At 38.8% G+C, this 487,587-nt stretch overlaps 22 protein-coding genes and 3 long non-coding RNA genes across 52 annotated transcripts in view; 12 read left to right on the top strand and 13 right to left on the bottom strand.

Moving 5' to 3' along the window:
* Positions 1–268: 268 nt before the first annotated feature.
* LOC108002059 (lachesin-like) lies at positions 269–298,635 on the top strand. Of its 11 annotated transcripts, XM_062086001.1 has the most exons (11): positions 269–797; positions 931–2,573; positions 12,673–12,785; positions 171,277–171,383; positions 188,939–189,146; positions 189,396–189,557; positions 207,358–207,486; positions 214,351–214,635; positions 215,018–215,080; positions 225,692–225,847; positions 297,404–298,635. In XM_062086001.1, exons 3-11 carry the CDS (start codon positions 12,713–12,715, stop codon positions 297,514–297,516), a joined length of 1,296 nt encoding a protein of 431 aa, XP_061941985.1. In that variant the 5' UTR covers positions 269–797; positions 931–2,573; positions 12,673–12,712; the 3' UTR covers positions 297,517–298,635. The 11 variants fall into 11 exon arrangements, with proteins under 11 accessions (XP_061941985.1, XP_061941982.1, XP_061941986.1 ...); XM_062085998.1 differs by having other exon boundaries at positions 269–2,573; XM_062086002.1 differs by lacking the exon at positions 297,404–298,635 and adding an exon at positions 256,107–267,840 and having other exon boundaries at positions 272–2,573.
* Positions 161,175–168,063, bottom strand: LOC108002060 (alpha-(1,3)-fucosyltransferase C). The gene is made up of 3 exons (XM_017063456.3): positions 165,733–168,063; positions 162,006–162,291; positions 161,175–161,638 (listed from the first exon to the last, which is right to left on the bottom strand). Exons 1-3 carry the CDS (start codon positions 166,283–166,285, stop codon positions 161,290–161,292), a joined length of 1,188 nt encoding a protein of 395 aa, XP_016918945.2. The 5' UTR covers positions 166,286–168,063; the 3' UTR covers positions 161,175–161,289.
* LOC133667427 (uncharacterized) lies at positions 170,980–172,637 on the bottom strand. Its single transcript, XR_009832923.1, has 2 exons — positions 171,814–172,637; positions 170,980–171,058 (listed from the first exon to the last, which is right to left on the bottom strand). It is a non-coding gene; the product is annotated as an uncharacterized LOC133667427 (long non-coding RNA).
* Positions 298,370–300,932, bottom strand: LOC108002145 (COP9 signalosome complex subunit 2). 2 transcript variants are annotated; one of them, XM_017063638.3, is made up of 9 exons: positions 300,791–300,932; positions 300,284–300,478; positions 300,084–300,209; positions 299,834–300,001; positions 299,475–299,649; positions 299,259–299,397; positions 298,957–299,173; positions 298,676–298,816; positions 298,370–298,613 (listed from the first exon to the last, which is right to left on the bottom strand). In XM_017063638.3, the coding sequence occupies exons 1-9, from the start codon at positions 300,842–300,844 to the stop codon at positions 298,494–298,496; spliced, it is 1,335 nt and encodes a 444-aa protein (XP_016919127.1). In that variant the 5' UTR covers positions 300,845–300,932; the 3' UTR covers positions 298,370–298,493. The 2 variants fall into 2 exon arrangements, with proteins under 2 accessions (XP_016919127.1, XP_061941974.1); XM_062085990.1 differs by lacking the exon at positions 300,284–300,478 and having other exon boundaries at positions 300,791–300,922.
* Positions 300,933–300,951: 19 nt separating this feature from the next.
* LOC108002144 (NBAS subunit of NRZ tethering complex) lies at positions 300,952–308,515 on the top strand. Its single transcript, XM_017063637.3, has 14 exons — positions 300,952–301,334; positions 301,481–301,715; positions 301,815–302,233; positions 302,324–302,707; positions 302,790–303,000; positions 303,080–303,306; positions 303,363–304,945; positions 305,024–305,323; positions 305,430–305,718; positions 305,802–306,113; positions 306,180–306,582; positions 306,663–307,591; positions 307,710–307,832; positions 307,914–308,515. Exons 1-14 carry the CDS (start codon positions 301,248–301,250, stop codon positions 308,187–308,189), a joined length of 5,778 nt encoding a protein of 1,925 aa, XP_016919126.1. The 5' UTR covers positions 300,952–301,247; the 3' UTR covers positions 308,190–308,515.
* A 391-nt stretch (positions 308,516–308,906) lies between these two features.
* Positions 308,907–311,542, top strand: LOC108001994 (DNA repair protein complementing XP-A cells homolog). Of its 2 annotated transcripts, none has more exons than XM_062086077.1 (7): positions 308,907–309,042; positions 309,171–309,349; positions 309,441–309,643; positions 309,728–309,839; positions 309,920–310,044; positions 310,115–310,391; positions 310,519–311,542. In XM_062086077.1, exons 3-7 carry the CDS (start codon positions 309,498–309,500, stop codon positions 310,678–310,680), a joined length of 822 nt encoding a protein of 273 aa, XP_061942061.1. In that variant the 5' UTR covers positions 308,907–309,042; positions 309,171–309,349; positions 309,441–309,497; the 3' UTR covers positions 310,681–311,542. The 2 variants fall into 2 exon arrangements, with proteins under 2 accessions (XP_061942061.1, XP_061942056.1); XM_062086072.1 differs by having other exon boundaries at positions 309,171–309,353.
* Positions 310,744–323,166, bottom strand: LOC108002157 (3-hydroxy-3-methylglutaryl-coenzyme A reductase). 7 transcript variants are annotated; one of them, XM_062085963.1, is made up of 11 exons: positions 323,025–323,166; positions 319,657–320,034; positions 319,494–319,550; positions 315,736–315,935; positions 315,516–315,627; positions 315,068–315,155; positions 314,700–314,997; positions 314,466–314,617; positions 313,315–313,855; positions 311,932–313,172; positions 310,744–311,844 (listed from the first exon to the last, which is right to left on the bottom strand). In XM_062085963.1, exons 4-11 carry the CDS (start codon positions 315,904–315,906, stop codon positions 311,721–311,723), a joined length of 2,727 nt encoding a protein of 908 aa, XP_061941947.1. In that variant the 5' UTR covers positions 315,907–315,935; positions 319,494–319,550; positions 319,657–320,034; positions 323,025–323,166; the 3' UTR covers positions 310,744–311,720. The 7 variants fall into 7 exon arrangements, with proteins under 7 accessions (XP_061941947.1, XP_028524686.1, XP_061941949.1 ...); XM_028668885.2 differs by having other exon boundaries at positions 319,820–320,034; XM_062085965.1 differs by having other exon boundaries at positions 319,873–320,034.
* LOC114578082 (uncharacterized) lies at positions 316,174–316,733 on the top strand. The gene is made up of 2 exons (XR_003698696.2): positions 316,174–316,461; positions 316,625–316,733. It is a non-coding gene; the product is annotated as an uncharacterized LOC114578082 (long non-coding RNA).
* Positions 322,566–324,262, bottom strand: LOC108002000 (BLOC-1-related complex subunit 8 homolog). The gene is made up of 2 exons (XM_017063345.3): positions 324,120–324,262; positions 322,566–324,034 (listed from the first exon to the last, which is right to left on the bottom strand). The coding sequence occupies exons 1-2, from the start codon at positions 324,187–324,189 to the stop codon at positions 323,577–323,579; spliced, it is 528 nt and encodes a 175-aa protein (XP_016918834.1). The 5' UTR covers positions 324,190–324,262; the 3' UTR covers positions 322,566–323,576.
* Positions 324,263–324,473: 211 nt separating this feature from the next.
* Positions 324,474–325,810, top strand: LOC108001999 (translocon-associated protein subunit beta). Its single transcript, XM_017063344.3, has 4 exons — positions 324,474–324,616; positions 324,961–325,105; positions 325,195–325,509; positions 325,577–325,810. Exons 2-4 carry the CDS (start codon positions 324,962–324,964, stop codon positions 325,691–325,693), a joined length of 576 nt encoding a protein of 191 aa, XP_016918833.1. The 5' UTR covers positions 324,474–324,616; position 324,961; the 3' UTR covers positions 325,694–325,810.
* Positions 325,811–326,094: 284 nt separating this feature from the next.
* On the bottom strand, positions 326,095–333,536 carry LOC108002159 (nuclear pore membrane glycoprotein 210). Its single transcript, XM_017063670.3, has 14 exons — positions 333,355–333,536; positions 332,810–333,081; positions 332,475–332,692; positions 332,250–332,390; positions 331,599–332,188; positions 328,764–331,524; positions 328,353–328,688; positions 328,018–328,236; positions 327,692–327,944; positions 327,376–327,617; positions 327,126–327,275; positions 326,900–327,026; positions 326,761–326,817; positions 326,095–326,683 (listed from the first exon to the last, which is right to left on the bottom strand). The coding sequence occupies exons 1-14, from the start codon at positions 333,534–333,536 to the stop codon at positions 326,493–326,495; spliced, it is 5,739 nt and encodes a 1,912-aa protein (XP_016919159.1). The 3' UTR covers positions 326,095–326,492.
* A 172-nt stretch (positions 333,537–333,708) lies between these two features.
* On the top strand, positions 333,709–337,265 carry LOC108002179 (ceramide transfer protein). 2 transcript variants are annotated; one of them, XM_028668871.2, is made up of 9 exons: positions 333,875–334,125; positions 334,199–334,455; positions 334,559–334,678; positions 334,774–335,011; positions 335,159–335,442; positions 335,519–335,686; positions 335,762–336,190; positions 336,302–336,434; positions 336,533–337,265. In XM_028668871.2, exons 2-9 carry the CDS (start codon positions 334,234–334,236, stop codon positions 336,658–336,660), a joined length of 1,722 nt encoding a protein of 573 aa, XP_028524672.1. In that variant the 5' UTR covers positions 333,875–334,125; positions 334,199–334,233; the 3' UTR covers positions 336,661–337,265. The 2 variants fall into 2 exon arrangements, with proteins under 2 accessions (XP_016919194.1, XP_028524672.1); XM_017063705.3 differs by having other exon boundaries at positions 333,709–334,455.
* A 212-nt stretch (positions 337,266–337,477) lies between these two features.
* LOC108002009 (actin-related protein 2) lies at positions 337,478–341,457 on the bottom strand. Of its 4 annotated transcripts, XM_062086038.1 has the most exons (9): positions 341,247–341,389; positions 341,032–341,142; positions 340,667–340,684; positions 340,222–340,239; positions 339,716–339,795; positions 339,518–339,653; positions 339,082–339,441; positions 338,726–339,004; positions 337,478–338,649 (listed from the first exon to the last, which is right to left on the bottom strand). In XM_062086038.1, the coding sequence occupies exons 1-9, from the start codon at positions 341,292–341,294 to the stop codon at positions 338,479–338,481; spliced, it is 1,221 nt and encodes a 406-aa protein (XP_061942022.1). In that variant the 5' UTR covers positions 341,295–341,389; the 3' UTR covers positions 337,478–338,478. The 4 variants fall into 4 exon arrangements, with proteins under 4 accessions (XP_061942022.1, XP_016918847.1, XP_016918848.1 ...); XM_017063358.3 differs by lacking the exon at positions 340,667–340,684 and having other exon boundaries at positions 341,247–341,457; XM_017063359.3 differs by lacking the exon at positions 340,222–340,239.
* A 2-nt stretch (positions 341,458–341,459) lies between these two features.
* LOC108002032 (6-pyruvoyl tetrahydrobiopterin synthase) lies at positions 341,460–342,749 on the top strand. Its single transcript, XM_017063390.3, has 3 exons — positions 341,460–342,195; positions 342,266–342,345; positions 342,400–342,749. Exons 1-3 carry the CDS (start codon positions 342,131–342,133, stop codon positions 342,681–342,683), a joined length of 429 nt encoding a protein of 142 aa, XP_016918879.1. The 5' UTR covers positions 341,460–342,130; the 3' UTR covers positions 342,684–342,749.
* Positions 342,750–343,241: 492 nt separating this feature from the next.
* On the bottom strand, positions 343,242–344,773 carry LOC108002027 (alkaline ceramidase). Its single transcript, XM_017063385.3, has 5 exons — positions 344,558–344,773; positions 344,286–344,450; positions 344,030–344,186; positions 343,720–343,957; positions 343,242–343,645 (listed from the first exon to the last, which is right to left on the bottom strand). Exons 2-5 carry the CDS (start codon positions 344,376–344,378, stop codon positions 343,324–343,326), a joined length of 810 nt encoding a protein of 269 aa, XP_016918874.1. The 5' UTR covers positions 344,379–344,450; positions 344,558–344,773; the 3' UTR covers positions 343,242–343,323.
* A 268-nt stretch (positions 344,774–345,041) lies between these two features.
* Positions 345,042–346,528, top strand: LOC133667413 (tRNA (guanine-N(7)-)-methyltransferase non-catalytic subunit WDR4). Its single transcript, XM_062085899.1, has one exon. It carries the CDS (start codon positions 345,296–345,298, stop codon positions 346,448–346,450), a length of 1,155 nt encoding a protein of 384 aa, XP_061941883.1. The 5' UTR covers positions 345,042–345,295; the 3' UTR covers positions 346,451–346,528.
* A 2-nt stretch (positions 346,529–346,530) lies between these two features.
* On the bottom strand, positions 346,531–348,518 carry LOC107995468 (26S proteasome regulatory subunit 10B). The gene is made up of 7 exons (XM_062085890.1): positions 348,349–348,518; positions 348,105–348,184; positions 347,994–348,033; positions 347,756–347,892; positions 347,317–347,689; positions 346,961–347,224; positions 346,531–346,879 (listed from the first exon to the last, which is right to left on the bottom strand). The coding sequence occupies exons 1-7, from the start codon at positions 348,443–348,445 to the stop codon at positions 346,689–346,691; spliced, it is 1,182 nt and encodes a 393-aa protein (XP_061941874.1). The 5' UTR covers positions 348,446–348,518; the 3' UTR covers positions 346,531–346,688.
* A 14-nt stretch (positions 348,519–348,532) lies between these two features.
* LOC108002020 (pseudouridylate synthase RPUSD4, mitochondrial) lies at positions 348,533–350,312 on the top strand. 2 transcript variants are annotated; one of them, XM_062085911.1, is made up of 5 exons: positions 348,533–348,759; positions 348,869–349,081; positions 349,250–349,424; positions 349,506–349,698; positions 349,772–350,312. In XM_062085911.1, exons 2-5 carry the CDS (start codon positions 348,907–348,909, stop codon positions 350,258–350,260), a joined length of 1,032 nt encoding a protein of 343 aa, XP_061941895.1. In that variant the 5' UTR covers positions 348,533–348,759; positions 348,869–348,906; the 3' UTR covers positions 350,261–350,312. The 2 variants fall into 2 exon arrangements, with proteins under 2 accessions (XP_061941895.1, XP_016918868.2); XM_017063379.3 differs by having other exon boundaries at positions 348,720–349,081.
* LOC108002021 (large ribosomal subunit protein bL34m) lies at positions 350,304–350,858 on the bottom strand. Its single transcript, XM_017063380.3, has 2 exons — positions 350,683–350,858; positions 350,304–350,592 (listed from the first exon to the last, which is right to left on the bottom strand). The coding sequence occupies exons 1-2, from the start codon at positions 350,721–350,723 to the stop codon at positions 350,370–350,372; spliced, it is 264 nt and encodes an 87-aa protein (XP_016918869.1). The 5' UTR covers positions 350,724–350,858; the 3' UTR covers positions 350,304–350,369.
* A 2,187-nt stretch (positions 350,859–353,045) lies between these two features.
* Positions 353,046–357,623, top strand: LOC108002175 (peptidyl-alpha-hydroxyglycine alpha-amidating lyase 1). 5 transcript variants are annotated; one of them, XM_017063698.3, is made up of 7 exons: positions 353,046–353,971; positions 354,253–354,379; positions 354,460–355,083; positions 355,184–355,597; positions 355,737–355,838; positions 356,963–357,023; positions 357,303–357,623. In XM_017063698.3, exons 1-7 carry the CDS (start codon positions 353,885–353,887, stop codon positions 357,361–357,363), a joined length of 1,476 nt encoding a protein of 491 aa, XP_016919187.1. In that variant the 5' UTR covers positions 353,046–353,884; the 3' UTR covers positions 357,364–357,623. The 5 variants fall into 5 exon arrangements, with proteins under 5 accessions (XP_016919187.1, XP_016919184.1, XP_016919183.1 ...); XM_017063695.3 differs by lacking the exon at positions 356,963–357,023; XM_017063694.3 differs by lacking the exon at positions 356,963–357,023 and having other exon boundaries at positions 355,737–355,943.
* Positions 357,624–359,354: 1,731 nt separating this feature from the next.
* On the bottom strand, positions 359,355–383,764 carry LOC108002036 (homeobox protein orthopedia). Its single transcript, XM_017063395.3, has 6 exons — positions 383,470–383,764; positions 378,463–378,603; positions 377,996–378,177; positions 366,159–366,339; positions 365,440–365,619; positions 359,355–362,507 (listed from the first exon to the last, which is right to left on the bottom strand). Exons 1-6 carry the CDS (start codon positions 383,747–383,749, stop codon positions 362,179–362,181), a joined length of 1,293 nt encoding a protein of 430 aa, XP_016918884.2. The 5' UTR covers positions 383,750–383,764; the 3' UTR covers positions 359,355–362,178.
* A 15,701-nt stretch (positions 383,765–399,465) lies between these two features.
* LOC108002171 (kynurenine/alpha-aminoadipate aminotransferase, mitochondrial-like) lies at positions 399,466–404,931 on the bottom strand. Its single transcript, XM_017063690.3, has 8 exons — positions 404,516–404,931; positions 404,202–404,389; positions 403,305–403,475; positions 402,565–402,825; positions 401,634–401,813; positions 400,696–400,822; positions 400,223–400,431; positions 399,466–400,106 (listed from the first exon to the last, which is right to left on the bottom strand). The coding sequence occupies exons 1-8, from the start codon at positions 404,607–404,609 to the stop codon at positions 400,026–400,028; spliced, it is 1,311 nt and encodes a 436-aa protein (XP_016919179.1). The 5' UTR covers positions 404,610–404,931; the 3' UTR covers positions 399,466–400,025.
* Positions 400,785–402,322, top strand: LOC133666570 (uncharacterized). The gene is made up of 2 exons (XR_009830902.1): positions 400,785–401,308; positions 401,570–402,322. It is a non-coding gene; the product is annotated as an uncharacterized LOC133666570 (long non-coding RNA).
* An 18,217-nt stretch (positions 404,932–423,148) lies between the features above and the next one.
* LOC108001996 (retinal homeobox protein Rx1-like) lies at positions 423,149–460,279 on the top strand. Its single transcript, XM_062082498.1, has 5 exons — positions 423,149–424,383; positions 438,844–439,076; positions 457,051–457,148; positions 457,258–457,436; positions 457,605–460,279. The coding sequence occupies exons 1-5, from the start codon at positions 424,209–424,211 to the stop codon at positions 457,766–457,768; spliced, it is 849 nt and encodes a 282-aa protein (XP_061938482.1). The 5' UTR covers positions 423,149–424,208; the 3' UTR covers positions 457,769–460,279.
* Positions 460,280–485,765: 25,486 nt separating this feature from the next.
* Positions 485,766–487,587, bottom strand: part of LOC108002029 (paired box protein Pax-6) — a 10,891-nt gene continuing 9,069 nt past the window's right edge. The window contains exons 4-5 of the mRNA XM_062077327.1: positions 486,715–487,166; positions 485,766–486,602 (exon numbers count right to left, since the gene is read on the bottom strand). Coding sequence (XP_061933311.1) covers positions 486,579–486,602; positions 486,715–487,166 — 476 coding nt within the window. The 3' untranslated portion in view covers positions 485,766–486,578. The remainder of the gene's footprint in view (positions 486,603–486,714; positions 487,167–487,587) is intronic.

Below are 487,587 nucleotides of genomic sequence, written 5' to 3'. Positions count from 1 at the left end.
TTAATTGATGAAAAAAATTGATCGACCCGTTCGAAATTTATCCCCCTAAACTAAATTTCAATCATCCTTCGACAAAACTGTTCAGAAATTAATTTTTATCACCGCGAAAACCTGGCCAATCCTAGAATTGAATTCACACACACATATTCTGAGACGCGTACTGTCGAACGAATTCTAAGAAGACGCGCGACACTAACGACGAATCCGTCCATCGTCGAAATTGGAGAAATCTAGCGGCGCGAGGGGAGAGAAGAATATTTTCGAAGGAGGCAGGCATCAAACAACCCCTACTGCCGGAATCGCGGGGTATTGCGCTCGCGCAAGGCCGGCGCGCGTGTCCATGTTCGCCGTGTAGTATATACGAGGCGGGTAGAGCAGTAGCACCGGCACCACCATCAGCACCAGCCAGCATTCAGCAGCAGTAGCCTCGTCGTGGCTAAAGGGGCTTCGGGATGTCGTACCGCGACGTATCGTCGTCGTCGTCGTCGTCGTCGTCGTCGTCGTGTTAACCGTTTTCGTCGTCCACCTTCGTCACGACGAAGGGGGAAACAGTCGACGCGGTGCTGCCGGCCGGCTGCCTCTTTTCGCGCGAGTTCGTTCGCCTTTTTTTTTTTTCCTTCCCGAGTCAGAGTTTCGCACGAGTTGTTGCGGTTGTTGGCGCGATTCCGGGCCGACGGGGGATCGGCCTCGTCGTGCATCCTTCTCGAGTGATCCATCCAGTGGCCGACGAAGGAATCGTCTCGTCTGTTCAGTTCGATTGGAATCGGTGCGCGGCAACGATATACGCGGCTCGACGTGTACGTAAGCCGACTACGCGAGGAGGAGAGATGTCACGCAGGACTTTCCTCGTTCGCACGTCGTTCGCACGCCTCTGATCGTGCGTGCGTTATACGATAGATACGTTGTTAAGTATTTTGTTTTGCTGTTCAGTTACAGAGGCTGGAAATTTGAGGATATTGTAACACGGTTTTTTGGTGGACGAGAGTTGTGCTCGAGAAAAGGGAAGATATCGGTTGAATAGTTTTGTTTAAGACGTTCGCGGAGTTTGTTATCGAGTTTGTTGTAACACTTTATTCGCGGATGAACTGAGGGGGGAGGGGGGAAGGAGTCATCATCGACGAGGGCCGAGCGGAGGACGTGCCGAAGTGGCGTTGTTGTAATTGGAACGGGAAAGTGTTAGGTACGATGTAGTAGACGATCGTCTTCTCTCGGAGTGTAAACTATTGTTACGGGGCGAAAAAAAAAAAAAAGGAAGCATTCGCCTGGATAATGGAGCCTGTCGAGAATCGATCGGGGATACAACCGTCTTATCAATCGCCAAATCGGGAATATTATTCCATCTTTTTTCCTATCGATTGAAATATCGGGAGCCGTTCGCTGCTGCGTGCGATCATCACCGACATTACGAATATAAGCTCTCGAATAAATATCATCCCGGTCCCCCCGTTCTTCTTTCCTCCGTGGATTTATACGCGAAATCCGGTGGTCTGTAAATCGTTCTTGAGATTTATGAGGATCATCAACGATCGTTTGCTCACCGACCACCCGTAACGGAACTATAATATTTCCGGATCGATCGTGCACCGGTGATCAGAGGCTGGACGCCGTGCGAATGATCGCATTCCTCCTACTATCGCGGTGTTACGTGTACCACACGCATGATTTTACCAATAAATAACCAGCTACATTTATCGAAGTCCGTTGCACGCGGTTTACGCTGATCACTCGCCGTGCCGCAGGACCGTTATCGTTATCGATTAATCAAACATAGTCGGTACCCCAACGTATCAACGAAGAGGAGGTGAAAAGAGAAAGAGAGAGAGAGAGAGTGAGGTAGAGAAAGAGAGAAGAAGAAAGAAAGAAAGAAAGAAAGAAAGAAAGAAAGAAAAAAGACAACGGTAACATTATTAATTAAAACCGAAACACAGCGTGTGTGTAACAATTTTTCACATCGACGGTCCTCCTGCATCGGACAAAAATATCGCTAAGAGACGGTGTGAAAGGTGTTGTTCGTCGATCAATTTCGAAGTGATATGAAATAACGTGTCCCGTTCGAGGCAACGAATCGAAATTGGAAAAATATAAGGAGGGGTGGAGAGAGAGAGAGAGAGAGAGAGAGAGAGAGAGAGAGAGAGAGAGAGAGAGAGAGAGAGAGAGAGAGAGGAAAAGGAAAGCATGTACAAAGGGATTAGTGCAACGATCGTGATCGATACTTCGAGCAGAGCAGAAAGAAATATCAGAAAGAAGTTGGGTACCAATCCAAAGATAGATTTTTAAAAGCTCGTCGTGTATCGATTTGATAACTCTTGGTGGCGGCCCTTCTCGGTGATTCTCAGTGAATTTTCAACGATTTCTAACGCCGGTTTTAACCTCTTCTTCCGGCTGATTTACGAAGAAGAGTTACGAGGAGCCCCCGATCACAGTGGTTGTGAGATAAATGTTTCATGGACAAACGTCGCCGTGGTACTACAGCCAATATCGAATCTCGTGAAGACTTACTCGTGGTGGAATCAAAGGTGGCTCGAGGATCCTCGACGATATGTCCCCGGAAATCCACGGAGCGCCGTGAAAAAGTACGTATTATCTCCCCGTTCGAAGCTACACACACCGGGTTATAACGTATCGGGGATTTTGGAGCTTTGTCGCGGCGGGGGAGGAGGGAAAGAGTTATGGACGATTTGTAGGTGCGCTTTTTAAGAGACTTATTACAGGGGCTTTCTTGATAAGCGCTATAAATCAAAATTTCCAATTGGCCCTAGGTATTACATCGGGGCCCCGCCTCTAAATTTCCCTTGATTTATGAAACGGTGTATTTACGTTGCGCGTTATCGTTCACGAACCGATCAAAGAGAAATGCACTTGGTTGCACTATACACGTACGCGTATATAACTCAAATCTTCTCTCCCTGCGATAACCCTTTCGATGGATTAAGTTCACAAGTTGACCTTAATGCCTCTTTTAAACGCGAAACCATAGGATTTTCTTCATCTAAGATGTTTGAAAGAAAAGAAGAGACGATGACGGGATGATGAAGTTGTCGATAAAGTTGCTTTCGCGCAGCTCATTTAACGTTTGAAATTTGTATTTGCCAAATGATGTTGAAATTATTTGAATAGATGATAGTCGGGTAAAGTCAGGTTGGAGAGAGAGATAGAGAGAGAGAGAGAGAGATTCGTGAGAATATATTTCTCGAAAGAACGAATAAATCTTTTTGCCTTTTTTTTTTTTTGAAAAATATTCGCGAAATTCACGTTTCGTATCGATAAGTTATCTTTTCTCTCAAGCACACTATTTATGTATTAGTTGATTTGCATTAATATGATCCGAGAATTGGAAAGTCAAAAGTCTCCTCTTCTCCCGCGGCAACATATTTAAATCAGAATTATAAATGAATTAATATAAACATACCAATGAATTAAATTTTAGATCTAATACATATAATATGATTTTCATTATAAATACGAAAATCACGAGGATTCCATATAATCCGCTTGTAAGCGATTACAAGTAGGAAAAAAAAAAATAAGAGGAAGCGGTATCCGAATTCGTCGAGTTTTAATCGAGACGTTCTAATGGATTCGCGGCGTTTGTCCGTGTTTCGTCTGATACTCTCTCTTTCTCTCTTTTCTCCCCTCTCTATTCCTCTCTTCTTACGGCGAGTGTTCTCTTTGAGTCCGTTCGACGCAAACATCAGCAACTCGTCTCGCTACATCTCCCCTCTATCCATCTTCCTCTCTCTCTTTTCGATGACTTCAAACGGTTTCTCGAGTGTGCTCGAGCCGAAGTGCTCTTACAGTTACAAAGATATACGTTGCCGATCGGAAAAATGTAGCCGCGCTATTCCCCTCGTTGCGACACCGTGCAAGCTTAAACCGTTAAAGAACGGTGGAGAGGCTCGGCCGATGCACATTTTTACGTTACAAAGAATGATTATATTTCCCAACGGGAGGATGTAACCCCTCCTCGTGACGCGAACGAGATAGCGTGGTGGTGCAATCATCGGGAAAACGTTTCACGCCTACCGGGGAAATAAAGAGATTTCGGTCGAATCCTTATGCGAATCCAAGATAAAGGAGGGATCGATAGACGAGGGAATAGGCGATGGGGGAACCAGTGAAAACTCCACTGATATCTCTCCTTTTCCTCTTTTTTTCTCTCTCTCTCTTTATTCGGCGGTTCAGCGCGACAGAGAACGAGAGAGAGAGAGAGATATTTTGATTTAAAAAGAAAAGAAAAGGATGTATCTTTGATTTTGTGGATGCGAATAAGCAATGAAAACTTCTTGTTGATATTTTTCTCGTTTTCTTCTCGTTTATGTTCGATTCAGGGTGATAAAGACAGAATTAAACACGAACGAATGTTATTTCGATTTAAGAAAAAAAAAATTGAGAAAGAATGAAAGGACATCTCTTTGATTTGGTGGGTGCAAGCAATGAAAATAATCCGTAGATGTCTTTCCTTTTCTCCTCGTTTATCCGCGATTCAGAGTAACGAAGACAGAGGTCACGAATATTTTGATTTAAAAATAGGAATAGAAAAAAAAAATTGAAAAAACGAGGGAGAGACATTTCTTTGATTTCATCCATCAGATTTTTTTTAAGAATACACGAAGCTGCGATGCCGGTAAGCAACTTTCCTCGTTAAGAAACGTTGATGTGAATAAGCCCATTCTTCGACTCGCCGAATTCCAAAGAAAGTGCTCGGCAAAGAGTCTCTCATCATCTCTCCTCCTTTTTCTTCCTCTTCTCCTTTTCTTATCCACCCTCCTCACTTTTTCTCCTCCATTTTCCTCAACATCGCTCGTCACTCCCCGTTTTTGTTGCTTCGATATCAGTAGTTAAGAACTTTTGATATTAAATAAATATACTGTTTCTCGATTATTTCTATTGTTATCAAAGTTGTTGGATAATGCTTGTTTATAGCCATCATATAAATCCCATTATCGTTTTAACGATAATTTTAAATAGGCTAAAATTAGATAAAACGTTATCGTTATTGCTTTAATAATATTTATAAATTAAATAATCATCGGGATCATATCGTTTTAGGCTTATTTATTTTTATGACGTGCTTATCTCCTTTATCTACGATCAAAAAATCAAGAGAGAAACTATTAACGCGATAATTTTATTAGGCATTATTTTACTTTTATTTGCAATTCTATTATATTCTTATATTCTTTTTAATTTTATTTAAAATTTCGTACCACATTTATTCAAATGTCAAGTAGTGAATTAATTATGCAGGGGCATTTTACTCGAGTATCGTGTCACAATACCGCACACGTTTGACGTTAAAAATTATTATTTTCTATTATTTTACATTTCGTTCTCTTTCATCTTTTTATAAACAAAAAGAATTTTCATAAACAAAGAGAAACAAAGAATATCCCGATACAATTTCAAAAGGGGAATAAAAAAATTCCAGGAAAATATTCATCTTATTGAATTTATTCATCTCTTTGTTTCTTAAAAAAAAAAAAAATTCGTTTTTATTATTCAGTTCCTGTTTACACCGCAACCAAAAAAGTTAGAAATATCTATTTCGAATTCAGTATCCTCCTTCTTGCTGCCCTCCCTCTTTCCTCCCGCTGATTTATCGGACAGAGAAAAGGAGGGGGAGAGAAGAGGAACTTGTTAATTCGAAACGGGCATGTTTCGCCCGGGGAACGAGCGAATCTAATGGCGATTTTATTTTTACGGGAATGCACGGCAGAATGTCGCGCACGCACATGAAAACAGGCGCATTAAGCAGGTGCGGACTACGATGTTCCGTATTCGGCCGACTGGTATATACGCGGCAGGATCGCGTGTCGGCAATTATCCAAGACACAAAACGATACCGTGAAACGCACGCCACGCCGCTTTTCGACCTGCTCACTTCCGGTACGTAATTACGAGCATTTTGTCGCAATCGCGCCACCGCCGTGTTTGCCCCGCGATTTGACGCCGAGTTTTGCGGCAAATTCACCGCCCGTTGTTGCATTTGCCCGACCATTTGCGAATGCGGCTATCGCCGATTAATTATGCGCCCTTTCCTCGTACCCAGAAATTTATTATCGCTCCCTGTATTTAAGCTCCATGCGATCCTTTGCGATCGTCTAACATCCAGGGGCCGTTTACAGGGAAATAATCGTTTTAGAGAGGTTAAGATTCTTACGAGGTTTAAGATCGACTCGAAGAAAGATTATTTTGTAGCAGTGGCTATCCACTGGAGAAAGTTTTGCTCCACATTTATTAGAATATATTGTAGAATAATTTTTGTTGATAAGGAAATTGTCCAATTAGGAAATTTTCAAACTTGATTTATTTAACGAAACTATTAAACGAATAAATTTTATATTTGGATTCGTATCGTCGAAGGTACGTTTCCTTCGATTTTTGAAATTCCACTTTTTGCATTTAACCGTGATATTGTACGAGATTAAAATAGAACAAGGAAAGCGGAAAGAGAATGAGAAATGGTGGGAGGGGAAAAAAAATCTTGTAGATTTGAAACTCTGTCGTTAGAAGAGGTTTTCGTGCGAATTAACGAGACTAATACGTTTAACGTGGAAATCGTTAGGGAACTCGAATTTCGTCCGTGGATTTATTTCTCCACTCCTCTCATTCCTTGCTCCATTCCCGTGTTTCGAGCAATCTCTGACCGACGTTCAAAAGAAAGCGCACAGACTTTTTCTCGCGTTTCGTACTTCCAATTCACTCGATATCGTCCTTTGCTCTTCGCTCTGTCGTTGACGATCGTAGCGGAATAGTAGGGAGAAGATACGGAAGAGTAGAGTCACGAGCCGTGTCATCTTGCCTGACCCAAATAGGAAAATTGCTGGACAGAGGAGCACAAAGTTGGCCGACGAAATGTCAGGCGATTCGAATAATCGTCATTTCTATTTCCTCTTCTACCTCTAGTTTTCCATTTTTCTCGACTTTTTACTCTGCTCCACGATCGCGACATATGTAAAAAAAAAAAAAAAAAAAAGAGAAGAGATGTTCTCGTTCCGATAGTCGATTCATCGACGAAATTGAGGACATGACTCCGTATAAAATATTCGTAGGTTATATTTTTTCAATCAAGATCGTTTTACGAAATACGGTATAACCTTCTTTATATTTCACGGTATATCTAATGCAATCCAAATTTTATATCGATATTCATACGATTTATATCTTTTTTAGTAATTTTTCGATAATACAGAGGAAAGGTAATTAACTGTAATTAACTTAACATATCAATGAGATTTTATTGATATTTGGGAATGAAAAAATTTCGGATTTTGGGGAATTGGAATCTGACATGAAAAATCGCATATCATATTAGATTCAGGAGATAAATAGATAAAAAAAAATCGTATAATTTTCCTCTGTAAAATCGAATTCGATTTATCGTATGATATTTTTGTCGAAATATGTAATTTTAAAATTATTCCAGAAACCGAGTAATCTAAGTAATTATTAAAAATCATAACGTATGTTATCGTTTTGTCGAAGTATGTAATTCGCACGATATAAAGTTTAATTTTTTCTTAATTCCTCCTAACTATGATTTTTCGTTAATTGGAGTTTGTATGTTCGTACGAATATTTTACGAGATATTTGTTGTAAAATGCATAATGACATAATATTAATCTTGTTTTCATTTATTTTTCATGAAAAGCACAGTTCAATTGGCGATAGTTAATGAATAATAAAAACTCATCCACAGTTGAAACGGAATCGGAGAAAATTATTTAATGAAGAAATAGGGAAGAATTGATTAGAAACGAATCTTTTTAATTTCGTTTCCATGTTATGTTTCCTGTCGTTAATAATTCATATCGGCTTTATTTTTCACTATAGCACTATATATTTCCAATTCGAAAGATCGTTTGTTTTCGTTCGTTTCACGATTCTATTTCAATTTCATTTCATAAATCAATTTTTAACCGAATCTACTTTCTTTCTCCATAAATAAAAATCGACAATTTTAACCGAATTTCACGGAATAATAAAAGGAAAAGAGGAGAGAGAGAGAGAGAGAGAGAGAAAGAGAGAGAGAGAGAGAAAAAAACAAACGAAAATCATTCAATAATGTCATTTATTCTTCGCATTATCCATTATACGCGATAACGGATCAGAAGAGCGAAGCTTTTCTGCTCGGTGTACCTCGCATACGACGACAAAAATAATATCAGTGATAAAAGAGGAAGAAAGGAAGAAGGAAGAAAAAACAAAAAGAGAAGCAATCGACAATCGACGTGATTTCCACAGTACGATCGCAATTGCGATGGATATTTCTTTCATTGGCTTCGTTCACCGCGATCACCGCAGCACGAGCCTGTCGTTATTTATAATAAATTCCACGTTCCTTCCTTCGCGATCCATTGATATTCCATTCCATGCCTGTACACCCGCACCCCACTTTCGACTAAATTAACCCTCCCTCCCTCCCATCATCAATCTTCGCGCTAATCCCATAAGCATCGGCGGCGGGCCTCAACCTCCGACTCGATCGCTCGATCGATCTCGAATCATTTCTACTGGAACCGCGAGATTTGCCAAATCTGTTTCATCCACCCAGCAACGGGCTTAATTCGAATTCATACGCGAGCGCAACGGGGATGGGGAGGGTGCAATCTCTTTAATGAACTGACACTCGGCCCGCAAAAATGGAGCGAACCGGTTCCGTTCTGGGGCTAAACCGGGGATTCGTCGCGGCCGCGCAGATTAAACGATTATTTTCCACGACGCCCTCGTCGAGCGCGAAAAAACGAAACGGGGCCAAAATCTCGAGGGAGGGAATGGTTTACGACTTTTGGCGGGGGACGAGCGCGTGGCGAATGCCGGGAGACGGGCGGCGGGCCGAGAAAGAGGAAGGGGAGGAGGGAGGGGAGGTGGAGGCGCAGAGTGGACAGGAGAGGAGGTTGGCCGCGGTGGCCGAGTTGCGACGACCGATTTCCGGGATTTGGCTGACGTTTAATGAACGCTGGCAGACGTTTTGATTTACAGGACGGTTTGATTTCCGCGCGGGGCACAATAACCGCCAATTTGTAAATCGGCTCGTAAATCTGGACGAGAGGAACGGGCAGCCAAGCACCGCTATCGTTGGAGACCGATGCGAGCCGACGTATCGCCGCTCCCTCGTCCTACCTAACGCCCATTTGTCCCAATTGGATTAAACAATCGGCGCCGTTAAAAGATATCGTTGTATTACCGGTAAACACGTTCGTAAAAAAAAAAAAAAAAAGAAAAACGGGTATAACGGTGTATATAGACTGTTGGAAAAATAGAATTTAGTGCGCACATCATCGTCGCGTACGTGTTTTCTTTCCGTTCGCCTTTTGAATATATTGATTTTCTTCGCGTACTCTTTGCTATTCATTGTTGCGTATATAGGGGGATTGAATGTTCGTGAAAGATTTTTAAGCATAAATTTGATGAAATTGACGGGGGTGGATGGAATTGTAAAATTAAAAATTTTGAATAAGGAAAAGTCTTTCGTTTGTTATGAAAAAATATGGGATAAAATAAAGAAATATTTATTCAAATAAATGTACGCAATGGTGTTCTGTAAATGGTTACGAGATTTGAAAGTAGAATTTTGTATTTCTCTGTATTCCTTCAATTTCATTAAATTCACGAAAATAATTCACGAAAAACATGGGCATAAGATATATCGACGAGATTTTTTTTCGATATATCGTTTTGGTTACGTCAATAGGGAAGAAAAATGTTTAAATGAAGATGGATGTATAAAACATACATTAAAATTAAATTTGTTTTTTTAAATTAACTCGTATATTTTTTAATGCATTAGTAAATGTCGATATTGTTCGACGTTTCTCTCGAAGAGGTATTAACCCATTTACGTCAAAAAGTTATTAGGAAATATTTTAGTTGGAATTTCGTAAAAATTCATCATATAAAAGGGAAAAGAGAAACACGAGAACGGAAGAACAAATTTACAAATTTAAAGTTAAAATATTCACTGAGCTAATAACATTTTTTAATAATAAATTCCTTAGTTATTCTTTATATTATTATATTATAGGGAACGACGTTCGTGCATAATTCGTATATTCGAAAAATATAACGCGATTCCACGTAGAAAACAAAGTGTCGGGTCGGATCGTATCCATCCCTCTCTTCGAATCGTTCAATTTTTATTTCAATTCGTTCCTCAAATAGAGGATCGAAAGAAAATCGTAAAGGGGTGAGAAGATTAATATTTTAAGCGGAGTAAATATAATTATCTTCAACCGATAAAAATTGCACACTTTTCTCTCCTCTCTTTTCGATTTTACGATGGATCGATAATGCGAGAGATCGCGCGTCCCCTATTTCTAGAAGTTTGTTTAAACTCGTTATGCCGCGCGACAACAGGAAAGTTTGGCGAGGCGGCGATCTGTGACGGAACGAAAGGTTAAGGGATAACGCCGAAGGCCATGTGTGAAACTTGCCGTTTCACACTTAGGCGAGCCTCTGTCACAGGTGGAAAGGAAACAAGGGGGGAGGGAAGGAAAAATGCAACGAGCCACGATAGCGTGAGTGAACGGGCGTCATGTCGTTAACCGAGTTTACTAATTATGGGTCGAGCGCGATAGCTCCGAGTTACCCCGGTAATTTGAACGCCGTGGATGTGTAAAAGCGTGATGTAATAACAAGAGAGCCGCTTTGCCGAAGTGCCCGTGTGATATTGCTCTAAAAATCTCCGTTAATTAACTCGTAAAACTTGTAATAACGCCAACGAATCAAGTTACACGATTACGACCCTTAACGTTCGAGTGGCCAGTCGGCCAGCGGCCCCCCTCCCGGCCCGGCTTTCAACCGGCTAGAAAAAATCACGGTGACAATGTTAACCCGGTGGCGGAACGTGAAATTTTTTTTTATAATCCACTTTACACTCTCCATCCGGATATACCGCGAAACTTCTCGAAAATGTTACACCGATTGAAATTATTCGAGACCATCTCGTGATCTCGTTTCGTAAAGTAGAACGTGTTATGATTATTACACACGTTGAATATTATGTGTCGTGAGAAAAGGGAGGGGAGGGGGAGGAGGGGGAAAGAAGAAGAAGAAAAAGAAAGGAAAGAGGGAGAATGGAAAATTCCGCGGAGATAGAGTTCCTTTATTATATAGAGATATGCTTTTCGGTAATATATTTTGCACGAGATACCGTGAATCGATTTCACGCCTACAGATTACCGATGAGTAAAACGTTTTTGCCAGCGAATACAGCTGAAGCTGCACTTTTCCAACTTTCCCTGGAGCTCGATTAAAGCCGCCTGTCTGCTAGAGAAATCGCAAGAATCTTAAACGGAATACGTGTTACTTCTCGATAATTTTATTTCTCTCCCCCTTTTTACCCTTGTTCTTCCTTTTTCTCTTTCCCCTATTCTTTCCCTTTCCCTCGTTCGCGATGTAGCGCGATGAGAAATCGCGTATAATAAGTAATTAGCGAAATACGCGAGATCTCAGAGCGAACGATAAAATAAATTCAGCCGACGTTCGTGTTACTTTAATCATTAGCTCGAAATATCGGTCTCTCGGGTCATGAGAGAGAACGTTTCGCATCAGCGCAAGTCGTGTGTTCGTATCAGCAAAAAACTGCACCGTGGGATTTAATTTGGTGGGAGCTTTATATATGATATTTTTGTATATTTAATCGAATTTAAATTTAAATTTATTTTCAGATTACCCGCGAATACTATTCGTATCTATTTAGCCAACCCACTTTATTTCCTCGCGATATCAACGTTCGTTCCGTGACTCGCGAATTAAATAAAGCGATAAAAGAAAAAAAAAAACCTTCGATTCTCGATACACTTTTGCCAATTCATAATAGGGAGAGGAAGGGAGGGAGGGAGGGCCAACCTCTCCTCCTATTTCATCAATCTCGATATTCTTTCTTTCTCCGGATGCTACAGGTCGAATCACACTTCGAACCGCGTTCCTTTCAATTCTCTTTTCCTCCTTCCCCTCCCCCTCCCCTTTCCACCACCCGACGGAAAAATGTTGGGATCTTTCCTCTATATTTTCTCTCCTTTCCCCCTTCCCCCCTTTCTTTCTTTTCATTTCTTTTCATCTTGTTCATCGAGCCATCTCAGAGATTGATTTCTCGTATCCCGTAGACGTAGGATGCACGCAGAAATATAGTCTCTATCTTCTCGAGTGGTTGTACATATATTACAGCCCAATAAACCTGATTAACATTGGGTGTTCGTTAATTACAGCATCCCTCTATTAGACCGACTTAGCCATGCGTTAATGATTTCACGGCCTCGTGGATTTCCGACGTATCGACGAATCAACGATACGGTGCATCGCAATATGCATTTGGATGTGCATCCTAGACTAGATGGATGCGTATTTACATATCCCTGTCGTGCACGCTGCGTACTCTGGATATCGAGTCTTTAATGACAGACCCTGGCTTATTTATTAATTACCGCCGATCCTTTTCATCCCCGACATATCGATCGATCGACGGTCGATGTTCGTTCGACTTTTCCGTGACCTCTCCTCCATGAGTTTAAAATTCATATAGAATAAAAAATGTTAAGAGTACCCTCTCTCTCCCTCTCTTTCTCTCTCCCTCTCTTTCTCTCTCTTTCTCTCTCCCTCTCTTTCTCTCTCTCCCTCTCTCTGTGATTTATCGCGGTGTCTTTTTACATTTCTACCCGTCTGTGTTCGCAGATAAGTGACTTCGAGGTGCAAGTCGTGGAACGGAGATAAAATGGCGGACAATCAGAGAAGAAGACGATATCTGACCATCAGTATACTCCACATCATTACCATCATGTGCCAAGGTAATCTCTCTTTTTTTCTTTTCAACTCGTGCGAATTTTTTTTATCATCTTTTTCTCGTTCCCTTCTCGTAAAGTTTATGAAAAGAATGACGTCCGTGGGGGACAATCTCGACGACCGTAATTTACCGTTTTACAATGACCGCCTACGTTTAGAAATCTATTCTATTTTTGTGAATGTGCGAAGAAAAGCAATTGTAACCGCGGCCTTTGGATCTATAAGTCAGCCCGACGCTAATGGAACTCGCGTAATTATAAAGGCAACTAGAGAATAGAATGCTCCGTTCTCTAAATAATTACACGCGGTGAAATAATGTTGGTTTATATGGGGTAAATTAGTATTATATCTCGATTAGATTCATACCGCAGAAAATGGGAAATTTAGACATTGCGACACCTGACTGGAGCTCTGGGTGTCGCCGTTTTTTACATTCTTGGAAAAAAAAAGAAAAAATTCACTAAGAAAAACATTAACCGTGTTTGGAGGGGGAAAGAAAAAAACGTTTGGTAATTTGATTCCATTACAACGGGACGATAATTTGAACGAATAAAATTCGGAAAAGTTATTTTCAGCCAAGTTCTCGCGGTTTGCTCGATAACGATGGTGGTTACATAGGGAACGTATATAATTTTTGGCTCTTGGATGCCGTTTCTCTTGGGTGTACATACCGCGTTATATCGTATCATATGGGTAGGGTATACATAAGTACGTAAGTACCTACTAACGCGTTGCTACTAATTGCTGCACGCAGACTTGGCGCTTCACTCTGAATATACCGATAATTGTCCCGTTTCTATATATTATCTGCAGACGATGGAACGAATTCGTCTTATCGTTCGCTTCAGTTTAACTATTCAGCCGGTCGGTCGTTAAATGTAAAGCATAATTTAAATACCCTTTGAAAAACGAGATATTCATTGCGGCCTGCATCTACACGCGAAATTTCGTCGATCGTAAATTGAGCCGCGTTCTACGATGATTATACGTATAAATGGAAACGATCGATTGCAAGCAAAAAAGTAGATATATAATTCTTGGAGCGAGAAAAAATATTTTATCATAAATATTTTTGGAGAACCTTCAGAATTTTTTCGATATTCGGTATATCAAGATAAATAGAAATGTTGGTAAATTCGCGTTAAATGAAGCGAGACTCTTCTCTTCCTCTCCTTTAATAAATAATTTAATAACAGTATCTTTAATAATACATTATATATCAATTTTTATCTTCGTTTTATCTTGAATATTATTATAACGTGATCAAACTCATCCGAGTTGATTTTTCTTAATGTTATTTCGCCCTTAATCTTATCCCTTTCGTTCTTCCCATGTAAAATTGTTAAAGAAGATCATCGGATTCGTTTTCGAAAAGAAGATCGCTCGAAGTTTCGACAGTTTCGCGGACACTCGACGAGCAGGAAATCGATGCTCTTTGTGAATGATTTAGTTGCTCTAGTTAGGGAAGCTTTCGTCGACCGGATCGCGTTCAATAATACGTAAGAACGGCATAAATTTCAGTTGAAGCGAGGGAGAACCGGGCGAAGAGGAAGATTGCCGCGCAAGTATAACTCGACGAATAAGTATAAGTTATCGGTAAACGCTGATAAAACATATTACGCGTTCGTGTTGGTGACGTTAATCAATTTTCCATTCAACGTGCAATCTCTCCGTGCTATCGGGGCTCTTTCAATGGGGCCGAAAGCCGATGCAAAGAGGTCTTAAGATCACGAAGACGGCCAACCAAGGCCGTTGGGTACTCGTAATTATTGTTAAATAAGAAGGTGGTTCACTTCCCTTCGCCACCACCCCGTTCAACAAGATATATTAAGGCGTCGTGAGATAAATTCCGCTTCGCTCGCTATTTTCCAAGTTTTAATAAACGATTTAGCGCAGTGGCCACGAACGATCACCATTCTTTGCCTCAAAACTGTTAATAGATATTCTTAGAGTTAAGCAATTTTAAACTCGATCCACGCTATTGTTTTCTTTCCTCCCCCGACCGATTTATATTTTCGAATATTTTCCCACCATGTTTATGGGAAAAGTTTTTAGACTTTGGAATTTACTCCGAACGGAATCCCTTAAAATTACACACAGCACCATTTTCTCGCCCAATTCACTCGGGTGTTTTTTAATTTTTTATAACTATGGTTTGCCATTCGGCTAAGAGAGAAAGGTTAAAAAAAAAAAAGAAATGCTATTTTTCAATCGAATCGAAACGGCGCTTTGTATACCGACCAATTTATCCAGCAGCTCGAGTTTGCTTTGGATAACATGGAAAACATTCGAAGTTTGTCTGATCCTTTCGATGTTAAACGTTTTTCACGCCTATTTTCACCAATTTTACACAGGGAAAAAAACATAACATTTTCGAGCAAAATTTCTCGAATACACGAGAATAAAATACCCGATATGAAATCGCAAATCGAACGTTTGATTCGATAATTCGCGATGTCTTTAATTTACCTCCCCAAAAGGAAAAAGTGGCAGCGATAGAATAGCAATCTCGAAATACGCGATTGTCGTAAAATCCACTCGAGATCCACCTCCAACACCGAATTAGTTATTTTAGTAATTACTTGGCGACACTAACTACTTCCTTTGCAAGGAGATGCATCGATGCAGAAAATGCCTCGTAGACGGTATTTCGAAGAAGGGGCGGTTGAATCGATAGGTACCCGCGTGGCACAGTAATTTCGGATCGCTTTGAGGCACTAATTTAAATACATATTAATACAACGCGTATGCAACATCCGTCGGCAAGGCGGAGCGCACGAGACCAGGCCGTGTAACCAAGCAATCGGTGCAACTACATGCATCGTGTTCCCGGACTTTGTCGGCGGGAGTGCACCGACTTGCGTGCTTGCCAACCAATCAGCGTAGCCGGCTATGCATACGAACGAACTCGTCGTCCACGGGAGAAACCTAAACCTGGACAAATTCGAGTGAATCGTGGTCGGTTCGTTGACCGCCGCCAAACGGATCTCTCAGTGGTTATTGTCGCTTTTGTCCATCGATTCTTTGTTGCATCTGGCAAAGCGTATCCCCTTAGACGTACGCGTGTAGCTTCACGAAAATGGCGTGAAAGAGCTCTGAAGGTAACAAGATTCGGGATCGAAACGACAACCGTTTCTGGATGATTGGTTTCGAACCCTCCTAATCAAATTTCATCGATGTTTTTCAGGACCGGGAATGAAATTTATTTTTCGGGTCGTTCGATGGGATACGTGGCTGCGCCGCAACTTATTTCACCGAATCACCATTTCAAACAGAAAATCTCGCAGGGTGTAATGAGCAGATTTGAACTGCAGAGGTGGATATGTATATATAAAGGTTGAATAGGGAACGAAAATGCATTCTGAAATTCGAGAATGTTTGCCTTTCCAATGCACCGTATTTCTCTCACCTGAGAAATATCGCGTAGAATCATTACCGGTTTCGAAGCGATCATCGAAGTGAGGGGAAAATTGAAAATTCTTGATCAATTTGGAAATAGATGGATAGCTCATCTTTTTTTTTTTAGATATGTCTTGAGATAAAAGAAGGAGGGAAAAAGAGAAAGGGGAATTTCGTGTACGAAATAAGAGAAGGCCGTGCTTTACCGGTGCTTTTCCACTGTCGTTCCGGCGAATGGAAAAACTTCTGGTATTCCCCTGGTCGACGGCAAGATCGTAGATTCTTGATGTAACCTTTGTACCAAAGAATAGCGACGAGCGGAGGAAAGAAGGAAAAGGTGGAAATCCTTTGGAAAAAGTACCTCACCTGGGTCGGTTCCTCGGCCGAGACTCGAGCCGCGCCATTCCGTTGAAAACTTTCTTTTCTCGGGGTCCGGTATGGCTGGCCATGGTTTTTTTCCCCCCTCGCGCGTTCGAAGTGGTGGCCCTGCACCGCCGCGCAAATGCAAAGATATATTTAAGATGTTATCTCTGGCGGAGAGAGCAGAGGTTCATATTCAAAGTTGAGACATTAAATGTACATTAGCGGCGTTAGACTGGCGTACCCGCTACTTAACTCGAACACGTGCACGCGTTTCTTTCGTATCAAATTGACCTGTTCTTTTCCCTCGTCCAATCTCTTCCTTTATTAGTTGGCTCCACTGGTTTTGGTATACGTAAGAATACCACGGGTTGAACGCGATTCGATCGAATTTCGAGTAATAAAATCTGGCGAGTCATTGCAACGAGAACATTAATTTAACCAGCAACGAGTAGAAAAGAAAAAAGTGACCTGAATCTACTATTAATTATTAAACTTTGGTTTTTTCAAAATTTTTTTTTAAAAATATGTATAGTCGTTTCTAAATCGAATTATAACAGTTCGTATTTTTTTTTTTGAAAATTAATAATTCTTCATAGAAACTTCAAAAAAAGAAAGATATTTATCCCCTGCAATTAAAAAATAATTCAAGATCGTACGAGTCATTCGATATTCTAAAATTAGACGCAAGCTGATTTATTCTCGCGTATTTGTTACAGTTGACGAAATGGGTCTCGGTGCGCAATAGGAAAAATATCATAGTAGTAGTCGTCGAAGCGCGAAGTAGTCGGCGAAAGTTTGCAAATGTATAAAAAGCGGGCTCGATCTACGGAGGCTGTTTTTACGACGACGCCGCTTCAATAAACCCTGGACTGAATTCGATACACTTGGCGTGGAACGTGCATTATCCCGCGTGGAGAGAAGCGTAGTCCACCGATGCGGAAAATATAAAGTGATTTCTACCGAGAGTTTGACGGGGGAGTATAAATGGCGATGCAAAAAAAAAAAAAAAAAAATCGCTTTGAAAACCATGAGCGCGAATGAACGCCATTGACTGTTGAGCACACTCGGGTGAAAGAAGCCACTCGTTAGAATAGCCGCTTTACGTGTCCGTTTATCGTGCACGACACGTGATCGTGCTTGATTTACAATGCACGAGTGACGCGTCGTCTCCCCTGTCGCAATTTTGTTTACTCTCGATTAATCTTCTTTCTTTTTTTTCTTTCTTTCTTTCTTTCTTGTTTACTGCGACCCTGATTTTTTTTTTCATCAAATACGGGAGCGAAAATATTATTCGAATCTCGTTCTCCAAATGATCACGTCGACGTGTCCCATTTCGTGAATTTTGGAAATATTTAACGAAGAACGCGTTCGCGATGAATTCGGGGGACGAAAAAAGCGGCAATATAACGAAGCGTCTCTCTCTCTCTCTCTCCACGATCCACGAAATTTTCGACGATTATTCGACGGATCGCGATAATACGTAGAACAGCACAATTGGCGTAATTGGCGCGGAGCATCTGGCATATCGTGACAACGATGCGTTGTTCGTTTCCATTACCGCGCGGAAACGAAGCCGTACAAAAGACGAAAGCAGACACGACAGTTGCAGGGGTTGAAACAAGAAGGGCCAGCTAAAGTTTCTTTACGCGTACGACGACTGTTCTTTCGACGACTGCACATGCCGCCCCGCGTTAACGAACGAATATCTTTTTAGCGCGACGCCGAGTCGGGGAACTGATGGGATACGTACATCGCGAGCGAACAAAAAGAAAAAAAAAAAAAAGAAAGAAAAAGAAGAAAGGAAAAAGGAAGAAAGATCCCCCTATGCATTTTCGCATTTTCCCGTTCGGTAAAGCTTGATAACTGAGCAACATTGATTGAAAAGAAATCATAATGCTTTTTCCCGTGGATAAAGTTAAATAGCACTTTGGCAAGCTTTCGATAAAGCTTTCAACAGTCCCGAGTCTCTTTAAGATGCTCGTTTTCTCCATTGATTTCCCCGGACAGATGGAATTACGAAGACGTATAGCTGGTGGAGCGAAGATCGGGACGACAAAATAATTCCCTTTCTCTCTGGTGATCCTCGTGGAAATAGTGACTCTCTCTTCTACGCTATCGCCGGCCGGGAAAGTTAATTCTTCTCGAGGAAAGTTAGCCAGGGAGGGGGAGGGGGCGTTCGAAACTGGGTTAAAACCATTAGCCAACGGCTATGAGATCAAAATACATTTAACGGTTTACTAGAAGTCGTAGACGATAATTGCTTTCCCGGAGCGATAGCCACGCGCGACGCGGAACTCGCCTTTTCGAGCTTGACGATAAGAGACCGGAACTTTTATCTTTTCGCGAAACATACCGATCGATTAATCGGCGCGATATCGTCGAGCAGTTTACGGGAGGCGTTACGCGGATTGGTGGTTGTTGCACACACGCTCGTACACCTGGGAAATGAGATCTGCGACAGCTATATGACACATGGAACGCGAAACTGAGCAAACACTGTATGTATATATATTATACACAATTAGTTAGTTAAATAGTCGTAAATAGTCGAGCGCATTCTCGATAATAAGATTTTTGATCTGTTATTCTTTCGCGATATTTTTTCGAGGAACGCAACATATGTAATACCCGTCGAATGAAAATGGATGTAGAAAATTCATCCGAATCCCGAGAATAATTCAAGCTATTCGATGTAAAATAAAGACACCAAGAGTTTGTTCGATGCGTTCAACCCAGATATTGAAAATAGCGAGGATCTGACATATCGAAATCTGAAGTTACGTCCCCCCGTACTTGGAAACTCTTCGCTATTTTTGCGATACGAAACCGTTTGAATAATTTACTACACGTGACGAAACACGTAAATTCCTCGTCGAACTCGATCAAAGCGACGCTTTTCGAAAGCAAATTTCGCAGTTCCGTCGAATTTGTTCCATAGTCGCATCGCTGCCGCCAGGGATATTACCTCGTCCCGCTACTTGATATTTATAGAAACGACTGGATTCTCGATCGAGTCTCGACCATTCTAGTCCGTTCGAAAAAAAAAAAAAAAAAGAGCACTCTACCAACACCCCTGCGAGAATGTTCTCCTTTTCCAGCTATCTCTTGCCCCCAAAGATTTCCGCGCGCCCACCCGCACGTCGGTTCTCGCCCGTTAATATTTTATTATCTTCCGGCGACCCGCCGCTATTTCCAACGTTTTCCAACGTAGCTAGGGCATTCGATGTTTCTGCGACGGCAGTTCGTTTCGGAACGCAGTCTCGCCAGTCCTCGTCCAAATATATTTTTAGGTAGCATCAGACTTGGGGGGGCAGGGCGATACATATGTGGAATCACATATGTGGATAGACATGCATGCCTCGCATGAAATAGTAAGTTCTGAGACAGCATTCGAGACGCGTGTGTCGAGCGAGGAGGGAGGGGGACGTCTTTGCAAACTCGATTCGATGAGAGAGCAACGCTGCCTTCTCGCGGCCCGTTTAATGGCATTTCCGTGTGCTCCTTCTCCAAAAGAGAAATATTAAATTTCGGCACGAAGAAATTCGTGTATCCGTGGCGCGTGGTATTCTTAGAGGCGGCGGGCACGACGACGACGACGAGGGATGCCGTTGCCCCACTTTTAAAAGATCCGATATAACTATAACCGGAGCCCGTGTCAGAGACAGACCTTCTCTTTAACCCCGCCAGGGACTTACGTATCGTTCGGATTATCTCTTGAAATCTCGCTCGCGATCACTCACGTTTGCCAATTTGAAACGTCGCACAAAGACTTTTAAACTTCGATATCCCTCTTTGCCCGCATCGAGCGGAGAGAATCGAATAATCTCTTTTTGCAACAGTCTCGACGCGGGAGTAGATACGAGGATAAATTTGAAACGTGTCGTGAATCGATATTATTATAGACCGCTGTACTATTCGATCGCTTGATCGTACAGAATCGACGGGAAATGATTAATTGTACCACCAATTATTTCCATCTTCCTTCCAAGCTTCGTTAAAGTTCCAATTGTTTGCGACAATATAGGCTCTATTTTCTGTCGTAGTTACCATTTCCTTTCGCTTCTTTACGATCGACAAAGCTACTGAGTAACTTGGACCTGGAAATATCAGGTGTATTATCGATGATTCGTGAACTCGCGTTGCGTTTCTGAAACGACTTCGACTTTAAACAGAACAGATAACGAACGTTCGAAACGTTACCTTTATCGCGGATTCTTGGAACTCGACTCTCTTAAACGCCTCACACCTCCTCGTCCGAACGTCCGAGCGACGAGCGAACGCGATAAAAATTTAAATAACACTCGGCCGTGCTCGGGGACATTCATCGCCGCTATCGCGAGTGCAAATATATTCGCGGAAGACACGGTCGGCCTCGAAACGTTTACGTTGTATCTCGGGCGGGGGATCGCCGAGCAAGCGGCGAACAACAAAAATTACCGTATTCCGGCAACGCGGCTAGTTATGCGGCTACGCACGTTCGTGCGTGCCCGCTCATGCACGCGCGCGTTCAATCCTCGTGCCGTACGAATACCGAGTTTGCGACACCTGTGACCACGTACGGTGTCGCCTATCCGCAATAACGCCGTTTTTTTATCGTTTTTAAAACGTTTATCATATCCATTCATCTTTCTTTCGTTTCTTCCTGCCTTCGAATTTCGATCGGTCGTTCGAAATTGAGTACACAAGTACCTTCATTTGCGAAATTCTTTTTTGAGATTGGTTTATTCGAGAGATGTGTAAAAGAGAGTATTGTAAGGGATTTTTTTTCTTTTGTTAAATCTTGGTAATTTTATTTAGAATTCCGTGGCTTCCGTGTTTAAACGAGTCGTTGGTTACCATTAAGACGACGATCGGACTATTGGAATGCGATTGCGTTCCAGTCTGTGCACAGCTTAAGTTCGATGACAATTTCGATGTCTGCTGCGATCGTATCTCGGTCTAATAATACAGCTTCGCGTATAAAGATATTAGCGCTTATCCTCCTTATCCTTGCATCGATCGAATAATAAAATACGAAACGGTGAAACGAAGCCAATCGTGCGATATTAATAAGATATAACGGGGAAAATTTATTTTCGAAAACGAAGTTGAAAGATTGAAAGTTCACCGCGAGTTCCGTGCGAGGAATCGTAAACCGGCTCGTTCGTTCCCCGTTATCGCTCCTTGTTACACGATTTTACAACTTCCGTATGCTTGCCAGCTGCTTCCTTAATACGCGAACGCTTCCTCGAGGAACGAGGCGAACGCTTTTCAAACGCTCGCGAAATCTGTAAAATTTTTATCTCGCGAACGCGATGCACAAAGCCGGTTTTATGGACGACAATTACCGCACTGAGAAGTGGGTTATCTTTTGAGCGGTTTTATTCCTTCCCAGCCCGCGATTCTTCCGTTGAGAAATGGCAGCTGCCAAGCCTGTGCCTTAATTCTTCTCTTTTTCCGGATATGCAAACCCTCCTGCTTCTCTCGACGGATAAATACGTCCAAGCATAGACGAAGCTTGTTGCGGCCGCACTACTTAATCGTACGATCGAATCGCTCGTTTCTTTCTTTTTTTAAAAAATTATTTCCCAACTTTTCGTCCTTAATGCCTCCTCGCTCGCTCGTGTAAAAATCGCGCAGGCTTTTTTATACGCCAAGTCGCAAAGATCGCATAATTTAAAATGTAAATTAAATAATCAACCGTCGTAAAAGTTGGTTTTTTCTTTCGTTGTGAAACGTTTCGAAATTTTTGTGAAATATGTGTGTATATCGTTTGAGGGAATCGATATCAGTTGCATGGAAATCTCCTTTTGAATTCTTCGGTCAAGGGTTGCCAGCACGGTTATCAGGCGATCGCTCGAGATGACGAGGGGTTCGAGCAGAAGGTGGCTTAATGCCCGCCACCACTCTAATTTCGTCTTTTCGAACCTTCTTCCGAGGTTGAAATGCAATATCGCCGTGACGAAGGAAACGCGAGGTATTCGACATTTCCAAACTATTTCCAAGACGGATTTCTTCCCTCCCCCCGTTGCAAAATCAAACCGTCTGACTTTCGTTCCGTCTGCTAACGATCAATCGATCGTTTCCACCCTTAATTAATACCTTGCGTTCGATTTTCCCATCGACCTTAAAATTACTCGATAATTGATCTCTCTTTCTCTCTTTCTCTGAGCCCGAGCCGAGTTCGCCATTCGTTGGCCAAGTCCTCCATTTTCGGTTCAGAAATTTCTATTTCGAAACGGAAATTCCAGATTCGCCCGATGCCACGCCATGGAATTTCGCCAAAGCAACGTTGGGAGAATGAAAGAGTGGAAAAAAAAGAAAGAAAGAAAAAAAGAAAAAAAAAAGGATCGATGGCTTTTATAGAATCTTGGAACGTCGGAGGAGGAGCGAGCGTTGCCGCCCAATTAGTCCACACATACTTGTACGCTTGTTTCCTGGAATGAAAAGCGCGAGTGTATTCAAAGATTCCAACGTTGAAAAGCAACCGAGCGGATATAACGTTATCCATTTCGAGCGGTTCGTCGACCCCTGGTCGCGCTCGTCATTTTGCAATGATAAATTACGGCCACGGGATTGCAAAAGGTCGGAGAGGGAAAGTGCAGGGAACGTTGCACTTTGGATATGGGTCAAGAGCTCGTGGTTGGTACCGGTTGAACAGGAACAAAATGTTTAATTGCACTCCGTCCTTTCTAGACGCTATTTTCTCCTCGTTTCTCTCCTCTCTCTCGCTTCCTGTGTCATCGTCTCGTTACGTCGTATCATCTTGGAGAGAGAAGAAGGTATACCTATCTATATTCTCTTGCTTGCTGGGCCGCCAACATCGCGACGGAGAATCCCGTCGTTTGTTCTGGAAAGGATTGAATCGGGCTGGGTTTTCTCGTAATTATTCCCGGTGAAATTAGTGCCGTAACTACGGTTTCGCGGCCATTCCGTGGCAGAAAGAGAAAGAGGGATGGCGGCCAACTTTGCCTCGTCAAATTTTCCGTAACAACTTTTCCATGGTGATTAAGTGGAAGAACCGCGATGCTTGCGTTTCGAGTGGCTTTCGACACCGAAGGGGTCTGGGTTTAAAGGGGGCCGACCGAGGCAAATTATTTTTCGCCCGAGGAAAGTCGAGGGAGCAACGATACCCATGGCCCAAGCTTGAAATCGGACTTTCAGGGATGCGCCGCATTGCGGTGATCCAGTTAACGGAAGAATTTTAATCGATGCCAGGTTACTTTAACACCGACGGTAATGCATAATTTATGAGTTGCGTGATCTCCGAGATCTCTTGAAATCTTGGCGAAACGATAATGATACGATATCGTCAATCGTATCTGTTTCTCCCGTATATACAAAATTGTATTGCTGTAACTCGATTTTGTAACTCGGTTGATAAAGAAAGAGATGAAGAAGCGAAGAAAAAGTGGAGGGGAGAGATCGTCATCGCGATCCAATGCGCGACGAAATTATAATTTTTTTTTCGAATTCATAAAGCGAATCAAAGCAAAATTCGTTTTATCGTTTTGCGCCGTTCCACTTATCCCCGGGCGATAATTATTTACATTGATTACTCGCAATTATTTTAGTTCGTTTCCCGTCAAATTTCCACCGTGCAATTAGTTAATAATTAAAGTCTCCAAACGTATTACTTTCCACGCGATGCTCTCGACACGGTCGGTTTCATTATAACTCGTTATTCCGCAGCGAAACGTTCTCGTTAACAAAAAAAAAAAAAAAAAAAATATATCTAACAAAAAAAAAAGCGAAGCAAAAAAAAAAAAAAGGGAAAAAAAGAAACGCAGAATTGTATTTCGCTTACGGTCAATGGACGCGTTAAAAACCGGACAGCGTTAATGCGTTGGCCGCGTGCATCGCGCCGCCCCTCCATTGAAATCGGTCGAACAGTCGGGAGCGGCAATCCTCTGGAGGGTGGAAGATGGCCGATGACACGGTTATTAAAAATGTAGCGGCACGGATCGATGATATCCCACGTTTCTCCCGCGTTATATTTATATATTTCAATGAACCGATAATCGTGATGAAATTCATTGAATCGACGCGGCGCGAAATTGTACGAGTCTGTCACTCGAGACACCCCCTCCCCCTCCATCGGGTCCTCCTCCCTCTCCTGGCGCGAAAGCCGGGGGAATCACAAGCGTTGCGGAAACGATCCGATACGCGGCGTATCTCGCCTGCATTATTGTAACTGCAATTGCACGCGCCCGTTTCGACGCCTCGCAGTTGCGCCTCTCGTTACAACGGTGGGGGCATTTTCAGAAGAAGGGTGGATGGCCACCCCGTCTGGAACACTCGACGGTGGTCCACCACTCTCTTTCTCCTTCCCTTTCTCCCTCCTTCATCCGATAACACGCAAGGACGGATCGGTTTTTTGCTCGTGGAACAATTCCATCCTGGCTATTATCCACCGTTCGCCACCGCCCTTTCTTCCTCCGTTTCCTTTCTCCACCCCTATCTTTTTCCCCAAGAACCTCTCCTCCACCTGTCGGTCCCCATTCCCGTGTCCATATTTCCGGCGTCGCGCAAAAACTATAATTGCATAAAGGATGTGCCGAGCTCTCCGCTCTTCGCGTGCCGTGGACCCGGGCCAACCGGCACCAACCATTCCCATATATCTTCTCATTGATTCCCTTATGGAATCTAACCAGTCGCGTGGACGATATTCAAAAGATTCTCTCCTCCGACTCGAGTTGCCTAGATAGAAGGGAAGAGTGGAGTGGAGTATTTATACAACCTTTGATGGGGAACCGATGTTCCTTGTTTCATAACATCAAGCGAGAACCTCGACCTTTCCAGGAATTATCAACGTGGAATGGAGGAGGTAAAATTGTAATTCCGTTTTTTCTTTTTATAACATATGCATGGGTGGATAGGGAAACGGTTGAATTCTAAATTCTTTCGTGTAAAACTTGCTTTCCGTGGACAGATTTCTACTCTTCTCCTTCTGATTGAAAAATATCAGAAACGGTCTCTTTATTGAAAAATTCGATTCGGTGAATAAGAGTCGATTAAGCATCGTGTATCGTGCTCATCCGGTCGTAGTGCTCGATCGTGGTTGGCGGGGAGGGCTAATGTCGGGCGCGCGTGGACCGACTTCTCGAAAACGATTAATGCAAAGTAGCTCATCGTGTCAGTTAGCATAAACGGTAAAGGCGGGGCGGCGTATCGCGGCACGAAGGGTTGGCGGTCCGGTTAAGCCGGCTTAGTGTCGAATGCCGTGGCGCACCGTTTCGCTCGATGCGCAATTTGTAAGCGGTAACGACGCCCTTTGTGCACCGTTAATACCGTATACGATTCTTTGACCACTTTGTATATACGGAGAAGTAGTAGTCGGAGCTTTAAACGAGCTTTTTTTTTTGCGCGCGCGCAATTGTTCCACGAGATCACGACGAAACGGCCCAAAACGTGTGTGGCAAGGGGAGCTGTGGAGGACGGAACGGAAATGAAAGCGGAAATCAAATTTATTCGAGAAAATAGCTTGGCCTTTGCGCGTGTCACCGTTTCGTTTCCGCTGTTTTTTTCCTTTTTCTTTTTCTTTTTTTTTTTTGTTTATAAAACGATTAGTTTTGTATCGTTTCCTCGGCCACGGGCCGTGAAATTTAAACGGCACGCTCATAAACCGAGCGGCCACCGTGTTCAACCTGTTGACTTTTCTTCTCCGTTCGCCTTTGCCTCGTTAAAATCGGATCGTTGGAACGCTCGATCATCGATCTGTCTCCGTTCGACGCGCGTGTTTCGCAACGGGCGTAACTCGGAATCGTTGCTGCAGCTGCGTGTACGAAAAATTGGCGACTTTAATAAAAATTGAATCGATTACAAGCTGTTACAGGCTTTGAGATGTGAACAGATGACTTTCGCATGACAGTTATTGGGGGGAGAGGGGCCGGTCGACGAGAGAGGCTACAGGATTTAATAATGCGGGGCAATCAATCTTGCCACTAAGTGCGTCATACGGAGAAAGATTCTCGTTTACGAAAACAAATAACGCTACGTGTTTCTCGTGGAAATTGTGGAAACAGGAATGTACAATTCGATTCTTGACTTCGAGGGTCGCGCGCGATCGATTCGAAGTCGAGAGAAACGAAGCGAAATTAAAAAAAAGAAGAAGAAGAGGAGGAGGAGGAGGAGAAAGAAGAAGAAGAAGAAGAAGAGAGTGAGAGTGAGCAGAACTGTGAGGTCGAATAATCACCGGAACTTTTCGTTGAAGATTTCCTTAATTAGCGGAACAAGTCGTCAGCCTTTATTAATTGTAATAACAAGTCGACGGTTATCCGGAACTTTACGCAAGACGATTCAATTATTACTTTCAGCGAGAGAGAAGGAAACGTCGAACTTTGGGAGATAGGGTTGTCTGCGTTGTCTGCGTTTCGACACGATTTTCGATAAAATAAACCGCGACCGTCAAGAATTAACGTTTTCGCCCGAGAGATCAGCCTCATTCTTCGAGTTGAATTCTCCGAGTGAAACGAATTCTTGCCCACCGATGCAGAGAAAAAGGAGAAAGAGGCCGACGAAGAGCTCGCGCAACTTCTCCCCCCTCCCTCCACCTAATTTGAATAACACTGCAACAAATACTAATTTAACCGTGCTCCGTTTTCATCGTTATCCTGGGAAACTGGCGAGAAAACCGACTAGGAAGCTCGCGTGTTGGAAGATACGTAACAGGGGGAGAGGGGGGTTGGAACGTCTGGAGTCTTAGATTAATCTAGGGTCTGCGCTAGTGCCGATGCTGGTGCTGCTGTTTCCAGGCTAAAGTTTTCCTCTCGAACCCAACGATGGTAACCCAACTCTTGTGACAGAGGAGGGAGGGAGGAGAGAGAGAGGGAGAGGATACTTGTCCAATACTCGTATAAGTATAGCCGAGGTAGACCGACTAAATGAATATAAATGACGTTCTCGCCTCAGCCGTTGACCAGGACAAACGTGTACCCGAGGATTTTCACTGTCTATTCCTCCACGCTTCCATCTCTATAAAGTCCTCGCATCACTTAGCGACAGGATAATGTATGTACACGGGCGAGCTCCAATGCAAACGAGCCTTCGTGACCAACGGAATGGCTAATTCTGGCGCTGATGGTAATTCCATTAAGTCGATTTTTCAAGAAAATCGGATTTCTAGTTTTAATTTTCACTCGGCCTTATTTGTGTCTTGCTTGTACGTATATAAATGGAGGGGGAGGGGGATTGTAACGACTGCGAAAAACGTATCCGCGCGTATCTCGCTTAAGTTCGTTCGAATATCCGGTTGAAATTGTAAAATCTTTCTACGTCGATTATCCTCCGAGGGAATTATATTATATTTCGATAATTAATGAATTTTAATCCGTAACATGGCGATAATTAACGAACACGACGAGTTGCGAAAATCGATGCACAGTTGGCCGCGAAAATCTTCGTACGAGTGTACATCTTACTCGAGTTCAATTAAAAACTTGTGTTTTCCAAATGCAAAACGAAAATTCCATTTTCGATTAAATTCTCTCACTACGCATAATGGGAAGAAAAATGAATTTGCACATCTTGCTTAACGATTGAAATTGTAAAATCTTATTATCAGTTATCGCCTCTTTGAAAAAATTGCATTGTATTTTAAACAATTAATGAATATCATATATCGTAATATTAATAATAATTAAAGAATATCGATATAATCTTATGAGAGTACAAGATAGAACGAAACTTAATATGTATAATATGTATAAGTATACACGTTAAGTATGCATACAAATTGGCAAACGAAAATTAGCCTATTATCTGCTAATTTATCTGCTATAGCTTCCACTCATGGTCAATTATGGTCAACTAGTGGTCATTGTATTGACCCCTTTCTCCAAAATTGTTCCTAATAACTATCCGAGTCTCGTAGATATTTCTGGAAATTTTCTTTCGGTACGAACTAATTACGAATTTATTCTTGATAAAGTAATAAAGAATAACGTATCGTTCCATAAATTTCTTCTTTTTGGAACAATATTCCGTTTTTCAAGGAAGGAAAATTTTATGATTAAAAAGTTGGAAATAGCAGCTTTAAGACCTTATTCAATTTAATTTAATTTATTCATTTAAAGAAAATTTTTTCAATACATTTATTAAAAATATAATTAACCAGCAGGCAGATCTAGATGAAATTTATTTCAAATAGTAATTTAGAAATGATTATTTCAAATAACGCTAATTATTATTTAATTTAAGAGAAGATGAATATTTGGAAAAATAATAAATTGAAGAATTGATTATTCGAGGAAGCAATGTTAATTTTTTCATTAAAATTTCTTATTGAAATAATATTCAAAATAAGTGTTGAACAATAAATGTAATAATAATCGTAATAATAAAGATATTAAATATATATATATATATATATATAAAATAAAAAAGAATAATAAATATTTGGCGTTACATAAAAAAGCCATATTATTTTTGTCAAAATCAAATAACGAAAAATAACAAATAATTTATTTCGTGACGAATAAACAATTTAATTGCGAATGCATTAATTTAATCTTCGTATAAAATACTTGGTGAAATATTTGTGTTATTTCGAAAGTAGATTATTTCTCAGATAATTTTAGAAATTAATTTCGAAATATTTCAAGAATTTTACAAAACATCATTCTTATATCCGTACCTAGTCCTTCATGCTTCTTTATGAATCGATCTTCGTATAAAATGCCAATTATCGCGACAATTGTCAATCAACTCGAATAATGATTCTGATTATATAAATTACAACATTCTCAATATAATTGATCGACTATATATACGATCAAATCGTTTCTAATTCATTCTGAAGAAATAATTTATTATTTCGATTCTCGCTGCGAATCTTTCGACGAAGGATATTTAATAGAGAGAGAAAGAGAGCATAATCTCGCGGTATTATGGTTATGACAAACAGACACGGAGTACGTTGAAGTATTTGGCCGGTGTTAAGGCTACTTTAGCCTACTTTAGTAGTTGATCCGATACGGTCGATTCGGTGGACTTAACAGACTCGTCGGTACGGTATACAGATTTGGCTTGCCCGTGTCGACATGAATTTTAACAGGTATTTTTGATGCCTCTCCCTCTCTTTTCTCGCATCCTCCGTGTTTTCGCAGTCAAATTAAAACCCGATACGGTTGATGTTACGATCGGCGGCCGGCCATCGAAACATTTCGGCCAGTTTAAACGTTTCTATGCGAGCGACACGCGAACAGTTACGACCGATGGAAGGGAAATTTAAAAATGGTCGAACAAGGGGGAGGAGGAATGGTGGTGGGATAAATTCGAACGAGGTTTTAGGTTCACTACGATTTTTTCCCCTTTCTGCCCATCGATTCTCTACGAGATCCTCTCCCCTTCCCCTCCCACGTGAACATATATTTTCGAATTATCGACAACTAGCCACGCGACAAATTGTGCCCAAGCACCCTTCTGTCGATCGTCGACAAGTTTAATAGCTTGTGAAATCATTCTGAAAAATAGTATCGATTCTCGCGAGAGATCTGCACTATATCGTACACTTGCCGATCGAGCATTCTCTCTATTAAAATATATTACTTCCTCTCTACGAAACGAAGACCATCGATCATCGATCGAAGGACGATTCGTCGAATAATCGATCGAAGATATCAAAAATATGGGCAATATAGTATTGTATCAAAGGAGATCCTTTAAATTACAATTGGCCGTGTAGAAATTGTAGGAATGGGTGAAGATTGGTTCGTAAAATATACAGAGGAATTTAATCGTCTTTGGTCGAATCGCGCGTGTCGTACACGCCTCGATCGTACACGAGGATGTTGAGCGCGAGAGGATGGAAATCGAGAAAGACAAGCAGGATCGTGCTTGTAACTGGCGACTAATTCACGGGAAAGCCGTTAAAGCAACATTTGGATACTCGTGGTGGACGTCGATCGGTCGGCGCTCGTGTTCAACTCTTTCTTCGCGTGACAAAGGTAAAGGGGGGAGAGGGAATATTCAAGGCACATATCTTCTTTCTTTAATAGCCGTTCCAGTTAACACAGCCCGAGTCGTTTAAACCCGTTTTTACCCGAGTATTGTTTCGCTCGAGCGTCCATGAAAATTGCAAAGTTTACTCCATTAGACCCTATCCTTTCTCCGAGCTCGAACATCCCTTCTTTTACATTGCTAATATAGAGCAAAATTAAGGACGACCCCGCAAACTTCTGCAACGAAATTAAGCCGCCGCGCAAACGGTCAATTCAATTACTTACCTCTTTTCTTCTTCTTCTTTTTTTTTTCTTTTTTTTTTCTTTCACGCGAAGTATACCACGAACTTCTTCTTCTTCTCATTCTTCCCCCTTTCTGTTCTCAGTTTCGCCACTCATAGACGTTTCTTCCGCGTAACGCAATGAAGATCGAGCTGACAAACGATCGAACTTTGAACCGAATCGGGGAAAAAAAGAGAAACTTTTTTTGGTGGATCGTAAATTGTTTCCCCTCGATACCGGTGGTGGATTAACGTGGTGGAAGAGAGAGACCGTATCGAGAAGGCGTTAAAAGCTTCATCGGTTGTAACTCGTGATGATCGTGGAACGAGGCTCGAAGCGGCTCGATCTAACGATAACGATCGTAGTATCATCCCCTCCACCCCATACGATTTCGCAACGGCGAAATATCAGCGGGATTTGGATAGGAATTAAAAAAGGCGCGGTTATAAGCCGCGCCCGGGTAAAAGCCAATGGCGTCTACGTTGAGTGTAACAGATTCTAATGGTTATGTTCATGGTTACTGCCGTTGAAGGGGGAGAAAAAAAGAGAGGGAGAGGGAGAGTGGGTTATCGAGCTCCTCTCTAATTACAGTGGAAATATCTCGTTGAGGGCACGATCACGGCCCACTTTAACGTTACTTATTTCCACGGACGTAACTTTTCTCACCCCCTCTCGTCTCCTTCCCTTGATTTCAAAATTAACGACAGCCGTTTAATAAATACCATCCCCGCGATGGTGGCGGAACGGGATATAATTTCGCTATCGTCGAGCATGAAAGTTTGTTGCGGTGAATTATCGCACGAACTCGACGCGTACTCGATCCCAGAACCCGGACCTCTCTCCGACGTAATGGAATATTTAATCCCTTTTTGACTCTACTATTTAAATTTTCCTCGCTTATGCATGAACAATGAAATTGCGCGATACACTCGAGAATAATTGGATTTATCTTTATTTAAACGGAACACCATCCCGAGAACATTGCTTGCTCTCTGTGCGCTTTACGTCACGCAAGCTTTAACATTCACCCAAGATTCCTTGCGTACCGGTTTGGTTTATTCAAACGTTGCGCTCTGTGTTTTCGTGTCTTGTAGCAATGGTCACGAAGGGCAAGTGAAACAGATCCGCGCATACTCAGTCACACAGAGAGATTTCACGTTATCAACGTGCGCCTCGATTCCTATCCAACGTGAATTTAATTGTTACAAAGGAGGACGGGTCAATGAGTGGTAGATAGTTTTGGATCTCGATTCTGTCTAACGAATTCAAAGATGATTACTACAGGGATACTCGCTTGGTATTGGTATTCGTCGTTGTGCACGATTTATATTTTGTTATACAGTGTTGATTGTATAATATTTTAACGTATTTAAAACCTGGTTCGAGTTAAACAAAAAAATATATATTTTATATTTATTTAACGTATATATCTTTTTGCGCAATTATCGAATAAATTAAATAACGGTTAATATCAGAGAGAATGTTCAAGTGAGCAATATAGATGTAAAATTAGTATTTATAAACTGTAAACTAGCGATAAAACGAATTGTATATACTTTTGCTGATTACAACGAGTAAAGCTGTTATTTTCCTGATGTTGAAATTTTGCCGTTATTTAATTCATCGTGTATTGGACAACAGATTATATACGTTAAATGAATAATATATACATATGTGTGTTTAAACGATCAATTCGATAACATGATAAATAAATAATAAACGCATAGAACGCTAATCTTTATCGTATCGTTTTAGCTTATTAGAATATTAACGCGTATCATCGTGCGTGGAAAAATTTAAGAATAATTTTTTAATTCAGTTTTGACAACGAATCAAAATATGGTTTCAAACTCTCGAGATGTCATCTTAACGGCACGATAAGTAAAAACTCAAAAGAAAAGAAAAGAAAAAAAGAAAAAATTCGATCGAGAAAATCGGAGAGAAATCTAAACATCTTATCGACAATTTCGATAAGATTCTTCGATATCGATTCGTAGAGAAGAGAAATTCCTGTATAAATTTTTTTCCAATTTTTCTAAACTTATCCCCACTTACTTTAACCCCATTTCCGAGAATATGTCACTTAAAGTTTCACTTTGAGCGAAATTCACGATCGCGCTCGAATTATCTAACTCGTAAAGATAAAACGGTGGGGTGGGATGGCGAGGGGGAAAAAGGTGGAAGACGTTAACGAGATCGAAGTTTTGGCCCGTGTCGCGTGACTGCGCAACCAAGTTTCTCTCCGGGCGAAAAGTTTCCCTTAAAGCGTGAAGAGAGAGAGAGAGACACCATCTCCGCCACGCGTGTGTGGCGATGGTCGCGTTGATTCTTAGTCAAACACACAAGGCGAAGGAGAAGAGGGGAGGGAAGGGGGACAAAGCGGTCGTTCCTTTGCGCCCGAGAACAAGTGCTCCCAACTTAAATAATAAATATGTATAGCGGAGTTTGATATAGTGTAATTTCGCGAAGTTTATACCACCACGGGATGTATCTCGCGGCTGAAACTTTACTTCGGGAGTTGAATTACCACGTGCACTTGCCCCTCACGGCCCTGACGGTGGGCCAGTTACGTGACTGAATGTTTAATATGCTTGGACGCACCACCATTATCGCGCTAGGCTTTGAATATTTTATAGCCGCCGTCATTTGCGCGCCACACGTACTGCAAAACGCCGCACACGTGCACGTGCACGTGCACGCGACGATGTGCTGCCCCTCTCCTCCCCGGTAGAAACGCAAGATTCGTAACTTCAATTCTTAATTTTCCCCCCCCACGAAGAAATTGTGTCCACCGTTTCCGTCATTCGTTTCTTTCGTTCCTAACGCCGTTGTGCAGTTAACCAAAAATATTCTTTCCTTCCTCCAATGATACACTAGGGCTCTCTCTCTCTCTCTCTCTGGTCTGTCAATTCTTATCTAACGATATAACAAACTTATAAATTCCACGAGATTCGCGAGTTTAATATTTCAAAGTGACGGGAGAATAAAGGAAAAAAAAAAAAGAATTCTTAATTTTCCCCCTCCAAGAAGAAATTGTGTCCACCGTTTCCGTCATTCGTTTCTTTCGTTCCTAACGCCGTTGTGCAGTTAACCAAAAATATTCTTTCCTTCCTCCAATGATACACTAGGGCTCTCTCTCTCTCTCTCTCTGGTCTGTCAATTCTTATCTAACGATATAACAAACTTATAAATTCCACGAGATTCGCGAGTTTAATATTTCAAAGTGACGGGAGAATGAAGGAAAAAAAAAAAAAAGAATTATTCGCCGTCCCGTTTTTGAAACCGACACTGTTAATTAAACAACGAGCCGGTTTAAACGGCGGAGCCAGGCCTCGCGGTGCGCCAGGTAAATTCATCCGGTGAATTTGTGCTCGCTACGGTATAACTCTTTTTCCCTCTCTCTCGATCGTTCCGCACTTGCGTCCGGTTAACGCAATGGGGGGAGGGGAAGAGGAAAAAAGCTTAAGCCGAGAGAGACGAGACACTCGAGCCGGAAGGACTCGGTCTTCGTATACACGAAGGGGCCGTAGTCACGTGGAGAGAGGACAAAGTAATGAAGTTGATGGGAACAAGACGAAAGGGGAGAAGCAATTCGTCCCCGTGAACGGGGGAAGCAAAACTGAGAGATGGATTAATGAAATGGAAAAGTTTCTGGCCGAGCTTCCTCTTCACCGCCCGTAATGACTGTTAAACGAATTAAAGAACCGGCTATCTTCCGGGTCCAAGGTGGAGTAGCGACTTCTTCTTGCAAAAGAGGAGCGTCGTTAGAGAGGGTGGGGTCTCTTTACGGGCGTCGAACGGGATGATACGTTCTCCTTGGCGGACGTTCCACCTTGGGAAATATTAGCGGAAGATTATCCGTGGCGTTGGCTCTCTTATCATCCGGAAAATGTTCGTTAATTATTCGCCGGGATTTGCATACACCGCGGCGCACACACCAGCATCGCGCAGTATCAGGATCGCCAGGATTCCTCCCCGAGTCTTAATGCATGGCTTATTTATTAATCTTGAACACGTTGGCGTTTCGTCTTGCGTAAAATTGTTAAATCGATTATCGATACGGCCGATACAAATCGCGTACCCGGCGGCCGGCGTCATGAAACGTTTAATTTCCATGCCGCGCGTTTATTATCGTTTTTCATCGTAAAATATGTCCGATACTTTCTTGTCGAAGTCTGATATGGCAGGAATGATGTCGTCGATCTCAATAATGTTTCTTGCTTCCTTTTTAAATGAGAGAAAAATAGATATAGTAAGAAATGAGATGGTAGTTTATAGAATATATTTTTTTATAGGAAGCGTAATATTCTCACCAAGGTAACGAAGTTGTTGTTGTCCTGTAATTTAAACCATTTCCAATTTTTTCGATAGTATTTAAAGAAAAATTGAATCGACAAAATGTAAAATATCGTACATACGCGAAGAAACGTTTATCTATACTTTCTAATATCAAATTATATAAATTGTTCAATTTTACGAGAGGAAAAGAACAAATTACATTTTGTAAAAATGCTTTTAAAATGTTTATTGCACATTCGCAGTAAACATGGAAAATGTAACGATAATATTAAGCGGATTCTATCGTGCGTTATTATGGGAATCGAATTAAAATCAATGATGGGAAAACCGATTGTTGGAGGAAGATGATAAGAGGGTGAAGACCACGATGGAGAGGTTGGAAAGCAGATAAATGAATCTCATTTGGTTGGCGGTAGACACCCTCGGGGGGTGATAACTACAAGGAGCAACGAATTTGACGAACTTCCTGTATTCGATTATCACGCGCGCGGTTCACCATGTAACTTGGAAGGTATTCAAGCTGCTCGCCAAGTGGAAAGTTGCGCGATCATATAACGGGTTACGTGGTTATGCTCGAGTTACGAGGCTCAAACTGTTCAAGGTCTGCAGCGCGCGTACTTCCGTTTATTGTTCGCTTATCCAAATCTTTTCTAAATTTTCGTAATAATTAAATATTCTGCGAAAACAACATAACAGGATTTTATTAAAGATTTATACGGTATAATTATCGCAGGATCGAGACTCTTTTTATGCTTTTTTTTCTTAGATTCGTTTAACTATTTAGAAAAAAAAATACTTTTCGCGAATAAGATAGAAGAAATATTTTTAGAAAATTTGTTTCGTTTTGATGCGTTTCTTAAGTTTTTAAAAGTACAACATGCAAGCTTCAAAAACTGGATTCTCAATTTCAGAAGTTGGAAAACTCCGGGATAATTAAGGGAGCATAAAGTATAACAGTTTCGTGGCCTCTGGCGAGTGAATCATTTTGAATCACCTCTCTTTCTCTGCTCTTTTCTCTTTTCATCTCATGTTTATCAAAAAAAAAAAAGAAAAAAGCGTTACATTAACGATAGAAAATGTTAAACCGAATGTTCGAGTAACTGATAAAATTCGACAATCAAAATTACGATTCTTCGTTTTGAAATTCCTTTTAGGGATCGCGATTGGAAAACTCTAGATGCTTATCAGCTGGAGAAAGAGTTTTTATATATATTAAAAAAAAAGAATAATCCTTTCGTTTTTTTTTTCAGTCGTTGGCTACGAACGAAAAAGTTCCCGGCATTTAATAAAAATTTCCCAGGAAATTTTTCGTATTTAATTTAAGCGAAAACCTTTGCCGTGCGCAAACAGGTTAAATTTAGTCAGTTTTTCATCCCGTGTGATGTGTCTCTCCCCTCCCTCTCGGTGTCTGTTCTCACGAAAATCGGGGAATTTAAATTGAATTTACATGATACAGATTAAATTTAACGAACGACCAGAAACATTCGCGTCTTACATCCCCTCCTCGTGCATCGTGTATATATACATACACATATACCGTATACCAAGGTAAATTTATTCGATAGTACAAACTGGTACCATCTCCTCTTAGATTCGCGACCGGCTAGAATCTCATTTCGCGTTGAATCTGTACGTCCGGTAACTAAAACGGAATCCAGACATGCTATTATCCTTTATCTTGTATCTGTGAGCAAGGACAGTTAATCGTTAGCAGCTTGTAGCCGAGGTGTTGTTGCTCCACGACGCGGTTGAAACTCTTTGCTCTTCGCGATTCCTCCCCTCCTCGTTGCTTCATTCTCGATTAACCCTCGCTCTTTTATCATCTTCCATCACGGTGGCTAAAAAAAAAAAAAAGAAAAATACACGAATTTTCAAAATACGCGAAATTTTTCCTAGCACTCTTTCATTACCATTTTTTTCTTTCTCTTATTTTTTTTCCCCCTGGATAACGCAGCGTGGCACAGTAGGGCGGCGGTGTGTTCGACGTTTATTTATTTAAGCCAAAATATTGGATCGCATTACGGATTCCATTTTTCTTTCCGCCCCGTAAAATTTTGTCACTCGCGTGTTTTTTTCGATCGTCTCCAATTTTTTTTTTCCCTTCCTTTTTTTTCGTCCGTTTTTTCTTTTTTCTTTCTCTCGTCGATCTGGTAATTTCATATCGAATCAATATCCGACGAAACGCGGCAAAAGGATATTTTTAACCAAACGGGACGACTTTTATTTCGAATTATGGAAACGACGTTCGACGCGGGTAAACGATTCGAGCGCGATCGTCGCGAGCAATCGCGTGGAAATCAAAAACCCTATTTGAAATATCGCGGATCCGGCTCGTTTTCGTTCGACCGGTCTGTTACGTGGCGTGTTCGAATGGGGATTTCGATCCCCGTGTGTAGCACGTTAAATACAGTACGCACAAGAGCGGTATTCGTTGCAAATTGATCGAATCCAATCGCGAAAGTCGACTGGTTGGATAACGATCGCACGAAGTGGCGTGTAACATTTTGTTTTGAATAATTAATCATCAAGGATTTTCAAGGTAATGAATAAAAATACTTTGTTTGCGATAAAGCATCGTGTTGAAAAGCGAAGCGCGTTCAAGTTCGAAATAAACAGTCCTCTTCGATCATTCGATACTTTTTCATTTGTAATTCATTCAGGGGGATTGCATTGGAAAAACACGCACGGTCAACGGGTTTTAATTAAATTCGCCGCTATTTTGTATAGATTATAAATTTCAGTTTAATTTCAGATGCTATATAATATCGGAATTATTATTAATTTTAATCGGAAAAAGTAATTCGTATTCGCCATCATTTGATTGACTCTAACGCTCTTAATGAATCGTTAATTATTTGAAATAAACGAAAAGTTGCTCGCGTAAATGTAAACTGAACTGAACTTTATCGTTGCGAATAAAAATGTCCAACCCTGTTCGAAAAAAATTTAAAACAGATAGATTCCGTGATCGAGGGAGAATGATAAATCCATCGACACGAGTATCATTGGAAATTGTATTATCACTCTTCCGATATCATTCTCTATATAAAATCAAGTCGAATAATCAAAAATTAAGTAATTTATCGTTAAAATGTATTTGATGGCTTCTTAAGTTTATCTCACCATAAATGTCTCGAGAACAAAGCAACGATGCGAATATATTAGCAAAAATTGTCGTCTGGAGGGATGCGGATGATAGAATTGGCGTTGTTTTCACTGAATTTCCGCGGAATTGAAACGTCTGGTTCCGTATTTCGGCAAGACTGCGGCCAAAGTCGAAGATGCCGCTCTTTTCTCAGGGAAGCTTTGCCAAGTCTCGAGCGAACGTGTTAATTTAATAAGCTAATTTGGCGGTTGGCCAACGTCCCGAGGTTTCTGGTTTCTGTCCAGACCAAATTGTACGCTCCTACGGCATCGAATAATTAATTAATTATCGAATCCTCCGACTTGCAGTAACTACCCTCATAATGCTAACGATCCAAGTATTCGGGCGCTCTTAAAATCGAAGATCGAATTAAATTTTTCTTCCCGTTTCATATTTAACGGGACCGAGCTTTGAGCGTTGAGCGTGGTATGGTCGGCTCGTCAAGAAGAAGAAATAGGAAAAGGAAGAGGAAAGAGGGACGAAATAAAATTAAAACGATCCGATGGAATCGCGAGAAAAATGGAGGACGGAAAAAAGATTTTATTCATTATTCACATTGTTCCTGACTATCATTATCTTGCCATCTTCCAGATGTTTAATTCAACGTGATTTAACTCTCCTTTAATTCGTGTTCCTCGTTTTTTTCTTTTCTTTTTTTCTCTTTTTTTTTTAATTCCAAATACATTATATGCCATTTTGCTTGCCATTCCCATAAAGAGTATATCGGGGATAAATCATCGTGAATTCTCATCTATTCCGGCACATATATATTCATCGACACATTTCTCGGTACACGGTGAAATTTATGATTTCCTCGTAGATGACATTGTTCGAAATAAAATGGTAAGGTATGTGCGAGGGACACGTAGGCAGCCAACCGTTGGAACACGCGGTCTCTACGTGTTTTCGCATCGTTTCCCATGGGATATCGTGAACGTTGAAAATGGGTAGTATGGGTGCAACATCGATGTCGATATCGTCTACGTCCTATTCGTTATTTTTTTGGTAGGGGGTCCTCTCTCCCTTTCTCCCTCCTCTCTTTCTTTCTCTCTTGTTTGCAAAGATTCGGCATACTTCATGATTCTCCCGAAATACCGGATCCATCCAATGGAAACGATTCAAGTCGGTCGAAACATACAGAAACGAACGAGATGCAGCCGTAATTTTTCTTTCCTGGGGGGGATATTAGCGCGTTACGTAGGGACTCGATTTGCCCCGATTAAATTATACGAATTTTCCGTTTTTTTCTTTTGCAAAGATAATTGATGCGCTCATTTCCATTGTGCGCGGCTCGAATTTGCGTATGAAAGATCGGGAAAACGATCGCTACCATGGAAATTCGATAACATTTTTCACGCCGACTACGAAACAATCGTATTCCAACAGCTATTTGTGCTTTGGTCGTGGTATTTATAAGGGTGGTGGAGAAAGGGAGAGAAAAAGAGAGAGAGAGAGAGAGAGAGAGAGAGAGAGAGTGAATTCGTGTGGTAATTCCAATAATCAGGAAGCTCTACGGTCGCAATCTGAGTAGGTTCTCGTTTCGGTCTCTCCTTCCGTTCGTTTCTCTCGGATCATCTCGCCATATCGGATACGGCCTTAATGAATTTATGGCGTTCATTTCGAATGCTATCAACGCTCAGCCGGGACAGATTTATCGCCGATTTACCGTACACCATCACGTCCAACCTGGGAGAACGACAATTCGGATTCAAGTGCACGCACACCGATTGATCCTCCTCCCTCGGTTTCGGATCCCTCCAATCGATTCATCCGGATTTTGTTATCCCCGCTCGAAATCCATCCGCGATCCTTCGCTCTAATCGCTTCCCGATTAAACGTCCCCCTTCTTTCTCCAACACGGGGGCGAGATTCTCGCGTTTAAACAAGGTTTGCGTCGGCAAGTTTCGGCGCACCGAATCATATTCTCGTCACAGCTGGCCGTGACCGATGCTCGCTGGATATTTTAAAACTATTAAGCCCGCAATTTATAGCAATGGCCGTTATCGCGCAGCAAAGTAACTCGTATAGGCAAATGTCCGTCCATTACGCGTAGCACGGTAATTAAGCGGCGGTGTCCCGCAACAATCCACGTTTGCCCGAAAGGGTGTAAAATCTAGCGGGCTAACCCCCGGCCCCGCTGTGTTTACAACGGATGGTCGATTCGCCGGAACTTATTACAGTTGCCGAGTTCAACGAATCCTCCACGATTCTCGCGAGCCGTGCTTTCGTATTATCCTTCCTTCCGCGAGTTCCGGATTGGATACCCACCACCACCATCGCCATGACGAAGAGACGTGATGTATGACAATGGATTTTCCCGGGAAAGCATTCGTCTAATAACGTTTGCAAACTTTACGTACTATACACGAGAGAAGAGGCACGCGATCTATCAATCGGATTCAACCACCCTTTCCCCGCTCTCTCCCCGCGGTTAACGAACTTTTCCAAAACTAAGAGGGATGAACCGAGATCGTAATTTATTAGATCGGGTAACGAACGATATCTTGAACGGTTTTCGAATACCGCCGCGATGACTAGTCTCTTCTGTCCAGGAGGCGAGAGGCTCGATCGAGGCTCGCATTTAGGCGTCGAACGGGACGGCATTAAATAAACCGAACAATTTATCGTCGACTTTCACGGGTCCCCCATCCGCCATCGATCTTGCGTTTCACCAGTGTCAAGGTAAACCACGCTTTCGCGTTGTTACGCTCTGATAACACTAATCTGTAGTTACTGGCCGGTCGATACACCCGGTCGAGCTCCCTTTCGACCGATGCGCGCGTGTACGTGTGCGGCGGACACCCGTGTGCGTGTTCCATGTCCATCCAGTACAGGTATAGCCGGCAACATTATCGGTAAATCCGTGACAGAGTTGCGCAGTGGCGATTCGATGGGGTCGGGGAGAAAACAGCGTGACTCGGTGAGGGAAAGAGCAACGGCGATGGGAGAGGGTGGCGGAGCGAGAGAGAAAGATGGGAAGAACACGCGGGATCAACGGGGGACGAGAGAATCGACCACCGCTCTAACTGTTACAAAATAGGCGTGCGGTCGCGTTTGAAATCCGGATACGGCTATTCTCTGCTTTCGAGTTTAATGCTCGCCAACCCCCTCGACCCGAACGAATTCAGTCCGTTCGATATTAATTTACGAGTAACGTAACCGATCGATACGCTTTTTCCACCCCCGATTTCTCGTTCGCCACTTCCTTTCCAATCGTTTACCCCGATCCTTCGCACGCTCTTTGCTCTACGAGTATTTATTTACAAGCTTTTACACCCAGTTTTTCGCTGTATTCCAGACGGGTACAGACGATTTAATCTTCCGAATGCAAGCGTCGCTGCTTTTCATCGCCTTCGCTTCACCGATCTATCTATCACCGAAAATTAGACACGCCGTATCTCGCCCTGCGCGCAGAGATCCGCTCGCGTCCTCCCGCGCGACGCGAGAAGAATTTATGCCCGCGAGTGTCGGAGGGGGTTGTGACGGCGCGTGTCTTGCAGCGCAAGGAAACATCCACGACCGAAACTTCGATGCTCGCCACCGGTCGCGACGCGAGCGCTGCCAGTAATCGTGATTTATATCGCGGAAACTCGGGATCTCCCGTCGAAGCGGGAGGAGGGTTCGCGCTTGTTATCGCGAAAATTACCGAAAAGGGATATGGGGGAGGAGGAGGAAGGGAAGCATTCGCAGCAGAGACGATGAACTCTCGCGAAACAAACCTCCCCCCTTTCTGAAACGAAGTCACGAGCAGATCGGGCTTGTTTCACCGGGTCTAACATGTTCCCGTCATAAATCTGCGGTACTCGGTGGTAGCAGCTCGGTGGTAGTGCGCGAGCGAGCCGCCACACAAGTTTATAACGTGACAGAGACCGAGGGGAGTCGCAGAGGCAGGCAGCAGGGACTGCGAATACGCCGAGAGAACGACCGGTGGAGGAATAGGTTCTGAATATACCGGGGAGAGAGAGAGAGAGGAGACGAAGGTGGAGGAGGGAAGAGGGCAAAGAGGACGCAGAGTGCGCGGGTAGCGCAAAAGTTATTAAATTTGATTAGAGCGTAGCTGTGCGGGAACGAGGATAGGCTAGATGGGTAGCAGGAGTACAGGAAGAGAATGGAGCTGCGAAAGGGGAGGTAGATTTCACCTGGGGTTGGTGGTGGTCGCGGCCGAGGAGACACCCAGCGGTATGAGTTTCGAGCCGGTACGCTTCTGTCTCGTCGCGCATCTCCTTCTTCCCTTCTCGTGCAACGAACCCTCGTATCTCTGTCTTCCTCGCCGTTCGCCGCGTCGCGCAGGACGTTGTCCTTGTCCACCTTGTCCTATTCCGACCGGACATTGTATCGCGTTAAATATAATTGTTAAAGTTCTTCCACGCGTGGGGATTCACCACGGTTCGGACGATTTACGTTATTGTATCGTAGCGGAACTATACACCGAGCTATGCACATCCCCCGTTCCGCTTGTTAATACGTTCCACGAGTTTAGGTTGATTACGGATACACGTAACGGCGTGGATCGAACGAGTCGTTCTCCGAACGAGACGCGGATGGCCAATGCAATGGAATGCAATGCTGCTGGTGTGTCGAGATTATAACGTCGATCGACGCATCGAAATCGTTCTTTTGGCCCGGGAGGAGGGAAGGGGAAAAAGAGAGGGAAGGGTTTGGACCAGCCGGTGTTTGTCGACCAGCGTCGATGATACATCTGTTCCCCGATATCTGAAATGCTTTATTTGAAGAGGGGAATGATCAACGTTCTCGGGGCGAGAAGAGACAAATACACGTAGAACAATCCGCGAAACTTTCTCGATCATCGACCGGGCCACGGGGGAGCTGTTCGGCCGCGATTTACGATGAGAGAGAGAGAGAGAGAGAGAGTGGAGAAGGAGGAGAAAAAAAAAGAACGAGAGGGGTTGGATCGATCGTCTCCTTTGTCGACAATCGTACCGTGACTGAACGACAGGTACTGGAATAATCCGTACTAAAATCCTTGGAGACTGTACTGCGACAGACGGTCCTATTGAATCGAACGTCACATAACGTCGATTTTTCTCCCTCCTCGTTCGCTACTCTTTGTACCGGTATCGCTTTTTACCCGTACGTTCGGCTTCAATTAATGATCCAATTCTATTGTCCGTGTGGAGAATCGTTGCTCACGCATATTCCATTTAACCGTGCATTTATGTGTACATTATCCGTTCACAAGTATCCGACCATAAGATACTTGTCCATAAAAGGAGAACAATTTTGATCTGAAATAACAAACGATTTCTGCCAGATTTATTATAATATATTAATTATTATAAATTCCAAAATTTTTCTGCTACATTATTATAGATCAATTTTACATGATAATCCTGAAGAAATCATTACAAATCTTTCTCAATTTTCCCGTAATTTCTTTCCGACCGTACACATATATTTTCCTTCGATAATTTAATAAGTGAAGAGAAATTTCGAAGCGAGATAAACTTCTCCCACGGTTTCCTATAATTCAACAGTTAATTCCATAATATTTATCGCGGTTAGTTTGTTAGAACTCGGTATCATATATATATATAGATAGATATCCGGATAAATACAGAAATATCGGTTCCAATACCATCTCTCATAATCCAAAGATTTGCGGCTTCGCTCCTGTTCGCGAAAATCTTTCCTCCCCGTACTTCCTCCGCCATGCCGGTTTGTAGCGGATTTTCGGTGGAGGAGAAAGCACGGAAGAGGTGTGTGTTCACGCGTGAACCGATGTTACGTTACGTTCTTGTGACCGCTAAGTCGAGAGGCACACAAGGAGAACGGCTGTACACGGGATCAGACAGTGGTGCAGCCCATATATAGGTCAGCCTTGACTGCGACACTACGTGCTTCGTAAACCGAGCCAGACCAGGTGTCGCCTTCTTTTTTTCTTTCTTTCTTTCTTTCTTTCTTTTTTCGTCTCAGATGATCTCTTGTTTCCTTTGTTTACTCGACATGTTTAAGCGATAAGTTTTCGCGTTTATTTGTTTTTTACTTATTATATCGGAGTGTTGATTCAAAAATTTCTGATTTCGATTAAAGTTTGCGTAGCGTGATTGAATACAATTATACAAGAATATATCGATATTACAATTGCGATATACAATTTTCATTGAGAAACACAATTTTGTTCTATCCCTATTACAAAGTTATAATAAGTTATTTTAAATTATTATTATTATTCTTTTTCTTTTACCGAAAATTGCTATTGAGAATGGAATTTTCGTTCGTTTCCATAATTCGACTTGTCAATGAGCTCGATAAAGCGCGATTGTATATTAATTGTGCTTAAATCGATGAAACTCGAGTTAAAATTAAGACAATTTCCGTCGCTCACGACGCTATTAAGTAAAATGAAAGGGCGGTATCCATTCAGTGGAAGCAGGGTGAAAATAAGGCACTTCCGGTAATGCGGCTCGAATCAACGGAAATCGAGGTCATTGAGAAACGCGGGAGGGGTTGTAGCAGGGGAAGAATGAATTCGCGTTTTACGGAGGCAAATGGCAAATTTTCCACCAGAGTTTCATTTTCTCGAATCACCAATGCACTGTTTCGTCATTATGTCGGCAGATTGATGCTGATTCGTTTTTCTTTTCTCCAAAATTCTCGATGGAATATCTTGGAATTAAAACTTGAACGGGAAATTATTCCATCATCCTTTCCGAAATTCGATCGGAATTTATTTCGAAATACGAATCGAAAAGAAACATTTCCCTCTGTTCGCATAATAATCTTTCGAGATATTAAGAAACAAGTACTCTGCATCAGTTCACGAACGTACACAGTTTTAAAAAAACACTTTGACGCGCGTCTTGTAAAGTTTCTCCCGGCAATTGCTCGTCCGAGACTTAATAAATGGGCGGAAAGAAAAAAAGATGGTGAGAGGAGGGTCGCGATGGGTGAAATTGATTTATCGGGAGGAAGGGTGGCGAGAGTCCTTTGTTGTCGCGCAAAATTGGCTCAGCGACCGTGTACGTACCGCAGAATGCGAATTTAATGACGTTATCAAAGGTATGCTGGCCGCGATCGTACAGCTATTTCGGTAAATTATGTCGCGCTGCGCTCTGTTGGCGGGGAGGGGAGGGGTTAGCTTCAGGAATCCCTCAGAATACCAATAGCCACGGGTCTAATTACGACCGTACAGTTAACAGTGACCAATATTGCTATTAAGCTACTCCGTTGCTCTCTACTTGTCCATCAAACGCGCAAGCAAACTATCCTATGAAACACGCGGCTATCCCGACCAATTCCGCGACATAGTTGTCCTTTCTTATTGATGTTGCGCGAACAATATTCGCAGTGTTATCCTCCTCCCCGGTCGCTCTTCGATTAATTTAAAACGCTCAACGGAATTGTGACGTTTCAACAAGGTCTCTTTACAAGGATGAAAAAGTTTAATATAACTGGAATTAATTCTCAAGAATGTTTTACAATTTGATGTGTAATTATTTCAAAAATGTACAATTCAATTCTGTACAAATTACAAGGGAATCGTGATTCACGAAATATTTCAATGGAAATGAAGAATTAAATTAAATCCTTTTTGTTGTTGATATTAATGTTGTTTCTTTAATGTATGTAAAGTGTTTTCTTAAAACTTTTCTTAAAATACGGTGAGATTCTTGTCAATGTCGTATGTTGAGGTTATGAAGAAAAAAAAAAAAGAAAGAAAGAAAAAAGAAAGAAAAACACGTCCGCTTTTTCTTTCGACGTTACGTTACCGAATCGATCATGGAGTGAGGAGGGGTTGGCGAGAGTAATGCAATTAAGGTGTGCCAATATCGCTGTCAATCTCGCTTTCTCCATACTTGCCGCGGTGATCCGTAGGCTCGGCAAATTTCCTCGGTTTCAATTACGGGAATTATCGAGGCCCGCGATAGATGATGACGATGGTCAGGGGGGCCATTCCAACAGATGGAACGGGTCTGTCAAATAGCCGCGAAGCAGACAGGAATTTCGAGAACGCTTCCGCCGGGGCCTCCGTGGCTTCGAAATCCACGTGGCGCGGCGGCCCCGATTGCGCCGATAGAAAATTTCTGCTTCCTTCGTTCCTGTGAATCCCCCATTCGTCCCCCAATATCGGAAACCGCGTGGTTCCATGCTAAATACCGTTGCGTGAGCTCGTGGAATCTCGAATTTTTTCACGGTTACGTGCCTGAAATCGTATCGAGGATTTTCCATCCCCCGGGCAAAATTTACCGGACAAATTCGCAACCTCCCTCCCCCCGGCTCGCATCGAGGCTTGTATCGATTTCCAGATTCTGCCGATTCTTAGAAATAGAAATTTTCCCGTTACCGTGTCCGTAATTCGTTCGTTATCGAAACGACCCCACTGCGGCGAAAGAGGGGAAAGTTTGTCGTTCGATCGTTTCGATGAATTTCCCCTTCCATTAATCGGGAATCGCGCGTGATTATCACGCGTTACACCGCATCCTCCTCGGACGTGTCAACAAAATTACGGGCGAAACGATGGGAGCGGAGGCAATAAACGGGCGGAGCGAAAAACTTGAAACGGCGCGGGTAAATAGAATGCGGTCGCTTTGTCGGCGTTTCATAAAGCTTTGCCGTCCAATCCCCCCCTCCTCCCTCCCCCGTCGCGCCGTAGAATTCAAAATGTTTCAAGACTTTCACCCTCGGCCACACCCCGCGCCAATGCACGCGCGGTTTCGCTTTTGGAAAGTTGATTGAAACGCCGTGCTCGTTATCTCGGTGTAACGGTTACGACGCCGAAATACGCGGGAGTTTGCGCGAATGCGATGTTTCCGGCTGATTAAAGTTTCTTCTTCGACCCGTATAAGCCACTTGATATAAAAAAAAAAAGAAAAAAAGGGAAAAGCCCGGTTATGGAAAAAAATCGAGCGACTCCGGCGGGAATTCGCCCCGCCGTGTCCGCGTCGTTCCTCCATATCGTGCCGCCGTATCGCGCGGACTTTTAATTAAAATTCTCGTAATAAGGGGTGGCGCGCGCGCGCGCGCGGATATCCGACCCATTCGAAATAGAATCGAAAGGAGGGTCGAGGAGAGAGGAGGGGAGGTAGATAGGACAAACGAAATCGTAATGCAGATTAAGCGGCGGCACAAACAAAAGCTGAGAAGGTAATACGGTTGAGAGCAATACGTTGAAACATCGTATAACGTTAAACGCGAGCTTCCTATTCAATCGTTTCATTAGTTTCAGCTTTGCCGATGATAAATCTCCTTGTGTCTGAAATTGTTAATTCTGAAGCAGCAAAGGAATTATACGGGGATAATTGAACGTGTTAAAAATGTATCGAGTGCTCGTGATCATCACCCCCCCTCGGTTAAGGACAACTCCGGTTCCTGTTTTAGTTTTTGCGACGCATTTTCGTCCGCATTTTCATCCGTATCGCAATTGGAGGAGGGCGAAATAAACCGCGACGCATTCACGAGAGAATTGGACTATAAAGGGCCTTAGCCGAGGAATCGTGACGGGAACGGCCGCCCTCTTCCGTTTACCGGTGGTGGCTTTCGCTTCGTTAAGAGCAGGGCACAAACTTGCCAAAGTGTTCCCAGTGTCCACAAGTCGCCGATCACACGCCTGCTGGGACCTCGTAAGAGCGTAACCTCGGAATTCCCGAGGAGACACTGCGGATAACTGCGGCAGTTGCGGTAGACGCAACCTCATTTTAATTCTACATAACACGGCGACGCAAGTCCTTAACTATGGAGCAAACTTTCCACCGTATCTTCGGCGCAAGATCGAAATCTCACCTTCTTTTTTCTCTTCTTCTTATCTCGTTTTACGTATACGTCTTTCCATTATTTTTCCATTATTTTTCGTTCTCTCGAGTATTACACCTTGTATCGTTCTTAAAGTTGTTTCGGTTTTCTTTCTTCTTTTTTTTTTCTTTTTTTTAGATCTCTCTCGTTCTTTTCTCTCTCTCTCAAAAAAAAGAAGCTATTTTCCTGGTTCATAGAAATTCGCAATATGAAAAAAATTTCACGAAAATCAAAGATCTCTGATTATAACCTACTCCCTCGTACGAGTATAGTTACGCTCGAGTAATTCAGATAATAAAAAAAAAGAAAAAGTTGAGCCAGATTCCATATAATCGCTAGTGAAATTGCGCGCATATAAACGAACTTGGAAGTAAAACGAGTTCCACGAGTATTATTGGATATTGCGACGCAACATCTTCGAAATAAAAGCGATTCGAGTTAGGAAAAGTAACGAGCGAGGTCCGTTAACGCGTCTGAAATTCTTCCCCTCCTTCTCTCCCTCAGCCCAAGTCCTCGAGATAGTTTTCAGTCGATGTCCATTCGAGTTTATTCGAGGGGACGCGGAATCGTTGGCACAAGTTGTGCGCTACCACCAAGGTGCTAGTTAACCGGTCCGCTGCTCGAGACAAGACGAACGCGTTCCTCGAACTTGGCAGACATTTACCGCACCACATCCCGAGCCTAGGGGGAAGGCACAGGCAAGCGAGCAAGTGTCACGTATATCGTGCGCCTCAGACAGACGTTACGCGCGTTATGTAATAAGGTGGCGAGGCTGGGAAAGCAAGGGTAGTTAGGGGACGCCCTCAATTTTCGAGGAAATTGCCATTACTCGGCAATGGTAAAAGAGAAGAACCGCTTTGTTTCCTTCTCGTCGTTTCCCGTTTTCTCCAAGATTATTCCTGCCTCCCGATCCTCTTCTTGCTCCTCTTCTTGTTCTCCATTCTTTTCTTTTTCTCTTGTTCTTCTTTTTCTTTATTCTTGCATATTATACTTTGGTGAAATATTGGGTAAATTAAATTCGATAAATCTGCTTGTTTATTAATTCGAAATCGTATTTTATAACATAAAATTTCAAATCAGAAAAGTTTAATCGAGTTGTAAAACTCCTATAAATATAATATTCGTATTTTTTTCTTTAGATGTAGGGGTGAATTTTGATTTGCTCTCCCGTTTTGATCCGAGACAAATGCGACGATTCTTTTGCGGTTTTAAACGAAACGTGGGTGGGCTGCGCTTGTATTCAATTCTCTTTTTTACGATTTATGCGAGATAAACTTTCACGTGTCGTTGGATCGAAGAATCGCAAGAATGATTTTTATATTTATTTGTATAAGATTTACTTGCATCCAGACATATTTTATTCGATTTTTATCTATCAACAACGAAGAAAAGAGAAGCCCCGAGCGAAATTTTCTAATTTTCCTTTTATTATTTCATTTTTTCTTTGTCTTCTGGAATCATCTCTTAAATCTTCTTTCCACATTTTTACATTTATCCGCGTATAATGTACATTCTACAGAATGAAAATTTAAAGATATTCGATATCCTGGATTTTCTTTTTCACGGTTGGAAATACGTTGTTCTTTATCTCGAAATCTCGTATCATTTTTATCGCTCTAATTCCTGTTCGTTATCTCGTTTCGCTCTCGTTTATCTCCAAGCGTGTCTTTTTTTTTCTTTTCGTCTTATTCTCCCTCTCACGCGTCCCTCGTTTCGCAGCTTTTCTCGTATTTCCATCCTTTGTAACCAGCTAAGAACTCTTCATCGGAAGAAGAACGCGCGGAACCGTCCTCTGTGTTCCCTCCCTTAAGGCGTTGTCCACAATGAACGGTTTCACCTTGGTAAACGTTTACGCTCGTAGCTCGCACAGAGAAATCATTTTCCTCTTTCCATTTGACTCGATCGAATGAAAGGAGAAATGGGAACCTCAAAGATGTCTCTCGTCTTTTCGTCTTCTTTTCCTTTCTTTTCTTTTCTTTTCCCCTTCTTCTCTTTTCGCTCTTTGTCTCTATATTCCTTTTAGCGGATAATGATTCGCAGAGACAATGTTTTCCAGCCTATTTTCGCGTCTCTGTAAAATAAGATCGGATATCTGATAAAAAAAAATATAGCGATATCTATTCGTAGCAACATACAGCTCCTTTCACGTATCGACAAATTCCTACTTCTTCATCCTTCCATTTCGACCATTTCACGATCCACTCTTTTTTCTTCCCTTTCTTAGGCATTTCCCTTTACTCTCCTAAACCCAAGCTCCTCCTTCACGCGCCACTGTATCCTGGACAGTTTCCTTCTACCAGCTTCTTATCTCCCTTCCTTTCAGACCTCGTGCCATCTCGTTCTCGCTCGTTTTTTTTGTTCTTTTCCACGACACTATCTCTTCCAATAGTTCCACACTGCTAGGTGTAATGCCCCTTTCGTCGCAATCTGCTAGCCACTTTTCAATGGGGAGGGGGGATAGAATGGGCAGTTGCTTCCATTAAAAAGGGATGCGCACACCCCTCAACCCGGTAAACGTTACGATTGCTAGTTGCATTAAGAAATCGTCACCCTCTACGTCGATGCCAGTTCTTTTCATCGGGAGTGGCGTTGTCGCCGCTTCTCGAGAGATTTTAAAGGAAAGAACTTTCTCTCCAGTTTCTTCTTCTCCCCTTTCTCAACCGCGAGATACGTTAGTATTTCCAACCGATTTTTATCATCGTCGTCGTCGTCGCGATTTTTTCTCGAAAAAAGAAAAAAAAACAATAGCTCGCCTTCCACCCCCTGCCTCAAAGCTCGTCGCGTCCGTTTCTTAATTCTTCCATCAGCTTTATTAATTTTCTTCTCCGCGCTTTTCCCTTCGTATCATAATATTTTCCGTCTGGATCGCCACCCCCTCTCTTCTCTTCTCTTCTCTCTTCATTTTTTCCCCTCTTTTTTTCTTTCCTTTTTCGTCGCCTCTTCCCGAAGGATTTGTTTGCAACCATCCAGTTGATTCCCGGGCAACTTTTATTTTCGCTTTTTATCGACGCTTCCGTTCTCCATTCCTTTAACGCTTTCGCATTAAAGGAAGCCGGTATAAATGGCGAATCCTGGATGGGGAGGAGGGAGGGAGGAATGTTTTTTTCTCTCTCTCTTTTGTAACGTATAAGTTTAACTTTGCGTTTTATTTACGTCGAAATCCGTTCTCCCCCGTTGAAAAAATATAAATTACGTTTCCACCGTTAAAAATGTGTAGAACACAGCGCGGAGCCAAGATTTCATCTCGTACTCGTGTACATACGTTAGAAACATTGTAAATATTTTATGAACAAACGCGTGCTATTCTTTGTAAAGCGAAAAAGAGAAAGAGGAAGGAAGAGGAGGGGGGAGTAGAAAGAAAAACGCACGTGCCGTGTACTGACGAAATTAGATACGGGTATTTCAGACGGAATGGCCACCCATAACGTCTCGTTTCCGGACGAAATTCTACCTCTTCCGTCACAATTTCGGTAATCTGACGTAAAGAATTGCATCGCTGTCTCTCTGAATACTTTAGTCGTACGATTACCACCTAGGATTCCCTCTTATCCCCTCCCCTTGGAATCGTTGCAAGAGAACTTGATTCGTAAGAATTAAAAAGATGTAAAGCTCAGATATGCCAGATTTAATAAAAAAAATACGCGAAGAGTTTGATATGAAGAGAATTTATCGCATCAGAATATGAAACGATTCCCAAGATATTTGATATTCTAAAGCTAAATTCGCAGCCACAGCCAAGGAATAAATTTTCCTGGAAAAGCTGGAGATCTGTAACGAGAACGGGAAACGTTGATTTCCAATCTGCAGCCATACTCCTTTCAATTTTTTAATTCGTTCCCAGCTTCGATATCAGCGGAAATAATACACTCCGGTTGGAATAAAATTCTTATTATACTCGTGCAGAAATTCGAAGCGACGATTTCCAGAATCGATATCGATCGCGTACCCATTTTTCGAATGGTCCCATGATCGATCATCCGATGAACGTTCAACCTCTCTCAAAAAGAAAAATATGATTTTGAATGTACGTCTATTTCGTGTCCGTGGACAACGGTACTTCTGCGCGCAAACATATATTCCGCAATCTCGTGGGCAACGGTTAGCAGGGGGAGGAGGAGGTTTGCGGAAGGTGGCCGGTTGTTTTCTAGTAGCTCTCTCGGAACGATGCGAGAACAAGAGGCCTTTTGCTCGAATGCCGTGAACCCTTACTACTCTTCCCTCATCCTTTCTCTCTCTCTCTCTCACTCCTCAAGAAACAATATAATGTGATTTAGTGGACCATTACTGCCGCTGTACTTTCCGAGTAGAGCGGCGTCTAGGTGCACCTTCCATAGACATAGCCAACCTCGCCCATAGTCACGTATAACCGACTGTTCTCTATCTCATCTGGCCCCCTTTTGCGCTTCCCTCTTATCTCTCGCCCGATGTCGTGACCCCCCGCACCCTCGCCCTCCTTTCTCCCCTCTCTTCTCCCTCGCCCCTCGCCCAATATCGCCCTAATGTACAAGATATAATGTACAAGGGATGGAAAAACCTGCTGAAATTTAGGGTGTTTCTCGCTGGACAACTCGGCCGCTTTCGGACACGTTCCACTTAGAGCAGTGTTCTCTCGAAAGAGAGATCGGACGGGAGGGAAGAGAATGCATCGGAGATGGGGAATAATTTATTTTTTTTAAAGTAAACTTGCGAATGGATTACGAGACGCCGAGGGATGGTAATTTAAGGTTGGCGGGGAGAAGAGGATACGTGGCTGTATAAATTGAGAAATTTACGTTCATTCTTGCTTTGACGATGGAAATTGCAACACAGAAACTCGCTTCGGAGTATGATCGTAGTACGTTCTTACGTTCGCGTTGAACGTACGTGTTGTCTAACTTTATTAGCCGGTTTCCCTCGTTTTGCGCGTTGCTTCATTAGTTCCCTTCGTTAGCCAGTTCGGGGGCTATCTCGTTCCCTTCGGCCCCCAAATAATGATACACAGTGTTGTTGCACCGTTGCCGGCCAGACCCGTGGTCGCACGTACGATCGTACGTGTAATATAATAGAAACGAAACCGGGGGAAACCCGATGTAGCATCGCAGAGGCTTCGTTAACATTTCTATCGCGCGTGTATCGTCACGATTCCCATTTCCATTCGAGTATTAGGAACGAGCTTGAGCTACTCGCCTTCGGTTGCTCAACTCATAATAAACCTTGATTTTCAACCAACAACAAAGCCACGATTCTTCGATGAATTTAAAAATCATCTCGGATATTTGGCTAATCGGATTAAAATATAACTATGCAATCCTTCATCGTTGATCTACAAGATTAGTCGTTCTTACACGAAAAATCCTGCCTCGAGTACCAACTCCTATATATATATATATCAATATCTCGGCAACAAACGTTTTCGTTGAATTTCACTCGATATTTTAATTAAACGTCCTCCCCGCCGCCCCATCGATTGTCGCACGCTTTCAAATATTTTTCTTCCCGGTTGGCCGTTAGCCGCCGGTGGTTGTTTTGATATAATGGGGAACGTGCGTTCGTGATTTCGAAACTACGTGACATTGCGCGTTAAAATCGAAACCGAGCCATCCTCCACTCCCCCTCCTTCCCTATCATTCCTATCATATCCCCCCGCGCCCCTCCCCTCCCCCCGCGGATGTGTCGGCGGCGACCGCTTCTCTCGACGATGCAAATTAATCCGATTGCTTCGGTTATTTTTATTAATTAATCCGCACGATGGAAAGTAAATTCCATCTCGTTTCAAACTTGATTCAATATTTAAGTTTAATCATACTGTCGCCGCTTTCGAATCGGCCAATAATTCCCGGAGACCGATAGAAGCGCGGTTCGCGACGTTCGCGTTTTCATCCACGATCGTTTGTAAAACACGATGAATTTTATTCCACCCCCACGATTTCTCCACCTCCACCTCATCAGTGTGGATTTTACACGGTTACACGGAATGTGGAATTTATTCGACGCGGAATAGATCAACATCGAACATTGGGCTTTGTCGAGTTACGTACGAGATCCACATCCATTCCATTGGAATGATTAATCGTGTTTCGTATTTCGATTAATAAGTTTCTCGTGTTACCGATCGTGTGTCCAATCTCGAATTCTAATAGCGAGGAGGAAGAGGAGAGGAGGAAAGAAGGGATAATGATCGAAGCAACGAAGAGGAAATCTATACTATATCTTTATGGGGAAAGTGTTTAATAAAATCGACAGCAAGTTTTTTGTTAAAGTTGTTTTTTTCGGACAACTTTAAATGATTGATATCCTTCCATTCTTCTCCCAGCAACAAGGCTGCTTCGAATCGTTCTGTCTTGATCAAGAATAAGGTTCAAGGTTCACGCCAAGTTGATAGACGAGGTCTCGAGAGCGAAACAATACGTTTTTCGCGGTTCTTGAGGTGGAGAGGAAGCCGGTGGTCCAGCAACCATCCACCTTTGCCATTCGTCCTCTCGTGGGAGTCGCAATTCAGCTTGTTGCGGGCTGAAGTGGCGGTTTTCGTGGCAAAAATTGCCGTCGGAGTGTCGACACCTGGCCAGGCCGAGAAGGAAAACTCGTAGATAGGAGAAAAAATGGGTGGAAAAAAGGGGGAGGGGTCGGACACGGGTTGACCCTATATCTTGTTGCTACTTTGCATATCCCAAGCGGTCGTCCCGTTAAATCCACAGGACGCATCGATCTTTCTTTCCTTTATACACACACACGCATATATATATATAATATTTTTTTTATTTTTTATTTTTTTTCGTTCACTTTCCACGACGTACCTCGTGGGAAATCGCGACGAATCGCCAATACGGACGGTCAATCGGTGGACCAAACGAACGCGGCTCCCCATAAAGCGTTTTATATTGGAGTTTACGCGCTCGGTAGGAATTCTTTTTCAAATTTGTCGATCGTTCGCGACCGATCGAGACGCGAGAGATTTTTCTTATGGACGGTTTGGCGCCACCGTGTGGTTTGTTAGTCGGCCCCCGGCTCGCAAATATTTGAATGCTCGAAATTTTAAATGATTCAGAAGGGATGAAAATATTCAAACATCGGGCGTTCAAATATTTAATAACAACCAGGCCAATCGCGTTTAAATATTTAAGATTTGTTTCATCCCTCGAAGGCTTGAATCCTTTATGAGGGATATATTTCTCGTTTTCTATTATTACTTCTTGCTCATAAGTATTTCACGCGCCGTTAGCGCTATACACGCTATATTACAACCACCGTAAAACGCCGCACCCCGCTTGTCCATAATCTTGGAGAATGGGATTACGTAAAACTCCGCGTCATTATCCGGGCAGATTTTAAGGCGGTTTGGTCATCTCTCATGCGTTGAGACTTTTTTTTTTTATTATTACACGCCTCCACCGTAGCGGTCGTTTCTTTCTTTCTTTCTTTTTCTCCACGTGGAAATACGGAAACCGCGTAAACCGAGTTTATGCGTTGTTGCGTTCATCTCGCAGCGATGCGCAACCCTTATTGCCACATAGTTCTCGCGCATAGCGTGGTCGCATAGCGTAGAACCACCAGAATCGATAGGGGACCGATTGTCGCCGATACGGACGAAAATAACGATCGCTCGATGAAGAAATGTTCGTATCGATCGATATGGAACGACATCGGCCGTAAATCGCATTATTTCTCTTCGATCGTCGATTCTCTATTTCGCGATCGCGTTACAAAAATGTTATTCCGTTCTTTCCAAAGATATCGATAGTCGATATTTCGAAGAGAAAAGAGGGTGGGGCCAAAATACAAAAAAAAGAACAACTATTATCATTTCAAAACATTATTAATTAAAACTGGACGTTTCAAACGTTTCACGATTTGTGATAAATTTCCTAATCTCTTTTTCCTTTTCTTTTTCAACGTCTCAAAAATACGAATACGATGAAATGAATGGAAATACAGACGAGTCGGCCAATTCGAAAGGATGGAATGATTTTCGAAGGAAATATCAAAGGCTTGCTCGTGATAAATCTTGTTTACCGGGACGTATCGCGATTCGGGCAATATCCCACGATATCGGGGTGTATTGCTCTCGGCCGATCGTGGAGGAAAATCGTGGCTTCGCGTCCCCCCATCCCTGTAATCGCCGCGAAGACAAATAATCGTGGAAGCCGGCCCCCGATCCGATCCGATCCGTTCCGATCCGATCGATCGATCGAATACACACCTAATCCCAGAGTTGGATGTTGCCTTTTAACGGCACTTTCGTGAGTCGACTTTGACCGCGGGGCGGGAGAAGCGTCGATAAAGTCAAAGGAGAATTTATCGCGGTTCCCGCGCCTCCGCCTCCCCCTCCTCCCACCCTAATCTCGCCCCTAATCTCCGGCTGGCAGACAGATTCCTTTGGGGGAGGAAAGACGAAGGCCGGGAGAAAGAAGCTGGGCTCGGTTCAGGGAGATATATCCACGTCGTAGGACTAAGAATACACCTACCTTTTCGAATTTATCATGTGTTGATTTAATTAAGTTTTCGCGCGGACGTGACCGCGAGCCTCGCGCTCCTTATTTCTTAATTAAATGCCACGGACGTAACGAGATCGTGACGGTGTTGCGTCTCTTTTTCCCACGGCTTGATGACGTTACTAAGGGTTGAACGAGGACGTAACGGTATGGTATGGAGGGTGGAAAGGAATAAAAGTTTCGTTTACGTTCTAATTGGCTGGTGAAGAAGCGAGCAGAGTGGTTGTAAGTAGAAAAGTGCACGTAATAGAGATACGTACTTTACTGTGTTGACGAAAATACGTGTAATTATCGCAAAGATTACTTCCAGTTGTTGGATATTTTAATCATTATCTATTATATACGAAATCTCGATTAAATTTTTACCCTCTCTCATATTCCAAGTGGTTGATGTTCAAAATTTTACTCTCTTCTTCGTTGAAATTATAAATTGCAAAGAAGTAAAAAAAATCAAAGGACTATATATATGAGAAACACGTCAAGATCTTTCGAGTGTGTGATAATAATTACATCACGCGTCATACGAAGCAAGAAGAAAGAAGAATGAAAGGAATACCCATCCCGATAACGTTTTCGATGTGACGTCAGCTGCCAGGTTTCCGTGGCTCACGTTTTGGCACCAGGTATCGTTGTTCGTGTCTGCGCCCCTACGTGACGGTAAATTCCGTAATAATAACGGCACGACTGCCATTCCTAGCAGTTCTCGCCGCGGATGTAATTATGAGCACGTCTCCGCGGTTATCGCCGAATGATGTCCCGCCGCGACAAGGCCTCAAAGAGCCGCGCGCCGCGCACCGTCTGACGCTTGACGTTCTTGATGGCGCAATAATTGAATTTTAAGCGTGTCTCGCGTGGAATTCCGCCCCGTGGACGTTGTTTTACGGGGATGTGCCCGCCGTGGTATCGCTCTCGAGCCGTTTCGCCTCCCGAATATCGCACAGCCCCCCCTCTTATGGAACGAACCCCCATCCGAAAATTATATCCCTTCATCGGTGTAACGTAAATGCAAGTTTCTTGCAGCTCACGTTCCTAACGTCCAATCTATCATTTCCAGACTGCTCTCAAATTTTCGTTGAAAATATGCGATCTGTGGAAAGTTTCGTCCGGGCTTTTTGGGGACATTTTGCGTAGCAGCGATTAGAATTTCGGGATTTGATGATGGAGAAAATTTGGAAAATTTTTATTCATTATAATTGTTGGTTAACGAGAGGGGTAAGAAAAAGAAGAAGGGGATATAATCTAGGAAATGATAATGTGCGTGATAACAAAGTGACGGGATTGAAATTGTGAAACGAATGAATTTATAATGGGTTAATTATGAAGCTGGAATAACGGGTAATTTAGACGAACGGCGAAAAAGATCAACTGAGAATTGTGCGCTATGGCATTAATGAGCACATTGTACAAGCAGTGAGATTTCTCTGCAGTAATACATTAAAATTACGTAGATTTCTGCGCGGAACAATAATATTAATCTTCTTGACAATTATAGAGCGAGTTATAAAACAGTTGAGAATTTTGTTGATAAATATCGGTAACGGTACCTTATGGTTTCTAAAGTCGTACAAGGATAAATAAGAATGGATATTGCTATCGACTCGAATGGTAACTGAAAAAGTTCTAATGAAGAAAAAATGCATTAGATTATTTGCTCAGTTTCACGGAGCAATCTAAATCATTAATAATATATAAGCCAATAGTTTCCTTTTATAAATGGAGATATGAAAGTGATACGAAGATTTCACTTTCGTTTTCTAAATCGGAATGATATATTTTTACTCATCTTTTAATAAAACGCTTTATGATCGATACTTGTTATTTATTTTTCAAAATAAAACAACATATATTATAGAAAACTAAAGAAAAGGAGAGCATAGTTTTCAGTTTATGATTAATGTTCTTCGAGCTAAAAATAAAAATAGCAATGTCTTTCCATCGTAATTAAATAAAATAAATTTGAAAGCATCGCTGGGGACAAAAAGTTAAACTTTCCCTGAAGAAGGGAGCGAAAAACCAAGAATATTTGGATAAATCAAAGAGTCATCTCAATATTGAAAACGTAAAACGCCTAGAATTACAGAGAATGATCGACAATTCGGTTATTAATAAGATCTAATTACTCCATTCACGAGGCTCGTGAAGAATCGGGATCGCTCGAACGAATTTAAGAGGCGTCACGTGATCGGAAACACGGATGGGGAAAAAAAAGAAAATCGTGAGCCAATTCGTTCCGAACGCGGCTAATGCCATTATAAGAATTAATGTTTCACCATGACGAGAGAGAGAAGGAGAGAGAAAGTTGGCCGTGCAATTTCACGGACGTGGATGGGGGAGGATTGTGGATGGGGGTTGGAACCGGTCGACTTTACCGCTATTCCTTTGGTAACTGCGAGACGAGGGAGTGTTTTAAGTAGTTGGCCCGTTTTAACCGTCTCTCACCTATAGCTGCTGCTGCCACTCGCCACGGTTGACCCAGAATGCGAGCGGCCCCCCGTGTTACGAGAGAGAGCACCCCGCCTCCTCTCTCCCCTCCCCCGTTCTTCGGGGTAGTTAAATTTGTAATTTAAATCAATGTTAATCCGAGACCGCGGCGCAACACACCGAATTCAGGATTCATGGCCGGCTCTCGCCGAAAAGACGATTATCGGTCGGATTGTGAAACGGAATCTTAAACGATTTTTACGCCGACGAGTCTACTTTACCGCGATTAATGTATCCTTATATAATGATAAATAGGATGTGGTGGCAACGATTAGATCGGATAATGTTAATAAAGAATCTGGAAATTCACTTTTATCCGTTCGATGTTACGATTGTTGATTCATATATATTGCTCGAATAAGTTCGTCATTTGATTTTGAACGAAAGGAGATTAAAGTATACTCGAGTAAATTGGATAGATGAATAAATGTATAATTGCATCGAGTTAAATAGATAATGAAGAAAATGTATAAAAATTTATTTTCAAAGTTTAGGATAGAGGAAGACACGATGGCCGAGATACCTTGAAATGAAATACTTGTAAATTCTCGTTTTCTTTCCTTTTAAAAATTTCACCATCCCCCTTAAATATTTAGCTCCTTGGTTGGAATGGGTTGGTTCACGTAAGGAACGAAATATCTTGGCGTGGGAGTATAGAAATTCGCACGAGATCGTGAACGTTAACGCCTCCGCCAATTTGCATCCATTTCCCCACCCTCTTTGTTTGATATTCACTTTTAAGCTGGAACGAGCGGCTTAAATCGTCCGAATGGAGAATCAGGCACGCGTAAATTAGCCACCGCAATGACATTTTTATCTGCGGTTGGGAACCGATGGTGTTTCCTAATGAATCGCCGCCCTGCCTTCTTCCCTCCCGAACAGTGGCCAGAGTTCTTCTTTATCTACGATGGTCCCCGTTTACGAGGGCGCGGGTTATGGTCGAACATACGTACGTACGTATGTGTGTGTACGTGTAACGACCGGTCGTACGTGTTACCTCCTCGTTAAGGGAAGGAACGCCGCGCGCCGTTTTACGCGAGATTTACGATAGCTTGTGCACGCATGACTTAGGCCTCCTCGCGCGTACCAAATCGATGCACGTGCACCGCCATCGTGGTCTTATCGACAGGAAATAGGGTATTCCGAACGCCTCCGGGGTGAAATGTTGCCCCAATAGAAAGATACAGCCCCGAATATTTACTTTTCCCGCCGCTTATCTGAGCCGGGGAGTAAATTTTTGGCACGATTTTTGGCGCCCACTATTACACCCTTTCCCTATCGAAACTATCCGCCCGAATTCCGGGGAATAATAACGAAAGTGTAGGAAATATCTATCGAGAATTTTGAACATTTGTACGGTTCGCGGCTATTTTTATCTAATTTCGATGGGATAATTTGGATAGTTTCTGACATTTCGATTTTTATTTTAAATTATCTGTTTAGGGGATAAATAGAATCTTTGGAAATCAAATCTCGTTGATTTATTAGATTTTACTAGATTATAATTAAAATTATTCCAAGTAGAGAAGAAAATTAAAAACTGTCAAGTTGTAATATCATTGCGATATCTTATAGAATCCTTGAAGAGATTAATAGATCATCGTTCCATCATTTCGCGATACTATTCAAAAATTTATCTATTTATTTATTTCATTTTATTCCATTTATTAACGATATTTAATTAAGAAGATCAATCAAGAGGATTTCCATTTTCCTCATTTCGTTCAACGAACCGGTATTGAATGTGATCGAAGTTTAAAAAAACGAATGTATAAATTGTCCGATATAAATTTAAAAGCAAGATTACACGCAATGAGTCGTAGTTGACTCGAAGTCGAATCGTACATCTTTTGCTCGATCAATTACGGAACTCCTTGGGGCACGACGTGGAACGAAAAATCTCGCGTTACCCCTTCTTTCCCCCCTGCCTGCGATTCATTCTCGAGTCTAGACCTTCCTCCTTCCAGTTCGCGATTCGTTGTTCAGATAAAAAAAGGATTCGAGAAATACACACGTTCGAAAAACGGAGCTCGATTTCGGAAAGTATATACGTTTCGTAGATACGTATCAGGGACTTTGATTCATCGATACATCGATCCGTACTCTTTCACTTCTATTCAATTTTAAATTCCTTTAAAATTATCCGTTCGATTGGAAGAAATTTTTGTAATTTATAAGATAAACGAAATTTTTTACGAGATTCTTTAAATCTTTCATCTCGACTACTGTCAGACGAGTCATCGAATCGTCGAATTTGATATCCCCCAAAGGGGATAAAACCTTGATTCCATCACACGTGTCAAACGTACAGATTCGTTAGTCGATCGCACGCTCCATTCAATTTTACGATCCTCTTCTCCAAACGTTCGCCCCTCCCTCCTCCCTTCATCCTATGTATCACATCGATGTATTCATAATAGATGATAATCGAAACAGGATTTCTAATTCTTCTTTGTAACTCTGAAATCCGCGTTAATCGTCCAACTACTCGAATAATCTATTAGAGGTGGCGTTGAAAATCTTGAAATATTAATCCCCGAGATTTCAGTGGCGGTCGGCTCGAGCAACGTCACTTCCGATCGCTCTCCCCGTCATTTGACTTAATTATCGATGTGTTCCCGTGTATAATTACGCGAATCGTGTGTCAATTCTCACAGGGCCGGCCCCACGCGTCTATATGCTGTGTGTGCGTATGCGTGTGTGTGGAATACGCGCGCGTAACACGTCATTATGCGAGTATACAGGCGTGTGTCAAGCGGACAGACCGCGATCAAGCTTTCTCCCTCGTCATTATACCAATATGTTGGAAAATGTGGCCTGCCCCCAGGGATAACACACGCCTATTTCGAATCATCGGTCGATCCTGTCGATCCCGACTTGCACATGTAGTCATAATGAGCTTACGCAAAGACGATGTCATAATTATTCTCATTTTCAGTTTCGTTTCCTTCTTTTTTATAAAGTTTTAATAAATCACTTTGGATCAATTGCGCTATGGTATTTGTTGATAAAAAGAATTAGTCATTTCGTAAGGATGGAAGGATGTAGATACAAGTGTGTGGGATGTAAGGCGTAGATTAGAGAGATTGAAAAGGATTCTATGAATACGTTTGAGTGAAATTTAATTTTCGTCGGTTTTTTTCTTTACAATTTTTCTATTTGGTAAATGAATCTTCTTATATTATTTTATTTGTCAAATGATTTTTTGAAAGGTATAATTCTTGTGATACATTCTACAATTTTATCGGTTATAAAAATCTTAAAAATTTATGCCGCTCCACTCCCTCTATCATAATTAAAACTTGAACGTATTGCAAATTTAATAAGCCCGTGTTCCCCCAATATTAAATTAATTATTAAATTATACGTCTCATTCTAAACAAACGCTATTCTATAACAAACACAAATTATTAAAGAACCTCGTGAAATTCGAGATATCACGATTTATATTCTAAACAAACTGAAAACATTCCAGAGTGATTTTTAAAATTAATCAAAATCACGAAAAGATGTCACGTTTCAGAGACGAGGAAACGATCGTTTAAAATACCTGGTTGGTGAAAAACTCCATTTAAAACAAACTCTATTCCTAAAGAAAGAAGAAAAAAAAAAAGCAAATCAAGTAAATCTAAAAATTCGACGAAACTGCCACGAGTGAAACTTTAAACAGGAATTTATAGTTAGGTGACACGTCCACTCCCGAGATTATAAATCTCCTCCGCCGGTTGGTCGCCGTTTTATTATGAAGTCTTCGTTTAATTATGAATTCATCGACTGCCTCCAGCCACGATGTGGTGCAACCGCGGGGAGGAGATGATTTTGTACTCCTTTTCCCCGAGAAATATGGATTCTCTTTGTACACGACACGTCGTTTCAGAAGGAACCTATTTTCGCGCTGTTCTCTCTTTCGTTTTTAAAAAGAAAACGCGACCGAGTTATGATTTATCGTCGAGACGGGACCGACCCTTCTTCCCACCCCCTCGTAAGATAAAGACGGGGCCGAGAACAGAAATATACACACGCGCACGCACACAGAGTCATGCATTTCGAGTCAAACAGAGAAACGCACGGAATGCAGCAAGTGAGTGAGCCATGGTTCACATGGGAAATGAATGTTCTGTCGCGAATGGAACATGCCCTGAACATCCCCCAGTGCAAGGGGATCCGCTCCATTGACCGGAAGCGATGCGTCGACCCTGGAATCGTTTACGGGGTTGTGTCAGAATTTGTTGCGTGCGAACGTAAAATTATCGTCGATCGTTTGTCTCATCAATTTTTTTTTTTTTTTTCATCCCTTTTCACGTAACTGTTGCCCATCGTCGTTCACGGATTCGATCGCGATTCATTTGAATTGGATTCAAATGACATCTGGTTTTTTCTTCCTTTTTTTTCTTGCTTTGTTTTATTATAGCATGATATATATGTATAGTATGATATTTTTCGTTTTTTTCTCGGTTCGTTTGATCGTCGAATGCCTGTTGATACGGGCGAGCGACGGGGATTTCAATTTTCAAGCGACGAAACACGATGGAGAATTGGAACGTCGTCGAGCGTGCGCATGAAATATTAATGAATTCACGGGGGAACGAATATTGTAAATAACAGGACAGTCGAATTAAAATTTACTAGGGTAACGTCGTTAAAGCGCTTCGGTTTTAATTGTATTCGCGGCCGTGACTGTTCGTTTTGAACGGCGTTCACAGCGTTCGGTCCGCTCGAGAATTGGAAAGGAAAAAGGGAGAAAAAGAAGGGAGAAATCGCGGAATCGTTAGAAAATCGTTACGCGTTTGTAATCCGGCGAATTCGAAGGCAGAGGGCGAAGGTTGCGAAATTCGAGGCTCGGATATTTTCCAGGATAGGTCGAAAGTTACGAGCCGAGGTTCTTGATACCATATCTAACCACATTTAACAGGTTCTCGCACCAGTGGTAACTTAATCACCGGTCTCGCTGGTTGTTCTTCTCCCCCTCCCCCACCCCCGGTTTTTCCACCCATTCAGGAGGTTTGCCCAGACGTTGAAGAACAACTCACCCTTACTTACCACCCATCTCCAGCGCAAACAGGCCACGAGTGCACCGGATAGCCCCGTAAAAAAAATACACCTTCGCGAGTACACTCGTTCGAAACCCTGTTTTCCTTCCTGTATTCCCGTCCTTTTCTGACTTTCAGCCAACTTATTTTTTTTCCTCCTTTTTTTTCCTCTTCTTTTCTTTTCTTCTCCTCTTCGCTATCAGAGACGCGCTAACGATTCCAAGCGGAGTGGGTTCTCGTTGGAAAGGGATGGTGGAAACTTGATGGCCAGCAGGTGTGGTGCGGGTACACGCGAACCTCGATCCCTTTTCCGCCAAGTTTTCTCTACGCTCTGCTATCCAATCCCTCCCCAGATTCTCCTCTGTCTTTTCCTTCGCCGCTTCTCCGATTCACCCTCCTCGTAGCATTCTTTTTCTTCCAATCTGCTTCTTCCGATCCTCTTTATTCCCAGTTGTCAGTTGCTATCTATTCACGGGATTACGTCTCGATCGGGACGCTCTGCTAACTGACCCTGCGATTCATCCCGGTATTCGAACACGGCTTCGTCTTTAAAAGCACAAGGGAAGGGGGAAAAAAGGAAAGAAAATTCCGATAGAACTTCTTCAAACCGGTTATGCGATAATGATTTTTTTTATGGATTATGCGAATTGTGCAGAGAGAAGATTGGATTTAACAATTGGAAGGCGATTCTTTGCTTCAATCCTTGGCGAATTTTTGAATGTCGGAGCATATATTTGCACGAAAGTGTAATAGGGGCATTTTCAGAGAAGATTTATCACTTCTAACGAACGATTCATTGTTAAATAATTGATTATCGGTGGAAAAATATATTTTTTAACGTTTACACTTAATAAAAACTATCAAAAAATAGGTCCTGTTTATACTGCACGATGCTAAATTTTTTCCTATTCTCTCTTAGAATTGTGGTATCAAGGTGTATTCAAGAATATGAAAGAATCGGTGGGCCGCAATTGTTGCCGTTGCATGTGTGCACGGGAAAATGTTGTTCGCCTCGGTTCTCTAAAGCCCTTTCATCCCCTATCGTTGTCGTTTCTTCTATTCCCTTCGTGAATTAACTAGCAGCCAGCGGTACGGTTGTTTAGCCCAGCACAGTTTTAGGACTGTGGACGAAGCGTGTATTCGAGTTTGCGGATAGTTGTTCGTCCAAGCACTAACCGTGTCCGACGCAATTTAACTACTATGATCAGACGAGAACCGGCGCTTCCTATATGTTCAAGCTGTTGGCAACACGAACCGGCTACTTGCGCGATAAAAAGACATTTCCTTACCAAACGTTCATTATCCCAGACTCTTGTGCCACACCACCCTTTGTTCCCTTGCACGACCGATATTCAACAAGTGTTGTTCCTAACTTAAACTCCAATAACAGAGTTTTAAGTTATCCTGTTTTACGAAATTCCTCTTGGAAATTCGTATCGTGTTCCCAAATTCTCATCCATATTTATCTAATTATTATTATAGTCGAAAAATTTATATTACGGTTAACAGCTTGATTGCAATTTATTCTTCAATTTAAATTTTATTATTATTGCACGCAGCAATACGAGTTACTCGTGTCATTATATAATAAAATAGTTATGCGAATACAATTTTTCGAACGAGTAACAATTAAAATTAGGTTAAAAAAGTATATCTTAAAATTGTGGAGTCTGAAAAAAAAAATTTCCTTCAGAAATAAGAATACGTGCGAATATTAATCTTTTTCAATTTAATGTCAATTCATTATCTTTTCGAAAGACCACGAGACGTTCCACTTATAACGAAGGAGCAACGAAATAAGTGCCCATTAAAACAGTCATCGCGAATGAAAAATACATCGTAAAACTTGAATCACTAATAAAGAACACTGTCACTTATATATCCGCTAAAAAAAATGTCAAAAATATTACAGTTTTTCCAATATTACAAGCAAAGCAAAGAACACCTAACTTAAGAATCTCGTGTCCGCAATGTTAAATTCGAGCTATCTGGAAAATTTAAGGGAATTGAGCCGCCAGATCGTTCGCGAAAACAAATGTCGAACGATCAGAGGCGACACGGTTAAGGGCAGCAGTTTATCATCGAAACTTGCTTGTTGCCTCTCCCCCTTTCTCAGACGAAATACAATAATATAAATCGTTCAGGAACGTCGGACAATAGAAGGAAATTCCACGCCAGAAGTTGAAAGGTCGTCGAATGGCGAGCGACCCTGCGTCGAATTATCTTCTTCTTTACGTAGCGGAGGGAAGGAAAGTTGATGGGGATGGACCCGAGGATCCAGACGCGTGCACGGCAAACGTAATGGGTACGTGTGTATAATGGTTATTTATGTGGGCACGAAACGCGGTTCAGGAGAGGAGAGTCTGGCTCGAGGAGGACGACAGGTTTCGCTCCGACGTATCGATTCATCCTCTCGGGTAAAAGTAATGGCAGCAAATAGGGAGATTTATGGTTGACGTATTTATAAGAGTCGTGGACGCCGGGTGAATGTCGAGCTACGAGCGAAAATATTGGAGTTTGTGCATTTTATATCCCCTCGTTATTAATGGAGCAAGATCTCTGGGGTTAGTGATTGATTCAACTTATAGGAGGAAGGGCCCTATAATGAGGGTTGATCGAGGCTGGTTCGAAAGTGATTACGTTTGAGTTTGTTATGCAAGATCTATATATGCGGACGATCGATTTTTAGAAACCGAAATAAATTTTAAAGTCGGGGTGTGCTCGAATTTTAATGGAAACAATTTGATTCCTCTTATGTAGTTTCAATTCGTTTTTACGTCTTCTACTTTTTTTAATATTCGATTGTGTTCAGAAGTCGAAAGTGTGTGAATAAAATCATCCAAGTTTCGTACATAAAGAGGGGGTTTGTTCACGAATTCATCCTTGAAAAATTCTATGCGTGATTTTATTCTCGATTCTTTGTTTTCGAGAATATAAAACGATGGAACAACGATGAAATTTGTATCAACTATTAAATTCGAGTAACGAAGATGGAAGAGGGTGAATTTTTTTTTCAGGGTTCACCAATAAAGTCGAAATGTTAACCACGAGACGACCGCGACGCCGACAATAACGCCGGTTAACAAATGTATTCGGAGAATAATAGGGCTCGAAGTAAAATGGTCGGAGGTACGAGCCACTTCGAGCGGATCCATTAAAGCTGCCTTTACAAAGCGGAAAATTTTCTGCAGAAAATTTTCGTCCGTGTATCCTTGTCGATTATTTTGTTTTTCAAATACGCAGTTGCGAAGTTTGTTACGGGACAAGGATATTTTAAAGTTCGCGGGAGAATGTATATATTATGCGAAAAACTCGGATGCTATTAGGGGGAACGAAAAAACAAAGAATCCTGCGAATACAAAGTTGCTTATTACTTCAATTTTAACTTCTACTTTACTAAATATAACGTACATGATTTCGCATCTTTCGTCTGCGACAGTTCTTGAAAAAGAGAGAAGATAACTGTCAACGATTTAGTTAACAATTATTTACGTATTTTATTGAAAATTTTTGAAAGGACTTGAGATTTCGAAAAGAGTTGACATTTACATAATACATTTTGTACATGGCACAAAAACAAGTTGTTTGATAAATGAAAATGTGATTCGAGCAAATCGATCCAATTTATTAATTGGAGAGGCAAACTATCAAACTATCAATGATCTCAAAGTGAGACGAGCTTTTTAATCAATTAATCTTTAATCCGATTAAATGTTAAACGTGATAAATTTAAAATTATTGAGATATCTAATCTACATATTGTCTTTTCGAAACGGAAGATTTCCGGAAGTAATAAATTTTTAATGATCGAGAGGATGTAATACATTTCTCTCTTACAGAATCGTGTGAAATTTCCATTCGAATTATCAGAAGATACGAGAAATATTCGTAACGCGCGATATTCGATGGAATTTTTAGCCGTTCATGGATTTTGCATCCATTGCCGAACACATTTGTGCTCGTGGCTCCTCTTGCTCTTTCCTCTCTTTTTTTTTCTTTTCTTTTCTTTTTTGTTTTTCTTTTTTTCCTTTTTTTTTTGGTAAAAGACACAAATGCAGCCAAGCCCTTGTTGCTGTGGTTTCCTGACGATCCGTTTTTTCCCCGGAAGAGTTCAAAAAGAGAATCGCATCGAATCGACGTCAGTGCGCCGCAATAGCAGCCGTTCGATAGTCGTTTCTGTCGGCGCAATTCAAAGGATGCGTGCAAACGCGTATCAACGATGCACGACAATACCTGGGAGAGAAAAAGAGAGAGAAAGAGAGGGAGACGGAGAAACCAGAGGAAAAAAGCATCCTTTGATTAAAAAGAGGCCGGTAAAAAATGTTTCAACCTTATGCGCTTTTGTGTTACGCTGCCAGGAATATTTCGACAGTTTCACCTCGTTCCTGATGAATGTTAATGTTGAATCCGCGCGTCGATCCATCCGTACTATTGTTTTTTGTGTATCTTTCAATGTCGAACATGATCAACGAAACTCTGGTTGGATGTTTTTTCGATCAAAATTCTTCTCGTTCTTCATTTTCTTTCTACAAATATTGACGTAGAGTGTTAAAAATTGATGCTCTCCTCAAAGACAGGAATTCGATAATTCGTATCTATTAATTTATAACATTGCTTAATACGCGGTTAAATGTCCAGCCAACATTTTAGAAAAGCCACCATTCGAACTAATGAAAATTTTAAAGATAGCGTATCATTTTAATTAAATATAAATATTAACATAATGCAATAAGATAAAATATGTATATATGTATCATAAAAAGAAATTTTTCGTACAGTATCTTTAAATTAATCAATTAAACTTCTGGGATATTCACATTTAAAATTAGATAAACTATACTTATATAGTACTGTCGATCGATCAGCCTGAACCGTTTCACTTTATCCTCTTCCCACCTCGTCTAATAGAAAATTAAATTGATTTTTAAATATTGTCTCATCGTTTTGATCGAATCCTCCAAAGAACGAGTATATATTAAAAACTCTGCATATATATGCTTTCAATGCTTCTTTTCTTTCCCGTCAAGACCAACTACTCCGATACTCGCCCTCTAATATCATATTCCAATGAATGCTCACCAGGTCATATCAGAGTTCTTTCCCTCTGTTCTAATTAAAACGATAATTAAATCGGGACACGCTTGTTAAATAGCAGCTGGACTGGAAAAAGTGCGAGGTCTCCCTTATTAAACTTACGCCGTGGATCGTTCTTATTGCGCCATTAAAACCAGAGGACGTGTTACGACTGTGATAAAAAGCTTAGTGACTCGTTTCTTCGAATTTTAACAGTTCCCCCAAAACTGTTCCCCCATTTTCGATTCACAAAACAATACTCGTCCCTCGATCATACTCCGGAGTTTAAATTGATCCCCCTTACGTTTACAGTCTCTGCAAGAGGCTTACGGTTTTCCTCCCCCTCTCTTTGTTCCCCTGGAACAATCGAGAAATCGAGCCGATGTGCGATGTCGAACGTGTGTCGCGCGAAAACCGAACTTTATCCTCGCTTCGATTTCAAAAACGTGTTTGTAATTATATAAGTTTATTATTATTTATCATTTCGTTGATACAATTCGTTGAACTCATTATCAATGGCGCCGCTCAACTTTTATCGAAGATTAAACTATACTGTTAAGGAGAAAGGAGACGACTGGAAATGTCTCTGGTGTCGATACGACCGATGCTTTAATATATACCGAGACAATATCGATAACGTACGACGCGATAAACCGAGATAGTCTACTTTTACGACGCCCTATATATATATTTCGTTCGATATTGACGTCGAAAACGTCACCGATCTTTCGCCACCGAGTGTGTTTCGGTTATTTATCAAGTATTGGCACTCGTATTTCCGGATTCGTTAAATTAGTTGATTTAATCAACTAATTTCGAAATCAATTTACCGACTCACTCACGTTTTAAATATTTTATCGGGGGGTATCGATAGGTTTACCGTTAATTAAATAAGAATGGATGAAATGCTTGGAAATAAAAGGAGCGGATCTATTTTCGATTATAGTTTTTCCAATCGTTATATTATAATACATCCCCCCTTTTTTTCTTTTTATATTTTAATCAGAGCAGCTCTTAAGAATTTAGAAAATTTTTGCTATTCTCTAATTCTAACAAGCAAAACTTGGAAACTCTCGCTCTCGATATACCTCTTCGTATATAATTTACGCGCCCTTCCTTCAAATTCGTATTTTTCGGCCAAGACGATAAAAGTATTGGCAAACTGTCGACGGAGAAGGGGAGAAAAATGATAAGAGTAGAAGGAGATGCATCGCGTTTCCCGGAATTCGCTTTTGCTATGCATAGCATTTTAAAATAAGTTCTTAATGGCGTAAGCGGTGGCACGTAGCTAACAGGTGTTGCGTTTTCTTCTTCTCCCGCGTCGACGAACTTTGATACTTTCCCCTTGAACAACGGGGGGAAGTGAAATTTATCGAGTCGGTCCTCCTCTCCCCCTCCGTCGACCAAATAATTCATGTCGCGCGCCAAAAAGTCTCGCTCGCCTGCACCCCACCTTTCCACCCTCTCCAAACGCTCGTATATCTCTGGATACCGCGAGACTATCGGATTGCCGGAGTTATTCGCCGTTTAAAACCCGCGATTCGGTTTCCTTCCACTTTATACTCGTCTTCGTATCGCGCCGCACGTATCTTCTTCCCGCGGAGGGAAATCTTCGTGGGAAATTCTCGCTCGAGTTAAGTGCATCGAGGTTTTCTCCTTCTTTAAGAGAAATATTATTTTCATAAGAGTATAATGAGGTGGTCGAGGGAAGATGTGTAAAAATTTCTCCACGAATTGGGCAATCGAACTTGTTGTTTCTCTTGAATCAGAATTATTGTAAAATAATTCTAAAAATTATTTGTTATCGTATCTAACGTTAACAGGGAGAGATTTTGTATCGTTGTTCCGATTTATGTTAGAGAACTATGCGAAATATTCTGACTGAGAGAAAACAGAGAGGGGAAGGATCTTAAGACGAGGTCAAAGTTCAAGGATGAATAACGAAGTAACGAAGTTAGATAGGGAGCTTAAAGAGAATTATTTCTACAAAAGTTAAAGTAGAAATAGGACGAATAGAATTAGATAAGAATGGTTCGATCTTCCATGCATCGAAATCTTGGCCGACTGAATGATTCTGTGCGAGTGGATAAACGCTCTATCAAAGGTATACCTCTAGCGGTACAATTAACACAACCGTAGATCTCGAAACGACGATAGCTCGAGAAATTGGTGAATCGCGAGGGCGTTGCCTGCCACTGGTGTCTGTCTCGCGGCTTCGAAAGTGTTTCATCGTGTCTGCTTAAGCCACGGGAGAATCCTGTGCCCATTGGCAAGAGCCGGTGAATCGTGCAATTAATCTTCGATTCAGAAGCCCGGCTGTCTGTCGACCACTTCGCCAATCTCGCCTCCTATTCGACCGTTCAGTGGTGTAAAACGATGGGTAAAACGATGACCGGTGCAAAATCCTTCACATCGGCCGTGCTTCCGTGCTCAGAACGTTTCCGTCTTCGTTCCGCCCCTCCACGTTGCTATTTCTTTATCTCTGACCCAATGGACGATGGTTCATTGTTGCATATTGCTCCGATTGTTCCCTCATTCCATTCCAATTTTCGCCTATTCGCTCTTATAATACTTCTTTTCGTCCCTCGAATTCAGAGAGAAAGAAGAGAGGGAAGAAAGGAGAGCGTTGTTTTTTCCAATACGAATTTTCCAATTCTTTCGTTTACCTGGATTCTCTTCAAGATGGAGAAGAGGATTGCTCGGACGTTTGGCGAGACGAATTGAAAACGTCCTTGCGAAATAAAGCAACGAAATTCATCACGTTTCAGCGGCGAGATGTTTCTCTCCTGCTCGTGAACCAACTCCTTGGTCGCCACTTGGATGGAGACCATTCGAAGTGACTCGTCGAGCGCATTCTCCTCACGAAGTGACGTTCATTTGCATGTGGAGGTTGGCGTGGATTTACTTATGGCGGCTCGTTCCCGTTGATTTTAATTAGACACCATCCTGATTTCCTCGCCTGTATTCTTCCCCACGAGTTTCTCTCACGATACGAGAGATAAGCTTAACAACGATCGCCGGATATTCGATCTCGAAGCGTTGTGGGAGATGGTCGGGTAGATAGATAATCGATAAATGGATAGTTTGTTGCGTTTGGTATAACTTTCCGTTTTCCTCCGATTGGGATCCTCTCTCCAAGGACGTGGATCGTAAAATTGCTTACACGATCGACTGTAGAACGAAACGGTACATCCACTTCCTATTCCTTCTCCGCGTTTGCGTCGATATTATTTAATCGGACTCATCTATTCTGATCGTATCGATAATAACGAGTTGATCGTCGAAGAATTGTCGAAGAAGCATAATAAACATCTAGTAAACGAACGCGAATCAATTTCCTCTTTATAAATTTCATAATCGATATTTTTGCCAACCTTTTGAAAATTGTTTCGCGAATTTTCGCGTCGCATCGTGTAGGCGGCCAAGGATGGGGGTGGTGGGGTATGGAACGATGAGGTAGCGAGGCGTTGCACGGGGAGGGAGAGGTAGCCGAGGGGACACTGTATGCTCGTCACGTTGAAATTTCGCCCACGTACCACTTCCCCGAAGTCTGGGGAGGCCAGAGAAAGGGAGAATGGTAAAGGAGAGCGGAACGGTCGAAGTTCGGTTCTATAAGAAGAACTGCTCCTCTACCCGTATACGGTGGAACAGATCTGTGGGTGGGTAGATGGCAGATATAGGGGAGGGGATAGGGATGAGGGCAAGATGCCTCTTGAATATCTGTATTCCGCGATGCAGATGGAAAAATATTCAGGTGCCGCCTCCATCGAGCTGGTTTCATTTACATTATGCACTGTCCCTCCTCTATCTCTGTTTGTATTTTATCGACCGAGCTTGCGATATCTTTCTTCTTTCCTTTCTTTTTTCTTCTTTTATCTCTTCTCGCACTTCCCCCTCTTTGTCCAGAATCCTCGCTTTCTTCCGTTCTCTTTCTCTCTCTCTCTCTTTCCACCTTCTTTGATTCGATGTCGGCGGTGGTTGCACGTATCTGGCTCGTAATAACGACAGTGTCATTGGATCCGCACCACCGCGAACGGTGAACACCGAGGATCTCTTTCTCCGCCGTTCGCCCGTGCAGTTTCTTCGATAAATACGTGCTGCGGATAATTCGTCGGTTCAGAGGCGGAGGGGGGATACAGCTAAGAAAAGGGATGTTTGCTTTCTCCGTCTCTTTCCAGTTCCGCGGGATCGGCTGGCCAATTCGCTTCGAGATTAAATTTCAATTTTGAGATTTTCTCAGCCGCGCGATGACACGGTGAACGTGATTCCATCCGACAAGACAAGGGGCGAGTAGCGGCAGTTGGTGGTAAATATTTGAAGAACGGCGGCGCATATATTTTTAGAAACAATATAATATCGTCGTACGGTCTCGAGATTCGATGGTATTGTTTATATATTATAAAACATCGATCTCATCGTTCGAAATATAATCGAGAAATGATCGGGAGGGGGAGAATAGGAAAAAGATGGAGCTCTGAAATAACAAGTTACTGTAATTATAATACATGATTAAAATTATACTAGACCTTTAATTTCTTGAGACAAGTACGATACAATAACTCGCGAAAGTGTTCACTTTAATGAATTCCGAATTTTAATAAAAATTTGTATAGAGGACGATAAATTACACGAGCAACAATTTTTTTCGTCGATTTCTGAATAAGAATTTTTTCCTAACAATTTTTTTACAATAAAAGCGATAGTTAAATATTTTTGCTCTATTTTATATCATTACGAAGTTAAGAAATTAGAATCTTCAAATATTAATTTATCGTCTTTCACTCAGCAAAATTTTCGATGAACGTATTTTACAATTAAAATTGACCGGTGATTATTATTAAATTGTAACATTTTCCCCAAATTTCTTGCAAATTTCCATCGATTCCAACGTTATTGTTACTCGTCAATTTTCGAATAATGAAAGCAACAGCTTGCAAAACTTATCGTTAAAATCCAAAGCCGAAAACCGGTTACTTTCGATCGTCCGTTGTCCCAATGAGACATTGACATACGGAATCGCGGTAGCCGGAACCAACGGATCAGTCGATTCCATTATATCAGGAATTACCATTATTTGTCGGATAGTTGAAAATTTCGCATGGAAAGGTTTCTGGCACGGCCGGTTTATCCCGGATATACGCGCCCGTCCACCGCGTAATTCGTTCGTTTGACGTTGTGCTGTCACGCGATCCGACCGCACGCACGTGCGTTTCACGCGCACCCTTGCCGCCAAATATTATTCACCATTTTAACGATAGATCCGGGAACAATATAACGCGGAAGGACGTTTCGTTCGTGGAAATTTTTCGACCGTGTCCCGTTTTAATGTAAAATGTTTCGTTTCGTCGTTAAAATGTATCTAATAAACCGAGCCGGATATTATCGAAAATCGAGATGGAAATTTTCGCTCGCTGATTTTTCACTACGATCACATTTTCGAGTAGGACGGAGTTCGATTTAATTCCGCTTTTATATTCGAGTTTATTATCTTTTTTTTTTTTTTTTTTTATCCCGATACGTATAAATACGTGCATTGGATGTTTCGAGCTTTCGGCCATTGGCAGAACATTCTGTTAACATTAGAATTATCGTATTCGTATATAATAAAATAATGCACGGAAATTTGGAAATGATTATTTGTTAAGATTTAGATAGAGAAGTTGAATTAATAATTATCTTGTTAAGTTTGCATTAAATGTGAGAAGGTGAAGGTTAGAAGCGAGCCTGCGATATTTCATCGTCGTGTATCTCAAACTTGAATTATTTATACCGAATAAATCTATGTTTCGTATAAATATAGATTAGTTGTGGAATTATTGTCAGTTTGAGAGGGTTTGATAGATTTATATTATATATATACATAAAATCTAACAATTATTCAGAAAATAAACCGATCAAATTTTTGGAAAAAGAGAAAAAGAATTTTCCAGTCAAAGTATATAAAGTGTATATTAGTATTTAACTTTTTATAAAACAAATGATTAGCTTTAATGGAGATATAATCGGTGACACATTTAACAAAAATTTCGAAAATTGAAAAAGTTACAAAAAGATTAATAATCGTGTCTCTATCACGTTTAAAATTATAAATTCTTGCAACAATCCCGATTATTATTAACGATCTTAAAACAAAAAGAAAAATTCAAAGATCGTCTGGCGCGTTAATTACGCTTCTCTTTATTATTTTTCATCAAACTCGTCAGAAAATTCTCTTTATTATTTTTCATCAAACTCGTGAGAAAATTCTACGATATTCGTTGTTTTTTATCATAATTACCGCTACGAACGACGAAAACGTGGCCACGATCGATCTATCGTTCGCGACAACGTTTATTACTTTCGACCTGATTACGTTCTTTCCACGAACGATTTTGCGTGTAACACAATTATGGACATCACGGCGAATATTTTGCTCGAAAATTCGAAACGTGTCGTCCAATTCGATGCTCGGTGTTTCGTCTTCATAAAACGTTCCCTCCCCTTTCCCCCAAATGTTCGATCATTAGATTGCGTTTCCAATGTTGAGAAAAATCGAAATCTATCGTCGGATCGTCTTCGATTCTTTCAACGAGGATCGTGATCCGAGATAATTAAATTTCAAACGTGTCTTTCTCTCTCTCTCTTTGATGTCTGTTGCTCTGTTGCAGATCGAAATTGGTCGAAGGAATGCGTGGAAAGATGCGATCAATTATCAGCGATCGAAATCTAAAGAACTATTCGATATTCGACGTTTCGTTGATCGTCAATGTAATGGAAACGTTTTAGAAGGGAATTATAAATGGCAATTTCGATATTCGATAATATTTACATCAAACGTCTCTTTTGTTTCTAGTTAATCGTGAAATTGTCGATGATTTGTACCGGTTGCGTGGAACCGATAATTTTAATATCGTTGATTTCGTCGGTGGTTAAGCGACAAAGTTATTGCAGAAGAATTTATCGTTCGATTAATTAATGGCAATGTTTAATTAATTTCTTGATTCCGCGCTCGAAATTTCTTCCAAAATATTTATTCGATTTGCGAATAATTAATAATAATATTTCGAATCCGAATACGGAATACTCTTTCTGGATAAAATTTTTATCCAAGAATAACTTTTTTTCCCAACAAAAGGGAACAGATTCGTTCGTAAATTTTTAGGAAAATCTTTATTTCAATTCTCCTTTGAATTTTTCAAATTTGAGACTGCTGGCTGGCTTATACCTACACTTCGCTTGTGGCGAAGACGCTTCGGTCGTAATACACCGAAATAGAATTTTGCCCGGGTCATCATATACGTGCATACATACGTAGAGGGCATAGCTCGGTGGCATTCGGTCGATTACTGCCGCTCTGTTTCTAAATAGACCTCGTTCGTCGTCGTGGTCGTCGTCGTGGAGGAATTTCGTGGAGGTGAATGGTAATGGCAAGCAGTCGATCAATTTCCAACGGAACAGTCCGATATTACACGGTCCGCTTTCATCCACCGATCCCCGCGCACAATGAACGCTCGCCCCGTCGTTCGAAATCGGGGGGAGAGAAGCGGAGGAGGCGTAGGAAAAAGTGGAAAAGAGCGGCGGCGTATCGGATGCAAACCGAGCGGCGTGGATCGGGGGGGACGAGTCTGATATTGTCGTCGGACCTTTCGAATCGGTTCTGGTGGCGAAGCCCCAGACATTGTATCCAATTCCTCGGAATCAGATTGAACCCGGGGACTTTGGAGTGGCTCGAGTTTGGCCTGACGAGGCTGTTACCTGTGTCGGTAAGGTGAGACTGAAAAAGCTTTCATAGTCGAATCGTTCGTTTTCTTTTTATTTTATTTTCTCCTCTTTCCCCCTTTCATCCCGCTCTCTTTTTTTCTTTTTCCTTCTTCTTCTTCTTCTTTTTTTCCACCGTTCCGTTCGATCATCATCCATGAAATTCGAGCCAAAGCTATTTCGGATGGAGGATCGGAAAGAAGGGAAGGAGAGGAGTTTAGGACCTAATAACCGGAATCGAAGATCGGCTACTCGCCGCCATACTCCCGTCCAAGATGAAGGAAAACGAGGACGGTGGGTTATGGGTTTCGGCCACCTTTCCATCCCCGAAAACACCTTTCTCGGATGTTCCATTTGGTTTAACGTTGATCTCAACCGACGTCCCGGGATTCCTTGATTCCGAGATATTAATAGAGATAATACTACGTCAATCTTCCTTCCGTTAATCTCGTTTCTCGAACGAGACGCGCTAAGAACGAGTTGGAACACGTTTCGTTCCAGATACGTCAGTCTGTGTTTCACGTCTGTGACCCGGCCCACGAATAAATTATAAATTTAATTTATAACCGGTGGTGTTCGTCGTGCATTGTCAGCATTTATTAGACGCGCGGGGAGGAGGTAGGGAGAGGAGGAAGGAGTGGTTCACCGTAGTAAACCGGTATGAATAATAAGTCAAATTACGCCTAGAGTGTTGCGTGAAGGCATGGAGGAAATTCCGGAGACGAGGGATAACCAGTGACACAGAGGCTGGAGCCAAGAAATTCCATCGTTTTCTTCTTCTTCTTTTTCTTCCCCTCCTTCTTCTTCTTCTTCTTCTCCATTCCCTCTTCGTAGGCTGCTACACTTTCCAGATGGTATTAAAGTAGCCGAACCATTGAAAGTTTAACGTGCCGTGAGCACGTGAGCCTCGTTCCTCCTCCCTTTACGTGGTTGTATCGTGCGCATTCAGCTTTTTCTGCCCACCCGGGCCAAGATTGTACCGCCGATATGCGCGCTACGGGCCGCCAATAAATAACCAGTTCCAGCACCGGTTTTATTCGTGGATACCATGCGGAATAGTATATATATATATAGCTTTGCTAAGATTCGAATCTCGTTTTTTTTTGTTTTCGTTTCATCTTTCGCGAATTATCGTCACTTTTCATCGAGACAGTTCTTCGCTCTCGTTACGAGAATGCCATTCCAATTTTCAATAATGAGAACACGCTTATGATCTTACCCGAGACAAATATTAAAATCTACATCTATAATTTTTTAATCGATTCGTAACTTTTACTTTTACTTGTGCACGCACGATTGGCAATTTTTGTTCGCGTAGGATAACGGAAGAGTAAATCTTAAAATTCCAAGAATACTACGTGAAGATTTTCCAAAGATACCTCTAGAGAAATGCTCTCAATTTCTATTTTATCATCGCCGTTCGTCGCGAAATTCCGCGATGTTTAAAAATTGGGAGAGGTTATCATCCGCGTTGATATCCTCTGTTAATTTCATAAACATTGCCGAGTTCCATAATTCACGGTGCGCGCGAGCACTTTTCATTACCAGCCGTGGCGCGTTATTCTGTTTTACGCGTTCGCTGCGATTTTTGTAGCGCAGTTATTCGCACGGTTTTAGGGGCGTAGCCAGCACCAGGGGTGGGCCGCGATAAAAATCGTAATTGGCATAGTTATTTCCCCGTGGCTTAGCTTTTTGCCGGGAAGCTCGCCTCGGCTCGATCCATAGTCTCATAGGTTTTTGCCGCCTCGTCACGCGGACGCCCATCGTCGAGCGGGGAACGTTAGCGGCGAGGAAGTGGCTCTTTTCTTGGCGACAAGTACGATAGCAATTAATCGTCCTTCCTCGATAAGACACTTAATCATCGCGACGCCTCGATACAAGAGACGTTCGAGGCAAGCCACCAAGATCCTCCTCCCCCGAATCGAGTGACACTTTCCTCCCAATGGCGCAATCGAGTCGTTACCACCGAGTCGTAATTTCGATTTTCTTTCTCGAAAGAAACTCGATAGACAAGGAGACGACCGTCCTTTCTTCGCTCCCCGAGGAGTTGTACACCTCGTCGAAGGAGGGAACAGCTGATCGTTACGAGGAGTGAGGAGTTTATGTGGAAACTTTTCTCTGGATACTCGCTCACTCTCTCGTATTATCGTTTCTTTTTTTCTCTTTTTCTTTCTTTCGCCCTTTCACCAATATCCACGCGTACACGGTTAACGAAGATGTACATACGCGACGCGGATAGCAAAATATTTGCAAGATTTCGAAAGTTGGAAGCAGTCTGTTTGCTGGAACGGTGCTCGTTCGATTCGAGGCCGATTCGAGGGAGGGGAATCCTCCGTGGAAATATGAACCGCGAATTTCCATTACGAAATCGTTTGTTTTCGTCGCGACGCAGGTTAACGATAACCCCACGCCCTGCGAATCGAATGTAAACCCGTCCTTATGCATATATGCTCTACTCTCCCGTTTCATAATCCGACAGATTTAATTTACTACCACCAACGACGCCCACGGACGAACGACGAACGACGTCGAAAAACGTGAACGTCGGGAACCTGGGGTTCACGTCCGTGGGTAAACCGACCGATGTTCCCGCGAAATTGTTTGCCCATTATATTTAAGAACGATGCGGATTATGCGGCTTTTCGAGCGGTTTAAGCTGTTCGTTAATCGAGTAACTATTACGGTCCTGCCTTTTGCGGGATCCACTTTGCGCCAGCTTGTTCCGGAACCGTGCTTTTCGTTATGTCCGAGATTCGAGAAGATTCGTCGTAAATTTTATTTCCGCGGATATTGTTGATCGATCGATGCGTCGGTAGAATTCCCGAGTCGTAAATTGATTAATCCACTTGTGAAATCCAATTAGAAATCATTTTTTCATCTTAAAGTGAAGTAAGATTTTATTAAGAAGCTTTTGCATTTTACATTATCGTTTTTATAGAGTTATCAAGTTCTGTCCCTGGATCAAAAGTCTTTTGTTAACAGGGATGATCGATTAATAATAATCCCATGGAAATATCTTATATTTAGATAACAAACTACTTACTAATCCCAACTTTCGAAAGATTTATGACTAATCTCCTGCCTATCGAGAAGACAGAAATACGAAGAAACTACGACCTAGAATGAAACTCTTCTTCCACAGAAAAACTTATTTCGAAAAAACGTCCTTCTAACCACCTATATATTATCAATAATCCCTAGAATCAAGTTTCTGGATACAATCGAAAAGGGTTGGAGTGAACACGGAAGAAAAAAATCGAAACAAGGGAAACGATCGTCACCTTCACTTCTCGCCGACTCCTTCTTCGATACTCTCTCGGAACCGGCACGTATCGATTCGGTCCCCCATCGTCTGACTCTGACATCCTATTCCAGTCTGCGTGACGCGACTACCTTCCAGCGTTCGCCCTCCCTTTCGCTCTCCTCTCCTCCCTTTGAAAGACAGTTGAATGGTATAAAGGTATTCGATGAAAAGGGACCTCTGCCGAGCGTCCCTTAAGCGTACATCTTCTCCTTTGGTCGTTATCGAGGGGGAGGAGAGGGATGGAGGAGGAAGACGTTCGTCGATTCAAGGTCGAAGCTGGTGGAGGCCGAAGCCAGCCACCGAGCTTAAATTCCAATAATGCGAGATATGAGTAACGGCAAACGCTGTTACACTCGAGGGCTCTGCGATATGAGTCCTTTTTCACCGACACATAAGCGGCCGATTGCATCTATACGAGGAGGGCGAGATATATATATATATATATGGAGGCGAGGGAGGAGGGGCCACGTACACGGAGACACAAGCGATTCCTTCGTCCGCTCGTTCTCCCTGCTTTTCGGCCCAGGATATATAGGTCCCGTGGAATCGGAAAGATAAAGTTCGGTCAGCATTTTTGAAATATTCTCCCTTTAAAGGCTTCTTCTTCTTCTTCCTCTTCTTCCTCTTCCTCTTCTTCTTCTTCTTCTCGCTTTCGTTTCCAATGATGTTTCTACGATTTCTTGGATTTATTTCTCGCCTCTCCTCTCGTGTCTTGGTAAATAGTTGGAAGAAGGTAATTTTTGCGATTTTTCATAGAAGGTGAAGGAAACAGCTTGTTCTTTTTATCGTTCCCCTGATCCCCGATGAAGGGGATCCACGATAGAATTCCAATTTGTTTAGCCGATCGAATCTTTTGTACGATCCCTTTTCTCGTAGTTGAAAATTGACGAATATTGTAAAATGTGTCGAACGAGAGAATGTATTACGCGAATATGTTGGATTAATCAAATTTAAACAAACAACAGGAGGAGTAATTCAGTAACGAATACGTTACGAGTAAGCAAAATATTTGAGCTCGAAACACGTACCAGTTGGCTATGAGCAAGAGTAACGAAAGAGTTAAAAACAATTTATCGATAAAGGTCGCGTAAATCGTTTTTCCAGAAATGACCTCGATTATTCTTTACACGTCATTTTGTTCCAAAGTCCGTTGGCGCGAGGAAAAATCCCATCATCTTTTCCATATTGATCGTATTAATTCTTTATGTGTGTGTACGTACATATATTTTTTCTTTTTTAAAAGGATATTGCACGATAACACGAGCTTGTTTGCTTTTTTTACGCGGTTGTTTTTAACTCCCTTCTTTCCCGGACATTACGTGGCCATTTCCGCGAACGTTCTATATTTTTCTTCTTCCATTACACGTGTTTCTATCCCGTGGGCGGGAGTGCACTCAAAAATGCCGACTACTGTTTCCTCGTCCTCGTGTTCAAACGTTTGTAATGATGGTCCAAGTACGTCATCGTCACGACCGACGTGTTCCACGGCTAAAAGTCGCTCTCGCCTGTTGGGAGAAAGAAAAAGAGAGGAAATGCGGGTGCAGGAATTCCGGGAACACCCGCCCTCATGCTGCAATTTTTCAACAAATTCTCACGATTCGACTCGTATCGTCGAATTATCCGAGGATCGTGAGATAATGACAATTCGCAATTTCGTATTAACAATAAGTTGTAATATATATATATATATATATTATTCTTCGGTTCTTTTCAACTGCAATGTTTCTCATTGCTCTTTTTTCCTATTATTTTAATTTATCGTATTATACCGTTCGTACTATATAACACGAACGAATAAAATCGATATAAAATACGCGTTAATTCCTAAATATGTATATTTTCGATCGAATATTATAAACCACGGTCCAATATTTCAACAAAGCATATCATTGTTACGTATTTCCCGCGACTTGTAACTTGTTTAATTCAATTATCACGTTCTCTCTGCTCGTTGAAAAATTGACGAATACGCGTTATATGAACGCAAATGCCACGCAACGTCTACTTTCAAAAATTTAGTATCCGTAGATATCCTGGATAGACCTCTAGATAAACCTAGTATCTCTAGATTTCGTTGGAACGAAACTAGATCCGAAATCTAGCTTATACAGAAGAGCAAGCCGGATTGGCAATCGCAGCCGAAAACTGGTCGGATCATCGAATGGCTATTTTGCAACCGCGTAGAACCGTTTCGTTGGTCAGAGCAAACAAACGGAACGACGGTTCCCCAAATTAATTGAAACTCGAGTAGCGTTCTCCGGCTGCCGATCCTTCAACTATCCTGCGCCGCGTCTGCCGATGTCGCCGAGTACACACACACACATACGCAAAGACTCGGCTTGGAAGTATTTGGGTTTCGAGAATGGTCATAAATTCGGGGCCATGTATCGAGCCATAAATTGAAAATGCAGGCCGAGATGCTTTTCCACGCGACGGGAAGAAGTGCTTTCCACCCACATAACGCTCCGCGGCACCGCTCGTGTAAAAGCCATCGCCTCGAGGAAACGTTTCTTCTCGCGATGGCTATAGACACCGCAGTATCGGTCGCCGTTTCTCCCCTCCCCTTAACGCCAACTCTACGATACGGAAAGGAAATTTCTTGCCATCTCGTTTCCGAGTCTTGTGTTGTGTACGGTACGAAAAAAGAGGGGATTTTGTAACTTATGTGTATTTACGGGACCGTATTTACGAGATACGGATCCGTATTACGTATCAATGGTAATTTCTAATATCTTTTTTATTTTATTTTAGAAACAAAGTTTGCTTTGTTACATTGCGCGCGTGTACAGAAACAAGCATCTCTTTGTTCGACGAAGACAAGGAATGGCTTATTAGAATTTCGTGCGTGAGTCGGTCATAGTAAGCAAGAATATAGTACGTTCATTCGTATAAATTTAATTTGTACAGGGCGTGATCGTCGTACGATTTTATAGTCCCAAATAAATTAAGATTCTACGTATCTACTGTTAATAATTATCAAGTAATATCAAAAGATGACGAAAGAGGTAAAACGTTGCGAAAGTTTCCACTACTTGCTCGGGGTTGAAAATTGGATTTATTTCAACGGGGTCACCGAAACCGTAACGTACGGTTTCTCTAACAAGTAACAATTCCACCGCTCTCTTTGCACTCTCCCCTTTACAATCTCCCGCTACTTATCGTTCTTTATAAGCGAGACACGAAGAATTCCTAGGTCCCATTCAAAGTTTCCCCATAAGTTCCATAACGTCGCGCCGACTCGTGCCGCTCGTATTTAAGGCTTCCCGGCCGAGAGAAGTTGACTGAAACTGCGTTTGATCCCCTGGATCGGCAGTGGCGCGAAAAATCGAGAGAATTTTTATCGAACTCGAATCGAATCCCCACCTTGCTCGCTTGCTTGCGCGGCTTCCAACTTCGCCTCGTCGATATTCAGATATCACCCGCCCCAAGGTCCGCGCTATCCGCGACAATTTTTCGCGATTGCTCGCGCGCTCGTATCCTCTCAATCCCATCCATTTCGACCTCTCAATCCTTTCGTCTTCCGTTTCTATCTCTGGTAATTTCGATTCACCGTCGTCAAATCGAGAGAGATTCGATCGTACCGACTTGGAAATGTCGCGTGCGCACATTTCTCTCCCCTTTCTCCACTCCCTCCTCTTCTTTGCCTTCATATCGTACAGTGTGTATATATATATATATATATATTATATATATATATATATTGGTCTGGCCTGGTGTGCAGCTCTGGATTCGAATCGTATAAAGAGAACGTGAGAACGGCGCATGGATGGATCCAACTTCTTGCGAAATGGCCAAATGGCTTGCGCGTGGATCTGTCTTTGCTAGTTGTATCGTTCGTCGTCTCATTGTTCGTTAATTAATAAATTATAAATTGTATCCCATGGCTTGTGAAAAATATACAAATATCAAAAATATCGAAAGTTATATCGAGTCATTTTTTAGAAAGATTGTAAGATAATAAAATGATGCAGAGTATTGAAATATTCGTGAGACAGTTTTGATATGTACAAAATTACTGGTTGACGCTTGTCACATTTGGAAATAAGATTTTGAATCCTTTGCAACATCTTGGAAGTTAATTTTTACTTAATCTTTTGCGCGCTATATAATCGTGGAAAATTTTTTCCATACAATTTTGATCTTTTCCTTTCACCCTTATATTCACATCTCTGCATTTTAGAACTTGACAATTTTCGTTTGATGGAAATAGAATAATCTCGTTCGGGTAATTTTAAAATTGTTTCATACAAGTACCGTAATCCATTAAAAAAAACGTTTAAAACGAATTTTGTTAAGTACCCGTTGAAAAATTCAAATAAAAATGGCGGTAGACGTTGAGCGTGAAATATTTCGCGCTGGATGTAATCTTTTTCTCTCTCTCTCTCTCTCTCTCTCTCTCCAAGCCGAAAGTCAAATTCAATCCCGACGATCTTCTCTCGTCGCGTTCGTCGCAACGTCGTCCCATCGAAAATAATCTAAAACGAACCGTTAAAATGGAACGTTTTAATTAATAGACGTGTGTGATTGATATCCCTGACGAGGGTAAAATAAAATTCGATCTCTGATTCGCGTTTAACTCGTTCTCTATCGCGTTATCGATCTCTCTCTCTCTCTCTTCCGTCGAAATTTCGCACAATGGACGCGAGCACGTATCGCGATCGCGCGCAAATTTTCGCTTTCGCCGCTCCCCCCGCGCCACCTTCGTGCAGATTTTCGAAACGCTTTTCGCTCGCACGTACGCGCGTAAACGGGTCCCTTCCGACCCGGCTGTAAATAGCCGTAATGCACGCAAAAGGGTGGCTGTATGTGTCGATGTGTCGCCCTTCGTCCTCTGATTCTCCTTTTCGAAATTTTCCGCGCGTGCCTCGAATGCGCGCCAGTCGAGTCGAGGACGAAGATGGAGAATCAGAGGACAAAGGGAAGAGAGAGAAGAGGAAGAAGAGGATGAAAGCAAGGGCAAGCGAGGAATGAAAAATGACAAGGATGTTGAAAGTGGAAGGACAGGTGATCAAAGAAGAGGGAAAAGGGATGGGCGAAAGAGGGGAGGGATAAAATGCGACGCTCAAACGCGAATCGAATAAAACGCATGTGTTTCGAAACGGAAAGCGTACGGAAGAACGACGTTCGAGATCGGGGTTTCGCACACGCGATGACGTTGCGTATGCCGAATCACGAATTGCAAATGAGCGCGCGGCAGCGGCCATCATGGCGGCCTCCTGGCCTCTCTCTCTCTCTCTCTCTCCGCTGATTTTTATTGTCTCCCGCAGCGGGTGCATTTTAATTTTTCAGCAGGCCGGATTTATTCAACCGCTGGTTAAATTGCAAGGGACATCGCGACCGATGATGTTTCGCCGATTTATTGCCAATCGATCCAGCCTTTATTTCGCTCGATGAACCATCATACCCATCGCTCCCCCTGTAACGCGGAACAACGGGCCATCGATAATATTTTCCTTCGCATCCCGTGATGCGACTGGATCCCGTTTTACAAATTAAGTGAATTTTCCAAATTATCCCTTGCAAGTTTTATTGATACTTTAAAAATGGAAAATGGGGCGGAAGAGGGAAGGGTTAAAGAGTAAATAGAAAATTATTATTTTGGAATACGATTGTGCAAAAGTTATTGTATAAAAAGAATTTGAAAATGTTTACTCGGATTATCGATAATTTTGTACTGTATGCGAAGTAATATTTTCCTCGACTTTCGTGCACGATTTTAAAATATTAAATATCTATCGGATCAAATTATAGCGGTAAACGAAATGAAAATTTCTTCCATCAAATCAAAGACCTATCTATCTCAATTACGATATAAACCATTTTTCAACTCATTTTTCACTTACACGATCTCTTCCATTCGACCCATTACATCCACTTTTCGCAATTTCGCAAATCTCATCCGCTCACGCATTCGTGGACATTTTTCGAAACGATTCTCCACAGCCGTATTCAAAGGCTTTTGTGTCCACCATCGCGAAATACCCGTACCATCGTCCAGCTTCGAATTTCGAAGCTCTCGTCGTCACAATCTCAATCCCTGTACACGCAACGATCCCTTCGTTTCATTCTCCTTTACCAATGTCTTCGTCCCTCTCTTTCTCCTCGTTTCCCCTCCCTTCTTCGTTTGCTCAATGCTGTGGAAGACGAGGCAGGACGCGGCGATATTGCCGAAGATTAATCGCATCCGCATTGTTGCCTCTCTCTTTGTCGTCCTGGCCGCCAACAGTCCACCACGATGTAACCGCGATCCAGTAACCCTGGATAGTAACCGGACTTGCTCGACGAACTTGTCCTGCATGTTGACAACTAGCAGTATTCCTCGATGTTGTCAACCGAGCAACGTCCGTTATGGATCTTTCCATAAGATCTATTTCTGCGAGAATGGAAAAAAAGTTTTCTAGTATTCTATCGTCAAGCTATCGCATTAAATTATATCGTTTATATTAGCGGAGAATCACTATCCGAGAAGATGTAAACGAACACGGTAAGACAAAATTCATTATACCCAGCATTATTTGTTTTAGCGAGTCCAGAATTTGCCTGTTTTCCGTGCCATCAACACGAATCCCCATCCCAATTCGATCGAAGTTTTCTCACGTTTCTATTATCTAAAATTATCATAACATTTATTCAAGAACATCCACTACGAAACCAACGTATAAACCGCATAAACCGGAAGATCTACAAAGTTGAGCCTCGCACAGCGTGCAGCACAAATAAGCGGAATTTCCGGCAAAGCCTGAAAAATATATCGGGATGGTGATGGAATCGTCGAAAAACAATCTAGGGATGGAGGCGCGAGTAGGATCGAAATATTCTTTAGGGGCGGAGGAAGCGGTTTCGGAATCTGTATTGGTTTTATTGTTGGAGGAGTCGAAGAGTGGATCGGATATATGCGGGGCGGCTACTGAATTTTCGATCGTGGAGAGCGGTCAGCCGGCATACAAAGCGGAGCGGGGTCTGCGCTCCTCTTTTTTAGAGGAACGGTTGGCGGGAACGTGAAAGGCTCGCATGCGCGCCCATTCCGCGTCACGATTCGCGGTAACGGCCAACTTTGTCGTTTTGTAAACGAAGCCTGTACAAGTGCGTTGTCCCGCCACAGTCGGGGAAACACCCCTCGTAAATTCTTTATGGTTTCGTCGCGGCCCGACTTTACCCATGCGCTTTGCGCCACACGCTCGAAGCCAAAGTGCTTCATAAGCGGATGCCTCTTTTTATTCCGAGTGTGCAAAAATTGTGCAATTCGTTCCGAGAGATTGGATCGAAATTTGGATCGAGAAATTTCGATAATGGATAAAGGTTTGGTAAAATACGAGTAACGAGATGAATGTTCGCTGGTCGAGGAAAATTATTTGGAAATTTATTATACGAAATGTCGTGTGATATTTAAATATCTGTTATTCGATATTATTGCATATCTGTTTGCTTAACGTTGTATATTGTTTTAAAATATCGTCTAATAAGAAGAAACATTTTAGCACAATTGAAAATCTCTCTCTGTCGACACATAAATACATAAATAAGAATGCTATTGACATTAATTAAATGATTAACCATAGAAAGATCTTGATAAGGATTTTGTAGTGAATCGAAGTGATAATTTTGAGGTAATTTTTCACATTTCCTCAAACGTGTATAACAATTAACTCGAGCGTTTAATAGGTTTAGAATGAGATCGTTTGAGGACGATCGAGTTTTCATCCATCCAAGTAGTTCGCCGCGTCTGATTCTTCCAACTTTGAGAAACATTGTGGGCGAGGACAAAAAACAAGCAGTGGGTGGCAAACTTCGGTCAATCAAGCGGTCTTCAGCCGTTTCTGTGACGGAAGACACTCGACGTCTTTTTGGACGTCGCTGATAGTTTCCCCCATCTTTGCTCGGAGCAACGGGTTTGTTCGCGCCTCTTTGTCTTCGTCCAACGTCAAATTAGCACCGTTTGCAGTGGCTGCGCGCTCGGGACGGATATCTTTGTCGCTCGTAAGAAGGTAACTTGATTAAAACTTTGAGGCGAAGAACGCAAGAGGCGATGAAAACGGCGGCCGCGAAAATGAAACGGACGAAGAAAGATGGTCGCCGATTATTTGGCGTGGAATGGGGATGGACTCAAATAATATTCAATATTTTCTAGAGACTATTGAAATTGGGGATAAACGTGTCCTCTCTTTATTTCCTTTGATATCGAAGTAAGATGATCGAAGCCTTCTTCCGTAGGAGCCTCGGTCCTATTTTGTTCGAGTGATAATAATCGTAAGATCGTTTCAAATTTCGAGATCGAAACACTCATCAAATATTTCGATACGGCAAAATTTGTTCCGTTAATTTTTAGAGGGAACGAGAAGAGAAACGACAAAGCGGAAATATAATTATCAGAAAATTATATTGCAGATGAAGTCGAGAGGAAAAAGTTTTGAAATTTATCGCCATTAATTATCGTCTATCTAAACTCGTTATAAAATTTATTTTAATTTTCCTTATTATAAGTGGAGAATTCGATATTGGAAAAATCGCTTTCTGCGAATCATCGCGCGTTACATGATCACTTAATCGCGTGCACGATGAAATTCGAAAGAAAGGAAGGAAGAAAGCGATCATCGGGATCGAACTTTGATCACCTTTCTCTATATTTTTCAACGCTTCTTTAATACAATTTCGCTTTCGCGTCACGTGAAAATTCAAAGAGCATCGAATGAAAGAGACAAATTATCAAAACGCTATCCGACGCTATGTAAACATCGTACGTTATTCAGGAAATTACACGCCGTGAGATTTGTCGTGTTATACTCGCGTCAAAAGCGAAGGAATGAATGCGATACCGGGAAAGCGGCTTACGTCTGTTGCTCTGTACGAGTTTACCTCGTTATTTGTTACGAGTTATTGGAAATTTATGCGAGCCGGGTATAGACGGGAACAGAGGACTAGACGCGCTCGATCGATCGGGATTATTCGTTTCGAGGGGAGGGGAGGGGGAGGGCTACGCTTTCGAGGACGAGAGAGAAAGAGAGAAGAAGCTACGCTGTCTATCGCGCCGATTAAGAAACTTCCCTCGTTAAGCTTCGGACCGGTTTTGTATTACGTGAAACACAAAGTTCACTGTTCTTTCTTTTCTTTTTTTCTCTCTCTTTCTCTCTTCTCCTTTCTCTCTCTGGCCAAGTAATGATTGTTGCCAATTCCATCGAAGGAAATTCCATCGATCTCCATCGGAACCGATTAGAATCGGCGAGAAGAGCGAGTGTGGAAGAGGGATGGAGGGGGTGATAAAATTCGGGGGCGAAAGGGACGGCCGTGGCCGTAATTGGAGGCAAACCGAGAGAACAAGGCGGGGCTAATTGTGCATCCATGGGTATAACTCGAGGCAAAGATGAGAAGCTCACCAACCAGAATTTATACGCACTCATTTACGCCGATTGATCATACGCTCCGTCGAGCGAAAATACGTCACGCCAAAGTACCGCTAAATTACTCAAGTGTTCGCGAGTGTGCACTCGAGAAATTGCAGGATGCACGCTTCGTGCATCCCGTACCTGCTTCCGGGTCTCGATGCACAATCGCTGCGGGTTTCGCCTACTATATATACTATATATATATATATTATATCAAAGGTTTCTTAATTCGTCTTAATAATATTTCGATCCAATTTAGTTGCTCTGTTCTTACTCTTTGGGAAGGTATCGGGAAAATGAATACGTGTCGTGGGATGAATAATTTTAAACGGATGGACGTAATGTTTCACGTTCAAATAATATCGATTTATACGTAAAGGAATCTGCATATGATCGGTAATATTGCCAATATCGGATAGATATTGTTTATCGTTTCAAATAAAGATGGAAGGATTAAAAAAAAGACATATTTCTGTTTTCTCGATATCTCGTACGATAGTTTGACGGTAATCAACTACACGTTAATCATTATTATTCGTAAATTGATTGGTGAAAATGAACATAATAATCGTAATCAATAATCGAGTAATCATCAGAGAGAGAATAATTTGTTTTGTTTCTGCGCAACGTTTGTAATCATTAATCAATAGTTTACGATCATTTGAATAATTGCCACATGCGCGTATTTATCACATGATTGTTAAAACTGAAATGTACAAGCGGAAAAAAAATTCAATGCAATTCTACTTTCATATATATATATATATATATACAGATTTAGAAAACTATATAACCATACGTGTTATTTCTATGAAAAATGTGTTTGCCATGAAATAAATGTCGCGAGTGAACAGTACGAAATACGAAAATAAAAAAAATAAAAAATAAAAACTTACGATAACATTTACGATATTTCAATTTCGCAATATTTACAAATTTAAAATGATTTCGAAAAAACTGGATACACGGATTCGAATTGATTTACTTTCGCAACCCACAAAACCGAAACTATTTCCTACACACATACGTATATATATATATCTTTCATGTGCAAAAAGATATAATTTTTCCCAATTAATCGCGATATCCGATCTAACTCTCGAAAAAACAAAAAGTCGAATATTTGATCCAGGATTCACACCACCTCGAGGATAAGATTTCACTCTGAAAACAAAGCTTATCGTGGAAAAGTTTTTTCTACTTCTCTAACAATCATGTATATATATATACATACATATATACATCCTGGAATATTTGTTCAGCACGAGAAGAAGAAGAAAAATAGTCTTAGGTTTCCCTCGATCAACGTATCGTTGGTTAACGAGCGAACTTCTCGACGGACGACGAATGAATGCGGACGACGCGAAGTTTCTCTTCCCTCTGTAAGCAATCACAATTGCGGTGGTAACTCAGGGAAGGGCCAGAATGCAGCTGCAGGCCACGCCACGCAACTCGAAAACATTCCAGAGGGACGACGGATAACGATTCACGGTCGCTTCTTCCTCCTCTCTTTGCTCATCGATTCTTCTTCTTCTTCTTAGCTTCTTGGCTTTTCCAATAGGGAACGAATTCGGACGAAAAAAAGAGGGAAAAGATTCGAAAGCGACTTTAATCGAAGGATGTTGCCGTCTGGAGGAGGAGGGAATTTCATTGGACCGCTTCAACTATCGACCCTTCTTTGTTTCCCCTCTCGCGCCTCTCGCTCTCGAAAAATCGCGCGCCTAATTGAGTTACGCAACTTTTAATTGCGTCACTTAGCGTTCCGCTCCTGAGCGAGGATCATCTCGCGAGCTCCTCCCCTTATTATTCTTCGCGTCGAGTTTTTTATTCGGATCCCTATTCGAAAGGCTGGTGGAAAGACCGTGTTCCACTTTTATGCAAAGTGGCATTATCGTTACGGAGGAATATTCTCGTTTATTCCGCCCTTGTTTTTTTTCTTTTTTTAATTTATATTTGATTCTTTCTTAAGTGTCTTACGCAGATGTGGTAGAGAGTTCCGACAAAGGCAAGATTCGAGAAAATAAGGGAAAAGTGTGGAAGTGGGATGTATTGCAAACGAAAAATGAGAAGTGGAAAAGAATATAAAACGCGAAGCGATAAAAAAGTTAATGCAAAAAGGAATCGACCTGGTTGTTGCAAGGAGTCGTAGCTCAACTTTACAGGATTCCGTTCCATAATTAGATTTACGCCATAATTCGTATCTCCATTTGTGTTCAATAGGGAAACAAGAATTATTATTATCGACACTTTTCACCCCCTGCGATGTTATTACGTTTCTTCAAGAAAGAAGAAAAGAGCAAGTTAAGTATCCGATTACCAGCGGTATCGGACAACGTTTATGAAGTGGCGCGGAAAAAGTCAAAGCTAGCAACGATGGTAAGTCAGTTTCTCGTCCAGCCGCGGCAATAAATTGGAAAGAAAGAAAGCGGGAGGGTTCGAACGAGAGGAATGACGAAGGCTGTCGTGCCAAGCCCAACTGTTTTCCTACCAAGTGGTTTTGTGCCAGGCGGCGCCTCGCGTCGACCCTCCTCTCCCCCTCCTCGTGTAGCAATAAACCGGCTCAACGGTCAAAGGTTCTCAACTTTTCATTTCGACGCTGGTAATGGAGTCCCTTTTCGCTATTACCTGGGAGGAGATGGGAGAAGGGGTTGAACGAGGGCTAACGAACCGGGAGGGAAAAAGAGAAAAAGAGAAAAGGCGTAACTCGGGGGAATGAGGTAAGATATGGGCAAACAAAGGTCAACTCGGGGGGGTCGAGAAAATATGGATATTGGTTTTCTATGAACACCGTTCTTCTTTAACCAGGACCCTCTCACGTTTTGTTTAGCATATTACGCAAATAACTCTTGAAACAAACTCTTTCAAATAAGAAAATAAAATGTTGGGCAATTTTGTTCTCGCGAATTTTATTTTTCAAATCGCGTTCAATGTTTACCCGTATCCTTACAAACCGATTTTAAAATCGCTTCCTGCGATTCGACGAACTTACTTTCAACGAAAGAAATTGACAAATTTCGTTGTGAAATAAACAATTTGCGATAAAAATTACCAAACTTTTTCGTAATTAATAACACTTGACACAGAAAGTACGGGGAGAAATAAATTAATATTTTTCGCTTCAACGCTTCTCGATTAAATCGAATGAGATAAAAAGTTAATTCTTTTCCCTCCCGCGAAACTCTTTGTTTGATTCGATGAAAAACGAACATGTTTGATACAAATGTTCTTTGGAATCGTAAAATGCGTCGTTGTTCGACTCCGTCAGTGAATTTTCGTTTTACGTTGACGATCGATCCATCCACTCGTGTCTCGTGTTTGGAAGCACTCGTCATTTGGTCAAATTACTCAAAGGTAACAAACGATTCGGGGAAAGATATATCCGTCTATGGCCCAGGTAACAACGTTCCGCAAACGTAAACTCATCGTCTTTCGTACATCGTAACGATACCATTAGCAAGGAAACGAGGAGACGCACGGACGAAGCCGGGGCTAATGCTTAACGACGTGATCTCGTTGCGGAAGGCGGCGAGCACGGGTCGAAAATCGTCGTGCCAGTCGAGAAATGGCACGAACCTCCGTCCCAACGATATCCCCTCCTCGTTTCATCGGTCCCCAGAACACGAAAATATTCGAGCCGTATATAATTCCACCACTTTTGACGTGGTGAAACGAGGGTGCGTTAAACCCTCGTTTAAATCGTTGCGCCAATATTAGCCTCTGTGAGAAAACGAACCGTGTATCGAATCAATCGAGGAGGGCGTCTAATGAAATTTTGTCAATCCGCTCCCATTATCGGATTCGAACGTGCGTGCGAACGTTCCACGTTTATTAAACCACGATTCACTCGCCACTGGATCGAGGCGTTTCATTAGGAGAGATAGGAACGTTCCCATCGTTCCCTCTTCGCGTTAACCGCCCGATTTCTTTTCGATTTCCATTTCAAAGGTGGCTTGATTGCGAGAAATCGTGGCGAATCGAGTGTTCTAGCCGACCCTGCGCTCGCTAACATATTTATCCGAAGTTTAAAAAGTCATTCGAACGTACGGCAGGGGATGCAACTGTCCATTAGAAATTCTAAGTTCATCGCCGGTAAACCGCAAAGTGGGAAGTTTCGCCTTCGTCAGAATCAACGGACCATGCACGGGGTTCGCCTCTCTTTTGCCACGGACTCCCGGGGTCCTCCATCCCGCACGAACGGATCGCGTTTCTTCATTTTGCATTTTTTCCCCCTTTTCTCTTCTTCTTTTTCATCGCCTTTTCATCGACTACTAAAAGCAACTTCCTCTGTTTGAAAATCAATTTAATTTTCGTGTGAAAATCCAACCCCTTTATTTATTCAATTATTTAACGATGTCCAATTAATGCTCGTGATATAAAGAGACGAAGTTTCTTTTCGAAAGAAACAGATTCTATAGAAATCTGGATGGTTACGACAAAGATGTAAAGAGTAAGTGACTCGAATAAGTCGAATCGAAACAATGAAATTCTATCTAACGATATGGTAAGTAATCTGTATTATCCGTATAACCAAAATGATTTCAATTTGCAAACGGTTGATCGATGGAATGTTTCGATTGTGTGTCCGCTAGCAACTATTTTGGAAGCTATTTGATTCGCAATTTGTATTTCGTTACATCCACTTGCCGCCGCAAACAATCTCATCCCGATTCGACCACTGGGTTATTCAACCCAGAGAGCACCTCGTTACATTAACCATAGATCAACCGTTCCAATTACCGGCCCGATTAATTCCATTTTACGTCCTTGCCCGGCCAACGGGCAATTTCGCCGCGGGGCAAGGGGATAGAGGGCAGAACGAGTAATCCGCGAGTCGTTCACTGCAAAAGTTTCGTGAATACGCAATTTCGCAAATAATTAATAAAATCTCGCGGCAAGACGGTTCGCGAACGAAGTTTCACGGGCGAAACAACGCGGCGCAACAACTTATTACTCTTGTCGAAGCGAACAAGATAATTTTCATGCTTCGTCGAATGTTTATTGCATCATCGATGATATGAAAATTTATCTATCGCACGCGAAACAATAGATAGTCGAGATTGGTAAGAAAGGATGATCATCGTTACGATGGGAAGATTTTTGCACGCAGTTTCACTTCAAATGACTCGCATTCGTTGAACATTCGCGGAGCGTGATTACGCAAATTGCAATCTCTGGTTACTCGTTTCGCCCCCGTATTCAGAATTCACGATCCGCGTCCGCCGATACAACGCGCTTTTGGATACCTTTCGTTTAACGAATTTACATTGCCCGCGCGCCATTTTTGCCCCGCCACCAGCCGACGGAAGTCCGTTTTTCCGTTGGCGAAATCGCCGGAACTGGGAGCGCGAGAATCGGAAAAGGCCGGATCCTGGCGAAATATTCGGACGACCCTCGGCCGCGATTCGAGTGTAACCGCGTTGAAAATCTGTTGGAGAATTATCCGTGGAGAATTATTTCACACGGTTAAAAGGGAGGGAGGGGAGGAAGAAAGAAAGAAAGGAGAAGAGACTAGGGAAAATTTTTCTCGTAAACTGTTCGAAAAAAGGGAATGGCAGTATTAAGAGTGGCATACGGGAGGGGCCACTAGCGGAGAATCCGCGAGCAAGTTCTTATTTATACCGGCTAAATGCACATTACTTTTCGCAGACAGGGTTCGCAGAGCAAGTTTCGTGGAACTTTTCAGGGGACGTAATGGCGCGTAGAAGGACTGGTGCTTCTCTCCTCGTCAAATATTTACCCTCTTGTACCTCGCAACATTTTGTTTGAGCGTAATGGATTATATATTTCGTTGTACAAAGAACTTGGTCCTTCGTTACCAAGTTTCAGACTCCGCCGACATTTTCCACGCAAACGAACTAACAGTGTACGATGCAACTCTATTATACATCGATATTATAATATTTATATTCCGACTTCTTCTCTCGACTTCGTTCTCTCCTCCTTCCTTCCCTTCGCTCCCACTTTATTAATATTTTTCGCGCACGAGGAAAATACGCCTTCGTTCGACAGTATTTCAATACTTTCGACGCACGGCCCGCACGTTTCTCTTTTTCTCTTTCTCTCTCTTTCTCTCTCTCCCCCTCTCTCTCTTTAATCCATCAATCACGCTCGATTTTATTCCCTTCGTTTTTATTTCGCGCCGCAACGAAAGATCCGTGGAACACGTGTACCTCCGCGAATGCATTCTAAGTAGGTATTCGGCGGCAGGATACGGGTCACGTATACCAAAAACATCGCGTGCGCGCCGTTCGTAAGTTTCGCGCTGTTATTTCGTTTTTAAAATGCATTCCAATTCTATCAAATATTTCCATCGACAAATTTTTCCCAAATAAAGGATAACTTCGTCTCCAAATTGACGATCTTGTTTTCCCAACTTCTCTTCTCAAACACGCGAATCTTTCCATTTACCGACGACGACGACGACGACGACACAATTGTAATCCAATCTACGTACGATCTCTAAGAGATTCAAGCGATAATACTTTTTTTCCTCTTTTAAAACAATTTCGTGAGAATTGGCCGGAGAAACTAAAGAGAGTGAGTTAGAATGAGTTTGATGAGCAATGAAAATTCATTAAAGATATTTCATCAATTATTTTCTGTACTTGCAATCGCAAAATCGAATCGAAGAAACATTGTGGATAACGAAGAGTAATAATTGTTATTATTTTTGAACTTGGTTACATAAGCATAGTTGAGAATCATAACTGTTTTAATTATTGACCATCACGATTTTAATTATACATCTCCTTGCAGATCGCGACACTGAAAACGTATAACGAGTAATTGTTACATAACGCAATCGCTTTGTGTCATACAAAATAGAGATCAGATCCTGTATATCAATAATGTATAAAACAATAACGGTTTCAAAATCCGCAATCTGCGATATTATTCATTTTTTATTCGATCTTATTACTCGCTAGATTTTTTCTTTTTCTTTTTTCTTCCTTTCTTTTCTTTTTTCTTTCTTTATTCTTTTTCTTTTACATGCATTACACGTAATAACTCAAAAACTAGGAGCAACTTTTTCCCCGAATTATACGCAAGAAGAGGATTCCTTGCTTCGAACGCAAAGAATTCGCGAAAAAACGAGATCCAAGGTTACGACCACAAGCTCGCAAACCAGCCGAAGAACGAAGAGAAACTGGAGCAACGTATACCTTAACACCGAGACTTTTCACCTAAACTCCACCCTTCCACGAATCTTCCTCCTCCTTTTTCCTTTTTCCATCCTCGAGCGTGCATGTCTCCTGCTCGTTCCACGATGGCCTGGCCGCGAGGCAGATTCATTTCGTATTTATTAAATTTCATAAAGCATCCAGACCAGACACAACGGTTGAATTTTCCATTTTCCCTTCAGCTGGGAGAGGCGAGGAGAGGAACGTGTGTCGCGTGAAATGGAGAATGCCGCGAGATGAGTAAGCCCGAATCGCCTATTCTCTTCCATATTTCCCCTGTTTATTTTCCTCCCCCCTCCCCACTCTATTCTCTCCTCTATTTCGCTTCCGGTTGTCTCGTCGTCTCTCGCATCTCCTCCCTTCATCGCCTCCTATCGTTTCATCGTTCAGCCGCTCGGTTTTACATTTAAAAGCTCTGACTAAGAAGTCCATCTGGAAGGGAAGAAACGAGATCATCCCCCCTCCCCACATTGGCCAAGGTGGCCAATGCTCCTGAACTTGGAATAGTCCGTCGAGGCTGTTGCTCTTTCGAGAGAAAACTTGGCGTACAGTGATCGAGAGAGAGGATTTTTTTGCCGGAACCTTTTACCAAGGGAAAGTTCCAGGGATTTCCACCTCTGCTCCGCACATCCCGCTCCACAAAGCAGCGGACCTCTCTCTATTCTTCGAAAGTAGATCGCTCTCCGTAGATTAGCTCGCCTTGTCTCTCTCTTCGCTCCCAGAGAAGGAAGTGGAGAAGTGGAGAGTGCGTTCTTGCAGCGGACACATACTTTTACGCGATGAAAAATAATACGTTTTTAATTTTCTTTTTCCTTTTCTCAAATTCGCGATCTAACTTTTTCTAATATCTCCTCAAAAATATCTCGCATCGATATCATAAACTGTACGGATAAACTCGAACGAAGTTTCGTGTTTCGCATCTTCCGTGGTAACGATAGAAACGATCAGATAATCCGAAACGAAACCGGTTAAAGGGACAAAAGAAGAAAGTTTCGGGATACATAAGCTATTTTTCCAACGGTAATAACGATAAACGAAGTTAGAAGAGAACGAGGTCCTCCCTCTCTCTTCCTATATTGCAAGTGTTCAATATGGAACTGCAAAACGCCGATACATTACGGTGGCACGTGTACGAGATATTGACCAATGACGTTCCAGTATCGACTGCTATTGGCCGCGATCTTATTGGAGTGGCATCGTGCCGGGGGTCAGCTCTCCGCGCTCAGACGTCTATATTTCGCGGTAGCTACGCCGATATTGAAATTGGAAAAGATTCACGAGCCTTTTAATGGACCCCCTCGTTTCCATCCGATGCTTTTATCGTTTGATCGTGTATCGGCCGCCACGTTAAACCGGGTTACAATAACGAACCCACTTTCCCTCCCCCTCCGTAATTAAACTAGTGAAATGGAATAAATCAGGCCGCGTGTCGCGCACCCCGTGTACCTTCATGACAGATTACAAATGCTTCATCGCGTTATACTTGTACTCGGAATGTTCCCTCCCACCTGTATTTCCCTGATAAACGATTATTTAAGAACGAGCAATTTTTTTTTACCTTCTTATTTACACCTAAACTATATTTTTTTTAAATTAATATACGTTAATTTACGTCTCTGGTTTCGAGACACCAAGTATGTTCTTATATATTGCTCACGAATTAATTTACTCAATCATTTGACGAGTAAAAAGATAGACACTTCTCGAATCATTTCCTTCAACTTCGACGAGGAATCAAAAAAAATTTCTTCTATATATATCCGAAACGTATACATTCATTTATTTATCACGTTGTTCAACTCGGTTGTGTATCCATAAATGTATACATGTACCCAAATATACGTAGAAAACAGCCCGAGGCTAATTATCACGATTCCGTTGAAATCACTTCCGTTCGGATTATTTACCTGCGGTCATCGAGCCGCCGCCACCGGAAACGAGACTGGAAGCGTAGACGCGCGATCCCGGAGAAGCCCGCAGGAGTTTCGTCGCAAAGTTTTCGCGGCTTGCGACGACGGCCTAAACTAGCAACTCTCCCTGCCTCCCCTCTTTTCGCCCACCCCCCTCGAACAAACCGAACGGAAGCGTAGTCCAGCGTCGTTCCACCAAGGATTTGTACGCTTTTAGCGGTAATCCCTTCCCTCCCCCCACCCTTTCCATAGCGGCAATCCCCGAATCGCCCGTTTCGACCCTTGCGACGACTTGAGTTGTTGGCCGCCAGGTCCGGTGGATGCCGGGCGTCCCGGGCGGCGGACACATGCACCGCTGAAACTTGCGGATTAGTAAAACCCTCGAATTAAATTTTAATTAAATCTACACCCACACCCCTTCCGCGTTTCTCCCGCGAGACCCGGCCATATCTCAACCCCATACACGGCTTAGCTATGATTGTTTCAAGCGGCTATATAGATCTCCAATAATAATACTTAATGGATCCGCGCAATTTCGCCGCGGAGATTTATCCACCGTTTCCACGTATAAGGGCGGATGTGCTCGTTTAGGATAGGAGGAGTGTTTTGACGAGCAATCATCAATTTTACGATCGAAACGTAGAAAGGAGAGGGTCGTTTATCAGGATGGAGGTCGATCATTGGTACATCTTGTTTAATCAATTAAATACGTGTATATCTCTTCTTTAATATTTCAACTTGTGATTTTTAGGAAACACTTTGTTGCGGAGCGGATTAATGATCGTCCCTTTTTCGAGGATTCTCTAAATGTAATCTGCGGAGCGTAACTTAGATAGAAGAAAAAAACATTGTGATTTTTTTCGCGTCCGAAATTACAAGTCTTTGGACAAGTAACGGAGGAAATCGTAGCGTCTCTCCGCGATATGACGCGTATCCTTTCTCAAAAAAAAAAAAAAAAAGAAGAAAGAGAGAAAAAATGAGGGAAAGCGGCGAGCCGATTGAACGCGTCAACGTAAATCCGGAACGGGTATCGGAGAGAACAGGGAGAAACCGCTAATTACGAGAAATCAAGCGTGCTGCAACCGGTTAAAAAGCGGTCGTTTGCCGGTTGTACGGCGAAACGATTCGGTTCGACGTCGATATATATCGCGGCAGAGGCAAGGGTGAAGAGGAGAGGGAATGGTTGCCGCGATAACGATGTTGCGTCGTTTCCGATGAGAACGAAGCTTTGTTCGACGGGCCGGAAGCGGATACCGCTCATCAAGGACCATCGGTCCGGTCCACAATGCGCGTTTTTCGTTTCCACCGGGCAAAACGAAAAAGGGAGAAGCGTTGATCGCGATGAAAACGGAGCGAAACGGATCGAAGGCTGATGGGGATGGAGCGAGATGGGGGATGAAGGGTAAAGGGAGAGGGTAGATGGAGAGAGAGGGGAAGAAAAAGGGAGGAAAAAGAAGCGTCTCTGTTCCGCAATGTGCCGGTAGGCATCGACAGCGATTCCGGGTTCAGCGACGCGATTAATGGCTGCAAGATCATTTGCCAACCCCTTTTCTGTGCGGCACTACTCCCTTTTACATGATGTCAGCCATTACGACGGGTGTGAGAAAAAAGTCGCGGATGCTGTAATGACTTCGATCCTTCGGGATCGGAGTACCGGCTACGCGACGTTAATGGTTCCCAAATAAACGCGGCCACACGAATTCTTTTTCGCTCGATTCTCCTCACTCGGTTCTCGCGATGTGGAGTTATTTCGAGGTTTTTCGGTCGGTTCAGATATAGAGGAGGACGATCGGAAAATCGGTAGCAAGAGTAAAGTCGTCGAGATTATTTCTCGTGCTCGAATTGGAACGTTGAGTATTTGTGTACTCGCGTCATCGAACGATGCGTTATCGAATCGTAATAAATTCTTCTTGCAGGTTTCATTTTGTAGGGAAGCTTTTCTCTTCCTTAAAAATAGTTAACCATATATAGATTGATTGTTAAAATTAAATATCCTTTAATTTAATTTCGATTCTCCCTCGATAAAAATAATTCTTCGAACTGAATCCGAAAATATCGTAAGACATTCGGATATATATATATATATATGTATCGTATTTATATTATCACAAATATATTTTCTATCACTTTAAATTTTTCAAGAGTTGAGTTACCATTTTTAAAAATTCTATTTTTAATCCATTTTAATCTATTATATTTCTCCTTTTTTACGTTAGATTAAACACTTTCTTAAAAATGGTTAACCATTTATAGATTGATTGTTTAAATTAAATATCCTTTAATTTAAATATTCGTTCCCTAAATAATAAAAATAGTTCTTCGGACTGAATCCGAAAATATCGTAATACACTCGGATTCATATATCGCATATTTATATTGTCACAAACATATTTTCTTTCAATCACTTTAGATTTCTCAATAATTGAGATACCATTTTTAAAAATTCTATTTTTAATCCATTTTAATCCATTATCTTTTTTACGTTAGGTAGTTAGACACTAACTCCTCCGCACTTTAACCTATTTCTCACCACGTAATAGAATCTTGCCGCGTAATAAGATAATAATAATAATATCTCGCGAACGAACCTATACAACGGAACATTCTCCACGGATAGAATATCTACACATCTATATCCGTAAAGTTCGGCAAACTTGAATAGCAGTCTCGCATCGAGACGATCGTAATTTACAAACGGATGGATGTGATCTCACGATGAAGTGGCCGATCTCACGAAACTATCCCAATTCACGATCGATGCCTCCTCCTACTACTATCGTCAACTACCGTCGCGGGTATAATGATGAGATTTTAACCGGCAAGTGTGACCAGACAACGTGTCGCGTCGTTTTCGATCGAAAGGGATGAAAAGGTGAAAGGGAAGGAAGGAAACGTGGATATTTCGCGATATGCGGTTCGCGTGTAACCTGGTGGCGAGATTTATGCAGCGCTCGCAAGCGTCGAGATGTTGGAAACAATGGGATTACGGTTAACAACCAGATGAAGGGCTTCGCGTAACGGACAGTGTTATCTGAAAGGATGGGGACTGATCCAGTTATCGTTCGACGATTTGCGGATCGATGCAGGTACGAAGGGACAAAGTAAACAGAATTCGTTTACGTGAACCATACGATTTTCAACATTTTGCAAAGCAAAGTATTCTTAATTAACACACTCGACGCGATTCGAACGGATTTTTCCTATTCTTCGAACGTGAAAGGAAAAGAAATTTTAAGAACGCAGAATTTTTCAATATATTTTTCAATATAATATATTTTTAATATGTAAATACGTTTTGGATCCCCAACATTTTTCGCTGATAATATTGTAAGAATTCCATCTTTCTACTATTTTTTTTTTTTATTAAAAATGACAATAAAGTGTCTAAGATTTTGTGACGATCACGCAGTGATTTTTCGTCTTTTTTAAGTTGATAAAATTTATTCAAATGATGCATTGGAAACATTAACCCGGTGTCGTTCGTATAAAGTAGAGAACAATACCCATCGATTTGTATCAATATAATATATCCCACTAATGGGGAATTATATAGAGAATAGAGGCCGATAATTAACTCGTATATTATAAATGTTTGCCGACATAATGCGACAGTTTAATAATATAAGTCGGGTCGATTTTCATAAATTTATCTATTTTATAATAAAACGGGGCGGGGAAAACGGTGATAATGGCGCGGTGATGAATTAGAAGTTTCGCGTGGTTGTCGGACGTTCTCCGGTAACGCTTTAGCCGCCGTAAAGAGCTTAGCCTTGAATGCAGATCACTTAGTCGTGCCTTATCACGGAAGTCGGCTGTTAAGCTTCCTCGTCGCGTGTTATCATTTCTCCGAGTATCTTGGCCATCTTCCTTGGCTAGGAGGAAGTTGTAAGCGTTATTTACGATGGATAACGGATTACACCCCTTCCCTTGGAAGAACAATAATAACAACGTACAAACATACAACGAGGATAACGAGCGAACGAACGAGGGAACATTTAAAGATCTTTCCTTTCCTTTCCTTTCCTTTTCTTTTCTTTTTTTTCCACGCGATTCGTCGCGTACTATCGCTATTGGGCAAACAGGGGAAGGATAAAAAGAAGGAAAGGAAGAGGAATCTGGGAATCTGGGATCAAACGGAGGGAAGGCGAGAACGAAAAAGCAATTACGTCAAAAGCGAGCACGCGCGCGAAAGAGAGAGAGAGAGTGATGGTGGTGAGAGGAGGGAGAGAAGGGCGATTCTCTCGGAGAGACTTTGTCCTCGAACTCGCTTTTCGAATCGTTCCAACCTCCAGTCGGCAAATAGACGTCGCAGACAGCCCTCCAACAAAAGTAATTCCCGCCGAAATGGGGAAGGGGGATCGGGGGAGGAAAAAAGGGAGGCCGCCGCCGCCGCGGCTTTGCGCGGCGAATGATAAGAAGTTCGCGCGAAGTCAATCTCGCGTCTCGACGCTGTGACACACTTTTCTCTCCTCCGTACCGTCATTCTATTTACGTACTTGCGGGTGCACAGGTATAATGGGAAAAGAGTCGAGATGATTCGTCGTATCTCGACTTTGTAAACCTGTGTACATCGAGACGTTTGGATTTGGATTTTGATCCTTTTAACTCTCTGTTTTTTTTTCTTTGTTAAAAGAAGGATTTACGTGGCGTCACCCTTCATAATCTTTTCTCGCGCTCTAATTCGCGAATTTTCGCAACGAAATAAGGAAAGTTTCGATCTACGTGTTCTGTCGTGCAACGAATACTCGTTTTGCTTTTTTCTCGTTTAAAAATATTGTGACGCTTTCGCGGCGCAACTACGCGATGAAGTAAGAAAGAGCTCGGTAAGAAGCAGGAAAAATTCAACGATGCTTGTTCTTTCGTTCATCTAATTGCATATTATCATGCACTAATTGGATAAACTCGATGTTTTTGAAAAACACGTTCGAGAAAAATTGGATAATTTCCTCGCGATCGAGTAATTACTTAACGTTATTTTTAAGTGAATTTTTTCACAAGAAGCTTAAAAATTTTCGAAAACATTCCAGTTATATAAATATAATCGCTACTTTAAACCCTGCATAAATATCTATATAGATATAAATTCATATCTGTTTATTATAATAAATTCGTTTCCACAAAATTTTATTTATCGACGATATACGATAAATTTGCTTTCCATTTCCAAGCTTTTATATCGAGATCTTCGAGTGGCGATTCATGGCCACCGCCAAGGTTTAGTAATAGGGATAAGATGGCAACCCTGTACGAAACGAGAGCCAGTAGATCGTCAGATGTCGACGTTCGCGTCCGATTCGACCCCGAGGGGGTGAATGGTCGATGGCAAACGACCGGCAGCTCGTTTTAATGCGCGAACCCGAGGAAGTAGAAGAAGAAGAAGAAGAAAAAAATGAGGGCGTTCTGTTAAAGGCGTTCACCGGATTTTCGCGATCTCTGTACGCGTTTCGATCCTCTTCAGCCGAAGAGGAAGTTTAAGGGGAACGCCGGCTCTGCGACCGTCCTTATTGTTCCTCTTCCCCTCGTTTTGTAACGTTGGAAACCGGATTCTCATCCGGTTTTCCGCCTCTCTCCTCTCTTTTCTCTTTTTCGCCAGAGATGGCCTGGCTGGTGGCGACCCCCCTGTCTAACGAGTACCGCGGCACGTCGTCCGCTTTTTATCGTTGCTCATCGTCATCGGTGAGTTCGTTGACATCGGTCGTGAACGTTTGAAAATGTACACACACGAGGGTGCGTTTAATTTAAAAATTTAGAAACTTTCCAATTTGTCTCGAGACCAGTTCTTTCCACTCTGCCTGCCATGTTTGTTGTTCTTTTCCTTCCCGCAATTGTGAACGTTGCAAGGGGAAATCCATTTTTGATAGTTTTATTAACGTAACGTAGCTGAAAAGAAATTGTACAAGTGAACTTAAATATTGGGAAAAAACGAGCAATATTTTTGCTAGATTTTAGGAATATTTCTGATTAATAAAGTAGAAAGAAATTTTACGTTTATCGTTGACAAAAAGTAATCACTTCCTGATATTCTAAATCAAAAAAATTCCATCGATCATCAAAAAGTATGTACTTTTGACAAAATTTTTTAACATTAAATCAAACCGATAATTTTACGAGTAATTATAAACGAATCTTGTTTCTCTGCAAGATCTTTAAATACGTTTTTTCTACATTCCATAACCGAATGTCCCTTCCCCTTTATTCCGAAAAATATGCCCGAAAATGACGAGGGGCGATTTTCATCGGTCGACGATGAACCGATAAAATTCGATCGTTATCGGTTCGCAGGAAATTCCAATTCGTCTTCGATGGACGAGACGCGGAAGAATCGAGTTATCGTTGCTACTGGAACGCTCCATGCTCCTCCCTCTTTCTCTCTCGACAACCGAACGAGGCCGCGAACGAGGTGGGGGGGAGAAAGAAGTATTCGAAGAATCATTACCGTCGAAACTTTCACACCTTTCGGAATTCCTTGGGAAAAGCATTCAATCCCCGAGAGGAGAAAATGCGGCGAAGCGAAGGAGAGAGAGGCCGCCGCCGTCTGAAGCGTCAAAAAGAGCAGGGGCACGAGCGAGCAGCTTTTCGATTTCCGCACCACTTTGCCCCTTTCACAGAGGGCCGAGCTCCGCGAAAAGGTTGGCTGACTGCTCTTATTGTCCCCGTCGTAACGGTCTACTCGGATTTCCATCCGGTTTTCTTCACCCGGTTTCTCCCTCTGTTTTTCCAACTTAACCCCCCCACCCGGCAGTTCAAATAATTGTTACAGTACGCCGCCCCTGGCCAAACAGTTCGCGGAACGAGCGCATCTCGTTAGCCGACCTCGTGATCCCACGACAACCGGAAACTTCCTTCCCCCTTCACCCTCTGCCATCCCCTCTCGCTCAGAAACGAATCGAATCGTTTCTCGACGCTTTGCTCCTTGTTCGCCACATCTTTACGCCCGCTAGTCGTGCCACTTAATCGAGCAAACCATCTTCTTCCACTGGGTTTAAGTTAACGTAGCAGTTTCTCTCGATATACTGGAAACACTTTTTTCGTCTCTTTTTTTTTTTATTATTTATTTTTAATTCCGTTTGTTTCAGCGAAATAGGATGAAATTCGTTCAAGTACAAGCGACGAAAGAAAAGGAAAATTGCGCGAAATTGGAGAAACGTATTTGTTAGTTCACAAGTTCACACAAGTTCGTAATTTAATCGTTTTAAGTTTTAAAAACGTTAATTTCGCGTAAAGGATCCATTGTTCGAGATCTATAAGTTTTAAATTTGAAAAAAAAAAATCGAGTTCTTCTTCGAGGAATTGCACACATTGCTTACGATTTGATAAAATAAATCCGAACTAACATTTTCATACATATATTTAAATTTTAGAATTTGATATTCTAAAATTTAAATGTCTCATGGATATATTAACACCTTATATATATATATATATATTTATACAATCATTTGCATACTGTGAACGCATTGGCTTTAATTGACGGATATATTCGACGAAGTGAAAACAGAAAAGTGAAAAATTTTCAGTCGTGAATTATTTTTTTTTTCTCTACATTCTATTTTTTCAAGTCAAAGAAGATAAAATCGGGAGGGGATCGGGAAACGAATTTATCGCTCGACGAACATTCATTCGAAAATGAATGGTAATTATCTCATATCCGTTTCCGCGATGTTTAATAGTCTCGTCCAGTGTGGCGCGTTATGGCCCGTAAACAGGGCACGATACACGCGTTACGAATTAATGCAGCCCAGGTTTTAACCCCGCGTTCAGCATTCGTTATTTTTCTTTTCATACGAAAACCGTCTCTGTACATTTTCCACAACTGGCCGGAGAGCCGGGATCCAGCGACACCACCGCCAGTTTTCCACTCGCCTCTTCCCCATATTTTAAACGTGGCCGTGATTTATCGCTGTCTCGCGGCGGTCATCGTTACGATTTTCCAACTTTTCGATAATAACGCGAAATTGAATAGAAGCGGAGCCGATCAAACGGCCATTTTCATCGTGGATTATCCGCGGAACAATGCGAATTTTCCGCCTCTCGTCGATCCCCTTCTTCTTCTCCCACCTCCTCATTTGGAATACGAAATTAAAATAAATTATCCTGTTTTCTACAATTTCGCGATATTATTATTATTATTGTTCTAGAGTTCGATCGTCAGAAAAAACAACTCTCGGATTTTTTAAAAATTTGATGAATGAAAAAGCAGCATTCACATTATTCGAAAAAATAAAGCAAATGAAGTCTCTATTGAACCTCTACTGTTATATACAATTAAAAATTTAACTTTGCATAAACTTCTTCAGTTTACAAATTTATATGAGTATCCAGTTATTCTTAATTATAACCACGCGTTGTAAATTTTATCCTTTCCTTTCTCGTTTAGAAATTTGCGTCGTCAATTATTTCCATAACGAATCTTCTAAAAGTTCCAAAGGCGAGGGAGATTTTTTTCATTCAATACTGTCACGTTCCATGAAAGGATCGATCGCCACGATCGAATCAAGGATAAATTTGTTACGCAATTGACTACGATCAGAGAGTGGATCCAGTCTCTTCGAAACGATCACGGACAGTGGGTTGACCGTAGATGAGATTCCGTAGATGAGAGAGATCGAAGATAGCCTCCTATACGAAGGATGAATTCGGTCGAGAACGAAGACGAGGAGGAGGAGTCGAAAATTCACGCTACGTGATCGTCTTCCCGATCTTCCTCGAAAAATTCATCTGGAGGGGTGTATAAAACGAGACCTTCTACGGTCACCACGCCAACGGTCCGCCGCCATTTATTTCCGAAAGCAGAGAGCGAACCTAACCCGTGAGCATTCCTCCTGGATGCATAAACACGTGTGTGTACCCTTAACGGCATTTGCTATTCACGGTTACTCGTGGAAGTACAGAGAAAAGCTTTTTCATGGTAAGGGCCCCCCCGTTGTACGCCGCTGTCTGTTATTTACTTTAAAAGTTGCACGATACTCGCGTAATGACTCGCGTATCCTCAATTATGAAGAACACCAGTTTCTTCCTCGTGTAGTATCTCTTGATCGAACGTTTTGTTTATTTATTTGTTTAATTATTTCAAGAGAGAATAGCAGGGATTTTCAAGGGATATCAATTTCTCGCTCGATCGAAGAATGAAAGGGGAAAGTGGGTTTTTTTCAATATTTAATTTTAATTTAATTTTTTACCCCCTACGAGAAAATCCCGTTGATGCACGAACATAATGGTAGAAGAGAAGATATAGATATTTATTATAAAAATTCGCTTGTTTTTTTTTTATTAATGTATGAAAATGATGATAGATTCAGATATATTAAAATACATCAAATAGATAATTGATGGTTATAAACGAATTTATTTACATTCCGAATGAAACTTGGAAAAATTGGAAATATTCTAAAATTTATCTAGAAAAAACAGAATGTTACGTTGAAGCAATATTATGTAAGTACATAATAATCAATATTTTTTGAGTTGAATTTTTTCAGACAAACAATAGGAATTTTTAAAGAAAAGATTATTCTTGTATAATATTACAATACAAACTGTATATAGTTTTATATATATTTTATAATAATAATATATCGTATTAGTTTAATTTTCACGAGCCACTAGGTGTAATGAATTCTTACGTGTTAAATTCTTCTCGTATTCTGATCATAATTGCTCGCTCGTGGTCAGATTGGGATATAATGTTGATTAAGTTTAACAACCGTCAAGTTTCTTAGTGTGTCCAAGAAATATCCGGAAGGAGATTACGTAAACAGTTCTCGTACACGTAGTCAAATATTACGAGGTTGTTTACGTTACGGGTTAGTTTACTCGTTCTTCGTGGTATTTCTGGTTGATATACCTGACTGAAATTTGCAAATGTATTGCATCAAAATAATTACAACATCTTGTTTTCCTCTCCGTCTCTCTTTCTTGCCAGGTTATCATTGTGTTTCTATCTATTCGTATTCACGCCAGGGTACAAAAGTTTGAAATCACTTTCCTCAATTATGTGTCGAATTTTCCGTTCTATTATTCATTAATGATAATAATTTTATTGTTTATACTTTGAAGAATTTTTTTACAATAGCAGATTCCTTAAAACTATAATACAAATCGGTGAAATGTTAAAAACAATGTGATGAAATATTCGCGAGGATTGTCTGAATTTATTCGATCGTGTTATACAATTTTTACTTTATCTTTATGCTCTATTGAAGCCTGTCCTCTCAGATACCATATTGCAAATATTTTAACTGTCCTTGGAATGTTTTTACTTTTACATCACACGTTAGAGTTGGAAAGAATTTTCGACGCGAATGTAAACTCGTAAAACGTCGCGTTAAACCTGTGTAAACACGTTAAACATGCCACGATACATGCACGGATATATATAAAAAATGACGTTAAATCATTGGATTTCATGGAATACGTAATTGATTGGAAAGTTTTGATCGATAGTGCAGGCGGGCGTATGCATCCCCGTCGATTGCTTCGGCAAGTGTACTCGCGTACACTCGTCCTTGGAAAGGGAAATTCTCAAGTGCAAAGGCAAACTTCGTCGATTCACTTATCCGGGCCGGCAGGCAAGCAGGCAGGCAGCAGTCAGGCCGGTAATCGGCGGTAGTAAATCAAATTTTAACTTTAATAGCCCTCGAAACTTATTCGATTCATTTAAGCATCGCAAAGCTTGGACCGGTGGACCGCGTGTCGCGATAATTCCTCTTCTTTCTATCGCCTCCTATCGAAAAGAAAAGGCTGCCGTTTCGTCGAGATCTCCTCTCTGCAATTTATTAATTCAACGCCTCGAAAGTTGGCATCACTGTTTTAACGCTTAACCGATAGTAACGTAACCTAAATTGACCGTTTCGTACCCTCGAAACTTTGCTTTCACACCGAATTGGTCGTTCGATTCTTTGTTTAACACTTGCATAATTTTACGTAAATCCGCCTTTTCAGGCTGGAATAGAATTTTTGTTATCTTAAGCGACATAACATATAATATAACAATTTATTGTAAAACAATTAAAGAAACAACTGGTGTTCTTTACATATACATTTGAAATTTATATTTAAAATTTCCAGAAATAATAGCAAAAATAATAATCTCTGCTTCTTTTTCCTATTGATGAAAAATATTTATATTTTCGTCTAAAATATAACATCCATGGTCCAGTGATTACACGCATAATCGAATGGAAAAAATTCCAGTTACAATTGTCGCGTAAAGAGGGCAATCATCTGTAGTATTCAATCCTGTGTCGAATTAAGCCTGGCTTCGAACCTCTCCCCGAAGAAATGCGCAACGACGACGATCTTGCTGCGCCATTTATGAAACGAGAAATTTTACTCAGCCGGGCGAGGGTTAGGTACACAAGATTAAGCGGGAAGAAAAATACTTTCCCCTCCCCTCCCCCCTTAACGAAGTAAGTTTAATTAAAACCTAGTCGACTTTAATCTAGATTTATGGCGCCTCGCGATTGTATCGCCCGGGGTTGAAAACGCTTTCGAAATCGAGGCTACGCCACCAACCCTCTCTTGCCCGGTTAAAAAGCTACTAGTCGAATCGACGCGCGGAGAGCAGCGCGAAACTTACCTCCTCCTCCTCCTCCTCCTCTTCTCTTCTCTCCCTCCAGTTTTCTAAATATGCCCCGCTTGAACTTTGTTTGTTGAACTCCCGCGGAAACGAAAGTGATGCATTTCCTCGGCTAATTAAATGCTGGATAAACGTCTGAGCGCGATAAATAAACTCGATAACGGGGCGGATACGTTCGCCCCTAGGTTCGCTTCCCTCTTTCTCCGCGAAATTTCGGTAGGATTTCGCGGAAATATCCCTTTTCCACGAACGCCTTTTCGACGAACGAGGTGGAGCTGGCTGCTACGAATATTCCTTCGGATTCGGAAAATGAAAGAGAGAGTTTTAAATTAACGTTTAACGGACGCAACGCATCTTTCGATTGCTTTCGAAAGTTGATGGAATTAAGGCGAGGGGGACTCGCGCGCGCTAATTGCTTAGCTTTACGTTAATCGAGATAACGCGATCAGCATAACAATCCCTGGTAATTCATTAAATCCTATTATCTTCCAGTGCAACTTTATTAACTGTCCGCGTAACTTTTAACCCCCGAAACCGGATGGGGAGAGTCGCCGCGCCACGAGGGTATAACGCGGATTTATCCGATTATAAGGTGGTCGTAGCGAGATTCATTATCGAGTAATAATTCAAACAAAAATAATTATTTTCAAGGATGCCAAATTCGTGCTCTTTCGGGTTTAATCGATTATTAAAATAAATAATGTATCTAAGGGAATAATAGATTGAAAGAGAAATGATTGAGAAAAATTTGTTGCTGTGATAAAAAATATAAAAGTGTATAAGTAGCATCGTAATGAAACTGTTTGAATCGAAAAATTATTTCGTCTTGGTAACAATAGCCTTTTATCTTGAGCAGCTTCGCGTTTCACTCCACCCTCAACAGCTCTAGTAACGGATTAAATTTAACGGATTAATTTAACTGCTGCCGTGTATCATCTCGAGCGTTTTCCATAATGTTTATTAGACGAATATGATGGTGGAGAGTGGTGGGACAGGCGCGGAGTTTTGCAAGGGCCTATCGTAAATTACGGGGGATGAATTAGGAAAATATGTCGCGAATTTCGGCAGTACACCCTCTTCGAGGATATACGAATACGAATAGCAAAACGTAATTAATCGAGATTCAAGCGAGATTTCATGGCCGCGAAACGAAGGATGATGAGATATTAATTAATTCGATAATGTGACATCTTTGGTACGAATTTTGTTCGGGAAGAAGGGAATGCCGTTGGATGGATGAGAGGAAATTACATGTAATCTTTAACGTAATGTAAAATGATCGATAAATCGAAATAATTAATTAATTATTTACTGTTTGTATTGTAAGGAAATACTATGTTTCATTAGTTTTAATGTAATTTACTTTAATGCGTTATGCATCAAACAATGACAATGACATATACGGTATTATTGAGAAACGTAAACAGAATAATTAATTATTATTTATCATGTACGTTAAGATATAACGAATGTAATAGAGTGATAGGTTATGTAAAAATGTTAAATATTGCAATTGGATAAAAGAAAGAATATAAAAAAGAATTAAAAAAAAAAAATTCTCAAATTGATATTACCTTTTCGAGATTAACATCGTGATTAACGTCTCAAAGTAGCTTTTACAAAGATATTATAGAGTTATTATAATTTTTCTGATATGAAAATAAGTTCTTATTGTTCTTTTTTTCAATTTACCCAATCGTATTATCGCATTCAAAGAAGAGATTAAAAATCAGGAGCAAAGAAAAACGCACATCTCGAGTTCTTTTTCTTCTCCTTCGTTCGAAAAAAAATATGGAAACACGACTCGCTGATCGTTGAAACATGAAGACAACTCGATCAGACGGTTCAATTAAGCGTTCCTCGCGTCATCGTGCGCTTTGTATCGACGCGATTAATTAGACAGCTCCCGAGAGACTTCATTTTCGGTTCCAATTAATTGAACATCGGCCCTCGGAAGCATAATAACGTGGCCCCCGGAAACTCTTTGAGGCCCTCGTCACTTTGGAGATCTTTATCGCTCCGCTCGAAAGTGGCAAACCAGAGTGATTCGATCCCAATTTCAGTGTCAACTCGAATACAGCAACGTCAATACTCGCTTCTTGTGCCCTGTTATCAAGTTCACGTGTTGCCCTTCACGCCCTTCATACCGATCCAACATCCTTCCTTTTTTTTTTCCATTCCCAATGATTCTTTCGATTGATTTATATCTATTTTGTTTTCAAATCGATTCATTTTATTTAAGATTCGATGTAAAGTTGTTGATGATTAATTTAAATTAACTTACGATTGATCGGAATAAACGAATTCGGATCTGGACAAAATTTATTTCAAATAGTAATTTGTCGCGTTTCCTTCATTTGATTAATTAAAGGAATTTGAAAGTATTTAGGAAAATAATAAATGTGAAATAGAATTAGTAAGAAACAGTAAATATTTTTCAACGAAGAATTTATTTTTAATCATTTAATTACAAGTATATTAATTTTTGTACGAATAGCTTTGTGAAGTATTTCCTTCAAAAAGTAAATTATTTATTAATTAATTTCAACAATTTAAAGTTATTTGGAAATTCCTTCAAACGTCCAGTTCCGAATGAATAGAATTTCCATGAATTAAGAAATAATTGGATTATGAACGAATGAAACGATGTTTCGTTTGTTTCGAATGTTTCAAAAATTTCAATAATTTTGCGACACGAATCTATATAAAGTTAATATCATGATCCTTAATCCTTTTTTAATATAACCTATTATTCTTATTTCTAGAGAGGGGAGAAAAAAAAAAAGAAAAAGAAATAAGAAGAAAGAAAACTAAATAATGCAAAAGTTCCACATCTCCACTCGATTCTTGACTTCGATTCGAAGTCAAGCAAGAAGGGTAATATTCCCTCCTAACTTGACTATCACGTCTCCAAATGTGCCAGTTATTTGTATTTATGAGCGAACAGCCTGGATTCTCTTTTTTCCCTTCCCTGGTACCTACCCTACTCGCATAAATTCACCTACCCTTCCATCCACCATAAACCAGCAACGATATTTTTCCTTTTTCTTTTCTTTCCTCCTCTCTGGGTGTCGCGAATCTTCGTAAATATCGACTTAACCAGCGGAACTGATGGAATAGACTTTGTGACAAACCTTTGAGATATGATTATCAAAGAATAGGGGAAGAATAGAGAGAGTGGAGGAGAAAAGAAAAGAGAGAGAAAAATGATTATCTGGATAATCATATGTACACGAACGAGGGGGAAAGAAACGGCTCTCGCGATACAAATATATTTATTCTCGTCACGTCTATTTTATTGCAAAAATTGTTTCCTCGGCGAGATAAGAGAGGGAGGGAGACCAGTTGGAATTCAACGGGTGTCGTGTCGCACGAAATCTTGAAAATATAAACGCTTTTCCTTGGCCTTACACAAGTCTCATTCTCGGATTACTTTACCCCACCGGCGTAATAGTAATGGAGGTTTTCCAACTCCGGACGAATCTAATTTTCCAGGCCGGGGCTGATGGCGCGCTCTGAATATTTTATCGCCACCGCCCGGAACTTTTTCCGCTGCGAAAGATCCATCGGTGATTCCGATCGGGGCTGATCAGATAATGCACGATATCTCGCGCCCCGAGATTTCTCCTCTTCCTTGTTGTAACCCCGTCATGGAGCTTAAATTGATACTTTGCGGGGCTGTTAATGGACAAACGAAATTTTGCGGGTCTTCTTCATTCGTCCAATTTCTCGAACGAAGCGAGATTTTTCGATTCTCCGTTATTCTCTTAACGTATTCGATGATTCGTTTATTCGATGTATAATGGGATTGAAATGTGACAGTCGATTTAGAAAATTGGAAAAACATGATTTGACACTTTAAACAGGGTAAATGAAAGTATATCATTGTTTACATTTAACGGTGCAGTATGAGGAGAGATTTGATTTGATTTTCGTGTAATTAGAAATTCTATTTCAGATATGACGGGATCTAATTTCGGTTTTAAACGTATCGATACGAATAATTGCGAATTAGAGGCGGACGTGGATTAAAATTGGATGGAAAATAAAATATCTAAAATAATTGCTTCGTTCTTCAAGGCTGGTTATATTCAGGTGACTGAAATATAAACTTACACAGTTATCTGAACTTTCAAAAGTTCCATAGATTAATCGTAAAGTATTAATTAAAAATTAAAATTTACGAGAGACTTATTTCTATAAAGTTTCTCAAACTTTAGTATTATTTAAACTCTCGAATATTGCTCCACATAAGAATCTATTCCTAACATCTTTCTCTTTCAAATTTTTAATCTATATATATATTTGATTAAAAATTTGATTAAAAATTTGATCGATCGTTGTTTTTCTCTTTTTTGTCCCGAGAAGAAAAATTACGCTAATAGATCCAAGCGCGACACAAGCATTTCCACTTACGTTAAAAGCATCGTGGTCCGAGCAACATTGTGTCGCTGAATTCGCGAGACATTTCTACAACTCACGTGCACGTCGGCTGGATGGGCATCCGGGAAGAAGAAGCAGTTCCGCAGGGATATCTTGGATGTACGACCAATCCAATCCTGATTCAAACCTGGTTGATTTGGTACGAGCATCACGCCCCGGGCATAACTGACTGACTTCCCGTGCCATTCCGTGATGCCTTCTACCGACCCCTGCCCCTCCCCCCTCCTATCCCTTATCTGTAATTTATACTTTCAATTTACTGGAAGCGGAAGAGTGGGAGGGGGCCCGGGTCGAAAGGTCGGGCCACTTGGTCGATTTAATGGTTTCGTTCGGATCCGGCCTCCTTTTTCAATTTTCACACTCTATCAGGATCATTAAGGTCGCCGCCCCGCTATGTCCCTCTTCTTCGACCCTCTCGCCCTTCTCCTCCCTCTCTCCCTCCCTCGGCTTATCGCCCGTTATTTAAGAGATAATTGGGCAAGATTAGGCGAGAAGAGTTTCCGCGCAGATTCTGCTGGATCTCTGCAGAAATTGTAACGTTGCGGATGAATAGTCGGATTGATTAGGTAAATCTAGGATATTCCAAGAATATCGATCGATCAAAAAGATTTCGCGTGGTTTTTGAGAAGGAAATTTGAATTTTTTTTTCAATTCTTCTCGCCCCTTTGTTTATACGATTCTTTGGAGAGGGAGGGAAAGGGGAGTGGAAAGGAGTAGCGTAGCTTTATAGAAAACTTTATCATATCGTATCACGATCAAAAGAAATCCGACAAACGGTAGATTGCGGTGTTAACCGCGATTCTTTTTCAATTTTGCGAGAGACGCAGGATCGGTGGATGTAGGTGGTTGTAGAAGGGGCGCAAAAGCGATAAGAAAAATTCAGTTAACTGAAATTCGTTCCACGGAACGGTGTTCACGACACTCGAAGCAGGCCGACGGGATCACTTTGGCGAAAGATAATTGCTCCGTCGAGTGGAACAACCTTGTAACTGACGTCCCTGTGAAAAACGAGGAAGCCGCGAGAGGACCGCTTCCGATTATTCTATCTTCTTTTCCCAGTTCTTCTTCGACCGTGTTCTTCGACGGAGAAGACCTCATTTCTCTGTTCATAAAGGACGTCCACCTTAATGAGCGCGCATCGAGCAGCCTGTTTGCTCTTCTTCACCTTCGGGAATAATTTCGCTCGTGGAAAGTCAGCGGCTGATAACGTTGCCGGCTCGCTACGAACTAGCCGACTTAAGCCATGAATAATAATTAGATTATTAGCAGGGAAGCGAAACTCTTCGAGCACGAACGATTTCACAACTCACAAACAGTAGTCACGTATTTCTTATTATTAATCGTTGGAAGATAATCCGAAAAAAAAAAGAAAAATCCGAGGAATATTTTAAAGTTACTTGAAAAGCATATTTCTGGATATTATTTCGGAGATTGCGTCGCTTCGCTCGTTTTTTATTAAAATACATCGGGATATACATATCGATTAAAATACGCGTAACGAAAGGATTGCGTTACACGTACCGTCGAAAATCGCAAATTGTTGCACGATGAGTTAAAATGAGATGATATCAGTTTGATATAAACGTATCAGAACGTACTATCTAATGTAAACTGTTGGTTTCTCGGCACAAGTTCAGTTTAGATCAATTATAACCGAGTCAACTTGTAGTAAATTAAACAACTTGGCTACCAGTGTCTTGTTGACATTCGCCGTAACTAGTCCGTTCAATATTACACCACGGTTTCGGTATTATAGTATAGAATCGCGACAAGAATATCTTATATCAATGTCCGGTATATCGCTATGGATATTAATCGGAAATAATCGTAAATAAATTGCAGGATTCGTTCCATCGTGAGTTTCAATCTATCCCGTATTAATGCCAAAATAATAATTAGATTATTATCCACGAACGTTACCCGAGGCTGGTTAAGAAGTCTGAAATCGTGCTTCGTCCTCTGCCGCTGCAGAGAAACTTGGCCCATTAAGAGCGAAGGGAAGAAAGAAAGTTTCGTCGTAAAGACAGCCCTCCTCCCCTCCCCCTCGGTTCAGAGGTCTGTCGCGCTGAATAACCAATTTCGCGTAATTAACATACATACGTGAGCGTGATTAATTTTCTTCCCTTTCCTCGTTCGCTCGAAATTTTTAACGAAACAGGTCGTTGTGAAATAAAGCCTAGAATGGCTGTTTTATAAAAAAAAAAAAAAAAGGAAAAAAGATACATCTTTCTTTATTACACCCGATATTACACCATTTTGATTTACGCGACTATTATTATCCGTAGTGAAAAATGTTTCGGGGGTAAAAGATGAATGATCTCGAAGAACAATATGAAGTGCGATATATGACGTTATTAGTGTTTTCGTATGATGCATATACGATTTTTCAAACGCAACTATGTAATTTTTAATCCGGATCGATTAATCGATACCATTCGTTATTTCGATATTAAATATATGGAACGTATAAATAGTGTATAATGATTTTTAAGAATCGAGAATCTAAGAATTGGATTAAAACGCATCGATTTACCTTGCTTTTTCCCCTAAGATTTCACGTAGAAATTATCGAATTGGATTCGCCAATTGACCGCCACTGCACGTCAACTCGAGAAACAAGCGTTTCCGCTGAAACTTCTTCGGAGTAGCGAGCCGTGCCCGACTCGCGTTACATTTAAACGGCCGAGACGCATGTAAATGCACCGCTATCGCATTACGTCGTGACTCGAAAACTTGGTTACCGAGTGTGAACCCGATGCGAATTGCAGCATGGCGTTTGCAAGAATCTAATCTCACCTATTCCCAGAGGGTTGCGAAACGACCGAGCCATTCTCTAATAAACGTCGTTTCTCAAAGTTTCCTCGCTCGTCCACGCCTATTCCCCCCCTCCCTCCCCGTCGAATTGCATCGAATCGGTATCTATCTATCGACAGAAAAGAAGAATCCTTGTCCCTCGCCCATGGAATTCTTTCTCCTCTCGCTCCTCCACTTTAATTATACGGGGGCGAAATGACGCTCGAAGTCTCGAGGCATCGAGGTTGCCGAGCGGATTGGATAAAATCTCAAAGGATGGATGGCGGGAGGGGGAGGGTTGCTTCATGGTTGGCGTGGCGCAAAAAGCGGGAAGAACCAGCCGGTAAATTCGCGATATTAATTCGCGAGCGTTGACGCTTTTCACCGGCGAGCGGATGACTTTACGCGCCACAACTCTCACGATGATGGCTTGCTTCTAACGAGCGTCGGCGAAAGAAACGCCGAAAGTGGCTGGCATCCTCGTTAATTAGCAACGGCAATCCTCTTTCGACACCGGGTTAATAAGCGATTTACGCTTCTGCCTGGCTTTGTGACGCCACTTCGGGGATCGAGGGAATTTCAAAATGGGCATATTTCACGCTCGTCAACGTTCGCTCTATATTTTCGAATAATTTGGAGAAAAGGCGGAGCGTCCTCGTTTTCAATTTATCGTTTTATACATATATATATATAGTTCTTGTATCTTACACGTCTTGGAGTACGGACAGAGATTTTGAAAAGAAAACAAGAAAGGAAATATAATTTCTCTTCGCTATAAATCAATGCGAAATCTTACTTTTTTTCTATAAACGAACAGTTTTTTCATTCGATAACATATATCATTCGCGCTAACATCCTATTATTTTATCTTATCCGTTACTTGAAGGTATAATATTTGTATCAATTACATTTTAACGAAAATGCGTTCGTTCAACGATCTATCTCATCTAATCCATCTTACGAAACATGTACGATACGTCGCTCGTGTAATCGCGTAGAATAATTGAAAATCGGCGTGCCAATATCTCGATATGAAAATGTCGATGCTGAGATCAGCTCGCGGCCGATGAACGAAACTTTCAGCTCTCCATAAATTTCTGGAAATGAGATCTTCGTCCCAAACGAGATAAACGCAAAATTTTGACGATCAATTAGATTTTTCCGTTAACGTGGCGAAAGATGTATTGCCTTATTTTAAAATGCCGCCCCCTGTTATAACGTCTACCACTCGTTTCGAGCTTGTTGCCTCCTTCGATCGTCGCTTCACATAATTACCTAATTTCACCTCTTGTTACACCATTGTTAATTTACAGGCTAATCGGATGATCGCAAGGCGTTTAACGGGAAATTCCACGCTGGCGCAAGGCCGCGCGTTTGCCCCCCTCTCCTTCCTCCTCCATTTTATCCCGCGGCGCGGATAATGTTATTCGCGGATCGGATCAGCGCGTTACGTGTGCCCTATTATTTCCGACGAATTACCGGACACCAATCGGCCGATGTACGAATATAATCCGGTGTAATCCAAGCGCATATTTGATTTCCTCGAAACAACGCAACATTTCAACAAGCGTGCTCAGCTGCGCTTCGCAAGATACCGATATTTCTAATAATTAGTCGTCGCGTTCACGATCATCGGCCGCCATGTTTCGATATTTCGATTTTCTATTTTCGCGCGATAAAAAATGAAGGAAGTAAGGTGAAATAGAAAAAGAAAAATAAGCGAATTGTTTGAGAGTATTGATTTTTCGATGGAGAATCGATCGCTCTTTCGACGTCACGACGATTTGTAATTTTATATTCGACGAATGACACGTTTTTACGTCTCGTTCCTTTCGTTCATTTCGTTCGTCCTTTAACAAGTTTCATAGCGGAAATTTTTCAACTGTGCATGCCGAATTATTCGAACGATTCACGATTCGTCGAACGTGAACTTTCTTCCCCTCGGATCTTCTTTCAATAAAGTTAAAAGGGACGAAAAACAGCTGGAACCAAAACAGGGTTTTATGGATGATGTAACGGTTGAACGTCGAGAAAGCACGAATCATTTCGGTGAACAACTTCTCGATATTGACGTATAAGAAAATAATGCTTCGAAGTAGAAAATCTACATAACATAGATTTACATACGTCAGAGAGATGTTTATTTTCTAAAATAAATCTACCTTCTCTCTCTCTTTCTCTACTTTGTTTCGACATCTCAACAATCACCAAAATGATACAATTATTATTAATTACAATCCTCTCCCGCTCAAAATCACTCAATACGACCCAACACGATTGCGTGTCACGTGTACGAGAAAGAAGAGCGGAATTTCATCAGCGACGCGAAACGATCCCGATATTCATCAAAGGGATGCTTTCATGGTTGACGAAATCGGTACGGTCGAGAAGGAGAAAAGAAAACGAGGGCTGCTGTAAGATATGCCTAATTCGCCCGTTCGCCTCGTTAACCCCCCTTTTTACGATGCAAAGCTCGGGCCCGTCGAAACAGGGCCCTCGAGACCTGCCCGAATCTTCTTCTTCTTCTTCCTCTTCTTCTTCTTTTTTCCGCGCTCATCGTTTTCCATTCCATTCTCCCACCGCCTCTCTTTCTCCTTTTCTCGTTCGTTTCGTTTCGTTTCGCCCCCTCTCCCCCTTTTCGCCCGTTCGACTGCTGAGAAAAGGCTGCGAGGTTGGCGGCACGCGCTCCCAGACGCCCCGAGAATATTAAATTCCCTGGGCGGCGCATAAATTAAAAGATAGCGGTTTTCTACCCGGGCTGCGTATAAATTTCGCGCGAACCAACGAACCAACGGTGGAAGGAGGGAGGGGAAGAGGTCTCTCTTCTTGGCCAGACTCTTCGCGACGATTGCGAGATCTTCTTCTCTTCGTATTCCGACCTCGTCCAATCCCCTTTTGCATCACGATTCCCGGTAAATTGTTGCGTTCCGGGGAATTTTTGGACAGGGATGGGAGGGGGGAGGGGTTAAAGGAGAAATTGCATTTTAGGGAATCGTTCAATCGTGGAGAGCGAGCGTGGAACGTGCTTTTTAAAAGAGAATCGGTGGGTCTCGGTATATCTTATATAGGATCAATCCAAATTGGTATCCAGTGTCGAATGAATGGTTCGGATGAAAGATGGTTTGTGAGATTTTTCTAAGTAAATCAGATTTTTGTCTCGACGAAAAGGAGTACCTTTTAATATTCGTTGGTGTATATAAGATTTTAATGGATTATCGAGACGCGTGTCACTTTTATCCCTTGTCCGACTTCGTTTTAAATCATAAATTAATAAATAAATCTGTAATCAATGTTTTTGTATATTAATTTTTGTGTTTGTTCGGCCAATCGAAAGATATTCCACTGTCATTATCTTGTTGTAAACCGTCGTAATAATATAATTTCGGGCAACTTTTGAATGTTGGAGAAAGAAAATTGAAAAATTGAGGAAACGAAGCTCGCGAAATGCTAATCGTCAATTTAATATAGGGTGCATCTGTGGCGATAATATTTCTATGTCCATGATTATCACCTTTGTGACATTTATTACGCGGCAGAAAATGATTCAAATGACCCCTCCCTCGGCTGTTTCCGCGAGCAGCACGATTTGCTTCGCCCGATATTTTATTTGCTTCCCATTATATTCTCGCATAATGATGATTTCATTTCATTAACGAGGACTGTAATATTATTTTCCAACTTGCCAAAATCGTTTTTCGGTGTAATAATAACGTAAATTTTATTTTTTCCAAAAAATCCAACACAATGTGCGTGATTTAAATTGTTATACATTTGGTAACTAATTAATATCTTTCCTTCCCTCGTGAAAATAGAATCGAATCAAAGCCATTGAATTCTGAACGATTCCAGCTATTACTATTGATAATCGTAATGAAAAATCAGGTAAAAATGTTACGCGAGGTAACATTACGTTTCGTGAGGTAAAACCGAGAGGTTCGTTCGAATTTACATTATGTCTCGTAATAAATATCACGAAGTGAACTTTTAACGTTAAGAATTAAAAAAAAGCCTGAAATATTTCGTGTTTCTTTTATCTCGATTTAAAAACGTGGCACGACTTTATAGGTCAATTCATCAAGTTCTTCAAGTTGCGTAAAATTTTAATACGCCGTCTCGAAAAGGGGAGTAAACGAAACGAAAGAAAAATGTGAGAGAAAAAAGAGGAAACCTAACGAAAGATAGATTCGCAACGTTGTATCGAGGCGCAACAGGAAGATGGATGATTGGAGGGCGTTGAACAACAACGCTTGTAGATCATAGTTTTGGCGGAGGTTGTTCGTTCCGAGCCAACCGCCATAATCGCGAATCACGAGCTCTAATGACGCGTTATTCTTTCATCCGCGTAACGCGTTCATTTGTGTTCCCCTCGCTTTTTAATCACTTTCTCGCTCGCCTGCCGCGCTTAATGCACAGAACCAGAAAATGTTAGGGAATAAAGAGACACGTATATCTGTATACGCACGAGATACACGCATACAGATAGACGCGAAGATTCACGTCCGTGGCACATTTAAATCTCGTAATTCAAATATATTCCTCTTGCTCAACATTTTTTTTATTACCTTCTCTCGTATCTCTCTCTCTCTCTCGTTTCTCTTTCATTTCCTTATTTTCTTCTTTTTTTTCTTTCTTTTTTTTTTTACATGCATATGCATATTATCCACTTCATACTTTCTTTTATTTTTCCGGCTTCTCCATTTTACTTTGCCGGCTCGTGTCACCGTCGAGAGATTTTGACAACGCTTTCGAGCCGGCAGCTCTTTCTCTCCCCTCCCTCAATAAACGTGTTGTTCGCGGTACAAAAGATGGATAATTTAACGAGTTTCCCTAATATAATTTAATAATTTATTATTACTAATTTATTCGTAATCAATCAAGAAAAAGTAAATCCTTAAAACCGCAATATTTTTTTTTAAATGTGATTTTGTGACAGTATAAAGCGAAACGTTGAATGTGCATATAAAATACGCCACTGTGTGATTTTATATGATTTCTGTTAGCCTATTGTAAAAAATATCCCGAGGCAAAATTGTATTCAAGTCATGAAAGAGTGCTAAAACGTTGAGGGTGAATTTCATCCTTTGAAAAAAATTCCTGCCGAAAAAAAAAAAGCGTTACACGTATAATCCATTTTGCTTTATACATAACATCCGTAACTTTCATTACAAAATCAGAAGCAATTTCTGAATAAATTGAATATCATAAACTTTCCATGAAATATTTTATTTTATGCACGTCGAAACATTCGACGAAGAGAAGAAGATCGTCACTTCTTTATTAATCGCGATCGATGTAACAAGTAAAGTAAGAAAACTACTCTCCATAGACGTGCATGAACGCAGGATCGTCGAGAGTGCAAAGTGTTCTTTCCAAATTGAGGGAGGTCGCGTGATAAATTCGAAAAATGTCACTTGTCTCAAATTGGAAGGACGAATTTCTTCCGTGTTCCATCTATTTCAATTGAACGCAACCACCGTACATTAGCGAAATCGAAAAGCGGCGAAAATCGCGAGTTTGTTGGTCCGATTTTTTTTTTTTTTTTTTTTAGACAGCGCGTGTATAAATCTTGGGGAGGATCGCAGGGAGGGAAAACCACTTTGGTGCCGGCGATCGTAATTTCGAGGTATGCGAGGTTTGTCGACATTCGTCAAACATTTTTTTTTTTTTTTGTTTTTTTTTGTTTTTCTTCTCCCCACCGTGTCATTTGAACTCTTGTTGCGCCTCCTCTCACCCCCGAATTTTTTCTCCCGCCTCGTCCATCCTCGATCGGGGGTGATTTTTTCACGCCGATCATCAACCACGCCGAATCGCGTGATTTTTTTTTTCTTTTTTTTTTTATCCCAACGGCTGATATAAATCGACGTCTCTGGCCAACCTCAAAATTTCACCTGCCACGATTATGTTTTTTTTTTTGCTTTTATTTTTTTTTTTTTGTTTTTTTTTTTGTTTTTTACAAAGAGAATTTGTACTACTTGTTTTTTTTTTAGGGGACACGCGATACCGAATCCCGCGGATCGTGATTATACGGTTTTATGTTCGATTATTTTTGGAAGTTTCTATTTATATCGTTTTGATTGATGATTTTATTGAGTGATATACTACGTGGTATCGTTGTTTTTGTTTTTTTTATGTCGGTGGTGGGAGAATTATGTCGGTTTTTTATTTTTGACAAGATAAACAGTTTCGAATGGATCGTACGTAGCGCCACTGTTTATGATGTATTCGTTTCGTGACAATGGAATTTTATACACGTTTACAAATTGTCGCATCTCTTGTCTGAACTTAGAAATCGATGTAAATTGAACAAATATAATAGGTAAAACACAATTCATGTTTCCAATCATTCGTATCGCGTTGTATATTTATGAGAAGAGTAGAGTTTCAATTATTTTCGAGGAGAATGTTCGTTACGTTTCTAAAATAAACGTAAATACTTTGACAAAAGGTTTAAATAAAAATTTAAATAAAATTTCAAAGGAAATGAATGGAATATTTTGAAAAATGTGTACATTAAAATACATTATGTGAGACTATAACAATATTTATATAATCGGTTAATTTAAAATTAATATGTTAATACATTATAATAAATCCACTTGTTTTTATACTCATAAAAACCAATACTTTTACTTTTATTTCTTTCATTAATTTAATTATCCGTTTCACGTTCGATTCAGACACATTTGAAATAACATATCTCATTTCTTGATTATTTAAAATAATTACGCCAAGTAAATTTTTATCATTTTATAAATGTCTAATAATTCATTACACGAAATTGAACTTACTTTATTTAAAATTATTTTTTGCTTTAATTATCTTTCCAAGTTTCCATATTCTATATTTCATTCATGAATTTATCAAAAACAAAAAATATCGATTTTACCACGAACAGAAATATACGTTTTTTTTTATTTTATAATCATATCATCCGATAAATTAATTCTAATTTATTATTAATCCCATTTCCAGAAATCAAATCAAACTCGAGCATGACCAATTACAATCGACGCCATAACCAACATGATCAAAACTTTTCTCCGGATAGAAGAAAAGTTCCCCCCTTCCCCCTTGACTTTCACACGGAAAAATATCTTCTTATAATTATCGCGCCATTCCGATTTTCCAAGGCACTAACATAAATCGAGGTCGAAGAAGAAAAGTAAAAGAGATGTACCGGAGAAGCGAGGGGGAACAGAAGGATGGAGACCGTCCTCGAAATTTGAATATTCCCCGCGATTTTTCCCCGGCTGGTTGCCGGGAGGAAACGGAAAGAGCGAAAGGAGAAAGGGGGATGGTCGATGGCACGATGGTTTTTGAGGTCTCGTATTTCGAGCTGATGAGAAGAGCGCGCGTGCACACTGCGCTGGAAACCGCAGAAGCTGCGCGTGGAAAAGGCATTACAAGTGTGCATATATATGTATATATGTATATGTATACATATACATATACACATCTTACGAGCGTGGGGGATTGGCGCGCGAGCGAGCGCCTCTTTGTAAAAATTATTCCGGAAGAAAAATGTCTCGTATTTCTGGCGTCCGGTTGCGAAACGGCAAGATGTAATTTGTGCACATACATATACATTATATATACACACACACGTATATATACATATGTATACAAACGGGTATTCTAGTTTACCCCGTTAATGAAGGAGAATTATAGCGCGCCCAAAGATGCTAATTAAGCTAATTAATTTTATCCTTACCCAATAACTCGGGGTCCTTATAACGAAGGGGTCCAACACGGCCGAGTCGTTATATACAATTCTCTCGCGATGAATTCTCCCACCGGCCTCGGATATTTATTGTTCTTTCGACGAGGTTGTAGAGTTGGTTTGGTATCTCATTAAATTTTGGTTAAATTTGCTTGTTTAACGGCCGCGTTAATCTTTCTGTTGCAGGTGAGTGTGTTTACTTTTCGTATCGTGTTAAAGGGTTAATTCTCGCAGCGTGGAGAGGACCTGAGATTACGAGTTGGCTGGCATCGTCGATGATCCGGGAAATAACGAAATCGCGGTAAGCAATCGGTTCTTCTCGAAAGAATCCGGATATGGTGCGTTTTTTAATCTTTTTTTTCTTTTCTTTTTTCTTCTGTTTGTTCTTTTTTTTCTTTTTTTTTGGTATGTCGCATCACTGTCTAACGCGAATCTTCAAATATTTACGCTTAATTAGCACGGCTCGAGGGGACCGTTAAGTGGTGTCCGTCCAACACGTTTGTCTACATCACACTTTTTCCTCCTCGACCAATGTGTACGGAATTCTTTAACTATTTGTCGACGAGATAAAAAGACGAAGCGGGGCGGGATAGCTCTGAAACTGTACACTGTTCCGCATTTACGATATTTTATGTACACTCGAGGCTTCTGAAATTTCCAATTCTGAACGGCTCCAAGTCACCTGAACGCGCTCGATACTTTTCCACGTCGGAGTCCGGTCTTTGATGCATACCAAAGAAGCCGGAGCTTCCGTGTCGGCGACAACTTTATATCCTTTCCTATCACCTCCGACACGGCTCGCGCGATACTGTCGTAAGAGGAGGTCAAGTGCATCGAACGATCGTTGCAACTCGCATAAAAGGCTGATCTCAAAAAAAACGAAGAAAAGTTCCAACCAACGAGAGATCTATCCCTTTCCTCGATCCTTTCCGTTGTCCCTTAGATTTACCTCGTTTCGTTACACGCTGTACGGCAATCGCGTTCTCACTTCTCGCAAGACTCGCTGATTTATCACCCTCTCCCCCTCGAAACTTATTTCCCGACTCTCAACGTGCCGCCATCACCCAACTCCGTGCCTCTCCACCCTCTTTCTGCTCGCTCTTTCCGCCGCCACTCACCATTCTTACACTTTTCTCTCCTCTCCCTTGGATAGACGCCCCTCTTTCTCTTTCCCGTGCGTGCCTTTCATCACTCGCCGTCCCTGTCCCACTCCTACTCTTACTCCCGGACTGTTTCGAGAGCACCACTTGCACAACCCCCCGGCGCTTCCGTCGCGCGCGGCCTGCACTTTCCACCGGCCCTATTATTTTCATCGCTAACAGACTCATCCGCCCTCTCCATTTTCGTGTTATCTCGTTCACGTGGAAGCTTGTTCACGTGAACCCGACGAGATCGTGGCGTCATCGCCCCCCGTGCTCTCTCTTTCCCTCGCCGTCCCACTACCTCGCCCCGTAATAGCATCACCTCCCTTTGTGCCTCACCGCGAAAACTAATCTCGAAATGTGTACATATATTTTTCGTGTTCGTTTATTATTTGTTCCAAGTTTCGTGTACTGCTCGTTTAATTTCCTCCAATGTTGTTTTCTCCCGTCAAGAGGAGGGAAGGAAGAGGAAGAGAGGGAGGTTCTTCTTGATGCCCGGATTGCCCGAATTCCGATACGATGAGTCGATTTATTTATTCTTCGTGCTTTCAACGTTACCTTAAAATTAACGTAACGTAACGTGTCTCTTATGGAAAATATAAACGAGTATTCGCAAAAACTTTTAAGTTAAAAGGGAAAGAGAGTAGGAATTTATTCAAGTGATAAAATTTATGGAGAAAGTATATATTAACTTCGTATTTCGAATATGCAAACGATCGAGAAAAACCCGATCGAATAGCGTGACTTTTTATAATATCACTCTCCTTTTCAAAAACTTCTCGATTACCCTGACAAAGAAGCAGAAAAGAAAATTGGAAGACGCAAAACGACCTCCTCGTCCCTTTTCCCTCTTCTCTTTCACCTCCTTCACTCTTTACAACTTTTGCAATATTTGCAATGAGCCGTTCTAATTAAACCATGCGCTCAATTTCAGAAAAGCGAGCACATATCGATGAGCGATTATTCTATCTCATCAGATTGGACGGCTTCTCTGCAGAAACTCTTTCTGCGAAGAAAGAAACACGAAGAAATTATTATCGCTATTTTCCTCAGCGAGGAAATCGCCGACCCGGAAAAGGGTTAACGAGAGGAGGACAGCCTGAAGTAAGAAGAGTGGAGGGGGAGGAGTATTGCGAGCTCGTTATTTACGAGGGGGTGCATTAATTAATTATTCCCAGTTCTGTGTCCGGTTCACTCGCATTATCTCAACTGCAAACAATTACTTTAATGCCTTAATACTTCGAGGATGCAGTTTGTCCGACGTTATGAATTCGGTTTAAAGCTGGCGCGAATATTGCGCGGCAATTTGCGTAAAAGCGTGTACGCGGCCCACGCAGATGTACGTGTACATGTACGTGTGTGTATCTAATACGTATACCCGCGTGGTTAGACGTTAGAGGACATCTCGCTCCGTGTTTTCTGGAGACCCTTCCATTATGTTCAACCTCGCCACTCCGGACGCTGGAATACCCAATTGTTGTGCAATTGTATCCGTCCACGTAGGAGCTGTCGCGCTCAGGCGAATTCAGGATTATTAATTACGCCGGTGAAAAAGTTTTCTCTCTGGGTTGAGCGACATTTTGATACCCCGAAGGAGTTTGCCCTTAATGAAATATGGTATAATCGGTGATATCGAGGATGAAAGGAGGAGGGAAGCGGATTCATTTGCAACGAGTTAAGGGATGTTAGAAGAAATTGATTTTGACTTGGCATTGAAAGGGATAATTATCGAAGACAAAATATATCGGAATTAGAATTCGAGATGATATTGAGATGAATTGGGAGATGAAAAAGAGGTTGATAAGGATCGAGCTAAAGTAAAAATATCTTTGTGAATGGAAAATATCATTTTCCGTTTGATACAAGGAAGTGTAGATCGAAAAAGGGATACTTTTTGAAGAAAAGTATATTGGAATTAGTTCGATTGTTTGATGTAAAGAAGTGCAGATCCAAATCTACGTTTTTATTGCACAAATGATGTACGATCTATATAATAAATCGTTCATCCTTCGTCGATATTTATTATATACGTTTATCAGAGATGTATCTGTCTCCTCTTTCGAAACGATCCAAATTTCCGAAAAACACACGATGGAAAAAGCTTTGAAAGAATAAACGATGTCGTTCTAAGTGACGCCGATTCTCCTGATAAATTTCTTCGTTACGCGAGTACGCGAAATACGACACGATAAACGCTGAGATCCCTCGGACAGGATGAAACTGGGTAAATTGGGGGAGAAATTTATCTAATAGAGGAGCGTGAAATTTAATTCTCTAAATATTGGATCACTATTTGGACGGTGTAACAACATTTTTCACCGTCTGACGAGATTTTTGAAAAGAGCGCTCGCTGTTAAAAAGTCGGAGCGTAACGAAACGTATCGGTCGAATAAGCATCAAAGACCTCGACCGCACAACCGACCACGAATATTGAATAAAATTTTTATTTTTCGCTCTGCCGGGCGCTTATTCCCGCTCTTTTTGTCCAAGTGCCGCCATTTAACGAACGGCAACCAGAGGTGGCTGGCCACTGGCAAATCTTTGCACGTTTCAATTTTACTTGGCCGGATCTCGGTGCATTGCAGAACGAGAAAGACGAACAAAAGACTTTTGATCTTCTCGCTATCTTTCTCTTGTCGTTTGTCATTAAAAAAAAAAAAAAAAGAACAGAAATAAATTACATCAAAATGTTGAATTTAATTTTCGTACATCCGATTTATATCGGAAGAGAAGAATTATTGCAAAAAATAATTGCAAGACCGTGTACTATTGTTACTTTTATATTCAAGGATATAAAATTGTATAAAAATTGAACGAACCACTTTACCTTATAACGCTAATTCTAAAACATTCGTTCCATTTGCTTGAAATAATTTTTGCCCCTTTTATCGATCATTTTTTTAAATCGTTCAGAAGAAACGAAACTATTAATTTCGTCGACGTTAAAGGCCGACATTAATTCATGCGAATCGTTATTATTAAAGTCTGTTTTAAAAAAGGTCGAGATTTGATCGTGGCTTGGCAGAAGAGACGCACGGATGGGCGAACAATAAACCGCGTCGCGTGGTTCCCTCGGTTCTCTCTTTGATCCTTCAATTTGTCGTCGTCCGTCTCATCCAAGATTCAATGCTGCCCCCTTCCCCTCTCCTCTTCCTCTATCGGTCGACGAAAATTGCTGAAGGAAGAAGAATCGTCGCATCCGTCCTCTAAAGGCCCTCTCTTCTCGTTTTATTTACTCCTCGTACGTACGTCGTGTACCACGCTGCTTTTCCTTCCCGGTCCCGAGAACACGCAAAGCCGACCGGAAGTTCTCTCCTGTTACACCGTTACGCCTCCTGACTCCCGAGAAGTCATCTTTAATTCACGTAATTCCCTTCCCCTTGCCTCTCTCTTATTCTTCCATCCGTCTCCCTTTACACTTTTGCCCTTGCCTGAATAAGAAAGGAAAGGTCGGTAGAATAAGAAAGAAGGATCGTTGACAGAGGAGGAAAAAAGAAGAAGAAAAAGAAAAAGGAAAATAAATAGTAGAATTCGGCAGCCGAGTATATAGATTCGTTTCTTTGAAGAGCAAACTCGAATTGAGAAGAGAGAGAGAGAGAGAGAGAGAGTGGAAAGAATGTGAAAAGTTGGAGGAACGCGGCAAACTCACGTGTTCGAAAGTCGTTCATATCGATCTCGCTTTCGAGTTGACGCGAGTGCCAAGAAGTCTTCCTTCTGATTATCGGAATGCGCCACTCGATCTGGAACACGAAGAGAGGAAAGGAGGGTGCGAGTCGGGCATAGCACGGCCTTCCTTCGAATTAATAAATCCCATATTGCGTTCCTTTGCGAACTTCTCGTAAGCTTAATACACAACATTCCTCGGCATCGTTCGATTTTACGAGTTGCACAGATTCGTTGTTTGTTCGATTTAAATGAATGCAAGTGGAGATGTGATACCGCGTTTATAGAAATATTTTAAATCAATCTTGTCCAGTCTCTTTATCTTGATTTATGATTAGGTTAGTGGATATTAGTTTTCTGATACGATTATATATTGGAATTGTTTTAACTAATTCAAACGGTTTGCGATTGTTTGTAGTCGCCATCTTTGGTGAATCGATTTTCTTTTACCAAGATAAATTATAAAGAAAATTATTCACCAATATTTTCGCCAATTTTTGAATTATTAATGAGAAAAAGTCATATTTACGTATTTTGTTGATGGTGTCCAATAAGTTTGTCTTCTAAATTAAACGGTATTGAAATGTTTTCGTGTAATCTTGTATACATCATTTATTCGAAACGTTTTAAACGATAATTAATTAAAACGATTATTTTTGAGCTGTGCAGCAATGTTCCAGATGAGGCGTCTGAGCAAGATAATAAAGATTGGGATTGTTGAAGCTATCGTTCTTGAAGGAAACGAAGAGCTTTGTTGGTCGATAATAAGACTCTTTGTAAGCGATTGGAAGGGAAAGGGCAAGAATTGAATAGCGTTCATTGATCACTAATGTAGAAACGAGGCAAAAGTGAAGGGAACACGAACAATTCGAACACCGCAACTCGAATCGAAAAGTCGGGACTTTACGCCCTAGGCCACCGTTTCCCTTCCAGTTCCTCTCGTTGTTGTTTGTTCCTACTTAAATGGAAGCTTCGATCCCACGCTATCCGAAGTTTTCAACTTCGAACAAGTTGCCTGATAGGTTGAACGAAAAGATAGTTGAATTTTCGCTTCTTGTAAATCTCTAGGATAATTCTTTTTTTTCGAATTGAATCGCAATTAAAGTTCAAAGCTTTTTTATTCTCGCCATATAATTTATCAAGGAAAATTTACTCGCTCTCGATACAACAAGAATGACAATATCGATATTTTATATCCTTAAATTCCATCGTACAAACGGATCTGACAAATATTCCATACATTTGCATCGACACTTTATAATTAATAATTTTAACATATGATCGCACAAACTGTTCGTGCAATTTATCCATCTCGAGATTCACCTCCTCCAACTAATACGATATTTTTTTTACTACTCACTCCATCTTCCCTCTACCGTTCGATCATCATTTCCCGATATCTGGTTTTATAATATTCTCCCCGGAGGTTGCCACGGCGATCCGTGCATTTCGGGGGAGGGGGAAAAAAGGACGGCCACTGCGGGCCAACTCTGTTATAACAGAGGATCCGTCGTCCTAAAGCGGAGCGAGAGAGGAGGGTTCCCTTACGATTTCATAACCGTTGCTCTCGCGTTGGCGATTTGCATTTTCCACCGCGAACTGCCGCAACGAGGTCCAACGCCGCAGAGTTGGATCCGAGTCCGCGCGAGGAGAAAGAGGGAAGGAAAACGTGGAAGCGTTTCTGCAAAAAAGAGAGAGAGAGAGAGAGAGCGAGCATAGCGGCAGGATGCAGCAACGTTGGAGGCCGGCATGCATCGAGGGTTGAAACGGTTTATCCGCGCGGAAACCGCGGCGTGGTAGCGCCTCCGTGGGGCACACGATGGCCGGGTATGATGTTTGAGCGCATTTGAATATCAGGAAATGAAGCCTCTTGTCCCAGGGGCGTCTCAGCTGCTGCGTGCGAGACCGGCGACGAGGAAGAGAAGAATAAAGGATAAAGGATATCGAATCGAAGGGCAGGAGAAGGGGGAAGAGTGGCGGTGAGAGGGAAAAAAGGAGTGGAAGACAAAGGGGATGGGAGAGGGAAGGAGAGGAATGGGGAAAGGGACGAGAAAGAAGAGTAATAAGGGACACAGAGGGGGCGGTTGAAACCTGGCGCGATTTGAATAATACTTTGCATTTAAATGCAAGCACCGATAAAAGAAACGGCCCTGCCACTCGAAATATCTTATTACGAGCTATAATCTTTTCGCTGGCCAACGCGACAGTAGTCATCGTTTCACTTTCCAGAATCTCGTGCAACCCTCTCTCCGCACGATGAGAGTGACGATACTATTTGTTTCAAATGATTTTTTCGAAACGAACTTTCTCCCCCCCCCCTTCTTTTTTCTTTTTTCTCTCTCTTCCTCTGTCTCTAGTAGTTGGAATCCTTTTCGGGGACAAACGTCGTTTCAGCGTCCGTGGAAGAATTTATGAGAGGACCGACGCGGTAGTTGCATTTTTTAGAATTCTCGTCGCACGAGAATACATTGGGAACGGCATTAAAATGGAAATGTTCCCTGCCGGAACATCTCCATATTCTTCGAGAATCTCCACCACGTCCCCGTAATAAATGTGGGACAGGTGATCGCGGCGAGTTCCTCGAGATTTTAATGCCGTCGCGCCACCCGAATAAAAGTGTCCGAGATTTCGCGAGCGAAGCCCTTCTCGAAGCCTCCGCGTGTTCTTAAATCGCCGATCCTTCTTCGATCCCGATTCGATTAACCTCCTCTCGAGAGAGAGAATCGGAAATTCTTAAAAAGGCGCGGCCACCGTCGAAAAACGATTTGGAAAGGGAGGAGATGAAAAGTCGAATGGATAGCGCGGTATGTATTCGACTGAACGATTCCACGTTGCCTTGTCGTATTCGCAGAAATTCCAAGGTATTCTCCCGTGGTTAGCGAATTACTCCATTCGCATTCGATGGTAAATCGATTTCTCCGCTGAATCGATCCGCGATGTCCAATTGTACGGGAGGAGGGAAGGGGAGGGGGTAATAGTTATTTTAAGAGAAAGTTCCGCGGGAATACGTGGCTGCGGATTTCTTAAATTATCGGCTACAATTGCGGCTATTGATTAGAAGGAAGGAACAAGAACGAATTCGCTAGGGGTAATTGGGGTACGATCGTTAATCCTTTCAAAGGAATAAAGGAATATTTAGCTACGATCATTGGTGAAGAAACAAAGATTCATCTCGGTCGGGAAGAAAGATATTAACGAGTTTAAATAATAATATAGTAATGTTTTTTAGACACGTCCACCATGTTTAATCGGTCGTTTATTTTATATCTTGTGTTAGAATAGGTAGATAGCTTTGATAAGTTCGTTTGATAATAATTAGCAAAAAATCTTTCCTACTTAAGGTACAGATTTAAATAAAGCAGCCCGTCTGTTATAAATACCGGACGCGTAAAATCTTTCCCGTTCAAGATACAGATTTAAATAATACGATATTAAATACCAAGTTCATCTCTCGTTTAATTTACGAGTATAATGTCGTATTTATATATTTATGCTTAAATTTTTAATACGTTAAAGATATTTTACGAAAATGATAGACGATAAAAAGGAAATGAAATACAAAATTATAATTCTCCGACTCCAAAATTCGACTTCATTAATTTATCTTTCATTATTTCACGAGTTTATATACTCCCCCTACTCTTTGTGAAAATATCCAAAAAAAAAAGAAATGGCGCAACGTCTAAAAAATACAACTGAAATTATACGTTCATTAACATAAGCATTTTTCCTTCTCGTATAAAAGGGTTGTCAGTTCTCTCCTCCTCCTATTAGCACAATTATTTCGCACTCCGTTGTTGTTCCCTCGAAAAAGTTGGAGGACGTTTGACCGTGGAGTTTTAACGCGAATTACCTTCGTCCCCGTTTTTGAATCGAATTGCAAGTTTTAATGAAATATCCTCCGCCGGCTGTGTGTCGGATCGTTAAGTAGTTGCTTTTCCAAAACTGGAAAATAGTCGAATCGAAACTTGGCGACCTCTTTGATCTCTGCTCGCGCGTGTCGGATTCATTGCGAGCCGTTTTTCGGGGGAGAGGAAGGGGAGAGAAGCCGGTATCTAAAATCAACGATAGCTTTGTTTCACCCTTGGCCTCTCCGATCTCGTCGAAATTCTGGTCGAGGAATCAACGTGGTGAAAAAGAGCAAGCGATCTTTGATATTCAAATCATCGGCGCTGTCCTCGTCGGAAAGGAATATGCAATTTCATGGAATTTCATGAGGCCGATCGTGGACCTGTGCCACCTTTTCTTCGCAATCTTCGATCAATTCATCCTCTCCGATCACCATCGCCATCCTCTTTCAAAATATTCCTTACGCGATACACCAGTTTTCACGCTAAATTTGAACAGGAATTTTCTCAATTTTGACGTGCGCATCATCATGTTTGATGTAATATCACGATATTCGAATATTTGCACCAGTTCCAGGCTTATAAATGGATTATACATATAAAGCATCGGCAAAGTGATGCTTTTTCTTTGGAAAAATATCGCTTGCTGGTATATTTGGGAGTTTCGATTAATTTAAAAGCTATCGTAAATTCTTTGTAATGAATTATTTGCATAAAAATCTTATATAATCCGCCGATGGAACGAATTGGAAAATATGATTTAATATGAAAATATTCAAAGTATGAAGTATAAATCTTAGATGGCGAGATCGAGTCGAGCGATTCTGGATTATCGACCGATATACCGTTCTCTCGATATCGGTTATGCGAATCTTTGTGTATTAGCCGAATCTCGAGGAATCCTGGTCCCGTCGACCGAGAATCCTTTTCTTATTTCCATTGCACCGTCCATAACGTCTTCGGGCATTGTGCCCGACTTGGATACGAATTAGGATCCGGTAAACCAGCCTTCGATAATCCCAACAAAAATGGAAGCTGCCGATCGATGGCACCCCCAAAACGGTATATATATATATATGGATTATTACATGTATTCATCTCGAACCGTGTAATCGCTTGCATTTGCGCGAGATGGCTCCGCAAGCTTATGGATCCCTGTGGGAGATTGTGGAGGTATTAAGTAAGTTGAGAGATATCAAATTTTTATTTTTTTTCTTCCCTCTTTCTCGTTGTTGTTTTTTTTTCTCGTCACCGAATTTTGGATGAATGTACATGAATATATGAATTCTATCTGTCGTTTATTTTCCAAGAAGTGAAATTTCAAAACTATTGTCGTTCGAGATAAACCACTCGTTTTACACGAACGTTTTAAAATTTTAAAGTGACAATATATAAGTTCGATACAATAAAAGTATATACCATCAAAGGTGGACAGAAGGAATCGAAAGTATTTTTCACGTGTTTAATAACGAACAAGTTTGTCAGTATGCAAGTATAGTAATGTTTCATTCAGAATAAGATTTTTTTTATTATTGGCTTCTCTACGACATGCTTCTAAAAAGCAGAAGTGGAAATACAGTTTCAATAACTCATAAAGCTACAGAGTAACCCGTTCTTCTGAATCGCTGTTTCCAGACTGATTTAATAGTCAAAGAGAGCGTGATTCGAATCGACCCGTTGAAAAAATATAAAACCGTTCTCACGCCGGATCTCCTTCGAGAAACAACTTCCCGCCGTTCGAACGCGAAAACGCTTCTATTTTTCTTCCCTCGGTGAAACAATCCTCGCTGCCACGAAATTAACGGAATTCCCCGCAAGAGAGGAAGGGTATGGTCGCGAAATGGTCACACTAGGTAACGTCACACGGGTCTCTGCAAACAGACGGGCCTCGTGTTTGCACGAGGATTCCAATCTCGGTTGAAAAGCTCTTTAAGAAGCGAGCCGCGATATCATCCGCTTTATTTATTTTACACGCGTTATACGCGTTCCATCCCCTCCCACGCGATATTTCCTCGATTGAAACGAGCGGAATCGATCTTATCATCCGCTTTATTTATTTTACACGCGTTACATCTTCTTTCATTGAAATATTTCGATATTTCCTCGATCGAAATGCAATCGACTTTATTAAGATTCATCGATCGACATTATATCGGTCTATAATTCTCAAAAATATCGAACCAGGCGTGTTATCATCCTCTTTATTTATTTTGAATTATACGCACTCCATCCCCTTCCATTGACGATATTTCCTCGATCGAAACGAGCGCAATCGATTTTATTAAGATTCATCGATCGACGTTACATCGGTTTATAATTCTCAAAAATATCGAACCAGGCGTGTTATCATCCTCTTTATTTATTTTGCACACGATTATATGCATTTCATCCCCTTCCATTGACGATATTTCCTCGATCGAAACGAGCGCAATCGATTTTATTAAGATTCATCGATCGACGTTACATCGGTTTATAATTCTCAAAAATATCGAACCAGGCGTGTTATCATCCTCTTTATTTATTTTGAATTATACGCATTCCATCCCCTTCCATTGACGATATTTGCTCGATCGAAACGAGCGCAATCGATTAAAATTATTAAAATTATTAAAATTCATCGATCGATGTTACATCGGCTTATAATTCTCAAAAATATCGAACCAGGCGTGTTATGATCCGCTTTATTTATTTTGCACGCGATTATACGCGTTCCATCCCCTGATTGAAATATAGCGGGATCGAATCTTATTAAGATTCGATCGTTGGCGTAACACCGGTGTTATAAGTACTCGCGAAAGTATTTCAGGATTGAATCTTTACACTCCCACGATTCTTCCATTCTCCATCCGTAATTCCAATGAATCCTCTGGCTCGACGACGATCGAAGAAGGAACCTCGTCTGTCTCTTTTCCTTAAAGCGATAACGTCCTCGAGCCTATCGAAGCCCGATTTCTCAATTCACTCCAGCTGTTACATGCTTTCTTGGGAAGAAGTAAGACTGACGGGATAACGATGTGTACACCCTTGAGACTTTTGCACAACTTTTGTTAGAGTGATTTAAACGGGCGCGTCGCAAAAATAAATAAAAGATGTTGTTACACGTGCAAGCAAATAATAATGAAGGAAACGAAGAAGATTTTAAAATAAATTAAGTATCCTTCATCTAGAGGATATTGTATATTTATTATATTATATGTTTATATTATAGTCAATTTGCAAAAACGGGAAATATATTAATATTGATGAATAATGAGAATCATAGTGACGTTCGACTAAAATAAAATGAAGCTATATTATAATTTCACGTTGCTTTAAATTATTTCAACATAACAATAACAATTAATATTATAAAATATTAATAATAATGAGAACTATTCTTCGAAAATAATTTATACGATTCTCAGACTTACATCAATTCGTAATCTGGAAAATACACGTAATGATCAATTTTTTATTGATCCTTTTTTAAACGCTTAATCAGAAGGCGATCTTGGAACGCGATACAGTTTGACCGACGGAAATTTCTCGCTTCTCACCAACAGCGTTCTCGCGATATTGTAACGTTTAATCGAGAGATGATCGCGGCGTGACACAAATCAACGTGGACGGGGCTAATTTCGTTTTACGATAATGCTCGATGTTTCCCTCTATTTCGATTAATAATTAATCACGAGGGTAATGTAAATCCTCGTATCGCTTGTTCTCATATATACGTATATATACATATACATATTGTTATTCCCGTTGATGTGGCCAACGTCGAAATTAAATTCGACCGCGAAAATGGCAATCCTTCCGGCATAAAAGCTCCCTCCGCCTCGTTCAACGCGAAATTACTCGGTTTTTACAGACGAACCTGCGCCCCGCTTATGCCAAACCACCGCAATATGCTCGCGTGCACCGGAGTATACCTGCATAATGCAGGAAACGTGAAATCAATTCTAACGTTTGAATAATCGAGCATCGCTGCAAAATAACGAATTCAATTCCAATTTCCAGACTTTTGTTTTTTATTTCCATTCACCATTTCGCGTATACGTATCATAATATATTTGGACACCAACGAAATTCTCTTACGAATCTCCGAATTGGTGTACTTTTTAATATTCTAAAGATCGGAAATCTTTCACCGAGTAAGAAAAATTTCTTCGAGAAGATAAAGCTCATCCCTCGCCAAAATTTTCTCGTCAAGTATATGATATAGTATAACAACAATTTCAATTCTAATTTCATTTACACGATTGTTCCGCTCGATCGAGTTCGAACGGTACGCTAAAAAATTTAAAAAATCGAACTTTGTATACACAGCGACTGCAAAGGACCGTATCAACCTTTTCCCCTACTTATTCCCTCCCCGATACGGACGTCTCTTTAAATTCGACCGAGGGGTAGCGAAGCCAGAAATTGGAACTAGAGCAACGCCACGTGTAAACGAATGCATGAATTCGTGTGGGTGTGTACATTTCTTAGGAAGGTTTCGTAGGAGCGTTTCATTTGCGCTCCGTGTCTCCGATATTCCCGGTAACCGGAAGCCAGAGATGGAAGGGAAACGTAAGCGGGGGGGAGAGATCCGTGATAAGGTCGATATCCTATCCCGGAGCCAATGAAATCATAATGAAAACGGTCTGTCTATTAATTGATTTTAACGTCAGCTCTGGGGCCGAGTTGTTTCGCAAGCTTCGACATCGAAACCCCTTTAACGCGAGTCTCGCCTTCCGAAAGAGTGGAAATTGGTTTTAATGTCAATCGTTGATCGATTGGAATTTAATTTGGAGGAGGAAAGAACGATAGAAGAGGAAGTAACCAGGTTTTCCCAGACTCTCGACGTTGATGGAGATCTCGTTAATTTTTAGATATATCTCTGATCCGTATAAGGGGGATAGATAGCATAGGCGATATTGATAGCAAGAAAATAATCGTAACTTTTTGGTACAAGGAAAATAATCTTATCTAGTGACAATCCAGTAATACAAATATAAATACTGAATGTTTAAATTTTTATTGCGAGTGGTTTCTTAAGAGGGATATGCTTCGTGAGTATGATTGTTACAAATGCGTCCATTTCAAACATTTCTTAATATTTTCGAGAGAAACGAAAAAAAATATTCCATGTTACGTTCACGTTGAAAATAAATTAAAAAATTATAAAAGGATAACTTTTCGAAAATTCGCCATCTTATACCTACACGTGTATCTCTGCACGTACAAATACGCTCGTATTTTCACGGAGAAGGTTGGAAAAGATTAGACGGGGAAGTGATATAAGGATCTTCGAAATTTTCCGTAAGAAGGAAGTTTGCAACGGAAATTCGAGGAGAACGAGGGCAGGGATAAAATTGAGGGAAGCGTGGTCAATGGGCGAAAGTAACGAACCCCACGGTTCGTTCATTTTTCCACCGGAACCATTGCTTCTCTCCTCGGTCGTTTCACGCTTGTATCCAACCGTACATACCGGCGTGCACGCGTACCAACTTTTAAATTAATTTCGAGATTCCCTACGTGAATCAAGTCCACTTACCCCTTGGTGACTAAGGAAAGTTCGAGTATTATAACGTCCGTCCATCCACGAAAGGAATTTATTTTCCACAAAACGAAATAGTAGAGGGTGAAGAAGAGGAGGAGGGAGAAGAAGGAGAAGAAGAGAACGTGGAGAAACGTGAGATCTGGTCGGAGGATAGGAGAGATAGTTTGCAGGAAAACCGTGTGGAATACCGAAAATAGCAAAGGGGGAGGGAGTTAAGGTATAAGGGAAGACACAGTGGAAAATAGGACGACCGGCTATATTCTTATTGGCGAGTGAAGGCAAGGAAGACGACACTGGCCGATGGGCGCGAACGTTTGTCCGAAATATGGGGGACGTGTGCAGGGACCGACCCGTATTCCCACTCCAATTCGAGTAATGGAGTCTGAAACACACACGGACACCAACACCATCCACGGGGCTCGGTCACCCTCGCGTCCCTTTCATTCTGCACGGGACGCGTTTAGCTTATTCCACGCTACCGCTCCAGACTCGTCTCGTTTCCAGCAATCTTTGCATCAACGTACGTATATATACCTTCCGCGACATCCTTATCTGGATAAATTTTAAGTCGCCCTGTACTTCAATTTCGCGGAGAAATTTAGCGTTCCGTTCCTTCCTCGTCGTTTTCCATTCTCTGCTACTTGCTCGGAGGTTCTTACCCAGACAGTCTAACGTGTATATTGAATGAGTTTTATCGTAACGATCTCGATCGATTTGATTTTTGAACGATTCGTGATGGTATCGTCCAACAACAAGGTGCCTCGCTTAAAATCCACCATCGATCCTTGGGTACCTTGCGTCTGTGACGTACATGCAATAAGAGCCTGGCAGATTTTTAGAAAGAATTTCATAAAATAGCGTAAATATTTAAGTCGCAGGGAAAAAAGAATGCTCGTTGGAAAAAGCTTGCTTTCAAACTTGCTTTTTCCTTAAGTGACCGATATTGACCAATTTCGGAGAGGCGATCCAAGAGAGAAAGAGCTCGCACAAAGAGGTGGAGCAAATCGGATGAATTAGACGGGACAAAGGTGCAATTTCGAAAAATTCGCCTGGAATGGGAGCGGTGGTAAAGTCACGCGTTTCTCGAAATTGCGTTTTCGAGAGAGGGAGGGACGGCGAAAGTGGTGGAACGTTGAAAATTCGTAAGATTCGATTTTGGGCGGAAAGAGGGCCGGCTCTTTGGGGCTCGGCGAACCGTGATCGTCGCGGAAACAAGCGTTGCGCAACCACGGGGCCTCGTCGCGTGAATACCCTCGGATACGATTCATCATCGGGCTCGCTCGTCCGGCCTCCTGTGGAAAAGCCTCGGTTGCTCGCGTCACGTATCTCGGGAACTGTCTGGTACGTGTTTGCGGTAAATACACTTGGAAGGAGATTCCCTCGGACTTCCATTCGACTCTTTGTGCCCCCCGCTGCTCAAAATTATATCGGATCTGAAAAGTTATCGGGTAAATTCGAGTTCTTTTCGACTCGGGGGAAGAGGTTCTTTTCAGAAGAAACTTCAAAGGCTAAGGAGCTCGATGGATTTAAGCTTTCTGAAAGAATAAGCGGAGAAAAAAGGGAGAGGATGGTTCTGTAAGGGTTCCGTAAATTCGAAGCGAAATCGGCTTCGAAATTCAATGAAAATGGGAAATATCGGATGAAGGAGATATATATATATATATATACCGTGATGGAATTGTCAGACGATGCACCCGTCCACGGAGGAAGATGTATATTCCGGCCGTTTCGATCCGTGATCCGAAGGAGGGGCCGCGTTAATCAAAATTTGATTGAAGCGGTTCATAAATCGAAGGACGATTTATTCTCCCCTTGGATCGATCGATATAGTAGTAGCGTGGCATGAAACTTGCATCGACGCGATTCAGGATCCCGCGAATTTCAACGATTACATTCCCCAGATTGAAATTCTATTCGGTGGGAAGAGGAAACGACCGGTTTCTCGCAGCGCAAACAAGCCAAGGATCGAGGAAGAGGGGAGATGCGTCTGGAACGGGGAGTCATCCCCTTCCCCCTTTTATCATTCGTTCCACGCGCGTATTCGAACGCAGACAGCTCTCCCCCTCTCTCTCTTTCTCTCTCTCTCTCTGTCCACGGGAAACAAAAAGTCGGGCGAAAGAGTTTTATCGCGTGTTTGCCTCATCGTAATTGCTGTATCAAGCGGCCACGAGCGAAAAAACCGTGCGATCGTCCGTGGAGCCCCGGTAACGAGTTTACCTCGAGGCGGCGCAAGAATAACACACGTTTTTGTGCGGAGGTGGGGAGGAGGAGGGGGAGGAGGGGAGAGGAAACATTTTTTTCGCAAGTGGACGCCCGCGTGAGAACCGTTTACTGTTTTCCCTTTCGGAATAGCGCTCGGTCGGTCGGTCCCCCCTCTTGTGCGCTCACGTGCGACAAACAAACAGCATTCGTGGAATTGCACGCGATTTGAAGGATCAATTTTTACCGTTTTTTTTTTCTTCCGTGCTCTCGTTTTGTTCCATTTTCCCTCTTCTTCTCCCCTCTCTCTCTCTCTCTTTCTCTCTCTTCTTTCTCTTTGATGGGGTAGAGGGGGTCCATTTTTTTGTATCCAGAAACAACAGGGCGAAATAAAAGATACGCGCTCTTGGAAAAATCAACGCGCCTACTTTCTCGTTATTCTCGAAATGGGAAAAGAGGAGGGGAATGAAATTCGCGTGGACAATGAAGAAAATTGAATGAGCGAACGTGATGTGGAGCGAGCACGAGTTTCATGGCCTCGCGCGATAACTATTATCGTTTAATAAAGGAGGAGCCTTTAGACGTTTTATGATTGGCTGACGGTTAGACGGAAGATTGTCTTTTCTATATTGTAAATATCTTCGAGATACGAGGCTATAAAAGTGGCCTTTAACAGTCACGGGAATCTACCTCCCCCGATCGATTTTCCATCTTGAACGTATATAAGAATTCTAATCTAGCGAGCCGAAAGAGAGAGAGAGAGGCCGTAATCGATGATACGCGGAAGGGCTGGGACCGTAAAGAAGGAACAGCGCAAAGAGAGATCGTTATGGATCGATATGATGGATCAAGGGAAACCTCTCTAAGCTTCGTTATTTATTGTCGTTGTCGGTCAAACGCACTTGCGTCCACTTTGATCCGAATCGAACCGTTGTATCTCTCTGTTTAGCCGGGATATTGTTGCGAGTCACGTTGGGGGTGGAGAGGGGTGGATAGTTCCATCCTAATTCGCCCTTAAGCTGCTCTGCATACCATTCGAAACACTGGCGAAAAATTTTGTCACGATTCTCTTTCGTTTCATCGTCTATCGAAATGTTCCATTTTGTTCCGAATTGTATTCTTCCGTCCTGCGACGATCGATTTTTCCCCATAAACGAATTGCTTGTTTTTTATTATTATCATTATTATTATTATCGCTACCTCATGACCGGTACCGATAAAATCGTCGTTTCATAAAATCGTGTCACGTCACGAGAGAAAATTGAAAAAAGATATATTCGATTATATTACGAAGGGGGTGCGAAACGCGGTATCGGCCTCAGAGCGATCAACAGGACGACACGCGTGATTCCAGCGGATATTCTGAACGGCGATATAAATTCCGGACGAGGAAGAAAGAAAAAGGGGGGGGAAGGAAAAAAAATTATAGACGAAAAAGTGGTAGATTCAAAGAGCCGTGAAATATTTCGAGGACGCAACCCGTATTTCATCGATTCGGGGCTAAGAAAATATCCCGCCACGGAAGCCGGAGAATAATCTTGCGGAAATGGGAGGAGGGGGCGAGGGGGTGATATTTATACCCGCGCCTAGAAGAGTTCGGAACGAGCGGTGGCCGCGCGTTGGTTTAATGCCCTATAAATCGTGGTCTAAACTGCCGTTGGTCCGGCGTATACACGCTACTCTCCCTCCATCCAGTTTCATTCGTGCTACACAGCGTTCGCCTTAGGAAAACGCGTGTAGAACATACCACCAAATAGTAGAACCGCGCGGAATACCGCATGGTTCCTTTCTCTCTCTCTCTACGGGTTGAACACGTGAAACGGGTGAAACTCGATTTCGTAGCATTCGATACCGACACTTGGTGCGTTGCTTCGTATTGGCACAGGTGCGTTTGTGTGTTTGCAAAAAGTTGTGGACCAGTTGGATGAGCCAACGTGTACACGCGAGAGAAGCAGCGTAGGTTGTGTGCAGTTTCGTCATTCTTCGACCGATAATGCTAAGCGGTGGTCGGAACGTACGTGTACTGGGGGGCGTGTTGGGTCGAAAGTTTGTTTAGTCACGTACGGGATACACATTGGGCCACAAATTGACGTATTCCCGTGTCTATAACTAGATGGATGGTCATATAGGGGCGCGGTACGTGTATGTGCGCGCCGATCTCGACACTGTCACGTGTTACGTGTAATATTTATATGTGTTCAGCTGTGTACGTGTGCGCGCACGATTGCGCGCGTACATCGCAGCCTACGTAATTAATCCTGCGTGAGACTATTCGGATCGGTCGTACTAATTATCCACTTCTCGCGCGACCTAGTCACGCGTATCGAGTATATACGTGCGGATCAATCCTTGGAAATTTCTCGATATATTGTCGATCGATCGGTCATTCCAACAATCGAATAAATTAATTTTATGCCGATATTTCTAACAAGTGAACAATTTTTTTCCAACAGTTGGCTTCTCTGCTACCAACTTGGATAATAGTTTTAATAAAAATAACGGCGACGATTTTTCGATATCGCGCGCAATGGCAAATTAAGTATTTTGGCACGATCGTTTTCTGCTTGTACGGAATATCGACGAATGCTCGTCAATTCTCATTTTGCAATGTTATCCTGCCATTATCGTCGTGATATCGCGAATATATGCGATTATCGATCAGTTATCCATCAGGTGCGATGTCCCGAGGAAATGAGGAACAATTTTACAAGAGAAATTTCTATCTCGTTGAAAGAGACAATTATCCTTTTGGACAACGTCATTCTAGAAATTTCACCCGGAAGCACCATCGACTAAACGATCGTAAAGAGAAACGACGTGGATCGAGTTACTTCCAACCCGTCACCTTATCCATCCCATCCACCTTTAAACCTGAAAATTAACAATTCCCAAGAACGATTTCTTTCGTTCCAATAACCCGGCCTCTGTTAAACAACCGTACATACTTTTCACCCTCGTTTTCCACGCATTACGCGGTAACGAGAAGAAGCCCATCCCTCGTAAACCTTCGCTCGTTTAATTCCCCTTAAATATCCGTTTTTATCGTTGGTTTCGATCGGTCGTTGAGCGTGACGCGAGGCAACAAGCGCGTCCCACGAGCGGAAGTCTTCGGTTAAATCGCCCGATTCGGTCTTTATGGCTGGTCTTAAAGCGGACGCCGCCACCAGGATTGATAGTGCCAGCGGGCTGATTCAAGGCTTGCCACGTTGAACAGCGACGACCACGTGTTCGAGAGCTGTTTGAACGGTTACTGCGCTACTGGAGGAGAAAGCTACCCCACGGAAGCGATCGACCGTGTACACTTTCTTTATTGATTTTTCGAATGACGAATGACACCAACTATCTACCTCTCTCTCTCTCTCTACCACCTTGATAACTTCTTTAACATTACTCAATGTAATGGACGCAATCTGGATTGCTGGAGCAAAAATTCTCCCCTGAGTTATGATATTGCCGCGAGGATCGAGAGAACGAGTTAGTTTATTAAATTGCGTATTATTCCCTTCAAGCGAAGAATTTTTCTCTCTTTTTTTTCGACGAATTTCGATACAAGAAACTGACTACGATATTGAAATTTTTTATTTTGAAGTTGCGCAAGGAAAATTCCGTTTACCATTGGATGGTAAATCCGAGGGGAGGAGGGGGAAATAAGAATACGGAAGGATAACAAGAACGGAATGAGAGAAAGAGAGGATTCGACAGTTAGAAGAAGGAAATAGTGTCAAAGCGTTACGTCGATATTCAAAACCGTTCGATCGAATCCGGGGAGCCAACAAAAGAAATCAGATTGTAAATAGAATTCCCATTAAACTAGGTCGCGTCCCGTACGAAATCCTGCACATTTTCAAAAGTAAACGTTTCTCGAATCAAACAAATTCCACCAACGACACGACCGCCCACTTTTCCGACCATCGCTCTCTTCTCCTCGACAAACAGAAACAACACGCTCCGGTCTCGTGTGGCCGAGGTTCGCTGGATCCACCACCACTCTCCATCGTTCCCCGAGCAAACCCCCAAACTTGTGGAGAGATGATTCTCCGCCGAAAAGGAAAAGGAAGAAAAAGGGGAAGAAAGACAAAAAGCTGCTCACGTATCGATAACACGACGTTGCATAGAGGGCGTGTCGCGGGTCTGTTCAAGGATGAAGGAAGAAGAGGCGAGAGTCTCGGAGAGGAGGCACCCTCCGCAAGAAAGAGACGATAAAGAGGGGACGGGAGAGAGAGAAAGAGAGAGAGAGAGTTCGACTTTGAGCTTCACTGACCCGTGTAACGTCCGGACGGCCTCCTCTATCTGTACTTTACAATCGAGGGTTTTATTGAAATCTCACCGTTCCCTATATAAACTCTAACAGACATTTTTATCTGCTGGATAAATTTCCCTGGCCGAGGGAAACGCCCTCTGTCCTATTCTGTCTATCCTCTCTTCCTCTCTCCCTCTCTGATCCGCCGCTGGCTAGAGGACGAATTATTGGCAAGATATGAAAGGACGGGAGTTATTGGGCGATAGCGAGCGGGCATACGCTTGAAAGTCGCATTGTACCGACACGCCGCGGGCGATTTATGCGGCTACTTACTTCTCGATATTTTTTCGCCCTAATGTACCTTTCTTCTGGAATTGTAAAAGGAGTGCCGCTTCTGATACCGTTTACCCTTTCGAGTTTCGAGATCTCGCGGATTCTGAGAAGGGACGTCGTTCTCGAATTGTCGAACGCGAAGAAGAAACTTCTGCATCGTTACTGTGTAAATATCGAAAGAGGAGTTTATGATTTGTCATTAATTTTAGACTCGTTTCGCCCGATGCTCCTTTCTTATGTACGACAAGTATGTCGTCTAAATCTGTCGTGTAAGATCCAATTTTCCAATTCGTAATAAAAATACGAAAGATATATCGGTGATGCATATCGTCCAATAGTTCCAAATTTAAAAATCTAAAGAAATAGAGATCTCTTCCCATTCGATAACTTGTTCGCGAAAATATATATTTCTTCTTTTATTGGCGCTTTTTTTTTTTAATCGAGCCAATAATTCCACAAACGATTTTTTTTCTATTTAATTTCCCCCAAAGTCGCTACAAATGACTTCCCATTCTCGAGGCAAAGTCCTCCGATTTCTTGGGGGGAAGAAGTTGATCGAGGCGACTTAGCATCGAAGTTGGTGAAAAAGAAAGGGGAAAAGAGTGAAAAAGAGGAAGTGGACCCAAGGTAGGGCGCGCCAAGTGGAGGAGAAGAGGGGTTGTTCCAGTTTCACAGGATGCATTTCTAAGGGTGCGCGGGTTCGATGCTTGCGGCTTATTAATAGCGACGCGGCTCGATGCACTTTCAAGAGTCCATACATCTTGGGATACGTGTTGGACGGGTGAATGGATGGACAGGCGCGTTACAAAGATCGGATCGCGTATCCGACAGGGTACAGGGTATTACGTGAAGTCAAATGATGCGGAATAGATTCGCTGTGTGTGTACGACGTGTGTGTGCGCGCGTATCGAGATCGTTATTCGGGCCCCCGCTATAAAAATTTCCCCTTTTAACGTGCCACCCGTATTCCTCGCGTTGATTTCCATTTCTATCCGAGTTTGATATCCTCGTTTTCCGCCCATCCCGTGGAATTCACGCTTTTCCGCGTTACCGACCATACCCGCGTTTCGAGAAGATTAAACGATCTATACCCTGGAAGAAGAATATTCGAATATCGAACCGGAATTAATTATTCGATCCGTGGTTAAAGAATAAATCTTTTAGAAGTGACTGAATTAACAACCTATAAATAACGTTTGAAACGATCATATCATGAATTGAAACTACATTATATTTCTTCGTGCGATTCACTTCAATTTTTCAAATTTTCAAAAAAAATTAACCGATCATCCGATTAATTAAACTCTTTACCGCGGACAAAGAGGTACTTTTCCCGTTCGAGTTATTTCAATGAAATCGAAACCCGCACGCGACCGATCCACGAGAGCCGATCGTATCGACAGGAGTGCGCCTGTTCGTTCCGAACGGAATCCATATCGATGGCGATTCCCTTAAAAGCAAATAATTCCTGTCGTCGTCGTCTTCGTCGTCGTCGACGTCGACGCGTCCCCAAGAATTATCCCCGTGGAGCGGATCGATCCTGGAAACGTCAACGACTCGGCGCGCAACGTATCGGCTAAAGTGTCTTCTATCTGTTGCAGATGCACGATGCCGCGCCATCTTCCCGTTCTCCCGTTCTCCTTCAGACTCCTTGGAAAGCTTCTGCTACTGGCAATTTCGCGAACGCGAGCAGACGCGTTCCACGAGCAGCTTATGCTGTCACTCTCCTCGCGACACGCCGCCCCAATCTCTCCCTGTTCCGCCCAAAGGGATCCCTTTCAGCCCATTATTCGACACCTCGACTCGCTTCCCTCCCCCGAACGGACGAGCGAGATCGCTTCTGGAACCGTGCCTGATCGCATATTCGCCGCATCTCCCGAAATCTCTCCTTCAGGACGCGTGCCGCGTTATAAATATCTATTCTCTCGAAGAGAACAGCGGTTATCAAATTTCGCGTGGATTCGTTTCGTTTTCGAAAGTGATATTTTAAAACGAGGAAATTTTTCTTCCGATTTGGGAATTTGGGGATTTTTTTTTTTTCAATGCTCGATTTTCGATATATAAATATTTTTTACAATAATTGAAATTTGGAAGGAGAAGATTTTATCCGTTTCAATTAGTGGAATCTAAAATCGATATTGCATCGGATTATTTTTATATACCTTCGTCTCGATTTAAGGTATTTTGCAATATTCGTCGCGGATGGAAACTTTCGAATTCTCGAGTCCTCTTTTACGTCGAATTTCTAAAATTAAAATTCTCGAGATGGACGAACGTCGATTCATAATTTCCGATTGCTCGACACCGGTTAAATTTATAGATTTAACATTCGTTACGTCCTATATTTTTCAACGAAACTTCGCAAGGAGAAAATGAAAAAAATAAAAAAAGGGAAGAACAGGAAGTTGAACAGGAAATCTCTTATCAATTGTGATTCGAACGGGCCGCGTATCGCTCTTTATCAGCGGTTCACGCCTCCGTCGTCGCGCGGATATTTGCGGAACAACACGCGGCTCGACGCACCACACGCGGCTTAATAATTTGATTAATTGCCAGAGATATCCTCTCTCGGCGCCCGGCACCGATCAATTCCATTAACCGGCTGTTGCACGCGGCCGACAGAAAACGGGGAAGCATCGAACGCTTGGATTTCATCGATCCACCCATCCCCCTCCCCCAATCGAATATCGTAACCATCTCTCCCTGTTCCGCTCTCTTATGTGGCGCGCGTGATCCTGCCGATTAACAACGTTTGTGGCCAGTTTATTTCGCTAATTAACACCGCCAGATTTCGCCGGATCATCGAGAGTATCCGGTCGACGTATATCTGTTTCGCGTTGAAGGGGTGAAAGGAGGGTGCGTTTATTTGTGTGCAAAAGGAACGGTCGGTTAAACGAGAACCGTCAATGAACGGATATCCAATCGTACAATCTCGAGTTTTATTGCCGCTTGGCACGGTATAGCGCCGGAACAAATGATAAATCCAAGGGGTGAGAAAGGGGGGTTCGAAAAACGATAACGACGTCTTAATACCGTGGGAGTGAAAATGATACGTTGGAGGATTGCGCTTTACCCGGTTGCTTCGACTACTTGATCTATTAATAGATCGTGAGCAATCTCGCGGCCTCGCGTGATTCGGCTGGGAATCAAATTTGAAAATTGAAAATCACAATTGGAATTTTATCGAGGGGGGGAATTTTCGTCAAACGGTTGATTGAGTGAAATGTAACTATTATTATTTAAATTAGCGTTTTGGAACGTGATTCTAATTGTACGAACATCTGTTGCGAATGAAAATAGAGATGGAAATGCAGTTGATTCGAACGTGTTATGTATTTATTCGAAACGTGAAATCTAAACGCGAATCTCTCTTGATTATTTGAACGAAAAATTATAAATTGAAGGAGGAATTAGTGGAATTATTTTGCGAGCTGCTCGTTGTCGGATGATTGATGTATAAATTGAATCGTATTCGCGTGAAATGAATCGAGTCGTTGATGAAAAATTAACGAAAGCTTTTATATACGATTTTTAAAATTCGTTTTAAAAACAATCTGTTCTGAATCTAATCTAAAACTTTCTTTTTAAATTCTTATTTTTATTTTACTCGGGATATTTCTCGAAGAAAATGATCGAGATTTAATTTATCCAATTTACAATAGTAACTTAGAGAAAATTGTATTATTCTTAAAATCAGATGGAAATAGAAAATTGCGAAAATACTTTGGAAAAAATATTGGGAACCGCTCTTTTAGAATCCTGCGAGGGACATCTGTAAATCAGGTTAGAAATGCGACGATCAGTAGAATCGAGGGAATAAGTTCGAACGGTAACTTGGAAAAAACTATAGAAGAGAGTATGGACGTAATGGGTCGCGAGGGTGGCGTAAGTCCGCGTTTGGAATCCAAGTGGATCTGAGAGGTCAGTAATTTTTTCCTTTTCCTTTTTTCACTTTTTTTTCCTTTCTTTTCTCTCTCTCTCTCTCTCTCTCTCTCTTTTACGTCCATTCGTCGTGATTCGAACCGTCGCGTTTTCTCAGTCTTCCTCAACTCTCCCCGATTCCTCATATTTATCGCCTGTGTCCTCAACTTTCCGGACAAAACCGTGTGACGAGGATCGAAAGCGTTATTGGAAAGCGTTTGTTTTGTTTGGAGAGGCGGCGTTTCAGGTTTGGAAGTCGATTGACGAGTCTCTTGTTGACAAGACGCTCATGAGTCATTAGATGGGTGTCTGGAGAGGCGTATCGATGACTCATTAACGAAACGGTTCTCGATCGATTCGCCACGAGAAAACCTGAGTCCACGTGTAGGAAGAAAATTGTTCTTTGACGTTGGGAGTTGGGGAGAAAATTTATACGGGAAGAAGGAAAGCAAAGTAAGTGATCGTTTATTTGTTTTATTCGACGATTATAAGGGACAGAGCAATATAAAGATATATTTGTGCGTGTTTCTATTATCTAAGAATTAATTTAGAATAATCTAAGAAAAAGAATATGAAAGGAAAGATCGTGTTTATGATAATAGGAAACATCGATAATAGGATTGTAGTTGATAAACAGTTGATAAATTGAGAATTGTTTAGTAGATTTTAATTAATTAACAAACTTGGATAGTAGTTATTGAGGCATCTAATAATTAATACCCGTAACGGCAATCTAAATTTCTTCGATAATTTCTTCACTCTCTTCTTTAATAAGAATCAAGTTAAATAAATGAACCAATCTACTAAACGATCGATTGCACTTTGAATTTTTTAATAATTACCACGTTCATCACGGTTAAACGTATTTCCTCGTGCTCGAGAATTCGGTCAGGAATTGGTCACGATCAATATTTTCCTCCTTTAGATAAGAGGTAACCATTATCTATTCCTTTCCTGTAACATTTAGCGTTCGATAATTTTATTTAACGGCAAATTGTAATTCGATGATCATCGAGTATATTATTCGAGTTCAAATATGTGGAACAAACAAATAGTAGATTATCGTTTTTTTCTTTTTTTCTCCTCGTCGCGTAAATACGCGGTACAATTTGTTTACCTCTAACAGTATTACAACGTTATTCGCGAATCAACGTAACGAAATAGAATAAAACGTGGAGCATCGTTTTTTCCTATCGGAGTGGAGTGTGCACTATTTTTCTTTTTATTTTTTTTTCCTTCCATTCCTTTTTTCCCTTTCTTTTTTTTTTTTTTTTTTCTTTTTTTTAACAGCACGTGGGTAAATACACGTAACATTGAAATTCGAATGTAATACAAAAACAAAATTTCTCGTTCCCTTCGTACATTTTTCACAGTGTACTTTTTCTCCCCCACTTATTTCCTATTTCACCCCAATTTTATTCTCGCCTCTGATCCGTAATAAGCTATGCCAATAAGCGATGTAATTGCACCGCGTGTCAATAACATTTCCGGTGCCCGATCAACTAGGCTCTCTGCGCTTTGCATCGTAATTATTAATATCACGTTTGTTAATTTACGATACAAATGCAACCAATACGTGGAATCCACCAATACATTAATATTTACACCTGTGCGACTTATATAACGTACGGATAGATAAGCTGTGCAAAATAACAAAATTATTCGTCATCTATCGACGAATAACTTGGAAACGATCGTCCTCCCGTTTATTTTGCAGCGATCAAAATAGCTATTTGTATAGTTAAAATTCCTGCGCGATTACTCCTTTAATCGTTCTCCTCCGCTTGTTTAAATATTTACTCAGCGTCATCGTAGTAGAAATAATGCGATTAATATTTCTCTCGTTCTTTCTCCTCCTTCTCCTCCTTCTCCTCCTCGATTCAGATAGATTGTTCGTAAAACGTAATTTTATTTAATAGACGATTAAATTCGGATTAGTGTTAAAATTAATTGTTTTAAATTAGAATATTCTTTCATTTGTTCGGTTAATTCCGTTTTATCAAAATTTACTTCAAAACTTACAAAATTCATTCATAAAATTTCGTACAATTTTGCCAATTTTTCAATATTAAAATTAATGATTCGAGAGAAAAATGATGTTTGATCGGTGACAAGACAACTCGACGAATCAGAGGTATGAAAATTAATCCGAAACGTTGAAGAAGAATCGAATTTCAAATATTTCTTTCATTCGTTATATGTTAACGATTACATTACCTTAATAAAATAAATCAAATATCCCACGTAAACAGTCAACTCTCCCCCTCCAATCGTCAAAATTTCAAACAAAATCCTCTTTTATCCTCCCACCAAATAATCTCCAATCCAAATAAATCCGAACTAAATTTCGAGCCATTCAATTTTAGTTTCCCCCGATTCGTCGATTCACCGTTTAACGTTTCCTCCCCTCCCGACGTTCTCACTCCAAAGTGAAATATCAACCGACTGAAACGATAAGCGAATAAAACTGATTCTCATTGTACGAGAGAAGCATTCCCTTAACCGAAATCGAAGGAAGTTGGAGAAATTCGATCTTACGCTCCCAGTTACCTCTGTTGAAAATTTCGATCTATTTCGAAGGAGAGCTTCTCCCATCTTCGAGGGACTTCCGCCTCGACATTCCAGAGCGGAATCGAGGTCATTTTTACGTCACCGTCTAATAGATCGACTAATGGTCCGACCTCGAATTCATCCACGACGATTATCTGTTTCCCATCTATATTTCGACGTCTCTATCGTATCGCCTGATCTATCGCGATCTCACGTCGTGGAGATCGATGCAGTTCGTCAAACTTGGGTCGATCGAGAGAGGGCGTTGGATCGATTTCGCGCAGCGGGGATGTTTGCGGTTCTTAACGCGCATTCTGCGTCTGACAGATTATTCCGAGGGCTTCTTCCTTGTTCTTTCTTCGGGGAAGAAGGAGCGAATTCTATCCTCGGACCGGAAGTTCTCTCCCCCCGGTGACGGAATGAAAATCGAAGTTGGTTCTTAGCGAGAGCAAAGTTGGATTTGGGGTGCGATGAGGAGAATAATCACGTGGAATTAATTCAATTTTAAGATTTAAGTCCGGGTATTAATCATCGTGGGGTAATTCCACGGAGTGATGGGGCAGAGATGGAACTTTTGAAATATTTCCTATCATGTCGAATGTATTTAATTACCCTATAGAGATAATACGATGTGGACTACCCTTATGGGTTCTATGGGATAATAAGAGTATATTTACTTGCATCACGTTTGTGTAAATTCGATACCTTTCTGATTTAGGAATATCAAAATTATCTTGTTAATTGATATTTCGTATCAATTCGAAGATTACCTTTGGACCTATAAGTCCATTATAAATGATTGAGAGATAGTTTTTATATCTTTATTTGCAAATTATTCGTTCAATTCGATATTTTATTATATGGTCGAATATATACCAATGCACAATTTATCCAATTATATATATGACGTAATTCTAGTTTAGAGATAACGATCCAGATCTTCCTAAGCCACGACTCGAGTATGCTAGATTGATGATTCGTTTGGAGATACGGATAGATTCTCTAATCTTAATTCGCGAGGACCAAGTTCATCAAAATTTGCCACTCCATCTCTTCCCCCATCCCTTTCCCTAAACTCTGAGAACTATCTTCTTCGCTCTGTCGCATGTAACGTATAACCAGACAAAGAATAATCGTCTCGCTTTCTGCCACGTGTCTTTTTTTTTTTTTTTTTACTTTACACGCTACATCTTCGAATTACTCGACGAAATTGCTCGCGACGATAGTTCATCCGTGCACCACTATCCACCGGTATTAACAGGATCACGGGGGCCACCGTTCGAGTTTGTTGACTTGCGTCCCTTCGAAGACGCAACTTAATCGAACGTGTTCGAAGGGCGGCTCCTTCGTCGTCCCGGAAAGAAAACTTGGGAGAGGAGAGAGAAGAAGAGGAGCTCGTTATTTCTTTCGTTTTTTTTTATCTTTTTTTCTTTTTTTTTTCTTTTTGCCTTTCGCCCCCGAGCATCCACGACGCTTTTGTCACGATGACAATAATCGAGGGGCAATTCCATGGCGTGGAAAAAAGTCAGCCGAGGGATCGTGCAACAAATAACGATCGCGAGGATACGGATAATACTCGGCTCGTTTTGTTGCCGATGAGTTGGTAAGACGAGAGAAAATGGGCGAAATTTGATTGGATTTTTTTTTTTTATTCTTCGAAGATCGTTACAAAACGAAAATATATATTAATCAGAGCGAATAAGTAAATAAGAGATAAAGCTCGATAAGATAAAATTAAAAACATATATCTTGTATATAAAAAGGAATATCTACATAGATAAGATCGATCGAGGTGGGAGAAATAATAAATTTGGATTAATCGAAGAAAACAAATAAATGATAAAACTTTTCAAACATTGTCTCGATATCGCGTTGAAAAGTTAAATGATAATATAAAAATTCACCGAGATGGAAATGACTTAACTTTGCGACGTTCTCTCGATTTCAATCGAAACTGTTCTCGCCGTTAATACCCCGCGTCAAAGCTGGCCAATTCGTGACACGCGAAACTCTAAAAAAAAAAAAAAAAAAGAAAGAAAGGAAAAACAACAACAACAACAGCAGAGATAAATAAAATTTATATACTGGATCTCTTGGGTTCAAAAGAGTGCCATCCACCGGCGGCTTGTCAAACGAATTTAACAATTTAACGTTCTGAAACTTGTTGTTTTTCTCTATGTCAATTTGTCGATACAAAATGTTCAAGTTTATTCCGCCAGAATGTCAAACGACATCCATTTAGTACGGTTCTTTTCTCTTTTATCTCCAGTTTTTTATTCCGTTTTATTAATCATCGATCGTCCGTTTCTATATCGAAACAAATATATATATATATACGACGTATCCTTCGAAACCGTATCGGTGATTTAGTCCAATAGTCAGTACTTGTTAATTAATGGCAACACGTTGTATTAGTGATAAATAAGATACGCAACGTTTATTTATATTTATTTCGGTATATTTTCAATTACACGTAAAAAATGTAAGAAGCTTCGTCGAATATTCGCAATTTTTTAAAAGATCTTTCATTAAAAAATATATACACTGATACTTGTAATAACATTAATATCATTATACACACATTCTTATCACAATCTTCACAATTTACATACTCATAAATTATTTTCCATTACTACTCCACATAGAGATAAATAAATTTTTTATAAATATATAAATATTTATTACTTTTCAGTATAAATATTCTTACGTTACATCGATTATGTAATTATTATTACACTAGACCGACTAATATTTATTCATTTATGAAAAGCAATTAACAAAAATATTAGACGTTGCGAAAAATCTTCCCGCGCGATATATGTCTAACACAGCCATCATTGGAAAACGCTAACCATTAATAAATCCTTCGATTCCTTTCTTCCAATTAACGGGGAACAACGACCGGTTAATCGAGCGGCAAGCGAGAAAGAACGAAAGCTTGTTACGTCAATTCGTTTCGTGTGGAGGACACGCGTTTACGCCCCATGTAATTTTTCGATTATTCCCCGATATTAATGCGCCCCATTGTGCGCCTCCCCTTCCACCTCCTCCTCCTCTTCCTCCTCTTCCTCCTCCCCCCAACGTTGGAAACACTCGCGTCGAACGATCCCTTTGAATAGAGGCGCTCCTCGCTTCGTCCCAAACGAATCCAAGGTAACAGCTGCTTTGCGGTTTTCAATCGGCGTCGAATGGAAGTTGTTATCTCGCATGGATTAACTTTGGAAACAATATCGCGCGACAAAAGGCGCGTTTTTTTTCTTTTCTTTTCTTTCCTTTTTCTTTTTTTTTTTTTTTCTCCTCTATTTTTTCGTCGCAGACCGCTCGAAGTAATGATTAACCGGTAATAACGCCTGTCACTTTTGATCATTCAACGTTGTATCCCGATTGTTGCGCGGGATAAAAGTTTTACAAGCAAACTTTTACGAGCATCTCTTCCGTATCGTTCGAATATGGAATATTCGATATTCGAAATTTTCATTCTTGATGGTATTGAATGGACGACAGGCTATGAAAAACATCATCCTGTATCTCTCGCATCAACCTGTCGATGTTCTTTCCAAACTTGGGTAAATTTCAATTGAAATTGAAGTAAGGAATAACTTGTTGGAAATAATTTATCGGTAACGGTTATTTTCGTATGGGGTTATTTCATTATTTTCTGATTTTATACTTGGCAAAGAAAATAATTGTCAAAAATATAAGAAGCGAAGAGAGATTGTTTTTATTTATTCTTTTTTTAAATGTCGATATTTATTAAATGATTATTTCAATTAATCAGGAAATGTTTAAAATATGCATTTATATCTGGTATTATCGCTTCATACGATAATCGGATCCCAATAGCGAAAGAAATAAAAAAGTTTTATCTGAAATTCATTTTTTTTAAAACGCTTTATCGTGTTATAGGCAATGGAAAAAATAATAAAAAGAAAATTAGTTCGTCTGAAATAAAACAGCCGCTTCGTGAGCGTTAATTTTAAGTTACATAATAATAAACTGTCAACTGCGCCAATCCATAATAATTATTTCAGATATATATATATATCTTAGTAAATTTTATTACAACTACTATTCTTTTTTTTCTGTTTTAATTTACACATACAACAATATCGTATCATCGATAAGTTTTAAACAACGTTTAATCAACTATCTAGTCACGTTGAAATCATTGAAGGCAATCGTTTACGTAATGTATTATAACGTAATTATATTAACATACAATTGTACACAAGGACGGTGCACAAAAATACATATATAATTCTGATCGATTCTGATCGACAGGAAGGAAGATCGAATGTTTTAATGTAGAAAAAACCATGACATTGTTTCGCTGCGTTGCTAACTCATCTTCCACGTAGAGCATTCTCGAGGTAGAAAATAGAAAAAGTAACTAACATGCTTTACAATCTTGCAAGGGAAGCACCGGTTGCCGCAAGAACAATTATAATTACCGCACTCACCGCAAATGTCGACGTACATGTCTCTGGACAGTTTAGCATAGTACTCCAGCCATTCTTCGCTTCACGTTTACCCGCAAATCATACACTCGCATTCTTCTTGCTATTAGCCTTGTTCACATTCGAATAACACGTTGTTCTCCCCACCGCCATTTGCAAAAACGAATTCAGATCCGAGTTTCCTGCTAATTATTCGCAGATACATCTCGACGAGGTGAGTTTCGAGAATTGCGAGAATTCGAACAATTCTTTCACGCGTTCCGAGTTCCAAGAATTCTTTTGATTCGAGATATTATTGTTATGAGAGATCGTGACGAATTTTGAGCATCGTTTGGAAACGAAAAATCGAGAGAATCTAAGTGTAATATTTCTCAAGATCTTTTGCAATATTAAAAACATTTTTTTTTTGTAGGAAATCTTTGAAGAAATCTTCGTGAAAAATTCACATATTATTTTTAATCTTTTAATTTAATATTTTAATATCGAGATTGAAAAGTTTGTGCAACAACGTGTTTGAATATATTATCATTGAAAATATGTAAAATGAAAAACGTCATCTTTTTAGATATCCTGGATATGAATATGTTTATGGAATGAGAATTAATATCGTGCAGTAATAATATTCTTCTTTAGAACAAATTTAAAGTGAATTATATATATATATGTAAGATTAAATAAGAATTACTCGAATACTAAATGAAATATTAATCGAAAGTATGTATCATAATAAATATAAAATATTTAATATTTATACTAGGAATTAATATATTCATGGAACATCTTTGAAGGATCGATTCAAAGCCATAATTTATTATGCTTTCACAAAGACATATTAATAAATCCATAATTTTCATTGTAAAATTTTCTACATAAATAATCATAAAGTAATTGCATCGATCTTGCAAAGATTATTTTACGATCAGTTTAACGATAGCTTATAGATTGAGAACCACCGTGATAATAACGCAGATATATTGATGAACATAACGAGTAGAAACTTATTGAATAATCAATTAGCATATCAATGTATACTATAAAATTTTTTTAACGTCATGATAATTAATGATATGTTAAAATTATTCAAAGTAATTATTCAATCACTTATTATATCACGAAGAAGATTATTTAACAAAGGAAAAAAAAATACGAAAAAAACTGTAATTTCGTTATTCATTTTATTATCTTCTAATCATTTCATTCTAACCTATACATCCACGCGATGTCGCTGTAAAAAACTTGTACATCATCGTGAAATATCACTTTTGTAAAAATGATTAACCAACGGATCTATTGTACGGATTTTCAATTTTGCAAAAAATGTTAGTCCACTAGTCCAAAGCATCTAGTTCCATCCTGTGAAAAAATACGGCATCCAGATCCATATTTCACATATTTTCTGTCGTATTCGCGAAAATTGTCTAAAGACACGGTGGCCTCGTCGATTTTTTTACGAAAGATAATAGAGCATGATATTAATGATAATACGAATCGATCAGAAAGATCGATCAAATACGAATACTTGACGAGGAATTATAATTTTCACGTCGGTATTCTTTCACTAAATTTTTTTTTCCGTGCCGCGTGAAATTTGCGCACCATTCATGGAAACCTTCCTTTAAATAATTAACAAACCGCTATTTTTTTCCACGAATGCTCACCGATTATTACATATTTATTTGAAATTCAAAATACCATTGATGTTACGAAACGTCTTATCGGATTAAAATTAATTTACGATGAAAATATACATGGGAAAGATCGAACACTTTTTCCAACGAATGCAGCAAAGAGCAACGTTTTTAATGCTGTATTTAAAACAAATTTCGTAATCGGGCAGATGGCAGCTTGTTTGCTTGAAGAATCGCGAATCAAGCCAATTATATTCGAAATTTTTTCTGCGAGTTTAGACAATTTCAACGCGATTCGAACAATTTTGTCGAGGCATCTTACGAACTTGTTTAACGGGTCCAACGCGATTACGAGCCTTTTCAGACCGTTCACCCAACAGGAAGGAATTTCCTCAGACCAGTTCTATCGTCCAAGAAATCGTGGAAGAATGTCGCGATACGAAACGTCTCTCTCGATCGTCGATGACGTTGTTTACGTGGCTGTGTAACACGCGCCATCTTTGACGACTCGAAACTTTCGAAGGAAATGGCACGAGCTTCAATTAAATCGAGCAACACGAAAGTGTCTCGTCCACCTTTCTTTTCGCCCCAACGAATCTTCTTCTTGTCTCGTTTGTCCCGATATTTGGATCCGCAAGAACGGATTCCATTATCGCTATCGTAAATTGTATTAGATTGCCCTGAAAATTCATTTCGTTTCCTTCTGGATTTTTATGATTTAATTTAATCACGTGATACATATATACATATATTTAAATTTTTAATACCAATATCAATTACAGGACAAAATTTAGGCGTATTTTAAATATAACTGTTTCGAAAAATCTAAAAGGTTTGTAAAAGCATTCGAGCTTGCAAATTTTTTATTATTATCAGTATAGATAAATTCTACGAAAGAATAAAAGAGTTTAATTGAACGCAAGATTATTGGAAAGTTAGAAAAGTCGAATTAAAGAAATATCATTGAAACTATTGTATATTGCAAATATAACAAGAAGAATTTTTAAAGCGATCAATGAAAGAAGTGTTTAATTCCTCGAATGGGATTTTTATCGCAATAGTTATTTACACGAGCGTGTAATAATACACAGTCACTCTAATCATTCTGACCTAAAAATAGGGAATAAAACTTGGTAACCTTGAGGAATGTGTCACGCAATCTCGCAAATAAATTGGAGGACGATTAAACAGAAATAATTTGCCGGTTTTAATGGCGATGAGATCATAGAATGGTTTTACAAATAGAAAAATTATAAATATTGTTTGCGCGAATTTCTTATCGTTTGCTCATTATCAAGCATTCGACGATTTCAATTTTGGTGTTTAAATTATATTGCATGCAAGAAATTTAAAAAATTTATATTTTACTTATTAAATACATTTTAACTTATTCAATTAAAAACAAGCTTTATATTGAAATTTTACAACGAATGATCTCGGTATTGAAAAATTAAATAAAATCAATCGAGAAATTATACGCAATTATGCGAAAAAATTGTCACTTTCTGCGTGACTTTCTGCGATTTAAAATTCGTCAAACATTAAAACAAAGATTTTTAACGATTCAATTCACCATTATTATTACGTATATTTATCGTATTTTTGATTGATTTTTTTTTCAAGTCAAAGTAATTATTCCACGAGCAATTTTTTTTTAATTTGCCTCGATAGTTAGAAATAAATCCATTCTTCCTTTTTCATATCTATTCGAATAAAAACGAATAAGTCGGTATTTTTTTATTATACTTTGCATTTCAAAGATCTGAGTCATCACGGAATTATCGTGTTTTTTATGACGCGCAGGAAAAATGTTATAATACGTAAAAAACAAAACTTTAATAACATATGTTTTAACTTTGAACGAGCATCGATTTTAATTTTAAGATATCTATATAACTAATTATCGGAATATTTATACCACTCATAATAAATTACAGATTAATTTAGTCAGTAGAAATTTTTTCAACGTTCGATCGTTGAAAGTTTTTTTTAAACGAGTTTGAAACTGCAAATACTTTCGAGGTACGTTCGGTTTAATTGACATTTCAATGCTCGAAAGCAAACCGGTGTGACGGAATAAATTATGAAAATCATTGGTTTTCGGTGCATTCAACGTTACGATTCAACTTGTGAATATTTTATAGAAGGTGTAATGACGGAACTTCGCTTTGATTTTCTGAATCGTGAAATACTTTAATCACAAATTATATTTCTTATTATAATCGTGCGCGAAGTTTTGTTTTCTTTTTTTTTTTTTTTTTCAAAAATTGATATTTTTAACGAAACAAATTTAATGAATAATTTTTTTAATGAATATTCCGGTGTGTCCTCGTTTAAAGATGATTCGTTTAACTTTATTTACAATTAGCGAATTCATGGAACAAGATGAAATTCGCGTTTCATTTATCGCTCGAAATCCTATTTCATTTCATCGAAAGTCAATGTTCCACTTACCGACTTTTCAAACGATAAAAAAGTCTCGTCGATATCTCTGCATTTACACAATACTCGTTCACTACATTGTACAATAAATCCTCTAATAAATATGAAAAATACGGTAAATGCGTCGAGTTCACGATCATTTTGATAAAATTATAAATATTTAAATGAAAAACGAGGGGATGGAATCATAGATTTTTCATGATTTTCATTTTAATCTATTTAATTATGTAACGTGATTGTGATATTTTAAAAATAAAAAATATACACAAATATATTCAACTTATTAAAATAATCGGTTAGAGTAAAGTCAGTCTTTTAAAACGGAACCTGTAAGATAATTGTGATAGCGTAGATATTCTTGGAGAGGACATTTTTGCTGACTGTACCAATTAGACAATAAATTGTACATTCGCGGCTCTTTCTTCTTGTGGAGAAACTCGCAAAGATTGCAAGCGGCGTGTTGAATACCGCCATCGATTTTATAATACCTCTTCCAAGTGAAATATTTATTATACTCCCGGGGATCTTTGATCAGTTTCTTCAAGTATTCGGCCAAATCCTTCGGAGAATCGAAGTCGAACGCGTTTATGTAAGATCGTGGAGGGGCAAAGAGACTATAATTGGCGCCACCGTATACGATTGGGATCACGTTGTACCTGTAAATAAAAGGAAAGCAACACTCTTTAATTATAAATTTCCTTTTTTCCCATTTTTTCGCGAAAGGTTGATAAAAAAAATTGACACGTATTCTAAAGTGAAACGACGAAGAAGAATATCTTACTCTTTTCCTCTAATATCCAATCGTACCGAGCATACATGTAGCGAATAAAGAAAAAAGAAAAAAAGAGTTAGAAAAGAGACGAAACGAGGAGAGAGAGAATTAATCGCGGCACGGTCACATGTCGGAACAATTGCACACGAATTCGTAGCGCGGATCCGTCAGCCGATTCGAAATCGATCAGCGAGGCGGTTGCGAGCTATGTCTAGTAACAATTCTATCATCGAGATCGTCCATTGTTTTACCTGAGGGCATTGTACAGCTTCTCGGTTACGTAATCGTCGCAGAACGAATTCTCGAACGACAGGTAGAAAAAATAGTGGGGTTCGACGACCTGCTTGAAGCAGTCCACGCTAGGTGGACAATACATGGTCCCGCATTTCCCGTAAATGTCGATCGGTATGTGCCTCGACAGCTCGTCCACGTACTCTTGCCGACCGCTTTTTGCCTGACAGTTGCTCACAAACCAGATTATCGGCCTCACCTTCCTATGAAACCTCTTCGATGAAGATGCGTCCTGCGACTGGTTACCTGTGCAGACGAATCGTTGCTTCTATGACACGATAATTAAGAGATTTTAAAATGATTTAATGAAAATTAATTATACTTTTAATACCGGCTTCATCCGGTTGTATTATGTTTGTATTTTCATCGATGAAAATTCTCACGATCCTTCTACAGTAATCGTGGATAAACATCTTAAGACCGTTCTACGTTCGTATTCGACCAATCCTCCTACATTTTTACCGTATTAAATAATAATATTTACACGTGCGTGGCACGTGCTCGTTACACATCCTCCATTAGGACATTGGTGGAACGCGAGGGTGTGTAAATCGCCTTGGCCCGTGTCTAATGAATATAAATCGATCTTTATTCGCTTAAGTTGGAAACGTAACCTAGACGGATGGAAAGGACAGTAGTTGGACAAATAAACAGACGTGGAGGACAGGTAATTTGCAACGGTTAATAAAGTCATCGTAGGCACTTTAATTAACACGAGTGGTTCAGGGAAGGTTGGCGCGTTTACGTAACGCGATTGCGCAAAATAATTGTCGCGAATTTATTCTTCACGGACTTCCCGCGCGATTTATATTTTTCTATCTTTTCTTTTCTTCGAGCGTGGCACACTCGTCCATTCCTCGGCAAGAATATTTCGCAGCAACACGTAATAACATCAATATCGATAAAAAATAATCAACAACAAGATTTGCAATTTAATTTTCGCTGATTACACGATAATTTTTTTTTTAAATCATCTCGTGGAACAGGAAAAACAAAAAAGTAATTAATACTGATTATTCTTGATCTTATTAGTCTCGAAAATTGAAAATTTTGCAGTAAAAAAAAAGGGAGGGGGATTTATTTTGGACAGTTTTTGAATTATTAACGCGACGATATAAATCAATAAATGTTATATATAATATGTTGTGTTTATTGTTAAAAAAAAAAGAAAAGTAAATCGAAGACAGAAAAATTCACCAAAAATTGAATGGACTAATTAACTATTGTGAAAATACGATATGATGCATTTGAAAGGTAATGAAACTGGTTTTACAAAAATATTTATACTTTTTTTCTCTTCTTCTCTAAAATATTTATATTATATTAAAGTAATTTTCTTGGAAACCTATAAACCGAAAAATTATTTTCATTCCACCAGTATTTCTACTGAAATTGCTTTCATTTACACGGTTACGATCGTTTTAGATATTTTCTCTGTTTTAAAATGGCGACTTAAACGTGACGTTTGATTCTAGAAAAGAGGAAAGTGGGATAAAGTTAAATCAAAAAATATGTAATTATAAAAGACTGTGAAACTATAAGAATATTACGTTGAATATTCTGAAAAACTCATTTGCATAAGGTGCAACATGTATACAAGATGTATCAAAATGAATCATCGTCGTGCAGTATCTAAAAATAACCTTGAGTTTGACGCATATTATTATTGTTTCTCAAAGAGATTTTAATTTGCTGTCTTCGTGACACAATATTTTTTTTTTTTTTTACGAATGATATGCTTTATATTGAAAAAAAGGAAATAGAAAATTGTTCTATCTTCGTAACACGTCATTTCGCTATTACTGCACACTTATAAAATTTGCTATTAACTCGTTATCTCAATCATGAATTTTTATAACGTGAAATAGAGATATACGTATCAAATGGCAAAATATTTGTAAAATATTATATGTTTGTATAATGACTTGCCAAGAATTGAAAATCAGTTTCATCACTGGATCTATGAATTTTTATTAAAACGAGTCCAAATATTCAACGCATATATAATATAATAAAAAAAATATACAGTCGTACAATTCAAATATATATTCCAAACTAACATAATAATATTTTAAAAAATATTAATTTACACAAAAATTCTAATATAATATTATGTAGAAGTATTTTTTCCAATGATTTTTTAACAAATTAAAAAAAAAAAAAAGTGAACAAATAAAAATCATTCTACAGAACGTCATGCAATACATATATTATTTCAGCATCATATATTCGGACTTTATTCTTTTTATATCCAAACTAGTTTCAATTTCAATATTTTCCCAATTTTTTCCCGATATTTTATATCGTAACCAGATACATACGATTTACTTATTTTATTCAAAATAAACTTGTTTATAATATTCAATTATCGTGTACAAATAAAATCAAACGCGTAAAGAAAAATATGTATTTAAAAAAAATTTTCTAAATTTTCTCTTCTCTTATTTTTTTTTTTTTTTTTTTAGACTATTTCTCCCAATTATCGTTTATTTATTTTTAACTTCTCCTCACATCGGGATACAATAATTTTATAAGCAATTTAATATCTCTAAAATGCCTGCGCCTGTCTGCCTCCCTCCCTCCCTCTTGCTGCAACATCCTCTACGTTCTACGTTCGCGAGACAACGATTTTCCCGTCTGTTTTTCCAGTTGTACGCGAAGGAAGTCGTCATAGCGAATTTTTTTCGCCGTTTCGTTTGGAACGAGCGCAGGGGGGAGAGAACAGCCAGCGGTGTTACGCCAGCAAATAGCCGCGTTCTTTGTCGTAGCGGGCAAAAGCAGCAGGGGAACCGACATTAATTACGAACCGCGACGATTATGAAGCACGTGGGACAAGATGATGCGTCCTCCACGCGGAAAAACGAGTGGGTAGAGCGAATGTATGTACGTATGTATGTACGTACGTATGTACCATTCTTGCGAAACAGGTACTTAGTTGCGAGGAGGAGGCAAACTTTTCTCGAGTGATCAATGCCCAAGGTATATTAGGTAATCAAGAAAGTTTTCTTCTTCTGGTAGGGAGAAAAAAGATGCAAGAAACGTGGGAAGAAAATTAAAAGAGTTTGTATCGAGAGTAATTCCGAATGTTTTTTCTTTTCTTTTTGAAGAGAGGAAAAAAATACGTTTTAAATAAGTCTTGCATAATTTTTCTCTTCAATTTGTGATAGAATTTGTGAATTAGAATGGTCGCAATTTTTAAAAATTCTTCTTCTTCTTCTTCTTCTTCTCGGAATTCGTTTTAGATTCCAGAGACGATTTAAACGAGAGTTACGTACACAGGGTGTCCGATTGCGCACGAGGTGGCACGAGGTTATGGATTCTCTAACTGCGTTGAAATGAGGAAAAAGGAGGAGCAGCGAGTCAATATCTAATTACGTTGTACGTATCTTCGCGCGCGTGGATTATTGCGACACTGCATTATAAAAAAACAAGGTCAGGCCTTATTTATACGAACCTCTTTGCTTATTTTTAATAGAATCGATTTTTGTTTCATTCCCCCATCGGAGGACACGCCTGTGCAATTTCAATTTCTCACAAATATTCCACTCATCTTATCGAATATTTTTCTATCGCGAATAGAACATTTACTCGAACGGTTACCTAATAGTTTTCAAAATATTGCTCGTATTCCGAAAATTCCAATATCTTTCGACATTGAGAAATCAATTTTACGTTGGCCTACATTACCTGCTCGATTATAGAACGCCCTCCAACGTGCATCTCTGTCAGGCGCCACAGTTTGCCCATTGTGGACGTCCTTCACGATCCCATAAGTCCATACAATATCGCTGTCCAATCTGTACGTCATCGTGGCGTTAAAGAAATCCTCGTAAAAATAGTCGGACAGGGGCCTATTGGCCGGGCTTTCGAGATTCACGAAAACGTACCACTGGCGCGGGCTCCTTCGTAAAGGCAGATCGGCGAGTCTCAACTCGTTCCCGTGGAACAGGACCGCGTCAAATTCCGTGAGATTCGCGTAACTTCTTTCGTGGGTCGCGTAACAATCGTTCACGGGGCAGTCGACGAATATATCTCCTTTCCCCATGTAAAAATTCTCGTCGTCGAACATCGTGTTCCAGAACAGGATTTTCTTGGTCGTGTTTGTGACTCGGGTGTCCCCCGCGATGATCCGTTTGAAATGTATTATGTCGTCGAGCGTATAGTTGAAATAGACGTAGAGGGTGAACGTGAAGATCGCCAGGACGATCAAATTGTTCCTTTCCAGTATCCATAATCTCATCCTCTTTCGTTTTGTTTTCCCGTCCAGCTTTTTTCGTCCGAACTTTTCGACCTTCTTCTTTCACCGATTTATTTCTATCACGAAACACTGTTCGCTCTCCTCACGATTCCTGGTCATCTTAATTGTCGACCACTTGAAATTTCACGTTTGTCGCCCGTCAACGAGATAACGAGATAAATTGTTCTTGACAGTGAATAGGATGGATGGGATTGATCGGGAGACACAACAGGAGGAAATGATGTTGGAGGGGGAGAGGGGAGGCGTGAAAGATTCTCACGGCGAATGGTTGGAACAATCGTGGAAGTCGGCGAACCGATGATCACCGGCGCGGAAATATGGAAACGTTTTGTAACAGCGGTTTACCAAATGGGCCGGGTATTTCGTTACACCGCAACGATCATGAGACTCTAAATATTTCACGATTCCAAAAACCATCGACGGCATAAATTATTCGAACGTTATAGTTACCGGCGATCAATGATTCAGCAAACAGAGCGGGCATCGATTTCTCTGCGAGTCGGCCAATTTACGGATAAAAACGAACCCCCCCTCTGCCAATTCCGCATTCGTTCGCACGATTTGAAGAAACGTGACTATACATTTTATTTATTTATCTTTCCCTCTTCTTCTTTCTCTCTTTCTCCTTCATTAAATTTCCAGTAGATATGCAACTGACAGGTAGATAAAAAACACAATTACCCAGTGGCTACTAAACGATAAAGGAAACGAACAAAACGACAACCTGTCTCTGTATTGTGCCCACCGTTCTCTCTTTTCCTTTCGCGTGTTCCGCTTTGACGCCGCGCAACAGAGTGAAAAAAAAAAAAAAGAAGGGAAAAAAGAAGGAAGAAATGACACGCAAAGAGGGAAAGAAACGGGGATACGAGATTACATATCAGGTTTCGATTAAAAGTTACTCGTTTCCAAAGAAAGATCGAACTTTCCTCTCCCTTTGACACGCACGCGCGATCGAAAATTGTACATATATCGTGTCAACGAAAATCGAACTCTTTTCTCCTCCACTCTTTTCTCTCGCTCACTTTCTTTCTTTCCGTTTGTTTTAAACGCGGCGAAAATTCCAGATTTCACGCGTTTATTATTCCAGAAAACTCCCGGAGGGTTCGCACTGCTCGAACATTCGCCGAGGATTTTAGTCCATCAAGACGCCGCGATTGTATATAAATGCAAAAAAGGATGGCTCCGTTTCCGATGAAGGCTCGAGGATGGAAAGGCCGATAAAACTCGTGATTGATGGTTCACCATCGCAGCGCCGCGCCGCGCCTCGCCTTGCCCAACGTGTAGGATAGGAAAATGTGGGGCACGCGCGTGTCTCGTGATCGAGGAATTTGTTTTCTCCTTCGCAGAATTTACTTTACTCCGAAAATCTCACGACTTCCGCGTATCCGTCCGCGTAGAGTTGCCTTCCTCGCCACTTTCACCACCGTCATCCCTGCCGTCCTGGATCACCCAACACCACCGCTTCGATTCTTCCCTTATTTCTCGAATTCTCGTTGAGAATTTTTGTTGAGACACGGTCGGAATCTCCGAATTTTTATATTTCTTTTCTCGACTCGATCGAGGCAACGTAACGTTTTTTTTTTTTTTTTAGTAAACCAAGACGTGACAAATAACGAAGTGTCGCGAGACGAATACCGACGCGGAGAGAAAAGACAAGAGAATCGCGCGACTACCGACTGTGCCAGCAGTTGTAAGCCGACTGGTCAAATGCAATGTACGCGCTGTAATATCTATGCTAGTTCCGAAGAAGGCATTCATTGTTCTAATAAGGCGTGGAAGAGTTATCAATTTTAGATATCGTTTGTCGTTTTCTTTTTAGGTTTCCGTTATGTAGTAAGAAACGGAAAGCGAGATATACTTTTTGTATACGCTTTGACCTGAATATCGATATTATAAATAAAGAAGTTATTGTAAATAAAGAAATCGAACGGATAACACGTTTGGTTGAAGAAAATGAGCTTTCGTGAAATGTTGAACGTAAATAAATAATATCGTAAACTTTAAAAAAAAAACTTTGTGAGTTTTTTACCGATAAATTATCACTAGATGATATAATTTTCGAAAAGGAATAAGGCAAGTTATCTTAAACTTTTAGTAATTTAAAGTATAAGTTTTATTTAAGTCGTTAAGTTTAATGGATACATTAAGTATAAAATAGTTAAAACTCGTTTTGTCTTGTTTTAGAACACAGTCGGATATGTAAATTTCGTTGTTAGAATACTTGCAACGTATTCGGAGAACAAGCATTGAATTTTCATTTTTCGAGTTTGTTTTCGAACAAGCGAGTTTCAAAATTGATCGTTTTATTGTCTGTCGATGAACGCCGGATAGATTTTTATCGACAAATCTTCGATAAAATTGAAAGTTATACGCAATGGTGGGAAGGGGACGACGCTAGATCGGTCGATTAAGAAGCTTTTCTCGGGGAAATGGAGTGACTTAGCGGAGTATAACTTCGCTCCTTATATCACTCAATCGTAAAACTTGTGGCGCCTTGGCAATCGTGGTTGAACGACACCGCAACCCTGGATGAACGGAAACGGAGAATCACGTGCGTTCGATGTCGTGATTTATGAAAGGAACTTCTCGTCGGTGATTCCCCCTTTTAAGGATTATTCGTTTAAGAATTCTCTTCCGTTTATCAAAATTTACGAAATTTCGAGAACTATCGCGACACGCATCGATAAATATTTAAATATTTAAATACACTGAAATTTCGAGAACTATCGCGACACGCATCGATAAATATTTAAATATTTAAATACACTGAAATTTCGAGAAGTTTAAAGATTTTCTATAAGTTATTTTGAGAAAGAGTTAATTAGATAAAGATATTATTTTGAAATATCTCGTTTCATAAATATTGGTCACGCCCTGAGATCAATAAGTAAACAGATATTATGTCGATTATGGCAATCGAGATGTGCGATGTACCGTAGATTTCTAAGGAGATAATGAAATTTCAAGAAATGAATCATGACAGAGGTGTGTAGAATTTGTTCTCGAAGATTCTTTAATTCTGCGAAAAGAGGCGTTGAAAGCAATTCGTTCCTATTTTATAAATGAAGAGCCGCAAAATAATTGTATTCATACTTGTCTGAATAAAATATAAAATTCTTTGTCGAGATTATTCGAACTTCGATCGATGCTTCTTGACCTTCTGAATCTCTGCCTCGTGTTACAAGGTGACACAATTGTATTCACACTTCTTCTATATAAAAATAACGCTACTAGAGAATTTGGATCATACTTATACGTTATTTTTGCAAAATATCGCGATTTCTGTTATTTCTTTTGAGATTAAGAAATAATAAAATAATTTATTGCTATCCAGAGAAGAAGTCTATGCAAACACGAGGAGAGGATGATCATGATCATTGATCGAAGGGATATTAATTCATCAATCAGCGATATTTTGATCAAGATCAAGCATCATTATCGATCAGCAATCAGCACAAACTTCGCGATATTATTAATTTAGCGTTATTGATATATCATCAATTCTCATTTCATTCGAATTTTAAATAATAATTTGACTGTTTTTGAAGTCGTTGCAGGGATTAGAAAGAGTGGCGATCGTTTAGATCCTAAACTTTGGAAGATGGGTTAAAATCAACGTTGATAACCCCCACCAAATCGTGATTAATTCTTCTCATTAATCACGGGCCGATCCATCATCACGGTATCCGCGACGTTATTCTTCGACGCCACTCGAAACGCCGCGAAATCAATCATAATCGGAGTTTAAGAGAGTGGCGCGACTTTATAAGAGAGTTCCCTTCGCGAATTTATATCGCCTATATAAATACATAGATATATATATATATATATTTCATGGAATAATCTCGAACGCTCGTTGAGATCAAATAAAAATAATGACTCATCGATGAAACAGGCACAAATATTGCAAGATTGTTTGGAGGAATTTTGTTATATAATTCGATGGTTAGATCGATTTTAATCGATTTTTTGGTTGTAATTTTTTCTATCGGATTCTCGTGCGTTTGTTTAATCGAATAATAATAGGCTATACGTCAAAATGTAGGACGTCACACGCGTCTCGCATTAGTAATATCGAATCACTCATCAAATATGCATATGCGCTGGAAACTGGTTATGAATCGTTACTCAACGAGGTAGATTCTCATTCTAAGCGGTTATGTAAATAATTGAAAAATCCTTGAATGCAGACAAGTCCATTACATTCGAAGAAAGCTTTTTTGATACGATTGAAATTATTTATTTATTTTTCTTTTTTTTTTTTTTTGAAAAGACACTATCGTTAGAATAAAATGTGCAATTTTAGCATTAAGTAGCATCAATAAAATTGTATATATATATATGTATACACATAATTTCAATAAGATGATGACTAATATTTTTCTCTTCAAAATATCTTGTTTAAAGAAATCTTAAAGAATTTTATTTACTTTTATTTCTATAATACATTTTTATTTTGTCAATTTGATAATTATTTCGACATTTCAATTGATGATTCTCTTTTCTCCCTCTCCCTCTCTGCATGCATTTTCGGTAAATGCGAGACGGAATCGACGATTTCCTCTTCCAGTCGAGCGATCAACCAACTACCCTCTTGCTTCACCATTGACCAATCCTGAAACTTTCCCAAAGGATTTCTACGACTCGTGGTGACCTGTTTCCTTTTCCTCTTCCTCTTCCTTTCCGTCTTCTTTGGAAACTTGTCCCCATCGTGCGTTACTATTTGGATCGACACTGTCTCGAGTAATCCTCTCCCTAAAAAACATCGATATCGTTCGCAATGCGCAATGATTTGCTGATAATTGTGTCAGGATAACCAAGAAAGCTGATCGTTGACAGATGATAATTGGTTAAAATCAAGTATTGTGGATATTTAGAATTACGAACAATCTCGAATAAAGTGTCGCGCAAAATGAAAGCTTCTTCTTATTCGTAATTACGGATATAATTAATGGAATTTTCTGTCTGTGCAGCCCTCTCGGATCGACCGATGTTTGCCGAGCCGATACCGAACGTCACAGTGCCATTGGGGAGAGACGTCAGTTTACCCTGCGTCGTAGAAAACCTCGGTAATTATAAGGTAATTAAATCGAAGAATGTATTTTTTTTCATTATTCTCCCAAATTCCTCGTATTTTCACGCAATCGATCCTTATTAGACGAACTAACTTTCTTATAAATTATTATACGAAGAAACGTGTATAAAAATAAAAATATATCTCAATCGAACGAAACGAACACACGCGTCACATAATATAACCGTTTTCTTCTTCCTCAGAAAACTTCCTCTGCCAATTATCACGAAGAGCACCGAGCGGATCGACTAATTTCCATCGTTCCCTTTTCCACGCGTTCCAAATTAAACGTCTTGAAATAACACACGTTGCGCGTATATTTACATCTCGAAATTCCCATGCATCTCAAATTTGCACTCGAGCTCAAACACTGAAAAATTCGGGGAGGAACTTTCGTTTGAGAAGTAATTAAAATAATTTTCCTGATCGTTATTACCTAATTCGTGGAAAAATAAATAATCGAAGGAGGGGGACCGATGAAAAATACGAAAGTGACGAAGATGTGTTACGACTGTATCGTTCGATTCTTCGAATTTTCTCCGTTTACGTAAGTCCACAGCCGCTCCATTATTACGCAACGTCGTGGGTAAATAATAAATGGCGGCGCAGACGTTGGAACGCGCGCCGCCCCCCCGGGTTTTAAAATATTTACGGTATCTGGTCCCGATGTATCGATTCCCGCCAAGGCAGAATATCCTCGTGGCGGGAACGTTTTGTCGTGCACGCTCGAAATCCTTTTATTGGAACGATTTTAATGGAACGGCGCGCACGAAGGAGAGAGGCTCCATCCCAGGGTGAGGATCTTGGTGCCGCGTCGAGGGGGGGCGTAGCACCACGTGAAAAGCCGTTCTCAAAGCGAATAAACATGTGTCACCGTGTCGAGCGTCCATTTTTTGATAGGATATCAATGTGAACATTGGTGGTGGTGGTGATGATGGTCGTTTTGAAGACCCGTTTTCGTTCATTTTGCTCTTACCGATAAAGTTTGATTAACGATCGGGGTGTAGCGTGTTTACTTTTCGAGAGATTAGATAGCATATTCGTCGAAACAACTATTTTCTGATGCGATAAGAGGGAGATAAATTGTAAATATCGATTTTGATAATGAATTTTCCTTTTTTTCTTTTTTTTTTCTTTTTTTTTTTTTTTAATAATTCGTCGTCGATAATCTTGATAAATTTTTTTTTCGAAAATTTCTGTAAGAAGTTAAAATATTACACGTATTTTTCATATTATAAAAACGTAGAACATTATAAAATGTATAAGTATGATATATTTGCTTGATTTTCAGTTATCTCGACAGATATCCAAAAATCAATATGATACGTGATAAGTGATTATTCATTTTATCAAACATTTTCTTATCGCAGCAGAAACGATAGAAGTTGAAACGTAAAAAGATAGACGCGCAAAAGATAAAATATATAAAAATACACATTATGCATATAGATACAAAGGAGTAACCCATGCTTCGTTGCCGATCGTTCAAACATCTTCGAAACTACTTAATCATGCGTGTAGAACGTAACAGTTTGTTAGTCGCGATAATTCATAGCATTGATCAACTTCCTGCCTCCATTAAGCAAACGGAATATAAGAAACGAAATATATAACGTACGAAATACGAAACTGGCGTATTTATGGCAATAAAGGAGATGAAAAGGAAAAAGAAAAAATAAAAAATAACCATACGGGGATAATGGAAACAGCACAGTTGCAATGCGCTCCACGTTATTCCACCATTTACACCGATCGTTAATCATCGAACGAGAGCGAAAGAAAGAGTAATAAAATGTATCGCAGGAGGATCGAAAGAGGAGGAAACGGAAATGTAAAGCTCGCGACTCTTCTCGATTCCTCCGTTCAATTATCCACCATCCCTGGATACCAACGTTATTAGCATTACCGCGATTCCAAAGCGAAGAACGTTCTTCCCTCCTATTCTCTTGGCTCTGGCGTGTCGGTAATTTCCCCTTCTGTTCTTTTTCCACCGCAATCTCGCCGCTGGCCGATCCGTGGGCGGATTCTTCGCCGTTATCTCGGCCCGATACCACCCATCGGCCGGAGGATCGATGTTATGCAACCGCTACCACCGCTATTGGAAACGCATCAGTTTGTTGTCCCGTGGAGATGCCCGCGGCTCGATCCACGCGAACAAACATATCCGATCACCATTTGACGAGACGGATCGAGCACAACTTGACGGGCAAATAAATTGTGCTCTTATTGTATTTCGTCGAGCTTAGACGGCCGAGTCTCTTGTATCTGTATGTGCTATAGTTTGTCGTTTGTTTGTTACTTGTTGTTTCGTAATGAAAGTAGTAAGGGATGGAGTATAAATATAATCGTGAAATCGTGGTTTTATAACGTATAAACGAAGGATCTGGACGAACGATTTAGATACTCGTTGCTATTTCGTGGAGAAAAAGGGGGGTATATACGTGAGAAATATTGGTAGAGACTGGATTTGAATCTTCTTGAATGTTCAATAAGTCGAGAAGTGGAAATAGTAGTAGTTTCAAGTGGGCGAATATATTTGAAACTTTACGAGTATACTTACGAGTGTATGTCGAAATTTTCGATTGAGATGAATTGTCTTAGTTTTCGAAAGTTTTGTTTCTTACACATTTTACAATTCTTTATTTCTCTATTTTATGAATGAAACTCTGTTGTAAATTTATTATTTTTAAATAGTTGCAAGTGGGGAATGGAAGGAGATAAAAATTATAAGAAGTTTTATAAATTTAAATAGAAGATTCATAAGATTCGATTCATTCAATCTACAGAAATACAGAAGAAATATTTTTAATTGGTGTCGAGGATATAGGAGTCGATGCAAAAATTATTTGGCTTTTAAATGCAAGAAATGAAGGGAAAAAGGACGGTTCAGTGACCGGTGTTGGCTCGAATTAAATTTTGAATGGAACAGGTAGAATGACGCGACGGTGGAGAGTGCTGGTAAATATTTTTGGGCTGCGAGCCAGGCGTAAAGAGATCCTTCCACTATTCTTATTTACATTTAATTTAATCCGATACCGTATCGCCAGACGGATTTTGTCATTACGTTTTAACGAATTCCGTATAATTGATAAACCGGATCAATTTTGGATTAATTACGGATAATATATATTTATTGAATTGCCGGGAAAATAGATTTTTCATCCAAGCAAGATGAATGATTTTAAATAGCTCGTATATCGCTTATTTACGATAAGAAGATTTATCTATCGTTATTTCCCGGAATATAGATAGCTATATTCGAATAAACAAACAAAAAATAATTATGATTTAATAACCACGATTCGTAAACGAGGAGAATCCGTTCATTACACGTGTAATAAATTTTCCTTCGAACTCGCAAAATTACCTCATAATATATTTATCAATTCTTCAATTCCTCTTGTTTTTCCTCGCACGATCCAATAATCGTCGAAACTTCTTCCCACGGAAAATAACAGAATTCCAAGAAGAATAATTAATTCCCACCATTATTCAATATTAATAAATATCGCCTCACCTATCCATCAATTCTCCGTTACCATTCATCCTTTCTTCGTCGCATAATCCAATAATCCAAAAAAATATTATTTATTAATTTATTTTTCGTTCTTTCATCCTCCAATGTAGCCTAAAACTCTTTCGCTTCGAGAGATAAGAAAATCCACAATTCACGGAGAATTCTCCATCTCGCGATCCCGTTATTCGCGAAGAATTCGTGGCAATTACGCGGGCAGGAGTTGATTGAGCACCGCTGCGAGGTAAACGAGAGCGGCACGTGTTCCGGGCCGGCTCGAACTTCGCCCGCAACCCCCGTCTGCATGTCTTCCACGCACGTGCACGTGACTGCACGCGGGGAAGACGTTACCGGTTTGTTGAAGGCGCTTATTAGTCCGAGCCAATTACTCCGCGAGTTCCTGGCGGCCACCGTGCCCGGAAAATTGCCACTCTCTGCTATGTCCCCTCCTTCGAATTCCAAAAGGGATTCCCTCCCTTCCTTTGTTCCGTGCCGAAGAAGGAAGCCGTCGTCGTAATCGATGGAAATTTGATTTTCGGTCGCACGAGGGAGGGGGAATTTGCGGCGAGGGGGGGAGAGGGGATTGAATTTGAAGAATTTTGGGGGAGAAATGAGATTAAGAACCCCTCCTGGTTATTCGAAAGGCCTGGTAACAGAGATTTGGCAGAAATCTGTCGGCCGAGAAGAGAATTGTAAATTAAATTTATCAATTTTGACGAGTTTTAAAGAATCGTTTTAAATGGTATATCAATTGTGATTCGTATAAATAAAAAAGATAATTAAAGGATTATTTATTAATAAGAGACAGGTTAACAATAATGTATATTGGAATGAAAATAATCGTGCATAGAAAAGATTGCAATGAAACATTGTAAAAACAATGTAAAATATCGTAACCGCGAATGTTAATTACGAAAAAGTTGCGTAAAATGGTTGAAATAATCGGAATAGTTAAATTCATACGATAAAGTGAAATATTATTATATTATTATATAAATATAAAACTATATTGAACTATACTTTTAGTCATTTTTGTTAAAAAAAAAAATATGTATATATACATATTGTTTCTCTATAATGGTTCATCTATCTCACGTATAAATACTATTCGAATAACTTTCGTATGTATGAGTTAATTGAACAACCGTTACAATTTTTTACACGTTTATTTTATATCACCAAACTCAATTGGCATTGTCTGTACAAATGTATTTTTCCCCATACGTTTCGTATTTTTTTTTTTTTTATTCGAGAGCGTTCCATTTCTCGATAACTGATTTTATTTACATACATTGACTTCTAACGTTAGTTATCATTTTTTTTTCCACCAAAAAAAAATATCATCGAATTTTTATTTTTACACTTTGATACTTGACCACTCGATGCACTCGATCACCATCCCTCTTTGAATTAATGAAAAATATTTCCGAGAGCATAAATTGGAATTAAGAGAAACGATATATCAATAATAGTCACGAGGATGGTAATTCGTTACGTGTACACGTTGAATCGAGTTGAACGGGATGAAAATAAATGAATTTCTTCGATGGAAAGTAGCGTAGAATGACGTAATATCGAGAAGCCAGAGGAGAATTTTAATAATTCGGCTGATCCACTTTTATGAAAGAGCGGGACGAACGTTACAATATGCGGCGACAATATACCGTAAGCTCGTCCGCGTTTACAGTTCCGTCCATTATATCGAGGAAAAATGTTTGCAGCCTTGCTACGCCTTGGGAATGAAATTTCGATGTTTTTTCAACCGATTCCATCCGCGAGTGGAACCGATAAGTGCGTGGAAATTCGTCTATCGATGGATCGAATGCAAATTCAAAAAACGTTCTCATTTCGATGACGAACAGTATTGTGTGTTTCTTTTTTTTTTTTTTTGTCAACTCACTTCCATTGTGGAATCACACGGGATATCACAAATTGACGAATTATCGCTGAGGGAAAATATCGATGCTCTTCCACGTGCAATTTTGTCGATCGTATTATGTACGAAAGATGAGAATTTATCTAGCAATAGATGACACACGACGAATCCTTAATTTATCCTTAATTTTCTTGGTGGCAAATGTTTTTTCGAACAATTTTCAGGACGCATCTCGAGCATTCTTATGTGTATATATTTACGAAAATTTTCAAATTAAATGCGAGGATTTAAAAACGAGGACTTGAATAAAAATATTTTTTCTATTTTTGCATATGGAACAGCCTTTTGTTGATATTTAGTCATATGCAGTTGGGAATGAGCCAGATGCACCTGTACTCTCATTAACTTTCAAATGTATTTTCCTCAGAAACGGAACCTTCAGTGCAATTTTGTTGTTCTTGATTTTTGTCTTATTTTATGCAGCGAGCTTATTTCAATCTCATTTGTACGATGCATCGATAAATCACCCGATATTTAACAATATATCTCATAATGAATAATCATTATGATTGTAATATTGACAGTAATTAATTGTTTGTAAGGAAATCTATGTTTCATTAATCTTAATATAAATCGACCTTAATCCATTTAAATATCGAGTGATAATAACAGCACGCAGCATTATTGAAAAATATAAATATGTTAATATCATTAATTGTAATTACGCAGTAATATTCATATTATTCGATATTCGATTCATGTTGTTTGATCGAAATACGATCGAAAAAAGAAAAATTATGTCACAACGATAGTAAAAGTAAAATAACCGATATTAAAAAATTGATGGATCAACGATCGATTAATATCGATAAGCTTATGCATAAAATAACCAATTTTCAACTTTGATTTACGAACAAAACGGTAAACAATCAAAACTATTCCATACCATACGTGATAAATAGCAAACATTATAATATTTATCACGACAATTAAAGGAGTTACCATCGGCTTCCACGTTGAAGTAAACAAATGGATATGTTATCTACAAATTTATCTGGTTTGAACGCAACTCGAAATTTTGCCCGGATATATTTTAAACAATTTATTCGCATCCGTTTCGCGTACGATTCGATTCGAGATTAACGTTTCATTAAAGCTCATTGCTCAACTTGGTCGGTGCACACGACATTAATTTTCCCGTGCCGGAGTACGTTTTCATACACCATTCTTCCCCTTCTTTTTTCTTTTTTTTTTTCTCCGCCAACGAAATCGCTGCCTCGTTACACGTCACTCGCTATTCCGTATTGTATCTGCTCGTACGATCTGCTGAAACGATAGATTCGCAATTCAGGAGCGTAGTCCTGTCCTTTAATCTGCTCCAATAAAATCAATCTGAAAAATCGTATCGAATCACGATATGTATCTTGCTCCGCTCCGCTCCACGACGAGTATTAACGATTATCGATCCTTTCCCTCCCGTGACGTTTCATCGTACCTCTCGATCAAACGTAAAAAGAGAACTACTACTTTCCCGCGGTTTCATCAATTTTTTATCCGCCTTCTTTGCCAGCCAACGATACGAAACACGCTCTCCTTCTCCCTCTCTCTCTCCCTCTCTTTTTCCAAACGTTCGTGGAACGTTATTTTCGGGGAAAACAATCGGTTTTTCCTTACTGATCTAGCATAGAGAACGCGTATCGCCGATTTTAACGAGATCTCGTGCACGGATTCAGGACGAGGAGAGGCTCGAATCGAAGATGTCCGAGGGTTCTTTGATCGGGACGGATCGGGAAAAAAGAAAAAACGGTGAAAAAAGAAATTTCATTCCACGCTCGATTCGAGGACAAAACCGTCGAATCTTCACCCTTTCCCCACGATGTGGTTCTATCATTCACGACTAAAAGAAACCGTATGACTTTGTCAATTTTTCCCTGGTTTAATTATGCCACGAAGCCGGAGAATCGCAATAAAACTCTTTCGTTTAAATGAATTCCTGCAGGATCCGGCTTGGAAAATATCTCGGAATACGTTCTCTCTCTCTCTCTTCGGTAGCACGATGGCCGGTAAATTGGAAAAATTACTCTTGCTATATGTACGGATTCGGAGATCGGATTGTAAGAGGAGGCATGTTGCAATTTTGTTCGACTAGTCTGAAATTGCGACTGTGGCTACGAGGGAAATAATGTGGGCGAACGTGTGCCTTATGTCGACTCGAGAGGTTTATCGTTTGTTGGCTTCGCTATGGGAAATTCAAATTTTCCGCTAATGGTGGAAGCAATTTCCCGCTAATGGTGGAATTTCGTTAGACTACTACTGATTTATTTTACCAGTTTAGTTTGCTGGGGTAAGTAAGTAGATCATTTAGCGACGAGAGGGAGGGAGAGAGAGAGAAAGAGAGAGAGTTTGAATAAGTTCGAAGATATTTTTTTGTTCGCGTTAAGATTTTCGCGGAAAAATGCTTTTTTCGGTTTTTAAACAGATTGTTAAAAAAGAAAGAAAGAAAGAAAGAAAATCTTTCTCGAAGTTTTAAAAGCTTTAAAAATTACGTAATAATTTTATACAATTTCGCTTCTCGATTCTTCTCTTTTTCTCTTTAAAAATTTAATTGATCATCCGATAATTGGATTTTTTTATTCTATCTCCGCTAGAGGTGGACAATTATTTAAATCGTAATAAGGACAAACGTGTCAAGTAGTCACGTATCCATGAAAAATAGGTATAACGCATAGAGATTTTCGAGATTGGAAAGCTTAGAAGAAAATGAATTCGGATATATATTTGTCTCGTTAATTGGTCAGAATAAAAATCGAGAAGTGTAAACGATTTCTGTAATTTTCCTTGTGAAATTATATTACTTACTTATTTTTGAGAGAGATGCAAAATATATTTTAATTACAAAATTATAATGAGCAAAAATCTATAATGTTTTCATCACAACGTATAAATAACAACGATATTATAAAATTGATATCTAAATGTGAAAATGCAAAAATTCGAGAGAGTACAAAACATGCCATATTAATTCAGTTTTCACTACCTGAACAACCTGGTACAATCACGTACTGTGTTTTACGTACTTAAAAGAAGTATAAATTCCCTACCTCTTGTTCTCTATGAACACGAAATTTCCTTCAATTTACTTTCCTTTAAACATGTGAAAATGTGGCCTACGCCTGCCTTTTCGCCATGCCTTTTAATTATTAATAAACTCTTTTTCATTATTTCCGTTTTCAACTTGTTCAACTTTTAAACTATTGTTGTTATCGTTATTATTACGAAATCTACCAAATCTACCGATATATAAAATCGACTGATACTTAATCTAAGTATAACGAATAATTTACACGTCTATCGATCTCATCGATCAACAAACTGATTTTAATCTCGTTAAATTATCGTTATAATACAAAATTCGGGTACCGATACAGCAAAAATCGTACGTTCGATGAACGAATGGAGGAGTATTCGTACATCCGTGAAATTTAACGCATTTGTCAAAGTATATTATGAAAGCAGGCGAGCTATTACGAGGTATCAAAAAAAAAGAAACGTGGAAAAATGTTGGTTACATACGTAATTGATATGGCGGAAAGAAGGAGGGAGGAAGGGAGGTAGGGTAGGTGGAGGGAAGGTCAGCACTTCCGGCGTAAGGGGGGAAAAGTTGAGGGTGCACGGTTGAGCGCTCTCTGTAATTAGCTAATTAGGAAATGAATTTAATAATTAATTTGTTAACCGGATTATAACAACGGTGCAAGGGCGCCTCGTCGCGTCACGATTTCAGAAAATTATTTTTTAATCACCGATAAATTACCACCCCCTCCGGTTGGCTCTCGTGCTTGCTCTCGTGCACGGATCTCGAGAAATTGTTGGGTCGTGGTCGACAATGTAACACGTTCCATCCTTCGAGTTGTCGACAAAAAGCATGGAGCGAATGGACGAACGATAAACCGTTCACTATCGCGAAACTTTCGCGCGAGAATGATTAATTTCTCTTTCGCCATCGACTTTCTCTTTTATACGTTCCTTTACCGGTCAAATTTACTAGTTTTTCTCCCCTTTCTCGATCGAGGACATTCTCGAATAATTAGTAACAGTTAAAGTTGAGTAAGATTATTCTTATTTTTCCCTCTTCTTCTAAATCAACTGTATTCTCAGGATCAATAATTCTTTTCGTATCGAAAGAATTGTTATAATGAATATTTGGTGTTAAAAAAGTCAGTAAGAATATCCAAACAAAGAAAACTTTTATCTTTGTATAAATATTTTTTAAAATGATAAATAAGCGTTATATCTCTTCCCGTCGATCTCGACTTCGTCTTTATCCGTGACAACGCATCGATTCATAGATTTTAAAGAAACATCGAACGAGGCAGGGAAACGAAAGGGAATGAATAAGTTGTCTGTCGTCTGGCAGACGAGGGTTCGTTCCTCGAAAAGCGGAGGAGGAACCTCGCCTGTCAACCGATCGTTTCATCGCTGAAACGAGAAAAGAGATAAAGAGAGAGAAATAAATGTCACTACAGCATTAAAGATAAACAAAGGTGGAGAAGTATAAAAGCGACCTTGTGGGAAATCAAGTTCGGCCTAATGACTGAGCGCGGGCAAACGTGGGGAATATTTTCGCAAAGTTGATTAAAACGAACAACCCTCCTCCGTTGTTGAAATTGCGCGGAACCGGTTCCACCTTCTTTTTTTCCTTCCTTCCTTCCTTCCTTCCTTCCTTCCTTTCTTCGCTTCCGTTCTCTCTCTCCCCCTCCTTCCACCATTCTCTCTTTTACTATGCTCCGTTACTCTGTTACTTTTTCCATTTCACTCTCCTCTCCTTTCTACAGTTAATTAAATTCCAGATGGCCTGGTCGATCGTTTTAAGAAATTCCGATAAACTCCGACGATTCAATAGTCCTATCGTGTTCTCTTCTTCCTTTTTTTCCCCCTCCCTTTCTTTTCAAGCCATGACTTAATTTCGAAAGATATCTCGATATATCCGATAAAGTGAGTTTACCCTTCGATAGCTCGATGGATCCAATAACACATTTTGGTCTGATAATTCTGTTTCGTTCGTTACAATTCGCGTATCATGAATATCGATCGTATCGATAAGCTTATGGAGGAAACGTTCAGAGAGCGATTCTCGCGAGATTCATCAAATCACGATTCCCATTTCGCGAATTTTCGATCGTCGATGATTCTCTTCGAATCGAGGCAGTTGATTGAATACATAGAAATAATAATATTTACGTGGCTACGTAAATCATTCATTCACCAATAGAAGACAGTATTAAATAACGAAAAAACTTGTTCCTTTTCTCAAATTCCTTTCTTCAAAATCAAACGAAACACCAAGAGATTCGTAGTGCAGTGATATCTAACTTATATAGCGCCACTGCTTCGAGGAATTCTTCTATAAAAAAAAAAAAAGAAAACAGAGATTCGCCAAATAATCGTTTTGCTAAAACAGCCAAACTACGTTTCACCGAAGCGATCGATGAAAGTGATTCGAGATCGGACCAAGGCATGCCCGTTTCTGACATTCTTTATCGTTCACGATTTACATGTAAATTAACATTTTTTCCTGGTACTGGCCAACGCTCTCCTCGAAAAGTTCATCGCATCCGCCTTTGACCAACTTCCCTCTCGCTCTTCCATTTCTTTTTTCTTTTTTTTCACTCGCATCCTACCCCTTTTTGCTCCACTTTCCAATTTCCTCTTGGTGCACCACCCACTGTAACGTCTCTCGAACGAGCATCGTTTACGATCCTCAAGAATATTCTCGAGGGGTTGTTACTCACGAAGGAAAAATTTAGGATCGAGTCGCTGTTGATGATTACCGAGCGTGCGTAAAAAGAAGCGAGAGGAACGGCCAGGAATATATAGGTCTGTTCCTTGGAGGAGATCTTGGAGAGGACACAGGGTTTTAAAATTCTTTTTATGCTCTTCCGAATTTCAATTGAATTTAGAACGGTTTACGATATCTATATTGAGTAATTACGAATAAAATGTGTTGCGTGATGACTTGTAAAAAGATATATGCATTCTAACAATGCGTTTAGAATAAATAAAAGAAAATATAATGAAGCGAGGAGGATTAAGAAGAAATACATAAAGATGTATAAATAATATGATTGATTAGGTATAATATTAATGAATATTATCGTCCACATCTTTTTAAACTCTAATATCGTCACTTTTATCAATTTCTTGTTACATCTTTTAATTTCTGGATTACTCAAATTACAATAAATGTAGCGATTTTTCGAATAAACTTTTTTCACCTTTAACAACAATATTCTCATAATAAATTTAACGAGATATAAATGCACGTGAATACATATTTATTCGTATTTACTTTTCCTCGTGCTTATTTCATAGAAACATTCTGGAATACGTTATGCTCCGTAATTTGTATCATATCGTTCAATAAAACATAAATATACAATATTATCCGTTGTAACGACGCGTTTGCCTCTTACACAGAGAGCAGAAAAAGGAAACGCGGTCAAATCCTGCAATACAACATACCAATTTCGGTGTACGTAAGATTTCCTTTTGGAAAACAAATAGGTTATCGATTCTGCCCCCCTCTCTCTCTCTCTCTTTCATAAATACACCGTCTAAATTGGTTGACACTTACAGCAAAGAGAACCACGAGTCTTTCGTTTCCAATTCACGCCGTGAATGCCAACGCGTCTCCGATTGTAGAACGATTCGCGAGGTACGTATTTAAATCCCCGCAGAGAGCATTAAGAATAAGACACGTGCTTATCTACGAACGTCCATCGCTTTCGAATAATTGCTGTCATTCGCGAATTGATATCCATATCGCTCGTTAATTTCGAATTGCTCACGGTCAACGTGAAGGAATACCGTATATACGTTTTGAATAAAGTAAACGAAATCGATCAGGTCGTGATTAAACGTCGAAAATGATTTAACGTCGTTCTTCTTTTTTCCATATATCTAAATTGCATAAAGCGATCAATTCTCGTGAGAGGAAATTCGTAACTGTTTATTTCTTAGCTGTGTCGTTCGGGTAAAATGTTCACAAAGATAGATAATATCGAAGGAAATAATTAATTTATATGTTGACACTTCGTGAGCAATTGTTTTTTTTTCTCTCTCTCTTTTTAATAACGTAGAATACCGTTCTGTTATTAGATTAGTTTTCTGAATTCGTAGTTCTGAATTTGACGGAAAATTAAATATATGTGGAACGTTTTTAGAGGGACAATAAAAATAAATTTAAATATTAAACTTTCTCTAAATTCGCTCTATTTCGATTTTTCTTTTCTAAACTTTTAACTTCTTTATATGTGACGATATAACTTTTATTTTCGTTTAATAAACGATAATATAACAAATTAATGCGAACGTCGAGTTTAAGTATCTCCAAAGATATTTGCATTTGACGCTTTTACGAAGTTCCACTTTTAAAACTGTGTTCAATCTCGGGTCAAAAATCGATCCGCAACAAACAAGTCTCTAATCGGCGTTCAAGTGGCGAGAAATTAACTCTAAATCGGTGAACTCGAAAAATCCTTGACTCGATTTCTCGTCAAAGTGCATAAAGTTATTTCCTTTTTTCCATTTTGAACCCTTTTCTTTTTCTTCTTTTTTTTTTCACAGGTTACGTTTATTTCTTTTTCCGTAACCTTTTATCGGTTTCATACGCGCCAGTCATTTCAGAGTACAAAAAAACTCAATTTGGTTGACGGACACTGTCACACGAGTGCAAAAGTGATCGGGCCAGTCCGGTCTACCCGTCGATCTATATTGCACTGAATCATCCGCGTGACTGTCGAGATAGATAGCAACACGCACCAACAGCCCGACCTCTTCATTCCTGTCCAAGATGAGCCTCGAATTTTTGCTCTATAACTCTGTCATTCGGAAATATCAAACGCAAATGAGCTTAATTTTCCAAAAATTAATTCCCGTCGAAATGTTTTAGCGTTGATGAAATCAGTTTATTTAATTTTAAATATAACATTTTATCATATTCGAGATTTCGTGTGAATCTAATCGGAGAAAGTTGAAAAAAATGGAACTGTGTGCACCTAATTTTATAAATAAATCATTAATACTCTTGTTTTTATCAATAATTGCGATGAGCCTCTGGTGTCGCAAAGATATATATATATAATATCCTAAATTATACATACGATATCGATAATCAAAGTCGACAATATTTCGACGTTGACAGAAATTATGAATATATAGCCAACGAAGCCACGTTGAATCAGCTACAGTGATGTTCAGAGGCGAGAGAAAGTTAGGGATAACAAGTAGCTCAACGATACAGAGCGATTCTTTTGTCTAGAGGTAGTATTGTCCAAACTGAGGCGTCAAGTCCATATTTGTTTAGAATAGCGATACAAAGAGGGAAGAAACGAGGGAAATGTAATATTAGGCAACGCGAGAGGCGAACCACAGGCAACAGACAGTGTTAGCGAGTTTAGTGGAAAGTAAAACAGTGCTGTTCATCTCACATTTCGTGAACAACGCTGAAAGCAAAGCTAGGAAACTAGGGGTGACACCTAGGTGTTGCTCCAACCGTCGTTTTCGTGCACGAATTGCACTCGCAATTGTCCGCGGGCAATTGCTGAGAACGAAGCACACCAATGTTAACAAAGGCGAGCTTGAAACTTAGATGACTCGATGAGGAGATCGAAATTGTCATTGGATGACGAGGATGATCACGGTTTCAAAGAAACCGGTTTTGAAAGATTTAAAACCGAGAGCTGGTTTTTTTCACGAAATGTGTTCGTTCGATACGTTTCATCTTCGAAATATAATATCACGAGTATAAATCGTAAATGCAAATGTAAAATATTTTTTTTATGTTTCAAAAAAGGACGGGGGAGTTTCGTTATATTCGAACGAAGGAATAATTTGACGAAAAAGTGGCCTTTCGCGAAGTTAATCTCTGATTAAATGCGAGGAGGGGATAAAAAGAGGGGAAGTAAAAGTTTCTTAAACAAATTGGCCAGATCGCGACAAAAAGCGCGACGCTATCGAAATGGCGCTTTTTTCTCGCGATGTAAAGCGTCACGGCAGCAGTTGAGCCTGTGACTTTGAACCAGTGCCAGGGATTTCAATCGAGGCCGCAAATGGCGCGAGCTTTACCTCGAGACCGTTTAAAGGCCAATATAACGCCGGTAGCTACCTTTGCGCATCACAGAGCCAGCCTATCTCTCTCTCTCTCTCTCTCTCTTTCTCTATCAAACGGCCCATTCACTTTTCACGATCCATCACCTAGTATTGCGACCAAGTTTCGGTCAGTTTTCCTCTCTAGCTTCGATTCTTTGGTAACTGGTGTAGAATTAACGATACTCGATTACTCGTATCGAATGGCGCAACAATAATTGATCCATTTAACACGTTCACTGCCGCTCTTCAATTTCATTTTTAACGGACCATGTGTCGTTATTTAAAACGATAATAACTGAAAATCTTATTTTATGCTCGAACGTTGTATTATCGGGATTTATCGTATTATATATTATCAAAAATGAGAAGAATGAAAAGGAGTTGAAAATCGTGTTGTTTCTTTTGAAATAAATGACAATAGTTTGTCGCGATTGTATAATTTATAAGAGAAAATTCGCATTAGTTTCGAAGAAATATTTGCAATATATTGTATATCGTTTAATTTGACTGTCGTGTAAAACGTGTGAAAATATTTTATTAAATTGGATTAAAAAAAAAAATAATAATAATTCGTGTTAACGCATTAATTATTTCTTCGGAATGATATCGTTATAATGAAATCAAAGAAATTTCGATTGAAATATTCGACTTATATATTCGAAACTTAGAATTAACCAAGTTCAATTACTTTTACTTTTGATCTCGATATGACGTTCCTTTGATCTTTTTTGATGAATTAAATCAACGAATTGGGTCATCGACGTTGAAACGTTTAAACGTGAAAACAATTTGCGCGTAATTTAACATTTCTGACGGTTCAAAGCCAGTCTCTCCCTTAGAAAATCTTCGAAAAACGCCAATTTCGAACGATTCTAATTGGCCGAAGATCTTCGTTTAACGCTAAAATCGTAACGCGAGTCGTCCATGTTCGATTCTAACGATTCTATTTAAGCATTCTTCCTAAGAACAATTAACGAAGTTTCGAATCCTGTTCCATGAGTTCGAATCGCCGAATGATCTCCTCCGTTTCGTCGATTCGCTTAATCCTTTCAAACACGAGACGTTTGTTATCTAATTATGCGAGCAACCGTTTTATAACAATAAAAATAAATGGAAATGATCCAATCTGGTTAATGCTTTTCGAATACTTTCAATTGCCGCAGGGGCAATCACCACAATGATTTCTTTGAAAATTCAGGAATACAATTTAGTCAAAGAGAAACTTTAGGAAGAAGAAAAGTTTAAAACTATCTTTTTTCTTTTTTTTTTTAAATCGTGGTTTGGAATGTGTACCACGTGTAATAAATATATCCAATTTTCGCGTTTCAATTTTTAATTCAAATATATACAGTTTTAATTTTTAATACACAGATTCACAGATATTCCTATATATAGATTCACGCGTATCAACAAACGTATGATTATTTAATTATAATAAAATATGAATCGTGAATATTTAAGTACATTAATTTAAAAATAATTTGGAAAATGAACATATTTTTTTCCTAGATTACGAGTAACAATAACGAACGATATGATTTTATTTCTCCCTGTAATGAAATTTCGTGTAATAAATGAATTTATAATTTTAATTCTGTGAACGTATAAACAAAAAACAATATTCATCAGTATCATATTTTTCTGTAAAACAAATTTTTGCGAAATTCGAATTAAAATATCTCTTAAATCGATAGTTTAAACCATTATTGCAAAAATATAATCTAATTAACAAACTCCTAGAATCTGTGTATTAAAAATTAAAAAAAAACCGTATATACTTGAATCAAAAAAAAGATTAAAACACGAACATACATTTATACTCGTTCGACTTTCAAGCAAAACGAGATATTACGATTAATAAAAAAAAAGTTAAGCGAACTACTACCCTATTCCTTTAAACTATCGTGGAAATGGAATAAAATCGATTCGAAATCGAGAAGAATCATCTCGAGTCGAAGAAAGAGAAAAGCACGAACGGCAATGAATGGAAAATCGATCGAAAAGGAACGCACAGCCTCGTGGCAATGTGTTGATTCACCGGTGACAAACGGGGCGAGGAGTTGTTACAGCGTCTCCGGTTGAGCAAAGGAGGGGAAGGTGCGGTATATCGTGGAGCAGGGCGGGGAAGTGGCGGCCGAGGGGAGGGTAAAAAGGGGGAAAAGTGGCGCTTTCGCGCAACTCGAGCGTTGCCAAGGAAATGAAAAAGAAAGTAGCTCGGTAAGAGAGCGCGGCGGGGGAGGGCGGCCAGTTTAACCCAGAAATCCTCGAAAGTGCATAAGCTTTGTCGTGGAATGAGCTTAGTTAGGGGGACGTTAGCCCAGCCGAGCGTAAAATACGGTCGTAATAATGTTTGTTCGCAGCATTTCTGATGCAGCACACAGGGTTGCGCAGCGTGTCGTTGCGGCTATCTTCCTTCTCCTTCCCGCCTCTCGCCTCCCCCCCTCCTTCGTGTATTGTGCTCGCCCACTTGTGGAACATCCGATGGCTCGCGGTCCATTGACGGTCGGAAATTTGAGAGATTCAAGAAATGGCCGCTTCGATTCGGTTTTTTTCTCAGTCGAGGGATTTGGAAGAGACGATCGAGGATAACGCGGATAACTGAAACGGATCGCCTCCTTTTTGAGGCGATTGTTACTGTGATCGAAGAAATGATGATACTCGAAGAATTATTTTTACGTTTTACATCGACGATACGATGAAATTCGATATTGAAATTTTTGTTCTACCTAGATTAATAATTTTTCGTAGGGGAAGAAGATACAAATGTTGATTCGTAAATTTTATAAAAATCGATCTTTTTTATATATAAATTCACGAGTTGAAAGAAGAAGCGTTTTTTTTCACGGGTGAATGAACAAAATTGTGCGTCGCCTTATGGAAATTGCGGTGAATTTATTATATCGCGTTATGAAAATAGACTTATTTAACTCGATTAACGATAAGGGATGGAGGAAAGTGTCCGCTTGAAGAAAAATCTAAGAAATTCTTTCCCTCCCTGTTAAACGAGGCGATCGTGATTTGCAGGTGGCGTGGATCCACGTGGGTCGTCAGATGTTGCTGACCATCCACAAGCACGTGGTCGTGAAGATACCGAGGTTCTCGGTGTCCCACGACAATCAGAAGACCTGGCTGCTTCACATCAACAACGTGCAACAAGACGACCGGGGCTATTATATGTGCCAATTAAACACGAACCCGATGATGAGTCAGGTCGGCTTCCTTCAAGTCGTCGGTGAGCATATTTAATCTTCTTTCACCGGTGTTATTATTACATTATACGCGCATCCAAGCACGCCTTTAACGAGAATTCATCGTGGAAACGGTCAATGGAATTACTTTGCGAAAGGAAAACTAATTCTTTATCGATATACGAAGCGGGAAGGATAATTTAAAGTTCAAAGTTCGTTCGGAAAAGGCAAGAAAAAGCGTGCTCGTCCATTTTTTTAATTAATTAATCGATATTTCTTCCTTTATATCCAAGTACCGCCCAACATTTTGGACTCGTTGTCCACCGAAAGCACGGTGGCGGTTCGTGAAAATCAGAATATCACGCTCACGTGCAAGGCAGACGGATATCCAACGCCGAAACTGATGTGGAAGAGGGAAGACGGGCAGAACATAAACATCAATCGACATTACAAAGGTGAGCGCACACGTTTGAGATTCGTTGAAACTTTTCGAAAAGGAAATGCTTTACACAACCGATAAAAGTGATTCCATCCCCCTATTGAACGATCGTTTAATTTTTCCAATTAGAAAGAATCGCAGCGGAAATATCAGGAAATATCTGTTGCCGTCTGATATCGTCTAATTAGCGTAAATTAAACAAATTTCCAGTTGTTAATTCGTGATATCTTTTGATCGAAACCAAAGATTGGTTTCATTCTCGGCGATTCAAACTTCGGCAACATCGATTTTGAAGTCGATATTGTTCTTGATTGAAATATTGTAAGTGATTCGATCGAAGAAAAACTATCGAGTTTGTTAAAATTTTAAAGCACGCATCGCGTTTTTGCTTGAATTATTATTATTACAATTATGTAATGCATTTATTTAGGTGTATACATATATATATATTAAGTCAGATTAGTAATTAAACATTTAAATCATTATCTATTTAAATCTTGTAAAACAAGATACACATATATATCCTATATAGTTACATTGAAATCGAAATAATTCAAGCTAAACCGAACTATAAATTATTTACCGTATTTTATCGTATATCGCTTGCGATATTATTCGTTAAAGTCACGTTTAACGTTAAATCATTCGTCAATCAAGCGAATTGATCGACCTCGAATCAACCGTTAAAAATCACCCGTATGAAAAAATTTACAAGTACAAGTATAAAAGAAAATTATTAAAAAAAAATATATATATATATATATATATTATCATGCTTGAATGAAAAGAAATATATACAACAACTTAAAAAAATAAAGACATTGAATATTAATCCTCGATTCAAATTGACCCACTTTCGAGACAAGCGTGGCACCGATCCGAGCACCGAAACTTAAAAAAAGATTAAAAGATCGTATCCCCCTTTGGCGAGAAATAACTCTAAAATTGGAAAACTCCGTTCACGAAGTTTTAAAACGCGGAGGGGAGGTTTCAAAATTCGTAAATTGGTCGAAAATTCGAAACAAAGGGGCAAACACGATTCGATCGTTGGAACAAAGCCGTTTCCATTTCCTCTCCTCTGTGAAACGACGTCTGATTACGCGTACATACGGAATCGGAGTCCCCTATGCTCGTCGTCGCAATCAGAAATCCAAACAATCAGCCTCCAAGTCGGTTTTACTGATAAACGTTAAAACTGGAAACGGCAGACAGATGTTCGATTTCCGGTGATTAAACCTCAGAGGCGAACGTGACGTTAAAATAGCCGGAGGAAAGGGAAGGGGGGGAGGGAGAGAGCGGACGGAGACACGCGCATACGTTTCCTCCGTGCGGCTGCATAGGGTTTGTAATCAATTCGAACGAAAGAGAAAGCGGTGGAAAATAATGCCGGCGGCCATTAACCGGAAGCGGAGTATTCCGTTGGTTTTGTTGCCACGTTCGTCATCGATTTTACACGTCAAACAACGAAGCCCGGTCCGGTGTTTCCGGTAATTTCCCTAATGCAATGGAACACGTAAATCCATTCTCACCGACGTATTATTAGTATTGTACGGTAATTATTCGTTTGCATGCTGTCCCGACTTCACGTGATCATCGAATAAAACAAAGGTTTCCGCAGATATAACATGAATATTTCTGTCACCGGACGCGATCATTGTCTCTTGCTTGCTCACGGAAGACGCGTTTCATACGCATGAGTTGAAGATATTTTTTTCGAACAGTGTTACAAGTGTGTGTATTTCTCGAATTTTTGATTATTATTATTATGAAAAAGTACTTTATGTTTCTCTGTAAATTGCTCATTCCGTTATAAATTGCTCGTTACTTTTCCACATTATTTTATTCATAGAGGATTCGAATGAATTTGATTCCTCTAGAATTTAATTTTAATTATAAGCATACTTGAAACAATTTTTAAAAATTTTCCTTCAGCGCTTTAATTCTTCCTCTTATATCTTCACGTTAATATCTTTACATTACATATTTTAAATTACTTTTTGCTTCAATTTAAAGAAAGTTTTATACTTTGTTCCTTAATTAATCGTTGCGCAACGATTATTTTTTTTTTTTTACACGAAAACAAACCTGGATACATTTTTTACAACATTTCACAAAGAAATTCAAAAGTTAATTATCATTGCGCGATATGAACAACGAGAAACTTAATCCTTCGTAAATCCGTTTATCATACGATGGAATACTTGAAAATACCAGCTGCACCAAGTATATCCAAGTATAAGCGAGAAAATATCACGGCTCGATCAGCGTAATTCGTTAATTGGACGCGAGTTAACACTTAGCCACACATCACCGCGATATAAATCGCGGATTAAAAGCGGACAGAATCTGATGAATATTCCAGCGAACGTGTTGACCCCGTTGTCGCGCGAAAGTGTGTTTAACAATAAACGTTTTGCAGATCTCTACGCTCGATTATGCGAGATCGCGTTAAAGTTATCGAGAGAGAGAGAGTGAGAGGGAATAGCGGTGACGAAACGACTCGGGGAAATTAATTCACCGATACGCTCTCGCGATGCAACGTAATTTCTAATATATCTTTCGATCCGTTGCTCGCATGTCGCTTGTTCATTTTTAAAAGCGGCGCACACCCATCGCGTCAGATTTCACGAGCACGTTGGAACGCTCTCGTATCAAACTTTTATCAACGTATTCCATCCCCCTCCCTTCGCTTTTTCCTTTTTTCTTTTTTTTTTTTTTTTTGTTTTGTTTTTTAATTCGTTCGACGAAAATTTCACTCGTCATTCGCGTTTATTTTTTATTCGACTCGCTATTATTCGCATCCTCTGTTTTCGCGGGAAACGATCCGTAGAACGATTTAGTCGCGCCAATAAAAGGAGCCGGATGAGAAACGAGTTTCGGATTTTTCGAGGAAAAATATTCGAGAAGAATGTAATGTTTTTTAGCGAGTTTGGCAATGAAATCGTGCACGTGTTGATTATCATAATTTTTATCGTTTACGGTCGAAAGGGAAATTGTTGAAATTGCGTGTTTTTCTTGATAACGATACTTTAAATTAAATGTATAATTCAAGGATAAATGTAATTACATAACGTGTTTGCGTAAGTAACAGGAATACCGATAAGGGCGAAGTTGATGAAATAAAAAAAAAAAGAATTGATGCAGGTATCTCGATACAACCATAACGTACGTATCTCCATCCGCATTTAAGCACGATTATTGTTAAATTGACAAACGAGTCACATTAATTTGTTTGTTGTTCAATATTACCAATTATGATTTGCAGGATTGAAGCAGATTTATAATCGAGATTATTGAAAGATTATTTCGTTACAACGCGGCATAAACATCACGTTACGCAATCATTTCTATGTATGTAAGATATCGTTGAATAGCACGAGTATTGGATGGCTGGTGGTACATTACATGTGGTGACACATTACGTGTGATGTCAACGCGCAAACATGAAAATTTCCAGCGATTGCATTTGTCTAGTGATAAAGTACTCCACAGTAAGCCTATCCTTACATTAACATTAGCGCGTTATTAGGAATGCAATTAGCCGCTCGTGTAATTTCGCTCGTTGGCATTTCGCACGAATTATCATCTCCCTCTTTCCAACCTAATTTCATCTACAATAATTTGCGGGAAATGAAATGAATTAAAAAAAATTCAATATATCATTCCAAACACTGGAATTCTTAAGGGATAGATTCTTTTTCTTAGTTGATTTTTAAACAGTATCCTTTTCCCCATTTTTGAAAAATCTACCTTTCGATTTCATTGATTTTAATATCTATTTGATGAAGGTAAGGTAATAAAGTGTAATATCCTCAAATCGTGAATAATTTTCCAGCGATTTGTTACCAATTATTCATTCATGGTCTCCTGGTGAAATTGTAACGAATATTATTTTTTTAATAATTTTCAAAAGATTGATTCGAAAATTCGAAATGAAATTTCGCGCGTTTGACTTGATGCAATGAATATATATATATTTGTAGACTTCTTCTCGCTCACCTGACCCTGTTATTAATAATGCAGTTGCGTGTTTGCACGAACGTGACTGTTACCAGCGTGCACAGCATTTTCTCGGATATGTTCGTGCAAACAGGGAACAAACGAGGTGTGTGCCGAGAAATTTTCATAACGATTTGCTTGCTCCGTGTACACCGTTCCCAATAACAGAATCTAAGAAATTGCAACTATTAAGCCCGCCTTGATCGATTAAACGATAATTCATTTCGTGGAAAAAAAATAAAGGCTGTCGAGCAGTGCTAAAAAGTTATAATTTCGTAGAAACGGTAACGGTTCTTTAGAATACGATTCTACAGGCAGAATTTAGAAATCGAAATCTTTCGTAAAAAGAGATTGATGCGAGATTTCTTCGAACAACGCTTTCTTGACGGAGCATAACGTGTTCTTCGTGTTCCTTCGAAACGTATATCGGACACCTCGAAAAATAATTAAATTTTTTTTCCATTAATAACTACTTTTACTTTATTCGACGTTCTATATTTTCATTATTCCAATCCGTTTGAAAAAAATTTCCAAAAATATCCTCCTGATACGTGTCTTCTAAATAATTTCACATCCGTAGAAAAATTTAACGAGAAACTTCATCATTTTACAAGAATAATTTGCATTATTCATCGGCCATTTATTACGCGTAACAAGAATATAGAGAGCGTAATTAAAAGTTAAGGAAAAAGTATGCCGGATAAAGGTAAAAGTTACACGAGAACCGATAATAGAGTCGAAACAATTTTTTTTTTCCTCCCCCTCCAACTAAAAGTTTCTTAAATATCTTACAGAATCGACTTACTGCTACGCCACTAGCGCAACGTGGCCAGTCATAAGTGGTTCGACGCTTTATGGTGGGGATAATCGTGAAAGCAGTGGCGGCGACGTGAAAATTAAACAGAATGCATCGTTCGCTGTTCATCGTTCAATTTCGCGAAAGAAAAAAAAAGAAAAGAAAGACAAGAAAGGCGTTGCAAATTTTTTCTCTCGGTTGTATCCTTTCGAAGTTGAAGTTTTCCAAACACGTAATGCGAAACTATAAAACCTGCCTAGTTCGTACGCTACGTGAGATAATTCCGTGGCGATGAGTCGAGAACAAGTTCAGTCCTGGTGGGCTCTCCGTCATCGTAAAACTAGATGGATTAAAACCAGTCAGTGGCGCATAGATCAGCGGAGGTCCACAGGGAAGAAGCGTGAGTACTTGGTGGCGTCTGGACACAGAGTCATCCGAATGTCAGAACGTCCCATGTGGCGTAGACATTAGGTCCACGGGTAACGTGCACGTGCACCGACCGCCGTGTTAGCCCTGACGGAGCTGCTGTGGTTTGCCTGGTGCAGGTCAAACCGTCCCTCCATCCGGGGCGCAACTTGTATTCGCCTAAAAGCCTGATGACGTTTTAGGTGGCATCGTTGCATCTGATGCTACTCTGCCTAGCTATTGCCGATACTCTTAGCAGCATGGAACCCGATCCAAACCGTTTGCGCCTCCCCCCCTCCTCCCCCCCTCAGTTTACTGATAATCGATATTGGCGAAATTTAATTAAAGGTTGGAATAATTCACTTTCTCAACGATAAACTTTATTCCAAAGAGATTGAAATAGCGGTTTCCAATTTGCGAGTCGCGGGGATCCATTAAGAGATCGTTGTTTTATCCACTTTTTGTTGGACTTTTTAGCGTTTATTTATTTTTGTTGTATCAAAAATAAAAATAGAAAATCGATTAATTAAGTGAAATCTTCGATTTTATTTGATCTTATATTGGAGAGAACGTTGCATTTGAATATTACGGAGGAAGAACATATGTCGAAAAAGAGAAAAAGTAGGAAAGCATTGAATTAAAAGTTTCTGAACAATCACAATTTCAAGTAATACGATAAGGAAGATTGATGAAGCTTTAAAATAAGACTGAGATTGACAAGCTAGATATATATATATATATATAAAATGTTCCAACATTGGAACAAAATCGAAAAAAGGAAGGGAAGAAAAAGTAGCTTGATGGAAAAGCGATCCTCGAATCACGTAGATAGGAAGAAGCTCGTAAGTTTGGGAGTAGTGGCATGAAGGAGAAGTGTCAGCTCCGTTGGATTATCGGAAATTCAACATCATCCTGTTTCGTGCAAGTAAACACAGTTGAACCGAATCATCCACATAGAAGATTACGTAGGAACAGGATCCTATCCTATGAAATTCGAGGCTCCAACAGAATTTGTATCTTGGACACGCGTTCCTTCCACAATCCTCTGAATAATACAAAATGTATCTTTTCAAGCAAATGACGACGTTATATCGTTAGAATTAAATCGAGCAGAGAAACAGATTTCGTTCTGAATCTCGTTCTGCCAGCAAACCATACTTACTCAAGAATATGATTCTCAATTTTGGATCACGATCTGCAAGTGATTTCTTCTTCCATTGTTATTTTTAATCAATGATAATTAAAATTTGAAATGTAGATTTTCGATATTTATGATAATTATTTTTTTTTTAACTTGAATTCAGTCTGTATTTTATATTGTTTTTAATTAAACAATTATAAATGAGCGTTTACTCTACTATTTGACGAGAGCAATGCTTCCAAAGATCTGCTTAAGATTATCCTATTATTTTTTCCTTATGAAGAAAAAGAAAGGAAATCCTAAATTGAATATTTCAAAGGATGTTGCAAAAAAAGGGACTAAAAACTATTTAAAAAATGCCAATTGTATTAGTTTTCCAATTGAAAATTACATTTGCGAAAGTTCCAAAGAAACGAAATAATTACCGTTGAAACGATTGCACTCGGTTGCTGGAAGCGATAGCCCCCTTCGTTAAGCCGTGTCAACGTTTTGTTGTTCGTGATTAACCGAGCCAAGACCGGAAAGTAGTACGAAAGCTTTCGAGATTCTCTTTCTAGGATGAATCGCTTGGGCGGAGTTTCCAAATAAGAAAGCTGTTGCTCTTCTTCTTCTTCTTCTTCTTGCGGATTCTTCTCGATTGCGGATTCTTCTCCACTTTAATTTCTGCTAATTAAAGGTTTGTCTCTTCCAAAGCGTATCCAGCGGCTTTATCCAGTCGAATCATAAATACATAGAAAAAACAGAAAAATGTAAAAGGAAAAGAGGCAACAAATATTGTTGGATGTGGAAATGTAAAATTGTCCGCCATGTTTGCAGGCTGAATCTTTCAGCTTCGAGTGTGAAAGCCTGAACGAACGAAGACACAGTCAAACACTTTCCCTTTCGATTGTTTTGTCCATCGAATGACAAAGCTGCATCCTCTGACAACTTCGTTCGTTCGTGTTAATTCCTTTTGCATCTTCTTTGCCTCCAACTTTGCTCCAAGTTGTAAATAGATTGTGCCTTGATGCTCGCTCCCTCTGAAAGACGCGATTTGTAAAAGGGGCGAGATGGCGTTACTCTCGTGGTGAAACTTTTTCACGATAATGCGAATAGAAGAAGAAGGCTAATTACCCATGATTGAAAAGTGAAAAATAACTGTTTCTTTTTCCCAAGGAGAAAGAGCGTCTGAGTTGAAATCAGTCGTGAAATCATTTTGCATGAATTCAAGTAATAAATTTCATCATCAAAAATCAATAATTTACATAAGGAGGAAATACGTGGATTGTATATGAAGAAATTTTCTTATCAAGGAAATATTAATGTTTCGATAATTCTTTTCCGTTTTTTTAAAAATATAACTGCAAGATAGAAAACACTTTATACGATACATTCAGATTTTAATGTTCTATTCATAGATCGTTATATAAAATTTGAATAAGAAAATACTACAAAATACAAAATACATAAATTCCAATAATATCTTTTGGAAAACCATTTTTATATTACACGAACTTTCACTAAAATCGTTATTTCTAAATCTATCTAAATTCCTTCAAAAAATACTCTGATACATCCCTTCGTCCCCCGTTGATCTAACCTAACCCAAGCATCGGAAGATAAGAAATCCGCATGGGTAATTTTATTTCGCAGGCAATTACGGATAATTCGGCAAAACACAAAACTCACGGACAGAATTGAGCTCGCGAATCGTAACGGTACTCGCCAATTGTCCTGCCACCATCACTTTGACCGGCTCGTCGACGTGGAAATCCGGCCGATATATAACGAGCCACATCCCGTGCCTAATAATTCGTTCATGGACGGGGACGAAATTCCAGTGCGCGCGGCGAGTTACAGCCCGTTAAAAGTTACCTACGCCAGCGAATTGAGAATCTGCGTGGAGATGAGACGCCACGTTGGGATGTCCGCCGCCGGTGTTCGATCGCGAATTCGCGTGAAACTTTTTTTTCTTTTTCTTCTCTCTTTTTCCTCACGAACCGCCGCTTCGAAGGTATTCCACGGGTCAATGGGTCTTGATTGACCGATCCTTGGGTGGCCCGTTCGAACGCAGGCACAATGCAAAGTGGCGAGAAATCGGGGGTTGGTTGGTAGAAGGAGGGGTGGAGGAGATCAAGGAGGTCGAAAAAAAGGGAGGGATTGAGAGACGACAGTTTTACTTTCAGGGAATGATCCTTTTAAACTGGATGAAAAGTTTTAGATTGTTGAAAGGAAAGGTGTGTTGGTCGCGGGGGTTTTAAAATCTGATGGAATTCGGCTGAAAGAGGAAAGTAAATACAATTGATCATACGGTACATTAGAGTGAAATTATGTCTTTTTTTTTTTTAAAAATATTCAGCAGCATTGTACGATAGTGTGAGTGGAAAAGAATCTTTGTTTTTGAATCTTTTGATTTCGTATGTAGAAGCAATTTTTTTTATTTCTCATTATAAAATCCTGCAAGAAAGAGGAAGTTCAATATGATATTTCAATGTGTTGTTTAAACTTTTAACTTTTCAAATAAGCAAAATTTCATTTAAATAACTACGTTTATTATGTTTGTGATGAAAACATTCATATTATAAGAGATTAACTTTAAGTTTATTTGACGAAATTTTCGTTTAGATAAGAATCTGCACACGCGCATCTATATAGTTCATCAAATAACAACTCAAATCGGTTTGTAACAACATCAAGGCTAATCGCCCTTCGACTCTATCCTATCCTCCTACTCGCCCTAATATGACCAGCTGTTGTGCCAGCCGGTGGTGCACGGAGGAAGCCGACTCGAACAGTGTGAGAAATTGCTCGGTTATCTTACATCTGTGTTGGACCGCCCTAGAAAACTGCACCGCCAGTGAATTAAGAGAATAAAGGAAGTTTTGCTTGTTTGTATTTAATGAAAGAGGGCGTTGCCTCGTCGAGAGGATTCTCGTGGAAGAACGGGGCCGACCGTTTTGTGAAATGTAATCTTTTCTAACGTCAAACGTTGAAATTCTAAATAAAACGGAGGAAAAGATCGAGTGCTACTATTAATTATCAAATCATTTTAAGAATGTAAATGCGTTCAATCGGGAGATAAGTTTGAGTTCATTCGATCAATGAGTGAAAAATGTGTATTCGAAATTCGTGTAAATTTAAAATTTGTGATAATTCGATAAATTGCTATTTAAAAGAGTTGATATCTTGTTGTATAAGATTTTATGCAATCGTGTTATATCTCTCTTATTCTTTGTAGCAATAAGCAAAGTATTTTTCAATATTATAATCGGAATATGATTATTTATTATCCGATTCAGAAGAGGATTAAATTTGTTTGTGCTAAACATATTTAATATGAAAAATACGTATTTACACAAAGATTCGTAGTTATAAATTGATATTATTATAGTGGAATTTCACGGTTTAACAAGTTTAAATCATTAATCTTAATAAATTTTGTTGTGCAATAATAATACGTTTGGTAATAAAGTAAATACGATTATCCAAATGAAATAATATTACAAATAATAGTCATTAGAAGTGAATATTTCAAACAATAGTCATTAAATAGTTATTAAATACTAATCATTAGATTATTCTATTCGGTGTTGTACACTTAAGTACAATTTATATCTATAAATAAAGAATTAAAAATTCAACGAATGAAGTTTAATAAAAATAAAATTTTCATCAAATCTTGATATTTCTTTTAATTTTTTAAAAAAAATTCCGTGGAATCACGATGATTTTTCAAAAATATTGATTCTGTTTAAAAGTTATTTTTAATATCTATCAACGAAAAATAAAGTCTCGAAAGTTTTACTCTCGTTCTTATGGCACAATAATTCGACACTGAAATCTGACTCTCATTAAGTACAAAGTGTAAGTTAAAAAAAAAATTGAAGACTTCATAAATAATTTTATTATCTCGAAATACGACGAATCTTTTTCCAAACGGGCTCGTCCCACAAATAAAATACACCTTTGGGAGCATCTTTTCAAATTTGCAAATTTTTACGATTTTCGACTTTCTTTTTTTTTTTCACCAGAAACAAGAGAAAATCCGATCCATTTTTATCGAAATTGAGCGTTGATCAAGCGTGGGCGGGTAAACGATCCATTTGAAAAATGAAGAGTTACAACTTCACAATGGCAGTTCCTCCCCGTACATGTAAATACAACACACACACACATTCCACGTACGGCCGAGGCAGGATTAAACGGCGCTCACGCAATATTTATACTTCATTCTATTTATTGCGCTTGCCTGAGTATTTACACATAAATACCGATGTTTCGGTGTATAGCAATCGTGTCAATATTGTATCGATAGCGCGGCGTGAGTCGCGACAAGCGTCGCAATATCGCCCATACCCGGCATCCATCCGCCGTAATTAAATGTCGAGTAATGATTGACGAACCGCTGCTCGTAATTTGCTGTTTCAAAGTGCCCCCGCGCCGCCGTTCGGCCGTCGTTTCGTCCGTTTTCGTCGAAAACTGAATTCCAAATTCGGGGGAGGGAGAAAAAGGAGGAAAGAAGGGAAGGGAGGAATCTGGGGGAATACGCGAATCGTCTTTCATCATTGCGTCCGGACGGATTAAACTGGATGGGTATGGAAAGGAGGTTAATTTGTTTACGCCGCTCGGACAGTTTCACGTCCAATTAGCCGGCAAGCCATTTTCCGGCCGGGTATGAATGTTGCAGCGCATCGAGTCGCAGGTTGCGCAAGGCACGGCCGATTTCGAATGGCTGTCGAAACATCATCGTCCATTGATCAAACCGGCGAAGAGATCCGATGGGAAAGAGAGAGAGAGAAAGAGAGAGAGAGTGGAAAGTATAACATCCTCTGTCGCGTGAATTCGAAGCGCGTGATGGTTAATATTGTCCCTTGACCCCTTCCCGCCCTCCCCCTCTCGTGTAACGTTCGGTGCAAGCAGCGGTTCGTCCAATGCACGAGGAATCCGAATTGTTATCGTTTGCGTGAACGTTAACAGGCAGGATAATCAATATTTGCCGATACGACCGAAATTCACCGGCCTCCGGTAAACGCTTATGATGTTGATTTAGTATATACGATATTACCGGGCAAATAATCCACGTGGATATTCGATTACTCTTTCGTTCGCTGTTTGTTCAATCGCCGTTGGTATATAATTTGAACATACTTTGAACATATTTTTGTTGCTTTCCTTTTTTTTTCTTTTTTTCTTTTTTTTTTTCTATTTTTCCATTTCCTGTTGGTTGTGTTTTCCATCACGCGTAGAAAGAGCAGGGGAAGAGGGGGAGGGGATCGACTTGTCGAAGTTAAATCGAAACACGAGAGAAGAAAAATTAACAGCTCTTGGTTCTTTGAACCGATTTCGGCTCATTCGATTAATACAATTAATAATAATGATGATGATAATATTGCGATTAATAGAATATGTATCGTATTATGCTATATTATATTATACAGTGTATGATACGTATCTTGATGGAACACTGGTCAATTAGAGATTTTATTAGGAATTAATTGCGCTTTTAGAAGATTCGAATAATTTTCATTTAGAAAAGGATTCTCTAAACACAAGTTCTAGCCGTTAAGTGAAGACATCTTTTGCCTCGATCATTGGTGATGAAAAAAAAAAGAAGAATATATTTTTAACGCTTATCTATAATTATATAATACTTGATTCCATCGTTAGTCAATACCTTAAGTTGGCCAAACACTAATCTCTCTTCCCCGAACAATTTCTCTCGAATTCTCTCCTCGAATCGTAAAAGATCGGAATTCGGGCTCAGACATCCGCGAACCGACGCTTCCAAGGCTCTCTGCAGCTTCATACAAATTCATGAGCTGGCTGGCTGGCTCAACCATTTCGCGGCGAATCATTCCCCTAAGTTTTCGAGCGAGAGAGTGCATCTGCTCTAACGATATACACATTCGCGAACTTGATAGCGCAGTTTCTGTCACATCCGGCCCATTTGTTCCCTGGACACCGTGATATCCTTAGACCAAGATGACTTCATTCGTTTTTTTCACTCCACCAATACGAGTTTGCACGACGTGGAAAAGCGAGGAGCAAGAAGAAGAAGAAGAAGAAGAAAAGGAGGGGGGGAAAAAAAGAAGAAACGGCTCTCTCCTTTCATCTCGCCGCGGTTGTAAATGAAATTAAAAGGAGCAAGAGGACAAAGGCGCACGAGACGTCTGATTAAACCGGAGATCGGATAATTTAATCGAATTAACCCGAGTGTAAACGCATCTAGACCCGCGGTTCTTAACCTTTTTCTCCACTACGAATACCGATTTAACTAATTTTTTTTATTGTCGAGGATCCTCGATATCCGTATATTTAACGATAAGAAAGACAACCAAATATGTTAAAAAAATTACTTTACAATTATTATTGAGAATAGTGAAAATGTATTTGATTAAATTTTTACTTATTTTCATCACTTTTGTTACAATTATTTATATATAAAGTAGATACTTAAATGCTATAGATCGGTTGCTTTAATATTATCAAATTTCAAATTTGAGAAACAAACAGATAAATACATATATTCCTAATTAATATTTTTTATTCGAATAATAATACAATAATAAAGTATTCAGCGTTAAACTTATATGACAAAAAAGTATCAATTGCTCTCTCTCATTCACTTGGCTCTATATATATTCGTAGATTCATAGATTAAGAACAGAATTGGATACTAAAGGATTGAAAAATTAAAATTAGTTATTAAAATTTGGAATAAAATTACTTTGAATAATAACTTTATTTGAAATAACGTCTTATTCATCTCTATTATAATTATCCTCGATATCTTCTATATAACCTCATTCGTTAAGCGTTAGATTTAACTGCGATTATTCGATGAATTCAGTGATAAATTATTCATCGTAAGTAACTTTATTCCTAACTTCCTTTATAATCCATTTAAAAATTTTATCCGTCTCTCGTTAAGAATAGCCGGATCCAAGCTATCGGTGTCTTGGCGCAGCTGTTCGTCTTGATCCAAACAGAAAAGGATGGGCAGACGCGACATACGTAATCGTCCTGGAAAATTAAACGAAAGCTCCGAGCACCTTTGAGTAATCCTTTTCGAACAAAGCTTTACGGGGGGAAGAAAGAGAATTATGAAAAATATGGGGGAAGGGAGAGGAGGAGGAAAGGGAATAAAAATTAATCTTTGTTGGCAATTTTCGTTCACGTACCGCGCTTATTCGTCACCGGTATTGCATTCCACTGGGATAGAAATTGCATTACTTTGGAGGAAAAACGATGTTAAAACGAACCCTGAAACAAGTTCCCAACGATATTCTTTCGCGCTACGCCCGGCCACCGATAATGAAGTTTCTGCCTGTCGCCTGCTGTTATGCAGCATAAAAATTTCAATGAAACTCTTCTTTCGAAATGGCTATTAGCAAACCGCCCCTGCTCGATGTATCGATTTGCATCCCTCTCGGCTTTTGAACCAACCGTTCCTCCCTAAACACTCTTCCGCTACCAATAGACGAATACATTAATAGAGAATGAAGCTATAGTGAAATAAACTTGTATAGGAAGTCGATATTCCTTCTCTGATAAAAGGGTAACGATCGCTCTACGTTTCCGCTCTAATGTTCGATAAACGATTGTCGAACAATGTGTCCGAATATTTTCCTTCCTCGATCCTCGTAACCGAATTTTTATTTCCTTCCTCGTTCAAATTCCTTTCGGAAATGGAACTCGCCAACGATTTTCGTCCTTTCGTAAAATTTCTCCTTCTTCGCTCACATTCGTGTACAATTCGCGTAAAGGGTTAAACACAGGTTTAAGGGTGAAAATTCTCAAAAGTTTACTCGGCAATCAGACAGCTTCACCAGCCACAAGCGATTACTAATCCACTACTAATCCTTTCTCTCCAAATTCCACAGATCCCTCGAATATCTCGATCTGATATACAACTCTGATACCCCGACAACTACAAGTTTCACTCTTCTCCATCCACGCCTTAAAAATAATGAAAAGAATCAGGAAATCCGATCTTTCTTTTACTCGTTCGCACGGATGGAAGGACGAGTTTCATCTTCTAGAAGGGAAGAGTGATAGGAAGCGGGAAAATTCAGGATAACCCCTCAATTATTCGAGAGGGTATCGGCCGAGGTTGGCGGATACGAGCGACGTGTTGGCGGTTGTCGTGCGCGCGGAAAGACAGTTTGGCAGGGCGCGTGTCTCGTGAAAGAAACATCGTTCCCCCGAACGCTCTAATGGCCGGAGGGTTAATCGCGACCAGGAGGCGAGTAAAGCTGGTATAAAGCCACGTAAAGATTTATGAACGGACCGTGAAAAGAGGAGATTGGCGATTCGAAGCGCACGGGTGCCGCGGGATTTCATCCGTCCGCTTGGGGGATTCGTGTTGCCTCCTGATTGTTTTCCAAAGATCGCCGATTGGATCGATATATATATATATATACACATCGTTTCGAAGGAAACGGAAAGCGGCCACGCGATTATACCGCGCGAGAAAAACGCGGGAAAAACGTGCAGATTGTTTATTAATTATTTCGTGGATCGTAGATTTGGAAAAAGGAAGGGAGAATATTGAAAATATTCGAAGAAATGTTGAAATTTTGGCGAGTGTTCGAATGTTTTTAACTGTTGACAAAAAAGTAAGTATTTATATAGCTTTATTGAAAATAATATTGAACAAAATTAATTAGATAAATCTATGTTATTCGTAAAAGATTAAAATTATGTGGCAGTATTAGAATTCAAGTCTTTAATTGATCATTATAAATTCTTCGTACGTTCTCTTAATATGATAAGCCACGTGATAAAGCTCTAACAAATTTTACAGATTATATTGAATTTTAAATTTGTAATTATATGATATTTTACAGAAAATATTAACGCAAAAATTCTAATTTTATGGAATTTTTCTTATGTAAGATATGTAATACGCAGGTTAAATAAATTTTCTTGTAATGAGTCTGGAATACTTCGAGCGAGCTATTTTCTATTATGTAAAATCGAAGATGAATCGAATAAAAAGATTTATGAACGGTAACAAGTCGCGTGGAAAAACTTGGATCGGATATTGTCGGTAGATCGTAAAAAAAAAAGAAAAGAAAAAAAGATCCTCTCCTTTCTTAATTTATCGACTTTCATCGACGCTCTCATTAATTATTTTCACGGATAAATGTCGTAAGAAACCGAAGCCCAGCTACCTAGCCTCCGGTCGTAATCCCTGTGGAAATATTTTTTCCATCGTCCTCGTGTCCCTTCCCTTGTACTATAAGAACGAAAGGAAATGGAAAGGGGAAATATTTTAACAATATTTGATGTTTAAACACGGAAAAGTACAATCGCTTTACCCTTGCGAATCGAAGAAAGTTTAAAACTGAAATGGAGAGACACAGTACGCAGGAAGCCTCGGTTCACGGTGGTTAAGTTGGTGGTAAGAATTATCCAAGTAGCTGCAAGCTTTTTTCCAGACCAGATGTAAATTAAACAATCGCAACTGTATCCACTGTTTCTGAAACCTATCCAAACTTTACTTTTTTGGCATTTCGTTAATTGCCTTGCATATTAATTTTTCTTTCTTTTTTTTTTTCTTTTCTTTCTCTTTTTTCCCTCGCATTTCGGACGCGAAATATTCCTTTCACCATTCCCATCCTTATAACGAACGAAACATTTCCAATAAATTGCAGAAGATATTAATTTAAAAACCGTGGCTCGCGATGCGAACAATTATTTCGACATAAATAATCGACGAGCCAATTTTATAGGGAAGAAACCCGAGTTCGTTCCTCGTTCCTCGTACGAATTCCTCTCTCATTAATAAACGCGCTTCCTTTCCGAACAAAGAGCTCGTTAATTAGAAGCGTTGCCTCGGTACAAATATATATTTACAAAATGAAGTTAATTTCCGTTCTTCGAACGCAATTAAATTTTATCATCAATATTGTAATTTTTGCGCTCCTCTTCTTCTTTAAAAAAAAAAATAGAAAAAAGAAAAAGAAGAAGAGAAAGAGAGAGAGTCATTCGTATAACCTGACGTTAACCTAACGACGCTCCCGTCAGGCTAATGAACGTTGGAAGCGCCATTTTGTCTTCCGCGAGGAAAAAAGAAGAACGATCCATTTTCTCCTATGATAATGATAATAATAATAATTATTAACCTTTTTCTCGTGACCTACTATCATTCACTCTCGGTTTACGAGACCTTCCTCTTTTCTTCTCTTTATCCTCTTCTTATTATCCTTCCTCTACCGACGAGGGCTCGTACATATCGTCGAAACGAAACAGGTTCGCGCGAAACCGATTCGAGTACGACGTGTTTAACGCCTTTGAAATCGTAATTTCAACACCGTCATCCAGTGTTCGTTTATTGGATCCGCTTCGCGAATTTTTTCGAAATCGGACTCGGTTTCACACAGCCTCTCCTCCTCTTCTCTCTCCCTCTCTCTCTCTCTTCTATCTCGCCGCAGCGATGATTTCGCAGGGAAAGACGGCTTAACGACTTGGAAATGGAACGACAGTTTTTTTTTCTTTTTTTGATATTCGCCCCGATAAAAAGACCGCGCACCTTATTTCTCTCTCTCTCTCTCTTTCTTTCTCCCTTTCGCCGTCTTTTTACCGCCGCACTTTCGGACCAACTTTTATACCGCGCTAACTTTTTACGCGACTGCTCGTCCTCGAGCTTAAAAATTATTCGAAACGGTGGGTAGGATGTTGCAGTCGGGGCCCTTGTATTAACCGCGGCGGGATTGTTTCCCAAAGTTGCGCCAACCTTTCTGGTCCGGATTAAAGTTCGAAAAGATTCCCTCTTTCGATTCTATATACTACACCCATCGCTGTTTACGATTTTCCGGCTTCTCCAGGCCCCGTTTAAATTCACAATATTTCTTCGCTGTTTATCGTACACGCTTTCGACGAGAAAGAGTTTGGAAAGAGAGGAAATATTAAAAAGTTGATATTGGAAAATGTTCTTTGAGAATCGCTTGTTATTAAAAAATAATGCAGTTTATTAGATAAACACGTGATCTAGAATTGAAAGATTCGAAAAGTGAAGTAAGAACTTGCGTAATTAAACGAATTTAAATAATTTAAATATCTTTATTTCCATTTTACACGCAAGTCGAGCAGGTTACTGGAAAATTTCAAGAAGTTGAACGGGTTATTTCGTCGAAATTGATAAAAGGAGGGACAAACAAGTGACGGCAGGAATAATAAAAAAAAGGACAGGAAAATTCGCTTCGTAGATTGATGCGTGTTCCAGTGGGTTTCGCTTTTTTCTCTCCCCCTTTTTTCGTTTACCCTCTCTCGCCGCCCTTTGTCCCTTTCTCTCTCCTTCTCCCTCTCCCTCTCTCCGGAAAAAAGGGTTTCATTTAACCGAGAAAGTTTCACCGATAAAACCGGTGCCGGGTTCTTCTCTTCGGAGAGATCCTGTTTGTACGTTTATGTCGAACGCGACTGTTTGTTCCGGCCGGTACACTATATTTGCACGGCCGACCGGGCTGAATCAATTTCTGCTTTTGGTTTCAGTGGCCCTGTACGATGGCGAGCAATTAAACTTGACGAGGATCACGCGCAATGAAATGGGCGCGTATCTCTGCATCGCGACCAATGGAGTCCCGCCAACAGTCAGCAAGAGGATCACCGTGGACGTCGAATGTGAGTGGGTTTCAAGGATATATACATATAGGCGACCAACAGTCAAGATACACAAGCGTGTCCCTACGCGTGCGTTCGTCGAGTCGCGTGTATATCCATGCGTTTTTTTTAAAAAAAAAGGAAAAAAAAAGTACGTCTCTTTGTCTGATGTTTGCTTTTTCTTTTTTTTTTTTTTTTTGTTAAACGAAAAAAAGGAACGAAAGATTTTCCCTCTGTTAGAGATACGGGGTTCAAGTATGGAAAAAAAAGAAAAAAGAAAATGAGAGGTTTCTGTTATTGACGAAAGAAGGGAAATGGAAATGGAACTGGAAATGTAGAGGGATCGTCGAGCATTTCGAAATGGTTTCGTATTCGATAACTTTTCTTGCTTCGGTTTGTTATTGAAATTCTTCTTTATTATCTTTCGGGGGGAGGGGAAAATTCGATTCTCCCCTTGTGCGAAAATGATCCGTGTCCAAATGATTTGGATTCGATTACACGTTTGTCGCGTGATTTTCATCCGGTTTGATTAATAAGGTGAATCGATATCGAAACGAAGCAGAATCATCGAAAATCATCAATTGTAACGATTATAATTAGATCGACAAGGAATTCAATCACTCGTTGCAATCATTTCTCCGGTCGACAAAATTATCGTAAATTTAACGGATAATTATGATTCATTTATGATTTTGTCGTTAATATTTATTATCACTGTCACAAAACTTTTTAAACCATCTTTATATCTTTTCTTTTTTTTGTTCACAATATTATCACTGCATAAAATTTTTTTTCCTTGCACATTTTTATCTTTTGTAAAAATAAAAGAGCACATAGGAACACCTAGTTTTTATCTTCAATTTTTTTTTTTTTTTATGTAGTACATTAAAATGTTAGCTTTCAGTTTTATATGTTAAATAGTTTTTTGTCTTATCTTGTCTTACAATGTAAATTCTGAAATGTTGAACCAGAAAATATTATTCAATTTCACGAACAGTGGAAAATAAAAAATCAAAAATCGATATAATTACATAGAATAATTCTATTTTAATATATATATTTAATTTATTATGAGATGACAATTATCATATCCTTCCATATTATAATATTTGACGTTCCAAAAACACTATTCTTTACCTTTACCTTTACCAGAAAAAAATTTATATATAAGAGAGTTGCTTAATTTTATCAACATAATAAACTCTACAACAAACATCGCCATTAATTAAACGCAATTCCTCCGATTCGATCCAAATTTCGCGGAAAAAAAAAAGATTTAGAAGAATCTTCGATATTGTTTTAAATTTCACGAACCACGACGGTTCCTCGCGCGTCGTCGCTCGAGCCACGGCTTCGACGAGAAAAGAAGGAAAGGACAGGTGGAGCGGATGCGTCGTTACGGAGAACCCGAGGGAAATAGCGGGCAGGTCGAGCGCGAGTCCCTCTGCTGCTGGTCATTTTTCCCTTTTATGCGTTCCATCCGTTCGTGTCACTTGACGCCATGTTTGTGCGCGTACACGGCGCAACAACCGTGAGAAGCGGGAGGAAAAGGGACAAGCCAGCGCCGTGCCCTTTGAATATTTAGAAGGGCGCGGACATATTTTATTTACAACATTTCGTTTCCACCTCCCCCAACTCCCGCACCGCCACTTTTCTTTCCGCCTTCGCCTCGCCTCCGCCTCGCCTCGCCGCGATGCGTTTGAATAATTTTTACACTTCTTCTCGACCCCTCAATCTTTTGGCCAATTTGTCGCCAGGCAAACTAGATTAAAAATATCAATGTTTTGGATATAACGAGAAATGGGATCGATTCGCGTTGCGTTGATCAAAATAGGAAAGTAGAAAAATAGGAGTTTTTTAGCGGATTCGCGTGTATTTGTATAGATAATTTGCAGAGATAATTCATTAAAATAATTGAGTAATTAGTACATAAGTATAACTTAATATTACTTTTACTCTTCAACTCTGCTTCGTGTACTTATTTCTTCTTTCTATGTTCATTTAGCAGAAACAACTTATTATGTTTATTTGTATTTATATATGACTATCGTTATCACGAAGACGATAATAATCTGTTACGATGCTCTTTAGAAAATCGGTGAGAGAAGACTCCCTTTGGGAGAGCGAAACGTTGCAATCCCTTTCTGGATGGGTTCGAAACAATTTATTCCGGGTCGAGCGCCCATCCAGAAACATCAGAGAATACACTTCCTCCTCCTTAATCCAGATTATATCGTAGAGATTCTCGTTTCACGTATTCTAGTGGCGCCACTTGCAACCCCCTTTGTTCAACGGTTGTTCGCAAAAAAGGAAAACGACACCGCGGGGCAGAGCGTGGCGCTTCTTTGAGTGCTTAGGGAGGACATATTTTACCCGGGTGCACCAGATAATCTCGGTTTCCGCTCCGATCGCGAAAGAAACAGCTTTTGTCTGTGCGTATCTTAGGATATTCATCTTTCTTCCTGCAAAGATGTCGGCGCGCGCGGTTTCGAGTCAACCTTTCATTCCGTCTCCCTGAAACTTTCTTGTCTTTCCATCGATTCCACGAAATAAACCCCTCTTCTCGTGATATTTCCGATGTATATATATAGGGAAACCAAGATTACATATTTATCGAGCAATCGTAACCACGTTTTGTAAGGATGAAAATGGCTTAAATTAGTTATCTCATCGCCACATTTAACGGATAAAAATAGGTATTATATATATTATATATTCACTTATTATATATTCATATATCTGGATGTCACGCATCCTTTTCTTATTTTTCACAAGAGCAGAGTAGTAATTCGTGCTTTTCAGTACGTAAAAGTTGGTAAGGATAAAAATTTCCGAGTGGTAATATAAATAAAATTTAATAGAAAAAGAGAACTCGACACTATGTTGACTAGCCTTACCCCTTAAAGCCTGAATTCCGGCTTCTTTCGAATCGAATCGGAGCGAAAATCGAAAATATTCGTATCGTAAAAAAAGAAAAAAATAATCATTCCGATAGGGCGGCGATAAAAGGGGTGGCAAAGCGAGGAGAATGGGCTTTTTTTGCGGCGAGTGAAAAATGAGGGGTGAAACGGTTATCTCGGATTACCGGGGTGGGTCCGCGGAAAAAGATATTCGATCAACGCGCGGAGGTGTCCTTGCCGGATTACAAAAGTCCCGCGCTTAAATGCCTCTCCTTCCTTCCCATTATACAAATTCTAACCTTGGCAAAAGCGATGGAGTGCGAACGACTCGTTTCCTTCCTCTTTTCCTCCAGTGTTTTCGTTCGGTCCGTTTCCTTTTTTTCACCCTTGCCCTAATTCCCTTCTTCGAAACGAAAGGAAAACTGGAAGTAAAAAGAAGAGAAAGGAAACGGGCGAGCATTAATTTTTCTTTCGAGTCGAAAATACGTCGGAATTCATTGGACTGGAACCCCTTTAATCTCGTTTCCCTCGGGGGAAAAGAAGTCGAAGGTAAGGTAACCGTAAGAATCGGATTAGTTTTGTTGCTCGATTACGCGATAACTGTGGAAGGAGAACGCTGGAACCAACAAACCTCGGCTAATTAACGGCTACGTCCCGAGTTTGGATAATTAAGACGCCGTTGAACCGGGAGGGTCCTTTTATAAAAAGACGAGCAAGCTCATTCCCATGAAAGAGTGACTCCAGCGCGGTTCCATTCCCGGTTTTATCCCTCGTGTTTCTGGATATATTTACCAGAGGGGGGCAGCCAGCTTTGTTCGAGCACATCGTTCGCGTATAATCTCGGGATGACCGTCAAAAATGCGAAATGGCTCGATTAATTTCTTGGAGAGGAACGAAAGGCTTCCTTTTGGAAGAAAAGAAGGAGGGAGGGAGGAACAGGTGAAAACGAAAGGAAGGAAGGCCGACGTCCGGCGAGCGTGGATAGAGTCTATTGTGGCAAATCGGGAGAAGTATGCGTTAATTAGGGCCGGCGCTTGCAATTTGTGGATTTGTGGGGAGCCTGATGCATACCGCCAATGGCCGACCTCGAGAGATAGTTACAACCACCGCCTGCTCCGTTGTTATTCGTCTACGGTTAACCAAGTTCGTTCGACGCCAGTTTTCTTCTTCCCCTGCTAGGCCCACTAATGCTGTGCAGCTTCCCATATCTTGGTGCAATTAATCGTACTACTGATCGATCTACACTGATTTTTAATTCACGTCGTCCTATCCTATCAATTTCGATATTTTTCCAGATAGATGTTTGAGGTTGGAGAGATTTTTTGTCTTTCGAAACGGTTCATTTATTCCAAGACAGAAGACAAGAATGAAGACAAAGAATTTAAAAGTTTCGTGGCACGAGTTAGATAACGACTTTCGTTCGAGTTCGTAATATTCTCGGGCGAAAAATACGTTCGGAAAGCAACGTGTAACAATTGGATGAAATTTCAGTTCCCTCGAACGTTTGGAAATAATAGAGTTCTCGTTAAATGGCTCGATCAAATCGAAATGTCTATTTCTGGGAAGGCAGAAACTTGTCGAACGCCGGGTCGATCAGTCGAATTTGCTTAGGAAGTCACCGATGACGCGAAAGCTTGGCCGAATTACGCGACCTGCATCCCTGAGATTAATCTCTAAACTAGCTTTGCGCCAGTTCTAATCAAGTTCTCGGCGAGGTTGCCCCAAATAACTTGTTCAAACGGCTTGAATACTAGGATCCCTCGATCAGCCAGGGGAGGAAAAATTTTAGCTCCCTTTAGAACCGCGCCGCCTCTGAGATCGTACAATTCGACTTTACCTCCGTTGATTGGCCTCTATAACGGTATACGTGTGTATATATTCTTCTAATCCCAAGGATTCGTGAAACCGCGACAAAGTTTTCCCTCGAGCTCCGCGTTTATTCCGCTCGAATTAAACTGTGGACGGTTATTTTCCACGCGGTAGAAACACGGCTATCCGGGACAAATATTTACATTTGATCAATTCCAGAAGAAGAGTGGAAGGAGAATATTACAAGGTATATCAACGCCCTGTGTTCGTTCTTCTACGGTTAAAACAAAACTTGGTCGCGGAGGAAAAGAAAGTTTTTCACCTGCAACCCTCTTTGCCGGTCGACGCGGAACGGTCCGCGAGAAGTGGAGAGAGAGAGTCGCGAGTCGGGAAATTGTTTCTGGCCAACTCTATTTGCCAGATGGAAACCAAAAGATATAGTGGGATTGCGTTAAACAACCCCGCGTTATTGCTCCCGGCCGAAAGTCTCTCTTTCTTTCTCTCCGTTGATCTCTTTTCTTCTCTTCACTATCCATTTCGACGCTTGCATTTTTAGATCAAGATGGAACAGGGCCGAAGCTTCTTCTCTTTCATATTCTTATAAGCATCTGAAAATATACATCTTGAAGAAATGTATTTGATAAATACTTTTATGTTACGTTGACAACATTGCTTAGATTGGAAAAATAGAAGCTGTGAAAGGATAAAAAAAAAATCTTTCATTTACTAATCTTGAATGAGAAACGAATATAATACTATTCCATTATCTCCATAATTAGAGGATTTTTATGTAACTGAAACGTGGTCAAATATTTGATTAGTATACAGAAAATATCTCGATCATTTTATTCAAGAAAATTCGATTTTTCGTGAAAAAAATCTGTAAAAAGAACTCGGGGAACAGAGGGAAGCGTGCCATTGAAATCCTTTTTTGATTTATCCCGATATCTCAATCGGTTGTCGAGATATCGAGGAATAAAAGTTTCCGTAGCGCTCAATATAGACAGAGATTATGAATGGGCGACCACGTCCTTCCAAGAATCGCGTACTACGTCCTTCCAGGAATCGCGTCTGTCACTTGTCTGGAATTTGAGATAGGTCAGTGAGGTGCGAGCGAGAGATCCGAGCAAGCGACAAGGATGAAGATGGTAAACGGTTAAAAATTACACTTTTCTTTACACGAGGATATCCCGGAAACCGGAAGTCGTATCGGGATAAATCAAAAAGCGTTTTAAAGGGCAAGGATCCGCGCTTTTAACGATCGCTCGTTCGTCGACCGGAAGTCACTAACTTCGGAATTATAGCGGTTTAAATTTTTCTTAATTTTAATAGAGTTTAATCGAGATTGAGATAAATGATTGAATGTTACATTTTCCTTTACACGAGGATATCTCGGAAACCGGAAGTCGTATCGGGATAAATCAAAAAGTGTTTTAAAGGGCAAGGATCCGCGTTTTTAACGATCGCTCGTTCGTCGACCGGAAGTCACTAACTTCGAAGTTATAGCGGTTCAAATTTTTTCTAATTTTAATAGAGTTTAATCGAGATTGAAATAAATGATTGAATGTTACATTTTCCTTTACACGAGGATATCTCGGAAACCGGAACTCGTATCGGGATAAATCAAAAAGCGTTTTAAAGGGCAAGGATCCGCGCTTTTAACGATCGCTCGTTCGTCGACCGGAAGTCACTATCTTCGGAATTATAACGATTTAAATTTTTCGTAATTTTAATGCGATTTCATTTTATAAGAAATAAGATAAATTACACGATAAAGATATTCATTTCTGAAAGAATAACGCTTATATCGATAAATTTTCATCTTCAAACCAGCAATCATAATTCTTCCGTTAAATTTCTCGAGCAAATCGAAAATAAATTATAGTCCCTTAATGAGCCATACAATAACCAATAATTTAAGATGCACTTTCCACGATGCTTTAAACTTCACCATCATATCGACTATCTCCATAATCGTGGGAATAGCTCGGTATAATTCATGGTCAGTGATTTCGTGGAAGATAAATCGCGGAACGGATCTAAGCGGCAGTCTCCCCCCCACATCCATATCGACTGAATCGTTGCCTCGAACGTCTCTACGAACGATTATTAATTCGACGCGTACGGAATCCCTCGAATATGGACCAATAACCGAATTCTTCGTTCGATGTTTAAGTTTCGCCGATGATCTTCGTGCCGAATCAGCTGGTCGGCGCACCAGCTGGCACGAACGTAACGATCGATTGTCACACGGAGGCTTATCCACGCGCGATGAGCTACTGGTTCCTCGGCGACGAGATGATACTGTCCAACGAGAAGTACACGACGAGCATCATGGAGAACAGTTACAGGGCGTACATGAGGCTGACCATAAGGAATCTACAGGCTGGTGATTTCGGCAATTATCGTTGCATCAGCAAGAACTCGCTGGGCGAGACAGAGGGCTCGATCAGGTTATATGGTAAGATGAATCATTTGTGAATAATGAAAGGAGTAATAAAAAAAGTATATGATGAATTAATTAAAGAACAGATAGAAATTATAGCATTTTTCTTAAATTTAAAGTTTAAATTCGTTTCTGATGGAATTTTTTTTCTTCGCTTCAAATTTCTCGTCAAAATAGAATATCGAGAGTATTGCAATTGTTCACAACAATTGTAACGTACACGTTGAATTGATTACGAAAAGTATACCCAATCGTTCGAAGTAATATAACAATTCTCGAATCGAAATTCGTTGTCTTATAGCATTCGTAACTCGAATGATCGATCGATGATCATCGAAGATGGGCCGAGAATTAGGTTCGAATTAGAGCCGATTCTTAAAGATAATTTTTATTTCAGAAATTCCAAAACCATCGGCTGCGCCGAAAGCCACGGAGATCAAGAGCAGCGCCAACAAAGAAGGTGAGAGGCTCATTGAATACATTGCACTTCAAGCCCCCTGTATATCGATATCACGTAAGTCCTCTCCGACGCTTCCCTCTTCATCGAGATAATTCTTCTTCTTCTTCTTACTGTATTTTTCTCTACTTCCGTTAAAATCGCTCCCTTTTCGCATCTTTTAAATAAATAACGAACGTCGGTGAAAATTTAATCAATATGGTCGAAAACGAAACGGAGCCGCAGAGAGATGAGATATTTAAATTTCGTAGCGACGTTCGATCGTTAAATTTCACGGGGAGATCAAGGGGTTTGCTCTTGTAATCCAAACAATTTAGACGAGGGTCCCGTGTCGATATCGATCGGTTCACGCTTGGTCGGAGAACAGTAGAAACGTTGTCTCGATTCCTTCGAGGGGACACGTTTCCCCACGATCGACTACGTACATCCTCGATACGTTAACGACATCCGTTTTGTACCGCGGTTAAATCTCTTTTCGATTCCAGCTCATTCATTTATCCCGTTTAAAAACTCGTAATTTCCGAGCAACTCGATTTTTTCATCAAAAGTCATGGGACACTTTTCATTAAAGAGAAAATTAAATAACTTACTATACGCATTCTTATTCCCCAGATTCTATTGTGTTAAAGTGTGACTTATAAATCAAAGTATAATTCTAAACTTTTAAACTCTATGTATCGATCCACATTCTCAAGAAATATCGAAAGAGAATTCTCGACTCCGATTTTCGAGAATAAATCTACGTCAAAATTTTATCGTTACCATCGAAGCTCTCAAACAAAAAAAAAACATTGCGAAATTCTCGACAAAGATAGAGATTTAATACGCTCTCGAGAACGATCTAAGCGCCGAAACTCTCTATATATATACATATCCGTTGAGGAAAAGCGTTGTTTCTCGAAAAACACTGCGAGGGCCCTCGATCCTCGAGAATAGCGGCTCCACCTCTCGAATCTAATCTTTGCATTAGGCGGGTTAGCTCGGCGTGTGCACATTGGCGGGTGTATTATTAAAGCGGCGTGAATAAGTTGGGTTGATGCCTAGGTCAGATCCCTGTGGCTCTGGCCCCGTGTTCCCGTAGCGAAACCAATCTCAATATGCTGCATTATTAACGTCATACCAAGGCTCGGCCGCGGCGGTATTACCACCATTAAGCTTCGCGATTTTACTCCAACCTTACCTCGCCCGGCAAACCGTGGATTATTGTCGAATTGCGCCCCAATGGGCCGAATCTCGAACCCTGGGATTTCCACTTGGGACGAGATTCTTTGTTCCTTCACGTTTTTCTCTTTCCCTCGAACGAGTTGTTATCGTCGATTCGATCGATTCGAATCGAATCGAGAACGATTTCAAACCTCTTCTCTTTCATTTAATCACGAAGAAATGATGATTAGTCGACGGATGAATTTTCGATCGAGGCGACGCGACGGGAAATTGGATTGAAGGAGTTTCGAAAGGATGCGTTAAAAAAGAATATTTAACGTTTCGGATACGTTCTGTTTGGTTAAAATATTTGATTAGGTGTCTGGTAAATTGTACATAAAGGATTTAATTTAATGAATAACTGGTCCAGCGACGATGTAAAAAGGAAATAAATATTCGCGGAATTAATTCATCTTTGATACGCGCGTTTTTGATAAGATTAAAATATTTATTACCGCAAATCGATCAAAGTGTCCAGTTATTTATGAAAACGGTGGTATAAATGCATGGGTTCATGAATGAATGAATAGGTGTCGGAAGAAATATAGGACGCCCCAGTTTTTCCTCATACAAATTTTGTCAATAAATTCTACGTGAAAAAAATAAGAGTATAACGTCAAATAATAAAGATCTATAAATGTTCCAATAAGTTAGAACAAAAATATGAAACGTAGTTAAATCAATTTCCATCTCAAAGTCTCCGATATATATGGATATATACGTGTTTGCTATTGTGTTATCGAATTTATTGTTAGATTTCGTTATAGGTCTATCCAATTGTACGAGCTTTGTCGTACAATTTGCCCTGTAACGAGCCAATCTATATACGCAGTAATACCTTAAATTAACAAATAACATCTTTCCACTGATCGAGATAAATAACGTAATCGTATTTTTTAAATTTTTTCATATATTCAGTGTAATTTTTAATCCCAAATATATTCATAGACTTTCTATTCGACGAAATTCGAGAAAAACGCAAGAACGGTCAAATTCTAAAACTGAAGAAAATTCGATCGACGAAAAACTCATTGATTTTACACGAAATCCATGCAACGTATCTCTGTATTATATCTCATTGTACGTTCGTATATCGAATTAACAAAACTTGCTATACTTCGTTCGCGTCCATTTAAAATTAGAAACGTCGAGGGAAAGGAAATGTAAGGACGTAACGATCCTCTCGAATTATATTTCTGACACGCTTCAAGTCAGTCACCGCCCAAATGTTTCCCAATTTTATCGTAATATCGTAATGTATCGGGAATGATTGACTGCGGGTTGCAACGAGAAAGTTTCGCGAAATCTGGCGTTGGCTCGTGTTCGTCGCCTTCCGTGCCTCGAAATCAATCTTAATATTAGCGAATTATTAATGACCCCGACCGTGGCGGGCAATAACTCACGAATGGGACGTTAAGCGCCACCGAACAGTTTCCAATGGGACCCGCGTTGCTCCTTATCTGGTCAGATAAGAGGCGAAAGCGGAAGCGAGACCTTCGAGGTTGATGTATCGATCGACAACCCCGTGACACCTGGCTTTTCTCCATTCCGTAACAACACTGTGCCATCGTTTCCTCCGAATTCGAAATAACAATTTAACGGAAGAACGAAGGAGGAGAAGAGGATGGTAAGGATGGCCCTTCCAATTTTAAAATTTAATTCGCAATTCGTATTGAAATTTTTGCTCGAATTTTAGTGAAGAAGGAAGCAAAAGAAAAATGCTCGATCAAATTGAATATAATTCTGGGCATATTTTTTTTTTTGCAGTTTGGATCGTTTGTGTTTTTTTATTGTTTTTTGGATACTTATCGAACTTTGTATAAGTTGTTCGCTCGGTCAAATTAATTTAAAAATAAGTAAAAATCGATCTTTTTCAAAAGGGTTCAAGAATTTGAATCAGAAAATTTTTGTGAGTTTCTGAAACTCGAAATTTTGATTTAAACGATCTGGCGAAGAAATAAATCATATATTGAAAATATTTATATTGTGAAAATATTTATTATTAGAGACGAGATACGCTCTACCTAATACAAACACGTTTAATTAATTACTTATTTGAGTTTCAAAGTTTCCTTTACATCATTATCTGAAAATTGTGATATACGAGGTATTAATTTTCAATTAACATTCTTTAGAATATCGATTCTAAAGGCCAAAAATAAACATCTCTGTTTCCATCCAATCCAAACTTCAATTATTTGTAACTTAATAAAGTTGCAAGCAAATATTATCGATCTCGGATATTAAACAGTTAAAATTGGACATCCGATATACAATTTTCTTTTGTCATCTTATAGATATTAAACGAAAATTACCAAATTTTCATTTTTCACAATAAAAAAAATCCAGAAATCTATTCGAAATAAATATTGCACCTGAAGCAATTCGAAAATTAATGAACGAAGCGCGTTAAATTTCAAATATTTTGCTCAAATATTTTTCTCCTCGAATATGAAAATTATAAGAGAGATCCAGCTCGTCAACGGAGAAGCCATAATACCGATACATTTCCCTCCCTCGTTTATAATGACGAGTAAACAAAAAAAAAATAAATATATAAATAAAAAATCGACGCGTTTCGATCAAAATAGCTCAAGGCAAATCCGCATTCGACTTTCGAATAATATAAATTATTGAAAATATCGTATTGATTTCGATGATCGCGAGATGGAGAGGAGAGGGTTGTTCGACGCCGCATTTATCGAGCCATATCGTCCAAGCCCATCCGCGAATCTCGAGGAAGATTTTAATTTTATATCGGGACATTATATTGTCGGGTCGGCTACCCGGTGCTGACCTAATTAAGCGCATTTAAAATTCAATTACCGTTGTCCTGGCGGTCTCGTGCAAAGCTGAATTGTATTGTCGCGAACAGACATCGGATGGAACCGCTATTGACTCGCAAAAAAAAAAAGAAAAAAAAAATCACGGAATCGTTCGGTCAAAAAAATATTCCGAGTGTGGGTATGTGTGTGTGTGTGTCCTCGGTTTAGATAGTGTATTATATAGTTTGTTGTCCGTGTTTTCGTGTGTAGTAGGTTTTCGATCGAGGAAATTGTTCTATCTGTATTATCAGTCAGGTTTATTTTTAGAGTATCCTTAGTTTAAACTGATAAGAGTCGTGAATGTTATAATGTTTTACAATTTTAATCGTTTTCTATTTCAGATACCAGTTGGTCGCGAAAAATATTCAGACAATTTCTATGCTATATCAGCAAGTATAAGTGAGATAAGAAAACAGTTAGTGTTTTACATTTTACGAAAGAAATAAATATCACGAGAATAGTTAGATCTCTAGTTTGTATTTAATTTTATCATAGGTAAATTATTATTGAACCAAATACTAAACTTTCATATAAGATTTTTCGCGCTTTTTATAACTATTAATCTGGATGTTATCTTTTTTTCTTTTTTACTGTTTTAACAAATGCGAGAGAGAAACTCGCGAGAGTGAAATATTTATTAAAATCTCTGGTTTATTATATCACTCGGCCGGACAAATAGCGAGAAGATTTATCAGCAAAAATAAAAATTCTTTCGAAAGGAATTCGAGAATGAAATTTTACCCCGGATGGACAAATGGAACGAGATTATCTACACAGGGAGAGTTAAATTTATAGTATCAGAATATTTTTACCTTATGAAAACTCTCTTCTTTTCGATATTTCATTTAAACAATACGTATATATCGAGTAGAAAGCGTGGAAATTAAAATCGTGACATCCCCCAGTTATTTTCGCAACCAACTTGTAAAACTTGTTGAAAACTTTAATACTTCAATATCTTAATTTATCCCGTATTACGTATTACGTTCGTTGTGAAACGATCGTGATATCGAGAATTAGAATTAAAAACCGCTTACCGTTGTTCCTAAAATCCTAAATGCTAAATCCACAATGTAACCAGATAAATTCTTATTACAAATTTCCGCGTTCATAAAGTCCGTAGCCCGGTCTTAGGAAATCTGCGCAACGCGGCGCCATTATTTACAACGGCTTATAACTCGTTAAACACGCCCCTAAATCTTCCTCTTTCAAAAAGCAAACTTTACGATCGCTCGAATATTCGCCTCCTCCTCGACTTCTTCTTTCACCCGCCCCTCCCCCTCCTTCCTCCCGTCCCCTCGTTAGCTGTCCTCTCTCGACGAAGGGTTGGGATTAGGCCCACGAGAATATACGATATTTAATAATGCCTCGACACACTAGTCGTCTCTCGGGACATCCATCGATCCTGGATGCCGTAATTAATTATCGTGGAGCAAGGAGGAGCGGAATTATTTCTGGTATTAGCCTCTCTGGCCAACGACGCGGGTTTATCGAGGATGGTTTATCGAATCCATCGATCCCAGACGGTGGGATCGATCTCTTTTCCCGAAACGGGTATCTCCTTTGGGGCGTCTCATCTTCTCCGGGAAATGTAAAATTGAAGCTCTCGTTCGAGGGAAATCAGGAAAGAGATCGAAACGAGCCGCGCCGTGGAACCTTCTGTGCAAGATATCCCGTTACGATCGTGGAAGGAGCTGATTTTAAAAAAAAACATAGAGCAGGGAAATTTTTCATTTTAAAAATTCCTCGTTTTCTCTTTTTTCTTAGAAAACCTAGATTGAACATATACGGTGTATATGAATTTTCGAATTTGATTCTTCCTAAAGAAATCTAATCAATTATATAAAAATTGTTCGAACTTGATCAGATATTTTAACGTGGAAAATCAAGATTACGTACAACGATAGTACAATGATATAATACATACGATTAAATTATCCCGTGTGGAGATTTTTTCCACGTCTCAGCGTGGTTTACACAGTTGGTTAAGCTATTGTCGGAGAGCGGATGGGAACAATAGCCGTTAACTCCCCGAACACATCGGCTCGTTCGATCCGCGGTTCAATCGGTTCAAAGGATCGTATACGATCGGGTTCCGACTCGAATCACTTCTCTCCAATTGAATTAGTTCCGAGCGATCCCTCCGCCTGTTCGCGGATCCAAGATCGCCGCTCGATCCTTCTTATCTCCCGACCGGGAAACTGGAATTAATTTCTCCGGTTTAGGATCTCGTTGATCCTCTCGTTTAATAAGTGGCCGATCCCTGCCTGGAGAAAAGAGGAAGAGAAGAGTGAACCATTCCCCTCGAACTTTCCCATTTAAAATCCCCGCTGCGGATAGGAGAGAGGAAGGGGGGGACGTTCGCCGGGATAAAAGCGGAATGATCCACGATCGTTGTCCCGCGAATTTTTCACGCTTGTTGCCGCGTAACGGCGCGAGCGGGAAGGCAGCCTGAAATTTTCAACGAGTTATACGCGGAAAGTTGGACGCGGAGAGGAAATAAGAGGATGGAAAGGGATAAGGGAATGGAAGAAAAAGGGAAGCGACGAGGGCCTCGAAGGTGTGGCGGATGAAATACGAGGTTGGCCGCGATTGCTCGGCGAGGAAAAGGAAACACCGTTGTACGGAGGCGTGCCTTTCTGCGAGGGATACTACACGAGGGAGAGAGCGTGTTCTTAACTCGGCAAAGATGGTACTGGGACCCGGCCATATTGTTACGAGGATGAGGGTGGACGAATAAGGGAGGAAGGGAGGGGAATAGGGGTTGCAAAGGCCACGAAACAAAGTTCGCCCGGGCGTATTTAAACTTTTATTCGAAAACTTTTTAGCGCCGACCCCCGTCCTCGTCCTCGCTGTCATCGTCTTGTTCGCGTAGGTACGGCGGTGTTTAAAGGGTCGCTTGTTTGCCAGCCAGAAATGAAAGAAAGGAGGGAAGGTCTTCTGGCGAAGTTCTTCTCGCGAGCGAAACGCGCGGAAGGGAAACACGACGGAATATTTCACGGGAACGGACGGCGCTGTGAAAATACGGACGGGGTTGGAGGAGGATTATACCTAGGGAAGGGTATCCGGGGAGGGAATTAATTGAGTGGATGCCTCTCTCTCTCGAAATTCTGCCAACCCCCCAGCTCACCTGTTTATTTTTGGACCAGCTCCGGTCGAGACGAGGATACTTCTTATTCGCAACGGTGCAAGTTTCCCCTCTTACCTGGAAATTAATTATTTCTTGTCCCCGTGAGCGGGGCGTTTAATCTCGCATGCTTTTGGAAAATTGTTAACGAGCCGGGGAAATTTCTCCCCGAGAAATTCTTCCTGTAATCGGTGTTTAAAATGTAAATTCTATACAGAGGATAGAGATGTAGATGTGTCAGACAGAGATGGAGATTCGTTTCGTAGGATTCGAATGCTTTTGGCGAGATAGATTGGCATTTGTCAAGTATTTCGAAAATTTTGTTATATAAATATCCCCCTGATATTTTTAAAATGAATCGATTCTCTTATTAAAACAAGGGAAAGATGGCTCGTTTAATTGTTACTAATTCGAATCGTAATGGAAAAATTATTAAAATTGTTTTCAATAATTTTCTTTTTCTTTTTATCTGTGTGAACGTATATTTGTCGATAAATAAATATATTTTGACGACGAAAGAAAGTTGACTGGTTGTTACCGCCGTGCATTGGACAGGTTTGAATATTATGAGAGTAATAAGTGGCGTATCATCTTACCAAACCGCAACTGTGTATGAAGGGTAGCGATACGTATAATGCTATACGGTCCCGTGTTGGACATGAATCTGAATTGCACCCTTGGTTGATGCTCGCTAAGCAAAATTACCATCCAACCAAAGTTTCAATCTTCTCTGGGCAAAGATTGCCTCGGGACTGGTTCTAGCGAATGTAGATCTTAAACTTCAGCTTGGCTATTCCGTTTTGTTTTCATTGTAATCTGTTTATACTTGCTTGGAGACTAATTTCAAAACTTATCGAAATTCGATGGAAAAAACGGGGAATAGAATAGAATCTGTATTATTATCGTAATACCCGACTCTACGTAAACGTGTTCAAAATGTTTACGTCTTTCTGTAAATTCGTAGCTGTTCATCACAATGATCAACATGTATAACTGTAGAATATTGAGTGTAATTAAAGAACTTGAAGAATACATCGTAAGAAAAATATAATTTTAAAAAGTCAATAATTAAAACGATGAATTGGAATATAGAATGGGAACGTATTATTCAAAATAATTTTGCAAATATAAAAATAGATATATCAACGAAAGATTCGACGTTGTCGTATTCCAATGTGACGTGGAAATAAAAAAAACAATGTCGAATTAATTATCTATTAGAAAAACTTGAGAGTAAATGAAACATTCCAAGACACGTCTCTCGATTAATTCACTTCAACTTCTTCTCATCTATCCCAAATTCAAAATATTATCCCTGGTTAGTTAAGTAAGCATTTTATCATCGTCGTAAGTTATAAGGGAAACTCGAGGGAACAGACATATTTGTGCAACATTCTCGAATCGAGGAGTGGTTTCCATCGTAGTTACGAAGTTCGAGCAACTCTGGCCCCAGAGTTGGGGAATGAAGAGAGGACTCGATTCTTGCGGATAAGGAGAAGGAGAAAAAAATAAATAAATAAAATTGGTCGAGCACCGAAACGACCGAGTTCCTCCAAACCAAGTTTCGAGACGGTGGTATGCTCGCATCCTCGAAGAAATTCCAGTTTCTTGCGCTTTTTCGAGTGGGGGCGTATTTCGCGTGAACGAACTTCCGATTCCTCGAGATCGTTGCACACGAGAAGGGATCCTCTGACCGGTGGAATTCCAAATTCACTCAGATATAATAATACCTGCTGCTCGTCCATTCCTGTGACTCGTTTATTCGCCGGTATGTGGCTCGATATTATCCCCCTCCTCGACCATTCGGGGCGAACATTTGAGTTAATCCTGATGGCAACGGATACATTCTTATCCAATATTACTCCATTTTTAAACTGTTAAATAAATAACATTACGTTTCTTCGAGTCTCAAGCCAGAATTATCGATTGTCTCGAGTTATGAAAACGTGGAATTTGAATTTATAGAAGAAAAAAAAAAAATACAAAATATTCAGTGAGGAAAAAAGATAAATCTCTATTCATCTCTATTGAATAGAGATATATCCGTAAAAATCATCAGGCGTATATATGTTCATAACATTTCGAAGCCGATTTCCTTTCCTAAAAAGTGAACGATGAAGAAGGAAATTCTTCGCTATGGGTCCGTACATCCCATGAATCCTGCGACCGCCCTGCGTTTCGATGGATCAAAAGCTGGAAGAGGTTGGAAAGCGATATTCCCGGAACGACTTTATCCCGCAAGAGTCGTCGTGGCCGATCACGAGAGAGGAGAAGAACGTCGTTCGTCCGTGAATCGTGGAGAATCACCCGAAATCGGGAGCCATTCCATTCTTGTTTCTTTTTTTTCTTCCCTCTCTCTCTCTCCATCGAGCGACTCTTTGTGCCACCCTTCCTCTCCTCTCCGCGCTCGGTTCGAATCTCGTCCTTCATCGAAACGCAACAAGTTGAACTTGGCTGGTTTTCAAAGAAGCTGGCGGAATTCATCAAACCGGCCCACCCGGTTTTCATCGCGCGTCCGAATCTTTTAGCTCCCAACTTGGATCATTCCGTTTTCTTCTTCTGGGAAAAGATCTTGCTCGAAGCTGTTCCGTGTTGCGGGAACGTTGATCGTTTCTTCGCTCGAAGAAGGGATTCAAGTTCGTTGTTTTTGTTTTTAAAAACGACGATTATAACGAATTTGATCGCCAATCGTTGGATCGAGCGATTGGCAAGGATAATAAGATCCTTCCCTCTCCCTAGTATCGAGCTTCCTTCTATGTTTATATGCTCGACGAGTGCTTTCGATGGCTCTCTACTTTTTCCTTTTTCCTTCTTTTTCTTCTATGAGTTTCTTCTATGAAGGGTATTTCAAAGTTCACGATCGGGGATGAGGTATCCGAAATTTGCCTGAACTTTCTTCGTCCGTGTTCAAAGGGGGGAAGGGGAATGCATGTACACACATACACGCGCGGTGGTGGAGTTCTCGCTTCGTCGATTTCGTTCGGAATAACGATCGTACGTTGGCCGATACCGCGTCGTATATACAAACCGGAGCCGGGTCTGGTTTAATCGTTTCGGGGGAAAAAAAAAAGAAAAGAAAGAAGAAAAACGAACGAGATAGGTAGCTAAACTGCGCATAGAATTAAGTTCCCATGGTTACGTGACTATCTCGCGCAGCTGTGATCGAGATTCAATTAAGAAACGGAAAGAGAATCCCCTCTGTATCGTGTTTCTACTTCTCGTGAAATTCGTCCGATCCTCGTACGACACGAGATGTACATACGCGAGAAAGCAGATGCATCGACGAGGATTAAACGATAAAGAAGCGAAAGCAAACTGAAATAGAAAGAGAGAGAGAGAGATGAGGGGGGAGGAAAAAAACAGGAAAGGAACGAGTAAGTAATATGGAAACGGTGAAGGGGAGAGGGGAAGGAAGAGAGTTGGCTGGGTTAGATGAGAAAGGTCCTAATCTATTTTCAGGACGACCGAGCACGCCGTCACCAGCAAAAAGGCCGACCACCGTGTGGCCATCCTCGTACAACCCGTACTATACGAAAAGGACAGAGAGGCCGCCTCCCCCGAGCGAGGAGAGGGTCGAGAGGCCAGAGCAGAAGCTACGTGGTGGGCAGAGCACAGGTGAGGCTTGCATTCTCTCATCTGGCCCTCCCTCTCCCGCTCTTTCTTTCACGTTTTTTACAATCGTGTTGTTATTATTCTGACTGTATTATTCTCTCTGTGTCCTCCTCCTCCTCCTCCTCCTCCTCTCCTCGATTTTCCACGCCTCGCACGCAAACGCATGCGCAAATCTCACACGCATCTCCCTCCCCTCCCTCCTCGCAATTGGCCCTCGAAGAGAGCCGCTCTTTGTCACGCGATATTCTGCACTTACGTACACCGCACTAGATCGAATTGTAACGCACAGGGAAGGGAGGAGGAACAGGTTATCGAGGGTTGGTTCGCAAGCAAGCCAACCCTTTTGCAGAGGATGAGATGTCGTGGTGTGTTGTCTCGTTCTAGTGTGCGGTATTGATAAATTGTGAGTAGAATGGAAAAATTCGCGTCTATTCGTTCCACGGTACGCAAGAGGGAGGATTTTGTTGAGAGAGGATCGCTGGAATCGAGGTATCTCGAGGGCGAAAGGGCTAGTCGCGAGAAACGTTTGACATTCGATTTTCGACGAAACTTTGCCGTCGCTTTGAAACTGATATAGCGAGATACGTTCTTCTTTCTTTCTTTCTTTCGTTCTTTCTTGTCTCGTTGGCGCCATCCACTTGGCTCGAGTTTAAAGAAAAGTAAAGTGCAAAGAGTTAGGGGGGAGGGGATTAGTTCCTCGAGCGTTCAACTATTCGCAACTTGGAAGAAAATACGCTTCGATCGTTTCGAAAATATGCAAAGTTCCCTTGAAAAATCCCTGTCGAACGTTTCGCGATCGGACGATTTTAAGACACGCTTATCGAGCGCTTTTAAAAAGGCTAGTTCCTCGCGAAGAAACTCTAGCTTTTGTTCAAAGTGTTCGTGTATTTAGAGCATAAAAAAGTATGAGGGGAATTTTAATCTTTTTCGTTTTTATATAGTTGGCAAGCTTGAACCGTTTTTTTATTTGACAAAACGAATGGTCTGTAAGCGCAAAGCTTCTTTAGAAAGTAGAACGCTTAGAAATATATAGGGAGGAGTTGGGTTGGTTGAATGTTGATTCATATTTCACGGTCAAGATTCAAAAACTCGAGGAATTTTAATAGTCCCCTACGCCTACCTTTTATTCGTCTCTTTTTCGTAAATTGCTCTGCCCTCGTTTTTTCCCTTCCTTTTTCCTTTTCCTTTCCTTTTCTTCTTCTTCTTCTTTTTCTTTTTTTTGTCGAGATATCTGCTTACCAGTAAGACCTTAGTCCGGAGCAACTCGCTGTGAACTCGTCGTCGCGTTTGCGAAATTTAAGGGTAACCCTGTTTGCGCTGCATAATGCATCGCCTGTTTACAAGAATTCTCGCGTAGACAAGAATTTAAAACGTTAAGAGACGCGTCGAGCGGAAAACAGCCGCGGGCCAAGCGAGAAGAGCCGCTACTTTCGTCTCGCCCTTCGACTCATCCTCTTTTCTCATTTACGCAAATAAGATCACGCCTTCACGGCTTCTTTACGGTCTTAAAAGTGGCGTCGGCGTAATCACGTGCGCGATAATTCGGATACCGGATATAATTTCCAGAGTCGTGCAAGAAAAAAAAAAGAAAAAGAAATATTTCTCCTTTCTTTTCTTTTCACTTGTAGAACAATGCTGCAATTGTAAGTGGGTAATGTGGATAAAGACAAAATTGCGGGCAGCGAAATTAGCGAAGCGGGGATTTAAGGCATTAGATGAACGTTGTTCAGCTCTTACTCATTACTGGTTTAATTACTCCTAACTTTGCCCTCAGCAATGTTTTGACCGTTATGTAATTAATCCCAATGAGATATTTTCAAACTTCGATTCTTGCTGCTTTATTCCTCGGCCATTGTCCGTGGGCAATTTATTATTTAAGATAAAGTTATGGACAATGTAATGGAAACTAAAAATATAACAATTTCCAAATCCTTTTCCTTCAATATTTTTCCTTCAATCTTTCTTTCTTCAAGTTCGTTTTTAAATTTTATATGAAAGTATCGTTACTATTTATAGATCGAAATCTAATAATTCTATCGTCTCCTTCATTATTTTCATTTTCATTTTCATCCTCACTATAGAAAATCGATATACTTCCATCCAAATCTGGTTTCAAACGAATCCTTCTCAGTTTCATCTACGCTATTTCCATCGAGGCACTCGCCAATATTCTTTGACCTAATATTCCAATTTTATCGTCGCGAAAAAAGTCATCGTGAAGAATTTATCAAATCTGACAATTTAATTTCTCCATATTTTCGCCCGCGAGATACGAGTTAACGATCGTGAAAACCCAAAGTCTCTCCCCTGAATCAAAATTGACTCGATTAATTCGAAAAGTCAAGTAGTTATAAATACTGGTATACTCGTGCCCTAATAACTCGGTAATTCGAATCGATCAATCGAAAATCGTCTTTCAATTTTATTAAACGGCGAATAGAACATTGGAAGCGAGTATCCAGGAAAAGTGAACCGAAATCGTTCGAGCATTTACCGTTTTGTCACCGCGATACAAATAGCCCTGTGCCACACCGTCCATAAAATATCCTCGAGGGTGTTATCACGTGGCGATCCGTGTCACCGTTGAAGCATCGTTCCGCCCGGTTGCCCATTCATTTTCATTCATTAACGGCCGTTAACGTCGTGATATTTTAGCCGATCCGGGGAAAAATCAACGCCGGTTGTCCGTCCCGGAAAATCTGTCAATTAGCCAGCAACTTTCACATTCGTGTCGTCCTTTGCTTCTTTTTTTTTTTTTTTTTTTTTTAGGAAAGAATATATTTTCACGACAAGGAAATTTTGAGAATAATGAGAATATTTGGACGAGGCGCGCGCAATCGTTCATCGATACGCTATTGTTGAGCAGATCCTAGGTAATGAAGCAATTTGATGGAGAAATGACAGAATATATTTTGGAAACGCTAAGAGATTTATATTTTATTTCATACAAGGTTTAAGGATTTAAAAATTTGTAGGGATAGTAAGAAAGTTTAATTATATTTCTTGTTACGTGAATTTATTTAGAGAAATATAACACTAAAAAGTTATTTCATTGGAAACTAATCTCGACCGACAATAATTGAAATATCATTAAACTCGGAGCAAACATTTCGCAACTGTCATTGCTGTTACACTCGAAAAGATCTTCGATTCTGAAAAAATCATTAAGAAGTTGTTTCATTCGCCTGACAATAATTGAAATATCATTAAACTCGGAGCAAACATTTCGCAACTGTCATTATATATATTAAGCATAGTCTGACAGTTGCTGTTACACTCGAAAAGATGTTCGATTCTGAAAAAATCATTAAGAAGTTGTTTCATTCGCCTGACAATAATTGAAATATCATTAAACTCGGAGCAAACATTTCGCAACTGTCATTATATATATTAAGCATAGTCTGATAGTTGCTGTTACACTCGAAAAGATGTTCGATTCTGAAAAAATCATTAAGAAGTTGTTTCATTCGCCTGAAAACAGGATCTCGCCTGACAATAATTGAAATATCATTAAACTCGGAGCAAACAGTTCGGTCCACTGTCGTTATGTAAACTATGGTCTGACAGTTGCACACCACCACTGCGCTCGATGCAGTCGTACAATCGCCGCAGCAACCAAACGTGACCAATTGTGCAACGTTTAAACTACGTTTCTGAAGGAAAATGCGTTTGGAATTTTGCACGCTGCGCTGTGCTCGCGACGCGAAAGCTCGAGAGAAAGTCGGCGGGCACGTACGCGGCCACGAGTGTGGCCAGGATTGGCGGACGTATGTAGCTAACATTGGCGAAACGTGCGAAAGTCCGCCATCGAAGGGACAAAGTTCGATAAAGGAGATATTTTTACGACGGAGCGAGCTAGAATCTGATAACGAGAAAGGATCCCGTGGAAATTGCTGTCGTTTGCGCGATTATGTCGGATCAAATGATCTGTTCCAGTTGTGAAATGTGAAGTTCCAAGGTTGAAATGTGTCCAAAATCGATGCTTTTGTTATTACTTGGAGAGATCGGCGATAATACTTGTTAGAAAATAGAAAATTTGAACTTTTCATTTGACAATTGAATATTCGAATTTGAATGCAACTATCTGAACACGAATATTATTAAATATTTGAATAATTTCGATTTTTCTTTCGTGATTCTTAAAATTCCTAAGATTGAAATATTATTATTTTACAGTTTATGTGAAGTATAGATAGATGTATAGTCGAATTGTTCTCTTTTTCTTTCGTATATATAAAATGGAAACAAAATCGAATAATATTTACCGACGAGATCGTTCGGTCGATCGATGTAACTCGACGCATTAAAGATGCAACGATGTCTTCTCAGCATATTTGCTTTACGTATCCTGAAACGGCAAACTCGTTTCATCTTAATGCATTTCCTTTGGTCGACGTTTGTTCCTCCGTCGCACGAGCAATAAGTGTCTAATCTAATAAAATAGTGAAATAAGTCCATGCCGAGGCGGTCGTTGCGAGGCAACACGTGCAATCTCGCCGGCTTTCTTATGACTCACTACAATTGCATACGTTGCATCGCCATGGACAAAAGAGAATACCTGCTGCTTCGATATTTTCGAGTATTTCCGTAGAGAAACTCGAAAGCTCTCGATAAATTTCGATCGATATTTAATAATTTAACGATATAAAAATAAAAAATGCAATATGATTTTATTGCAAAATTTTTTAAATTCGCAATTAGATACAAAATTGAAATCTTTATAGTAAGAAGACTCGTACCCTCTTTAGATTTTTCCATTATTCCAACATTTAGTATAATATAATTCTTCAGTAAATGTTAAAATCAGGCTAAAATTCAATTAAAGCTAAACTTGACGTTTTACCAAATCGTGAATATTTAACGATTTGAATAATAACCAGATACATAGATTTTCTCCAATTCATCAATCACGAACATTCGACATTCATCGAACGAACCTCGATCCCTTCAAGAATTCCCTTGATTTTGGCCGAAAATCGAGCCACGTTGAACGTCCACTTATTCGAAGCCATCGGCTGTGTCTGTGAAATTTGGAGCAGCGTCAAAGACACGGGCAACACCGATAGACAGGTGGAGGGCGCGTCGTGGGTGGCGTTTTGAAATATGCATGGGCATCCCTTAGTACGTTTAGTAGGAAATTACGTAGGAACAACACGCGTCGCTTCTATAGCGTGCCGTTAATATTAACTACATCCCCTCTCGAGCATTATCCCAGGTGTAAAGGAAACGACGCAGAGCAACCAGCTGGTGACGGGTCGCCACTTTTTAGGTTATCCTTTCGTACGTGTTCACGGAAATCGGCGATTCTGAACTCGTTGTATCCTTGCTTCTCATTCTTTTTCCTTTTTTCGCACAATTTGAAACAAGATCACTTGCCAACTCGACTCGAATTTTTTCCAATAAAAGTATACAAATTTTAACGAGATAACCGTATAATCGTAGGAAATTTTCATTCTCTTTAACTTGCCCTTATTAAATTTTTGTTTAAGATTTTTTAAAATCCAAAAATAATGAAGCCAAGGAATAATAAAATTATGCAGACTGTGAAAAATCATATGACTGACTTAGGAGAATTAAGTTTGGATATTTATCGTTATAAACATTGAACGAACATCGAATTGGAAAAAGCACGAAAACAATAAAGATAAGATGTAAGAGAGAAATTAATGAATCGCCGGCCAACTAATTGAATAATTGGGGAACGAGTTTGAGATTGAGAGGGAGCGGCGCGTAAACGAAGAATGGGATAAGAAATTGGCGGAGAGGAAACCGCGACGAAGATGTTACATCATAGTCTGGCCCGATTACAAAATGCCGTCTTGCACGCGAGCTAAGCAACGAGGACTTTAATTGCGGCGTTTCGTGCAACCAGACTTTAAATAACTTGTTGCGGATTGGACAATTTAACGGCGCGAACGTTCCTTGCATAAAACGGGATTAAGGGCCGCGACGCGTATCGCGCCACTCCGCCACTTTGGGGGGGCTAGTGGTTCGGAAACAATGCGCGAAAAGCCGTGCCGCCTTTAAGCAACACGATAAAGACTTATTCAAATGGTCCCCCTTTCTCTTCTCTCTCTTTCTCGTACATAATTTTCACCTTCTCTCTTGGACGAACCATCGTTCTCTAGTTAATTACGATCTCGACAGGGGGATGATACTAATCGAAGAATATTTATATTTCATTTATATATATATAATATATACATAACGACGCATATAGTTACATACTACGCATAAAAAATAAAGAGGAGAGGACGGAAAAAAAATACGTATACGAAGTGGATGAATTTTTACGTGAAATATGTTATTTCTAGATACGGTTAACGCGAAAAAAAAATAATAATAACAACAACAAGAAATCGAGTCCATATGAAAATTTCCTTTAAATTAAATCCATATCCAAGATGATAAGGATCTTTTTTTTTTTTATATAAGAAGAAAATGAAATTCTAGATACTAGGAGGAAAATTGTTCGCTGTTAGTAAAATGGATTATATCTACGATAGCGCGAACAGTTGGCAGCAATTTCCATCAGCATCTCGAAAATTCGTATTTCGTAGACGGTATCGGGGGCGCCCGGACAAAAAGCATTAGCGGTTCTGCATACTGGCGCATCTAATCTATGAACGCAATGTAATCTCACGAGCGGTTGATGCTGCTAATGGCTGCCACGCCGGGCATCCTCGATTCCTTGAAATTTCGTGGACACTTAGTATATACGGGGCCCGCTCCCCTCCTCTAACAAGAACCCTGTGGCTCTCTCTCTCTCCCTCCGTGCGCACGGTAGAACCGCCGACACGCCAGCTCTTCCGGAAATGCAGTCTAATCTCAATTTTCCCGCGCGCTCTTAGCATTAACATCGGTTGACCGACGATAAACTTCCACCTTCCATCTTCTCTCCGCTTCTCCCGTTTCCCTCCCCTAAGAAAATTCGCTCGACGATCGTCATCCTCGTTCCCCCTCCCCTCCAACTCCAAATTTTCAAATATTCCTCCCCGTTCGTAATTTCCTCGAGTTTTGTATCGCGTGAAAATGTAAACACGAACAAACGCCGTGCATAATACCATGATACCGTAACCGTGAAGAGGAAGATAGGGAGGGAGGGGGTTGGTCTCGGCGACAAAGTTGGCCGAATTCACGTCTCGAAAATCCCCGTGTAATCGTGCGCCCGTTTCGATAAAGCATCGGGGGATCGTGAAGCGTCTGTGAAGGGAGAGGAGGCGTTTCGCAACGTTTCAACGTTGTCCTCAACGCCAGTTTTGATCGCGGTTTTCCCCGCGATTGCGTTCCTCCCCCGTCGGATAGTTCCAGAAGCGCTATCTCCACGCTCTTCTCCCCTTGAAGAGCATCTCCCCGCATCCACCCCCGCCTATTCGACTCTCGTTTCAGCCACGTTGGTGGGTGGATGGTCTCGAAAACTATTGCAACTACCTGCAACGACCCGCCTCTTAATGCTTCCCGCTGCTGCGAACGAACAACGTCGCGATTTTTGCGGATATTCCTGATCCACGCTGTGTTAGTATTCTTGGTATTGGGTACGATTTTTTTTTTATATTCCAAGTAACTTAAAATTGGAAATTCTTAAAAGAGAACGACATGGGTTTAGGAATGTTGCGTGTGATAATCGGCATACAAATCTTTTCCACCATCCAAATTATTTTCTACGCGATATTTCGAACGAAGTTACGAACCTTTTTCTAGATTGACAACGTTTAGAGATCAATTTTATTCTCTTTAAACAAAAATCACCACGTTAGCGTCGATTTCATCTATTTCGTATGTATTTATTCGTTTTTGAGTCTTGTGGGGTGAATTGTTTGATTCTGCTACTCTTTTTTTTCCTCCCCCTTCTTTTTATATTCGTCAATCATCGCACTTCTGCGATATATAGAAGGGGAAAAAAGAAAAAAGAAAAAAAAAGCGAAGGGGAAAAAGTATCGAAGAGAAAAATTCGGAAAAAGCAAACGGAAAAAAATGGTGATCGCTGATGCGGTTCTCTTTGTTCGCAAACAGATTTCTCGAGCCCGTGGCTCCATTCAGATCGTGGCGGTTTTTATTTGAGAATTTTACAAATGGTTGTATGTCATCGCGCGAATTCTCGTTCGCTACGTCACAGGTATAATTGTTTTCCAGATCGTGCCGCAATTGGCGCGGAAATTTTGCTGCTCCTATTCACAATGAAATTGAAAAACCCGAGAGTGAGATGTTGGTGACAAAACGAATTGGTATAAAAAATTATCCAAGAACAAAAACCAAAAAAAATGACGGTTCGTCGCTGGAAAAAAAAAGAAAAAAGAAAAAAAAACATACACTACAAATCTCTCTCGAATCAAATTCTTCTAAAAGATTATTTTCTGCAAAAATCGAAATAATAATAATCTTATGATTATTGCTATTAATGTTTTCATATCTTTCGTTTAATCGAATATGTATTTTCTATAATCAAGTTTCCAGCTACATGCGAAAGATATCTTTCCTTTGGTCGTTTAATTTTAACTATAGCACGTTTCCTAATAGTGGAACAGTGGATTTTGTGGTATTGACTTTGATTCTTCGCTTTCTTAGCCAACATTCTCATTTCATTAAGGTGAATACGTTAAGATGTTTAATTTTCTCGTCGTAGATTTCTTCGTCCAGATTCTTTGTTTAGGAAGCTTGGTACAACAATTATCAAATTAAAAAAAAAAGTAAACTTTATGGACCTTATCATTGAAAAATTGAAATACCTTTCTCGTTTCGAAACACGAACAAGAGAATCACCTCTCTTACTCGCTGAATCGATCAAATTCTCGAAATAATTAATTTTCAATCGAAATAATTTTCCGAACATCAAACACCTCAAAGATAATTTAACAAATTTAACCAAAGAATAACAGCAAAATTCATCATCAGCAAAAAAACAAAAAAAAAAAAAAAGAAAATCCTTAAAAACATGTCTCCCATTAATCTCTCTGTCAATCGAATTCTCCATTTCGAGGGAATATCAAAATATTTGACACACAACCCGCGTCCAAAATCTCGAGTCGCATCTGAAACGTAAATATAGAATTCGAATTTAACCGAAAAAGAGCAAAATTCATAATCAAAAAAAAAAAAAGAATTTGTATCATTAATTTTCGATCGAATTTTCTCGAATATCAAAACGTTCTCCCCCTCTTCAAGACACGAGCGACGTATACCCCTTGTCCAAAATCTGGAGTCACGAGTCTGAGACGAAAATCCAGGACTGGGTCGGCTGGAATTTCCAACGTTCGACACAGTGATGGTAACGTTAACAAGGATCACAGTGGCGTGTGTCCGTGTGTGTATCTGGTACGGTAGGAGCGGCGTTTAATCTCAATTTCCGGGGCTCGGTGTTCCAAGGCGCGCCGGCTGACGAGCAGTAAATAGGTAGCTCGCTCGTGCTACACCCAAATGCATTCTCGTTGCCGCTCTGTTTCCCCTTTTCCCCCCTCTCTCGCTCCTCACATTCTACGTTTCTCTGTTCTTCCTTCTTCTTTCTCGCGTCTTTCTCCGGTCGAGAAGAGTGTGGAGGTGAGACGCGTTGGTTAAACGGGCCACGTTTCCGCTGTATCTTCGAGACGACTTTCTTCCTGCGAGACTCTCGAATTCTCTTCGTTCACTCCTCGAGGAGATATTTCAGATTCTGAACTGCTCCTCGTAATTTTCTTATTAATCTGTTCTCGCGCGTTTAACTTCGTGTTTTATATCTCGTGACGGCAAGTCTTGTTTTCTTCTTCTTCTTTCGATAACAGTTTATTTATTTATTACGAGTGTCGAGTGATTTAATCAAGCACGAGGAAAGAATAATCGATAATATCATCAATAAGATTCGAATCATTCGTTTCCTCGAAAATTATAATTTTTAGATTATATATCTATTGCAAATAAACGTATCATATGATGAAAAAAATTCAAGATCGTTCAAGTATCATATTTCTTAGAAAATTATTGAAAATTAATTATCGTTCCATCACCCTTATCCAAATCGATCTTACATCGATGATCATGCTCGTTGTCTCTTCGCTTCTGCGACACAATTTGGATAATAAATATTTTCTTTTTCAAATTGACAAACTAGCAGATTAAGTTCTTTCGATCAAGGCGAACTCGAGCGGAGTAATTCCCGGTATCCCGAAGGACTGTACAAGTCCTGTTTATAAACTCACCGTTGTCGAGAAGCTAATCACGGTGACTTAGCGACCGCTTAATGCCCATTAGCCAACACCGTGTTTCTTTCCAAGGCGAGCGACAATTAACTCACCTCCCTCCGCATTTCCGTAAATCCGTCTTTCAGCGACTAATTCTTGATCCCCTTCTTTCCCCGCGTGTTTCATCGTAGGAGAGAAAAAAAGAAAGAAAGAAAGAAAGAAAATCGTCGATAAAAATAAAAATGACGAAAAAAGGAATTAAAAATTGGCGTCTGCATCATCGTTGACAGAATATCGAAAAACAGACGGCAAAGCCGGAATTCTCTTTCACGAAGAATCCCCGCTATGTGAAACGTTGTTGTTGTACTGCGATCGGCGGCGGTACACTGATAAATTTGTCGAGCAAATACACGTTGTAGCGAGGTCTTGGATCCTCGCATAAACGGCCCCGCGTATTTTCCCGATCGAATCCGGATGAAAATGATCCGTGATGGACGAGCGAAGCGTACGTTCGCCAGATTAAATCGTTCCACTGCTACGTTTCTCCAAATTGAAACCGTATCTTCAATGCCGAAACGAGACGAATCGTCAGATAAACAAGCGGATAATATCGAAAAAGAATCGAGGAGGGGATCTTCCTTCCCTCTCTCTCTCTCTCTCTCTGCAAACAATGGAAAAGAAAAGAGATCATGAGCTTTTAAGTATCCTTAAAAATGGATCCATTTAATTTTGAAGTCAAGAGTCATAGAATAAGAAAAAACATTTGCTCTTGCACGCTAGGGCAAGTAACCTGAGTTTAATAACTTTCTCGCAATTATCATCGATCACACGCGAATAATATCTCGTACCGTTTTTTTTTACACTTGCCGATTCGTCTCATTGAAGTGTTTTCCGGCTGGTGCAAGCGACGCTTCCGCCTTAAAGCGGCGAAGTTTGGAAATAAACGAGACGCGGAATCGATGTTTGCGGTGAAATTGAATCGCTTATCATCCCCGGATCACCATTCATTCGTGGAATCTCCGGGCTCCCGTTCCCGCCGGCATAATATTGATATTAAATTTCCAAGTTATTCGATATCGATCATCAATCATGGTGACGTCGAGCGGGAAACAAGATTCGAACGGAGGGGTGAGCGGGAGGAGGGGGAAAAGGAGAAAAACGGTACCTGTTGCGCGATAGGGTTACGCGCGAGGATGGGATGTTTCGCGATCGGGGAAATCGCTTCGAATTAAACACAATAGATCGATTATTGACCGATCACCTGAAAGGAGGGAGAAATACGTATAGAGTTTCGAGATTGAGTTATCACTGTGATATATTTTTCTGAGATATTGCGGGAGGTGGATACATCGTTCGAAGGATGCCAAACATCTTCGCCTAGCTAAATTAATTCGAAGGAAAGATCGATTGTGGAAAGTAATTTTTTGAAAATGAAACAACTACGTTTCAGAGTGATTGTTCGAAATTTTTTAGGAAAAATATTTTTCGAAGCTTTTCAAAAAGCGCGTTTTCACACACTCAAATATACTTGCACTCTTTCTTTTCGTAACAGTATTTTGAAACTTTGGTAAGATAAAGTACTAGTGAAATATCTATCGCAATTCGTTTTACTTTTACGTGTTTTCAAAAATGAATTTTGAAAGAATTAGAAGATCACAGTGATAGAATCGCTGATTGGAATCATCAATGCCGGTTACAATTAATCATATTCCCTATTTGGAGGGAATATACAATTGTTAAAAGTATTATGATTATATAAAATCGAAAAGGGAGTATTATCAGACATTTTTTTATCGCTGTCTATCACGCTACGACGCGCAAGAAGCAGGGAATACACCTGTTGCTCGCGGCCATCGATAGACCTATCCAGAACCTTTTTAAAAAGCTCCCCGGCCCCATAACCATTGAAATTTATCTACTTTACCGCAAATCGCTTCAAACAAAGGATATTCGGAGGGATTAAATCGGGACAAATTGACAATCGTTCGAGTTCCCCTCCGTTCCCCTCCTTCGTCTTCTTTCTACCTTCGCCCTCGGCCGCAAATAAATCGAATCAAAAAGTTGATTCACAACGCTGGAAAAGTTAAGTTAAAACAAACTATTCAGTAATTCTGATTATCGAATGAAATTATGAGCGATCGCAAGGACAACGGCAAATAATCACAGTAGAAGTAGATCCAGTAGAAGCTAAAGCAATGGTGTTCAACCGCATTCGACGTATCTGCGGACCAATGCTGAGAGTAAAGCTCGCTAGGGGACTAGAAAATTAACAGAATGGAAGTTGAAACGTTAGGCCAGGTGCTGTTCGTTTTAATTACTCGTACGAGAGTGATTCGTGGTCGGATAATATAGTAGATGCTGAAGCTGTTTTGAACGCTTGTCGTTAGTTATCGAGTTGCAATGATGAGGATCAAGTCATGAAATCAGTGGAGGTTTGACATCGGATCTATCGTTTTGACAGCAACAATAACAATAACAATAGTAATAATAATAATAATAAATAAAGTTAAAAGTGTTCTTGTATCTGGCATCCTAATCCTAATATATTTGTTACGTCTACGAGAATTATTACATGTTCAACAGCGTTAGCCTGTTGAAATTCTAACTGCTCAGAAAAAAGAAAAAAATAACTTCCAAAATAAGCTCTCAAGAATCTCGAAACATATTCACGCCCTTCACGATTCAAGAGAAATCTCGAGGAGTGAAAAGAGGGCAATACCCCTTCTTCCTCCTTTTTTTTCCCCTCTCGCCACCACTTTCCTCGCGTGAAACGCGAGCAGATTCGCAAGCGGCGTGAAAAGAAAAATAAGGCAAGGCCAATGTTTCCAGTTATGCCGCCGGTTACAAGCGGCGTAGTGTCTCGCGTTACAAGCTCACCTTCTCTATGCAATTATGTTCAACAACGGTGGAGAGGAGGAAGGAGAAAAAAAAAAAAAAGAAAAAAGAAACGGTCTTGCCCTTCGTCTTCATTTTTCGCGCGATAAAACGTTCCGCCAGGGAAAACTCGTTTTCGCAAACGAAAAAGGCAAGGCGCGGAAAAACTGCTGTCGCGCGCCAACGAAGGGGCAGAGAGAGGGGTGGGGAGAGGGATGAAAGCAACGTTTCGCAGAAACGGCCGCTAACAATTATGCTCGAAACGCGTTAATTTTTGCGCAGCTGAGAAAGCCAATAACGCTAAGTGACGCGACAAATTTCATCCCCTTCTCTCTTTCTCTCTCTTTCTCTGATATTTCACGGGACGAGGTTCCATCGTAGCTCGAAAACTGGATTTTATTTATCTCGACGATTTATTGTTTACGTCCGACTAACGCGTTTATCTACACCGGTGGATCTCTTTCTGCGAGATTAAAACCGGCGAATTATCGTCCAGAGGAGGGAAGTAGTCGCGTGGATTTTATCACGGTCTATATACGGATGGAAAATTTAAGGGATGAGGATTCGAGATAGTAAAAGTTGGTAGGTATAAAAGGCAAAGGTATATAAATATAGGCGAAGCTTGTTTATTAAATTACGCGCGATTTTATTTTGCAATTTAATTTTATATTAGATAGAGTAAATTACGGAGATTTATCACAGATCTTTGAGAAAAACAAGACGGAATAGTTTTATATGTACTAAAAATAATATAAATTTTCCTTCTCGACCGAATATAGCGTTAAAGGTTGTAACAGCTTTTCGACCACCTCGTGCTTTTAGCTTAACGATACTCGGGAATCGAGTGTTCGATGAGAAAACTTTCACCGACTTATATCATTTTACGAGGAAAAGATCGTAACGTGATCTTTTCAGTTTTAAAACTTTGAATATCGTATCTTTCTTTTTTCAAAAGAGTCCTCCGAAATTTGTTCGCCTACTTCTTACGAAAGAAATATTACCAAATTTTCATCACCAATTAAATTCTCTCTCATATAAATTTTCTAAATTCTATTAATTCGAATTTCGAATTTTAATTAAAGAAGCGTAAAAAAATGATGATTTAGAAATAGTATAATCCAAAATTGTGGATCTTCTATTTTCATACATTACGATAATTATTGTTATTGTTGCTTATTATCAAATCTATTCGCTAAAAAGTGTCCAATTTAAAAAAACTATCATTTCGAATTATAACGAACGAAAGCCGAATAATTATAATTCCACCATTAATAACCATAAAAACGCTATTATGAAATATTTACTCGAATCGCAACACCACCATTAGCAAGCATAAAATAAACTACGGAATCGAAAATAAAAAGATTACCATTTCACCATTTATTCATCAAGAAATCTTGCCCGCCTCGCGGCAAAACACGCTTCTTCGGCCGCTTATTCCGTTCAAAATTACCAAGATACACCTCTACACCTTTACATTTTCTCGAGGAAACGACGAATAAAATATCCCCCGGGGATAGTGCGTTACCGCCAGGGCGCAGAGGGGTCGTGGCAAAACGAATCTCTCTCTCTCTCTCTCTCGGTCGATTCGTCTTCCCGCGGAAAACTCGAGCGAGGAACCGTTTCCGAAGCTTCTTCGGAGCGGCGAGGCACGAGCTTAACACGATGTAAGCCGTGGCTGCGCGCGGATATATCGCGGTTTCCGCGGCCCGTTCCTATCCATAAAGAATGTAAGCTTCCACGGAGACTCGTATACTTTCCCGTGGCGCAATAAAGGCGACTCTCGGGATCCAAAAATTTCATGCATACGATATAAAGTATAAACGGCGACTTCATCATCCCGGACGTTTCGCGCCGCGTTTATGCATTTTCTTTCCCTTCCTTTCTCGCGCTTTCCACACAGCTTTGCGTGCTCGCTCAATTTTCGCAAAGGAGCGTGATCGATCTCGAAATCTCTCGCGAGTTCCTCCTCTCCCCTCGTTCCGTCCGATTGTACGTACGTAAAAAGGAAATAGGGAGAAAATGCACGGGAGAAAGGGACGTAGAAATAACGCAGAGGGTTAAGGGTGAATTGTTTTTGCGCTTTTGGGAATAATGTGCAGGCCTTCTTCTTCTCTCCCTCGAACGTCAAAGCGATATTCCGCGCGGGTATCGACAGTTGGAGTTTCCAAGGGGGTCAACGGGGGTGTCCCGATCCTGGAACTGTCATCCCCCGAAAATTGCCCCTCATCCGTGGAATTTCCTGACACCTTGTTTCGCTATTTCGAAAATTTTTCCCCCTTTGAGACGGTCACGGACCGAGGAAATGCCCGTTTCCTCCCGAGAAATTGAACGAACGTTCAACGATGGGAAAGGTTTTCTCGCTTTCGCTCGAACCTTTCGTTCTCGAGCACGTTCGCTTCGTTTTCCTCGAGGAGAGAGCCTTTCAAGCGGACCCTGCTGTTTGAGCGCCTCCCTTCTGGAAACTGGATACGAATATTCGTTTTGTCGAGTATTATTTAGGGGAGAACGGTGTTCAAGATTTCTACACGACGATTTTCAATGGATTTTTCGTCTACCTATTTCAGGGTAACCTGATTTCGACGTTCTAATAAAATTTCGTCACCGGAATACCGGCTGAATTTCTGCGAAAAGTCGTTTCGCCGACAAACGACTGTTTACGATAACGACCACAGTTTTTGGCTTCTAACCTCGTGCGCGGAATATTTAAGGAAGCTATCTTAGGAGAAACGTACGTTTCGGCTAGTGAGAATTCATGAATTCGCAAAAAAAAAAAAAAATCACCGCCATTTTTCTCTATTTAAGATTATCAAGGAAGATTTGATATATAATCGTCGTTAAATTACAAATTCAAATATATCGCCGAATTTAGGACGAAACGAAACTAAACACGGAGACAAAATTCCTGTTTGCTTCTCAAAGCTTCTTCTCTTCTTATACGTTAATATTTTCAAGATTCGTTTTTAATGAATAAATATTTTTTAACGTGCGTAAAGATTAGATGTTTTGAATAACTTTCACTTTTTTAACAAATGTTTCTTTATCTTTACGCGTGGAATTTTTTTCACGCCGTCCATAATGCGGATATTCATCAGAAAATGGTTAAACGAGGGAGGAGGGGGGAGAGACGAAAATGAGGGAGAACGGGGAGCGTAGTGGTTGAACAGCTGCGGGCAGGGAGTAGAACCCGGTTTCGGGAACCAGGTTTAAGAGACTTTGACCGCCGAACAGGTTTTGAAGCGAAGCGTGGGTGCACAGCCCAGGGCGTTCCTCGATAAATTTGATGAAAAAGTTTCGCTCGGCGGCGGGATGGCGCGCGACACCGCCTCCGGCGAGAAAACGATACCTTTTCCGAGTTTCGTGTCACCAGGCTTGATAACGACGTTCCGACCCGTGAAAAGCTTAAACGTCGCTTGTTCCTCTCCTTCTTTCCTCCGGCCTTAAACTCTTTTTGCCTTTTCCCTTCAATTTCTTTTTTCTTTTTTTTCTTTCCTTTTTTGACGTGGCGACGATTCTTTTTCGAGAATCGAGGCTGACGATGATAAAACGTATCAGAAAAAGATGATAAAAGAACGGTGTAGACGTAAAACGGAGTAATTTCTTCCCGCGCGAGCGAGGAAATGTCAAATATGAAACGTATAAAGTTAAAGTTACGTCTTCGTGTATTTTTACATATACTTTGTATCATTCGTGTGAAACTTCGATATTTTTATAAAAAAAATCGCAAAGGAAAATTAAAAATTTTGGCACAGAAACTCGGTCAGAAGATAGAGGAAACGATAACGTTTAAATCCCTTTTCGATTTATCCCGATATCTCGATCCATTGCCGAGATATAAGGATCCCAAGTTTCCATAGCGTTTCACGTGGCGCGGGGATTATGAATGGGCTCGTGACCTACATTTTTTCCTGGAAATGCGTACTACTACGCCCTACCAAGAATCGTGTACTACATTTTTCTAGAAATCGCGTCTGTCGCTTGTCTGCAGTTTGGGATAGGTCAGTGAGACGGGTGGGAGCGAGAGGTCCGAGCGAACGACAAGGACGCAGATAGTAAACGATTAAAAATTATAGTTTCCTTTACACGACGATATCTCGGGAACCGGAGGTCGTATCGAAATAATTGAAAAAGCATTTCAAAGGGTAAGATTCTGCGCTTCTGACGAACGTTCGTTCGTTGACCGGAAGTTATTATTTTCGAGGTTACAACGGTTTAAAGTTTTCCTAATTTTAATAGGATGTAATCGAGTTTGAAGTAAATGATTGAATATTACATTTTTCTTAACACGACGATATCTCGGGAACCGGAAGTCGTATCGGGATAAATCAAAAAGCATTTTAAAGAGTAAGGATCCATGCTTCTAACCATCGTTCACTCGTCGACCGGAAGTCGCGATCTTCGGAGTTACAGCGGTTCAAAGTTTTTCAAATTTTAATACCGTTTAATCGAGTTTTGAGATAATTTACGCCACGAATACGTGTATTTATAGAAGAATATTGCTCGCAATGATCTCTATTAACGACATATCATATTAATAAGCTTCTAAATTGATTCGAAAAGTTCTCTAGTTAAAGTAAATTGAATATTTAATTATATTGATTAATCAAATGAATTTTGCGGACTCTCGAAACTAATACCCAATCCTGCACATATATCACAAACGTGTACAACGTGAAAAGTACGTATTCGCGTAAAAGAACAAAAACCGAAATTATCCCAATTTTGCCTTGCCTTCTCTTTTACAAATTTAAAACCAAAGTTAATATGTTTAGAACATAGGCATAAAGTTTATCATACCGATTACCGCCAAGCAAATGTTTTCCGTTCCAATAGTGTCTGTGAAGTTTGTTCGTGAGGAGGAGGGAGGGGAGGATGGTAGAGGCGTATAATGCATAATAAAGCCGAAAATCAGAGACAGCAGCGCATTAATTAAAAGGGGAATTAATTAAAGTTTCGCCGCATTCCCGGTGAGGGTTACGTGTCGTTAGCAGAGTCGATCAGGGTCCGCGGTCCCTGATAAATAAACAATTTTCGGCCAGGTAATGGACGGGGCCGCGTGTTATTGCTCGAATCCCATTAGCCGAGGGCAAAAAGGAAAGCCAGATAACGCTAACAAACTTCGGTGATCGCAGTGCAATTGGAATTTCAATATTTCGCGAATCGATTATCAAGCGGATGGTGGTGGTAGTGGCGGTAGTTGTGGTGGTGGTCCACGAGCAACTACCTACAATCGAGTACTAGAACCCGACGCAACATCGTTCGATTCTGAATTATAGGGAATTACACAGGGTCACGCCCACCGTTCATGAAATATTAACGATTCGATTCACCCGCTCCGCGACTCCGACATCGTGCCTTTCGGTTTACCCACTTTTCCCATCCCGATCCTCCCCATCCACCATATAAAACCAGTTATAACACGCTTTCGTATCGTAACGATGAAATATTTTTGTCTCGATTGTTTTAATCTCGATGTTCGAGTCTCGATGGAATCGTAAGATGATTCGTTTGTACCACTACAACCGAGGTCTCCCTTCGAAGAAGTTTCGACATCGAAGAAACAATGGTAGAAGGAGAATGTTACTACAGTTTGATATCACCTTCGAGATCCAATCTCTCTTCTCTTCTCTTCTCTTCTCCTCCACAACCTCGCTCTTTGCATCGGTCGTTTACATCTTGACTGTGCGTCCATTTCTCTTCCACGTTTCTTGGAACCTTCGACTCTCTGTTCTTGCTTTTTCGAACCTTTCTCCGTCCCCATTTCGCCCTCGTAGGTGGTCGTAGTTACCGCGTCCCCGTTTCGTTCTCCAGCGTGCGCTTTATGCAGTAAATTGCCAGGTAGCACCGAGCTCTATGCTAATATCCTTACTGAGCCGCGAGTCTGGTCCCAAAGGCGAGGAAAGTTCTCTCAACACGGCCCTGTTTATCGAGGACGAAACCTCGTCATCTGGGTCACGGGGCCTAGTGGGAAGAATTGGTTAATTCCTGACGATTTGACTTTTATTCGGGATGAAGTTTCTTCCCTTTATCCCGGCCGAATAACTGGTCGAATACCATTCCAATTTATCTACGTGGAATCGATAATTTTCACGAATGCCAAACCGTCATGATTTATTACAGTGGCGTTGAAACTATTCTGGCCTACTATATTAGGTCGATGATGATGATCAGTCTGGTCGGGAGTCACGGCTCATTCGCCAGAGATACCTAAATTTCGTTACAGAAACGACAGATAGCCGGTTCGTGATTAGTTACAACGGTTGAAGAGTCTAAAAGGATACATTTTTCACAATTTCTCGTTTATTTAAAGCAAATTTCTTTACTCGATTTGACACGATTCGCAATTTTTGAAAAATTTCGCTAGCAATTTCGTATTACGAGATAATGATAAAATATATGAAATATGTTTTCGCATAAAAGTGATCATTTTGCAAACAGTTGGAGGGATCTCTTTACCGCAACGATTTATTTTTTTATCAGTCGGAAAAGTCTACGGTGATAACGAAGCATTAAACGAGATCCCGTTTTCAGTCTGTTTGATTAAATTTTCCGTTTTGTTTATTCACGCTCCACGTTATTTATTCAGATTAACCCTCGCCCGACGCCAGGTCTTTTTTCCATCCATTTGAGCCATCGACTCAGCCCGAACTCCGTTTTTATATCGCTGAAATATGAATACGCGGAAACAAAGAAATACAACAACAAACACAACTGTGAAAATGCGAAAAGCGCTAAAAGAAAAAGAAGAAAAAAGAAGAGATTTATCCGAAAATACGAATCGCAAAATGAAAGAAAACATTCTGGTATCCACGACGTCGTATTCCTAACCATACCCACAAGCACTATCAACTAAATCTCAAGATATGTAATAATAATAAGTATCCGTATTTTCCTGCTTCTCTTCTTTTTTTTCCCCTCCTATTTCAAACATTTTTTTCAAACATTTTCGACAAAATACCTCCAACGATGGACGGGAAAGGATTAAAAAGAGAGGGAGACGGTTGATCGATTCGCAGAACGGAAGGGAGACCGAAATAGCGAAGGATTGGGAATTCGCGCGAGTATGATGATCGCCGACAAAGGACACCCGTAATACGCGCGCATATTTGCGCAGCATGTGCAATGTATAACGCAGTCGAGCGATATTAAGCTCTCTCTCTCTTCCTCCCTCTTGTTCAAGCGCATCAAACGGGAATTATGTTACAGCAAAATGAGGGAGTAACGACAGAGTGTTCGCGAAGGCGAAGGGGAAAAATCGTCAAACGTTTCACCGAAAAAAGAAAAAAAAATGACGGGGAGGACATGTAATGATCGTGCGCCGAGCAGTCTCTGCATCACAAGATTCGCGAGCGTTTTTGAAAACTCGGCTCGAGTTTATCCCTCTCCCTTTCCCTCTTTCTCGTCCCAGCAAAGTCGTCCCCCAAACAATGAGCTCTCTCGCGACAACAGTTGTGAAAATCGAGATCTCGGATTAACGAACGGTATTGTTAGGAGAATTAAAGGAGGAGTATAGCGTAGCAGCTTAATTATTCAAAATTATGTTATTCGTTAGTTCGTTATTCTTCGGGGATCGTGATTGAGAATTCGATTTATTCTTGATTCTTACGATGTTCGGAAAACAGAAGGAAACGTTGCTTAAAATAGGATCGTATTATATATAATTCAGTTATAATTTGTGACAATCGAATCGTCAAAACTTTCCTTTCGAGATTTCCGTAACATTATATTTTTCCTATAATTTTACATCGAATTTACGGTCAAACTCCGTACATATTCTTCTTATATTCATTTCCAAATTTCTCTCTTTTCGCTGTATAGAATCTTTCACATAATAAAAACAAAAAGACTCGAGATATAATATTTTACTGCTTCGAAACGATGTCTCCAATCTTACTTCTCCTTAACAACGAAACAGTCCTCGATCCTCGTTCAAAAATATCACACGCCAAGTTTTCAATTTCTCTTACAATTTCTCTTACCTTCATTCTTGAGGAATGGAAGGTTCGAGCGAGTTTCAAACGTTCGTGGTGGAGATAAATTCGGATTTCGAGCGCGAGGCCGTCGAAAAAAAAAAGAAGAAACTGCGGGCAACGAGGCCGATGAGGACACGGCCTCCACAGTTATTGGACGCGGCGTTTTAACTTCCGGCGGCGGCGGAAGGGCGGCTCGAGTGGCTTCGTGTCCGTTCGTCGCAGAAGGAAGAGCACTCTGGGAGCCAGTCGCAGCGTGAAACGAGAGCGTTTCGAAACGCTCCCCCCCGAAGAATTCTAGTTTATCCCTAGACAGAGCGGGAAAAACCGTTTCTTCCGCCTCGAAATCCCTTTTTCCCTCCACTGTTCCACCAAGTGGCGCCTCCAAGTGGCGATCAAGAGAAGAAGCGACGTTTCTGCGACGATTTTACGGCTTCCGCTTTCTCGATGGCGAGGACTCGACGAGGCCTTTCGTAACGTGGCCTCCACCAGGGCAAAAGGGAAGTGGAAGCTCGTCTCTCTTGCTCGATTTTCATCGAGTGGAAGCCGTCACACGACACGCGTGTAAATTTAGCCGATTGTGCGTGATCGAATGGAAATAATCTCTTCTCAAGTAGTTCCTTTTTGTCGAACGAAGAAGTTCTTTAAGATTCTTCTTTTGAGATTCCTATTCTATTCGCATCCTTGTGGGTTTGGAAAGTGATTTAAATTTGACTCGTGAGAAAATGTTCCGTAAATTCGGAACAGATTCGTCCGGGGAAATATTATTTGAATAACATATTTCGAATTATTTAGATTATTATTATACGGGAAGTGTCACTTCACTTTTGTCTGTAAGATGAAATTGATAGGACACGTGTGATGGATATATCGTAATTTCATCGGGATGATAATTTGATTAAATCGAATTATCGGGTTCCGCTTTCTCGACGTGGTTCACGAGCTTTCGTAACGTGGCCTATGCCCGTGCAAAAGGGAAGCGGTTTCCCATCCCTCCGAAACCTGTGAGTTCCCATCGAAAGGTACGACGCGTGTGTAAGTTTAACCGATTGTGCGTGATCGAATGGAAATAACGACGTTTCGTCTCATCATTTTTTTACCATTTCTTTCGATCTACATTATTCTCTCGTACGTGGGTTGGAAAATAAAAATTCAAACTCGCATGTAACTCGAGAAAAGAATGCAATTATATAGAAACATTTTGAACGGTAAATTTGGAATATTTCCTTTTTTCTATTTCTTTCCAATCTGTAAGAGAAGTTGTTCGATTTTCAACGATGACCAGAGTGTATCGTTACGCTTTGTTACGCTTGGAAAGAAGGAACGGTTTCAAACTCCTATCCAACTATCGGTCTTAACTGAAATCTGCTGGTAATCGTGTTTATACCGCGTCTGAACGGAGCATTAAGTCACGTGTACTCGCGTGATAAATGGACCGGTGAACGGCACGGCTATTAGTCTTCGTTGTCGCGAATTATAGTGGACGAAATTCGTACAAGTACATATGTACGACGTCGTTGGACGGCCACCTCGATCGTCCTCAAACCCAGTTACCCAATGCCTCGTCGTTCCTGGAAACTTCCGGTTCATCGGCCGGTTTCCGTTATCGAGTTAAAGTAGTAATATTTCCTTCCCAAGCTCATCTTCGAACCAAAAAAAAAAAGAAAAAGTAAAAAACAAAGAAAGAAAGATGGAGGCAAGGAGAGAGAACCATCCTTTTCTTCTAAATTCAAAGTAGACATAAATAGATCCGTCCGGGAATGGAGAAAAATGTGCGGCTCGAATGAACTCCCGAGACCAAATCCACGTCGCGGATAATAAAATCTCGTTTCTCGGGAACGTAATTTGCGAGTCATATTTCCCGCGACGGAACGATGGAACTCTCCTGGTCCCCGATTTCATTCGAATTCTCCCTTTTCCACCGAAAAAAAAAAAAAAAAAGAAAAAAGAAAAAAGGAAAGGAAGAAAAAAAATGCGCCAACCCGGCCTATAAATATAAAAGGGAGTCGCTCGCGCGATAAAGGAAACGTGGTAAACGAGGCGTGCGAGAAAAGGAAAGGGAAAAAAAGAGGAAAGCTCAAGATCGAGGCATAGTTTCGTTCGAGTAATTTCCTTGCGAGGAATAAAAGGGTCAACGAAGGATAGCTTTCTGGTCTCCTGAGCCTTCTGTATTCTTCTCTTACCTTCCACATGCGTGATGTATACGCGTCGATGGGGCGAGGCAACCCTTGATACAGATGCCACATTCACCTCTAGGCATATATATGTGTGTGAGTGTATGTATATATAATAGGCGAAGGGGATGATGAGGGTGACAAATGAATGCGTGGGTGATACGTGAGGAAGGACAGATCTCGTTCTTATCCGGCTGAAAGACTAAAGACACCTTGGGGGATGCCGAAAGGAAGAAGAAACGAAGAAAACGAAATATTCTCCGGATAGGTTTCGTATCCTAACTGCGCGATCGAGAGAACGAAGGACGAATGCTTGCATACGGGAACAATGCTAGGAATTCGAGTTATCTGACGAGTTTCTTCGCGGTTTACGACTGTTCTAGCCGATTCAGAAATAAAATGATGCTTTCACGAAATCGCGGAAAAGAGTTGTTATTCTTGGATAGAATGTACAAGGAAGCGTTGCGATTGTCGTAAAAATTATTCGATTCATTTTGAAAGGAACATTTATTTCGGTCTGTCAAATGATTTAAATTAAAATTGCAAATATTGAATTAACTTTGACTTTGATAAGTTAAATTCAGTAAGTTATATATAAATTCAGATACTTCACTTGGATAATATTCTTTGTTTAACGTAGTTGGATTATTTTTATCAAACCTCTCCTGCATCTTACGCTAATACTGTTTAACGAGTTTTATAATTGTAATCGTAATTCTCATCACTCGTGAATATGTATTTTCAATTTAATCTTATGCGTAGATTCTATAAATTATGCAAACACATTTCGAGAATAATAACGTTTTTTCGATCGAATATTAAAATTCCAATTTATTCGTGTTTTTTTTATTAATTTTTTGATCTATAAATTTCATTGATTTTTTTTTTTGTTCACAGATCTATTTACACAAAATGTTTAAGCCAATTCACTGGCGAATAAAATAATGTTGCCTGAAATCGCAAGAGAGAGAGAGAGATAGTTTATTATTCAAAAATAGAATATTCATTCATGTACACAATTCTATTTATATTATTCCAAATATTCAATAGAACGTGATTCGCAACTTTTATCTTAAGAGTTGTTTTCATCTCTTACCGTGAACAATGGAAGATTAAAAAAAAAGAAAAATACGCGTCAAATATTTTCATACCAACCATGTTATAACAATTTCATGTTATAAAAACTACTTGTTAATATCGTAATGTTTAAATAATATTTATTCGTAGCTATATAATTGATTTTTCATATAACCTCGATCTCGATTTGGAATTAAAATATTATTTGCCATTATTATTATATCTTGAACGATAAATTATTGAAGTGACTCATCGAAGTAACTTTATTCGTTAATTAACTTCAACTATTAAATTTTGCCCTTAACATCTTCAGAGGAACACAGAGGCACGCACAAAATACGTTTAACTTTCATTAGATTAAAATTATTTAAAAAAAAAAAAAAAGAAATTAGAGTCTATCAAACAACTGTTCACCACGGAACTACTCGCAACAACGATAAAAATAAAAAACATCGAAGCATCGATATTTCTTGGCGATCAACTGGTTTGAAACGTTATCGCAACATTATTCGATCTTCCATATACTTGAACAGATTAAACTTCAGATCGGCCAATTTTTCCTGATCCTGAACAACCTTCACCTATCCCGAAATTATTCCAAGTTCGTGAGTTGCGCTCCCGTGCATCGCGACTCAGTCTCGACTGCGGAAAATTCTGCTGACTCGGTCGCCTCCGATAGCGTCTGCAGCCATTAAAACAACAGCACGTTACAAGTAACTTTAGACGTCGCAAATTGCACGTGCCACGAGTGTAGGAGCACTCTAGGAGAGGATGTTCCTCCTCTCCACCCTCTCCCCACCCTCGCCCTTGTCTCTCCATCCATCCGACGGCGATATATAAGCGATAACTCGATAACCTTCTTATTCCCTTCGACCTCATTTCTCCCCCTCCCCCCTCATCGATTTATAACGTTATAACTGGCCTCGTCTTGCCACTTAAAGCTGACGGCTCTGTCGGCTCCCATCTTCTCTCCGTCCCTTCCTGTGCGAAATAAAAAAAAAAGAGAGAAAAAAGGAAAGGGAAAAAGGAAAAAGGAAAAGAAAGAGCTGCCAACCGTTTCCATTAACGTCACGTTTGATTCTCGCGAAACGTTGGCTGCTCCATGACGTCCAATATGCACACGATACGATGTTTGCGTTGCAATAAATATAAATTGGAACGTGGATGTACGGCGCAGATTTCGCGTGGATGCACGGATCGTAAATCAGGTCGGCTTATGCCTCGATACGATCGCTATAAGCTGATCGCGCGCCATCTCCTCCCATCTCTCCCTCCCTTTCGACGTGCCGGAAGGAAAAAGAATCACCTCTCACCTCATTTTTCGTGAGCGCGAGATAGGTAGGCGGACGTGTCACTCCTTTGATACTTGACAACGCTTATCTAAATGTGTTGGCGTGGGAAAAAAAAGGAAAAAGAAAAGAATCATTTTGTGTTTGATCCGCAGATTATTCTGTTCGGAGAGAGATTAATCGTATAGATTTGAAGAGGAGCGACGTTGAATTTACGACGGAGGAATTTTTTCCTTTTTTTTTTTCAGTTTAAATGTGGAAATGCGGTGCGTTGTGTTAATAACAATAGTAATAATAAAATAAGGAAAAGAAAGAAAGGAAGAAAGAGGCAAAAGTAGGTAAGCGGCGAGATTGTAAGTTTTCGTTAAGAAAAGAAAAAAGAAAGTGTGAGGAGGAGGAGGAGAAGGGGGAAAAGGAAAATGGGCAGAGCGAAAAAGCAAAGCGGTGTCGGCTGATAAAAATGTTTGCCACCGGCGTTACGGAACGCGACCAAAGTTCCCCCTTATCGTTGATTAAATTAGCGATAGGGAAGTTTGAGCGTCGTTTTAATGGATCGCAAAAACGAGAAGCTAGATAGGAGATGGCGTTACGAAAATCGATGACTGGGCTAATCCAGTTTTTCCGCAATTCCCTCCCCCACTGTTCCTTTTGACAACATGAATTTTATTATTTGCGGTGGGGTTTCGAATAAAAGAGGAAGAGAAACTGAGAGACGCGTTCTATCGCGAGATTATTAATGGCGAACGATTTCTTCATTTTTCTATTAGACGGCATCAGTTTCCATCTTCCGTCATTTCTCAAATCAATGTTATCTTCTCTTCTTTTTTCGTCACGACACATCGATGGATCATCAATAATAAATAAGGAAATAAACCTGAATTTTCGATTCGACGTGGTAAAGTATCGGGAAAGAAGAAGATAACAGAGATGCGTTAAATGATATTCAGAGACAATAACGGTCGCGAAAGATGAGTGACGTATCGACAAAACGAGGGACGGTTAATCGGTTGTCGGGACAGATTCGAGTTGATTTAAAATTGGCAAATGTTGATTGAATAAGGAAACGGGGGATGGATAGGGGGCGATGATAATAAATCTGCAGGGACGGTGAGCGTCATCGAAAAATTTCACGGCTTCGCCAACGTCGACACCTGTCGATATCGAGACGTTGCATTAAAATTCACTGGCATGCACCCGGATTAACCGAGATTCTTCGCGACGTAACTCGCAGCGGCTTCGAAAAAGCGCCGCGAAATCGCATCAACCCACACGCGGCCAATTTGCTTTTTTCCATGAATAATTCCACCGTGAATCTTCGATCGCCGCTGTGAAACCAAACGAAGGATAACGCGCATGAAATATCAATATCGAAACGCCCCTGCGTATCGTGCAACGAAATATATCCCATTTCAAACCCCTTTTGAAAAGGGGAAATTCGAGTAATTTTAATAACTACAAAATCAATGATAATCGTAAAAAGAAATAACATTCGAGAAGAACAAGTACTCTAGAAAAAGAATTTGAATTTCCCTTCTGGGAAGCAAGACAAAATAAACGAAACGAGATCGAATATGAAAATTTACGAGTGCATACGATTAAACGCTTTGTTAAAGGATCTTGGTTATTAGGGGAACAACATAAAGGAGAAGTTAATAATCGGTGTAATAAACACGCCCTGTTCGAACTGAGGGCCCTCGTTCCTCGTATCGACGGCTGTCGATATCTCGCCATTAAAATTCACGGTGCCGTTTCCCGATTTAGAGAGAACTTTTCGAGCGACATCGCCTCTCTATCTCGAGCGAGGTACATCGAGTTTACGTCGCCGGCGTCGCGTCGTCGTCGCGTCGTCGTCACGGCGCAGTTTCGGCCGGTCGTCGCCAACCTTGTTACTTTGCATTCGCGAACGACCATGTCCGCCGACATACGCCATGAAAAATACATAATTCTTCGGCCAGAAGCGAAGTGTCAATAATAATACCTGCGTCTGCTCCGTTTCCGCTCCAATGGCCACCGATATTTCAAATCCTTCCCCTTTTTATTTCACTATATAATATCCGATTCCTCGTCCTTCGTAACGGCCCACATATTTGGACCGAATAATCCGTTACGTGATAAGAAGCGTGGTCCTCCCTGTTTCCTCTCTTACACCTTTCCTCTCTCTATCCGCGACATCACCTCTTCGCCGTTTTATTTCCACGAATGCTTTTCTCATTTCGCCTCCTCGTGATTTTTCGTTCCCTCTATTTTCCCCGTTTCTTTGTTCCCTTCTCGCGCGTGCCCCTTTTCGCGGGAGCGTGCCATCCCTGCTTCCCCTCCCTCGCCCACCTGTTTTTCAACCATTCTACCCGGAGCCACGATGGGAACGATGTATATATATATATCTCAGACGCGAGACTCGCAGCTAGACTCGCGTCGCCTGCGAGGAGGGTGGGGAACGTGATGCAGATCAACGATAAATCAGAAATGGTGGATGTAAATAAAAATCTTACGAGGAGGAAGAATTGGAAAGGGGGAGGGCTTTTTTGCGAAGCGAAAGGCTGCTGCTGCTGCTTTTGTCGTCTCGACCGGCGTCCAATTTGAAATTTTTCATCGGCCGCGATAACCGATACCGCGATTTGTAATTTCGCCCGCGACTCGACGAATTCAACGTTCCAGACGTTTATTTACCCGATATATTCCTCTCTCCCCCCTCCCTCTTCCATTCTACATCTCTCGGATTATTTATAACCCTATTTGCTACATTCGAGCGAACCCGAGATGAATAATCGAGATGCGATAAATTATGCTTCACAAGTTGCCACTTAATTCCATACATCTTGGAAGCTAGCTAGGTATTTTCAGATTTTTAAGAAGAGGGATGTGCGATATGGAAGATCTCTTATTTATAAAGGGACGGTTTAAAAATGATGTTCGATTAAATGTCGAAAAATTGATAAGTGCAGTGTATATATAGGAAGGGAGAGAGAGAGAGATAAAAACGCGCGTTTCCTCTTCCATCCCCTGTTCTGCACACCTGACGCCGCGTATAAACGGTAACGCGAAGAACTTGCTTGTCAGATCGACAGGTGATTCTTAGATTCAGGGGCTTCTCTTGGTAACTTTGATTTCGACGACATCGGCAGGGATTAGAGAAGAAATTGACTGGTGTCAGTTATTTTTCTCCTCCTCTCTTTTTTATGTTCGAATTAAACGTTGTTATTCGAAGAACGAAGAAAGAAAATTTTTACCCAAACTTCGTATTGTTATTTCATATATTTTTCATCTCTCAATCTCAATAATCTTTCGTTTCGGCTAAATTTTATTAAAGATTTCATCCTCCTAAGTATAAATCGTAAGACAAGATCGATGTATTTCTATCCCAACGGGTATTTCCTACCCATCCTCACAATGCTTTAAAAATACTTAGAGATACGTTTCAAAAGAATATTTTCGTAGAAAATCATCGGAAATGCGAGCGGGAAACGTAGAATTTTATTTTAAGATCGGCATCTTCGACACAAGAGAATTTAGGTGCAGCATCCGTGATAGAAGGAGCGGCTCCCGCCGATATATCGAGAAAGGGTGTATTTATTGGAAAAGCAATGAGATCTTGGTCGTTGCTCCACCGAGCTTAGATCAGAGATAGCGCGAAAGGAACACCCGAGGGACTTTAGACTAAAAGTTCCGCTCGAGACTCCTCGCTTTTTCCTTGCTTAGAGTACGAGTTTTCTTCCCCCCCTCCGGCAAGTTTTCGCCGGCGGAACGTTCACCACGTATGCCGGTGCACGCCAAGTATTTCGAAAATGTGCTACCTTAAATGTTAATTTAAATTCTGAACGATGCGACGCACGAAACTTCCTTCGATGGGGGAAGCTTTAAGGAAAATTTAAGCTCGAATAAATACCATTTTTTTCCCCTCCAAAGAAACTTCCTTCCAAACGCTTCCTTATTTTCGAATTATCGCACCAATCGTATTGGTCAATATCGATAAATATGTTTCACGAATCGTTTGTCCCTTTGATTATATTTTTCCATTCTTTTTTCTTGCATCTCTCCTTCTTTCTCCTCGAATTGCGAACTTCAAAAGGCGCGTATGATCTGGAAAAATTCCCTCGGTCGGGGATTCGAGTCAATGACGAGATAACTCGGCGAAATTTTAAACGAAAGGCTGGAACGAAATTCGAACATTTTGACACCTGATAATTACGATAATAAGCTTTGGAAATTAGGAACGTCGAGCAGTCACGGCCTACGGTGCATTGATTAATATGATCAGATTTTACGGCATAAGCCAATAACAAAACGTAATCCGGGGGTATGCGATTCGCGTAACCGGAAAATTATAATCCCCCCGCCCTTCCCTTCGTTCCAATTGGATTTGGCATCGAACGAAAGGAACGCGAACAAATTCTATTCGGATTGTATTATACATCGTATTCATCGTATATAAAATTCCGTGCTTGAGATACAATCAATTCTCGAAACCGGCCGTTTCAATAACGGTAGAAACAAGCGAATTCGAAAGACGGATAGCAATATGCTTCTTCCTATTCGCTTCGAAATTTCCACATCCGTGTATGCGCATCTTTCCTTATATAAACCCTCGCAAGAGATCTCGCGCGTACGAACGGCGCACCAGCTTCTTCGCCTCTTCTCCTTTCATGTCGAGAAAGAATAGAGACAACGATGCTTGTATCGGATGCACAAGGCGGCTGCGAGTAAACGAGAAAAATGCATTTCTGTTTCAGGAAGCGCGTACATCATAAGATGGAGCGCCCCTCAGTTGATGGTGGTTGCGGTGCAGTATATCCTCACGGGGCCCTACATGCCCCCGTACGTGCCCCAGACGGCGAATTAGAGGATGGACCCGAGGGGAAACGATGTTCGTCCAGCACCATGGTTTTTCCTCTCGCGCCCTGTCGCGTGACCTTTGTATCCATGCGATATCCTCACATTCTCACCGGGTGAGGGAGGCAGGGGGAGCCGTGTACGACGATACCTTCGATATCTTCCATTGGATGTGTCCGAGAAACTTCTTTTTTTTTTTTTTTGCGTCGATCCATTTCGCAAAGAAAGAGGGTATTTTCTTTAAAACGTGATCGAAATATATATATGCATCGTTTTATCATTTCTTTTCGAACTGGCCTTGAGGAAATATGCTCCTCTTCGTTGTATCGAAGAAGCGACTACCCGGATGTATGATGTATCCCAGATATTAGATTGACGGTTGATGGGATACATTAGCGAAAACAGACGAAATTATTTGCCAGGTGGTTGTATACCTTCAATTGGATTGTTAATTGCGATCGAATATTAATTAGAATAATTGAATTACGTTATAGGTTGGCTGCCGGATTACGGGCTTAATTAGCATCGGATAGTTATTGTGAGAGGCGAATTATCTTGGTAAATTATTTGTCAGAAGTAATGACGTATGAGCGGTGAACGCAGTGGTTGTTACACAGGAGCAATATGACGTTGCATCTGTGTGATATTATAAATAATTAATCGATACAATCAGGGAGGAGAGGGAAGTTTGCGCATCCGTTAATATTTATCTTAACATTTATCTTAATTGTTAATTCAGACATTTTATTACGATGATATTTTGCAATGACGATATCAGATGGCATGCTGCTACTTTCAATTAATTCGATACAGATATCGTTTACTTTAATATACATCGGTTGCTGATTAATTTCATCAACCAACTATTTGCTTCTTCTATTCCATAAGAGACGAGGAAATCAGGAGGAAATCGTCGATCAAGATCTTTGAAAACGTCGAATTAATTAAGCGTTTGTTGAAGAGAGATATAGGTGTAAAAAGGAAGAAGAAGAAGCGGAGACTTTGAAAGCATCCCTTTTTATACATATTCCGCATGACGCGATAAATTTCGAAAACCGCTCGAAATGATAAATCCACCCTCCGAGAGTAACTCAAACTCGGCCGATTTCTGGATTCTCCTCGATCTTTCGTCTTCCCCTTCGCACTTACAGCGTAATACGCAATCGATTAGTCGAATAGAACAGGAAAAATGCAACACGTTGTCCCGGATAAATCTGGAGGATTGCACGATCGAGGGATGAAAAGACAAGATTCGAAGATTCGAGAGGGCTCCAAAGAGATACGCGGGTGTAATAGTCGCGTGGGTTTGAAGAAAGGGAAAGAGAGAGGAAGAGAGAGAGAGAGAGAGAAAAGGGAGGGAATTTGATTAATGCTCGGGCACGGTTGAAAAATGGCGCAACGTCCTCGCGGAATCGAGGAGAAGAGAAGGTTGAAGGCAGAAACGGCAACGCGATGGTTTTCGCGATATTTTTAAAAACGGTCGCCAGAATCCAATTATCGAAACGGTTGGTTGGATCGTTGCTGGCCGGCGAAAAATTTCGTTCCTAGTTTCTCGAAAAAAAAAAAAAATTTCACGTATCTCGGCAAAAAACTCGCCGGCCCGCTGATTTTCCGCCCGACACGTTTCAACTTTTACAAATTTCCCCCCTTCCTCTTCTCCATTTTCGTTTCAATCTTTCCTTTCGTTCGCGATATTGTCATCATAATATCGGGTTAATGCGAGGTATCGTGGAAAATTCTTGTTTTCTTTTCCAGCCGCGTTGAAAATCCCTTTCTTCAACCGTCCGATTTTCAATGTCTTCTTTCTTCGATTCGTGCGAATGATCGTCGCGCGAACGATTTATTCGAATTTATACGAATTAAAAAAATATATGTATATAATATATAGGTAGGGAGTTGGAAATTGAAACGAAACGAGGGAATTTTCTAATTTTAACGCGACAAAAGTGGGGAAGGTAGCGGTGTAAAAACATTACGTGAAAGGGGGCACGCACGGGTCGCCCACCGAGGCCGGCTCCCTCTCAAAGACCGAAATTACTATGATTTTCAGGCGAACGTATTAATCATCCCGCTCGCCTGTAATTAAGAAACTTTCCATTACCGATCGTATAATCGGTACGTGACGTGTAATTGGGTTTCGCGGATATCGTCTGTGAGAGGGTGGTAAATTAAAATAGCTCTTGCCGTTCGAATTAATTATCGAAAGAAGACACAAAGACATCAAACGATACGGAGAATCCAATTCCGGGCACGGCTGATGAACGAATCCGCCGCCGCCACGCGTCGAGCGTAACGGTTAATCGAAAAGCATTCGATTCACGAAGAAACGGGGCCGGGAGAAATTCAAATTCGCGCCAACGTTTCATAATCCAGCCGGAACGAAGCGCAAATATTAATAACTGGCCGTGTTTTATCTGTAATTCAATTTCCCGGCCCACGGTAATTAAATACCACCCCCTGTAGCATTCGTTCATGAAAATTTACGACACTTTTATCACGGTTTTTCTCAAGTCCCTTCTTTTATTTTATCCCTCGAGTTTAATCGAGACGAACGCGTTCCGATCGTCCTCGCTCGTTAAGAAATGTTCAAAATCGATTTCTATAATTTTTATACATTATCGGCTCGCGAAATTGCAAATCGCTGTAAGATTAACTGGAAATGAACTAACGACGGTCCACCTTGGTCAACGCGTAATAAAATTGTGGCAGTAATCGTTGGAAACCATTTGCGTGTCTGGATAATTCCGTCGGTCGGTCACGCGAGCCGGGCAGGGAAGCCGGTATGAAAAGTTTCGATCGCGCGAAAAGGGCTTCGATATCATTCCGAGCGGAAAGTGTTTCGTAGCTGGAAAGTTGCCCCGATTCGAAATTGAAAAGTTCTTCTTCGATATCTGGCGATATCTTCCCTCGAATAAAGATTTCTTCGAAAACATGGGCATTTTGAAAAAACGAGAGAAAAAAGGAAATACTAGGAACGTGATTTAACGTAGGAGAACGAAAGAGAAAGAAGGAGAGAGAGATTCGTCTGTTCGACGAGATTCCTCGGGATCTCCAATCCCAGGATTACGGTTCGTGCATCGAGAAACCACTCTGTCTCTATTTTGGGATTAGCATTTAAATGAAATCGCGAATTAGCGCGGCGTTTTAGATTTATCTTGGGACAGGGGGGAGGAGGAGCGTCGCCAACGAGGCGCCACGCGGTCGAACGATAAACTTCATTCGAATTCGGACCACGAAACCAGCCGAAACCGGTTACATTATAATTCCTCCTACAAACCTCCTCCCGTAATTGCCGCTACCTCCAACGATTTAATCAAGATATCTCTCTTCTTCGAAATAATCGCCAAATATCGGCCGCGACGTCGAACATCGAAAAAACTTTGCAACAACTTCGTTCGAGATCCATCGAATTCGAACAGGCATTTATCCGTCGCCGGAGATCGTGCGTGTGCGTGTGCGGGACGAGACGAGACAATTCGGATTCGAGCCACGAAACAACGCGCACGGGCGAAATATCTCACGCCAATATAATTGTACGCGTTTCAGAGGTATCATTTCGTAATCTATGTAGCGCTGGTCGGATGGGGGATTATGTTAAGCGATGCGTGAGCGGGTACAGTGGACGGGAAGCCAGGCGTAACAGAGATACTGCTCGGTGACGTCGTTACACGCCACGGGTGTATTCCCCGGCCCGTGCACGCGCCGATAGAATACACGCCTCCCTATTTAGATGCGTGTACGGATAGGAGCCGTGTGTCGTCGCACGAGCGACGTGGATTTTATTCCTCCCTCTCTCTCTCTCTCTCCGTTACGAGGAATTAATTTCTAATTTCGACCTGCTCGAGGATATCGAAAAGGAATCGATTTCTTCTTTCTGAATTGAAAAGAGTTGGCGAAGAAATTGGGGGAAACATTTTTCTTTTAACACGGTTCGCTGGTGTTTAAACTGGAAATGAAAATGAAAGAAAATAGCGGTTAAATGGTTAATGCATATCTTTATAATATGTAATCGGCTCTGTTGAATTCGGTTGAAAATTGAATAGGCGTCGTGAATATAATAAATCGTGTATGGGATAGGGTTGTTGTTAGCTTAATTAAATTTCTTTTTTTATAATTCGAAGTGTTCTTCTTATTCCGATAAATATATATGAAATACGGTAAAAGAAAAAGGAGAAAAAAAAGGTAATCGTTCGAGAGCAGAACGTTAGAAAAGACGATATTACCCTACTTTTCCCTTAAACCCTGGAAAGATTGGAAAATTTACATGGCAAAGAAGGAACATTGTTATTGGGAGATTGTTTAAAACGGCGTCGGGTGTGTGTTAAGGTTGATTTAAGTTGACTCTAAGTTTGCTCTTGCGAGGAGGCAAGCCTCCTCGGCCAGACGAAGAATCGAGGTTATGCAAATTACTCCTTAAGTAGATGATAACCCAAAGTTAACCTAGATCCAAGCCACGGTTAAGCCATTCTGTATCCCCGTATCTTCTTATCCCCCGCTATTATTTCACCCTACCCCCCCGATTACTTGTCGATTATCGTCGAGCCGTCGTTAAATTTTTCATTGTTTAGCGCAGGATGTCGCGGATAACATTCCTTGAACGTGATAACGTTCGTTTGGAAATACGTACGAGTACATATTTTCACCAGATATTTCAAAATGAACCGAAATTGTTTTTTTGACGCGATGGCGGGAGGAGTATTATCCCCGGTGAATGTAACGCGTTCGATGGCGGGGGACATCAAGCGCGTTTACCGTGACACGAGTTTCGATTAATAAGCAGAAAATTACGACAGTGCGGGCAACAATGGGGCCGTGCAGACTAATGGTCTCGATCCCGCTTTTCACTATGGTGAATTACAGAAAAGAGAACGAACGGTTCGACGAACGGTTGTATTTAATGTATTCCCTGTTTATATCGTTCGAGCTAGATTAAAATTTAATGTTTTCGCGATTTCATTCGACGCGAAAGCATTACATTACGAAACGATCGTTGAAACTTTTTACAATTCGATGGATTTCAAATTACCTTTTAGCTCGAGACATTTTTTTATATTTTATTTTTTCTTTTTTTATATTGTATTTTTATATCTTTTTCAGAGAGTTTATTATTATTATTTTTTTTCCAAATAATTGTTAGATCGAATAAATCTCGAATACTACTTCTATTTATTTCGGGCTGTTTATATCGTTACCGTCAAAGTCGAGAAATTTATTCGGCTCTCGAATATTTAACACGTCAAGTAGTATAAATCGAGCATGTATCAGACGCTTGACGAAATTTATCACTACGACCGACAATTATATTTCATCTTATAAATTCGAGCAGACAACATTCCCAGTGTAATATTTTATATCGCCGCTCTCGTGAAAAAACAAAAATATATTTCTCGTATTAATGCAATAACCGAGGCAGAATCGAGAGCAAATTTTATTCCGTTTTAAATCTCAAACATTCTCGCTAATTCTCGTGAAATTTGTAAAATATATCCACCATCTTCTTTCCCGTTACAAATTAATAACAACGTTTCGTTCGCCCCTTACCTATACAGCTTTCCGACCGAACCAGTATTCAAATTGGCATGTTTGTATTAAAAAAATAGCAACGATTCGATAAATGGAATCACGCACAATGAAAAAAAAAAAATCGTCGAATTCGAGAGACAAAAGTGAAAATTCGAGGGAGGATCGACAACAATCAAAAGTTTTACGTAAAGAATTTCTATCATACCTTCTCCGTACGAAGTCCAAAGTTTAAGTAAAGTATTTATTATTTTTATACGGGAGAAATTTCTTTCCACCGCGTTATTCCCAAAGAAGAAGAGGAAAGTTTCACTCCGTAAACCTAACAAAAATGGCCGAGGCTCCGGTTAAAAGCAAAAGCGCAAAAATTGCAAAGATTTACGCGTTTCGTTCGCGAAACGAGAGAGGAGAATTCCGTGAGAGATTGTTGGACGATCGAGAATCGGAGCTGAGGAACAAGAGGATCGATTTAAATTGCTCGGCCACCGTGAACGTATTTGCATGATAGTGATTTTCGTGGTTGTGCCACGAATCAGCATAATAATACTTCTGAGAAATGTAACAGACTGGAATCGGACAAGAGTTTGTGTACGTATATATGTATAATATCGTACGAAATTAGAGGTTAGAGATGGAATGATGGCGCGGGACGGTTAGAAACGGATCCTGTTATACATAATCTGTGTTACGGTCCACGAGCTTTTCTCGTCCGGTTTAACACGCCCCATTCGTGGCAGAATTCACCGCGGCGAAAGTATTGTCTCGTTCGCGAAAACTCGCCCAATCTGTTGCTCTCGTTTCTTTCCATCGAATCTTTTTCTTTCTTTCTTTCTTTTTCATACGCGTGAAAACGAACGATCGATCGATCGATCGAAATTCATCCACGTATCGCGAAGAAATTTAATCAGAGACCGTATGATACGCGTTTGAAAGAATAAAGATTGGACGAGTTCGGTCGAATTCGTCGAATTTGCATTATATTATTTTTAACCAGGAACCGGACGATCGGGGAAATTTTTTAACGGGGACGGGATTAACATGGGAAAACCTTGCTCGGGAAATATCTTTAAAATCCACTCGGAGTTTTAATCACCAGACAGCCGGCGAAACCAATAAAACTAACCGCCGTTATATACATATACGTATATATTGAAACAAAAAAAGAAAAAAAAAAAAACGAGGCCATTGTTCGTATTTCGTTATTTTCATATTTACCGGAAAAACAGGACATATCGGAGATTAAAGGGGAGAGAAGAGCAGAGAGGAGAAATATCTTGATTACAATTACCTCCAATCGCGTAAAAAATAAAGTGGAAAAGAAAAAAAAGAAAAAATAACCGAATGAAATTTGTGTTTAACGATTGTCAAACAAATCAGAATCTCGCGAAAAATCGTGGCAAGGTCGTTGCCGGGAAGTGGAAGAACGGAGATACGAGAATATTTAAATGAGACACGCGTTTCGAAACTCACCCTCGCCGATCCTTATCGCTCCATTTTTTCTTCTTTTTTGCACACGGGGTGCAACTGTATCAGGCGTCATAAAAGTTTGCTCGTTGCGCCGGGAATCACCGGGGTCCCGTCAGAATCGTGGACGGAGGGAGAGAGGGAGAGAGAAAGTAAGTGTCTAAGTGGAAAAGAGGGAGAAGGAGGGGAAAGGAGTAGGGGGAAAGAGAGAGAGCGCGATATGGGTGGAGAGATCCTGTTATACACAGTCTGTATCATCACTTTGCGATGTACTTGCGAGCTTTTCCCGCCTCGTTTAACACGGCCCATTCATAATAGGGTGACGGGCGTAAAAGTATTGCCGGTTATCGCGGTGGCCGCACCACGTACCTCGCCAAACATTGTCCGACCTCCGATTTACCACCTCTACCCGGCCACCCTGTAGAGGGACACCTATTGTCCTGAGTTACGATGCACCGAGGTCGGCCACCCACGGGCCGACACTTTTACAGGCCCCCGACCCTTGCCGCCTCATAATTGCCAGATTGCTGAACGACAAAACTAGCTATCCCTCCCCTCTGCCGCCTTCTACACGAGTGAACGAGAAATAACGCGATAAATCTCGTTACGTAGAATACACAATGCAGAGTCTCGTTTATATTTAATATCGCGTCCGATTTTTTCTTCTTTTAAATTATCCAAGCAAAGAAGTTAGCTTAATAGCTAATTAATTGCGAGCAGATCGAAGTTCGATCTTTTCGACCGTTTACCCGATCAAGGTTTAAAGCGATTTTTCTCAGTGGACGAAAAATATTTAGAAAGAGAGAGAGAGACGAGTGATAGTTGGAAATTATTAATCAAAATTTAAAAGCTTTCTAATTTTGTATCCGTGGCAAGGAAAGGTATCTGTTTATTTACATCGAATACGAATAAAACTCGTGTTAACGTGTCAATTTCAACCCATTTTCCCACGCGATATTTCTATCGTAACTATCTTCCATCCCTTTGTTTACCGGCGAAATCCAGTTTATCGTATCGTTTACCCTCCAGAGATCCAGTCGTTTATCAAAGTCCGTTGTATCAGGATGATAGAAATCCTTTGAGATGCATGCGTATCCACGTTTAAGTTGCTCCGGAGGGGCGGTCTCCTAATCGGAAAGTTTGATTTAAACAAGAGAGGTGGTGGCCGGTTTGTCTTCCTGTCGATTTAAGGAGGGGAGCACGCAGCGCCGTGGAAAGATCGGGGAGACTTACGGGCGAAACTTCATTCAGACACGGGCCAACTTTTCCACCAACTTGGCGAATTTATTTCACGGCCGTATCAGACACGCTGATCCCTGAGAGCTTTCGAGGAGCTTTCAGATTCGCATCGACCGACTTTCACATCGTTCAATGTTTCGAGTTTCACCGGTGTTTCTCGGTTCGCCCGGGGTTCCAAGTTACTGTTCGACGAACAGGCCGAGACACGAGAACCGATCGTTCGGTCGTTAAGGCGTCCAAATCTCTTAACGTCGTTCCCCTTCCGCGGTTAAAGTTACGAGGAATTCCGGGGACCTCGTTTTATCAATTCCGGGATAAAACACAGCGGTTAAGCGTCGCCTCGGAAATTCCAAAGATTGGAACGCTTCGCTTCGAGAAATTGTTTTCTTTCGTAATTTCAACACCTCGAGATGTATCGAAATATTTAACTCTTAACAGCTACAAATTAGCTAGAAATTCCTGTATATTAGCTCTTTTAGAGAATCGTAAGAGCGGTAATAACGGAAAACTCTTTCCTTGGATCGAGAAAAAGGGAAGAGGATACGAGACATTAATGAGAGGGTAAGAAAGTAAGTTGCATGCCATCAATGAACAACAATGACTTCAAATTTCGCCTGCTTTTCAGTATATTCGCTTTCGAAATTCTTTCTAACTCTTCTGTTCGACACACGGCTCTCCCCGCCACGAAAGGTCGGAACACCGATCGTATACGCAATTTCACCGATCCACCCACCGATAGTCAAATTGTGAAACAAGTTGAAAGTATTATTGCTTATACTTTAATGTATCATTATATTGTATCGAATGTTTTACGTAAGGACCGCGACCTCGAGGTAAGTAAGTACTTTCGGTGCTCAACGGGGGACGAATGAAGGTTTACAAGAAATTATAATTATATCAGACCGGAAGTCCCCGAAACCCGGTATCCCGTTGGAAGGGCGAAACGAACGAATGCGCGAAAAAAAAATATTCAACAATATACTCGCTCCCCCTTTTTTCTCGTCGTTTCTCTCGTCCATGGGTACTCGTAAGCTGTAAGGGAATTGTAAATAGCTCAGTGTATAAATTTCAGTTCGGGATTCATTGTATAAACATTATAAATACGTCTGAAAGAGCGTGAGTTCGTTCGTATCGATATCCCCCCGTTTAAAAAGCGGTTCTCGATGCGAGTTTGACGCGCGAATCTCTGTAAATAAATAAATAAATAAATAAATAAATAAATAAATAAATCGATCACATAAGAAGTGCCAAAATACGTGACTCACATATATACATACACGCATACGTGGATACACGCGTAACAAAACATATAAATACGTGTACACGGTGCACACGAATCGAGAATCAACGCTCGTTTCCTGCAATAACAAGCGAACCGGGTTGATACCTCAGCTCGATACCGAAAGTTCGGCAAGAGAGAGGATGGAACGTGATACAATAACGGATATCCGGCTATGTGTTGGCCGGCTATTTGAATAATGAATGGCCTGCTGATTCCCATCACCCTAGTAGTCGAGCATAGAAGGATTATTCGCGAATAAACGTCTCTCGCCAAACTTACCCTGCGTTGCCTTCTTTCTATGCATCATAAAAGATGCGCTTTAACGTCCTTCTTTTTCTTCTTTTTCGTCCAATTGCTTTTGTCTTTACCCACCTAGATTTGTCTATTAATTTAATTTAATAATCAAAAAAGACGGGAGGAAACGTAAACGCGTTGACTTTTCTTACTTTGTGTTACTTTAGATGTTGGAGAGACTCGTAAAATTAGACTCGTAAAGAAATCCTGCAATCTAGATTACTGCCATTTATATACCAGACTTTACTGCCATTGCATGACAGATTACTGTCGCGCAATCATCGAAGAGCAAGATAGAGAGAAAAATCGGTGTGCTTTTTTTCTATTTTTTTTTTTTTTATTTAACATACTGTAGCGAACGATTGTTGTTAAGATGACGAGATTTTTCGTGTACACGTGTGTGAGAGAAAGAGAGAGAGAGAGAGAGAAGCGGGAAAGCTCTAGTCCTAAGAAGGTTTAAACGATAATTTAATTATGTCGTCGTAAGTCTCGTATCTTATAGGCAATTCCGCCAATTGCTCGCCACAAAACCAATCCTCGATCGTTCGATTATTGTTGTTAATTATTATTATTATATTGTTGAATCGACGAGATCGATTAGATCTTTAGAGAGACGACGACGACGACGACGACTACGGCAAGGAGCTGAGTTTTGTGGCTGGCAACTGTTTCACTGTGTTCCTGTAAATAATTATACATAAACGAAAGGTGTAACCTGCTTAGAATTAACTAACTACGGCGTAAAGTAATTATAACGAACATCGTTTCGAAACGATGGAAACGAAACGTGGGATCGACGAAGAAGCCTCAAAACACAAACCACCCCCTTTCTTCCTCACCCCTTCTTCTTTTTCTTCTTCTCCTCCATCCTTCATCTTTCCTCTTCGCGGAGAGAGAAATTCTTACGATTGCTTTTTCCAAAAATTTCGAAATTACGAGCCTTCTTTCTTATCCTATCCGACGCATCGCGAGAAAGTATTTTATTAATCGATTTCGAAGCCTCGGAAAAAGATTGCCAGATGTTTCGATATTTTTGCGGACAAATCCATTTTGAGTAAGAATTTCATCGAGAAAAAGTTCGTACGAATGAACGAACGAACGATCCTGAAATTATTATAAATTTTCGATCATATTTGGTTCGAGAAATTCTTAAAAAAAAAAAAGTTCTTTTTTTCTTTTGCGTTGTAAAGAAGAGATTTGGACGAATTAGATGAGTATCTATCCGTACGAGATAAGATCCGTTGCACGATTGAGAGAGAAAGAGAGAGAACGAGAGAGAGAGAGAGAGAGAGAGCGAGAGAGAGAGAGAGAGAATTCACAAAAAAAATGGCGACCGCAAATCTGTCAAAGGATAGAGATCATCGGAGAGGAAGATATACATACACCTGAACGGGTCAAGATGAAAAGAAAAAGAGCAAAATAAAAGGCACCGGAAATCGCTTTTAATGTGCATTATAAACTCGCTGCGTAGTGTTACTCTAAATGTTGCTACATTTAATATGTAAGTAATAGATTGTGTTTTAAATTGTGTAAAGAAAGAGAAATCGGCGGATCGTTTATTTCATCACTTCACACAAGTGGGACAAGTTGCGTCAATTAAAAGTGTATAAAAGGAAAAAAAAAAGAAAAAAAGAAAAAAAGAAAGAAAGAAAGAAAAAAAGAAAGAGGAAAAAAGCCCAAAGCGAGAAATTGTTGACCGATGGCTGGGTCCTTCCTTTCGGTTTTCCATATGGGAATATGTTTTCTGTCCGCGTTATTGTACATTTTTCATAATTCCCTTATTGTGATAAATTTATCTAGAACTGTACGAATAAAAGAAACAGAAACAGAGATAACGTTGTTTTCATTGTCAAACCACGTAACCACCCTTCCAAAACGAGAAAACTGAAAACCACGATGAATTGGGTAACACACTTTCACAAATATTTAATTAAAGTCGTCTACATTATCGTTTCATTACTGAAATTTGTATACGTATGTGGTGATGCCACGTCAACGTGAATGGGAGGGGGGGAGGAGAAGAGATATAAAATGATAAAGCATTCGAATTAAGTCTAATTAACAACGAATGTAATCAAGTCTAATTGAGATAGCGTAACTCTGTTACGTGGCTGTCCATTCAGAGTGCATCATCCTTGTACGCATCATTTCATTTACCAAATAATAACGAACGAACTTATTTGCATGGAAATATAATACACTGATGGGCATTAAAAGAAAAAAAAAAAAGAAAAAAAGAAACAATGCACAAAGTAAATATATCTCTGACACACGATAGAGAGAATCTTTAAAAACTTTTAAAAAACGCAAATATTTTCAATTTTAATTACGTTGTATGCGTTATCTCGCATTTCGCGCGTCGCAATGAGGATGGATTAATAATGAATCCTTGCTCGATAAAAGAAAAAAAGATCGAGTAAACATTTTGCTCGTTATTACGTAATGCAACATTATCGCATCGCGTATTGTGTAAATTCGAAAGAGAAATCGGATTAGCGCGTTTAAAAGCCACCAGAAGTTATTGGATTCGGATACATTATGGTAATACATTATAGGTGTATATCCCGGAGAAATACAAACTGTATCTCATTGAATTCCGGATATTTATATCGCACTACTCGAATTCAATCAGCGATTACTACACTCGATACGTTATACAGAATTTGTCGACAATTTTTTGGTTAAACGTGTAAAATATGAAACATATGTTCGTTTCACGACTATGATGTTCCCCCAAAATAGAATCGATATAATCCGAACAGAAAATTTTATTATAGAGCGCGAGGATGTTGAAGCGCGATACTTTTTCGTAACCAAAAATCGTATGAATCCTCGATTTTTATACGCGATTTGAAAATAAAAAAAAAAAAAAAAAAATGAAGCGAGAAATACGAGGTGTAAATAAAAAGTTGGTGGAATGTTTTTTTTTTTTGTTTTTTCCTATTTCGGAAAAATTGCAGCAATTTTTTTTTATTGAGCCGTATAATTGATAGTGATCTCTACTGTTGGTTCAAATTTTACGATTATATCACTTGTGATTTATACCGTAGCACACATTTTTCACCACGCTTGTTTTTACCTGTTGTCACAAGAGAGATGATAAAAATATCTCACGATTCCTTTCACGAACGAGCAATGAATTAATTAGGAAAATGTTTCGATAAATCTTTTTCTCTCTATTTGACATTTCAAAGATCGTGAACTTTAACGTTAATTCGTTACTTTTTCCTTCTTTTCACCCTTTTATACATCCTCTTTCACAATTGACAACGAAGTTAAGAAGGTAAGAAAACGAAAAATATTCCATCAACTTTTTGTCCACATCCCCATTATATACATCTTTATCGCAAATTTGATTATGAATCATAAACCGGCGAATAAGGCAACAAAGATGAAAAAGAAGTGGATACGAAATATCCTCGAGAGATATAAAAACGTTGGTGACAGGAAGGAGGATCTTTTCAAGGTCTATCATCGTCCTTTATCCTTAAGCTCCTTTCGAGCGAGTAAGCATATCGAAACATCGGTTGATATAAAATATCGTGACTCGGGTTTTACAGTTCTGTTCTTGCGGATTCGAGAATTATATATGAAAGGTTGGAATGGCCTGTTATTTCTCTCTCATCAAGAATCGATATAGTTAATTTGAAACGATATTTTAGTGATTATATTTTAACTCGTGTTCAGGAACGAGTCATGTCAAACGGGGAAGAAGAAGCTTCTAACATGATTAACGACCATTTTGTTCGAGAATCCGAGAACCAGTTTATTTTACGTGTTGTAAAAGAATTGAAGCTAGAGATTAAGAATAGAGTTAATAGAGAGATTTTTGATTTTATTTCGAACGTTTCTTTTGCTTTCTTCGCGATAAAACGAAGATAAAAAGTTGTTCTTTATAGAATTAAAAAAAAAGGACAAATGATTTCATTTTGAATATAGCTTCCATTTTTTATAAATAATAAATTCGATTTCTTTAACAACAAATCTCTGATGAATTAACTCCCCTTCTTATTGATTTTAATAATCTCGAAATAAAATTGTTATAAAGCATCTTGTCGATAAATAATAATCCTTTTTTAAAGTGTCGTAAAAAAAAATATATACATTGCTAATAATTCGCGATAATAATTTTCTCTCTATGATGATGATGATGAAAAATTTAATAAACTCGAGTAGAGAAAGGTCTAATATTTACTCGAACACCGATATTGACTGCAAATATATAGACCACGACACCACGTTTACTCGACTCTAATATTTTCGCCAAGTTCCTGGGCTACCCTTTGAACCTGGTGAAAGACAAGAGGTGCAAGTCTTAAAGGAAGTCTGCCCGTTTCAAAGTGGCACGCGATATCCCCAAAGGACTCTTCTATCGAGGATTTGAATAATTCTCTCTCTCTCTCTCTCTTTCTCCACCCCTTTTTTTCTTTTTTCACCGCAGTCGCTGGTCACATTCCACTTTTCCGCGTGTTCTCTCGAAGATTTCGTGTTGGGAATAGATTTACTAGAAAGACTAGGAAGATTTCTCTGATTCCAAATTATACGGATAAATTACTTTCTAAACCCTGGCTTCTACCGTTAGAGAATTGGCCATCTAACCATGGAAGATTGAACGCAATTATATCGATGCCTTTAAATAACAATATTTAACAATGTAGGAATATTGAAAGGAAAAATTTATCTCGTTGAATTTCGTACGTTTTTCTTCGACGTGCGCGCTTAATGATAAATAGAATTACGGGGCGTAAACGTTGGTCCGTTATCTACCCATTGATCGGCACGATTTCTTCCCCGATTACGCGAGAATTTTCATTAAATTCTTGCGCTTCGTAACAGCCATACTTGAACGAGCGGTTCGCGAAGTAGAGCGTAAATGAAATCCAGCGGAGTCACCGCTGAATGAAGTCGAAGGAGGGTGGTGGGGAAAAGGAAGCGGGGCGGTGGGAGGATCTCCTTAATTAAGATTGTCACCTTCGTCCACACGGAAGCTTGTATTGAATTGGGCTTGTTAGCTTCCTCCTGCATCCAGGAAAAAGCGGCTGAATAATGACTATGCATAAGGACGCGCAAAGGATTTCATATAAATGATAATGTTCCCCGGTTCTGCTCCTTCCGTCTCGGGTTACCGGGCAGGACGGGGGCTCAAAGGAATTACAAATTTCGACCAAAGGGGGCGAGGGGGCGCCAAAATTGGTCGCATGAAAAATACATTTAAAAATATACTCTGGGTCCAAGTTCTCGCTTCCCTCCTCTCCCCTGCTCAATATCTCTGATATCGTCGATAAACCCTTGGTCCCTCCCTTTGACCTCGCTCTCTTTCTCTCTCTTTCTCTCACCCTCGTCCGTTCGCGTAGGGTGAATATAGGGCGAGCCAAAAAACCAATCCTTTTTTTCCACTTGCACACGAACTTTCTTCGATTCTTAAATTTATTTATAACGTTAACAACTCTCTCCGCCTCCATTGATTCGTAACAGCGCAAAGATAAGAAAATCTCGGCTTATAATGGGACGGTGTTCCAGCAGGGAAGAGTTTCGAATTTTCAGAATTCTCGCGTTGGACCCAATTACCGGGCGAATACGTAAAGGAATCCCGTGGAATCTCGTGCCGTTTCCCATCCTGCTCCTCCTGTCTGTGCCTCGCTCGTTTTGCCTCGTGTGTAACCAAAACTTGGTTAATTCGAGTAAATTTTGGTGGACGGGTTTGCGTGGGTTTGCGCGACGACACCGACCACCCGCTTGACAATACAACAACTTAATTCGGTCGCATATTCACGGGAAACCGAGCGGACGATTCCCATGAGGCGATCATACCGGGGTGCATTTAATGAAAACGAATAGCACTTTCCTCCGGGGTTGGGGGATATATCGTAATGATTCAAAATGTAGGCCACACGTTGCTCGCGTCGTATCGAGCACAACAACCCCTCCCCCGACAAACCCCCGGCTCGTCTGTATTTCGTGGCACGAAACAATTACAACGCTCCCCTGTAATTGAAACGAACAGTATTTTCCTCTCGCCAACTCGCCAACTTTCCCCGTACTACGAATGCACCGGAGCATTTCTAACGAGGCTTTTTTAAACTTTCCAAGAATTCCAACCGATAGAAACTATCCTTTTTCCCCTCGAACAAAACCACCTCTCTCTTTCTCTTTCTCATCCTACGCATCGAGCTTTCAATTTTTATCTCTCCTTTTTTCCTTCCTTTCTTTCTCGTCCCGCACTTTCATACCTTTTCATCGATTCTCGAACGGTGACGACGGTATTTTCCAGCGGCTCGAATCGAGAGCTGCGAAAAAAGAATCGACATAAATTACGCATTAACGGGGTTCTCTCCTCCACGGAGGAGGGAACGATACACTCGACTTTAACGACCGTCGTCGTTTCCTTCGTCGTCGGCCGTTAGAGAAATGCGACAACAAATCACATTCAGAAGTACACTCGTCCCCTCGCGGAAGGAGGGAGGGTTAGGGGAAAGGTCTGCGTTTGATGTGTCGCGGCGCAAATGTGTGCACGTCCTAGAGGAGGCAGGGTACAGCATCCAGCCGCGACAACTCCAAGGGAGGGAGGTCCTCTCGCGGGTAGGGTAGCGCGCGAGGACGAGGAGATGGCGGGAAAAATATTTTTTCTTCGCGGTCTGTCGATAACAGGCATATTCGAGTGAGGAGGGTTTCGAGAAGTGAGCCATACCAACCGTCTGGGATCTATGGAGGCCCGCTAAATCGAGCCGTGACAGCTTGAGTGCGCGGTTTTTACTCTGTTGCGCGTATTTACATACTTCTCTCCGGCATACGGCGGCCATAATGGTGGCAAACCGTGACGGGTATAATGGGGTGGAGAAGTTAAAAGAAGCTGCACGATAATATTTCGTTCGTTACTGCGTCCATTACTTCACCGACACACGCCGCGCTTAAAAGCGGCGAAAAATCTTTGAATCGATCCCCTCTTCGGAGGAAGGACACGAAGGATACGACAGCGCAAAATTTTCTACGCATTTTACAGGAATAAATCGCGTTTAAACTTCCCCTCTAAAGCGCCTCTCGGTAAACTCAGTTGTAACTGCGCTTGCTTAGTTTTCAGTCATTCACAACTGTCTCGATCGTTTTGTCTGCTTTCCGTTCAAAATTGTATTGAAAATTCAATCCAAAAGAGACGATAGATAAAGTACAGAGTATTTAAATCCTTCACGAATAAATATATTTGCTGTTCCAATTACTTCGATCCAAAAGGAACATATCAATCTATCTTTTACAATATATATATATATACATTTATGAAATTCGACATTCGACGAATATTATATTACATTTATATCGGTCGGTTGATTCTTTCTTCATTTCTTCAAATAATTTTCGTTAATTCACGAAGGATTAATCTTTCATCCTCGGGTTCAGACCGTCGGCTTCAGATCGATGACGTCGCCGTCGGAATGGTTCTCCCTCCGTACGTGGATGCGTTTTGCAAATTTAATCGCGGGTCCAACCCGCCGGCCCCATCGATTTTTCGTTAACGATTTTGCCCGGTATTTAGCAGCGACCGCAGACCGAGCAGCAAAAACCTTTGACCGACCATCTCTGGAATTGGAGCCGTCCGTGATAAATAAGAGCGAAAGAACGAAATAAAAATTCGTTCAGTGCCGACGAGATTCTTCCGTGTGTCACCGCCCCGATCTGGCATCGCGTCTAATGGAAACATCGCACGGGTGAAAATATATATATATATATATATATATCACGACTCGTAATCATCTTGGTGGAAGTGGATACAACGATAAATCAACAGCGAGAAGAACACGAATGCAGCCAGCTATTTCCGTACGCCGAATGCGTCTCTCGCTCAAGGACCGAAGCTGTTTGAATTTTTAAATTTTTTGTTCTTTTTTATTTTTTAATTTTTATTTATTCCCATTCCCCTCGCGCGCGCGCGTTCCGACACGTTCACAATGACACGGAATTCGCTCGGAATTCGGACGTTTATACGTTGGATTCGACGATCAAAGGCAGAGGAAGTTGGTCGTGAAATTGTAAACAGGATATCTCTTCGATCGATCAAACATCCCACTCTCCCCCCACCCCTCCCCTCATCCTCCAATAACAATATCGGAATTCATCGAACGGATTAATTATTTCGTTACACGGGATAAGCACGTGAAAACTAATTTCGGTAATGCCGGATTTACCTGCTTGTTAGTCGAATTTACCGGCGGATTATTAGTTTTAATTCGACTCCCGTTGAATTATGCACGGGGATCCAGTCCCCGAAATCAAATCGGAAAGTTCGGGTAAAAAGCTTGCAGGCCGCGCAAATATTGCGAGTCCGGGCAAAGAACCGAGTCGACGAGTCGATATTCCCTGTTAAACTATCGCGTACACGCGATGGTTTGGTGGACAAAGTGGAGTTTAACAGAGGGACGGTCAATCGTGAAACAACTTCGTGGAACACTCGCTGAAAAAATTCGAAACTATCAAAATATTCGATTATTTTCCTGCGATACATTCCTGCGCGGATTAGAGAAGAATGTATCGTTCCAACGAAACGTAAAAAGAAAAAAAAAAAGAAAAAGAATACTCTTCTTTCTCTTTTCGTGACAACATGTCAATAGGAAAGATTTTAAAAGAATCGTGTTCAATTAATATCACGCGATGTTAAAGAATCGGGTTCAAGTGATACGTAGACAAGAGAAACGGTATTCGTGGAAATTATGTTTTTAATCGAACCGACGAGATATAAATAAAACCGGTCGAAAACGATGCGAACACAATCGAGATAGACGGACAGGCTTCGGACGAAATCAACGAATTGTTACCCCCCCTCCTCCCCCTATTCGTCGATACCGAAGTTTGCATACGCGTACTTTCGCTGCAAGGTTATTATTCTCGCTGCATTTCCGTCGGAGGATTCACTCGATATTCGACGAGAGCAGAAAGAGAGAGAGAGAGAGTGACCGACGCGAGAAGCAGGAAGTTCCATTTTTGTTTCGTCTCGATCGACCGACGCATCGACCGCCTTCCAGCAACGTGCAATGTCGATAGCAGAGTTTCCATAGGTGGAATTATTTCCGGTTAATATTCCACCGGGTCGGGAGCAGCTAGATATAATTAAAAACCCCGCCATCCTGCGGGGAGCGCCTTCCACCGCGAAATTGCATGTAAAATTGGACCGAACACGCACACGTGCGCCCCGCGCGAGTGTCCGTGCCCGCGCGTGTATCGCGATACCGCAAAACCTCAGCGCGAGGCTGGCCGTAGGTAATTTTCCACTGGAGGGGGTGGGCACCCCCGTTTCCTCACCACCCACACCTGTGGCCCCTATCCGGCTGTTGGAATCAAAGCGCGGAAAAGAAAATCCCGAAATCCCGTGACCCGTGCGTGTCAACTGCACGCTTTCTAGTTTTACCGCCGCTAAACACACCGAAATCGCATCTCGCGCAAAAGGCGTACGAATGCGTTTGACTCGAAACCGTATTTAACCGCGACACGCTGTTTACCGCCAACCTCCGATTTCCAAATCGATTTTAAATCGCGTTTCGTACAACGTGTGATTGAGAATTCCAGAGTTCGACGGTTTAATGGGGATCCAAGTGGAAAGAAGTGGATTTTTCGAGCTGAGATTAAGGTTAAGAAGGAAATTCTTGCGCGTTCTTTTAAGAATAAACGTAGTGGTAGGATAGGAGATTGTTCTCGTTTCTCGTGAATCTAATTGGAGTGGATCAAGATATATAAAGAAATTACGAATTACATTATATTCTAATCCGAAAGGTATCCGTATAACAAAACTCTTGCTTCTGCTCTTCTTTAGAAAGCAATAAATTTGTGACACGATTGTAAATCTAGATTCAGAATAAATCAACAATTTTTCCAACGAAAGCGCGTAACCTTCTGTTTCTAAAATCTCCATTCCATCGATCGGTTCGATTTTAATCGTAAATCAGAGCTATACAGAAGTGGATTTAATATCGGAGAAGATAAATACAAGGATCGCGTGAAAATCTCGAATCTGAAACGAGGGTGTCAAGTGCGATGGTTTGGGATTACCGCTAAACACTACGACCGCAGCTCGCGGTACTTAGAATTAATATATATATATGTGTGTGTGTCTGAGTTGCGGTTAGTTTATAGTATTTGTAACGTGAATGGCATCTCCTCAACGCTCGTGAATACTTTTGTTCTTGCTTTTCTTTGTCATCCACCATGGTTCGTCCCATCGTGAACGGATAAAACGTAAGGGGATAAAAGTATTTTCCCAGAAGTGACGCAAATTCTATACCGCGATGGTGACACGTGACTTCTCCGCGTATTAACTTCCGGTCGTTGGAAAATTTGGCGGTAAATTTAATTTTCAACCGGGCGACAAACCGATGTCTGGTTCCAATTTAATTGCAAACGCATTGAATCACAAGTGAAATTCAATTTTCAACGAATCCCCAACATTTAATTATAATTAGATAGGCTTCATTTACGTTGCTCTTCTTTTTTTTCTTTTTTCATCCCCCGTGAAAATTGTATTTCGTTATACAGGTAATAAAGAAAATTCCGTCGTTGTTTCTTTTATGAAAAGATAGTAATTCTGTACAAATAACTGTAAATAAATTTTGAGGATTGAAAAAGGATAAATGGATTAAAATTATGCGCAATTTGCATTAAATTTTGAAATGAAACATATTAAATTTTATGAAAAGTAACAAGATTTATGAATGATTACAATATTTCTTTTTATTCTTCTCAAATTATTATATTATATTAATTTTTGTTGTAAATTATCTGAATATTTCAAAAATAAGGATAATTTTCCAAAATTGTGATTTTTACAATATCTTTAATTTTTATGAGAAGACAGACAGTCTTCTCAATTAATATTTCCATTTGCGGTTCGTTTAAGAACAGAAATTTTTACAAAAAAAAAAAGTAAAAAAAACAACATTAAAATGGAGAAGGAGAAGGAGAAGAAAAACGTTACAAGATCCAGGATGCATTAAACCCTCGGCATTACGTGATTCCCGTTCGGAACACACGTTTCTTGTTCCGTTCTAAGATATCTTCCAGCCTTCGAACTGATCGAATAAACATTGGTAAAAAGTTTGTTTCCTTCGTGAGCAGTGACGGAGGAACCCGTTAAAAGGTATCCTGATAACATATTCATAACGAAACCCTCCTATAGATCTTCCTCGGGTTAGCTCCAACTCTCAATCCACTTTCTACACCGTAGCGGCCATTTATATTTAATGTATCTCCCTTTAAAGAAAGCATTAAGGAGAATGGTTTCCTATTTCCATCGTTTTACAAACTTATCGTTCGTGTCAGTTCGTGCATGCATACGTGCATATATGTATATATATATTCTCTCCGGTTGAAATTTCATAAAATAATAATTGCATCGCGTTATGTTCATTTTTAGCATGCCATTTGTCATGGTTCGCGAACGAAATTGTTACGAGCAAATAAAACAATGCGAAACTTTTAATTTATCCACCCTGTAAAATGCAAACAGCACGTGCGTATCCTGGCTGAAAAATATGCATCGTTGTGTAAACTTCCATCAACTCTTTTCCCAATGATTTCAATAAAAAACGTATATCACATTGCATATTCGTTATAATTTAATGCAATTTTAATTTCGAATACAATTTGTTCTTGCTCCCCGCTCCTTTCTTTCCAGGAATATTTTTATAATTAAATTCGATACAAGTGTACGAGAAGTGATTGTCGGAAGAAAGAGAGGAGTTTTTCTTCATCGACGCATGTCCAAAAGTATTTCTTCTACGTGGAAAAGAAATAGGAATAATTCGATTCAAAAGAAATTTTAAACATTTTAAATACAATCACTTCCAACGTATAATTTCAATTTGTATCATCTGTACGAAGGTATACCGAATAATCAGAAAAATAAAAAATCTCCATCTCTCCATTCATGATTTTAACGTTGAATGCAATCCCGGCATTAAATACAATAATAATCGCTTCATCAATAATAACCCGCACACATACTGCAAAATGCAAATGTAATACGAAATGAATTATATAAAATCAAGCAAAATAAGGATCTTTAGATTACAAATGTATGGAAATAGCTTTCATTTTATACCGGAGGGATTGCAGCCTTTATGACCGCCATTGTCGTCTTCCGCCGATCGACTACGTATCGTCGTTGAAATCCCAAACACTCGGAATAGAGAAGGTTTCTGATTAATCAAACAGGAACATTGAAATACTCTGATATCCGAATGTATGACTTTCCCGCAGTTACGTGACATATGCGCTTGCACGCGAACGTATGCAATCGTGTATGCTAACTAAGTAATACACACCGATACACACGAGCCGGTAATATAAACCGGGCTTAATGCCTCGCGGTTGGCGCGAAGTTTCACGAGGTTAAGTTATTCACATTCTGTAAACCCTCGGGATCCAGACAAGGGGTTGGCGCAGCAACGTCGGGCTGCTGAGAATTACCAGAACAAGAAGAAATTACAGTTTTCTGCATCGACGAATCTGTAATAGGAACCATGCCAAAAAGTAATTGCAATGGGCCCACATGCATCTCGAGATATATATCGAGGATGTAATAGTTTAAAATGATGGAGCCATTTTTTTCTTAAAAAAGATCATGTGTATATTTTTAGAGAGAATCGTCATATTGATCGATTGATTTTAAATATTAATTCTTTAAATAAAGAAACTTCATCATGAAACGATACGAACAAAGTTTGGAATTAATTCGTGATTAATATAATATGATCCGAACGACAATATTTTCGATCGAAATTCCAAGTTTTAAAGTAGCTCTTTTCGGAACAAAGAGAAGCCATATTTCTTCATCGTATCCCCCTTTTACCGCGTTGAAATTTTCCTCGTGTATCGAGATAGTGTCCACAACAAGAGTTCTTCCTCTCCAAGTTTTTTCAAGAGGAGAGAAGAATCCCACTTCGCGCAAAGTTTGCCTTCGAAGGGTAAAGAAAAGTTGGACGAAGGCGCATATATATCTATATATATATATATCCACGCATTTCTTAATATTCGATGGCGAAATAATAATTTTGCGGCGCGACGGTGTAATAATAAATTACATTCTCCCCGGAGAAGACTCACGCTCGTAACTCGTCGACGAGTTCAATCTTCCGTCGAACGTATATCGCACACACTCTCCTGATCCGAGGGAGCCGCACCCCCGCACGCATCAATTATTCGGGGCGGAACACGCGATTACGGGATACGTGGGTTCGAAAGAGAGAATGTCGGTATAAATGCGATGACCCCGCTCCCCGGGTCTTGCCCGCATAAAAGTTGCATCCGCCCGAAACGGGGGAGGGGGATCTCTCATGAATGTTCCATTTCGACAAGATGCCGTCTGGTGAAATCCACCAAGTGGCACACTCCAGAAATTCTTTCTTCCCCGGCTCGGGCTCGGGTCGGGCAAGCTCGATACAACAAGCTTCGACGAGAGAGCAAAACGAGAACTTCTCCTCCTCCTTCTGCTTCTCCTCTGTTATCTATGTTTTCGTTACATTTTTAAGAAGGAAAGTTCGGGAAAGCGTCTCGAATTATTTCAATTCACGCTCGCCTTTTCTTGTTAAAATTATTCCCTCCTTTGAATTTCTTACTCGTACATAAGATTATAAACGCGGTATTGTTATTCAGAAATTGTATCCATCTTGTTCAAAAAGAATACAGATTTGAATTTCGCGTTAAAATTTATCATATGATAAAACAAGGATAAATAAATTACGTTTTCAATTCAACGATGAACAATTATAGAAGATAACCAATTACGAAGGATATCATCTGCAGACTGGTTTACGTTCTAAAGAGGAAATTGGGGATCAAAAGGTAGGAAGGAATGGAGCAAATGCAATGACATTTTAACTATGCCAACGGTCAGAGAGTCTGGGGCGGCCATCAAATATGTCACAAGCTCGGGATTCTCTTTGATGACCCGTATATACGTATTAGGCCCCCGATCCTGTTAACCGATTGCTTCACCGGACACATCAGGGACAGGGCTGCATTGTCGTGTTGTACAACACGTATTAAACGCCCCGTGTCGGTGTGCGTGTCGTGCGCCTGCCCCCTGTTCTTCCAGGAACCCCGCATAAACTGACCGCCCAGTAGTAGTAGTTCCAATTGCTCTCCCTGCAACGCTCAGATACGCGCCCACTTAAGGACAAGCAACGCTCCTTCCTACGCCTACGAGGAGAAGCTATGAAATTGATATTCAATTTCGACCGCTTTGTTCTAATCGAATTGAGAATACCTCTTCTGGCTCCGAACGGGAAAAAGAGAGGGTGAGAGAAAAAAGGGAGGCAGATGTTTGCGGGTGAGACCGATTCTTCTTGATCCGGAAGAGGATTGAACGACAGGGGGAGAAACGTAACGAAGAGAAGTGGAGGAATAATCGATTTTGTTTTCTTAAACGGTTCCGAGAGGATCGGGGCCAATTATCGGGGCCGCAAATTGATCGTCCCGGTTAAAGTAAGCGGAATTCGGGGAGGATGCGATGCCCGCACAAGTGCGCCGCGGATAACCGTGGAACCAGTCGATTAATTGGTACGGTATCGCGACGCGAGCGGCACGCTTAATTTCGTTCCGCGCCACCATACTGGTGAGAATCGGCCGGCCTCTGCGTGAATCAATTACCGATTATCCGTTTCACCGATAAACCCTGACGAGGTACCAAGAAAGCTTCCTAATGGAATGGCTTTCGATCCTTTTTCTTTTTGAAACGGAACGTCGAAAGATGAAGATGAAGATCGGTGGAAAAGGAGGAGGAAAGTGATTGATGGGGGGGTAAATCATGGATGGACGTAGGAAATACAGGTGTAACAATCGTCTGTTGGCGGAGATTGGTTTAGACGTTACATCGGCCGTACGATAGAGGGCCAGCTGTTTCCTATTGTGCGGCTAATTACATCAGGGATCCGGGGACTGGGTATAGCTGCACCGAAATTAACTAATCTACCGATGAAAGAACCCACGCCACTAAACGCTCCACTGCATAAACTCGTATCGTTGTAGGAGAGGTTGGCCTTTTGATACCCTATATCCCCGTGGTGCATTCGTGGAGAATGCAGCGGCCTGCATCGATGGAAATTTGATTGCTGCAGCAAGGTCGGATTCACGGTATTCTATTGTTATATCTAGAGAGCGGAATTTCAAATGGCCGAAAGAGGCAATTCGTTTCGAGACCGTGCGCCAATATCGGCCGCGGTAATTATTTATAAAGCGTACTCGTTCGAATAACTTTCGTCATTTTCGGCGATATTTATCGCCATTGTTAGCGAGAAATACTTTCGATTAGGGATCGAATAAAAGAAAATTCGTTAGTCGCGATTTATTGATTCTTAATTCTCTTAAAGAAGGATAAAACCCTCTTGTTTAACCGAGTGGCACGATTCGCTGGAATAATAAAAGCATGCCGACCTCTAAATCTTTGCAACGTAACGGCTACCATTGTGTTTCTCATCTCTCAAATTTTTCTCTGTTTTTTCTTTCTTTTCCTCTCGCTCCTCCTTTCCTTTTTTTTTATATAAATTACGTCCACTTTTCCACGAAGGTCGAAAAGAAAAAAGAAAGCAGAGGAGGAAAGGGAGGAAAGAGAATGAGAAAGAGACAGCGCGAAAGAAAAGAGGGAAAAGAAAGAAAGAAAGACTAAATTGCGCGCATTAATGTCGCCCCCGCGATTCTTCAGTCAAGGGTTCCTCTAATGAAATTCACGAGCGTTTTGAAACGGGAAGCTTTATTAAACCAGGATTAAATAGCTGGAATTATTCAAAAGCTCAATTATCAGCTTATTGTCGGTCTAGCTGGCACTACTGGGTAAAAGCGTGAGAAGGGCGCAGATGGTGCGCAGCCAACCCTCTCTTACCCTCCTTTCGCCAGCCTTCCGTTTTCAGGCTAGAAATAAAGGATTTTTAGTAGCTGGACTACAAACTAGAGATATATCAGCTCCTGGGATACGCTTTACAGGACTCTGCATTACAGAGAACTCGGCTTTAATCCGCTCCAGCTGGCCGGCCTTATTTTCACCCAATGTTTTTCCAACCGAGAGAGATCAGGAATCGAATCGTCTTTTAAAAATATTCCGCCCTATTGTTTTTCGCGAAACATCTCATTTCCTGTCACGAATGAACTTCTTCCGAAGCGAATAGAGGCACGAATCAGAGAATTGTAATTTTGAGTAAGAAGCGAAAATCCGTTTTTATTATACACTTGGGATTTAACGATGTAAATTTCCAAAAAAATAATCGAATTGCATAAACATAAACGAGACGATATGTAATTACTTAATTTGAAAAATTTGTTGGATTTGGAAATATTGTTTATCGAATGGGGTAATTTCGTAATACATCCAATATTGCTAGTTTGTATCGTGAAATATTGTTAATAAGGCCATCGAGTTCGCAACTCTAAATGCGAGACTATGAACGCGAGAGTTGTAGGGTAAGTAGTAAAAGTCAGTTTATGAGTAGACCTGAGACGCGATAACGACGCTAAACCGCTAAACTTGGCGAAGGCCAAGGAGCAATAAATGCTTGATTACATCCAGATTTCAGTCGTTTCAGCAATAATAACGTTCCGTCGTCCGTGTCTATAAGCGGCTAACGAGTAATTAGATTGTAAAGCGCACGTTCGACTCTCTGGAGGCGAGACTCCATTGTGCGCGATAAGGAAATAATTATAAAGCAATATAGTGAATTAGGAACTTATCCCTAACAAATATATATATATATATTCTATGAATCGATAGTATGGAAATATCAGTAGATCATTGTAACGGATTGATAATCGATTCGAAAATGGTATCACGTATTTCTCGATTCGATTCCTGAGATACGGCTTCCTTTCGTAATAGCCAAATAATCTACGAGGATTCCCCGTTCCTTCTCGTAACTGTGTGAAAATACAAATTTATTCTACATAATTGAAGTTTTCTAACAACGAACAACCAAGTAAAACCAAAGTGAAACCACAGTTACGATCTCTCAAAAAAAAAAGAAATCACAAAAATTCGAGTCCAAATAAAAACATCAACGCGAAACGCGCATTAAAAATAAATATAGCATCGAAATAAAAGAGATTATTATTCTTTAATCTTTTACACGATCGAATCCATCCGCCCTTGTATGCACTTCCGCGGCAACTAGCCAGCTACGAATCGGCCGAACGTTTCGTTCGTTGGAGCGCGGAACCCCCACGAATAGCTCCGGAACATCGATATCGAAGCGCGAATTCCGTAAACCAAGGTTGAACGGAGCCATGCACATTTAACTTTGCACCTGCGACGATCGTATAACGCGGCCAACCTCGTGTTTACAATGCACGTGTCGCACGGGCTGAGCCACAGCCACCAAGGCATTGTGACGCACCGCGTGATAACCGTAATAATCGAAGTGCTCGCGATCCGCCGTTGCGGTCGAGCGGATTCGCGTGCGCGCCCCAATTCCAGAAAAATTTCACCGATTGAACCACCTAAATAAACGATACACCTTTCCCCGCTTATACGTGCACACACTGCTACGGTTTGAAGTGGCGTTCGATGCCTACGCTTGGCCGATAAGTCGAAGAGGGAATAAAAAGAGGAACGTTATACCGTTCCAGATTCGACGTATTTAGAGGCACGCTCTCATAATACCCGGCGATATATCCGATCCGGGGTAACGCGTCGATAAGTCGTGACACGGAATAAAAATAATCTGGAAAGAGTATTTTTTTTTCTTCTTATTTTCGTTATCCCTCGTTTCTCGATTGTGGAACGACAGGTTTCGGGCGACGATATACCGCGTCTACACTCGCTGAATCTTATCTGGGAATATGATAGACAGCTACGTATTTCATGAATAAAACACGCAAATATAGCCACAAGCTGACAAGCCGTGGTAACCGGCCGAGTGTACCGGTGGAGTGTAAAGCGAGTTTACGTGCGCGAAATAAGAAGAAATTCTCGGCTTCCCGGGAATTCGGGATGGATGGAAAAGCGGTTAAATATTTGACGAAAATAAACACGACTGGTTCGATTTAAAAAGTCGAGTGTATACCATGAGCGAGGTCCTGTTTCCGCTTCGTTCCGAGGTAAAATTGAAGAATCGACGCGAGAATGAACGAACATGACACGTGGCCGCGCACTCGGGCGCTGAGTACAAAGTATCGAGCATTGGTTAAAAGATTAGGGACAAAATCGAAGAAGGAAAATTGTATCGGACGTGTAAATCGTAATTAATAAAATCGAGCGAAATATACCCTGTTTGGGTATCGTTTCTACGCCCTTCAATGGAATATCGGTGCGTTACGCGGTTAATTTTGCTAATTAATAATGCCACTGTCACTCGGTCATTAAATTTAATTAATTGTGGTCACATCGCGTTGTATCTCGGATCGTGGACAGAGCAAACGGAAAATTGTTTGATAAACGCGCACTCTTCTGGGGCAACGTATCATGGTATCGCGCGGTCGGTCTCTCTTAATTAATTAATTTATGTCCCCATCGGTTAACAAGTTTAAAACGTTTCGTTTTACACGGTTTATCCCGGCCCTTATGGAGAAAAGTCGGCTTGTATAATTTCGCTTTTCATTACCCGTATTCGATTTTAATCCCGATCTCTCTCTCCATCGGTCTCGCCGATGCGACGACGCTGATGCAACGAAGAGGATTCGTCATCATCCGTTACGATAATAAAATTATCACCTTCCCAGCCTTGAAAGCATGCGCGCTAACGCGTTAATTAATCGCTAATTAATCGACCGCGCGATGCGGCGAAATCCGCGATCCTTAATGCACATTTATCCGACCATAAACAGCGGGGAAAGGTGAGCTTTACACGCCCCTCGGTACCCAACAACCACCCCAGTTTTCCAGAACAAAGTTTCGCGCCACAACCTCTCGCCCTCTTCCTCTGTCTCTGTTCCTTGTTCGAGCATCGAAGGACGAGGACGAACGGCAGCAAGCGGGGAGGGAGGGAAGCAAGCGAGAAGAGAAAGAGAGTGGGAGCGGAGGGAGGGGAGAGAGGTGGAAAGCAAGGTGCACGGTGAAACTAGAAAGCGGCTTTAGAATTTAATGCGTGAGAGGTTTCGGGTGCAAAGGTATTCGAACGTATCCCACTGGGTTTTATCGCTGCTCTCGCACAGCTTTCCTGCCCGTTTACCGGGGAAAGAGACGAAAAGGAGACGGAAGGAGAAAGGAAGAGGGCTGGTGGAGAAAGCTCTAGAAGAGAACGAGAGAGGGAAAGAGAAAGAGTATGGAATAAGTATGCGGAGGACCAAAAGCCCCGGGTTTCCGGAACGGCGGCGCCGGTATGAATATTTAAGCGGATGTAAATTGCGAATTAACTATTGATAAAAACAAACCAGAGGGTCTGTGTTAAGCCTTCCTCGTAAATCACGAGGAGGGGGCGGGATAAGGGAGTTGGCTCGTAAATCGTAGGTCAAAATTTTACGGGACAATTTTTTTTTCGAGGTGACGACAATCGAAATCGCCCGCCTCCTCCCTCCCTCGCTGTTTCATTTTTCATCGACGAAAAGAAATGCGAAATGGGACGAAGGAAATTGTACAGCGCTACTTTATGGTAGGCCGCGATGAAAGTTTTACCTTTGATCACTGACTCTGCCCTCGTAAAAATGCGTTAATCAAATATGTGTCGCTCAAATAACTTTTTTTTATCCTGCCCCGCCATTTATCGTCCTAAATCCTTCGGTTTTATTACAGTCTCCGTCATTTAGAAGTCGCTTCGGAAAATCTACAAGTTAATTTATGAGTCAAATTGGCCGAAATTAGAGAACAAACGAGTCTACTTAACGATTTGAAAATTTTTGAACAATTTAAACGTTTTCTTTTTTTGATTGTTCGATAATTGGGCTTTCATCTGTCTTGATATTAAGAAACGGAACGGGAGAGATTATTTAAAAAAATGACGGAAAACATGGAATTTCACGAAAGCGTTTCAGATTACGCTTTATCGGGGATGCAGGGGTGAAATCTTCCGATAAAAACTTTCGAGTCATGACCAAGACATCGTTCAGAAATAAAACGTCCCGTAGGAGTAATAGCGTCGGTGGGGATCGTGCACACGGAGTCATCGTCGCCGAGAGTTACTCCGGTAGACGACGGTTGCCTCTTACGAGAACACGCGTGCTGTTGGAATAAAAACGGTGGAGAAAAGAGGTCGAAGATCGAGGAGCGGGAAATACGAGAAAAGCGCGAGAAGAGGGATGACAAACGGAAACGAGCACACGTATGGGTCTCGATGAAATTAAAAAAGACGAGAGTACAAATAAAAATCAGGAGTGAAATAAAAAAAAACAGGGAGAAATATTCTTCCCTGTTTCGAGATTCCGAATTGAAAAGAAGGGGAATAAAAGCGAGAGAGAAATAATAAAAAAAAGAAAAGAACCAATTAATCGCTACTATGCGTAAAAGAAGATGGAGAGAAGTAATAAGAAAGGAATATTGAGAAAAAATCGTATCGATGCTGGAACGAAGACTCGTACGCGCACGAAAGATGAAAAATATAGACGCGAGAAAAGGCGACGTGGTGGTCTAGGCGGACGAGATAATCTACAATCGAGGATGAGGGGGAAACGAAAGGATGGCGAGCGAGTGAAAGAGAACGAGGTGGAAGATTATAGGCACGTATTGGCGCATCGGCCCTCTGGGCTCACCCTCCTTCCTATAACTAGTGTGGGGATATAAATGTAATCCAGAAGCCAGACGTGACGTACATAGTTGCCTAGAACGCTGCTCGCCTTTCGTCCGCCCCTTCTCGCGCGCTCTTCTTGTCCCCAAACTCTCTCACCGAGTAGATACGTACATTGGCTAACGTAGAACGGTATTTTTACAACCATACCCCATATAATATCCATCGACGAATTTGAGTTCAGATCATTCATTTCGAAAAGAAAGGTTGTAACTTATTTCAATTTGGCCGGGAAATCCGGGGGAAATGTTCGATTACGAGGCCGGGAGAATGGGGGGTTGGCGGTGGCGTAGAGCCCTTAATTCCGGATGGAACCGAAAGCGGAGAGATTAAAGGCGTTGCCCGAAGGAAGGAGCGTGTGTGGTGTGGATCGAGCGATCAGAAGTAACGGTGGTAAGGCAGGGCTCGGTTCCTCGATTGAGAATCGCGAACACGTAGACGCTTAACGAGGGTGCTCGTGCGGAGAGAGCGAAAGAAGCGAGCGAAATGTACGCCCGACGATATGACGCTCCAAGATATTTGGATTCGTGAACGAGCATCATCGGCGTCCCCTTTTTATTGTGTCGCTTATATACGACCTCCTTCCTCTCATCTTCGACTCTCATCGAGACTCCGGGCACGCTGGAACGAAAGTAGCTCGATATTATGGAACGAAAAAAAAAATATATGTCGACTCTCCAAGGATCTCTCGTTCTTTCAACTTTGTTGAAAATATATATATGTATATAACGTATCTCGAGTGACGATTCGCTTTGGTTTTCCCTTCGAATTTAATCGAGCAGAGAGAACAGATCCGTTCGGGGATTAAAAAGTTTCGATTAATGGGGGATGATCGACGTTTATCACGCGACGACGTACGTGTTGTTGCTTACACGCGGCGTGTCGCGTATCAGCCAACTTGTCGAGCCTGTAAAAGCAACGGGTTATGGAGTAATAACTCGGCGTTGTGTACCGCGACGCGACATCAGGCCAAGGCAAACACGCGGTTCACGGCTCGCCTCTATTTCCGTAAACTACCGTTTCCACCCACTACATTTCCGCTTCCTTCCTTCGAATCGAACGAGAAAATAACTCTTAACACCTCTCGAAAATCATTTTCGCAGTGTTTATTAAAGCGAGCGAAATATTTAACCGATTAATCGAACCGAAGATTTAAACAAGTAAAGTCTGACTTTCGTTGCTGAATTTCCACCTCGTATTTTGAATATTCTAAAGTCGAGATGCACGGGTGTTTGGTGCGCAAATACTTGGTGCAAAGCTTGCTACAGACTTACGTCATATCCGCAAAAGGGAGTTTCTCAAGATCTTGCCAAACGCGCGCGTCGCTTTCTCTCCCCCCTCCGTCTCTCTGAAACGTCGAAACGTCCAATATCGGATCCCGAGAAAGCGACGGTATCCATCCTCCGTTCCAGATGCGAGAAAATATGTCAATCCGCGCAGAAACGCGTGGCAAAGTTTCGATAATGATCGCGATCCGATCGAGTCGATTTGAATTTTAAATCCGCGCGCCATTCGAAATTTTGATCGCGAAAATGTATAAAATCGTCGAGCTTTCAAAATCAATGACACGAATCCGGCGAAAAGAACGTTTGAATATCGCGTCACTCGACGCGATATCCGATTGGCGGCACACCATGGCCAACATTATCAACGCGATCGTTTATTAACGCGTCGAATCATCCCCCTGACGACAACAACGAGACGACGCGAGAGAGAAAGAGAGGGAAGAGGGAGAGAGAGAGAGAACGAAGTGGGCGCGATATCGAATTTACAACAAGCGAATTCGCTGAATCGCGAAGAAATTCGGTCACCGATAATCGAAGGGCGCGTCGCGGCACGAGATATTGCACGCTCCACGATATTTCATCGATAGCCTCTGCATCGATTGTGCACGTGCACGTCGCAATATTGTACCGTCAACATTTAGCCCGATGTAGCATGAGTCGGTCGTAACAATTTTTATCCGACCAAATGCTCTCGGCAACCGGAGGACGCCGGGGCTGTCCGTTTCCGCACACCGTTCCCATCGATCGATCGAAAGTCTCCGGAGGATTTCCCCGTTACTTTCGACGATGGGTCATAGCCAGGAAATAGAGTAGCCCTAATCGGTGGCCCGGTTTTTCCGGTGAAATTTTCCAGGGAACGGGTTATTGGTATCGGGCCGTCTTTTATTTCCCCTCTCTCGCGACACCCTCTCGGCCCCGAAATGAGATTTCATACGGAAAAATGTAATCGATGCGTTTAATGGATCGCGCCGATATTTCGATTCAAACGATTGGATAATTCGTGGGAAAGATGCTTGAGACGCTTGCTCGATTTCATCTTTATGAAACGTATATATATATATATTTATATAAAATTTTCCGTATAGTATTACAAATTGTCATTCAAAGCCCTTTACACACGGATACAGAATCCAAGCGATTAGTGAACCGTCTCTAATCAGGCTCATCCCGAGCGTAACCTTCGATGAGGCGGATTTACGCCGATAATTCGACACCCGGTGTATGATTTCAGTGGTGGGGCACTCGTGGAAACAAGGTAATACGTTGCAATATTAAGTAGAATTCCCGCTGATACCCCAGCCGGAAAAGAGAGTGGAGAAGGAAGGATGAAAAGCAAGGATAAAAGAAGGTTGAAGGCCAACGTGTATGCCAGACATGTGCGACCCGCACGACTTATATCTGTTACGGGAGAGTATCTCCTAGCGTGAATCGCAGACATAACATCTTCGAAGAGCGTAAGGTTATAAATATATATATATATAAAACTGACAATACGTTTTTGGCGTTTGGGTAACGAGATCGAGAACGTGATATCGAGTTGCTCTCCTTTCTTTGAATGAAAAGGAATCGTTTGTTTTTGGACCATTGGAAAGGGACAATTTCGACAATGTTGAATGTTAGAATCTTGATTAAATTTTATATGTGACTTTTCCAATTCAATCATCCTTTGATTCAATAGCAATTGCGGTATTGATATAAACGATCATTTTATGATAAAACGACGGGACGAGTATTTTTGCTGCATAATGCATCGTTGAAAGTGTAGTGATTAAGTGATCAGTCACGTCATGCTCGTAAACGTATGGACGGACAGATATATGAAGATACAGTATCGATACACAAGAGGGAAACGGAAAGGGTGAGAACATAGGGTGGCAACATGTATGCCAGACATGTGCAACCCCTTACGATTTATATCTTACGCGCGCATACCCTTGCCACGTAAAGTACACACGTACGATTCACTTTGATGTTCGATTGTGTTGATACTTTTTTAAAAGCAAACGGTAATCAGAAACTGATTGAATATATATCGTGTGGATAAGAAAATAATAATCTACTCTTTTAATTCGATATTTTTCAAAAATCGTGAAAGGAAAGCGCTACGCGCGAACCGAAGTGATATGATCGTAATATTCAAGCTGACAGTAGAAAACACTACGAATTACGCGATTCGATAGAAAACATCGCGGCATCGTGTATACACGAAACAAAAAACTAATATTCTACGAAATACACATTGCGTACACCACGATAGCTACGATTTTTCCCTCTCTCATCTTCCTCCTTAAAATCGTTAACAAAGAAAGTAACACGTTTAATTGAACGTAAAACGCGAGTGCGTTTCACAAGTGCCATTGTCATCCGTGTAAATTCGAAACGAAGGATTATTTTATCGCTGAATACGAAGCACAGAAATTGCCTTAGGTTCACCATCGTAATCCCTATAGAAAACCAACGAGACTTTTTTTGCAAACCGCCAACGTGGTGCCCCCCTTCTTTTCGCCGCTTCTGCATCCCTGTCTTGTCTTTAAATCCGTCCCCCCCCCCCCGTGTACTTAAATTATTGCTCGTGATAAAAGAATTATTCCCGGCTGTAGAACAACGTGGATACAACAAGTCTTTCCATCGTGGTAACAATAATATATTGCACACGCGTGCAATGTATATTTTAAAGTCAAAATGGCGGAGTGAATGAGCGGGCAAAGGTCGTGACGAGCGAGGTCGAGTGTGAAATGCGCGGATACACAGATAATAATATACATATATATCAATTGCGAAAAGATTAATCGCATAATTAAATGGATAGTTTAATTGCACGATTAATTTAATCGTTGAAAACGAGGAACGGAGAGATATATAATAAATAAAGTTGAAACTTCGTGTTTTCACGTGTACAAAGTAGATAATATGTTACTTAAGAAATGAGAAATAGCTGAAGGAATTATATCGTCTACAAAGGAATTGACAGATCGTCGGATTATTCAAAGTATTAGTGTTTATGTTGTATGTACGCGTGCATGCATAAAACGGAGAGAGTGAATAGGATGTTATCGTGCGACGCACTTAATGATAATGCGGAACAACTATCGCGATACTATTATCCGTCTTACCATGCAAATGAATAAAATTAATCTTAAACGATTCACGAAATTATTTGTAATGGATGGAGCTGAAAAGGAGCAAACTTTAATAGATATCTGTATGGCGTTTATCAAAATTAATTTAAAAGATGTAAAATTATATGTACAGTAGAGAAGAATAACTTTAATCGGACTCTTAACATATGGATTTCTTTTTGTACGATTAAAATTAATTTTTCAACGACGAAACTTCTTTCTTGATCAGTTTATCTCTCTTTCGCAAAATTCATGAAAAATTGATGAAGAGATATAAAAGAAACGTAAAAGTGATTCTTTCACAGAAAGAAGAGATTCATGATTCGTCGAACAATGGAAGAAATTTAAAAGAAAAAAAAAAAAACGATAAGAGCATGCTAACATATGAAAGTTGAATCTCGATGATGTAAATTTTATTTTATCGTTACGAAACGAAAGCGTTCCGTTAAATTCGTACGATTAATTAACATCTCGGTAGAATCATTGGTTCGGATTAATGTCCATAATCTCTCGTCGACATTTTGTAAATCAAGGTTAAGTCGTGGTCAAAATGGTCGAATTGCAGAGAAAACAGAGAACAGCGGTGGTGGTGAAACATTAGTGTGACGCATTCTAATTAACGAGACTAATTATGTGCTGGAAGCGTAAGATGGCCGCGTATTCGAGGTCACGAGCGAAAAGGGTCTATAATAATAGTTACAACGTAGTTGACGTTGCGCGAAATGCAATTAACACGTTTAACGTTGAATAAGCCGAATGAATAAACAAACAAGCAACAAAACAAATAAACCAAAAATATGAAACAAACAATTGAGAATGTAGATGATCAGAGAATGGAAATGAAAATAAATTAATGACTATATCGTACGTGTCGAATCAGTGACATTAATACAATTTTTTATGAGAAATAAAATATATCTACGTATATTTTCGATTGAATTCATAATTGAATATCAAGTATTCCAAGAGGAGCGTTACAAATCTTTTTCCAACCCTTCCAAATAGTTAATCAACATAATTGATGAACTCTACTCTCTACAATCAGATAGTCGCGACACAGAAACGGGAGAATCTTTGCATAGCCTAATTAACACTTACCTAGATGGAGAACTCCATCTAATCTGTACAATAGTGTTACGTTAAGATGCTTGTTTTCCACGGAAGGTATAACGCATACTTATTGATACCGGGGGAGGGGGAGAAGGATGTAGAAGGAATGTAGATTCCGGAAGTCGTAATGCGGCGCGTTCCGAATGGTGGAAGGGAATAACATCGAGAGAATTACGTACGACAATGTTTCCGACCCACTTTCGCAAAAGTATCGACGGAAACTTATTCGATCTCTGAACACTCTCCACCTTTACACCTGGACAAAAAAAACTTTTCTCTCCGTTTAAAAAAGAAAGAAGACCGTCAAACGACTGTCGTTTCCTAAAAGATCGATCGTTACAATCGTTAATAAATCTGTTACTCATGCTAGAGAATTCTAAAGAGGAAGAAAAAAGGAAAAAAAAAAAAAAGAAGAAGAACGGTTCCGATTATCTGACGAGAAATAACGGAGTTTTTCCAACTCGTCACACACACACACAAGGTGAACGGCACGTAGGGGTTATATTGATCCTATATAATTTCGTAATAATCCCCTCGTGTACATTTCAAGCTGTGGAGAGGAAACCCTATGGAAATCACGTATCCGTTGATCCCCGGTTAAGTTTATCTTAAATGAGTCCACCGGATAGTTATCGCACGCGACGCGGCCGCACGGATCAATTGCGGCCAGAGCAAATGGAAAACTCGTTTGGTGGCAGTTTGCACAACGCGAATACGAGGTATCTGCGATCCCCGAACGAGGGCCAAAGAAATGGCGTACCCGGCCTGATTTCCCCCGCAAGAATATCGGAGGAAATAATTCGTGGCTTATGTTGAAACGGAGGTAATTACGTTTCCTTCGGTGGTCCTCCTTTGTTTTTTTTCGAGTCTATTGAAAATTTCGGAAGATTCGAGGAAGGAGGGGCGGAAAGATTTTTAATCGTTACTCTCGTTGCATCTTGGTTTAACATTATTCGCTAACGAATAATCTATAAAGTTTTTTTTATGGATTGATTAACAAGCAAATAATGTCGAATATCGAAAGTCGATAAAATTAGAATATTGTTATTGCAAAAAGGAAAAATTTTGTGAGCCCCCAATTAATGATTTTTTTCAGTTTTCTGTGAAAGGTTAATTAATTTTATTCCCTTCTTTTTTTTTCATTCGTTATAAACGTTGTGTTAGTGTAAAAGAAAAAATGGAAAGCCTGGATAATACATCTTTTTTAAAATAGCATAAAATAATTTGAATACTATTTCCACAAAAACCGACATTTAAAGTTAATTGATCAAAGTGTAATTATATTGTAATAATAATTGAATTTTATCAAACGAGATATTATATTCTTATTGAAATTTTCAAAGAGGGATAATTATGAATTAAGTAATTCACAGAGGGGAAATATCAGGCGGACGATGAAATCCCATTATTCGATATATCATCGGGGAAATCTTGTGTCAAGAACGGAGAGGAGAGAAGATTTTTTATGGAAAAACTAGTTGCTTTATCGCGGCCGTATCGTATCCCGTTCAATTATGGAATTAACAACGTAAACGGTCGGCCCTTTCGGTCAGTTGCGTAATAAATGTTCACTGTTACAACGATAACGGATCGAATGAATGCAACGGATACCGGTATTTATGCGATCCAGATATCAGTGGAACAATAACGACCACCACGGTATCGTACGCAAACGCGTGCGCGTAATTATTTTGGAATTAATGGGGATCCACGCTCATTGCTGAAATACTGTTACAGGATAGAAAAAAAAAAAAAATCCCGGAGCAAGAGGCAAGAAGAAGAGATCGCTTTTCTATCGAACCGTTCTGTTAATTACAGCGCAAATTAAAAAAAAAAATCGATTTGAAAACACGAGTTCCATTGATTTGTATAATGTCGACGCGAATGATTTCTTCTTTTCTCTCTCTTTCTTTTTTCTCTTTTACATTGATGAACGATGTAATTAAATGGCACGAACATGTGTACAACTTACTCGACGAATTCAATGGAATTTTCCCTCGGAACAAAAAAGGACGTTTGTTAAAGAAGTTCTTCCATGGTTAATTTTAATGATTCTTATGCATAAATAAGGAAGAAATATCTTCAGATAATATGCGTTCCCTTTCATTAGATCTAAAAAAAAATAAAACACGTAAGAAACACGATATCTTGCGAAGGCAATAAATAAAATTTGTCGTGGTTGAACAAAGAACCAAAAAAAAAAAAAAAAAGAAAAAAAAAGAAAAAAAAAGAAAGATATAAAATGTCTTGAAAGCGGATTTCGAAGGTTATACGTACGTTTCTTGCTTTATCTCCATAACGAGTGGTTGTTTTCTCTCTCTTTCTCTCTTTTATTTCTTTCCTTTTTTTTTTCTTTACTACGATACATATCATGCGAATAATATACAACGATGCAATAAAAAGAAGGAAAGAAAGAAGAAACGTCCTTGTCGAGATATTTGTGTGAGAACGAAAGGGTGGCTCGGCTTAAGGAATGTCTACGTTGGTGGCAACAAGGGTCGAAAGACTCGACAAATATCATAAAATGTAAATGCCGCGGATTCACCATAATCCCGAGGAGCACTTCTCAATTTTCCAATACCTTCCAAACCCGTTTTATCCGGTTTATTCCCGTTTACAACTCGATTAGTTCCATGCCATCGTTCGTCTGCCATTTTCGCAACCTGTTTCCCTGAGATTAAAATTTCTAATTTGAATGCTCGTATATTTTACATGGAACCACGTCGGATACGTTCAACTCCGTCATCCCATCCGTGCGAAAGTTTTGTCGGGATCGAATCGTTCTCCGCGTCAAAAGTAGTCTAAAAAGGTCATCTATCCAGAGCACGGAAATGTCCAAATTTCATTCATTCTATTTTAAGCGTTTCAATTAGGGAAAACTTTCCTCTTCGCCCTGCTATGAATAAAAAGTATTCCAATCAAACGAGTTATTTTAAAGGGGAGCATTAACAATGTATAACTTCGAATGAACACACTATACATGACTTTAAACACTCGAAAACTACCTTAGAACATTAGAAACTGAAACCAATTTTATTCCTACAACGAACATCCTACGGCGAAAAGTTTTCCAAGTAATCGATTCAATTTTCCAATTCTTCTTGTCGAAATTCCAAGGAAGTGTTGCTTGAAAACTTGTCGGCAAAAGTTACACGTCCCCTGCTAAGACCTTAGGAAACGATTTTGTCGACGTAACCGAGAAAAACAGTTCTCGCGACTATATCGCGTTACGACTGTCTTGTCATCGAAACTCGCGAGGAGTGCAACTCTCTTTCGTGCGCAACTCTTTTATACACACGGGTAAGAATAGAAATACACGGCTCGTTTTACTCTAAATGTCCGCACAAGCGTTCACGCGTACATAGGATATACAGCGAGTTAAGCCATATAAGATAGATGGTCCAGCCGGTAGCTCTCTCTCTCTTTCTCTCTGAACTCGCACTTGTGATATATGATGACGCCACTAAAAACTGGCAGATGTGTTGCCACCCCCCTTTGCCAACCCCCTTCAACATTTCATTTCAACCATCAGTTTCGCGAGAATTGTCGTTCTATCTTTTCTATCTCTAGATAAATCGACGTGAAACGCGAACGATATTATATTCGAGAGATTGTATAATATACGCTAGGTCGAAAAAACGTTATATTAATCGTACATTGTCTTATCGAGGTTTATTTCTTGGAAGATTATCAGAAAAAATATAATCTGCTCGTTCGTTTTCCATACTACGATGTAATTGAAAATTTAACTCGATTGCTATCCTTAACGCTGATCTTATCGATTGAAAAATAACTTTTTATTTCAAAAAAGTGAAAGTGAAATAAAAAGTTGTAGATCTTTTGCATTGAATATTCCATATTTGACAAATTCATTTTTCACAAGTACAATTTAATTCAATTTAGGCAAAGTGAGAATCAAATAAATGAGGAATCAATAATTCTCGTACAAAGTTAAAAAATTATTTTCTATTTTGTCAATAATTTTCCATTGCTCCACTTATTCACTCGATAATAATATTATTATTAATTTTTATCATTATTTTTTCTCGTTTTTTTTTATCAAGTATTTAATGAAATCAACGTAGAGCATATAAAAATTAATTTATCACGAAAAGAATCGAAAATTCGTTTGGAAAAGTCTCAAAAATTATGGAAGATCTATTATTTCTGTTATACGTACGGCAACGAGATATAAAATTCTGATATTTCCTTTTTTTCTTTTATTTTATTTTTTTTTTTTTTTTTTTTTTTGCACCGTACGGCGCAAACCCGTAGGGCATCCTCCAACGGAAGAGACACTGAAAATGGAGTTTTCACTTAAATTAACTCTCCTCAAAGGATGGAATCTACTCGCAACTCCACGAGCTACTTCCCTCGTGTATATTGCAACATGAACCTGCAATGGACGTGATGCTCGAATTAAACAAAAAAAGTAACAAAAAAAAGAAAAAAAATAAAAAATACCGGTTCATTAACATTCAGTCGAATCTATGATTTCTTCTTGATTTTATTTATTATTTTCGTCTAAATAACGATTCTTTGTTATAATATTCTAATCAATCGTTATTCTAATTTGTTTTTTTTTTCAGAATAGTGACATTGAATTGGTAAATACAAATTTTTCTTCTTTCTTTCTAACTTTGATCAAAAAAATCTTGATCATCAATTGATCATCCGACAAAACTATTTATCAATCTTGAAGAAAGGTCACTTCGATTGTCTCGTAATTTTTATTTCTAATTTTTCTTAGAAAAAATTTCGAGGAAAATTTCATTTTAAAATCTATATATAATATCAATAGATATTTCGAGCTCCGTTTTGATTACAATTTTCAATTAATGTACAAGTTCTATTGATATAATCGTTATCGTTGACATTTTATATATTATTTATTTATTTCTAATATATATTTTAATATGCTTGCTAATTACTGATTAAAAGTATAACGTTCGTCAAATTTAATATCAAAATACATAGAAACATATTAGAATATTTCTATTAATGATTTTTACATTTTAAAATTCTAAATATATATTTAGAAACTTAATTAGATTTTAAAAATAATTGGAAAATAATATTCTTTCATTACAATTTGCTTATTCTTCTAAGTAGAGAAATTTGTTTCCTATAAAAAAACAAAACGGTAATTTAATTTTATCTTTGTTAGTGATTCCATTTTCAAAATTGATTTTTTCATAAACTAAGTGTCCGTGGCTTTGCAAGCTACCACCTTGAACGTGGCGAGGATCAGGATGAACCTGTTCGAGGACGAGAGGATTATACCATCCCATGGTAGCGAAGATATAGGACGAGCCTAGGGATTCTACCACCCATCCTACCTTGGGGTTAACCAACATTTACATAGGCACGAACGTAGACTGAATAACAATGCTTGAAACGGAGCTAAAACCAGCTGTGCCATTTCACCGAGACAGCACGTTCGTCCTTCTGTTGAAGCACATCCTTTTGCAGAGCGTTCAATTGCACTATGTATTGAACTTGCATAGAAATTAAGATGGATGAGCAGAATTTCGTAATCGAAATTTAAGAATTTTAAAATTTCGAGAAATCATCTATTTTTATACAATAACATAATTAAATACTAAAGCTTTGTTATTATTATTCAATTATTATATTCGAATTAAATTTGATAACTTTTTACTCGATTATAATTCAAATCCAAATCAATAAGTATACAGTAAAAAAATATAATATACTAAAATAAGTGTTTTTTAATTAATCGTTAAATGTGAAAAATATATTATAAATTTGTAAAGAGAATAATATTTGAAATCATCAAAAAAAAAATCGATTAAATATTATTTTCATATACCAATTAGATAATTATATTGCTGAAAACAAAATATTCTAAATCTGATTAATCGAATACAATTTGATCATTTGAAAAATATCGTATTGAAAACGAAAATCAAATCATATCATTTTCTATTAACATTCTACTTATTTTTGATTTCATGTTTATATTTTTAAATTCAATATTCGTGTTATCAATATAATTATAGAAAGACAGCATAACTCATACAATTAATATTTTTAATGAATATTTTATAAACTTTTCGAAATGAATTGATTTTATAAGTATTATAGATATAAAAATAACATTGTAAATTAAACATCAAAAAGGAATAATAAGTAAATGGTTAATTAAAATTTTAATTTTATTATATCACAATAAATTTATTTTTCAAATAATTGGAGATAGGTATTTATGATATACTATACAATGTAATGTTTTAAAATCAATGTTATTTTAGATTCACGCGCATCATATTCTCTACGACATTTTATTTACTATAGTTAAATGCAAAGAATGTAACTGACCTGTCCACTTATCAAGAGCATTATAGCGCGCTGCACATACTGATTTTTTATCCAATTCAAGTACTTGGTTCACCTGTGTATAGTTTAAATAAAATTAAGAAAATAAATACTTTTTATAACATAAAATCGCATTACCTGGTCAATTCGACCACGAATTGTACTATCCAAAATACAAGATACTAAAAGACTTTCAACCTCTGATACATCAATATTTAACTCTTTACTTATAAAAGGAATATAAATTCTAGTGTATGGTTTAATTAATTTGATTAAAACCTATAAAATCATATAAAGAGATTTTAGATATGAATTTTCTAACTTTAAAATATATAGTATATAATATATATATATATATAATATAATATATATATAGTATAGTATAAAATATATAGTATATAGTATATAGTAATATATACCTGTGTGCGTATATTACGTAATAAATCTTCGATATGCTCTCTTATAAAAGGATCATCCATTATGTTATTTCTGTTTTGTTTTAAAATTAATTCAAATTGATTAATATCATTATTTTGATAACTAACTACTAAATTTGTCATTGCCAAAATCTCAGGATCATTTTTATATGGTTTTGCTTCCTGGGAGTCAAATGGATTAATACCAGATTTCATGAGCCTATGTGTATATATATTTAAATATTAGCAATAAATTATAGAAATAAATCTATTATTTTATTTATTTCATTTCTCTACATACTTACATGTTTGCTAAAACTAAATATTTTAAACATGTAGTACGTCTTGGTGATCCAGATTCATCATAATTTTTAAAAGCTTCAAAAAAATCAGTATGAGCTCTTTCAAATTCACCTTCTCTTAAATGCATTTTTCCTCCACATTCTTTTATGTATGAACAAAAAATTTTAATTCAAATTATTGAATAACTTATGTAATTCTTAATAATTTGAAAATATTACCTCTAATAACTCCCATTATTAATGGATGTGGTATAGCACTTTTAATATGTAAACTCTGTTCATATAAAGTCTTCAATTTTTTATTGTTTTTTTGTGCTGTATACATTTGTATTTCTAATGCATAAATTTCTAAAAGTTGTGTTCCTTTTTTTAAATCATCTTCCCCGTCATCAGTCTAATTAATGTTACATATATTATATATATGTAATATTATTAATATAAATATTATAATTAATTTATTAAATTAATTATTATTATATTATCTATATATATATTATTATACATAATTATATATATTTATTATACATATATTATATTAATATGTTTCATTTATAAATAAGAAATTAAAGAAAGTTTACCTGACAACTTTGATGAAGTTGTTTTAATATTTTTGCTAATTTATTAAAATCTGATCGATCAAAATATAACTTTCCTAACTTTGTATTAGTTTTAAACCATAACCTATCATTTTTAGCATCTTTTAATGCATCTAAAGTAGTTTCATAAAAATCTTGTAATAATTCCATCTATAAAATATTTAATAAAAAAGGAAATAAATATCAAAAATTAAACAATTTGCATTTTATAACAATTTATAATATTACTTACATTTTTTGAGGTACTAATATAATCTAATATAGAATTTATAGATTTTTCTGAATGATTTCTGGTAACTGCACTTTTAATATAAGTTAATAATTGTTTATATCGTGCCATCATTTCTTTATAATTACCCTAAAAAAATAAAATATTATAAAATAAAAATATATCTTATATATCATTAATCTAATATGACATATATGACATACCAATTTAAAATTAATCTTTATCATTTGCTTCAAAGCTTTGAAACCCCATTCACCCTTCTCTCCTCCCTCTAAATCCAAAACTTTTTGAAAACTTTGTAAAGCTGCCTTTGGATCATCTTCTTTTAAGGCTTTACTATTATAATATTGATTTTCTAAATCAACATCAGGTTCTGAATTTGAATCTTCAGAGTATTCCTAAAATTATTATAAAAATAATATCAATTCGAAATTAGTTTCATTTCAAATCAATTTGTCAATTTTAATAAAGTAAAAAAAAAAATTTAAAAATGCCATTTTAGAAGTATCACAATAATTTAAACAAATTTAATATATGACTTTATTTTTACTAAAAAAAAATTGCAATAATATTATTTTTTATTATTTAAACATTATAACATACTTTTAAAACTAATTTTAAATTTTATATATGTCAAGATTAAAATTCTAACCTATTTCTAAAATTTTTTTAAATTTATCAGTATATTTTTCATAAATGTGAATACTCACAAGACCATAATCTTCCTCCTCTTCGCACATAAAATCATCTTCACCATCTGACATTTTGCAAATATTTAAATTTAAATGTTAAAAATAAAATTTCCACGTTAACCCTGTTGACAACCGCAAACACGAAAAAGTTTATATTTTGAAATTCACATGTATGCACTACCTTACACATGTGTTTTATGCAACTTCTATATCCTCAAAATTATAATACGATATAAAATTTTAAATAAATTTTAAGAATCATATACATAATTCGTTTATTAATTAATATTTTTAACTAATATATATAAAAACAATTAAACAATTTTTATTTAAATTTATTTATCTATATATCTTAAAGATAAAGTATATATGACATTAATGTGAGTTGCATTAATGTGATTTGTCAAATCCTGACTGATTTCACTTCCAAGTCTAGATTTTTATTGAAGTAGTAGGTTATGTTTCTTATTAAAAAATGGTTAATTCCAATGAATTATCAAATAAACCAATACTTTATGAGTTATTAGAATATTTTATTCGAAAACAAGAACCAGAATTAATAGTAAGTTTATATTTATTCATTCAATTCATATATTCAAAGAAAGAAAAGAAAGAAACCCATATAAAACACATTTTAAATACATATTTATAAAGTATAATATAAACATTTTAAATCTATTTAGATTTATAAAGTTATAATTATTTCAGAAATGTAAAAATGATACTATAATATTGCCTACAACAGGAACAATAAAAAATGCACTTAGATATCTTAATAACAGATATTCTTTACCAGAAAGTATATCACAACAAATTAGTCTTACTCTACCATGGAAGTTTGCAATTGGAGATCATGGACGTTTACTTGCTATTTTACAAGAAAGTATTATTGAGATTCGAAAAGCAAAAGATGAATATTCTTCCATTATTGGAAAAGCTTCTGGTAAAAATCATAATTCTTTATATATAATTCTTTAAATCTTACCTATTTTTCTTTTAAAAATTTATTTTATAATTTTAAATATATTTCTTATCTTTTTAGTACCAAAAGATGCTTTTCCACAATGGCGCAAATTAGCATGGAGTCCAGATGGATCACTTTTAGTATTAGCATCTAGCAATGGTTATATTTCTTTTTACAATGCTTTGGGAAATAATATTTTTAATATTAATCCAAAAACTATATCCCAAAACCCCAATATTTTAGAAGCTGGGGATTCAATAGCTTCTATGATATTTCTTAAGCCAAAGACAAAATCTGAAAAATATTTTTATGAATTTCTATTTATCACATATAGTGGTTTACTTAGATCATATTATATTTTAACAATTAATGAATTTGAAGCAAATTATGAATTTTCTTTTGGTACTTTTTATAAGAATGGAATAAATGCTGTTACTTATGATGAAAAACATAACTTATTTTATGTTGCTGGAAATACAATAACGCAGAAATTAATGGTAATTAATTCATTTTTTATATATCAATTTTACATATTAATTTTTGATCTTTGAATCTTTGATTAAATAAATTGAATAAATAAATTATAGTCAACAGCTTCAGATAGTGGATTGACATCATGGCGACCTTTGAATGAATATCCATATTGTAAATTATCATTTATTTTTGATGACGAATCAAAAACTAAATCACGATTTTCTATATGGAATATTATTCCTACATTAAACTTACAACCAGAATCAATCATATTCAAAATAAAAATTTCACCAAATAGTAAATTTTTAACATGTTTACATACGGATGGTTCAATATCTTTATGGAGATTACCAACTTTGTTTATGCAAAAAAAATGGAAATTATCAGAGCAGCCAGATTTCAATATACCCAATCCCTTAGGACATGCAAGATCAAAAAAATTTCCACCAGGTGTTACTGAATTCCATCCAATAGATATTGGTTGGTGGTCTGATGAGGTAATATTTTTTTTTTAAATATATAGATATATATATTTAAATACATAATTATATTAGTTTTAATATAATAATATTTTCAAAGGCAATTATAATTGCAAGATGTTCAGGATCTACTTCTGTATGTTCTATAAACAATCTAAAGAATCTTTTAGGCGCAAGTCCTGAATTTTTAGCTGGACAACCACAAATATATGAACTTTGTTCAGATCGAGGCTTTTTATGCCTAGATTGTGAAACATACATAACAAGTAAAAAACGAAACAGAGAATCTAATACAGATTGTCAAACATTAGGTTTGTAATATAGCTTTTAATTAATTACCAATATATATTTTCTGTGATAATAATGTAATGTAATAATTTATTTTTTAAGAATTTCCTTCAGAAAGTGGAGAAGAAAATGGAGAAGATGAATTAGAACCAATTAGTATATTAAATTATACAACAAGTTTAATTCAAAGTACCTTATACTCTATTACTGATATTGAAAAATTTCAGCCTAAGAAAAAAAAATCAAAAATATTGTTTAGAACGTATAGAATTCTTGGACTTAAAAGTACAACACCTGAAGAACTTTATTCAAGAAAAATCGATATAGAGGTATGAATATTTATAAAATTTTAAGTTTTTAAAATAAATAAAGAATTGTATTATAGGAATATGAGGAAGCATTGGCTTTGGCAAATATGTATAATTTAGATACAGACTTAGTATATCAAACACAATGGCGAAAATCTGAATTATCATTAAATGCTATTCAAAAACATTTGAGTAAAGTTACAAAAAGATCTTGGGTTTTACATGAATGCATTACTCGAGTTCCAGACACTATTGAAGCAGCAAGAGAATTGTTGAATTTTGGATTAAAAGGTGCTAATTTGGAAACTTTGCTAGCAATTGGAACTTGTGATAATGGAAAATTTGTAATAGATAATATTGATGAAGATTGGAGTGAAATGAATGAAGCTAATGTAAATTTAAGACAGTTACAAAAAATAAATCAAATACTTGAGAAAATTGATATAAAATATTTATCTGAGGCTCAAAAAGATTTAATTAAATATAGAAGAAAACTTTTAGATCATTTAGATAAATTACTTACATATGAAATTATTTTAAATTCTTCTTTAAAGTATGACAAAAATTTTTATGAAGAATTTCGGCAACTTTCAGCTATTGAAAATGCAATTAAATTTGCGAAAAATGGAAATTGTCGAGAAGTTGAAATTATGTTTATATATTATGGCGAATATATACTACCTCATTGGTTAGCAATTATTAATTTCTTCCCAGAAACTTTAAATCCATTGAAATATAAAAAACTTTTACCAGAATGTGATATTAATGGACAATTATTTTTACTCGATCGACGTGAATTACGACAAAAAGATTGGGTTGAAAGAACTGAATTCAATGAGATAATTAATTTAGAAAACAATGATAAATCACAATTACTTTACGATTATGATCCATCATTATCTGTATATAGAAACACTTTACTTACATCAGAATTACTACAAAATTGGTATGAATCACGAGCTTATCAAATTGAAAGAAATAGTTGTATGGTTGATAATGCTTTACAATTAATAAAGATTGCTAAATCACATAATATTAGTGGTTTAGACAATTTATTGCTAGATTTGGAAACCTTAGATGATCTTATTTATAAAGTTTATCTAGAGGATTTGTCTTTAGATCAATTACAAAAATTATCTAATTTAGAAAAAATTAAACTATTAATGAGTATGACTACTGAAAAAACTTTTGTGAATGATATAAAAAATTTTGTATTACCATTTATAAAAAGAAGGCATCAATATCTAGGTGGAGAATTACAAAAGCATTTGTTTAGTGATTATTTAATATCCACTAGCAAAGATAACTTAAAACTCTCTGTCAAGTTTTTTGAATATTTAAAACAATCTTGTGATAATGAAATTCTTCAAATGATAGAGAATATTGTGACTTTAGCATTAGATTGCATATATGCTTGTGATGATCCTAATATGTACGAAACAGCAATATGTATTGTAGATTCTATCGCTAAAGATCGAGATGTAAGAAAAACAAATACTATGAATATTTTATTAGAAGAGCTTGAGAAAGAACTTGAATGTACTAAAATCTTAAATAAATATAGTGTTAAAACTACATTAAATTCATTACGAAAAATTAAAAATAATCCTGAAGCTGCAAAACAACTTCTAATTCAAATGGCAAGAAGTTTAAATAAAAGGTAAATAATTAAGTATATTTTTTACTTTTTTTTTTATTAATATATATATCATATTTAATAATTTATATTTAATTTAAGAATATCACCTTCAGATGAGAAACAATGGGCTCAACTATTAAATGAAATGTTAGAAATTCATGGTCTAATTTTTACATGCATTGATACAGAAATATGTTTTGAAATATGTGTATCAGCAAGATTGGTATCAGGAGTTAAATCTAATATACAAAATTGTGCTAATTTAATTGAAACTAAGAAAAACGAACAATCATTATTAAAAGTGTCTTATGAAAAAACAGTGAATTTAATCTTAGATGCTAGTAAAGAATATTTTAATAGTTCTAAATCTTTGATTGATTTTAATATGGAGTTAGCTAAGTAAGTTTTTTTAATTCTAATTTTTATTCGTTTTTCTAATTTAATTTTTATTTTCATTTCTATATATAATATATAATTCTATATATAATTCTATATATAATTTTAGAACTTGCCTTCATCTAATTGAAGATGATAATGCACAAATAAAAGAAGAATATGATCTTATTAATTCACTTCAAATTTTGAATGAATTCAATATCAATATATTACCACTTCAAGTACGATTAATGCAAGATAGATTACAATTAATAAAAGATTGTTTAAATAAACGAGAAGATGCTCATAGAAGTCGTCAAAGGTTATTAACATTAGCGAATTACTTACGAATAGAAAGGAATAATAGCAGAATGCGAGAAGGAAAAGTCTTGGAATTAATTGCAAAAAAAGCACTCGAGGTAGAATTGTTTTAAAATTATCATTTAATTACTTATTTATATATAATTGTAGATAATTCATATATAATTTTTGACAATAATAGGTAAAGGATTTTAATGTTTGCGCTGCTACTTGTCAACAATTAATACAAAATAATTACATTTCTGCCTGGACAGTTGCTTTAGAATTAGGATTTTGTGAAGATTATGAAGATCTAAAAACAAGACAAAAATATTTGTGGTTCGCAATAAACAATGGATCGAACGATATATTAAGCAAAGCTTTAGATCAGATACATTTAATAGAAATACAAATGATACATAAAAATTTAGAATTATGGATACCCGCCGATTCACTATCCGATGATTTTAATGATGCAGATAGTGAAGAAGAATTCATAGATGCATTAACTACTGTAAGAAATATATTATACCATTTTTAAGAGAAAATGGAACTATACTAATCTATTATCAATTTACAGCCTCAAGTAGAAACTAAAGAATTTGTTCCTAAAGTTTTAGAAACTTCTACCGAAATAGTGAAAACTTCTGCAAATATAATGAAAGGCTCAACTTTTAATTTAATAAAAATTATTAGTGATACAAATTTTTGGAAATCTAAATTAAAATTTGATTTTTCTAATAATGAAGATAATGATACAGGAAATGAAAATTATATAAATAATGATGATATTCAAAGTTTTCCATGTTTTTATGAAAATTTACATAAAAATTGTAAAATCAGTAATCTTGATACAAAATATACAAATTATTCTATGCCAGATATACAAATTACACAGCTCAAATGCTGTCGTGCTCTTTTAAGAATTACTATGTTAAATGAGTCTTCTTGTTGTGGCTCAGAAGTGAGTGATATTAATCATTGTAAGTATAGCATATTCATTTATTTGAATATATGGATATAATATCAAATATTGAACAAATGAATTTTTTTCTTATTTCAGTATTCTTAGAATGTGCAAAATATACTATACAACAAGATTGGTTATTAGGTATGGCATATTTATTTAGTGTACAAAAAAATTATATATCAGAAATACATAATATTTTAACGGAATTTCCACAAATAGAATTATATATTCAAACTCTAATGTACTATTATTGTTTGGAATTGTACAAAACGTTGCATAAAAATTTTGAAAATTTATATTTATATAGTCCATTGAGTTTAATGTGGAAAATGATGAGTGTAATACACAAATGCAAAGGATCTGATATTTATGAATCATTTAAATATTTACAAACATGTTTCTTCAAAAAATATGGAATAAAAAATATAACATTTTCTGAAATAAATCAAGAAATAGAAGATAGTAGTAAAGTTGAAGAACATAAAGAGAGAGATGAATTTAATATTGCACTTAGTCAAAATTCAAATCAATCAATTGAAAAATTGAAAGAGGAAAAAATTTCCACAGAAAATTTACAATATGATAATAGAATAACACGAAATGTGTCTGAATCTAATGATAAAAATGATGTAGAATGGACTGATAATTGGGGAAATTTTTCAGATGAAGATGTAATAGAAAATGTGGAAAATGGAAAAAGTACGTTAAATCAAAAAATGTATATAGAAAATATTTCTCTTACAAAAGATATAGGAGAATGTGTAACAGAAAAAGAACGCTTTGAAACTTTTGAAAAAATGTTTAATAAAATACAAAATATCGATCATTTTTATGAAGTGAAAAAATTATTGTTGCAATGGCCAAAATTTGAAGATTCTGAATATATAAAAATTGATAAACATCCAATTTTAAAAATGATGAAAATAGTTAATACTTATATCGTGGAAAAAGAAAAAAATAAATATAATAAACAAATTTTTGAAGAATATAAGGAATTAATAAAAATATTATCTTCAACAAATGTAATTTCATAATACAAATTATTAAACATAAAAAATTCATTTTAAAATTAAGAATTATAATTTATTATATATTTACTATATAATGAATTTAAATAATTCAGAAAATTATTTGCAATAGGTACTCAAGGAATTCTTGAACATGGAAGAAATTCCTCTTGAACATGCAATTTATATTAGATTGGATATTGATAATTCAGAATTTCATGAAGAAGCAATAAATATTCTTAAAGAAAAACATGAAGTATGTATAAGTACATGCTTTAAAAAGATTAAAATTTATTTTATATATTTTATATTTTATATATTTTATTATATATTTTAGGAAATCACATTATCAGCACCAATATTAGAAATGTTATTTTTGAAAAATTTGACAGCGACTTTCGATCCAAATCACGAAATATTCAATCGAATCATTGAACATGTATTTATAAATCGATCCTTAACAAATGTAAAGGAAAATGCAGAAATTCTTGTGCAAGAATTAAAGAAAAAGAATCATATTGCTTATGCTTTGTATATAATTAGATTAATGGAAGATATACCGCCATCTTTATGTACATTTAGTACTTGTTTCGAACTTTTGATGAGAAAATAATTATTTATTATTATTATTAAATTTGTAATGCATGTTCGATAAATATTTAAATTTATGCAAGTTGTAATATGTAATATGTATTTCATTCACGAAATGTAAAAAAGATTTTTTAAGAAAAAGCAATTTATAATTAAACAAAGTTTTCAAATTGCGTATACATTAGATAATTTGAAATTAATACTTTGAATAAATATTTGAATATGTCTATTCAAATATTTATTCAAAGTATTAATTTCAAATATTATAATACTATATTATAAATATTTATTACAGTATATGTGTAAATATAAATATGATTGTATAATTAAAATACATTTTAAAGAAAAGCATTTTTTTTTTACCACTATCTTCTGCAATTCTTTATTTTAAATATTTAAATTTTAGAAAACTCGAAATGTATATAGAAAAAGGAATAGGAATAACAAAGGAATAACAACATAATTATTTATTACAATTTGAATTAAATTATTTACCTCTTTTAAAACAAACTTATAATTTGTTTTAAAATAAAATGATTAAAATATAAACGTAAGCATATTCTTATTTATTTTAATTCAAAATTCAATTTAGGTAAAAGAACTTGTAATCATAATATTGATTTATATGACATAAAATAAAATTGCGATTATATTTTGATTTTTTTATAAAATTTATTTAATTAAATTATAATATTTTCTATCTTAAACTTTCTATAAAAATAATACGAAATTTCGCGGAATATCAAATCAATCTGCTATTGAAAAGAAAAATGGCGAACTAATGCTCGATGTTAGATGTATATAAAATTAAAAGTCAAATTAAGTGAATTATTGTGCAATGAGAATATATTTATATATAAATTTGGAAATTTAATGTAAAATTTGTTGAATAATTTTATATATAGTTATATATAATTATATGATAATTATAAGATAAATTTTTTATTATTTTATATTTTTTAATAACCACAATCAGGATATTAATACTGAATATTTATTACAGCATGAAATGAAAAATGATTTATATTTTTTATTATATTACAAACTGAAGAAAAAATTCGTATATTATAAATTCATATGATAAAAAAATGACAAATAATTTATGAATCATTACAAAGTATTTCTTTATATTATTTACAACTATATTATTTATAAATATTTGAATTGTATATATATATATATGTATGTAAGTTGTGTTATATTTAAAAGGATTAAGTATTATATAAAAAATAATATTAAACAATGAATTTATTGATTTTTTTATAACTTTCAGATTGATTTTCAGTTGTTTTCAAAAAAATTTTGCTTTGTAAAAATATTATTATAGAAAATGTCTATATTAGAAATGAATAATCTATCTAAAGATAAAGAAATAATAGAAAATTCTCAGCACTTTAAAGAGCGTGCAGAGCGAAATCGTCAAAAAGCATTACTTTTAAAAAAATCTAAGATAATTTCCCATCCTTACATAAAAAGGTATATTAAAATTAACTAATATCTTTGGCATATTAATATATAAAAAAATTAATATTTTTTAATAAAAATATTCAAATTTTAAAGTGAATGTAAAGATTCAACAAAAGGTACATGCTTAAAAATTCAAGGACAACATGTTATAGATAGTGGAGGAGGTTTTCTTATAGAAGAAAGTGATGAGTTAGAAGAACAAATGGTATAATAATTAAAAATATTTTAAAATTTATAGAATTAAAGTTTATATCTTATTTAGGAATTAATGGTTATTTTTATTAGCTAAAAATAACATCAGAACCTGCTCCTATTGTTGTTAATTTACCTCATTGTGAAGAATGTAAAAATGAATTTAAAGATTCATATCTTCTACAAACATTTGATATATCTGTATGTGATAAATGCAGGTACAAATATAAGTACAAATTAATAATTATTTTAAACTTTTAAAATATTATAAAATAATTTTTTTTCTAGGGATCCTAAGGGCAAGCACTCTTTAATTACAAAAACTGAAGCAAAACAAGAATATCTATTAAAAGATTGTGATTTTGATAAAAGAGAGCCTCCATTAAAATATATCACAAAAAAAAATCCCCATAATGTAAATTGGGGCGAAATGAAATTGTATTTGCAATTGCAAATAGAACAGAGAGCTTTAGAAGTATGGGGTTCTGAAGAAAAATTATTAAAGGAAAAAGAATTACGTGATGTTAAAAGAGAAGGAATTAAAATTAAAAAATTTAATAAGAAGGTAATAAACATATTTATACTAACAAAAGTACAAAATAATATTAATAATATTATAATATTATAATATAATATTAATAATATTAATAATATTAATAATATTATAATACAAACAACTGTTTGTTTTATAGATTAAACAATTAAGAATGCAAGTTAGAAGTTCTTTGTATGATAAAACATCAAAAGCATCTCATACACATGAATTTGGAGAAGATTTATATAATGAAGATAATGATACATATACACATAACTGCATTACTTGTGGATATGAAGAAACATATGAAAAAATGTAAATTTTATAGTAATAGTGAATTTTATAATATCTATTATTGGGTCATGTTTTTTTAAAAGTATAATTTTTTTATATTAAATAAATTTGTTTATTATTCAAATAGAACGTATACATTTGAAAAAAATTTTTCTTATTTATTTATTTATTATATCTTTTTTTTATTTAATTATAATTTAAATTTCTTTTTCATAATAAGAAAAATTTTATATATAATGTATATTTAATTTTTATATTATTAATTAAATAATTAAAAACAAAAAATAATTTAATTTGTATTTATATTTTAATATCATATATAGAATAATATATTTGTAAGACATATTTGGAAGATTAATTCTAATGATCAAAACAAACACAAGAGTTAGTATGTAAGGTTTAAAATTTATTTAAATTATGAGCAATTTAAGTTCGTATTAAATGAAATAAAGATGGTAAAGAAAACAGAGCTATCTTGTTGTATCTATATCTTGTTTAATATAAACTTTAATTGTTTATAATTTAATAAATTAATCTTGAACAACATTTTGATATACTAATTTTTGCTTATTTTAGCTTCTAGAATTAATCCTGCAAAAATGTTGCATAAATATATTTCTTTTTTAAGTAAAACAATTTGATTGTATTCAATATACTACATAATGTACAGTTTTCGATCATATTTTTTTTTTCACTATTATATAATAACCTAATTACAACTAAAAATTAATATTGCATAATATATAAAAATATGACTGTATAGGCAAAAAGAAATAATCTTTACATTATATTAATTTTATACAACCACAGTTAACATATTTCACTGTAAATTAAGAATATATATATTCCTTTACATTAAAAATATAATGTTCATAATATAAACTTGCAATATATTTGACTTATTTTTATATCTGATGCAATTTATATCATTATAATTTTTTTTAAGAATATCTTGTTTCATGTACATAAAAAAGTATTATTTATTAGAAATATTATGTACTATTATATGATACAAAGTAATCTACTAAAAGTTAAAAATAAACTTTTTTATGTATATGATTAATGTTAAGATTTTTCTAGGAGTCCCTTACAAACATTTTGTACAGGTTGTAAAAGATTTGGCACAGACAATTTAGTTCCTGTATATTTTTGAGGAACAGTCATCGCATTTGTTACAGTAGTCGATGATCTAAAATAAAATTATGATATGAATTTTATACTATATAAGAATATATATACATTTAATATTTAAATATTATTTATTTAATTTTTATACCTATTGTGCCGAAGATGACTTTTGACTAAATGACCAGCCGTAAGTGCAGCCATTAATGACAATTCACCGGCAAGTACCGTCGCACATACTATTCTAGCTAATCTGCTTGCATTTTCACCGGGTTCATCACTATGTGCACCTTTAACACCTAATATAGATAAACACGCGCCTTGTGCAGGAAGAATAGTTCCACCTCCAACAGTACCTATTTCTATGCTAGGCATTGTACAAGACACGTATAAATCTGAACCATCTGTTCCCCATGGTTCCATTAAAGTCATGCAATTACTACTTCCAACATTCTGTGCAGGATCTTGACCCGTAGCTATAAAGATTGCAGTTACAATATTTGCAGCATGTGCATTAAAGCCACCTATACTGCCAGCTATAGCAGATCCAATCATATTTTTACTTATATTCACATCAACTAAAGCATGAACAGATGTTTTTAACACATTTGTAACAATATCTGCAGGTACAACTGCTTCGCAAACCACACTTTTGCCTCTACCACAAACCCAATTTACTGCTGCTGGCTTTTTATCCGTGCAAAAATTACCGCTTAATGATAATATTTCCATATCAGGAAAATGTTCTTTCACTGTATTTAATGATTTTTCAGTTCCTTTAGATAACATATTCATTCCCATAGCATCACCAGTAGTTGCTACAAAACGAATAAATAAATGCCTGCCAGCAATACGTATATTAATCTTTGTTAAACGTGCAAATCTACTGGTTAAATTAAAACTATTTTTCATTTCTTTAAAATTATCAGGATCTTGCATCCATGCCATAGCTTCACTTGCTCTAACAATATTTGGAAATCTCACAACTGGTCCTCTAGTCATTCCATCAGCAACTACACGGCTTGTTACACCACATTTTAACAATGCTCTACTACCACGATTTGTAGATGCTACTAAACATCCTTCTGTCGTTGCCATTGGTACATAATACAATTCACCATCAAGTAATAATGGACCAGCAATTCCAAGTGGTACTGGTACATATCCCATGACATTTTCACAACAAGCTCCTAATACTTTACTATAATCGTAATCTTTATATGGCAAATTGGAAAGATAATCAAGGAAATTTCCAGCCTCTCCTATTATAAAACGCCTGATTTCTACACCCCGTTCCATATCACCGACTGCTTTTTCTAATTGATAAGCAGCTATATGATTGTTCTTTACCAACTGAATTACTTCTTCATCCGTTAATCCATTTGCACCAAGCTATAGATTTAAAAATTTAAAAATATTATAAATTGATTTGATATTATAAAATATTGTAAAAAATTGAAAAAAATATATAGATATTACTATTAAAAAATATATTATTAAAATATATATATATATTTATAATACTTCTATTTACCTCAGATTTGTATATTTTAAGACATTCTTCTACAGATCTGGGAATTCGTGAAAATAGATTTTTATCGTTTGATATATCTACAGTACATTGTTTTTCATCTATTTGTTCTTCTTTGCCATCAATCCAAGGTATAGAAATAGTTTGCATTTTAGCAAAAGATAATTTGAATGGCATTTTGGTGGTAAGAAAGGAAAAACTCATATCTTCATTTTCATTCTCTTTATCTTTTACATATTCAATTTCAAATTTTTTTTCTTTCACACATTCATTTTCAATCTTTTCTTCTGTATCATCTTCTACTTTGAATTGTAATTGTTTAGCAATATCTTCTTTATCTTCGAAGAAAATAAATTTAATTGCGAGTGCAAGAAGAAGGATCAATATTACAATATTATCTGCACTAACAGATAGCCAATTCATTAAATAACCTTTGACTTCAGATGAATCTTCAGTTTCATTATAAGAATTCACTATGACATGTGAATTCGTAGAAGATACTTTGCCCTCTACCGTATCTTCGCTTTCTTCACTTTTGAAACGACTGAAATAAATATTTTATATCAATGACTATCAATGACAAATTATATCAATGATATAATTTTTTAAATTTATAAATCATTAATTTTATTGTACCTTTTTATATATAATAATAATTTATATAAATTAATCTTATAAATTACGAATCGACTGATATTACTTTTATGTATTATTTCAAAGAAACTTGAATTTTTTATAAAGATAATAATTATCATCATTCTTAACTCGACACAGGAGTGTCATGTACTGTTTCCTTAACATCCAAAGGGATAAAGGAACCCAAACCTCAACAAGATACTATCTCTTTTTGCATAATTCATTGAATATGAATTAAATACTTATGAATTATTACATATTCATTGAATATGATTTAAATATACTTATGCTACTATGTAATAAGTTGAACCTGACCTGTGGAAGTTAAGAAGAAGGAAACTCAAATAAACTCAAGCAAAAAAAAATACACATCTTATGGAGCAGATTTGTGATAACTTTTTGTCAGTTTTTTTTCTATTGTTAGTTGTTATCTGATGTATAAAATATAAAGTTCATTTCAAGCGGAAACACGACTTATATATTATAAAAAACAGAAAATAAACACAAAAATGCAGTACCTGTTGGCATGTACTACAAATAGACCAGCGATCATGATTAATTTAACGCGTTCTACTACTGGATTTGGTTTTTGATCCTCCTCGTCTAATGGATGCATCATAAAAATTTTATCAGCACTTAATGGTTTCATTGTATTAGTTTCGCGAGAAAGCTGAAAAATAATATATATACATATTTATACATATATATATATATATTTATTCTAATAATTAATATAAAAATATAAAATTTACCTCAAGAATAAGTGATAAACATGCAGGATAAAATGTCATGAAAACAATATAATTTACAACAACTCCCAAGCAAGCGAAACTGCATAAAATTTCTAATCTTCTAACTCCAGATAAGGATCCTATGCTAATAAGTAAAGTTTCTACTAAAGTATCTAATGTAATAGTTGGCCCTAAAAGCGACATGCCACGAGCAATATTTGCTCGCACTTCCTCTTTGTTTCTGGAACTTAAAGCCAACTGTGCTAAAACAGCAGCCTTCGAAAGATCAATAATAAGCAAGAAAAAGAACAGTGCATCCCTGAAAAATAATAAATTTATTTAACGGAATAATATATAAATAATATATTTCTAGATTTCGAATAACTTACTTTAAATCGGAAATATCACTGCGTCCAAAATTTACTACACTAGATGTGAACACAACACTGGAAAATACAGTAAATAGGCCAGCAATACCTAACAAAATATTATATTTAAATGTTTTTACCAAATTTACAATTTTAATGATTAGATTTCATGTAAATTCGATAATTAATTGTCATCACGTATAAAATGAAATGCTATCGCTTTCCATAAAACTTTCTCTGACACTGAAAACTTTCACGCGTATCATGAAAAGATCCGGTTATATATATATATATATATATATATATATATATATATATATATATATATATATATATGGTTGGGCAATATCATCATACATTGTTTTTTAAATACATTTTGTAATTTCGATTTTTTAAAACTTTTATTTTTATTTGAATTAAATCACATAAATATATAACATTTCTCAGATAAATCTCTACGATTACTTACCTAAAATATATTTTGAACCCAATTTTTGCAAATTGCGAAATTGGTGATAAGTAAACAATATAGCTAAACATCGAATTATAGTCATGACTATAACATCAGCTGCATTTAGATCCTAAGAAATAATAATATATTATTTATATTATAAATCATTTCACATTTAAAAACTAAAAATATTTTTAATTTCAAAAGTTAAATGAAATTTTATTCAAAATCAACTTACATCGGAATTACATCTACCGGGTCCACAATGTGCAGTCAAAGGAACACTTGGATGTCCGTTTCCTGTCTCCATGTTCAGAATGCATGCCGTAAGTGTGAAGGTCGTCACAATGACTTCTAGGGGATGTCCAGCGCAAAACCGGCCGTGAATTTCAAAGAGACGCGTTAGCATATTTCTTTTTTCTGATAACTATTTATAATCTGAAAAATACATGAGAAAAGAATATTTTATTTGAATATTTTATTTTATACAATACTTCTTTAGCATGTTGTCCGTAAAAAAAATTAATTTCAAAAAATTAGTTACTCATTATATAAAATCGAAGTTTGTATAATTGACTTTATATAACTGTTATCTTATATAGCTATTAAAAAAAAAAATGAAATAAATTTGAAAAAAATGCTCTTCGTCTATCAAAAATATTCTATGAAATGAACAGGAAAAATTTCTGCTTTTTTAAAACGAAGAAAGCTAATAAAAATTAGAAACAAGGATATGAAGAAAATAAGTAAAAGAACAGCTATTATAAGCTTTTGTTACATGTCAATCATATTTCAATATACTCGTTATTTTGAATTACGCAATACAATCGAATATGAGTATATAATGAAATTAGATTTCATTTTATTAACGAAATTATTATTTCTTGTACCGTTTTCTCTTGTACTCGGATGTTCGAAAGTTCGATGCTGGAAAAAACTTAAGTAATGCAAAGTAAAGGTTAAGGTAACAAAAATCCTAATGTACAATAATTTGAATGTTATAAATAGACATATATCTATAAATATGAATAAAGCATGTTTGGTATCAAATAATTTAAAATAATCTTGGAACTGAAAAATCTTAAAAATGGAAATTGTAATAAAAAATGAATTTCTCTATATTCTAGATTTATACTATAAATATGAACAAAAAAGAAAAATAAATGTATAAAATAAAAAAAAAGTGATTCCAAATGATGACAAACATAAACCGGTAGAATAAAATATTTATCAAGGTCAGTAAGTTTTCAAGATTCCATAAGAATATTTCTATATATAATTCATTATTTTTTATTTTTATTTTTAATGAAAATACTATTTATTCCGTTAATTGACATTATGAAATTATTTTGAAATATAATAATATTATTTTAAAAAATATTAATCTCATAATTTCTTATATCTATAAATTTTCTTTTTATATTAAAAAGAAAAAAGAAAAAATTATAAGATTTCATATATTTCAACATTGTATGCAAAAGAAAAAAAACAATTTACAAATAATGATAAAATGAATTAAATATTTGTAAAAATTTCAATTATGATTTTAACATATAATATATTGTTATTATCAATGAAAATATTTTCTTCATTCTCTATTGGTATAATTAATATGACAATTATCCTGAAATATTATAGTACCAATATATATATTTGTATATTACATATAATTTTAATATTTTAAAAAACAGATTATAACGTTTAGTTCTAACATTTAATCAATACCTTAACTATTAAATATAAAAAAATTATACTATAATATAGTACTATTAGTATAATAATATACTAATATAATTATATTAATATATGCTTTCAAAAATCTTGCAATATAAACTTTAGAAAATTAAAAACAGGAAGAATGAATGAAATAATTTTTTATATTCACTATTATACGCTAATTCACTATTATACGCTATATATTTTATGTAGATTTTTTATAATAATTTATATATATATAAATATATATAATTTTATTATAATTAATACATTCAAATTATATATAATTTTATATATGTAATATACAATTTAAAAAACATATTCTAAAGAAAATTCATATATTCATTTTAGAAATAGGATCAAGGTATAAAAGGTATAAAGATTTAAAATGCATAACAAAAAACATACAATTCTATATATAATTATATATAATTTCTATATATTTCTATATATAATTTCTTATATAATTACTTATATTAATATCATGAATTAGTATTTTTTTATTACATTACTTTTATCAATAATATGTATTTTATAATATAAAATATATATATAATAAAAATATAATTATAATTATATTATAATATATTTTTTAATATAAAATATAGAACTTCGTAGTTAAAATTAATAAATGTAGTCATATATATATAAATCTAATCACATATCTTTAAATAAATTAAACAAAAAAAATAATAAACGAAAAGATCATTTTTTTTCAATTCATTTTTTGAACGTAGAATCATTATCTGATCGCTTATATCATAATTTCGAATACATTCCGTATATAAAATGTTTAAAATGTTTATTTAATTTTTTTTATTTTAAGAATCTTGTTATTGTTTTAAAAGAATTCTTACTAATAACCGTTTTCATATACCGTCTTCATAAAAGATCATCTTTTAAAAAAAAATATAGATATATTATTATTTAAAAATATTTGTAATTTTTTATATTACACGTAAAAAATAATAAATTTAAAATATCTATGCAGAGAAAAAATCTATTATTTTTTTCTTTTACAAATCTATTATTTATAAAAAAAAATGAAATAAATAGCAATACAAATTAAAAAAATAAATGAATTAACAAGACATATATAGATGGAAATTATTTTTAAAATAACACTAAGTATAAATTATATATTTATTATTGGGAAAAATAATTCTTTTTGCTATAAAAAACAATAGATTTATAATTTAAATTTAAAAATATATAAAATTTACGATGCGCACAAGATTATATTTAGCAAAATAAAAAATTTGAAAATCAAATATTTTTTTTATTCCTTTGACGGTATTTTTTATTACAATTTATTATTATTTACAATTTATAATTATTCAAAATTATTCACTTTCTTTAGATAAATTGATATAAAAAAAGATGAAGATAAGAAAAAATGTGAAAAATATTATTATTTATTCATGAAATAAATAGAAAATAGATAGAATATGAAAGATAGAGAACAATAAAAATAATAATAAAAATACTTCAACATATTAATTGTCTCTTAAAAAATTTTAATAACAATTACACATATACAATTTTCTGTCCTATTTTTTTTTTTTTTTTTTTATGAAAAATTTTATGATTATATTTGATGATTATAATTGTGCGTATTTCGTTAAATTTTTTTCTGTACTTCTCATACAAAACAAACAAAGGCTATTCTTTTTCAATGTATGATCTGCATTCTTAATAGAATATGAAAATTTCTAAGTTGTTATAAATATAAACTCTAGATATAATGTGCAATATTAATTCTTTTTAAATAAACTAGAAGATATATATATATATAATAGTTAATTATTAAAGAAATTTCAATCTCTTTAATAATCATTGTTAAAATCATTATTAATTATATACATATATAAAATCACATAATATATAATATTACATATCATATAAATAATTAAATTTCGTGAAAATAAAAATTAAATTAAAAAATCATATATAACATTTATTATAATTCAATTACTACTTATTATATATCATATAATATAATCCTTATATAAAATATATAAAATATATAATATAGTCCTTATTATATATTATATAATATAGTCCTCAATATAGTCCGTAATAATTATTATATAATATTGCTTATCTTTAAATAGAAATAAAATAAAATAAATGATTTTAAATAAAATAATAATATTTACATAAAAATAATTTAATCGTATTGATATAATTTATAAGTTAAAAATGGAGTTTTAATACTATCTTATTAACTCAATTAATTGTACTGCAGACAATAATAATGACAAATATGAATAACTGTACCTTGTTAAGGTACACTCAGTAACTCGATGAAACTCTTGATATATTGTGCATGTGGTCCTGTATAACATGTATATGTATTTCGTAGCACTTTTTCTTATTATTTTTTTTTATAACATTAATTAAAACAATAAAAAAAGAAAATAGCATATAATAAATTATTTACATGATTATGTTAATCTTATATCTTCAAAATAATCTTTATAAAAAATATTTTTTAATTAATTAAAATATCGAACGATTTGATTTCAAAAACTTTATTTTTTAAATGAAAAATTAATCTTTGAACTGTTAAAATTTAAAATCACATACAAAACGAGACTACCTACTTGACACTTTGAATTTAGGATAAAAAAAAAAGAAAAAGAAGGACAGTACTAACAGTACGGTGTTCGCCGACTGACAAAACTGTGCTTATGCTCGGATAGTCCGATCGACCCTACAGAACATGTTTCGACCACACTCGGCAATTTTCGTCTCCCTTCCTTTCACCTTTTATGCGCACGTGTCTTTATCCTCAGCTTTATCGTTTACCTGTTACTATCTAAAATTATAAATTTGTACAATAAAAAAGACATAAATTAAAACATTATTTTTCATAATAATCAAAATAAATAAAATGTTTGAATTTTGTATCTATTTATTTTTTATATGTGTGATTATGAATGTGATTGAATCATCTATATTATGCATATTTATTTTTATTATTTCTTTTATATTTACTTGATACATGTATATCTTTTATGTATACATATTTTATTGCCTTAGTGAATAAATGAGAGTTAAACTTTTTAAGTAAGCATACATAAGTAAGATAAGATTAATAAACTAATATTTATTTTATATCATATATTCATAGTTAATTCAAAACGATCCTTTAATGCAATAATGATCATTGATTAAATTTATATAAAAAAATTAATATAAATCTACAATGAAAATATTATTTATAAGAATTATACATACACACATATATTTTTCAATTTGACTTACAAATATTTCGAAACAAATATTAAAAAAAGATGATTTAATTTTCATATTTAAAAATTTAATTATATATGAAACATATTATGTATTAATCATTTAATAAATAACAAATTATAATTCATCAATTAACAAATGATACAATCGATTCAAATTTTAATAATTTTCGCAATTTATATAAATATTAAGAAACCAAAAAATATTATATTTTGTTTTTGAAATTATATGATAAAATATATATACAATTCTTTTAACTTTTTATATTAACAAAATATAATGTAAATTTTTTTATTAGATGAAATTATGAAATAACATGGAACAATGTAAATCGTTTAAACGTTTCATTTATTTAAAAAATATAGATAAAAATTTTAATGAATCTATATTAGAATTTTAATATCAATCCTAAATTAAAGACAATATAAAACATCTTGAGTTTTACAAAAAATATAAATATACATATAAATTATAATAATATTTTATATATATAAAATATATATAATATATATAAAATATCAATGTAAAAAAACCATATAAATTCATTTATATGAAAGATAAATAAAATTTTAATTGAAAATTTTATAAATGATTTTAAATAAAAACTATTTTTCTCAGAATTATTTTAAATACAGCAGATGTGCTCAGCTTTTTTAAGAAAGATGTCTTCTTTGTCAGAATTAAACTTCGTCATCTTAGTCAAATTTAGCATATTATATAATCATAATTATGATTGATACATAATTAATAATTATTATTTTAATTATGTTACAATATTTAACATACAAGTATGCTGCTGGTATAATCGAACAGAAGGTTCGATTATATTCTATATAAAAAAAAAATGGAAAACATAAAATAAAATTTATCATTTTAATTAATTATAATTAATTAATACTTTTAATAATAGCAAATTTAAAAAATTTTCAATTACTAAATTTAAATAAATAATTGATTATAATTAAATAATTATATTTCAATTACAAATGAAATAATGATAGATAATCATTTAAAAATATCAAAAAAATAGAATAAAATTTTAATATTTGAGTTCTTGTTTTTAAAAAAATCCATTAAATTATATGATCATAAAGTCATATAATCGGTGAATTTTCAAATTTATAAAATTTTCTCAAAAAATTTATTTTTAAATGAAAATTACTAATTTTTAAATGAAAAAAAATTGATTCTATATTTTTTGTATATTTTCATATGTATATAGAACTATCGATAGTGATTCATATTTAATCAAATGTGGAGTAATAAAGCTATCGATATTCATTCATATCTAATCGAAAAATAGCCAATTAGTTTAAAAATTTTTTATTTATTTTATTTAAATATTCCATATTTTCGACTTATTTTTTTTACATAAAATCTGTCCGTTTACATTTATTCTGTATTTATATTGTACATATAGTTTATTTTTAATTAAATGCGCAAAGTTTATTCTTTTTGAAAAAGCTTAGAGATTTAATATCATCATGTTGTAAATTACAATTGTTTGTCTATATTTTATAAATTTGAAAACATTTATTCATATCTCAATCATATTTTCAATAAATTAAAATTTTTTAATTAATTAAAAAAATAAATTGAAATTTAAAATTAAAAAATCAAGTATTTTAATAATAATATTTCTTTTTTTATCATATATGTACAATATTTATTGTTAATATCTAAATTATTTTCAATTGAGAAATTAAAAAAAATAATTAAATTATTATATAATTTATACATATAATTTAAATCAATACTTTAAATAAAAAAAATATTCATAATTATATAATTAAAAAATATAATCTATCTATTCATTTATTTATTTATATTATTAAGCTATTATATTTATTATTTATATTTATAAAATTTATATTATACAATTTCTATAATTCTATATACATTATATACTGATTGAGAATGCTATAAAAAAATATTATTAAAATATTTATGATCAATAAATTATATATAATATAAATTTTATATAAATAAGATTTTATATAAATAAATATATTATAATAAATAATTATAATAAATAATATTATAATGTATATTATAACATATTATTAGTAAATACTAATAAATATTTCACATAAATAATTGTTGATTTCATTGTTATGTTTATTTTTTTCTAAATACAGTTTTAATTTTATAAAATATTATGTAAATTATTGTAATTTTACATTATTTAAAAGATCACATGATATTCAAATATAAAATTATTGTAACATTGTATTTTTGTTTTTGCATTTCCACATAAATTTTAATTAATATATAAATTTTTATTATAAATTTTTGCAAAATGTATATAATTTAATTATAATTCAATATTTAAAATGTTTATAATATTAGTATTATAAATTAATATTTCATTTAAGAAGACTATAAATATATTATTACATAACTATCATATATATAAATAATCTGAAAGATCATAATCATTGTCATTATTATAATATAACAAAATTACCAATAAACAATAAGATTATTTTTTAAAATTAAATAACTAAATAAGCATAACCTAAAAAAAGCAAAAGTATTGAATGATCAACATACCGTAAAATTTGTCCGAAAATAAAACATATTTCACATAAATATTAACTACATAAAATTGATATGCTCACTATATCATTTTTTTAATCATAATTTTATATATTAATTAAAACATTTTATACGTTAATTTTACCTAAAATATAACACTTTGATGTATGAATTTTAACGACATCTACAAAATTTTTTTATAATTTAAAATAATTTTTATGATATTTTTATAATTTTTTTTTTTAATTCTAGGCAAAAAGAATATTAATTAAATTAAAAAATTTTTAAATATACTTTATATACAAAATAAATGTTAAAATATTTAGTTAGAATTTTATGCATTTTTTTGACAATATACAGCATTTTCTATATAAGTTAATTAAATCTATATCAATTCGTTTATATAAATTTTTACAAATTAGTTATGATTATTATATATATATCATAATATCTATATTTATATCTTTCTAAAAATAAAAAATTTTAATAAACTTAATAAACTGAATTTAATGAATATTTAATAACTAATGAAATTTTAATTAACTAAACATTAACATTATTGTCATTTTAATTTGTTTTTTGACTATCAGTAGAATATCTGGCATGATTCATCATAGATTCTACTCTATTGGCAGTTTCTCTTACAACATCAGAAATTTCATCTGGTAAATGATCTAAAGTAGGAATATGTGCAGAAAGTCTTTTATATACAGAATCTCTATTACTATCTTTTTTGTGTCTACGTTGTTCTTCGTACTTTAATTGTTGTTTAAGAAATATAGCATTTTTTATGAATTCTAAAGTATTTTCAAAACTCTTTTCAGCACCATACATTGTTTTAATAGCACTTACAGCATATTCTACATCATAACATCTACCTAAAAGTTGCTGTTGAAGAGCAAGTACTTCAACTCTTTTCTCCACCATTGGAGGCAATGCTTTTCTTACATGTTCTTGTAATCTATAAAATGCAAGAGATGGTTCATTTGCAACTATATGCATATTTTCAGATATACGTTCAGTCGCTAAAATTAAAAAAATAAATATACCAGTATTAGTCAAAATGTAATAATAAAAGTGTTAATAATAAATATGATATAGAATTCTAACCTTTCTTAACTTTTGTCTCCAATTCTTGATCTGGTTGATATACTTTTGCAGTCATATTTATAATTATCATAAAATATTGAATTAATATTAAATTTTATTATTACAAAATAAAAAAATTTATAAATATTATATAAAATCTTAAAATTAAATTTAATTAATTAATAAAAAATTAGTTTTGTATTTTATAATATATTTTGAATATTAAACACAATTTCTATATTTTTAATTATATATATGTAATATTACAAATAAATTATTGAAATATTTTTCCTCTATGAAAAAATTTTGTATATACTAAACAAACGTTAATTTGTTTTCACCGCCATTTTATTAAACATCCGTTACCGGAAATTAATTACCAGCAAATTTCTGTTTTTCTTTGACGAAACGTGGCATGAAAATGTGTGCTGTTGGCACTTCTCTCAAATGTATATTGTTCTTCTTGTGAAATAATTATTTCGTTGTCGTAAGTGACACGAGATCAGTTGTGAAAAAAGGTAAAAGATATTCATAAATAATTAAAATGTTACATCTATGTAATATTACTTTCTTTAATATATAAAAAAATTATAATTTTTATGTTGTATATTTTAACAATAAATAATTATAATATTTAAATTCTTCAAATAAGATTATATATAGATTATGATAATATAGATTAACGGCATTTTATAAATAAACTAAACTATGTAATTTTTAAATTTTTATAAATTATATTAATAAATTTTATAAAAATTGAATTTATTATTATATATTTATATACAAAGTTTTAATTATATTATCATATAATAAGTTAAAAATAGTATATAATTTTCATTTTTATAAATAATATAATTTTTAGCATGAAGTGGTACATAATATTTGCAGCATTAGCTGCTTTTGTTTTTACTACATATGCAGAAGAAGAAGAAGAAACTGCAAGATTATTAATATCTAAACAATTACTTAATAAATATCTTGTAGAAAATATGGATATTGTAATCAAAGTAAGTATTAAAATATATAAATTTATATATTAATATTAATTTATGTATAATTTCTTTATTTTAATGTATAAAAAATATATTATTTGTAGTATACAGTTTATAATATTGGAAGTGCAGCTGCTTTAGAAGTTGAAATCACAGATAATTCTTTTCATCCTGATCATTTTACTCATGTTAGTGGAGAATTAAATGCAAGAATTGATCGTGTTCCACCTTATACAAATGTTAGTCATACAGTTGTTGTGAGGCCACGTAAATTTGGATACTTTAATTTCACATCAGCAGAAGTTTTATATAGACGTAAAGAAGATGCTCCTAGTTTACAATTTGCTGCAAGTAGTGAACCTGGTGAAGCAGTAATTGTATCATTTAGAGATTATGATAAACAATTTTCTTCACATGTGGTAAATTATTATTGATTATAAAAATATATTGTATATATAATGGTAATAAAATATTTATATTTTTTAGGTTGATTGGGCTGCATTTGCAGTAATGACATTACCATCATTAGCTATTCCTTTTGCATTATGGTATTCTAGTAAGAGTAAATATGAAAAATTGCTTAAAACTACAAAGAAACATTAATCATATATTTATTTTAAATCATTCAAAAAACATTTTTTTCATATTGTTGTAAAAAATTTAACTAGCCTACTTTCTGTATACATCTACTTTTATAATAAATATTATTTATAAATAACATATTTATCTTTTTTATTTTTATATTTAATCTAAGATATGGATATGTAAAATATAAAGATTAAAAATTGTTTCATTTATTTATACAGTTTATATAATCTTATATTTAATAAATATTATCTATTTTTTTTATTTCCTGTACAGATAATTAAACACAATTATGACATTAATATATAATAAAATGTAGAAAAAATCATTTAATCATTAAAAAAGATAAGTTTAAAAATTATAAAGAAATATATATATATATTAATATATACATATATATGTATAATTATAGACATATAAATTATATATGTATACTATATTTTAATTGTATGAATAGAATATGACATTAATACATATATAAATTATTATGACTAGGAATTACATATTTTACATTTCTAAAATAATTAACCTATATTTAAAGTATAACTGCATTAACTTATTGTATATATTCTACTGTATGTAGAATTATATATTACATTATAAATTATATATTACAGAATGTACATTTTCTTATATCTTATTAATATGCAAAGTATATCTTAGTCATGAAAACAACATAAAAAATAATTAATTTTCTAACAAAAATGAATTTATGATAATAAGGCACCAGTTTGATAATATATTTGTTTGCAAATTTATGTTAATATGCATAGTTTTGTAAATATAATATATTTTTAACTTGAAACTCTATCATATTTTATGAAGTATTCAATGATCTATTTCGTTTAGTTGGTGAATAAGAACCACGAGGATCACCATAAACAGGATCAAATGCAGAAAATGGTCTTATTGGACTAATTGGACTTCGTGGAATCGATATGTTTGTAGTGTGTAAAGTAGGCGAACATGGAGTACTTGTTTTTTTTAATTGCGGTGGACATTTATCAACTATAAAAAAATTAATTTCAATTAAATAACTATTTATAGATATAAAAAAAATTATATTATTAAAATAATGTACATACCAAAAACTGCTTTATTCTTTATATTTAAGTCAATATTCGCTATTTTATTTTTCCATACTGCAAAATAAGATAGAAGATTATATTTAAAAAATATAATAAATTAAAATTATAAAATAATTTTAATCTAAAAAAGACTTACTATAGAAAAAAGTAATTACAACAACAGCAAATGTTCCAAATGTGTAACGATGAAAATACATATAATCAACCCAATGAATTCCAGATAAAGGGATGAAATTTTCATATTTTGTTACACGTACAAAAAGCTTGCATGTACAAAAAAAAAAATTATCAATTATATATATGTATGAAATTTGATATAATTGATGATTATAAATATTTATTTTTTATATATATTTGCTTACAGATATATTTTGCTTTGTAATGTCATTTGCAATAACAACTTTCTGACCTTGAATTTCTTCATGATTATGCATTAAACGAAGTTTATATTGTATTGTAGATTTTGAAATATATTGCCGAACACTTACGGTCATTCCATCTGGTACATCAATCTATGCAAGATTAATATAAATAAATATGTTTTCAACTTTCATAAAACGTTTTTTAATTTATTATAAAATAACTTTAATTTTTATAAAAAATTAAACTTACAGTAAGATGATCTAATACAGATTGTAATCCATATATCTCAAGTGTTGCAGTTGGAATAATTTGAGAATGAGTATAAATAAAAACAATTTCTTTGGCATCAACATAAACAGGAGGAAGATATGTTACTTCTAAGGGTATAGCTTCAATATCTTTACTTTGTGCACTTATTTGAATACGATTTTCTAATGTACTAGAAATTATATTTGGAGAACCCATTGGAATTATATCACAATAATAAAAACCTATAATGAACAGTTTGAAAATAATTAATATACTATATTATCTGTTGCATCATAAAATCAAATTATAAATATACCAGTTGTAATATCAAATCGCGGTTTGATAAGAAAAAGATCTTTCACTCCAATAGAAGTCGATGAAACAAATTGTATATTACATGTGTAAGGAAATGAATTTAAAGTAAATAAATTGAATGTTCTACAACCACCTAATCCTCTAGATAATACATTATTTTCTTTTACTTGTTCATCTTTACTTTTAAGTACAAGAGGAACGCTAAATGTCTCAGTTCCAGTAATATTTCGGCCTCTTAATGGAACAATTGATATCTGCATTTATAATATAATGTAAATAATAATTTAAAAAATATTAATATAATTTTTAATAATTTCCATACAATACCTTTGCAATAGATTGAATATGAACTTCTATTTCACCTTGCATATGAGTTGCAAGACTATGTTTTACTACTGCATAACCAACATTTTTTGCTCGACCTATTCCTGTAATAGGATCTACTGTTAATATTTCAGAAGCAGAAGATTGCCAATAACCTGGATCACCATCAGGAGATAGAAGTGGCATTGAAAAGCATACTATATCACCCACTGTTAGTGTAGTCTATAATGTATCATAAATTTAAATTATAAATAATTATTTAACATAATAAAATAAATTAAAAAATTATAATATTAAACAATAATATTTAATATAGTTAAAATAAATATTTAAATTACCTTTGTGGGGAAAACTATATCACCAATCATCATATGTACATAATCAAACATTGCATTAGGATATTTTTCATTATATGTTTTTACAATAAGATCTCCATTTTCAATAAATTTTACAGTAACTATATTTTCAGAATTTTTAATAAATGATGCAAGATCAGCCCGATTTAATATAGTTTCAGCATTAACCTCAGCAGCATGAAATTTTGTTCCAACATTATCATAATATTCAAGAACATAATCTAATTCCATACCTTTGGGTAACATATTTAATTCTTCTCCATTTCGAATTCGTAAAATTGATTTCAAAGATAACATCATGTAATGAATAGGTTTAATCTATAAATAAATTAAAATATAAATTTTTTAAATTTTTCTAATTAGATTTATATTTTAACATAATACAAATCTTACTTCAACAATAATAGTTATTGACTGTTTTAAATTATATGTTTCTGTGTTTGTAATAGAAATAACTATTTTTCCAAAATTTTCACCAGCCTTTATGATGCCATTTTTATCAATAGTAATAGTTTTAGATGCTGGTGTTAAAGCATGTGAATCCATTGAATCATTTCCATGTAAAGTTGATAATACTTTATAAGTTGTTGTACCATATTTGTCACGATTTGTTTGTAATTTTAAAATAGAGTTTGGAGACATTAATATCACTGGTGCATTAAATGGTAATCCTAAATGCGTTAAACGCAATTCTTCGAAAATTTCAATTTTTACAAATGTAGTGAATGTTACATCATTTTTAAAACCAGCTAACATATTGGATGGCATTGTAACATTTAAATAAATAGTTGCTAATCCAGGACTTATTGCTTTGGCTCTTAAACATACTTCATTTTGGTATCTAATATTAATACCAGTACCTTCATACATATTATGCAATGTAATTAGATTAGAATCACTAGATGACCATGTAAAAATTAATAATAATTGCATAGAACCTATAATAAGAGGAGTTAAATGTTCTGGGATACCAAAAGCCCAAAGTGGAAATGTTGCACCCACTTTTACTCTACTTGTTGGCACAATGATTTTTACTCCTTCAAGATATAATACATGTATATCTGCATAATCTTCAGAATGAATAACTTTATTGCCTTTAGCATTAAGACCAATAGCTCTAACAATAATTTTTGTTTGGCCAACTGATTTTCCTTCAAATATACCATTATGATCAATATGTAAAATATCATTATTTTGTGTAGAGAATTCAATTTCTGCATTTGATGGACCTCCTATTGTTTGTACTTGATAAATAGTTCCTACTAAAATTGTTAAATTTTTTGGGGAAACTTTCAAAGGAAGAAAGACTTGAATAGTTGCTGATTCACTTTGTACTTCTTTTTCACCTCCTTTACTAATAAAAGTTAATTGAGATTCTCCTTCTGCCATTCCATATATCATATATAATAATTGATTATAAGGAGAATTACCATGTTCACTAGCAGGTAATTGTTTAACTTCTATACATTCATTATCAATTTCTGCTTTAAATTCCAAAGCATTTAAAGATGGTAATTTTATAACATGGCCATTTGTATCATAAAGTTTCAATGCAGCTACTATGCATTTTCCTTTTTCAATTTTATTCACTGTTTCTATTTCTATTACTGCAAGTTGTTGTATTTCAATTATAGCTTCAGCTGGTTTAGAAGGTAAACAAAGATCTACTAAAGATAAATAAAGTATTCCAGATTTTTTTGGCGTAAGACTAATTGCTTTTGTTGATTCTATATATCTAATATCTGCAATATCATCTACATTTAATACAAATTCATAATATCCAGAACCTTGGCTTACTTGTAAATAATATTTTGCAGTAGGATCATTTAATACCATTAATTTATCAGGAATAATACTAGTATCATTAACTAAAACTATTTCTAAAGAAGTTTCTATAAGAGGAGTTTCATATATTTTTCTCTCACTTTCAATTGCAAAAGGTGGCCATTCAGGTATTATTTTTAATTTATTTAATATATATTTTTGATAACCTGTAATTGTAGCAGTTAATGTAAGAGCACCAGTATGTTTCTTAAAAATGATATTTTGATAATAATTTTTTGGTAAAATAACATTCATATCCGTAATTGTCTCTTCTATAGAACCAGAAGGCATTTGTACAAAGCCTATAGTTGAGGGTTTTAAATTCCATTCAATATGTAAACTTGTAATATTATCAAAAATTCTACCTTCTTCATCCTTTACTACTGTTATAAGTTTTAAATTTTTATCGCTATGCGCCATTATTCTTTCTGTATTAAGACTAATAGGACAATTTTTACTATCTTTAAATTCAGGTTGAAAATAAATATGTCTGGGTTTGCCACAAATAATCTTCACTGTTTCAAATGCATATGTATTTTTACAATTTGGCAATAAAGGAATATTTGAAATTATATATGTTACATCTACTTCTCCAAGGGAACGACATGTTACTTCAAAAACAGATATATCATATAATCCGGTTGATAAATCTGCACGTTCTATTACTTCAGCAATTTTTTTTTCAGATACTTGAATTTTTCGTGAATAACTTTGAGGCTTGTTTGACCAAGGATGGGGTCCACCTTTAAAAACTATTTTTCTTGATGAACCCACTGTTAATAAACTTTCTTTACTATTTGGATGTATTGCTATTAAACGTTCATAGGCTGATACAGTAATATTATCAGTCAAGTATTGACCATTAGCATTATATACTACTGTTATTTCAGATGTTCCAATATCTACACTAGTGACTGCTATAACAGCACATGCAATTCCTATAGGTTCTATGATTTTACTATCATTTTGTATAAAATTACCATTTGGAATGTATGTTTCAAATTTAATATCTCTACAGTCATTAAAAGGAATTTCTTTGGAATCTGTTCCATTAATTAATTTTCCATATAATGCAATGTGAAGATAAATCACTTCTTCTACAGCAATTTCCATGTTATATTCAATTACTTTTAGCTTGGAAGGAGGTAATACATATACTCTTGCTGTATCTTTATTATATTGATTTCTTGTCATAGCAACATTTATTTCTGTTGCTCCTGCTGCTAAAATTCTCATTCCTCCATTCTGAGAAATTGTTGCTATTGAAGGATGTTTACTTGACCATACATATGATCCATCCCCTCCATTTGCCTTTAATACAATATCATACCTATAGTAATAAAATAAAATTTTATAAAAATATTATTAATAATAGAAAGAAAGTAATATATTGTAAATAATAACCTTGATTTAGCTTTAAAATCCCATGGAACAGCTAGTACTTTAGGTTGTACAATAACTGAAGTATGAATTAAAAGCTCAGCTCTTGTAGTAGGATGTGAAGCAAATGAAATTTTTTTACCGTGCTTATCAATTATACCATAAAGAATAGCTTCAATGGTCATTGTCCCACACATTATAGGTACACCAATAATATAAGTACCATTTTGTGTTATTAATTTTGATTCAAAATAATGTTCATCTAATTTTGTTAATACTTCAACTCCTTCTCCAATGTGAAATTTATGATCTTTATTATTATACAATTCAATTACAATTTCATGAGTATGACCAAGTATTAAACCCCAATTTCTATTGGGTAAAACAGCAAGAGTTATATAGGCTACATCATTCACATTAACTGTAGCGGATGGTAAAATAACAGGATATTCATCACGAACATTTTTATCATGTAAAAATACTTTAGTACGTCCTAAAGATTTAGCATATGCAAAATCATGATCATTATCAATTTCTAATATATCAGGATTTTCTGCTTCTAAATAATATTGGCTAGATGGTAAATTTATTTCTTCTAAACGACCTTGACGAGCCTACAATATATTAATAAATAATATTAATATTTAAAACATATAATAAGTACAATATACTTACTTGCATTATTTTGTACTTAAAACTGTCATATGCCATAACTGTTATATCTGATGGAATGATAATTAAATTAGCTATTACAATTAATTCAACTTCTATTGGTGGAACATGTTTATACTCTAAATAAGGTAATTTCACAGAAACCTATAACGAAATATTGTTTGTAAAATTATTCTAATTAAGAAATTTTATATTTAACATAAACTAATATATAAAATATGTTAATACCTTTGCTGTACCAGTTTTTATTCCTTCTAATAATACAATATGTCCTTTTTTACCAGTTGCATCTAATGCAGCAACTGTTGTTGGAGTTTCATATTGTGATTCTTGATAAGTCATGAATCTTAAAACATCATTTGGTATTTTAGAATCTGATGTGTGTTTATCAGCATTATCTATGCTCCAAAGAAATTCTACTCCAGCAAGAGTTGTAAATTCATTTCCTATGAAAAAAATATATATAGTTTTAAAATAAATTAAAATATGCATATTTTAAAAATTTATTTGAATTTTCAGATTTTAATTTTAAAGTTATATAAAATTTCAATGAAAATTTTTACCTTGTTCATCATATGCACGGACTTCAAATGCTTCTGGTGCTTCTTCTATATATAATTCTCTTGTGGTTGTCACAAGATTTAAAGAAAAAATTGCATCAACTATAACATCACATCTTAAAAATTGACCATTATTAACATCTTCAGCCAATACTATTGCAGTGTTTCGAGTAGATTCTCTTGTTATTATTTGTATCAATATAGCAGAAGAACAAGTTCTTTCAACATTTTCATTTATAGGAATTAATTGAATAATATCTAATCGTGATGTTGACCTGTTGGATAAAATTAATTTTAAATATAAGTTCTATTAATAATTTCATTTATAAAAATTAATTGAATAAAATTTAATCATAATATTGATTTGTTATTAAATAAAATTATTTTTATTAAATACAATATTATATTAAAGTTAAAAATTACAATTTATTTAAAACAAAATAAAAATTGTTTATTTTAATAATAAAAATATTCTTTAATAAAAATTTTGAATAAATAAACAATAAAATAACAATAAATAAATTTAAATTGTGAAAAAAAGGAATTACCATTGATAACAAGCACCATCAGTAACTTCAAGTGTAAAATTTACAGCAAAATCATTAAATACTGGTAATAAGACTCTGGGAACATTTAACCTATGTACTGTGGCATCTGATATCATAGAAAATAGAATAAAAAAAACCGTGAAAAACATTATTTTTAAGGATAAAATTATAAATCCAACCATAATTTCTTCACGTGTATCAACGGCGATCTACAACAATCTCTAAATAGATTTTAAATCGGAATCAGAATATATTCTTCGATAATTATCGATAATTATCGATATTCGTGATCGATATTTATGTTATATTAATTTAATTTTTTTATAATAAGAAAAACGTAATTATTTCCAATATTTCTTATATTTTTATTATTGATTAATATTAATCTTTTATTAAAGTAAAATCTATTTACCTTAAAAAAATAAATGATATTTAAGAATTATAAAAAAAATGTTCAATTTTCAAGAATGTAGCCAATCAAAAAAGATTATAGCAAACATGTAATGCTCATGAAAATATTGCTTAAATAAAACTGTTGATTTTCTATTTGCTACTTAGTCTTGTTATTTGCCAAAAAATACAAGCTGTTGATGTCTCATTTATTTGATAAAATATTTTACATAATATTACGTATGATAATTAATGATTAATATATTCTGAAACTTATTTTGTGAACAATTACTAGTCTATTATTTTGGAATTTTTAAACTCCATTAGAATAATTATTAATAGATTATCCCGCGTTAGGATAACTTTAAAAATATTATTTGGGTATGTTGAATTTATTTTAAAACTTATTAATTCCGAAAGTAAAATTCATTCGTAAGAATGGCCGATGAAATAGAAACAATTCGACTTGCCAATGACGATATCGAATGTATGGAAGGAGAGATAGATGCTGATGATGTAGATGAAGAAGGTTCGGATGGAGTTGTAGTTCCAGAACTTCAGGGTACATTATCCAAATGGACAAATTATATACATGGCTGGCAAACTAGATTTATTGTTCTCAAAGATGGTACTTTATCTTATTACAAATCTGAACAGGACAGTGGATTTGGATGCCGAGGTTCAATAAGTCTATATAAAGCTAATATTAAGGTATGAATTAGTATAAAATTTTATCATAATTTTAAATCAATTTTATTTTTTTAATTATTTTTATATAACTTATGATATTACTCAATATTATTTGTTTTATTAGGCTCACGAATTTGATGAATGTAGATTTGATGTATCTGTGAATGATTGCTTAGTATGGTATTTAAGGGCAAGTAATCCAGAAGAAAAGCAACGTTGGGTAGATGTTTTAAAATCTTATAAGGTATTGAAATTTTATTATATAAATTGAAAAATATATTAAATATGTATAAATTTAATAAATGTAAATTAAAAAATATATTTGTTTGTTTTATATAGTCAGAATCTGGTTATGGAAGTGAAAATAGTTTGAAACGACATGGTAGTGCCATTTCACTTATATCAAATACACAGTCTATTACAAGTGCAGGTAGTTTTACTAAACGTGGAGTTAGAGGATTAAAAGAAAAATTAGCAGAACTTGAAACTTTCAGAGATATTTTGATCAAACAAATTGATACTTTACAAAAATATTTTGATAATTGTGCAGAGAATGCTAAAAATATTTCCATGAAAGGTATATAAAGTAATAATTTTCATTTATATATATTCATTTGTTTTATATTCAATTATTTTATATTTTCTTTTATGTTTTAAACAACTGTTTATTTTTTGTTTCTTTTTTTTTTTTTATTTCTAATTGAATAGAAAATATTTGTTTCAGAAAATAAAGTTGAGACAATGTTTAATCCAGCTGAACAATCTGTAGACTTTAAGGGTGAAGCAATAACATTTAAAGCAACAAGCGAAGGTGTTTTAGCAACATTACAACATTGTGTGGAATTAATGGTACAACGAGAAGATGCATGGCGTCGTAGATGGGAAAAAGAAGTTGAAAGAAAGCGAAAAGTGCAAGAACTTTACAAAGCTCTAAAAGAGCAAGTTACAATGCAACAAAGTGATTCTCCAAGACCTAGAGTTCTTATTCATGGAGGTCCAGATTATGAGGTTAAATTATATAAAATAATAAAGTATATTTAAAAAAAAAATATAATATAGGTAAACAAACAATTTAATGTTTAAGGAAGGTCCACATAGTGCTCTCTGTGATGAAGAATTCTATGATGCAGTAGAAACCGGATTAGATAAAATTGATGAAGAGAATCAACTGAGAGATCGTTTGAAACAAAAATCAGTTTCAGTTTTAACTACTCCTATCATGTCAGCAGTTAGACATAGACTTTGGCCAGAGGTAATTATTTGTTTTAAATATAATTAATTACTTAAGTCACAGTTATATTATTTGATTTATTATTATTATCTTTAGATAGAAAAAATAACGATGGAACAATTGCATTATGCACGTCTTGAAGTAGGAGCAGGTGGATGGCAATTATTTGCTGAAGATGGTGATATGAGAATGTACAGACGTGAAGAAGAAGCGGATGGTTTAGTGGTAGATCCTTTGAAAGCTTGTCATGTTGTAAAAGGAGTTACGGGTCATGAAGTATGCGAAATATTCTTCAGCCCTGAATTCAGAACAGGATGGGAAGCTACTCTTGAAGATATGACTGTGGTAGAACACATTTCCAAAGACACTTTAATATTTCTACAAACGCATAAGCGAATTTGGCCAGCAAGTCAAAGAGACGCGTTATTTTGGTCACATATGCGTCGAGTTTCTGATGATGAAGATCCCGATGCACATGATTTATGGATAGTTTGTAATCATAGTACAGAACACCCTGATTTTCCGGTAAATTTTTTACAATTTTAGCAATTTTTATATATATGCAATTTTACAATTTTAGCAATTTTTATATATATATATAAACATCTTTATATACATGTATTAAAATATTTATAGCCGAACACTGGAAAATGTGTAAGGGTTTATCTAACTGTTTGCCTTGTGTGTCAAACCTTCATTGATCCTCCAAAAGATGAAGAAGAAATAAAAAGAGAAAATTTAACATGCAAAATAACTTATTGTTCTGTTGGTTTGTATTATATCTTTTTTCATTTAATATATTAATAATACATATCTTTCTATAATTAATTATTTATTATTTTTATTTTTTTTTTATTTTTACTATAGTTAATCCTGGTGGATGGGCTCCAGCATCTGTTCTACGTGCTGTTTATAAAAGGGAGTATCCAAAGTTCCTTAAACGTTTTACTAGCTTTTGTATTGAGCAGTGTAAGGATAAACCAATTATATTCTAAGAATAATTGATAGAATTTTCATATTTTCCATCCAATTCTTCATCTATTACATCGAAGCATTTCCATGCTCTTAATGTATTAATATATCAAAGAAGAAATCAGAAATTAAAAAATAGAAATTCGAAAACAAAAATTCTCCTAACTATAAATGAAAGTGTTTTATATACTATTTTTTTTATTTGCTTAACATAATTGATGTAATATATATACATATATATTATAATATATATGTATATATTCACAGCTTAGTAAAATAGGATATAAACTGTTATATTGAAAGTGATTTATTAAGAGTACATATACTTCCAAGAATAACTTTATAACGCGGAACGCATGCGCTAAAACATTGTTTGTAAATTATATTTACTCCTTTAAATAACAGCTTGTTACTTTATTGTTATACAGAATGCTGTCGCAAGTCACTTGTACAAATCTTAACAAATTGAATATATACACATTTATCTATTGTTATATTATATATCCAATTAAATATGAAACTGTATAATACAAATTATATTGTTATTTTTATTTATACATAAAATGTATAATACATTAATATAAGTATGAAGGTCAAATGGGAAAAACATAATAAAGACTGTTGTAGATTTGCTGTTGTAATTATTTTGGATCTATTACATTAATCTTTGTTCATTCCTATCATTGTGAAAATTATATATTTATTAATTTAATATTTTTTTATTTATATAATTATATTTATATAATTATAATTTTATATTTTTTATAAATAATGAAAATTTTTTGATGTACATATTAATATTTTTGATGTGATAGAATTTTGAAATTAAAAGTCAAAAAATTTTTGTAAGAAATAAATTTATTTCTACAAATTATTCAACTTAATTTAAAAAAAATCATATATATTTATATGTATATGTACATTTTTTTTAATATTTTTTATATAAAATACTTTTTTGTCTCATATTCTTTACTTTCAGTATATTGAAATCTGAATTTTATTTCAATAATTTCAGTTTCAAAATATCAAAGAAGAATATAGAGATATAAAAATTCTTCTCTATTCTTTTATAAGCTACTGTAAATTAAAATAAATGGCCAAAATTAAAAATATATAATTTATTTAAAAATTATAGTTTTAAATACTTTTTTTTAAAAGCATTATATAAAAAATAACATTTTAAACTAGAAAATCTCGTAACAAAAATTTTAATTATATAAAAATTTAAAATAATATAAAATAATATAAAATATTTTTATGTATAGTAGAATAAAAATAAATTAAAAGTTAAATATTATAATATTCATAAATCTAATTATTTAATTTTAGCCATTATGTTAACAAATTAAAATTTTGAATACAATATTTAAATTGGACATTACATTAATTGTAAACTAAAACGATACAATTTTTTACAATGATATAAGTCTATTGACAAAAATTGTATTCATTGAATATAAAAAAAATATTAATAATCAATATATTTACAATGTATCGTTCACAAATATGTTTATGCATTATACATATCCAAAAAATAGTTTTTGGTTTTTGTAAAATTCAAGTCAACTTATATTAAATTTAATGAAAATTAAATTTAATAATATTTAAATCCAATATAATCATACATTTATAGAAATATATATATATTAAATAAAATTAATTTTAAAATTTAAAAATCTAATATTTTTTAAACTTATATTATTCTGATTATATTCAGCCTAGATACTTAAAACAATTCGATATAAATGAATTGCGAATATAAAATATAAAAACTTTGCACTTTGGAACTTTAAATATAAAAAAAAGTATATATTTTTGTATATATTTCATTATTTTTTTTTTTATGGTTCATAAGAGCCTAATTTTTTTAATACACTAAGACCTTTTTCTTCATATTCTTCTCTTGTTATCCATACTGACTCACGATCCTTTGTAATTTCTGCTAATACAGCACCACCCATGAAGACCATATCTTTGCGTCGCGGAGAATCTTCAATTTTTATTTTAAATTTCTAAGAAAATATTAGAATAAGATATATATTTATTAAGAAAAAATTGCAAAGAAAATATAAAATATTATATAATTACATTTAATTTTGAAGTATCATTCTTTAATACTCTTTGAAGATAAAGTTGTTTAATTTCTCTTTCAAGTCTAGATGGAAGTCCAGGATACATTGTACTACCACCACTTAAAACAATATGTTTATATAATTCACTTCTTATATCAATATCAGCTGCTTGAATAGTACTGAATACCAATTCAGCAATTCCTTGAGCTTCAACATTTATCAAATGAGGCTGAAATAAAGCTTCTGGTGCAGCAAATCTCTCTCCACCTACTTTTATTACTCTTCCATCAGGAAGCTAAAAAAATTTATGAATTATTATCACAATTATCATCATTTTTTTTATATTTATTATATTAAATAAATTCTACTTACAGTATATGATTCAACTAAAACAGTTGTTTCAAGAGCTAACTTTTCTTCAGTTTCAATATTATAACCAATATAACATAATTTTTCTTTTAACATTCTAACAGTTTCAAAATCAGCAGAATGATTAAATGCATAACCACGTAACAAAAGGAGTTTTATTAAATACATTGTAATATCTCGACCAGCTATATCTAATCGTCGAGTAAGATGAGGTAAAGCATATTCTTCAAATACAGGACAAATATGAGTGACTCCGTCACCAGAATCTACTACAACACCACTGATTAATCCTTGAGCATATAATGTAAGTACTGCTTGAATTGCAATATATGTACCAGCAAAACCATATTTTTCAAACATTACCTAAAGTAGTTCAATTATAATTAAAAAGAATAAAATTAAAAAATTTTTATAAAAAAATAATTTATAATTATTTTACCTCAATCATTTTTTCACGATTTGTAATAGGATTCATTGGTGGTTCAGTCAGTAAAATTTTACATTCCCTAGGATTAATATTCATCTTCTCTTTACCAAATGTATAATCCCATACATGACACATATCTTCCCAATTTCTATTAATTATTTTAATAAATATTTCATAATATACATAGATTAAATATATTCATACACATACCTAACAATTCCATTTTGCATTGGATAACTAATTTCTAGCATGGAACGAAGTTTACTTGCTTCATCTCCAACCATCAAATCCTTATGATAAAACAATAAAAGACATGATTATATATATTGTTATCATATAAAATATACATATTAATTGTTAGTATTTCAAAAATTTAACACACATTTTAATTTTTGATGAAATAATTGAGAATTGAATTAAGTATAAAATTTCTAAATTATAATTATCAAAAATTCATTTTTTTTTATTTCAATTTTTTAATATTTTTATTAAATAAAATACTACTACTACTAATACTAATACTAACCAAATAAATTATTATAATATACATGAATAAAAATAAAACAAAATAAAACATTAAAAGAATCTTATTTATAATTATATATAATAATATTGAATAAATATGAAAATTATTTATTGCTTTAAAATAATTCTTTAATAAGTACTAATATAATATTGATAAATGTAAATATTAATATTAAAAAATGCAAACTTACAGGCATGTTAAGCACATCCTATGAGAGCAAATGTGAAAGCACAAGTATATTAAATAATATTAAAAATATATATATAAAAAATTTATATATAAAAATTCACACTTAATTCACATATAATTAAAAATACAATCTTTCTGTAACATTCTACTCTATAATATTTTATTTCTTACATTTATTTAATAACAATAAATAGAAAAAAAGATTTACAATACATTAAATATATTATAAATCATTAAAATAAAAAATATAATTTTATGATTGTCAATTATTAGTTAAATCCTCAATAAAGATATTATATTCCAATAATTATAAAAATACTATCTTACTTTTAATATGTACAATCCATTTTAATATTAGTTAGTAAACAAGGTTAATGAATGACAAATGCATTTTCAATCGGATTTAAATTCTGGAGCACACAGTGTAATATTATGAAGTGACTTACACGAATACAATATTCTTGCTGAAAATTAAGTAAATTTATTAATAACTAGAAGAAATTATGATTTTATTTTTATGTTTAATTAAACAAACTTTTCAAATTTAAGATTATTTATATTTATATTTATATTTATATTCATATTCAATTCAATTTTTAATTTTTTTTTAAATAGAATGAAAATTTATTTTATTTTAAAGAAAATATGCAATATATTTTAATAACATAGAAAATACATATTAAATATAAAAAAACAAATATTAATTATAGATTATGACTATTTTTTTATGTTTATAACTATTTTTTAAATAATTAATTAAAAATATAATAAATATTATACATTATTATTGTTGAAAAATTAAAAAATATACCTTCACATCAATGTCTCCTATTTTATTGACAGCTCTGATAATAGGACGTCCAACTATAGATGGAAATATGTGTGCTGGAAAATTTGCTCCTGCATATCCACATTTTACAAACTACAAAATAATGCTATCTTGTTAGTAACAAGAAGAAAAATACATAAGATAAAATATGTAAGATAAATAGAAATCAAGAAATAAAAATAAAAGTATAACCTTACCCCTGTTCCGTTATCACAAACAATAATCTTTCTGCCTTTACTATCCATTTTTCAATATGATTATTTAAACGGATATTTTGTGTTTTTTATATCAATATACATTAAACATTGCACATTCCGTGAGATGATTAATTATTATAAGATCTAGGGCGTTACCGGTATCATCCCCAGACGTTTAGATTTACTAGTTCATCTGACATGCCAACAGAGGTCTACAATTCTTGCAATTTTTTTAATATATATTTTTATTTATATAAGTAAAAATAATTTATTTTGTATATATAATTAATAATATTCAAATAAATATTAACTAATCAATTAAAAATCAGAAATAGATTGTTTTTTCATTATCTTTCATTAAATTCTTGATTTTTTGTATATATGCATATAGTATTTGAAAGAAAGAAATAATATAAAGATTTTGTTACGAAAAATTTTGTTATATATCAAAAAAAAATTTTGTATAACTAAAATATCTTTTTTATTTTAATCATATTATTAAATATCAAAATGTATATTTGTTATTATTATAAAAAGAATAAAATTAATAAATTATTTAAACTTTTTTAAATACATGTCATTCATACCATCTATTGAATGACAAATGGCAACATAATTTCATCTTGCACTAAACTTTTGTCGCTAAAGGGATTAAATTTTTTTAAATCCAAAGTTCATTTATTATTTTATTAGATAATTAATGAAAAAAAATTATATTTTGTAAATAAATTATTTAAACAACTAAAGACATCGTATATTAATAATTTTAAAATATATACACATAATAAACGAATAATAATTGAGTGATTTTTTTGAATAATCTTGAATAATTTTTTTTGAATTTTCCATATTTAAAATTTTAAGAAATTATATTAAGAATATACATGGAACGCCCAATCGCTTATTTAACAAGAAAAGAAGTAATATCCAGCTGTCACCGTTTACACAAGTAAATAGATATATTGTATTATTTATTTCTATCTAAAATTTTCTATTTAATAAACGAGAATATTTTTCAGTGAAAATTTAACTGAAGAGGAAAATAAAAAAATATATGGAAAATGTAACAATTATTGGGGACATGGTCATAATTATACAGGTAATTATTATTATTATTATTATATGTACAAATTTTTATTAGACTTTATTTTAGTTGAAGTGACTGTATGTGGACCTGTGGATTCTACAACAGGTATGGTTATGAATATATCAGATTTAAAATTATACATGAAAAAAGTATTAATGGACCAATTAGATCATAAAAATTTGGATAAAGATGTACCTTATTTTAAAAATATCATTTCTACTACTGAAAATGTAGCCGTCTATGTTTTTAATGAATTAAAAAAAATTATGCCAAATTCAGATCTTTTATATGAAGTTAAGATTTTTGAAACTGATAAGAATGTCGTTATTTATAGAGGAGAAAAAAAATAAACTGTTAATTTTTTTTAATATTTAATTAAATAAAGATTAAATAAAAATTTTATTTTCTAAAAGAAATGTTTATTGATTTAAAAATATCTTTACTTAACCCATATATAAAAATAAATACAAAGATTTATATAATGGTATAAGGTTGTAAAAAAAATACTAAATTATTATTACATTCATTCCTTTTTTCAATATACAAATATGTTACAGTAATATGAATTCACACTTCAAAAGAAAGATATTTTTGTATATTATTTTAATATTGCACTTCTAAAAATGTCTTAAATATGTCTACTAATTTATTAATTACATATAATTATATAAAAAATAATTAGAATACCAATTTAAAAAAAATAGATTTTTTAAGATTGATTAATATAAAGATTATATATATGTATAAATTATATAAATTAGATTATATATATTATATATATGTAATATATATATATATAAATTATATATATATAAGATTATATATATGTATAAATTATATATATAAATTATAGTATATAAATTTCTTATTTATAAAAATCTTGATATAAAATTAAAATTTTAAATAAGTAATATAAATAATATATTTTATTTTAAATCACTTGTCATTATCTAATAAATGCAAGACAGCCTTTATAATTTAAGTTAATAATTATATATTTGTATTAATATCTAGTTTAACGTAACTTCTAATGGTTACATATGGTATACCAAGTTCAAAATCATCCTTTGGCCAATATTTTAATACTGGTGATTGCTGTGGTTTTTCCTCTTTTACAGAAAAATATGCAAAAAGTACAGCTGCTGTGTAACTTGCAATAAAAATAAACAAATGCCAAAGTGCATGTAAATAAGGGAAATTCAAGTTTAACCAAGTGTCACAAAATAAACGATCATTCAACCAACAAGTAACTGCTAATAACCATACAGCACCACATCGTAAACCCAATCTATAAACTCTCATTGACTTTGTCCTTAAGAAAAGCATAATGATGTAATTAGATATTACATCATAAAATTATATATAGACATTGATTGAGAATTTTACCTTTTTAATTCAATGATCATAAATCCAAATGCAGGTATACCAAGACTCATTAAAGCAAATGCATTTATTGCAGGATGTATAAAAGATAAACCAGTTGCAATCAAAGTTGGTAAAGTTGCACATATAGCAAGAAGTTTTCTATCATTGTGTAAAATATTTGGAAAATATCTTCTTGGAAGAAACATACAAAAACCAGCCATATATACCCATAAAATTGCTAATTCATCTAGCAATTGTCCTATAATAAAATAATAAATAATTTTATTTATTTATTTATTGTTTTACAAATCTATAATCTATTATTATTTACCTATAAGAGATAAAGTAGCATGAAAATATGCACTACTAAGACCTACTATCATTAGTAAAAACCAAATTATATGAATACCAGGATTTATAAATCGACCATAGTCTCTAAAGAGATGCATAAGAACAGGAGGAAGTAATAAAAATACTACATTACTTAGCTGTAAATAAAAATATGATAAAATTATTATATTAGTTTTTATTAAAAATTATTAATAAAAAATTTTATTTTTATCATTTTAAAATACAAAAATACAAACCGTATTCATAAATTCTGCAATACTAGAAGAAATACTATAATTACGTTCACACCAATCAATTGGTGAACTACCAGCCTCAAACGGTTTCCACATATCGAAATACGTGATTTTATTTGATTTTTATCAATAAAAAAATTTACGAATGTCAGATTTTTAATCTATAATCTGTATTAATAGTTTTTAATTTTAATAATATAGAAATTAATCATTAAACTAAAATTTTAATTAATAATTATATGAATCAAAATGAAATATTTATAGAATCTTTTTACCTTTTATATTAATAATATATTATCATTTCATATAACTTTTATACATTTTAATGACTATTAGTAACTATTGTATATAATAAATATTTATTGCAATTTATTACTCAAAAGATATTTAAAAAATATAATATTCATAAGTTTAATCAACATTTTGTTTATATTTTTCTTTTAAGACAAAGAATTATTAATTATCCACTGCATAGAATACAATCATATACTATGAGATATTAGATAGGATTAGAAATCAGTATATGTACGTAAGTATATACAAAAATATTACTTATATATAATTGATGATATATATATATATATTAATATTAATTTTTAAAAATATTGATTTAATGAATTCTAATTTAATTTAAATATGAGAAATAAAAAAAATAGTATATATTTAAAAAATATTATTTTGAAATTATTTAATTCCCCAAAATTTTTATTCACTTTAATTTCTTCTTATAAGTTGGTATTATTAATATAATTTATATTACAACGTACTAGAGTATATTATATTGTATATGGAATTTTTTGTATAAAATTGAAGTTGATGATTTTTAGAAATATTAATAATTAATACATATAAAAAGTGTATTCATTTTAAGTGTAATCTTATATAATAATATATATAATAATAATAATAATATAATAGTTTTGAGTATATATATAAACTATTTGATTAATCATATACAAAATAAAATAATTAAAATTATTTGCATCTTTTTTATAAAAATTCATTTTGTAATCATGAGTTTTTGCATACATGAATCAGATGTTATAATATGTAATAATGAACAAATTATAATATATAATATTAAAAACGATATGGAAACAAAAATTTCTTTACCTAAATTGATAAATGATAAAAAAATTGATGCACATAATAATATAAATATTGAAGCTTTTCACATGATCACTAATATAATGTTTTCAAATGATGGCAAATATTTTTTTGTTTGTACAAATCGTAAACAATTGTGTTTATATGAAAGAAAAAGTCAGAATCTTTTATTAAATAAAATACTTCCCAGAGCTGCTAGCAAAGTGCAATTTACTCCAAATAATAATATAGTTGTTGCAGATAAAACAGGAGATGTTTATCTTTTTTCTAATAAACAGTCTGATAATGAAGTTTTACTCTTAGGACATTTATCAATGTTACTTGATATATTAATTACACAAGATGAAAAATATATTATTACAACAGATAGAGATGAAAAAATAAGAGTATCCATGTTTCCAAATTCATATAATATTGTATCCTATTGTTTAGGACATACAAAATTTGTAACAAACATTTTAGAATTACCTCATGATAAAAGTATTTTAGTGTCTTGTGGAGGAGATGGAATGTTTATATTATGGGATTACAAGATTGGAAAAGAATTATTATGTGTTAATTTTCATAATAAAATATCTAAAAGAGATATTGAAAAGTTTAATGAACAACTTCATAATTGCAATTTAGAAGAATCTGTTGAAGTTTTACCTGTTAAGCATTTAAAACTTTCAGCATTTGATACAACTTCATCTTTAGCTATAATGAGTTTTTATAATAATTCATTATTACTAGTATATCTAATTAATAATACATCAAAGTCAAATATTGAAGTATTACATATACAATCAATAATTACAGATAATGAACCAATAGAATTTTATTTTTATGAAAATAATTTATGGATATTAGATGAACTTGGATTTAAAATATATAAATTTAAAGACAACAGTTTTATACTCTGTGATGGAACAAATTACAAATTAAATCAATTAAATAATTATTGGAAAGTATTAAAAAAGGATAGTATTCAACAAAATTTATTTTCAATTTTATATAAAAGAAAATACGATAATATCCAAGAATATTTACAAAGAAAAAAAAAACGTGTTGCAAATAGATAATCAAGATATAATCAATAACATAAGATAATAAAAATTGTAATTTTTATATCGAAAATAAAATATGATTGTTGAAAACAATATTATTTTAAATATATATTTAATAGGAATTTTATATTTTCTTTATAAAATACAAATAGTATTACAATAAAATAAGTCGGTTTATTAATTCTCATATTATTGTTTAATAAATGAATTAAATTTTAAATATATGTTTATATATAATTGATATATATTAATTTTAAACGGGTTTATAATCTAATTTAGATTCAAGTTTCTTATTATCCGAAACTTTCCTTACTGCCTTCATAAAATCTTCCTGTATTACATACTCTCTTTCTAATCTTATTGCAAATAATCCTGCTTCAGTGCAAACATTTCTTAAATCAGCACCATTAAATCCATCCGAAAGTTTAACTACTGCTTCATAATCTGAATTAAATTATTAGATTATAAAATTATCATATAACTGTATTTAAAATGAAAAAATTAGACAAAAATAAAAAATTTTACCAATTTCTCCATGCTTAGATATAGGACCAGCATGAATTTTTAAAATTTCTAGACGTGCTTGTTCATTAGGCAATGGGATTTCAATTTTTCTATCTAATCTACCTGGCCTTAATAAAGCTGGATCCAAAGTATCTGGTCTATTTGTAGCCATTATCATTTTAACTTGGCCTAAAGAATCAAAACCATCCATTTGATTTAACAATTCCATTAAAGTTCTTTGAATTTCTCGATCAGCACTTGTACCTTCTGAAAATCTACGCCCACCTGTAAAAAAGTATAAAAAAAATATAATTAAAAAGTATATTTTTATATTTTCTGTTCTTTTTTTATATTTTATAAATTTTTTATAAATATACCAATTGCATCAATTTCATCCATAAATATGATACATGGTTGATGATCTCGTGCATAATTAAACATTTCTCTAATCAATCTTGCTGATTCACCAATATATTTATCAACAATAGCACTTGATACAACTTTTAAAAAATTTGCATCTAATTGACTAGCAACTGCTCTTGCTAATAATGTTTTTCCAGTTCCTGGTGGTCCATATAAGAGACATCCTTTGGGAGGAGTTATACCAACTCTTTGAAACAATTCAGGATTTAATAATGGTAATTCTATAACTTCTCTTAGCTCTCGTATTTGTTCACTTAGACCACCAATTGCACTATATGTAACATCACCAGGATCTTCATGTGACATGTTATAAACCAATGGATCAACCTAAATATTTAAGATTTTTTATTATATTATATTTAATATTAATTTATAGTAAAATATAAATTTTACCTCACGAGGCAAATAACGCATTATAGTAAGAGTAGTCATATCAAGAGCTACTCTTGTCCCAGATTTCAACTTATTTTTGTCAAGTTGACGTCGACATCCAACAACATAACGTGGACCATTTGTTGCTTTTACTATAACTAAAAATAAAATAAAGAATTATATATATATATATATATAATAACATGCATATGTGTATTATATTATATATAAGCACATAATTTTAATTAAAAAGACTTACATTTTTCTTCAGTAAGTTGCTTTAATACTTCTCCAACAATCTAGAGAGCAAATATTATATGTTTTTGTTAGATATATTTTATAAAAAAAGTAGAAAAAATTTATAACATACCTGTCCAACACTTTGTAAAGCTTTCAAATCACTCTCAGATTTATCATATTGTTTCGTTAAGTCTTTAAGATGTTCTCTCACTAGAAAGTTATAAAAATATCATAAAAATTTATCAAAATTTTTTTATTAAAAGGATCTTTATAATAACAATTATTAATATGTATAATATTGAGGTTAAGTATTTTAATTTTTTTCCATAACAATCTATTAAAGAAATACAAAATATTTTATAAACATAACTTACTTTCCTTTAAACGTGATTCTACTTCTTTATGTTCTATAAGCTTTTTTCTATAATCTTGAAGGGCTTTTTCCCTAACCGAATCCACGGTGGTTGCCATCTTTACTTATTTTGCTGTCTAACTGTCTCAAGCAATGTTCTTATAAACATTGTATAGATAGTGATTTCAGAAAAATATTGAATCATTACAATATATATATATATATTTTAAATTATTTTGATGTATTATTCATAATTTAAATAAAACAAATAATTTATTTAGAATATCTTTAATAACATTAACTAAAGGTAGATTTAAATTATTCATTATTCACTATTTTAAAAATATAGTGAAAATATAGTGAAATATTATGAATCCATCTTTATATTGTAAATGTTACACATTATATATATGAAGTAACCTCTTTTTTAAATGTAATTATAATTTTAATATTTTTTTAAATATATTATTAAAAAATATATTAAATATATTATTATTAAAATTTAATTAATTAAAATTTTTACATTAAATTCATATTTTTAGATAAAATCAAAAAAAAAATTTGAATTTATATATTTAAAATGTGGACTTTATTAAATAAATTTTATACATTTAGACATATACACGCAAATATATCTTATATAAAAATATTAAGGAAAAATTATATAAAAGATCATCCTTATAAAAATATTCATCCTTGGAAATCATTATCAGAATTTTCAAATGATCTTATAAATAATTTAATTTATAATAAAGGTAATAACATTGAAGTATATGTTTTTATATTGATAGTTTATATTACTTGCAATAATATATTACTATACAATAATAATTATAGTTATATGCAATAATAGTTTATAATAAAAATAATATATAATAATACATAATGTTTGCATATTTCAATTTTTAGTTTTAATTTTATAGATGGATTAGTAATATTAAATAAACCATATGGAATAAGACGTAAGAAATTTAATTCATTTAAAAGCTTAGAAAATAAAATACCTAATAGTGTTGATTATACATTAGATGATGCTTTACCTTATATTGCTAAAGAATTAAATTATTCAAATTTAAATATAATTAAAAGTCCTGAAATGTAAGTATAAAATAACAATTGTTAATATTTATAATTTTTATTTAATTTATTTTTATATAATTTATTAAATTTTTTAATTAGGTACATGAGTGGTATTACACTTTTAGCAGCAAATCCAAATATTCAACATAAAATAGAATTTGCATTTATTCATTATCGCAAATATTTCATAAATACTTATTGGATAGTTACAGTTGGTACACCAAAAGAATCAAGTAATAAATCCTGCGTAGGAATAAAATCAATTTCAAATCCTCAGTTTAAAAATAAAAGGGTAAATTTATTAAATTTATTAAATTTTTTAAATTTTTTAAAAATAAATTATATATATTTAACAAAATTTTCAGCAAATTCTTATCACATCATGGTCTAAAAATGAAGAAAAATTAAAAAAGATAAAAATATTAAGAACACAATACAAAATATTATCCAATTCTATACTTAATTTATGTTCTTTAATTGAACTAAAATCATCTTTCCATAATAAACATGCAATTAGACTATTTGCATCAACATTTTTATATTGTCCAATTTTAGGAGATAATCTTTATGCATCTCAGATTCAGAAAGTTGGAAATACTTATGTAAGAGTCGATCCATTTCTTACTTATTCTACACGAAAATTGGATGATAAGATTCTTAAATTATTAGGTATTACACCTAATAATCAGAATATTATTCCTACTCATATTCATCTAAGATCAATAGTTTTACCAAAGTTTTTTGGAAAAACATTAAAAATTGAAGCTCCTTTAATGCCATATTTTGATTGGACATATAAACAACTTGAATTTAAACATACAATACAAAAACAGGATATAAATCACACTTTATAAATATAATGATTTAAATATAATTTTTTCATTAAATAAAATAATATTTACTGATTTTTGATTTTTTATTTTAATATAAGTATACATATACATCTACGTATATATATAATATTTAATGACTAAGTACATATTTGCCTTTCAATATTCTTCTCATGAGAATTTTCCGTCCATTGGGAGTTAACATTCTTGTAATCCATCCGTGACGTTTAATACGGCGACGTTCATTAGGATGTGGAAAATGATATCTCATTATAGTTCTGTTTATAGTTAAATTCCATGGATTTATTATTGTGGGTGAAATTGATGAAAAAGTTTGATTAAATAATGCAAGTCGTCTGTAAAATAATATAACCTATTTTAAAAATATATAACCTATTTTAAATATATATTATTATTTTGGTTAGATTTATAAAATTATATCATACGGAAATGTTTTATATGTATTAGAGATTAATGTGCCTATCATGTTATAAAAGTTTTAAAATAATATTATCTTTATTTTAAAATAATGTTTTAATAATATCACTTTTTCGATTTATGAAATATTAAAAATTTTAACATGTAGGATTTAAAGTAAAAGAAAAGACGCATTGTTGCCATCTTAAACTTTTGAAAATTATCTATAGAGAAGAAGTTAAAAAATTCTATAACATTCCATAAATCTTTATTTAGAAAATTCATAAATTTATTTTTTATGAATATGAATATAATATATTTATTACATATTACATATTACATTACATTACATATACATATTATATATACATATTATATATATTTATATATATATTTATATATTATATATATTATATATATTATATTATATATTATATTATATATATTTATATATATAATATATATTTTTATGAATATAAAAAAAATACTAAATTATTTATTTATTAATTTTTCACTTATTAATTATCATATATATTATTATATTTATATAAATTAATATATTTATACATTATATAATTATAAATTATATAAATTATGATTAAATTTTACTTTGGAGCAAAAATTTTTTATATTTTTTAATATTTTTGAATAATTTTGAAATTTGATTTTGAATAGAATCCAAAAATAATTAATTTTAAGTTTAGTAATATACTGATTTAAAAGTTATATTAAATTATTATAATTATTAAAATATTAAAACTTAATATCTTAATATTTTATTTGATAAGTTACTAAGACACCATACAAGTAAACAACTTATGACTTATTCATAATCTGTCCTAAATGAAATTGTTCACATGCGATGATTAAAACACAATAAATCAATTACACAGATTTATTGTATACGTCTATTTTTCTTCTCATAATGAATCCGAAATATAATGATATAATTATAATACAAATTCAACAAATTCAACATTATTTATTCAAATTTGTTATAATCGTAATATAATTGTAATAATTATTTGTTCAAATTTTTATTGAAATAAAAATAACTTATTAAAATAATGATCATCGTGGTATTGCTAACCACCATTTGATTCAGTAATTAAACATTTTAATTTTATTATTCGTTTTGAATAAGATAAGTATAGTTTGATATACATTTTGGTAGTAAATTGTATCATTTTAAATTTTTTTTGATCTTAATATTAATATTTATAATCTTAAATATTTTAAGATTATCGTTAGATAATATTGGACAATAATAGATAACATGGAATTATTATATTCTTTCTATTTTTTATTGTGATGTATTTATTTAATGATGTGAATGATTTTTTAATATTCTATATTTGATATTTGAACAAATTGTGAACAATATAAAAGATTCACTTATTATAATATATTATATTTATTGTAATTTATTATATAAATTTATTGTATTCTATTTATATAATTTTTATATAAATTCTTTTATTTATTTTTCAATTCATTTTAATTCAATTTGTTTTAAATTTTTTCATTATATTTCTTTAATTTAAATATATTTTATATATATTTTTGTTTTGTCATATTTTTTTCAAATTTGATCAATTTTTATTTTAAATATCTATTAATCTTAAGTTTTTAGATAATTTTTATATTAAATTAATTATAATAATCTACTTTTATTATATTCTTAATCAGATTATTTTTGTAAGATTCGATATATCTTATTAGTATATATTAATAGTATAATCATTTATGAAAAATAATATGAATAAATAATTAGCTGCAAGCATGATTATATTTTTCATAAATAAATGTTTTATTAAGATGATGAATATTTATATTTTTTATACTTATACTTTTTTTTATTATTTGCTTTCCTTGTTAATTTAGATTACTCTAGAAATAGTTCTGATTCTTTCATTTTTAATCAAAATATCAGTTTTGCCATTTTTTAAATAATAATGGATTAGATAAACAATATATTTTTTGGCATATATTGTTCCGTTTTTGCATTATAATTTATGTTTCAGAAAATATAATTTGAAGAATTGTATATGAAACTGACAAGAATGCAGAATTGTATTCGTTTTTAACTTTGCTTACAGATTTTTTTAATTTAACAATCGCGATCATGAAATAGATACTGAAATGAATATTTAACAAAAGATTTTGTGTAACATACGGATGTCGATCATTGTGATTATTGATCGTTCATGAGCATTTCTTTTGATCGTTTTATTGACAATTTAGTTTTTTTTCATTTGCGATATCGAATCTTATTAATATAACATTAATAAATTATTGATATGATATTTTTAATTTAATTTTGGATTGTAAAAATATTATTTTTTCATTAATTTTTTAGAATTTACATCGAAATACTTAAAATAGTTTTTTACATATTTACAATTTATTTTAAATTTATTTAAAAAATCAATATTGTTATATTGTTGCAATGTGCTTGTTTCAACAATTAATAGTTGGCTTAATAAATAATCACATTTTTTTCAATTAGTATTTTATTTACATGTTCAAATTTTTTGTATTGACCTATATATATTCTTATTTCTGAATTATATAATATGGTTAGAAGAATAAATAGAGAATATAAAAAATAATCAATACATTATATAGAATATTAATATAAATTGAATAGCTTTAACTTCAATATCAATTTAAATTAGTTAAAATTTAATAAATAACTCTTCACAGACATTTTTATATTTTTGTTTTGACTAAAATCGATTCTCATATTAAAAATATCTCATGAATATATTAATATCTTGTACATTTCTATTGATAAATAACATAGAGAAAAAAGTTTTAAAAAATGTTTATGAATACAACTTATTCTAAGTTTTCAAATACATTTCATTTTAATATTTTTTGTATTATTAAAGAATGTATTCGTGCAATATGTTTTTAGATATATAACTAAAAAAATGATATAGATTGCTAAATTTTGTATCTTTCTTATAGATACATAATCGAATTTATTAAATATATTTCATTAAATTCCCGTCAGATGGCTATTCGTATTCCCTGTTGCATACGTCAATGACCATACGCGTGGCGTGAAAAAGCTTAAGAAGTTTGAGATGACCTATATTTATACTTAATTGCTAATTATTTTTTTTTAAGATTGCATTATGGAATGTGATTAATTTCTAACAGTGTTATAAATATCAATAAAATAAATTGAGAATACAAGATTGTTGATTGTTTTGTATAAGAATCATGCATTTACAACATGATATAGCCTGTTGCATTTCAATTTTATTTATTTTAAATTTTGCCAAAGCAGATTCTCAGGATTATCTTCAGGTAAAATAATATTGAATTATTAAAAAATCAATCAATATATAAATTGTAAATTAAGAAATATAATATTATCAAATAACAAAATTATTTATTATAAAAATATATAAATATATATATATATATCAATTTAACTTTTAAAATTCATTATTTTTAATTTTTAATTACATGAATATTTTTCATAATTTTAATCTATTTAAAATGAAGATAAAATATATATTGATTGAATAAATATATATATATTTATATATTTTATAATTAATATGATTTATTCATTCATGTTATAGGAAAAAACAATACATTTGCTTGATAAAAAATTTAATTCTAATGAGTATTCTGATAATGATGAAAGAGATAGAGAATTTTTAGCTAGTGAAGATAGTGAAGTATCTGTTTCAAATACATTTGATAAAAGTTAATAATATTTTTAATAAACTTAAAATATATTAAATAATATATTTGATTATATTTATTGATTCTTTTAATATATACAGATATTATATGGAAATCTCAATGGGCTAACAATATCAAATTTGGCCAAATATCTGGAGTATCCATAGATCCAAATGGAAACATTGGAATATTTCATAGAGGATCACGAGTATGGAATAGGAATACATTTGATAATACAAATAGATTTGATAGAAATGAAAGACCAATTCAAGAAAACACTATAGTTTTATTAGATAAACTTGGAAGAAAATTATTAGAATGGGGTGCAAATATGTTTTATTTACCACATGGTTTAACAATAGATATGTATGGAAATTATTGGATTACTGATGTAGCCTTACACCAAGTATTTAAATTTGATGCAAAAGATATAGCAAAGATGAAAGATATAACTAAATTGAAAAAGAGACAATACATTCAAGAAAAAATGTTTCTTAATAATCATAATTTTGATCCTTTGCTTGAGAATAATGTACTCAAACCTTCAATGATTTTAGGAGAAGCTTTTGAACCTGGTCATGATGAAAAACGATTTTGTAAACCAACAGCTGTTGCTGTAGAAAGCAATGGTGATTTTTTTGTTAGTGATGGTTATTGTAATTCTAGAATTATTAAATTCAATGCTAAAGGAGAAATAATTTTGCAATGGGGTCGACATGTGAATGGTATTTATTTTTGAAATATATATATGTATATAAAGAATATTTTTATGAAGAGTAAGAATTTAAATTTAATTATAATTAATATATTTTATACTTATTATAGGAAATATATATGATCTAACTCATCTTTCATCGAATGTATTCAATATACCTCATGCTTTAGCACTTGCTAGTGAATTGAATTTACTTTTTCTTGCTGATAGAGAAAACGGTAGAGTTTTATCTTTTTTTGCAACTAATGGAACTTTTCATAAGGAATATAAGCATCCGATTATTGGTACAAAAATATATAGTGTAGCATATGCCAGAGAAAGACTTTATTTGGTTAATGGTCCTGATCCGAATTACAAAATACATATTCGAGGATTTATTCTTGATGTAAATTCAGGAAATATAACATCTCAATTTGGTCCAAAACAAGATATGAACAGACCACATGATATAGCTGTATCTGAGAATGGTTCAGAAATATATGTAGTAGAATTGAATTTATGTACTGCTTATCAATTTTTCCAGGGTAAGACTTAAAAATCCTGAAAATTAATAAAAAATAGGAATAACGTTTGTTTATTTTTTATTTCTTTAAGAAATTTGATTATATATATATCAAATTTATTATATTATATCATAATATATATGTAACGTTCGTTTCATAGATATAAATACGTCAGTGCAAATTGGAAATTTCATTGTACATGCAAATCCTCATCATGAACCAGCACCTTTAACGGACAAAGATATTAATAATCTTTCTGGAGGTACTACAACAGCAACATTAGTCTTATCCCTTGTTACAGCAGCAGTCATTTTTATTGCTCTCTGTATAGCAATTGCTGCAGTTGTAGCAAGATGTCAAAAAAGAGGTAGATTGTTTCAGTATGATGAATCTGCGGTTGAATTCTCAAAACTAGTCGAATAAAAATAATCATTTGACTGATTTTGGGTTAAATAATAGCTATGCACGCATGTTAATTAATTTTGCCGAAATCAAGTGTTCAGTAGTGATTCTATCGAAAGTACTTAATTTCATTAATCTATTATATAATAATAATAATAATAAAATATCACTTTCTTAATGACTTAGGAAAAAAAAATAATTTTTAAATTTAATATCTTTAATCTTAAAATAATATCTTTATTCTTTTATTCTTATTTATTTTTTTTTTTAATTTTTCACTGTATATAAAATTGAAAAGCTTTTGTATTGATTATTTATGTTTTATTATTTTATTAAAAAAATTATATTTATAAAAAAAAATAATTCTCAAATCTAAATATTCGAAAAAATAAATGTTTTTTTTTATTGATCCAAGACATTAGAATTATATATAAATTTATATATTAATTTATATAATCATATAATTTAAAAGTTAAATGATAGTGACAATATTTTAATTTTTATTTTTGTTATAATTATATTTATATGATTTTGACATAGAAATCGTTATTATATTGTATTATTAATATTTATTCTATTCTGCAAAATTTTTTATATTTTTATTTTTTATTTAAAGGAAGTGATTTTTTACAAATTATAATTAAAAATTTAAATTTCATTTATTTGACATTCCATCAATTTTACTTGACTTCCATTTACACAATATAATAATATTTAGCAATTTATATATATATTGTGTAAATTTCTTTTAAATTTTCTGTGATCGCACAAATGTATAAATAATTTTTATTTATATAGTCATTGAATTTTTTATTGTATTTAAAACTAAAATGAAAATTAGAATTTAAGGTTCCTTTATGAATTTTTCGCGTATTCAGTTTTGAAAAATTTCATTTTTTATTTTCTACCTCTTATATGTGATCATTTATTTATTTTAAAGGTCCATATGTTGTAAATGAAATATATACATATTTTCATTTCAAGAATGTTTTTTGTTATTCCCCTGTGCATTATCCTATTTAACTTCAGTACTTTCATGGATTGTGTAAGTATTAATAATAGTATATAGTGCATGATGCTTAAAAATATGTAATGCCTAAATTTGATGCTATCTCATGTTATTTATATATTATATTTTTGATTAAAATTATAGATAATATATTATAATATAATTATAATAGTAATAAATAATATAATTATATTTGATTTGAAAATAATGATAAAAAAGATTATGACATCATTACTTGCTATATCAAATATCGATAAATGAAATAATCAATTATTTTTTTAGAAATTTTCTAATACCGTTTATTTTTATAAACAGGATGTTTATTAATAATGCACAAGCGAATGCATTGGGAATCGGACAAGCGAGAAAACTTTAGACTCTCAAATCTTTTGGAAAACAGAAGATGCAAAAATTTCAAGATAATGGAGAAACGACCAAATCCGCGGGACTTTAGTAAATTGAACACGGAACCAGAAACCTCAGAAGATGAATATCCGGAGAATAGTTTTACAAAAGTTATTTCATAGAATTAAACACATACTTTGAATGAATCAAGCACAGTTTAAAATATGTATTTTTCTTAAAAACATGTTATCTTTTCTTCTATTTTATAATATAGATTTGAATCTGTGTCTTCATGAGAGTTATCTTATAACATATAGAAATTGCAAGATGTTCAAAATGATGCTTCATAATATTATCTTCATTATCATTTATTAAGTTAAGTATATTTAATTATTTGATTATTTATATTCTTAAAAAAAATATCGGAAGTATCATTAAGATTTTATCGTTGACGGATATTGATTTTTATTAACGAATTTGATAAATCGAAAGTATATATATATATATATATATATATAATTGTACAATTATTCGAATGCTATATTATATATTCCAATATAATTAATTCCATTTTATATAAACTTCTCCTCTTATATGTTTTAGATAATCGTTATGCTCGAGAAAGTATTAAAATAATTCTTTTGTATTTGAGGAACAAGATGCATTGAAAAATATATATATATATCATGCAATTATTATTTCCATAAAACTGCCGGTATTTATAGATTTTATGTTTTTGAAAACAAATTTAGTTTAAATATTTATAATATTTTTAAATTAATTTATAAGTAGTAAAAAAAATTGAAAATATAAGAATTCAAATTTTTTTTATAAAGGTAATTAGGGTATAAAACATAATCATATGATATTATTAAGATTAAAGATTCTTTTATTTCGAACACATTTGATATTATATTAGATTATTCTTTTATAATATTAAAAAAAATAAATTGAAGAATATTTATCTCAACACTATAATATACCTGATAATGGCCTTATAAATTGAAAAATGACCAAATTTATTCTCTATGTATCGAATGTCAATATCTATTTACGAATTATATTCTAGAATCATATATTTATTACAAATTATTAACATGTCGCTTTAAAAACATATAAGACAGATAACAATACTTATAATATTTCTTAATGTAATTATTTTTTTATTTTTTTTATATGAAAGATTTATTAATATTTTGTTTTAAATTTTTGAAATTAATTAATATTTATAAATTTTCATTTGTTCAAATGTGTTCGATAAAAATAATATTTTTCTAGTACCTGAAATTGCATTTAATATTTTTAAATATATTAATATTTACATAATGTTTATATATAAGGTGTCTGTCTAGGATAGGAATATAAGTGGATAAGATGATTTTTATATATAAAAATGAGTCGAAAAGAAAGAATGAAATTTTTTCGTTTTAGTTTCATTTTTTTAGTTTTATTTTAAAATAAATTATATTTAAAAGTATTTGAAGTACAAGAATTTGACTATTATGAAAATTAAAAATTAATTGGAAATATGACATTATTCTGTACATGAAAGCAAAAAATATAGAATAAATTTCTTTTAATATTGTTTTTTGAAAAAATCAAATTTCAAAATTTATCGATTATGCATTTATATCTTAATTTTCTCAATAACAAAGATTTTAAGCAAAGAAAAAATATTTTTTCTTTTTTGGACTTATTTTTATATAAAAAAATATCTTCTGCTAGATTCAGCTTTGATTATACTAATTTTGAATATTCTGCATAACATTATATTCTATCTTTTCCATTTAATTCTAAATATTAAATTATTTTTTTAATCTATATTTTTTTTGACTATTATATTGTATTAATATTTTTATATATAATTGCAACAAATATATATATTCATAAATATAGAAATGTATATATTTTCAAATAAAAATATGATATTTATACTTTTGGGTATTCCAGTAAAAATTTTTTGATTGTTAGATTGTCAAGATTCATTCAACAAAATTATTAAAAATATATAAAAACATTGACTTTTTGATAATGATTTATTTTACACACTTAGTTGTCTTCTATACACAACTATACAACGATAAAAATTAAAATTTTTCTATTTATCACTAATTAAGGTCATTGACGATTAATGATTTGTGTTAAAGATGCATAAGGTCAGTCCATTTTTTTGCGACATGTTCTATCAAATATATTTCATTGCTTGTAAAATGTACGAGCCGAGAAAAAAAGAAAAATAATGTTCACGCGAAATATGTAATTGTTTATGATATTGCAAAATATTACGCAAGTGTTTCAATTGTTAGCAAGCATAACACTTTGGCAGATTCGATTCGTGAAATTATTTTATTTCCATACACGCAACTGATAAATAAATATTATATCTTTCGCATATTCAACGAAAGACATAATATAATTTCGCTAGACAATTTGAAAATGTCTTATATGTAAGTGTTTAATCTTACTTAAATATGTATAAAAATGTGCAAGTCGGTAACATGTAGAAAATATTTCTAAAAAAAAAAAAAAAGAAAAAAAAAAATGAGAACAAAAAGAAAATGAAAGAATCGCTTAGGATCAATTCGAATATAAGTTACTTCATCCCGAACACAAATCGTACCAGCAGGATGAAATTTCGAAAAAACATCGTCGTCTTGTTATACCATTTTTTTTTGTACATTAAAAATCGTATACGTTTCGTAGTAATACACTGACAACTGCATATCGTTCATTTCATATTTATCACTAACTTTTACCTAAGACTACCATAAATTCGTAACTAGAATAATCGACATTCGTTATCGCTCGCGATCACTATTATGGTACTGCTTATTATTTTTCTTGCAATATCATATACACGGCTTGTCGCTGTTGAAAAAAAAAAAAAATGGAACAGCGGGCCTAAAATATCACAATGTCCAAGTATACTCGCGTATGTAAATGGGATATCGTGTTGTTCGCTTACAATATTCAATTATTATTAATATTAGACGTATATTCTATTTACAAAATCTTATGTTCTGGTGTACAACAACAAAACAATTTATATTTTTGTAGCATTCTAGAAGATTATTCGGGAAATGCAATATGTGTTAAGTGCCAACTTGCATTTTAATTACTCAAAGTATTGTTCCTCTCATGCAAGATTCAACATTACACACACATACTGGTCATTTTAAAGCAAGTGAAATTCCTTGTTCAATATACTTGTCTTCTCTCGGGCATTTACTTATATTTTGACGTCTCAGAAATCAAACCAGTCTGCGTTCGAAGTATAAAACCGAACAAAGAATGGTTAACTTCATTTTCGATTTAACTTATACATATATAATTTGTCATTTTTTTCGTTATTAAAGTTTAAAGCTATCGGGTTCTCTTTCTTATTTCTGTTCAAATAAGATCAAGTTCAAGTAAATTAAATTTTCAGAAAATTATGAAAAAGTATTTTTGCTTTGGTTTTTAAAAATATATAAAGGAAATCATAAACAAACCGAAATAAGTTTTTCTGAAAAAGTTATCAGTGATAATATTAATTTTAATAGTAATAATTATAATCGATCATAGTTGTTACATTAATTTTTTTACTATATTTACAATGCCATACATAATACTATAATAACTTGTCGTATACTTTTTCGTTACACCGAGCAGCGGTGCTAGAATTTATTGATTCCTTTGAAAAAACATAAAATGCAAAATAATATTTCTGAATTCTAAAACGAACTCTCTTTTTTGGATAATTTATTTAGATTTCGACTAAATATTTGCGAGTAAGTTATGAAAAAACTAACGAAATAAACGCACGGTAAACGGTTATAAAATGTCGATAAAATTAAACATTCGATTCAATCGTAAGAAGAAGAAGATGGAATTATATCGGTGTATACATTTTAAATTTGGAATCAGTCATGTTACAAATGCATGGAACGTAGCAAATCGTTCGACCAATATCCACGATAAAGTTAATATATGTATATTATGAAGTAACCACTTTTTTTTTCAGCGTTGCACAGCTTCAATGTGACACGAATCCTCTTGAAGAACTCACTAATGCATTTTTAATTAACGAAGCTTTCTCCTTTTATTATTCTTTCACTTTTATCATTCATGTTTTTAAGGATATTCTCAATGTTTCTTGATTAATTCGTACAATTTAACGACTCACTGTTTTCATTACCCGAATATCACGATTACACGTATCGTTGGCAGAAGAAAGGGACATCAGCGTGACTTATTATCACTGCTGGAACCGATAAAAGTTCTATAAAGTCACTCTCCTATCCGTGATTGTAAATTGACCAGCCAAGCAATGATGAAAACCAATGTTGAGACTACACGTCTTTACCACTGATTAGAAAACAACTGAAATTCGTTGTTGTCGCAGCTTATTATTTATCTTCTTCACTTATTTTCTATCAGTGATGAATTTTTCACACGTCTCCGTTAGGTAAATACTTCTAATTCATTTCGATACGTTCAATATATCCAGTAACAACGAAATCTATCGTTAAACTTTTTCTTCTTTAACCACAGCTCGAGAATGAAAATAACGTAACAACTCGGTCATCGATGGACAGAATCCTTTGCCACTAATACTCGATCCATCGGTCGAAATCGCTGAAAATTAAAATTGTACATCCGTCGCGGCAAACGTAGATGCCATACATCTCTCAGTGACAATCACGAGTTAGAGAGAAATATCGTAGAACAACGTGTCCTTTCTTCTCTCGTTATTTCGGACCCGCTACCCTGCATGTTGACCGCTCGGAACCATCCACGAAGGGAATCCTTGAAACATTTCCCCGATAGGATTTATCGTAGAGTTAAGAGCGAAACTCGCTGGGCCTCAGTAAACGGAATTGTACTCCATGTCCTGAGCATATTGGGGAGGTCCTGCGGGTGGTGGCGGTGGCTGTGGACTGTATTGCTGCGATGCATCCGAGGCGCGACGCCTGAGCGCCGCGATGCTGTGCGCGCCTCTCCAATCCGACGCCTCGGTCGCGTTCACATCGGCAGCCACGCAGGAAACACCACCGCCACCGCCTCCGCTCCCGGAAGTCGTCCCAGGCGAGCCCTGCCCGCAGTTCAAGGCCGATCCTAGACCACCACCCTGACCACCGCCCACGCTGGACCCCCCCGGAGGCGAGCCTCGGGACGCAGACACGTGTACACCCCCTGAAACAGTATATACAGTATATACATATATAAAGGTCGCTCCTCTTTTTCCACTTTTTTTTCTATTGCATGCAAATAACGTTTACACGTATTGCAACGAATGAGAGGAGGAACGAACGTCATTAAGACTCGCGTATAGATTATATCCAGTCAGTTTTAAAATTTGTTATTATCATTACACGGACCAAGTAGCGAAACAGAGGCAATTTACAGATAGGATAACGCAGGTGCAGGAGAAAACGTTTTCTTCCCTTCCAAGGAGATATTAATACGGTAGGTTCACAAAGTGCGTGGGGTGCGCTACCGGGTGTCGTAAAGTCGTTTCCGCCTTTCCTCGCGCCACGATGGTGGCGGGCTTGCCGGGGGGAGAACGGGGAAAAGGGATCCTTTTATGGCTGTATCGCGGTGGAAGTACAAGTTTGCGAAGGACTATCCATCCTTTTCAGCGATGAAGAATAAAATAGCTAATGGCGTCGAAGGATCTTTATCATCTCGAACGACAATTTGAGACAACGAATGGAATAATGAAACATCTTCGTTACATTTTCGTAAAACAACGTGCCTGTGAATCTTTCTCATTATTGAAAAGTTCTTTACCTCGTTCTTCGTTACTCTCGGGAAACAAACAAAAAAAAAAAAAAAAGGAAAGATGATTTAAAAAGCAAATCTCGTTCGTGGAAGTGGCTCGTTGTTACATACTCAGAAATAACTCGGGAGGTCGCGCGTGACTCGAAAATCGGGCATTTTCGGCCACGTTAATTCACACCTCATAGACGTTCTTTCGTCCACTGGCTGGTAGACGAGAATAAACAAAATAGAGCTCCGTAATCGACTTGAAAACCGGCAAACTTCGACCACGCTACCGTTCGATGCTAATCATCATCGAAAACCAAAAAAATAAGACGTTTCTCTAAAAGGTGTTTGCCCTAGGCATTACCGACAAGTAAAAGCGGATAACTGACTGCGGCCAGGCTCGAACTACAGTATTGGCATCCACCTTAAACCGAGATCACACGAATCACACGGACGATGAATTACGCCTGTGGAACGGCATTTTTTTTTTTCTTTTTTCCACTCCTTTTGGTCGACGCTACCTGCCCCGCGGCGATAATACGTGATAATTGACACCTTGTACGTGTTACGTATGTACACAGGTACGTGTTCGCGTTTCATACACGCTCACATAAATGCGTACAATTGTGAAATTATGTTACGTCCAATGGCAATTTCGTCACGCGATTTAACGCCCCTTATCTTTCCAATTTCAAGAATTTCATCGATCCGATAAGGGTATGCCTCAGTTTGAACGGTCTAGCGTCGGGAGTAAGTATAGAATAAACTGTTAAATTGATTATTGGAATATTGGATGGAAAAAAAGAAACGATATTGCAAGTGCGCAACGAGAAATGGAATAGACGAGATTTCTTTTGAAAACTTTATAAAATATCCGATTTTAAACTTTTTTTCATCGACTTCTCTCTCGAATCCATTTATATAACATTGCCGCCTTTTACTATTGCAATACTACTTTTCAATCGTTATTCCGTATCGCTGAAGAAGTAATTATGAATGAGCGGATCATAGAAATAGAAAAATTTTCTCTGCAGACTATCGAAAAAATGGTCCGCGTTGAAAAAATTAATCTTAAGAGTTGTTGACCTCAGGGAATAACGATCCGGGTATATCAGTCGGGATTAATCCATTTATACATGTCAATATACATTTATACGACGACACTACATTCGATATGATACGTTTAAGTATGAATTATTGATCGCATTATAAAAGCGGATAATCGAAAAAGACGCTGTATAGTGGAATAGTAGAATTTCTTCAGCGAATTACGGACCATTTCCAATAACGTTCCTTATATCAATTTCCTTTCAGAATTTTCATACAATATTCCCCTTAACGAGCTCTGATCATAAGAAATCATCCTTGCTTCTTTATGTACATTTTTTTAAACCGTCTTCTTTCCCTTCCAGTCGCTACGCGTTCTAATGGAAAAGGAGAAACTGGTCGAATCGTTGGAACTCGTCTTTTCCATTTCTTCAGATCGTTCGCGCCTATGTTCTTTTAAAACGTTTCGACCGTATCACTGATATATTCGAAGAGAAAGACCGAACTCGTACGACGGGCAGGATTTCGTGAGACAAAGAATTTCACACACGTCTCGTCTCGTGAAGGTACAAGGTCTTTGGATAAGCTGAAGCGTAACTCAACCAAGACAGGTTGCATCGGGATGTTATGGTAAACATACAGCGAAAGATCTCGCACCTAGGTGCGAGACCAGGCTCGAAGTTTGCCTGCGTAAACAGACGAGAGGACGGAGTTTATGTTTCTGTCTCAAATTCCTTACATGCAGGCGCATAACCCCTTGGAGCGATAATGCACCGTAACGTTTAACGACTTCGTCAAAGAGGTACCGGGTTCTGTCCGATATTCTGTTTGCACATCGTCTTTTTTAGAGGGCCACGGTCCAAAAGTTTGGCAAGACGATTATCGGTCCGCCTATAAGCGTCTGCGTTTGTCCGCCGCGTTAACGTTTCGTCTCTTTTCGGAGATAGAGAATATTCCTCTCCTAAAAGAACCGTTTGCGATCGAAGCCAGACTAAATCACGTTTTAAAGACTAACGCATAAAACTTTATTATCCCTGGAATACTCAGCGACCTCATAGGATCACGAGTTGTAAAACGTTAAGTCGTCATTTAAAGTTGCATAAACACCGTGACCGTGATCTCTTCTTTCACTCTTGAAATTAATATCGTGTGAAGGATACATCGGTTTTACTTTACGTTTAATTTCTAATAATAACAACGCTGATAATAACGCAACACCTCGAGCTAGATAAAATTATACGAGAAGCGTGTAAACTCGATTTCAAAGAATTCCTCGTTGGCTTGCGATAATCCATGTATAAGATTAACTTACCAAGGGAATTCAGTCCATAACTGGCTTGATAGACGGCTTGCGACGGACTGCTGATCGGGAGTCCAGAATTACCAAGACCCAGGCTCGAGCCGAGGCTCCCCGTACTTTGCTGACCAAGTTGTCCTAAACTTTGGCCAAAACCACTCATTCCCATTCCTCCTTGTCCCAGTTGTCCAAGACCTGCGAAACAACCGGATTTAATTAGATATCCGCTCAGATTCGAGATTCGTATCGTATAAAGGGTGACGAATTGAAAGATTTTGTCGATCGAGAGAAAGAACGCGAGATAGAAAATAAATATGACACAGCCTGTAAAACCAATACGGGCAATTTAATTCGTTCGAAACAATGGACATGCGAGATTAAATTAGAAGTGGAATATTGTAGACTTCGTCTACTGTCCGATTATTCAAGACACCGTATTCTCCCCCGCGTGTGTGAAACCGCGCGTGAAACGCTGGTAATAAGATTATGCGTGTTCGAGATGACACGCGGATCGAATGTAATTAATGTAAAAGCGGCCAATTTGTCGCCCGTAGATTTAATAATCGACTCGCTATCCATTCTTTTTTTCCCAAGATTTTAAACGATATATATATATATATAAACGGACGCAAAATGAATGATTCCATCGATCTTAATCGTAAATTAAGATCAGACATATAACGTTCCCCCAAGATATATATATTATAAACGGTGCAAAATTATCTTTTACTAACCTGTTCCCATTGTCCATCTTTCAGGAGGTCCGCTAAACATACCAGCACCACAGAGATCAGAGCTCATCGGTCCAAACGGGGGTAACCCGTGCGATGGCAGCAATGGACCCGGTGGGGAACGAAAAACAGGGCCGCACTTCTTCCGTTTTTTCCACTTTGCTCGACGATTTTGAAACCACACCTGGAATCGTATTACATTTTATCGAATCGACGAATTGAAATTACAACTGGATCATCAATCGTAAGTTACAAGTAAGTAAGTTAAAAAACTTTATTCATTTCATACGTAACTCCAATACCGAATATAACTATTCGCGCGAATCATCGAAAATAATCGAAAATCCGATTCGAACAGATATCAAAACCTCTCCTCTTCACAGTTACGAAACTTGCTCCTTCCTCGAACGCATCGAATCACGGGATTCTTCTCGCAACCGATTCTTTCACGGCCGGCCGAAAGCAAATTCGGCGCAAGACGTTAAGATGTCCCTGGGCGTTACGACAATATCTTCGACCCCACGGCGAGTAGCTATTAGCCGACGTTATGAGCTGTTGATTCTGGCCACGTAGTGGCCCCCTAAGCTGGCGGGGTCCCGGGGACTTGATTTATTGATATCGCATGCAAAGCCCACCCCTGTACCACTCTCCGATATACCCTCGTCCTACATCCCCACCAGCCACCCCTCCTCCCCCGTTCCACGGACTACAGTCCCTTTCCTGGCACGGTAAAGCGCGCTATAGCCATCTCATATGTGGCCATAAATTAGTACTTTAGCATTAGAGCGCGCTTGCGCCTCCGATGCACACACGTAGCAACGCGTTACCTGCGGGAGCAACCGAGACTGCTCTCGGCGGGAACAGAGAACGAAACAGTCGGCCGAGCCGACGGGGTGGAGACACCCTCTGCTAACATGTAGGGATTATACGAATCTAATTGGATATATGGGATTTACACGCTCCAGGGTACTCCAGGTATTGCCAGAAAGCGATCGCCGGATTTCTCCAACGAAGGCGGTTTATCGCGAGGCGCCAAGTTTTAGGGCGGAGCGAAAAGTGGTAAGGTATCGCGCGGACCCGACGCATGGGTTCGCGCCAACTTTCGAACAAGTTGGTTATTATTTGGGATAATAAGCAGCAACGCTATCTATCTGTGTGCACTTTGAAACAGTGCGAAGGAGAGGCTTCGCGAAGGATTCGAGTTAATCATTTTCGATGGAACGTTACGCTTTTTTCCTTTATTCGAATTATCGCGTAATTATATCGTAATGCCTTTGATCGTTCGGATATGTATATTATTCTCGAAATATCTTGCTTCATTTGACGAAGCTTAGGAACATCTGGCACGTCTGTTGCAACTCAAGGATGAACGCTCGTGACGAGAGAATAGCATTAGAGCTGGATGGGTGTTAAGTGCATTGGGATCGAATCGGTGTCTATAGATCACCCATTGGCGCAGCGTTTCACGATAATACTATCCATCTAAATCTCACACATGGTAATTGTCGTAACGTAGTACGAGAAGCCGGAATCCTCGGTAACTCGAGGAAAGATTTCGTTCGCCCTGCGCCTCTGAACGAGTCTGACGCGGAGAATATGCAAAATCTGCCCCTCTTTGCCTCGATCCCTTTCGTTTTCGCCACCACGTCCTCGTCGCTGGTTTCTTGCCGGGGTCCGTGGGTGTGGTTGCGCCGATTTCACGCTACAACTACACCACCAGCTACAACTAAAAGCCCGTGGATAATTTGCCGTTACACGCTACGCGAGCATCGACGATACAAACTACGAAAGCAGGGAAAAAGCACAAGGGACTGTGCGTCGTATACATCGCGCATTATCACCGGCCCCCTACAGCCCCTTGCCCTCCCCTTACGCACGGCTGATGCATCCCGCATATACGCGCGCCAGAACTTCCGTTAATTAACGCAGGTGAATGCTAATGACTCCTGTTACGAAATAACTGTACGCAAAACGAGAGCTTTCGTCGACTATATTGGACGTTCAACACCGGACCGATCACCGAGATGTTCGAATACCACGTCTAAAATCGATCGAACTTTTCCGTTGTTCCATCCTGTCATCGAGATTGCAACATCTCGCCTCTCGTCGTGCTTTTCCACGTGAACTGTTACGAAACACGAGCGCCGTTTTTTTATCTCGAAGTGACTATGATATTTCTTCTTCGGATTTTTTGGGCATGGATAGAAAATTACGAATTACGATTATCGATTACTTACGATTATTATTTAGCGAATACAGGCGAACATCTTTTGCTTCAATCACGGTGAAACATTATCATTGTACCATTGTTAATAATCATCATCATTGTTCTGCGTTTACGTTACGCAAAGCACACCCACCGGTTTCGATGATCATCGTTGATCACCGATATCTATGAAATTGTGTTAATTATACATATATCATGATACGAAACGCGCTATGACAGGAATGAAACTATCGTTCTCTATGATGACACGCGGACAAAGGTGGTTAGCGCGAATGGTTCGCGTACTAATTGCATACCTGGTATGATAGATCAGCGATCATTAAATTCACGTGTCTTAAAAATCATACCCTATTAATGGACGTCAAATTGATTGTATCATAGTTCTGCCTACCTAATATAATCGTGGAATAACTATCGTTCCAACCGTATCAAAAATCTCAAGATACAACGAAGAAAAGAATATCGTATATATATATATATGCGTCGTGAGTAGAAATATTAGCAGAAATCGAACGATCGATTGTCGAACGCGACGGAGAGAGCGAGGAATGGTAAAGGGTCTGGCTCTGACAAGGTGACTGGATGGATCGAGTCGTGGAACACACCTTTCGATGACTAAGGTTGCTTCGCTCATATCTTTCGTGAGCATAATGCCTCGGTTCGAGACGGGACGGTGGGTCAATTAAGAACATTGCTTTTTAAAAATTGATCAATCACCGCATCGTCAGAGGCGCGTGCGCTACGCCAGCTGGTCACGAGGAAACACCTGGAATCACGTCGAGTTTAGAAAGTGAACATAAACGCTTTCTAATAACCAGCATCGATGATGGCTGAGATCGAAAAGATTTGATTAAAATCATCGTACACGTCATTCAGAGACAACTTCAAATTACGTATTTTTCTTTCATTTCGAATTTCTCGAATACACGAAAGTGGGTTGAAGAAACGAGCATCGAAATTCGTTACGATATTCCTATATGTTGTTAATTATGCTTTTTATCCACGGACATTTACCTTTTCCCTATCCCACAGTCCGGCCGCCTACCAGAGTTGACAGAAGAATTTGCATAAACGATTACCCTTGTTTGGGATTCATCGTGTAGACTGTGCGAATTCACGAGCGAGACGATAAGTTGGTTGGAGAACTCGACCCTCGTAAATTGAATCTTTATTGATACAAATATGATATCGTCACCCGATAAAAAGGAATATTTAATCGAAGATCTTTAAACGTTGGAAAAGTTGGAGCGGGATCTCTTTTCTTTCTTCTTTTTTTTTGAATTTCTTCGACTCACGATCGCGAATAGCTCAGTTTAATCCGGGGAAAGAGTTTTCGAGGTCTCAGGGGGTTCTAAAGGTGGCAAGGAGCAAGGTTCGGTCGGCCGAGTCAGGGGTGAGCTGAGGTTAGGGTGAGGTTTAAGAGGTGGAAGAGGCGGCGAGACCTCGTAAAGGGGGTTTCAACGGACGCTGATATAAATTGAGCTTGCCATCAAGGCAAGCGGCGGGATCTGCCCAAGACCCTAAGATATATAGAAGTAGCTTTCAGCACGCCATTGAAGAATAGTTCGACTCGCTTCGCGGAAGAATGCTTGGAATCGCCTCGAAGCGAGATAACGTTTTTCTTTCGAGACTTATTGAGACGATCCGTCCAGAGATAAACCGATTTCACGAATGGAAACTTAATTTATCACTCGCCCTCTCGTACGTTTCGCGATGAATTTTTTCCATTCGATCGCGATAAGAATTGTATCACGAATTTTCCGATTCCGTGTCGCGTGCGGTGCAAGTAGAAACGGATTATCAGTGGTCAGACGGTATCGAACAGACAGATGCGCGTTTAAAAACGAAAAGTCGCTGTTAAATTTGCCGTCTAAGTTCTCCTCTAGATCACTTGAAAATCAACGGAATTAATGGAGAATTAATTAGAAATCGAGATGCAGCGGTTCAAAATGAAATAACAATTGATTATCGAAAATGTTTTTGCATTCTCTATATTCATTATAGAGAAGTATGTCAGGAAGTTTGAATATTCGATATAGATGATATTCTTGTTTCGAGATTTAATTAAAAATTGTAATATATCTTCACGAAGGTAATATTGAATTTCGATTTCAATCAATGTCGAATTTATTATTTACGAATATTACATACGATTTGTTTATTTCGTCCATATTTACGGCCTCGTTGTTAATCCTTTCCGATTAATTTTCAGAGAGAGAGAGAGAGAGAGAAGGAATATAATATTCTTTGGACCGACGAGGAAGGAAAGAAACGTGGGCCAGTAGTGTGAGTGACTAATATTTAATGAAAATAAATACTACATAAGTTGGTGCGATGCGGGCCTGATTGATGACGGTGGTCGGGCTTTTCTGTCCGAGGGTGGCAAGACGCATTACCCGGACCGCCTACTGTTTCACGTTGCGTTATGCCGTCAGGAGGGACATTTTCGTGGGGCCATTAGTGGGTCGTCGTGATCTAACGTCACGCGAAATTAAAATTCAAGGATCGTTCTCGAAAAAAAAAAAAAGAGTCGAACGAAAAGACGTCCATCTCCCTTTTCTTTCTTTTTTTTTAACACGAAATTCTCTTGAAATCAGTTTCAAGATATTGGCAGTACGGTTAAAGTAAAGAGATGCACATTCTTCCTCGTAGTGCGGGCAACCTCATAAAGATCGTGGAACTACCGATAAAATGCACTACTTGCGGGTCTCGCATGCACGGTGAACCGTAAACTTGATCCATTTATACTTTATTATTATTTCGCGGATGCAATATAGTCGGCTTAGGATGCCTGTCGTGAAATTAGCCCGTATTGCTCGTGAAACTGGATTTATCTTTTGAAGTAAGCGCGATCGTAAGAATCTCCGTGTAGCGGTCGTACGTGTGTTTACCAACGATCCGTTTGCCCGATATAATAATATACAATAAAATTTCGTCGTTTCGATCAAAATATTTACACGTTCGCGTATCTTAAACGTATTATCGAACGTAAACTTGGAGCGAGTCGTATCGAATTAGTAATGGTTCGTCCGCCGTGGCGGAAAGTCGAGCGTGAAAATCGTGCGAGATTTTGAAGGGGTGGCGATCGGTTTCACCCCACAGCGTGTCGTGTATTTTCGTGGGTGTGAAATTATTCAGGGCCGGTAGACGTCATAACAAAATGGGCGTTAGATGATGCTCCCCAGGGTCATCGCGGCGACATAGTTTATCCATTGAGAACCCCAATTCTCCTCCATATCTAGCCACCGCGTATGTACACGGGGATGCTTTTCTCTCCTCGTGCGTTCGTACATGGTTCGGTTCGATGGTGTGCGTTTCTCGCGCGTGTGTACGCGTGCGGTGCCACCGGCGTGATATTTTTTGGTCGACGACACGTAAGAGCTAATATCGCGGCCTATGCATATTTATACGGCATTAAAAATCACCCCTCCCTTAAAATGCATAGGCTGTTGCATACCAGACGCGCTGAATCTTCGCCGAGCCGCGTAGCTTGAAACGTTGGGAGTTGATATTAGACGGTATTCTCGTTCCTCTTTGAACTTTTACCATTTCATTTGCGCAAAGTATGTTGCCTAAGTATGAGTTTGAGCGGTTTTCCTATATCTCCCTTCCATTTCTTATATTCGCGATTACAATCGCGTTTACATTACGGGATAAAGTTTTCTGCATCTTCGTTGAAGATTTTCCTACGTGAATCGTGAATCTAAGCTATTAATTTTTGAAAAAAATTCGACTACGATGTATATTTTTTAACTGTATCCCCGTGTATAATATATATATATATATATATATAGATGTTGAAAATATTTCACGCTTAACATTAGTCTAATGTTAGACTAATGTCTGTTGTCCCCGTGTATTCTTATTCGACGTTGATTTATTTTCGCCGGGCACGTCTAGCCGCCGCATCGGTGGGCCATATTCGATATTCGTTCGATGACGTTCATACGTTACAGACGGGCGAGAAACAATGTGGCAGTGATTTAACACGGGACAGAACCGTGATCGAGAGTGATTCGCGTTGCGGCGAAACTTGACGCGCGCGTGTTCGATGCGCCATCGTAAAACACTCGATTGCCGCGTACACGTGTCTGGTTATAGGGTGGACGCATCCACGTAAATGATCAGTGATAGTTTACGGGCGGAAATTTTGCAGATGGAAATTGCATATCGATCATAGCCGGCTTTCGATACTCGATTCAATGCCCGACAATGCGAGGTCATAATTCCATATTGGCTTTTCGCGATTTTTTTTTCCCCCGGCAATCCTTTTTTTTTTCTTTCTCCAACACGTGTCAAGCGAAATTAATCGAATGTAGTGATTGAAAATTCTCATTCGTCGAGATGGATTTTCTGTTCAAGCATCGAATCGTTAATAGCAATAGTTTCGTTAACAATCGAATCGAGGAAGAAAGTTCGATCTCATCGCGAAGCGAGCTTTTCAATTCTTGAGGGGTGAACTATACGCTGAAACTATTTCCCATTTCTCAGGACAAGACAATAACGAACTGCATTTACCCCCGGTGCCGTCACTTGTTTGTCCCAAAGGATGGTCGAATGACACCGCCATTCGTCCACCTCCCGTGGGATACTTTGAAAGCAATATCCAACATCCGCCACCGCGGACCATCTCTCAGAGCGGCATATGTGACTTTTAGCGAAAGTACACGTAGATTCAAACTTCGATCATTCCCCAAAATGAATGAGAGAGGGAGCTCTGGTAGAGTAATCCTCTGATATTCCACGATATTCGCTTTTCCACAATGATCGAACGAATGCAAACAAATTATATACAAATTATTCAATCTACGAGAGAGAAAAGTTAAAAATCCTCAAAAAATTGGAACGCTTGGAAAGTTTGCTCGAATAAGAGATTTCTAAGAGCGGAAGAATCGGTCGAAGGAAGAAACAATCTTCCAAGATCTCGTAACGCAACGTTATCACCGTTCGTAAATCGCAGGATCGAGGCTTTCCGGTCCATAAACTCGAGCGTCGTTTCCTTTTCGTTCGAGATTGCATCGTCGATCCCATCGTCGTTCAAATACGACGTTCTCGAAAGACTCGCGCGACGAGAAAGTTGCGGACAGCGAGAAACGAGGTGAAAACGAGCGATCGGGGTGCGAACGGGGGTTGTTTCGTGACAGTGTGTTCCATCCTTTGTTCCCCTTTTTCTTTTCCTTCCTTCCTTCTTTTTTTTCCTTTACTCTTCGTCGCGCACGAAGCTTTCGCGTACGGATCGCCGGCCATCGACGGAAGATCGTGCCCCCATAAAATTTCCGAGCAGCAGTAATCGAAAGGACCCTTCAGCCTAGAAACGAGCAGTTACCTGAGGCAGTTAAGTTAAATGCCTGTTAGCAGACGTTAACTGCTCGCCGCTATGGGTTCTATTCCGTGGACGATTGCAATTTTAATCGCCTCTTCATTATGATTAAATTTAAATCGGCTATGTGCAGGTCTAATAAAGCTCGTTCCGCGGCGGCCGCTCTGAAAACAGAAAATGTCTCCTGGGCGGATTAAAATACGCGTAATTAAAACCGTAAAGCGCCAATACGTGTCCCCGAAAATAGACTGTCGGCTTCGCGATAAATGTCCGGCTGAAAAAAGCTTTTTGTCTGAATGTGGGCATACGTGCGCGCGCGCGCGTGTACACACGATCACACCATGTGGTGGACATACGTTCGTCGGTGGAACGGCGGATGATTGAGCTTTATTTGAACCATCGAGATCGGTTAATTAATATTCTAGATATGATTGACGGTAAGGAACGAAGCGTTTGTGCACACCTTTCTAAAATTGGGCATCGAAACGTGAGCCCTATCACGCGAAAATGCACGCGCGCGCGCGCGCGCGAGAGAGAGTGTACAAAAAAAAAGAGAGCCATTGACCCCTGGTCGCGAATCAGGGGAGGTTTCGAGAAGGGATGAAAAAAAAAGCCCTTGGACGTTCCCGGTGGATGGTATTTTTTCGCGCATCCACGAGCACCGCGAAATTATTTATGGCCGTCGAATCGGCGTTTTGCCACGAATAATTTTCGAATATCGTCCAACTTTTGTTGGCGATGCGACATTTTTTTTTTCTTTTTACTTTTTTTTTTTTTCGCTACACGGATCGCACACGCTAACGGCCGACAATTTTATTATTTCGAATAATACTTGGCGGATCGAGGGAGTGATAAATTGGCCGCGACGACGGTAATTGACGAAGAACGAAAGGGCGAAATGAATAAAGAAATAGCCATTTTCTTTTCCATCCCTTTTGTTTCCCGTCCCGTTACGTTTTCGCGTGGAAACGTGGAAAATGTGGTTGGCAGAGCAAACGTGGTCGGTGTCGTATGGAACGGTGCGTGAGAAGAAGAGCAAGCGTACGAAGGAAAATAAAATAAGCGTGCGAGTGGAAAAAATGAAATACACGCGAGTAAGTAAGGATAAATAAAGAGGTTATTTATATTTTATTCGAAATGATAAAAATTGGTCTAATATGAAATTCATTATACCCATTACTACTAATTAAACCAAGTGAAAAGGTCAGTGGAAGGGCGCTGTGAATTTTTTAACGATAAAGTTAGCGGGTTTTTGATTATTTTATTTCGGCTGATTGAGGTGGATTTTCATACGAGGCTCCCCCACCTTCATTAAATATCCGATTACCGCGATAAAAATTGCATGCCGATATTGTATCTGAGACGCGGCCGTCTGATCATGGTCACGAGTTAAACGAGTACTACAATTGAAAACGTTATTACATTAAAGTGTAATTGAATGCCTCGCGCGCATAATTCCGGATTGGGTACGTGATGCCGCATCGAAGTAATTGTTGATTGTAAAGCAGTTCCGATGTTATCGTGCAAGCAATATAATAGTTGTTAATTAACAGCAATTAGAGACGGAGCGGCAATTACATCTCTTTTCAAGTAGTAATAAATTACAACAGATCGATAAATCGTAATATTTCATTACACTATTTCAAGTATTTTGTTGGTAATTAGAAATGCTTCCCGCGGCACTCTCCTCCGCTATCATCGCATTAAAATTGGCCGTTGGTTAATTTTTAGCTTGCGTACAACAACCGTTCTCCTGATCCGTTCCGTGGCCACGCAACTACCTTCCCACCCTCTCGGACTCTTTTCGCCCGATTAAAAAGTCTCGATTGTTCGCGCGGAAAATTCTTAACAAAACTTTATAAGCGAAGTGTATTCTTTTGCCGATTCTTCGTATCGCCAATTTAAAACATAATTTAATAGGTCTCGCGTTCCTCGAATTTCGCGCGAATTGTTTAATTTATTATCGTTCTTCTTTCTTTTTTTTTTTTTTTAATAGTTTTTATAACTAATAAAACATTCTTTCGTTTAACGAAATAGAATTCTTGCATTCCATTGAATTTTCGACAATTCGAATCGTAAAATATTTTCGTTTGTCCCCAATTGATTATACAATTTTTCTTTTTTTTCTCTCTTAATCATTAATTGTCATTGAAACATCTACATTAATCTTTCCAAAGATGAATATTTAAGAATATGGAATATAACGTTACCATAGTTATACCATCTTCTCGTAAGATTTAAGCTGAACGGTACGTCAAAAGTTGGTGGAAAAAGTTTGTCGTTTCAATATCGCAACAGAGATTTAACTAAAATTCGTTTTAATAAAGCCGAGAATAGAATCAACGAACGGAGCAAAGCGGTGCAGGGCATCTCGCGATGCACAGGGTGCATAGGAGCCACGTGTGCACGTGGTACCGTCCGATACATGGACGGGGATGGCCCAGCCCTCGTAAAAATGTTGAGCTGCGGGTCGGCCATGGCGAGTCAAGAAATCTTTGATAGCGACGCTCGATAGTATAGCGACGCTGGGCGCCGGCGCCTTTCCCTAGCAGCCCCATTGGTGCCTGAGGCCCTCTCCACACGAGAGCCCGCCGCCAGGTTTCCTTGGAAACGCTTCGTTCGCTCTGATGTCTACCCTCGCCCACGGAAAACCTCTTTCAATTAGGCGCCCAGCCACCCCGAGCACCGACCATTCCAACTCTTTCTCTCTCTCTCTCTCCTTTTCTCTCTTCCTTCCCCTCATTCCATCTCTCTTCGTCCTTTTCCCGTTCGTCCACGATACTTTTCCAAGTCTCGTGGATATATATATACACCTCGCTTCTCGAAGAGAGGTCTCGCTCTCGTTCGCATCGACGAACGTTCCTCCTCCCCTCCCTGGTTCGTTTAGTGATTTCCTTCGTTCTTTAATAATTATGCTCGATGTTCGAGTCCCGTGGATTCGAGGATGGAAGACGAGAATGTTACGCTTGAAAGCGTCGTGACGTCTCTCGAGTGAAGGGATGACGAGGAATATATATAAATATATATATATATATAAAGAAAACGTAGACACAGGGAAGCGAAGAAATTGCACGCGATCGAGGGGGTTGGATCGAGGGGGATGAAGGAGGTTTGACGGGAGGAGAGAAAAATGAGGGAAGACTGGTGAACGAAAGTGAGCGTAAGGTAAAAGTCGATTTGTGAATTTGAAAGAGCGAGCCGATGTTATATATTTGGAGCAGGTCAATCAGGTTGTCATAGAAGCGCGAAGATTAACGTTGGTAATGGCGGAGGGACGAATTTTTCTCATAACTGTCCACGTGTGTATGAAGAATATAGGGAATCCAGTGGAAACGCGGCGTCCACGTGTGTGTCGACACGGGAGAAGAAGACGAGCGAAAACTGTTTGATATGCAGCACGATGCCCGGCTTGACTGACGCTTCCGAGTTGCGAATAAAATTTTCATGAATTTCTATTAGCTTCGTTTTTCTAGACGTGCCCCGGAGACTTAAAAAAGCTCCGCCCGGTTGATGGCCACGGGAAGAAAGAGCGCGAGCCGACAATTCCAATATCAATTTTATCAATTCCCGTTTTTCCAAACGATGTGCCGAATTTTCTTTCGTTTATTTGATAACGAGCGAAATGAAATTTCCCAAGAAACATTTCTTTTCTTCTGCTTACTATTAATTTAATATCGCATCTAAGGATTGATAATTTTCACGAAATAGGATTCGATACGGATTTAAATATTCTCAGATATGTTATTGATATTACGAATTGGAGGATATTCGAAAGTGATACTGAAAATTCGAAAGATGCGGAGGATGTGTCGCGGTTGTTTCCGCGATCTTTGAATTTTGACGTACGCACACAGATGAGGGGAAGTTTCCAGAAAGTTTTGCGGTTGGCCCAGAGTTGGCAAGTCGGAGCCCACCAAAATTCGAGACCCCGTAGGGTGAAGGCTTAACGCTACTCCAAGTTTCACTTTAATCCGAAAAGCCGCGGTAGGCCGGCGAAATTGATTTCGAGACACTAGCGTACCATACCTAGTTATGCCTATTAAACGTGACTCTTGTTGTCCAAACAGCGATACGGATTTAAGCAAACGGCATTTCTGGTTTGAAACATCGCGTGGAATTGTTGTCGCAGCAAGAGAATTTCATCCCGTTTAATTCATTATTGTGACAAATTATGTCGGAATTGTCAAAGAGAATTTAATCAAAGATGAAATTCGTTCGATTGGAGACACATTGCGAAGGCTTGTCAAGGCTTGTAAGACGCGAGGATTATTGGAACGAGAAAAAAGGACTTACTTGGACTCGACTTTCCGTGAGGCCGATTTTCACAGCTATCTCCTCTCTGAGGAAGATGTCCGGATAGTGGGTCCGATTGAAACACCTTTCGAGCTCGTTCAGCTGGGCCGGTGTGAATCTCGTTCGGTGCCGTTTCTGCTTGGCAGGTTTGTCATCGCCTTGCCCGATCGCTGCCGCGTTCCCTGCAACGACGATTTATTTCTCAATAACAGATAAACCATTCGAAAACGAACGAATTGACTAATGGACGATTAAGACTAATAATTAATCATTTTAAATTTACAATTTCCCAACTTTCTGTTCAATCTTTTACACGATCTCTTATGCACGGTGATTCCGATGCACCTTTCGCGCAAGAGCGAAATTTAGAAATTTATTCTACAGCGAAACGGTATCATCGGATCAACCAGAGAAAAGCTCGATGGCGAAAAAGGTGTAAGTACGTTGGAACACGGTAAAACGCTTACCCGTGCCAGGCATGGTCATGATTAATTCCTGATGTAGCGTGAGGCCACCGCCGGCAGACAATCCGGTCCCCAAATTCACTCCCAGCACGCCGTCCAACTTCTCGTGCCTCTTCAGGTCCTGTGCATGAAGATCCTTGGCTCCTGCGAAACGCGAAAAAAAACGAGCCATTACAGTTTTCTGTCAGCCCCGGCCCCTCCTCCTCCTCCTCCTCCTCCTCGCGCTCACTCCCTTTTCTGCTCTATGTAGTTTAAATTTGTATAGGAGCAGAAGCTGAGTGGCCGATGGTGAGGGGAGCACGGACCACTTAGCACGAAGGTGCGAGAATCGTCACCGGCCTCCGGCTTCTAGGCGAGCAAACACATACACACGCACGCACACACACGGGTGCCGTGCACGCACGAACACGTGTTGGCGCGCGCGCGCGCAGCCAGTCACGGCTACGTGGTCGTAGAAAATTTCTAGAATGCGTAGGAGGAGAAACGGCCGCGACGGGGAACGCGATGGATGATCGCGCGGCCATCGTTGCGCTTTGTCAAATTTGCTTACGTAATCGACTAAACTAGTTTCCTGCCAGTCTCCAACCGCAAGATCTAGGGATTTTTCTCGAACCGCAGCTATTCGAAGAAACCTCCCCTCCCCCGAACCGGAAGTCGAGGATTCGTCAAGTGGATCGAATTAAAATTCGGACGAGACACGAGGGCGATGATTGTTGGGAGGAACGAATTTTAAAAATCAAGCACGCGTTGTGCGATGAATATACTCGGAAAATTAATTAGAAAATTACGATGTAATGCGACGAATATGCGAATATTTTTGGCGGATTGATCAAGGATCGTCCAATCGGTGTATTTCTCTCGATATCTCGGAGACCGTTAATCGTCGGATCGTACATCACAAGCGTTATGAAGTCACACCCGTTTAGAACGAAACGATAATATAGTAACCAAGGAATTTTATTGGTTTCATAAACATGGTGACCGGTCCCGGCAGTTTTGCATCGATATTTTATAATCCGGTCTGCTAATAGTGATTCATTCCGTGAGTTTGGATCCGCGCGTACCTATCCAAAATGCTTAATGCAACCGCACATGCATAATAACGTTAATAGTCTGGAATTTGAACGACGTGGAAAGCACTGTGGAAATAGTTGGAAAATTTCGACGCGGCATATTTCCGCGAGAAATCGAACATCGTCGCCGCTTTTTGCTAAGTTATGCAAACGCCTGGCTGAAAATCCAATCGTTTTCGTCGCACCGATATTCGCTACATCGTGCACACGTTAATATAATTTGTAGCCATACCGGATGAATATATCGACTGTCGCCAGCTCCACCATGAATCGTCCGCGATAATTTCGGAAGTTTCTTCTGCCCCATCGCGGGGGACATTATTCATAATAGCGCCGTGTGAATCTCCGAAATTCTGTTTCCGTTATTTTTTTCTCAAACTATTCGACCGACCAGATTCTCCGATATTCTCGAAGGGAGGAGCAAAAAGAAATGAGAAAACTATGGAAAATAACGACTCGAAAATTAAATCTCGTCCGCGCAAAATCGCATTGTGCGTGGATACAAATGTGAAATAATAGACAAATCAGGGGATAAGAAGTCGATCTAGTTGATTAATGGAATCGAAAAGATCATAAATCACCTGAAAGGGAGAGAGATATCTTTTCAATGTCGAACAGTGCGGTTACTTGGACGAAAGGACTGCTTGGCGACGACCACCAACGTGCAAACAACCGTTTACTCAATGGAAACTTGGCATGAATGAACTTTATGACTGGTCTTTATTTTCGTTTTACTTTTATGGGCGTTGATGATTTTATTTTACCGGGCAAGACCCGGTATTTATGAGCAAACCTGCCTCGCCCGTCTAAAATTCGGTAGGCTCCTTTGATCTCTTCATCGTGGTTTTTTTTGTTCTGCGAAAAGAGAGGAAGAGAGACGACAGAGAGAGAGAGAGAGAGAGAGGGAGAGGTAAAAAGAACGGGAGAAAGAGAGAACGCCGATACTGGATTCTTCCATGAATTTTCCAACAATTTTTGTCACGCAGTTGCGAAGCTTCCACTAAAAAAGAGCGCGTTGAATTGAATTGTCACTATGTGATCCGCGCCATGACCCGTGTAATTTAATTCGTCTCGATCAAGATCAATTTAAATTGGTGAAAAAAAAAAAGCGTATTTTATATAAAGAACGGCACAGTATGTATCGCAAAAGTCGGAAACTGTTCGTCCTTTGACATGTAGTATCATAAACGCGAGTTTCGATCCTTTTAAATTTAAAAGGGTATTAAAACGAGAAACAAAGATGGACAAATAAATATTAAATTAATACGAGAGCTAGCAAATTCAATTCGCTTAATTGCTTGCCGTGTTTTGATAAAAATTGGCAAACAAGGTATGATTAGTGCGAACGCACCGCTCGAGGATTAGTGCTACTAACCTTTTGTTTGCTTCTCAACAACATTTGCCTCTCATTAACGGCAAGAATCATTGTTTAATCCTATTCTACCTGTTCGGATTATCGGATTATTTAATCGAATTAAAAGGATTGTCCTTAAGACGACGAAACCACTTGTGGTTATTTTCTTTTTATATTTTGCTCTTTTCTTCTTTTGTCTTCTTATTGGCGTTGAACTCGATATCGATCTTGTTAACAATGGATGATGGAAACGACGTCTTTATATACGTATCCATGATCTTTTAAAAAGCTGGTGAGGTCGATAGTAATCGGATTACAAATGATTAATGAATTCATAATTCGTATTATCGAATTCCGGAAACGGGTCGACATACAAATACATATACGTTCAAAGGTCAAGAGTCGTAAACGGTGCATTGTCTCAATGCTTTGATATCGTATCAAATTATTGTCAAATTAAATTAAAATTAAATTTCAATGAAGTTAGAATCGTTACTTTCCTTCGTCGTAAATTAATTGGCAAAATTATATCGAAACCGTGTCACGATCTTCGAGAAGGAATGTAAGAAAAATATTTTTGCAAGTTGTAACGAGATTGTTAAGAACGATCGATGTTTGCATTGGAAAAAAAAAAAAAGAAAAGAATTTCTAAAAGTCGAAGAATAAATTCTGGATGAAAGAGAATTTTGCATAGCGACAAAAATCGACGGTTAATTGTTCTTTAATTGAACTGACACGTCGCGCTTTTGCTCGGTTTCTACTACTAGTCCCAACTCTAAATCGTTCCTTAACTTCTCGCCTAATGTAATCAACGTTGAAGTAATTAAGGTCATCAAACTCGAGAAGCGGTTTCCTTGGGCGGGAACAAGCGTCCGCCACGTGTTATCGGGCCAAAGTTTTTCTTTTTATCGTTCGACTAACTTTTCCTTTCTATTTTGCTTGCCGTGACTTTTGACAGGGAAAACTGAGCGCGACATAAAATTTCCGCATGATTCCATTGATGGGGATGAATGGGAATGGCTTTCTATTTTGGAAATATTTCCTGCCTTTAGATTTGTTTTTTTTTTAAATTTTGAAGGTTTTTATAAAAAAAAATATACCTATAGACATTGACTGATGTTGAAACGATTGAATACGGAATGGAATATCGAAGAGTGTTTTTCACTTATATTTTAGAACGATATTGATTTTTTTTTTATTTTATTCGTATTTTAGAATTTTTATTTTACATTTGAAAAGTTTGTGTCTGAATAGAATTGTTTAATATATTACATAATTTCCATTTATTTTACTTTTAAATGGAATAAAATAAAATAAAATAGAAAAAATATCGTAGCGATTAATCAATTATTAATCAATTATTTATCGTTTTTAAAATATTCGAATAAGAATAAATTTTATAAGATCAAAATAAATGCGTAGTAGGCAAATATATAAGTAAAGAAACATGTCCGACGGACAGAGTTTTGTCGAGCGTATCATGAAATTTCGAGATGAAAAAATGAAACGAATACGTTATCGTCCATAAAGTTTATAAGTATTTTATAGTCTATCGCGAAAGAAAGTAACGAATAAAATATAATTCAAAAATATAAATGCTTAACTGTGAAAACAATTGCGCGTTTCAGGATACTCGCTATCAGAAGCAGAGAAATGTTTATTTTTTTAACAGATTTTTAGTTAGTATCATATGAATAGTTCTTTCATAATTAACAACCTTTTAAACGTAAATGACCATATTAACTTTGACATTTTCATGTTTTCAACTAATGTTACTCTTTAAATATTAATAAAAAGTAATTTTTATGCAAGAAAAAATAACAGACAGCTATAAAGCTTTAATATCAACGATTTCTTAACATAAAATGTGTAATATTTTTTAAAAGAGTTATTTTTATAAAAGAATATTTTATAAATTATATTAAAATTTTTGCGAACGAGTTACAACTCGGTAAACGATAGAAATCAAATTATTGCAATAACAAGAAAAAATTCATTATTTGCCATAGAACTCTAAAATAAATTTAATAACCGCTTAATAAAATAAAGATATTATATACTTTAACTCATTCAGTCAATTTTAAATATCGGAATAAATATTCAAATTTTAAATATTCAAATAAAATAAAAAAAATCTCCTTTTCGTATCAACGGCATCTACGTTCAGTGGGTTGAGAAGAATTTGCAATAAACCTACGATTCTCCATGTTTTGCAATAAAATTTAAACGTTATCCTACGATTAATCACTACAAAAAAAATACAAAAACGAAAATATCATGATACCTTTACCCAAGAGCCAAAAAATATGAAAAGATTACCAAGCCAGTATCAACCGCTTGCACAGCACAAAAAACGTTCTTCTCCACTTTTCACAATCAACCAACCACAGAATAAACGAGCGACAAGATTAATCGCGACAAACCTTCCGAACTCATCATCCAAAGGGTCATAGTGGAAAATTGCGAAACACCACGAACCCCCTACAACCACCTTCGAAGACGCCACGTAAAATCCCTTCAAAATATTTTTACAAATAAAACACACGGAATCCATCGGCGAGGCACCTTCTCCTCCTTACTTACCGGAAATACCGTGTACCGAACCGCCGGCGGAGATGTTGTTGAGCATGCCGTTCCCGGGGAATGCAACCCCCGACACAGATAGTACGCGGTTACCGAAAATCCGCGTGTCACCGCGAGCCACCCTCGTAAGTTTCCCCGTTACCGTGTACCCCACAAAAGGTGTTATATATTGCGAGTTTATCGTGAATATAGCGCGACAAGCAGCGATACAACCGACAAGACTTGCTCGAGGAACGGCCCGTGCCCCAGCAAGGCAAACAGCGGACTGCCTAGCTGCCATATCCGAGCTCCCCCACCGCCGAGGACAGCCACGAATGCCTCTCTCTCTGTCGCACGAAACACCCTCTTGCGCGCCTCTTCTTCTCCCCCATTGCACGCGCCAGCCCGTTCTCACTCCCGCGCCTGGCTTGTGGGCGTGATATTAAATCGCTCCCGTGCTTCAGACTCGCCGCCGCCGCCAGGAACGTAGCTAGCTGAAACGGAAACCTGGAAACGATACCTTTGGACGAGCAGCGATTTACCGAGTTTTTTCTCCCCCTCTTTTTCTCCCGACGAGATGTTTGCAAAAGTGAATTTTAACAGAAGGGGTGGATTTGTGACGAAAATGGAGATAATAATGATCGTCCGCATGATTATCGATGAGATTGGAAATACGCGATTGTGATTAGAAAAGAAATTTCTTCTGGTTCGTCGGTAAATCGGTTACCTAAAAATATGTATATTGCAAGAAGGTTGGATAGTAGCATCGTCGAAGTAACGGTCTTGTTGCAGAATCGTCCGTTTTTTTGTAAAGATCGGTCGACGAGTTAGTGGACGCGAATCTGTAATAAAATCGGCGCACTTCCGGTAGCACTTTACGGGAGATGGCACGCGAGTCCGGAGAACCGATGGACACAGATTGGCAGGGCGAAAGGCAGAGGGAAGAAGATAGAAGCAAGAAAGGATAAAAGAATGTTCGAGAAGAAGAGGAAGGAGACGAGGAAGGAAAGTAAGAAGGAACGGTGTACTTCGAAGAAGGGAAGGAGGGCGGAGGGAGGAAAAAAGGGAGGAAAAAGAAAAAGAAAGGGAAAAAAACGACGGAAGGAAATTGAGAAGCGGTAGTGGCAGAGTTTTGCTCACGGACTACGGTGGTTGGCGGGGCTGTCCATATCCGAGGTAAACTCTATCCAGGTTACTGTAGTCTAGCTGTCTCTGTTTTGCGGTAGGCGGTAACCGCTACAGACGCAGCTCCAATGAGCGAGTAGCCCGCCCTCTGGATGCCCCACTAGCTCACCCTCTGCCGGAGATTTATTGAAATTTTATTTTTATGGCTGGTAAGCACGGCGTCCGGTGGATGCAGGGGGTTGCAGGGGTGCGCTTGGGGGGTCAGACGGGACGAGAAGAAGAGAAGAGGATTCCTTCTCGTTTCCTCCAACTTTTTTTCCACGTTTCCTCTATCCTCGTTTCGCCACACCGGCACCCATCCTCCCCACCACAGCGCTGTATTTCATCCCTTTCCCTCTCTCTCTTTCCCTCTCTCTCCCTCTCGTGCTTCTTCCCTCTTTGGCCTGGGTATACGGTGCCGCGTAGCCCGGCCGCTTTATTCGCTACGTCCTTTTAATTCAATAGCTACCCTTTTTATAAGGTGGCGGATGTCGAGCGAAGACGGAAGACGGCCGTGTCGCTTGGAACGTCACCCATCAACGATATGCCAGAGATCAACTTCGCTTACCTATCGACGTAAGCTTGTTCCCCGGATTGATATTCTCTTTCCCCGAATTCGAACGGCCGGCCAATTTTTCCCTTTGTCCAGCGCGCCCATGCGAGGAGGGGATATTTATCGCAACGTTTGGGAATCACGGCGGTGATCGAGAACTCAACGAATCGCTTGCAGTCGTGTTTTAGGAAAATATCTTGGGGATATTGTTACGTGCAACGTGACGTAACCACACGAGGAAATGATTGTAAGCGAGTTAAAAGGAAGTAGATTGACTCCGGGTCCGGTACGTGTGTGCCGGATCATTGTTGTCTGGTGCTACTTCGTCGCCGTACGTTTAAGTTATTAATTAGCATCCTCGTACATCTTCCTGGTATAATGTGACACGATGCTATATGATCTATATATATGTGTGAATATATCCGTAAATATTTCTTCGAATGAATTATATCGCTATCATTATTTATGGAATTGGTAATTTTTTTGATTCATCGAGTAAATTTATTTATGATTATTAGTATTTTCTTATATATTGATTATTTTTCTGTGAATTTGCAGGTAATGGATTTTAATAAATATTATATTATGAAAATTTGAAAGTAGATAATTTACGTTCGTTAAAAATAATTATTCAAGATATGAAAAAAGAATAACAAGTGAAATGAAAGAAATTCACAGACGCGGATTAATAATAAAATTCGTTTTTGTTTATTTCGCGTTTATACTTTGGATACTTTATTACTTTATCTTATTTGCGCGATGCGCGATTAAAAATATTCAATTGTACGGTTTGTTGAAAACGTTAGCCGGGGGGAAAAAAAGAAAAAAAGAGTAATAGAGGAAAAGAAAAACGTTGGAACGCTTTATTTCCCGAACGTCGAAGCGAAAATTCATACTTGTCCAGCGGCGTGCGTCACACGGGAACGGTTATTTCACCGTGGAAATAAGTTCGTAATAAACGTTGAAATACTACGTGTCGACAAATAACCGAAATTCGTTTTTATCACGGAAACGATGCGGTTAATCGTCGTTGCCTCTGTTGTACGCGAGACTTATCGACACACGGTTTTGAATTTCTGAAAAACAATTAATACGGAAAAACAACGAGGAAGGAAAGAAGAGAAGAGAAGAAAAAGAATTTCGAGGAAGAAAAATTTCGATCTCTTAAAGGAGAAGGAAATTTTGCAGAAATGCCACGCATAGATACCAAGAATCCATATTGCCTTCAGAAGGGGCGCGGATGTCAAAGAAATTTAATAAACATGGGAGAACGCTTCCATCGTTCGACTGTTCGGCATTCTTGCATTAATATGAAAATAATTTACAACAGGAGTTACAGTGGAGTTAATATTCCAGACGTACTGCTTTCAAAGCGGCTCTTCGACGGACCTCTACGCACGAACAGAAATTAGACGCTAAAATTATATATATATATATAATGCCCAATTTTTCGAAATCTTCCACGCGCCAAGAAGTTTCGCCGTGTATCTTATCAATTTATCCTCGATCTTTAAACTGGAATATTCGGGTCAGAGTATGCAAATACATGGATAATCGTATTAAAGATAATTAACGTGGTCGATACGTAGTATTCGATCACCGAATGGAGCGAGGGAATGGCGGCGAGAAATTTTGAAGTACGTCGCGTGGCGATATATGCGCGGCCGAATGAACGCTCCACACGACGGAAAATGGTGTAACCAGCGGTTTCGCTCGGTTCCTATGCTTCCAAAAATACGTTGGAATTCTCCGGTTTAATGAAACAAACATAACCAGAGAATGCACGGCACGATTCGTACGCGCACCGCAGGAATCCTCCGGCTGCAATGCAACCGTATTTCAAATATTCCCCGTTTGTAATTTTTATCTTTGGCCACGACCAGCTGCATCCACTTTTTGCGACTACTTAATTAATGTTTAATTATCGTTACGATCGTACTCCAACAACTCGATTAACCGAGTTCAATGCACTTTTAGCGGGAAAATTCGAAATGTGAATTGTTAAAAAGATAATCATTATAACGCAGGGAACGGTGTTTCGATCAAAATCTTTTGGATTAATTTTCGAGCTGGAATCAAAGATTAGAATAACTTAATGGATCGGTTTAATTTTCGGATTCAAAAAGATTCAAGTAAGAACGCTCGTATTTTTTTGTTTTCCTTTTTTTTTTCTTTTTTTGTCTTTTCCTTTTTCGCTTTTTCTTCGAACGATATTAAGAGAGACGAATGGCAACAGTGGCAACGAAACACTTGGGCGGTGGAAACACACAGAGGCATATATGCCTGTACGCGATCGATTTTAAACAGGCGAGACGAGCAGCGGCAAATTGACAATATGTCGAATGCAGACAACCGATGCCTCTGGCTAAAACTACCCTTTCGCGTTGCGAGACCGAGGTCCGTTCTAGGTGTAACGCGAATTCCGTTTTCCGCAACTTCTCCGCGTTCTCCTATATTTTTCACTTACATTCAAAGATAGCGATTCGACCAGCAAACTTTAAAACGATAATTACAACGTACTTGATATTATACTTCGAAAAAAATATTTCGTTATTAAGAAAAAAGACGATACACAAATACTTGAAATGTTCGATCACGGATAGATTAGTTTTCCCTTTCTTTCTCAAAGTCATCTTCGCTACAACCATCTTTAACGGCGAAATAAACGGTAAAACGGATATTAGAAATAAAAAGAACTGGCTGTTTTATGAACGGATTTATTCCCTCAAACGAAATCTCTGTCCACTTCCGGCCCCTCTGTCTAGTTAATTTTTTTCCGTCGTATAGTTTCGTCCTCGAAATATTGGACGAATCAGAGGGCGTGCGTCGAGGCTCACCCTCTTGGGCCTGCACGCCTGTAGAAGTAATACCACTTTCGCGACGCACCGTGTGCCCCGCCTGTTCGAATTGGAACAACGTGCACGGGCAACAGGCGACACACAGGTAGACAGGAATTTCTGATATTACATACCAGAAGCCGGAATGCCCCCATAACAATCCCGAGGGAGTGTACGAGGTTCTCCACATACGCCAGACATATTCCACGTCTAGCACGCCTCCCCGGCTCTCGTCAGTGTCTCCTGTTCCCTACAAATAGGGAACTGCTCCGCGTCTATCTCTTCTCTCTTTCACCCTCTCCACGACTCGTTCCTGTCATCCTCCTTCTCTACCTCATCCTCTTTCCCTCCTCCACGATTTCGATCGTCCCGCGAACTCGAACGTGTTTAACGATCGAGACGAGTTATCCACCTCGATAAAAACCCCTCTTTTCGACCATGGGAACAAGGGAAGAAAGTTTCTATTGGGGCTCGAAGACGTTGCTCCAGTGATTTTCCAGCGAATGTTATCATCCACTTCGGGCGGCGATTCGACGCTTCGAGTCGCTCACGAATGATGGTCGTTTTAAAATATTAGCGTCGCGTTATGGGGGCCGAGTGTAATAATCACCAGTGTCCACGCAACAACGTCGAATCGCTTTAAACCCGATTATTATAACCGGTTCCTTCCGTGAATAGGGTATAATATCGGTGTGAGTAATTCGCGTCTTTATTAGAAAATGCGCAGTCGATAGAGATGAAACACGGTGCATGGGAAAAGTGGAACGAACGTGCGTGCTATTCGCGAAATAGCGTGTCTCTGTTTAAAATTTGAACGGGATCGAACATCTCGGTAAACGGCGCATGTGAAACGCACAAGCAAGCGGTGCAATTTTAATTACACGTATACACGGAACATGGCGTATCATCGTTAAGGGGGTGGAAAGCGTCGAATTACATTTTCGTGGCGAAACGATCGGCGCGGCTCGTTGGAGAGATCTTGGAGGAATCGGAGGTGTAATCGCGATTTGTCAATGGAGTGTTTTAAACGCGCACGACATCTGCTCACTTATCATGAAAATGGGCTGCATGTTGAGATAGGTCGTTCCACAAGGATTTAGTGCCTTCGTTAAGCCGTAAGCTTCATTCAATTTTCTCCAATTTGTGGCAATTTGTGCTTACAGCACCCACATGCTCTCGTGCCCCCACCCTTTAACACCGTGCCTCGGACGAGAGTGCGAACGCGCGCGCACACACACGTACACGCGTACACGTAGCCAAGGAGTATACCTGTACACGCACACAATCGCGGCGAAATGGTCCTCCAACGAAATTCATTCTACGCGTGTACTTCTCCAGCTGGAACTCTTGAAAACTCTTTTCAACGCCGGCTTTCCGAAATGCCTGCCCGCCTATACACGATTACAGTTGATTGCTGAAAGCTTTCGCCCGATAGATTTTCATGAAACCGATGCCCGATTATATTATCGTCACGTGCAACTCGAAAGACTACTTGTTACGCGCTGTTCCACGCGTTTTTTTTCTTTTTTTTCTTTTTTCAACGGAAAATATTCGTGTTCGATTTTCGCGTAACCTCCTCCCTCGTTCAACGGGATACCAGATACCCTTCCTAACTCGTTATTATTCCGAGCAATTGCGATTTTTCGTTTATCCCTTTACTAAATTTTACGCTGTTGAAAAACAAAGTTACGTTAGGATAATAATCATCGTAACGTTATCCGAGTCGAATCTCACGTCGCCAGTTTAGAATTATAACTGCGTCAACGAAGTACATCAAACTTCTTGCGATAATTTCATTTGAGAAATCATCCAAGGGGTCGACACATTTGTAATTTCATAATTCAGTTTCAGCTACGTTACGAAACGATCGAAATTTTATTTCAATCTGCCTTCAAATGGGAACGGAAACGAAGGTGGTACTCCGGAAACGCGATGATAAACGCAATTACCGCGGAGCGGTATCGGATCGAAGTGGAAATTTTGATTTTTCTACCCGATGTTCGCGCCACTCGCCACCAAGGCTCGCCCGTTAACGAAATCAACGCGTTCCAAAACGGTTACAGATCGTGCAAGTGTAGTTTTTAATAAATCTATATCTCCCGGGCGCGTATACGTACGTACGTACGCGTCGCGAGAGCGTACGATTCTAGCGTACGACGAGAGCGCGCGATTTCGAATAGCTGCACGCGTGCTTAAACCTTTGTTGCAGAGAGAAGTACCCGGCCTCTCTCTCAAGTACCATTCCGAAATTATTACATTCTAGTGGGGTGGATATTAGCTCCGCGCGTATGCTTTCATTAGACGTTACCTTCGAGCGTTTCAATTTAACGCGGAAACCACCCCTCTGCCTCGTTCACAGGTCTATAATATCCGACCAGGCACTTGCCGATTCTCTAGCGTGCTTCATTTGGACGTCGATCGAGTTCCAGCCATATCTCACATTCCAGTTACGGCTAGCAACGAGTTTCCAAACGGCGATGCCACGTTTCTGCAAATATTTTCCCACTCGACGAGGCCGGGCTTTTGCTTAATTGCCCCGGGGCGAATCTCCCGGGTCCACGCCATCGCGCTTTTACACCGAACCTCCGTGTCCTCCTCCAAGTCCGTTCCTCCAAGTCCGTCCGAGGAATCCGGCTTCGCCTCGCGGAGCAGGAGAGGGGGGCAGGGGATGCTATCCATTTTGAATTTTCGCGTTTGATCCTATCCGCGTCGATTGCGAATTTTGTATAGATTTAATTGAGTGGCCGGATCGTTGATCCAGTGGATTGTTGTTTAAGGGAAAAATGATAAATTGACCGAATGAACGATTTTGTTTATACGCGGCTGTGAATCCGCGTAGCGGAAACTTGTCGAATATTATAGATTTTCATTAAGAAGATTTTTTTACAGCCGTGTTTTACCGCCACACCGATCGCAACACCGTCCTCGTGAACGCGCGCGTGAAACTTTCGAGTATCATACATTTGCGTTTCGAAAGTTTTTATTCGGGAGAGAGTTTAAGGTTGATTATGGTCTGGTGTACAAATTGATTCGATTAACGAAAGTATTTTATAACGTACGTTGCACGTATGTACGTTGTTGTTGCGCGATGTGTTAATTATAATACTTTATAAAATGCGCGTAATTATTTGCGTAAAAGTCTATCCGTTTATTGTTTTCATTTTTCGTTTAAAAAAGTGAACAAGAATGGGAAAGGGATCTCAATTAACTCTTCCCCTCGTAAATCGAACGTTCAAAAGTTGCCGAAAACTTTTCGATCGACCATCGACTTTCCACTTTTTTTTCTCTCCCCCCTCCTCCTCCCCCTTAATAGTAATTACGCGAGTAAGAATTAAGAATATCATTGAAAACGCGTTGATTATTTCAATAAGGGACGACTCGCCCGAACACTTCAACTGCAAGCATTTTTGCGAACGAGAACTCGAAGGCTTGCTTAATCCACCCCCGAGAATCGTTGGACGGAAACTTGTGGTCGGGCCACCTCTTCTTGCGTATGTCCAAAGTTTAATTAGTTTTTAGAATGTATTGAGCTACGGGGAGGGACAGTTAAGTTCGATGCAAGTTCTAGTGGCGGGACAATTTTACCGGGAAGTTTTTCAATTTTCTCGACTTCACGGACTATTTCCTGGAAAGGATCGGGGACGCCTCCCTCTCTCTTTCTCTCTCGTTATTTCAGATTTGTTTATCGTTGTCTTAAAGAACGCGGGAGAGATTGAGCTGAAACTTTTTTCAGAAACGATCCACTTTAATGACATTTCTAATAGGTAACGCGTTATCATTTCGATTTCATTCGATCGAAGAAGCGATATTTCTTTGGTCCGAAATAATTAAAATAATAATTTTTATAAATAATGCGTGCCAAAAAATTTACAAATAATAATAGTATTCAGACATATATATATATATCATTTCGAATTTAGAAATTTAGAAATATAGCAAATGGACCGATCTATTTTTTCTTAACATTGTCGAGTTTTTTAATATGGTCGCTCCTAAAAATTTGTCCGAACAACGCGAAAGAAATAGTTTTGGTATAATATCTCTTATCTTCGTTGGGATAAAATTTTGTAGAACTCGATTACCGCATAGCCTCTTTAGATTTGTCTCCCGCATCCCGGTTTTTCTTTATCTCCATTTCACCGTTCTCCGTTCCCCTCACCCACGCCCTAGTCCTTTCTCTTTCCGTCCAACCGAGGCAACGCTTCGTTAATGGAAATTGATTACCGCAAGAAGACGATATCTAAATCACGTTGTTCTCTCTTCTAGTCCCTCCAAACTTTATCCCTCCCTCCATCGCCTCCTCGCAATTCTTTATCCGACAATTTTCTTTCGCGATAATCACGTTCCCGACGTTCCAGACGGATTTCCATCAACCATTTTTGACCCTCGAATTCTCTATTCCGAAATCGAAATAATTGTTTAATTGGTTGATCTCCGCACGATTGAAAAACAATTTATTACATTCTAAATGACGTGATTATTGATCTAGTTGTGGTATGCAATATCGCTCTGAAACGCGATATTAATGCAAATTTAACGATGTGAATTATCTTGTTTTATTTGACTGTGATTTACTGCGAAACTCGTTCCGGCTATTTGTTATAAAATATAATCAGCCAATTTTAACCATGATAACCGGAACTTTCCAATTATATGGGCTAATCGAATACACAGGAAACTATTCAAACTTTTCACCAATCTCGATAAATATCGTTGCTCGAGTACCCTTTTCTTTCCAAATTTTCACTCTTCCTTTTTTCCCGTTTTGATTTCATTCGACGAACCATCCTTTATATCTTTTCTTTCGGCGAAAAATTTTCTTTTTCTCCAAGATTCCCGTTAACGAGTTGCGTTTCCACTCTTTCTTTTAGAAAGCGCGGATTGCGTGCCTCGATGGGGTGGATTAAGGGCGAGACACATCAGTATGGGCGATGGAGTCGATTTTAAACTCGTCACAAGTGGATTTACCACCTTTCCTGGACTACGCAGCCGCCGAGACCGTGCAAGCTGTTATCCAGCAAGTCGGTATTCTTGATCCCTTTCCGCGGTGAGCTCTGGACTTACTGCTAAAACGTGGGAAGATTTACTCCGAAACTTAAGTCCCCCGCTAAAGATTTATTACCAACCTCTCGTATCTTCCAATTCTTCACTACTGCTGCGCACACTGATGCAATGCTGCGCATTTTGATCGCTGTTATCGCAATCATCGTCGAACGTGCGATCTCTTCCATCTCGACAATGTAAACGAGTCGGTCCACGCAATACACGCAATCTCATCTTCTTCCGTTCCGCAAAAGAATTCGTAAAAGAGGAAGAAGGCAAGGATTCGTTTTAAATCATTTCTTGAGCGAAATGCTCAATTTCATTTCCGTCGTCGTTTGCCCTCTCTCAGTCCAGGAATCTGATTTTAGATCAAGGATCGTTGACGTTTACAATCGTCGCGTGAATTCCCGCCAAGTATTCGTACGCGATCCATCCGGCTCTGTTTGGCTTTGCAGCCGTGTAAGTCACGCGTCAAGGGATGATTCCGCGTTGCGTGCGTTTCACGGGGCAAACAATGGGCCGACCCCGGCCAGGGTGCGCCCTGCAAACACGCGCCAACCCGGCAAAGTAACGTCCACGTCTGTCCACCGATTTTCAGAAGCGATCGGGGGTCAATAGATTCGCAACGTCGCAACACGGGTCAGTCATTCTAGTTAATTGGGGCTTCGGGGTGTGAAACGTTCGCAAAGTCAAGTCGGAGGAAACGACTACTGCGCCTGGAAAAACAGTGGGACGCAGAATCATGCAGGGGTTCGAATGGTCGTATAACAATAATTTCTGTCCGTGAGTTTCGATTAAATTTTAAATCTCGAAACGTAAAATCCTCGAGAGGTCATTCGCGATCGATTGGGATTTCAACGTTTCTCTTCGAAACACGTTCGAAATATAAACGGATAGCGGCGAATAAATATTGCGGGAATAAATTGTCTCATTTCGGCGACAATTTAGGGGAGATCCTTAGGAGTTGCGGTTCCTCGATACGCGTACGAGGTTAAACTTCGATTCCGCTCGAATTCGCTATGTGCGTCGACGTATTATAGGGCGGCCAGTTACCCCCATTGGATTAGAGACCCCATAGAGGGAAAAATGTAATATAAAAGGCTTACCGGCTAAGCTGTTAATATGTTGTAGGACGATGTGCCCGAGCTGGAACTATGTATATATTACGCCGCTCAAACATATGTCTTTCCTTCTGATTGTGTTTGCGTAGGGAATACAGAGATTGTGGTCGGCTCATTTGATTTCAACTGATATCTGACTTCTGAATTTTGATAAAATAAAATAAGTAATAAATGTTGCGATTAGTGAGAAAATTAAACAAAAAAAAAATCTTACACGCCAATGCGCATAAAACGTTTTTGGATAAAAATATTGCAAGAGGTATAAGAATTTATTATTTATTGTTATTAGGTATTGGACGGGCGTCAAATTGATCGAACGTAACGCGTATTCGTAATCTGTGCTCATCTTGTCGCTTAGAATCAAGTTCAAGCAAGAGATGCTTATCGAACTAAACGAAATGGATGTACCGAGCGGCGCCACGGTGTAGAAAACACTTAATATATTTGCGTTTGAATTACGCCCCTGCCTACGGCAGCGAAGATGCGAAAGGGGAAACGGGACGAGCTGCGGGACCAACGTTCGCCACGTGCCGCCACGTGGCCGAAAAATTAATTGAGATATGAAATTTATTTGGCACCGTGTTGTCAGATCCGATATTTCTGATGAAAAAAAGGTTGCGTCGTATTCGACGAATGTTTTTAAATTTCTATTTCAGCGAAGAAAAGAAAAAATGTATTTTCGAATATTTTTTTCGAAACGAGATCAGGTTAATCACGAGTCGGATTTTTCCCCCCTTTCTCTATTTTAATCTCTATCGAAATATAAAATTCCGATTTCGTTCCTCGTTAAAACGAAATTTCCACGAGGAATCGATTTCTCGAGGAATATTTTCATCGAACGAAAAAGAAGGAAAGAAAAAAAGAAACGAAGTTTCCCCCCAATTAGTCGAGTGAGATTCATAAAAAGTAACCATCCACGAGAACTTTCATCGACGGATGAACCCTGACAAGAATATTCCTCACCACGGGAACAAATTTACAATTCCCCTTCTGGCTTGGAAACCGCCATCGAGCAGGCTCGATAAATAACAATATCAAGCTCGTTCTACTCCCCGTAAAACCTGCGCCTCGACATCCTTGGACATCCTCCCCGACGAAGGGCCTCGAAAAATTCCCTTCCCTTCTTTTTGGTCCAACGATCAAAAATCCACGGTACGACTAAAAAGGAGCTTGACAGTCCATCCGACATCTCCCTTTCCCTTCGACTCGATCACCTTTCGCTCGCCAGATGACGAGACAGAGCGTGGTGGCCATCGCGCTGTAACCGTGTACGCATCAGAGAGAGAGAGAGAGAGAGAGAAAGAAGGAAAGAGAGAAGAGGCGAGCGATACCATTCGCTGTTTTGGCGCGCGAAATTAATCGTCGCCGCTCTGTCATTTCGATTTTGATCTTAACGGGCGAGTGCAGCGAGGCGTTATACGAGGCTGCTCGATATAGGTAGCAATCCGGCAGTCTGCAGTTAATTTAGAGGCCATTTCCTCTGTAAATAGCCAATAAAAGCACGGTGCGCGCTACCAACTCGCTCGCGCCCGCGCTCAGCTGCGAAGGGGTGGGTGGGCGACGACGAGAGGGGTCGATGTCGAGGAGGGACGGGAGCGAGACGGGACGCAATATTATAAAATTTAATGTCTTGGTTTACGGGCCGCGGAGCCGGCTATAACCTCGCCCCGATATTTACTAGGCAATCGCGAGGCTATATTGTACGCCGATCCAAACCTCCCTCGAGCCTCCCCCTCCCCCCTCCGCCCCCCTTCGCCACCGACTTTCGCCACGTTATTTCGCGCTCGACCTTTTCCGATCGGCTTTTCGATTAGGCCTCCCGGCCGTACGAACGTTGTTTGTTTCGCAGACGGATTTTTAACAGGTAGAAACTCCGATCGAGGTGCAGGGGGGTTGAAGTTGGAGCTCGTACGAAGCCATTCCGTTTGGAAGGTAGAGGATTGGTTTTATATTGGTGGATGGATCGAGATGGGTATATTAAATTTCGCTATTTGATATTAGCTTGCTTACTTCTATCTTAAGAAATTAATTCCTCTCGTAAAATGTAACGATTCGTGTGATTGTTCGTTTTAAATTCGACGAAAGAAATTGACTTTTAATTGAGGACGGTGAGAAAGCGTTTTAGCGTTTAATCCGAAGACAAATCTATCGCACAAAGTTACCCGAAAGAGAAAGCTCGAGCCCGCTTAATAACCGTGCTTCTTGGAGAAGAATTCGATGACATTCTCGTGATAAATTCGCCACGATTCCTGGTAAATTAGTGACGAGAGGAGGAGATATAAAGGAGGAAAGAAAGAGCGTGAGGCACGCCGGGCAAATAAAGAAGCTTTCGTAACACGCAGCCGCCTTTCACGTCGACGTTAGGAAAACTAACGACGGGGTTGGATAAGAGATAGCGCCTCCGAGGAAAAACAGGTAGGAACCGTTCTTTGAGTTTGCCCCGAGCTGCTTCTCCCTTCCCCCTGGAACCTAGGAATTTTTACGCACGATACAATGTCTCAGGCAACGTCCTTTCCCCCCTACAAAAGCACGTCTGGAAGAAAGAGAGAGAGAGAGAAAAAGAGGTAGCTAAAATAGAAAGCTAAAAGCTTGGACAACAATCGTCGTTTCCAAAATTTTAAAAATTAATCTTTACCCAAAACAATATTCACCACCCGAGGGATAAACATCTCTCAACTCCACTGGTTTATCCCCTTATCGCTTCCAACCTACTCCGTCAATCAATCGTAGACGAGCAAAACTTTCTTCCACGTGTACTGTCCACGGGAAATCGGCGAATTCATTATCGGTCATTTAGTTGGTCAGCTGGTCGAGGCGAGGATGCTTTCGAAGTTGGCCGATCCCAGGGCCCCTTAATTTTTTATTATCCCGGTGTAACTCGCTTTTGGGAGGAGGGACCGAGATGTTTACCGTGATATAATGGCCGGTGCAAAGGGTTTTTCCGTGCGACGAGCGGCTTGCCAGTCTCGAAAAGCATTCGTATGCTAGCTATGTATCCGTGTACGTGTGTGGGAGTGCGTTGTATTCGTAGTCGGAACGATATACAGTAGGTAGGGCGCGCGGAAGGATCTATCTCTGGCGGATAGTCCGGGTGGCTGCTGCTCTTTCTCCGTATCAGGACGAGGAAGGGGGTGGGTATAGGCACATAGAAACGGCAAAACGCAAGACACGAAGGAAGGAGAAGGCGGGAGGAGGAGGCAGGACGGCGGGGGAGGGAAAGGGCAGCCGAGGTAGCGACGTCACCACGGAAATCAAGAGTAATGCCAACACGAAACTGCACTACCCCTCGCACACCCTTGCCAACCCTCTCTCCTTCCTCGCTCCATTCGTTCTATACCTTTCCCGTTTCGCCCCACGATTCCTCTCTATCTTTCGTTTCGCCTTCTCCTCGCCTTTCCTGTGCCTCCTCTCCCTTTCTACCGCCATCCCCTTTCCTCCTTTCGCTCGCTACCTACCTACGATGCCACTATTCCCTTCGTCGGACCACCACCACCATCACCACACCACCACCACCACCATCTTCTACCGCCTCCGCATCTCACCTATCCCTGGGGAATAACCCCCTTACCGTTCGTGCTATATGGAGCGGGAACGGCGAATAGAAGAGCGACAGAAAGCGTAGCATGCTATACACGAGCGTGAGCCCGCGACTAACGCTCGAATCTCAGATTTTCGTTCCTTTCTTCGTGTTTCTTCTCCCTTTTTTCTCTCTTTTTAATTCTTTGTCTCTCTTTCTCTCTCTCTGTTCGTTCTCCCGTGCAATCCGCATTCTCGAAAACCCATTAGCGTTGACTAAGTTTCGGGTGTATAATGTTATACGGCGTTGTGCGAGAGACAGGGAGGATACAGGTATGGAGTGTGGGTAAGGTATTATCGAGAAGTCGATAGAATTGCTCACCGATGGATTGTTAATAAGTTTCGATCGATAGATTTAGTTTAAAGTTTGATGAATATTTTTAATGTTATATGTATATATTTTTTTTAATACCACAAATGGACGGGAATTTTATTTTTCGTCCCTCGAGGAAATTAAAATATTTATAATTATTATATAACAATTAGAGAAATAATAGGCGATAATAGATATAATGAGTCTGGAAAAGAAGAAGGATTTCATATTTAAGTTGTGCCCTATTTTTTCCGTATCGGGCAATATTACTTGAAATATGTTCCAAGAGTCGGGCAAAATATGTACGGTACATTTGCATGCTTGTCGATGATCGTAAAGTTGTAGAACTGACCTCGATGATCCCGGGACGGAAAACGAAAGTGAACTGGTTTCTCGCCGAAATCCCACTCGTGAAAATGTGGCCATTCATATGATCGGTCGTATCTGTGCATCCCCTATAACGGCTCCCAGAAACGTCTTTTAATATACACTATATCTTGGAAGGGCCCGGGGATTTCCCTTCGTTTCTCCAAAAGGAAAAAAATACACAAGTTGCTCGTCTTAAATCCGTCATTACTTGTGTATTAACTTCCTTCCCTTTCCTCGTTCTTTTCGGTTGGTGATCGATCTCGATTCTTAAAAAAAGATTTTTTCTCTGCGGATTTCATTTTTAAAATATTTTTTTGTTGTAAAAAATGATTCGGACCACAAAGATACAAAGATCAAATATAAGATTGGAGAACCAAACTCTTTCGATTGAATTTTTTAAATCGTCCAATTAAAAAATAAGATCCGCGTCGTCGTTGACGATACTGCGGGTGTTTAATTCGAAAATATTCTTTATAGGAAATCGATATTATGCTGATAAACGGTTTAAAACAATCGCATTATATATCTTGGTTATTCTTGGTCAATTCCTAAATAGATTAACAAAAACGTAGACTAGTATTCATCACATTTGTCAAAGAAATTAATTAGAATTTAGTTTATTTTTGGTTTTTATTTTAAAGAAGTTAATTTTGCAAATATATCTGACAATATATATTAGAAAAGCAAAGAACATTGTTTGACTCGATTGATCGAGGAAGCATGCAGGTCATAAAATTAATTTTTTTCAGCTTATATTGTAACAGATTAAATTAATTTTGTTCAATTAATAGGTAGTTAAGATGTTTAGCGTTGAATGAAAGAGTTTTTGTCCACTCTTATCTCTCGATTCTATAATCTTTTTCCCTTTCTCTTTCTTTGATTTTCATCATCATGTTTTTATATTTCTTGTTTATCTTATTTCTTGTATTAAACAAACTTCTAAGTAATCGATGAATTTCTAGATATTTATGTATAAATTTATTAATTTTGAGCTTAAATAAATTATGACGAATGCATGAAAGAGGTAAAAAAAAAAATATATATATTTCAGATATATATATTTCAGTTAGTTGTATTTTATTTACAAAATTATAATTTGTTATAATATAAGATATTTAAAATTTATACAATACTTTGCCGATTTACAATAAATATACGAATTAAATTTATATGTCTAAATATTCCTATAATAGTTAAGTACATTCATATATTTATACAATTTATTCAAAATTTATTTAAAAAATTACTTTGTTTTAATTATCAATAGATAAAAATATCATAGATTGAATGAAACGGTTTAAATAGCATAAAAATTAATATATAATTAATACACAAAACCGTAAATATTAAAGCGTATTAAGTATTAAATATTAAACGAAAAGTTTGATCTTATAGTCCTCTAGCAGATAAGATGCGAAATATTTTAAAAGAATTTTTAATGATCACAATAGTTTTTTCTACGTTAGCAGTGGTTGGTAACTTTTCATCATTCGGTAAAAATTTCTACCATACCTACATAAGATATTCTACTGAACATCCCTCCACCGATAAAAGTTTTATAATGTAATGATATTTTTATTATTAATTTTTCACAGAAAGTACTAATTGATGAACGAGTTTCCATTTATAAATGAATTATTTTTTAACTCGGATTTGATTAAATTTGCCAACCTCTCCATTGCCTGAAAATTAAAAAAAGTTTTTGAATGTATCGAACGGAGGTAACTTTCCATTGATCACAGATGTTTCGATAAATTTAATTCGAAAATAAAATTTGAATTTAATCGTTAAAATTTACCAGATTCATTTCTTCGTAAGAAGCTTTGCTAAAACTAGCTCTGACGGCATTGCAGGGTTTGGTAGAATCTTTCATGAAAGGTGCACCAGGTGCCATTAGCACACCTTCTGTAATTCCTCGCTGCATAAGCATTCTCCAAGTGTCTTTAATATCTCGTACTTTAATCCATAGGAAAAAACCTCCACTTGGAATGGTGAAATCTGCTAAACCTATAAAATATATCTTTTAATTTTTTGATAAACATTAAATAACAATTATTTTTAAAGGAGAAGAAAATAGAAGAAAGGAAAGGAAGATTATTAAATTTATGAAGTATAAAATTAATTAATATATCAATCTTTTTATTATTTATTTATCATTACGATTTTTTATGATTCAATTCAAGTCGAATGTTAAAAAAATATTTTTTAATGAAATCATTACCGCTTGATAGCGATTATCCACTATTTGCACAAACAAGTATTTATACGAACCATTCAAGTGTTTTTCAGCGAACCTAGCGATAATATCCCTCCGTTTCTTATAGAAATGCCTTATCCACTTGAAATGGTTTATCATTCCGTCGTATCCCCATAATTTCATCAGCCTGTACAGTATCGCCTAGAAACAGTGAGTAATCATAAAGAAACAACCTCTCTTTTACATTCGTAACCGACGATAATTGTTAATCTATGTTTACATTTGCGGTAAAAGCCGACACGCGCCATCACTGATAACTTCACTTGTGTGAAGTGTGTGTGAAAATGTTCGCGATATTTCTCACACGATTTCATCATGTTGGATGAATAATATTTACGTCTACATATATCTATATCTTCATGAAGCGTACAGTGACATGAATTGTAGATTAGAATAGTATCTATGCATGATTTATACAATCGTTTCTTTTTTTCATTATTGAATAATTACAACAATTAAATAACGATAATATAATGATTTATAAATTTAAGATATTTACTCACGGAATCGTTTAAAACGATCAAGCAACGAGGAATTAAATATTTAACGAAAATTCAAAAATTTTGGAAAGGATCGTATAAAAATAATAAGAATTAACAGTCGCAAATTTATAAGATAATTACTCGGGTAAGGAGTTCATACTTATTAATTGTACCGATTAATCTTTCCTTATTTGGTGTAAATAATCGTTGTAATAAAATAAAATTAAATTCAAAGAGCCATGATCTTATCGGGGACGGGAATTGAAAATTTATTTAATAAATCGAATTTCATCCATTTCATCAATTTCATAATATCTACATTATCGTGCTTCGATAAGATTACAATTGGGAGGATGAAATTTATTTATCTATAAGAGAATATTTCTCGCTTCGAATTACTTTAAAGGTATTGTACCGACAGTGGAAAATATCGAAGCTTCAAAAGGGATGGAAAAAACAACTCTACCAACCTGGGATAACGTAGGGGCGTGGAGATGGCTGCTTTGCAAGTGGAGCTCTATGCTGGCTATCAATGGAGCCGCCGCCGTGATGAACCCCAATCTGATACCGCTACTGACCACTTTAGAGAAGGAGTCAAGCCTAATTACCCTTCCTTCGGTGTCCAGGGATAAGAACGATTTTGGTTCCACCTATATATATCCGGACAATGGATCTCAACATTCTATCAAAAATTGGCCAACGCGCAATGGCAAATTGTCCACGCTGTTATTTCAGCCAGTCGAACGTGGAATAACATTTGGTATGATTAATTTAGAAACTAAATGATATTTTGGGTAATTGGTCGGAACGATGATTGATATTCATTCGACGATTCTATGGTTTTAACTATTTCGTCAAATATTCCGAGTGAAATTGAAATGCTCTATGAAATTATACCGGTCAAGGTAATTAGAAGATTTTATGAACATCGTAATATAATTTTTTTTTTTTCACGAAATTGTATATATCACTCCTTTTAAAATATTTAAAATATTTTTAAACACTTTAAATATCTTTGCGAAAAAATAGTAAATACTAAATCAAAAATTTGCAATTATAATTATTTTTATAAGTATAATTATTATATCGATAAAAGATATAATTGTAAAGTGCACGTGTATTATTATATATATTTATAAAATATAATTATTTCTATTATTCACATCTCATGATTTACAAATTTCTATGGATATATATGGATACTGATAAAAATCTTGAATACCGCTCATTGCAAGCGCATGCATTATGTCATTCCTCGTATCATTGGCGAGTTATTATTAAAAAAAGACACAAAAAATATTTTTAAAAATGAGATAGAAAAAGATTAAAGAGATAGATATAGGAAATGAAGAAATGAAAAAAGAAAATAAAATACGAGAAGAATAAAAAATATTGATTCACCTCCTCGAAGTGCAAGAAATGGTAAGGATCATCGTCCAGGATCAAGAAGTTGTATTCGCAAGCTATGCTATAGATCTCCTTTCGTCTTTCCAAAGGAATAACGACACCGGTGGGATTCATTCCGGTGGCATTTATGTACATTATTTTCGGCATTTTCTTTCCAGACAGCTTTCTGTTTCTCAACGTTTCCCTCAAAATATCTGGAATCAAACCGTGCTCATCCTGAGGGATCGGGATCAACTCTATCTTATACGGCGAGACCTGAAATCGAAAAATGATTTTCCTCGAATCCACTTTACCAATCTCTAAAAATAAAATTGTAAATTTGTCGACGGATATATTTCAAACTGTATTGTCTGTTATTTATCGTTTGTCAATGGTATAGAATCATTATAGTTATTTATTATGTATAGTTGCACAGTATCGAAAATTATATATCTCGAAGTTGATTTATCGATCAAAACAAGGAAAGATAAAAAAACAAAAAAAAAAGCAGCTGAATAATTCAATCAAAATATAACAGATGATGAATAATACGACAATTATATATATTTTTTATAGAATTTTTAAAATGGATCTTTTAATTAAGTACAATAGAATAAAATACATTCACTTTCTATGACAATTATTTGACGGAAAGAACATCTTGAAAATTTAGAATACGGAAGAGAAAAGGTGAGTAAAGAATGAAATAATCGTGATGGAGGATAAAAAAAAGAAAAAAGTTCGTTGTTACTAACCACAATCTCCACGCCTGGATAGAAAGGATCGTGCACCAAGAGTGAATCGCCAGGTTCGAGTATGGCCTCGAGAGTTTTGCTTAATCCATCTTGAGATCCGGAGACGATTATGATGTCGCGGCTCTCCCATAAGGGAGGTGCGTGCGCCCTTCTCTGGAACTCCCTCAGGGTCTGAAACCAATTTAATATCCAATGTTGTTAAACATATTGAAGGCAATTGCATTATTTCAAAGCAGAGAAAAAAGTGAGAACGAACAGGTTTAAATAGGTATTAAATAGTTCGATGTATTATATTTCGAATATTTTTCCGCCCTCTTTGCGTATCGTGTATTCATTTTCTAGATTTTTTTTTGTTAGACGTTTTAAATTTTACAATAAACATCCGCGATTTGTAGATAATTATTTAACTCGAGTATTATTCGAGTATTATCTTGGTCGCGTAGATTTTATCGAATTTCGCAATAACAACGATATATGATATTTTAGAACGATTTAAACACTCTTAACATCCCTTTTACGAGCGTGAATCTCAAAACGAATATAGGGGGACTGTATAGATGAGATTTCTTAAAAATTGTTACAATTTAAAAATATCCATTTAAAATGAGAAAGAGATATAAATCTAAAGGCAGTGAATTAATTTGCACGTCTAATGTAAATTTTCCAACATTTTCATTTACGTTTCAATTAAATTTCAACGAACCTCCTTAAACGAACTTGCATTCTCTTTTATCCGCGAAAATCCTTTGTGTATAAATTATAATTATACGAGAAAGGGGAGGAGGGGAATATTTACGCGACGAATCATTCGCATAATCAAAATTTTCCCCGTCGGTAATATCGTGTAATTTCAACTCGCGGGACAAATTACTCCGGTGAAATCGAATTTTCGGTTACCTGAAGAAGCGGCGGATAACCCTGAGTGGGAATATATTGCAAAGCTGCGCCCAATTCTCGGTCGTCGAGGGTGAAAGACGATCCATCGTTAAGTTTGATGGAGATCTCCGAGAAAGGGAAGGTTTCTTCATTCGGCATACCCTCAGCCAACGAGACCACGTTCTTCGGCGCGGAATACGCCATTTTCGCTGAAACAAGTGCGAAAGAACATTTCTTTAGTTAGACGAGATCCTATTCTTTTATTTCTTTCTTCTTCTTTTTTCTCTTTCGCCAATCGACGAATAGAATCTTTGAGAAAAAAAAAATCTCCTTACTCAATTCTCTGGTGGTCGCCGATCTTCTACGTTTCGAGACTTCGGTCCTGAACGACGAATAATCGATCTCGAATTTTTCCTTCATATTGTGCATCTTTGCGTTCACTTTCTTTCAAATTTGACTTCCCGTTCTTCAACTTTCTTTACCTTCCAATTTCGGCGAAGCGAGTTCAAATATCGAGTCGGCCGGGAACGGAACGGAACAGAAGAGAAAAACGGCAAAAGGGAAACTATGGAAAAAAATATGATTTTTTTCGCGAAAAATCTCGATATATTTCGTAAACACACCCCTGGCAAGAGGACAGAGAACGATTGAGTGGGAATTTGAAAAAAAAAAAAGAGATGAATCGTTTAACAACACATTCTTTTTCATGGAACAGCAACGGTAATATTAACAACACTGATAGAAGCGCTTCAGTTTATCCAGCTTTTATATTTAGCGATAGCTTTGGTTGCGTCAGAAAGCATTAACATATTCAAAAAGAAACACACCGTTCTTGTATTTAGATACTAATATACTAATATAACTAATAGCTGTCTATTCACCACCACTATTAAGATCGGAATAGTATAATTAATTACCATTTAGGATAACGAAAATATTTAAAAAACTAAGAAATTTATGGAATTTGATAAAAAAATGGACAAATTAGTAATATTATTGCATAATTAATACCATTATTGGTCGATTTAGATTATACTATAAATAATATTTTTTTTTTTTTTTGGCTAATTATAAAATGATATTGCGTGTCTATTTTCAGGCATGGAAGAAACAATTTTTTTTTTATGATATCACAACGTATATCGAATATAGGAGGATCGTGCGAATTTTCATCGTAATGAAAATTTCTTTTGAATCAAGGACGAATGGAAAGGGTAGTCGAGTGAAATTAAATCGAAACCTGGAATAAAAGAATAAGTTTGTATTATCGTCGATCGTTTTCTAATTTTTATTTGCATAATCGATCGCAGGAAAGCAGGGAAATCCGGATTTACGTACTTCAGAATTTTCACATTTCTGATGAAAGATTCGCGATATATCTGTTCACGTATCTGACGTAATAAAGATGAGTGTACGAAACGCGTGAACGGATGATGGCAACAAAACTGACGGTAAAACTGACCCGGTTCCCGGATCGACAGCGTTAATGTTCTCAAGGCAATTACCAATACGCGGATCAACAATACCAAAAGTGCAATTATCCTTGCCCCTCCCTTCGTAACACCATGATTGCAATCGAGCCGTGGGGGAAGGAAGGGGAAAAAAATTGGACTGAAACTATATTACTCTAGGACAAAAAAAAGAGACTAATCAAATCGAACTAGCCATTTGTTACTAAAACTCCAATATCGGGATAAAATCCAATATCGCCGTAAGTAAAATCGAACAAAACACCGGGGGTTTCATATAAACCTTTTTTCTATATGTCTAACGATTACGTCGTCCAAAGCGGGGACGTGACGAGATTAATTGGTAACGTTACGAAATTACTCTTCCAGCTTCGGGGAAAGAGGCTTTATCTTTCTAAAGTAGGAAAAATTCTCGCATCTCGATCTTCCCTCCTCCCTCCCTCAAAGGGGGTGTGCGCGCGTGTGTCTTTATCGCGGAACGTGGCTCGTCAACCTTTCTCTCGTCTCCTCCCTTCTTCGATCACTTCTCTTTTCGAATCGAATCGAGGAGAAATTCGAAAAAAAAGAGAGAACAGAGATACATTTCATTCGTGAGAAACGGGCGCGAAGTCGATAAGTGACGTCGAAACGACACGAGCCGATTTATCATTATTCATCACCAATGATGGTCTTGATCAATAAGCAAGAAGGACGATTCATGGGCATTGGTGGGTTCGCTCGACGAACCGTGACGCACACGTGAAATGAAAAATGATTAATCGGCCGATTTCATTATTTTTTTCTTCTTCTTCTTCTTCTTCTTCACCCCTTAATATCGGTCATTCCGTATATGCGTATATATGCATGTATACACGTGTAAAAAGTATTTGCATTTGATGAAGCGAGCAACTCCCACCAGAGAATCTCGGGAGCACGCCAGTTATTTTTTTTTCTCCGCTAATCTAATATACATGGAATTTCGTAAGTGTTTATTCTGATGCAAGAAATACCGAACGTTTGCTTGGCTGCGTTCCTTTCTCGTGCAATAATGTTATTGAAAGTTACGAAGAGAGAGAGAGAGAGAGGGGGGGAGGGAGACGTGGGAAGTTTATCCGAAGGGTAAACCGAGTAATAAATCTTTTGTTGTAATGAATTTTCCTGGATAAAAGTGGAAATTTATTCGATGATTTGTAAACTAACGGTGATATCTTAAGGGAGATGGTGTGTCGAATAAAAAAAGAGAAATAACGATGCAAATAAAGTAATTTCTTTTAAATGGATTTTTAATAGATTTAATCTGACGTAACAATTCATTATAACGAAATTTAATTTTTCGAAATGGATCCATAACAGTTCGTGGAGAGGTATAGGTGTGTGAATAAGAAGCCACACATTCTCAGACACGTGACCGAATTATATCGGACTATTTTGATTATGTAAAATCCTCGATAGCATCATCTTTATCTCCTTTCGTCCACGAATTTACCATATTTTCAACGTTGATTGCGTGACACATGGGAAAACATATATTTGTGTCACATCGTAAAAAAGCTCGTGTCCGTGATCGTGTCACAATTATACAAACGATTAGACAAATTTGGAAACTGGGACAAAGAAGATTTTATTATTTCTCATAAATTTAATTAACATCCACTGCCTTTTATACGATATCGTTTATACGATTACGAGAAACGACTATTATTATTCTCGATTTCAATTTTCCCTCGATCAATTCCACTCCTCGAATTTTTAGAGAATTCATTGACGTTATAATAAATCGCGATTCGAAGGAATTCAAACAACAAAATTAATCGGTTATTGTGGGTCATCGTTTAAATAACATTTGTTAATAAATCTAACTGTTAATTGCGAGTGAGCATCAAGCAGATGGTAATGGGGCAACAATCGCGTTTATTATCAATGAAAACAATATACGTATATTCCTTCGGTTATCGTCTTGTATCATTCGCCAACGTTATTAGTAAGAGTAAAAAGTTTCATAAATATCGATCTTGAATTTGACACGATTCATTTATAACAAGTGTCAAAAAAAAGTGATATATTCATCGACACAACTTGTTTCCAATTTCGAAGAAATATTTTTAGAAAATGTGATAATATTTTAATACATAATAATAATAATAATAATAATAAATTTTTTTATGATGTACTAATATAGCATAAAAAGTTCGAAAAGTATTTATAAAGAATTTTTAAAAAAAACGAACCGTGATAAAACACGAGGCTACGATACCTCATTTGATTATCGCGCTATAAAATAACACGAAAGTAATCATTAATTAGGCGATCTCCAGAGGTTATCCGCGCATTCATCAGTGAAAAATTAATCGCGATAAGATGACATGTGGTAGACGTGACATAGACTTTTATAAAAATAATAAAAAATGATAAAAATAATAAGTTGTGATAATAAGAAAAAATGTTTCAGTTTATCATTGTAAATAAGGAAGAGCTCGAGGTCAGATAAACTGATACTTTCAGAAATTGCATAAGTGGTATTCGTCACGGTATGGACAATTATCGAATTTTTCTTCTTTGAATCTTCGCGAAGCAATTTATTTTTCCAACACTACATACATGATGCAACAATCGTATTTTATTTGAACAGTAATAAACAAGAAATATATAATTATATTTGATGATTACGATGCGACTATTATCGATGATCGAACTTATTCCTTTTTCGCGTTATTTTTTAATCTCGCTTTTTCGAGGAATCTCTCTCATCATCTCGTACGTCAACGTATTTCCCGAAAATCGATAAAGGAACACACGTGCATATATGCGATCTAAACATCGCGAGAGACGTCCTTCTCGATCGCTTTTCGAATAACAGAGTTCATCCTCATAGTAGCGACATCTCACTTGACCAATTATAATTAATGCAAAAGTGAAACTACGAAATCGGCATACGTAGCACGCTTCCTCCGTGGACTTGCGAAAGTTAGACGAACTTTAACGAACTTTAAGATTTCATCAATGGGAAAAAAATGCCTCGAAATATCCCCCGAAACCTAGTGTAGTGATTAGTGATCGATCGCGATAGAAATGGAAAAAAAAAAGAAAAGAAAAGAAAAAGAAAAAAAAGAGAAGAAAAAAAAAGAGAAAAAGGAAGGATCCGATCGAGGGTCCTTCGAGGGAGAAGAAAACTGGTCCGCGGATTGGCAGGCGACGGAGATGGAGAAACGTACTTAACGAACGGAGAAGTTCATTAAAAGCGAAACGACATTAGCCGATCTAAAATCAACTCTCCGACGATTCCGCTTACGCTTGCTTCCCACCTGAACCCCTATCCCCTCCCCCTCCTCACGAAGTGAGCTCCACAGGTGAGATGGAAAGAGCTTGGCCGTGGAGCGGATAGGCGAGCGAGGTCGGAGCCGAAGCCGAATAGAGGAACGACGAAGATTCGAGGATGGCGAAATAAAGAGGGAGAAAGCGCGGGAAGGGTAGAAAAGGAGGCGGAGAATCGGGTGGAGAAATCGTCGCAGTTCTCGAGGCAAAGAGGTGAAAAAGAAAGGAGACGATAGGTCCGCCGATAGGAAATAGATCCTCACGATTGGCGGTAGAACGAGGCGAGGATCAGGAGGCTGAGGCTGAGGCTGAGTCGCGCGAAAGGGGGATGAAAAAAAAGGCCCATCTCCTCACGGGAGATTGTCTTCCTTCGAGTGCCTCGTAAGCCCCTTCGGTGCCGGCTGTCGTTAGCCTTAATAGAAACCACTCAGCGACTATGAATTGCCTACCGATTATGCTGCAAATTTCATTATTTTCCCGCTGGAAACGGTGTCGCCTCGCCCGTATTGGTCGATCGTCGAGGATTCATCGGGAGGAGGCGCTCGTTCGGCTTCCACTCCGCGGCGCGGGCAAATTTCCTTCCACGGGCGTTGGATTATTGGAAAGAATCGTGTCACCCCGTGAACTTTGACTCGATCCAACCCGTACGTGATTATGAGATAAATTTTTTTTCTCTTTTAATAGTTCGGAATTCTATCGTTTGCACGTCTAAGTTGAAGATCAGACTATAGTTATAAAGACGATAGTTGTAAAGAAATTCGATTCGAGTTCGATGATTCTTTTTTCTTTTTCTTTTTCTTTTTCTTTTTAAGCAAAATTCGAAACGTAGTGAAATTCCAGAATCGTCGCAATATTATTTATCGTAGGAACGCTCCCGAAGGAAGTTATCCCCTGAATTGTAGCAGACGCATTGTCTAACGCGTCACAATGTCTCTAAACATCTCCATTCTGCCTCTAAGAAAAAATCCTAAACGATCTCGTGAATAGGGTCGAATGTTTCCGCGCATTGAGTCGGTTCTACGCTTACGAGATAGTTTTGTATCTTATTTCGGGCGCAAACTGGGCTCTTCACGCCCCAACGTTACCTAATTGGGTGCACCCCGCGGTCGAGCCATTATACGGGGTGTCAAAATACCTCTCTCTACCTTTCGTAATCCTCCTGTGCGCCTATACATCTCCCCTCTTGTAACCCCGCAGCCTGACCTTCCGTTCCTCGTTTGGGACAAAGAAGTATGCGTGCTTGTATCTCAAAGCGACCGACCGAATGAAATGCACAATAGAATTGTCGCCACACGTCGTTTCGAGAAGTGGGAGACGTTTTCTTCACCTTGTCCGCCACGGTATAAGCCGTTTCAGAAAGAGACCCACTCCAACAGAAGTGCTTTCCCCGACTCTAACAACGTGTGTTTACGTTTCCCTCCCTTCTCCTTCACTCCTTTGCCATTCCATCCTCGTCCAACCATCGTCCTTTATCGCGTTTTCCACGAAAACGCTTTTTCGCGTCTCCCCTCGTTCATCTTTCCCTTTCCTTTCCTCTTTCTTCCCGATTCTCCTTGATTCCCCCGCGTACTCGTAACTACAGGTTCGAGTATACGTAACGAGAGTGTATCTCGAGAGTGGAGGGTATCCAGGAACAGGGAGTTTCAGGGAGGAATAAAGGGGAATTTTATCGTGCCCGAGGACGGTGGAACGAACGGATCTCGGTTTTCCTTTACAAACGTATCGATTACACGCGAACGAAGCTCGTTGCGAAGCGAGAAGAGCCGAGAACCCCCTCTCCTCCTTGTTTCCGAATATATTTTGATATCGATAGAAATTTCACTTTGCCACGACGCGAGAGGAAGGAAATTGGCTTGAAAAATCGGTCGAATCGAGTCGAAGCTTTCTTCCGCGTATTGTTCGCGTGATTGCGAGAATGGAGGAAGGCGCGGGGCGGGAAAATTGTGATTTAATCGAGAGGATTCCCATCGTTTCTCCAGGCTGAAATCCGATTTGACCTTTTGATAGAGCGAGCTTTTAGTTGCCGCCTTTTCCAACTTCCAACGTCGCTAACGGAATTACACCGAAGGACCGATAATTGCTGATAATTCGGTGGAACTTCGTTAAGACGCTCATCTGGGTCGGGGCGAAATGCTTTCATTCGATTATTACTCGATTTCGATAATGCGATTATCACGTTCTACGTGAATCGATTACGGGTCCGCGTCTCGTTTCAGAGGGAGATCGAGTCACGGTTGAAACGGTGGCCGGCAAATGATAATGTTAATGAGCCGCGAACACGTGGAAACGTACGGCGCGCCACGATTGCTGTTTTCATTCGTTCCACGAACGAGGAACGTCGCGTGGCCGCTCGCGTCCTGGACTAATTCGAGATTAATTAGAAGTGTCGCATTTCTAACCGGATTGTTTCGAGACGAATTTCAATCCCACCCCACTCGATTCCTCCCCTCGATTCGCTTCGAATTTTCTTCCCGAACGAAAGAACGAAACAACGATTAATCCAACGGTATAAATTACCTTCACGTTACCACCACGTTAACGCGATTACCATGAAATAATCAACGAATCCAATTAAGATTAACTCGCTTTTGAAAATACGTCTGAACGCACCACTAGTTTTAAATCTTGTTCCACTACTAACCAACTCTGTGTATCTTTAATTTGTACATACGGTAATTAGCTCGCGTAACATTACGTTTCGACTTCTTTGCTATCGTTTCATCGGATGGAATCGAAATTGAAAGACAAATTAACGTTGAAAGGAGATTTGTAAATTGAGGAAAAAAAAAGAAAAAGGAATAAACGAAATAATTGTATCTCATTTTAAATATATTGAGAAGAGAGAGTCGTATTATCGGCGAGTGGAACGTCGAGCCACCCCTCGTGCAACGTCTCCGATTGCATTCTTTATCCTAATTAGGTTTACGAGGCTTTGCGCCTCGACCAACCACCAATTATTGGTAATTGCGTAAAGATGTCACTCGGTAAGCGGATTGGTGGCGGTTTTACAGTATTGTACTCTTCTAAGCCACGAGGCTGAAAGAGGAAGGGGACCGTTGCTTCCCCCTGTCGAGCGACAATGAGGCAACACGTTTCCAACTTTCTCCTCTTCGTCCCTGTTTGATTCTATTTTTCCATTCCACCGAAAGGATGCAAAATTATTTTCTCTTCATCCGTAAAAAGAGATCGTCTAGTAACGATAAATTCGTAATAATAAAAGTAAGTTCTTAAGTAGATAATAATTTTTTCTCTGTCCCGGATTCGCAAATCTTTAAAATTTGAAACGAACCAATTATTTAATTATTTCTCTTCATCGAAACTCCAGAAATCTTTGTTATCTTGTTGATGTTCAAAATGGATGTGCAGTGTTGCAGAAATAATCAGCATAATCCCTTATAATTTTTCGTATTAGAAACAATTCCTTCCTTTTCATTTCAATAACGATCGAGATAATCTCGAAAATGAATAGCCAATTTAAAATTCGGATCGAGGATGCCGTTTCGAACTTTTGCGCATTAGACGATAAATTAACGAGCGCTCGATTCGATGTTCTTAAAGCACAGTGGCGTTAATTAAAGATCGCCCTACTGCACAATGATCCCGGGAGAGGGGGAAGGAAAAAAAGTTTGATGGAGTTCTAACAGTATATATACACGGACACCGTGAAAGATGTTTGCAAGCAGGTTGCTGCTACAGTGTCGCTTTAATTAAACTCCAAGCTATTACGGCTGCTGAATATTTAATAGCTCGTTAGAAAAATAAAGCGAGAAACAGGTTGTAACGAATTCCAACTCCAACTCGTCGTAGTCCAGTAGTGGATTGCATCGAGCAGCAGCAAGGGCAATTAGGGGGAACAACATCTCGCGCGAGATCGGCTCGCTACCAACCGATATGGATAAGATTTGGACGCGTCGCGAAGGGGACTCGCGTCAAATCCTCGCGGACGAGTGTCGGCGGATAATCGGTCCTTTGCGCGGCATCGGTACCGCGAAGAAATTAAATTAGCTTCTCACGATGAAATTGAAAAATCCCTTAAACCGAGGTAATGCGAGCAAAAGTGGCTGCACGGGGGAAGGGGGAGGGTTAGATAGAGAAGGAACGAGCGAGAAGAGAAAAAAGGAGAGCGGGGAGGGAGAAGCTCGGAGGGTAAAAACTCAGCGCACCGCGAAAACTCGTTTAAAGATGAAAGGCCGGCTAACGACTTATTTTCGATAAGGAAAAGTTAAGGCACTTGCCCCCTCGCCACCATCGCATCCAGCCAGCGCTCGAGCCCTCTCTCGCAGCCCGCTCGAAAACGGAGGGGTGAAAACTTGAAACGTTCCTCTACCCCGCCAGGGGTAGTTTCACGAACACGAGGATCAACGACGACGACGAATACGGGGTTGCTTCTTCCTTTCCTTCGCTCGCTTCCTCCTCTTTCCTCCATCCCTCCTCCTTCTCCTCCTCCTCCTCCTCCTCCCCCTCTCTCGTCCCGTTTTGGCGAGGAGCGGATTCCTCTCGCTCCTGAACACGGGGCAAAAACACAACAGTTGCGCGGAACTCAACTCAATTGCCATGTCAAAACGATGTGAAATGGGATTGATGTAATTTGGTTAGGCGCCCAACCCCCTCCGCCGCGTTGTCCTTCTTCGTTCCGCTCTCGCGGGCTCCGCAACCCCCGCGGTGGTACCGTTTATACACCACGTTTGCCGACGCCACCGCTGTCCCCGTCGTTTCGGCCGCGCGTGCACACCGGGTGTTTCCGCGGCAAACGACTCGATTCAAGCTTCTGATTCTAATGACTTATGAAGTCAAGCCAAATGACCAAGGGCTCACCCTCTTACGGCTCGACCTTCCACCCTCGTCCGCCCTCCCCCTCGAGGGACTTTCGATAACTTTCGAGTTTCACGGCGGGCAAATCGAATAATTTTCGTCCCCGGGAACGGGACGACGGCCGTTTAGCCGGTCTCTCTAGCCTATCGCGTATATAACTTGCGTTATTGTTCGTTTCACGGTGACAAAGAGGGGAATGGGGAGGATGGAGAGAAGGAAGGGAGACGGGGAGGAGAGAGAGAGACACGTCGAGCGAAGGAATCGAGAGACAGCACGATTTGATTGTTGCTCGTTACGGAAGCCGGTTCCATTATCTTCCTTTATTATATTTGCAGCGACTAGCCCCCCTTGCGCGCTTACAGAAACGTTTTCTCGTCCGAGGAATGGTCCGTTGTGACAATGTCGTTTAGCCGGTACGACGAAGTGCAGGTTTAAACAACGTTATTGTTATTGGCCATTAAAGGATTAAAAATGAATATATATATATATAAAACGTTTAATTCGTCGTTTTTAACAGTCTCGATTATTTGGAAACGAATTTGTCGTACGAAAAAGAGAGAGAGAGAGAGAGAGAGATTCACGCGAAAAAGGATCGTCGATTTTTAAATCGATCGTTTTTAGCGTTTTAAATCAGCCCCGTTTACGAGGGGTATTCGCGAAATCGCCGCGGTAAACCTCATTAAACTTCTATTCCGGCTAGCCGGTTCTTGCCTCAATGGCCGATAATAGGTTGCCCCATGGAAAAATGGCGGCGGCTAATTAGCTGGAATCACCGACGACGGAGCGAAAACCGAGGGGGAAAAAAAAAATAAAGAAAAAAAGGAAGCGAGAAGCGAGAAGCGGGAAGGAGAAAAGGAAAATAAACGCCACTTAAAGTCGGATAAATCGCGAACAATCGGCTTCTTAATCGTGCGACGCGAATAAAATTAATTTTGTCGAACGGGCGCCGACCAATTAGATTCTCCCGTGTTAAGTATCGAATGCACGAAGCATAAATCGTCGAATAGAGAAACTAATAAGGACCGATTGCGAAAGTGTCTGTTTCGCGAGTCTCTGTGCTCGATCACCACCACGCTTGGAAACAGGGTACGTCTCAAGTGGCACGTTTAACCGAGTTACCTTATTTCGCGTGGCAATTTCGCCGTTTCTGGCGCGGAATTCGCTGAAAATCGTCTAATTAGCCTGGTCGAGATGATAGGACGGAGGCGAACTTTCGAACGACGTCGTTCTCTCGCACGAAAATCATCGTGCTTAACGTGAGATCGAGGTGAAAAGCAGGAAATACGAAACGAAAGAAATCCGTCTCGTCACGATCGTTGCCACAACGGATCAAATTATAGGATTCGTTGCCGCATGATATCGGGGATAAAATATTTTCCCTCGAGGACGAGAATAAAGTTAGAGAGCGAGGTAACGATGTCCATTATCGGTTGAGAGACCGATTGGAAAGATGGAAAACGATCGGTGGCTGAATCCATAGACGCGGATTGGATCCGCGGGAAGTCGGAGAGAACGGTGCGGGAGAACGGCGGCGACGACGACGACGACGACGATGACGACGACGGCGGCGGCACTTTGATCGGTAACCTCGTTTATGGTGACGCTGGACACAGAATGTAGGAAACACCGATAACACCGGTGACGGAAATATCGACTTTTGAGAGCTGCCACGAGCATCCCCTCCCCTTACCGGGGAGGCACATCAGCCCCTGGCAAATCACCCCATCACAGCGGACCTCTCGTTCTCTCGCTCGCGACGAGGACAACCGGATGAGAAGCTACGACAGGGAGTAAGAGGGATAGACAGGAATGGAGAGAGAGAGAGAGAGGGAGAGAGAGGCGGAGGATTGAAAGGAGAGAGGTTTTGGGCGGGAAAGGGGAGAGGAGAGAGAGGGAGAGAGAGAGGATGAGGAGGGACACGTACACACGGAGAGAGGATCGACGAGTTCGGGTGAGCGTGGAACGCCGTCGGTTCTGAAACGACGAGGCCTGGGGGAGGGAGGGGAAGGACCGACCGCCCTGGTGGCGGTTGAAAGAACCAATTTTGTCCTAATAGAAAAATCCCCAGCGCCGAACCCAATTTATAAACCCGCAAACATGGCTGGCGGAGGGCGCTCGTCTCGCCTCGTCTTGCCTCGCCTCGCCACCGTCGAATCCCGACACACAACGCCGACGAACATCGGATTTATAAAGCCGAGTCACCCGTGCACCATGTGCCGTAGACGCGTAAATTCCGTTCGCGTAAACGAGCGAAGCCACCTGTGTACAGCGTGGCGCGCACAGCTTCGATCGAGAGCGGTCCGAGAGGCGGATGAGAAGGAGAGGAGAAGGAGGGAGAGGCGAGAAGAAAGGGGTAAAGCGAAGGAAAATCGTGCTCGGTCGTACGCATTCGTGGATCTTGATCCAGGCGAGAGGAAGCTGGAAGCTCGTGCGCCCGATAAACGAGCCGGATGAACTCCGTTACCTTGATCTCGTTACTTCTCGGTCTTCGCTTCACTTTCGCGAATTCTGGCTGTCGCTTCGCTTCCGGTTTCATTCGCCTCAATTCAAAACGTAACGTATATGCGTAATTTTACGTATTCTTGCTGGCTAATTCGGATCTCTGATATTCTAATTTCTCGATCATTAATAAGGGGAGAAGAATTTCAGAAATACAAACATTTTGAAAAAAAATATTTCATCCCGTATTGAATCAGAAAACGCAACAAACAACAAGGATGCTTACGACTCTGCGGGTTACAAAGTTATCCTGCTCGACGATCCAGTAATGATACGCGTTGACAAAAATCCCATTGCGATTATTGCGAACACGGGATCATGGGTTGGTAATAATGGCGAAAGGGAGAGGATCGAAACGATCGAAATGAGCGACGGAGAGTAAGAGAAAGCGAGAAGGAGAGAGAGAGCAAACAGAGACTTAGTAAACGGAACACATGGCCCGAAAGGGTACCTCTTGAAACCGGCTACAAAGGTATCCAACAGGGATAAATACGTCGCAACTTGGAGCGCACGCCTCGCGCCTTTCCACCGCGTGTCTTGGCACATATGCACGCAGCAGGAAGCAAGGTTGGTCCATCTGCAGCGATCCGAACTTGCGACAAAGCCCGTGTAATCGATTTCAAATTTGATAACATCGCCCAAACATCGTACGCACACGCGTGTGAGAACGCGTACCCTTATCTCGTACAGTTCATCTCGTTCTTCCTCGATTCACCCATTTCTGATGAAATTATTACCCTCGTGCTACCCTCGTTCGATCCCTAAGAAAAGATAATAAAGAAGGGCATAGCGATTTAATTGCAGAGATAAGACGGTTGAACGAATTCGTCGTAATGTATTTTACCGTCGATTAATTTCAACGTTTCATCGCGAAGAAAGAATTTTCCATATCTTTTCCATTTCCAAGCCTATACCTCGTCCACGAGATAATTAATCGATCGGTTCAAAGATCGAAGAAGTAAAACCGTCCGAAAGATCCGCGAATCGTCCGCGATTCCTCCAAGTGGGTCCCCGGTTACGCTTTTAATCGCGCGTACGACTGTCCGACCCCGGATTCTCGTCGTCCCCGTAGTTTATTTAACAGCGCCCTGGGCATCGGTAAACACGGGTTAGCGAATTGGCCCCAGGGCGAGACCGAATGATAGTTAACGTACCGCTAAACGCTATTGGAGAGGACCTCGGCGTCCCTTCCCGGCCCGAATATACCAAGCCTCGTATATTGCGTGCGCGAGGGGGCCGAAATTAAATTTTGTGCTTTTTGTACACGCCAAATCGTCGTCTCTCCCACTTCTCCGCCGTCCTCTCCGCTTCCCTTTCGCGCGCGCTCACCACCGTTCTTCTCTGTCTCTTGCCCTCGTGCTTACCGGCGATGAAACGGGGGCGCGATAACGCAGGCGTCGAGGAGATTTCGCCGCGATTTTACCCGCGACACCGTTTCGAGGGATCGACCGGCTACGAGTGTCGCTCGTTCACGCATCCTCGTGTCTCGTCATTTCTATGGAGGGACGAATTCTCTTTTTCTTGTTTCCTCTCGCAGCCAACCGGATTTTTTTTCACCACCCGTGGATAAACACGCGGATAAAAATTTCGCGAAATCACCGTCCACGAGAGAACGAATTTGCCGCGTAGCTCGATCTTCGAATTTCGTGATAGTTATTTCTCACTCTCGGCAAGGATATCGGTCGATTAATTCGCGATGTCTCGAACGAGGAGTTCGAGAAACGGACCAAGTTCGCGGGACGGGAAGGAAAGAGCGAGGCGAGGAAGAGAAAGGAAAACAGCGGCCGGCGCGAGCGGGACGCAACTCGGAGATGGTTGACTTGATGAAATCATGCCGCGAGAATTAAACCGAGGGATACCCGTGGCGTGTGTCGTCTTCGTCGTCGTCGTCTCCGTCGTCGTCGCCGGCGTGTGGAGCAGCAGGACCTCGGCTCGAGCTCCAATTGGCGGGAGCAAGACAACGGTAGGAGTTGACTGCAGTGTATACACAGTTAATTAAGCCGGAGTACCACGGAGGACGGTGAAGCGCGGGTGTGGAGAGGCGGGAGAGATCGGTGGAATGGCAGACAGAGAGGTGTGCCTGGAGAGCGAGGGAGGAGGAAGAGAGAGGGAGAGAGAGAGAGGGCGAGAGGCGAAACGAGGCAAACGTGCTCCCGCCGACGCGAGCGAGACGAGGACGAACGATTTTGTCCTGTGGGCTGCAAAGGTAATTTGCTCTCTGGATATGCAGTCTCAGTGGTTCTCATACGGGCTCGCGGCTCGTGCTCGCGTGATTCCAGGCCGCGCCTCGTCGATCCTTCTTCCCTCGCTTCGTGATTTCGAAATTTCGTTTGCTCCTTTACTCGAAGGAGAATTCTCTCCGTTGAAGAGAGAGAGAGAGAGAGAGGGAGAGGGAGAGAGAAATCCTTTGCCGATCGACCGGTATTTCGCCACGATGCCTCGTCACGGTAGTCCCTCCCCCCTCCCTCCCTCCCTTCCTCCTCTCTCTTTTGCTTGCCGATATTACGAGCGTAAACAAACGGGAAACTGGTTCGATCGACGGTTGTTTTTTTTTCTATCGGCCGGTAAAAAACCGTTGGCGCATTTTTTCCCACAGCGTCGATTATTGCGCCGATTGTCGCGCAATGTGGAAAGAAATTGCGAACGCGAAATTGCGTTTCCCACCGCAGTGGAATCCTTGCAGACGATGGAGGGCCGGTTATCGGCGCGGAACGCGAATTAAAAACCCGATACAACGGGCGCTTTCGGGATTGTTCGAAATACGCATTGTGCGCGGTGTACGCGCTGCGTACACGTGCACATCCCCTCGATCTTTTCTAACTCGATTCTCTGACCTAATCCTCCGTCCACCTGTTTCCCCGCTACCGATGGATATTGTTCTTTTAATCTCGGCAACCATTGCCATTCCACTCGCTCTATGATTTTCATTCCGGTTCTGGTTTTTAGTTGGCGTTTTAGTCGCGGACTACGCCACTGGGGGCTGGCCGTCGAACGAGAGGGCGAATTGAAACCGCCGAAAAAGCCAAAAATGAAACCTAAATTCGCGGCGTTCGCCGCAACGCGACGATTCTCCTTGCCTCCCTCGCGATCGATCTGCCGAATAACGGAACGGGGTGTCCGTCCTTTCGAGTTTTTCTCCCGTCTACGAATTTTATCTCCCGTAGGAAGAAAAAAGAAAGAAGAAAAAAAATAATAGATTACCACACGGTTTGCACGGGCGGAGAGAAATCGAACCGCGGAAATCCCTCGTACAATTCCAATACCACCCTCCAGATTACCCTCGAGAAACTCACAGTGGATGGCATGACGGATTAAACGTCAGAAATCTGAAGATCCTTCTTCCACGGTCACCCCCGCTGAGAGTTTTCCCAAAACCTGTCGCGAAATCCTCCCAACAATACCGACGCCTCTCGCGCGACACCACCCGTGGCTACCGTAGCCCAAACAATCTTTTCTTCCACGATTCACAACGCGGAAAACATTCGGTTCCGCAATCTCTGCCCGCTAGGATCGCTTTGGATTCTTTTCATCCTCGCCCTCTCTCTCTCTCTCTCTCTCTCTCTCCATTTCGCACCTCGCGCGATCCTCGTTCGCAATGACCGAATTACCGGCCACCGGCCGAGGGAATCGCTTCAGGGAAAAATTGGAGCGGATTTTCGTCGGCGTGCAAACGGTCTCAATGGCCGGATACAACGAAATTAGACTTATCTCGGTCATCGGGGGCCGCCATGCAGCTGCCAGGAGGATCCACGTGAATAGAGCGGCCCAGTTTTTCCTTTATTATGCCTCGTTTTCGAGAACTCGCGATTTGCACGAACGGTTCATTCTCGAGCCCATCCAGGAGCCACGGTTGCTCCTTTCGACGTCCTTTTGGCGTCGGACACGCGCCATTGTGAATCACGCCCGATCGCTCCTGATCGCCGATCCTTAAGATGGTACGACAATGAGGATTTCGATAGAGCTGTAGTTTCTCCATGCGGGATTTCTCGGCAATTTCAAGAGGGAGACTCGATCTTGTTCCCTTTTATTGGAGGATGAATGGGAGATCTTGTAACGCATTTTGGATATTGTATGAAATTTTCCTTTATACAGGGAGGTTATTGAGATATAATCGTGGAAGATTGTCCCTGAAAAATGGGCTTTATATTTATTTCCAATTTTGTAATGAGCGTACAAACAGAGTTGCTTTCGAAGCTTTGACGAATCTGCTTGGATAATTCGAGAAAAATTTGAAGACGAAAAGGATGCGAATTAAGTATCTTTCTTACTTCAATAGAATAGTTAAACGTTTGTAACGAAAATTCATCACGATCTTTCCATTTCTCAGTTTTAACTCGACGAAAAATATATATTTATTTTACAAGGAATTAGAGAGGAGGATTTCCGTTATCTGGAAAAATCGGTTCGACGATACGAGCTGCTGTCCGGACACAGGTTGAAACGTTTAACCGGGTCTACCTGAGTTTTTCCAGAGCAATCCTGCCGGATACGCCGTTTGGAATCCCTTGAGCGCTTGGCCGAAGAAGGATCAACGTTCGAGAAATTAGGTAAAACTGGAGCTAAGTGCTCCGGAAGCGGGACGGCCACGAAATAAACGCGTCGATCTAGTAACGTTTTACCCCGGCTCCCTTCGACAGATATTTATCGCGTTAAATGGGATCCGGTTAAATGCAACTTGCGATCTGATTTCTGCACAGGCTAAAAGCACTTTCCACTTACTCGTGCCGGGTAGTCAGATTCGTGACCGAGATTGGCCGGCGTGGAAAACGGCGGCGCTTGTTAACGCGTGTAAACGCGATGCAAACGGCACGTGGGAACAATGCGTACGAAAGGATCTCTCGAGAGGATCGATATGGATCGTGATACTCGATTTTGTCGCGGAAAGTAATATGAGTGTAAAGTAAAACGAATGGAAGAGTCGAATTTTATTCGCGATCCGATAATTTACGGATGTTTATTGAAAAATTCGTCGATTCTCGTTAAATTCTTGTCAAATTACCTTGGAGGGTTTGTTTTTGCTCCTTGAAATCAAGGATCAGCGACATTTTGCTTTGCGATAAAACGAAAAATCTAACATTTTACACGAGGATCATTATTGAATTAGTAAATTTTTATTTATAGTTAGAGAAATTTGTTATTTTCGATGCAAGGAAGCGTTTTTTAAACAAATTCTGGAAATTATTTGATCCAACGATATTATTGTTATTATTATTATATATCATCATTAGGATATATCCGCGCATGAATTTTTGATCACGAACCCACGCGTTTATCCCCCACATTAATTCCGTTTCTTCTACTTTCTTTTTCAGAAATCGCATAAATCGTAAAAATTTGAATTGGAATCGTATAAATGGAAACTCGATCGACTGGTTTCCAAGTTCAATTACTCGTAACACGGATCGTTTAGGTGGTGCGCGACGTTGACGCATTATTTCTGGGGCGCAATTATAATCTGGGACGCGTGGACAGGAGGGGCGGGATTTTGTATAACGTTAGGGCCGTGAATCGGTCCGCAACCGTATAATTTGCCTCGATTTTCGGCGGATCGATTTTGAGCAGCTACTGTTTCGCTACAGGCGGATATCTTTTGTGCCGCGGTTTTGTGGGCGTACACTTCCCCCTGGGCTAAAACGCCAAATGGTAACAACGATACGCGGAATCGAATGCGGAATGGGAAACGGGGATTTGTTTTGTGCTCTCTGGTTTTTCGGGCACGGAAAAAAGAAGAAACAATCCTGGATATACAGAGAGTAGTTACAGAGAGGACGAAAACGAACGTCGTCCGTTCTCCTTGTTACAAAGCTAACTCTGTGAAACTCTGTGAAAGAAAATCGAGATAAAAATCTGTCGACTGTGTCGGTGTTCCTCTATACGCGTTTCTCCATCATCCGCCCACGAAAAGATGGAACCTAACTACGTATTCGTACAACGTTCTGAAAATGCTCCACAAATATTTATCCACCGATATCCACCGTCCGCGCACGCATCCCGTGAACACGCGAGAAATGAAAATTTTTTCCAACCCGAAAGGATTAAATATCAGCTCATGAGCGAAATTAAATATTAGTCGAAAGATCTCTTAATCGAGGAGCAAAAGGGAGACGAAAGGAGGAGGAGGAGGGGAAAAAAATTGTTCACAATTAATTATCATGCATCGCGCGGGCATTGTGTATCAAGAGAGAATGCAAACTCTCATCGTCAAAGAACAAACGAGATTATCCAACAACGGGGGCAGAGTAGGATCGAAACGAAGCAATTACGACGCTGAAACGTCATCATCCCCCTACCGGACGCGGTTCCTCCTTCGGATAGGATAGAGGGAAGAGGGACAGAGAGAGAGAGAGAGAGAGAGAGAAGGATAGAAAGAGAGAGAGAGGGAGGGAGTTTAAACTCGGCTTAACTCCTTACAGTCTTGGAAAAATTGCGGGCGTCTGGTGCACGCGTAATACGCGGGTCACCCTATCGCGTAACGCGCGCGGCAAGTCGGCAGCAACGGTACGAGCATCCAGTACGAAGCGTAGGAGGTTTGGCGTAAGCGGTAAGCTTTACCTCATTTCTGGCAATTACTGGGGATGCCAGAATCCGCCGCAAGAATCAAGCCGCACCGGCCTCGCGTACGTGTGTACGTGCGCGCCCCCCGTGCAAACGTGTTGTATGGCGTCCGTTTACGCGAGCAACCCCGTGTGCGCGCGCTCAATCACTCGTTGTATCCATCCCTCGAGCCGATACACACTCGAGCCAGCCACGTACACGCACACGGGAAGCTCGACGTGGTGGACGTACGGTGTCACAGAAGCCCGACTCCGAGAGTCCACCTCCTCTTCCCCGCCGCGAATTAACCCCACCTAAAAGCCTGCAAGGGGGAGAGGGTGACGCGTTTCCAGTGGCGGTTGAGCACCACTGCCTCGCCATGTTCTCGGATCCAAACCCGGATTGGCTCGAAATTCCACGAACAGCGACGGGGATTCGTGGAGCCAGGCCACGCCTCGTACGCCAACTCCTGGACCACCTCTTCCCATCCAACCTCGTACTCGGTTACTTGGTAGTTGTGCGCCACACAACAAAGGCCACCCCGCTGCTCGGCCAACCGACTAGTCCTCGTTGGCACGACGCACGCTCAACAACTTCGACCTTAACCGGCCGCAATTTTATTTCACCTCTGACCCGCCGCCGCTTCCTCCACGAGTTAACGGGTCCACGCTTCTTCCATCTTTTCGTTCCATCCATTCGTTCCAAACCGATTCCACGGCTGGAAATAGGACGGTTTTTCGAGCGGTTTTCGGACAGCGGACGGATAGATAGGCGAGCTGGAGTCGTTCTAGGAGATCTAGGATCGGGGGAAGGAAGAGTCGGTGGAGAAGCCTCGCGTCATGTTATCGAGAGTTCCGTCGCCGAATCGTTGGACGGAGTAGAAGAGGAGAAGGAGGAGGAGGAGGAGGAAATTGATCGTCGTGCGAGTGTGGAAGAAATTGGAGGCGAGCGGAAGAAATTCTAAGTAAAATATGTGTCGTTGTGCGGCAAGGACGAGCCATGAGAGGTGCGGTAGCAAACCAATGGTATCGTCGTAGAGTTGTGTGTACCATCGTGTGGACATTGTAATCCAGTACGAATAAACAGACTCGATACATTTACTCGACGATACAACGCTACGTGTACGAAAACTGTTGAGGTGGTGTTGGATGATATAACGAGAATTCTTAATAATTCCAAGTGTACGTTAATAAGAAACAACAGGGATAGAAGATACGATACGATACGTGGTGGGACGATCTGCCTTCAAAATGTATTTTTCAATTCACGTGTATTGGACAGTCGTTTCGTGTAACGTTTGAGCGGTAGTGTGTTTACAAAGGATCGCCGTTCTTTCGCAAAAGATCCTTTCGTCGGAAAGGATAGGCAATACAAAATAAACGATAACCTTGACCGGGATCACGCTTTTGGATTTTTTCCCGCAATGGATTCCCAACAGCTCGTCGACACTGCGTCGCAGAACAGCCAGGACATCGTTCTGCCGAAACCAGCGAGTAGTACTCCTAGGCACAGCATAGACGCGATCCTTGGACTGGCAAACAATAAAAGGAGTCATCAGGAAATGGAGGATAACGGTCGAGACGCGCAGGAGAACACAGGTAACGTCTAGCTTTTATTCTCATCTCTTGGTTCGCGGAATAAGTAATAAGGAATTAAAGAAGATTGCATAACGAATATACATTTTAAATTTCAATTTTTAGATGTTTGAACGTAACGACTAAGTGGAAATTCAATTATATATATAATTTTCTAAATTGGTTTTTAAATCGATTAGTCTTTTAATTCAATTTTTAAGTTGTGAGAGAGTTATAACAGAGAGAGAGAGAGGGAGAAGTTATTGTCAATCATGTTAGATTAACGAAATAATTTCTTTAAAACAGGAATTAGGAACAAAATATACGCGTATAATTAATTTTTATCGACGTGATCCGCTTATTAAAATTACTGCAAATTAAACGGTTGATAAGACGTAATTAATATAAAACGTCCATGGTCTCTTCCGTCGGATTGGTACGAGATCACGAGAGATCGAATGGAGTGAGCCACCCCAGAGTATCGGATCCAGAACGGCAAATCCCAAAACGGCTCGAGTTACCCTTGGAGACTTATTAATAAAGCAGATTCGATCAATCATTTCATCCAATTACTGCTTTCGAATCGAGATTTTGATTTAATCGTATCGTCAACGAGAAACATCATCCGTCGAGAAAGATCAAGTAAATTCTCACGATATTCCCCGAGTGAAATTTTACACAGGATAAAATTTTTAAAGATCGCACGATATCGTTATCGAATTACCATTATCACCAGTTATTTACGTAATGATTACGTTTCAATTTCTTTGGCAAGTATGCAGAGAAGTTAAGAGAAGCCAGTGTCCATACCAGTGTATACGCTAGTCGCCTCGATACGTTGTGTTGTCACGATTAACAGGACAAATAAATTGCCGTACCGTGTGCGTGACAGTGTTCTTCGTAACGGCTCGGTTAATGATACGTTAGTTAGGCAAATTGAGATGACGCTCGCGATAATTTTACCCTGAAAGCATCGATACGATACATCTTAGTCTGCCCGCGACTCTAATTATCAAAATGTACCGGCAACATGGTCAGCTAGCCTCATCGAACGACGGATCGAGAGACGACGAATAATTAACTCGTTGACTCTGAGATTGTTTATTACGTCCAATTATGCATCTCATTATATCGGTTAATCGTATATACCTTTGTATACCGAGTTATCTCAGCAATTTGAAATCGACTAAATCGAAGATTCCCTCCGCATCCGACGCTAATATCATTGAATAACACTTATCAAATAGAACACCTACACGGGGACAAAATATGCGGTTAATCCAATCCGAAGCGAAAGTACGTTCGACAAATTTACTTTACGAACAAATCCCATTACGTAAATCGGCGTGCATCATAAATTCTTCGCGATTTTCAATAATCGTTTCACCGACTCTTTCATCCCTCGCTCAAATATTAATCCTCCCATTCACGATACGATTGCCCATTCATAAACTTGCACTCCATCCTCCTCCCTCTCTTCAACTTCAACGAATCGACCCCCTCGACGATAACAACCCTCGAAATTAAGATCGACCCCCCCCTTTCCTCCTCGCATCTTCTCAAAATTCAGCGGTCAACTCGACGAATTATTCGCGTAATTGAAAAATCGTTACGTATCGCGACGATCTGGTTGCCGGTGGCAGGGGTGGCGCGCGGGCTCTGTGCACGCGGCTGCTAATTAGTCGTCCGGGTTTCGAAACCCAGCGGTGTGCTCGGCCTCTATATCCCCAACGTATATCCGATAATTCCAATTTCGAGAACAGAGCCGTCGTCCTCTTGATCGTTGTCGTTGCGAAAACGTTTCTAGCCACCGACTGTCCTTTATAATGTCACTCGCCTCTGTATCGGCTGCACGCGGTTCGCACAGCTATCGACGCGACACTCTCGCCGGAAGGGTCAAAATCGACAAAACAATTTTGTACGGGCGATGGACTTCTTTTTTTTTTTTTCCCTTTTCCTTTTTCTCCCTCCTGTGATCTGCGTCATCGAAAGCCACCGTTAACGAAAAAAATTACGCTTTGAAAGAGGGATGGGGAGGGGGAAGGAGAGGCACGTATCAATCGATGATACACACACGGCCGACACACCACGAGAATCCGCAACCGTTTCGACGGAGGGGGGAATTAACCGTGGATTCCATCCTCTTCCGGTCGATATTCCGTTTGTTGTATCGGCTAAGCTTCGTGTAATCTCGTTGGCCGCGACTGGATTACGGTAATCGATAACCGAAACGCTTTTGCATAATGCACTTGTCGTTTGTCACCGTCTCTGGTAGGATCGGCTCGTTGCAATCTCTCTGGACTCGGGACAGATCGATAAGGAGGGGAGGAGGGGGTGGTATGGAAGGAAAGAAAGTCATCGTGGATGACTTTCTGATTTATTTGCCACGCGGTTTTGATTCCTCTTCTTCTTCTTCTTCTTCTTCTTCTTCTTCGTCGATTAATGTGCCCCGATAGCGAGAGATTGTTGGAGCGTCCATCAATCGCTGGCGTTTGGTAGCCGGAGTGCATAAGTAGCCCTCGATTTATCTTTATTTGATTGTATTAAGTTGGATGTCCGCGGCGTGAAGAGAGGCGGACAAAGAGATGGGACGTCGTCGAATTGAAGATCGGAAGTGAATCGAATCGAGGACTATTTTGTACAGGTATAATTGATGAAAGAGTTTGAGTAATGGTTAGTTAATGAAAGTGTAGGATTGAAAAGCGATGTTATTTCTTAATAAAAAAGAAAAAAAAAAAGAAAGAAAAAGCGGTGTCTCTTCCGTGAAAAGTGAAATTCCGCGGATAATTTTCAATTGTGAAACTGTTGAAAAGATTGATTCGTAATTTCTTCCGCGAAGGTTAACAATAATCGAGTCGTTTATATCGTGGCATTCGCGAAAGCTTTTTTCCAATTTGTGGCGAGAAAATTGAAAGAATGGAAGTGGGGGGTTGCGGACGGGACGGACAGGGAGTATTAAAACTGGAAAAAGAAAGAAGAAAATCGGGGAGGGAAAGAACGGAGGCTGCTTAGGCTAGAGTTCAAGTTTTGTTCTACTAATCGAATTATCATTAATTATGATACCGTATGAGAGAAAGAAGAAAAGATGGAAGGGGGAGATCGGTCCTCGCTAATAAGTAGGAGAAAGGGAAAGGAGAATAGAAGAGAGAGGAAGAGAGAGAAAGAAAAAAAAGATAGATGGAAGCGGCTTTAAGTCAGTCGCTTCTTAAGAGCTGAATTGACGTGTCTACTAATGGATCGCGCCTGCCCCATCTTACTTTCTTCTTCAACCTCTTTTTCGTCGTCTTCTTTCTTCCATCTTGTTTGCCTTTTCTTCTTCTTCTTCCTCTTCTTCTTCTTCTTCTTCGTATACCGCTACTATTACAGATGCAGTTACTTTCGCAGCTTTAAAACGGATCTGTTATCTTCGCCGAGTGGATTCTGCGCGTCTTTCTCCAATCATCGAGCGGATTCCGCTACGTTCCGAGAGATCCAGAATTTCCACCATGTTTTAATTAAAATGGGCGTTTCGTAGCCAATTTCTTCGAAAGTAGATATTAAAAAAAAAAAAAAAAAAAGGAAAAAGAAGTCTCTGTTTGATAATACCTTAACAATTCTAACAATCATCTTTTCAAATTGTATTCTATCCCACGTTGATGCCAAAACTGCAGATTATAACGCAATCCGTCCATATTTTTCCCCCGTGATATTTTTCAACGATTATCTTTTCGCACAAACGTGCCGCATAATACAATCATTCGTGGAAAAAAGCAAAGCGGAAGGACGGTTAAGCGGGAAACGTTTTGCTCGCATTTTCATATAACGCGACATTTTGCTTGCCTGTCGCCCGTTTTAATTTCCCCTCGTCCGTGCGTTTAATGAAACGAATCTCTCGCGCTGGATCAATCCTCCGGACGTGTGCGGACCGATCGTTAATATCTTCAGTTAGACGAGAGATTAATCATTCGTATCTCATCCGGTTTGCCGTGCCCTCTTTTCTCTTCCTTTTTCTCTCTCTCTCCCACCCGGGATCATCGATTATTATTCCATTCAATCGTGGTGCTAATGAATTCGACTACTTATGTTAATGTAAGAAATATTACTACCAATCTAGTTAGGCGTGCTCGACAAGTTTTTCCGCGCCGAGGTATATAATTCGAAGTGACGGGTTGTTGAGATAAATCGATTTCGATGGATGAATTAAGGGGCGGGGGTGGGGGAGGAGGAGGAGGAATAAAGAGGGAATAAAGATTGGAGGGGAGGGAAAAAATGAACGAAAAGGAAAAGGCGGGAGGAGCGTTAAGTGTGGCGCAATCAATCTTACCTTGTACGCGCGCTGGAAGATTAATGCACTTTCAAATTTCATTAATTCTTCGCTGCATAATGAGCCGCAGGGCGAACGAATAACTTTCCTTAACGCCGCGATAATGCCGTCGAGACTCCGCACCGTAATTGCATCAATTCCTTGGTAATTCGCACAATTATCCTTTCTGATTTTCCGCCCGGCACCGAGCTAACTGCTCGAGAGCACGCTTCCAATTAATCACGCGCGGCCTCCACGAATCTCCCCGCGTAATTAAAGTATGTCGTTGCTACGAATCAGAACAATTAATCGGGTGTCTTTGTGGGAGATCCGAGAACGAGCGTTCCCGAACGATCGAGTCTTTGACTTTCTCTCTCTTTGTTTCTCTCTCTCTCTCTCTTTCTGCTTCCAAGACGGTGAGATACTTTGTTATACCGACCTCGGATATAATCGAATTTTTCATCGAAATTTTTATGTTCGTCCGAAGAATATTTCAATTTCTATAAGGATTCAATCAAGGATTATCGGGTTTTGTTATTCGAAGATTATATTTACTCGGCAACGAACGGTAGACTGAACGGTAGATTTGAAATTTCCATCAAGATTGATAGGAAATGTTCGAAAATTTCGAAAAGATTTTCGTGATTCTTGGCAATCGTGGAAACAGAACGTATAATACTTAACAATAACCATGATTCTCATTCTGTTAATCGAACGAACTGCTTCACGTAGAAGCGGATATCCTCGAAACCATCGAACGTGTAATCGATTTCCTCAAAGATTAAAAACGTATCAACGTACAAACTCGAGTCGAATCTAATACGAAACATTTGTTTAATAACGACGCTCGCAAATATATACTTTTACAACGCCTTTTTCGCATTTTCCACGCATTTTCGCGAAAGAGATCTGGCTACCAACGCAAGGCGAAGATTTTCTTTTTTCGTGCACCATTAACGAGAAGAGAATTGTGCGCGATCCAAGTGGCAAATGTAAATACAAGAAGTGAACGATTATTAATAGGGAGAAAATGTTCCCATTGAAAGGAAGGTCGGAATTAAAGCGGTCCCCGATACAGAGGAGGTAACGGCGTCGCGGCCGTTCTGGAACGCCGCAGGTAAAAGTGCTTTGTTAGGAGGGGGAGAGAGGGGAGTAATTTCGATCGCGTGACAACGGCAATATAACGTTGGGAGAGGGGGGAGGGCGGGAGGCACGGGCAATTACGAGTAATTTCATACCCATTTATTGGCCGGGAGAGGTCGTTTTTCGACCGCTTCTCGAGTCTCACCATCGGCGATCGGTCTTGGATCGGGTTGGAACTCGAAACGAAACGGCCACGTCGGATTAATCGATCCTTATTCCTTGTCGAATAAAACGGTGTCGCGTGTTCGTGATATTAACCCGCTCGTTAAACGAGTGCGGAACAAAATAGCGTCAAGCTCGAGTGACTAATGATCACGGTGATATCGATTTTTAACTAGATAGAAATCGGGGAGGACGTAAACGGTTCGAAGGTACCGTTTCGCCGTTCGGAGTAATTATTCCAGCGGGCTTTCTTTTTCTTCTTCTTTGGAGTATTAGTATCGGAATTTAACGATATTTACTTACTTTACGTCCGTTTATTCTGGATAAACTGAAAAGAGTGCAATTTCTTCTATTTAAACTAATTAATTTTCAAATTTAAATCTTGGCGTAAATGTTAAATCTGAAAAATATATAACAAGTTTTTCGATAAAATTCAATATCTCTCGCCGTTTAAACACCTCGAATCTTTAAATTTTCGAGTTCCAACGATCCCTCTATTGTCGCGAAACCGCGTCCATATCCGATTTCCGCGAAATTGTCTTCTTTTTCCGTTTGTTTATCGATCTCGTGCGACGGGCGGACGTAGTAGACCGGTCGAAGGTGATCTCGCGGGAACGAGCGAGCGAGAGACGCGCTGATTTAACCGAATTACCGTTGGATCAAAGCTTGCGAGTAGTAATTGGCGCACAGGTGTCGTCGATCAATCGTACACCGGCCGACGGGGAAGCTATATCGCACGGATACCGAAACGTTTCGTGATCGATAGGCAGACGAGCGACGGGTACTACCTAGACGAGTCCAATGAGACGACACATCGTCGAGCCACGATACAGACAGAGGGGTTGATGGAGGGAGGGAATGAGCCGACAGGGTGACGGAAACAAAGGAAGCGGAGACGCTCGTCGCAGGATATACCTGTGATTCGTGCGCTGATCAACGATTAGCAACCATTACCATCCTGTTTACTCGTGTGTGTAGGTGTGTGTAGGTTGCAATGAAAACACGTGGTTACCGCTCGACTACGATTCAGAGATAAATTTATGAAGATAAATAAATAATTTAAGTCTGAGTAATTTATATACTTAGGGGGGCGGTTGTTACAAATCTACAAACTTATCGTATCGAGCTAATAGTCGAAAGCCACGATGCAATTTTCCAAGATTTAATTCAATTTGAGAATGGGAAAAAAATGTGAAGTTAGTTGTAAAGTTACAACGCAAGTAATCAATGCAATTATCTCATTCTTGAGATTCTTATCCATTTCGAGGCGGTATGTATATATATATATGTGTGTGTGTAAGATGGGGTGGCCGGGTCGATTCGTTCGGGAGCGAGCGTACGTGCGCGAGAATTCGTATTCGTGGCTGAACGACGTCGATGGAGAGATTGTAATAAGGCTCGCATGCCGGGGAACAATTAAATTATTAGTAGGTACATTGTGCACGACGGGGTGTTTTATTGCATGCCGCATTCTAGTTCCGTCCTGCTTTCGAGTCTCGCGACGATCACGGGACATTGGCTTATATCCACACCGCGATATCGTTATAACTATGAACGATTAAAAAGCTATTGTTTCGAAACAACTTTTCGAAAGAAAACTCGTTTCGATTTCGTTTCTTTCCGTTCGAATTTTGAACCGTTTAAAATTAATCGAGCTTCTGATTCTCTCGACTCACGAGAACGAAACAAGAAATCGAAATTCTTTTTGATATTTTTAATTCGATCGCGAAGCCTTTTCGAATCGTGTTTGCGAAAACACGAGGCAAAGAGTTCACGAACTGTAGCGATTGAACGTCGCAGTTGATGCAGCGAGAGATATCCGAATAATAATTGCACGCCAGCGAACAATTAAATTATTAAGTAGTAACGATAGCAAGGGCCGGCCACGTTGATTACCATTGCAATGAAGGCGTTCGCTCGCGGGGAAATATCTTACGATTTGATCGCCGTGTTTTTTTTTTTTTTCCTCCCCTTCCATTGCATTTAAAAAATCTTAGATGTAGAAACGAGTTATCGTAACACGGAACGCGAGTGAACTTTTAATATTAATTGTTTATTCGTGGCTCGACATCGATGTAGTCGGTGAAATATTAAAGGAATAAATTTTTCATAATTGCGATTTATTTAGTTGATAAACTCGTTAAATTATTTCATTTTAATGTCGTTTTAATATTTTATCAGTTATTCTCAGAAAGTAAGATTATTAAATATTAAAGTGAGTCGAAAGTGATGTTATTTTCGAGTAAATTTCTAACCGTTTTACGTTATTCTACAAATTCTTCCATGTTTATCTCGTAAAGATAAACGGATTTTGATTCGAAAAATATCAACACGCACGGGCGCAAGACAAAATGGAACAATGGGGAATTTGTTTCCTTTTGCCCTTGTGGCCGACGATCGATTAACGAAAGATTTTTCAAAACGTACGACTTAATACAGAACATTGATTCTCGAAAATACATCGAAATATATTTTTTATCACAGTTTCTGAAAAATTTTCAATTTCATCAACAAATTAATTTGATTTTTCAGAAACTAAATAAATTAATCTCGATGGAATTTAATTGAAAAATATTAAGTCGCGGAAAATTTAATCAAGGAGCAAAAGAAAAGGAAAGGAAGAACTTGGACGAAAAAATTTCATCGCTCGATTCTCTAAGAATTATTAATTTCACCAGTTTTGAAACATTTGACAAATCGGTTTGTAAAAACGAACCAATCCAATTCCTTCCGTTGATTCGAGATTCGAGAATCAAGTTTCGCCGCAAGATGGCGTCCAATTAGGCTCGCACAAAGTCTCTCTCTCTCTCTCTCCCGAATCAATTAAACAATTTCTAACTCCGGTATCGTTTCAATTAACGCGCCTCGAGATGATTACCAGTTCGTTGACCCGTTTAGATGGAAATTTTATCCCTGTTGCAAGAACTTGATGACAGCTTAAGAGCCTTTCGCCGACCGTTCTTAAGACACGCTCCGTGCACGCTCTCCTCTCTCCCTCTCCTTCTCCTTTCCTCTCTTTCTTCTTCAACGACTTTGGTTCGCCACCACTTTGACAATTTAATAATTCGATACCGGTACGCGAATAATCGACGAACCCGATACTCTCCTCTTGCCAATCGAGAGGATCGAGAGATCGCGTTCTGCGCGTTTCTCCTATCCTTATCCCGCTTCTTCCGCTCTCTTCGTCCTTCTCGCCTCCTCTCCTCTCTCCCCCTCTCATGATAAAATTCATCCCCCTCTAAAAAGGTAAAAGAGTCGATCAGAAAAAAATGATTATCCGATCAGGCTTGACTTTTACTCAGGTAACAAGTCACCGCGTAACCAGGTTTCTCCGTGAAACTCCGGGGAAATTAATGACTCCGGTTCGCCTCTGGTAGCAGCATTCTAATAATTCGTTGGTCGTTGGGAAACGTGTTATTAATTTTTTTTTAATCTCGACTTTTAACAGGTGTATCTAATCTGATTATTGATATCTAACGTTTGTTAATAACTAAGGGGATCTTCTCTACGATTGGAGTTGGATATCGCGTACTTGTTACGTTATGTAATTTATCCGTAATGATTGCGTAGTCTAAGATTGACGATCATCAATTAGACCTCGTTTTTTCGTCAGCATTAAAAATTCCATCTACGTGTTAATACGATTAGGAGATTTTTTTATCGCGGCAACGACGATCGATCGATCTCACCTTTTTCTGTAAAATGTGTAAATCGAACGAGGGCAATAATGCCCCTTAATGATCCTATCCTATCGAGAATGTCAAAAGTTGTGCACCATCTATTCGTGGACCTATGGGCGGAAAAACAAGATAACTTTATGAGGGCGTAAACGATTTTCGTGGATCGATACCGTGCGTCAGATTAAAGTACGCGACAGGTGACAGTGGCTTTTACGAAGAAATTTCCGTCGAAACTTTGTGCCGCGCAAAGTGGCCATTGCGTTTCGTTCCGGAGATAAAAAACGGTGGAGCGAGAAGAGCGGCCGGCAGAAGGAGGGGGGAGGAGGAGGGGACGGGAGAAAATAAAGATCAGAGAAAACGAGCGAAACAGAAGGGGAAGAAGAGGAGAGAGAGAGAGAGAGAGAGAGAAGAGAAGAAGAGGGCACCGGTGACGGTCCACGAGAAGACAAATTCTGTAATCCTCTTTGGTCGGCGAGCTAAGCCCTCTGTGTGACGGCATACCATCTTCTTTCTCTTATTTCCTCCTCTCGTTTTGCTTTTCCTTGTCTCACCCCTGTCCTCCCACGCCGATCAAGGAAATTAGATTTCGAATCGACAGCCGTGCTTAAGTATAAACGACGAGGAGACATCGAACAACGTCGAACGAGGAGGAAACAGGAATTCACGGGAGGGGAGGGGCAGGAACAGGAGAGGAGGTATCGTCTTTTTCGCTTCGGAGGGAGACTAGAATCGTTGTCCCATGGCGGTGAGATCAATTTTATTCTATTTGATGGTCGACGGGTAACCGACGATAAGTAATATTTAATTAACCGTCGAGAGGCGAGAATCGAAATGGGAGAGGAGAAATGGATTTCCTTCGGTGTGTTAAAATTTTCGCATCTTTTTTCACGATTCTTGAGTTCGAAATTCCTTTCTATCGAATCGAAATTCGAGAGAGGTTAATGACGATTCGAAATAATCCAACTCTCGCGAAAAAATAGCGAATAATATTTATTCGAAACACTCCGATGATCTTGGATAGTCTCGTTTGAAATTTTGATCGATGGTATCGAGTGAAGTTTTGCTTCCCCGGCGATCGAGTGTTGTATAATGTTATTGATAATATTATTGATAATCGAGACGATTGCGAGAGGGATGATCTCGAGAGGAAGAGGAAAGAAAACGTAAATGGCGTATTCGCGTCGGTATTCCAAGTTCGTGGGAGAAACAAGATCGTATCGGATCGGTGTAAAACGGTTCTGGCCCATTCCAGCTACTTAAGAGATTGACACGAGAAGATAATATAATGGACGAGGCGGCCGAGGAATCGTAACCTCCTCCTGAATCGAGCACCGGCTCTAATGGGCCAACACTGATCGTTGATAAATTTCAAAATGCCACGGGCCACCTCTGCCGGGACTCGGATGGAGAAAGAGAGAGAGACGAATAAAATCACGTTAGTGTATTTGTTCACACTGTTACGGATGTACATGACAACGTAAACATCTCTTTCTTCATAAATATCAGCCTTCGAGTATCTTGAACACTTGAACTAAATTAATTGAACGAAGTTTGAAATAAAGTTTTAAACCAGTGATTCCGAGATAAACGAATTTTCTTAAACGATTTAAGGATGGAAAAAACATGATCTATAACATCATGCTTCGAATTAACGGAAAGTTGGAAATAGTAGAAACGCGTGGTAAAAATCGAAAGCAAACGAAGTCGATCCGAAAGTAAACGAAAGCGATATGTATCTAAAAGTGAAACTTGCCCGAAATAACGGTACCAATTTTGATTTCGAAATTAGACAGGGAAAACTTTCGATCCGCGACGCGATGTCGCCCTTAATCCGCTAAAATTCCAACCACTTGAAACGGCGTATAGCGGGTGCTCTCGATATAACGGCTGAACGATAACACCGCAGTCGAAGGCGGCGACTCACTGCACCTGCACCTCGCAGAATTTAATCACGATGGTTACTCTGTCTGGCCGAAACCAATTATTGCGCAGACGTACCAACACACACGGGCTTACACCGCCTAGTTACGCGGACCTTCTCTACGCACCTATATAAATCTCTCCGTATCTCCTCCCTCCCCACTCCCTGTATGGATATAATGTAACCCGCATTAATTTCCCTCCGAACGCATGCGATTCCCGTGTTTGCCGCCCCCCAAAATGTCCGATTCTCTCACTCCGTTACTAACTAGTAGACACACGTGATAATTCGTTTAACGTTTATCGACTTTGCGATTTTCCCCGATCCAATTCGTCGAATCGAAAATATCTCGGATTACGAGGCGATTATTCGAACGCCGTTTATAGGAGCGCAATTTTAATTAGCGGCCGATTGAATTCGCTTCGTCGAAACGTTAGATCACGTATCATTCATCACACGAATATTATTCGTGTATAGTTAGAAATAAGATCGTGGAAGAAGAGAGAGCGATTATAATTAATTTTTTAGGAATAAAATAAACTAGAAATTCGTAGACGACATCCAAGTAACTCTGAAACGTTAGTTTTACGTTCCATCTTTTAGCAACGTCATCGTTCAACCTCTATCTCCATCCCATCCCCTTTCATCGGTCTCCACGATAGATCTCGCGTCCTAAAACAGAAGTTGCTCTCCTCCGTTTAGACCGGTGCACGATTAGAGCCTGGAGGAAGAAGGGCGCGCTGTTCTGTCTGGTAGCATGGACGGAAGAAAGGGTGGGTGGGCGAAGGAGGTCCCGGGGGCGAAGGAGGACGATGGTGTTGGCACTCTCGGGGGCCATTATTGATTGTTGTTGATAATTAGCCGGTACAGGCGCGTCAATCACGAGGCAAGGCGAGGTTATTAGGCTGTTGGTTAGCACCGGCCCGATGGCGCACGTACACACACACGCGCACACGATCCACGCCATCGCGCGCGCGTGTGTGTACGTGCACGTTGCGCACAGGTGTCCGTGTAGCCGTGTGCACTAGCCCACCCGATTACCCCCCACAATTCGATCTAATGCGCTACGCTGCGATGCGAGAGAGGGTTAATTATGCAGTTAATGAGAGGCTGAATATATATACCCGACGGGGTGTCGGGATGGCCGTGGCGAAAAGAGGATCATTTGGACGCCCGTACCATGGCTCGATTGTTGAATTTGGTTATGGTCGAAGAACGCCGGAAAACAGTCCTCCATTCCCTTCCCGTTTTAAATTAATCGCGTTAGAACGTTCGAGGTTGTGTTTAAACGTTGGCACAGCCGGGAAACCCCGGGTGCTTTTTGATTGCCCCGAAATTGATATGAAATCGGCGTATACGCGTTTTGTGTACGCGCACAAAAGCGGATAGGTATAAATATGCATATGAAACGAGCATGGTGTACGAGCGTTGCACGGTAGCCGCGTAGATGGCGTGATAGGACGAGGAAAACACTCGTTCGAACGAGTTGGCGCGAATCAATTTCTTCCTCGATAACGATAACGTTCGTTTCGTACCGTAATAAAGTGGAGAAATGCGGGAATGTTACGCGAGCAGCATTGCAAATACTTCGCACTTCACAATCGAGAAAGGTGAACCTTTTCATCGATTTTCATCGAAACTTTACGCGGAATTGTATAGGATTCATGAATATTTCGAAAGTTGAAAAACGTAACATTGTTTTTTTCGCGTTCGGTTCTTTTTCTTCTTCTTCTTTTTTTTTTTTGATCGAAGCACGACGGACAATCGTCAAAGAGCTTACAAAACAACGAAAATCTGGTTTTTCCCTTTTCACAGCTGGCCCCTCAATTTCCGCCGCGCTGCGTTGAACATCGCATCGAGCAAATTGCACCGAAGCGTTGATTTCTACGATAAATTGCCGGATTGTGCGTCACGGAATTTATCGACACGCGTATCCTCGTGTCTCTATGTCGAAACATAGTTTTCGATTGCTCGATACATTGGACGATGAGCCTCGTAATATTATACCCCTTCGTAAAAATTCATCGGTTAAAAATTATATCGATTGTAATTTAAAATAACGTTTCCAACGAATAAAATTATCGCGATAAGTTCAGTTATCACAACTTGCCCCGATTTCTCTTTTCACGTTACAGTGTACTATACCTTCCCGTGTACATACAAACAGATAAACTTTTCATTATTTAACGCATCCTGTCCTGAAGATTGCGATTTCTATCTTGCAGTTTTTATTCTGACGTCCGGCAAACACGTGCATACGTATATGGCGCGTGCTTACGATATTCGCGGAAATAACAATCTTTCTCGTGTAACGGATTCTTGGTGGAAATCTCCCATCCGTTGAACCCTCGAATATCGAAAAGAAGAATAATCGTGGCGCTCCATCGTTTCGGTTTCCACCGTTTCAACATTCGATTAGCGGCACTTTCGAATGGCGGACAGATTCGAAATTGCTCGTTTAGTAAACTCATTACGGCCTCGTAAATATTGGAACGGATAATTAATCAGTCGAGTAAGATTCGAGGAAATACAACAATTGCAATTTGGCACACGCTCGCTTTGGATCCGTTACAGATATTGTAATCGTCCGTTAATAATTACAAATTCGTATTAATCAATAATCGGCCATAGGAGGAGGAGTGCGGCGGTGAGATTAAATAATAACCCAGCGAAAAAGGGGAATTGGTAAAGGGCCTCGAACGATTCACGGCTCACGCGACTTTCCGCATGGTAATACGCGTTTTACGTGTATTTGTATAAAAACTCGACGTGTCATTAAATCGATAAAAAGTACGGTATATAAACGAACGATTATACCGTTGGCAAATGATTAAATCAACCTTCGAGTTCGAATCATTTCTTTCAACAATAAAGTAATTTTAGTTTAGTTTCGAGTTTTCTTAAAAAATTTACCTTCTATTCGATGAATCTCCTTATTCCTACCTCTTCTTCCTCTATTTTCTAAATACGAAAAAATAATTTTTGTAGACAAAGATGTTAAATCAACTTCGAAAATTATTCCATCTTCCATGATCCGTCTCGTAACATAAAAAGGATTCGCAATAAGCGAAATGAAATTGGTACGTGGTGCGCATAAATGGCAATGTCGAACGCATGAACAGTGAGATGCATCGATAGCAGGAGGAGTGATGAGCGTTGCAACACTTGTAATAGGTAGCATTATACGCGCATAATAGAGGTAATAGCCGGGACTGGGATAAATCGATCACCATTACCGTACCTATTAACCGTAACGACCGTTTCCGAGGAGACCTGACCACTCCCGTGGGTTCCAGGTGAGAACAGCTGCAACTCCACCGGCGGTGGCAGCGACGAGGAACTCGGGGCAGGCTGCGGGGACGATTTGAACGGGAACAGCGGGAAGAAGAAGCATCGCCGAAACAGGACGACCTTCACCACCTACCAGCTGCACGAGCTCGAGAGAGCCTTCGAGAAGTCTCATTATCCGGACGTGTACTCCAGGGAGGAGCTCGCTATGAAAGTCAATCTTCCGGAAGTGCGGGTCCAGGTGAGTTGGAAAACGTTGATTAAACTCGTTCCGAATCGAGTCAAAGATCAAACGAAGGGTTGGAGAGATGTTAGGATTTTTCTTAATCGGTTAATTTTATATCTATGAGTATTTTGGAGGGAATAATGATGATGATCAATAAACGCAGGAACTCGATTTCGCGATCTCGGTGGATGGATCAACGATTGGAAAGAATAATTGTCTGGAAATCGGGTTGTTAATCGGCCGTACACCAAGAGAGATCGTTTTCTCGCGAGATAAAACGAAAAATATTCATACATTTTTAAATAATCGCCCGACCACACGGAATCACGCGACTAACGAGGTATTAACTCGTTAACCCTCACGACACCGGTGCGCGATCCTGTTACCTTAACGATCTCGCGAAAAAGGAAGGAGGGGGTGAATAAATGGAAAAGTGGAAAAATGGAAAGGTACGTGTCGTGACCGTGCCATAACGTAGCGATGTTTATTGAACAACCGGCATTTCTCGTTGCCTCGCTCTTCGAGCGAAAATCAAAGCCGAAAGGAAAAAAAGAACGGGAGAAGGGGAGGGGGGGGGGGGGGAAACAACGGTTTGATCCAATGTTTTTCCCTCCACCTTCGCACCCTTTTGACAAAAATGCTCCGCTCGGAAAAAATTGGAAACGAAAAGTGACTTTGAAAAAAGAGAAAAGACACGAACGAAAGATTTTATCGAAAAAATTAAAGAAATTAAACTGGAAAATAAGATGGAAGAAAAATGTAAAAACATAAAAAATAAGAGGTTAATCCGAGAAAATTAGGGGTCTCGATCGTTGAGAGGTTGACTTATATCGGGGAACTAACGATCGAGAATTTACCGAATTTATTATTCCCCTCCCTTTCGCACGCTCTTCCTCTGTTTCATTGGAACGAAGCGGATACGAGTGTCGTGCGCGCGACCAGCGAGCGGGCCGAGTTTAATGGCAGCGTTTCCGTGCAAACAATCGGAACAGCAATCGCCGGCTAACGCTGGCCCCGACGTATTAAACTAAATTAAATTAATTATGTGCGTGACAGCGATAAAAGCACGCAGTCGCATGCGACGACGCATCGATTAGGCTCCCGGGGGCAAGCTTTCCGACCGTGCCACCTACGAAACCCCGCACACGAACTCGTAGCGCGCAGTTTGTTGGATAATAAGCTGCCAGCACGCCGCATTTCGCAAAACGCACCTGCTTCTTTCGATCGTTTCAATCGATCGGGATCGATTCTTCCCACGATTTTCGATCGAACGATTCGCCACGATTTCGTTCCGTTTCGAGAGATCGTACAAATAGAAATTTTTGGCATCGATAACATTTCCATTTTGCACCAATACTTCTTCCTCTCGAAATATTTTTAACATCAGTTTAAACTCGTCGTATATAAATTATAATCATTGTTACACGTATAAAAGGAGAAATTGTATATAAGCAATCACGGAGAGTGGAATAAGTAGCGACATTTCGATGATCGAAATGGTGAGAGCGATCTTAAATTAACAGCAAGTAACGAAACGAAGCGAAAAGAGATTCGAGGGATGCGACGGTGGCAAGGGAATAAAGAATATGACAAGGATAACGCGATGACGGGAGCCTAGAAGAGAGAGAGAAAGAGTGGCAATTAAAAATTTAAATTGCGTTTAAAACTTGCCATGCACGCCACGGTCGCTTTACTTTTTTCAATTTTCTCCGAAAGAATTTCGCCGAACTTCCTTCCATCGCTCGCTCCTCGCCGCCCCTTTCGCCGCTTCTGGCGAGGGGAGGAAAGGGGAGGAAACGGAGGACTCGGAAGAAAGGGCGGCGGAGATGGAAGAAGGATGGAAGAAGGGAAACGCCAGCTCGCCCCTAAGGTACACCTAATCGCTTAAGCTTATTACGCGAGCAGACAAGACGAAGGAATGAGCCGCGAGGCTGCGAGTCGGAGGATGGGGGAAGGATAGGAGGAAGGGAGAGGAAGGAGGCGGTGGTTGGCCGCTGGTAGGCGCAACGAAGAGGCGGACGCACGTTCGGTTTCATCATTTTTAATTGATAGCGCACGCCAATCCTATCTGTCGGATTTATTAGGCCGCTCGACGAGATGGTTTTGCGGAGGAGTGGAAGGGGGCGATAGCGAAGGGAAACGGAGCTTTTATTGGACAAACCGGGTTGTTTCGGTGGTAGGGGTCCGGTCGGTGGTCACCGTAGCCCGATTGTGTGACCCGGGAAAACGCGTTTTCCAGATTTTCATGCATCCTCTGCCTCGAGTATATGCGCGCACACGCGCGCGTCTGTGCATATTATACACGTACGCGCGCGAGTATACGCGCACAGGCAGATTGATTGCGGGGATTAACACTGTTTTCTCGCGATAATTATCGTCCTCGGAGTGCGGAGATTTTATTGGATATACAGCACCGCCTCGGCCGATATCGAAACGTCGAATTGCTTGTTAAGCTCGTTATTGTAATTCAGGTTTACGCATCGTTTTCAATGCACCGTGCTCGTTAATCGATTTGCCAAAGGAAAAGAATCGCTCGTTTATGGAACGTTACGTGGATTGTAATTGCTTATATTCTTCAATATCTACGTTTCTTCGATCGCGTCTCGATTCGAGTTCTCGAAACTTGGTTAATTTAAAAGAATGGATGGGTTCGAAATCTAATCCTCGGCTGTGAAAGAAAGAAGGGAACGGAGTGCGAAGAATCTTCATAGAAAGGAAAAATGAATTTTCAAATAGGCGTGCGAATGAAAAAAATGTGTACGGGAAATGAATGGATAAAAAATTCAAATACCGAAAGGAAAACGGCATTTCCCCCTTCGATCGAAACACACTTTCACAACTCGCCGCGTGATAATTTATCCTCTTTCGCGTACTTAAGGGAATAACGAAATTTCACCATCGTACCATTATACCATTAGGCGCATCGTCGACGCGCGTTTGCCGTCACGCGATCGTAAGTTCGCCAAAAAAAAAAAAAAAGAAACGCGGTATAACGCGACGATTTGCCGAGAACTGAAATCGATATAAGGGCGAGCTTCGTTGAAACCACTCGTCGAAATTAACTCTGTAACGACGAAACACCTGCTAATCGGTATATACGTATATATGTACGTATCTATGATCACACGGGGAAATAATTGAAGCGAATATCTTAACTTTAAAAAACGCAATTCGCGTAGTGTGTAAACGTTCCGTGTCAAATCTTCCACCGCTCGACTATCGATATCGTATAAGAAAAATTATATCGAAACGAAGTTAGGGGAAATAAAAAGGATCGATCGACGGAAATTCGTTATCTAAGAAAACGTTGCGCGCGGAAATCGCGACGAGGCGGAGCTGTGACAATTCGCCGCGGGGAACTCGAATCGATGGCCGGCGTATTTTCACGAAGCGAGCAAACAGAGAGAGAGAGAGAGAGAGAGAGAATGGAATCGACAATCGTCGTGGAAGAGACGAGCGGAAAAAAGCGGGCAGATTGATTTTTCGCGGTAGGCCAACTAATTTGGAGAGAGAGGGAGGGAGGGAGAGGGGGCAAAAAAGAGAGAAAGAATTCACCGCGGCCGAATGGTCGATCGTTGGACGCGCTCGGCCGTTCGACGATTGCCAATTGGAAAAATACTCCAATTCGATTACAATTTTTTTCGTCCGCTCGCACACACCGAACCGCGGAAGAATTTGAAACCGGTCTCGCCTACGACGAGAAATACATTCGTCGAGCGCGATAGGTGGGCGTGGGTAGCAAGGGGGTGGAGGCGCAGCGGGGCTGGGCGGAGGGACGTGAAACTAATATCGAGGCTGCAATCGTTTCTGAAAGCTTTTGAGAGCGCAATTTAAAACCGATCTTCCCTGTTTTCGTTCCATTTACAAAGAAAATCGGAACCCACGCCACGCGTCTACGCTCGAAAAATATTTTCCACGATCATGCGGAAGTAATTCGCGGGCTTCGTATCGGCGAAACACCGAAATTGCTGGAATCCACGTACGCGAAATTGTTGACGCAAGAAAAGAGGAGAAGGGTGAAAACGGGTTAGTTCCAAGAAGCAAGAAAATCATCTTTATCAGGGAGCAAGAAGAACGTGTGTACGAAATAAAAGGGGCTTCCACGGTGCTTGACGTTATTTACCGTCGCGTAGGCATGGAAACCCGGGCTCAAAGACAAGAGACGCGTCGTTCTACAACTATTTTCTTCTATGCCACGTTTAGTACGATAGTCTAATCCTCTTCCCCCCTCCCTTAAACGATTAATCCCCGTTTCGAACGATAATTCGTCGTGTAAACGAGTCAAGAAAGGAAACGTTTGATCTTTAACTCCGTAGAAACTGTTCGTTCTCTCGAACGAAGATTTCTCACGATTCGAGGATAAATCATAAAATGACTGACTGAATGGAATGATTAGAATGATCCTTCCGCAAGGATCGATTCTAACGCGAACAACAGCCAATCGTCATTTCGACGATTATTAAAATACACACGCAACATTCGATTATATATAACTATAGCAAGATCGTGCTCTATCGGATGAAGGGAAAGCCATCCTCTCTGCTGCCTGGTTGTTCCATGGCGGCGCTTGCCGGCCCGTTTAATTCGGTTTTATTGGGGGGCCAAATCGTGATCGTTAGCGCCGACACGAGGCCGGCACGAATCGCAGGTGACTGTCTGGGTTAGGCGCACCTATATCTACGGGGTGTCAAATTAGTCACGCACGCCGCCTCCGCCTAGCGGGCCGGCGATCAACGCCCGTAACCATGGATACTGCCGCGAATTTCTCCGCGCGACGACTCCGCGCCGCTCTCCGACGCAATTGCGCACGCAATGCGGAAAAAGCGTGCAGAAAATTAACGAGCTCATGCGCGACCGCCGCGCCATTTTTCGGAAATTAGAAACCTTCTCTCTCTCTCTCTCTCTCCCTTTATTTTATCGTAACGATCATTTCCAAGTGTTTCAATCAGGGCGCGTTTTTTTTTCATTCGTTTGTTTAATTCAGCCTTTTTTCCTTTCTTTTTTTTTACGACGAATCGAGCGTAGAGAGGGCGATATTAAATTGTCGCATGAAATGTTATTGTTAATTCAAACAATATTAGGCGAGTACAATTTAAAACTCTTGTATTAAGAATTCGGTGGAATCTGGCAACAAGTTAAATTAGAACAAAATATCGTCGTTTATTTAATGGGTCTCGTGGCAAATTATATATATATCTATTGCTCGATATTACGAAACGGACGTACGTATATTGTTTTCCCCGGTTTCAATCGAGCAAGTTCGTACCCTCGTGGTCACTAGACCGAGAACCATAAGCTTCGCTTCGTCGTGATATTAATATCCATGTGTGGCACCGTAAAGCTGTTCAGCGAAGGGCAGTGAGAATTCTTGCACCAGGTTACGCTCGACTAATGGTATTCGCGCGAGTTGGTCGTTTGCAAACATAAATCAAAATAATGTCTTGATAAAGTGGCGCCTATTATTTCTAAGCTTACGCGGAGAATATATATATAGTGCATTCGTGTCCCTTCGAAAACATCGCGATTACTTAAATTACATATTGATCGTTTTTCTAAAAGATCTTTGCAACGATAATTGAAAGAAAAAACACGCTCTTAAACGCATCTATTACGATACTATCCCATAAGTTAGAAGAAACTTAACATATCAACGTTCCTTCCAACGATCGTTGATGGATCTTTCCTGATCCTGATCCTGACGCTTTTTCTTCCCGTTGTCAATGACCATCCAAAACTCGTGGTTATTCAACGTTGATAATAATAGTGGAGGCTATCAATCCGATCGTAATACAAGGAATTTCTCGCGCGTCTCGTCTTTGCTCGATCAGCGAGGAAGAAAGGAAGACGATCTCGGATACAAATGTTATTACACGCAAGCACCTCTGATCTTCCGCGTGAACAGCCAATGGGCTTTCTCAGCCGGCCTTCTTCCCCCCCTCCCCATCCAGATCGTTTTTCTTGTGGGTGCGGTGTTTCCAGGCGGAAAATAAGATAATGGCCTCGTGCTAGGCGCGAGAGCGCCCCTCCCCTCCCGACACCCGGAGAACAGAGAAAATAGGGTGGCGGGAAATAGCGAAGATCGTGGGAGCGGGACACCTGCCGCGCGACGGAGGCCGTCACGAAGGAACGGGAAGAAGAAAAAAAAGAAAAAATAAACGCGATGGATCGCGTCGGTGAGACCGCTCGTCTGCTTCCTCCTCTGATCGGGGGGATCGAAGGGAAGCAGAAAAAGGTGGAGAAGCGGCGCGGGGCAGGGTCCACGCGCGCCAGGTCGATTGGGTGTCAAGTGGTAACGGACGTAATAAGTCAGACGGATCCGCCCGAGAGACCGAGTTCCAATATATGGAACTCGGCGTAATTGGAGGATTGGAGGAAATTTTTATGGGGATAATAAGCGTTTTACGATCGGATGAAAAATACGTTTGAATCGTATGTTTTTTAAAAATGCGGTTTGTTAAAGATTATCGGATTATCGGTCAACATTTTCTTGCGTTGAGTTTCGAAATATCGCGCGATTCTGCGAGAATTAAGAAACCATGGAAACGAATTCATCAACGGGAATTGATTACGGTATTCGTGAAAACAAACAAGCTCGGTACGATTGACGATCTATTATCATCCATCCGTTTCCAAAGAACGTTTCTTATCACCGCTCGGTTATGCTTTTCGCGACACCTCCTTAGCGATCGCATCGATATGATTACCTTTAATTCACCCTTTCGAAAAGGCAAGGTAGAAGTTGTAGTTGCGTGAACGAGCTCTTTAGATTTCTCGGAAAGATCGACTCCCCTTCCCCCCTTTTTTAATCGAAGCTACACGAAACGAGGCGGATTATCGGGTTGAACCCTAGCCCTAAACTTTCGAAGAAATAATAAACTTTTTCGAAACAATTGTGAGATAAGAGATGTCGCGTTTCATTCGAGAAAACAATTTCCCCGCTGCTCGAACGTTACTCGAGATTCCTTCGATTCGTTAACGACACCTTCCACCCTTTTTTTCTCTTCGCTTCCAATTCAAACGATTGGATCATTTCGAGGGTTCGAGGCTGAAGGCGGTGGTTCGTTTTCATCGTCAACAGACGTTGTCGAAGACGTTGCTCGAGCCAGCGCAGAAACACATCCTTCGATCCTGCGGCTCGCGAGAGCATGCGAAGTGGGTAAACTCTTGCAGCGCCGTCTAACGAGTATTATAATTACTGTCGCGTAACTCAATATTGCCCCCTCGATATGCTAAACTCCCGCGGAATATAGTGTTAATAGGCGTGGAATGGCGCGGGACAACACCCCGCTTCTATTAATTGCACTTCACCCTAAATGCAAATTGTTCGAAATTGAGCGAGGGCTCCCCGAATATTTGGAAACTCCATTACGGGCCAGTGTTCGTCCTTTCGTTGGCGCGCGCGCGTACACATGTACGCGTATCGGGGATGTGCGCGCGCGCGCCATTTTCATCGTATATCCCGGAGGACGGTGTCAATTTGAGGGAAAACTAAGGAAACTTTATGACGTTAAGGAACGCGTAAAGATAACGCGTTTAACTCTCGACCGGTATCGTTTTCCGCTCCGTAAGTGACCGGAAGAATTTTTAGGTTAGGGAAGAGAAATTTAATTTTAGCAGGGGAGGAAATTTTTATCGCTCAATCGAGATCTTCGCCGCACTTTCACTGTCGTCACTCGATGACATTGATGAAAACGGGATGAACTGTTTAAAGCACACGCCTTCTCGCATCGTAGAAAGTTAAACGTGAAAACGTGCCTCGCTCTGGCAGCGAGAATGAAAAGAAGGGAAAAAGAAAGAAAACTCGTTCGAAAGGCGAATGAAGGAAAAAGAAACGTGGCACGCGAACGTGACACGAGAGGGACGTAAGGTCCATCGTTTTCCGTAAATACGCTCGGAAGATTAGCTGTCCGAGGTTCTGAGGTCTGTGGCTCAATTAAGCACTCCGTTTAGCGCTTGGCTAAAAAGGGTTGGCGGACCCTTGCTCTGCCCCCTCGAGCATCAATCATGTCGGAGCAACCCTTTTCCCGAGGGCGGTTTTGCTCCTCCATTGAGACGAAGTGTTGTGCTCAAACACAAAAACACTTCATTTGGCAGATTAGCCGTTAAACACCAAGGGTAGGAGCGGCGGGGGAGCGGGTTTAAGCGGGGATGAGCCGCGAGTAGAGATGGAGAGGAACGGCTGGAAAAAGACCGCTCCCGTCACCTCGGCGCCGTTCACCGTAAATTACAGATGCAATTACGGGGATAATTAATTGCGGCGAACTCGGTCTTCGAGTTGGTTAACGAGTTCGGAAAGAGGACTCCTTGTTCAGAGTTCGATGCGAAGGAGACGATAAGGATATTGCATGCGTACAACTCGAGACCTCTAACGAAATATATATAGAACACGCGAGCACGATAAAATCTCGCTAATTGCGGACGAGAGGAAAGTTAGTCGTATCACTGCGTATTCTTTTGTTTTCTCCAAGACTATCGCGCTCTAAAGTTATCCCAAAAGTTATCCCCTCGATAACAGGCCACTGGAAACACTTCGATCGTCCAACCAACAGGGATAATTGTAAAAAAATCTCAGTATCCGTCGAATTCTTGGAACGCGTGTATATAAATTATTCAGAAGGAAAGAGAGATTGGGGGATAGGGAGCGTCGAGTCGAAGAGAATTAGAAGTCGTATTTAACGAGAGAAACGGAGAGAGGGAGGGAGGAAGGAAAGAAGGGTTTTCCCACGAAGCAACTGGATCCTGGATGGATCCAGTGGCGGTGGTGGTTCGTCTAACCGCGTTACGAGGCCAGCAAAGGGCCTTCATGTAGGGCACACGCATAGAAAATCCACGCATGTGCCTGCTCGTTTTAATATTCCATATAATGTTATGAAACCTTTGTCGGCATATGGTCCTGAGGCCAGCAATTAACAATTAGCTGGCGGTCCTTGTAATCGAATTACGAAGCCCATTGTCGGTGCTCAGGTACAAACGTATTCAATTCCACTGGTTTCTGCTGCTGCTGCTCCTCCTCCTCCTCCTCCTCCTCCTCCTTCTTCTCCCCCTCCTCTCCCCCTCAACCTCCCCTCGTTTCTAACCCCCTCCTTTCCTCGCCTTCATTGGCTCGTCTCCGTTTTTTTTCCCGAGTGGTTTAAGATCGAATTTCTTGCCGCTGCATGCGCGCTCTCTCTCTCTCTCTCTCTTTCTCTCTCTGGGGTCGGTCTTGAGCCGGCGCATAGATGCAAAATGCAACCGTGAGGGGATCCTTTACAAAGGCAGAACCGAGCCACTCTCTCCGACGGGGATGAATGTCACTTCGTGAAAATATATCCGTTTCAAGAGTTCGAGATTTCTCGGCCAGGTAACAAACTCCGTGCCGGCCTCGAGCCGGAACGATGAATGCGCAACCTGAAAATCGCGCTCCCCCCTCCCCAAGGATTAGTAACACTAAACTGTCCCGTGATCCGCCTCGCATCCACTGGAAACTGGAGATAAACGATCCTACCGATTTCTCGTAAACGGAGCAAACTTTCTCAGAGTTCGTGCTAATTTTTGGGATATATTGTTGGGATGAAGAAGAATTAAAAAAAGAAAAAAGAGAAACGTCTCGAGATGGACGAGCTAGATGGATTAATCTCTTTTTTATTTAATCTCTTTTTAAGGAACGAGGTTGCGGTATGAAAATTTGCGCGGGGATACCATTGATGATCATGAGTGATCGATTCAAACTCCTCTTCCACCCCTCCCTCCTGCCCCGTTTATCCCGAAAACGAACTGGCCGGTGCAAAGGGTACCGTAAATTATCAATTCCGCGATCCCGTTCAATTAACCCCATTGGAGGGCCGCAAGAGGTTCGTTTGATCGAGATATCGCACGGCCCTTTAACGAGTAACCGATGTCAAACGCAGCCAGAGACAAGAAGGAAGGAAAGGGAAGGAAGGGTGGGTCATTCGCCGGGGAATACACCGAATTCGAGATATATCCAACAGAACTAACTATTAATTTGGTTCCCAGGCGGTGATAGGAGGGGTGGCTCTTCCAGGGTGGAACAGAGAGAGAGAGAAAAGGTGGAGGAAGAAAGGAGGGGAGGGGTGGAAAAGCCTACGGGGCAACAGATTACTGTGCACGGCCTACGGATACCTCTCCCCTTCACCTTTTCCCTCCGTTACCCATCTCCTGGTCGACGTGGCTGGCCCGTGAAGTTAATAATCATCAAAAGTCACAGTGTTTGTCGAGGGCGGCCGCCCTTTGTGCGCCCACGCGTGCTCCTGACGCTAATATGACTCCAGCCGGGCTTTATTACGAGTTATTAGAGTTATTACATCGGCGACGGATTTTCACGTGCAGCCACGTCGCTGCAACCGGCTGCACGCGTTCCTTTATCCGCCCCGTTTTTTCGCGGTTTTTCCACCTTTTTTCCTCCGCTTCCAATTATCGTAATCGGGGGTGGTCCGCCTGTTGGTAACCGTTAATTTCCTTTGTACTCGCGTTAACACCGATATTTTTTCACCAACTTTCGCGTCAACGATCACCTCTCCCTGCCTCGCCATAAACCGTCCCCATCCCTGCCTCAAAGATTCGAATATTATTCCCCTTTCCCCGACACGAAGCCCGGGCTTTCCTTTAAACTGGATCCACAAAAGTAGCTGGGCTGGTCGAATTAAACGGAAGGAGAAGAAAGAAGCAAATCAGGAATGGTCGAGGCCGCGAGATTTCCGTGTATCCACGCGAAAAGAGAGCGGAGAAGTCGTTCCCGTGCTGGGTTGGGAGCATATTGCTCGGTAAATAGGTCCGCGGACAAAGGGTGCATTGAGTCGAATCCGATTCCGCGGCTGCCGAGCGAGAAAGGGAGTCCGCGAAGGGACAATGAACGCGCGGTGTCAAAATACGAGGGCCATAAGGCTAATTTGCCGAATTTCTGCTCGGCTCATTCACGCGATACGCCCTCGTGATTAGGCCGGGAGTCGGGAACGGCCCGGCCTCGCATTGTGACCAACTTTTTTAAACCGGGACCACGAGGCCGATGACAACCGGAGCCGTCGGATAAAGGATGCTCGGCTTTGATTCTTGCCGCGATTTTGATCGCGATACGAAACGTGCGGGACAGCACGGCTCGATGGGGTTAATTAATAACGGAAAGCGAGTGTTGTTGTGGCTCCTTGGATATTTTTAAAATATCGATAGTATTTAAGATCTGGGGGTGGGAAGGTGGAGAAACGGTTTCTATTAAGGGATTCGTTCGGATGGATGGCTGAATTTAAGATTTTAATTAAGATTTTGTTTGAAGGTAGCTAAGGTATATATATTCGTGCTTGGATAGTAATTGAGGATATGTACATATAAATTAAATTGCTTGTTCAATCGGGATCTTTTGTTTTACGAATAGATTAAAGTGTAACGACAATAATTTCATATCGAACGTTCTTGATATTTAGAAAATTATTAAAGAAAATCTCTTCTTTACTATGTAGGATAAATGATTTAATTATTAATCGATCGAAATTTATAAAATTCTATTTGAAATCAGAAAATTATACGCTTTTAGCTTTTCATAAATGATCAATTTTAATAATCGGATTATAACATTTAAGACATGGATAAATTTTTATAAAATATCTTTAATTGATCGCCCATTTTTAAAAACGACAGCTTTTAGATTTTTCATTCTTGCATTTATTAAAAGCACACACACACACACACAAATATTTTTTGATAAAATTAATATTAACTTTTATCGAAGTGGAGCTATAAATTATTCATTATCGACTATTTACTCTCATCATATCGCTTTAATTATAACCATCGATGTGTAATACATTTAGATACACATTACAGATCGACAGATTTCACTGCTAAATAACGTAGATACATATAGATACGCTTGATCATATCATTGCCAGAATCGATCGACGTGTTTCCTTAAGCAGAAAAGCTGCAGGATTTTCATAAGTTTGCTGAATTATATTTTTGCTCGGTAACGGCCAGCCCCTTGCATCCTGCGTTCGATTTAAACCCCTCTTTCCTTCGACGTCGACAGGGTCTTAATAAGAAGGATCGAATTTCAGGGCACGAATCGTGTTCTTGACACTTCCGTGTTTCTCCGATCATTGAGAAAGTCGATCGTCCATAATCCTTCTATAACAAAAAAAAGAAGAGAAAAGAAAGAGAGAGAGAGAGAGAGAGAGAGAAGGGAAGTAAAAAAAAAAAAATAAGTAAAGAAGGAAAAAGAAGATATTAAGGCTGCTTGCACGTAATTGCCAGTATATTATTCTCACTGGCACGGTTTCCTCTTTCCTCAGAATTACCAGCTTTGCCTTCACTTTCCGTCCGTCTATCTTTAGATTAACTGCAATCTAATAATCCTTTGTTATCTGAAAAGATCGCGTCCTCTCGGGCCGTATTAATAACATTTATTCTCGGTACTTGGCTCGCCATTAAAAGGATAGAAGAAAATTGCGCCGTTGGCACAAATGGCGCGGAACGATCACAAATAAGATAGGAAAGCATAGTGGGATAATTTTAAGCTCGTCGATTAAGCGACTGTTTAGCCGTGATTAATATCGGTTCGTGAAATATTCGTTTTGATATTTAAGTTCCACCCTTTCAAATGGATCGAATAGCGTCGAATATTTCGTATATTTATCTTGGAGCTTAAGCAGATGAAATAAACGATCACGCAATCAAAACAATCGCGATTCTTCGATAAAAAAAAATACGTATAATCAATGAGATTTTCGCAAAATCTTTTCATTCTCCTCATTTTTTCATCCATCTTCCAATTATTTCTTTTTAAATCGTCGAACTTTCCTTACGAATTTCGCCAATTCGTTGTTATTCCATTATTATTCTGTCTCGAGCAGAATCCCGGATCATCGCTGTTCGATCGTCGATTGACTTTCTTTCACAGAAAACGATTCTTGACGATTCTCCGCCACGAAAAGAAAACGCACAAACAAGGCTCATTGTTCGGCACAACACGGGTGTACAAGGATCCTCTCGACGAGAGAACGATCCGATGTTCGTATCCGTACGTCGTTGCCGTACGCGGAGCCGTTTAGCCTCATTGTAAAAGTGAAATCGCCTCGTGTTTGGGATGTTATTTGTAGCACATTAGTATTGTATCGCAGTACACCGGGGTTAGACCGGGGCGTTGGAGTGTTTAAGGGTGATTACACGCAACGACAGGGGTGGCTTTATTGGAGGAGTTTGCCAGTGGCGCTCATCCATTTTTCTCATCCTTCCAATTCTTCCTTCATTCCTGTCTTCCATTCTCCACCTACAATTTATCTCTATACAATCCCACGTGTATCGAATATTTCATACGTTCCTCCGCAAAAGTGCACGGATTAAAAATGGAAAAATTGGAAAAAGAGGAAAGACTCGTTCGAGCGCGCGTGGACGATACGTGATCGAAAATGAAAATTGTTTAGGAAAGTTGGTGGAGCGAGGTCGAACCAGAAACCGACCACCCATCGCCCTCCGTTTCGAATTGATTTAACTCGCACGGTGCACGAGTCACGCCGCATCGTCGATTATCCTCGAATCGTATCCGCAGTGCGGATGCATAAGCGACTGGATTTGCTTCTGTTGTTGTTGTTGCTGCTGCTGGTGTTGTTGGTTGGCGGCTTTCCTTTCCGCTTCTCCTCGCTCCTTCGTGAAAATCGAAATGAGAACGACTGCATAGAATTGAATTTGCACGACAGTTTGACAGGACCCTGGAGGTGGAAGGGGGAAATAGTATATAGGGCTAGGGTAGGGAAGGAGAGTGGTTGAGAGTTGGAGAGAGAGGGAGAGAGAAAGAGAGAGAAGAAGGAGGGGTGTATAAAAAGCACGGTGAATAATAGACTCCAACCCTCTCCAAACATCTCCCTTCTCTATGCATACCACGGTCACGGTGCCCTGGACCGGAATCTAGCCTTATACGTTCCAAACGTGCCCGCCCTCCCCCCTCTGCCCCTCTGCTCACATCCACGACAGAGCTTTGATAAACTTGTAATATACTCGAGGAAGAGTATATAACTCCGGTTGTCTATCCATCCCTTTCTCCCCCCTTCCGGAAACGACGATACACGATCTATTGGATCGACGAGAATAGGAGAATGGGATCTTCTTCGAATTCGTTTCTCTGGTACTAAATACACGCCAGATGTTGCCAAAGTAATCGACACTGTGCGCACTATTAAAGAATTTCGCAAAGAGTTTATCATTAAATTAGATCGAAAGCTTCTGTATCGGATCGAACGTCTGAACCGAATTTCGGAAGGAACGTTCTCTGTAACTCGTACGATTATAGATCGTTTTTTAATCGAAAAGGGAAAGGAGGAAAGGATTCTATCGCGTAAAATTAGAAGAAAGATGATAAAGGGATTGGAAGGTGAGATGGAAAGTAGAGAAAAGACAGGAAGAACCGCAAACGCGCGACACCTCTCTCTCTCTCTCTCTGCAACTCTTTCACGAAACGAGAGGGCCACCCTGGTCGTCGAACAATAGCCGAAATCTGTTAATACCGGCACGAACGACAATGAGTTCGACGTGGCGTGAGCGGCTCTCGAATACCTTTTTACCGGCGCTAATCCGAATTCGCCGGTCGTCGGCGAGGATAAAGCGATCATCGTCCCGGAACGATGCGCTCTCGAGCAGGGAAGATGATTGGAAATGTGGGGAGAAAGAAATGGCAACAATCTATGGGAAAGGGAAGGGGGGGAGAAAAGAGAGAGAGAAAAAAAGAAAGTGATTTTTGCCGCGATACGCGAGATTTCGCCGTGCTCCTCGTCAATGTACGGCCGATGGTGATCGACGAAAGCTGTTACGCGGCCGCCTGAACGACGTTAACGTCGATATTTCCCTGTAAACGACCACTCTGTTAGCCGGTGTTCCCCTAAACCGGGGCCGAGATTTTCCGGGTCCGACTGCAAAGCGCACCGCCACGCAAAGTGGTTTTCTGTCGAAAGTAACGGGGCTTGGCGTGAACGCGATTTCGAACGCGTTTCGAGCGTAGTCCGCGCGCCAAATGGAAGGGAAAAAAAGATTAACGAAAATTCGTGCATCCGTCGCCTCTCTGCCTCCATCGCCGTGAATTAGATATTTCGGGTACGCGCGTGCGTGTACCTTTTTTTTTCTTTCTTTATTTTTATTTTTCATCGATTATTCATCGAGGGAATTCGCCCAAGTGCAGCAGCAACGTTTTACTCAGGAATAATAAGATTCTATCATTTAAAAAAGGAAAAAGAAGAAACGGGTATATCGAATATTTCAAAACACGGAGGAAAAATAATGCGGAAAATCTCGAGGAAATCATTTTTTCTACGTTGAAATTTTCATCTATTCCGAGCGCGAAAGAGAGTGGCGTTCCGTGGCCAAGCAAACGGAACGTGCAATTTTAATCCCGGAATTACTTCCATTTTATTCCAATTTTCTTGCATTTAAACCGTCTAAGCGAGTTTACCTTCGCAATATCATTGCCGAGGAGCGTTGTGCCGCATTGAGATAGGGGGGGTGGGCGGATGGATGGATGGATGGATGGATGGATAGATGGATGGTTGGCCGAGAAAGAAGAAAGCCGAAGGATGAGGAACGAAACGTAGAAGGTGGGCGGGGAAAGATGGGTCGGAGATGGAGAAGGTGGAAGTACCTACTCTAATAAATTTACGACCTAAAATGGTTAAGCAGCGTTAGCCCTGTTCTTTATATTTCCGCGAGAGAGGAAAGGAAGAGGAAGAGAGAGCGACGAGCAGAGAGCGAGTGGGAGAAAGAGAGAGAGAGAGAGAGACTCGAGCCACCAACGAACAACTCACCTTTCTTCTGAGGGGGAAAAGAGAAGAGAGAAGGAGGATACGGTCCTTGTATACGCGACAAGCGTCGTTAGTCGAGGGGTGGAGGAGGCCTGAGAGAGAGAGAGAAAGAGAGGTGGATAGAGAGGGACAGAGAGAAAGAGACAAAAAGACGGTGGAAGGATGAAAGACGGGAAGAAGTGGATATATAAGAGATACGAAGGGAAATTCGCTTATTTTCCCATCATTTCGACGTGGCATCTTGTCCATGGCCTTTCCTCATCCACGGAGCAAGGAAAGAAAATTGCTTCTCGTCGTCGAGAGCGGAATATCGCTCTGATGAGCTCGGGAATGCCTCGATATCCGTTCCCCTCCGCTTCTTAACATTGCTGCCTTACCAGACAGTTATCCAGCTAACGCGGATGTTTTCGTTCCTTCCCGTATTTTTGGCCGTTCTTCCATCGTCGATTACGACGAGCAAGGCGACGAGAAGAACGACAAAGACGGGGACATTCAATTTGTCGGTTATTTATTGTTCGAACGCGACATCCGTGTCGCGACGCTGGTGGAGCGGGGTGAGAAAGCGAAAGAAAAAAGAAGGTAAGGGGACGAGGAGAGGATTTGACGGGGGAGTTAAACGGGAAATTATGGAGTGGATTACATAATAAAACGAGGTCGAGTGAAATGGTACGGTGTCGTCTAGGTGGCGGCGTAGCACGAGAGGAGACGAGGGATACGGAGAGTTTGTTTGGTGACGCACGCGCGTTCCGTCACGGCTCGCCGGAGACGGGCAGGATATTCGTTGCAACGGAAGTCTTGTTGGGAAATCCGATTTCACCAGCTGTACAACCCCGCGCGAATCGGATTGGTTTATTATCGGTTGTATATCCTAACCATCCAATGGAAACCGACGGTGTCGCTTAAAAAAAGAAAAACGATCGAGAAGAAAAAGGTTTCTCGAACCTGGATCTATCTTTCACAAATTTTACAAAACACGAATTCGTCTTAAGATTTAGAAATTAAATTTAAAAATTATTTTATTTATTTGTTATACCGCACGAACCGTGACTGCCAATCCTTAACGATCGTACGATTTGACGGAGCAGGGCCAAAAAAGGATGTCCATGACCGATCGTTCGTGCCTCTCTCTCTCTTCCCCCATCCCATTTCCTTTCTTTCTCGCTTCTGCCCGTACACTCATCACGGACTAAACGGAATAGGGCCTATCGGCGTGTCACTGCGGCACTGAATAATTCATAAGGCGAGAAGCCAGCAGCCGATACTTATCGCGATAGACTTTAGCGGGCTGCCAACAGCAGCCATGTTACAATAAAGAAATCAACATGGCCGACCGTCCTTTTCGTCCCTCCTTGGATATCGTTGAATCCCGCTCTCTCTCCCTCTCTCTCTCTCTCCTGTACTTCCTTCGGTCCACCTTGGAACAGGAAAGAGAGAGAGAGAGCCGTCACGTCGCTCACTTTCGATTTCGCCCCGCAGTTACCCTCGTTACCCTCTTGATGTCGAGGAAGGGTGGTCCCCGCGCGGACTCTCCTCACCCTACGAGATCCCTTCTTACCTCCTTTTCTTGGCCCGTGCTGCCTCCAGGGGTGGACCGCCCCGCCCAGAGACATTTCTCTCCGCAACCCCCCTTTCTCGTCGCCGAGGGAGCAGCAACACGGCCAACCTCGAACGAACGAAGTGAACGCTACGGGTTCGAGAGAGGATGAACGAGGCAGGGAGAGAAGATTAGAAGTAAGACGAGGAGAGGGAGTTTTGCAAGGGAGAGGAGAATGGGAATTCGAGAAAGGGAGGAAGGAAAGGGATAAGAGGGCTTTGGCAGCCACTTTTCTCGCCTGCACGGTATCGCGAGTATCGCCAAAGGAACTCCATTTTCTTACTTGCTCGGCCCTTGTCTTTCCCTTGTCTCTCTGCAAACCTTCTATTCCTTCGATTTCTCGCTCTCGCGAAGAATTTTTCCAACCGTACACTTTCCCCTGTATTCGCTTTTCCGTAGAGCCGTTTCCATTCCGTTTCCAACGGTAAATTTGTTAAACGATTCGAAATGCATGATTTTCGAGGTTGAAAGTTGCATGAACGAGTAAATGTAACCACGCTCCCGCCCCAGCAACGTTCGTTTTGATCGACGTTTTTGAAGTTTTCACGGGGTTGAAAGTTGAATTGAACCGTTTCAATCCGCGTCGCCGATATATAAACCGTGCTCCTACCGTTTTGTGTTTCAGGTGTGGTTTCAGAATAGGCGGGCAAAATGGCGCAGGCAGGAGAAGATGGAAGCAGCGAGACTCGGCCTCAGCGAGTATCATCATCCCGGCAACATGAGGTAATGATACTCTCGAAAGTAAACAGTCTCCTGCGAACAACTTGTACAAATTATCGCGTCCCTTGGATAATTGTGCCGATCGATACGATATGATTTTCACGTTTTGCAGAAACGTGGCTGGGCCGGCTCTGGGTTTGCCGGGAGATCCTTGGCTCACTCCTCCTGGTCTGTTGAGCGCTCTTCCCGGCTTTCTCGCTGCACCTCACACGGGATATCCCAGTTATCTAACGTCCCCGAGACGATTGCCGTCGCCGCCCAATGTTGGGGCCGTTGGAAGCGCGGTACCAGGTGAGATTCTCTGACCGAACTCGAACGATCGATTTGAAATTATCCCCAAATCATCACGAGTGATGAACTCTGTTGAACTCGACGAGGCGTTGCTCGCGCGAAGTATCGGTTGATTGTGGAAATACAATAGAAATATAAAAGTGTATAAAATCGTGATGGGTTTTTCAGGCGGGCTGAGCGCAGGGATGACGAGCATAGGGAGCGGAGGGCACGTCCCAGCGGCGCCACCCAGTCCGCCTGGTCACGATCCGCGCACAACGAGCATCCAGGCTCTGAGAATGCGGGCCAAGGAGCACGTCGAGAGCATCACTAAAGGATTACAAATGGTCTGAAGTTTAACGTACGACCCAGGAAGGCAGTATCAACCCGACCACGGCCAAGCCGTGGCCACGCTTTTAACACCGCGGGCGTGACGAGAAGCGAAAACAACTACCACTCTCCCCTAGAACAACTAGATCCTTGGAGAAACTGGAGAAAACAGTGTCCGGTAACGGGCAGACGGATCGACAAACACGTTCCCTCGTCCCTCTTTCCGCGGCGTCGTTTCTATCCCACCGTTGGAAACCGTTTTATCGAACACAACGTGCCGAAGAGTGCGAGGGCGGGTGGACGAGGAAAGGGACGATTATTACGCCGGTTCGATTATTAATTGCCGGTGGTATAATAATCGAGAGGAGAGGTTTGGTCGTTGGTTAATCGTAACTGATTGACTGGATCAAATTTTGTTGTATCGTTTCTTGACGAAGGGACGAAGGGAACCGTGATGCGCTCGTTCTCTTGCGAGAACAGAAGAGACGAAAAGAAGGAAGAGAAATTTGAAATTCGGTGGAAAAATCCGAGATCCGAGAATAATCCCAGTTTCGGTTTTGGGTGGTCAGTTTTTTTCGGTCGAACTAGTTCAGGATAACAATAGTGCAATAAAGAGAAAGGGGTCAGAGACATTTTTTCGTAGTGCGTTCGTACGGACGGAGGAGTAGCTGTAAGATCCAAAGACGATTCTTTCCGGTTAGAACTGCGAAGGATAACTCCATAATTTCCTGAACGGTACAGCTCAGTAAGTAATATATTACGTATAGTTTTAAACGAGGTTTCAAAGCGTCGCGAAAACCGACGTCCCGTCGAACCTGGATTACGGATAAAGATTTTTATTTTGCGCGTATCGGCGAAGAAGCGAGCGACGATCCGGATATCAGTTCAAACGACTCGGCCAGAGATTCGTGCGACGTGTGAATTTTTCGTTAAGAGCCACACGTTAAGAGTCGCGTTAAGAGTGCACGGTGTCCTTTCGACTTGGAGATCGAACGGACGGTCTTCAAATTCGGAACACGATTTTTAACTGTATCGTTTAACGAACCAAGAATTCGAATCGGGAGAATCGAAACGAGACAACAAACGTCTTCTCGATCGTCATAATTTTTCACTCGAATTGCCACGTTACGAATGAAAAGTTAAAATCGAGGCGAAACGAGTCGATCCGAAATATTTAAAATCCTTTCAATTTCTGTCACACTCTTAACACGATCAACAACACCAACGCTGTCATTGAGATATCGAAAAAAAAAAAAAAAGAAAAGAGAAAGAAAAATTTCCAATTTCCAAGTTTTCCCCGCGGAACCGTGGAATTATCGGAACGAGACGAATCACGGATATGAACGGAATGACAGTTAGAGTTGATCGGTGGGCGTTCAAATATGCAAAATGGCTGTATCCCGACGAAATGAATTGGTACAAACCGCGAAGGGGTCAGTGGCCCGGCCGAGGCGATCGTTTTCCTCCGTTGTAAACTAACGGTCTTGTATCCGAAATACGATTAGCATAATTGTTTGATAATCATGTATCTCGGATAGAACGAACGAAACGAGCGTAGACAAGGAATATTTGCTACTTTTGCGGCCGACACTTGTCACTTATTTTTTTTTCTTTTTCTTTTTTTTTTTTTTTTCGAACATAGACGCGGACGAGGCATGAAAATGGATTAACTAAGAATAATTGACCAGCGAACGATCATTCGATTAATCATCGAATGAACGTCGAGCGTCGAGCGTCAATCCACAAAATTTTAACGAGGCGAAATTCTTCCAAAATTTGTTTAGCGAGTCGCTCGATCAGAAGTGATCGAGCTGTGCGATGAACTCTCAGAGACTAGATCAATATTTCTTGTAGCATAGAGATTCGAAGTGAGAGAGAGAGTGTGTGTGAGTGAGAGAGAGAGACAGAGAGACAGAGAGAGAGAGAAAGAGACAGAGACAGAAAGAAAGAGAGGAAGAGAGAGAGAGAGAGAATGATGAGACACATTTTGACATAAACAATATTCTGCAGTATTAATACGTTAAGACAAAAAATTGTGCATAAAGTTACGTAATAAACGATCACGATATGCGGATACCGCCGCTTGGAAGATGGACTGGCTAGACGTTCTTTGGAATCCAAGAGTTTGATCGAAAGATGAAAACGTGTCTTAATCGATATACCATTCTACGTTTCTTCGAATATTACAAATTTTACAATTTATAAATCCTGTCAAATTATAATTAACTATCTTTGGATACGACAACTTATATATACAACTTATCCATAACACGTTCTCTTTATCACTTGTACGATTTCTTGATCGCCTCGCGCAGTTTCGAAAATCTTCAAGTCGAGGATTAAGCACCTTCTTAAGTTTCGCCCAATCAAACTGTTCGATTCCTCTGGCAGTCAGTTCCCAGAGAAAGCGGCGGCAAGGAGCTCTAAGTAGAGGGTGAAAGAAAGAACGTAGACAGTTACCCACCCCCGGATGTCTATTTGTATATATACCTGCTCGTGATGAAATAAAATTTGATGTACATATTTAATCATACCACACGTTCGTTTTGAACGGGATCGTTCCATCCTCGCGTGGAAAAAAAAAAGAAGAAGAAAAAAAAAAGAAAAAAAAAGAAATCGGTGGTTTCGAGAATCGAGGAAACTCGAGCTTTCGAAACACGATGAAATTGCAACTTGTTTTTTTGCGAGATCCTCTAATGAAATATCTCCCTGTCTCCCCGCTGTATCTGTATCTCGCCACTTTTCCCTTTTTTCACCTTGAGCACGCCGATCGATCGTTTCGTTCCCCCGTTTTTTCCGCTTTTTCCGCTTCTTCCTCCGAAGGGACCGCTCTCTCTGCTCCGATCGATCGTTTCGTTCGATTGCGACGCGTTAATAAAGCACGAATAAAAAAAGAAAAAAGAAAAAAAGGATGAAGAGAAGAGGGGGGAGAGAGAGAGAGAATCGAGTGGAGAAAAAGGAGAAAAGGGAGGAGGACCCAAAGGTCCCACGGATTTTTAATTGTTTCCGCGCGAGGCCGCGGCGTATTTGTTAAAGAATTAGCATTTCAAAGAACGATTTCAATTAAGGCTTAATTAATTTCGCGGAGAACGTAGGAGCCAAGTTGAGGCGCGCCTCGTTGTTCGTCTTACTTTCGACTTAATTGAAATCGAAGAATGAATTCTGCCAGTCGAAAGAGTCGGTGGAAGAAGAGGGGAGGGGAGGGGAGAGTTAGGGGGGGATGAAAAACGAGAGAATTATTAAAGATCACCGGGACGAATGTTTCGATTTGCGTGGTTGTTATATTTAATGGAAGTTGACAGTTAAATGTTTTTCCATTTTTCTATTTCTTTTTTTTTTTTTTTTTTTTGATGTGTTCGACTAATTTCAAAACTTTTGATCGTTCGTGCGCAATGTAATTTGCCGATTAAAAAATGGTGCATCGTGAAACGAAGGTAAAAATATCGGGACTAAAAAAGAAATATTTTTTTTTATTTGTATGAAAAACAAAATTTCAATCTTTTAACGTTTCCGATTGATAAATCGACAAACGGCACTCGTCGTCGCCCCCTTTTAAAAATCGAAAAAACCACGATCTCGACAATAGCCTCGAACCACCGTCGAGGTAGAGTCATAATCGAAAAACTCGTCTACCACCCCCGTAATTCATCCACCGTGCCGTACAAAGGGTCTCTCGCCAGCCCTTGAAAACGAGGAGAGAGAGAGAGAGGGGGGAGGGGAGGGGAGAAGGGAAAAATAGGGAAGAAGGAAAAAAAGTGAAAGCGAAAATCTGCAAAACTGCATAAATCAAGAGAGAGAGAGGGAGAGGGAGGGAAGGGTGCGAGAAGACGCGCTCCGGCTGGTTATCTTTTTCGAGGGTGGCGGGAAAAAAAAGCGGGGGCGGGCGCGGTGACGGGGCGTGAAAGGATTCGACGTTAACAGCACCAACAACGCCGGCTCGCTGGAACAATGGTGCTGAATGGTCCCTGAAACGATTAGGTATTCCAATCGTCGCGTTAGGGGTCGCTGTGAAGTGCGGCAGAGAGAGAGAAAGGGGCTGGGAAGGGGCCGGCGGTAAGAGGGTGGCAGAACTCGCCCAATAAAATGGTAATTCCTGTTTGCAGAAGTTAACCATGCGAGCGAGCCTGGAGATTCGAGTCCATGCGTACTCCCTAACTCCAAAGACTAATAATACTCTCGGGGCCGAGAAGTGAGCTACCGACAGTGATATAGTTGTACGAAAGGACGAAGATCGTGAAAACGCTTGTGTTAGCCGATAATCTTCGCGACCCTTGGAATTTTATGGAAGTTTATGCGTTTCGCGCGTGCATGGATCGAGTGAGAGAAGCTCGATCGTGTTAAAAAGAAAGAAAGTATAAAAAAACAGGAAACTTTTCTCGATTAGTTATAATAACCGCGGCGATTCGGGATAATAGGGCAACGACCACGAGAATCAGAGTTTAATTTGGATAGTTATTCTAATTTAGATATTCTAAATTTTGGTAGAACGATCACCGGCTAAAAGGATAATTAATTACAGTTTGTCTGCATCTGTTTGTACGATGACTAGGTTGGGTATCTTGGTTGTCGTAATTGTTTCACGCCGAATTCATCGGTCAGCAATAACGCGTATATATATCGCGTTAAGCGACATCATCGAGATTGAAGGCGACTGGTCTCCACGGCAATCTCTTAAGGGCTGAAATTGGCACGGAAATCGTGGCTTTATTAAATTTGTTTAGGGACAGGTAAGGGGATGGGGGGAGGGAAGGAGATAGCGGTTGAAAGAGAGGGCTGGTGAGGAGGACCTAGATTCTGGCCGAGGCATCCTCGTCTGTCTAATATCGCTCGATGCCTGGCCTGCCTAACCTTATTGCCCCGACAAAGTAAAGAACCGACAAGGGAACCGAATAAGACCAGTTTAGGGCCAAGCAGATCAATGAAACACCAAACCAACGGAGTGGAATGCTCAAACAATCCTCGAAGACAATTCGGTGGCTACGATGGAAATGGATACCGTATCGGGAATGATGGCTCAATTCGTGAGACGAGATCGAAGATTTCAAATCTAATTTTGAGATCGCTATACGTCAATTTTCCAACAATTCTCTAAGACGATAATAATAGTACTTCGTTTTGATTTTCATTCTTTTTTTTTTTTTTTTTGATTTTGTTCTGCGAAGTGAAAGTTATAATTATGAGATAATATCGAGGTAAATGAATAATATGAATTAAAATAACGTTTAAAATATTTAAATATTTTCCTGAGATATATATATATATATAATAAAGATGACACAAAAATATTGAAATATTACAACGAATAAATTCTATCTATTGAATTCTCGATAATCATTAGATCAAGAAAAAAACGAGTATCGATTAAAAAACACGGGCGAAGAGATTATTTCAGTTTCGGGATGCCAACCATTTAGCGTTATTAATTAGAGCCAAAGTCATTCTAAGTTGGCAAGTACATAAGCCGAAATAATATTTGCACGGGCGTTCATTAGATGTGGCAGAGGGCACGAGATGGCGCCGCAAACGGGTTGGATTCTCATTAAAATAACCTTGCCTTTCCTTCTCGCCCTTCCTCCATCCTTGCGCAGCCTACCTACTACCTACCTAGGTCGTGGCACCGACCAAAAAAGGAGGGACAGAGATAGACAGATGAACGAAAAGAGGAACAAGCGAAAAGAATAAAATGACAAAAGGAGGGGATGAACAAAGTGAACCCAGCCAGTCACCCTTCCTCTCTGCCCTTTCTTCTCTCTCTCTCACTCTCTTTCCCTACGCGCGCCTCCACTTTTCCTCCGTTTTCTCTCCCCGTCGTTATTCAGCGAAACGAAGACAACAGCAGAAGGAGAAGAAGGGTGGTTGGAAGGGGTGGCTGAAAGTGGGGAGAACGAGTTACGGGGGTAGTTTGGCTACCACTAGGTAACTTAAATGAAAGTCGCGGTTACCCCCTTTAACGCGAAAATACGCTCAGGGAAAATTTCGTTTTTTCACCCTGATTAATGTAATACCCGACATTGTTGCTGCCGCTGCCGGCCACGCTAATTGGTCATTCTCCGCTCGCCTTTGATTCTCCTGCCGCTCTAGCTTCACCACCACCTGCACCACACCGCAACACCACTGTTGGGAAGGAACAACGCAACCGCGCGCACGTCGTCGACGACGTCGTGTCCTCCTCCCGTGCCTTTCCATCGGACTGAAAATAAATTTTCCCCGCACGGCGGATTAAAAAGGTAGCCGCGCGCGAATCTGCGTCTGAAGGAACCGTATTGCGGCTCGAGTTCTCGCAGGAAATTTTCCACACGCTACTCTCTAAGCGAGAAGTTAAAACGAGTTTTGCCACAGCGCGGCAGAGAAGAGGGGAACCCTTTATCAGGTTTCAATTTAAACGAGGATGATTTATTTCCCGGCTACCATCCAGTATCCATCTTTTCCTACTTGTTCGCTTTGCCCGTTTTCCTTCTGCCCGGAGATACCACGTTTTTTAATTAATTGATAATATCACTGCTCTAATTGTTCCATCCGGACGATGAAAATAGATTCGATCCGATCTACGACATTTTCGAAATCGAGAATAAAATAAATAAGTAGCGGTATATACGAGGAACGCAAAAATCATCGAATCTTTGCCCTGTTTCCAGCTTTGAAAATGTCGCACGCGCTTTTTTCGCGACCAGCCGCAACAAATTCGGAAACTTGGAACGAGAAATGTATATCGGCGTAAATATAATCTTGCTTGCCAGCCATTCGAAATCAAAATCTACGCTTGCAACGAATTTATTATTATAATACTGCCGAATGATAAATCCGTTAAAAGGTTGTCGTAGCACGGTTGTGTGCTCGCATCGGTGTAATTTTTCCCGTAGCACGGGCCACACACCCGTCACCAGGCGCGCACACACACACACACACAGCCGCTATTGCGGCAACAGCCAGCAGCGTTGCCTCTTCAATTTCGCTGCTCGTCGAACGTCATAAATTGCGACGTAGCATAATAAAAGGATAATAAAGTCCGCGGAGGTAGCGTCGCATCGGCGCTTTAATTAAACAATTTCGCCAGGTGGATGGCCGTTGGTAATTGGAAAAAAGTCCGCGGAACCGGGTATCGGTATCGAAGGGCGACTTCCGGCCACGGATCACGGCTATTGGGCAGGGGTTTGGTCACGGGCACATCAGAGGTTGGGTGACGGAGGATGTGCACCAAGCGCGGGGACAAGGGGGAGGGGGTTCCGATTGGCGGTGGTGCAGGGTGGTGGTAGGGTGGATAGGGTGGGTGTGGGTGGCGTGTGTGTGTGTGGGAGGGGTTGGATCGGTGGAGAAGTTCCGAAATGAGTACCCGTGCAAATACGCCAGGATTGTTTCTGCCGCTAATTGCTCGGTTTTTTGCAGGGGCTCGGCCAACAATCGATTTGCATTTCAAAGGTAGTCCGGCATAAAAATAAAATGCGCCCCGTTAAAAGTTGACTGGCGGCGGCGTGCGGAGTTGTGTGCGTGACCGATACGTGTATCTTCCCGATCCTACGTATATTCACGCACACTCGTGGCCGGGGCCGCTTGCGAACGACAAATTGCATAAAACTCGTGCCGGATTAAAGCCGTCGATGGAACAACGTCGATTCGCGCTTTTTCCGCCCACCTATCGCCCGATTCGGTCGAACGCCGCGATTATATTCGCGAATATGATGCCCCCTCCCCTGCCGTCCCTCCCCCCCCCTCCCCCCTCTCCGAGTTTCCACCGTTTCGTCGACTCGAGGATTCGTGGTTTTAGGTGGTGCCTTCGAACGATCGGCGTTACGTTCGATTTCGCTCGGGGGAGGATTTCGAGGAAATTGAAGTCTATTATGAGTTAAATTGAAAGATATTGGATAATAATCAGGAATGGATGGAGCGAAGAGATTTATTTTATTTATGATGAACAGATATATTAATCGTTGAAAATATATTTTTTTTATTTTTATTTTTTATTCGGAGATGAAATATTTTTAAATGATCGATCGTTACGTTTCGCAAAGGGTGTTACGTTAACTGGTGATCAAATTTAACGCGCGAGGACTCGAAAGGATAGATGAGAAGGACGAGCACGGGGGTGAGATTTGGAAATCACAATCCCCGCAGAACGAATATTTCGTTTCCTACGTCGCAGGGTGGCCGTACAGTATTTGATTTTACGCAGTACGCGTCGGGTGGTTTCCACGAACGTTAATTATCACTGACCACCTACAGTCCCATTACATTCCAATCGACCCCTTAATCAACGCATGATTGGTGTACTAATTGATTGCTACTCCGTAATTATAACGGTGCACTGGCAGACACCGGTATCGAAACCTCCAAGCATTGAGAAGCGGTTACTTGGAATTATGCGCAATGAAACTGGTTATTGGAACAAAGCGTTGCATTTCTGTGAAACCTTTGTTCCATCAAATGGACGGAAAAACATGTAACGCAAAAATAAATTCTAAAAATCATATACTTTTTTTTTTTTTTCTAAATCGTTGAAATTCATTTTTATTTCACAGAAAGTAATTACTTTTTTCTAAATACGAAAATGAAAATAAAAAATAAAAAAGAGGAACGAGAAAGAAAAGACAAAAAATGATACGCGAGATAAATCAAGAGGATGACTCCGAATTTCATCCCCTTCTTTTTAAAAGATCGTCAAGCCAGGTGGTGACGCGCAACAGCGAGAACTCGAACAAACTGTTCCATTCGTTGAGGGATCGATAAAACGTCGGCAAAATTTTACCATCAATGGTAACTTCGTACTGGCATCGAATAATATAGAGTACGTACTTTACCGATAAAAGTTTCGTCGATAAAAAAGTGGTCGATAACAATCGGAATATATTCTTTAAAATTTTAAACGGAATTTAATCAAAATTTTCTTCGTTTTCGGTGATTTCTATCGCGTATCGCGCAATTCATCACAAAACTTCAACACGTTAAACTTTAACTCAAAAAATAGAATCGAACTGATTGAATTCTCAATAAAAAGAATGCGATAAACGAATATGTAAGAGCGTTATAAGGACATTAAATTTAAACGCATTGTTTGTGAAAATTTCGTGTCGTCGTATATTCGTTATTACATCAAATGTCCATGCCTCCAATTATTCGAAATTATCCGTATAGAAATTAATCCTATTGACACGCGGGTAGTTCCGATCCCACTCGTTAAAACGGTTCTAATGAAACGCCTCCCGTTCTCCCTCTCTACATCCACCATAATCGCGCTGTTTACAATTAGTAACATTAATTCGCCATGATTTCCAGTCCCGTATACGTGAGAGAGGCTCGCGAATTTGTATAGAATTTCATTAAGCCAACGGTTAGCCACTCATCGAACCATAGAACGTAACCGGTGGTCGGATTTGTACCAATTATTAGAAAATGTATATACAAGCGGCTTTGCGCGATCCACGTTCCGTTTGGCAAATATTTGACGGCTCTCCATTGGACACCTCCAACATTCCGAATACCTTGCATATTCACGGATATTTCTATCTCGAATAAATTCAATCAATCTCCACCTCCTGCATGCATGAAACTTAAAAAAAAAAATCCTCCGATTCAATGCTTCTTCCATCGCATAATTTTTTTTAATTATTTCTCAACAAAAATGTTTCGAGTTTGCGCGAATCGAAAAACAAAATCAACATCTCCATTTTTCCAACGGACGAAAAATAAATGTAATAATTGGAGGATAGAGCGAACTTGATCTAAAAAAAAAAATCAATCGTTCCGTCGCGTATCTTTAAACCCTTTCCATAATCTACGAGGATCAATGTCAAGGCAATATACGAAACGAATACTCCTCCTCTCTCCTCCCTACACATAAACTATAATCCTGCGATCCCACGTTGACCAAACTTGCTCGCTTCCTATCAAACGATCTCGACGAAATCATCCCCTTGCCCGAACGAAACGAACATATGGAGTCATCGAACGTTAAGGGTAATACGCGTTCGCCGCAAATCAGTATCGCGCGCGATGACACAACGACGAACCGGGGCAGAACCTGCAATTCGAAGTTTTTAATAGAGATTTGCACCGGCCGGCCGGGCCAAAGAGGTCGGTATAATCCAATAGGGCCCCATTGTCTGCCCGTTCTACGGACATAACCAACCCCCTTCGTTGCTGCTTGCCTCTATCTCCTTCCCTTCCACGCTCTCTTCCCGCTCGGTTCTCCGCCACCACACCACCATATCCATAGGAACACGGGCACAAAGACGTGTTCCCATGTATATGGATGCGACACTGCACTGGGAAGCAATGCATATTCAAAATCCAGCCGCGGGCGGCTTGCCAGGGCAACGGAGTCTCTTGTTTTGCTACAGGCATGGAGCACGAGTCCGCAAATTCGGTTACTTCATTTTGAGCCCTGACCACCCGACCACCACCCCTTCTGGCCCACCGCCCGACCCCACCTCCTTTTACCTTTCACCTCCTCTGCCGTCACCGTTCCTCCTCCGCAACCACCTCCTCCTCCTCCTCCTTCACCCCCTCCCCCCGTTCGCGTAGAACGCTACGCGTTTTAACCCCTCGGCGTATGTCCGGGGTTATGAATTTTAATAGCTTTACGCCGCGCCACGTGGGGGTGGTAGGAGAGGCCACGGGGGTGGCTGGAGGGTGCAGGCTCGTGGGCGCGAGCTGGTAGTAGGGTGGAGGGTAGTAGAAGAGGAGAAAAGAGGGAGGCGGTGGGTGCTGCAAAAATGGCGGCGAGTTTTTCGCCCGTCAAATTGTCGATAGATTAGATTAGAGAAAAAAATGCGCGCGTGTTGCGCGCCTCTGTGTGTCCTCTCTGTGCGCCGCCCGATGACAGAGACGGGAGGATCGGGGACCGGTGCAGGGGGAAGAAGGAGAACGCGAATAACGCTGACGTCGCCGTTCATAGGCGGTTCTGACCTGTACGCGACACGTTTTTCCGACCGGTTCCGTGCTTTTTCTCTATATTCTCTGCACTCTGATTTTTTTCGGGAGGAGGGAGATCGAGGGGTGGTGGGCACGCCGAGCGATTTTTGTTTCGACGCGTCTCGCTGCTCGCTGCAGCGTAGAAAAAAATCCCAGGCATCTTTTTTCGCAGGAAACTGTTTCATCCTCCTTCTCGAGTCGCCTCGTTCCATTTTATCCAAATTGTCCTTTTATCCCGCGCCCCCCGCCCCCCCTTGTGTTTCGTTCTTTCGCCTTTCAAACGAAAGAATCTTTTTCTCCTTTCTTCCTTTTTAAATTTGACTCGATCAAGTGTCAAGTAACGCATATCTCGGAAATTTTTCTAACATTATAAATCCATAAATTGATTGATTCGTCTGCCGAGGCTACGCGAGAGAAAGAGAGAGAGAGTTCGGATCGGCTCTCGAAGATCGGCTTACGCTCGATCCATCGTTCACGTTATAACGATCGCGTGCAAACTGGCGGTGGGCGGTGGTTTAAATCGTGACGGAACGATTCGAAAATTTCGAGTACCACCCAGGGGAACGGTTTGACAATAGTAGCAGCGGCCTCATCAAGTAAAATCATCGTCACCAAAACTCACAGATGGCTAAACGTAACGCGTCCAACCCTCTTTCCCTCGCCGGCAGGGGAGGGGGGACCACCACCGCCGCTGCCTCTACTCACCTCCCCCCTCCCCCTCCCCTCGCTCCTCCCGCTCCACCCCGCACCATTTTCAGCCCGCGTCACATCCTTCCCTCCTCCAATTCAGCCGCGTAATCTACTTTTCGTTTTGACCGTGAATGTCGTTAGCACGTTATGAAACTCATTAATCTCGCAAATACTGGCCCAACAATTTCGTGCCGCGTAAACGCACCATTGAATTGGTTCCCGGCCGCTCTCTAATGGCGAAAATACCGCGGCGCCTCTCTTTCTTTCCCCGCCGATTTCTCATCAATCGTCGATACCTTCCATCTCCTGCAAAAAAAACACCTACGTTTCCACTTATCAAGCCCGAAATTCTACGCGCGATCCCCATTTTATTCTTTTTTTTTCTCATTCTTCTCTTCCTCTCGTTGCTTAATAATAATAATAATAATAATAATAATAAAAGAATTCAGATAAACTATTCGCACGATTTCGATGGAATTACCTTTTAAAAGTGGTGGTGTATCCGTATCGTTTCCTTTAAAAAAAAAAAAAAAAATGCTGGTTCTCCAGGAATATCGAAGTCAACGCGAAACGATAATGGGAAGGAGATGGTTGAAACGCGTTTAAGGAGGAATTACCGTGAGAAAGGGTCCGCGGTGGCGTCCGATTCAGAGGCATCTCTGGAAGGATATCCCCTCGACACGGAGAAACACCCGCGCCCAGCCAGGTACCGGTAATGAACTCTTCAGGATCTCGAGGGATTTTTCGTAAGTACCTGCGGCCCGCAACCTCTTTTTTTTTCTCATTCATTCTTTCTTTCTTTCTTTCTTTCTTTCTTTTTTCCTTTGACACCTTGAATGGTGTTAGTTCTAACGCCTGTAGATCAGGGCCCGGCCAGGCCACTAAGACCGTTGTGGAGGGCTATCCGCCGAATCCGGATCCCCGAGTTTCGCAAATTCGGTTCATTTGCCGCATTGTATGCGGCTTAAAAGAGAAATGAGACCCTCTCGAAATAGAGAGAGCGAGCGAGCGAACGAGTGAAACGACGACGGGCGAAGAAGGGAGGAGGGGGGATGAAGAGCGGGAGAGAAGATCGACCGAAGCGTGGAGATAGACGCGCGGAGACGCGAGATAAATCGTGGCAAAGAACGTTGAAGTTTACCGACGAGTGCCTCGGGAGCCAGCCAGCCAGGGGTGGACCAGCCACCACCACTTGACACGCACCTTCTTCCTCGTGATGCACTTGTGTGTCTGCGCCGAGAGAACGTGCTCGTTCGTCGGTTTGCCATCGTGAGAAATGCAAGAATGGAGAATCGGCAAGAGAAAAGAAAAAAAAAAGAGAGAAAAGAAGAGAGCCATTCGATGGATCTTGACATTCCTTCGATTCCTTAACGCGTGTAGATCCTAGACGCGTGTTCTTCCCTCTTCTTTTCAACTCGCGATCGAACAAATACAATAGATGGATAAGTATAATGGAGGGAAAATGGATCGTGGGATAGATTAGAACGATTATCGATCAGACGATACGAATTTGGGAAACGAGTTGTTAGCAGGTGACACGGTTATAGTTATGCCGCGATACCGAAGTTCGGTAAATTAACGGGTAATGCGATTAAACTGGCCGTGAGATTAGAAGTTTGTTAATTGGTTGCTACGTATGACATATGGCAAAGCGATTAATTTATCGTTACTTAGACCGTGTCTGACCGTTTCAACGAGATTACTTCGCGTTTATTAACATTTCGCTATCACGTTCTTTTTCTTCTTTTTTCCACGAGAAATCAAATCTCTCGAAGAGAATTCGTCTTCTTTTTCCTCTTTTCTCTCACCCATTCCCGTTTTAATTCCTTGTTCGGAACGGTAAATGCAAATTACCAAGCAAGTGTGTGATCGAAAATGCAAGCCCGTCACTTATCACGAGCAGGAAATGGTAATAACGATGATCAAACAATTTCGAATGCGTCGAAAAAAAAATAAATATAGGAAAATATATATTTTTTAGATGAAGCGTCGTGCACGAGTAATTACGATCCTTATCACGTGCGCGCGGGAGAGAGCGCGAGCGCGTGGGGGTCAGTGAAACGGAAAAACATCGCGTGTGATTTATAATGTATCGAATCATAAAATGCATGATGAGCAGACTTCTTCGTTGTGTACGGGTGCGTGAACGAACGATATATTAATCATCCACGCGTTTCAACGAAAAGTTGATGGAATCATGGAATATTAATTGTGATGCAAATTCGATGACGCGCATGCAATCGAAAACGCGATACCCGGCCGACGATTGTAATCTCGCGTCGGTCCCAAAAATATTTGAATAAATCGATCATCCGGCATCTGTATGCCAGCAATTAACGTCCCTCCATTAACGTCTTACGATCGTTTTTTTTTTTTTTTTTAATACTATCGATCATCATCTCCGAATATTTCTCGAGAATTCTTAATTAATGTGCTCTTTATTTTGAAAAAATAAATATATTTTGAAAAGATTTCCATCGAGTCTAGGTGAAATTTTAAATTAAAATTTGCGATTGTCAGATTCAAATTCATAAAAATGAATAACGTGACATACGACTGATTTCGACCACTATTCTCCCGTGTGTTTCACACTTAGTTTCTAATTAAATCGCGCATTTATTATGACAATATAATATGTAATTTCAGGTTTTTTAGGAGAAACGACGTAAGATTCAATCTTCATAAAAAATATATAAGAAACGTTACGTCAAATTTAGCAAATTGGAAGTTTACAGTTTCCCGCCACGCTTTCCATTCTCTTCTTAAACAATTAGATTCTATCCTTGGAACGAAACAATAAATAGATATGACTAATTATAAAAATTGTTCGTTAATCGTTGTGCAATTTTTCACATATTATATCGATCATCCATAGCTGGATATTTTTGGGACCAACTGTACGTGGATAAAATGAAACGAAATAGAAGGATAAAATTTCGCGTTGTTCGTTCAAATGATCAAAATAATAGATTGGAAACGCGGGATCGGGATCTGATGATCGCAATTAGAGGAATAATTCAATATTCCTCTAATAAACCGATCAATTTCCATCGATCTATCGATCGAAACGAAGCGGAAGGGAAGGGAAGCGACACCGTTCGCGAGGTCCGATCTAGGATAAAAAAAATTACGATCTAAAAAATCTTCTAGCACCGAGGAGAGGGGAAAAAAAAAAAAAAAAAAGAAAAAAGAAGGAGAGAGGACCTTGCCGAGCAGTTATTAGTTTTGCCAGCCGGGGAGCTTAAGTTTTAAGCCGGAAATCAATGCACCCGGTCGGACGGCTTTGTAAGCTTCCTCGTATGACGGTTTTAACGAGTGCGAGTTACGTAAAAGTGATGCCGCGCCCTGGTCGACCAAAAAATCCTCAAACATTTCCACCCCTCCCCTTGGAAACTCCCTCTCCACGATCTCGATTTCATCTCTATCTATTTAATATAGAGCTCGGTTTTTCCCTTCAACCCTACAATTAATAAACGATATCTTTATTTATACGAATGTTATATCGTTACGATCGAGATATCGCTGTTGTATGGTTTTTTTGTAAAACGAGGGAAAGCTTAAATTCCCTCCTGCCTAAATTACACGTGTACATACACGTGTACAAAAAAATTGTTTTCGAACAATTTCTTCACTTTGGAGAATTCTAGAGAAATAAAATTATAATAACGCTCCGTCTGATTCACTTTCGTTTAATTATTAACGACGGTGAAGAACAAATCTACTTAATACGAGGAAACCATTTCGAACGAACCTCGTAACATGTTATCGAGATGCTTCTTACGATATATCAAATTTTCAATTTCCTATATTTACCGAACGAAATTATGAAATATGATACATAATTAAGCTCCTCGATTAAAAAAAGTATAAAAGAATCTCTGGAAAGAACGGTGGTAGATTCTTAATTTACGATGTTTAAATAATTCCTCAATTTTCTGTTTTTCTTTTTTTCCCTTTTATATAATTTGATTTGAGCGAAAGATCTCGAAAGAAGAATCCCCAGGAAAATTCCTTCCCGTTTCGAGATAATAAAGAAAGCCCATTCTTCTCTCTGACCTCGAGCCAGGGAAACAACGGCGTATATAGACGCGCGTCCGAGTTAATCAGCGCTAACCAAGAAAGTCCTTAAATACTTCTCTAGCCGGCTTCATCTTAGCCCGAGGAAGGTCTTGCTCGCTTTCCAATTAAGCGGCGCGGCGTGTTTAATTTTCACGGAAAGATCCACCTAGAATCCACGGCTTGAATGGGATGCACCTTCGGGAGATATCGATCAACCGGAAAGAGATGGATTCCCCGCCTCTTTTACCTTGTAATCTGGCCCATGCTGCCACCAGATTTGCCGGCTACAACAAAATTTAATCGTATAATTAAGGAAGAGCGGGCAGGGCACGCGAAATGGCGCGCAACATCCACGATGACAGATATATTAGGCTACGACTGAATGGAAACGTTACAGATTATTCGGCTGGTAGATCTCCACGGCAAACACAACATCAATTTTTCCCATGCAGCCACCCCTCCACGCGGCAGGGGTTCTCAGAGAGACGGCCACGGGGGTAATTCTCATTGCGGACCCTTCCCACCGTCGCTGTCTCTCGATGTCAACCCTGTGTTTGCGAGAATCTTCCCTCTGGACAAACGTGACGCATACGAGAAATCATTGATTCCGTGAATGTTTATCGAATTTCGCCTCCCCGTGACCGCTCTATTCTACCCGTGAACGGGGTTTGTCGGGATTTTTCGTCTATTAAATATAATTGTCATCCGAAACTTTTTTCTCAATCTCGATCAGACGATTTTCCTCCTCCGTGAAATCCTCGTGAAACGGATATTTCTTTTCTTTTTAAGAACAAAAAAAGGATACAACGATACGGGTTAATGGAATAATTTAAAATCCAAATTCTGAACGAATTATAATCCGTTGAATAGAGGTTCAGCCTCTTCTCTCCCATCCTCTTACAGGAAAATTTCGTATTTAGACAAAATATGTAGCAAGATGTCGGGGCACGCAGTGCAAATATATTCAATGAATATTCCTTCGAGCAACGTTTTAAACCTACTTGAAGCAGAATTCGCGCAGATGGATATACGATTCGTGAGCGTGGCTCCAGTTACCCGATACAAATTTCACGTTGCTTGTAATTACTCGTGCTTACACTGTTATCATTGAAGCTCATTAGCGGATATTAAACGCAAAGTCTTTTCGACGGAGCGGAATGAACCGCACGATACCGTCGTGTACCGCGGGCCCGGTCATTCGCCACGGAATTTATGGAAGAAGTACCCGGATTTATACGTGGATACACGTATACACGTATGTGTGGGCGTGAGTCGTCGGAGAGTGTGGATGTACGTACGTAAGTGAAAACAGGACGAAAATGGGAAGCGCTGAACTGGTATAAACAAGGGTCGCATGCAATATTAGGGGCATTAAGTCGCCATAAAGAGCGCATTAGGGGTGCGCCCGTGCCCTCGAGGGGTAGTTTAGCGTTTAATTGTCCCACCCCGTGTATCAAAGGTTTCGATTTCTGCTTGACTACGCGCGTTATAAATCCACGTACGTTCGTCGTTTCGCACGTTTGTGCGCGATCCCTGCTTAATTATCGTTACACGTAAGACCGATCTTGTTGTAATCTTCCATTTCCGGCTCAAAAATGACACACGCGTGTACGGAATTTCGGATCTGGCCTTATTTCCTTATTTCCGAATTAAAAACTCCATCAAATTTCCTCGATGAATATTAATAATCACGTTCAAATTTCGAGCATTCGGACTTCTTCCGAACCTTCCGACCGTCAATCTTCCTCACCCTGAAAAAAAAAGAAGATCCGTGGAATCGATATGGCATAAGTTTTCGCTCGGTGATTACCGATAATTCGTATTCGATTCGACAACGAATTTCGATGACGAAACGTCCTCGTGCACCTTCCACGTCCACATTGACGTGCCCCACCACGTTCGCGCACACGCCAGACACGTACAGACGCATACGTGCACACAGTGATACGTAGACGTTATATGCCGAGGGAGGGGGGAAGGAGGGATACCCGAAACGTATAAGAGGAACAGGCGAATACCCAAGTTGCTATTGAACCGATTTTGAGCAAATATCACTTGAAGCAGGTCGGGGAGATTCGCGATTCCGTAGTGACGGGGTAGTTGGTGGTTGCTGGAAGAGCAAGGGGAGGGGGGAGAAGGAGGAGGCTGAAAAGGGACTTGGAGGGGGTGGTAAAGGGACCAGGAGGTAAGGGTGCGAGCGGGACAGAGGGGAGGGGGGAGGGGGAGAAGGGGAGGGGGGGCGGACGGGCAGGCGGGACGGAGGCAGAGACAGAAGCAGAGAGCTCACAAGCCCTTCGGCAAATTTCATAACCGAACTTGTCGTATTTGCCCAGATTATTTCAATATATTCGACTCAAGCCGGGAATCTGTTTGCGAGCGAGTGTATGCGTGAATGGAACTTGCCGCGGTCGCAGCAGCGTCCGCCTATGTGCGGCTCTCCGTCTCTATCTTCGCGCTACCCCTGTGTTCTTCGTCGATGAAACTGTGTGCAGCGGTAGGTGGCTGGCTGCCTACCTACCGCGAGAAACTGCCGCACCCACTAAGTCAACCGAGCGGTACTTGGCCGCGTGTCGTTGATACAGCATTTTAAGGAAATTCGAGCAAGGTACGCGGCCTTGCGTCCCCGAACACCCCTTCCCCGCCTCGAATCGATTTCACCTTCGATTTTTCAATCGTTCGGGTGAAACCTCGGCCTCGGCCGAGAAGACGAACCGCGAGGAATTGCCACCGCGAGGATCCACGGAACCGAGTTATTACATTTGGCGATCGTGCTCTCCATCGGTGGTACGGAAAGTTTAATAACACGGTTCTTTGGGAGGTTTCCCCGCTATTTCGAGAGGAGATTTTCGAAGCGAAGGATTGGTTTCTGATGATGTTTTGGTAGATCAACGTAGCGAGGTGGTAGTGGTAGCGGTGGTTCCGGATCGACCGAAGTATAAATTCTCCGATTACTGGGGAATGTTATTGCGGTCCCTGGAAGGAGGGAGGGAGGAGGGAGGCGTGGAAAGTTTTTCTCCTTATCTATCCCGTTTAACGCGTGATTGTAACTCCCAATTCCAATTTTAGAGAAGTTTTTAACCACCTTGATTCGTCCAATTTGATGAAATTCGCGGATTATCGATTATTCGCGATATCGGGGTGAGTCGTGATGGATAATGTAAATAGAGGAGACACTCGGCTAGACACGAATTAAATTTATTATCGTTAAATCGAGTCTCGATACGAAGGAAGAATTTTAGATGTTGCGAATGCTTGGAACGAAAGAGATATTAACAAGAGTTCGCGCTAGGGCGATCAATTTTGTTATTATTAGCGGACGGACGGTTAACGGGGAGATAGTTGGCCGGCCGTTGATCCGTTAAATTGGCAGGAAATGGAGCGGTGGATAACGTGAAACGCGTCGCGTTTCATGAAGTTGCGCTAATTAAATAAAAGGAGAGGAGATGGTGAATGTTGCGGAGCGGAACGCACGTGGCGGCACGTGTGCACGCCTTTCCCCAAAGGACTGTCCCAACCGTTCCTATAATGTATTATTAGTCCATGGAATGCGATATATATTAGTTTGGGATCGGTGGACAGATTCGGGAATCAATTAAATAACAATAGCCGCTCGTTAATCCCGCGTCGAGACCGCAGACGCGACCGTCCGTCCTGAACGATCCCGCGATCATTAATTACTCCCTACTTTCGTCGGTGGTTCGCGCTTCCGGCGTTCTCCGTTTCATCGTGGTCGGTGGTTTACGCTACGTTTCGCTATGTTTTTGAATATGGAATATATTATATTCATGGCATAGGAGAAAATGAAGATTCGAAAGATTTGATACCAAGTTGATTCATGCGAAGCCAAAGCGTTCAAGGATCCGATAAGATTTATATAATAACTCGCGTGGATCGATATCGATAATTTACGAGGATGTATAAGTTATAGAATTTTGTTAAATAAACAGTATAATACAGTTGAACGAAACGTTTGGCGCGATTTGTAAAATTTCTAACTGCTGTAACATTCTATTCCTCGAAGGCTTTTATATCTATTCGCGCAATTACGTGCAATAATAGATAGTTCGTTCCAAGTGTAATATATCGATTGTCTTGAAATATTTAAGAGAGATTCTTTTTTCTTTTTTCTTTAAATACGAGATTTTCCCGATTTTATTTTACATCCCCGCTTCCTGTCTGTAAGGTAAATTTTTAGTGAAATTCATCGTGAAAGATGAGACAACTTCGTGAAATTATAAATACACGAAAGATGAGATTTGACGAAGAAATTAATCTTCATTGATCGTTCGATGATTCTTTAATCGCGTTATCGATGCCGGTTATATCTCCATCGATCGGCCGTACTCGCACGGAATGGATGAAAATAACGGAATCCCGGAACACGGAGCGGAGCCGGGAGTCGTGGAGATCGGAATGAGGATAGATAAGTAGCCCATCCTTACCGAAAAAAACCGGAAGGTGGGAGTAATAATTGACGACAGACAGCTGATTCGAGCTAAAATTAAATTCCCTCTCTCGACGACACGTTAGGCGGATAATCAGGATTCGAGGATCGCAGTAGACGGCAGCCTCCATTGTTTCATTCGATTTACACCCGTGCTCCATACCCATAATACAGAACCTGCAATTTACAGGAGAATGAAAAGTTAAGCCCGTGCAGAAGGCTCAGGGGTGGCGTGCAGACAATGGGCCCTGGCTTTAAAATCTCTCCGGCAAACAAATGGGAAAGCCCGGCTCAAAACGTAATTGAGATATTGAGATCTGATTAAGATGAAATCAATAACACGGACCGGTTGCCGCATTTTGCCTCGTCCTACATTCTGTCTGTTCACGAATCTTGAAACGATCTCCGATCCGCGAGCCAAGGGGTTGGGGTATGGCGGACGAAAGGGAGAGGGGGTGGTTGTGACGGTGGTGGTAGGAAGGTAGATAGCTCGGGAATACTTTCGATTTCTCTTTCGATGAATTCGACGAAGTTCAAAGCGCCACGCTCGAGTACAAAAGGGTTTAAGGGCTGGCCGGTCGAGTGTATTAAGTAACGTTTTCAACGACGTCGATTCTTACGTGAAAGCGGGTTGACGATGATACCTGTGTGTAAAAGAAAAAAAAAGAGAGAAAGGGAAAAAAGAAAAAAGGAAGAAAAAAATTAACGAACGCCGATGATATTTACGTTGCAAGAACTTTATCGAACTGTTTACATTAAGATAATCAGATCTTCGATAAAAATTTATGCTCCGGTTAAATAAAGCCTCGTAGCGTTATCGTGTAAGCGGAAGAAATATTTATTTATCCGTAGATCTACGTGTAACCTTATCGCGAAAATCGTCAAACTGGATGCAACGGCATCTATATCGGAACGAGCGTTGAAACACGCGAAACACAAAGAAGAGATTTAAAGATAGGAATGGTATCTATTTTCCACGGTAACCCAATCGGAGGACAGCTCCTCGAAACTGGTCTCTCTCTCTCTCTCTCTCTCGAGGATATTTAGCATGAGCTAAATAGTAGTAGAGAAGCTTGTAAGCTTACACCTCTCGAAGGGGTCCCTTTTTCGGATCTCGTTTTCGGGACGACTGAAATTACAATAAAAGATACTTCTGTGGCCAAACATACCGCTACCAGATTATTATACGGCCCTTGGTGCGCGGTGTACGCAGCGGAGACGGTGTATATCCATATATACCGGGTGTCCACATCTGCCGTGGCGCCGCAGGAGGTCGGTCATAGGACCCTATTGAGGAGAAAGGCCCTCGAAAAATCTCCTTCCACGCTTCCGTGCGGACGAGCCCGTTGTATTTTCGAGTCCGGACGATCGGCAGCACCTTTGCACCGCCAATAGGAGCGGCCAACTCGCGCTGGATCTACCAATCGCCTACAAGCGCTCGCCACCCGTACTCCCCTGTCTCCGTGTAATCGTGTAACCGACCCCCTTTGTCGCGGCTTTTCACACCGAGAGCCGCGTACGTACCCGGCCGACGCTTCTTTTTTTACCCGGCACCGCTAATTATCCACCGAAATCCCCTTAAACGGCCATTAAACCCGCCCCTTAAACGGTCGTAAAAGCACTTTAGGGCTAAACGGATACAGCGTAGCGGGTTCTCTGCTCGGATATCTCTTCTTTCCCTTCCCTTTTCGGACTAGGATTACACCGAGTTTGATAATGACGACTCGCCTTCTTGCCGAGGATCCTTCTTCAGAGAGATGTAAAACGGTGATTTCTTCTCTCCGAGATCGATGGCCGTTCGATGTTTCTTCGACGACGTAAACGTCGCCTTAGGACCGTGTTTCGATTTTTTAATGGCCAGATAAGTTTCATCGAAGAGGAGAAGATGGTCGATAATTCGGCGAAAGAAAGGAGGGATCTGTGTTGAGGCTGTGCGCTATATTCTCTCCTCCCCCTTCCTCCCTTCGAACATTTCCGCCGAGATTGGGGTTGTTTAACCCTCGTCAAATCAGTACCGAAAATCTTCGTTCAACTTCTGATTTCTGATAGATTTTTTGATAATTAAAAGTTACCAAAACTTGGGATACGCGAATCGATAGTAAATATATATTATCTCGGCGTGATTTGGATTCCTTCTCGCAAAATATTCTAACTAAAATAAAATAAAAACTACTGACATAGTGACAGTTAAGCCTTCGATTAAATACATGTAATAAACAACGCTTTAATCCCCATTGTCACGTAAGGGGCCGTGGCAAAATACCGGAATTTTTCACTTCGGTATAATTTCGTATATTTCCACGTGCAGAATGGGTCTTCGTTAAATCGAGCGGCGCGGCGCAAACAAGCCGTGAAACTGGCGACTTTTTGCCCGGGCGTAACCCGATTTTTCCGCGTTGGTAGCGAGCATTGAAAAAAACGGAGCGAATTGCGGGGCGATCTAAGGCAACCCGATAAAAAAGTATGTACAACCGCGCGGCGCAGATAATCAGCTTAATATAATATAATATTACAGGCGGAGAGCCGTCAGAGAGAGAGAGAGAGAGACGGGGAAACGGATGGTTTATCAAAGTGTACCCGCAGCCTTTCGTGTCTCACGCTTTATTAGATTGCACGCCGCCGGCTGGGAAATTAATAGTACGATTAATTTATGATTGTAAAATACGTCGAAAAGTCGCGCTTTCCCCGCAATGCTTTTCGCCAGAGACGAAACGATAAAGGGTCTTATGCATCGTGCAACGTGCTCGTTATAAATTGATGCGATATTTTTTCTCGATACGATTTCTCCTTCGTTACGGTGTACTCACTTTGATGTTGAGGGGGGAGTATACGCGGAGAGAGGTTATATCTTATATTGTACTAACGAGATGAAATAAGTTTAATAAACCGATCGAGGAGAGGATCACTCGAGCATCGCGTGTGATACACGGCACTACAAATTCGTCGTCCGGACGTTCTCTCAAGTTCGTAGCGTTTTTAGACACCTCTCGACCCGTATGGAGGACCCCCGATGCGCGTCCTGTATACGCGCATGGTTTGATGCACCTTTTATCCCGCGAAAACCGCTTTATTCGAGAAAATTGATCGAGTGTGAAAGACCTCGTTCCACGATCCATTAGAATGCCGTGAGCTTTGATCTTTTCAACGAGCTGGAGCATCCGATCGGTCGGACCCCCTCTCTCCCTCCTTTTTTTCTTCCTTTTTCTTTCTCTCCCTTCCTCTCTCTCTCTCTCTCTCTCTCTCTTTCTCTTTTTTCTTACCGTGAAAGGTGTCTTTGATAGAATCAACCTCGATCTTTTTCAAACTGGATCAAGGTACAACCTTTTAACGCGTCTTAATTTATTGTAATAACTTTTCGCGCTGTTAATCGAGTCGAAATTAATAACCGATCTCGATTTTTATACAATGCCTAATTGAAACATTTGATATTAATATCTCATTTTGGGAATGGCTTTTAAATTTGTTTTTTTAACGAGAATAGATTTTTGCCCGAAATGGTGGAACGAAGGATAGAGTACCGTTGTAACTTTAATTACAATAATTATCAAAGTTGAATGATTGCGATTGTTACAGCGAGAGTCGTCCTTGAAAGTATTATCTCGCACGATAGCAGAGAGATAGAGATTTCGAATATTACATATCCATAGAGGAAATCTACGTTACAAAGCAAGTTCCTCCAATTTTATTATAAGCGTGGAATATTTCAAATTGTCGTCACAATGTCAATCGATCTCTCTAATCCCCCGAAAGGATCAAGGTTTATCTTATCTTCGAAACAGCGATAATAATAATAATAATAATAATAAGGAGAACGACAAGAGGAGACTTTTCTATTAGGGAAGAGAGGAAGAAGAAAATAATCATGCAGGTATCTCAATTTCCAAGGGTTCAGGGTGCTCACGATATCTGGCCTTAAGCCTATCGGCGTAAAAGCCATTATTGTCGGTCACCCTTGGAGGGGTTGAAAAGGCGAAAGAGATCTGCGTCGGGGGTTGCAGGTCGTCGCCTTGCTGTGCCCAGATGCCTTCTAATGGCCTTAATGAAGTGTGTACGCACCGTGTGTATGGAGTTAGAACGCAACGACACTAATTTTTAAGCATAATCGTACACTCAGCTTCACAACGTGTGAACGAGAGCGGTTCTCAAACCGTCCGCGTCGCCGGATCCCGTTTCTGCGTCTTCGCGCGGAATTTTTTACGCCGCGGGTGTCCACCAACGTTCCATTGAAGTTTAAGGAATACTTTGGCCAGAAACTTCTCTGTAATTGGCTGCTTTCTCTCTCCTTCTCTCTCTCCTTCTCTTTTTTCCCTTCGTTTTTTTTTTTTTATTTGTCGCTTGCTCGTTTGCTTTTGTTATTTTGTACGATTGTGCTCCATCTGTCGCTACGAATTTCGATCATTGGGAATTCGGAATATTTAATAGGAAGAAGAAATGGTGAGTGTATGTAATGACGCATGGTAATGGCGGATAGTATCGATGATATTCGTTGGAATATTGTTTTGGAAAGATCGATCGGAATAATTCTCGTTAGAGAAATTTTTGGAAGAAAATGGCGCGGGCGCGATACGCGGAGACGAAGCGTAATATCTTTCAAAATGATTTCCCACTAGATAAAGCGGTAAACAATAGCTGCGCAATCGTATCACGATGGTTTCACGTTGCACATCGTAAGCACACCGTTTTCGTACAGCGTGAGCGCACCATTATATTATAGTCCTGTTTTCGAGTGGCATGAAACTCGACTAATGACTTGCAAATGTGGATACGATTTAATCGTCACGAAGACTCGCGAAAGAGGGGAAAAATCGTTGCACCTTTCGAGGAGAGAGCAAATATATTTTTTCGTGATAATTATAATTCGTTGAGGAAAACGTGAATATACATATTGCGATTAAAAATAAATCATCGAGACGAAACATTCGCTTGTTCTTGCTTTCTGTCCAAAAGATTGGTTTCAATGTTTGGTCGAGGTTTCAAGATGATATATAGATCCTTTCCTTTGTTACCTCCGCGGAATCGTGGGATATAAAAGAAGGGGAGAAGAAGTGTATAAACGGTATAGAAATGGATATTTTTCAAAGTAGGAAAAACTCGAGCCGTTTCGAGAATTTAGGACGAGAGTATTATTGAATGCAAGCGGTATTCCCTGGGGAAAACGTTAGATAATAACGAAATAACGGGATAAAATAGACGAGGATGGGGAACAAGCGAGTCGATCGGCGTGGAATAAAGTTTATCGTCGTTAACATTCACGATTTTGCGTGAAGAAAGAAAGCAGCAGCGCGATTATTTGAAAATCAGTTACTTAACGTTTTCCCGGATTGTGTGTTGCCGGGAAAGAAAAAAAAAAGGGCGGGGAGGTGGAAGGGAAAGTCGAGGATAGTAATCTCGACGATGGATGTTTATCACGGCAGATGGACTAATTGATGTCATTTAGGGTATCATTAATGTTCTTGGTATCAGCGCAGCTAGTGATTTTCACAAGCGGAGAAATCTTTTCAGACCGTGCCACTTTCCGCTTCTCAAGAACGGACGGTGGAAGCGAGATGGAAAACGCGAAAAAAAAAGAGCGGAGAAATGGTGAAAGTGAGAGAAAGGCTGAGAGAGAGAGAGAGAGAGGAGGGAAAGAAGGTATAACGGAACTAAACGTATGTGCGGACGGAGGAAAAGAGAGGAAGAGGAGGACAACGTAGACGTGTTCGTGGGTGTCGAAGGCGGGAAAAGAGGGGGTAGGAGGGGATGGAAGTATGAAGTGAGCATATTACTATTGAGAATAAGTACCTGGCTTCGAGATGGTGGCTGTGCTCAGGGGGAGAAGGTGGAAGGGGCTGAAGTAACGGCACACGGGGGTGGTACGTTAGGGGTACAAATGGGGTGGTACAATGGGCACTAATGGATCTCAAGCCGCCGCGAGAGGCGCTGCTTTTAATCTAATTGTCCTTCGTAGCCGTCGCGATCGCGATCAGTGGTATTCAACTCTGATCCCTCGTCCAGCCCCTTAAAACATATGATTATACGCGGAGGTAGAAAGAAAAAAAAAAAGGAAAAAAGGAGAAGAAGAAAGAAAAAAAAGAAGGGAAGGAGAAGATGAACAATTGTTTCCATTCGTTTTCGGACCGATTCTTTCCGTGCGAACGGAGTTTTCGAAAAACGCCGCGTGAACTTGTAATGCGGTAATTAAATTCCAACGAATAATAAACGCGTTTATTAAATTCCTGTAATGGACCGTTTTATTAAAAATTCATTACATTCGGAATATTCCAAGTCCGTACTGAGACCGAGCAATTCGCAATTTTTCACGCCGTCGATGTATCGCGAAGCACCGCGGACCATCGTGCATTGCACTCGAAAATGAAGTTTTTCGACCACCCTTTGTTTCCTCGTTTCACATCCATTTTTATATCTCGCGATTCGAACGTGGCCGAAGAAAATATCGTAGTTTGGAAATTTTTCGAACGGACGATTGTTTTCGACGATTGCACGATGCAATTTTCATCTCTCGTAGCCGAGCTTAACCCTTCGCGATTATCGATACTTGAGTGCATCGAATCGCATGGAAATACGTATAGGTGTAAACGCTTACGAATCGACATCGGTGAATGAAAGCAGGGCGAGAGTGGACCTAGAGCGTTTCTTTCTCCTTCTAGAGGTTCCATTTAGCGGAACTTTACAGCATTATGCGACACGGTCATTGAGCTAAAATGCAAGGGGAGAGGAATTTCGAAAGCACGCAAAGCACGCTCTCTTTCTAATGTTTCGAATATAAAATGTCTGGGAAATATCTCAAGTGTAGGCTCACTACCATTATTCTTAAGTATTTCCTTCCAAAATCCACCGTTTGTTGTGCCGTTTGTTCCACGAGATCTATAAAAATCTGGTCGAGATTCTTCCGCGAAGATAAATAAAATTCATATCGATCCAAGATTTCGATTCAAATCGGAGCGGAAAACTCGATAATCCGAATTGTGCTGATTCGTCGGAGAGTTGGAAAGCAGAAGGAAACACGGAATGCAAAGAGAAAAAGAAAAAAAAACTCCCACGGCTCAACGACGAGGAGAAAGGGAAGGGGGGAGGAATATCAGAGAACAGAAAAACTCGGGCAGGAAACAAAGCACAACATTTCCCGCAAACTCGTGGCGTTATCTGCCCGATCTTATCGAGTCGCAACGATGACGATCGTCCCGGGGCAGGTGGCGCAATAATTACTTCCCTCGGGTCCCACCCCTCTGCGTCGCCGCAGCTCCGTTCAATAACGATAACGATAATTGTCGCGCGGTGGTGTCGTCGCTGCGCGCTTCGTCTTTACCGAAGATAAATTTCTGATAAGCCGTATAAATTGGTTGGATTGTAATTGCCGTTGTGCGTGTCGTACACCAGGACGGGACGAGGTGGTGTGCCCGGGCCAGGGGCACGTGGGAAGGAACGAACCGAGAGCGAATAATCGCGGTAGGCGCGATTAAACGGCGCACCGCCGTCGATGTTTACGGGAAAAGAGCCCGTGGGAATCGAAGCGCCCCGTTTGCGCATACGAGGGCGGAGACCGCAACGGACCCAGCTGCCGGTCTGGAATTCAGGAAATCGGCGCCACGTAACGCCGAATACGAATTCTTTTCGTGATTAATGACGCGGAAGCGATTTCGTCGCGTGTTAACCGCGTTAACCGTGGTTAATCGCGCTCTTGCGCGAGGAAAATTAGGGTTGGGGATGGGGTCTGGCGAAAATTCGTTCATTAGCGCGATTCCCGTGCTCCTTGCGTTGTGCAACATAGGCAAGGGAAGGGGCGGGAGGCATCTAATCGGTCGGAATGGAAGAAAGATTTGGTATCACGTTTTGTATTGAAACTGGATTTATTTGTGACGTTTTTGGAAACGATGGTTCGATGAAGGTTCGTCGACGGAAGATCGGATAAATGACAAGTGTGATAAATCTTAGTAGCGTCATATATTTCTCTCGAGATAATTAATTACCTACATATTTACATGAAAGAAACTATACGTGATCTATATATAATATATATATATATATGCACGTTTGCGTATGATACATGTATGTTACAAAAATTCTTCATTCGATAGTAATTCGTTTTACTTGTTGTCGCTGGTTTCTATAAAACTGGATTCTGTAAAAAAAATTTTCCAGCGTCCAGTGTTGAGACATTCGTTACCACATTCGTCGATACGAGTCGAGAAAATATCGCGAACAATCTTGGGTTTTTGAATCGAAATTACCACGTTATTACTACTTTAAGATTACCACTTTAAGAGCGGCAAAAAGTACCAAAAATCTAGTAATTTTCGAAACCACATAATTGTCCGTGACATTATTCGTTGAATCATCCGATATTGCATTTTTTCAGACATATTCGTGTAAAGATGTATATGAATTCTCAACTCAAGAAAAGAAAAAAAAAATATTAATTATAATAATAATAACAGTAATAGTAATAAAATGTAAGTATAAATTGAGTAATTTTAAAATAAAAGAAAAAGCTAAGATAAAAATCGTCGAAAAACCGGCCAGCGGTTTTCAACGGCGCACTTTTCGTAACCAACTCAAAGTATCCGTAGAGTAATCTCAGACAGACTAGTGTTTGTTGCGTCACAAGAATCCTAATAATGCACGAACGAAATTCTTGGGACTTCAAACCTCTCCGTTCCTCGTATCCCCCCACTCACTTATTATCCATCATCCATGATTTCACTCCCTATTGTTTCGCTACGTCAAGGCATCGGCGTCTAAATCCCGTGAATCACCGACATCTTCGAAAAAAAAGAAAAAGAAAAAAAAATGTTCATCTACCATCCACCGTCTCGCATTAATTTATTTACATCAGACGATAAATCCTTGATTATTTCACAGTTAGTTATCCACCTTGCGTAAAACCTCCTCCGCCTTCACTCTGAGCACCTCCGCGCTCTGCCGCCTGATCTCGTCGTCGGACGAGGCCGAGTCTTCCTCCTTGTCGTGCTTCGAGCTCAAATTTTGCGGGAGATTCTGCACACCGAGGTTCAACGGGTGTCCAGGTATGTGCGTCCCTAGCGTGTGCCCGTTCACGTTGTTGTGGTTGAGGGTCGAGGCTGGGTTGAGCCCGACCGGGAGGACCGTGCTCAGCGAGGCCAGGTTCTGCGGAAGGGGTAGGCCGATGTACTGCGAGAGTATGGCGTGCAACGGGGGCAACTTTGGCGCGCTTGCCGGCCACGGCGGTGGGAACACCGGAGGGATGAACCAGGGAAAGGCACCCGCTGGTCCTCCCGATGGATCCGCACCTGGCACACCGCCGGCGGTTTGGAGCAGGCGGGCGTGAAGGGACAGCTCGTTGACACCTGCAATCACACCGTTTTTGCACCGATTTTTAGTTGTTTTTGATTTCGTTGTTTCGAAGTTTTTTTTTTCGAACCCCGCCACGGGGTTGCTGCTTCGAAGGGAGAATTAGCATTTCGCGATCCAACTGCGTCTTTGTCTTTTCCATCGTTTGTCCAGAATCAATTGGCTGTTGGGAATCAAAGGAGGAGACTGGCTCTGATCCGTGATGTTTGTTCTATCATGGACACGTTCTCTCCCTCGTCTCGGTTTTATCGAGATCCGCGTCGCTTGTTTTACAACGATTCGACGAAATTTGGAGAGATTTGAGGGGAGAAAATGTTTTTTCTTTTTTTTCTTTTCTTCGAAAACGTAAACTTTGGTTTCGATCTTTCGTGGTGTTACGTGGCGTACGTAAGATCTTATTAGATTTCGTTAAGGAAC

This window comes from Apis cerana, linkage group LG1 (assembly GCF_029169275.1).
Source record: "Apis cerana isolate GH-2021 linkage group LG1, AcerK_1.0, whole genome shotgun sequence".
NCBI classification, from domain to species: Eukaryota; Metazoa; Arthropoda; class Insecta; order Hymenoptera; family Apidae; genus Apis; species Apis cerana.
Note: the sequence above shows the minus strand (reverse complement) of the source record. Positions and strands in the feature narration are given on the sequence as shown.

What these genes read in the sequence shown, in the direction of transcription:
- LOC108002059 (XM_062086001.1), top strand. Translation starts at nt 12,713, where the DNA reads ATGGCGGACAATCAGAGAAGAAGACGATATCTGACCATCAGTATACTC. An exon ending in GGGCTCGATCAGGTTATATG is followed by an intron (nt 214,636 to 215,017) that starts GTAAGATGAATC and finishes TTTTTATTTCAG; the next exon opens with AAATTCCAAAACCATCGGCT. An exon ending in ACGTGGTGGGCAGAGCACAG is followed by an intron (nt 225,848 to 297,403) that starts GTGAGGCTTGCA and finishes TCATAAACTAAG; the next exon opens with TGTCCGTGGCTTTGCAAGCT.
- LOC108002060 (XM_017063456.3), bottom strand. Translation starts at nt 166,285, where the DNA reads ATGAGATTATGGATACTGGAAAGGAACAATTTGATCGTCCTGGCGATC. An exon ending in GGCGTTCTATAATCGAGCAG is followed by an intron (nt 162,292 to 165,732) that starts GTAATGTAGGCC and finishes TCGTCTGCACAG; the next exon opens with GTAACCAGTCGCAGGACGCA. An exon ending in AAGCTGTACAATGCCCTCAG is followed by an intron (nt 161,639 to 162,005) that starts GTAAAACAATGG and finishes TTTTATTTACAG; the next exon opens with GTACAACGTGATCCCAATCG.
- LOC108002145 (XM_017063638.3), bottom strand. Translation starts at nt 300,844, where the DNA reads ATGTCAGATGGTGAAGATGATTTTATGTGCGAAGAGGAGGAAGATTAT. An exon ending in TATTTAGTTTTAGCAAACAT is followed by an intron (nt 299,174 to 299,258) that starts GTAAGTATGTAG and finishes ATATACACATAG; the next exon opens with GCTCATGAAATCTGGTATTA. An exon ending in TTCGTGGTCGAATTGACCAG is followed by an intron (nt 298,614 to 298,675) that starts GTAATGCGATTT and finishes AACTATACACAG; the next exon opens with GTGAACCAAGTACTTGAATT.
- LOC108002144 (XM_017063637.3), top strand. Translation starts at nt 301,248, where the DNA reads ATGGTTAATTCCAATGAATTATCAAATAAACCAATACTTTATGAGTTA. An exon ending in TTGGTTGGTGGTCTGATGAG is followed by an intron (nt 302,708 to 302,789) that starts GTAATATTTTTT and finishes ATATTTTCAAAG; the next exon opens with GCAATTATAATTGCAAGATG. An exon ending in AGTGAGTGATATTAATCATT is followed by an intron (nt 306,583 to 306,662) that starts GTAAGTATAGCA and finishes TTCTTATTTCAG; the next exon opens with TATTCTTAGAATGTGCAAAA.
- LOC108001994 (XM_062086077.1), top strand. Translation starts at nt 309,498, where the DNA reads ATGTCTATATTAGAAATGAATAATCTATCTAAAGATAAAGAAATAATA. An exon ending in TCCCATCCTTACATAAAAAG is followed by an intron (nt 309,644 to 309,727) that starts GTATATTAAAAT and finishes CAAATTTTAAAG; the next exon opens with TGAATGTAAAGATTCAACAA. An exon ending in TCTGTATGTGATAAATGCAG is followed by an intron (nt 310,045 to 310,114) that starts GTACAAATATAA and finishes TTTTTTTTCTAG; the next exon opens with GGATCCTAAGGGCAAGCACT.
- LOC108002157 (XM_062085963.1), bottom strand. Translation starts at nt 315,906, where the DNA reads ATGCTAACGCGTCTCTTTGAAATTCACGGCCGGTTTTGCGCTGGACAT. An exon ending in CCGGTAGATGTAATTCCGAT is followed by an intron (nt 315,628 to 315,735) that starts GTAAGTTGATTT and finishes ATTATTTCTTAG; the next exon opens with GATCTAAATGCAGCTGATGT. An exon ending in TTTGTAGTACATGCCAACAG is followed by an intron (nt 313,856 to 314,465) that starts GTACTGCATTTT and finishes TATTTATTTCAG; the next exon opens with TCGTTTCAAAAGTGAAGAAA.
- LOC108002000 (XM_017063345.3), bottom strand. Translation starts at nt 324,189, where the DNA reads ATGATAATTATAAATATGACTGCAAAAGTATATCAACCAGATCAAGAA. An exon ending in GGAGACAAAAGTTAAGAAAG is followed by an intron (nt 324,035 to 324,119) that starts GTTAGAATTCTA and finishes TTTTAATTTTAG; the next exon opens with CGACTGAACGTATATCTGAA.
- LOC108001999 (XM_017063344.3), top strand. Translation starts at nt 324,962, where the DNA reads ATGAAGTGGTACATAATATTTGCAGCATTAGCTGCTTTTGTTTTTACT. An exon ending in ATATGGATATTGTAATCAAA is followed by an intron (nt 325,106 to 325,194) that starts GTAAGTATTAAA and finishes TATTATTTGTAG; the next exon opens with TATACAGTTTATAATATTGG. An exon ending in AACAATTTTCTTCACATGTG is followed by an intron (nt 325,510 to 325,576) that starts GTAAATTATTAT and finishes TATATTTTTTAG; the next exon opens with GTTGATTGGGCTGCATTTGC.
- LOC108002159 (XM_017063670.3), bottom strand. Translation starts at nt 333,536, where the DNA reads ATGGTTGGATTTATAATTTTATCCTTAAAAATAATGTTTTTCACGGTT. An exon ending in GATTTTAAAGCTAAATCAAG is followed by an intron (nt 331,525 to 331,598) that starts GTTATTATTTAC and finishes TTATTACTATAG; the next exon opens with GTATGATATTGTATTAAAGG. An exon ending in TTACAAAGCAAAATATATCT is followed by an intron (nt 327,027 to 327,125) that starts GTAAGCAAATAT and finishes TGTACATGCAAG; the next exon opens with CTTTTTGTACGTGTAACAAA.
- LOC108002179 (XM_017063705.3), top strand. Translation starts at nt 334,183, where the DNA reads ATGGCCGATGAAATAGAAACAATTCGACTTGCCAATGACGATATCGAA. An exon ending in ATGTTTTAAAATCTTATAAG is followed by an intron (nt 334,679 to 334,773) that starts GTATTGAAATTT and finishes TGTTTTATATAG; the next exon opens with TCAGAATCTGGTTATGGAAG. An exon ending in CAGAACACCCTGATTTTCCG is followed by an intron (nt 336,191 to 336,301) that starts GTAAATTTTTTA and finishes AAATATTTATAG; the next exon opens with CCGAACACTGGAAAATGTGT.
- LOC108002009 (XM_062086038.1), bottom strand. Translation starts at nt 341,294, where the DNA reads ATGGATAGTAAAGGCAGAAAGATTATTGTTTGTGATAACGGAACAGGG. An exon ending in TTTTAGTTGAATCATATACT is followed by an intron (nt 339,005 to 339,081) that starts GTAAGTAGAATT and finishes AAATTTTTTTAG; the next exon opens with CTTCCTGATGGAAGAGTAAT. An exon ending in ATGATACTTCAAAATTAAAT is followed by an intron (nt 338,650 to 338,725) that starts GTAATTATATAA and finishes ATATTTTCTTAG; the next exon opens with AAATTTAAAATAAAAATTGA.
- LOC108002032 (XM_017063390.3), top strand. Translation starts at nt 342,131, where the DNA reads ATGGAACGCCCAATCGCTTATTTAACAAGAAAAGAAGTAATATCCAGC. An exon ending in AGCTGTCACCGTTTACACAA is followed by an intron (nt 342,196 to 342,265) that starts GTAAATAGATAT and finishes AATATTTTTCAG; the next exon opens with TGAAAATTTAACTGAAGAGG. An exon ending in ACATGGTCATAATTATACAG is followed by an intron (nt 342,346 to 342,399) that starts GTAATTATTATT and finishes ACTTTATTTTAG; the next exon opens with TTGAAGTGACTGTATGTGGA.
- LOC108002027 (XM_017063385.3), bottom strand. Translation starts at nt 344,378, where the DNA reads ATGTGGAAACCGTTTGAGGCTGGTAGTTCACCAATTGATTGGTGTGAA. An exon ending in TTGCAGAATTTATGAATACG is followed by an intron (nt 344,187 to 344,285) that starts GTTTGTATTTTT and finishes TTTTATTTACAG; the next exon opens with CTAAGTAATGTAGTATTTTT. An exon ending in TGCTACTTTATCTCTTATAG is followed by an intron (nt 343,958 to 344,029) that starts GTAAATAATAAT and finishes ATTTTATTATAG; the next exon opens with GACAATTGCTAGATGAATTA.
- LOC133667413 (XM_062085899.1), top strand. Translation starts at nt 345,296, where the DNA reads ATGAGTTTTTGCATACATGAATCAGATGTTATAATATGTAATAATGAA.
- LOC107995468 (XM_062085890.1), bottom strand. Translation starts at nt 348,445, where the DNA reads ATGGCAACCACCGTGGATTCGGTTAGGGAAAAAGCCCTTCAAGATTAT. An exon ending in GCAACTTACTGAAGAAAAAT is followed by an intron (nt 347,893 to 347,993) that starts GTAAGTCTTTTT and finishes TTTTATTTTTAG; the next exon opens with TTATAGTAAAAGCAACAAAT. An exon ending in TGCGTTATTTGCCTCGTGAG is followed by an intron (nt 347,690 to 347,755) that starts GTAAAATTTATA and finishes TTAAATATTTAG; the next exon opens with GTTGATCCATTGGTTTATAA.
- LOC108002020 (XM_062085911.1), top strand. Translation starts at nt 348,907, where the DNA reads ATGTGGACTTTATTAAATAAATTTTATACATTTAGACATATACACGCA. An exon ending in ATAATTAAAAGTCCTGAAAT is followed by an intron (nt 349,425 to 349,505) that starts GTAAGTATAAAA and finishes TTTTTTAATTAG; the next exon opens with GTACATGAGTGGTATTACAC. An exon ending in CTCAGTTTAAAAATAAAAGG is followed by an intron (nt 349,699 to 349,771) that starts GTAAATTTATTA and finishes CAAAATTTTCAG; the next exon opens with CAAATTCTTATCACATCATG.
- LOC108002021 (XM_017063380.3), bottom strand. Translation starts at nt 350,723, where the DNA reads ATGATAGGCACATTAATCTCTAATACATATAAAACATTTCC. An exon ending in AATACATATAAAACATTTCC is followed by an intron (nt 350,593 to 350,682) that starts GTATGATATAAT and finishes ATTATTTTACAG; the next exon opens with ACGACTTGCATTATTTAATC.
- LOC108002175 (XM_017063694.3), top strand. Translation starts at nt 353,885, where the DNA reads ATGCATTTACAACATGATATAGCCTGTTGCATTTCAATTTTATTTATT. An exon ending in TTCAAATACATTTGATAAAA is followed by an intron (nt 354,380 to 354,459) that starts GTTAATAATATT and finishes TAATATATACAG; the next exon opens with ATATTATATGGAAATCTCAA. An exon ending in TGCTTATCAATTTTTCCAGG is followed by an intron (nt 355,598 to 355,736) that starts GTAAGACTTAAA and finishes TTCGTTTCATAG; the next exon opens with ATATAAATACGTCAGTGCAA.
- LOC108002036 (XM_017063395.3), bottom strand. Translation starts at nt 383,749, where the DNA reads ATGGCAGCTAGGCAGTCCGCTGTTTGCCTTGCTGGGGCACGGGCCGTT. An exon ending in TCACGGAAAGTCGAGTCCAA is followed by an intron (nt 366,340 to 377,995) that starts GTAAGTCCTTTT and finishes ATACGATTCCAG; the next exon opens with GTGTGGTTTCAAAATCGTCG. An exon ending in AAGATGGACAATGGGAACAG is followed by an intron (nt 365,620 to 366,158) that starts GTTAGTAAAAGA and finishes GTTGTTTCGCAG; the next exon opens with GTCTTGGACAACTGGGACAA.
- LOC108002171 (XM_017063690.3), bottom strand. Translation starts at nt 404,609, where the DNA reads ATGCACAATATGAAGGAAAAATTCGAGATCGATTATTCGTCGTTCAGG. An exon ending in GGCGACCACCAGAGAATTGA is followed by an intron (nt 404,390 to 404,515) that starts GTAAGGAGATTT and finishes CACTTGTTTCAG; the next exon opens with CGAAAATGGCGTATTCCGCG. An exon ending in CGCTGAAAAACACTTGAATG is followed by an intron (nt 400,432 to 400,695) that starts GTTCGTATAAAT and finishes TATATTTTATAG; the next exon opens with GTTTAGCAGATTTCACCATT.
- LOC108001996 (XM_062082498.1), top strand. Translation starts at nt 424,209, where the DNA reads ATGGATTCCCAACAGCTCGTCGACACTGCGTCGCAGAACAGCCAGGAC. An exon ending in AGACGCGCAGGAGAACACAG is followed by an intron (nt 424,384 to 438,843) that starts GTAACGTCTAGC and finishes CGTGGGTTCCAG; the next exon opens with GTGAGAACAGCTGCAACTCC. An exon ending in CGTTGGAAGCGCGGTACCAG is followed by an intron (nt 457,437 to 457,604) that starts GTGAGATTCTCT and finishes TGGGTTTTTCAG; the next exon opens with GCGGGCTGAGCGCAGGGATG.